Here is a 420745-nt window from a genome sequence, read left to right as displayed (position 1 = left end):
GCAAATCAAAGACATGAAAGAAAGATGTCGGGCAGGGAGAATCATGCTAGATGAAAAGAGGCTTAACTGGAGCTGACAATAATTCACGAATATGGGTTTCTTGAGCTTTGAGAAATACTATGATTATGCAAGATGTTAATATTAGGGGGAATACTTGAAGGGTGTGCAGGAACTCTCTTTCCTACTTTGCAACTTTTCTGTAAATTTAAAATTATTCCAAAATGAAAAGTTGACAGGAGAGGAGGGGAGAGGAAAGGAGAGGAGGTAGAGGGAGATTTCAAATACAAAAACATAATTCAATGTGTGGATACTGATTGATCCTGGTTCAAAGTCCCAGCTGTACAAGACACTTTTGGGAACATTGGGGAAATTAAATTTGGGTTGTATGTTATTGATTTTAAGGAATCATAATTAATCTTGTTAGGTTAAGTTTATATTAAAAATTTCCTTAAGAGATACTTACCAAAGTGTTTGGATAAAATGTCATGCTGTCCTTAATTTAAAATATTTGCACAAAAAAGTTTGTAAAAGATGAAAGGCTGGGTGCAGGGGTTTATGCCTATAGTCTCAGCTACTGGGAAGACCAAGGCAGGAGGATCACTTGAGGCCAGGAGTTCAAGACCAGCCTGGGCAACATAGGGAGCCTCTGTTGCTACAGAAAGTAAACAATAACAAAGTTAGCTGGGTTTAGTGGCACGTGCCTATAGTCCTAGCTACTCGGGAGGCTGAGGCAGGAGGATGGCTTGAGGCCAGGAGTTCAAGCCTACAATGAGCTGTGATTGCGCCACTGCACTCCAACCTGGGCAACAGAGTGAGACCCTGTCTCTTAAAAAAAAAAAAAAAAGAAAGAAAAGTTGAAGCAAATATAACAAAATATTGATGATTGTCGTATCTTAGTGATAGGAATGTGGAGTTTGTTACACTTTCCTCTCTATTTTTTTGTATGACTGAAGGTTTTCATAATAAAAAGCTATATAATTATGTGTCAATTAAAAAACAAAGAGTATTGAATGCCTGTTACTTGCCTTGTGTTTCATAATGTTGTTTCATTATGTCCCCAAACAGCCCTGTAAAAAGGATTCATTACTCACTTTTTAAAGAGGAGGAAAATGAGGCTCAGAGAAGTCTGATGTCTTATCCAAGATCATAAGCCAGCCTGGGCAGAGCTGGGATTTGGCCATGAGAGCCCACTGTGTCCCACGGTGACTTTGTGGGAGGAAAGGACCTGAGTTCTGGGTAATTAAGTTGTTATGGAGACCCCGGGAGCAGGGAGTAAACAGAGGGCCCCTAAGCTTATATCCCAGGGGACCAGGAGATCATCAGGGAAGGCCAAAGGCAGAGTCGACTTGGGAAATCAAGTTAAGGAATTTCACTTTAGACAGTGATAATGGCCAGTGTTTTATACTCTTTTATTTGCCTTGCTTTACTTGAATCTTCATGAATCTACCCTTCTTATAGACAGAATGTGGTCCTTTTTACAGATGGCAGACAGGCTCAGAGAGGTCTTATCCAAGGTCTCACAAATGCCAAGTTGGAGAGCCGGGACTAAGACCCAGCCCCTGGAGATGGTCTTCTCCATCAAACACCCATCTTCACGGTGGGGAAGGAAGCAGGTAGGAAGAAGTCCTGCGCACCATCACCCAACTGTGCTCAACTGTGTTGGATGCCGAGCGACAGCAGAACACACCTTGTTCCTGCCCAGGGTGCTGGGTTGGTTGCAGGTGCTTCCACCAGCCTCACTTGGGGTGCCCATGGGGCCCCTTCAGGCCTCTAGCTGCCTACTGTCTGCCTGCCCACAGCCTCCAGGTCTGAGATTCGCTCAACCCCTTTGCCTTCCGTTTCTGCTTCATATCCCCTGATCAGATGGCTTTCTCGGACCTGTTCATGTAAACTTCAACCCCCTCCCTTCCCATCTTTCCTGCTTTATTTTATTGTCATCTGTCACATTACATGTAATGTATTTCTTTTTCTCGCTCCCTCTCTAGAATATAAGCTTCATGAGGGCAGGGACTTTGTGTTATTTACTCCCATCCCCAGTCAGGGCTCCATAAATATTTACTGAATGAATAAATGTACACATAAATCAATGAATGTAAAAAGAATGAAAGGATAAATTGTTAGGAATTTTTTCTCTACTTTTGAAATATACTGTTGGGAAGTCTTTTAACAGGAAAAAAATATATTTCCCATCAGTATCAAGCAATTAAAGTGCTCTAAGTTTGACGAGGTATTATAGAGCTGGAGAAGACTCAGCCAGCAAGTCTGAGGGCTGGGAAATACCCCCTTATTTTACAGGTGAGAGCAGAGGCCCAGAAGGGTCGGGCTGCAGGTCTCAGGTCTCGCCCTAGGTGGCAGCAGGTGGAGTATAGCCTGGTCATGATTCTGCTCTTTAGGCTTTGGAGAAACTCATTCTTTGTTTAAATCTTGGTGTTTAAGTCTTGGTGTTTCCAAAGTTTAAACCCACAAAAGAAAGCTGCTTGAAGAAGTCCTGGATGTTGTGCTCAGGGAAAACATTAACGACCACCCAGCTTCAGGCCTGCGGTTACCCCTGCCTCTGCTTCCTCCTTCTGGCATGTGGGAGGAACCTGAGAAGTGTCCTCACCTGGCCTGAGTGGGCAGTTTGGCTCTAAAGCCAATTGATTCACCCAGACAAGCTGCAGCCGGCCTCCCTGGAGGGCTGTTCCTCATGGCCCCCCACCTTGTTCTCTACGCAGCGGGGGTGCTCCCTGGCGTGACCCTCTAACTTGGGGTCAGGAAGTGAGGCCGCCTACAGAGGGGTCAGGAGGAGGCTGAGGGGAGCTGCAACAGGAGAGCTGTGCTGATTTCCCTGTGGCATCCCTGGGTCCTGCCCTCCTTCATAACCTCAGGAGATGCCTGTTCAGGCTTTTTCAGATGTTCTATCTCCTGTTTTGTGTAATGTGGAGGAAAAAATCACACTTGTGGACAGCAGGCACTGCACAGGGCTCAGCCCTGCACCAGGAAGGGCTGCAGTTCTTCCCCATCCCTCAAGTGCTTCCCTCAAGGACCTTGTTTCAGAAAGGGGCCCCTTTCCTGGAAGGGAAGGTGGGAGGGAAAGCCTGGCCGAATGAGCTTGTTCAGGAAAAGGCAGACAGGGTTATGGGCAGAAGGAGAGAAGAGGAGAGAGATGGATTGATTGAGAACCTCTTAAGGAAGTGCGGGAACAAGGTCACAATCACTCAGTTTTGTATTTTCAACAGTGCCTAAGACCAGACCTCGAGAAGCAGGGCTAACGAATGAACGAGTTCCCCAACCTTGGGTGAAGTGATCAGAGGAGTAGCAGAACAGAGCAAGGAAGCCAGTGTGACAGAGAAATGCAGGGATCAATGCCACAAAATTAAAGAGAACACGGGGGTCAGCTCATTCCAAATCCCCCACCAGGAAGCCCCTATCAGGAGGGGAGGAGGAGCTCCTAGGAACTGAACTTGGACACAGGCCACTTCAGCTAGAGAACATTTCTGAGGAACACCAGACCTCGTCTCCTTCCGGGAGCGGGATCCAACACCTGGCCAGACATATCGGTGCTGAACAAAAGTGCACTGGGGGCTGATTTTAAATTTCTTCTTTATTAAAAAAAAAAAAAGCGTTTTTCTGGGTTTTTTTAAACTTCTCCAATACATTAAAACTTTTTTTCCCTCCACATAGCACTTCTTTCTTGCCTCCTTCATTTCTGCTCCTGGTGTTGTCTGCCTCCTGCAAGACCCAGATGAAGAAACCTTTTCAATGGTCGAGATCTGAGACTTGGAGCTGGAGGGGCCAAAGGCTTGAAGGAAGGTGGTTACTGGTCAAAAGGAGAAGTTCATTTGCACAAAAATATAAACTGGGGAGGATGAGACCAGCACATACACGTATGGATTGATCTACAATCCATATAAAAAAATAGACCCAAATTGTCATTTTACATTTGCAATATTATACAAAATAATATATATTTTTAAACAACACATACCCACCTACACACACGTGCGCACACACACATACACACAAGGTACTAGTGACCCCTCTGTGCTTCTGCTTGTGGGGACAAGGGTGTCAGTAGGCAAAGATGACGTGGTAAGTGACCTGGTGGCCATTGTCCCAAGCATAGAGCAGGCGGTCCTTGGGGTTGTAGTCTATCTGGGTCGTATAGGAATACTCATTCTCAAACAGCAGCCTGGGGACGATCTGTGTGTTGGTGTGGGTGTCGAAAGCATAGGAGATGTTGGCATTCCGCTGGTTGTAGCTGTCCACGGCGTACAGCACCCCACAGATGACGAAGCAGTTGCCGTAGAAATTCCTCCGGAGCCCCGTGCGCCATGTGGTCTCCTTCTGTGTGCTCAGGTCCGCGGCATTGAGCTTGCTCAGGACAATGACCTCCTGGCTGAAGCCCTCATCGTCCAGGGCCGGGTAGATGAGCCACAGGCCATTCTCGTCCACAGCAAAGTCCACGTCTGAGTGGCCCTGCCATCGCCAGGGGGTGGCCTCCTCATAGGCCACGTCATGCAGCATGGCCCAGGCAGCCACATAGCGCTGCTTCAGGTCATACTTGATGATGTTGCGGGTGAAGGCGCGATTGTAGTAGAAGGCACCATTGTATACCACGTGGCCTGTGCCGATCCAGCTGTACGGGAGCTTGTAGGAATTGCTCCAGCGACCTGCAGGTGGGGAGAAAACAGGAGGCTTCAGAGTGGCATGGCAGAGTGTGGGCAGCCCATGTGGTTAAGTGAGTGATGATCAACGAGGGGTCTGGAAACCCAGGTTTGTGTCTTGGCTCTGCCACTTTCTAGTGTCCTGTAGCACATCACTCAACCTGTCCGCGCCTCAGCGTCCTCATCTGTCATAGGGAAGTGGCAATTCCCATCTGCCTGTTTCAAGGATCCAGGGAGCTAATATACATGAATGTGGTTCATAAATTGTCAAGGGCTATGGGAAAGGGAGGCTGTCTTCTGGACTGGAGGTTTTTCCATGTCCCAGGAGCTCAGGAGGAGGGGCAGAGCTGAGAGGCAGAGAATGTGAGGGAGTGGGGAAAGGGGACCGCACTTCAAGGAAAGGTCCTTTAGCCATCAGAAGAAGGTGTCATCCTTCCTATCCGCCATTACCACCCAAAGAGGCCTGGCTGTGATAAAAACAGAGGACGTGGGGAAGGGAAGGAGCAGCCTGGGTTGGATCTTTATCATGTACCTTGTTTGAAGTTCTCCAGGTTCCGGAACTCTACCAGAGTGTTGCCATAGTAATAGTTGGTTACGTAAATCCGCTCATCCTTGGCCAGGGGGTCCTTCATCCAGGCCCCTTCATTCCGCCCATATGTGTTCTGGGTGGTCGGCCCCGTGATTGTGGAGAGAGTGTCCTTGCACCTTCCTGGTGGAGAAGAGGTGGATGGAGGTTTTGGGCTGATCTAGTGATGCCTCATCCCTTAAACCTTTGCTGTTCCTCTATTTAGAGTCTGGACTCCTCGGCAGGCTTTAACAGCCCTGTATAACCTGACCCCAAACATTTTTCCACACCATCTCCTGCTACTCCCCTGATCCACCCTACATTTGACCCTACACTTGAGCCTCCACCATGCCCATCTTTGGCAACTTTCACACCACTATGCTTTGCTCTTGTTCTGACTTCTCAGTCCTATCCTTCAAAGACCTGAGATCCAGAGTCCTTTTATGATACCATGCTCTCCTCTGGAGAACTATTCTATTCTATTCCATTCAGCTCTCAGGGTACCATGAATGCTACTCTCTTACAGAGCATGTCATCCTGCATCTCCACAATGTTTGTGCTTCTCTCTCCTCCCTCCACGCCTTGGTGTAAGCACCAAGGGATGAGGGAATGTGGCTTTTCCTCATTGCATTCTCAGTGCTCAGAACACGGTGTCTGGCTTGCTGCAGGCACCCAAATGTCTGATCCCCGGGTGAACACACAGCATGAGAAGTGTGGCCAGAGGAGAGGACTCTGCTGGGTGTAACCAGGAACTCGGCTCTGCCAGCTGCTGAGCTGCCCCAGGCTGTGGGACCAGCCCTAACGGAGCAATGGCTATTCATGTCCCTGAGGCCCACCTGCTGTCCTAGAGAGCTGTCCCCAAGCCTATGCCCCTGTCACTACTGGAAGCAGGATACCAGGGCCCTCTGCTGGGTAACTGGGGGGCAAGATACCAAGTTCTTGAATAAGGAGCTGACTCTGGGTATAGAAGCCTCCTTCAGAGATCAAGTCGGCCACGATGGGACAGGAACTCAGCCACATCCTTCTGAGTGGCTCTGGACCCGGTGCCCAGGAGAGGCCCTAAAAAGCCACTGGAACTATACTGGGTTCTAGATGAAGTTGAGAGCCTGCAATGCTTACATGCAGTATTATTATTGAACATAGCCTTGAATGATAGTGAAGTTACACGTGACTACTAACGGCATGTGCTCTTCCTGTCCTCACACTTGTAGATTATGGAGGAGGTGGGAAGAGGGCAGTGGAAGGGGGCAGTGAGAGAGCCACATGAATCCTGCCCTCACAGCTTCCTTACCCCCTGCTGGCAGCTGGGGCCAGCAGAACCCCTGGCCCCACCTGCCATCAAGACTGACGACACTGATGGGTGATGAGGATAATTGGTCCTTGACACTCACCTGGGACAAAAGTAACAAAAGACCCTACAGTTTGGCTTCCAGAGTTCTCTAAATTCTAGGTCACCCTCATTTCCAAACTGTTCCAATCCGTTCCATCTATTCTGCTCCCCCCGAAGTGGTTTGAGGAAGGAGTCTAAGCCCTGCAGCTGACAGGACAGCGGCAAGCAGCTGGGCCCTTGGCCCTGGGTCTGGGGCAGCTGGGGATGGAAGAGGCATGAACACTGTTTTGCAGGCAGGCCCCATAGCTGGGTGCAGTTGGCAGGGTTTAGGCAGCTCAGTGTGGGGTTTATTAGGTCCTGGTCTGACAGAGCGGGGAGAGATTCAGTCTCCATAAGACAAACAAAAGAACCTCCCTGCCAATGCCTCATTCCCCCAGAGCTGAGCTCATCTGTTCAAGACAATAAAACAGAAAACTCTGACTAAGCCCTGGCAGCAGAGATTTGATGGAAAAGCTCTAATTCCCTGGAGCTAAGCAGGGCCCTGGCTGCCAATGAGGACACCACGCTCCTTCTGCACTGAGGTGAGCCCTAGCTCACCATGAGGATTGCCATCACTGGACAATCCTCTTCCCTGGCAAAGCCCAGAAAGGACACCAATTCCCTGTCCAGAGGCATCCCCGGCTCATGCCCTCAAGCCCCACAGATGGCCATGAGGTGAGGTGTTTTCTATCTGGGGATAGCCATGGCCACGCCACCTCTCTGACCAAACACAGAAATTGCAGATGGACTCTTGAAAGCCAGGACTCGTCTGTGCAGCTCCAGCAGCCTTGAAAATCCCTGCAGGGTCCCATCTCACACCAAGGCTCTGCAGTGGCAGGGCCCTAATGCTGGGCTATAGACGTGCCCCAGGCTGGGGCCAGAGGCCTGGCTCTGGTCTTGGCCCAGCCACCAACTCCAAAGTCTGTGTTGTCACTATAATGTCAAAAAGTTTTAATCTCTTCAGAAGTAAAATGATTATAAAGCATGCCCTGCCTCCTTCACCAGAGTGCATGGAGAGTCCCCTCTGAAGATGATGTGGTAGACTGAGTAATGTCCCCTAGAGATATCCAGGTCCAAATCCCTGGAACCTGTGATTGGGACAAAAGGAAACAAAGGGGGCTTTGCAAATGTGATTACATAAAAAAATCCTGAGATGGGGAGACTATACTGGACTATCTGGGTGGTCCTATTGAATAAATACAGTCACAAGCATCCTTATGACACAGAGGCAAAGGGAGATTTGACCACAAGAGAGGAGGAAGCAATGTGATGAAAAAAGCAAAGACTGAAGTGATGTGGCCACAAGCCAAAGAATGCTGGCAGCCACGAGAAGCTGGAAAAGACAAGAAACGGATTCTCCCCTCAAGCCTCTGGAAAGAACCAGCCCTTCTGATACCTTGATTTTAGCCCTGCAAGACTCATTTTGAATTTCTGGCCTCTAGAACTGTTAGAGAGTACATTTCTGTTTTTAGCTACTAAGCTTGTGGCAATTTGGAGGCATAGGAAATGGATACAGATGGAGTCAGCTTCTTGGGTTAGGGCACCCTTATTTCTGCAGGAAGAGGTGAGTCCCCGCTTGCATTTTCATAGTCCTAGTACTAGGACCTCAGGCTGTATTTTCACATGCCCTCAGAGAGAGCAAACACTGCTGCCCTGCGGACGAGCCCAGGCAGGACAAATGCAAATGATTTCAGAGCATTTGAAGACAGGATCAAGGGAAGAACTCAGTAAACCATGAGACCCAGACACATCACTGTGCTCTGAGAATCTGGGGCAGCTCAGATGCTCCCACACTTGGCAGCAAACCATCAGCTTTGGAGACAAGGTACTGCATGTTGACTCCTCTTCAAGGGGGATGACAGAAAGATGGGAGAAAGTTCAAAGGAACTGCAGAGAGGAGAGTGCAGTCTGCATTTCATCTTAGGTTTCCCCAGAGCAGGGCTGCCAAGGATGCTGGTGACGCTGACATTTACTACGCACTTTCTATGTATTCTGTCATTTAACCAACAGTCCTGGGAGACAGCTGGCCCTGTTTCAAAGGTTACCAGGGTCTGAAAAGAAGGGGCCCTTCCCCTCAGCATATAAACCTCCTCGAATCTCAGCATTCTGAAAGAAATAAATCAGCAAGCAAGAGCCTTCCCGGCGCTCCCCAGCTCTCAGCTCTGGTGCTCACTTGGCAAGCTTCCCCAGTAGGGTCCTTGGGCATCTGCTCCCCAACCAACCTCGTCAGCAATGCCTCTCAGTCCCTCAACCCGACTGCTGCCCCTTGGGGTGCTCTCCAGTCCTCTTATTCTAGTCAAACTTCTGTTTTTTGCTTGGAAACTGAGGTAGCCACCCCCGACCCCCGCTGACACCCACCCACCCACCTCAGAAGGCATTTCCTTCTTCCCCCGGCTTCCACCACCACTCTCTCCTGGTCCCGCCCACCTGCCCGTTCTGGCCTTCTCCAGCTCTTTGGCTACTGCTTCCTCTTCTGCCTGCTTTCAAATGCCACCCTCTGGAGTTCCACCTTCAGCCTCCTCTCTCCTCATTCCTCCTGCAGACTCAGCTCCTGCCGACAACTCAGCCCAGGTCCTGATTCTGAGCACCGTGAATCCATCCAACTACCTACAAGGCGCTTTCCTCCTGGATGTCCTCATGGCTCCTCAAACTTAAAGGACTGAAAATGGAAATCATTTGCTTCAGTTCACAGCCTGCTCCTCCTGTATTTACTGTCCCAGAGAAAGCCATGGCACACCATCCACCAACTGAGCCAGAAACCTAGGTCATCCCTGACGTCCCCTTTCCCTTCACCCACATTCCAACTCAGCACTGAGTAACATCTTGACCCTGATCTTCCACCTCTATGGCGTAGTTCAGACCTCACCAACTCTTGCCTGGATCACTGCAATTGCGCCAGTTGGTCTCTCTGGCTCATCTCTGCCCACTTCTAACTTATCCTCCCCAGTATTCCCTGTGCTGCTTTTCCAAGACGCACATCTTCTTAAACCCTTAATGACTCACCATCTCCAACCACCAAGTGCAGCCCAGAGTCCCCATCCTAGCACATCAGCCCTTCCTGCATCACCGTTCTTACTTGTTGTCATCTGCCTTCATTCAGAGGTCTCAAACTCAGATGCCTACAGGGGTCAGGCAGGAGCTGAAATGATGAGTCAGGCTGAGTGTGAGACAAAAGGTGGCAGAGGACACTGTGGTGAACTGGAAGAGCTGACCTGAAGGCATTCAGATTCAAGAACATAAAAACACATCTTAGGATGAATTTGGCCCTCAGGCTGCCAGCTTGAGATCTCTTGCCCACACCTAGCTGCTTGTATTCACCATAGTTGCCAGGGCTATGGTATTCACCATAAACCCAGGGCTGGCTTTTTGGGCATATGATCTGTGCAATCACACAGGACCCTTGCTCAGAAGGGCTGCCCTTCATTTAATGATCTGCTGTCGCCATCTTGAACATCTCAATATTTTCACCCTCGAACTTGTATTTTATGTGAAGTCTAACAATGCAGCCTGTTTGTGAGCAGAGGAGAATGCAAGATATGTGTGGCCACATTCTTTGTCCCCCACTTGCATATAGGGTTTGCTATGCCCAATGAGCACAGAACTGCAGGTAGACCCACTACGTGCCTGAGTTCAGTGAGATTCAAAGTGAGCACAAGGTAGGTGTGTTGCCCCAGAGGCCACATTTTCCATTTGAACCAGATCGTGCTCCGAAAGCAGAAAGAAGGCAGTGGTGTTCTAAGAAACACAAATGGTCAAGGAACCCTATCATATTCTTTCTTGTGTTACCTCCCTGTATTAGACAACAACCTATGTTGAAATTGATACAGAAGAAGAGGGAAGGATAGGGCAACTCATAGTTCCGTTTCTTTTTAGTCCTTCCTCACTCAGTAAGCTGAAGGCAGGGAGTGTTGTTAAAATGTTCATATATCAAGTAAAACAAAAACAGATGAATTAGTTTTGTGCAGTGTTTCCACTATTCTAATAAGACCATACATACATATGTATGTAGGAGCTACAAAATATGAAATGAGTCATTTTGGTGGATTCTGCATAAAAGTTGAAAGATCTTATACTTGCATTTAAAACTAACATTGCACAATATAAAGATGAATAGTATAATTCATGCTAGTAAATTAAAATTTTAATACAGGCATACCTCAAAGATATTGTGGATTTGGTTCCAGACCACTGTAATAAAGCGAATATCACAATAAAGTGAGTTTCACAACGTTTTTGGTTTCCCAGTGAGTATAAAAGTTATGTTTACACTATACTGCAGTCTATTAAAGGTGCAATAGCATTATGTCTAAAAAATGTATATACCTTAATTTAAAAATACTTTATTACTAAAAAATACTAACGATCATCTAAGCCTTCAGTGAGTCATCATCTTTTTGCTGGTGGAGGGTCTTGCCTCGATGTTGATGGCTGCTGACTGATCAGAGAGGATGCTGAAGGCTAAGGGGCTGTGGCAATTTCTTAAAATAAGACAACAATGAAGTTTGCTGCATCAATTGACTCTTCCTTTCATGAAAGATTTCTCTGTAGTGTGTGATGCTGTTTGATAGTATTTTACCCCACAGTAGAACTTCTTTCAAAATTGGAGTCAAGCCTCTCAAACCATGCCACTGCTTTATCAACTAAGTTTATGTAATATTCAAAATCCTTTGTTGCCATTTCAACAGTGATCACACTGTCTTTACCAGGGGTAGGTTCCATATCAAGAAACCACTTTCTTTGTTCATCAATAAGAAACAACTCCTCATCCATTTAAATTTGATCATGGGATTGCAGCAATTCAGTCCCATCTTCAGGTTCCACTTCTAACTGTAGTTCTCTTGATATTTCCACATCTGCAGTGACTTCCTCCACTGAAGACTTGAACCCCTCAAGGTTATCCATGAGAGTTGGAATCAACTTATTCCAAACTCCTGTTAATGTTGATATTTTGACCTCCTCCCATGAATCGTGAATGTTCTTAATGATGAATCCTTTCCAGAAGGTTTTCAATTTACTTTGCCCAGATCCATCAGAGGAATCATTATCTATGGCAGCTATAGCCTTATGAAATGTATTTCTTAAATAACAAGACTTGAAAGTCAAAAAGACTCCTTAATCCATGGGCTTCGGAATGAATGCTGTGTTGGCAGGCATGATAGCATTCATCTCCTTGCACATCTCCATGAGAGCTTTTGGGTGATTAGGTGCATTGTCAAAGAGCAGTCATATTTTTAAAATAATCTCCTGGCCGGGCGCGGTGGCTCACACCTGTAATCCCAGCACTTTGGGAGGCTGAGGCAGGCGGATCACTTGAGGTTAGGAGTTTGAGACCAGCCTGGCCAACATGGTGAAACTCCATCTCTACTAAAAATACAAAAAATTAGCTGGGTGTGGTAGCATGTGCCTATAATCCCAGCTACTTGGGAGGCTGAGGCAGGAGAATCACTTGAACCTGACAGGCAGAGGTTGCGGTGAGCTGAGATCATGCCGCTGCATTCCAGCCTGGGTGACAGAGCAAGATTCTGTCTCAAATAATAATAATAATTTCTTTTTCTGAGCAGTAGGTCTCAACAAAGGGCTTAAATTATTCAGTAAGCCATGCTGTAAAAAGATGTGCTATTATCCAAGCTTTGTTGTTCCATGTATAGAGCACCAGAAGAGTAGATTTAGCATAATTCTTAAGGGCCCTAGGATTTTTAGAATGGTAAATGAGCACTGGCTTTGACTTAAAGTCACCAGCTGCATTAGCCCCTAACAGAAGAGTCACCTTGTCCTTTGAAGCTTTGAAGCCAGGCATTGACCTCTCCTCTTTAATTATGAAGGTCCTAGATGGCACCTTCTTCCAACGGATGGCTGTTTTGCCTACACTGAAAATCTGTTGTTTAGTGTAGCCACCTTCATCAATGATCTTAGCTAGATCTTCTAGATAACTTGCTACAGCTTCTGCATTAGCACTTGCTATTTCACTTGCATTTTTACATTATGGAGACAACTTCTTTCTCTAAATCTCATGAACCAGCCTCTGTTAGCTTCAAACTTTTTTCTGCAGCTTCCTCACCTCTGTCAGCCATCATAGAATTGAAGAGAGTTAGGGCCTTGCTCTGGATTCGGGAATTTCACTTAAGGGAACGTCGTGGTTGGACTGTCTTTTCATCCAGACCACTACAGCTTTCTCCATATCAGCAATAAGGCTGTTTCATTTGCTTATCATACATGTGTTTACTGGAGTAGCACTTTTAATTTCCTTCAAGAACTTTTCCTTTGCATTCACAACTTGGTTAACTGTTTGGCACAAGAGGGCTTTTGGCCTATCTCGGCTTTTGACATGCCATCCTCACTCAGCTCTGACATTTCTAGCTTTTGATTTAAAGTGAGAAGTGTGGGATTCTTCCTCTCACCTAAACACCTAGAGGCCATTGTAGGGTTATTAATTGGCCTAATTTCAATATTGTTGTGTGTCACAGAACAGGGAGGCCCAAGGAGTGGGAGAGCGACCAGGGAATGCCAGTTGGGGGAGCAGCAGAACACACACAGCATTTATGGATTGAGTTCACTGCTTTATATCGGTGTGGTTGGTGATGCCCCAAAACAATGAAAATAGTAATTGTCAAAGATCACTGATCACAGATCATCATAAAAGATACAAAGAAAAAGTTTGAGATATTGCGAGAATTACCAAAATGTGACACAAAGTGAGCACATAGGGTTGGAAAATGGTGCTGGTAGACTGGCTTGACACAGGGTTGCCACAAACCTTCAGTCTGTAAAAAAATGCACTCTCTGTGAAGTACAACAAAGCAAAATGCAATAAGATGGGGGCATGCCTGTATTTCTTTACTTACAATAGCATGGAACAGCAAATAAAAAACACCATAAGGAGAGAGAGACAGAGAGAGAGGCACATACATACCATGAATGGAAGAAGAGGAGCTTTATATTTACTACTTGGCATGGCACTTTTCCCCTGCCTTTTGAGCACGGGCCCCATGTTGTCATTTTGCACTGGGCCCCGGTGCTCTTGTTGGCTCTGGTTCTTCTCACTGCAGTGCTACCTTCCTTCTTTGCCTAGCTAATTTCCCCTGATGCTACAAAACAGCTAGGCCAGCACCTCTTTCTGGAAGAGGGTCCTGGGCTGCTTCAGTCTCCCTCTGTGACCCACTGTGGCCTGTGCCCCCCAGTGCTCACCATCCTGCATTGAAGTCATGTGTCTGTGTTGGTCTCAATACAAGCTGTGCAACTCCAGGGCAGGACCCCTGCCGTATCTATCTTTGCATCCCTGACACCCACGGCACTCACACATCCTGAGTGTGTGATGGTCCACTTAATACTGGACCAAATCCGAATATTGTTTCCATGCTTAGAGCCCTCTCTATCTCTTTTAGCATTGAGTCCCTACTTCTCATTCCCTTCATCATCAGGCCCCAGCTCCCTACCCTGGAATTCCATCACTCTCCCTCACTCGACCCCATCTGTGCTGGCGTACCTGGGCTGCCTTCCATTCCCTGCCCACCCTGGCTCATGCTCTTGGCTCTGCCTGGAGAGTTCTTCTCTGCCCTCTGAGCCTGGTGAGCTGGGGAACACCCTCAGAGAGGAGCCCCATGGCAGAAGTGATACGATGCCCCTGGACAGCGTGCATCTGTTGCCGGCCACACTTCCCATGTGCTCGGCCACTTCAGTCACTGCTGCCTCCCTGCACCTTTGGGAGAGTGACCACTTCTTGTTCACTTTGGATCTTCGCAGCCGAGCACGCTGTAGTGGTGGATGAATTATTCATACTAGATGACTCTTTATCCTCATCAAGAGGCTTAGACTTCAGTCCTTTACCACCTGCAAGGGTATATTTTATCCATTTTATATCCTTATTTCTAGGGCCAGAAGCCCCTGTGTTATATGATGACTGGATTCCCAGTTTTCTGAGGGAGTTGGGTTAGGAGCATCAGCAAAGAGACTGAGACCAGTGGAGCTGGGGCCGGGGGAGCTGCCTGTCTAGTGACTTAGAGTCTGGGCTCTGCAGAGGCTCTGGAAGCTGCCCCAGCCCATATCAGCATCGCCTTCCTTGGGCTGCCCCAGACCAGCCTCCCTGACACGAGACAGGCAGGACTGGCCATCACGCCCCATAGTCAGCACAGCTGGCCAAGCCTCGGGGTGGTTACAGTCATCTGCTTTGTGGGGGAGACATTCTTCATAGTTCATGATATTTTCTAGATTCAAATAGGAGCCAGGCTCTCTCTGGTATTGTTATAAACTGACTGTCCTCTTTGTCTGCTCCTCCCACCCGCCCTCCCCCACTCCAAACAAGCCCCTTCTACAAGATGCATCAGGAATTGTAGTCGCTAAAGTCTGGGAATCTGCAGAGCCTTGGCCATGCGGCAGTTTCATTTCTCTGCAGTAGCCTGAGCCATTCCCAAAGCCAGGGCTGTCCCGAGCAGAAGCGCCTTCTCGGATGGTACCAATCCTACCCAAACCCCAGCTCCAATTACTGACAACATTTCTCCTCTCTCTGTCCTAGAGCTACACTATGGCCAAATGTTTTGTTTGCACAGCCAAAAATGAATTCTAATTTACTTGTTTTTGGATTTTTTTTTTTGAACATTTTATAACTCTCCTGAGGATAATGGTAGACATTTTAGGACATCACAAAATCAGGATTGGAAACCATGGGATAAAATCTTTCTTTTAAAATTAGCCCTGTTTACAACCACATCTTAAATAGCTCAAAAATCAAAATTGCTGGATTCATCAAACAGCAAACAAGCTTTCCCAGGTAGCAAATCAGTGGCCCATGTCTATTTCAGCCAAAAGCTTTTTATTTTACTGATGACTGGGAGATGTCATCACATCACAGTCTTCCTTGGCCAGATACAGGCAAGTCAGGGGTCTGTAGAGAATGTTAGGGTATGAAAATCTCATCCACACCAACAGCAGCGAGAGGGAGGCACTTGGCAGTGATAAACCATTGAAAATAATTCCCAGAAACAAACTTGTCGAAGTTAGACAACGCCTAGACAGCCAAACCTTTCTTCTCTGGGCCACCCCCTCCTCTCACCCCTTGGCATTTGAAGAACACACTACATCTGTGTCCATGTCTATTTCTTCTGCAGTCAACATAAGAGGTGAGAACCCCAGCCCTCTGAAAAATGCCATGGGCTAGTCTTTAAGCAAACCTTACATCGTCAGCATGATGATGCTATTCTAGTTAAACAGAATATTGAACAAGAGAAAATGTCGTTCCTACCACCAGGTAAATGGCTGCTGGGACACATGGCTTCTCTGGCATCAGCATCTTAATCAGGCTACTGGAGGGGGAAAGAGTTATAAGTGTCCCTGAAAACACCAGAAAAGCCTGCTGATGGCAAAATCCTGGGGAGGCAGCTGGGGAGAGGCTGGGCTCTGGGACCCAGGTTGGTAGGTTATGGAGAGAGTGAACAACTCACTCCTGGCTAGGAAGTCACCGACAGAAGAGGCTCCCAGGCTGGCAAACACCATTGCCTGATGGCATGCAAGGTGTGTGGGTCCTACCTGCAGCCTGTCTTCACTGTTTTAGCATTCTGGAAAATTGTGGTAGGGGTGACAGAGGCCAGATTCCTAAATATTTGGAGGGATGTTCCCTCTCACCCAAGGGTGACAGGAAGCTGAAATGGTAGAAGTATGGGGGCCCAGGGAAGTTCACTTCCATGGCAGAGGAAGAGATGGAGTTTTGGGCTCAGGCCCTGTTCTCAAGAGCACAAAGGCCAGGCTGCCCAGAGCTGGTGCACAAGTGGTAGCCTCTGCTCCGACCCCAAGGCAGGCTGCAGAAACACAGCAGAACCCCTGATTCAGAAACTTAAAGATTCTCTCCTGCTCACACCCTCACCTCTAAGGCCCAAGAACTGCCTTCTTGCTTAGCTTCCTCCAGGCCAGGGTTCATGAGATTTTGCCCTGGGGTCCATTTCTATGGGCTATTTCACTGCTCTCATTCTGCCATTATTCTGAAACTTTCACCCAACAAGAATCTTTACTTACAATAGCATGGAACAGCAAATAAAAAACACCACAAGGAGAGAGAGACAGAGAGAGAGGCACATACACACCACGAATGGAAGAAGAGGAGCAGTATCATGACCTGGTAAACTTCCTGCGGAAAACCACAGCATATACTGAGACCCAGAGAAGGCAGAGATTTGGCCAAAGTCACACAGTTATCAATGGCAGAGAGCAGTGTCTGACTCCTGGCAGGTACTCCTTAAACACCCTGTCTCTGGCAGCAGCTGGTACCTTATGCTGAGGAAGGATTGGAAATGAGGCTGCCAAGGGCAAGAAAAATGGGAGAAGGGAAAGATATGTATAAGGCAGGCCAAATCCTCTGTCAAATCAAGTGTATTTTTCAACAAATATTTTGATGAAATTATTACTCAGTAGTGTTATTTTTCAGTCATGATCAGTGGTGATTTAATGAATGTTTGGCTTAGTTCTTTTTGGAAAAGACATTTGTAACTAGCTCCTGTTTTTCCTTTTGTAGTTCCTTTTTTCTCTACTTTCCTATTTCCCTGCTCTGCGTTCTCTTGGGCCATGGAGCTCCCAGGCACAGAATAGGGCTGCACTCTCCATGCTTCTGGAACATACCTTGTTCTTTTAGACCTAACAGTCAGGAGGCTTCCCTTCTCTGCTTAGAAAACTCCTATTCAGGCCCAGCGTGGTGGCTCATGCCTGTAATCCCAACACTTTGGGAGGCCGAGGCGGGCGGATCACGAGGTCAGGAGATTGAGACCATCCTGGCTAACACGGTGAAACCCCATCTCTACTAAAAGTACAAAAAATTAGCTGAGCATGGTGGCGGGCACCTGCAGTCCCAGCTACTTGGGAGGCTGAGGCAGGAGAATGGCGTGAACCCAGGAGGCGGAGCTTGCAGTGAGCCAAGATCGCACCACTGCACTCCAGCCTGGGCGACAGAGCGAGACTCTGTCTCAAAAAAGAAAAAAAAGAAAACTCCTATTCATCGTTCAAATCCCAGCTCAAATGACACCTCCTTAGAAAAGTTTCCTCAGCCTTCCTGGCAGCCAGGCCAAGCTAATATTCCTTCTTTCTTTTCTCTGTTTTTCTATTCCTCTGGTACAGCACTTGTCACATGGTGCCATGATGTTTCTATGCTCTCCATGGGTGGGGCTCATGATTTTGCACCGATGCCCATTGCCCCAGCTATTCCCCTGCTCTCACTCTGCTACGAATCTGAGACTTTCCCCCCAGTAAAAACACTTTGTTCTTTTATGGCTTGGTAAACTTACCACAGAAAAATTCACTTATTCATCACTGGTTACCCCAATAGCCATCACAAAGTCTAGTGTACGGAAAGCCCTCAACAAATATTTATAAAACTAACTCCTGAAGCCAAATCTTGGCTCCATTAATTTATATGTCTATTTTAGGAAAAAGAGTCCCACCTTTGCCACTAGCACATTTTCAATACATAAACCCTAGATGTTAAAACTAATCGTTGGTCAAAGGCTTAACTCCACTTGCCATTCCCATAAAGAACTTTGACCATCTGGTGCCTCCCTCTCCTCTCAACATATTTCCAGGCTCAGCCTTTTACCTGAGCTGATCAGGAGACCAAGTCCAGGTACAATGAACTTACCTATGACATTCCGGATGTCATCTTCTTCTTCGGGGCTCAGCGTGGGGCTGGCAGGGGTTGTTCCCTGCTCAGCAGGAGCATCTTTCCCCAGCGAGTCTGTTCTGACTGTGGTGGGAGGCACTGGGACTATGTGCATAGCTTCCATCAATGCCTCCCTGGGAGACACTGCTGGAGGAGCTGGGGCTGCTGGTTGCTGGGTGGCTGTGTGGGCCACAGTGGTGGCTGGTACCTGAGGAGAAGGCTGCAGGACTGACTCCCTCATGGGATCTGGAGACAACGAGGTTGTTTGGAGTGTTTCTGACAGTGGTCCCACTGAGGCATGGTTGGCGATGCTGGGATCTGAGGTTGAGGGCTGTGGCAGTGCTGAGAACCGGGATGCGGTCCGAGCGTTCAGGTCGGTTGTCACAGCAGTGCTGTGTCCCTGACGGGTGGCTGCGGGCCTCCGGGTGGCACTGGTCATCAGGTCGTTGTGCCTCAGGAGCTGATCTTCAATCAGCAAATCCACTCCACTGTCACCACTGAAAAACTCATCTTCTGTGAAACAAACACAAGGTTCACTGTGGCACAGGAAACAAACAACCTACAGACGACAAGAGCACATGGCAATGGGCAGGTGAATGAGAGGGTGCCTTTCCTTAACACGACGGCCTGAATTAGAGAGGGGGCCTGGCTGGGATTTTGGAAGAAGGTGGACAGGAGCACAGGTGGAAGGACATTGAATTTCCAGGAGGTTTCTCTGAATAGACTGCAGCCATGCTTCCCCCAGGACTCAGGGGTCACTGGCAGGACGCATAGTCATGGGTCCTGAACCCCGATGGCTGGGAGTAAGTGAGTCATCCAATCCATCCATCCAGCACATGTTTATGGAGTACGGATAACAACAGCAAACAAAACAAGGATCCTTGACCTCACAGAGCTTCTATTTAGTGGTGGAGACACTTGATAATAGACAGGATTGTGCAACTGAAGGTGCTATGGGGAACAAAACGTAGGGTAAAGAGGGTCAAACAAGCTAGAAGGGAAGGGAAACTTGCAGAGAAGAATAAAGTGGTGAGTATGAGACTCATTGAGCTGGGGAGATGAGCAGCTGCCTGGAGGAGGTGAAGGAGTCAGTTGAGCAGCCATCAGGCACAAAGATTCCAGGGGTGAATAACCACAGAGAAAAGGCCCTGAGGCAGGACATGTGTGCAGCGGCCCAGAGGCAGCGAGGTGGCCAGCATGACTGAAGCAGAGGCGAGGTCAGAGCGAGGACAGGCGCTGGGCATGCATGACTTAGAGGCTGTGTGTGGAGTTCAGTTTTTATTCTGAATGAAATGGGGGAGGCTGCAGGATTTTGAGCAGAGATGGAACATGGAGAGGCAAACATTTCTTAGAGAGGACACAAAGAGCTCTAACCACAAAAGAAATAATTGGTAAAGTAGACTTCATGTGCTCATCCAAAATACCATTAAGGAACTAAAAATGCATGCCATAGGTAGGGAGAAAATACTTGCAATACATATGATGACAAAGAACTTGTATCCAGAATATGTAAAAAACTCCCACAAATCAACGACACAAAAAAATGACCAAAAAAAACACAGTCACACATGGGCAAAATGATGACGCCAGCTACTGGGTGGAGAATAAACACGGTGGAGGCAAAGGCAGAAGCAAGGAGACAGACAGGAAGCCACTGCATCAGCCCTGATGGGGAAGGACCCGCTCAGACACACTGGGGAGAGGGGAAGAGTGGGGGCCTGCTGGGAGTGCTGGGCAAGGAAAAGAAGGAAGACAAGAGGAGGAGGAGGAGCACAGGAAGAGGAAGAAGCCTAAGGAAACAAGGTAAATGTGATGTGAAAAGGGATTGTCTCTCTTCCATGAAAAATGAAGAAGGACAGAGATCGAAGGGGAGGTGCTGGAGACTCAGACAGGAAGCTCAGGGCCCCCGGAGGGAGGAGCAAGTAGTGGAGAAGCCCACCTTGTGGCTCTAAGCGAGTCAGTCCCCCCAAACCTCAGTTTTCTCATCTGCAAATGGGGAGGACTGGACTGGAGGGCACTGAAGTCCCTTCCAGCCCAGCCACACTCTGCCATATGGTCTTCTGCAAGCCCAGAGAAGTTAAGTGACTTGCCCAAGGCCACTCAGCGAGCTGTGAGGAAATGCAGTGAGAGCTCTGGATAACAAGGCCACAGCAGTAATTGGAATGCAGGAGGGGTGTATGGCTCCCAGGAATCCAGCCCACTATGGTCCAAATGGTGACTTCCTCCCTACCCTGCCTCTGGGGCTTCCCTGTTGACCCCAACTCACGCTGTTCTTCAATGTCATTCTCTTCTTCAGAGACCTTGGCTTTATAGTAGGTGATGCCCCGGATGACAGTGGGCTGGGAGGCCGGCCGGCCTCTCAGGTGGACCTGCCTCTGCAGGGGCCGCTGTGACTTCACCACCTCAGGCGGAGCCAGGGGTCGCGTCTGCAGAAGCTCGATGGAGTTGATCTGCTGGGACACAGTTTCTTCCTGCAGAAACCGCTCTTCATACTGCTCCTCAGAGGGGACACAAGGGAAGGTCAGGTCACTGGTCAGAGAGGCAGTGGGCAGGTCGGGGCAAGGCTGGAGCCAAGGCTGTGCTAATAACAGCAGCACTTCCGAAGAGCCAGGCACTGTTCTAAGTCCTTTATACATTTACATATGTTAACTAATTTAATCTTCTCATCAGTCCTATGAGGGAGGACCTATTTTTATCATGATCATTTACAGTTCAGGAAACTGAGGCACAGAGAGGTTACATACATTTCCCAAGGTCCCACAACAGGTAAGTGGTAAGGCAGATTGAAGCCAGGATGTCTGGTTCCAGAATCAGTGTCGCTATGCTTGACGCATACTGCCCAGAGAATGCAGTCCTCCTCTTGGCTCTGGCCTAGGGATGCTGGGTGACTTAGATCTGGCGTAAGTTGTTTTGGGTGAGATCCATGTGAGGGGAAGGATGCCTGGGCTGGGACATGAAGCCCAAGGACCAGGATGCACACCGCCTCAGGATGAAGCTTGTTAACAGCAATCAAAATGGGCTTCCTAAAACACACGTCACCCCCGGCCCCCAAACCCTTCCCCCTGCATACAGAATAAAGTCCAAAGTAAAACTGATCTTGATCTAGCTCAGCATTCTTCTCTCTTGTTGCGTGCCCTGCACCCCACGCCCTAGGCACTCCAGTCACTGAAACTCTTGGCTCTCCTGAGCCACTGGATCTATGTTCAGCCTGTTTTCTCTGCCTGGAAAGCCATTATACCTCCTTCCCCCATATATCTACTTATTTATCTATTTCTCAAGGCCCAGCTAAAATTTCAGGTCCCCAAGGAAATACTCCTGGACCTTCTAATTCAGAATTAATCAATCTTCCCCAAGGCTCATTTTGTGCTTTATGGCAGAGATTTCTCACTGATTACCCAAATTCCCTGCCTTCTTGTTCCTTACTAATGAAGACCTGGTTTTACAGGAGTGGGCATGGGACTGAATTCTGGCCAGTGGGGTATAGGAAGAAGTTGATGGGATGTGCATTTGGAAAAGTTCTGTATAAGGGGGGCTGATTCAGCTTGGAGGCATCTTTTGCTCTCCTCCTCATTTCTCTGGACTGAAATGTGGACAGAATGGCTGGAGCTGAGCAGCCTTCTTGTGATCATGAGGGGATTTTGAGGATGAAAGTCACTAACGACATCTTGGAGCTAATCATGCCAGCCCTGGACTGCCTGCCTCCAGAGCTTGTTTTACGTGAAAGAACAACAAACATTTCTATTGTTTAAGGCACTGTATTTGGGTCTCTTACCCAAGCTGAACACAAGTCCTAATGAATATAAGTCTGTGTTTCTGCTGTAGCACCTCTCCTAGCCTGCTTTCCACAGGCACTATTTAGGGGTGTTGCTATCTCTGTAGACTATGGGAATCTGAAAGAAGAGAGACCATTTCTTGTTCATCTTTGATTCCCCTGGATGGAGGCTTCCTAATATTTGTCAAATTGAATTTCTGAATCATAACAAATCCCAAGGAATCATCTACATTGGTAACTAACTGGCATTTAATTTTGTCAAAACAAATGATGCTCACATGGCCCAGTGACTGGGCAACTGGATGGCGCTGTGAGAGCGCCCTGTGACAGCTCTGATCATGTAGATGGACCACTCTGTCCTCCACAGAGCTGCTGCCCAAGGAGGAGCCCCTGTGTCCACAGTGTGGCAGGATCTCTGGTCCTGTGTCAGTCTGTTCAGCCAGACTCCCTGTCCAGGATTATAATCAACCACCTTTGAAAGCAAAGGACCTTGGGCATACGACCTGTGAACTGACTGTGCTCAAAGTCAGGGCCACCTGACAGGTGGGTCCAGCTGCTCTGGTGGCTCCATCAGAGAAGTATGGGAGCCTGAGAGGAGCGTGGCCCAGCCCTGCTCTCCCCAGGACTCCAGTGGCTGAATAATGAAGAGGTGGCTTCCTGCAGCCCCCTGAACCATGAGGTCCCTTCTCAACCAGGGGGAGGTGAGTGAGCTCCCTTCTCAACCAGGGGGAGGTGAGTGAGCTCCCTTTAATCTTGTAATTCTAGGCCTTGGTGGAAGCCACTCAGAGAGCAGAGCCCATGTGGAAACAAAACCTGTGTTCCTAGATGCCCAGTGCCCCGAGGCAGGGCAGGGCCTTTAGCCACTCCATGTTGGCTGTAGGAACCTGGCCACCACGGCCAATGTGCTCCTTTCGCACAGGAAGAAGCAAACCAGGCTCTTGCTTTGATCTTTACAATTTGGCCTGGAAAAAGCCCTGAGTCCTCATTACCCCCAAGGACACCCCCAAGCGTGTGCCTGTTTTCTCATGACAAGAGAGTTCTTCTGGATGGCACAACCAATGGGGTTGTGTATCTCTCTCTCCACAGCACACAGTGGTGACCGACTCCTGAAAGGTAGGGGACATCCTTCTGCCAGCCTCCCGTCTGCCCGGGGAAACAGGCTGACATGCTGGGCTGTGCCTGGGGCAGCCCCAACTCCTGCTCCTTGCCCCTCCCTCAATTCCCTGTTCTTGCTGGTGATGTAACCTCCACCTGAGCTGTAGGGAATATCTGGTTTGTGGAGATGATATTTTAATGAACACTTATTATGGCCATGTCCCTTTGTATTATTTTTTAACCCTTACAACAATGGGGAAGGTAGATACCATTATCCACACTTCACAGATGAGGAAACAGAGGCTCAGAGTCGTTCAGCAATTTGGTTGAAAGTCAATCAGTTAAGTGGCTGAGAGGGGCAGTTCTTAAGTCACACAACTCAGATCAGGCCCAGGCTGCCTGTCCTCAGAGCCTGCCTCTTCCTTCCATTAAGCCTCTGCCTGCAGCTGTGACCACAGGACTAACTCGCCTGCCATCCAAAAACTCGCCTGCCTCCCCTAGTCTTCCGGGTCATGGTCTGACTCCCACCCAGCAGACTTGGGAGATCCCTCATTTCCCACTGGGAAGAGCTGCTCGGCAGGCTGTCAGGAGACCCTGGCCACAGCCCGTGACTCAGACGCTGAAGGGCATCTAATTACCGGACCCTGGTCTCCCTCTGCATTGCAAAAGCAGGTTGTCATTTCTTCGCCGCAAACCCCAGGAACTGTCTTAATTCCAGGCTCTCAGGGAAGGGTGGGAACTGCAGTGCTTTCTCCCAGCCAAGGAGATGGAGCAAGACCATGGACAGCCCTTGCCAGAGAACATATAATTTCCTCGGATCCACTGGCGACAGGCTGCACTGGGCGGCAGCGGCCCCCTCCAAGCTTCAATTTCCTTTCTCTGTGAATCCAAGTGTCTGCTGTATGACTTCAGCTCCTGGAGTCGAATGTTCCTACTCCCAGCTTGCTCTCTCCACTCTCACCCTGCTCTCTCTACTCCCAACCCAGCCCCCAGAGCCCCATGCCAACCCCTCAGGCAAGGACCATCTTAGAGAGAAGCCCTCAACAAATTATCACTCACCATTCCAAGAAAGCTCTGATATTATCTACAGGAACCCTGAAAATAAACAACCAAGCCCAGCACCCCTTCCACCCGCTTTTTGGCATGGGGTTCACAAAAGAGAGGGATGGCAAGATCCTGCCTTGGGGCCTCCGGCACCACTTCCCCTTTCTGCCCCACCGCCCTGGTGGGGAAGGATTGTGCTAACTTCAGCAGCGTGATGAATGGGGACTGGAGGAGGGGAAGGGACTTTGCTGAGCAAGGAGAAAAAGGGTTTGGTGTTTTTGATTTGGTTTGCTGTTTGCCCTCAGGAAATCTGAGCTGGGTTCCCGAACATACCACATAATGTGTCATCAAGACAACAGATGAATTCTTAAGCTCACCCGCCTGGGAAACTGGAAGCCAGAGCAGGAAAGGGATGCCTGGCTCCACTGGGCAGCTGAGCCGCTGATGCCAGGTGGGCTGAGATAAGAGACACTGAGCCCAGGTGTAACGAGTGGGAGCCTTCAAGTTCCCTTCCAGCCCAAATGTCTTCTGGCTCCTTGGTTTATGAGCTTAGACCCACTCAGAGATGATCCACCAAGCAGACTAAACACTTGATCAGTAGCCAGCATGTCAGGGACACCCAAAAATGAGAATCAAAATAATTTTTGAAGAAATATGATATTTCCAAAAAAGCACCAAAGTAGTCATCATGGGCAAAGCCAGAAAATTATTGGCCTTTCTTATATCTATTTTATGGTTTGGAATTTTTATTTTGAGTTACATATTGGGGAGGGTGGAGGCACCATATTCTTTTCAGGGCTTGTTGCCTCAAAAGCCCCAATCTGCCTGCAGTCCTGCCTTTGGAACACGTGTGCCCAAGATCCCCAAACCCAGCTGCTGCCTGCCTGGCACCCTTTGATGAACTGCCCTACCCAAGAGTTTCAAGCCCACACACCCAGCCTTCTTGCCTCTCTTATCTCAATTCTTAATGGCCCAGGCAACACAGTCCTGCACAGCAATGCTTCCCAAAAGTTCTTCACGTCACAGCATACAGACAGACCAGCTCAGGGGCTCCAGCTGTCCCAGGCCCTGCTCAACCCACACTCAGAACGACTCCCCGAAGCTGAGGGGATCCCTCAATGGCCCACCTGGAACCCACTCCCCGGGCACCAGTGTGCCACAACTCTGCCATCTACCACCAACCCCTGGTAACCAGTTAAAATAAGCAAAGTCTCTCTTAAATGCTGCCATCCCCTGGCTGCCCAGTGATCCCTTTTATAACACTTGATCCAGACCCATCTTGCTAATAATGTGTCTTGCTAATAGGACTCTTCAAGTCCTGCCACCAAAACTCACCTATTTCCTCTTCCTTTTGGATTATCTCCCAAATTAATGCCTATTTCTTGGACAACAATTCAGTAAATAACCCAATACATTAAATGGTAGCACTTAACCATCAGTACATAAACATAACTTAGTAGTAATTGGAGCCAAAAGAAACAGGCACCAAATGGGGAGGCATTTTTAAGCAAGGAGGTCTTTTGGTATCACTCAAATCACATTAGGCAGCAATCCATTCATGGGTAACTTCGTGCTAGGGACACAACTGGGTAGGAAGAAACAGAGGTTTGAGACCTTCTGCCACCACTTCCCAACTGAGAGAGGGAGACCATGCCCATAGCTGGATCTGTTTCCTTATCTGTAAAATGAGGATATTGATCTCTGTCTGGCCTGCTTTTCTAGAGCTGTGACGACAGCCACATGGTATAGTTATGAAAATATGTAGTAAATTACAAAGTCCGCTATAAATGAGGAGGGAGGGAATATAATTTGTTTCCAAACTGGGGCATTTTTTAGAGTAAAAGAGGGTGATATTAATAACCATGCCAGGGCCAGGTACGGTGGCTCACGCCTGTCATCCCAGTGATTTGGGAGGCGGACGCAGGAGGATTGCTTGTGGCCAGGAGTTCCAGACCAGCCGCATTTACAAAAAATACATAACAAGACCCTGTATTTACAAAAAATAAAAAATAAAAAATTTTTATTACCAGGCACGGTAGCATGTGCCTGTAGTCCTAGCTCATCAGGAGGCTGAGGCAGGAGGATCACTTGAGCCCAGGAATTTGAGGCTGCAGTGAGCTATGATCACAACACTGTACTCCAGCCTTGGTGGCAGAGCTGGAACCTATCCAAAAAAAAAAAAAAAAAATCATGCCAGGACAGCAGGAGTAAACCAGGATGGTCCCAGACAAGCCAGCATGCATATCTTCCCTATTTACAAACACAAGAGATGTTCACAAAGGTGGGATATCAGATCTTGAAAAAAATGGGAGCTGGGACTCAGATTTCAGTCCTGGCTTCAACACTCACTGACCCTCTCTGGGCTTCAGTGTGAAGTAAAATGGAGTCAACTTCTCATCAAATCTACAGAACCTGCAGAACTATTGTATGGATGAAGTGAGCTCATCTCTGTGAAAGGACTGAAGCCTGAAAAGTTCTATGCAGAGGAGAGATGCTGATATCACGCTTCCAGGGCTTGTGATCAGAGGCCCTCGGAGGCTGGGGCTATACCTCTGGGTGGGCGTAGGCTGCTGCCGCGTCCCTCTGCAGGGCTGAGCGGATGTCTGGCATGCTATCTAGGATGTTTTCAGAGCAGTTTTCTTTGCCTCGCTTATTCATCTCAGTTCGAATTTCTTCCATGTCCTCTTTGATTTGTTCGTTTTTCTTGGTGAGGTTTTTAGACACTTCCTGAGAAGGAAAAAAAAAGATGATTCATTAAAGCACCCTGAAGACAAGCAGGAGGCAGCTAGCAGCCATCTTCGCTCAGAGCACACAGACACAACAGACAGGCTGAGAAATCATCCAACAAGTGATTGGGGCTAGAGAGTGTGCCCAGCCCTGGGCTGAGCACCAGTACCAGGTCTCCTGGCAGTATTTCCAGGGCAGCTCAGCGCTGGGATATCCAACTACAGGAAATACTGCCCAAACTACCATAGCTTTTCTATTAATAACATTGCCAAGTCTCTGGGCCACCAGGACACCAGGTTCTTTTTCTGTCCTTTGTATATAGTCCACTCTTATCCAGTGTTGAAGAACATTAAAGAATTCCATTCACTCGCATCCCATACATGTGAACCAGTAGCTCAGTTAATGAAAGAGGGGCTTTCTAAGCAATTTTGGAAGAGGTGGCCAAACAAACAAACAAACAAAACAAACAACAACAACAACAAAAAACTACTCTGCTTTTTTAATGAGCACAAACCATTCCCCGGTATTTTAAAAGCATCATTTACACAGAAAATTGATAGGCTGGCTTCAAATTTTCCTATTTACCCATAAAAATAGTTTCACTAAATGACCCCTCACTTGGCAAATTAGCCATGTTCCAGACCTGGTTCATACCAGAGAGGGTCAAGGCTACATTTCAGTCAACCAACACTGGTGAGTACCTCTTGAGTGTCTAAGTGTAGTGCTACAGAAAGAAAGGCTGTAAGTATCCTTGGGGTTCTGGACCTGGGTGGGGTGGGAGAGATGGCAACTATAACTGGAGACAGAGAAACCATGTCAGGTTCTGTAAATGCCAAATGTGAGGTTTCCTGAGTTCAGAGCAGGAGGAGAGTGGAGGCGTCCCAGGTAGCTTCCTAGAGAAGGTGAACACTGAATGGGATTTAAATCAAGGAAAGTTATCGACAGACTTAGAGGTGCCCCTTTTCCTCTGGTTATTTTTAAAGAGATTTGACTATATTGAAATCCAACTTTGGCCCTCATTCTAAAGTTTCCATGAGCATCTACATTTTCAAATGTGATGTTCTCCTTTGGGCCCTGTTTATGTGGTTGAGGAAGCAATGATGCAAAATAGAGGATGTGTTTGCTTTCCATCTTTCTTTAACAAACAGACACAGGAAGTGTAAAAGCTGGCATTGCCAGGCACAGCTCTGCAGCCTGGTGGGATGCTACTAACATCCTAGAGGGAAGACCCAGTGGCGCAGAGCCAGGGGAGGTGGGCATATCCAGGCAGTGACACCCAGACACCGCGGCTCCAGAGGCTCCTACAGGGGCTGCCCAGAGAAGCCCCATAGGTGCTTGTTAAATGAACCTGGCTCCCGAACCATCAGCCATGCCATTCTTATGGCATTTCATCGCATGCCAGATCCTAAGCACTGGAAGGGCTCACTGTGTTCCACGGCACTTAGGCTAAGCCAGCCTCTCTAAATTGCACAGAATTAACTGTGAGAGCTAAATTCCATGAGAAAGAGATCTTGTTTTAAGAATGCCCAGAATGAGTGATCTTCCCGGGTGCGGAGTCACTCCTAGGTGTTATCTATCAGGAGGTCAAGTGTAATGGGTAAAAGCATGGATTTTGAAGGAAACCGGTTCACCCCTCCATGCTGCTATTGCTAGATCTGAGATCTCAGGCACATTACTGAAACACCTCTGCTTCAAGTTCCCATCTGTAAAATGGGGATAATACTAGCACTTTTCCTATAGGTTGTTAGGAGGATTAAGTGAGTTAATATGTATGGGTGTGCTTGAAACATACTGGACTAAGTGGCTGTTATTTTTCATAGAATGTTACAACTGGAATGGACCCAAGAACTCATGCCTAACCTCTCATTTCACAGAGAGGAAACTGAGGCCCAGAGCAAGAATGTGACTTGCTCAAGGTCACTACAAAAAAGTGGCAGAGCGGAACCAGCACCCGGCCTCCTGGCCCTTGCTTCTTCAGCTTACTTGCTGGATCACTAAGAACACCAAGAGAGGATCCCGGCACACAGACAGCTCTCAGCAGCACCAAGCATGTCAAAAAGCCGGAGAATACTTACAGTTTGGGTTCAGGATACATGACAGGATATGCACAGATGCTGAGAAATACAGAAATGTTGGACTGTCATAAATCCTCACTATTCAAAGTGTGGTGCAGAGTTCAGCAGCATCAGTATCACAAAGGAGCTTGTTAGTAATGCAGATTCCCAGGCCCACTCAAACCTGCCGAATCAGAATCTGTATTTTAACAAGATCCCCAGACACTCTGCATACACATTAAAGTTTGAGAAGCACCACCTTAAGTGGAGAAAGCTTGGGGCACAAGCCCCAAGCTTTTTCTGTCTGCTTGAAAAGCGGACAGAAATGAGTGAGAAGGGCTGTTTTATAGGAGCTCAGTTCTTTCTGGGACTGACGGGAAAAGTTCCTGGCCCCTTAGTGGGATTCAAGCATTTCTGTAATCCATGAGCACCTGCTGAGTGAGACCAACACCTGCGGATACCGCTCCTGTAGCTCTCACAGCCTAAGACAGATCACCAAGCCCAGCAGGTGCAGGGATTCAATGTGTTACCTTTTTATTAAGGCGTTCACGTGCTCAGTGCTGCACTGAGGGTTCAAGCATGAGCAAGGCCACTGCGATCCTGCCCCAGTGAAGGTCACCCTCCATGAGGGGGAAGTAGGCAATAGACAAAGAAATAGACAAGAAAATATCAACTAGTGAAAAGTGCACAAACTCCGCCAGGGTGATGTGACAGATGCAGGCACTGACTCCTCAGTCAGGTCAATAGGCTTCTCTGAGGAGCGCACTGAGGAATATCCACACCTGCAGCCTAGCACTGGCCCTAGGACTCTACTAAAGGTGCTGACATTTCTGGGTGGACTGGCTGGCTGGGCCTAAGTATCCTTATTATTTGACAGAAGAGCTCACTAGATTCCTAAACACTGTGCATCAGTGGGTGTGGCACACTCACTGTGAGGCAAAGGGTGCCCCTCCGCCAGTCTTAGGGTTTCTAGGGCCCTAGGGAGTCCCCCTCCACATTGATTTATAGTCTCCCATCCCCTTTTGGATGTCAATGAGGAGCCATTATTCCGCATTTCCACAGAGGAGGGTTTTAGGCAAGCCTGCCCCTGAGAACCCGGAGGAGCAGTACAATTTATTCCCCTCACGGGAATGGCAAAGCCTGCCAGCCGCCTGAATAAACAAGAGGCTGGCGGTGGCATCACCCCATTGGCCTGCAGGGCTGAGCCAGCTGGTGTCCCCCAGGGCAGCAGCCACAGCTGCCCCTCCTTGGCCACCCCCAGTCAGCCACCTCCAACCTGGGGGTTCTGGCTCTCAAGAGCTCCCCACCTCTCCCTGGGACTCTGTGCTCCTCACACCAAGGGCCTTTGGTGAGGTGATTCTCAGGAGATGCAGGGGATGCCACCTGCACAGGGTACCCTCGATTCTGCCCTGGGAGATAGGTGAACCCCATGACCTCATGCCTCAGGCTCTTCCCCCTGGGACAGCTGCAACCATGACATTTCTGGTGTGTGTAACTTGGCTCGTGGGCAGTGCTGGCAATGTGGCGGAGGAGGTGGGAATCGTGCCTATCTGGCAGAAGCAAGTGTACCCATGGCCCCTGCCAAGGATCCTGGCACACTGAAGAAGAGGGAAGGGAAGAGGGAGAAAGAGCAGATAGATAGAGGGCTCAGACAGAAGGCTGGACACAGCCAACTGTGGCAATGAAAGATTTGGGAACTTTGTCATCATGATTCCTTGGGCCAGGCAGAGCCAAGGAACTCAGAGGTGTTCATAGAACAAGTGCCATGTGTAGGAGAGGTATGCTGTTGGGCACTGGAGGGTGCCTGATGGGAACGGGGGTCCACTGGTGCCACACTGCCAGATGAGAACACGTGTCCACTGCTAACTTCAGCCAGATGCACACACACCAGAGGGAATAGAACGTGCGAACAAGGCAGAGACCCTTGGCAAAGGGGAACCAGATGCAGGCGGAGTTAGGGGTACAGCCATCAGTCAGCCCTAGTCAGTATGGCTGGTGTTTTGACAAGCCATGGAGGGCCAGCACAACAAGATGTGTAGACCGGTGGAATGGGTATGAAGGACACAGACTGTATCCTGACCTTGTCCAGCTCTTAGACATGTGTGCGTGTGCCTGGGTGAGACTGTGTAGTATCTTAAGCCAAAACCTTGGGACCAGGGGAAAGATGACCATGGGGCAGAACTCTAGCAGTTCTCTGTGGTCTCGTTTTTACAAATAGAACCAGGGACAGAGGTGTGGTGGGGGGACGGTGCTGGCTCTGGAGATCGGGTGTAAACCCACACCACAGTCATGGCCTGCTTATATAACCACACAGGGCAAGGGATGAAACCTTTCTAGGCTCCAGGCAGAAAAAGAAGGAATGATGACACCTACCTCACCCAGGCTTGGCACGGAGATGGATAAGGGGCTGCATGTGGTACAGTGCTGGGCACAGAAATCGGGCTTGAGGCATGTGGGTGAAGCTGGAGTGGGAGGGACCCTTGGGGTCTCCATAGCAGACATGCAGGTGGAAAAGGAAAGGGAAGCTAGGGTTTGGTATGGCTGGCGTGAGGAGGAAGGTAAGAACCCAAGGTTGGTGTGCTGTAGAGAGACACACTAGACATCTGTGGGAGTAGATGAAGCCAGACTGCAGGTGAGGCAAACCCTGGCCCCAAGTCACACAGCAGGTGCACACAGCCACATCTAAAGAGGCTGCCTGGGAGGCTGCCTGATAGGTCCTGTGGGCATCAGGACTCCCTGGCAGATAGCTAGATGTGCACAGGGCTAAGATACAGATGGCAAGCCCAAGGGCAGATGGGACATAGTTTCTCATGGGAGTGAACTGAGCAAGTGTGAGGGTAACTGGACCCAAGGTGGGGGGGCTCGTAGTTCCCACCAGCTCACCATGCTCAACCTTTGCACCCTCCAGGAGACAGCTAGGACCAGATGGCCTGGGACAGCAACCCCAGCTGACAGCTGTCTCCTAGCCCCTGGTAAGAGAGCTGGGGAAGAGAACAGCTGGAAACAGCCGGTGCTCCTGATGGCAGGACAGGCGGGCCGTGGCCTAATCCCTCCGACCACAGCTGATGGGAGAGACAGGCAGGCCTGGGTTCAGGGAGCCACCAGCTGCCCCATTGAACATTCATCCAACCAAACAGCTGTGGAGCATCTGTCCCACATCAGGTGCTGGACCAGGGCCTGGGAAACAAAGATGACTTGACCCAGCTTGCCCTTAAGAAGTCCAGGGCCTGGCAGGAAAGTCAAACAAGGAAACAGCAAGAAGTCCCAGGCCTCTGGTGATGAATTTCTATATTAGGGGTAACCTTACCCCTTAAAATAGGGCCACTCGAGCTGTGCACACCTGCACATCCTGGCAGCTCTAAATTGTTCCTAGGCCGACGGAGGGAGGGCTGACACTCGCACTGTAAGTCTCTTTAGCCAAGAAGAAAACTTTATATCCCACAATGGCAAATTAGATTTGAAGTATATACAACCCTGGGAGAGGTAATATATTGGTTTTAACTCATATTAAGATGTAAATTGAATTAAATAGCGTTAGGCTGAAATATATCTTAGAAACATTAACTTCGACCCTCTGCCTTTTCACGTATGAGGACACTGAAGTCAGGCCAGGTAAGCAGTGCCCCTCTCCAAGCCTTCACTTGAGGAAGAAGAGTGAAATGACTTACAGCAAACCCCTCGGAAAGAGCAGATTTGATCAGAAGAGTGAGCCCTGGGGGTGTCTCAACAGGGGTGTAGGGTGGAAGGAAAGGGGGGGCTTGGAAAGAGACACCTCCCCCAACTCACAGCCAAGTCTGCACAGATGAAAATTACATTTTCCTATTAGCTGGTGAAAAGATATATCCCCCAGGGTCAGGAATGCTTCTTTGATCATGCCTTTCAGTCCAGAAACACAAAAGCCACCAAAGCTTTAGGTGTTGGGGAGAAGCCCTCAGCAATGCCTGTGCCAGTACATTCTGGGGAGCGGGCCAGTTCTGGGTCTGGTAAATCCATCATGGACTTAAATCTTCCTTGGAGGCAACATTATCAGGAGAAAAGGCTTCAGCTGGGACACAAGGTTCCCTGGTGCCATCTATGCTCATGGGTGTGGTTTGCAAATTCCAGCAGGTAGATTCGAGAAAAAGGAAAGAGACACACATACCAGAAGGGACAAAACAGAAATCACACTGTGGAAAGCTTGCAGGCATGCATCTATTTTAAGAGCATGGGCTATGCACCCACACATATACAAAGGCACATGTGTACATAAGCATTTCAAGCACTTATAAACACTTACAGGTATCCTGCAGCAAGGTGGGGTGGGACATTTCCTCATAAAATTTGCAAATTTTACAGCAATGACTGAAACCAACTAAAGCCTTGATGCTAGAAGATTATTTTAATGATCTGTCCCTCTGTTTGTCTTTTTCTCCACTTTAGTAAGAAATCTGCCCCTGGAAGCAGTATGTGCTGCTAGGGGTTGAACACCATGCCTCTAGTCCTGCTGCCTTCAGAACCCACTTTTAGGCCTGGGCAGCCTACAAGTCTGTGGGTCTCTGAGTGCACTCGGAGCTCGGATGAAGTCTTTTCTTGAGCTGAGTGAGTGCCACTGCCAGCTGTGTATGCAATGAACAGGGCTTGCCTTTGCCTTTGGAAGTTACAGGTTTTCTTTCTAGACTTTTAACTCCTATCTCTTCAGATACTTATGTTATGTGCCCACCCACCCCTCAACTCCAACATGTACCCACACTTCCTGCATGCCCTTCCCCTTCCCAGCCACTCACAGGGAAGAAAGGTCAGCTGGGGTCTATGCTGGACTGCTGACCACCTTGAGTGTTTCTTATTCCTGGAGCAGTTCTAAAACTGGTTTATGAGGCTTCAGACCTCCCCCAGTGAACTGGAAAGATATTTTTGGAGTTAAGTTTCTAGAACACAGTGAAATGACCCTACTAAGTTATAGCCTCCAAATTGACAAAAACTAGAAAGTCTGACAATACCAAGTGTTGGTGAGGATGTGTGTAGAACTTTTATACCCTGCTGGAGGGAATGTAAACTTATACTACCACTTTGGAAAACAGTTTGGCAATATCTCCTGAAGTTGAAGATAAGCATAACTAATGCTTATCTTCTAGTTCCACTTATCTAATGTACCATAGAGGAATGCAGGCACACATGCACCAGGGTACATGCACAGGGATGTTCATGTACAGGAATGTCCATAGGGCTATTCTGATTTATGCATTCAGAAACTGGAAACAATCCACATATCCATCATCAGGAGAACAGATAAATTGTAGTATATTCATACAATAAATACTACACAGCAATAAAAATGAATGAACCACAAGACACAAAAACAACATAGGTAAATATTAAAAATATAAATTTGAGTGAAAAAAGCCCAACACACACACACACACACACACACACACACACACTTCTGTAGGATTCTATGTATTTAACATTCAAAAAAGGCAAAACTATTACATTTAGGGATGCATCCTTAAATGATGAAACTATAAAGAAAAACAAGGAAGATGATTAACATAAAGGTAAGAATAAAGGTTCCCTGAGGGAAGGGTATGAGTAGGAGAGAGCATATGGGGGCCTTTTGGGGTATTAAAATTGGTCTGTTTCTTGAGCTGGTTGGTGGTTACACAGGCATTTTGTTCATAGTAATTTGTTAAACTATATTCATTGTTTATACACTTTTCTATGCATGTGTCATTTTTCAGTATTTAAAAAAAAAAAGATAACTATTGGGTACTGGACTTAATACCTGGGTGATGAAATACTCTGTTCAGCAAACCCCTGTAACACAAGTTTACCTATGTAACAAACCTTCACATGTACCCTCCAAACCTAAAATAAAAGTAAAAAAAAAAAGGACACAGATGTAAATTGACCCTGATGGAGAGAACTCTACTCTATCCTTGCCAGGTCATAAAAAGGTGAGATAAAAAAAAAAAAAAACAAAAAAAAAAAACAAAAGCTTACCCGAAATCATTCCACTAAGCAGAGCTGCTCCCAGGGCTGATTTTACCAAAAGGTAAACTCAAAATAGTTCAGATTCCATTTCTCTCTCCTTCCTTCCTCTTTCAACTGCAAATGAAGTTTCCATTCCTACCTCCTCCTATATACTCAAGGTGGAACTGTGGCTATATCCCATAAATATGTGCTTGCTTATACTGCCAACCATTGATCTTACTCTGGGCAAAATGCCTCTCCAATCTGACCCCTTTTTTGTCTTGTCTGACCTCCAAAGAGCTCCCGTTGGGATTCAAGAATATTCAAGGACCAGGAGCAGAATTTAACTTCCATTTGTCCTGCAGAACCAAGCTGGAGAGGGAGTGTTTTTTCAATTTACCCAACATTCTGCCTTTTCAATTACTGCAGACTCCAGACAGTCAGCTGGCATGAGCCTTGAGACAAACTCAAGCAAATACAGTGCTCCACTGTTTGGGCACAGGGGCCCAGACCCATCTGAAGACTACTGTCACACTTCAGCACCCTATCACCTTAGGCTGTCTGGTTTGGGGAAACTTCCTTCCTGAACTCAACTTTAATCCTATTTAATGGGTCTAGGGGATAGAGTCACAGTTCTGCCTAGAAATTCCCTTGGAAGAGCTATTGTTTGAAGTTCCTGTTAAGAAAATCTGATGCTTGCAGGACAGATGGCAATGATTTGAAGAAACTTACAGGGTTGATTAGAAAGAGCCCTGGACCAGGAACCAGAAGGCCCTGTACTTCCTGGCACTGTGATCTTGGTCAAGTCATCTAATTTCCTTGGCTCTCACATTACCTAGGAACAAATGGGCTAAATGTATACGGAATGCTTTACAAAACATAATATGCTATAAAAATGTAAGGGATTATTATTAAGGTCCAATCTTTGCTACTAAACATACCACAGTTTTGGCAAGGAGATACTCTCATTGATGTAACTAAAACTGTTTTTTGCAAAAACTAGGTTACTGTGTGACTGTATGGACAATACCACCCTGCTGGGGCACTGGTATTACATCAAATTGACCCATACTCCCTCCTGAGCAGGGAGGGCTCAGCTGCTGGACAAAGCTGTAACAAGACTGTGGTCCTTGGATAAGCCCAGCCCACTGGCCTTCTCAGAGGCTGAGCACCTGACCTTGGCCTCCAGAGCACTGTACTCTCCCCCCAGATCTATCTTTCTCAAGCTGTGTTCTCCAGGAAGAATAGCAACTGTTTGGCTGTCAAGGTCAGGTAAAAGCAGAAGAGGTTGCTGTCGCTCCTTTTCCTATAGAAGAGCAATCCTTTTCTTAAAGGGGCATTGCACATTTGGATGGTTCTGGGGGCCTAGGAAAACAGAGGCACTTCCCAATATTGGACCTTGGTTTAATTCCTTTTGAATGTATCTGAAAGAACCAGAAAGTGGTTTTAACTAGGAGGAAGAGTCCAAAGCCTGCATGAAGTCCATTAGTAGTGGGATGGTGCTGACCATCCACAATGTCATCATTCTGGCTGTTAACAATGAGGAAGGAGAGACTCAAGATGCCCAGGGACCTAGTTCTTTGAAAGCACCCCTTGAAGAGAGTTGCACACAGTGAAGAGGAAGCTGATGCAGTTCTGTGGGCCACTCTGATCTGTCTACAAATCTCAGGATCCAAAACCCTGACCCCTCTCATCAGACCGCATATCTGATGTGATTAAGGACCTACCAACCCTCTCAGAGCCAACAGCCATATTCAGAAAACATCTCACCACAGCATTGGAGGAGCTAAGCCCAAGGGCGGGTAGAAAAGGAACTGGTGTTCACTTTCTGGGAAAATTTTAAGGAGTGGAAGGAGTGTGTTGAAACTAATCCTTAACTTCAATGTTTCATCATCTTTGTGCCAGCTCTCCTGGCAAAGTAATGTAGGAATGTTTGTCCTCAATCTCTCCATGGTCAGAGCCTTGTTTAATTTAACCATTTCAAAGCATTTTCATACTGATTAGCGTACTTTGTATACTCTCAGCAATCATATGGAGTAGGCAGGGTACTATTCTCACTGTCCAGATGGAGAAGGTAGGACATGGCTGCTCGGCAGCACAAACAAAGAGTAAGGAACTCATCCTGTCCTGACTCCGAGCCTGCTGCTCTTTCTGCCACAAACCACTACATCTACTAATCATAGATCGAAGAACCTTAGCTCTTCATGACAGCCCCCCAAAAGTCCACTTTTTCATAAGGAATATTGATACGTTTACAGTCATTGTGTTATTAAATTTGCCACTTACAGTAATGCTGTAAACATTAAAGAAACAGATTTCCACTCAGAGCAGCAGCTCTTTGAGTCACTGTTTCAAGTATCAGTCCAAGAACCAGATGCGAGTCAATGAAACATATCCATAAAGTTCCTTACCAATAAGATTGAATAATGATCGTTAGTTACTTTTTGGGTGACTAAATGATTTCTCATCTATATGTTAAGGCATCACAGCAACAAGCACTGTCAATGTTATTACAGTATCTGTAATAACTCCCAGCTCCCTTCACACACCACTAGATGAAAACCACAGCACCACCTGTACAACTCCCAGAGCCCAGTCAGAATAGTATGGTGTCTTTGTCTATGAAAATTGCATGACTCGTCCATTCATCCTGGGCATGACCAGCCTGAATGCTGAGTGGGGAACATTACTTATTAGTAATCATTTTTATGTCTTCTTCCTCTAAAACGAATTTCAGATGGATTCACACACATAAATACAGGGGTATGCACCAGAACAGTTAGAGAAGTTAGGAACCATATACGAAGGAAGGAGATGACTCCACCTTAAAACTGGAGGTAAGATGCTTATTGTACCTTTATATTTCATTGAGTTCTGAGGTCCCTGGAAGTCAAGGTAAAAATGGAAAGACATTGGTTATATGATTAAGAGGATTTTATAGATGAAAAAAAGAAGGTACAGTACTGGCATTTCTACTTAACTGATTTTCTTTGTCACCAACAATTTGGCATAATTTTGAATGAATCTTTTATGTATATTTTTCCTTTCATAGAATAGGATGGGTTAAGTCTAGTCAGTGCATGTGCTAGCTGAAAATTTACTGTGGGACATTTGATATGCTTTTGGGCTCGATGAAGAAAAAGATATGGAAACCAGAATCCTCCTTACCTCCTCCAGTTTATCCACTCGCCCCACCAGTTTGGTGGTGACTGAATGTAGCTTCAGGAGATCCAGGCCATAGAACGCTCCTTCCAACATGTCTATGATTGTGGAGAGCTATGAAACAAGGCAAGGGGTTAGTCCAGGGCTGGGGCAGACAGACACAGGGCAGAGTTTCCTTTCAGATCTGCATGTTGGGGGCTTGGCAGGAAAGCCACTAGCCAGGAATTGAGAGGTTGCCGTGAGAAACACATTTGTGTAGGCAGGGATGTAGGCAAGCACAATGGTGTATGTGCATTCTGCCTTCTGAAATGTTTGGGTGAGAAAATGGGAGAGTCCTACAAGAACAAGTAAACCTGAGGTCTAGACCTCTTCACAAACTGTTTATACCTCTTTTATGAAATCCGTCAGTTGCATTGACATCTGTCTTTCCTACTAGACTGTGAGCTCCTTGAAAGTAATGTCTCAATAGCAAAGACATGGAATCAGCCTAAATGCACATCAATGACAGGCTGGATAAAGAAAATGCAGTATGTATATACCATGGAATACTATGCAGCCATGAAAAAAATGAGATCATGTCTTTTATGGGAACATGGTTGCAGCTAGAGGCCATTATCCTTAGCAAACTAACACAGGAACAGAAAACCAAATACCACATGTTTTCACTTATAGGTGGGAGATAAATGATGAGAACTCATAGACACAAAGAAAGGAACAACAGATGCTAAGGCCTGCTTGATGGTGGAGGGTAGAAAGAGGGAGAGGAGCAGAAAAAATAACGATTAGGTACTAGGCTTAGTAGCTGGGTGACAAAATAATCTGTACAACAAACTCCCGTCACGTGAGTTTACCTCTATAACAAACCTGCGCATGTACCCCTGAACCTAAAATAAAAGTTAAAAAAAGAAAACAAGCAAGCAGTGTCTATGTATCTTTATCTCTGTTTCCCCAAGATAGCTGGCTCATAACAGGTATTTTTATTCTATAAATACTCAACGAGGTGGCTCTACATGTCAATACCTTGAGGATATGCTTCTGAAACACTCAATTTCATTGTCTGCTAAAGGCTCTGAAAGACATCAACAGGTTCTCCTTAGCACAAAGTGCTAAACTGACCCTGGGCTAAAAGAGGACTCAGCGTCCCATCTTTGAGACTCTTGCTCTATGGCAAGCTGCCACAGTGCACCCAGCCTTCTCAGTTTTTATCAATGCCATCCTGCCTGCCAGTATAGAGGCCCTGGGAGGAAGGTGGCCGAGGCTCTGGGGGCACTGAGGGCATGCAGAGTGCAGGGTAAGAGGGAAGATGATGAGGGCCAGTTCCTGGAAGTTTACTGGGCCACACTTTTGCAATCTACACTCCCCATTTATCTCAGAGCCTAGCTTCTACATGAAGAAGTCCAAGTATGAAATACTCATGTTTAGAAGGTGAGCTCCTTTCTCTCTACCAGCGGAAGAGAGCTGAATCCTGGATAGAAGCCATAAAAAGATAGCTGGCTGTTAGTATGTACTGTGATAATTTCCTGATTTCTAATAGACATTTTGCCTTATGGTGTTCCAGAATTCCCCCAGAGTCCAATCCTACAACTGAGTGAGTGTGGCACTTGGTTCAGAAAGTTGTTTCATGGCAGAGCTGTGGCTCTGGCCGAATCCTGAGATACTCCTGATATTGGTAAACACTACTCTGTTGAAAGAGACACCAATGACTACTAGTCACTGAGTGAGTGCCAGATGCCAGCAGCACTTTACATAGTCATCCATTCATTCATTTACATGGTCATGCCTAGCTGAATGTCTGGTATTGTGCCAAGTACCTCCTAGTTGTTATCTCATTGATTCTCATAACCCCACCAAGTAGACGTTATTATTCCCACATGTTATTCAAGGAGCTGGAAGGCAGACAAGTTAAATAACTTAAGTGGGATCACACTGCTATGATTTGAACCCAAGTCTGTCTGACTCCAAAACCCAGCTCGTTCCACTACCCCATGCTGCAAGGGAAGGGGGGTGTGCAGGATCAGAAGAAGCCCTCAGCCAACCCATGGGGGTGCCTAAGTGGGGCCTGAGCTTCCCTACCCTATGGACCATGATAGGATCACAGTTTGATGATGCAATCTAGAGCAGGCCCCCGGCCTCTCCTTCCCTAGGCCAACCCAGCCCTTCCGCTAAGGGCCAAAGGCTTACTCGCAATTTTCTTTTGCCTCTTTGGGGTGTGTGCTGGGCTGATAGTAAATTGTGGCAGCAATTTTCCTGAAGAACGCTGAGTTCTTTTGGCCAGCTGGGCCTGGCAGCTGCTCCCAGGCCCAGCCTCTCTGGCTCCATAAGGAGGGGTAGGCACACTTTGATTTAAGCATCTCCCTTATACACCAGAGCCGAAAAGGACAAGTTTGCTAGGACATCAACCTTGATCCGCACACAGCATTCTAGGGAACAGGCCTGACCTTCTTCAAAGGGCTTACAATCTTCAACCATGGCCCTGCCAGACTTGTGGATCTCAAAAGTGCCCTCTCATCCAAGGCATTGCCCCATACTAGGTCCTACCTTCAAGTCCTGGCTGTCTGCCTCCCGCAGCTTCTGGAGCCTGAAGTCTCCCTCGCAGGGATTGAGGGCCGATGGGGGTGCGACACAGGCACACTTGCAGGACGAGCCCGAGGTGATGGTTTCCACGGTATAGAAGTCTTCCTTCCTGGAGGCCCCCGCATTGATCCTCTGACAGGCATCCCGGCCCAGGGGTCTCACCACACACTTGCACTGACAGTCCGAGCCCTCAGACATAGCCTTGACCTTGTCATAGTCCCCCAGCAACTAGACACACAGAAAACGGGTTAGGGGCATGCAAACACAGGTGTCAGTCAGCCTCCAGAAGGAAGCTCTCCATTTACTTAGTCAAACGTCCTGCACTAGTCAGAGACCTCAGAAAACTCTGAACCACGGAGCCAATAGGTCACTGAGATGCAGTTTGCTGACTCTGACATTTCCTTGAAGGCATTCAGAGTTCAGCTCTCTTCGTTTGTCTTGGAAAGCTGTGCCTTTCTCATGGGCCTTGGCCTTTCATTATTTAAAGGAAAAAACAGATAAGCCCTGTCATTTGTCCAATAGCCTTTGCCTTCTTTCTGCTACAATCCAGGTTTAGGCTTTCTTTTCTTTCTTTCTTTCTTTTTTTTTTTTTTTTTTTTTGAGACAGAGTCTCACTCTGTTGCCCAGACTGGAGTGCAGTGGCATGATCTCAGCTCACTGCAACCGCCACCTCCCAGGTTCAAGTGATTCTCCTGCCTCAGCCTTCCAAGTAGCTGGGATTACAGGCGCACACTACCATGCCCAGCTAATTTTGTATTTTCAGTTTCGCCATGTTTGCCAGGCTGGTCTTGAACTCCTGACCCTAAGTGATCCACCTGCCCCAGCCTCCCAAAGTGCTGGGATTACAGGCGTGAGACACCATGCCCAGTCAGAATCCAGGTTTAAGTATAAAAAGGAAAAGAAGAAATTGGAGAGATTGAAAAGTTGGTATTCAAGTTTGAAGACTACTGGCATCTCTCATTCATTTATTCAACATTTATGGAGTGCCTACTAAGGACTGTGAGGTGCTGTGAAGGATAAAGAGATAGGCCAGATGGAGAGCCTGCTGTCAAGAAGCCTACAGTGCAGGAGGCATAGAAATAGCAGTCACACAGAGTACAGAGTGATAAGTGCCCCCGAAGAGGCAGAGAGAAAGGGCAGTGGGAGCTAAGAGCAGCTCCAACTGGAAGCCAGGGAAGACTTCTTGGAGGAGTGGCATTTAATCTGGGCCTTGAAGGATGGGTTAGACGTGGAGAAAGGGAATTGAGAGGAAAGAGACAGGTCCAGAAGTCAGTAAGGTTTACTCAGTCTAAGAGTTCATGCTTCTGAACCCAAACCCCAGGCCAAACCCAGGAAAGCAAACTGGCAGCACTTGCTGCTTTTGCAATGCTAAACATTTCCTTCTGGGCACTTGCCCCTGCCAGCCTCCCCAGGCAGGAAAATGTGTGACAGTAGGCTTTCTGGAGCCCCAACTCTGGGCACTTGCTGGGAAAAGGCTCTTCTCTCCCAATCCTCTCCAAAAGGCCCTACATCTCCAAAGCCAGGGCTCCCTTCCTAGGCAGGCAGAAGGGTTCCCTTCATTTGACTAATGATTTCAGCGGGCAAGCATTGAGCTTGTTTGAGTAGAAATGTTCCTTGGGATGCTGTCTGGGGGGAAGAAGACTTGTAATGTTTTCCTTGCAAAGATTAGGTTTCTTCTAATACTAATATTTGCTTTAGGGCTGTTGTCAAACACAGAATGGATCAGTGGAAGAAGGTGGTGTAGTTAAGGGTGACTTAAGCGGCTGTTCTTTACCGGCTGATAGTAAATTGTGGCTGTCTACTCTCTGAAACTCTGCCTGGATTCCTACATAACCCTGCTCTGAGAACCCTGGGTGGATTCCTTCCTTACAGGAGGCTCGGGTTTCAGGAAAGTTTTTGTTGATAGTGTTCCAGAGCCCCAATGTGAGAGATTTTTATGTCTTTTCGATTTAGGGGTCAGTGGGAGGTAATGGGTGGGCAGAGGGCATACATTAGCATCATTATTAAAGGAAGAGTGAGGAGGCTAGTGTTTGATAAATCCCAAAGTGCAGCGAATTATTCTCTCTACTGGAAGGAGACAAGGCCCACTCCTAGGGCTTGGTGGAGGTGAAGGTACAGGCAGCGCTGGAGGATCCTTTCTCAGACATCCCCCATTCTGAAGATTCTGGTGACACCCACCACACGTCATCATGCCGGCTCTGGAAAGCACGAAATAAACACTCCAGAGAGAACTACCCCTTACAGACATGAGATCTGGGCTGAAGACTGTCAGAAGCCCTGGCTCTACCCATGTATCTCTTTTTTTTTTTTTTTTTTTTTTTTTGAGACACAGTCTCACTCTGTCACTCAGGCTGGAGTGCAGTGGTGTGATCTCTGCTTACTGCAACCTCCGCCTCCCGGGTTCAAGCGATTCTCCTGCCTCAGCCTCCTGAGTAGCTGGGACTACAGGTGCCTGCCACCACGCCTGGCTAATTTTTGTATTTTTAGTAGAGATGGGGTTTCATCATATTGGCCAGGCTGGTCTCAAACTCCTGACTTCGTGATCTGCCCGCCTCAGCCTCCCAAAGTGCTGGGATTACAGGCATGGGCCACCGCGCCCGGCCTACCCATGTATTTCTTAAGGTCTTTATCTATAAATGGGTATTAGGGTGTTTTGAAGATTGAGTCAGAAAAAACAAGTTTAAGTATTTGGTAAACAGACACCTTACAAAGCCCATCACTATCATGGGTTACTCGGGCCCCCACTGACAGTCTGCCCTAGCTGCCTGCATCTGCATTCCCACCCTCCCCTCCCAATACACTCTGTCATGTTCTCAATCTCTCTGTTTGAGGGTCACCTCACATTCATCACACATGCTTCTGTTCTGACTTCACCCCATGCTCCCGCCTGGTGTCCCACCCTCTGCCATAAAGTATCTCCTGATGGGATATGCCATCTGCCTCCTGGTCAACATATCCGCCTGTTTTCACATTCCAATTCTGACAAACAGCCACATAGACAAGAGATACTTTTCACAACCCTGAAACCAAAAACAACTTTTTTTCTTTCTTCTCAAGAAGTCGAGCGGCATCTTCCCTTCCTTCACCTCTCCTTTCTCCTGATTTGATGACTTTTAAAGACCCTATGATTTTGAGAGAAGAACCTATATCCTTCCATTAAGAAAATATTCTGATACATGAAAATCAAATGCCCTTTCCATCGGTAATGGAAGGAAAAACAGCTGCCCTCAAACACTTCAGCAAGGACCAGCTTCCGGCTCTCACCACCATCCAGGGCAAGAAGAGCGGTCGTGGCACTCGGCATCCTACCTGAGATAAAACGTTCTCCTGGTTGTCCGCCTCGTTTTGCAGAGTCTCGTCCTCCGTAGGCGCCACTGTCTGCGCATCTGGGGGCTCGCTTGTCCCTGTGGGGGCAATGCTGGACACCCAGGCCGGAATCACAATCAGAGCGAAGTAGAGAACTAGCAGCCGAGGCTTGGCCATGAGGGGCGCGATAAGAGTGTCCTCAGCCCCCTCAGAGAATGGCTGGGGCGGGGGGTCTCGGCAAGGACTTCTGCGAGAGGGTGTCCCAGCTAGAGCGCGAAAGTGGCTGCTCAGAGCACCTTTTAAAGCTGGGTGCGGCTGAGCGGGACGGGAGGGTGCGCCCCAGGGACTCTGGGCATCTCCTTCCCGACGCGAGCAGCCCTCGACTGTGCAAACCCAGTGGAGAGCCGGACGCAGGGAAGAGGGGATGACGGAGAAGGTGGAGGCGGGCACTGGCTAGCTGAGCGCTTCGCCCACAGGAGGGCTCAGGTGGCTGGAAGGCGTTCGGACAGACGCCCGCGGTGCGCGCCGGGACGGGCGGCGGGGAGCCTCGGGGCGCACGGGGACCGGACACGGGGAGGGCAGAGGCGGTGGCGGCGCGGGCGGCGAGAGCTGTTGGGCTAGGGAGCCGCGGAGAGCTCGCGCGGAAGGAGGGCGGAGCCTCTATTGTGCCGGGGCCGCGGAGATGCAGCCAGTGACCGCGCGGAGGAGGAGGACCTGGAAGCGCACGGGGCTCGGGCGGAGGGGCACCCGGCGGACCCCGCCCCCGCTGGGGCTCAGCTGCCGCGCGCTGGCTGGGGATGACGTTGGAAGGGCTTTACTTTCCTTTCATCTGATGGCAAGTGAGTGGAGAGAAGTTACCCCGAGCGGCGTCCCTCAAGTTTGGGGGTTCGGCCATTCTCGCCGAGAAGAGCGACTTTCCATCGCAGGCACCCAGCGCTCGCTCCAAGGCCGAGCCAGTTAGGGATCTGCCGCATCCTCCTTTAGCACACCTGCGGCAGGGGAGAAGGCACGTTTGTTCTCAGGCGTTTCTTTTCCCTGACTTAACTCTGGGCGAGTTCTCGGGCAGCTTTGAACTTAGCGCCGTTGGTAGCTGCTTGCCTGCCACGGCTTTAGAACCTAGTAATACCTCCACCCAGAGGAGAATCATTGAATTCCTTCCTAGAGTGTGTCCTGAGTTGTGTAAACGTTGAAAGTTAGGGGAATGACTGTACATCTCCGACACTCTCCGCGAGTCCCCATGGGGAAAGCTACTGCCTGATAATTTGGGACAAATCTCCGGGTCTCTGTTACCAGATTATCTCTAAGAGGGAGTCCACTTTCAATAGTGTGCAATTATGTTACTATGTCCCTCAATTACTGAGGACAACTTTTTATAAACCTACAGTGAAGATTAGCAATATGTGAATTTAAGGAAGGGCACTGTGCCATCCTGGACAACTGTCACTCGGAATATTGAACAGAGCCAGGCCCCTTCAAAGGATATTACGCACCCTTGGGAAATTCAAGCACCTTGCTTCTTATGCTGAGGAATAAGGGTTGTAATAAACTAAGGAAACTAGCGCATGTAAGTAATAGTTGACATAAGTATAATAATAACCCCTATTAGTATATTTTAATCTTTAAAAAACTCAGCTTATGGACAAAAATTCAATGCTCTGGGTGTCTAGCTTTGTGGGGACATCATGCACACACCCTCCTCTGTGTAAGCTATCAAATCTTTTCTGAAACTATATGGGGGTAAACATTGATAAAATGTAGTGTATTTGATTGTTTGTTTGTCTGAGACAGAGTCTTGCTCTGCCACCCAGGCTGGAGTGCAGTGACGGGATGATCTTGGCTCACTGCAACCTCCGCCTCCTGGGTTCAAGTGATTCTGGTCCCTCGACCTTCAGAGTACCTGGGATTACAGGCGCACGCCACCATGCCTGTTTAATTTTTTGTATTTTCAGTAGAGTTGGAGTTTCGCCATGTTGGCCAGGCTGGTCTCGAACTCCTGGCCTCAAGCCATCCATCCGCCTTGCCCTCCCAAAGCACTGGGATTACAGGGGTGAGCCACTGTGCCCCACCGATAAAGTGTAGTTTTAAAATTCAATTAAGGGGTGGAGTGTGGTGGCTCACCCCTGTAATCTACTGAAAATGCAAAATTAGCCTAGCCTGGTGGCATGCACCTGTAATCCCAGCTACTCTAGAGGCTGAGGCAGAAGAATCGCTTGAACCCTGGAGGCAGAGGTTACAGTGAGCCAAGATCCACCACTGCACTACAGCCTGGGCTACAGAGAAATACTTAGTCTCAAAAAAAAAAAAAAAATCAATTACAGTAAACATTGAATGTTGATTAAGTGCAAGACAACAAGCTAGGTTGCTAGACATTTAATGGGAAGATGAGATAGTCCACATCTTACAAAGTGGGGGTGGGAGTCAGGAGGTAAGCAGAACAAGCACTGAAATTGTGAGGCAGAGTAAGAACATATCTTATGGGGTTTAAATAAGGAATAGGTCACTTCTAGTGGAAAGGTCAGTGTGGATTTCATGAAAGCATGATACTGAAGATGACTGGGATGATGGGAGGTTTCAACAAAACAGTGGATAAGGCAACATGATGGGGGGTGCAGTGGCAGGGGAGAGAAAGAGAGCATTCTGGGCAAAGACATAATCCTGAATGTGCATATTCATATTTCAGACGGCTGCTCACTTCTCAGGGCAGCCTTCCTTGACTCCACCACCAGCGTAATTTCTCTATTAAATGCTCCCATAATACCGTGTACCTCTTTTTCATAGAAGCAGGAGAGATGGATATTTATACTCCTTTGTGGGTTGTTTTGGGGGTGCCTGTCTTCCCCACTAGACTATAAATTCAAGAGGGCAAGGACCTTGTTAGTTTTGCTCACCATTACGTCTTCAGAGTTTAACCAGTGCCTAGAACAAAGTGGACACTAAATAAATATTGGTTGAATGAATGGGAATTACAAATAGTCCAACTGGGTGTAGGCTCAGTTACCTTTATAAATACTATCGCTGTATCCATTAGGGTGCATTTGACTGCAGGTGATACAAAATCTTTCTAGGAATGTCTCAATCAAATACACATTTATTATCCCACTCTAGAAGACAAAGTTGTCTGTTTAAAATTTAATTCAGCAACTCAGTGATGTCAGCGAGGACCCAAGCTCTTTCCATTTTCCACTCCATTATTCTTACAGCATTGGCTTTTTGACCTAGTCATAATTGATTTAAACAAGTCCCAGCTACCCCTTTGCCAGACATTCAATTTCCCAGTCTCCTTTACAGCTAGGGGTAACCACCCAGACAAGATACTTTGCTTCCTGATAAAAGAAACAAATAGGAGAGAGGACCTTTCTGGTGCTACTCTTCCCTCACTTCTTGTCTTTGATTGTGTCTTTGACCACAGTCAAAGTGTTGTAGGACCAACAGGTTCTTATGTCCGCTGTGCAGTAACAGACCAATTACACTATGTCAGCAGGGTTTGCAGCAAAGAAAGAATTTGATGATTGCAGGGCACCAAGTCAGGAGATGGGAGGAGACCCTTGAATCCATCTCTCTGAGGAGCTCTGGGCTGGGGTTTTAATTTAAGGGGATTGTGGAGAGTGAGTGGCTAAAAAATTGAGGTCATTGATTGGTTGGGCCAAGAGGATGGAACAAAGTTCCATCATCAGGATGTGGAAACTGCCTTCTTTGGTGAGTCAGGATCTCATGGGGTCCTTCAAACCAGCTGAGTCAGTAGCTTCATCAGTATGCAGGACCCAAAGGAGTATCTCAAAGGGAAAACATAATGTTTCATAGTGTTTCATAATGTTCAAGTTGTTTTCTATAGAACAGTTAAGGGGCATTATAATCTTTTAACAGGATCTATGCGATTCTGAGGCAATAGGCACAGAGTAACTATGAGGAAACAGGTCAGAGAGCAAGTAGACCTCACGATTACTGCTGAATGTGCTGTGAACTTGGTTTGTTTTCATTTCTTCCCTTCCCTTCTTCCCTGGTTAATTTTATAAAGCTTATAGGGGCTGTTTCAAAAGTGCCAGGAGCTGTGGCAGCCATCACTTATGACCATGAATCCTTTCTCTTATCTAACTAAAATATATTTCCTTTAGAGTCTACTTTTAAAGTCTCCTTTTAATGTTCAGTCCTACAGTCCTACACAGAATATGTCTAAGGACTTTCCCACAGAGAGTTTTTCATTCCTTTCACTTAAAGATAAATAGTTAAGTACTGGCCGGGCATGGTGGCTCACGCCTGCAATCCCAACACTTTGGGAGGCCGAGGCAAGTGGATTACTTGAGGTCAGGAGTTCAAGACCAGCCTGGCCAACATGGCAAAACCCTGTCTCTATTAAAAATACAAAAATTAACTTGGCCTGGTGGCACACACCTGTAATCCCAGTTACTTGGAAAGATAAGGCAGAAGAATCACTTGAACTGGGGAGGCAGAGGTTGCAGTGAGCCGAGATCACATCAGTGCACTCCAGCCTGGGCAACAGAGAAAGACTCTGTCAAAAAAAAAAAAAAAAAAGTTAAGTGCCTTCTAAATATCCTCTTTCTCAACATCACTAGCCCACTTTCTTCATCTTTTATCTCCATTATATTCAACTGTTTCTCAAACCACATGGCCTTCCAAACTCTTCATTATTTTGGTTGTTTTCTCTCTAGAAAGACTCCAGTTTAAGTAGATATTAGAACCTATTGAAACAATTTGTTCTTTTTTTTTCTGGGCGCTATGCTTTTATTAATGCAGCCTAAGATCACCTTAGTTTTGGCAGCCAGATTGCACCAACGACTCACACTGATTTATCTTTTAAGTGTAGTTTTTAAATTTATTTTTGTGTGAATTTTTTGCTGTTTCCGCCATTCTGTGCTTTCCAGCTATGTTCTCTTTTTTTTTTTAAACCCAAGTATAGGTGTTTACATTTTTACTGTAACAGTGTGATGATTTTGGCCCATTTTTTCATCCTGTTGAAATATTGCTGTTTTTGCCTTTGTCCTGGTTTTGCATAATTTCCAAATTCACTAAGCATAGTTTCTGTCTTAATTCAAATGATTAATTTTAAAAAGCCATCTTCCTTCAGATAGGGCCATATTCTAGAGCCCTGTCTCCATATTAATTTTCAAAAGCCATCTTCCTTCAGATAGGGCCATATTCTAGAGCTCTACCTCCATAATAGGAAAAGTCTCTCCTTATTGATGTTAACCGTTTTGGTGTGTGACTGTTCAGGCAGTCATGGGTGTTGGTGCCTAGTCCACATGTCTTCATCATGTCTACAAGCATTTCTTGAGAGACTTTTATCACTGTCTTTCAGAAATCAAGATACATTGTTCATGGCATTGCTTCTACCTGCCTGCCTGGCAACCTGAACTGATGATTCTGCAATGAGCTTGGTTTGGCTTTAGCAAATTGGATTAAGTGGTTTTTACTTTTGTTAAAAAAACAAACAAACAAAAAAACATAGCTGGAAAGCACAGGATAGAGGAAACTGGCATAAAATTCACACAAAAATCCCCGCATCTTTTGCTCAGAGCCTACGAATTCCACATCACTGGATCCTCGCATCATGGTGTAAAATAAGTTTTGCTCTCCCTGGTTAACAGATGAAGTCATTGAAGCACCAACACAGTGATATGTATGATGTCGACTCTGTACTGAGTCCTTCCCATGTGCCAGGCATCATTTGATGGTCAGAAATCCCCTGAGTCAGTATCATTTCCTCTTACAAATGAGGAAACAGGTTTAGAGAGGGACAGACTGTGGAAATGTTCCAAGAACTGGGTCTCAGAAAGCCGTAAGTGTGCCACTTCATCTGTCTTAGACCCTGGACCTCACCAGTTGTGGCTGGCTAGCAGGTTGTTGAATTCTGGGGATCCCTCAGCGACCACAACCACCATCCCTCACGAGCCAGTTTGCATCTGGCAAGAGCATCTGTTTTCCCGTTTACCTAGGAGCCTCCTGACTTTGCTCTGAAATGTCTGTCTGTTGAAAATTAAGGCTTCCTTTGCCAGGTGGGGCCAAGGTGGCTAGAAATGGCCTGCCACCTTTGTGTGTAATTGAGAAAATGCACCTGCCCCACGGCAGCAGAATCAAAGAGCAAGGCAAAGTCCCACGAGCAACATCATTCTGCCATCTCCTTTCCCTGGCTTGCTGCAGAGTGGGAGCTATGCCAGGGAACTGCCATAAAATGCTGGAAAGGAATGATGGAAAGCACAACTGAAAATGAGGTCTTTTTTCCCCTGGTCACCATGCTTTGCTGCTTTCCTGGCTTCTTATTTTGCCTCTGATCTTCTACAGTCTCTCTCTCCTTTAATTCAGTTTAACTCATTTATTGAATATATATATTATGAGCCAGGCACTCTGTGAACTGCTGAATACACAAAGATGAAGATGACAAAACCTTTGCCTTCAGGAGCTCATGTTATAAAGATTATAAATGTTTGATCCTGGGAAAGGGTACAGAAGAGTATGTTTTTCCTCAAGATATTTTAGCAAAGAAAATAAGTTTTTTCTTCTCTGAATTTCCCCAGTTTTAAGAACAATTTGCATTTTCTCATACGCCAACCATGGTAATTTCTTTTTATTAAACTAATTGAAGTGAAATCAACTCAGGTATCGAGTATAATATCTATGTGCCAGGTCCTGACTTAGACACTAAAGAAACGTGAATGAATAAGACATTAATAATAATTAATTCAAGATAATATTTCAAGGATCTCACAGTCTCCTGAGAGAGACACATGAATGGACAAGTACCAGACACTGTGGAGGCCCGCTGATAGGATGGCCAAGGTAATGGCCATCCAATCCAACTGTCTATGGGAGGAGAGTGGTGTCAGGGTGCTCTGGGGGACCTTCCAGGAGGAGCAGGAGTTTGCCAGGTAAAGGACAATGGTGCCTGAGGGACAGAAGTGGGGAAGTGGGGTCAGGGAAAGAAGATGTGGAGGAGGAGAGAGGGGCATTCCAGGCCAAGGGGACCACAAGGACTGGGATTGCAAGATATGAACGTTGTGATGTAGGCAGAGTGTAAAATATAAGACGAAGAGTGAGAGGAAATGAAGTTAGTGAAAGAGTGAGAGGCCCGATTGTGGAGGCCTTTATGTGCCATCCCAGAGAGCTAGGAGTATGTCTCATAGGCACTGAGGGGCCATTGAAGGATTGGGGGCAAGAGAGTGCCATTGTCAGACTTGCAGATAAGACGAATGACTCAGGTGGTGAAGAATGGACAGAAGTGAGAAAGGCAGAGCAACGACTGCAATTCCCTGCCTGCAGACCACTTGGCCTCCTGGAATGGCTCTGCCTGAGCCAGAGTCCTGTGCTGAGTGGGTCATTGCTCTGACTCAAAGGGAAGCTCCCTTGCCCTCTATAGTTGGTGGTGACTGAAGGAGGGATAGGTAGGCAGAGACTCTGCCTTCCCAAGGAATTTTCCAGGGCTGCTACATGGCACAACTCTAGGGGATACCATTCATATCATAGTCCCTGTGAATGGGGCCACTGAGAATCATGCAAGGCATGTCTGGCAACCACTGAACACTGTCCTGGGACAGGTCAGGAACATTGCATATAGCCCATTGCTTTCTACACACCACGATCTCTCTCTCTCTTCTTCTCTCCTGGTTCTAAGAGACCTCCGTGCTCAGGGCAGCTCCTACACATGATGTACTGTCTGTGTGGTGTGCTTTTTCAGGGCACTCACACACCTCCCCTGCATTCTCACAGAAGCCTCATAGCCCTTTAATAGGGCTAATGAGTTCTGCCTTCAGTGATGAATCTCCACGTGCAGATACTCCTGGAAGAGGTGACTCATTGCCTTAAATCTATACCAGAGAGTAAATAACAGGCCCTTTCCTGAGAGCTGGTTTTGCTAGAAAAGTAGCAGTGGAAGACACTGGGAAGTCAAAAGGCCTTGTTTATGGGACAACCCCAGAGAGGCAGAAGTAGAGAAAAGGAAGACCTGGCCCATGCATTACCACCTCTTAGACTTAGAATTGAGGTCTAAGGGCTCATATTTATTCCTGATCAGCAGGGATGAATAGAAGCTGGTTGAGAAAAGGCTGGGAGAGGAGTGTGCCAAGTAGAAGTCTAGAGTCTAGAAAACGGTGATGAGTTACTGGGAAATGCAAGCTCAGGTGGAACACAGGGGTCACAGCAGAGGGAGAGAGGGGAAGCTACGAGCAGTTAGAGTGGAGGGCCAGATCACACGAGGCTTGTGTATGTGCTGTGCAGTTTGGAGTTCAAGCCAAAGGCTATGAGAATTCTGGTAAGCAAGGGAGTGAGCTCTAGTAGGTGGCCCTGGCAGTGGCATAGAGAATGAATGGGAGGGTCAGGCTGAAGTAGGGAGACCTATTTGGAAGCTGTTGTAGAAATCCAGGCACGGATGGGGAGGCTTTGATAAAGGCAGTAGCATGGAGGTGAAGAGAAAGGGGTGGGTATGAGATATACCAAAAAGGTGGAATTAGTAGGACTTGGTGACTTTCTGGTTATGGAGGTGAGAGAGGGGAAGGATGTTAGTTAGGATTCCTGCTTGTAAGTTACAAGCAACTTTATATAGATTAAGGGAAAAAAGGTGTTGGGGGTAAAGGAGACTTTATTATAAGGATGTAGGAGTGTCTCACAAAACCCAAGGGCCCTAATGTCACTGGGGTCATCAGAGGCTCATCTGAACCTAGGACATCTCTGGGCCACACAGTAGACTGAAGGTGCCTGGTCAGAGTTACTTGAATATTGAGTGTGGTTAGTTTTCCTTCTCAGGCCCAATTCCAAATGCCCAGGGAAGGCCTTGTTCTAATATGGGCCAGATGCCCAATCCTGAACTAATCAACTAAGGCGGGGGGCGTGGGGACAGGTCACTTGGTAGAAACAAAGTGGAAAGAGGGGCAGTTTCTAGGGAGGAGCTGCTAGACCAGACAAATCAATGGATGTCCACTCTCTCCTATCCCATTGCTGGCTGGCTCTCTGCCTCCTTCTACTTCTGAAGATGTACTTATTTAGCATAAATTAATCATCTTTACAAAAGAAAAGTATCTCCCCATAAGAGACAACCCAACTTAGTATCTAGGAATGGCAGAAGCAACTCCTCTGTGTGCCTCTCTCTCCAGGTGATATTTTTTTCTCCTCCTGCTTGGCTTGTTCTAATCCAGATGTGATGTCTCACCATCCTACAGCCAACAGACTAAATGGTAAATTTAACCTAGTGTGTATACATGCAGACCTCAGCTTGCTATAGATATTTCACTTGGTAGATTAATCACTGAAAATATTTAGTCAATACACTTGCTCATCCATACATTCATACATTTGAATATGAAATTAAATTACATTCACGCACCCCTCCATTCTATGGGGTACGTGAATGTAACAATTTTAGCCTTGTCAGGCAGCCTAGAGCCATGACAGAGTCTGCGATGTAGGGTTAGACAGACTGGCTGTGGAATTCTGGCTCCACCATAACTACTGTTGACCTCGGGCAAGTCACTTCATCTCTGTGAGCCTCAGTTTCCTAATCCTAAGATGGGGATCATAAAAATATTCACCTCTGCTTACTGGTGCATACTGCTAACCACATGTTCCTTTCTTTATCCCTTTAGAAATGAAACCCCAACCCTCAATTGGAAGGCTGAAAATAACAAAGAATGTAAAGATCACAGAAGGCTTAACAAAGGGTAAATCTTAGATTTAGCATCGAGGGGAAACTTGGATGCTAATATTAAGGTGAAGTCTTACTTGGGAGCAAGAGAGATGATTCTAGTCTCAGCTTTATGGGGGCTTCAAAACCACAGACCCAGGTTCAAATCTCAATGCTGCAACTCATATGGTGGGGAATCTTGGGCAAGTTGTTTTTTTCTAAGCCGTAGTATTCTAACAGTACTAGGTTGTTGTGGAGATAAGAGATGTATGTAAAAATGTCCAACCCATTGCTTGCCCCATTCACAAATACTTGTTGAATGTTGAATGAATTTTAAAATAGTAATCATTTATTAGATAGAGATAATTATAATCATGCCCATTTCAGACTCACCAGGTGAACTGATTAGGACCTCTGTCTGCACCTCAGTTTCCTTATTTGAAAAAGGAAACTTTATAATTTTTGACTCTCTGTTCCTTCCATCTAGTGATTGTGATTTAAGTAGCTGAGGTTCTCCCCACCCCACCCTTTTTGGGGGTTTGCTTTGTTGCAGGGACTGAACTTTAAGCAGAAACTTTCTAAAACTTGGGTGATTCCTGAGGTGTTCTCAGAGATGGGTCTGTGGAGCCAACTGCCAGCCCCTTCCTTGTTTTTGTTGGCAGGGCAGCCAGGCATATCTGGTGGCTGCAGCTGCCCAGGGAGTTGCTGCCTGGAAACCCAGAGAGTGGGGAGGACTTTCTCTGGAGGACAGACAACACCGCCTGACGCAAGGCAGTGAGCAGAGCGAGGCTGGCACAGGCATCCCTGGCCTGATGCTGAGTCCTGAGTAGAGACCCAAGGGACGCCTCACTTTAGACAGGAGGAAACCTGGTTATGTGCTCTGAGAGCCAACGCTGCCATCCAAAGAGACACCTAAAATAGCAGCAACACGATTGAGAGAGGGCGGCACTCTCCCAGAGTTCCAACTCCTGCTGACATTTCTTATTCTCCTTTCTCTAAAAAATTACTTTCTTCCTTTTGAAAACCCAACTCAAGCTGTTCCAGTGAATCTTGGGAGCCCCCCTCATCTCTCATCTTCCTTCAACACTTTGATTTCACCCTCCTTTCCTCTTATTCTCTCTTCCTTACCTCTCTCAAGGAAAAACAATTTAGGGCTCTGTTACATGAAGTGATATATGTGGTTCCTGAAAGAGCACGTGCTATTCAAGCTCTCCATTTATTCACAGGAGCTTTTTGGTGTTTTAGCTCCACTTCTTACTGACCTTGAAATGTATGCCCAGAACCACACGGCTTTTGCATAACTCCAGGGAACCCTACAATGTGATTTGTATCCCTTAGGATTAATGAGGATTTGAACACTGCTATGGTTTGAATGTCAGTCCCCAAAACTTCATGTGGAAAGTTAATCCCTCTGTCCTCATGAATGGATTAATGTAGCTATCACTGGAGTGGGTTCATTATCAAGGGAGTGGCTCTGTTATAAAAGTGAGCTTCCTCTGGCTCTCTTTTCCTGCGCTCTCTCTGTCTCTTGCACTGACTTCCACCTTCTGCTTTTCTACCATGGGATGACCATCACTAGATGTTGGTGCCATGCTCTTGGACTTCCCAACTTCCAGAATAGCAAGCCAAATAAACTCCTTTTCTTTTTAAATTGCCTAGTCTGTTTTATTCTGTCACAGCAACAGAAAATGGACCAACACAAGTACTTTGTATAGCCCTGTACAAGCATGTAATTTCATCCTCATAACCATCCTGCAGTGTAGATGTTTTTACCCTTAGCTCGTAGATAAGGAAATGGAGGCAGACAGCTGGACTAACTTGCTCAAGGACAAGAATGTACAGCTAGTAAGTAGCAAGCTAGCTTTGGTCCCAGGTCTGTGTGATTGCAAGTTCATGCCATCCATCACACCCTATCCTGGAACATTTAGCTTTTTAAAACCTGACTTCAGCCCTTCACCCACATGCCTTATCTCATTATAGAATTCCATGCTTAAGGCTCTCCAACCACTTACATGCAAAGTGGAACGAACAGCTTTAACCAACCAATTACAGATGCAGTCACGGAGTGAGGTGTCCCAGAGCTGCCACACCAGCTCTGTGTACTTGGGAAGTAATTGACCTCTCTAGGAAGTCATGAGCCCCAGTTTTGTCTATTGGCCAAAACAATTGGTTGGACTGAGTGATTTTCAGGGTGGTCCCTTTTAGCCCTAAAATTCTGAATTGTTGGGTAAAGCCAAGCAGCTTGATTTATTGGTCCTTTATAGTGTGTTCTAGAACACAGCTGTCTTAAATGTAGCTATCCACAGAAAATGGCTGTTCTGTATGTTTTCATAAGGCCATCAGTCACTGTAGAAAATGTTGAACATTTGAGGTGTAAGAAGGATAGACATTCTGTGCTTTTCATGCCACATTCCTCAACATCTGTACATCCTGTGTTTGCATTAATTATAACATGGTAATTGCATAGCCATTGTGGGCAGCCTATACCTCAAAGGTGGGTGGGAGAGGAGTGGGGAGCAGGAGGGCTGCCCCAGGGCTTACTGCCAAGAGAATCTGGCTGGTCCGTTCTGAAGTGGTGAATCACTTCCTGTGGAGCACGTGTCCTGGCCCAGGTGGCAGGAGAAACGGTCCTGGTTCCAGACCTGCCCCTGGCTCACTCTGGGATGGGAACAAGCTCAGCAGTGATAGAACATTCACCACAGCTCCACTTCTTGAGTGCTTTCCATGCAATCTCACTAATTCTCCAAGCATTGCTGGGAGACAGGTGCAGTTTCCTCTATGTTAGAGATGAGGAAACAGAAACTCGTAAAGTGTAAGCAGTTAGACAAGGCCACAGAGTCTGGATTGGAACCGAGGGCTTATTTATTCAGAGCCAGTGCTTTTGAACACCAAACTATATTCAGGTTCCCTTAACCTTTCCGTCTGTGAAGTGAGGGACTTGAACCAGTGCTTTCCAGCATATGACATGTATACTTCTGGGGGTACTTGAGACTATTTTAGGTGGTGTCCAGATATTCACTTTTAATTTTAATGACTATGTTTTTCATTTTAAAGGGTGTTAAGAAAAACGTAACTCAAACTCACACATTTAGGATGCATACAAATATAAAAGGGAATTGATTTAGGCTCTATTTAAAGAAAAGTCAGTCCAGATGATAAGGCAAACATGGTGAGGGTGAGGACCTTCACAAATGCCTAAAGTTTGAGGATTACTGAGTCAGATAATATACTCCAGTGTTTTCTGGTTCCAGCAGGACACAGCAGGACCATGGCCTCCCTGAGCCTCCAGCACAGTGTCCTAGCTCTAGGGCATTTGGGATACAAACAGGGAGAGAAACAGTCTTCAGGAGAGTTAATTGGTCAAGGCTCAATTTATCCTCTTTCTAGTATCTCCCCCTTCCTTTTATGTCTCCTAAGCATTCAAGGCTTTGATGTCAACATATTCCTGGAGTGAGTAGTTTGGCATAAATTGCAAAGTGGTTGGATGCAGGTGTATTTAGTTAGGCCAGCACAGTGATCTGTTTTTTTTTAATTTGTGAATTTGAATGTCTTTAGATTGGGCATGCACTCTAGTTTGCACAGACTTCCCCTCTCCTGATAATATTACCTACGGTAACTACCAGAAGGCATATGAGTTTGTGACTCTTGGCTTAAGACCTTATTTCCCCAAGGTCAAAATCCTTAAAGGCCTGAAGAAGTAGTTCTTCAGAGCATTGAGCTCCTAGGGAGCCATCAGCACTGTGGGATTTCTAACACACCTAGAGTCTCTAATGCATGTGGAGTTTCTGTGCCAGCCCTCCAGAAGACAGGAAGTCAGGACAGGAGCCTTGCCAAGAGATTGCCATCTGCACAGCCTTTTAAGATTCTTTGGTAGGCCAGGCGCAGTGGCTCACACCTGTAATCCCAGCACTTTGGGAGGCTGAGGTGGGTGGATCACCTGAGTTCAGGAGTTCGAGACCAGCCTGGCCAACCTGGTGAAACTCTGTCCTTACTAAAAATACAAAAATTAGCTGGACGTGGTGGTGGGCAACTATAATCCCAGCTACTTGGGAGGGTGAGGCAGAAGAATCGCTTGAACCCAGGAGGCGGAGGTTGCAGTGAGCTGAGATCGCGCCACTGCACTCCAGCCTGGGAGACAGCGAGACTGTCAAAAAAAAAAAAAAAAAAAAAAAAAGATTGGTAGCTCAGTGGCTGCTTTGCAATTTTCAGACTGGGAGTATAGTGACACCTGGTGTCTGGTGTCATTCTTCAAACCCAGCAAGTCCCAATCTGAGCTCATCATTTCCTTCCCCAAACTAGCTTCTCCTCCTCCCTCTCACTCCCCTGTTTGAGTGAAGGCAGCCACCAGGCTGGAAACCTCACACTCATCATGATTTCTTCTCTCTCTTTTCCCATACCTCATCCCTCACCAAGGATTCTCAGTTCGATTTGTGTTGATTTTACATATTTCACCACTTTATAGCTCATAAGTTCACCTTTCCCAGTGCAACAATTTTCTAAGCGCTCTTACCTACACATCACTACCAGGTTAATATTCTTAAAGAACAGTTCTGACTGCACCACTTCTTTTCCAGAAGTCAACAGCTCCGCATGGCCTTCTGGATAAAGTCCAACACCTCAGCTTGCCCGTGACTTGGACCTGGGCTACCCACTTTCCACTATCCCTGTGCTCTCCAATCATGCTCCAGGCTTTCTTGAAACTCAGGTTACAGCTTCCCCCTGCATGGACCATTCTTTCAAGAGTTTTGGTTATGAAGAGAAGTGGAGAGAAAAAGCCCAAAAGAGAAGTGGAGAGGAAGAACAAATGGTAGAGGAGATGATCCAGAGAGGGATTTTTATTTCCATAGACAGATGTGATTTGAGCATGATTAGAGGCAGAGATTAAAGGGCCTACTGACGAAAGGTGAAAGATATATACTGGCACCTACTGAACACCTTCTATGGGCCAGAGATGCAACTCTGTTTTACAGGAATAGCTCATTTGATCCTCTCAACAACCTTACAAAGTAGGTGCCATTTTACAGATAGGGAAACCAAGGCCCAGAGAGAAAATTTATTCATGTAATAGCTAGAGAGAAGTAGAACTAAGATGGGAACCCAAGCCATTCCACTTCAAACCTACTCTCTTCACCATTTCATATAAGAAAGAGGGAATGACAAGCAGAGCAAAGTCCCTTACGAGGTGGGAGGAGGAGAAATTCCAAGCATGGGTGGGATGGTCATCCACCCACCTCACACAGGAAGAGGAACACCTCTTCCCTGAGCCGGGGAGAAGTAGGGTGGGATGTGGATGATGCAGTTTGACTCACAGATTGATGAAAGCTGTTGAAAATGTTCTTGCTAACAGTTTTCTGTTGATAATTAGAAAGAAGTGGTGGGGTAGAGCTTGAGGAGAGTGAGGGGGTTCTAAAATAGTTGGTCTGGGGGAATGAAAGAGGAATTGTAAGGACCTGGAGTCGGCATGCCCTGTGCTGAAAGCTTGTTCAGCTGAAGTTACAGACCATAGATTTGTACAGGACTCAGGCACACAGTTGTGTGAGTTCTTGTGTTCCTTCTGCTACTAGTTCTAGGTGTCACTCACACACTGTCTCCTTTGTGAAACCTTCTGTGAGCTCTTAAGCTGGCTGTGGACTTTCCTTTAAGTTCCCACAGCAGCCAGGCGTGGTAGTGCATGCCTGTTGTCCTAGCCACTCAGGAGGCTGAGGCAGGAGGACTGCTTGAGCCCAGGAGTTTGGGTCCAGTCTGAGCAACATAGCAAGACCCCACTTTCTAAAAAAATTAATTTCCACATCATTTTGACCCTTTTGCATGATCCTTGTATTAATATATCTTGTATTATAGTTAGATGTGTATACTTCTGTCTGACTACATTAAAGGCTCGCTGATGGCAAGGATGATGTCGTACTTATTTTCTTTCTTTCTGCTCTAGTATATTATATTGTATTATAGTTGCTCATTAAATGTATAGTCATTTATTGGTTAACTGTTCCCCTCCAGATGGAGCTATTTCTTTTATTTTTCCTCTTTTATTATTTTTTCATCTCTATCTATCTGTGCCCCAGAATCTCTCTTTTTGCTTTTTTAATTTTTATTCCTCACTGAAATTCTCAGGTGACTAATGGTGGCTGTGGGCACTTCCTTGCTGATCTGGGTTCTCTTCAGGCTAATTGTGCAGAACACTTCTAGAATAAATGAAGATCATGTAACAAATAGAGATGGTAGTGCTGTCTGAACAGTCTCTGGAGTATGTCACTGTGCTTCTTACCAACATAGGGATGCCTTGACTAAAGTGGGCCTGAAATGGATGAAAAGAAAAACCCTTAGTTTCTGCAGTCAGAAATGGTATGTGATTTAACAGTGTTACACAGGGACATACACGGGGGCTCCATAGCACCTACATTTCTACCCAGTTCATTTTCTTCTGGATTTTTCTTTCTTTAGATGCTACCCTCAAAGTGCCACAGCATGAACAGAAGACTTGTCTCACAGAAGTCAACAGTCATTGAGGAGATGCATGTAGACATGGAGCAGAACCCCTGTGTGGTGGGCTGCAGACTGCTTCCTCCAACCTCCCTGCCCCATCCCCACACAAAAAGATACCCAAATCCTAATCTCTGGAACCTATAAATGTTTCCTTATTTTGAAAAAGAGTCTTTGCAGATGTGATTAAGGATCTTGAAATGAGGAGCTTATTCTGACTTGTGTAGGTGTACCCTAATTGTCATCACAAATGTCCTTATAGGAGAGAGTTAGAGGGAAGTTTGATACACACAAAAGAGAAAGCAACATGAAGAAGGAGCAGACAGAGGTTTGAAGATGCTGGCCTTGAAAACAGGAGTAATACGTCCCCAAGGCAAGGAACAGATTTTCCCCTAGAGCCTCTAAAAGGACTACAGCCCCGTTAACACCTTGATTTTGGTCCAGTGAAACTGATTTTGCACTTCTGTCCTCCAAGATTGTGAGAGAATAAGTTTCTGACGTTTTAAGCCACTAAATGTGCAGTAATTTGTTATAGCGGCTGCAAGAAATGATATATACCATAATACCACCAGAAAGACAAGCCATTCCCTGATGGTAAGTAACAGACAGGAGGCATTTTGCAGAGTATACTGTAAGAAAGAAAAATCTTATTATCATTTTGGTTGTTAAAGACCTTGACGTTCAAATGATAAAAGTGATTTCAGACAGAGGCTAAAAAATGGTCATGCATAAGGTAAGAAGGTCACTGATGAATAGATGACTCCCTCCCAGCACAGGCTCGTATGGAGCAAGAGCAGCACAGGTCACTTGAAGAGGATTGGCCAAACCTCAATAATGCAAGAAAAGGGAAATCCAGATTGTACCAGAACAGACATAACCTCTTAGGCCTATGCAGTTACAGATTTTTTTCCCACTTACCTCATAAGGGAGAATTTGAAGTTAATGTAAAAGAATCAAATGTTCAGTATTTATTTTATGCTTAACTAGATATAACCAATTGTACTTTAGACTCATTTGTTGATGTGCATTCAGTTACTTTCAATTAGTCCTTATAACATTTTTATAATTTCCTGAGGAGAAAAACTCCTCCAGATAGTGTTATGGGTCATTCTAGATACAATGGGCCCCACCAGAGTGTAGCAATCAAATTTCTGTTGCTCAGAGAGGGTGAGCCAGGTGCACCGTGCTCTTTCAGAATGCTGCGACCACTAGGCTTTTTCCAGGGTGTGTGGGCAATCCATTTACTAGCAGTAGAGGAAGGAGTAGCATGGTAGGTAAAAGAGTAGCAAGCTGATGGTTTATATGAAAACAGAAATAAGGTAAGTTCTTTCTTTGTAAAAGGAAAATATAAAATCAGAAATGGGATATCTTCCTATAAGAAAAGAATCGGCTTTACTTAAATGGAAACTGAGGAGGACTCCCTCTTCTGGCTGCAATGGAGTAACTGCTAACAGACTTCCACCCCACTGTAGACAACCAGAAGACAAGACAAAAGACATGAAACAAGTTTCAGACATTGCACAACAGGCAGCCCAGGACCATGAGCCCTCAGAGAAAGGAAACAAACAAGGTGAGACTTAAGATTAGCACAGTTTTCTGCCTGGAGGAACTTTCTGGAATGTGATGCAGGGAGGGGAAACCCAGGAAGATTGTGGCATCTTCCTAACTGAGTTAAGGAGACAGAGATCAGAGTTCAGGGAGGCCAAGGCAGCTTGAATATTCAAGGTAGGGTATCAGGAAGAAGGGAGTGAGATAGGTTCAGAAATGGGCATATGGTTTTGTCTTGAACCCTGGACTGAACACTAAGCTGTACATATGTAGAATGAAACTCCATGACAGGTGTACAAGTAAAATTATGAGAGAAGGAACAATTACCAGAGAGACCTAACATAAGCGATTAACATGAGCTCACACAGGATGGACAAGATGTTTGATTTCTGACCATTCAGAGTAGAGAGGCCTCTTTCAACAGTCATGCATTCAGTAGAGACCTCAAAATGGTTATGCTTCACGAAGTATTAGGGCTCAGCTAGGCCACAGTAAAGGCAGTGGTGTGTTGGAGTTGGCTTGCACTGGTTTGTGAGAGCCAATTATGTATATCTCTTGTCTCAACTTCAGTGACATACATTGGTAGCTGGAAATCAGCTATTATAGAACATTTACGCCAGGTAAATCAGCATATACTACAATTTACAGTTGTTTCAACCACCCCCACCCCAGAGAGCTGATTGTTGAGCACTTACCAGGTATGATACCACAGGTATTGTAGGAAGATATATAGTCTTGATCCCTGGTCATGGGGATGCAGCACTCCTAAAAATCCTGGCATTTTCAGAATGATAAGGGTGATAGGAGTGTCTTTTGTTCTAACAAGGCAACTCTTGGCAGGCCACTAGATAGCTTCAGGATGGGGGATGGTCACCAGAAAGATAAAGCTTGGAATTTTCCACCCCACCCCTCAACCTGGGGGTTGTGTGTGGCAGTGGAAGGTGGGGGGGATGAGAAACAGGGCTAGAAATATTAAGTCAATCACTAATGGCCAGTGATTCAATTAATCATGCCCTAGTAACAGAATCTCCATAAAAATCCCCAAATGACAAGGTTTGGAGAGCTTCCAGGTTGTTGAACACATCAAGGCACTGGGAGGGAATGGATGCTCTGAGTCCCCCTCCCCTCATACCCTGCCCTATGCATCTCTTCCATAGGCTGTTTCTGAGTTGTATCCTTTATCATAAATCAGTAATAGTAAGCAAAGCACTTTTCCGAGTTCTGTGAGTCATTCTAGAAAATTATCAAACATGAAACGGGGGGGGATTGTGGGAACTTCCAACTTTGCACTCAAATTGGGCAGAGTTCGGGTAACCTGGGGACCCAATAATTGAGAAGCATCTGAAGTAAGGGCAATCTTGTGGACTGAGCCCTTAAACCTATGGAGTCTGATGCTAACTCCAGGTAGTTGGTGTTGGAGTTGAACTGAATCGTAGGACACCTCATTGGTGTCAGAACTGGTTGGTGTCAGGAAGAAAAATCCTCTCAATACCACTTAGTAGAACCTATCCAAGGTCCACCCTAGAAAAGCTTTCAAACAAGTCTCAAAATGATCAAGCTAGTCTGCAAGTAACTTAACTGCCTCTCAAAATAAAATTAAACTTTCTTTAAAGGAAAACATTAAAACACCACCAACAGTGTAATATTCAAAATGTCCAGCATCTAATAAAAAATTACTAAACATACAAAAAAGCAAAAAAAAAAAAAAAAAGTGTGGCTCATCACCAAGAGAAAAATCGCTCAATAGAAAGAAACCAAGATGGACCAACTTGGGCAGCATAGTGAGACACCCATCTCTAAAAAAAAAAAGAAAAAAAATTAACCACGCATATTGGTGAGTGTCTGTAGGTCTAGCTACTCAGGAAGATGAGGCAGGAGGATTGCTAAAGCCCAGGAGTTTGAGGTCATAGTGAGCTATGATTGTGCCATTGTACTCCAGTCCAACCTGGGCAACAGAGGGAGACCCTGTCTCAAAAAAAAGAAAGAAAGAGGCGAAGATGGAATTAGTAGACAATATGTTAAAATAGATATTATAAATATAAATATTATAAGTAAATATTATAAATATTTTCCACAATATAAAATTTCTGCAATATTTCATGGAAAAAATATAAACTGTCCCATACAATAAACAAATAAAGTAAGCCTCAAAAAGATTTAATGGAAAATATGAATATGAGAAGAGAAATGAAAGATAAAAAATTAAATGGAATCTCTAGAGCTGAAAAATACAATGTCTGCAGTAAAAATTTCACTGGATAGACTGAACAGCATATTATTATAGAAGCTATAGAAAAACGGTTAACAAACTGGATAACCTAACAATTGAAATTATTTAAAATGAACAACAGAGAGCAAAATAAATTTTATAAAAAGCAGGCCAGGCGCGGTGGCTCACGCCTGTAATCCCAGCACTTTGGGAAGCTGAGGCAGGCGGATCACCTGAGGTCAGGAGTTTGAGACCAGCCTGACCAACATGGTGAAACCCTGTGTCTACTAAAAATACAAAATTAGCTGGGCATGGTGGCACATGCCTGTAACCCCAGCTACTCAGGAGGCTGAGGCAGGAGAATCGCTTGAAACCGGGAGGCAGAGGTTGCAGTGAGCTGAGATCGCACCATTGCACTCCAGCCTGGGCGACAAGAGCAAAACTCCGTCTCAAAAAAAAAAAAAAAAATGCAAAGAAGAACAACAAACTGCCAGGACAAACTCTGGAACAGTATCAAGGGACCTAACATGTGTAATTGGAGTCATAGGGTGGGAGAAGAAAAATATTTCAAACTATGATGACTAAAAAATTTCAGTTTTGATGAAAACTACAAACCCAATGATCTAAGGAGCAAAATGAACCCTAAGTGACATAAAGACACACTCATACACAACACACAAAAGAACATAATAATTAAGCTACTAAGACCAGTAGTAAAGAGAAAATCTTAAAAGCAACCAGAAAAAAAAAGACACGTTATATACATTGATATAATGATAGGAATTCCCGAACTCATTATCAGAAACAGTGCAAGCCAGGAGACAATGTAATGACCGATTTAAACTGAAAGAACAACAACAAAAAAGAGCCCATCAACCTAGAACATTCTATATCTGGCAAAAAATATTCTTCAGAGATGAAGGCAAAATAAAGACATTTTTAGATAAGCAGAGGTGAGAAAATTTGTCATCAACAGACCCGCATTAAAAATACATGCTAAAGGAAGTTCTTCAGACTGAAGAAAAATAATACCAGATGGAAAGCCAGATAGATAAGGAATTAAAAGATCAAGAAATGGTAAATATGTGGAAATTTATGAGACTTTCCCTCATTTTAAGAACTCTTTAAATGTAATTGCTAAGGCAAAAGCTTAAAAATACAATATATTTTGGGGTTTATAACGTAAGTAGAAATAAAGTACAAGAATAGTGCAAAGGATGGGAGGGGAACATTTTAAGTATACAGTTGTACATTTCTTAAAATATACCTGAAATTTTATAATATTTTGAAAGTAGACTGTGGTGAGTTAAAAATATTGTAAACTCTAAGCAATCCCCTAAAAAATAAGACCAAGAGGTAGCTAATGTATTAGTTTCCTGGAGCTTTCATAACAAACTACCATAAACTGGGCAGCCTGAAACAAGGGAAATTTATTATTTCACTGTTCTAAAACCTAGAAGTCTGAAATCAAGGTGTCGGCAAAACCAAAGTGATTGAAGGCTCTTTCTTGCCTCTCTAGCTGCTGGTAGTTGCCAGCAATCTTTGGCCTTCTTTTGACATTCCTTGGTTTGTAGATGCTTTGCTCCAATTCCTGTCTGCATCACATAGCATTCTTCTGGGTGTCTATGTCTCTGTTTTCTCTTCTTATAAGGACACCAGACATTGGATCAGCGTCCATCTGAATTCAGTATGACTGCATCTTAAACTAATTACTAATGGAGGCTGCAAAGGCTTTATTCCAAATAAGGTTTCATTCTGAGCTTCCAGTGGACATGAATTTTAGGGGACATTATTCAACCCAATATAGCTAACCAACCAAGATGGAGAAAACATGGAATCATAAAAAAAAATCAATAAATGAGTTGATTATTAGAGAGTAGACAACCTCCTCAGGTATGAAAAACAATATAGTTGAATCTCTATCACTTCTAACTTTGCTAACTAGTTAAAATGCCCCGTTGGTGAGTGGAAGACATGATTTGTTTATTTATGCCCATCTAGTATCCATTTCCTTCTTTTTTCTTGCTCACAGTGATCCACCTCTGTCTAAGGGATTCATTGGATGGTAACCCAAAGTCCTGCTCAGAATTAAGTCCCACTTGGCTTAAACTACTCATGTTGGTCCCATTTTCTTGCCAGTCACTTATTTAGAGGTGACCATTTTGGGCCAATTATTGGCCAATGAAATGTGGTGGACATGACTCAGATTTTTCTGGGAAAAGTTTTTCTTGCCTCTAAGGAATGCACATTAGGGGGCCCGGTGTAGTGGCTCACGCCTGTAATCCCAGCACTTTGGGAGGCCAAGATAGGCAGATCACCCGAGGTCGGCAGATGACCCGAGGTCAGGAGTTCGAGACCAGCCTGGCCAACATGGTAAAACCCCATCTCTACCAAAAATACATGCACACAAAAATTACCCGGATGTGGTGGCAGGCACCTGTAATCCCAGATACTCGTGGGGGCTGAGGCAGGAGAATCTGTTGAACCTGAGAGGCAGACGTTGCAGTGAGCTGAGATCAAGCCATTGCACTCCAGCCTGGGCAACAAGAGTGAAACTCCATCTCAAAAAAAAATAATAATAATAATAAAATAAGAAATATGTCTAGGAGAAGCAATCCCTTTCCTATCTCTGAGTATTTTTGTGTTTGAGTGCCATGTTTAGAAATGGAATGGCTGCAGCCATCTTGCTACCAGGAGAACCACAAGGAAGAAGAGTTGGACCTGGTGCATGATACATGGAAATTCCCAACCTCCAAACATCTTATTATAGGGAAAAATACATGCCTTTTTTGTGAAAGCCAAACTGAATGAGGATTATCTGTTATTACTGCTAAAAGTATTCTAACCAATGGAGTAGGTCTACACAAGGCCTGGGTGAATAAGCCCAAATTTTCATTAATCACAACTGTATGAATGGGAGATACTTCCCATTCTAGAACTACACTCATGCATCTTTTGAGGGCCAAGAATGAACCAGAAAACTTCTACCAACATAAAGATGAAGATTGCCTGCCTTTAACAAATGTCTTAAAGATTTCATATCTAGTTATAAGTTGTAATTTTTTGTGTTAATTTTCTTTTTTTAATTTGAGATGGAGTCTTGCTGTGTCACCAGGCTGGAGTGAAGTGGTGCGATCTCAGCTCACTGCAACCTCCGCCTCCCAAGTTCAAGCAATTCTCCTGCCTCAGCCTCCTGAGTAGCTGGGACTACAGGTGCACACCACCACGCCTGGCTAATTTTTGTATTTTTAGTAGAGATGGGGTTTCACCATGTTGGCCAGGATGGTCTCCATCTCTTGACCTCGTGATCCACCTGCCTCAGCCTCCCAATGTACTGGGATTACAGGCGTGAGCCACTGTTCGTGGCCTGTGTTAATTTTCTTTTTCTTGGTCACATATTTAGCCTACAACTTAACTGTATGGTATGGTGACTGTATCAATCGCATATCTTCCTATGTAAATGTCTTACAAAACATCTTATATGTAGGTAATTGTATAAGAGTAAGATGAGGGTAAATCTGACATTATGATAGTACTGATGTCATAATAAGGAAAAAATTTGATATTTAAATCTTCCCATCAGAATTTTTTAATCTTATATTTTCATTTTGAAAATATTCTAAAAGTCAGATGTAAGGTATTCTAGAACATATGGAATACTTCAGTGAGATTTAAAAGTGCTCATTTACATGTGCATTTATGATTATGTTGTCACCCAGTGATCCCTAAGTGACAGTGCTTGATTTTTAATGTATTGGTAATAAAGTTTGATATATCCTAATGTCAAAGCGGCAATTGACCCATGACTGTTATTGTGGTCATGTTAAATTCTTTTAATAGTTTAAGGACAAAACTTTTCTTCTGCAATGATAATTTATGCTGCAACATCATTGAGTCTTCTCTTGGCATAAATGCATTATTCATTTTTTTTAAATAATTGAAACTCCTGAATATAGTGTTGATGCCTTAAGTGCAGATTATTTTGAATTCAGCCGCCTGTGCTATTGGATGCCTTGGGATGATTCAGTTCTGCCCCCATTTTTCTCTGTTTGAACTACTAAGAAGACTCTGTTCCCTGTGACTTCATTGAACTCCACTGGGCTTATATGAAGATGCAAATGCCGACACAAACCTTGAAATATGTGGCAATATTTGATTATATGTTGGTGTTCCAGATGATCCCCAAATATCCTTTTTATTGCTCTTCCTTTTAAAAAATGAAACAGAAGCTCAGAAATGTGAACTAATGTTTCAAGGTGGGCATAACTACTAAACAGCAGAACCATAATTTGAATTTAGGTATTTTGGCTGCAGTTACAGTGCTTTTCCCATGAGTGTTTCCCAAGGTGATATGCATACTACTGGTGATATATCCGATAATCTTAGGTGATAAGTGGGCAAACATTTTTAACAGTTTTCTCGTTAAATGTGTGTTAGAAAATATAATTAATTATACATCAAAACTGCTTTCTCAGGATTTTTGCATAGGACAGGGCTAACATAGACAGTGCCACAAAAATCCATCCTAGGACACATAAAACACAAGGTACACTCAGGCAAGTGTACGGATGTTTTCAAATTCCAGTAACTGAACCTTCCATTATATAAATTATTGATGTTAGAGATGATATACATCAGTTACATGGCTTCTCATATAATGAATGCTTGCATCCTTTTCAGTAAAATATTAATCTTTCTTCCATAAACTCTCAGTTACTTGCAAGACCGGTAAGACTGTTTCTCATATATAATCTATTGCAGCAATAGGAAAAATTCCTCACTGATGTAAATACAGGATGCCTTTCCCACCAGAGAATCATATGAATATTTAACAAATCTGCTAAAATTGTCAATCACATTAAGAGCAGCCCAATACATTTTTGACTTTTTCCCCTCAAGATAGGTGGTGATCACAGATGACATTTGTTTTATAGGTGGGTTTAGTGGCCTTTGTGAAAGTCCTCTCTTATCTATTCAAGTTGCAAGAACTTCATGGCTTCCAGAAGGAACTCATCACTCTGTAAAATTATATGCATGATTAAAATTGACTTTGCAAGCTAGCTTATTCCATAGATATATTTGCTCATCTGAAAAACTTAAGTTTTTCCTTTCAAGGCAAGCTTATGAAAATATATCATGTACAAAACCAAATGCACACAATTCTCACAAAAATGAAATATAGAATACATGCCATGATTGTGTGGTCTTAAGTTTCTTTTTGTTATCTAAATTATCTGGCTCTTTGGATTTCTGAGGTTACCAATAACTTCATTTCCTCCTGTATATTCTGTGTGTATATTTACTTTGTGTCCTGTGACTTGTTATACCCATTTATTAGTTCATTTTTTATAGATTCTTCAGGACTTTCTATGTAGATGATCACATTGTCTGAGGAGTAAGAGTTTTATTTCCTTCTTTCCAATCTTGTCTCATTGCATTGCTAAGACATCCAGCATGGTGTTGCATAGAAGTGAGAGAAGACTTGTTCCCCGTCTTAGAGGGGAATGTATTTAGACTCATCATGAGAATAATATGAGCTGAAGTTTTTCATAGATTTCCTTTTTTATGTCATCTATTTTAATTCTCCCATTAAGCTTAGTGTTTGGGTAGAATTGTCTCCATTTACAGATGAGAATACCGAGGCTCAAAGATGTTATATAAATTGCCTACAATCATACAGCTAGCAAGAGGCAATCAAGCCCCTGATGCCAGTGCTGTTTCAGCTGTATCAGTGATTCCATTTGTCAAGTGTCTGGTGCTTTATTCAATTTAAATCATTCACTTCGGAAACAATTATTGAGCTCATACCATGTGCTATACTTTAAAGGTGCAAAACACTGAACCAAAAGCTATTTATTTGTATTAAAAAGTTTTTAAAACTGAGATGAAACCCACGTAATCTTTTAAGAAAGGTTCGCAAGAGGTTTTTGCATAGATTACTTAGAAAGACAAGAAGAAATCACCTTACTGATGAAAGTAATATATCATCAAGATGACATATCCCATTAAGCATCAAAGGGATGCTGAGTTTTAGTTCTTAAAGCATGAATTTGTGTCTCCAGAGATAATCTGTGACAACTGTGTGTTTGATAGCTCTATTTATCTGTATTGAAGAATACACAAATTCCACTTTAAATACAGCTCGTTCTCATAGAACAGCACCATTGGTTTTTGGTGATTATCATCATCTTCTTTAGCGTTATATCAGAGAATGTCTTTTCTTTCTGATTCTATTGGGAGCTAATTTATTCATATTTTAAGTGTTTTAGATAAGGAGATTTTAATTTTAGGTTTAGTTTCTTTTTATCTTTGTCCATATGTATGTTCTAATTCATTCATTCTAAATTGAGAGATAATTTGCAATGTGAAAATCAGCTCATCTTTCTTTTTCAGGTTATGAATAAATATCCAGAGGGAGATAAAGATTGGAGAAGGGAATCATAGAATGTTAGGACTGAAAGAGACCATGATGGTCACCATATTATTTTACAGCTGAGGAAATTGAGGCCGAGGAAACTTAAACCACATGTCTAATATTATACAGCTGCTGGCCAAGTGGCAAAGCTGAAACTTAAACTCAGTTATTATGTCTCCCAGGCCTGTAGTTTTCTTTCCTTCCTTCCTTCCTTCCTTCCTTCCTTTCTCTCTCTCTTTCTCCATTTCTCTCTCTTCTTTCTTTCTTTCTTTCCTTCCTTCCTTCCTCCTTTCTTTCTTTCTTTCTTTCTTTCTTTCTTTCTTTCTTTCTTTCTTTCTTTCTTTCTTTCTTTCTTTCTCTCTCTCTCTTTCTTTCTTTTCTTTTCTTTTCTTTTCTTTTTATTTTGACAGGGTTTCACTCTGTTGCCCAGGCTGGAGTACATTGGCACGATCACTGCTAACTGCAGCCTCGACCTCCCTGGGCTCAGATGATCCTCCTGCCTCAGCCTCCCAAGTAGCTGAGATTACAGGCACACGCCACCATGCCTGGCTAATTTTAGTATTTTTTGTAGAGATGGGATTTTGCCATGTTACCCAGGCTGGTCTCGAGCTCCTGGGCCCAGTAATCTGCTAGCTTCGACCTCCCAAAGTGCTGAGATTACAAGCATGAGCCACCACATCTGGCCCTGTAGTTTCTATTTCCACAGGCTGACAAACATTAGGTAAGTGGTTGGAATAGTTTACGTTCAGTATCCCTTTCAACTCAGAGTCTTTTGTTATTTTATCCCATTATGGGTACAATTATATTATTTCTACATCAGCTAATGTGTGAAATATTTCATGCCATTCTTCCTAAATAAACATTTCAAATTAAAAATAGCTTTAAAAATCTGCTATAGGTCAGTTTAATTAGAATCAATACGACTTTTGAAGAAAATACTCCTACTTCATATATTTGCTGTAAACAGAACAATTTGGTGTAACTGTTCATGTTTTATAGAATCAGTGGTTGCCCTTCTACCACCTGTTTTTAAAAGGACCCATGATTTTCCTGCCTTGTTGGAGACAGTCACCTGCAGTGAGTCCACACATCTGTGCCTAAACTAACAATGCAACATTTGGCTTTCTCAAGACACAGAATCAGCCTCAAAAATATAAAAAATAGATCACAGCTTTGAAACGTAAAGTGTGTACTGCCAAAAAATGAAATATACATATTCAGTTTTTGAAAGTTCCATGATAAGATGGTATCAAGCAACAAGGCTGTTTTTTCTTTCAGGAAAAATTATTTTTCGGCTGGGTGCAGTAGCTTACACCTGTCATCCTAGCACTTTGGGAGGTTGAGATGGGTGGATTGCCTGAGCTCAGGAGTTTGAGACCAGCCCAAGCAACATGGTGAAACCCCATCTCTATTAAAATACAAAAAATTAGCTGGGCATGGCAGTGTGAGCCTGTAGTCCCAGCTATTCGGGAGGCTGAGGCAGGAGAATTGCTTGAACCGGGGAGGCAGAGGTTGCAGTGAGCTGAAATCATGCCACTGCACTCCAGCCTGGGCGACAGAGTAAGGCTCCATTTCAAAAAAAAAAATATATATATATATAAATAAAATATATATATATATAATATATATATATAAAATATATATATATATTTTTTTCCTGGATGATGATAGAAATTATTTTTATTTCTGTCAAATCCACCAGACTGTAGCCTCTTAGCCCATAGTTGTTTTCAACTATGTCCCCAGCAGCTATTTGAGAATTACCTAGTCATGCTTACTAGAAATTCAGACATCTGGTCCAATCCCAGAGTACTTTTCTAGTTGGGGCCCTGGGAATTAGCATTTCAATACACTCTCCTCCCCATACCCAAGATGATTCTTATTTGCACTAAGTTTGAATCATTGGTTTAGAAGACAAGAAGTATATCCTTTTGTTATTGTTGTTGTTGTTAAGTGTAGCTTTATTTGTAAATGACCCAAACTGGAAACAACCAAAATGTTCTTCAGCAGACGAATGGACAAACTGTGGTACATCCACACCATGGAGTACTATATAGCAATAAAAAGGAACAAACAATTGATACATGCAACAACTTGGATGGATCTCAAAAAAATTATGTTGAGTGAAAAAGGCCAATCTCAAAAGGTCACATACTATATGAGTCCATTTACACAATATTCTTGAAATAAAATTATAGAGATGGAGAACAGATTAGTGGTTGCCACGGGTTAGAGATGGGGGACAGGGTGGGGATGGCTATAAAGGGCAATAACAGAGCCTTATGGTGGTGGAGCAGTTCTGTATCTTGATTATATTCATGATCACATCAATCTACATATGCAATTTTTTTTTTTTTTTGAGACAGAGTCTCGCTCTGTCACCCAGGATGAAGTGCAGTGGTGTGATTTTGGCTCACTCCACTTCCTGGGTTCAAGTGATTCTTGTGCCTCAGCCAGCTAATTTTTGTATTTTTAGTAGAGACAGGGTTTCACCATGTTGGCCAGGCTGGCCTCAAGTGATCCACCTGCTTCAGCTTTCCAAAGTGCTGGGACTATAGGCATGAGCCACCGCCTGGCCTCACATGCAATAAAACTGAACATCACTACACACACACATACATGAGTGCATGTAAAACTGGTGAAATGTGAATGACCTCTGTGGATTGTCCCAGTGTCAATTTCTTAGTTGTGAATTAAGAATTACATCCTTTTTAATCTTAATTCAAACTCCACTAACCATACAGGCTGCTTCATACTGCATTCTCTGATGATGATAATGTAATGTGTACCCAGTCCCTACTCGTAAACCCTTTATAGCTAGAGCTACTCAGCCCCTACTTACAGGCCAGTCCCCCACCTAAGTTTTTGGATTAGTCTTATAGTTGTTCAGAAAGAATTTAGGAGCCACAGGTTAGTGTTCAGGGGTCAGCATCAAGGGTGATGATGCTGTGACATCAATATCTGTTTAGCCCTTCCCTCTTTTTTTCCTCTCCTTAGTAGCTCCAGGGAAGGGAGAGAGTTCACTCCATAGGATCCACCTTTTCTAGGAGGCCCATTTCCCACATTGTTAGTTGGTTCATTGCATAAAGCTTATCTGTAGCCTTCTAACAAACTCTTCCCCCCTTCCCCTCCATCTCTCCCACAGCTCCATACAAGCAGCTGATTGGGCAGGATTTTAGGCTTGGGTAATATTCATATCTGTGTTTTGGCAAAAGAGTGAAGCATTATTCACTTCACTTCAAACAGACTGTTCCATGTCTTCAATCAAGTTTTAGAGCTGTCTCTAAATTTTAATTATATTATTTCCTGTAGCCTAATGGGCACTCAATTTAAAATATATCATTGATAAGTCATCACCTCTATGTGCAAACCCATGCCTCAGACCAGCGAACCCTTTGATGTTTAGGTCTCATATTTTAAAGGAAGAGATGTAGATATCAGTGGCTCCAAACCCATTTCTTTCTGGACCAGTGAAGGCATGCAGAGGAAGTCAGGGCTTCCTTTTTCTCTCAAGCTGATTCCTCAGACCGCTTCTTCCTTTCACATCAAAGGTTTCAGTCAGTCATCCATCTTTCTCAGCTCAGAAATTCTGACACAGGGAGCTTACTTGTATCTGTGACCTGCCATTATACCTTGTTGTGCCTGAAAGTGTGAGAAGGGACAGAATTTTTACTTGAAAGAAGACAGTCTTGTTTCCAAAGAATGACAGAGAGGGGTTCTTTGCCTTTCCCATCAAGTAAGACTTCCTTTCAGTCTGAAGAGAGCCAGTCTTGAAGGGCACTTTGTCGGCAGGCACCCTTGCTCCCACTCATCTGTACTTGTACCCTTGGGTTCTAGCTCCAACTTCATGGTAACCCAGGGGAGCAACTCTATGGAGATCCTGGCAGGGTTACAGAGGATCCTTGGGGGTACAGTTGATCATTCCAGACAAATCTCCCCAGGAACAGGTTGTTTTTCCAGATTTTACAGAATATAGTATTTATAAGACAATCTTCCTTTTGCTTTCTCTGTCTCTCATGGCAGAACTTTTAATGCTTAATTGTTCCAAAGTACTGTTTTGGCATAGCCGACTACACCAAAAATTCTTGTTCCCTTCTGAGATGGAATTACTGCTAGCAAGCAACTTTCCAGCCTGAGAACCCATCTCAGCTTCCGGCACATGTGAGAGGGACCATGCTACTAGTTCTCATCAAGAGATCTTAAGCAGAGGGGATATGTGTCACCTCTGGGCTGAGGTGGTTATGTCCCAGGTACAGGGCCTTTCATCTCTCTCTTTGACTGTCATTTGGCTGAATGCAGAGGATCCAGGAGAGGTGACAAGGAGGGCCTACGGGATGGTGGAGCCACAGGATAGAAGGAGCTGGATGCTGAATTGCCACTTTAGGAGAGAGCTGCCAAGGAGAGTAGCTTGACCGGGAATGTCTGAATCTGTGACCTGCCATTATGCTTTGCTGTGCCTGGAAGTGTGTGAAGAAACAGAATCTTCAAATTTATGTGAGACAATATCAAAGACTTGGAACCAACCCAAATGTCCATCAATGATAGACTGGATAAAGAAAATATGGCACATATACACAATGGAATACTATGCAGCCATAGAAAAGGATGAGTTCATGTCCTTTGCAGGGACACGGATGAAGCTGGAAACCATCATTCTCAGCAAACTAACACAAGAACAGAAAACCAAACACTGCATGTTCTCACTCATAAGTGGGAGCTGAACAATGAGAACACATGGACACAGGGAGGACATCACACACTGGGGCCTGTTGGGGTGTGGGGTGGGGGTGGGGGAGGGATAGCATTAGGGCAAATACCTAATGTAGATGACAGGTTGATGGGTGCAGCAAACCGCCATGGCACATATATACCTATGTAACAAATCTGCACGTTCTGTACATGTACCCCAGAACTTAAAGTATAATTTTAAAATATTTTTAAAAATTCATGTGAGAAGTAAACTTTTATTGTGCTAAGTTACTGAGATTAGGAATTATTTGTGACAGAAGCTGGGGTTAATTACCCTGACTAATACAACCATCTTCCTTAGAGTGAGGATGAGGAAGAAAAAGACAGTAGAGGGTCAGGGAGAGGACGACCCCCATTGGCCACATATATAAGAACAACACATAGAACTATGAACTAGAAACCCAAGTGCCTAGAATCCCATACTTCACAAATGGAATCAGCATCTCTATTTGTCCTGCCTAAAAATACAGTATTTAAATCTAATAGTTATCAAGTTGCATTTTGCTGGCAGTGCAGGAGGCTTAGAGACAAACGAGACAGAGTTGCTTAAGTCTTTTGTGGCAGCACAGTCCCTGCCAAACGGAAACACTGGATAAATATTTGTTGAATTGGATAGTAGGAGTCAGATATAAAACAAAATGTAACACAAGATATGTGTCTACACAGGGCTATGGGAATAGACAATAGAACAACTAATTTTGCTTGCATAAAGTATGTGTGAGTGGTTAGTAAAGGCCCCAGTGTCTAGATGTCTTTTATAGAACAAAGATGCAGACAGCCCTGGATTCCTTACAGCTCTTAGCAATGAAGCTGATGGCTTGGGCCTCACCCCCTGTCACTGCTGCTCTGAGAACTCCCAGGCCTTGCTGACTCCTCCACCCGTGGTCCCCCCCATCTAGATCACCCTTTGTTGGTTCCTTTCCTCCTTCTCGTGCACATTCCTGTAGCACTCTCACACTTCCCTTCCCAGCACCTCTAGGGAGGCCAGGGCTTCAGGACGCCACCAGAGAGATATTCTTGCCCATTTCTTGTTTGACTATGAGTCAGCCCCCACTCACCACCCAGGCCCGTGCATCCTGAACATAGGTTTTTCCAGCCCTTTGATGAGAAGGCAGCGCTGTGGCTCTCCTATGACCAAGAGAGGAAGCCAGCACCTGGTTATCCATGGAGTTACCTTACCTCACCACCTTTCCTTTCTGCTCACACCTTTCAAGTTTAGGTTCTGGAGAGGTTCTCAGGGGAATAGGCACATGGCCTGGGCCTACGGGCTTCTCGGTTCTCACAGGGGTCCAGGCCCTAGTTCTAGTCTATGCTTTCTTTTCTTTTCTTTTTATTTTATTTTTTTGAGATGGAGTCTTGCTCTGTTGCCCAGGCTGGAGTGCAGTGGTGTGATCTTGGCTCACTGCAACCTCCACTCCTGGGTTAAAGCAATTCTCCTGCCTCAGCCTCCTGAGTAGCTGGGATTACAGGCGCACGCCACCTGCCTGGCTAATTTTTGTAATTTTTTTTTAGTAGAGATGAGGGTTTCACTATGTTGGCCAGGCTGGTCTCGAACTCCTGACCTTGTGATCCACCTGCCTCAGCCTTCCAAAGTACCGGGATTACAGGCGTGAGCTATAGCGCCCAGCCTCTAGTCTATGCTTTTGAGGGCATTAGGGGAAGTTTGTGTTTCAAATATATTTTGATATTCTTAAACATGTTTCATGATCTTTAAAATAAAAAGATGAATCCAACGTGTTCTGTAAAATGAGGGTGGAGGTGGATCTGAGGGTTCATTTCTCAGGCTGCATCTAGATCTTTTATGAGGACACCACTACTCAGTTCTGCCTCTTGAGGGCACCAGAGACTGCTTTGCCACCCACAGAACAGCAGGGAACTAGGCAGCCATCAGCTGAGTGACCCATGAACAGGCGATGTTTGGCCAGCCAGGGAGCCCTGCTCGGGGGGCATAGCCTTGCAGAGCTCTGCTAGGTTAGTGGGATGATGACAGGACCCAGAAACCTGAGCTATGGCTTCAGCTCTGCTCTCAGCTAGCTGTGTGTCTTTCAAAAGCCATTTAACTTCTCCGGGCTTCAGCTTCCTCCCATGTATTAAAAGTAATGGCCAAAACCTCAATTACCTTTTCACCAACCCAAAAAAAGGCCAGGGGTAGAAAGAGCTGACCCAAATGGCTTCTTCTATATTTAGGGCTTTGAATTTCTCTAAATCATGGAAAAACTGGAAATGATAGAACGGCATAGATTCTTATTTCCTGGAGCCTTTGAAAGTGTCCCTGTCCTGAGCCCTGACCTCGACATGACCAGAAATTGGTTATGGCAAGATGGCTGGGAGCAGGGGGCAGGTGATGACAAAGAGTAAATGAAGAAAACGAGGCTCAGGAGATAAATCAGAGTGGAAATCTCACAAGCTCTCCCTAATTTAGAATCATAACTGATGCTAGGAAAAGGACCTGAGAAAGATTGCATAACCTTTTTATAACTATCCTCTTCCCTGTCCAAGCTGTGTATGAAATAATAGCTATGAAACACAATACAAGCTAAGGGGGCTTTGGTAGCACTCAATAGCCCTGTTGAGGTGTGGGTGGGTGTCTCAATAGTATTCTGAGTCACAAATGAACTTTCCTTGACATTTCATTTCCATACCTGAATTGTACATGATATTTTGGTTCACACCAACTCACTGGGGTAGGAAGACAAAATGCATGTCTATAGCATTAATCTTGGAAAAATGAATCATTCATTCATTCACGAGTCAACTAACGAAAGAAAGAGCAAGCGCCGAGTGGGAGAGTCTTGGCTGTGAGGGTAGTAAAGGCAATTCTGCTTCAGGCACAACTCTTAGGAGTGGAAGTCTTTGGCCCCTGAGCAGAGAGAACTTGGTTGCAGGTCAGTGGGGTGTAGTTCACTGTCCCAGATGGCACTTGTATGTAGGTTAAATTCTGAATCCAAAGTGTTGCTAAAGGACTGTATAGAGAATATGTGGGGAATGGGAGCAAACGGTGGTCTTATACGTTGTGAATGCCAGAGGATAGATAGAGACAGCATGGGATGTTCTGAATGCTGAAAAAACCACGTTACCATTCTGTTGGGGGTGACATCAAAATTCTGCTCCTTGCCTTGTAGGGATGTCACGTGGGATATGGGTCAGTAAAGCAAGATAGAAGTCTGGGGAGTAATAGTGCTTGGAGAGGCATCAAGGTAGTGGGATCCCTAAAAGGCTTTTTGAGAGGGAGTTGCCATTCCAAATTCAAGAACTTGACACTTTCCCTAGGGAGCCATAAGGAAAGCAAAGTACTCTTTCTTTGGTCTTGCTTTGTAAACACGTCTTCTTTCAGAAAGTCCCTCCTATCAAGGGAGCCACAGGTAGATAGGGGTACAGTGGAGTGGGTTATAAAATTCAAGGATTAAAGAGAAGGAATGAATACACAGAAGGCGTGGGGTGAGCATGGAGGGTGGCTTGCCTTCAGACCTGGCTCCAGTGCTTATACCTATGTGATCTCGGAAAAACCCTATAATCGTCCCCAGCCTCAGTTTCCTCTTCTGCACCATGGGAGCCATACTTGTACCTCTCTCAGAAGGTTCTCATAAGGATTAGGTGAAATATAAACAAATATAAACAAAAGGCTTTTTAAAACTATACGGCATGGACTGAAAATAAACTATTATTATTATGAAAGGCAGAGGTGGTAGGTGCATACCAGAATGCCAGGATTATTACTATTCACACATGGTGGTGTTTTGGGGACCCCTGCAGCCTTGCTAAAACTACTTCTACTGGGTGACTGCAGGTGTTAGCAAATTAAGCTTTTAAAAGGGCTCAAGAGCACCTACGTGTGGGCTGAATCCTTGCATTATGACTTGGCAGCCTGGTAGGGCATGCTGGTCTGTGGAAATCACCTTTTGTAGTAGGCTGGGAGGGGACCTGGGGGTACCCACAAATTGTCTGCTAGTTTTCCACTTTACGCAGGAGACCTACTTCTACCTCGTCATGGTAACCTACAACTTACATGACAGCTAGCCATGGTGACCAGAAACTTTATTGTTTTGTAACCCAGTAGGCCATGAATGCCTCCCTGGTGTGCCAAGAAATTGCATATATCATACTTGTAGAGCCAGGTAATACAGGCATGCATAGGTTTGGACACAGGGCCTAGGAGGAGAAGTCCCAGGCACCAGCCAATGTAATGTATTCCCAAAACACATCTTTGAAAGGCTGGATGGATCTTCTTGTCTCAACGCACCACTAATGCCACAATGGCATGCATCCGATAATAACAGATATCAACTGAGAGCTTACAACATGCCAGAAACTGTGCTGTTTTACATGCATAATCTTATTGTTTTAAAACTTTTTTATTGTAAAATATACATAACAAAATTTATCTTAACCATTTTTAAGTGTACAGTTTAATGGCATTGAGTACATTTGCAACGTTGCATGGCCGTTACCACTATTAATTTCCACAACTTTTTCATCATCCCAAACAGAAACTCTGTACCTATTAAACTATAAATCCCCATTTCCCCTTCCCTCCAGGCCTTGGTGACCACTCTTCTACTTTCTGTCTCCATGAAATTGCCTATACTAAGTACATCATACAAGTAGAATCATACAGTATTTGTCATTTTGTGACTGGCTTATTTTATTTAGCATGTGTAATTCCTAAAGTTTCATCCACATTGTAGTATGTGTCAGAATTTCCTTCTTTGTTAAGGCTGAATAATATTTCATGATATGTAAATACCACATTTTGCTTATCCACTTATCACTGATAAATATTTGAGTTGTTTCCACCTTTTGACTATTGTGAATAATGCTGCTTACAAGTTTTTAAGATGGAAAATTCTAAACATATACAAAAATAGAGCAAAAAATATGATAAAACCTCATGTACAATAATCAACTCATCAACAATAATCAACTGATAGCCAATTTTGCTTCATCTATATCCCCACCTACCTCCCCCCATCCCATATTATTATGAGGTATCTCAAACATCATACAGTAATTGTTTCTAGTTTACAGATGAGGAAGCTAAGGGACAGAGAGGTTTGAATTTGACCAAAATTCAAACTCAGGCAGTGTTGATGACTGGGCTCATAAGTCTTTGTGTGTGTGTGTGTGTGTGCACGTGCATGAGTGTGTGTTCATACGTATACACACATGCATGGGGTCAACTTTGGGCAAAATTGCATATTTGGAAAAGTTTGCCTCTGGTGCCTCTTCCTGCGTCTTTTCCCATACTTGGATGCCACATGGACTTTAAACATATGAGCACAAGTTTGAAGTCTTAGTTCTTAGTTACAAGTAGAGTCAGTAATGCCTGGCCTCCAGAGTGGGTGTGAGGATTAAAGGAGATACGATCAGTAAAAGTGTTGGGCACCTTCAAGCATGTGGCAGATCAGTACACGTGCTTTCCCCTCCCTTCCTTGGGGGGCCAGGCCCACCTTCCCTCCACAAAAGCAGACCTCAAGGAAACATGCACTATCAGAGTGCAACTCTCAGGTGTCAAGGGGTAATCACTGCTGGGGGATTTGTGTTGTGAAATAAAGGATTTTTATCCTGCCAGTGAGTATAGGACAGAAGTGGTGCAATTCCTTCTTGCCAATGAAATCATGTATGTGTGTGTGTGCAAGCATGTGCACGCACAAATGTGTAAAATAGGTTGGTGGACAAGTTCCGACTTCATTCCCTACCCAGACCATTACATTTTCTTTTCTCTGAGGAATTGTGATCCTGAAACAAATAACCACTTTTTCTCTCTTTGTCCTCCATTGGCTAAAATAGGAGGACAAGTCCTTTGTTGGGACCCTCATCATTTTCTGGCCCATGGATACAAAACCACGGGACAGAGGTCTGAGCTCAGACAGGTCTTGGCAAGCCTGGCTCATCTCACTTCTAATCCTCTGTGGCCAGGCCCCTGGAGGTAACTCGGGAAGGACTGCAGAGCTCAGTGGACAACGGAGCAGGACTCATTGGTTGACCACAAAGTCTCAGGTAACCTCAAAATGTATCTGCAGAGGGGACAGGAGGGCCACTGTGGCCTCAGGTATATTGAGTGATGGTCAGCAAGAGTCTGGTTGGCCACTTCCTCTACCTGGAATGGGCTTTTCTGATCTTGCCCATGGAAGTAATAGAATCCTTTAATGCCAAGCTCAAGTACTGTCTCCCCCATGACATTTTCTGTGTCTCCTCCCACTCGCCACCTCCACCCACCCCTGGTTGCCATACAAAGTGATCTCTCCTGTTCTGAACTCCATGGCATCACTTTTGTGCCCTCTGAAGCACTTTTAGTGCTTATTTTTATACCATCTGAATATCAGTCTTAACTCCTTGATAGATCAAAGTGAGTTCCTCCAGAACAAGAACTGTTTCATCTATTTCTTTCCACTGTGAAGAGCCATTCACAGAGCATGCAGTCAGCAACTAATAAATATCTGTTGGCTAAATGATCAGATGTCTCACACAACCATGGCACATAGCAGGCACTCACTAAATGCACATTGAACGAAGTAACGTCCATCTCCAACATAAGAGACAGTTTACCCTGCCATGGATGTTCAGATGGAAACCAGTTTCATATAACCCTTCAGGCAATAAAATATTTCAAAACCTCCATGGAAATAACCATAAAAACTGCCTTGGGTAGCACCTGAGATGGTCTCAAATGGGGTTTCAAGTATTCTAATATCCCAAAGTGTGACATTTTTATTAGTCTGTTTGTTATTGTAACTGGCATTCTGAAGAATTTGAATGTCACAAAGTAGCACATACTTGTTGATTTAAGATAGTCTTGATTAGAATATCCGACCAGAATATCTGCTCATCAGCAGAATAATGGTTGATATTTGTAACAGTGACCCTATAGTTACACAAGAAACCCAAACACCTTATTTAAGGAAGTGTTATAATATCTTTGGAAACTTGCTTTTTAAAAAGCCATTTTAATTTTCTTTCTTTTTTTTTTTTTTTTTGAGATGGACTCTCGCTCTGTCGCCCAGGCTGGAGTGCAGTGGGGCGATCTCGGCTCACTGCAAGCTCTGCCTCTCAGGTTCACGCCATTCTCCTGCCTCAGCCTCCCGAGTAGCTGGGACTACAGGCACCCGCCACCATGCCCGGCTAATTTTTTGTATTTTTAGTAGAGACAGGGTTTCACTGTGTTAGCCAGGATGGTCTCTATCTCCCGACCTCGTGATCCGCCCACCTGGGTCTCCCAAAGTGCTGGGATTACAGGCGTGCGCCACCACGCCCAGCCCTTAATCTTTTTTTTTTAAGACAAGATTTCACTCTGTCGCCCAGGGTAGAATGCAGTAGGCGATCGATCTTGGCTCACTGCAACCACCTCCTGGCCTCAAGCAATCCTCCCACCTCAGCCTCCCAAGTAGCTGGGACTATAGGTGTGTGTCACCACACCTGGCTAATTTTTGAATTTTTTGTAGAGATGGGGTTTCGCCATGTTGCCTAGAACTCCATGTTGGTCTTGAACTCCTGAGCTCAAGTGATCCACCCACCTTGGCCTCCTAAACTGCTGGGATTACAGTCATGAGCCACCTTGCCTGGCCTATTTTAACCATTTTTAAGTTAATAACTCAGTGACATTAAGTGAATTCACCACTATCTCCATAATGTTTATCATCCCAAACAGAAAGTCTATACCCATTAAACAATAACTGTACATTATCCCCTCTTCCTGGCTTCTGATAACCTGTAACCTATTTTCTGTTTCTATGAATTCACTTGTTATAGGTACTCCATATAAGTGAAATCATAATATTCATCTTTTTGTGACTGGCTAATTTAACTTAGCCTAATGTCCTCAAGTTTCTTCCATGTTGTAGTATATGTCAAAATTTCCTTTCTTTTTAAGGCTGAATAATATTCCATTGCACATATACACTACATTTTGTTTAATCCATTCATCCATTGATGAACATTTGAATTGTTTCTTCTTTTGGGAAAATTACTGTGAATAATGCTGCTATGAACATGGGTATACACGTCTGCTCAGAAACGAGCTTTTTATGATAGCCTTCTCATCAGTCAATTTTATATCCATGGTAACTTCCCACTAACCAGAATATCTGACTAACTAGAATACTCCATTTTACCATCAGTCTTGGTAAGAACATTTCCTGGAATATATGGTAGATGTACAATAGACAGTGATGGAGAATTATGCCTCCATCTCACACATGGACACAGGGCCACAGGCAGGCAGATGACTGGACTACAGTAGCCCAGCATATTAGTATGGGCAGTCAGATTTGCACTTAGAGATCCCACCCCACCCCCACTCTGGCTCTGAACCCCATCACTGTTCTAGCTGTTAGACTGGGCTGCTTTTCCAAAAAGGTATGAGCACGGGGAACATTTGTTCTGAATTAAACTTGGCTGCAGTTAAAGTGTTATCATTTATGTGAAGCTCAGATTACAGAGGCTGCCTTCGGCCAGTGAATGGCACAGCACGGCTGCTCAGAGAGGTGGAAAATTCTGAGGCCCCTCCAGCACTGTTTCAAGAAAAACGCTCTGAGTGGTGTGGAAAGGGGCCAGCTGGTGATGTCAAGAGATTTATAAAAGAGATTACAGGACCTTTTAAGGGAGTGAGGCAGTTGTTAATGATGGAAAACTGCTAAAGCTGGATCTGGATGAGACCTGAACACTTAATTTGCTAGTTGTCCTGAAATGCCTGTAATTTTTAGAAAACATATTGTGCCGCTCCCTTTGTGTGGAGTTCAAAAGACAATATTAGAGCATGGTGAGAACCTGTTATGCTAATCAAAGTCTGGGGTAATTGAAATTGAGCTCTCAGAACACATAAAACTCAAAGTGGGAGATCTTGAACCTGGGAGGGAAAATTAAGGTCCAAACACACCTGGTTGCACTGTGCATCTGTACTTTTCTTCTCTCCTCTCCTCACCTCTCCTCTCCTCTTCTTGCTTGCTTTTTAAAAGCACACTAGTGGAGGGTCCAGAGCAAGCTTTATGTTTTTAAGCAACTACAAAACTACCTAAAAGTTTTTCACCACCAAAGAGAGATCTGAAAATAACATTAATTTATATTGCATTTATAAGGTTTTCCGTAGTCTTTTTACAGCCCTCGTGTCATCTTAAGAATGTAGGATTTATAAAGAGGAAGCAAGATCAGTTACAATGACACAGGATAGATTTAGTTGAGCACACAAGCCCCAGCTTTCTAAATATAACAGCTGGGCTTACTCTGTGTTTTAAATAGATAATTAATGTAAATAGTCCCAGATTTAGGAATAGATATAAATTTGGAGAGGTAAAAGTGAGGGCCTTAAAATCAATTTTTAGTAACGGAGCTAAACGAAAGAAAATTCTCCATCAAGATCTCTTTGCCATTATGAAGCACTAAAACCAATGAACAAACAAACAAACAAAAACAAACGAAGGACAATATATAAATAATACTAATATTGTCACTCAATGGGGAATGGAAGCAAGAATTAAAAAGTATCTGGAAGCGAGCAATGTGGAGGTACTTTGGGACCCATGATACTGAGGTATAATTGGTTGCAGCTTTGTCTTCAGCATCCTTCATTTGTGGGTACAGGAGACAGCACGAGGACGATCTGGTCAACTCTCTATATAATCTTATAATATGGAAAAGCCAATCATTCCCTTTAATGCCAGACATTTCTCAGTTGTAGCTTAAATAAAAAAGTATTCATTTTTTGGTGGTAATGGGGAGGTATTCTTTCTCAATTAGCATCCAGGGTCACATCCCAGTTCAAAAATATCCCATGGAGTGCAGTCATCTCAGCCAGCTGTTGAAGGCCTCTCTGGCTGTCTCCTGACTCTGTTCCCAGCCTTATCACTAATGGCTCTCCAATTGGAACTCTCCACCCTGTAAGCTTGTCCCCTGAGGACATTTTGCAGATTAATGTCTCTGTAGACCCTGACACCATGTCTGCCCTCCTCCTATGTTTTTAAAATCAAAATCCTTTCCCTTTTTTTTTTTTTTTTTTTGAGACAGAATCTTGCTCTGTCGCCCAGGCTGGAGTGCAGTGGCGCGATCTCAGCTCACTGCAACCTCCGCCTCCTGGGTTCAAGCAATTCTCCGGCCTCAGCCTCCTGAGTAGCTGGGATTACAGGTGCCCGCCACCACGCCCAGCTATTTTTTTTGTATTTTTAGTAGAGACGGGGTTTCACCATGTTGGTCAGGCTGGTCTCGAACCCCTGACCTTGTGATCCACCCGCCTCGGCCTCCCAAAGTGCTGGGATTATAGGCATCAGCCACCGCGCCCAGCTAATCCTTTCCCTTTTTAAAGCCCAATGCAAGCCTGACCTTCTTCCTTGAGGCCTTTCCTGACCATGCCAGCCCCAGTGATTTTTATCCATCCTTTCCCTTCATGCCACTTAGAGATGGGCGCCTCATTTTTATGTGTAGATCATACATTACCTTCTGCACTTAAAAGTGTCTGTCTCATGAAGGGTGTATACCTCTCTTATGTTCCTCGCTGTGCCTGGGAAACTTTTACAGCAGGAATACCTGTTAAATATGATTTTATTGCCTTTGACCAAAAGGCTTTTTGACCCAGAGCCATCAAATTAATAAGTACTTTTTACTTGAAATAGTAAGTGGCACTAAGAAATCCAGCTATTACCTTTAACTTGAAAAAGAATATTCTGAATTAGAAAAGCAGGAAATGACTATACCATCCAGTAGAGATTATTCAACAAATCTACCTGAGAAGGGGAACTTAAACCGTGCCAAGAACCTAAACTTCTTTCTTCAACTCAAAATTCTTCAGACCTTCCTCGCTTCCTTAGAGCTCCTAATTCCCCACAAGTGCTTCAAGAGAACCTTTAATACTGCTTGTTTCCTGCTGTTCTGCTCCAGGGATGTGTGAGAAAGTGCTATAGGAGGAAGTAGCTCTGGCCACTGCTTCCCACTCACCTTGCTGTCTCTCCTTCTGCATCAGCTAGCTGTTGTGGAAAGCTTGGAACCCAACAGCCATTCCCATTTGGAAGTTGATTTGAAAGAGTACTGAATTTATAAGAACATGATATGCATTCTTTTGTAGAAAGAGAAATTTACCTTTGAAACAGAAATAAATGACTCAATATGGCTTAGTTCTTGATATGGGGGTGGTAGTGGATGCAGTCTGCTTCCATGAAGAGGAAAAATATGTAGACCAGCATCACAATATGCAATATGTTTTTGAATAATCTTTCTGATGGGGCAAACATCCCAAATTATTACTTTGTTGCTCATGCAGTAAAAGATCATGCTAAACCAAACTTGCATTAGAGATCATTGGTGATAGAGGGCGCTATTTTTTCCCAAAGATAAATTACTTAATGTCTATTGCCGCTTTAAAAAAATGGGCTAATGATTTCCAACTCCATATGTCCCAGAGAAACACTGTCAGGTAAAAACGGTAAAACATGAAAAAATAATTTGAAATCATTATGTATTTTTAATGTTTAATATTATTTATACAAAGATTTTGTGAGTTCTATCCATCTGCATATCTGAGCAGTATTGAGCAAGCTGACATACTCTTCATTCTTTGTTGGCTCTACTCATGCAAGGATTCCTACTTATGTTTTATGACCTACATAAATTACTTCCCTCTCTCAGCCTCAGATTCCTCACCTGTTTAATGTGGATAACCTGTCTCATACAGTGAAGCAAGGCAATGCACCTGCCATGCTTAGCATGTTGAAGTCAGTATTTATGATCAAAAGCAAATTAAGGCTGGGTGCAGCGGCTCACGCCTGTAATCCCAGCACTTTGGGAGGCTGAGGTGGGTGGATCGCCTGAGGTCAGGAGTTCAAGACCAGCCTGGCCAACATGGTGAAACCCCGTATCTACTAAAAATACAAAAATTAGCTGGGTGTGGTGGTGGGTGCCTGTAATCCCAGCTACTTGGTAGACTGAGGGAGGAGAATCACTTCAATCCAGGAGGCTGAGGTTGCAGTGAGCCAAGACTGTGCCATTGCACTCCAGCCTGGGCAACAAGAGCGAAGTTGCATCTCAAAAAAAAAAAAAAAAAGCAAATTAATTTTCTCAATTCCAAATACGTGCTAAAAGTAAAGTTTGCTGTCAATTCATTTATAACCCATTACTGTGTGATAAAAAGATTACTGAGTTAGCTCTAGTTCATAGTAATTTAATAGGCAAATTACTTAATCTCTCTGGGCTTCAGATAGTTCTTTGTCTTATTTAAAATGAAGGAGCTGGATTAAATGATCTCTGAAGTAACTTCCAGTTCTAAGATTCCATGATGCAGGATTTTTTTACAATTAATTTTTAAACAAAGTTAACATAAGAAGTATTATATGATTGACAATTTATATTTTAATTAAATATACTTCAGATTAAAATTTTATCAAGCAATGTTTAAAATACAGAATGGTATGGAAACTGATACAAGTACCTGTCATTCACTATAAGAAATAAAACTTGAGGCCAGGCGAGGTGGCTCATGCCTGTAATCCCAGCTCTTTGGGAGGCCGAGGTGGGCGGATCATTTGAGGTCAGGAGTTCAAGACAAGCCTGGCCAACACAGTGAAACCCTATCTCTACTAAAAATACAAAAAAAAAAAAAAAAAGAAAGAAAGAAAAAAAGAAAAAAATTAGCTGGGCATGGTGGTGCATGCCTGTAATCCCAACTACATGGGTGGGGACTGAGGCAGGAGAATTGCTTGAACCAGGGAGACTGAGGTTGCAGTAAGCAGAGATCATCCCACTGCACTCCAGCCTGGCTGACAGAGTGAGACCCCGTCTCAAAAAAAAAAAAAAAAAAAAAAAAAAAAGAAAGAAATAAAACGATTCATTTTTTTTAAATGGGTTTGGAAATGCTGTGGGTGAGATTTAGTTACATTTAAAGGTGTAAAAACATGTTTGAAATCACTGCCTAAAAAAAGGAAACTACTTTGGATGCCCATTGTTTCTGGAAGAAGGGTGTTTTCATGCCTATGTGGCACTGACGTTATATTAGGTGGAGGCCAAAGTAGAGAATGAGACTCTCCTTTTTGGAACACTTCATATAACTGAAATGGAATGAATATTACCTTAGCAATACTATGTGCCTAAATAAAACATGGGTTCTGAATTTGACATGCATCTCATTTGTAATATGAAGCTTTTCTTATCAATCCAGGCATGCCAGAACCACCTCTTGACACAGAATTGACCTGCATTCAAATTCTGGTTCCTTTCCTTTCTACATGTGTGACCTTGGGCAAGTTATTTAAACCCCCCTGTGCCTCAGTTTCTGTGTAAAACAGGGCTAACCTTAGAGTTGTGTGCATATTAAATAACACCTGTAAGACTCTAAGAACAATGCCTGACACATAGTGAAAGGGAATGATCATTATCTATTATTATTCAGTTCCATAAATAACTATTGGCTGTCTACTCTGTAGTAGTCTCTGTACTAGACCCGAAATACCTTTGGGATTTCAGCCTTTTTGTTTGTGTTTTGTCTACAAACAATGTGTTATAGACTTAGATATGAAATTCTGATAAATTCAGCAGTCCAGTTAGACCCAAATTAATCTAGAAAAAAGGCCGTTTGGAGTCACAGGACATTTTAAATTCGGGAGAGAATATGAGATGTAAATGAAGTAGTTACTTAAGGTCTTGCCTTTAAGTTATTGAGTTACTGTGCCAGGTTTTAGAGAGTACATTTATGATGCATATTAAAACCACTTTGACATTCAAAGAGTCAAACATGCCTGATTAGACTTTCATGTCCTGTATTTATAAAAAGGTTAGTGGTGCATTTCTTCAGTGCAAATTATTTTTGGTTCTTACTAATATTTATGAATATAATAAAATCTGTACAGCATAATGTATGTGATTAATTTGTCCATATCATCAGTTTGCTTTTATTTAAGGAGATATCCCAGAAGTTGCTACATCTTGACCAGTAATTTTAGCAGTTAGGGAATAGGCAATACCTAGTTAAGGGCAATTGTACTTTAGCGCTATGGGACAAAATGAGAAATGCAATCACGGCAATAATGTATTCTCTTGTATAAATCTGTCATGGAAATGGTATAAGAAGACATGCCTTTTACAAGCAGTTTCATTGTTACGCTTTATGGTAATTCCAAGCCTGGCCTATACAACAAGCCATCAATAATGTTTGGTCTGCAAGTCGTCTTGGGTAGATATGTACACAGGGCACTAAAAGTAGGTTTAAGGTGATGAATTCAACAGAGAATCTGACCATTTGGTTTAAGGAATCTCAGATTTGACTGGCTTTGGCACTGGCTTGACTGGTTACTTTCCGAGATTTTGGAGTTAGCCATGTATATAACAGCTGTCCTGCAACTCTACCTATGGTGTTTTGACAGATACTGAATACTTGGTCACGAACTCCTCCTATAGCTCCTTTATTTGCATATCTTGCACCGTTAAGAAACTGAACACATAGGACACAACCCTTCCATTACCCGATATCTGCCAATATGGAGATAATTAGGCAACTTTTCTCAAAAACTGTTGATGTAAAGGAGAAAAGTGACTAGGCCCCTTCTTAACAATAGGCAAATTGAGCTCCAGCATTTACTAAGATGGGAACCATAATACGCTGGCTGGAAATAACTCGGAAGCTCATTTTGTCCATACCCAGTTGTAGACAGTCAAGAATATAAAAATGTTCTGGATTCTCTTGTCGTTAGTACTCCTTTCTGCCTTCCCCATTTCTACAAGGCTGATGGCTTTTAAATGTTAAAACCCTCCCTAAAAGCACCCCATAAGCCCTATTACACAAGCCACATACGAACAAAAAGCGCCGAAGATAGTCCTCCATTTGGGCGCAGTCTTGCCTTCTGAGAAAGGGGACTCTGAGAATTAATGAGGGCCCAGATCTGGGATATCTGGGACAAGACTTGGGCCTTCCTGGTAAAACACGAAAACAAAACAATAAACACGGCCCCTCCCCCCTCTCCAAAAACAAAAAAAACTTCAAGGCCATGCCGCCGCGGCCATCAGTAGCTCCGGCTCAGAATCTGACCGTTAAAAAAAGGAAACTAGGCTGAGCTAGGGCACCTCAGATCCCGGCGGTCTGGGGCCGGGGCGAAGTTGCCGGCGTCGCGCGGCCGGGGGCGCGTGCAGGGCCGGGCGCGACGCTCCCGGGGACTTTCACCTGCTCGGCTGGCAGCGCGGGCGGTGCGGGGGCGGACCCGGCGGCGGGCGGGGCCTCTGCGCCTGGCGGGAGGAGCCGGCCTGGGCCCGCCCCGCAGGAGGAGCCGCTCGCTGGCGGCTGATCCAGCGTCTCCGTGACAGGCACCCTGCTCCGCCGCCACCGCCACCGCCACCGCCACCGTCGCCTTTTCTTCTTCGTCCCGGGCCGTGCGTTCCACTGCTCTGGGGCCGGCGCCGCGCCCAGTCCCGCTTCAGGCCGCGAGCCCCACCGCTCCCCTCCCCGAGCAGGGGCGCCGCGCAGCCCGCTCCCGCCGCCACCTCCTCCCCTGCCGCCCTCCTAGCCGGCAGGAATTGCGCGACCACAGCGCCGCTCGCGTCGCCCGCATCAGCGCAGCCCGCTGCCGCTCGGCCCTCGGCACCGCTCCGGGTCCGGCCGCCGCGCGGCCAGGGCGCCCCCTGCCCCGCGCTCCCAGGCCCCGCCACGCGTCGCCGGGCCCAGCTCCAGTCTCCCCTCCCTGGGGTCTCGCCAGCCCCTTCCTGCAGCCGCCGCCTCCGAAGGAGCGGGTCCGCCGCGGGTCACCATGCCCAGCAAAACCAAGTACAACCTTGTGGACGATGGGCACGACCTGCGGATCCCCTTGCACAACGAGGACGCCTTCCAGCACGGCATCTGCTTTGAGGCCAAGGTGAGGGGGCTCCGGGGAGGGTGCTACCTGTGGTGGCAGTGGGGGGTCATGTTTGAGCGGATAGGATGCACAGCCGTCCTGGACCCAGAGCTGGCGGGCTAGGCCGATTTGGGGGCCTTTCTCTTAGGGAGGGTGACTCTCCTTTCTGAGTCTATAATTCCGCGGGCTCCTGCCCAGAACTGCTCAAGAGCAACTGCAAAGTTTGAGCGGTATTGCCTCACCTCCCCCTTCCCACCTGCAGACTCCCCCATCCTTACCCGCCTAGGACTGGATTGAGTTACTTCCCGGATCCCTCCTCCAGAGGAGAAGCCGGCAAGTGAGCTCAGCCTGGGCACCTGGTCCTTTAGAATCGGTTTAAGGAAGCTCTGGTGTTATTTACCTGCTGGGCTCCCAGGGAGAGGTGCTTTCAGGAAGGTCTTTTAAAAGAGGAATGCCTGCTTCCTAATTGAAGAAAAGAATACAGATTTTTTTTTTTTTTTAAAACTCCAGGTAGCCGGGTCTAGGTGTCAGAGTCACTTCCTAAATGCCTAATTTGCCAGACTCCTCTGCATGTGCCAGTCACTGAAGGGAGTGGTAAAAGCTACCCCTTTGCTAGTTTTGTGGCTTAATGTTAAGTTTCAGCATCTAGTAGGGAACTGTTGCTGAAGAATTTAGCAGAGATGACTGGAATTTCAGCGCTGAGGTCGGAGCCCCAGGTCCACCGTTGGGGGAGGGGTGGAGCAGAAGCCTCGGCCCTGGACCATCAGGTATGAGCAAGGCTGATCCCCTGTGATGCACCTCCCTGAGTGAGGAGTTCTGGCCTCTGAAATTGCAGTGGCGGTTCCCACTGCCCATCACCAGGAAAGAGTGCTTTTTCTTTGGATCAGTGTTCTGCTCTTCCTTCAAGCCACTTGACCTCCTCTGTGACGTAGAGACCCAGGGACTTTCGGCACCTACAGTGTGCCTGTCGGTGGAAAAGTATTGTCCCTCTAAGTAGGCTGGGTCTTGCTGGTTTTGAAAACCTTGTACTTTGGATGTGGCGACAGTTTGACTCTTTGTTCTCTTTCTTTCATGATGGTGTACGTGCAGGCTGTTAGCATCTCACGAAAGGATTATTCCATCAGGTGTCTTCTTCCTTCAATTCACACATTTTTCGAGTATCTGACATGTGCCCAGTGTGGTCAGTTTCTTTAGATTTTTTTCTTTCTCATGTATGTGGGGGAGTTGGTGAAGCTCACCTTTTTTTCCCCCTGAATAAGCTTATCCCAGCCATATTTGCTGGAGCTAGGAGAACTGCCCCCCTTAGCCCCCCAAAACATTAAACCCTGCCGTGGAATGCAGAGCTGAATTACTGGGTATGGCTGGGACAGAGTGGGGCTGCAGCCAAGATCTTATCTCAGTTCTCTCATCTCTCAGAATAGATCTGGTCGGTGGGTCTAAGATGGGATGCTTGGGTTAATTTTTGTCCAGGCCTGTTGATTTGGTGAGCGGGGGTTTTTATTTTAAAGTATGAGTTTTCATCAGGGTCATGATTTAATTTTCTTGGACATACATAAACTGGGAAATTGGCTTGTGTCTTGTTTGGTTCAGGCAGTACCCTGTTTTACAAGTAAGAGGGTAAGAAGGGAGATCAGATTTAAAGTGTTTTTAAGGCTAAGCATGGTGGCTATTGCCTGTAATTCCAGCACTTTGGGAGGCCAAAGTGGGAGGATCGCCTGAGCCCATGAGTTAACTGCAGTGAGTTATGATTGCACCACTGTACTCCACCCCGGGTGACAGAGTGAGACCCTGTCTCAGATTAGATAGATAGATAGATAGATAGAGAGTGTTTTAAGCCTTTTTATTTTATCACAGTTCAGTCCTCTGTGTTTGGTCCCTAAAACCTAGTGTGCATAAGAATAATCAGGTGAGGGGGTTAACAAGTTTGAGTCTTGCCACACCCCAATTTTAATTTGATACATCTTGGGGGAGCCCAGGACTATGTACCGTTAATGAGCATTCCAGGTGATTTAAAGCAGGTGATTGTGGCCAGACTTTGAGAAATATTGGGCTTGAGGGTTGCCTCCAACTTGCTGGATCTTACTCTCCCTTTCCCAAATGTACTGTTTCTTTTCTAAGCAAATGTCTGGGGGCTGTGTGATGTAGTTCCTATAGTAACTTCCCTGGATTCACAGGCAGTGGTGGTCAGTGAAAGGAGAGGGAGCCGCGGTTGGTTCAAGCTGTTTTCCCAATGCAAACCTGAGACATAGGGGACCAAGGATCCTTCTTTGAGAGAGGTGAGGCAGAGAAGAAAGGACAAGAGCATACAGTAAGGGGAGTGGTGGAACTTCTTTGGGCAAAGGCTGACTTTGAGGACCAGGTCCTAGCTCCCAGATCTTTGTAATTGATGCTGCACCCTGGCACATTCAAACACCATGTTAGTCAAGACCTGAGCAGAGGTGGAAGCACGAGCTTTTCTGTCCCACATGCACCTGGTAAGAGCCTTCTCTGGCTGTTTTCCACATCCTGCAGAGCAGTGTCTATGCAACTGCACAATCACTGGGATTTCAGGGTTAAATCCACATTGCAGTCTTCCCTTGTTTTGGAAAAATGCAGGCTGGGAAATGCAAATGTATTATTGTTGCCTTGTCAGGTACCCTTGGAAAATGAGTGCAGCTCTTTCTCTCCCAAGGGCTGGCAGTTTTTCAGAATCAACATTGGATTGAGTGTTCCTTTGGACGTATGCCACTCATTTTCAGGGTTCTGCAGAGAATGAAAGGTGTGGGGTTAGGATCGAAGGGCATCTGGGTGGCAGAGGTTCTGTGCACTTAAAAAACCATGCATTTAGTTATCAAGTGCAATCCCAGATTTTTTTCACCTGCAGTACCTCATTTAATTCTCACTACTTCCCTAGGAGATGGGTCTCCTTATGTCTATTTTATAAATGAGGACATAGGCTCAGGGAGGTTGTTGCATGCCTTAATGCTCACAGCTGTGTATGACAAAGCCAAGATTTAAGCCTGGGGCTTTGACTTCAGACTCCCAAATCCAGTGCCTTTTCATTCAATAATTTTTATGGAATATTCACTCTATGTTGGTCACGGGTTTGATTCACAGCTCTCTAGTGGAGTGTTCTCAGGTTGCTGGCCTCTAGAACTCTGGTATAGGAAATTATTCAAACATTTATTTATTTATTTATTTTGAGATGGAGTTTTGTACTTGTTGCCCAGGCTGGAGTGCAATGGCATGATCTCAGCTCACCACAACCTCCAACTCCCAGGTTCAAGTGATTCTCCTGCCTCAGCCTCTCGGGTAGCTGGGATTACAGGCATGCGCCACCATGCCCAGCTAATTTTGTATTTTTAGTAGAGATGGGAGTTTCTCCGTTTTGGTCAGGCTGGCCTCGAACTCCCGACCTCAGGTGATCTGCCCGCCTCAGCCTCCCAAATGTTGGGATTACAGGCGTGAACCACTGCGCCCGGCTCAAACTTTTAATGCTTGGCTGTTTCCAGATTTCCTTTTGGGCTGAGAGCTGCTTACCAGGGAAACCTGCTGTCTGTGTTCAGAGTGGGCACCTGGCTTACTGACTGATGCTGGTGGGTGGGTAAATCTCACATGCCCTGAGAGCCTGTGGCTCCTTAGTACCTGCCTCCTGATCTCCCAGTATGTCTTCCTGGTGGCCAGTGCCATCAACTGACTGTCTCTCCTCTCTTGGTGAGAAAGAGACTTTTAATGCTAATGGTACAAAGGATAATAAGAGTATTAATAATAGTTATATCTGTAGGTGATTTTTGATTTGCATGAGAGTTCTACATACAAAGACTTTTCCTCTTATAGAGACAGGCACATTAGTGTTATCTCGATTTTTCAGACCAAAAAATGGAGATCAGAGAGATTAATTTGTCCAGAGTTGCAAATTGGTGTATCAGTTAATGATATTTATTGAGCACTTACTATGTGCCATGCGTTGTTCTAGCCTCTGCCTCACTTAATCCTCACACTCCAGGGCTTTTGACTCCAGGTCCGTGATTCTTTCACCTCCTCCAAAGCTCACTCAAACCTGAAGTATTAATAGTTGCTCCCTTTGTAGTCCTAACACTCATTGCCTAGATTGTTCCCTTATATCTGCGTGGATGATACAGACAGTCAGAACTGGAAAGCACCATGGCTCATCTAGTACAACCCCCTCACCCCATCATTGTACAGATGAGGAAGTTGAAGTTTGGAGGGGAAGTCATGGACCCAAGGTCACATAGTCAGATAATAACAGAACCAGGATTTATCCCTGGTTCCCTGGCTTCAAACTGGTTTCAGTTATCCATCACTTCCAAACAAACTACCTCAAGACTCGGTAGCTTGAAACAATAACTGTTTAATTTGCTTATGAATCACGGCTCAGAAATTCAGGCAGGGCTTGGCTGGGCTGTTCTTCTGTTGCTTATGGTGTTGACTGGATCACTCACTTTGCTGCATTCATCCATAGCTAGGCTGGAATGTTCAAGAAGGCTTCACTCATATGACTATGCCTTGGTCATCCTTCACATGACTATTCTCTTCACTGGCTGGCTTGGATTTCCTAACAGCATGGTGGCCCTTTTGTTTGGCAGCTGGTTTTCAGCAGGGGGTGTTCCAAGCGGGAAAGCAGAAGCTCTTAAGGTTGGGTCTTTCTGAGTTACATAGGGTCACTTCTGCCACATCCTTTTGGTCAAAACTGGCTATTAGGAAAGAGACATAAGCCCTACTTCTTGATGCGGGAATGTCAAGTTCACATTGCAAGATTGCATGTGGGATGAGAGATATTGCTGAAGCTGTTTACCACACAAAATTCTGTTTTTTCCTCTCTGCATATATCTTCTCTGGTGATATGGAATGTTCTTTGAGGACCTTGCCTCATGCCTCGGTGTATCTTCCCCTCCCAAGCCTCAACATCAGGTACAAACATAGTCACAATGAAAAATTGTCAAGTGGAAGAAATGACCAATTGTGGAAAGTCTGAAAGCAGTAAATATCATTGCTGAGTGATTTTGTGGCTTGGGAGCATTTGGTCAGTTTGAAGCTGAATTCTCTGGCTATATTTCCTTCTTTGCTACCTGGCTTCATTGGTTAATGGTTTCCCTGATGTGGATTTTAGAGATTCCAGTAACCTCAGCAGGATATCTGTGGATGCCTCTTAAACATACTGCCATGAAGGCCTCCAGATGAATGACATTTGGTCACCGGAAATGGGGTATCCCTGACTCATCTGAGCCTGCATGGCATGGTACAGAGCTCTCAGAACGCATTCCACTATACACTGAGTGTTTATGTCCCCTTTCTCCCTTCTCTCCACCCAGACTAAGGGTCCTGTCTTCCAGGGTTCTGGAACAGTAGCAATTCCGATTAAGGGTCTGATGTATTTTCTGATGTCATCATTAAGGAGGAGACATAGTTCACTTTCTTATGCTTTTCCAGATGCTTTTAAAAACACTTATCTTCTGCCCAGACCACTTTTTTTTTGGTGGGGGGCAGTGAGTTCCAAAGATACAGTGCTGCTCTGAAATGACACCTGTTTTATTTGTCCTTACATTGCTCTCAGGTGTCCCAGTATGTTCCTCCACACCTGGTATCTTGGGATTTGATGGACAAGTCTATTTCCACATTAGCCGTACATTTCATGATTTTATGGCTTTCAGTCGTAGCTCCCTTGCCCACAATGTCCCAGTTCTTTTTAGTGGTCAAAATCATGCAGCCACATCTAATGATGACCTTTGCCAGTTATCTATGCTAATCAGACTTGACTCACTGTTTACTATTGCCTACTCATAATGCAGCTACTCCCAAGACTCAAACTTTCAGAATGCTTTCGCTGGTTATAATTACCTGCCTTCCCTTTATACCTTTGTTGCCTTGAGGATGCTTTTAGCTCCCCAGTGACCTTTTTGCTGCCCTTGTCCTGCTGTCTACCCTCCCCAGCAGCCTGGGACCATGCCCATGGCCCTTCCTTCCTGCCTTTTTGCCCTACCCTGCAAACTTGATCTTTGCTACTTTTCTTCTTCCTTTCTGTTTTTGAAAAGACCATATTTTCTTTGGAGAATGTCTATTCTGATCCTTTGCTCATTTAAAAGTTGGATTGGCTTTTTACTATTGAGTTCGCTCCTTTCTAATAGTTTTATTGAGATGTAGTTCACATACCATACAATTCACTAATTTAAAATGTATAATTTAGTGATTTTTAAGATATTACAGATCTGTACTACCAGCACCACAGTCAATTTTAGAACATTTTCATCACGTTAAAAAGAAACACTAGGCTGGGTGCGGTGGCTCACTGCTGTAATCCCAGCACTTTGGGAGGCCGAGGTGGGTGGATCACTTGAGGTCAGGAGTTCAAGACTAGCCTAGCCATCATGGTGAAACCCCATCTCTACTAAAAATACAAAATTAGCTGGGCATGGTGGCACACACCTGTAATCCTTACCCCCTGCATCTGCCCAGCCCTGAACAGCCACTAATCTACTTGCTGTCTCTAGAATTGCCTATTCTGGACATTTCATATTTATGAAATTTTACAATATGTGGTCTTTTGTGTCTGACTTCTTTCCCTTAGTGTCGTGTTTCAGGGTTCATCTATAATTTATCAGTACTTAATTCCTTTATATGGCTGGATAATATATCATTGTATGGATATACCACATTTGGTTTGTTCATTCATCAGCTGAGGCACATTTAGGTTGTTTCCATTTTTGCCTCTTAAAAATAATGCTATAAACATTCATGTACAAGTTTTTGTGTAGGCATGTTTTTATTTATTTTTTAAAATTTATCTTGCGTAAAAGTAAAATGGCTGGGTCCCATGGTAACCATGTGTGACCGTTTGTGGGACTTCCAATGTGGCTGCATCGTTTTACCTTTCCACCAGCAGTGTGTTCATATCTTCACCAATGCTTGTTGTCTGACTTTTTGATTCTAGCCATCCTCCTGGGTGTGAAGTGGTATTTCATCCTAGTTTTGATTTGCATTTCCCTTTTGAACAACATAGAATATCTCCTCATTTCCCTAGCAAGCAGACTCAGAGAAAAAAAAAGACCATCTTTTGATGTGTTTTTTGGCCATTTATATATTTTCTTTGGAGAAATGTCTATTCTGATCCTTTGCCCATTTAAAAGTTGGATTGGCTTTTTTACTATTAAGTTGTAAGAGTTCTTTATATATTCTGGATTCAAATCCCTTATATAGATTTGCAATATTTTTACCCATCCTGTGGTCTTTTCACTTTCTTGGTATTGTCCTTTGAAACACAAAGTTTTAAATTTTAGTGAAGTCCAATTTTTTTCTTTTTCCCTCACTTTGAGATCCATCTGCCTTCCATGTCCTGTTAGTCTGTCCTTGTCCTCTTAATTATGCCCTTCACGCCCCACCCCCACCCTGGCACGGTTACATCTCCTGGGCACCGGCTTACTCCTCCCTGCCTAAGAGTATGCTATGGCCTTCCCTGCATGAAATATCTCTTCTTTCCGCCTCTTTCTTTAATTAACATGTTGTCTTTCTCTTCCTTTCACAGCTAAGCCTTGTGAGAGAGTACTCCACCCTCTGCAGAATCTCAGTCTTCATTCAGTCCCTGGCCGCTTCCTTCCAGCTTCTGTCCTGGCTGCTGTACTGAAATTGCTCTGCTGCCCCCTTCTCTATCCTCATCCTTTTTGACTTTTCTTCCTGAGCCGCCTGTCCTGGTCCTCTGTGGCATGCCTCACTGGGCTCTCTGTGCCTGCTTGCAGTCAGCCAGCCCCTTGCCTCTGCCCATACCGCCTCCTTTTGTGGCTGTGCTACCTCCTCCCTTTGCCCTCTACTGTGAGTGCTCCATTCCCTCTCCTTTGGATTCTGTCTACTGCCACTCTTCTGTTACGCAGGCTGCTGGCTCTCTACTTCAGTCCAGACTCCACATCTTTATTCGCAGCTTCCTGCTGGCCATCTGTACCTGAATGTGTTGCTGTCCCTATCACTCAACAAGCTGGAAATCAAATTTCTCTTCTGACTTCATTGTCTTTTAACGACCCCACCATCCTCTTGGGCACATGGGCCTGACACTTTAAAGTACTCCTTGTATTCTTTGATTTAACAGCCAACTAAAGTTTGCTGTTTACTGGGTACCTATGATGTCCAGGCTCTACTCTCCTGTACCCCACATCAAGTCAGGTGCCAAATCCTCTTGAATGTTTCCAGTGACATCCATCCACGCACCGTGGCTGGTCCATCACCGGTTCAGATGCTCCACCCCCTCCCCTGTTATCAGGGCCATCAATAACCTTCTGAAGGCCTCCAGTGCCCCACTTGTTCTCTGATCCCCCTCATCCCTTAAACTTTTGCCTTATCAATTTTCTTGAAATGGTTATCCTCTCACTCAAAAACATGAAAAGTTTCTGTACCTACTATATTAGAAACAAAATTCTTAGTATGATATTCAAGGCTGTTTTTGAACAATTCCCTTTAATCACCCTGGGCTTCAACCCAACTGTAGTACCTACCATTCCCTTAACCCTCACTGCAGTTTCCCACCCAGTTCACAAGTCACTCCATGAAGTGGATGTTACCAGTCCCACCTGCTTTGTATTAGAGCTGCTTGCCCTGTCCGATTTTCATCCCTACATTGTCATTGTCAGGGTCCATGTCACTCTGTCCCCGTGTCTTCCACAGCCCTGAGTACAGTGCCTTGCACATAGAAAATGTATTTTGAATGAAAGAGATGCTCCCTATAAGATGGCCAGGACCCTCCTGGGTCACCCAATGGTGAGAGGTGCCTTAATTGACTCTACACTCCTCCCCACCATTTCTCTTGCTTTAGTCTAGTAACTTCCAGTTCCCAGTGGCTTGAGGGACCCCCCTGGCATGGCCTCTTTCTGATAACACCAATCTCACACAGTGCTGATTCCTTCCAATGAAAATACCAAGTAAGCATTTTTTTCCTTAATTAAATAAAATTCCATTGATGGATGTCCAATGGAATTAGAATCTGAATATAGAACATATGGCCAATTTCAGGAGTAGGTAATTGTCATTTCTCAATTGTCATTTATGTAAGAAACATTTTCAACTTGTTTTCTCGTTAATGAATTGATGTCTTTTTTTTCCTAATTCATGGTTTATTTTCTTTAATTTGCTACTTTGCAATTTTTATGACATGAATTCGGTTGGTAGCATAGCATGGCATGAATTTAGGAGCCAAACTGTGTTTGAGTTCAAATCCTGGCTCTATCCCTCACTTGCTACATGACTTTGTGTGAGTTATGTAACATCATTCCTTTAGCGTTCTCATTTGTAAAAAGAGGACACAAATATACTTCATAGGGTTAATAGGAGGATTGAATGAGTAGTACCTGTAAATGGCCTAGCACCGTGCATGACACAGAGTTGGCTGCTGTTTTTATTATTGTTATTAAGTCCTACAAGTTGCAATTTAAGTTTCATCTGTACATGGTTTTAATCTATAGAATATTCAGACACTCTGTTCTTTTATAATAAGTCAGAGGCCTAGTCATGTATTATCTTCATTATACATGCCTGCTTAAAAAATCTAGCTGCAGCTACTCTGATTCCTAAAGTTGCAAATCAGACAGCGTGACTACTTTGTGGGCTTAAAATAGCTGTCAGCCTCCTTGGGAAGGAATAAAAAGGGGTTAACTAGGTTCTGGTGCATGCCACCATCACATTTGTTCCAGCCCTTTAATCCTTGTCAGGATTAAAAATCACAGAATCTTAAGTACGGTGTTGTCTGTCTTCATTTGTCTTTCTCTGAATTTCTTGGATAAATATTTCTTTAAGCAGAGGTAATCTAAGCAGAAAGAATCTTCTATCATGGGATTAATTAATACCTTGTGATGCTTACATTTCCCTTTACAATTTTTATATTCAGCATCATGTTTCCTTTTAAGTACTGGAGCAGCTGGCTTTAAAAGTTATTTAAAATGGCACTTCCAGCAAGTTCAGTGCCCAGAGAGTGCTGGAACACTTTAGAATTCCTACTCCGCCACCCCTGTTAGTTTTCTCTAGTGAGGCTTATGTGTCTTACCCCTTTATGGTCCATCTGTGAAAACTGAGGAGAGTGGCTACCCCCATTTATTCTTGAAACGAAGTGCTTTCCAGGGGGAACTTGTTTAATTTAGCAGTGTTGAGTATTGAATAAGACCTGGGAATCCCTACCAAGGGGCCTGCCCTTGGGAGTAAGGGGGTGACCAAGAAGGGAGCACTCACCTAACCCCACAGCACCCTGTAACATTCTGAATTCCCTTGGCATGTGAGTGTGTTGGGGAGAGAGAAAGGAGACAGGGAGGAGAACAGGAGAAGTGCTGTTTGCATGCTTGTAGAATTATCATGCATCCCATGTTCTGTGCTGTTCTTCCCTGCTAGTTCTATGTGTGCATTGCTTGTCTCCTTAATTAGGCTACAAGCACCTCAGAGGTCAAGGGGACTCCCTAACTTACTTGCCTCATGCTAGCCACATCATAGAAATATAACATTATAATTACTGTCATTTAGAAAGTGCTTACTGTGTTCCAGGCACTGTGCCAAGCTCTTTCTATGAAACGATTAATTTAATTCTCCCAACAACCATGCTAGTTAAGGTATTATCATCATTATTTGTATCTTATAGATGGAGAAGCCAAGGCATAGAGAGGCAGAGTAACTTGCTCATGGTCTACATCTAGTAGTGGATAGATCCCAGAGTCAAACACAGGTAGTGTGGCTCAGGGTGTCTCCATTATTAACTCTTGTGCTGTATGTCATTCAAAATACCAAGAGCTAATGTTTTTCAAGTGCTCACTGTGTTCTGTGCATTGTTCTAAGCATTTTACATGTATTAACTAATTTAATCTTTACAGTGGCCCCTATCCCATGAGGATAGGTTTTGTTGTTCCAGTTTTTCAGAGGAGGGTCTTTTAGGTTGGATTGAATAGGCAAATGGTCTGTTAAGGGTGATCTTAGTCCTTTCCATTGTGGCTATGTCTGGGACCCAGGTCTGCTGTTCTGTGCCATTGGGCAACGGGTCACCTGTAAAGACTTTTCTGGACCATGTTGATGTTGTCCAGATAAAGAAATGAGGCATCAGTGAGTAGGTGGAAATGCTGGAGAATGGGAAGGAGAGGAGTTCTGGGAGGCCCTTCCTGGAGGGTGTTATTCTTGGCTGGGCTCTTGCCTGTGCATTTCCTGTCCAGAGTGGCATTTCACTCCTTTCAATGCCCATGCCCTTTTCCTTGCCTTTCCCAGCCTTTTTTTTTTTTTTTCTCCTTTTGAGATGGTATTTTACTCTGTTTCCCAGGCTGGAATACAGTGGCATGATCATGACTCATTGCAGCCTTGACCTCCTGGGGCTCAGGTGATCCTCCCAGCTCAGCCTCTCAAGTAGCTGGGACTACAGGCATGTGCCACCATGCCTGGCTAAGTTTCGTATCTATCTATCTATCTATCTATCTATATATATATATATATTTTTTTTTTTTTTTTTTTTTGTAGAGATGGGTTTTCACCATGTTGCTCAGACTGGTCTGGAACTCCTGGGCTCAAGTGATCTGCCCGCCTCAGCCTCCCAAAGTGCTGGAATTACAGGTGTGAGCCACTGTGCCTGGCCCCACTTCTATTTTTTTCCTTTATTCCATTTTTAAAAAACCTTTTATTTTAAGCTCAGGGGCACATGTGCAGGTTTGTTGCATTGGTAAACTTGCGTCATGGGGGTTTGTTGTACAGATTATTTCATCACTCAGGTATTAAACCTAGGACTCATTAGCTTTTTTTCCTGATCCTCTCCCTCTTCCCAACCTCTACCCTCTGAAAGGCCACAGTGTGTGGTGTTCCCCTCTATGTGTCCATGTGTTCTCATCATTTAGCTCCCACTTATAAGTGAGAACATGCAGTATTTGTTTTTTTTTGTTCCTGCATTAGTTTGCTAAGGATAATGGCTTCCGGCTCCATCTATGTCCCTGCAAAGGACATGATCTCATTCTTTTTTATGGCTGCATGGTATTCCATGATGCATATGTACCACATTTTCTTTAGCTAGTCTGTCTATCATTGATAGACATGTAGGATGGTTCTGTGTCTTTACTGTTGTGAATAATGCTGCAATGAACATACACATGCATGTGTCTTTATAATAGAATGATTTATATTTCTTTAGGTACATACCCAGTAATGGGATTGCTGGGCCAAATGTATTTCTGTCTGTAGATCTTTGAGGAATCGCCACACTGTTTTCCACAATGGCTGAACTAATTTATACTCCCACCAACAGTCTATAAGGGTTCCTTTTTCTTTACAACCTTGGCAATATCTGTTATTTTTTGACTTTTTAGTAATATCCCTTTTGACTGGTGTTAGATAGTATCTCATTGTGGTTTTGATTTGCATTTCTCTAATGATCAGTGATGTTGAGCTTTTTTTGCATATGCTTATTGGCCCACCTCTATTTTTGAGGACAAGTTCTCTCCACTCAGAGGCCCCAGGGTGCCTCTGGTAGAGTACAAAATGCTGAAAAGGTCATTCCCAGAGATGTTGCCTTTTGGATTGGAAATCTCAGTCCACCATGCACAGTGGAAAAGCTCCTTGGTTGTGTCCTTTTTTTCTATCTTGACTATAAACTCTTTGCTTTTTCTTTTGGTTTCTTTGGGTGGGAAGAAGCACTCATGTAGAAACATTTTATTGTTCTGTGGAGAGGAAGATTAATGTCTCCTGTGGGCCAAGTGACAGGTAACATATTATCTTGTGCCCATGCTATTTTCCATAAACACATATAGCCTCCACTGTAACTACATTTTCAAATTGGCTGTTTTTTTTTTTTGGAGACAGGGTCTCACTATATTGCCCAGTCTGGTCTTGATCTCCTGGGCTCAAGCAATCCTCCTGCCCTGGCCTCCCAAAGTGCTAGGATTACACATGTGAGCCACTGTGCCTGGCCTCAAATTGGCTCTTTAACGTGGCTAGATTTCTTAAATTTGGCAGCCCAGGTTAAACAGACTATATTCTGGGCACCTGTATCCAAAATATGATTGAAATTTTACCTTTCCTCAAAGTCACTTAAATGCAGTTTTTTCCTCCTCCAGATCAAGCATTTTGCAGCTTCCACAGATGAAGGAAATCACCTGCAAATTCCTTTGATTAATTACAGCAGGTGTTTTCAGTCTTTGGAGTAATCAGAATCACCTGAAAACTAATAAAAATACAGAGGCACAGGCTTGTTGAAGTAGCATACGGCCTGAGTGTCTTTACCAAGTTTTCCACCATGTGATTCTGATGGACACTTTAGTTTGAGACCCACGGCATTAGAGCACAGTTCTTAAACTCAGCTGCTCATTGGAATCTCTGTGGAGTTATAAAAACAAAATAATAGCTAAGTACTCCTAGTGATTTTGATTCAGTTAGTATGGAGTGCAACCTGGGCATTGTGATTTTTCTATCTTCTGTTTCTTTGCTGAGACTTTTGACTTTTTAATTGGTTTCAAGCATATTCATAATTGCTTGTTGAAGCATTCTTAGGACTGCTTTAAGACCCGTGGGTAATTCTAATATTATCTGTCATCTTGGCGTTGGCTTCTGTTGGTTGTCTTTTCTCATTCATGTTGAGATTTTCTTGGTTCTTGGAGTGATGAATGATTTTTGATTGAAACCTGGACATTTTGGATATTATGTTATGAGCTTTGGATCTTATTTAGATCTCCTGTTCTAGCAGGAGAGCCTCACTACTCTCAGGTGGTGGTAGAAGTCTGGGTTATCCACTAGGCCTCAGCTGATACCACCCTGGTCGGAAAGGGCAGGGGCACCTCATCACTGATTCCGCATGGCCACCACTAATGCTGGCCTTAGTACCACTGGGGTGGTGGCAAAAGTTCAAGGTCTCCACTTGGTCTCCTCTGACACCCCAGCAAGGAGGTGGAGGAGGCCTTGTATTGCCAGGTAAGGTGGATGTTCCAGCTTCCCATTTGGTGTTGCCACTATTGGGAGGGAGGTAAGACTGGAACATCTTATTACAGCCTGATGAGGCAGAAGTCCAGTTTCCCCACTCGGTTGGTGAGATTGGGCCACAGTTTTTTTCTCTTCTCTTTTTCTTTTTTTTTGAGACAGGGTCTCACCCTGTCACCTATGCTGGAGTGCAGTAGCATGATCATGGCTCACTGAAGCCTCAACCTCCCAGGCTCAAGTGATATTCCCACCTCAGCCTCCCTGGTAGCTGAGACTACAGGTGGCGTGGCTAATTTTTTGTATTTTTTGTAGGGTTTTGCCATGTTGCCCAGGCTGGTCTGGAAATCCTGGGCTCAAGTGATCCACCTGCTTCAGACTCCCAAAGTGCTAGATTACAGATGTGAGCCTCTGTACCCAGCCCATAGTGTTTTCTGTGGTATTTTTCTGGAGTGGAGCTGTTGCTGTTGAAAAATTTTTTTTGTCGTACTGTGCTGCCCCTTTCCTGGTCATTTGGTTAGAGAGAACAGGCTTTCTTGGGACCTTTTTTGTTTTGTCTGTGTCTGTTGGTGTTTCCAGGTCTCCAGCTTCTCCAGCAACCAGTCTGGGAGATGTGAGGCAAAAAGAAAATGCAGGGAACTTGCTGCTATGCCATCTCTTCGGTGCTGAGGTCCCTAGCTTGTCTGTCTTCTCTCCATCTGTCAGATTCTTCTCCTGCTTGTTTTATGTATAATGTCTGGAGTTTTTAGTTCTATTTCAGAGGAATAGGGGAAGGTATATCTAGTTCATTTTTGTGGAAGTGGGAATTCTCCATATTGGGAGGCTCCCCAGATAATTCTAATCAAATCAAATCAAGCAGGAAAATTTGAGAATCACAGGGTGAAAACATTAGAGCAGAAAAAGGAAGTTTCAGTGGGAAGACCAAGAAGAACTGGGGTCCTCCCCAAGTGGTGGTCTTTATGAATCACTGTGTACTCCCTCATAAATTCTTATTTCACTAATATCCACTTTCTCCCATGGGTTTGTTGCATTCTCCTTAGATTTCTTTCTTCATATAGCCCTTTCCGAGTCTGACTCCTGTTCCCTGAATTTGCATTCCTAAATGCAGATGTAGAAATGGATCCAGTCTATAGGAAGCATTTATTGTGCATCTACCATATTTGGGACACAGTGCTTGGTGTTGAAGGCCAGAGAAAGATGAGACAAGATGGTGACTTGAAGGATGTCAGCCTCACTGGGAAGATACTGACACATGGAAAGATAGGCACATTATATTATTAGGTATTAATCACATACTATGTGCTGGGCATTCTGCTTGGTGTTTTATAAACTTTCTGATTTAATTCTTCCAACTGTGCTGCCAGATGGGTGCTATTTTTCCTCTTTTATAGTTGCTGCTACTGAGGGTCTGTCAAATCAAGTGACTTGCCCAAGTTCACTTCATACCCAATTCTGGGACAAAAATGAGCTCAAGGCTTTGGTGCTGAAATGAGGTCTTGCTTTTCACATGCAGCCATGTTCCACTGAGCTTTCTGTAGAGCATATTCATGGGTGCTGCTGTGATGGGGCAGAGCTCATCCATTTTCCTGGACCCAGAACAACTGTTGGAGGCAGCTGTTAGTGGACTAGTCTGTGGCTTTGGAAGGGGTATTTCAGGGGATTTAAATGATGATTCTTGAGGTGTTAAAACATCCTTAGCAGCTCTATGGAGAGTGGTGGAGGGAGCAATAATAGGCCTGGAGAGACTGTCTAGGAAGCTCGTCCTGTACTGCAGGCACGAGGTGGTAGTGGTTGGAGCTAGGGATATTAGACAACAACTTCCTTTGTGTTTCCAGGCTTTTGTTAATATTTATCCACTGTATAGCTGTTATTTCTGTCTTCTATACCCTCCCTTGCCCACCCTGAGTAGCTTTGCCTGGCTGGTGAGATCCTTAAAGAAGCACTGTATCTGACTTGCTTTTGAATTTCCAGAGCTTAGCACAGTGCCTGACACCTTATAGGTGTGCCATTGGTCTTGAATGAATGAATCAACGCATGAAGTTGATGACAGTCTGGGTACACTGCTTCGCTCTTCACCACATTTACTGGGGTGCCTTGGCCAGGAGTGGGATCTCCAGCATGGCTCTTACCCACTGTAGTGATTTTGCTTCCCCCGCCCAGCCGAACTGTCATCTGAGTCATGTTGGTTATATTTCACAAAACAATTTTATGTAGAGAATCTGATGTTTAATGACTTTCCCCTCCCAGCCATTCCCTTGACAGGATGGTAAAGAGGTTTATGGTGTGGGTCTCATTTTTCTTTTACTAAAGTTGAACTAGCTTGTGGCCTGAAGCTGGCTTTGTAGTTGTAGGCATAGGATGCATACAACAACTCCACGCTCATCTTGTGAGGGTTAGCTCAGCAAATACTAGTTTCTCACCCTCGTCCAACTGTACCTGTGTGCTTCCTTGTATTGCCACAGCACCATTTGACTTATAGTAGTGTTATTTGTGTACCTAGCATAGGGCCCCAAAAGGTGATTGAACTTTTGTATTTTCTGCAGCACTGACAGAGGGCCTGGTATATAGTAGCCACTTGGTAAAGACACACAGGGGTGGATGAATTCAGCAAGAGTTTGGTGTGTTAGAGTGAGGCTGACATCCCTTGAATGCTATGGATGTCCAGTAGCTCGTGACAGTGATGCCCCTTAGTGAGTCTTTATTTCCTCTTTCCAACGGTAGCTTTAAGTTGTTTTCTGTTGAAAATATATGTGAAGCATACACTTGAGGCTGCTGACTCACCTCTTCTAGGGCAGTCTGAATGCATTGGATGTGCCACGTGGGAGGGAGGCAGCCACCTCCCCATTCTCATTTACACCTTTTTCACTTTACACTAATTTGTCTACTCTTTATTCAGCATGGAAGCTGGGGTCTGAGAGACTGGAATGTGGCCTGGGAGAGTTCAGGACAAGCTGCAATGCCAATCCCATCCTTTGTTGGATCCATGGACTTGAACTAGTCAACTTTCATCTCTTTGTACTTCAGTCCCCCTCATCTGCAAAATAACAGAGCTGATTTAGGACCTAATCTCAGAGGTGATCTCTGAGGTCCCTTCCAACTCCAGCACTCCATGATTCTATATTTGATTCTTCCCATGTATTCTGCAGACCATCCCCCTTTACCCAGTGAAGTCACATCCCAATTACTTAATGCCCATGTACTGGTTGACAGATCAATTAGAGCAAACAGCCAGAACACAGCAAGACTGCACAGCACTCCACATGCTCCTGGGCTGTGTAAAGTGCCCTCTCTCTTTGAGGCATGGGAGGAGGAAACTTGTGATCTCTGTCTTCCCTTAGCTGTTCATCAATATGTTGTTCAAATGTAACTACACATAAGCAGGATTTATCCATTATTTGTCTTATGTTCTCAAATATTTATACCTTTTGCTGCTCTGTGAAAAAAAATCCTTTAAAGTCTAGTCATCAATTTTACCCTATTGCAGCCAAAAGAGAAGTATTTTGAAAAGCATCAGAACTCTGTAGGGTCAAATTCTGCGGAAAGGCAAAGGATAAAAAAAGACTTAGTTATGATCTTGGATTTCTGTAGAAATTCAAGCAGGAAGAGGCCTATATGTGCTTGAGAGCCCCAGGGGTTGTCCCAGAAGCCAGGGTCTTGGGCTTAAAAGCTGGCATTGTTGCTGACTGTTTGAGGGCTAACACTTAACCTTGCTGCCTCAGAAACCTAATTTCATGTAACAGTACTTTGCAACCCTGCTGCACCATAGGATCACCTGAGGAACTTATAAAACATGGATACCCACTGCCCCTAAGGATTCTTATTTCATATGTTCAGGCTGGGCTCCTATCATCACTGTAATTTTAAAAGCTCCCAGGTGATTTTGCCATGTGCAGCCATAAGAACTGCTGATGTGTACACAGAATAAGGACATTTGTGAGCAGAACTGGGTTGTTCAGATTATTGAGCCTGATTTATGAGGCCAGAATTTCTTTTTATGGATTTACAATGAGGAACCTAATTCAAAAGAGTTACTGGATATACTTGGGGATACAAAACCAGCACTTATCTCCCTGCGGGTAGGAGGGTGGTGGTGAGGAGGGGGACAGATCTCCATCAGAAGGGTATTTGGGAATGTTTAATGGCAGCAGGCCAAGAAGGTTTGAGGTGTGCCCTCAAACAGTGGTGATGATTTCCTCTTTGAGGCCAGATTATTCAGTCTGTAGGTCAAAGGCCTCCTCATACTACTAAGCATTTGGCTGGACACTGCTAGCTGTGTGTCCAGACTGTGTGTGTGTGTCCAGGGCTGAGGAGCACCTCCTTCCCCTTCCTGTGGTAACATCTTTATGAATTATGAATTTATGAATACATACAATCTGGAGACTGATACCTTTTTTGGTATCAGGGATTTTCTCTCCCTCTCGCCATTCTCCTTCCCTTCATCTCTCTTCCACTCCTTGTGTATTTTGTGTCTCAGACCTGGAATCAATCATTTCTCCAGGAAGACCTGGTATCTTTTAATGCAAAATTGTATTTCAAGACCATTATCTTCGCACCAGGGATACTAATTTTTATTGAGTTGGCCATTGTCTATAGGTCTTTTTTGGTGAACAGAGCTGGGAAACTACACATAAGGAAAGAGCAAGGATGAATGTGGTAGATGTAAACATACTTGTGTGTTCATACTGATATTTCCAATATCTTAACTACTTCTGTATTTCATCTAATCTTTTGTTCACACTGAGAATTCTGGTTTTCAAATACATAGGGAATAACAGAATCCAATATTCCATAATTACTCACTTGCTTTATCCTACACTGCACAGTTAGGAATCTCAGAATAGTAGTACAAACACCAGCACCAATTATAATTACTGAAAACAGTCTAAAACCTTTTAAAAAATATGTCATCTGTATCCTTCACCGTCTTTTAAAATGGTTATACTGTATTATTGTGATACTCTGAATAATGGTCCCTCAAAAAGTATTCACGTCTTAATCTCTGGAATCTGTGAACGTTACTTTACATGAGAAAGACTTTGTATATGTGATTAAGTTTAGGATCTTGAGATGGTGAGATTATCCTGGATTATCTGGACGGGCTTTAAATATAGTCACAGTTGTCCTTACAAGAGGGAGGGAAGGGGAGATTACACACAGAAGAGGAAAAGACAGTGTAACCACAGAGGCAGATATTGGAGTGATGTGGCCACAGCCAAGGAAGGCTGGCAGCCTCCAGCAGCTAGAAGAGGCAAGGAATAGATTCTCCTCTAGAGCCTCTGGAGGCCATGCAGCCTGCCAACACCTTGATTTAGGCCCAGTGAAACTGACTTCGGACTTCTGTTCACCAGAGTTATGAAAAAATAAATTTCTGTTGTCTTAAGCCTGTAACTTTGTCATAATTTGTTATAGCAGCCCTAGTTAACTAATACAATCATATAGTCATTACACATTGTAATATTTCCTTTTTAACCCTCATTTAGTTTTAGTTCTTTAATAATTACATATTTAATACTTACTACCAAAACTTACGTTCTTGTTTCTAGTCACTTTGATTATCCAAAGTTCTTCTCTAGTATCCTTAGGAAAAGCTTATGGAAACAATATTCCCTGACTTTTTTTTTTTCTGAATGTTGATAACATTTTATCTATGCTCTTTGTATGCAAAAGGTCAAAACTGCTGAATATTAAATCTGTGGTTGACATTTTTTTAAAATCTTAAGTGTTATTCCATCTACTTCTGGCATAAAGCTTGTAAATCTGATCTAATTTTTCTTTTCCTTATAATTTGTATACAGTTAAAATTAGATGCTGCCTAAATTATCTTTGTAAAAAAAAAAAAGTCTGGGAATTTTACTAGAGTATATGTTGATATTATTCTGAGTCAGTATTCTCAGGCAAACAATATGTTCTTTCAATATCAGGTTTCAAATAGTTTTTTTCCAGGAAATTTTTCACAGACTACTGTTTTTAGAATTATATTCCTTGCTTTGGTTTTGTTCTTCCAGAACCACTCTTATCCATATGTTGGTTCTTCTTTGCCTATCTTCGATGTTTGTCACTTTCAAATCCCTTTGATCTCTTTCCTATTATTTCTTTTTAATTAAAAAATTTCCCTAAGTTTCAGGCATTTTTTAGGTTTATTTTTTCTTATATTTCTTCTAGTTTAGTTTTTATTTCTAAAATAGCTTTCTTTTTTTACTTTGCTTTCTCGAGTTTTGTCACTTTATTTCTGAATTTTTCTAATTCTAATTTATGTTGTTCTTTCATGCTTTGCATAATTTAAAGTATTTTTAGCTTATTTAAAAATATGTCTTTTTGGCATCCTTTCACTATCACATATTTCTAAGGATGTTATTTTGTTCCTTATTCTCTCTTTTTTTATAGAAATGTTTATGGATTTGACCTTGTTACTTTTCTGTTGTTAATTTTTGTGTAAACTTAGTTTTCCTGAATTTTAAAAAGGAGGGTTGGTTTGGTAGTATTTCTAACTGCACAGAGCTTGTTTTCATGGAGATTTAAAAAATGTGATAGCTCTGTTTCCATCTCTCTGTTTTACCTGAGCCTGCTCTTTTCTTTGTCTCTGTTGCCTGTCCTGCTTCATTTTGATTCTGTTCCCAGCAGTTTCTCTCAGTGTGGAGTCCTGTCCTGGACAATCAGTTTTGAGAGTTCCTAGTGGCTTGAGTGCTCCAGCCCTTCGAACCTCCTGTGGGTCCCCTGTTGTTCCAGGTTCAGCGGCAGTTCTCCAGTTTACCCTATTGGCTCTTTTGGGTTCAGGTTCATCATATGCCCCATTGCTTCCCTTTGATTGTTCCCACGTAGACATCAATATCATGCTGGCTATTGGTGATTTGTCTCGGATAACTTGTCACCAAATTTTGTTGCGTGTCATCCATGAGTTTTTAAATTTGCTATTTAGTTGCTCTGTTTATTTTTTGTAGAGACTGTGGAAGACTCAATAAATATATTGCCACCATTTTCCCAGAATTGGGATATTGCTTTTAATTTTCACTACAATGTGGCAAGTTGCTGACTGAGATTTTAAGTTATTTTTCCCCCATGGAGCAGCAAAAGATATAAAGATTTGAGAACATAAGATAAGTAATGAATAAATCCTGCTTACATGTAATTACATTTGAGCAACATATTGATGAACAGCTAAGGGAAGACAGAGATCACAAGTTTCCTCCTCCCACTCCTCAAAGTGAGAGGGCACTTTACACAGCCCAGGAGCATGTGGAGTGCTGTGCAGTCTTGCTGTGTTCTGGCTGTTTGCTCTAATTGATCTGTCAACCAGTATGTGGGCATTAAGTAATTGGGATGTGACTTCACTGGGGCAAGGTGGGGTGGTCTGCAGAATATACGGGAAGAATCAAATATAGAATCACGGAGTGCTGGAGTTGGAAGGGACCTCAGAGATCACCTCTGAGATTAGGTCCTAAATCAGCTCTGTTATTTTGCAGATGAGGGAGACTGAAGTACAAAGAGATGAAAGTGACTAGTTCAAGGCTGTAGATCCAACAAAGGATGGGATTGGCATTGCAGCTTGTCCTGAACTCTCCCAGGCCACATTCCAGTCTCTCAGACCCCAGCTTCCCTGTTGAGTAATGAGTAAACAGACTATTGTAAAACGAAGAGGACTTTTGTAGAGTAAATTGAAGGGTATTCATTCATTCTTTTGTTTTAGGAAGTTCAGTGTTTCAGCTAGTGGATTTTCTTAAGATACAGGCATGCAGAATTTGGTGTTTCTATGGAATAATTGAGGGAGAGAACAGAGGAGGATTTCATCAGCACTATCACAGCTCTCCTGTGGCAGAATCAAGAACACAACCAGAAGGCCTGGCTTCGTCAGTCCTGTTGAACTTTTCATGCCACCAAGTGGCAAATCTGGTGATTGTTGACATTTCCAAGAAAAGTGTTTCTCTGAAGGCTCCATGCTATTCACTGAATAAGAGTTTATGACTGACTTAATGAATTGACATTTTATTTATCTCAGTGCATATTCTCTCTCAGTGGTCTTTTTGTTTCTTTGGGCAAGAAGATAGTTATTCAAATTTGCGTACCCTTGCCTGGTATGTGATTTATGCTCAATATATATGCAGCGAATGAATCTGTTTGGAGAAATGGGACTAACACGTGAAAAGATGAACAAACTCACCTACTGTGTGTTGTTGAGTACTAAATTGTATGCCACAGATCCTGAGAAGAAGATGCAGTGTGGGGAGGCTTCCTGATGAAATAGTAAGGAGGATTTACTCCTGCATTCACCAGGCCAAGCCCTTATGCTTCTTTAGTACCATAAATGAGGTGATACCAGAAAAATGGCTCCTTTAAGCGGCAAGTATTTGGCTGCTTCTTTTATTCTCAACTTGTACCTCCTTTACTCCTATCCTCTATTTTCTTTTGCAGTTTATCTAACACTTTAATTACTGTTTTGATCTTCAGATCTTTTGTTTGAGATAGTTTTTATTATTTCCATTTACAGGTAGGGAAGTTAAGTCTTAGCGGCTAAATGTTGTAACATCCCTTAGGTAGTGAAAGGCAGTTCCCAGTAGAACTAGGCCTCTAGAACCCCTGGAATATTGCATGCTGCCTCTCAGTGCTGGTTCTGATAAAAATATCTCCCCTATCTGAGCAGGGGATAAGTAGGAATGTGTTAAAATAAGAAGGTGATTATGAAAGAGAATTTTATTCATTCAATCAGTATTTACTGAGTACTATGGCAAGCCAGGCACTGTGCTAGATGTTAGGGATATAAAATTGAACAAGACAGTGTTGGCTGCAAGGGTCATGTGATGTAGATATGGTGTTGCACAAGCTTGGTATATCCTGTGGACTTTTTAGAATTATTTTGGTAATAGGTGTGAATAGAGTGCTTTTTCATATTCAGGCAGTATTTTTGGTGGTGAGGACATTAGGTAGGTATGTGTTAGATATTTTGTCTCTCTCTCAGGCTACATACAGTTTAGTGGAAGAGATACTATGGCGCTTTTTTTTTTATTTTTATTTTTTGCCGCTATCTCACTTTGTTGCCCAGGCTGGAGTGGTGTGGCGTGATCATGGCTCACTGTAGCTTTGAACTCCTGGGCTCAAGCGATCTTCTTGCCTCAGCCTCCTGAATAGCTGGGACCACAGGCATGCACCACCACCCTGGCTAACTTTTTATTTTTAGTGGAATCGAGGTCTCACTATGTTGCCCAGGCTGGTCTTGAACTCTTGGGTCCAGGTGATCCTCCCACTTTGGCCTCCCAAAGTGATGTGATTACAGGCATGAGCCACTGTGCCTGGCCTGTGGACATTACTGAAAAAAATTAAGCAACACTACAAAGCAGTTAGTCAATGTGAACAGGGCCCACAATACAATTTTCCGTCCTCTAGGACTTATGTTTCTGATGATTTTGACCAAGAAGATGGATTCTAATGTTCCTTCTGGCAGCCTAGTTGTTCTGTGACTTATTAAGACCTCAGTAGGCATAAGTGCTTGTCTGTAACTTTCCTAGCCTTTCTTGAAAGCCAGATTTATCAGTGTGCATATTGTGTGATAGACTCGCATCAATGGCAGATGTGTGGCTGGACTCTAAGCTGATGGGTAGGAGTGAGTTGTTACCCTCTTGGGAGGAGGAGGGGGCTTTTACAAACTCTTGCCTCACTCTGAAAGTGAACTTTGTTGTGTGCTGGAGTGCTCTTCATGGCATCATAAACACAGGTTGGTTCTCTTCCCTATGCTCTTCATTCCATTTACTTTCATCTTCCATCAAGACAGCAGATGGACTGGTAGGGAGAGTGATATTTGCTTGTTTTTCAGACTCTGGTCTGATTGAAATGTTGGTGGTGTGTGCTGAGTCAGACTCAGTAAACTCCTGCTTGATTTATTCTTCCCCTGGAGCCCACAAAACCCGTAAAACAGAATTAGAGAACCAGCCCCTAATCATGCTTGTTAGGGCTAACCATAAACACAGTCATGTTGATGGATGGATGATTTAATAAACATCTGCTGAGTGTCTGAGCTGAGTTCTGCAGGCATGCCCTGGGCCTGTCCTGAACCTGGCTGGGAAGCGGACACTTGGCAGATTCTGGGACATTTTAGGGACACCATCACCTTTCTTTTGACTTTACACTTGTTGAAGCTCTGTCTTGAGTAAGTTTGGTGATTCAGACAAGATCTCTCAGCTAGTTTAGGATTGAGCAGAGAGGATGCAAGTGTTGACTTCTGTCCTGTTAATGGTCCTTCCAAACTATGGTCCAGTTGTTGAAGAGTGGGTGAGGGTGGAAACCAGGTATCGCTGTCCATTCCAGCTCTAATTCCAGCACCAGGCAGCCACATGTCATCTTCTACTCCTTACAGTGCTGCTGGGAACATGTTCCAGTTGCTAGAAAGAGGGATGGGGTGTAGGGGGTGGAGCAGCTGGCTTTAAGTCCACTCACACTCCACTATGGGTTCTGCAGGGATTTTGTGTCATGAATGTGAGTCTGACCTAAATGTCTTTTTTTCATAGCCCCGTGTGGGCAATTGGTAACGATTATAGGAGCTGTGGCATCATATCTTCTACAGATTTCTTAGTGGGGATTGATCAGTGACTTAGAGATGGAGTGCTATGGTCTGAATATTTGTGTCCTCCCCAAATTTTTATGTTGAGGCCCTAATGCCCAGTGTGATGCTATTTGGAGGTGGGGCCTTTGGGAGGCAACTAGGTCATGATAGCATGGTCCTCATGAGTGGGATCAGTGCCCTTATAAGGTGAGACAGAGAGATGATCTCTCTTGCTGCCCTGTGAGGATATAGCAGGAAGGTCTGTCTGCAAACCAGGAAGAAACTAAATCACCTGGCACCTTGATCTTAGACTTCTCAGTCTTCAGAACTGGGAGGAATAAATTTCTATTGTCTAACCCACCAAGTCTATGGTATTATTTTTGTTATAGCAACCCCAACTGACTAAGGCACTGGGTGTGTGTATACTCTATGGCATTAGAATATAAAGTTGGGAGACAAGGAAAGAATGTAGTAATTGATAGAGTTAATTCAGAATGTTAAATTGTCTTTTCTCCTACCTGTGTGTTAAGTTCTGTAGGGACCATTTTAGACTGCCAAAACGCCTGTATGTGGGGTTCCCTCATCCGGTGAGTGGGGTTACTTGTGTCACAGAAGATGGAGTTTGGTATCTGGAGACCTACGTTTTAGTACTAGCCTTGATACCAACTGTCTGTAAGATACTGAGCAAGTCACTTAATCTTTGTCAGCTTCAGTTTTTTAACTGATAGAATGAAGTAAAGCTGTTCTTTGCAGGATTATTGTGGAGATTAAATAACATGAATAAACTGTAAAGCACCCTTCAAAGACTACTTATCATGTGGAATTTACTGGATAGTCTTCAAATCCAATGTAGACAGTTTCTCTGAGCTTGCTTTCGCTCTCCTCCAGTCTCCTGTCTTCTAATTCATCCTGTTTAATCCTTGTTGGTGAGTATAAGTTAGGTTATTTTTATTCTTTTCAATTTTCTACCACTAGCATTTAAGGAGACTTGCAGTAAATGCTTTTCAAATTTCAATGTTCAACAAATATTAATCAAGCATCTCGTAAGTATAGGCTCTGCAGTGAAGATGGGATGGTAAATGGAACATTAATGGTTCTTTCCTCTGCAGTGTCTTCTACAGGAGGGCATCTGCTTCTGTTCAGAGAGCTCCAATGATGGGGAAATCTTCACTTTCCATGTCAGCATATTTATTTAGAGGTAGCTCTAATTGTTAGATGACTTTGCCCTCATATCAAACCAGTGTCTTCCAGTGTAACTTTACCAGTTGAACCACCATCAGGCCTCTTGACATGAATTTGATTTTTAAAACATTACAAAATATTTCAGGCATACAAAAATATATGTAATATAAAGATCATGTAGGTATCCACCACCCAGATTAAAGAAAAAATATGTATAATTGAAGTCCCCTGGATACTCCTCCTTGATTTAATTCTCCTCCTTCTCTTTTTCCCTAGAAACAACCACTATCTTGAATTTATCTTATTTTCCCCATATATTTGTACTTTTAAAAAACATATGCGTATATCCAATAACATTATACAGTGTTGTTTGCCATCTTTTTACATTTTAGTTAATGATATAATATGGTGCTTATTCTAATTTTGCTTTTTTCCTACTTAACAATATGCTTTTGAAGTTTACCCTTATTAGTTCATTCATTTTCACTACTGAGTCTTATTCCATTGTATAGATATACCACAACTTATTTATTCTTCTGTTGATTGCATTTAGGTTGTTTCTAGTTTTCCACAATTGTAGACTGCTACAGCAAACATTCTTGTATAAATCTCCAAGTCTCCTTAGGCACAGTTACTAGTTTGTTAGGTTATGTATCTAATTGTGGAATTGTAGGACCATAAGCTGAGCACATCCTCCACTTTGTTTCTTCCACTTGTAAGATTGCTGGAGGGATATAAATTGATAAAATATACATTCATATTGCTGGGCTCTACACCCCTGGTAACCCTTGGTTTTGTTATCCTTAACAGTTTTTGCCAGTATGCTGGGTATTAAAAAAAAAAGTACATTTCCCTTATTACTAGTGAGTTAAACCATCAGTTTCTCTCACTGGTCATTATGTATTGGTCATTATGTTTTTCCCTCTCATGTGATTGCCTCTTCATATCTCTTGCCCATTTTTAAGCTGAGTTCTTTTGTCTTTTCCTTGTTAACTTATAGGCGTTCTATCTAAATGCTGGTCTCAGTTATGTGTATAACAATTGTCTTTTCCACTGTGTGGCTGCTCTTTTCACAGTCTTTATGGTATCTTCTGATGTATGGAACTTTAAGATTTAAATGTAAAATGTATATCTTTCCTTTTTATTTGTGTTTTCTTCGTCTTTTTCAACATTTTCTGTAATCTGTGATCATAATAGTGTTCTTCTATATCTTCTAAGGTTTTAAAGTTTGCCTTTCACATTTGCATCTGGAATTTATTTTTATGCATGGTTTGAAATAAGATTCTAATTTTGTTTTTTCTCCATGTAGATAACCAGTGGTTCTGAAGCATTTCATTCTGTCTGTTCACCACTTTTACCATGTTATTGCTGTCATGTGTCAAGTGTATATGTGTGGAGGTCTGTTTCAAGGTTTATTCAGTTCTATTGGTCTGTTGATCTCTCCTTCATTTAGAACCTCTATCTTAATTATTATAGCTCTATTTTAGTCTAGCGGTCTAGCGGGATGATTCCTAACCTTATGGTCTTGGCTATTCTTGGGCCTCCCTTTGCTTTCTCATATAAATGTTAGAATCAGTTTAGTAAGTTCTTTAAAATAGGTATATTTATATTTATTAGTTTTTTTTCTTTATTTGTCTTTTTGGGTTGAGATTTTTAATCAGAATTATGTTGAATTTATAGAATAATTTTTGAGATTAATGACATCTTTATGATATTTAGTCTTTTAGTCCATGAATATGGCTTTATCTCTTCATTTATTTAGGTCTTCATTAATGAATTTTAATAAGCTTTTATTTATAATAGTTTCTTCTCTCTTTTGCTTTTTTTTTTGAGACAGGATCTTGCTCTGTCACCCAGGCTGGAGTGCAGTAGCGGGGTCTCAGCTCACTGCAACCTCTGCCCCCTGGGCTCAAGCAGTCTTCCTGCCTCAGCCTTCTGAGTAGCTGGGACCACAGGCATGCACCACCATGCCCGGCTGTTGTTTTGTATCTTTAGTAGAGAGGAGGTCTCATCATGTTGCCCATGCTGGTTTCGAACTCCTGGGCTCAACTGATCTACCAGTCTCAGCCTCCCAAAGTGCTGGGATTACAGGTGTGAGCCACTGCGTCTGGCTGATAGTTTCTTAATTAAATTTGTATATACCTTTTGTTGGATTGATCTGTAGGTGCTTTACAGTTTTGTTTGGTACAATTAACGGTGTTTTTTTTTTTTTCTCCAACTTTTATTTTAAATTCAGGGGTACATTGCCAGATGTCCAGGGTTTGTTACATAGGTAAATGTGTACCATGGTGGTTTGCTGTACAGATCATCCCATCACCTAGGTATTAAGCCTAGCATCCATTAGCTATTCTTCCTCATGCTCTTTCTCCCCCTAACTCCTGATAGACCCCTAGTGTGTGTTTTTCCCCACCTTGTGTCCATGTGTTCTCATCTTTCAGCTCTCACTTATAAGTGAGAATATGTGGTGTTTGGTTTTCTGCTCCTGTGTTAGTTTGCTGAGGATAATGGCTTCAAACTCCATCCATGTCCCTGCAAAGGACATGATCTCATTCCTTTTTATGGCTGCATAGTATCCCGTGGTGTATCTCTACCACATTTTCTTGATCCAGTGTATCACTGATGGGCATTTAGGTTGATTCCATGTCTTTGCTACTGTGAATAGTGCTGCAATGAACATATGTGTGTATATATCCTTATAATAGAATGATTTATATTTCTTTGGGTTTATACCCAGTAATAGGATTGCTGGGTTGAATGGTATTTCTGCCTCTAGGTCTTTGAGGAACTGCCACACTGCCTTCCACAATGGCTGAACTAATTTATACTCTCACTAACAGTGTAAACGCATTCCTTTTTCCCCATAACCTTGCCAGCATCTGTTACTTTTTGACTTTTTTTTTTGAGATGGAGTCTCACTCTGCCAGGCTGCAGTGCAGTGGCACGATCTCGGCTCACTGCAAGCTCCGCCTCCCGGGTTCATGCCATTCTTCTGCCTCAGCCTCCTGAGTAGCTGGGACTACAGGCACCTGTCACTACACCTGGCTAATTTTTTCTTGTATTTTTAGTAGAGACGGGGTTTCACCGTGTTAGCCAGGATGGTCTCAATTTCCTGACCTCGTGATCCGCCCTTGGCCTCCCAAAGTGCTGGGATTATAGGTGTGAGCCACTGTGCCTGGCCTACTTTTTGACTTTTTAATAATGGCCATTCTGACTGGTTTGAGATGGTATCTCATTGTGGTTTTGATTTGCATTTTTCTAATGATCAGTGATGTTGAGCTTTTTTATTTTCATACGATTATTGGCTGCATGTATGTTTTCTTTTTTTTTAATTTTATTATTATTATTATACTTTAAGTTTTAGGGTACATGTGCTCAACGTGCAGGTTTGTTACCTATGTATACATGTGCCATGTTGGTGTGCTGCACCCATTAACTCGTCATTTAGCATTAGGTATATCTCCTAATGCTATCCCTCCCCACTCCCCCCACCCCACAACGGTCCCCGATGTGTGATGTTCCCCTTCCTGTGTCCATGTGTTCTCGTTGTTCGATTCCCACCTATGAGTGAGAACATGCAGTGTTTGGTTTTTTGTCCTTGCGATAGTTTGCTGAGAATGATGGTTTCCAGCTTTATCTATGTCCCTACAAAGGACATGAACTCATCATTTTTTATGGCTGCATAGTATTCCATGGTGTATATGTGCCACATTTTCCTAATCCAGTCTATCATTGTTGGACATTTGGGTTGGTTCCAAGTCTTTGCTATCGTGAATAGTGCCACAATAAGCATACATGTGCATGTGTCTTTATAGCACCATGATTTATAATCCTTTGTGTATATACCCAGTAATGGGATGGCTGGGTCAAACGGTATTTCTAGTTCTAGATCCCTGAGGAATCGCCACACTGACTTCCACAATGGTTGAACTAGTTTACAGTCCCACCAACAGTGTAAAAGTGTTCCTATTTCTCCTCATCCTCTCCAGCACCTGTTGTTTCCTGACTTTTTAATGATCGCCATTCTAACTGGTGTGAGATGGTATCTCATTGTGGTTTTGATTTGCATTTCTCTGATGGCCAGTGATGATGAGCATTTTTTCATGTGTCTTTTGGCTGCATAAATGTCTTCTTTTGAGAAGTGTCTGTTCATATCCTTCACCCACTTTTTGATGGGGTTGTTTGTTTTTTTCTTGTAAATTTGTTTGAGTTCATTGCAGATTCTGGATATTAGCCCTTTGTCAGATGAGTAGGTTGCAAAAATTTTCTCCCATTCTGTAGGCTGCCTGTTCACTCTGATGGTAGTTTCTTTTGCTGTGCAGAAGCTCTTTAGTTTAATTAGATCCCATTTGTCAATTTTGGCTTTTGTTGCCATTGCTTTTGGTGTTTTAGACATGAAGTCCTTGCCCATGCCTATGGCTGCATGTATGTTTTCTTTTGAGAAGTGTATGTTCATGTCCTTTGGTCACTTTTTAATGAGGTCGTTTGTTTTTTTCTTGTAAATTTGTTTAAGTTCCTCATAGACTCTGGATATTAGATCTTTGTCAGATGAATAGATTGCAAAAATTTTCTCCCATTCTCTAGGTTCTCTCTTTACTCTGATGATAGTTTCTTTCACTTTGCAGAAGCTCTTTAGTTTAATTAGATCCCATTTGTCAAATTTTGCTTTTGTTGCAATTGCTTTTGGCCTTTTCATCTTGAAACCTTTGCCTGTGCCTATGTCCTGAATGGTATTGCCTAGATTTTCTTCTAGGGTTTTTGTAGTTTTGGGTTTCAGATTTAAGTCTTTAATCCATCTTCAGTTAATTTTTTTGTATGGTGTAAGGAAGGGGTCCAGTTTCAGTTTTCTACATATGGCTAGCCAGTTCGATCAACCAGCACCGTTTATTAAATAGGGAATCTTTTCCCCATTGTTTGTTTTTGTCAGGTTTGTCGAAGATCAGATGGTTGTAAGTATGTGGTCTTCTTTCTGAGTTCTGTATTCTGTTCCATTGGTCTATATGTCTGTTCTTGTACCAGTACCACGCTGTTTTGATTACTGGAGCCGTGTAGTACAGTTTGAAGTTAGCATGATGCCTCCAGTTTTGTTATTGTTGTTTAGGATTGTCTTGGCTATTTGGGTTCTTTTTTGGTTATATATGAATTTTAAAATAGCTTTTTCTAATTCAGTGAAGAATGTCAATGATTAGTTTAATGGGAATAGCATTGAATCTATAAATTACTTTGGGCAGTATGTACTTTGGGCATTTTTATTATATTGATTCTACCTATCCATGAGGATGGAATGTTTTTCCATTTGTTTGTGTCCTCTCTGATTTCTTTGAGCAGTTGTTTGCGGTTCCCCTTGAAGAGGTCCTTCCCTTCCCTTGTTAGCTATATTCCTAGGTATTTTATTCTTTTTGTAGCAATTGTGAATGGGAGTTCATTCATGATTTGGCTCTCTGCTTGCCTGTTGTTGATGCATAGGAATGCTAGCAATTTTTGCACATGGATTTTGTATCCTGAGACTTTGCTGAAGTTGCTTATCAACTTAAGAAGCTTTTGGGCTGAGATGATGGGGTTTTCTAGATATATGATCATGTCATCTGCAAACAAAGATAATTTGACTTCCTCTCTTCCTATTCGAATACCCTTTATTTCTTTCTCTTGCCTGACTGCCCTGGCCAGAACTTCCAATACTACGTTGAATAGGAGTGGTGATAGAAGAGGGCATTCTTGTCTTGTGCTGGTTTTCAAGGGGGAATGCTTCTAGCTTTTGCCATTCAATATGATATTGGCCGTGGGTTTGTCATGCATGGCTCTTATTATTTTGAGGTATGTTCCAGCTACACCCTGTTTATTGAGAGTTTTTAACATGAAGGTATGTTGAATTTTATCCAAGGTCATTTCTTCTGCATCTATTGAGATAATCATGTAGATTTTATCTTTAGTTCTGGTTATGTGATGAATTACATTTATTGATTTGTGTATGTTGAACCAACCTTGCATCCCAGGGATGAAGCCAGCTTGATCATGGTGGATAAACTTTTTGATGCGCTGCTGGATTTGGTTTGCCAGTATTTTATTTAGGATTTTTCACTGATGTTCATCAAGGATATTGGCCTGAAGTTTTCTTTTTTTGTTGTATCTCTGCCAGGTTTTGGTATCAGGATCACGCTGGCCTCATAGAATGAGTTAGGGAGGAGTCCCTTCTTTTCAGTTGTTTGGAATAGTTTCAGTAGAAATGATACCAGGTCTCTTTGTACCTGTGGTAGAATTCAGGTGTGATTCCATGTGGTCCTGAGCTTTTTTTGGTTGGTAGGCTATTTCTCAATTTCAGAACTCCTTTTTAGTCTATTCAGGGATTCAGTTTCTTCCTGGTTCAGTCTTGGGAGGATATATGTGTCCAGGAATTTATCAATTTCCTCTAGTTTTTCTAGTTTATTTGCATAGAAGTGTTTATAGTATTCTCTGGTGGTGGTTTGTATTTCTGTAGGGTCAGGGGTGATTTTCTCCTTAATATTTCTGATTGTGTTTATTTGATTCTTCTCTCTTTTCTTCTTTATTAGTCTGGCTAGTGGTCTATTTTATGAATTTTTTCAAAAAACCAGCTACTGGATATGTTGATTTGTTTGAAGGTTTTTTTGTGTCTCTGTCTTCTTCGGTTCTGCTCTGACCTTGGTTATCTCTTGTCTTCTGCTAGCTTTTGGGGGTTTGTTTGCTCTTGGTTCTCTAGTTCTTTTAGTAGAGATGTTAGGTTGTTAACTTGAGATCTTTTTAGCTTTTTGATGTGGGCATTCAGTGCTATAAATTTCCCTCTTAACACTGTTTTAGCTGCGTCCCAGAGATTCTGGTACGTTGTCTCTTTGTTCTCATTGGTTTCAAAGAACTTCTTGATTTCTGCCTAATTTCATTATTTATTCAAGAGTCATTCAGGAACAGGCTGTTCAATTTCCATGTAGTTGTGTAATTTTGAGTGAATTTCTTAATCTTGCGTTCTAATTTGATTGCGCTATGGTATGAGAGACTGTTATTATTTCATTTTTTTTTTTGCGTTTGCTGAGGAGTGTTTTACTTCTGATTATGTGATCAAATTTAGAGTAAGTGCTGTGTGGGAATGAGAAGAATGCATATTCTGTTGTTTTTAGGTGCAGAGTTCTGTAGATATCTATCACGTCCACTTGATTCAGAGCTGAGTTCAGGTTCTGAATACCTTTGTTAATTTTCTGTCTCAGTGGTCTGTCTAATATTGACAGTGGGGTATTGAAGTCTCCCACTACTACTCTGTGGGAGTCTAAGTCTCTTTGTAGGTCTCTGAGAACTTGCTTTATGAATCTGGGTGGTCCTGTATTGGGTACATATATATTTAGGATAGTTATCCCTTGTTGAATTGAACCCTTTACCATTATGTAATTCCCTTCTTTGTCTTTTTTGATCTTTGTTGCTTTAAAGTCTGTTTTGTCAGAAACTAGGATTGTGACCCTTATTTTTTTCTGTTTTCCATTTGCTTGGTAAATTTTCCTCCATCCCTTTATTTTGAGGCTGTTTATGTCTTTGCACACAGCATACCAATGGTTGGCTCTTTATGCAGCTTGCCATTCTGTGTCTTTTATTTGGGGCATTTAGCCCATTTACATTTAAGGTTAGTATTGTGATATGTGAATTTGATTCTGTCATCATGACGCTAACTGGTTATTTTGCAGACTTGTTTATATGATTGCTTCATAGTATCACTGGTCTGTGTACTTCAGTGAGTTTTTGTAGTGGCTAGTAATGATTTTTTGTTTCTATTTTTAGTGCTTCCTTCAGAAGCTCTTGCAAGGTAGGTCTGTTGGTGACAAATTCCCTCAGCATTTGCTTATCTGAAAAGGATCTTATTTCTCCTTTGCTTATGAAGCTTAGTTTGGCTGGATATGAAATTCTGGGTTGGAAATTCTTTGCTTTAAGAATGTTGAATATTGGCCCCCAATCTCTTCTGGCTTGTAGGGATTCTGCTGAGAGTTCTGCTGTTAGTCTGATGGGCTTCCCTTTGTAGGTGACCTGGCCTTTCTCTCTGGCTGCCCTTAACATTTTTTCCTTCATTTCAACCTTGGAGGATCTGATTAGTTTGTGTCTTGGGGTTGATCTTCTCATGGAGTGTCTTACTAAGGTTCTCTGCATTTTCTGAATTTGAATGTTGGCATATCTTTCTAGGTTGGGGTAGTTCTCCCGCATGATATCCTGAAGTATGTTTTCCAGCTTGGTTCCTTTTTCCCCATCTCTTTCAGGTACTCTACTCAGTCATAGGTTTGGTGTCTTTACATAATCCTATATTTCTTGGAGGTTTTGTTAATTCCTTTTCATTCTTCTTTTCTCTGCTCTTGTCTGCCTATCTTATTTCAGAAAGGTAGTCTCTGAGATTCTTTCTTTCACTTGGTCTGTTCTGCTACTGATACCTGTCATTGCATTGTGAAGTTCCTGTGTTGTGTTTTTCAGCTCCATCAGATTGGTTGTGTTCCTCTCTAACCTGCCTATTGTGGCTATCAGCTCCTGTATTGTTTTATCATGATTCTTAGCTTCTATGTATTGAATTACAATACGTTCATTTAGCTAGGCCAAGTTTGTTATTACCCACTTTCTGAAGCCTTCTTCTGTCAGCTCAGGCATCTCAGCCTCAGTCCAGTTTTGTGCCTTTGCTGGAGAGGTGTTGTGGTCATGTGAAGGAGAAGGGGCATTCTGGTTTTTGAGTTTCTGTGTTTTTGCGTTGATTGTTTCTCATCTTTATGGGCCTATCTACCTTAGATTTTTGAGGTTGCTGACCTTTGAATAAGGTTTTTGAGGGGTCTTTTTTTGTTGGTGGTGTTGTTTTCTGTTTGTTTTTCTTTTAACAGTCAGGCCACTCTCCTGTAGCACTGCTGCAGTTTGCTGGGGGTCCACTCCAGACCCTAGTTGCCTTGGTTTTTCTGTACCCAGAGGTGTCACCAGTGAAGGCTGTGAAACAGCAAAGATGGCAGGCTGCTCCTTCCTCTGGAAGCTCTGTCCTAGGAGGGCATTGACCTGTTGCTGTTCTGCACACACCCGTAGGAGGTGGCTGGAGACCCCTGTTGGGAGATCTCACCCAATTAGGAGGAATGGGATCAGGGACCTGCCCAAAGAAGCAGTCTGGCTGCCCTTTGGTAGAGCAGGTGTGCTGTATTAGGGGGGTACCATTCCTCGTTCAGATCATTTGTATACTACAAAGCCAGCAGGCTGGAACAGCTGAGTCTACCAAACTGCAGAGATGGTGGCCGCCTCTACCCCTGGGAGCTTTGTAGCAGGGAGAGATCAGAGCTCTCTCTGTAGAACCCTTGCTGGAGTGGCTGAAGCCCCCACAAGGAGGTCTCGCCCAGTGAGGAGGAATGGATCTGGGTCCTGCTTAAAGAAGAAGTCTGGCCATGATCTGGCAAGGCAGCTGTGCTATGGGGGAACCCTCCTTCTCCGGACCGCCTGTATTCTTCAAAGCCACCAGGCTGAAATGACGGAGTCTACCGAACCACAGGGATGGTGGCCGGTCCTCCCCTCTGGGAACACCATCCTGACTCAGGATGACTCCAGCCTGCTGCCACCAGCTAGCTGGAATTCCAAGCCAGTGGGTCTCAACCCATGTGGTGCTGTGGAAGTGGGGCCCAAAGAATGATGCCGCTTGGCCCCCGACTCAGCCCCCTTCCTAGGGACATGCATGGATGGATCTCCCACCTTGCCATGGATCCCGGGGCCAGAGTATGCAAAATTCCTGGATCTCTGTGTGTGGCTGAGCCACTCCCTGAGTGGCTGCTCTGCTGAGATTCCTAACAGCTCTGTGTATTGGACCCAAATCCCTGGTGGTGTGGGCTCATGTGGGGATCTCCTGATAACGTGGGTTGCAAAGATCCATGGGAGAAGCATGGTTTCCCAGGCAGGGCTGCACAATCACCCACTGCTTTCCTTGGCTGGGGGTTGGGGTTCCCTTGGCTCCGTGCAGCTCCTGGATGGGCCAGTGCCCCATCCTGCTTCTCTTTGCTGTCTGTGGGTTGAGCTGTTTGCCTGGTCAGTCCCAATGTGAGAACCCAGATATCTCAGTTGAAGTTGCTGAATTCACTTGCTCCTTTCATTCCTTTCTCTGAGCACCATGAACCGGAGCTCCTTCCAATCGACCCAATGGTGTCTTTTAAAAACTTACATTTTCTTGCTACTGGGGGCTGGTATTCTTTGCTTGTATTTTATGGCTCTTTTCACTACTAGATCACCTTAAATGTTTCTCATCTTCTCTATTCCAGATTCTCTATTCTCCATCTTCTCTATCTCATCTTTCTTAGACTGTTCAACAGTAGACCCTTGACTTACGACCAGAAATGTGAAGAATTATTGCCACAAGTGGCTTATAATACTATGAAAAGATGCTCAACTTGACTTGTAGAGTAATGTAGATTACATCCAGATAGCATTTCTCATGATCAGATTGGCAAAATTCCAAAAGTTTGACCACAACTCTGTTGACAAACTGTAGGGGGAAATAGATACATACATTGTTATTTGCTGGGGGAATGCAAAATAGCATAAAGCTGATCTATTAATATGTGGGGGAATGGGCAATACCCAGTACAATTAAATCTACAGTAAATCTAAAGATTGCTAGATAAAATTCCTAGAATCCTCTAGGAATCTATCCCAAAGATTTACTGGCAAAATATTTTTTATGAAATATGCGTTTTACTATTCATTGGCACACTATTCGTAGTAGCAAAAAGCTGCAATGACTGAAATATTCTTCATTAGAGGACTAGTTGGGTCAGCTGTGATGCTTCCATAGGATGGAAAACTATGAAGCTGAAAAAAGAAATGGGAAATATATCGGTAATAGAGTGATTGTCATGATATATTAAGTGAAAGAACAAGATACCACTTGTCTAAGAAATAAGAGAATATGTATTTTCTTCAATATTTGCTTTCTTTTAAAAGAATAAACCATTAGATAATAATAATAGAAAAAAAGAAGAAGGGTAATGGGATGGAGGGAAAGGAATAAAACCTAATCATTTCTGAATATACTTATACTGAATAAACAATATGAACTCAAAGCATTTTAGTATTTTTTAAAAACATGGTCTAGCTCTGTCCACAGAGAAGGGCCAGAAACTATGGCCGGCCCAGTAACAATGAGCATTCCATGTGCCAGATTGTGATTGCCAAATACCATTTCCTACAAAAAATAACCAGGGCTCTTTGAAACAATGGCTGCTTTCAGATTTGGAGCAGGAGATATACAAGATGTGCCTGGTTCATCCTTTTATACCAGCAAGCAGGGAAACTCTGGAGGACTCCCAGGGTCATGTTGTAGAAGGACTCAGGAACCAACGTGAAGAGGTTCCTACTGGTCAAGTTTGAACATCATTTTGGATAATACAGCACTGGATTGAAACAATCACACAGGTTTAAATACATGAGTTTATAGTGATACTCAAGAAAAAAAAATCAGTCACTTTTGTAGGATGCTAGGAAATTAATGAATTACTTTGAAAACTGGTAAATAAAGGGAAAGAAATAAGCATTTTACAAACTATGCCTTAGGATGACCAAACTGGTAATGAAGGAAAGTTTCTCTTTATAAAAGTAGCTACAGGAGAGATGAAGAGGGAATGATATCACATCATTATTATTTTGTAATCCCTAGTTCATGGATCTAGGCAATGATCAACAATGGCTGCTGACAACATGAAAAAACATTGCCAAAAAGATTGCCTAATCTGAACAAGCCTCTAAATTTAACAAACATTAAAAAAAAGGATTTATACAGGGGGCAGAGGAATGTGTTAAATAAAACTATGGGAGTGCAATCAGCAACATTTAGAAGTAGGAAACTACAGAAAAATAACCTGGAGTTTCAATAGTTGCCAATAGATATGAAAAAAAAGATGGAGGGTAGACTTATAGATTAAACATAGATGTATTAATGTATTAGTCTGTTCTCACACTGCCAATAAAGATATACCGGAGATTGGATAATTTATAAAGGAAAGAGGTTTAATGGATTCACAGTTCCACATGGCTGGCGAGGCTTCAGAATCATGGCGTAAGGCAAAGGAGAAGCAAAGGCACATCTTCTATGGTGGCAGGCAAGAGAGCTTGTGCAGGGGAACTCCCATTTATAAAACCATCAGATCTTGTGAAACTTATTCACTACCATGAGAACAGTATGGAGGAGACCACCCCTATGATTCAATTATCTCCAGCTGGCCCCACCTTGACATATGGGGATTATTACAGTTCAAGGTGAGATTTGGGTGGGAGCACACCCAAACCATATCAATTAACCAGTTGCAGTGTGTGAACCTTATTTGGATCTTAAGGATAACAAAGTGTTTAACAATTTTGAGACAACCAGGGAGAATTTGAGCACTGACTGGCTATCTGATAAAACAAATTGTTAGTTGTTTTCAGGTGAGATAGCATTGTGGCAATTGTATTTAAAGAAAGGTCTTTATCTTTTAAAGGTGCATATTGAATTATTTACTTCTGAAATAAGATGACATTTTATTTGGGATTCGTTTTTAAAATAAAGGGCTGATGAGGAAGCAGGTGGGTATGGATGAAACCAGAGTCGCCCTGTGTTAATGGTGACTGAAACTGAGTAATGCGTTTATTCATTGTACTATTCTTTCTATTTTTGTGTATGTTTAAGCTTTTCAGTGGTAAAACATTAAATGAAAATAGCATTCTTAGCTTAAATAGGGCTCAGAAGAAGGGAATTTCTGAGAAGTTCTATGTAAAATGGGTCTCTATTAAGTTTCATTTTTATAATGTCTTTGTACATCCGAGATAAGTTCCTAGAGGGAAACAGAATGCACACTGGGTATCTGCAACTCTTTCCTGTTTTAGTTCAGCTCACCAAGCCCTTAAATTCCTGATCACAGAGGAAGACAACCCAAGTTTGCATCCCAGGGAGACCATTTGAAAGATGACTTCTAAATCTAGATTATGATTCTCATTTAATCTGGCTCTGACCTCTCCCATCATCCCTTCCAGCCAACTGCAGACTGCAGTGTCTCTGAAGATGGAAAAGGACCTGTTTTCCAATTTCCAAATGCTCAAGCACCCTTTGAAAAGCCATCAACCTAGAGAGGGACTGTGACCTCCCCATGTCACTTGGCAAGTGAGTGAGATAGCTGAGATTCGAACCTGGGTCTCTGAACTTCCACTGTGCTGCATTCTACTGCTTTGCTCTCATTGAATAAGTTAAATTCTACATGCTGATTCCCCTCCCGTGAGGGGTGCCTGTATTCTTTGTTGAGCTCACAGTGTGCTTTTTAGGAAGAGTTTTTGCCCTAAGTTATTTATAGACCACTGTGCCTGTCTGGGCACATGTTCACCAGCCAAATAACTTTTAACATGCCCAAGGAAATGAACACAGGCTCCAGGGTCTGAGGAATATTAAACTGTGGGCAAGGAAAATTTTAATATGGATTATACTAATAAATTTGGTGCTTTAGAATTTCAAACATGATTCAAATACATACATCACGTTATTTGTTCCTCCTTACCTTACCTGCTATTATCAGTGATGGAATGGCTTGTCAAGTCTAAGACCCCAATCAGAATCTTATGACTTCAAAATCCTCTCTCTCTATTTTATCACACTACCTCTTTCTTTTGGCAGAATTTGAAAATAGTAATGTGATGTCTTTAGGTGATGCCAATGACCTATCAGAGTATGGCTTAGGCTGTTGCTGTCATCATCACCAAATGAGTAACAATGATTTCTAGTTCAATTTAGTACTCACTGTGTGACAGGCATGTTTGGAAACTTGAGTTCTGTCTAATATTTAAAAATAATAAAATTTAATTTTCATAAAACCGCTATGATGTACATATTAAAGTTGTATTTGCTGTGTGACATTGGATAAAATTAAATAGTTTCCAAAGTCACAGCACTAATAAATAGTAGAGCCAGGATTTGAATCCAGGACTGTCTGATGCCAGGCCCTGAGCTGTAGCCATTAAGTCACTCACTGATGTCCATTCATTCAATTAGCAGATATTTATTGAGCATTTACTCTATGCCAGGTACTGTCTCAGGCACTGGGGATACAGTTGTGATGAGATGGATATCCTCCCTTGTCCTTATACAACTTACAACTAGTGAGTAAGACAGACAGTAAACAAGATGTTTTTAGGCAGTGATGAGTGGTTTGTAGGAAGTAAAACTGGGCAATGTGACACAGTGTCTGGAGTATAAGACTAGGATGCTGCTTTAGGCCTTTGGGGGCTTGTCTGGGGTCAGATAGGACTAGAGTATTCCAGACAGAAGGAACAAGTAGAAATTAAAGATCCTATAGTTGAAACTGGCTTGGTATGTTTGGAGAACAGAAAGAGAATACAGGAGAGAACATGAAAGCCATTGAAGAGGCAGTGCTCATCCAAAAGCGTGGATAGAGCTCCCCACATTCTCATCCCAGCCCCCTGGTGATGTAGGCATGGTTGGGGCGAGGAGTACTGCCTTTGACCGTGGAGGAGAGCTTGTTGACTTGTGATGGGACTCATTTCTGAGAAACAAGCTCCATCCCAGAGGAATGACATATTTCTTCCAGACCATGGGCTCTGTAGTCTCAAAACAGTAGGACAGGGATAAGTAGTTGAGACCTGGCTTGATGGCATGTGTGAAAATGATTTTGGCGTCCTATATGGCATCAAGTAGAAGCAACATCAACAGTGTGGCCTTATTACCAAAAAAGTTGCTGCAGTCAGAGTCTTTCCTGAAGGATAATGTACAGAGAGGTCAATGCCTACCAAATACAAGGAGAACATTTCTGGCCAAAAATGGAATAGATGTCTTGGAATGCTGATGTAGTCCCTCACAGGCATCGAGAAGCTGCTCTGCCCCTGGTCAGGAATATTGCAGAAATGAGTCAAGCCAGGTTAATGTTGGAAGAAGAGTTGGACTAGCTCATCTCTGTGGGCTTTCCAACCTGCAGTCCTCAGGGCCTCATTGCCAGAGTGGCAGTCCATGGCAGTGGTGGTTGGTAACAATTTATGGGAGATGAAATATTCAAACCCAAATTATGTTCCTAACTGGTTTACTGCTCAGGCCAGTGCTCCTTGGTGCTCTGACTCTTCTCACTGTTCTGCAGCCTGTGGTCACTGAGTTGCTCTGGGATCCCTATTATTTTTATTGGCACCTTATTTAATGCAGCTCTACATTTTCTAGCTAACTGGTACCATCTGTCTGTAATCACACTTCTCAGATCTGCCTCCTTGTCATCAGCCTACCTCCCTCTCTGATGGTTGGGAACTAGTTGTATTCTCCAAAGACTTGCTGTACTTTAACATTTTTACTTGGCATGGCCAACAAAGGTACCATATATTGTCTGTGGAAGCCAACAAAAGAAGGCTTGGAAAAGAAGGCTTGAGTTGTCATCTCACATTAAGAGCATCCTGGCCTCTAGTGGAGGGTATACGAGAGTTGGCTCTAGGTTCTGATTCCTTTGTTACTGGGCTTTGACTGTGTAGCCTTGGCCCCCTCTTCAAACCCCTCTGGATTCCAATTGGTTTATCTCTAAACAAGTTGAAGGGATTAGACCAATGGCTCCCTGGAGGGCCCATCCTGCTGTCAGATCATTCAAAGATGTTCATTGCCAGTTCTTTGCACTGTGAGGAACATATTTGGACTTTTAGACAGGCTCTGACTTCTCAGAGCTTGCAGTCCAAGACATTCTGACATGGATGCACATTTAAAAGACACTTTATAGATAGATTATTGATCAATTTTGCCACTAGTGTGAAGCTGTCACTTCTGAAAAAGGGATATGTTTTTCCTTCTCACTTTTACTGCTTTGGTTAAATCGTTTGCCCTAAGAACTCCCTCAAATATAGATATGCATATGCCATAGACTGAGTATATTAGCATTATAAGCATGTCAATGCCATAATAGCACCTTTTTGCATAAATTTATATTCTTTATAACAACTTTATGGGGTGAATTGCTTTAGTCTGCAATAAAAAGATATGGGAATTCAGAGAGGTGAAATATCCCTCTAAAGCTTCTGTAGCTCCTTCATTATGCCTGACTTCAGTGCCTGTGCTTTGTTTGCAGTTCTGGGCTGCATCTCTGAATAGGTATATTAGGTCAGTGGGCGTATCAGGCAGAGGGTGGTGGGGATAGGGGGTTACTGAGGGAGTTAAGTTGACAGGATCAGAGATGAGGATCCCTGGTTTCTAGAGAGGAGGCTGAGGGGAAGCCTACACCTCTTCTCCTGATAACCCTGGGAGGAGGTGGAGCATGAGTCTGACAGCAAGCAGGTTATGGGGGATGTTGGTTCCCATAGTAAGCACAATCGTTGGAGCATTACTGGAGGCAGTCCAGGCATGACTTGGTTGTTAGGACATCCACACATCAAGCCTGCAGAAGTGTATCTGGCAGCCCAGTGGGGTCCTGGGAGCCCCACAGTGGAATGTGTTGTCGGGCAAAGGCTGCTGATGAGGGCACCACCTCTAATGAGTCCATTCTTGCATTGTTGTAAAGAAACACCCGAGACTGGGTAATTTATAAAGAAAAGAGTTTTAATTGGCTCATGATTCTGCAGGCCGTACAGGAAACATGGCAGCATCAGCTAGCCTTCTGGGGAAGCTTCAGGAAACTTATGATCATGGCAGAAGGCAAAGGGGAAGCCAGCACTTTACATGGCCGGAACAGGAGGAAGTGGTGGGGGTGGGGAGGGGTGCCACACACTTTTAAACAACCACATCTTGTGAAAACTCTGTATCACCAGAACAGCACCAAATGGGGAAATCCGCCCCTATGATCCACTACCTCCTGCCAGGCCCCACCTCCCATACTGGGCATTACAATTTGACATAATATTTGGGAGAGGACACAAATCCAAACCATCTCCTCCTCTCACCTGTCCATCCTTCACCTCTTAGGAAGGAGGGCAGCCACAGTAGAGCACTTGCCTCTAGTTGCTCTTGAGCACCCTTCCTGGGTAAGAGAATTAAAAAAAAAAAAACAACAATTTTATGATTCTAAAGGCAGTGTTATTACAGAAAGTTTGAAAACCCAGAATTTATACAGAAAAACACAATAACAACAATGGGAGAATGTTTCCAGTGGTGGTGTGGTAAATATGGCTTCCTTGCTCATTTGTAGTTTCAGTTTAAGGTGGCACAGTGTTTGGATTATAAACAAACACTTAATTTGAATGGAAAGAACTGTGGTGCCTTTCACTCTAAAACCCCAGTGTAGAAAGAGGCCATATTATTTTCCAGCAGGACAAGATCACCCTGTTTAGCTGGTGTATCAGTCAGGGTTCAACCAAAGATGAATAGGGGGTATATATGAAGAGACTTACTGCAAAGAACTGGCTTATGTCAATGTGGGAGCTGTTAGACAAGTGCAACATCTATAGGGCAAGCTTTCACGCAGAACTCTCAGGCACGAACTAAAGCTGCTGTCCAGAGGCAGAGTTTCTTTTTCAGGGGAACTTCAGCTCTGTCCTTTAGGCCTTTTGACTGATTGAATCAGGCTCACATATATTATCTTGGATGGTTTCCCTAAAAGCCAGCTAATTATGGGCCTTCATCACATCTGCAAAATAACGTTCACAGCAATACCTTGATTAGTGTTTGGATAACTGGGGACTGTAACCTAACCAAGTTGACATATACAAAATCTCATCACATCTGATAATCTGTCCTCTTTGAAAATTAATCTGGGGAATTGGATGCATCATCTACCTTGGTTGCCCAGCCCCTCTTTCAACAACCTTCCTTGCTAGGACATAATAAGGGCTAAAGTCAATCCCAGTGGTCTCATCGGGACCTGCCCACCTGCAGCATCGTGTTCTGTCTAGATTTTGTCATATTCACTTGTAGTTCTGCTTCCTAGGTATGCTTAAGTTATCGTTTGCGTCTATGTGACCTCTCCCCATGACTAAATTGGAAGTTGTTGCAGGGGTGGGATGATATCTCCTGTTGCATTTGTCTGTCCGTTGATGGTCTGAGTGCTGGAAGTGCTCTAAGTGGCTTTTCAGTAAACAGTGACTGATATCTATGAGTTAACTTCAGGTCCCATAATGGCCAAGATTCTTATGTCTCCTTGTTATATCTCCTCATGGAAGAAAGAGCAGTTTGTTTCATTGCATTTGTTTTTGTTCATTCACTTACAGATTGCCAAGTGGGCATTGTTCTAGGTACTGAGCCTATAGCAGTGAACAAGACAGACAGGATCCCTCCTCTTTTGGAGCTTTACAAAACTAGTAATGGTTGTTGGTGATGTGGTAGAGGGAGAGGAAGGAAACTAATAATAAACAAGTATACAAATTAAACAAGCGAATTTCAGATACTGTAAGTGTATAAGGGAAAATAAAACAGTATACCATGACTCTAAATTAGGTGGTCACTTTCTAACTTCACATAATGACTCTCTAGCTATGTGGTAATGGGTAAATTACTTCACCTCTTTGAGCCTCAGGTGCTCTGTTTTTTTGTTTTGTTTTGTTTTGTTTTTTTTAAAAGAAGGTAAGAATCTGTGATGTTTGGGTTCCAGGCCAACTAAACTGGGAGCCATTGTAGGTTTTTGTGAGGGGATTCTTGGAAGAGGAATTGTCTAGAAATGTAATTTGGGATGGTGAGAGCTTTGCCTCTCAAATGTGGCTTGCAGACCAGCAGCAGGTATCATTGCAGAGCTTTTTAGAAATGCAGACTCTCAGGCCCCTTCCCAGACCCACTGAGTCCAATGTGCATTTTGCCAACAGCCCCATGTGATTTTTCAGTATAGTTTGAGAAACACTGGAGTGGGAGGTTGAGGGCAAGTTGGAGTAACTCAGGTGTAAAGCATTGGTTTCATCTTGAAAACTAGAGGTGGGGAGGAGGGAGAGAATGAATTCAAAGGTCAGTTTTATCCTGGGTGGTGAGGTCAGTCTCTGAACAATTGACTTAAAATAAACCAACTTATTACCAAGATTGTCAGTTGATCAGATATTTATGGAAGGTATGCAGTTTTTAAATTCTGAGAATTGTACTGGTCTCTATCTAGGAGATAGAGTCTCTATCTAGGAGATATCTCTATCTCTGGGTCCTGAGTCCTCTCACAATGTCAGATACTCAAATTAGAAGGTTGTTCGGCGATTAGAGGATTCAAAGTAGAGGTTGTTCGGCGATTAAAAGGATATTCAAGCTGGCATTGCTGGGTGTGTCATCCTCCTTTACTTAGGAATATTTCCTTTTGAGATCTAGGTTTAGCCTTTGTGAGGCTGAGCCCCTGGCCTCTGAAGTGTGAGGACAGCTGTGTCACCTTCTCCAGAAGCAGGGTCGTGACTCACTTTTGTATGCAGTCTGTGTCACCATTGTCCTCTGTAATGGACTCCTGAGACTGCTTTGCATCCATCATGTTTCAGGTTGATGCCCTGTGGGAGATTCCTAGCCCTTTCTGTCCAGTGCTTCCAGAACGGGCTGCTCCCCAGTAAATTTGCGTGGACAGCTAATGCCATCCATGGGATGTAGAGTCTTGCATGCTCCATCCCCCAGATGGTGACCCTTTGCTCCCCAGGTTTCTTCTTTTGTCTTTCTTGGGATCCATCATATCCAGGGTATTTATTCCATTCAGTGCTTCCTTTGTGCTTGGCATGGTTCGGGTCCCATATTTACTCCTAATTATGGCTCAGACAGATTTTACAGGAGCTGGTAGTTGAATATGATAGATTCATAGTATGTTACCTTGGAATCAGCCATAGTTAGGGACAACTGTGGATGCAGTGAGGTTTTCTTTCAAAAATATCTTGGTGTTTCAGAGATGACACATAGGGAAAGGACAACTGGGCATGCAGAGGATGGGTACAGTTTCTGAATTCACAAATTGACATTCTGATTTGTTGACTTTGATGCAGATTCAGGATGGGTGGGTGTCTTAGAAGTTACTGTGCACATTATGAAGAGAACTTCACTTGCCTGCCCCCACTCCCAACAGCTGCATCCTTTTAACAAGTACAGTTTCCTTAGAGACGTTTCTCTCCAATATTCTTTGATGTTCCTACATAGATCTGTAGCTTTTTGGGGAGCTGGAGGGTACTCATATATTTCATCTGTTTTGGAACAGGAGACAGCCTTTGTTCCATTGTCCGAATCAAAGTCAAATCCATTTCATTTCTTAAATTTCTTGAGCTCTCATGAAGCTTCTTGCAGATATGTATACCCTAGCACTAGGGAGTAAGAATGGAGTTAAAAGTGCCCCTGTGGATAGCATTAATCAATTTACTAGGACGTAATCTAATAATCAGAAAATGCTGGCTTCAGTTTCCTGGGGACAGGAGCTCATTTTATGCATTTTTTTCTGTTTGCATTGGCTGTCTCTCCAGATATTGCAGGTTTCCATACATTGGTCCTGTCTTCATCAGATTAATGTCAGGTGGTAGCGGCTAGATTCATCTGTGGATTTACTTGCTGCTGCTTAATGGATTGCGGCCTGTGTCTGACACTTTAGTACTGACTGCTTGGTAAGTCTTTTTTTAAACTGGTGAATTCTTGCCAGACAATTTGCCATTAGTGTTTCTTTCTCTGGACAAGGATGCATGAATTCAGGTACCCTAGCTATCATCCTCTTTGTTTAAAAGGAAGGGAGGGAGACATAGGGAAGTCAAGAGACACATTATGAGCCCTGGCAGACATAACTCAGGACTCCCAGGACTTCCTGCTACCCCTCAGCTGGGACTGCTGACCTCACTCCTCCTTGTCTTTCAGACATGCCACTGAGCACATTGGTGAACAAATGTATCATTGTGCTCCCTGAAATAAAAAGGGGGGCTGGTGCTCTGAAAGCACCTTGTCAGGCTGCAGCTAAAGTGCTTTTTGGTTCTCTTTCTGCTAAGATCCCAACTGGCAAGAGTTGGGGCTGTACCGTTCCAGCTCTTTCAGGAAGGCACGGTACAGGAAAAGGTGCCTAGCCCAGGTTGTGTGTGTGTTGTATGCACACATATGTGTTGGGACACATGGGGCTTCCACTGTCCCCTGGGAGCCTAACGATCCTTCATGGCTTCTGGTCATCAGATGATGGACAGGTCCACATATCTGTCTTTTGCTTCCACTTTCTTACCACACATCAGTCAGTGAACATTTATCATATCTTCTAGGCACCAGGCATATCTCATTGTTCTCCTTCACAATGTTGTTATGAGAAGATACAGATAAAAAGATTATGAAATGTTTTATTAATAACAATTGCTTTTTAAAAAATAATTTCAACTTTTTTATAGATTAACAAACACATACAGGTTTGTTCCATGGGTATATTGCATGACATCGAGGCTTGGGGTCCCAATGAATTCCGTCACCCAAACGGTAAACACAGTACCCAACAGATGGTTCTTCAGCCCACGTCTCCCTTCCACCCTCCCGCATCTAGTGGTCCCCAGTGTCTGTTGTTCCCATATGCACGTTCATGTGTATTCAGTGTTTAGCTCCCACTTACAAGTGAGAACATGTAGTATTTGGTTTTTCCATTCTTGCTTTAGTTTGCTTAGGACAATGGCCTCCAGCTCCATCCACGTTGCTGCAAACAACATGATTTCATTCTTTTTTGTGGCTTCATAGTACCACATTTTCTTTTTCCTGTCCACTGGTGATGGGCACCTAAGTTGATTTCATGTGTTTGCTAATGTGAATAGCACTGCAGTGAACATACAGACGGGCATTTGTGTCTTTGTGATAGAATCAAGTGCTTTGTCTTGCTGATATTACAGTCAACTTTTCATTAAAAAACCCCAAACCAAAAACACTCCAGCTGCTGCTTTTCATGTATGAATAATCAGCATTTGTAAATCCTTTATGATAACCATTATGTTTTGAATAGATATATTAGTCAATTGATGTTTCTCAGTTTGCTCCATGTTTACTGAATACCCAGTATACACCCAGGGCTGTGCAAGAGATTGAGGGAGAGGTAGGGGTGTGTCAGACATCTCTTTAGGACTCTGTGAGTTCTTTTCACTTTTGGACTCCATGAAAACCTCATCTCGGATCCTTGGCCTCTCTCCTCAGAAAACTCATCAGCAGGGAGTGGAATTTAGCATATTATTTCCGGGAGCCCATAGACCTATGAGAAAGTTCATGGGGATTTCTAGGTCCCTATGATAAGAGCCACTTGTCTTGATGATAAGGCAAATCATGTGAGAGCTGGATGGTAATTTTGCCATCATCTGCTGCATTTTGGGAGGTAGAGCTACTACTTTTGAGGCCCTCATAGAATGTTTTCCTTTTTAAGAATGATCTAGAAACTGAAATAGTTTCCTGTCATAATAACTGGAAGAGAGGCTGCTTGAGGTCCATGGATGGGAGCTCTTCCAGTAGCCCGTGAGGAAGAGCAGCAAGAGCTCTGGAGAAAGTCTCTCCAGGCATTCTAGAGAGTCTTTACTTTCCTCCAGTTTGGAAATGGGGTCTGGCAGCTCAGTGTCTGACACTGGCAATATGGAACCTGATTAACCTAGAAGGATTTACTACATGGACATACTCTGCAAGCATTAAGCTCGTGTGTCTGCTTTTCCCTAAGAACTGTATATAGTGTCCTTGCTTTTAATTTCTGTTTAGATAAAGCAGAAATCTCTTTTGGGTTTACTCCACATTCTATAAAAGCCAAAAAACAAAACAAAAAAACAACAAATGGTAAAATATAAGCGAAGGACTTGTACTGCTGCTATTCTTTTTTTATTTAAAAATTGCCAACAGAAAGAGGGTTCAGTCAGTTTAAGAGAAGTATTAGGAACCTACTTGCATGGCTCTTTATTCTTCCCTTACTAAAAATTTATGGTAGTCTCCCTAATTCTTTATGCGGCTCTAGCTTTCTCTTGGATCCCAGAGTACTTAACAGCCAGGGCGAGGGAATCTCTCTCTTGTCTTTGTGAGGTATTGAAGGGTAGCAAAAGGTATTCTTTTCAGATGAAGGGATTTACAGAGGCACTTGGAATTGCGTAGAATCGTCCTCTGAAGCCTTGAAGAGTGAAACATATTAGGGATCCTTGGCTTGTTGTAAAGGAAATGGATGGCATGGGGGAGGCAGCAGAGATGGTAACAGTTGGTATATGGCCAAAGTGACAAATACGACCTATCCTGTGAATAATAGGATGTCTTTGGTGCTGCTGGTGGGAGTGTAAATTGGTACAACTTCTTAGGAAAGCAACTTGATTTTATATATATGTATATGCATATGTATATGGTATATACATATGTATATGATATATACACATGTATGTGTATATATATGTACATATCAAAATATACCCTTTAGCTGAATAATTCTTTAACCTAGGAATCTATTCTAAAGAAATAGCCTAAATATTGTAAAATATTTTTTGCATTATATCTTTACATTCATCAATTTTATTTATAATAATGAAAAATGGAAAGACAGCTTAAGTGCTCACAATTGAGGAATTTTTATGTAAGTGGCCAAATGATAAAAATTTATGCAGTTATTAAGCTTGTTTATAAACAGGGAAACAAGGAAAGAATTGGGAACCTGGTGAAGGAAATAAGGAGAGAATTTGTATTAGTCCATTTTCACTCTGCTGATAAAGACATGCCTGAGACTGGGTAATTTATAAAGAAGAAGAGGTTTAATGGACTCACAGTTCCATGTGGCTGGGAAGGCCTCACAATCATGGCAGAAGACGAAAGTCGTGTCTTATGTGGCGACAGGCAAGAGAGAAAATGAGAGCCAAGTGAAAGGGGGGAACCCCTTATGAAAACATCAGATCTCGTGACACCTATTTACTACCATGAGAACAGTATGGGGGAACTGCCCCCACCATGATTCGATTATCTCCCACTGGGTCCCTCTCACAACACTTGGGAATTACAGGAGCTACAATTCAAGATGAGATTTGGGTGGAGACACAGCCAAACGATATCAGAATTCTTTTAGATTTTTTCCGCCATACCTTTTAACATATCTTTCTCCACGTTCTGTTGCCACTCAGATATTTACAAAAGTGTAGATGCCTCTGCTCCCTAAACCCAGTGTTCATCTCTTTTGGATATGGGTTCTGAAAAGACCTCTGGCACTGTAATTTCCTGTTCACCTACATCTCTGATGAGCAGAATTTCTCATGAGGAACTCAGCTGGGTGATCACTGCAAAGTGCGTTCGAGGCCTATAGAGAGATGCCTTTCTGCTAAAGAACCTGGCACACTAGGATTTTTTTTTTTTTTTTCATTTCAAAAACTGCATTTGAGAGGGGTAAACCGATCACTTCAGACTTGGAGAGAATTTTTTTTTTTTTTTTTTTTTTTGAGACAAAGTCTTGCTCTGTTGCCCAGGATCAAGTGTAGTGGCACGATCTTGGTTCAGCCTCCCAAGTAGCTGGGATTACAGGTGCATGCCACCACACTCGGCTAATTTCTATATTTTTAATGGAGACGGGGTTTGGCCAGGCTGGTCTCAAACTCCCGACCTCAAGTGATCCGCCTATCTCTCAAAGTGCTGGGGTTACAGGTGTGAGCCACCGTGCCCAGCCTTGGAGAGAATGTTTAATTCAACCTTCTGATTGTGCAAACCAGGAAACTGAGGCCAAGTGAATGTCTCCAAATGTCACAGCTGGTAGTGACAGATATGGCATCTCCATTTCCAGAGGAAGACGGTGGAGGACACTAGTTTTGCCCTTTACAGCTGTGTGACTTTGGGCATATCATCTCCTGAGAGTCTCAGGAAGTGGTAAACTGAGGAGACTGTGTAAGTGCTTAGCACCATGTCTGCCATATATGAAGTGCTCAGTAAATGTTAACTATTATAAACAATAACAATAAAAATAACAGTGAAAGTTAGTAATCACTACTTTTTATTGTTTTTGACTCCGGCTTCTCTAATTATCTGGATTGTCTCAGGAAGTAGAACCCTCGCCTCTTTGGGGATGTGGGATAATTCTTCAGATCATGTTCCCACACAGAGTATATAAAGCAATAATTGAATGTTTGCGGTTGGGGCACAGTAACCCATTTCTAAATATTGTAGTTAAGGTCTTTTGAAACAAGCATATTACAATGCAGGTGAACCTCTGTTTTGACAACCTAGTATTTAAAAGCTGGAATTTATCAACAGATAAATTAGGATGATTACTGTAATTGCAAATGACCTCTTGTTACAAGACAATTAATTTCAAGGAATATTTAAGTAGAGAAGCTCCCATTGATTATTATAAGATTATTCACTGACACTTTTTCTCTAGATAATAATTAGCAAATGTAAATGATAGCAAGACATGTGATCTATTGTTGAGGGAAACTTGGCTTCTAATGATAAGTGTCCAGAACAGTGCTTTCAGATATCATCAGTGTTAAAAAACCCCAGTGCCAAAAAGTGCAATAAACTCTCTGGTGGGCATGTAACAAAATAAGAATTATTTCAATTTTTATTTCACACAGGATGACTAAATCTGAAATTGAATTATAGGGAAGAGTAGACAACCCTCCAGAAGCCAAGGTCACATTGTGCTACGCATGTAGTAGGTCTTTGGGAGATATATCATAAGAACTTTTTATTATGTAAAAATTAAAAATATATGAAAGTAGAGAGAATGATATAATGAATCCCCATTTTTTTTTTTTTTTGAGACAAAGTCTGGCTCTGTCATCCAGGCTGGAGTGTAGTGGCATGATCTCGGCTCACTGCAACCTCCACCTCCCAGGCTCAAGTGATCCTCCCACCTCAGCCTCCTGATTAGCTGGGACTATACGCGCTTACCACCATGCCTAGCTAATTTTTTTATTTTTTGTAGAGATGGGGTTTCACCATGTTGCCCCAGTTGGTCTTGAACTCAGCTCAAGCGATCTGCCTACCTCAGCCTCCCAAAGTGTTGGGATTACAGGTGTGAGCCATGGCACCCAGCCCCCAATTTTTAATTACAACTAACGTTACAGGATATAAACTTCTTTAATTTTATACTTGTATATTTTTCTTTTTATTCAAAATCTTGGTTCCTAATATTATGTAAATATAATTATTTGTTTTATCAACAGTATATATAGAATAGTTTTAAAAATACCAATATTTCTGCAATAATACTGCAGGTCTCTTTGTGCTTAGAATCTATTCCACGAGTATTTATTGTTAAAAATACTGTGTTCCGAAGATCTTTGAAATATTGACTTTCTCCAGTGCTTATGCCACCAATTTGAGATAATAGTAGATTCATTTGTTTTCAGTTTGTTTCCAAGCTTTACTGATTTTTAAAAATTTTTTACTTTTTGAATATCTAAAACACTTGATTCCAAATTCAAAGCTACTAACATGGTATATTCAGAGATGTCTACTCTCGGCTCACTGCAACTTCTGCTTCCTGGGTTCAAGCAATTCTCCTACCTCAGCTGCCTGAGTAGCTGGGACTAACAGGCATGTGCCACCACGCCTGGCTAATTTTTGTATTTTTAGTAGAGACAGGGTTTCGCCATGTTGGCCAGGCTGGCCTCGAACTTCTGACCTCAAGTGATCCTCCTGCCTTGGCCTCCCAAAGTGCTGGGATTACAGGTGTGGGCCACTGTGCCCCAGAGATACCTACTCTCTACGCTGTGTCCTCTTTCACCCTATATGTAAACAAACTTTAAAATTAGTTTTTGGATAATATTTTCAGTCTTTGTCTTTTGCATATGTAAAAATATATATTTCCTTCTCCTTCCTAAATCTAATAAAAGGGAGCATATTGTACTTACTATTCTGTGTATTTGAAATTTTTAAATTTTTTGTTTTGAAATCGTTTCAAACACAGAGGAAAATTACAAAAATAGGATGAAGGACTCCAATTTACCCTTCACCCTGCTTTCCCCAGTCTCCCTCTCTCATATTCATTGATTGCTTCATCTATCTATATACATACACACATTGCTTTTTTCTTGAACCATTTAAGAGTAAGTTGCAGACAAGATGTTCCTTCTTCTATAAGTCCTTCAGAGTGGATTTCCTAAAAACAAGAATATTTTCTTATATAATCATAGTACAGTTGTCGAATTAAAAAAAAATTGAGGCAATACCATTATCTTCTCTACAGACTTTATTTAAATTTTACCATTAATATTCTATATAACAAAATAATTTTTGTTCTTGTCTAGGATCCAATCCAGGCTAGTGTAATACATCTAGTTGTTATATCTCTTTAGTCTCTTTAATGTGTAGTAGTTTCATTTTTCTTTGTCTTTCATAACCTTATTTTTAAATTTCAGTAGCTTTAGGGGTACAAGTGGTTTCTGGTTACATGGATGCATTGTATAGCGATGAAGTCTGGGATTTCAGTGTACATATCACTCGAGTAGTGTACATCGTACTTACTAGGTAGTTTTTCATCTTTCACCCTGTCTTGCCCTCCGGCCTTCTGACTCTCCAATGTCTGTTAGACCACTCTGAATGCCTTTGCATACCCAGGGCTCAGCTCTGACTTGTAATGAGGACATGTGGTATTTGTTTTTCAATTCCTAAGTTACTTCAGTTAGAATAATGGCCTCCAGCTCCTTCCAGGTTGCTGCAAAAGACATTATTTCATTCATTTTTATGGCTGAGTAGTATTCCCACACACACACACACATACACATACACACCATATTTTCTTTTTCTTTGAGATGGAGTTTCGCTCTTGTAGTCCAGGCTGGAGTGCAGTGGCACGATCTCGGCTCACTGCAACCTCTGCCTCCCAGGTTCAAGCGATTTCCTGCCCCAGCCTCCTGAGTAGCTGGGATTACAGGCGCCCGCCAGCACGCCCAGCTAATTTTTTGTATTTTTAGCAGCAATGGAATTTTGCCATGTTGGGCAGCCTGGTCTTGAACTCCTGACCTCAGGTGATCTGCCCGCCTTGGCCTCCCAAAGTGCTGGGATTACAGGCGTGAGCCACCACGCCCAGCCACACACACCATATTTTCTTTATCTGCTCATCAGTTGATGGGCACTTAGGTTGATTCCTTGTCTTTGCAATTGTGAATTGTGCTGCAGTAAATAGATGTATGCAGGTGTCTTTTTGATGTAGTGACTCATTTTTCTTCTGTAGATACCCGGTAGTGAGATTGCTGGATTGAGTGGTAGATCTACTTTTAGTTCTTTAAGAAATCTCCATACTGTTTTCCATAGAGGTTGTACTAATTTACATTCCCACCAGCAGTGAGTAAGTGTTCCCTTTACACCACATCCATGCCAACATCTATTGTTTTTTGACTCTTTTTTTTTTTTTTTAAGATGGAGTCTCACACTGTCACCCGGGCTGGAGTGCAGTGGCACAAGCTTGGCTCACTGCAACCTCCACCTCCTGGGTTGAAGCAATTCTTTTGCCTCAGCCTCCTGAGTAGCTGGGATTACAGGCACCCACCTCCATGCCCAGCTAATTTTTGTATTTTTAGTAGAGACAGGGTTTCACCATGTGGCCCAAACTTGTCTCAAACTCCTGAGCTCAGGCAATCTGCACACCTTGGCCTCCCAAAGTGCTAGGATTACAGTCATGAGCCACCGCGCCTGGCCTGAATTAATTTTTATATATGGTGAGAGATAGGTATCTAGTTTCATTCTTCTCTGCTTGTGGCTGTCCAGTTTTCTCAGCATCATTTGTTGAATAGGTATCCTTTCCCCAAGGTATGTTTTTGTATGTTTTGTTAAAACTTGGTTAGTTGTAAGTATTTGGCTTTATTTCTGGGTTCTCTATTCTGTTCCATTGATGTGTATATCTGCTTTTACTAGTACCATGCTGTTTTGGTTACTATAGCCTTGTAGTATAATTTGATGTCCAATAATGTGATTCCTCCAGATTTGTTCTTTTTGCTTAGGATTACTTTGGTTATTTCAGCTCTTTTTTGGTTCCATATGAATTTTAGGATTGTTTTTTCTAATTCTGTGAAAAACTATATTGATATTTTGGTAGGAATTACATCAAATCTGTAGATTGTTTTGGGTAGTATGGTCATTTTCATGATATTGATTTTTTCCAATCCATGAGCAGGGAATGTATTGCCATTTGTTTGTGTCATCTATGATTTCTTTCAGCAGCATTTGGTAGTTCTCCTTGTAGACATCTTTCACCTCCTTGGTTAAGTATATTTCTAGATATTTATTTTATTTTATTTTTGCATCTATTGTAAAAGGAATTGAGTTCTTGATTTGATTCTCAGCTTGGCAGTTGTTGGTGTATAGCAGTGCTATTGATTTATGTACATGGATTTTTAACCTGAGACTTTGCCGAATTCATTTATCAGAGCTAGGAGTCTTTTGGAGGAGTCTTGAGGCTTTTCTAGGTATAAGATCATATCATTGGCAAACAATGTAGTTTAACTTCTTCTTTTCCAATTTGGGTGCCCTTTATTTCTTTCTCTTGCCTGATTGCTCTGGCTAGGACTTCAGGCCTCCTTACATTTTGACCAGTTATTTTGTAGAATGCCCATTATTTGGGGTTTGCCTGATATTTTCTCATGATTAGATTCAGGGTTAGCATTTGGGACAGGGAAGCCACAGAAATGATGACATATCCTTCCTAATGCATTGTATCAGGAGCCACAAAATATTGGTTTGTTCCATTTTTGATGATGTTAACCTTCACAGTATGGTTAAGGTATGCTTTTTTTTTTTTTTCTCTCTGTAATTTTTTTTCACTTAACAACACTTAATTTCCACATCCTGGAGATCATCCATGCAAGTATATGGAATGCTTTCTGACTCTGTTTTAAAGCCATATAGTTTATTCTGATGAATGTGGTTTATTCAACTTGTTTTCAATAGATTGATATTTGGACCATTTCCAGCCTTTTGCTTTTACAAATACTGTCACAATATCCATATGTATACACATATATATAACCATGTGGATAAATCATTTAATAATTTTCCAGTTTGTTTTCAGTGTAGATTCCTGGAAGTGGGATTTCTGGGTCAAAGGTAAATGCATATGCAACTTTGCTATGTATTGCCAAACTTCTCTCCATAAAGAATATACCATCTTACATTCCTGTAGCAATGATTGTTTCTCTATACTATGGCCAACAGAATGTATTGTCAAACTTGGATTTTTACTTATCTGATAGGTGAGAAATAGTATCCCTGTAGAGTTTTAATTGTATTTCTTTTGTTATGAGTGAGATTGAGCATCTTTTCATTTAAGGGCCACTGGCATTTGTTTTTCAGTAAATCATTTGCTTATATCTTTTACCATTTTTTTTTTTTTAAAATCAGGGTTTTGGTCTTTTCTCAAAATTTAGGAGCTTGTTGTATATTAGGAATATGAGCCCTTTGTGATATGTTGTAAGCTTTTTTTCTACTTTGTCATTTGTCTTTTGATCTTACTTATGGTATTTCTCTACCCCAACCACATATAATTTTTAGTCTGAAAACTTTTTAAGTTGAAAGTATAGTGCAATGACCTCATATTCTCCATCTGGGTTTACAAAGTTTTAATAAATTTGCCATATTTGTGTTACAGCTCTTTATACACATAAACATTATTTTACTATTCCATCTGAAAATAAATTGTAGGGATTATTGGTACTTCATCACTGAATACTTAAGGTAAACATCCTAAATGTATTAGTTCGTTCTTGCATTGCCATAAAGAAATAACCTGAGACTGGGTACTTTATAAAAAAAAAAAAAAAAGGTTTAATTGGCTTACAGTTCTGCAAACTGTATAGGAAGATTGATGCTGGCATCTTCTCTGCTTCTGGAGAGGCCTCAGGAAACTTACAATTGTGGAAGAAGGCGAAGGGGGAGTAGGCTCTTCACAAGGCTGGATCAGAAGCAATAGAGAGATGAAGGTGCCACACACTTTTAAATGACCAGATCTTATGAGAACTCACTATCGCAAGGACAGTACCAAATGGAATGGTGCAAACCATTCATGAGAAACCCGTTCCCATGATCCAGTCACCTCTCACCAGGCCCCACCTCCAACACTGGGGATTACAATTTGACATGAGATTTTGTGGGGACATAGATCCAAACCATATCACTAAGAATAAGAACAAACCACTGCATATAACTACAAACATTTTTACACCAAAAAAATGATGATTTGCTTATGGTATTTTTTTGTTTTGCTATGCTTTTACATAGTTTACATAGTTTGTATGCTTTTATATAATTACATTTATTAATCTCTTATGTTAATGCTTCTGGATTTTGAAGTATAGCAAGATTTTGGTCAATTGCAGGGTATTAAGGAAATCATCCATGTTTTCTTTTAGTACTTGGATTTTTTTTTTAAATGTAATTCATATCTTTCATTCATTTGATATTTATCCTAATATGCAGCAGAAGGTAAAAAATCTAATTTTATATTTTCTAAATGGCAACCTGGTTGCCCCAACATTGTTTATTAATAAGTTAAATTTTTTTCTCCACTAAATGAAAATACGCGTTTACCATACACTACATTTCTGTATGCACTTGGGTTTTTAAAAGTACTTTCTATTGTGTTGCATTTTCTATTTTTGGGGGTATATTAATTCAGTTGAATTGTTATTTCAATTCACTCAACAATCTCTATTCTCCTATAGTTCAATTCTAATCACAAAGTATTCATTTCTTATACATATATACAAAAATTTATCATGCCAGAATGAAATATTCAATATTATATTAAATATTGATAATTTTCTTCATCATTATTCAACACCCCTTAACAAAAACGCCTCAAAAAAATTTGTATTCTAAACCTAAGTGTATTTGTAATCTTCTTTAATAGAGGATAGATTTTCCTATTTTTTTTATTATCCATTTTCTCTTCTCTTTTTATTCACAAGGTATGTAGTTAAGTGTCTGCTATTTGCAAGGTAATTTGTTAGCCTATGAATTCTACAAACAGGGAAAAAAAATCTGTTTCACATCCCACCCCCTGCTTTCTTTTGTTACTTGAAGAAATCAATTTAAAATGAGGATTTTTCTGGACCACCGGGGATCAGCTGCTGTCCTGTGAGGCCAGCCTGGGACTTCCCTGTTAGCCGTTTAGCTTAGTGGCTGTTGAGTCACTTAAGGGTGGATTCCAATGGAACCATTGATTCTTTTCCCCAGTTTTAGGAGATTCTCATTAGGTCCTGATAACCCCTAGCTTTATTTCACCTTTTACTCTGCAGACAGGGATTTGAAGGAATACATTGTTGTATGCTAAATGCATCAGGTTTTTTTTTTTTTAATGTTCTTGTCATTTCATGCCAAAGTGTTTTGGGTCCCCAGCTAAGCTCTGCCTCCTTGGTACCTGTGTTTTCTGTGTGTTCGTTCCTCTTTAAGACTCACTTAAGCCTTCATCTGACCGTTCTAGCCCTCTGTGATCTGTCTTTCCTCAGGATTCTCTGTCCCCTCAATTGGCCTGAGGTCACACATGCCTTGTGTTATTGTATAACTGGTTTCTTTAGGTGTCCTCCCCATAATTGTATAAGTAGGCTGGTCTCTCTGCCATCCAGCCTCATTTTTTAACCCTGATTGTTGCCCACTAGCCCACAGCATCTACTCCCTATTCTGCTCAGACCAGTCCTGTCCCTGCCCTGCGTCACACAATGTGTTTTCCTACCTCTCACGTTTTCCCTGCCTAAATATCCTTTGCTTCTATAGATCTATTTATCCTAATAGGCTCAGCTCAAATCTGCATCCTCTGAAGCTGTCCCTGATCTCTGTTTCATTAGCAAATCGTACAGTCCCTTTAGAACCCTTAATACATTGACACTGGTCTTCATGAGAATGTGAGCTCCTTGAGTTATTGATTCTGTTTTATTAAACTACTCTATCTCTTGGTAAGCCTGGTGTTGGGTCCACAGCAGATGCTCAACTATGTATTGAAAAAACTGAATCAATCTTCCTAGCCACCAGGGCACTGCTGACCCATCACCAGCCCCTCGAGGACATGCTATCTCCCTCTTTTTGACCTAGGCAGTGTTTGCAGAGCTTATGACACAGCTAAATGCAATATCATGCCTGTATTGTCTGTGATTGATTTATGCATATTAACTTTTCCCATCTAAATTGTAAGTCCCTTGAGGATAGAGGCCTCTAAGTCCCACAGTAATGAATATGCTTAATTAATTACTTGGGTTTAATTTATACTTGTTGGTTGAGTGTCGAGTATAAACCTTTCACTAAGGGAGATGCTGTGCTAGACTTTCTATCTTTCTTAGTACCAAATTTAGTGCTGCAATGTAGAAATAACAACTGCTACCATACATTGAGCTTCTGTTCAATGTATGGCATTACAGACATTGTATATATGTACAGGTGGAGTTACAGCTATTTCTGATAATGGCTATAATAACAATAGCCCTATAAGGAAGATTGCATTTTCTTCATTTTGCAGATGAGAAAACAAAGGCACAGAGAGGGTAAGTAACTAAGCTAAGATCCCTCAGCCTGTAAGTGGCAGAACTAGGATTTGAATTCAGGTCTTTCTGACATTAGAGACCACAATGCTCAATAACAAATATGTGAATTTTTATTTCACCCCAGTGGTCAATTGTGGTGCTTTGCACCTAGTGGATACTTACTGGTTACCCTTCAAGAGCTGTTAAGAGCTTTAGTACTACAGGTGTTGAGCATTCAGCTGCCCTGCTCTGTTTCTCAGGCAGTATCCCTGTGACTATGCTGGCATCTGCTGAAAGCCCTGTTCTTGCCACCTCCCAAGAATAGGAGGAACAGACAAGTACATTAGGCCATCTCTGCTGAGGTTTCCCTCAGAGTAAGACTTATTTAAGGCAGGGAAAAGGCTTTTCTAGAGGCTTCCTTTTTATAGAGAAGAATGAAACCACTGAGAAGTCACCTAGTCTAGCATTTTAAAACTTGACTCTGCAGTCAGCCAGGCAGATGACATGTCAGTTTTATTAGAATAAAAACTGCTTAGTGTGTACCCTAACATTTGGTGGGTGAATGGATTGTTGATCATCAGAATCATCTAAGGAATTTTAAAAAATGATACTAATTCTCAGTCCTTACTCTAGACCTAACAGATTTTTTGGATTGGGATCAAGTAGGTCGGGTAGTCCAGATTTGGCATCTACAAATTTAATTCCCTTCCATCTTTTTATAGATAAAAGAAAATTGAAACTTAGGCAAACAGGTTTAGAAAAAAGACTTAGTTGTGAGTGAAACAGAAATGCTTTCCTATTTTCTTACCATTTTCTGCAACTGGAGGAGTTTCCCCTTCAAACTTGTATGGCAGGGGCCAGTGAATATAGTGAAAAGCATGTCCCTTTAGAACTAATGCATATTTTATATTTGATCGAATGTTTGAACGCTTGCTTGTGTTCTGTGCTAGGTGCTAGGTTTCGAGTTTCAAGGAATCTTTAGTCTTGTGGGCTCTCAGTGCAGTAGGAAGCATATATAATAAGCAAATAACTGTATTAAAATAACTTTGTTAAATAAGCCTCTTTCCATGGGAAATCATGGACTTAACTATTCTTGGCCCACATCCCTCAACAGCTAGTATAATAAAGACCCTAATATCTCTATGCTCCCCTTTCTGCCCTATTGTGGCTTGTCACTTGACACAGAATCAGCTGCATTTTAATAATGCAGCAAGCCACAATAGGGCAGAAAGGGGAGCACAGAGATATTAGGGTCTTTATTATATTAGCTGTTGAGGGATGTGGGCCAGGAATAGTTAAGTCCGTGATTTCCCATGGAAAGAAGCTCTCATTTAGATTGGTAAACAGACTGATCCAAAGTGCAATGTCCTTGCAGGGACATTTCCCTGGGAGGTTGGAAAGTATTCAAAGGTGATTTGATTTAGCTGCTGTCCAAGCTCAGCTGAAACAGCCCGTTTTATGGGCCTCTTGGACCATTCTGTGAGCTCCAGTGTTATAAGGTGGCATTTTTTTTTTTTTTTGGTTGGGGGGATGTGATTAAGATAAAGAGAGGAGGAGAAGGCATCAAGGTAGACAGAAAATGATTTTACATATGGCCTCAGTCAGTATGTCTGGCATTTAATCCCTGTACTGCTGTCAAACTTTGGGCAAGTATCTACAGTTCTTTAATCTTTAGGCCTCTTAACTGTGAAACAGAGGTAGCAACCTTGTTTGCTTATTTAATGGGATTGTCACCAGGATCAAATGAGATGTGTGAAAATACTTTGAAACTGTAAACTGCACAGTGAAGGGTCCTTTAAATGACTATTAAGAAATCTATTTGGTGATAATGGCATGTGTGTGTCCCAGACATGTGATGATCCCTAGGCCTGCCTGGAAGGTGGGCTGAAACATTATGATCATGGTGGAGGATTATGGGAAGTTTCAAAGTACAGTTCCTGGGAGGGTGAAGGACGCCTGACTCTGCCAAATACCAGATGTGCTATACCAAACATAATGCTCCTTCTAACAGAAGGTGATGGCATCCTTGGATTCTTTGGGAAGGTGACACACATTGGAGGAAATGCAACTCAAATATGCCTCCCCAGGCAAGAGAATTCATAGGAAGAAGCTTGCGATGGGAGGATTTACATCTGGAGAGATTAGAGTAGATGGATACAAAGTGATGCTAGTATGTAAAATAATTTTCTACCCACCTCGATAAGATCGTCATAGGAGAAATGACGTTTGTAGAAAGATAAAGTCAAGAAAAAAATACAGAGATTTCTCCGTGACCTTCAGGTCTAGTGAAACACAGGAGAATTGCCTTTGGACAGGATTTTGTGATAAAGTGAGATCACGGGAATCGGATGATTATTATTTAATGATAGCACTTAATAATTGCTCAGCCTAATCTTAGCTCATTAAAGCAATATGGAAAGTAGTAGTAAACTTGGTTTGAAACTGTTATTGGTATAAAATATTTTGATGATGACATAATAGGAATCTATAGCAGAGCTTCCCAACCCACAGGTCTCCATATTGATTCCTCCAGCCCTGCAAATCTATGAGTGACCCCTCCCAGGTTCCACACTCCTTCAGTTTTCCCCAGTTACCAGTGTTCTGGGTGCCATGGATAAAGGTCTGTTTCTGAAACAAGAGCTCTCTTCTTGCTGAGATTCTCCACTTTGCCTGAATGTGCCCCAATTTCCTTGTTTGCTCTGGCTCTTCTGTCAGAGCTATACACTTACTTGTCTTTTCCTTTGTGATCTCTTTTGACTTGGTGCCTAATGGAAACTTCTGTGTCAGTGAGGTCCAGTGTGATAGTAAATGATGGAATACTGCGATATCACGTGTTGGCTGAGATTTCTGGGTCCATTGCTTCATATCCCATCTGAGTTCATTCTGTAGCAGCCATTTACCTAAAATATTTTCCAGGTGTGTGCTTATATTAGTCCACTTAATTTGTCTATATTCTTGGGTTTAATCTTTGAAATTTTGAATTAAACCGTATTAACAAAGACAAGTCATTATTTTATTAGATGCACTGTGTTGGTAATGCTTTCCTAAGTTGCCTCAGAAGATCTTCTAATCTTAACAAATGTTTTGTCATATTTCATCCTTTATCTATCTTATCTATTGATTCTTGCCTAGGACCAATTATCATAGATATCATACCCGTCTTGGTTACCATTGTGACTAAACCCAGATACCATTTATAGTTTTCTCTAAAAGTCTATGAATGAGATCATACTCTCTTGGTGTCTTATTATTCTAAAAGTGTGATATTTTATGTGAACTAGATTTTAGAGCAAGCTTTCCTTTTTATAATCTGGCAGCAGTATAAATTGTTGATGTTTATTCTTCTTCTATCCCTTTTACATGATAGATGAATCTGTTCAATTTTGGCTTTTGAATGACTCATACATGGTTAGCATTCTGCTGTGGCATTGGGTGGTCTTTAGCATTTTATTGGACTATTTTATGAAACATCTCCAAAGAAATATGTTGGAACTGGTATTTATTACCTTAATCTTATTGTCTACCTTGAGAAGTTGCTAACTAAATGTTTTCTCCAGCTTTTCCTTAATTGCAGTCTGGTTAACTCCTCTCAACTGCAGGAAGCCAAGGTATTTATAGATTGTTGTTATTATTTTTTGTGGCCGGTAGAAGTAATCGGCATTCAACGAATGCCAAGAACATGCTTGGCATGAAGTAGTACATAGAATTAGATCCAGTTCCTGCCCCATGAACTTGATGTGAGATAATCTAACTGGGGAGGAGAGAAGGAAGAGAAGACATTTTCAAAAAATTGTATCTCTTCTAAAATTGGTAGAAAATGAATTTCAGTTTAAAAGGAAACCTTAAGAATTCAATTAATAGGATAAAACACAGGTGAAACAGTCAATAAAAGCTAAGACAGTATTTATGCTAAATTCATGAATCTAAGGAGTGAGTTATAGTAAGCCCTGGTATAATGGATGATTTATCTCAAAGCAAGACTGGGCTGGGAGCAGTGGCTCACACCTGCAATCCCAGCACTTTAGGAGGCCGAGGCAGGCAGATCACATGAGGCCAGAAGTTTGAGACCAGCCTGGCCAACATGGCAAACCCCCATCTCTACTAAAAATACAAAAATTCCAGGTTTGGAGGTGCATATGTAATTCCAGCTACTGGGGAGGCTGAGGCATGAAAATTTCTTGAACCACGAGGTGGAGGTTGTACTGAGCTGAGATCACACTACTGCACTCCAGCCTGGAGTGACAGAGGGAGACTTTGTCTAAAAAAAAAAAAGTAAAACTGTAGTGCTGTAAATGGGGGAGGAGAGGAAGGAGGGGAGGGAAAAAGTCAAGATGCAGAGATGCATGCATTCAGTGGAAGGATTAAGGAATCCTGAAAATTACCCTGAATTCATCTCCCTCTCTAACAGCCACATCTGATCAGTTTCCAAGTCCTGTCCCTATCATCTCCCAGATATCCTCTCCTCCTATCCCTGATTCTTTTGCTCTGTTTTATGTCCTTCTTATCTGTCACTGGTCTCTTGTCATGTCCTCTCCAATCTATCATCCATGAAGCAGCCATATAAACCTGATCAAAGTTGGTTGCTCAAAATCCTTAGGTGGCTGCACATGACTTAAGAGTAGCAATGCAAGGCCCTCATGACCTGACCCTGCCTGTGTGTTCAGCCTCATCTCATCTGACAGAGGACTTGTAGCATCTGAACACACCAACAGGCCATGCTGACTCAACTCTCCATTTCTGTGCATGCTGATATTCCTGCCTAGAATGGGCTGCCTTCTCTATTTCTATCCAACCAACTATTTATCCTTCAAGTTCAAAAATTATCTTCTCTGTGAGTACTTCTGACTTGCATCCCAGCAAATTAGATGTTTGCCCTTCTGTGCTTCTGCTGGACTTGGTAGATATAACCTTATTACAGCAGTGACCTTAGCACATTGTCTCTGTTGAATCATATGTCTCTCTTTATGTGTACTGTTAGCGTTTAGAAGATAGATGTCATGTCTTTTGTTTTTTATGTCCTTAGAGGTAATGGTTGCTGGCTGATGGAAGGACTGGCTGGGTCATGTCAGGCTGCAGGCTACTCAAGGACAGTGTGGATACTGAGTATCTGCAAAGGTTTTCGACTTTCATATACTGCAAGGGGGAAAGACGGGCTCTTGGAATTGTGGGAAGATGAATTTATTTCTCATTCTGGAAGGTTTCCAGTACTGGAGGACAGGAACAGTTGGTACAAATGTCCTGGATTTGTGGGTATAATCTTGATGGGGGGACACCTGTTCTGTCTGCAGAACTGGCATTTATTTTGGACCCTGAGAAGCAGAAGCCTTCTGCATCTCCCAAGGGGGCAGCCAGGTCTGTGCAGGGAGGTTGCAGACCCAAGTTTGCGTTGTAATACAATTACTCTCACCATCTGGGGTTCTGCCTTAAAGCATGAGGGTGACTTGAACACTTCTGACCTCTGGAAACTTGGGGACGGTGAATTTCAAGACCAAAAGTGGCAAACAGGCTGACTTACTTTTGGGAACATTAAAGGCCTCCTCCTAAATGAACTTTGTGCATGTAGTGGACCACGTTTCATTTGATTCACCCATGTTACTTAAATTTGTTTAGGAATGGAATATTATAAATTGATTATTTTGTGGTGGGAATTTTAAATATTTAAAAAATTTGTTAAAAATTTATTTTTTATTGACTTTCCTGTGTATGTACAACTGTTGTCTAGTGTTGTAGGGGAATATGATTTAGGTGTATAATACAATTTAGAATCCTGAGATTCTGGGAGTCTAGTGAAAGCTATGTTATAGAAGCAAGTGAAAACATTGAAATAACCCAAGTTAGTACTACAAAAATGGCCTCAACAAATGCTGTACGTCATTCTTCAGAGGAGCAGGGTACTGCTGTGGTGTGGAGTAGTCACGGAGTGCTTCATAGGGAAGAAAATGCAATTTGAGCTGTGTCTTGGAGTGGGGTAGAATTTGAAGAGGTATAATAGAGAAGAAAGGTAGTTCTGGGGCAGGAAAACAGCTACTGAGATGGGGATTATTTATTTATTTATTTATTTTTTTAATGTATGGTGTTATTTGACCAAGTACTTTATGATATAGATCTAGGCTCGTGATCCTCCAACTCCCTTAATCTTATCTAACCTCTTCTAATTCTTTGAATACCTACCATGTATTCAGTATTGGGCTGGATACAAAAGAAATGCAAGACATCATTCTTTTCTTTATGGAGCTTCAGTCTTGTAGATTACCGTATCATATGGAAAAACATAGAACCAGCAGCAGTTTTTGGAAATGAGAATGTAAAATTAGAACTTCAGATTCTGTCATGCTGGTATGATACCCTGGGCTTACTCTCATTCTCTCACTGCTTTCCAGATGTGTCCTTTTTCTTTTCTCACGTGCTGCAGAGGTGGGTAAATGGGTACTCTCTACCTTTCACGACAGGAAATTCAATGTCAGGTGATTTGCCAAAGTTTAGAGACAAGTTGGTGGAAGAACCACAGTGAGATGTTTGTGTTTTTGTGTGTTTGTTTAAAAATTGCTTCTCAGCTGGCTGTAGCATGAAGGGAGTTGCCTTGGAGCATACAGAAGTACCTCCTAGCTTTTCTGGGATGAATACTGCCCTTCCAAACATGCTCTGGTATTTTAGAAAGAGGTGTAATACATCAGGTCAACCAGAGTGCAGGTCAGAGTGCAGCAGCTCTGAGTCTGTTGCTGAGGAATTAGTGACTCATATGAAAAGCACCTCGGACTTGCTCATGAAGATTCTGAGATCCTCGTCAACTTGGTACTTGATCTCTGATTTTCTGTTCTACCCTCAGTCCTCTTGGGCCTTGATTTTAGTGGAGGTAGGGGCTGAGAGTTGGAGTTGATTTTCCTTTGCTTCTTTGACTTTGTCTTTGATGGACACCCCTGTCACAGATTAGGAGACAAAGCACGATTTGCATTTGCACTCAGCCTCCTGCAAAAATGCCGCTTCTCAACATTTTCTTTCCATCTATCTCTTCTTTGTCAATTTCAGCCTCTCAGCCACATTGATAAGCACATTCAAATTCTGGGCCATTCCTGCCGCCCTGCGAGCCGTTTGTCTGTCCCTCTGCACTTCTGCAGCACTATTGATTTGCCATTTGCTTGCACTTTAACTGGATCTGGGTTGGCGTGTGCCTCTGGAAGGTTTTCCATCTATTGATCAGAGTTAATGGTACCCATCACCATGGTTTCTAGGATTGCTGTCTGGGATCAGCACAGTGTTGTTGCTAACCATTTTTTTGCCATGAAGCTGAGGCAGTCCAGGGACTCTGAGGCACTTAGAAGTAAACCTCAGAGCTCTGTTTTTCTTTTCAAAAATCTGTATGTGAGGATCTTTTTCTGCCCTTTCTCTGCTTGATTTCAAAATCCATCTTCTCCTTGTTCAGTTGCCTGCCCCTCATTCTGCTGTCTGACGAATGAAAAAACTCATGCCTTCTCTCCTCTGTGGTTGCTCAGGGCCTCCCTTGAGCCTTCAGTTATGCACATGTGTACACACACACACACGTAATTGGGTCTTGCTGTGTTGCTGTATACCTAGACGGGCATTTCTCTTGTGGCTGCTCATATTGCTATCCTTCTTACATAGCCACTTAGGAATCCACAGACAGAACAACCTCCTTAACGGAAAGCAAGCAAGCGGTGATTGGCTTGGAGTGTGTACGTAAGCATATACGGGTCTGTGAGAGAATACTAGATGGGTAAGGGGGGGTGCTGGTGTGGTCAGTGAAGCCACTCTCAGTACCTCACATTAAATGTTAAATGTAACCCCAGGAAACAGGATACATTGACACCTCCTTTTTTTAAAAATGCATAATCTATTGATTTGATAAATAACTCTAGTTGGTGTAGCAGATATGCACAGTGTATTAGTAGCCAATTGCCTCAAAACCTAACAGCTTAAAGCAATCATAATCATTTAGTCTCTCGTAGTTTCTGTGAGTCAGGTTTTCAGAAAAAAGCATAGCCCGGTGGTTCTTGCTCAAGATCTCTTAGGAGATTGCAGTTAGTCTAAGTTTCTGTTGTGCAGTGGGGTGGTGGTGATGGTGGGATACGTGGTTTCCCTTTGGCTTGGTTTTGTAAATGTGGGCAGAGTGGCCCAAGAGGATAAGACTTTGTGGAGATGGGTGGGAGGGGTTTGCAGTTTTTAGAATTTGTGTAAAAATACATACATTGAAATTAATATGAGGTTATTAATAATTGTTGTGTTATACCCTTGCATAGCATTTAATTTTATTCATTTGGTTCCCCAGATCCATCCTGGATAGATAGTGGAGGGAGAAACTGGTGAGGCCAAGTGCCGGTTTTTGAAGAACATCTCTGTGACCCTGGCAAGCTGGAGCCAGAGGCCTGGGCTCCTGTCTGCCTGGGGGCCATCCAGAAGGGCTGAGCTTGCTTTTTCAGCACCCGTTTCTTCCTTACTTTTCCATGACTTCACTTAGGAGCCAAGGCATTGAGAAAGCCCTTCTCTAAGAGAGGTCATGTGCTTAGCTGTCAAGGCTACAGGCAGCACCTGTGGCACCCCTGGTGTGCCAGGGGTGTTTTACTGTCTTGCTAGTGAAACCATTCTCGAGGAAGGGGAAGGGACACTGCACTGCACCTAGGGCAGTTAGCCAGAGTGGGGTTCACACAGGGCCAGGGATTCCTGGGATGTGGGACTTTTACTGCTAAAACCAGGGCAGTGCCAGGCAAACCGGGGTGGTTGGCCAACCTAACTATACTTTCAGATGCTTCCTGGTTGACCTCCACCTCTACCGCCCTTGCCCTTGCTTCTTACACCTGAGTAACAAACCTCATAATAGGTAAGCATCTGGCAGAAGGCTTCCTTGTGGATGAGGGCTCTGGCTTGGGGCGTGTTGTATTTCCCTCTGCCCTAGTGGCTACCTCTTAGCCCATCCTGGGTTTTGACCTCATTCCCTCCTTAGTTGTTATTTTCTTGGGATATCCCAGAACTCCAGGGATGAGGTGGTTGAAGACCACAAGGCTCTAACCACCAAGACACTGTGTTTCTGTTTGGTGCTGAAGGATTGCAGTGGTCTCTGGGCTGGAAGCCATTGTGGCCCTGTGGCTTGCTTCCTGTTTGTTTTTGTGGGTGGGAGCTCTACCCTGCTGTCCATTCCAGATACAAGCCTAGACACTATCTATCAGGGGCTTACAGATAGCCTGTGAATGGGAAAGGACTGATGACAAGATGTCCACAGATCTCAGTGCTGGAGGAACAGTGGATGCTTTCTCAGAGGCTCACTTCCAGGATTTTGCTTTGTTGAATGGGATATATGGAGGGAGTGTTGAAAAGGCTTTGTTACGAGAGGAGGAGAAAGGGAGATGAGGCCACTGATGCAGTGGAATAACTCTGTGTAGGAAGAAGAGGGATTTCTATCAGGGATGTTTGTTTAGCTCTGTGGTATGTAATTTGAATCTTTCACCACAAAACAATCTTTATTAAAATATTGGTTTCTCCTTAAAAATAGCTTTTGTCAGACAAATCTGAACCCTTGCTGTGGTTCATTGGCATCTCTCAGAATGGGAGGCAAGCCATGTGATTTCAGGTTCAGTTTATCAGCCAGAGTTGCCGTCTTGCTTTTTTTTTTTGTTTGTTTTGAGACAGTCTTACTTTGTCGCCCAGGCTGGAGGGCAGTGTGTGATCTCGGCTCACTGCAACCTCTGCTTCCCTAATTCAAGTGATTCTCATGCCTCAGCCTCCTGAATAGCTGAGATTACAGGTGTGCACCACCACACGCAGCTAATTTTTTGTATTTTCAGTAGAGATAAGGTTTTGCCATCTTGGCCAGGCTGGTCTTGAACCCCTAGCCTCAAGTGATCGACCTGCCTCAGCCTCCCATAGTGCTGGGTTTACAGGTGTGAGCCACTGCGCCTGGCCTGCAGTCTTAATTTTGTTTTCTAAAGCATTTCTCTGTGTCCCAGAGAAGACCTTTGCCTGCAGGCCCTCTGTTCTCATCCACGGCTACTTCCTTTTTTCTTCCCTGGTTCCTTTTGTATTCATTCAAGATCCTCCAGACAATCATGTATTTGCTAGGACAGAGTGTGGTCAATCTCTATATATATTATTAGAATCAAGGGCACACGTGCAGGTCTGTTACGTGGGTATACCCAATGTTTAGCTCCCATTTATAAGTGAGAACCTACAATAGTTGGTTTTCTGCTCCTGTGTTAATTCCCTTAGGAAAATGGCCTCCACCTGCATTCACGTTGCTTCAAAGGACATGATTTCTTTCTTTTTTTTGGCTGTGTAGCATTCTGTGGTGCATATGTAGCACATTTTCTTTATCCAATTCACTGTCGATGGACACCTGGATTGATTCCATGCCTTTGCTATTGTGAATAATGCTGCAATGAACATATGAGTGCATATATCTTTTTTGGTAGAATGATTTATTTTCCTTTGGGTATATAACCAGTAATGGGATTGCTGGGTCAAATGGTAGTTCAGCTCTTAGTTCTTTGAGAAATCTCCAGACTTTTCCACCATAGCTGGCCTAATTTATATTCCCACCAACAGTATAGAAGCACGCCCTTTTCTCCACAGCCTGGCCAACATCTGTAATTTTTTGACTTTTTAACAAAAGCCATTCTGATTGGTGTGAGATGGTATCTCACTGTGGTTTCGATTCGCATTTCTCTAGTGATGATGAGCATTTTTTTTATATTTGTTGGTCTTGTGTATGCCTTCTTTTGAGAAGTATCTAATTCATGTTCTTGCCTACTTTTTATTGGATTTGATTTTTTGCTTATTGATTTAAGTTATTAAGCCTTTGTCGGATGCATAGTTTGCAAATATTTACTACCATTCTGTAGGTTGTTTGTTTACAATCTCTTTTATTCTTGCCTCCTTATCTTTGGCAAATAGAAAGTGTTCTGTAATTTTTAAAAAAGGAATGGAGCTTCAATGTGAAATACTAGGTGCTTTCCTTACATGGTCTCATTTAATCACACTGGTAATCTTGCAAAGTTTCACTTCATAAATGATGAAGCTGAGGTGCTGGGAGGTTGACCAGATGGCTCAAATTCATAGAGCAGCTAGAAAGTGGTGGAGCTGGAATTGGAACCAATGAAGCTTTTCATGTGATTCTAATATATATTTTTATTTTTAGAGCATTGGCTTTGAAGCCAGGATACCTGGGTCATAGTCTCTCTCACTTTGATTCTGTAACTTAGTGACCTTGAGCAAGACTCCTGATCATTGAACATTAGTCAGTCCTGCCTTGTTGGAGTAAAACAAGATGTGGGGCCGAAAGACCTCGGAGCTACTTTCTAGTGCTGATGTCTCTCTTCCCTCTTTGTTTCTGGGAAAATCTGTCCTCACCATCCATGTGTGCCCCTCACCTCTGTGTCCTTTCACTGGTCGCCCTTGTGTACTCTTTTCTCTTTGACTTCTTTGATTATTTTGTGGTTTTTCTTGCTCTCTTTCTTTCCACCTTTTGGTTAGAGGAACTAATGCCGGGACTTAATTTGTCAGACTTTCTACTTCCTTTAGCTTACTTGGATTACCTTATCTGAAAAATCATTGCAAAAATAGTTGCTGTTTTGTGATGCTGCTGCTGATGTTAATGAGAATGATTAATTCCTCTGCTATGAGGACTGTTGGGTGGATCACCATAGCAAGTTGGGTAATATGGAGTCTTTATAGTGCAGGAGGTGTGGGACTGCCTGAAGGCAGGTAAAGAACTAGATAACATCTTAAAATTTCTTGCTTAAAAACAGGAAAAGCTATCATTTGTCCATTCATTTGTTTGGTGGGCCAAGCTTTGTACTAGACGCTCAGAATACAGTAGTGACAACAACAGTTATACCTTGGAGCTACCAATGCAGTCTAGTTTGGAGAGACACAGTTAATCTAAGAAACAGATATTAACTCACAACTCTGATAAGTGGAACCAGGTATAACAGGGAGAACTAACTTAGATGTAGAGCTGAAAGAAGATCTAAATGCCAATCACTTCATATGTATTATTTTATTTAATCTTTACAGTGGCTCTGTAAGGAAGATGGATAGAGTGACAAGAGTAGACATCCTTATCTCATTCCTGATCTTAAAGGAAAAACATTCAATCTTTCACCATGAAATAGGATGTGGGTTTTTGTAGAAGTCCTTTATTAGTTTGAGGAAGTTCCTTTCTATCCATAATTTGGTGTGTGTGTGTTTCTGTGGGTGTGTGTGTTTAAATCATGAAAGGGTATGAAAGGGTATTGGATTTTGTCAAACGTGGGGTTTTTTTTTTGTCTATTAGAGATGAACATATGGTCATATGTTGAACTAACCTTTTATTCTTGGGGTACATTCTATTTGATCATTGTGTATGATCCTTTTTGTATGTTGCCAAATTTGTCTTGCTAGTACTTCCTTGAGGATTTGAGGACAGGCATTGTTAAAGGCGAAAGCATGTGTAGCATATTGTCATCTTTCTGCTCACAGTGTAGGAAGTTTTAGAAAAATCCTAAAAATCAGCTTCAAGGACTCAAAAGGTGTAGTATTAATAGTAGTCTGGAGCCATTCCTTGCAGGATCATTGCTGACTTGTAACTTACAAGCTAAATGATGTATGTAAAGGTTATTCTGGCTTATAGAGACTCGATTGTTAGGACAGCGTGGAATATATTTTAGAGAGATTTCTAATCAAGAGAGTTTAAAATATAGAAAACTTTATATATAAGTGGGGAACATGCCAGTTATCTGGAAATTTTACTCATTTGTGGGATTTCATTCAGCAGTGAGGCTGACAAATGATTAATGACTGCACTGCAGACCCCACATTCCCAACTCCAGGAAGGCTTTTCCTGGTCTCAACTTGCTTAGTCAGGAGGCAAATGTGACAGGGTGTTTACCTCAAACTGAGCCCAACCCGTGAGGTTCTGTGAGCAGTGTCATAGTTAGCCATTCCCTGATGAGGGGTGGCAGGTGGGGGTGTTTGCCAGTTGTCTGTGTGGTCTGGTCACTGGTAACACTCTGCTTGTGCCATTCACCACTTCCGTCTTCACTCCTCTTTGATTCTGTTGAGACTAATTTCCTGATTCTGCCCTTCCATTTACTCTGGCATTTTAGATCACCTCACTCTGTGTACAGTTGTTAGTCTCTGAGAATTCAAGGAGGCTATTATGGTAAAGCTACAAATTCTGTACCTTCAGGATCTCCTTGGCTCACAAAGCAAGAACATGATAATACAAAGAATATTATCTCTTTATGATTTTATAATATTTTCTAAACTATAAAACTTTAATCTGCATTATCTAATTTTGATTTGCAGTGGTGCAATCATGGCCCACTGTAGCCTTGACCTCCTGGGCTCAAGTGATCCTCCCACCATGGCCTCCTGAGTAGCTGGTACTACAAGCGTGTACCACCATGCCTGGCTAAATTTTTTCATTTTTATTTTTTATAGAGATAGGATCTTCCTATGTTGCCTAGGCTGGTCTCGCACTCTTGGGCTCAAGTGATCCCTCCACCTCAGCCTCTCAAAGTGCTGGGATTTCAGGAGTGAGCCATCACGTCTGGCCCATCTAATTTTGATTCTTATGACAACCCTGACATGTAGGTAGTGTAGATACTAGGTACATTTCATGAATGAAACAGAGGCTTGGTGAGTTTAAGTACTTAGAATTTAGGAGGTATAGGATGTTGGTGCTGCACAAAGCTGAGTGCTTTCATTCTTCATGTGAAGAATAAGGGATCTCTCTCTATTGTCATCTTACAGCCTTCTCATTTCTTCAGTTTACTGTTCTCCAGTAGTTGGATGACCATTTCCCTCCTTCGGTGTCATGGCACCATTTTTATTTATGTACCTTTAATTCCATTCCCAAAGTCATTCAGATGAACCAAATAGGGATCCCGGTCCATTCCCTGCAAGTCTTGGTGCCCCACCATTTTTCACTGATGTGTTTTTGACCTTCTGACCATTTGGATCTGCATACACAGGCATCTTCATCTAGCTCAAGTTGAGTTTAATGTAGTGAACCAGCCCTTGCTGGGGCATTGGCTTGTGTTCATCCTGATTACTTATTTCCTACTGAAGTATTAGCATGGTGGTACAGGGTAGGGAGTCCTACACTGGTTCTGATTCTGCCACTCACAAGCTACATTTTCATTCTTTCTCTGAGCCTTGATTTTCCCTTCTATAAAATGAAGGGTTAGATCAAATCACATTTGAGGTCACTTAAACTCTGTCATTGGATCTGACTTCCTTATTGGTTTTCTGGTGTTCTTTGTTCACCTATCCATTTCTGGTTTACCTGATACAGGTGATGATTTTAATGATCATACAGCCTTTGTTAGTGTATCCCTTTGCCTCACACCATGCGTTGGACTTTCTTTCTTTTCTTTTCTTTTCCCTAGGAGAAAATAACCTGCTGGCCAAGTCAGCATCCCAGGTAGGCATGGCAGAAAGTGCTGCCGGCCCAGGGTGCAGCCCGGCCTCTGTCTCACACCTGCCTCTGTGACACGAGCCAGAGATTTTAATCACCAAGCTGAGGCTTTTGTTCAGGAGCTAATAGTTGAAAGGCCAGAACAGTTTCTCTGTCTTCCTGCTTTTTTTCTCTCCTCTTTGCTGTACCCCTCAGATCCTCATAATAGAAATAATCAGGCCAACCCATCTAAGCTTTTGCTAATGGAGACTAAAAGAACTGAAAGACACAGCCTCCCCGTGGGCACGCTGGTTGGATCGTTCCGTCTTACCCTCTGTCCCTTTTAGAGAATTGCATGGCATTAGCATAAAGACAAGTCATCGCAATTATTTTGCACCCAGCCCCTCAATGTTGAGGAGCAGGAAGGATTCTGCTGTGATCTCCGGCACATTCATCGGCCCCTGCTGAGCTACTGATCAATAGTGACACAGTTGCATCAGATGGCCTTCAAATAGTACTTCCTTTTTCAGATGGGCTGGGAGAGAGAGGAAGAAATATAAGTGCCTCATTCCTCTTAGACTACAAATAAATGAAGACGTGGTGTGCAGCTGCATTTCAAGCATTTTGGAAGCTTTTCTGGTGTATGTGAGGGGTGGGTGGGGGGGTTGGCACTGAGGCTTCTGTCTTGATTGCAGTTGAGAACAAGGATGCTGCTAAATGTCCACATGGGCGCTTTGAGTCCCTATCCCCACGTCCCTTACACCCTAGCACCTGGAGAGCCCCGAGCAAGCCTCACAAGTGAGGAGTGGGATACCCTGACGCAACTTTTCTCTTTTTCCTCCCCTCCCCCAGAGTATTTAGTAGGAGGTCACTGGCTGAGTGTGTGCCCCGGAATCTGGGGCCGCTCCTGCTGCTGCAGTTAATGCTGCTTTGTTCCACGCTAAATGAGGCGAGAACTTTCACCCTGGTCACATTCATAATCCTGCTCAGCAGGACGCTCAGCTGTGCACAAGAGCAGTTTCTGCAGGCAGGGAAGGGCTTTCCCTTTGGACAGTCCTTTGGAAAGCTCCTTTGGTTCTCTGTTTCTGGAATCTATCAGTACAGAGGATAGGTTCAGGGACTAACTCAGATGGGCAATCTCAGCTGGGGGTTTCTAGGCACGACCAGGGTATCAGATTTCTTTATGCTTGTGTGTGTTTTGGAGAGAGGACACAGTATGACCAGGAGACCAGCGGGATATGAGGAGGTAGACAGGGAGACCAGACTGCATTTGGGACCCCCAAGGGAGAGAGTTGGGAAGAATGCGGGGGTCCTAGACTAGAAGCTAGGAGCTTGAGGGAGACCGAGCCCCTTCTCTGCTATCTGCTAACTGCTTTGGGCCTCAATGTCCTCTGTAAAAGAAGGGAGTTACCTCTGAAACTCACATGTTGTATCCTGTGTGCTGAGGCTGTAGAACTGAGAAGCTTCAGAGAGGAGATGAGAGCTGGGAGTGCAGCAGAGGCAGGGACCTTTATGTTATGCCTCTTTCTGGGGGCCCTGTCCTTTCCTGTGGCCTTGCCTGCGCTAGCTAGTCAGTGAGGCTTTAACAGACCCATAGCAGAAGATTCTGCTAGCCTCTTCTGAAGCATGTTTTGTTTTCTTATTCTTAATGATAGTTAACTTGGCTGGTCATAAATCCTAAATCGGCAGTTAAAATCTCCACTTGATTTTCTTGTTTTTCCAACTGTCCCCTTCTGCTGGCTTCCTTGGAGTTTCCTGAGCACATGCACAGTTGGGGTCCTGAAGACCTGGCTGGGGTTTACACATGATTTTGGAGGCTTCCCCTCTGTGACTTCCTCCTGCCTGCCCTCTCTTTTAAGCTCCTCCGGCTGTCCCAGTCTCTGGTATCCAACTCCCCAGGGTGTCAGAGTGAGCTTTTCTGCCTGAGCTCCAGCCAGCCTGCGCTGTGCCTGTGGGGTTGTGCTGCCAGATGAGATGCCCCACACCCAAGCCTCACCAAGAGCAGTTCCCTTCTTTCAAAGCTTGACTTCCCGTAATCTCTGCCTGTTTTTGGTCTCTTTCCAGGGCTTTCAAAGTTACTATTATTATCTTAAACAATAGACTTTATTTTTTAGAGAAGTTTTAGGTTAAGAGAAAAATTGAGAGGCAAGGCCAGAGTTCTCATATATTCCCTTCCTTCCCAATTTCCTTATTATTAACATCTTACATTAGTGTAGTACATTAGTTACAATTGATAAACCAATATTGATACATTATTATGAACCAACATTCACAGTTGATATTGTGGTTCACTTTTTGTGTCCTGCATTCTATGCAGAGCTATTTTTTCTATCTTGTTCAGAGTTCTTATTTGTTACTTGTGGGAGGCTTAGTCTGATACTAGCTACTCCAACTTTATCAGAAGCAGAATAGTCTGATGCATTTATTTTTGATTGATAAATACAAGGCCGGGCGTGGTGGCTCACGCCTGTAATCCTAGCACTTTGGGAGGCCGAGGCAGGCGGATCACGAGGTCAGGAGATCGAGACCATCCTGGCTAACAAGGTGAAACCCCGTCTCTACAAAAAATACAAAAAATTAGCCAGGTGGGGTGGTGGGCGCCTGTAGTCCCAGCTACTTGGGAGGCTGAGGCAGGAGAATGGAGTGAACCCAGGAGGCAGAGGTTGCAGTGAGCTGAGATCATGCCACTGCACTCCAGCCTGGGTGACAGAGCGAGACTCCGCTTCAAAAAAAAAAAAAAAAAAAAAGATAAATACATTTTTCCCTTGTCTCTGGAAGCACCTGACATAAACATTGTGAATAAAAGGAGTTTCCAGAAGAAGGTGATGGTGATGGCAGAAAGTCTAACAAGTCTATGGATGGCGATTACATTGGTGAATGTTTCAAGCTTTCTGTCTTGCTGCTTTTCACATTATGATTCATGTACCAGGGGCCACAACAGTAGAGTTGATTGGTGTCTTCAGAAGTTAATCTCCAGAAAATAGGGTGGAAGCCAGAAAGTGAAAGCACTTTATGAAATATTAACTTACTACTGAGGCTGAGGTTGTCCAGAAATTTATAAAAAAATTTGAAGTCTTTCAGTTAACTTTATTTGCAGTTAGCTCCTGCTTATCTGGAAGATGAAGCCACAGATAGAACAGATACAGATAATCCCGTATCTTGATTACCTATACAGTTTGCATCTTCTGTATAGTTTTTTTCTTTCTAGATGTTAATGAAAAAGAAGCAGGCCCTGATATTTTTAAACTTCTTTACCTTATTTCCCCTTAAGCTCAGTGGTCAATGTTCTGAATAGAGGCCCTGTCTGATGTCTCGCAGCAGGGATTCCTGGAAGGGGGGACTCAGGAATGCTACAGAAGTCTTACAGAAGGCCAGGTGATTAAAAATCCACCAGCAGGAAGGTTTAACATACCACCCCTCTCGGTAAACCAGGAATTGCATATGCTACTGTAAGAGCATCTGGCTTGGGTCCAATTGAAGTACCTGGATAAAGGTCAAGTAAGTTTTACTGTGGGACTATGCAGGGTGTAATGGAGGGCTGGAAGGAGCAGGCTGATGCCTCAGATGCCGGAACACCAGGCAGAATCCAGGACTCAGGATGCTCCTCAGAGGGGAGATTCTCCCATGGGCACTTGGGGTGAATCTGTGTTCATTTTTGGAGGATTCCACTCAGTCAAATGTATTTTGAGCATCTCCTGTGTACCTGGACCTGTGGGAGGCACGGTCAGCTGGTGATGACTAAAGCATGTTTTAGCTGTGTGTTCTAGACAGGAGAATTGCATGGAGGTATGGGAGTCCTCTCTAAGGGTATCTCACCTACTCTGGGGGTCAACAAAGGGGAGGTAGAGATTAAGCAGAAATCTACAGGATCACGAATGTTGGGAGATTAGGGGATGAGTGGGTAGAAGAGTGTTCTGTGCACAGGGCGGAGCATGTGTAGATGCCCTTGAATGTGAGAAGATATGGTGTGATTGAGGAACTTCTGAATAATTGGCAAGGCCACTGGTGTGAGATGAAGCTGGACCATGTGGCTATGTAGGCCATGCTGAGGATTTTGATTGCTGTCTTTGAGCAAATGGAACAAGTGTGGGAGGTTCTTGAAGAAGGGAATAAGATGACCCAATTTGCTTTGTAAAGAGATCACTCTGACAGCCTCACGGAGAATGGTTTGGAGAGGGCCATGTGGAGAAACCAGTAAGGAGGCCATTGTATAGACAAAGTGAGAGAGGAAGATTTTCTGGGATCAGGTAATGGCAGTGTAGACAGAGAGGTAGAGGGGAGAGAATTGGGAGGTCCTGGTCACTGATTAGCATGTTCAGGGATGACTCTCAAGTTTCATGCGTGAAAAACTGGTGGATTTCCTAGGGGCTGCTAATCAGGATGAGGAAGGCTAGAGGAGGAACATGACATGAGAGAAGGAGGGGAAAAAAGTATGAGTTTCCATTTTGAAATATATTCCTCCAATTCCCAGGTGTCAGGCCAACCTAGCTCCATTGCCCCAGGAACGTGTGGGAGCCTGCATCCTGCAGGAGAGGCAGATAAAAGGAGTGCTGTTTCAGAGTGATCACCTGCCACCAGTGTATCAGTCTTTGACTGAAGGCAGGGAATTGGTTTTGCCTGACCCCTATAGGAATTGACAGAGCCCGGATCTCTGAAGGTTGTTGGCTCCTAGGCCTGAACTTCATCTATCTGCTGAGCTAACCTTCCAGTCAAGAGTGGGAGGGTGCTGCCTGAGTTCAGTTTACTGCAGAATTGCTTGAAGTTGAGCAGTTAGAAGGGCCACCTTCCAGAAAGTGCGTCTGGTCTAGATGGTGTCTTACACTTTGCTCAAGATGAAGACTCAGGGACAGACAGAAGTTACTTGTGGAGGTGGTAATGATTAGTTATCAAGGTACTCTTCGTTGTGGTGTCATATGTGTAAAGAAAGTATTCACATACCACACCCTCTGGTTTTGCCCTGTGCAGTAGACTTTCTGACCCTTTGCTTCCCTGGCATTTTAGTTCTGCTCTTGATTCATGTTATTACAGTGGATGTTTAGCTTTTGTCTAGGAGATGCAGACCTGAATCCTGCTTTGTATATTGTTTTAATCTCTCTGGATGACCCTAAGGTGTGGCTATAGCGAAAACAGGTTATTTATTCCAGACACATTCTCAGAAAGGCAGATTAGTGATTCTTTTTTGTAATTTATTTTATTTTTAAAAATTTGTTTTCAGTTTTTGTGGGTACATAATAGGTGTATAGGTTTATGGGGGCACATGAGATATTTTGATACAGGCATGCAATGCATAATAATCACATCAGGGTAAATGGGGTATCCATCACCTTAAGCATATATCCTTTCTTTGTGTTACAAATAATCCAATTACACTCTTTCAGTTATTTTTAAATGTACAATAAGTTATTGTTGACTATAGTCATCCTATTGTGGTATCAAATACTAGATCTTTCTCATTTTACCTAATTATATTTTTGTACTCATTAACCGTCCTTCCTTCCCCCCGCAGCTACCCTTCCTACCTACTGGTAACCATCGTTCTACTCTCTATTTCCATGAGCTGAATTGTTTTAACTTTTAGCTCCCACAAATAAGTGAGAACATGTGAAGTTTGTCTTTCTGTGCCTGGCTTATTTCACTAACCTCCATTTTTATCTGTGTTATTGCAAATGACAGGATCTCATTCTTTTTCATGGCTGAATAGTATTCCATTGTACTGCATTTTCTATATCCATTTGTCTGTTGAGGGACACTTAGGCTGCTTCTAAATCCTGGCTATTGTGAATAGTGCTGCAGTAATCTGGGAGTGCAGATATCTCACCAATATACTGATTTCCTTTCTTTTGGGTATCCTAGCAGTGGGATTGTTGGATCATGCTGTAGTTCTAGTTTTAGTTTTTTGAGGAACCTCCAAACTGTTCTCCATAGTGGTTGTACTAATTTACATTCCCATTGATAGTATACGAGGGTTCTTTTTTCTCCACATCCTTGCCAGCATTTATTATTGCCTGTCTTTTGGATAAAAGTCATTTTAACTGGGGTGAAAGATATCTCATTGTAGTTTTGATTTGCATTTCTCTGATAATGATGTTGAGCACCTTTTTATGTACCTGTTTCCCATTTGTGTGTTTTCTTTTGAGAAATGTCTAGTCAGATCTTTCACCCATATTTAAATCAGATTATTAGATTTTTTTCCTACAGAGTTGTTTGGGCTTCTTATATATTCTGGTTACTAATCCCTTGTCAGATAGGAAGTTTGCAAATTTTTTCTCCCATCCTGTGGATTGTCTCTTCACTTTGTTGATTGTTTCCTTTGCTGTGCAGAAACTTTTTCAACTTGATGTGATCCCATTTGTCTATTTTTGCTTTGGTTGCCTGTGCTCATGGGGTATTACTCAAGAAATCTTTGCCCAGTCCAATGTCCTGGAGAGTTTCCCCAATGTTTTCTTTTAACAGTTTCATAGTGTGAGGTCTTAGTTTTAAGTCTTTAGTTCATTTTTATTTGATTTTTGTATATGGTGAGAGATAGGAGTCCAGTTTTATTCTTCTACATATGGATATCCAGTTTTCCCAGCACCATTTATTGAAGAGACTATTCTTTCCCCAATGTATGTTCTTGGCATCTTTGTTAAAAATTAGTTCACAGTAGGTGTATGGATTTGTTTCTGGGTTCCCCATTCTGTTCCGTTGGTCTATGTGTCTGTTTTTATGCTAGTACCATGCTGTTTTGGTTACATGTTCTGTAGCATGTACATGTACATGTTCTGTAGCATGTACATGGTTACATGTTTTGTTCTGTAGCATAATTTGAAGTCAGGTAATGTGATTCCTTCAGCTGTGTTCTTTTTGCTCAGGATAACTTTAGCTATTCTGGGTCTTTTATGGCTCCGTATACATTTTAGGATTTTTTTTCTATTTTTGTGGAGGATGTCATTGGTATTTTGATAGGGATTGTATTGAATCTGTAAATTGCTTTGGGTAGTATAGACATTTTAACAATAGTGATTCTTCTAATCCATGAACATGGGTTATCTTTCCATTATTTTGTGTCCTCTTCAATTTCTTTCATTAACGTTTTATAGTTTTTATTGTAGAGATCTTTCACTTCTTTGGTTAAGCTAATTTCTGGGTATTTAGATTAGTGATTTTCTTTGCATGAATGAGAAGGAAGGAAGGAAGAAGAGCAAGTGAGTGTGTGGTGTGAGTGTGATGTGTTAGTAGGGGTGTGGGGTGAGGCAAGTGTGTGGCATGTGAGGTGTGCATGTACATGTGCACCATGACTGTGTGTGAAGGTGTGTGGTGCATGTATGCACACATACCAGCTGGGGTAGTGGCTGATGTAGTGAAGGAGGTACTTGTGGGGTGAAGATAGTAGATGTCTTAATGTGAGCCCCTTGTTAGGAAGCCTTGTCCAAAACTTGAAGCTGCCTCTTCTCTCCACCTGTCCTCCCTGTGTCCCATGTTTCCTTTGGCTTTCTCAGTCCAGCAGTGCCTCTTCCAGAAGAGGTAGAAATGGGCCAGGGTCACGGTAGCAGGATAGGGATGGGTTCCATCTGGGTATTTGTGTTCAGGCCCAATGGTGGGTCTCACTGGGCAGCAGCCCCTTTCCTGGTCTGCTGGGATCCAGTGGGAGGACCATACAGTCCCCCATGCTCCCTGTTATGGGTGACCTTGCTCGGTCCTGTGGCCCCGGCTCTCATGTGATGGCTGAGGGAACACGAGCCCCTCAAGGCCTGTGTGTTCCTGACTGCACGGTGTTCAGGGCAGGAGCCATCAGCTGTGCAGTGTCAAGGAGAGGGGGCGTGGAAACTGCCCCCAGCTGGCCTGTGAAGTTGGGCAATCACAAATCTGGGCCTCACGTCATCCCTAGCTCTGGGTCACTGTCTTGTTGACAGACTGCACTGCCTCAGCAGAGCTCAGAAGGAAAAATGTAACCACAGTTAAATCTGGCCACACTATTAGATCTAAGTGGTTTTGTTTATCTCAGTGAGTTGTGAGGTTCTTCAATAGCTGTGTTGCTCCCCATGGGCCGTGGTGGGGCTGTCCTCTTGGAGCCAAACTGCAATGTGCTCACTGCTTGCCAGTTGTGTTCTTCAGTGTATTAGCACAAACTGTTGATCAATACTAGGGGAAATCCCTTTGTGGTGTTTAGTTTTTGAAACCGTCCTCACTGGGATCAGGCCTCAGCTCCAAATTTCGGGAAAAACTTGCTTTTCCCGTAACTACAGGACATCCCTTTCCCGCACAGATGTCACAGTCTTATCTTCACTCTTAATGGAATCTTTGCTTGGGTAGACTTTTAAGTTATTCTGGGCTCTTAATTTCTAGTATATCCCTTGGGCTGTTTTATCTAATTTATGTATAATAAGGAAAGGCAAGTCCCAGTGAGTCAGTGTATAATGGGATGATGTATATGAAGGAACTCATGTCATAGATGCTTAATCAATGAATCAATGTTGGGTTGTCCTATTTTCTTGTTTCATTCTTATAAGGAATGATATCTAGAGATTATGCCTTTTTAATTTTTACTTTTTGAAACAGAGCCTCAGTCCGTCACCTGGGCTAGAGTGCCATGACACAATCTCAGCTCAGTGCAACCTCCGCCTCCTGGGTTCAAGCAATTCTCGTGCCTCACCCTCCCGAGTAGCTGGAATTGCAGGCATGTGGCACCACACCCAGCTAATTTTTGTATTTTTAATAGAGATGAGGTTTCATCATGTTGGCCAGGCTGGTCTCGAACTCCTGACCTCAAGTGGTCTCCTTGCCTCAGCCTCCCAAAGAACCAGAATTACAGGCATGAGCCACAGTGCCTAGCCAAGATTATACTTTTGATCCAGCAATCTTACTTCTAGGAATCCAGCAATCTTACTTCTAGAGCTACTTGGATGGGCTCAAACTTGGCTAGATGAAAAGTATAATTTGTAGTAGTGTCATAGCATGTCCATCAGTAGGGGAGCCATTATATGTAATGTAATAGTCCTGTATTCATTGGCATAGAGAGATGCCCTAGTTGTATTTAAAATCAAAAAACCAAGTTGCAGAACAATGTGAGTAATATGAACCTTTACATAAAACAAATTCCCTCCTGTCTGTGAATATATACTCATCAGTACACAAAGAGAGATGTACATCAGCTGTTACATTGGGGACTTTTATTCTTTTGTGCTGCATATTTCTGCATTATTTGAATAGCTTACAGTAAGAAAGTACTCATATTAAGCATTCATCTTCAAAAAATTTTAAATAAATTAGTTCATTTCTTTCCTCAAATCGGGAACTTAATCAAATGTGTCAGGTATCTAAAACATCTAGGGCTAAATCAGTGAAGTTCCATTAGTTAAAAAAGGTATATATTCTTTTTTTTTTTTGAGAACACTAATATTTGCCAATCACTTTTGTGTAGGACATTTTATTCTGTTTGATCTTTACTGAGAGCCAATTTTACAGTTGAGGAAATTGAGACAAAAGAAGTGAATTGCCTTGCCGTAAAGTAGTGGTGGAAGAGTCTTCACACCTAAGGCTTTCTGGCTTGAAAGGCTGCTTGGTTAGATACAGTGCTCTACTGGATCTCTGGTTAAGAGCAAGATGAAAAAAGGAAGCAGTAATTTCTGGTTAACTTGCTTTTTATAAAGTTAGAAACAGACTCAAAACGAAACACCCTTGTGGCTCTTAATTTCTTCATCTGTAAAATGGGCAGATGAGCTGGTCCTTTACCCTTTGGAACTTTCTGGGATTAGGGACACTTGCTACCCCTCCTCTCAATGAGTGTTTGCTTCTCCCCCACAGTACGTAGGAAGCCTGGACGTGCCAAGGCCCAACAGCAGGGTGGAGATCGTGGCTGCCATGCGCCGGATACGGGTGAGTGGCCAGAGGCGGGCTGTGTGGAGTGGGGAGTCAAGTGCCTTAGCTGCTGGCCTTCTAGGTAGGGCTGGAGGGGCCAAAATGGATGGCTACACCCCTTGCAAACCCAAACTCCTCCTCTCTGTACCCTCTAGGAAGCTGTTCTGAATTGAACGTTTGATCTTGATGAAAGGCCAATGTTAAAATGGATGTGATGGCTGGAGTGGTACCATCTTCCCTCTCTTGTGAACTGTTTAGCTCCTCAAACTGAGATACAAGTTACCTTGATGATGTGTGGTGACTGGCCAGGGACTGATGTCTCTTTTTTATTCAAAGATTTTAGGGAAAAGGTTTAGTAATGATCTGGCAATTGACTCAAAAGAGATGGGGTTTCACCGTGTTGCCCAGGCTGGTCTTGAACTGCTGAACTCAGGCAATCCACCCACCTCGGCCTCCCAAAGTGTTAGGATTACAGGCATGAGCCTGTATAATGTTTATAATGGAAGCTTTTATTAGAAATGGTGGCTCTTGAATAGAATGGGAGTGGAATAAGTACTCTAAATAGGAAAAATAACATTAGCAAAGATATAGTATGATGAACTGTTGCCTGGATAAGGGAGGACAAAGAAATTGGCTTGATTAGGGCATTCGAGGGTGGGTAAGCGATGTCTTATATGGGGAGGGTGGAGCTAGTTAACAAAATGGTTTGAACTTCAGTCTGAAGGAGTTTGGGATTGAGTCCATACACAGTGTGAAGCCTTTATACATTATATATATATATATAGAGAGAGAGAGAGAGAGAGAGAGAGAGAGAGAGAGAGGTATAGAATATAAGATTTACTTGGATTTTTAAGAGTAAATGTGAGATTTTAACAAAATTTTATTGGTTGGATGCTTTAGGCTCCGGGAGTGTAAATGCGTTTTCTTCTGCCATTTTGTCTACTTTCGGAAAGTTCAGTATGCATTCTCATTGGTATACATGGTTCAGTCTGTGAACTTGTTGCTTTCTGACTCTGTGGTACGTGGAGCTGAGACTGAACAAGGATCAAATTCTCTTCTGATACCTGTGAAGGAATTTGTCCATGTGCTCTGCACTGGAACAGAATAAATTACCTTGTGCATTTCAAAGGTAGGTTTGGGATTGGTGAAATGGATTTTAAGTGTTTTTTTTAAAGAGATAATTGGCATTAGAGATGGCATGATTGGTCATCCTTGGATGCAGCCTGATTTATTCTTTAGAATAATTGTTCTGTAGAATAATCTACTCACCTAAATGGAAAAACATGTAGGTGATGCTGTAGCTTCATTTTGCTTTGTTAATTTTACTTTCAGCCAATCCTTCCTCTGGTCAACAGAAACTTCAGTTCAATGACAGCAACATTGGGAAGAAAATTTACATGCTTGGGGCTGTTTCTCTGAGCAGTTCATCAGCCTAATAAAATCTTTTCATTGCCTTGATCTTCCCAGTATTTCAGCATTTTTTTATTGTTAAATTAAATTTATTGAGACTGCTATTAAATACAATAGTACTATTTTTCATGGACATGGTAAGAAGTAGCTTCAAAGCACTTTCACTTGAGTTGTTTCATTCAACATTCACAGCAGGCTGTGAAGTGGGGAACCAGTTACCCTCATTTTCTAGATTAAACTGAGGCTCAGAGGGGTAGGGTGAGGAGTCTCGCAGGTCTAGGAAGGGGCAGGCATGTGGCCTGAATGCATTTCTTCACTCAGTCTCATGAGAACATGCAACTTTCGAGTGTTTCCAGGCCTCTTCTTTTCCTTCACCTTCTAGCTCAGATAGAAAGCACAGAGGCCTCGGCTGGGGAACATCTGGAGGTGTTACAGTTAGGATGGGCTGCTGCTTTCACCACAGTTGTGGTTGCTGCTGTGATAAGACAGACTGGACCTGCAGCTGGCCTGTCCTTGGGGTTTCAACCAAAAAAAGTCCCTTTTTAATTCACTTTTGACGAAGAGACAGGGAATATGTTGTCAGTAATATCACTATCGTTGTGAAAGTGGTATCTCTGTTAATAGTAGCTATTATTAGGAATAGCTACTTATGTGCCAGGTGCTTTGTTAGGCTTTTTAATATTGAAATAATATTTTATTATTTTATTTACTATTTACAACTACTCTAGATGAGGATATTATTATTACATTTTATAGATGAGGAAATAGAACCTTGGGCAGATTAAATAATTCTAGGTCAAGTTGCTGTTAGTAGGAAGAGTTGGGATTCATATTCAGGACTGTGCTAGCCCATTTGTAATCCTGCTGAAGGCTCTTTGTGACCCTAATATGAGTCATTACCCCAGCTGAGGAACCAAAGAACTGGGACATGGAACCTCCCCAGTAAGAGAGCCAGTGGCAGAGATACAACTTCATGGAACAAACAGAGGTACAGGAAAACATCACCCGGAAGCAAGGGAAGGCCAAGGCATGGGATGGGGCTGGCTGGTTGTGGGATCCGGAGGCATCTACGGTTGGAATGTGACTCCAGTCTCCTTTTCCCTCATCATCTGCCAGACGTTATGGCCCATGTGCCTCTTCCTGTGGCTCCCTTCCTATGTGCTGCTTCCAGTGCTTAATGAGCAGCTCATTAAATTAGAGGGAGCAATTAATTGGCCAGAAAGCTGTTTGGTCTGGCTGTCCAGTCTCTTGTTTAGACTGGCCACCATTAATAGCAAGTGCTGTGGTATGTGTTTTACCCTAAAACCCTCAATTCACTGCTAGGTCCAGGCTGCTATTTTCTTTTCTTCTTTCCCTTTTAAAAGCTGTGTTGGCTGTAATTACAGCTGTCAAGAACTAGGGCATGGGATTTCTGTGTAAAGGACTATTCTTGACTTTGTCCTTTTATGTAGAATGGTGCCAGGCTAACATTGGGCAGGCTTTTGGTTGCTGGGTGTTCTGATGGGTTCAGAAGACACAGGCCTTACAGCTTGGCTGGAGCAGTGGGTAGACCTTGGAAAACAGCAGTTATGATAAGGATCACAGGGCCTTGTGTGTGTGAGATGTCAACCTCCCTGATCCTGTCTAGAGCACTAAAGGGACAGTTGATGGGCAGTGAAGATCACCTGTTTGCCAGAGAGAGAAGCATTCAGAGTGAAGGGATCTGTGTGACGTGCCCCATTCATTCTTTGAGCTAGGGCTCTAGCTAGTGTGTGCACTCCTATTCCTTACCCCAGAGAGGACTCTGAGCTAAATATCTGGACTTTGTTTTTCACTGGTGCTTTCTTCTTCCCTCTCTCTATTTCTCATTTGGTCTCTCACCCTCTTGATGTTCTTTCTGAATTTATGTTATCTGTCTTGAGCATATTTTGCTTTTTTTCCTTTTTAATGTGCTTTCAGTGTTTTTTATGGTGGTAAATGTGTAACATTAAATTTAACTATTTTTAAGTGTGAAGTTCAGCAGTGTTAAGTATATTCACACTGTTGTGTCACAGATCTCTAGAACTTTTTCATCTTGCAAAATGGACACTCTATACCCATTAAACACAATTCCCCCTCCCCCTCTTGCCAGCCCTTGGGAACTACCTTTCTACTCTCCGTTTCTGTGATTTTGTCTACTTCATATGAATGAAATCATATAGTATTTGTCCTTTTTTGACTGGCTTATTTTGCTTAGCATAATGTCATCAAGGTTCATCCGTGTTGTAGTATGTGACAGGATTTCCTTCCTTTTAAGGCTGCATAATATTCCATAGTGTGTATATACCACATTAAAACAATCCATTCATTTAACTATGAACATTTTGGTTGCTTCTACCTCTTGGCTGTTGTGAATAGTGCTGCAATGAACATAGGTATGTAAATATCTTTTTGAGATCTTGCTTAGAAATTTTTGGGATATATACCCAGAAATGTGATCGCTGGGTATGGTAGTCCCGTTTTTAATTTTTTTGAAGAGCCTCCATACTGTTTTCCATAATGACTATCATTTTGCATTACCATCACATCTTCCTTGTTTATTGTTTACCAGAGAGTAGAAGCTAAGTGTTAGAACCAAGACCAAACTGCAGGCCTCTGATTCCAGATCTGGTACTTGCCCCTGCTCTGTACCAACTCCTTGGTATTAGGTTTTTCCATATATTACTCTCTGATCTCTACAATGACCCAGACAAGAAGGAAGCTTAAGGGACACTCCCCAGAACTACAGGACAGTTGTCCTCCTCGCTCTTTGTTTACCAAGGATCCAAAGGTCTGAGAAGTTGCCAGCTGGAAAAAGAAGGGGAAAGTGAGAGAAGAGGGAATATGGCTCCTTTTTAAATTCAAACAGATTTTTGTTTTCTTTTAGCTGTGTGGCTTAGAACAATTCACAAAGTTCAGGGAAGTTCTGCCTGAGCTGGGGATTGGTCTGACACTGGTGCTGCTTGCTTGGAGGTTGCTGGTTGAAGGTGCAGGGTGGCTGATAACGCTGAAACCAGGTTACTGGCATTGCACTGTCAGTCCAACTGTGTGAATAGGTGAATCCAGCAGCCAGATGTTGGGTATGATTTGCATTAGTAAATATGAACACCAATCTGTCATTTAACTTTTTAGCTTTCCTGGGAAGGCAGCACTGTGTAGTGAAAAGAGCTCTCAATGAGGAATAATGAGAGCCGGACTTGAGTCTTCTCCTTGACTTAATATATAACCTTGGCGAGGCATGTAACTGCTGTTAATCTCAGTTTCCTCATTTATAAAAGGCAGAGCATGACATTTCTTGTTCTGTCTCTCTAGTGCTATTGTTGAATCTGGGATGAAGCATGGAAAAATGTTTTATAAACCATAAAGTGCTATTTATATTCATTGGTATCATTTTTATACCTTCCTTTGGGTTTCAAAGCATTTCATAAATGCAGATAAATACCCTGAGAGATATTGAGCTGCCTCATCTAGCCCCTTTTAATAGCTAGAGCCTTTTTTTCAGGTTTCAGTGCAAACATCCCTTCCTTGGGGAGACCTTTCCTACCTAGGTCATCTTGTCCTCTCATGTTCTGTGGCACCACACCCCTTTTTTTTGTAGCACTGAGAGCAACTGTATTCTCAACGTTTGGCATGGTGCCCTTCTGTGCTCAGTAAACATTTGCTGAGTGACTGAGAAAATTAATCTTACTTAATAACCACCTGAGCATAAACCCATGAAATCTGGAGAGGCTCCACCAAGGCGGTTCTGGGGGAGGAAGACAGCTGCACTGAAGTCAGACTTGACGGGTTCTATAGCTTTGTCAAGGATGCTGGTATGGAGAGAGCTGGGCTGCAGTGCCCACCTCCAGCATGTCACTGGGTGGCTCCTGACCCCTTCACCTTTGGAACCCACTGTTGCTGTGGGAACTGGGGGCTTTCAGTGCTGTCCTTGTGGCTGGAGACTCGATTTCTTGCTCTTAAACCAGGGGATAGATCCCTGCAGTCGAAATGTGGTGCAGCCTCTGGAGGCCAATACAGACCAAACCTGGGAGGGATGTGCGCTGTAGCCAGATGACACTCAGGGGTATCTGGTCTCCTGTGGTGGCTTCTCTGGCTGTAGGTTGGGCAAAAACTTGGCCCCACTGCAAATGGTCTTCCAAATGGTCCAGTGTAGAGTCAGAGTTTCCTATTTAACGGTGACTTGGTTTCTCAAGTGTGGCACTCTGGAGTGGTGTTGGTCTTGGCCTTGAACAGAATGCACCGGTGACCAGAAAATGGCCAAGCCCTCCTCTCCCTGTAGCCCTCTTCCAGAATTGCCAACTCTTCCAGAAATTCTCTCAAGAAAAACAAAAACAAAAACAGAAAAATATAAAATGGCCTTGGATGCTCTCTTGGGAGAACATAACTGAAATGCTCTTAGGAGAACATCCAGGGACTGGTGGACGGGCGGCTTTATGGAGGCAGCAACTGGAGTTGTGAGTGCCGCCTGTCAGCACTTGTGTTTCCTTACCCACCAGCAGTACGCTTTGGCACGTGGTCTCATGCATTCAGCCCTGAAATCCATATTTTACCTCCTCTGGGAGGCTTTGTCCAGGAGTCACTTTATCCCTTTTTATAATTTTCTCCCTAAGTGGCCCCCCTCAGCACCATTTACTCCTTTGTTATTGTTCTCCTTTTCATCCTGAGTTCAGAGTTGGCAAGCCTACCTCAGAACAGCTGAAGTTGTAACACAAACCACTCTTTCACTGTGTTAGTATGGCTCTATTAATTTCCTATGCTGCTGTAACAAATTATTTAATACTACAAACTTAGTGGCTTAACACAAACTTATAGTTCTGGAGGTCAGAGTCCAAAATGGGGCTAAAATCAAGGAGTTGGCAGGGCTGCGTTCCTTCTGGAGGTTCTAGAGGAGAATCTGTTGCTTGGCTTTTCCAGCTTCCAGAGGCTCCCTGGATTCCTTGACTCATGGCCCCTTTCCATCCTTAGTGCTGGCAATTGTGTCCCTGAATTATGGCCCCTGCTTTCTGTCTTCACATCTCTTTCTCTGACTCTGACTCTCCTGCACCTCCATCGCCTTTGGTTATAAGGTCCCTCGTTATTAGATTGGTCCCTCCTCATTCTTCCTTCCCCAGTAATCCAGGATAATCTCCCCTTCTCAAGGTCCTTAATTTGGTCACACCTGCAAAGTGCCCTTTGTCATGTAAGGTAACACATTCATAGGTTTTGGGGATTAGGTCATGGACCTCTTTGGGGGGCTTTGAGTCTGTCTACCATAATGGGATTAGAGTGTTAGGCTCATAGCAGGGATTGGAGAGATTCCACCCCCTACTGAGGTACTCCAGTATTGGGATCAAGAACAACTAAATTCAAATCCTGTTTCTTCTGTTTACTAGCTAAATGACTGACCACATTTCTTAATCTATCAGTTGTTCTTTAATCATCAGGAAAATTGGGATAATGTCCTCTTGGCACATGTATTTTACAGTTATACATGAATGCATGCAGAATACTGAGTGAAGTGCCTAGCATGTGGATTATGAACCATAAATAATAGTTCTTTGCCTCCTTTCTTTTTTTTTTTTTTTCCTGAGACGGGCTCTTGCTCTGTCACCCATGTTGGAGTGTGGTGGCATGATCATGGATCAGTCCAGCCTCAACCTCCCAGGCTCAGGTGGCCCTCCTAGTAGCTGGGACTACAGGCATGTGCCACCACACCTGCCTAATTTTTTAAATTATTTGTAGAGATGGGGTCTCCCTATGTTGCCCAGGCTGGTTATTCCTTTCTAATTACTATGCATTGGAGCAGGGCATTGGGGTCAGAAAACCGTACATGTTGGCTGCCAAGCACGCATAAGCACCTGCTAAATGTTAGCTATTATTAAATACATGAATTCAATTGCCTCTAGGGCAATTATTATGTTTAACCAGTCAGTACATCAGTGTTTCTCAGAATGGATTCTGTGGCTCTCTTGGAATTTAGGAATGTATGTTCAAGTGTCTGAGAGTTCTCCATAAGAATTTTAAGACTTTGTTTTTCATTTGATCCTAATGACAACAAGATAAAATAAGCCTGTTCTGGACTGTTGGAAGGGCCATTGTCTGCCCGAGCACTGTCATTTGAGTTTATCATTCACAGCTGTGTTTGTCTGCTTGTTTCTACGTGTGTTGCTATCAAATAGTTCTTCTGTAAGGGTTATGCCCTGAAGAAAAAGAACAGAAAGTTTTATATATAATGAATTCTAGTAAGGTGAAGGACATGACTGCACTTTGCACAGTTATGAGTTATGAATCAAGATTTTTGAGGTAGTTGAAATAGAGAGATGGAAGTAGCAGAAAAATGGAGTTAGTGCATGGTGCACGGTACTGAAGGCAGGGCTGATATGTAGCCATAGTTCCTGAGGCAGCCTCTGGAGTTGCTGATGGCTAGTGTTTGTCCTAATAACTCTCAATGTCTTTTCTGATTTGTTGGGACTGTACCATCCTGGCTGTCAAATTTCTGAGTATCACCCTGGGTATTCCTCTGCCAAACCCAAGAGAACTTGGGGCAGGTAGTCACTGTATATTCCTATTGTGAGCAGTGATTTCATTTCAGTTACAAGGACAAAGTATTCTCTTACTTTAACATTCTTAATTTGTTTTGGTTACATAATTTGTGTTTAATTTATAAATTTGTGTAAACCCTGTAAGTGATTTATATCTAGTTTTATGCTTTACATATTTAAATGATGTAACAAACATCATTTGCAATGCTTCTTTGGGTAACAGCTTTTTGAGGTATAATTCGCATACCATATAACTCACCCATTTAAATATACAATTCAGTGAGTTTTAGTATATTCCTAATGTTGTATAACCATCAATTTTCAAACAATCAATTTTCAAACATTTTTGGGGTGTGAACCCCAAAAAGAAACTCTATACCTCTAATCCATCATCCCTGATTCCCCAACACCCCTAGCCCCAACACCCCTAGCCCCAGACAACTACTAATCTACATTCTGTCTCTATGGATTTGCCTGTTTTGGACATTTTAAATGGCATCATACAATATGTGGCCTTTGGTATTTGGCTTCTTTCATTTAGCATAATGTTTTCAAGGTTCATCCATATTGGGGCATGTATCAGTACTTCATTTCTTTTTATTACTGAGTAACATTCCATAGCATGGCTATACCACTATTATTTATTCATTTAAACACTGGGTGTTTGCCAATTTTTTTTTTCTTTAAAAGGGGCCCAGACTTTATTAAATTTTAGAAAACACTTGATAGGGATTGAGCAGCGTGTGATGGAATGGTTAGAACTGTCTTCTTCTCAGTCAGAGGAAACAAATCAATGCTTTCTTAGGGGGCAAGGTATTCTCATCAATATAAAGAGCAGTGCCCAGACAGCAGGACCTAATTTTTTCCCTCACTCATTTGAAAAAATAAATTGACTTCCCTTTTTCAGCCAATACTTTTTGAGGCTCTGGGGATACAGCAGTCTACAAAACAAAGTCCCTATCTGCATGGAGTTTATAGGGGTGGGTGCTCTTTTGCACAGACTGTTGCGGAAGGCTTCTGGGTTCTGATGACACTTGAGTCTCCAGAGATGTGAATGGAAAGAGGGAGTGAGCCATGTGGGTATCTGGAGGAAATGTTCCAGACAGAGGTCAGCAAGTGCCCCAGGTCACCATTCCTGGGGGCAGGAATGGGCTTTGCAGTTTCAAGAAATAGCAGGAAGGCTAGTGTGAATGGAGACTTGGGAGCTTGAGGGAGTGGTAGATTATTTCTAGGATTTTATTCCCAGGACTCACACCTCAGGAGAATCTGGTTTGCTAAGTGCCTACTGAATACATAATGGAAAATACATTTATCTTTTCCTGAATCTGCACCAGACTGAAAAGTCACTCAGTAGAAGGAGTTTGGTTCTGCTCTGGAGGTGAAGTGATTTGGAAATGATTTTTAAACTGGGGCAGAACTGCTGAATGCATTATCTGTCAGCAGAGAAGAGTTAGTAAGAGCCAGGAGTTGTCAAAGCGAAACACATGCTATCTTTCAAATAAGGTGCCTTGCTTTATTACAGTCATTTATGCTCAAGAGCAAGAAATGATGTTATTGAGTTTCCACGGGAGGATTTGATATTGCCCAGCTCAGTCCACAGTTTCTTGCACTGACACACCTCACGTTTGGGAGTCCTCGGAAGCCAACAGTGTTTATCCATTGTAATAGGATGATATGCAGAAAGTCAGTTCCTTGCTACTACACTAATCACGCTTTAGGGACCCTTTGGTTCATGTTCTTGGTGTTGGCAACAGGTTGCATTGAGCATCTACTCTTTGTTTTGATGACTTCTATGGCACACATATGTATATGCACACACACAACATAATTATCATTTTAATCACTTGTAAGTGTATACAACTCAGTGGCATTAAATACATTCACAATACTTTGTATCCATCACCACTATGTATACCCCAATGTTTTTCATCCTTCCTAAGATGAACTCTGTACCCATTAAACAATAGCTCTGTTTTCCCCTAGCCCTTGGTAACCCCTGTTCCATCTTCCATCTCTATGAATTTGCCTAGCCTAGAAATCTCATATAAGTGAAATCTCATATATTTGTCCTTGTGTGTCTGGCTTATTTCACTAAGCATAATATTTCTAAGGTATGTCCATGCTGTGGCATGTATCAAAAGTTTATTCCTTTTTATGGCTGAATAGTATTCCCTTCTGTGACCTTTTGGTACTCAGCACATGACACAGGGTCTGGTGTGTGGCAAGTTTCCTCTTGGAGCCAAAAGCAGCATATTATAGGACAAGGACGGAAAGCCATGGCAGCACACACTGACGATCAGATCTGCTGGGAGGGCAAACCTCTTTGATTCCTGCTGAAAGGCCCTGATTTCTCACTTATGAAGCACTTTCTAGTTGTTTAAGTGAATTTTCATATCCACTGTCACCTAATGTTAGTCTTCAATAATCCCATAAAAAGCAGGCGTTATCCTTATTTTACAGGTAAGGGTCACATAAAGAAAATGACTCCCTTGCCTGGTGTGGTGGCTCACACCTGTAATCCCAGCACTTTGGAGGCCGAGGCGAACAGATCACCTGAGGTTGGGAGTTCAAGACCAGCCTGACCAACATGGAGAAACCCTGTCTCTACTAAAAATACAAAATTAGCTGGGCATGGTGCCGCATGCCTGTAATCCCAGCTACTCAAGAGGCTGAGGCAGGAGAATTGCTTGAACCCAGGAGGCAGGGGTTGCAGTGAGCCAAGATTGCACGATTGCACTCCAGCCTGGGTAACAAGAGCGAAACTCTGTCTAAAAAAAAAAAGACTTCCTCAAACTAATTACATTGTTGTTCTTATCAGCATTAACCAGAATTGAGTACAGACTGCACTATGTGCTGTTACTGTGTCGGGCTCCATGCAAAGCACTTAACAAGATTTGTTACTTGATCCTTATAACAACTCTGTGTGGTGTAGGTGTAATAATCATCCCATTGTCCAGACGAGGAAACTGAGGTACCAAGAGGTTAAATAACTTGCCATAGCTCGCAGAGGTGGTAAGTGGGGAATCTAGGATTCACTTCTAAGCTTGAACATGGTATGGTTGTGGTATGGAACCAAGGCAGGACTCCAGTCTGCTTACGTCTGGCTCAGAGATCCTACAAGAACATGCCGACTGTCCCTGTTTAACCAAATGTCAATCCAGGCAGCATTGTCTGTGTCCCTGATTGTGCCTTTCTCTAGTCTGGGAACACTGCCAGGCAGTGTATGTCACTAGATGTAAATAAGGCCATTATTTGATTTTATGAAACTCTTTTTGGAGGTTGAGACTTGTATATTCTGTGTGACACTCCCATTTGGATATCCCAAAGGCACCTTAAATTCAAAATGTCAAAAAACTGAGGTTATCATCTCTGCAGTCTCTCCTCTTTGCCCTGAAAAAGAACATGCACTTGTTTTTCGTATTTCCTTATCTCTTGGAAAGACATCTTGACCACTCAAGAATGTAAGCTGGAAACCTCAGGGTCACCTTTCTTCTCTGTCACTACCTCTGGCTTAGGTCACCCTTACAGATGTGCCTCTTAAATATTTCTCAATCGTGTCTCTCCCTATTCCTTCCTACCAGTGCAGCCCCAGACTGTTGTGTTTCATAGACAGCTGCAGTGCCCTCCAGACTGCCACCATGCCTTTGGCTGTGCCCTCCCACCATCCTCCACACTGCTGCCTGGCTCGTCTGTGTAAGGATGATTCTGTAGGCATTGTCCTGCTTAAAACCGTGTGGTGATTCCAGGCTGGAGTCTGAACTCAGAGCAAGGCACATGGCATTCTGCCTGGCACCTGAGGCCACAGAAGCATATTATAGGTCCACTGTGCCTTGTGCCCTGAGTATGTCCTGTTGAGGCCACTTCTATTCCTGCTCTTCCTTCTACCTGGGAAGCACTCCCTTCCCATTGCGGCTGAAGCCTGTCTCTTCAAACCTCAGCCCAAATTCTGCTTATCTTCCAGAGCCTATTTGAGCTTTCATCCCTTCTAGAAGCTTTCCCTGATGTCTGCAGAGTAGTTTTCTCTTCTTTTGTGTTACCATTATACTCTAGAGAGACCTTTGTTTCTGCATTCATCACAGTGTATTTGTCTTTTTGAGGGCAGGGACTCTGACACTCATCTTGACAGCAAAGGGGTGAATTACTCAACTGTCAATTCTTTTGTAAAATGGACAATGTCAACCCTGTTAGAAGTAAATGCAATAATGGATGTCAGGTCCTTAGCACTGTGCCTGGCCCATAGTATATACCCAGTGGACACCTGTACCTCCTCTCTACATCCTTGTTGCATGGTGGCTGGGCCCAGAAGGCAGTGAGAATTGGCACCTCAAGCCCTTTTGGTCAGGATCCTTTGCTGGGTGGAAGCTCCTCGCCTAGTAGTGCAGGTGCCCTTTGGCTGTATCTGGTGAATCCATCAGGTCCAGGTTGAAAACTACTGAGCAGAGCCCTGCTGCCTCTGGGTATTCTGTTCAGCACCCAGCCCTTTTGCATTTAATGAATGTAAAAAATAATGGGGCACCTGCTGTTCCTTACTCTCTCCTCCTGCTGCACTAAGTCTCTGCCTCCCTGTAGAGGCATTTAACCGCACGAAGGTTTATGGTGGAAATGACAAATCGCTTCTTCACAACGAACTCACCCTGCTTTCTAACCAGTTGGAATCACCCTTGTTCATGTGATATTAGCAATTTACCTGTCTCTTTAACCACTAACCATCCTGAGAGGATTTGGCATTCTTTGCAGCTATTAATCCTCTCATCACCTGAGGGCTTATTAAATAGGTGGAGTGTACATCTAGCCTTTCTCCTACAGTAAACAGTCATTCGTGATCTTTTCCTTTTTACTCAGCCTCTCTCCTCAGCTGCCTGAGCCCAGGATAAGGCAGGGTCCTCCCCTCTAGAGGCCACAATGGGGAGAGCTGGGCTCTGGACTGGGGAGTCCCCGGTTTGACTCCTCGCTTGGTCAGGACTTCCTCAACATAATCGCCTGGCCCTGGCGCCAGGGTGGTTGTGGGGCTGTGGGAGGTGCCTTTGCAGCCCATTTCCCTGTGGAGGTCAGTTGCCCCTTTCCTTTCCTTTCATCAGGCTCAGGCCCTCCTTGGGGCAGCCCTGCTATCTGAGGGGGTCTCTCCTGAGCCGCTGAGACATAGTCCTCATTCATATTGGATGTTGTTGACAATCATCCCATCCTCTGCTGCTTCATTTTGTGACTTGTGGACCCAAGTGGGTCTTTGTTTATCCTGATCCAGGAGAGCTGGGAAGGGAGACAGTTTGAATTGCTCTGGGCGTATGTTACTTGTTAATATTTTAAAATTTGACTTGTTGCAGTTTTTCAGAGGTATGACTCTAAAAGCCATTTCGTGGAAAAAAACAGCAAGGAACTGGTTTTATTTCTTTTAGGTGACACTAATAACCAAACATGAGACACATCAGAATTTAAGTGGCTAGTCAAAAAAAAAAAAAAAAAAAAAACCAGTGAAAATAGCAAGTCTACATTGATGTTAGTTGTTATATAACAGGCGCTGTTCTAAGCATTTTGCCTGTAGCAACTCACTGAATCCTCATAATTACTTTATGAAGAGGAGATTCAGTAACCTGGCCACATAGGCAATGAATGGCCAGAATTCGGGCTCTAAAACTGGGTCTCCTGACCACGACGCTCCCTCTCTAGGGCTGACGGAGATCATCACTAAATCACCTCCTTTGGGATTCTCTGCTCGTTGGACATGGAGTGTTACCTGCAGAGTACTGCTGTGACCTCTCCTTTAGGCCTCTCTGTGCAGAGACTGCAGTAGTCTGTGTTAGGGCTGTCCTGTTGAAGCTGGTCCACACTTTTCTGGACTTCTGGTTGAGCCAGTCTGCTCAGATACGAACTTCCAAATGAACCTGTTTCTCTTTGGTCCTCAACCAGGCTTTGTGACATCAGCTGCTACAGCTGTGGAAACAGTTGATAAACAGGGTCAGGCTGCTCAGAGGGAGAATGTGGCAGTAGGGTCCCTGGCAAAGGTTGCCTGCTCACTTGGAAGGGCAAAGGCCTAGAAATCCATGTGCAATTGATGCACAAGCTGTGATTGTGCTGAGGCTTGTGGGCAGGGGGGTGTGTTTCTTTTTCCTTCTCCCCTTTTTGTCCTCTCTTTCCCTTGCTCTCTTTCTTTCTTCCTCCTTCCCTTCCTCTTTCCTTCTCTCCCTTTCTTTCTCCTTTGAAAAACTAAGATGAGGTCCTGGTAAAGATAGTACATAGAAGAGAGGCTTCAAGCCTCAAAAAGTTATTTCGATAATATAGTAAGTCACTGCTCCTTATTGAATAAGAGGCCTAAGGGGCTGAGGTGGTGAGGGATTGAAGTGAAGTCTGGCTTAGTTCAGGCCTGAATACCCAAACCAGGCCAGCTTTGGGTTGGGTTGGCTCTGCCTGGCATGAGGAGCACATCCAAGGATTCTGTCTCCCTCAGGGATCCATGCTGGGAAATCTTCTAAGCATTGGACTTTGAGGTTAAAATAAAAAGTCTTACTCCCTTGGTGGGGATTTCTGAAAGATTGATGGGATTGTAACTGCCTAACAGTTCCACTTCCAGATGAGCGCCCTCCGTGCATGGGCTTTGCAGCAGCTCTCTGCCCTTCCTTGCCAAATGACCCTATTTGATCTGGAGCCCTGGCTTGACTTTTCTCTTCAGCACCTGCTGTTTTCTGACCAATCCCACACCTTCCCCTGGTTTTGTCTTTTACAGAAATCCTTTCTTCCAACTTGATTAGATTTCTTTGTTGGCTTGCACATCTGGTCTTCATTTAGTAGGGATGACACTTAATTTAAGTAAGAGTTTGGCTGCCTTTAAATTTAACAACTGCACCCTGCTGGGGGGCTGATGAGGAGTCAGTAGCTGAATTGTTTGTTGAAAGAGATCATATTGATTTATGATTTTCACTTAAGAAATGCATTCCCACACACCCCTGCATTTAATTGCTTAGCTGGGCACTCAGACAGCTGCTTTAAGAATCCAGTACCCTTGTCTCTGGAGAGGCGTTTCTCCTCAGTGTGCATGCAGTACTGCTGTATGCATGTGGCATGTGTCCATCTGTCCTCACAGAGGAGACTGTGCATTGGTAGAGCTGGAGGGCTCCTCTTGTCCACCCAGCATGCCACTTTGAACCAGCTCCTAAAGCATGAGGTCCATCATGTCTCTATTCAAAAACTTTCAGTGGCTCCTCATTGCCTGTGAATGAAATATGGAATCTCAGCGGGCGGTCAGGGGCCTCCCAGTCTGGCTTCACTGTGCCTGTCCAACTCATTTCCTAAGATTGCCATGCAGAAACCCAGTTCTCTGGCCACACTGAATTTCTTACAATCTTCCCATTCACTTGGCCATTCTGCCTTTATGTTTTTCACTTTCTCTGGAATTTCCTCCCTCCCTTTCCTGCCTGTATGGTCTCTGTTCTTCAAAGCCCATTTCAAATGAAAACTTTTGCTACGAAATCTTTCCTGATTCCTCTCACCTATAGTGCACCCCTTTGAACTCAGACACCCTCTCTGTATTTCTCTTCAGGTATTTTAGCTCACTTTATGTTATAATTGTTTTTATGATTGTTGTTTATTCTTATTCGACAGAGTCACTACCTGATAGCAGTGACCCTGTGTTGGTCACATTTGTCCCCCAAAGGATACAGCTCAGTGCCTGGGGTAGTAATAATTGATATTCTTGAGTGCTCACTACCTGGCAGTTCTATTCTAAGCACTATACATGTATTCATCTTGGTTGATCCTCACAAAAGCCCTTGGAGGGAGGTACTGTTATTAGCCCCATTTTACAGATAAGGTAACTGAGATCCAGGCTGAGTAACTTGCCTAAGGCTACCCAGGTAGCAAGCAGCAGAGCTGGGGGTCCACCTGGGCCTTCTGGCTTCTGAATCCAGGCTCTCAACTAGTAAGCCACATGGCTTCTTTCATTAGATACTTGCTCAATACATGTCTATCAAGAAAAGTTGTATTGAAGTCAAGAGATATAGGGGAGCAGGAATAGGTTAGTTTAAAAACAAGGAGAGGGAAGAAGAGAAGGAAATTAGAATGGGCCAATAGGAAAAGAAAAGAAAGGAGAAGTGCTAAGAAACCAAGGAACAGGCCAGGCGCGGTGGCTCACGCCTGTAATCCCAGCACTTTGGAAGGCTGAGGCATGTAAATCACTTGAGGTCAGAAGTTCGAGACAGCCTGACCAACATGGAGAAACCCTGTCTCGACTAAAAATACAAAAACTAAAAATACAAAAATTAGCTGGATATGGTGGTGCACACCTGTAGTCCCATACTCAAGAGGCTGAGGCAGGAGAATCGCTTGAACCAGGGAGGCGGAGGTTGCAGTGAGCCGAGATTGTGCCATTGCACTCTAACCTGGGCAACAAAGAGTGAAACTCCGTCTCAAAAAAAAAAAAAGAAAAGAAACCAAGGAACAGAAGAGACAAGCAGCTAAACGGGTGGAGCTCATCCTGCAGGGAGGCTTGGGGTTCGTGCTTTTGGATTTGGGGTGGGGTCCAGGGCCTCTGGGATGCCAACATGCTGGGGAAGACACAGGGGCTATTGGTCACTGTACCTGGATCCTAGCACACTCAGCATTGTTGCTGCAAATACTCCAAGTGTGACTCAAGGCTTTTACCCAAAGGGATGGAGCGGGAGGGTGCAAAGATCAAGATCCTCATGCTCCTTTTCTGGGAAGGAAGCAGAGGCATGGAAAGGTTGTGGCTTGCTCTGGATCCCACAGGGCAGCAGTTCTGGCTAGAATTCAGGTCCTTTGTTCTTTCTGCTTTATTTTTCTGCTTTATAAGGAATGGCACATGACTTTCTCTCCACTTGCTGTTATTGGAAAGGGTCATGTAACCCGGGTGTCGTGGGGCTGCTCATCATGGTCTTGTATTCTGCCTGCATCTCCTAGATCGTATGTCTCCCTGCCTCAACTGCTTCCACTTTGGTCCAGTTCTCAGCCATCTCTTCCTGCCTCAGTGGCTGGCTTCGTCCTGTGCTTTGCTTCTGTACTGGTCTTCACTCCTGCTAAAGTTGCGTTGTCTAATCTTTGTCTCAGCCATCCCCACCCCTGAACTTGGAGCCTTTGGGAACTAAGGATCCTGTAAGTGAGCTCTTAGGCCCTCACCCTTTATTAAGGTCTTTCATCAGGCTCTCCAGCCTCTCTTTCTGAACTCATCTCCTCTCACCTAACTCCCCAATTTGGGCCTCCACTCTTCTCTGGAGAGTTCTTTTCATCTAGTGGCATCTCTTCTCTCTTGTCATGCTTCTCCTCGTGGCCATAGGACAACCAGCTGTGCCAGCCTTTCCCCTTTCATGGAATCTCCCTGTGCAATAAAGGAAAGCTGAGGACATTCTCTCATACCACCCTTTTTAGGCCATATATTTCCTCCTTAAGCCAACCTAACCCGTTAAATGGAAAGATGTCATTCCCAAGACAGCTACTTAGCAGCCCCAAGGTGGGGGCTTCAGCCAGTGAGATGCTTGATGGTGTTAGATAGGAAGATGCTGAGTTGCTCAGTGGGAGAAACTTCCCCAGGCCTTACTCAGCCTACCCACTATCTTTTACTCATCACCAGCAAGACCTCTCTGTAAAGCAAACCAGAAGTCCAAGTTCAGATGAACCCATGACGGGTTGTGGGGAGAGGGACAAGAGGAGACCCAAGCACCCACCAGTAAATGGCAATTAAAGAGGAAACTTGTTGAGCCTATACTGGAGAAGAGCACATCTTAAATTTTCACATTTTGTGGGTGGTAGGGTAGCTGTAGCAGTAGAAACATACATTATGAGCATCTTGGCTTTGTCTGAATTTTGAGAAATGGCAGTCACAGAGACTCTTCTATATGCATATCATCCCCGGACACAAGAGAAAGGCTATCCCGGTCTGGAGTGGGGGATGTGGGCCTGTGAGTGGGTGTGCCTCAAGTCCACATGATGGCTTTGCTATTGAAACCCTCTAGATGGCCATGACTCTGTGTTGCCAAGTTACTTAACATTGCAAACTAGTGGCCTACAGGAATAATCTTGATGAGGCGGGTGGTTTAAGTGGAATGTCAATAGTTGGTCATTGCAGATTATTGTCATATATCACTATTTTCTGTGACCCAGCCAACTCTTTGGTATATGTATGTGCTTTCCCTTCTGTCAGGTGAGGAAAGGTTTTTTTTTGTTGTTGTTTTGTTTTCATCTCAAGGTTTTGCATAGATTAACCAATGGATGGTCATGAATAATTTAAATATGAATCATCTAAATAACTATGCTGATGTTGAGACTGAGCCTTGAGATTCTGCTATTCTGTTATTCAGGCAGCAAACTTCTCTGCCTGCTAGTTGAGTGTTATTCTTAACCAAATACAAGTCCACCGTTGCTCAATAGGAGTTTTTTTTTTTTTTTTGTGATAGGGTCTCAGTCTGTCACCCAGGCTGGAGTGTAGTGGCGCAATCTTGGCTCATTGCAACCTCTGCTTCCCAGGCTCAAGTGATCCTCCCACTGGAGCCCCCTGAGTAGCTAGGACCACAGGTGGGTGCTACCATGCCCAGCTAATTTTTCGTATAGGTTGATGCAAAAGTTATTGCATTTTTGCCTTTGAAAGTAATGGCAAAAAGCGCAATTACTTTTGCACCCGTCTAATATTTTTGACAGGGTTTCACCAGGTTGCCCAGGCTGGTCCTGAGCTCAGGTGATCTGCCTGCCTCAGCCTCCCAAAGTGCTGGAAATATAGGTATGAGCCACCACACCTGTCCCCTACCCCCCTCCATTTATTAAATAGGATTCCCTATTTAATAAATGGTGCTGGGAAAACTGGCTAGCCATATGTAGAAAGCTGAAACTGGATCCCTTCCTTACACCTTATACAAAAATTAATTCAAGATGGATTAAAGACTTACATGTTAGACCTAAAACCATAAAAACCCTAGAAGAAAACCTAGGCAATACCATTCAGGACATAGGCATGGGCAAGGACTTCATGTCTAAAACACCAAAAGCAATGGCAACAAAAGCCAAAATTGACAAATGGGATCTAATTAAACTAAAGAGCTTCTGCACAGCAAAAGAAACTACCGTCAGAGCGAAGAGGCAACCTACAGAATGGGAGAAAATTTTTGCAACCTACTCATCTGACAAAGGGCTAATATCCAGAATCTACAATGAACTCAAACAAATTTACAAGAAAAAAAACAACCCCATCAATAGTGGGCGAAGGATATGAGCAGACACTTCTCAAAAGAAGACATTTATGCAGCCAAAAGACACATGAAAAAATGCTCATCATCACTGGCCATCAGAGAAATGCAAATCAAAACCACAATGAGATACCATCTCACACCAGTTAGAATGGCAATCATTAAAAAGTCAGGAAACAACAGGTGCTGGAGAGGATGTGGAGAAATAGGAACACTTTGACACTGTTGGTGGGACTGTAAACTAGTTCAACCATTGTGGAAGTCAGTGTGGCGATTCCTTAGGGATCTAGAACTAGAAATACCATTTGACTCAGCCATCCCATTACTGGGTATATACCCAAAGGATTATAAATCATGCTGCTATAAAGACACATGCACACATATGTTTATTGTGGCACTATTCACGATAGCAAAGACTTGGAACCAACCCAAATGTCCAACAATGATAGACTGGATTAAGAAAATGTGGCACATATACACCATGGAATACTATGCAGCCATAAAAAATGATGAGTTCATGTCCTTTGTAGGGACATGGATAAAGCTGGAAACCATCATTCTCAGCAAACTATCGCAAGGACAAAAAACCAAACACCGCATGTTCTCACTCATAGGTGGGAATTGAACAATGAGAACACATGGACACAGGATGGGGAACATCACACATCGGGGACTGTTGTGGGGTAGGGGGAGGGGGAAGGGATAGCATTAGGAGATATACCTAATGCTAAATGACGAGTTAATGGGTGCAGCACACCAACATGGCACATGTATACATATGTAACAAACCTGCACGTTGTGCACATGTACCCTAAAACTTAAAGTATAATAATAATAAAATAAAAAATAAAAAAACTTTCTATTATAAAACAGTTTTAGGTTTACAGAATTATTGCAAAGATAGTACAGAGAGTTCTTGCATACCCAACACCCAACTTCCCCTATTATCAGCATTTTATGTTAGTATGGTACAGTTGTTAGAATTAATGAACTGATATTGATATATTCTTACTAACTAAAATCCATACTTGTTCATATTTCCTTAGTTTTCCCTTAGTGTTCATTTTCTGTTCCAGGACCTTGTCTGGGACCACATTTAGTTCTTATCCTCCTTAGGCTCCTCCGGGCTGTGATTGTTTTTCAGATTTTTGGTGATCTTGACAATTTTGGTGATCTTGACAATTTTGAGGATTACTGGTCAGGCCTATTTTGTAGAATCTCCTTTAACTAGAATTTGATGTTTTCCTTATGGTTAGTATGTTTTTGGGAGGAAGACAGAGAGGTAAGATGGCATTCTCATCATATAATGTGAAGGGTACATACTATCATTATGACTTATCACTGTTGATGTTAACCTTGATCACCTGGCTTGAGATAGTATTTGTAAAGTTACTGTTTTTCTTTCCATGCAGTACTTTTTGGAAAAAAAAAAAAAAGTCCTTATGCATGGTCTGCACTTACAGAGTGGAAAGTTTTGCTCTACCTCCTTAAAGGCAGTTAAAACAGTTAAAACAGTTATGTCAAGTATTTGGAATTCTTTTGCATAGATTTGTCTGTCTTCTCCCATTTATTGCTTTATTCAATCATTTATTTATTTTTATCAGTAAAGAATCATGGATATTTGTATTATACCTTGTATGATAAGTACTTCTTTATTTCATTGCTCAAATTGTTTTAATGTGGCTGCTAAAAACTCTTTGATTTGGCTCTTGTATCCCCTTGCCCCATCATTGTTTGTTGTTTTGAGCACGTTTTAACTTTCTGGCACTACACGGTACTCCAGGCTCATCTGGTGTATTTCCTGAATCCAGCATTTCTGCAAGGAGCCCTGACTCCTTTTGTTGAAAGCATGGCGTTAGATAGCAGGATGGGAGGTGTGGGGGTGGGGGCGGTCGGTTAGTTGCTGCTGGAATGTGTTTGCATCTAGGCCCTCTCAGCTGATAGAGCAATGAAATATGTGTGTATGCTACCTCTTTAATATACAAATACCTATGAGTATTTCTATATGTAGCCATCTATATTAAGCCAAACGTGAGTTTGTAGTGATGTCTCCAATTCTGATCCATATTACATAAATCATTCTAGCTTCCTCCCTTTGCTTATCTGTAATATCCCCCCAAGCAGTTAGAAACCTAGCTACCACCACCCATTTGCTTAATTGTTCACTTCCAGTGTACGCATACAGTAGTATCAGAATCGTTAACCCATACCCCCATTGGAAACAATTTTTCAGCTATAGTACAGTGCTTATGTACAGTTCTTTTTGCCATTGGTTTGTACAGACTCCACTGATTTCTAAGGTAACTTCTGTTAGCACCTTACTGTCTCACTTCCTTCAGTGAGGTTATTTCATACATTTGTAATACATTTAAATTTTTGGGGGTTACATTTTACATTCCATCCTGGGATCGTTGGCCTTCCACTCAATGATTTTTTTAAAAAATTTGCATGCATTTAGGTTTACTCTTGTGCTATAAAGTTCTGTGGGTTTTTGACAAATGCTTAATGTCCTATACTTACATTACAGTATCATACAGAATAATCTTACTGCCCCAAATAGTCCACTGTGCTTCATCTATTTAATTCCCAAACCCTATCCCCAAACCCCTGGCAACCACTGGTCTATTTACTATCCCTATAATTTTTGCTTTTTCTAGAATGCCATGTAATTAGAATCGTAGAAAATGTAGCCTTTTCAGACTGGTTTCTTTCACTTAGCAATATGTACTTAAGATTCATTCATATCTTTTTGTGGCATAATAGCTCTTTTTTTTTTTTTTTTTTTTTTTTTTTGAGATGGAGTGTCACTCTGTTGCCAGGCTGGAGTGCAGTGGCGTGATCTCGGCTCACTGCAACCTCTGCCTCCTGGGTTCAAGCAATTCTCCTGCCTCAGCCTCCCAAGTAGCTGGGACTACAGGCATGTGCTACCATGCCCAGCTACTTTTTGTATTTTTTGTAGAGACTGGGTTTCACCACATTGGCCAGGATGGTCTTGATCTCTTTACCTGGTGATCCATCCGCCTTGGCCTGGGATTACAGGTGTGATCCACTGCGCCCAGCCAATAGCTCATTTTTTATTGCTGAACAGTATTCCATAATATGGATGTACCACAGTTTTTTCACTTACCTATTCAAGGACATCTTATTTCTAGATTTTGATGATTACAAATAAAGCTGCTATAGTGATTCATATGCAGGCTTTTATGTGCACATAAGCTTTCAAATTAATTGGATAAATGCCTAGGAGAATCTGCCTCATTTGAGTATCTGCCTTTCAGCATCTACCTCCTCAATTCTACCTGGACAATGTCAGCACACTCTAAAAATTGGTAGTTCTGCTGCTGAGCTGCCCATATACTGGCCTGTTTTCTTCTCTGCCTGTAAGTGGTAAGCATTGACCACCCTTCTTGCTGAGAACTTTAAAAATTTTAATCCAGGAGGTGATATGGGGGAGGAGGGTGGATTATGTGATTTGGAATAGCCCTGGAGTCAGGGCTTAGCTGAGCCCCAAGGATTACGCCATTGTGTTAATTAGGAACTTAACCCTGATTCCTGAAAGCAGTTTTCACGTGACTTTGGTGTGGCAGTAAAGGCCAGTAAACCAGAGTTTGTTACAGAGAGTGATTCGTCCTGTGTGACTCAGGAGAGAGGCCGGCCCACACATGGGCCTTTCAGATCTTTGGGGTGAGTTGTGGTGGTGTCTGTTTTGCCAGGTAGGTCAGCTGCAGAGTCTGATATTTCAGCCACTGGCATGAAGGGAACCAGCCATGGGTCTGGGGTCAGTGTAGCTCAGTCTCCTTGTTTTCCCACACTTCAGTTTGCGGGGCAGCTCTCTGACCTGTAGTTATATACTGAGTTTGCCTACTCTTTTTTATTTACTTATTTATTTTGAAGCTTATATTAATTTATTTAAAAGTATTTTTAACTAAATGATGTGATTTTTCTATTTTTTAAAAAAGTAGTAAACATTATTTTTCGAGTAGTTTTGGCAAAATTGAATGGAAAGTTTGGGGATCCCATATATTCTTGCCCCTGCACATGCACAATGTCCCCCACTTTAAACATTCCACACTAGAATGGCACATTGGTTACAACTGATGAACCTACATTGACACATCATTATCACTCAGAGTCCACAGTTGACATGAGGGTTCATTCTTCGTGTTGTACATTCTGTGGGTTTGAACGAATGTTTAATGACATGTATCTACCATTATAGTTTCATACAGAATAGTTTCACTGCCATAAAAATCCTCTGTCCCCTGCTTATTCATGCCTTCCTCCTCCCAACTCTAGCAGACACTGATCTTTTTACTGTCTATAATTTTGCCTTTTCCAGAATGTCATATAGTTGGAGTCATGCAGTAGGTATGATTGGCTTTTTAGATTGGCTTCTTTCACTTAGTAGTATGTATTTAAGATTCCTCTAGGTCTTATTACGGCTTGATAGTTCATTTTTTTTAGTGCTGATTAATGTGCCATTGTCTGGATACACCACAGTTGATTTATTCATTCACCTACTGAAGGACATTTTGGCTGCTTCCAAGGTTTGGAATTATGAATAAAGCTGCCAAGAACATCTGTGAGCAGGTTTTTGTGTGGACATAAGTTTTCATTCCATTTGAATAAAGGTGAAAGAGTGTGACTGCTGAATGATGTGCTTGCTAAGAGTATGATTAGTTTTGTATTATCTTATTTAAAAATATGTTTACTGAGTATCTGCCATACACCAAACATGGTGCTAGTTGCTAATATATTATTTAATAATCCTTTTAGCAACACTATGAAGTAGGGCCTTCCATTTTGTAGGTGAGGAGACTCAGGCACAGGAGGGCTAGGTAGCTAGTAAGTGACAGCTGGCACTTACACTCATCCCTCCTGATGCCAGAGCTTTTCCCACTGCGTCATGCCATCTCTGGAGACCAGCATATAACAGAAGATGGCATCCACCCAGCTGGAAAGGGCTCGTCCAGAAGCACCTCGTTCAGCTCACCAGGGTTGCCCATCAGTTTATGAACAGTGGAAGGAAAAGGCTTCTTTCTCTGTGTGAAAGTTGTAGCCTTGCCTAGGTGCTCTTATACTTCCTGGATGCTCAGCCTATGCTGGCCTATTTAGATTTAAACTGTTTTCATTCTGAGCATTGTCAAACATACACCAAAGTAAAGAGACTAGTTTAGTCCGTCTTATACCTATCACTCAAGTCCTGGAATTACCAGGATTTTATCATTCTTGCTTTATTTGTTTGTGGGGTATTTTGGTGGGGCCGGGGAGGGGGGCGGTGTTGGTGGTTATGTATACTGTTTCTTTTTTGGCTGAAAAATTTTGATAACAGTTTTGTCATTAGCTCATCTCCTGGACCTGTGTGGCATCTCTCCTTTCTTTGCATGAATTTCCTACCATTGTGTATCTCGTAGTTACTGGGTATTTATTTTATGTAACAAATGTTTATATGGTCTTAATCATATGTTACACCCTTTTTTAGTTCCTTAACAAATATTAGCTTGTTTACACCTCATAAAAATCTTACGAAATAGATATGAAAACGATTCTTCTTTTAGAGGTGGTAAAACCAAGGCACAGAGAAGTTGAGTAACCTGCCCTGAGTTACACAGCTAGGAAGCGGACTAGCTGGCTTTCAAATGCAGGCTGTGGGGTTTTATAATCTGTGTTCTTATTTGTCATGCTGTGCTAGATATACAACAATTCTACAGCCATTGCCAGTCTGTCCTCTGGTACTGAGAGGAAGGAAAAAGCTAGTTCTTGCCTGCAGATGCATCCAGTCTGTTGGGAAGACGGACCTGGAAACCAGCATTTGGGGTAAATGCTGCAGCGATTATGCAAAAAAAATTCAGTGAGAATGTAAAGAAAGATTATGTGAAGCTTCTTGAGAAAGTCCAAGCAGGCTTCACAGAGGCTGTGATCCTTGAACTCAGATCCAGAAGGGTGGATGAGTGGGGAGGGAAATCCTGGACCTAGAGGTGAGAGAGCACAGGGAGGGCTGAGGAGAGATGGACTTGGCAGTGGATTTCTCAGGCAATAAGATCATGAAGGCGCTGACTTGCCTGCTAAAAAGCTTTGACCTCATCCTGCTGGTAGTAGTGACCTGTTGGTAGATTTTTAGCAGAGAATAAATATGGTGAGGTTTGCAGATTACTAAGCTCTCTCTAGAGGTGATGCAGAGGATAGATTGGGAGGAGAAAAGGGTGGACACCGTTTATTAGTGCTGGCTGCTAGCAAGAATGTAGGTGCCCAAACTAGAGCCATGACAGTGGGAATGGAGAGCCTGGATCTGAGAGGTGAGGACCAGCATTATACAGGTGTTCATTATCTGGATTTCTGAATGGTATGTTACCTAGGAAAGCAACAGTGATCATAACATCCAAATATTCACTGATGAACCCGTCACTTGCAGAAACAATCCCAGTGGCAAATGCACCCGGTGACTTCCAATGTGCCAGCCCCTTGTGTAGCCTCCTGCGTGATGTGTTATTTTATTTTATTTTATTTTATTTATTTATTTTTTGAGACAGAGTGTTGCTCTGTCTCCCAGGCTGGAGTGCAGTGGCGCTATCTCCGCTCACTGCAAGCTCCGCCTCCCGGGTTCACGCCATTCTTCTGCCTCAGGCTTCCGAGTAGCTGGGACCACAGGCGCCCGCTACCACGGCCGGTTAATTTTTTGTATTTTTAGTAGAGGCGGGCTTTCACCGTGTTAGCCAGGATGGTCTCGATCTCCTGACCTCGTGATCCGCCCGCCTCAGCCTCCCAAAGTGCTGGGATTATAGGCATGAGCCACCGCGCCCGGCCAATGTGTTACATTATTTAACACTCCATTTTAGCAGCCTGGAGCGGGACCTTCTGCATGTGAGAGGCATATGTGGAAAGGGACTACAGGGGCCTCTTGGAGTGGAGCATGGCCCTCAGCTGACAGCCAGCAAGAAAATGGAGCCTCAGTCCTGTAGCTGCCGGGAACTCAGTTCTGCCAACGACGACGTGAGCTTGGGAGACGACCCATGAGCTTCAGAAAGGAACACAGCCTGGTTGATACCATGATTGCAGCTTTGCAAGACTCTGAGCAGAGGACCCATGTAAGCTGTGTTCAGACTCCTGACCCAGGGAAACTGGGAGATACTAAATGTGTGTTGCTTTAAGCCTTGAAGTTTGTGGCCATTATTATGCAGCAAGTAGAAAACTAAAACAGTCCCTGTTCAGTCATCCTCCCCTTAACAGCAACATCTATTCTTGGCTATCCTCAAGGTCTATCAGCCAGCATTCTGCTTTCAGATCTGGCAGTACAGTGCAATTTCCATGCAAATGTATTTCAAAGTGAAATTGCAAATCTTGCAAAAGATGTAGGATTATAGGTAGTCAATAAAAGGATTGCTGGAGAACTGCTCAAACAACTTAACAGACAAAAGAGGACTGGGCAGGGTTAGACCCACTCATAATTGGCGAGAAAAACAATCAGTATGCTGACAAGAAACTGACTTCAAAGGAGAAGGATTTGAATATCTTTGAATATTAAGACACACCTTTGAGAAAATGAAAGCTCTTAAATAATTTCTGCAAAAATTATCCTCTGTATAGTAATGTCATGAAAGTCAGAGATGTAGTAAAGGATGTCAAGTTATTATGTAGTGATGTTGGAAAAAAATTGCAACAATAAATCAGTAACTCAGTCTAGCCTAAGAATTAATGCAGAATTCAATATGATCTAAATATTTCACATTTTAAATAAGGTTTTACATTTTAGATAAACTTATTTGCATAATTTTTATTTCATTTTGAAAGATTAATTCCATCAGCTCTTATTTTTTCCCTATTGTAAAGTTCTGGTTCTTATTTTTAAGGACTTTTCTAGTACCAGCTGCCCCCTGGTTAACAGTTATCAAGGGCCTTTTGAACTAGGGGGTGATGTTGACATGAACTGCTCACTGGAGTGGATGCTTCCTGATGGCCAGGAATCAGGGGATGGATTTGGGCACTTCCTTTGTAGGATGGAGCCCAAAATGCCTAATTTATTTCATTCATGGCTTCACAAGCCATCAGTATCTCAGACGCTCAAAGATTTTTGTTCAGTACTCTCCTTGTATCAGACAGGAAACATGGTAGACCACTTAGTATGGTCTGAGTTGATTTCAAGTGTATGCAACATCTTTTCTGGGGATGACCTAAGAAGGCCAGCTTTATGAAGGACTCTGGAGAATTCCTGGATAGAGTTGAAAAAAGTCCCACTTTACATTTGCGTTGGGCTTGTATTTTTCACAATGCTTCCATTTACATTGTTATTTTAATCCTCACAGCTGTACAGTGAGATGGTCAGAGAGCCATCTGCCTTCTTCATGTACTAGAGGAGGAAGCCAGGGTCTGGAGAGATTTGAACACAAAGTCACATGGCTTTTTACTCAGAGGCCCAGAAAGAGGTAGATTATTACAATAATTGTTACGACAGTCATTTACAGTGTCTGCTTCCTGACAGTCACTGTGCAGGGTATTTTCATACATAATGTCATTTAACCTTATAATTGGTCACAATACTGTCAAGTTGGTACAGGCATACCTTGGAGATACTGCAGGTTCGGTTCCAGGCCACTGCAATAAAACGAGTATCTCAATAAAGTGAGTCACACAAATATTTTGGTTCCAAGTGCATATAAAAACAAGGTACATTTGATGTTGATGGCTACTGACTGACCAGGGTGCTGGATGCTGAAGGTAGAGGTGGCTGTGTCAATTTCTTAAAATAAAGCAACAGTGAAATTTGCTGCAAGTAAAAGTGTCTTACTTTTACCAAATATTTCTCTGTAGCGTGTGATACTGTTTGATAGCATTACAGTAGAACTTCTTTCAAAATTAGGGTCAGTCCTCTCAAACTCTGCTGCACTGCTTTATCAACTAAGTTTATCTAAATCTTTGTTGCCATTTCAACAGTGTTCATAGTGTGTCTACAGGGAGTATATTCCATCTCAAGAAACCAATTTATTTGCTCATCCCTAAGAAGCAACTCCTCATTCATTAAAATTTTATTATGAAATTGTAGCCATTCAGTCACATCTTCGGGCTCCACTTCTCATTGTAGTTCTCTTGCTATTTCTATTACATGTGCAGTTTCTTCCTCCACTGGAGTCTGAACCCCTCAAAGTCATCCAGGAGAACTGGAATTCACTTCTTACAAGCTCCTGTTGATGTTGAAGTTTTGACCTCCTTCCATGAATCATGAATGTTCTAATGGCACCCAGAATGATTAATCTTTTCCAGAAGGTTTTCAATTTGCTTTGTCTGGGTCCTTCAGAGGAGTCACTGTCTATGGCAGCTGTAGCCTTACACAGTATATTTCTTAAATAATAAGACTTGAAAGTTAAAATGACTGCTGATCCATGGGCAGCAGAATGGATGGTGTGTTAACAGGCATGAAAACAACATTCATCTCCTTGAACATCTCCATCAGAGATCTTGGGTAACCAGGTGCATTGTTAATGACAGTAATATTTTGAAAGAAATGTATTTCTGAGCAGTAGATTTCAACAGGGGGCTTAAAATATTCAGTAAACCATGCTGTAAAGAGATGGGCTGTCATGCCGTCTTTGTTGTTCCATTTATAGAGAACATGCAGACTTGATTTACCATAATTCTTAAGGGCCACAGGACTTTCAAAATAGTAAATGAGCACTGGCTTTAACTTAAAGTCACCAGCTGTATCACTAGCTGTCCTTTGAAACTTTGAAACCAGTTATTGATTTCTCTTCTCTAGCTATGAAAGTCCTAGATGGCCTCTTCTTCCAATAGATGGCTCTTCCATTCACATTGAAAATCTGTTGTTTAGTGTAGCCACCTTCATCAATGATCTTAACTAGATCTCCTAGATAACTTGCTGCAGCTTCTGAATCAGCACTTGCTACTTCACCTTCCATTTTTATGTTACAGAGACAGCTTCTTTCCTTTAACCTCATGAACCAACCTCTGCTAACTTTGAACTTTTCTTCTGCAGCTTCGTTCCCTCTCTCAGCCTTTATAGAATTGAAGAGTTAGAGCCTTGCTCTGGATTAGGCTTTGGCTTAGGAGAATGTTGTGGCTGGTTTGATTTTTCTATCTAGACTGTCCAAACTTTTTCCTTATCAGCCATAAGGCTGCTTTGCTTTCTTATTATTCATGTGTTCACTGGAGTAGCACTTTTAATTTCCTTCAAGAACTTTTTCTTTGCATTCACATCTTGGCTAACTGTTTGGCACAAGAGGCCTAGCTTTCGGCCTGTCTCAGCTTTGGACATTCCTTCCTTACCCAGCTTAATCATTTCTAGCTTTTGATTTAAAGTGGGAGAGGTATGACTCTCCCTTTCGCTTGACCACTTTACTGATGGGCCATTGTAGGGTTATTAATTGGCCTAATTTCAATATTATTGTGTCTCAGGGAATACAGAGGCCTGAGGAGAGGGAGAGAGACAGAGGAATGGCTGGTTGGTGGAGCAGTCAGAACACATACACATTTATGGATTAAGTTTGCTGTCTTATATGGGCACAGTTTGAGGTACCCTCCAAAAATTATGGTAGTAACAATAACGATCACTACTCACAAATTATCATAACAGAGATTATTATTAAAAAGTATGAAATATTGTGTGAATTAACAAAATGTGACAGATATGAGGTGAGCACGTGCTGTTAGAAGAACGGCACTAATAGACATGCTTGACACAGGGTTGCCACAGACCTTTAATTTGTAAAACAAACAAACAAAAACCCAATATCTGTAAAGCACAACAAAGTGAAATGCACTAAAACAACGTGTGCCTGGCCTGTATTTTTACATTGTTACTGCTGAGAAAACTGTGACTTGGATGGATTATTGCACCTGGTATGTGGAAGAGCCTGACTCCAGCACTTTACTCTTTCCATCACATCATGGGACGTTCTAACATCCTTTCTCCTCCACCAATACCGTGTCCCACACAATGGGAAAGGTCTCCATAGGATGCCTGTAGAGAACCTGGCAGCCCTGTTTTCCGGTAGTTCCCCTGAGACTGACTGAAGTGAGAAAGTTAGATTAAATCCAAGCTGTAGTCCTCTTTATTGTGTTGCAGTGAGAACCGTGATTTCAGCTGTTGAATAATCAATATAGTCTCTTTATTATTTTCTATTGCTGCTGTAACAAATTACCACAAACTTAGTGGCTTAAACAACACATTTATCTTACAGTTGTGTACATCAGAAGTTCACTATGGGTCTCACTGGGCTAAAAAATCAAGATGCTGGCACAGCTGTTTCTTTTTGGAGCTCCAAGAGGATAATCCTTTTCCTTGCCTTTTCTAGCTTAAAGAGGCTGCTGGTATTCCCCAGCTCGTGGCCCCATCCTGTATCTTCAAAGCCAGCATTATTGCATCTCTCTGACCATTCTTCCATAGATATATCTCTTCTACCTTCCTCTTCCACTTTTGAGGACTCTTGTGATTACATTATACCAGTGGCTAATCCAGGATAATCTCTCCATCTGCAGGGCCTTAATTTAATCACACCTGCCAAGTACCTTTTGCCATGTAAAGTAACATGTTCACTGTTCTGGGGATTAGTATGTGGACATCTTTGGGGAGGCTGCAGCTTGTAATACTGACTGTCTGTATTTGGTGACATTAGTTGTCAGCTCATGTTTCATTCTGTGGTAACATAATTCTGCCCTACTTCCTAGAATCAGTGGCCATACAGATTATGTTTGCCTTTTGGTCAATAATCTGATGCCTTGAAGAACTCTAGTCTTGATGGGGGTTATCTGAACAGGCAATTATGCAAAGGGCTGGAATGTGAGGAGACTGCTGAGTCAGCAGCTGTGTCCTCAAAGCTGGGCTCTCCTATTAACTTGCCATGTGCATTGGGACAGATTGCATAGGCTTCTACCTCTGATTTTTCGTAGGAATGAGCATTCTCACTTACTGTCTAGGGTTGCTGTACTCACTTATAGGATAGTAATGCAGTTTCTAAAGTTGCATTTTTACATATGTGCTTACAATATTAAAGCCAAATATAATAATGAGGAATGTTATTATTATATTTGGAATGAGGATTTGTGGTGGAGGAAAAACAAAACCTTACGCATGCAAATTCCAGAAAGAAAGGATGTGTGCACTCTCCTTCCTCTGGAATCATATTTTAATTCTGAATCCTTGTCAGATAAGGAGTTACTGAGGTTCTGAGATTATTCTCAAACTTTAGGAGCAGGTCCTAGAAGGGGCTAAGCCTGATGATAAGATGCTGCCTGGAGGTTAGAAAAGCAAAGTCTTCCTTCTGCTCCTCCTTTCATAGTTGCTTTGTTTAATTTTTTGTTTACTTATATATTTTTTGTAAATGTTAAAATAACACTTGTAATTATGGCATCAAGATGGGGTATTCCTGTTGTGATGGGTCTATATTCAGCACCATTTATTTAAGACCTTAAGAAACACTCAGTGAAGCAACGTTCTGGTTGGCACCATGTTATAATGCATGTCACTGGCAGAAATCCTAATGTCATTGCATTTGGTTCTGGAATGTTGTGATCATCCCAACCCTGTGAGATGTTTCCACAGTGCATTTAATTATTATTAAACAGTAATTTCTGTTTTTTTTAATGTAAAGCCTGACTCATATATATTGTATAAAGTGTTTTGAAGAGATGAAGAAAAAAACAAAAAACAAAAAACAACAAAAAAAACCCAGCTCTCTCCCACTGGCCAGAAATAGCCACTATTAAGTATTTTGGTACACATCTTCTTCGGGTGGACTGAGTGTGTCTCCCCCAAATTCATACGTTGAAACTCCAACCCCCAATGGGATGATATCAAGAGGTGGTAATTAGACTTGGATTAGGTCATGAGGGTGGGGTCCCCATGATGGGATTAGTGTCCTTAGAAGAAGTGAAAGAGAGTTAAGTTCACTCTCTTGGCTGTGTGAGGACACAGTGAGAAGACTGCCATTTGCAAACCAAGAAGCAGGCCCTCACCAGACACTGGATCTGTTTGTTGACACCTTGATTTTGGATATTCCAGCCTCCAGAACTTGAGAAGTAAATGTTTGTTGTTTAAGCCATTAGTTTATGACACTTTTGTTATAGCAACCTGAGCAGACTGACACTGTTTCAGATTTTCAGATTGTAATTGTTGCAAAAATGGAGTGCTTTTAACAAAAATGAAATCTTATGCATAAAGGTTTTTTTGTTGTTGGTTTTGTTGTTGTTGTTTATTTGTTTGCTTTTTTGAGACAGGGTCTCACTTTGTCACCCAGGCTGGAGTGGAGTGACCTGATCTCAGCTCACTACAGACTTGATCTCCTGGGCTCAAGTGATCCTCCCGCCTCAGCCCCCCAAGTAGCTGGGACTATAGGCCACACCAGCACACCTGGCTAATTTTTTGTATTTTTTGTAAAGATGGGGTTTCGTCATGTTGCCCAGGCTGGTCTTGAACGCCTGAGCTCAAGTGATCCACTCGCCTAGGCCTCCCAAAGTGCTAGGATTACAGGCGTGAGCCACCACATTCAGCCACCATGCATAAAGTTTTGTGATCTTCCTTATTCACTTAATAGTTTATATGGTTACTTCACATCTTTAAATAATCCTTTACAACATTGTTTTTAATGGCTGAGTATAGTTACATTCTATTAATGCATATATTTATTTAACCAGATCCCATTTTTTGACATTTAGCTTGTTTCTAGTTTCTCACAGCTGTCAACATCTTTGTAATTACATCACAAAATCATTCAGAATTATTCCTTAAGAATAAATTTCTAAATAGAATTTTGCATCCAAGGGTATGGAGAATTCTAATGCTTTTGATACTTATATTGTCAAATTGACTCTTCCTGCCCTCCCGTATTATACCCTCTGAGTATGAGAATGTGTTGGGCTTTCTACCACCCTCTCCAATGTGTAGAGGTGTTATAGACCTGTGAAAACGGCTGAGTAGAGGATGTTGGAGACAGTTCATGGAAATATAGGTCAGTGACAATGAGGGGCTCAGGCAAATTCTTGAGCTGGATTAGAAGCAGAGTGGCCTTGCGACTGTAACCTTGTTCAGAGCCACGAACATTTGCCTGCTGTCCTGACTGAAAATTTCCTGTCTGTAGTGCCATGTGATGTGCTGGGCAGATGCCAGGCTGTTTCCTGCTTGATGCAGCTACATTCATGAGACCGTGTAGAAATCAGAAATAAGAGAGCATTTTGAGGAGTTCTGAGGGCCAAGTAAAATGTGGTGGTATAACATATTCTTGTCATTATCCCTGGCTTGCCATCTTACTGTGAAGAAGCCCCTTCCTAGCAAGGAAAACTAGCAGCAGCCCAAAGCCAAAACCAGTTTAATTACCCATTGACTGTTTTCCCATCTGCCTAGTAGAGAAAGTGGCTGGACTCTTGAAAACTGGGACCAATTCTCATGTTTAAGACTTCAACAAAAACAGCCTCTGGTCAAATGGCACGCTGGAGTTTTTAGATGAAAGATGCTATTTTGTATAAGCAAATGGTGCCCTTTGCAATCATTTTGTAAATTATCTGTGGCCTGCTGGAAAGCTACTCGGTATTCTGTTCCACACACTTCTGCTTAATGAGATAATTCTTCTCTATATTTCTGTTGCTGGAATTGGGCTCACACAGTGTCTCTTTATAGGCCATTTCCATAATGCTTGATTAATGCTCTGTTGTTAATATCTTATAAGACCTGGATCACTCGCTTTATTGAAATGGGATTTTTTAGAGTGTAGGGGCAGCACTCTTGTTTGTGGGCTCTGATATATGCCACAAGCCTACAACTCAACTCTGGCAAATGTTGAAAGTGCCTAAATTTTTTCAACATCAGCACAAGAGGGCAATCTGGCTGGCTTCTGTCAAATCTTTGGGAAAAGTGACAGAGGTGGTTTGAATGTGGGCTGCATGTGTAGTGGTCTTATGTGCCTTCTTTGAAGTGCAGTGAGTTTTGTTGAATGATAACAGTGTAATAAATGTCTCTATTTTTATTTTCAAATGTTGAACAGTTGGTTAAGATTATTTTAGGCCGAGCGCAGTGGCTCACACCTGTAATCCCAGCACTTTCAGAGGCCGAGGCGGGCGGATCACGAGATCAGGAGTTCGAGACCAGCCTGGCCAACCTGGAGAAACTCCATCTCTAAAAATACAAAAATTAGCTGGGCACAGTGGTGTGTGCCTGTAGTCCCAGCTACGCAGGAGGCTGAGGCAGGAGAATCACTTGAACCTAAGAAGCAGAGGTTGCAGTGAGCCGAGATCGCACCACTGCACTCTAGCCTGGGCGACAGAGTGAGAGTTCATCTTGGGGGAAAAAAAAAAAACAAGTTTATTTTAGTGTTTTTCGTGTATATAAAGTTTGAATTTGCATTATAGTATATGTGTTATGATAGTTGTATCATGTCATTTTACCTTACAATAGGAGGTCTAAGAACAGTTTTTTATATGTTGAACATTTCAGCTCTTAATAACTACCCAGAAATTGTCACTTGAAAATGCCATTATAAAAAACCAAAATGTGTTCCTGTCTAGGCAGACTTCATCTATTTGAAACATGGAAAAAGTTTAAGGTACTCATTTAGTTCTGCTAATTATTTATTGTAGAAAAACCTGATATTTTTTGTTAGTAGTCTGTTAATTCTTACCTTAAGCAAACTAGTTTCCATAATTTGGATGGAAAAGAAAACACCTTTGCATACAGAATCAGATTTCTCCTACTGAAAGAATTGGACTATGCTTGGTGTTTCAACAGATATTCATTTAATAGACAAATATTTGAGTATCAGTATCTGATAGAATGTTCTAGGCACTGGGAAACAGGTAAATAAGATAGGCGAGATCTCTCTTCTCATGGAACTTATGTTCAAATGGGAAAGGCTGGTTATAATACAAAGACACAGTAGACAGGGTAACATCAGAGAGTGTCAGTTCTGTGAAGAAAATAAAGAGAAAATAAAGAGAAAATTATTTTTATCTAAATAAAGAGGGTAATGTGACGGAGAGTGATTCTGGGGAAGGCCAGGTGGGGCTACTTTGAAAATGTCTGGGAAGGCCTCTCTGAGGAGGGGTAATTTGAGTTAAAACCTGAATATTGCCAGTGAGCCAGGCTTGCCAGGATCTGTTCATGGTGAGGGATCAGCAGGTACAAGACTGGGAGGCAGCAGTGAGCTGGGACCCTCCCAGCAACAGAGGGATGGTTTGTGCTGAGTGAAGTGAGTGAGAGCACCCTCCAGTGAAGATGAAGAGGAGCCAGTCCCAGATCATGGAGACCTTCTAGGGATGGCTAGTGAGTTTCTCACCCTTTTGTAATCCAGGCCTGTGAATTGATGCCAAGTGAGATTTTGTGGAGCTTAACTTTTTGTAGTGGATATTACAAAAATAATGTAATTTTAACAGTCTCTGTCTTACCCTCCCTGCCCCTCTCTGGCCATGTTCACATAGAACGTGTTTCATCTCTGCTCCCCATCATAGCCCTTCAGATACTTGGCTCCGCCATCTCTCTAGGCTAAACATCTCTAGTTTTATCAGCTGTCCTTCCCTGCTTGAATGGGCTCTTGAACTTCAAGGTTTCTTTCTTCTCTGAACACATTTTTTTAAACAATCTGATTTTATTTATTTTTAATTGACAAACAATAATTGTGCATACTCATGGAGTATATAATGATATCTTAATACATAGAATATATAATGATCAGATCAGGATAATTAGCATATTCATAATCTCAAACATTTATCATTTCCTTGTGTTGGGAACATTCAGTATCTTCCTTCTAGCTGTTTGAAACTTGATATATTATTGTTAACTATAGTTATCCAGCAGTGGTGGAGAAGTCTGGGACTTAGTCCTCCTATCTAGCGTGATTTTGTATCCTTTGCCAAATCTCTCCCTATTACCCTCTTCCCCCTACCCTTCCCAGCCTCTAGGACCTGCTGTTCTGCTTTTTACTTTTATGAGATCAACTTTTTTAGCTTCCGTATGTGAGTGAGAACAGGCAGTGTTTACCTTTCTGTCCCTTAATGTCTGAGAACCTCAGGAATTGGTCCCATTCTGATGGTCTGAGGAGAGCAGTGGAAGAGAGATGAGATGCTAGGATAACCATCATCAGGGTTTTTGAGGGCTGTGTCTTTTTCCAGAAGCAATGGCTCCCTATCATGTTACTTTTCTAGAGTCCTGAATGGGCAGGGGCCCTGTGTGGGAGACTCTGTAAGCAGAATCTGACAGAGTTGTTCCCTGGTCCACCGCAGTCTAACACCCCATGGCTAGACTTGCCCGTCCATATCAGCTTTATGTAAAGCAGCTCTTCTGTTGGCCTCACTTTGATTTTTCTTAGCGTGCCCCATACCACGGACACTATCCACACATGAACATCAGATTGGAAAATATCCCTGAGTTCCCTAAGAGACAGGCACTACTCTGAGGATCTTCCTGCCCTGGCCCCACTTGCTTCTTTCCTGGGGTAGGGTTTCTTCCTAGCTTGCTTCTGACTGTTCTTTCCTGGGGGGGATCTTCCCGCTTCGAAGTGTTTTCTGTGTAGTGTACCATAGTGCAGGGGTTTGTGAGGGCAGCTGCACAGCTTGTTTCTTTGTTTCCTCTCCACAACCCATAGATCTGAGATTATCAGGTTTTGCCCATGTGGAGGTACAATGGGAAGATCCTGTGTTCCCCCAGGACTCTTTAGCATGTCTTTTTTGATTTACTGAATTACTTGAGGGATCTGTGTTTGGGCTGGCAGAAGAAGATAAGGGATTCCAGAAATTCTTGCCGCTTTCTCCTAGATAGCTGGCTACATTCTCTTCCTCTTCCTCTTCCTCCCCCATTGAAAAGGCCTGGGGGTAAGAGAGAGTCCAACTCAGATTGATCCTGTAATTGACCTCTTTGTGTTTGTCACTCATTCTTCATCTTTCTAATGAAGAAAGTTGGCCCATTAATTTTAATTATGGTAATAATGTCATTGAAATCACACCATTCATTTAGCCTAGGTATTACCCTACTCATGTAGAATTAGATAGTAAATGCCAAAGTGGTGGTGTAGATCCTGGCCTGTGGTTGGTGCTGAGCTAGGGGGTTCTATTTTGCTGCTACTCAGGTAGGGAGTGGTTGTCCCCTGGAAGTTAAGGGAATTGTCTGGGGTTTTTAATGACAGTGTTTTTGGGCTCCCACCTCTGTGTCCTGGATTATTTGAATAGTCCAGACCAGTGATTCTGAAAATGTGATCCCCAGACCAGTAGTGTCAGGCTCACCTGGGAACTTGTTAGAAATGTGGAGTTTCAGGCCCCACCCAACACCTGTGGAATATGAAACTCTGGGGGTGGGGCCCAGCAATCTGTGTTTGACAAGCCCTCCAGGTGATTCTGATGTGTGCTTAAGCTTGACAACTGCTGGTATGAGCCATCAACCTGACTGCCGTTTTCCAGGGTTTTTTCAAGAAGTGTGTTAGACTCTAGTGTGAAAGTTGCTACTCTGCAGATTGTCCTGTTGAACTGGGAAAGGGCTCATGAAAGTTCAAAAGGGATGATGTGTGGGTTTTTGTGTTGGTGTGTAGCTGGTGGGGAGGAAGGCACTCTGAGTGTAGCATAAGGCCTGGTGCAGCAGGCCTGGTCATTGGGGACAGTAGGTTAAGAACAAGGGATACAAGTGGCACTTGTGTTAGAGGAACCAGAGGAAGAAAGAAGCTTGAAGACTGGCTTTACCACCACAGAAAGGCTGTCCCTGCCATGTGGTTTTGGGCAAGGCCACTTTTCCCTGGCCTGTACCTCAGTGGGCACTGCCTCTTTGCTTAGATGTCTCAGCTTTTCTGTGCTTCCACTGGCCAATCCCTTTGCTGATTTAAATATATGTAAATATAGATTTTTAAAATAATTTAATCTACTTGTAGTCAGGTTTACCAGCCTGGGCACCTTTCTGTTTTCCTCAGGTAATTTTGCACCTTTCTGTGTGGATCTGATACATGTTTTATTTTTCAGTTTAATGCTCAGGTCACCTGAGCTTTTGCAGAGCAGAGCATATCCTCCCTTCCTTTACAGAGACTATGGGGGAGACTTAGCCGGAGATCTATTCTAGTCTCCTGATTTCAGCCAGACCCTCTATCTAACATGCCACTTTGACCCCTGGTAAAAGTCAAGAGTGTGCCCATGTGCCAGGAACTGACAGCCTCTGCAGAAAAATTCCTGTGATGAGAGAACTCACTGTGAGCTTTTGCGAACACTCAGGATGTTGTAGGATAGTTACAATAGTTACAGATTTTTCTTAACTGTACTGAAAAGATGACTCTCAGGCTGCAAGAAACACTGAAATGCCTTAAGGAGTGATGCTGTGAAGTGGCTGGAAAGGAGCTAAAGCTGGAAGCCTGGGTTGTTTGATAATAATAGGAGCTCTAGATCCCAGAAGTGACAGGTTGTCTCTTCTGAATTATCTTAAGGCAGATTTCAGGGCTCTTCCAGGCTGAAGTGGAGGTAAGCTGAGGTGAAGGAAGATAAGATTCTGGGGCATTTTGTCCTGGAGCATGTCCCAGTCCCCGGGCATAAAGGGATAGACCCAGGGAACTCACAGCTGTTGGGTATGCAGGCTGTTGAAAAGGCTCTAAGAGATAAAGTGGGAATGGCCTGAGAGTTAGAAAGGGAGCTAGACAAGCAATCAGGTCTGAGTGGAGTAAGGAGAGGGTGTTTAAGAATTTGTGCTGATGGATTATTTTTGCTTCCTTTTCGCCTTGACCATTTACTAAATGTTTGTCTATCTTGCCGAATAGCAGCCAAGAGACTCTAACTTCTCTTGGTTTCCATCTGTATTTAGTTGGATTGTCTGTTCCCTTCTCTTCTGACAATTCCCTAAAGAATCTCTCCTGATTTTAGAGGGGGCCAGGGAAAAGGTGCCCTTTTCAGAAATCAAGCTAGATCTTTCCCATTTCTTCCTGGCCCTTTTTCTAAAGCCTGAGATCACCATTTTCTCACCCCTTCCTCTCAGTATTAGGTTCTGCTGCTCTCTTTTCCATCTCTAGATGGATGTTTCTTTACTTTTCTTTCTTTCTTTTTAATTAAGTGGTTACCTTTCCGTCTGAGCTATTGGCAGGGATTTGCCAGGAGATCCAAGGCAGAGCTGCCAGCTTACTGGAGTGTGACAGCTGCTGAGGCCTCCCGTCTCACAGGCTCTGCAGAGATCCAGGGCTGTCACTTCAACAAGTGTCAGATATACACACTCTGCTTGCAGAGCTCCCCATGCATAGCCTTAAATAAATATCCCAGATATATCTGCCCTGTTTCCCATCTCAGACTCCTCTTTTCATCTCCATCTGGTTTTCAAACATGATTTCCCAACTTCCCAATTACCATCTCACAAGACCCCTCTATGTCCCCTCTCTTCTATTCATCTCTCTGATAAGGAACCAAAACAACCATTACTACTTTAATAGGGCAGAGAGTCTATTCCCTTGGCTGAGGAGAGTTTGCAAGACTGCTCTGCCCAGTCTTGTTTGCAGAGAGCCTGGTTGGTCCATCTCTGTAGGTTGTGAGTTTGCGCTGGTTTGGGAGGCCCTCTCTCTGGCTGAGGAAAGTCCTCCCCATATTTAAGTACCCTTCAGTGCCGGCTGTGCCCTTTTTTGTGTTGAGATGTTTTCTCAAAGGGCACTGTGGTTTCTACTTTCCTGCTGGAAGTTCCATGTCTGTGGAAAAGTTTCCTATAACCTTTCAAGGTTTGTACTCTGTTCCAGAGGGGCTCTTGGATATGAAAATGGTCTTTTTTTTTCTTAAATGATCTCACAGACGATCAAAAGGAGCACATAAAAGCTGTCCTGGGGATTTGGCAAGGTTGCCCGTGTTCTCTTTACCTTTGGTCTGGTATTTAGGCCTGAGACAGTGTCTTGCCAACAGCCCTTGCTTTTCTCGGGGGTTGGGGCTGAGAGACACAGAAGGGGAAGCAAGAGGGGCGTATTAATTCCTCTAGGAAGTAGAACTTCATTTTTATTCTAGGAGAGCCATTTGAAATTGGGTTGGTACATTCAGTCCTGAAAAAGTGACCTTGCAGGAGCTAGAATTTTATATCCAGCATTATTTTGGAGGACCTGGCCAGCAGTATTTCCCTTGGGTGTATTGCATTAACCCTATCCAGTCACTCCTATGAGGTTTGTCTGGACTAGGATTGCTTGTGCCTCGTAGTAGAGGAAAAGCCAGAGATGATGTTCTCTGGACTCACGGAAGCCGCTTAGCAGTTGTGTGATTTTTGTAAAATCTGCTTTCTCTCTGGTGAAATGGGATAGGGGTAGTATAGAGGGTCTCTGAGGACTCAGTGACACAATGTATAAAGTACTTAGTATAGTATCTAGCACATAGTAGATACTCAATAAATGGAAGCTGTCATCATGAATAATCACATTGATAATTATTAATATTAATACCAAATTACTATTTCTCAGCATTGAAGTTGGTACCCCATATTTACTGTCCCATAAGTACCTTGCTCTTACTCATTGCATTTATCACTCTGTCCTTTAATCACCATTGTACTTGCTTTCTCTCTACGAGGCCATACTCCTAGACCCTTGAAAACACTAGTAATGTCAGGTTTACCATTGCATCCCAGCATCTCCAGCACCTGGCATGGTACCTGGCACATATGACAGGCTCAGTATTTATGCATTAAATAAATACGTGATCAAAATTCTCTAGCTGACTTTTTATTTTTTAAATTTGTTCCTCTTCTGCAATGCTCATCCTCTACTTCATGCAAGCTGGGTACCCCTTTGAACACTCTTTCTGCTTCCCCAGTTACCATTACTATTGCCATGTCCTTTCCTTCATTCATGCCTGTCCTCTTGTCTTGAAATGCCTTTCGTCTTTTCTGTTACCATTTGACATCCTTTTTTTTCACTTCTTGTGTTCTTTCTCTTCTATGACGCATACCCTAACCACTCCAGCCCATATTAATCTTGTTCATGAAATCTTGTTTCATGTATAGCCCATAAGTCCTTGTTGTTCTTGGATTGAGTTTTATATTTCCAACCAGATTGTCAGCTTCTGGAGAGAAGTCATAATATCGTTGATTGTCCCTACCCATTATAGGTCATGGTCTGGGGCCAGGTACATAATTGGCTCTAAATAAAAAGTAAGCCACTGTCAAAATGATTAAATAAATTAGACTGTTGGACCAAAGGGGTAAAGGAGATGAAAAGGTTTTCGCTGATAGGACACAGTCTTTAGAGTTGGTTGTGTGAATGTGGGGGTTAAAGAACAGTTATCAGTGCCTCAGTGCTTTGTTAAGATTTGGGTTTTCTGTATCTATACACTCTCTTACCAGTTCTTGGTCTTGCCTTTCCCCCAGTCATGTTTGGAGGAAAATGTGGTAAAATGGAAATCTGTCAACTGCTTCTGGGTCAGAAGGCAACATACTTGATGATGATAAAGGAATTGGGAATGCCTAATGGTGACATTGGGGCTCACCATTTAGTGGGTTTTATTTACCAATGCTGTCTTCATGTCTTTGCTAGTTTGGTTGATACCACGCTCTTTCTGTATTAAGCTGTAATCTATTGATTGATACGTTTAACACTTTTGAGGCCAGATGTACAGCAGAGAACTCCGTATGTTGCGGGGATTTCAGAAGATGTGGTGTGCAGCACATAGTAGATGCTTTGTTAATATTGGGAAGGATGCACACAAATATAAAACATGCCCTTTGGGAATGTGCAGTCTGCTCCAGGCTGCAGTGAAGTAGCAGGGTGAGGCTGGAATGAGTAGGGGCCAAAGGGCACCAGTTCTCAAGGGGCAGTCGTTGGGAAGCAGAAACAGGGAAGAGATGCTAGATGAGCTTCCCATTGCCACATGGACTGTGGAAGGCAGACTATAATAGAAATCAAAGTGCTTTGAAAAAATGCAGTGCAGTATTCTATTATCATAAATATTTAAATGATCATAAATTTTACAGATTGACATAGGGGTTGCTTGGGGGGAACAGACTGCCTGGCACTTGGCAGATGGTCAGTAAAACATTTATTGCGTGAGTGAATCTAGAGTAGAGTAGGGCTGGAGGCCCTGCTATGGTATTTGTCCCTCTTTTCTCTTTTTCATGCCCATTCCTTCTGCTGGTTCAGGCAGCAGCATTTCATTTTCCAGCTGTAACTAAATGAGAAATTATGAGGAGTGGTTAGAATAGAGTTTGTCAGTGGCTCTCCTTTTCTTCTCCCATTGCATTGTGAGGATGAGCCAGTAAGGCTCTGCATGGATATTTTCTGGCAAGGGCATCAAACACGTTTCTGAGGGCAGAGTCCATGTTGCTGAGTAATAATTAACTGCTAATGGCATTGTCTTGGGTGTTGCATAGTAAATAATCAAGAAATAGTCTCTTTTCAATGAGAGTTTGAAGGCCAATGCAAAGACCACACACAGACAAGCCTGAAAGGTGCTGTTTTGACTAACCTTAATGGGAAACAAAGGGAAAATCTGGCTTGTTTTGTGTTGCCGTGCTTAATTGCATGATGGTGTCTTTTTCTCTTGAGTTTCCTCATGCCCTGTGGAGGGCACATGCATGATAGTGCTCTGCTGAGCCAGGATTATAGAACAGAGGTTCTTGGCAGCCGGGATGTACTGGCTGCTATGTTGTCTAGCGTGCTGGATCTTACTGGGAGCTTTCAGATCGGAGTCTCTGTGAAATGGAACAAGTGAACTGAGCCTAGTCTGTTCCTAAAAATAAGTCTCTAAGAAGCAAGTGAAGTGCTTTTCAGTGGGAAGCCTGTGGAGAAAGAGCCTGGAACACAGTCTGGAAGTAAGGCAATTCAGGGTTCCTTTACCCAACCCTTTTCAGGCTCAGGAGAGAGGAAGTGACTTGTCTCGGGTCACTTAGGGGCTAGGCCTCGCACCTGATCTGTTGTAATTCTCTGCCTGGGCTCTTTTCCACCGCCAGGGGCCAACTGTCCAGAATGTCATTTTCCTGAGTGAGGAAGCAGAGATGCCTGGCTCTCGGGTGTGCGGCAGGGCTACAGGACTGAGAGTGTCCAACTCTCTTGGCCCTGCCACACTGTCCTCAGGTTAACTGGTGTTCCCCGCTGGCCTGCTGTTCAGGGCTCTGTGGGAGAGAGCTTTGCAGCACATGCAAAGGAGGTATGAGGAGGGCAGATGGCTCCACCAGCCTCGCCCAGAGTGTGTCTTCACCCTGCCTGCCATGGGGCGAGTCATGGAGGCGTCATGGGCCCGGCCTGGCTGTAGGAGGGCCCTGGTGCTGCCTCCTCAGGGTTTGACCTGGAAGGCATTCTAGGAGCATGATGAGGGAGAGATGGGCACAGGGTGTAGGAGAGAGTGGGCTGGTGTGATGCTCGTTTAGGGGCTGGGAGGGAGCTAGGGGAGCCAGGGAGAGAATGACATTTTAATTACACAGTGAGTTGTCAGGACTATAATCTTCCCTGATGGCTCTTCTTATTTTCCAGTCATCAGAGGCATCTGCATACGAATCCGAGGTGCTGAGGCTTAAACTTTCTGATCGTCGTGATGGTGATGCTGATGTCAGTCTGACTTTTTGTGATCTTGTCCTGGGTGAAGAGGGCAGGATCCACTGGTTGTAGTATCTGAAATGCCCTGCAGTGGCAAGATTCAATCCCTCGTGAATCCCATTCTGACATTTCCAGGGCTGGATTTAAGAAACTTGAGGCAAAAGTCAAGCCCTAAAGACATCTGAAAACGATGCGGGGTCCTGAATTATTGTTGCCTGACTCTGAGAGGATGGGCCTCAGGAGGACCTGGAATACCTGGACTACTTCTCCTAGGCTTTGGAAATGGGTACATCTGCATGGTATTTGTTAGTGTCAAAATGCAGCAAATCTCTAAATGATTGTTCCTCTGACTCAAATTTAATCCACTGATTCTTTCATTATCTCGTGGATTCATTAGCCTGGTATTTGTGGAGAGCCTTCCTTGTGTCATGCTCTTTGCTGGCACTGGGAATCAAATGGCAGACCAGGCGTACTCAGTGCCTGCCTCCAGAGATTAGGAGTGAGGCTGGAGGACACTGTGCACCAGCACCACTATTCATATATGGTTTCTGAGGCCAGAGAGAAGACATATTTCACCCAAGGACTTGGGGCTTGGGGCCAGCTAGCTAGGTGGAAAGCAGCCGGAGGGTAGGATCAGGTTTTACCCCTCCGCATAATGCCCTGCAAAGAATAACCACTCAGCTAATATGGGCTGATTGATTAAATATGGCAAAGGGACACCTTACACCCTCTCCCAGTTATCCTGCTTCATTGTTAGGGGATAGGCATGGGGGTTAAGCCTTGCAGTCCTCCTGTTTCTCACCACAAATGTAACTTGCACTGACCATCAAACCTCCTTGAGTCAGCTTTAAGAGTTTCCTTCTAGAATCATGTGGGACTTGAGGCAAGAGGAGACTGGGTGGAGGTTTTTACTCTTTAGTGGAATCTCGCATAAATGTTCCTTAAAGAGTGGGCAAAAGAGGACAGCACCATTTATGGAATATCTGCTCTGCTGCCGCGTGACGGTTACGTCCTCACTGTTGTTTTATTTATTCCTTTAAACCCATGTAAGGCTCCATAGATGATGTGAGGATAAATAGCAGGAAACTGACATAGCTGGCTGAAGCCCATGTCCCTGTCCTCTCCACTATGTTTCTAAAACTTTCTGAGGGATGTAGACGTATGTGTTATCATGGGCTTTTAGTGGTTTCTGTGGTTTGCACAAGAAAAGTCTAGAGCCTGGACCCCCTGAAAATTTCCCTGATAATTCTGGACAACAGAGCATGGATTGCGTGTGTGTGTGTGTGTGTGTGTGTGTGTGTGTGTGTGTGTGTGTGTGTAAATTCTTGCAAATCTTCCTGCCCTGACAATGAGGGCTGATAAACCACCACCCTTAACAGCCAGTCCCCAGGTAATCCTGTTCTGGGATACAATTTAGTGAATTTGTTTTAACATTTAGTACTTTGTGGCTAAAACACATAATTCTGGGTTTGAGTACCACGCAGTGGACTGGCTTAATTGTTTCATTTGCCGACTTAAAATTAGAAACTGGGAATTCCATATGGAAATGAAAATTAAGCAGGATGCAAATTAGTGCTTTGGTCCTAGAGTCTAGAGGACAGCTGATGCACCTTTGCTTTGTAGGAGGAGGCAGTGGGTAATGGTAGAAGCCATGTGCCTGGAGATGGAAGCTGTTTGGCACTGGTGGCGTCTTACCACGTGAGATCTTAGGAAACCCATTTCACTTCCTTGGCTTTGGTTCTTCCATTTGTGCATTGGTAGAAAAAAAATTACTGGTTGTTGGCCATCCCTTTCCTGGGATTGCTTTATCTAGAAGGTGTGGTGTTTCTGGGGAAAGGAACTACTACTGGTCATCTGAAAGGGTACAAGCCTGGGTGAGAGCACATACGTGTGCACAGGTATTCGCACATGGATATTTGGTGGTTTTCACTCCTGTGGTCTTTCTATGATTCATCCCATCAGTCCCAGAACTTGGCTTTTGAAACCTTTCCCTGACCTGGAAGATGACGTAGAAGTAATCTTAAAGCATCTCTCTTCACTTCCCAAAAGTACATTTTCTGAGACATGGAGAAGTGCTGTTTGTGACTCCTTGGGCTGCAGGCTACCAGCCTTCCTGGGTCCATGAAAATAGTTTGAACAAAAATCTGGCCCAAGTGCCTGTATATTTTGTGAGACCCTGGGGCCTGGCATTAGGGAGCGGAGAGGATTATCTCCAGAGAGCGTTGAAACTCAGGACTTCTGTTGCAGTCTCCCTGGCATCCTTCTCTGAGGGTTTGGAAAGGGCTGGACTAGGTTCAGAGTGATATCATCCCTGAGGAATTCTTTGGAGAATATGGGAGGATGACTTTTGGAGAATCGAAAGTTCTCCAAAGAGAGGGGAAAAGATATGTTGCTGTGGTGAATTTCATCTTTATCTTGGGAACGTGTTTCTGTTCATTCTTATCTCAAGTTGGAGGAAACAGGAACTGAGGCTGCATTAACAGAGATGAGGTATCTAGAACAAGGAGGTGCTACTCCTTGGACACAAGTTATTAGACCACACCTGGAACACTGTGATGAATTTAGAGCAGCACATTTTTTAAAACTTTTATTCTAAGTTGAGTCCATGTGCAGGTTTGTTACATAGGTAAACATATGTCATAGGGGTTTGTTGTACAGAGTATTTCATCACCGACATATTAAGCCTAGTACCCATTAGTTATTTTTCCTGATTCTCTTCCTCCTCCCACTCTCTGGCCTCTGATAAACCCCAGTTTGTGTTGTTCCTTTCAATGCATCCATGTGTTCTCGTCATTTAGCTCTCACTTATAAGTGAGAACATGTGATATTTGGTTTTCTGTTCCTGCGTTTGTTTGCTAAGGATAATGGTCTCCAGCTCCATCCATGTTCCTGCAAAGGACATGATTTCATTCTTTTTTCTGGCTGCATAGTGTTCCATGGTGTATATGTGCCACAGTTTCTTTATCCTGTAGTCTATCATATCCTTTAGTCTAGACTAATGATATCCTTTAGTCTATCACTGGTGGGCATTTAGGTTGATTCCGTGTCTTTGCTATTATGAATAGTGCTGTGATAAATAGATGCATGCATGTATCTTTATGATAGAACAATTTATATTTTTTTGAGTATATATCCACTAATGGGATTGCTGGGTTGAATGGTATTTCTGTCTTTAGGTCTTTGGGGGATCGCCACACTGTCTTCCATAATAGTTGAACTAATTTACAGTCCCATCAACAGTGTATACTGTTCCTTTTTCTCTGCAACCTTGCCAGCATCTGTTATTTTTTGACTTTTTAGTAATAGCCATTCTGACTGGTGTTAGATGGTATCTCATTGTGGTTTTGATTTGCATTTCTCTAATCAGTGATATTGAGCTTTTCTTTTTTCATATGCTTGTCCTGCATGTATGTCTTCTTTTGAAAAGTGTCTGTTCATGTCCTTTGCCCACTTTTTAATTGGGTTGTTTGTTTTGTCTCTTGTACATTTGTTTAAGTTCGTTATAGATGCTGGATATTAGATCTGTGTCAGAAGCAGTTTGCAAAAATTTCCTCTCATTCTATAGGTTGTTTGTTTACTTTGTTGATAGTTTCCTTTAGAACAGCACATCTTAAAAGGGATAACACATTGCAGTGTGTTCAGAGGAGAGTTGGAAAGCCTACCCTATTCTATGGGGGTGGTGGGGAAACGGATTTTAATCTGGAGAGGGCAAAACTCAGGTTTTGACAGGGTTTTAAATATCTGAAAGGTTGTCCTGGGGATCTGTATGTGGTCCCAGAAAACCTAACATTGGGAGTCAGAACTCTAGGTGGAAGCTTTAAGGAGAGAGATTATGTTTTATATGAAGAAGAAGAATGAATTTCACTTTGGAGGGGGTAGCTTTACTGAGTTTTTTTCCTTGACCCTGAAAGCGATATATTCTTATTGTAGAACATTTGAAGAATAGAGAAGAATTTTTTAAAAAAATCAGTGGAACACCTGTAATATCCCTTTTCAGAAGCAGCCACTGCTAGCATTTGGCACATTATATTTTAGTATTTTTGAGTATTTTATTTTATTTTTTTACAAAGTTGAAATCATGGTACATAAACAATTTTGAATCTTACATTTTATGTAAGATAAAAGGCGAAACATTTAACCTTACATTGAATAATTTGTAGTAAACGTACATTTTAATGGTTTCATAATATTCTATGCTAAAGATATAGTGTGATTTTGTCTAATCATTTCCTCTAATGTGGGCCATTAAGTTTATGTCGTAGTTTGTGCTTTTATGGTAAATATTATGAATAAATTTGTGTGTGTGTTTCAGATTATTTCCTTGGGTTAGGTTCCTAGAAATGAATTTGTCAGGTTAAAGTATATGAACAATTTAAACTGTTGATATATATATAGTTTTACAGAAATGTTATACCTGTTTGCATTTTGTATCAACTAAGATGCTTTTGCTTCAAATGATGAGGAAACTTAACTTCAACTGGCTTGGATGAAAAGGAACTATATTGGCTTAGATATCTAGAAAAAAATATATGGCTGGAGCTTAGCTTCAGGTGTGCTTGGATACAGGGACTCAACTGATGCCCGTAGGTCTGTTTCCTTTCTCCCCATCAGTAAGAGTGTTGGCTACTAACAGCCACTGTTTTTGGCAGCCTTTTTTGGTGATTGTGTGTGTCGGGGAGAGGGGTGTGCTGTATTTGTGCCTTGAGTTAGGGTAGTGTCTCCATGACTGGAACAGACAGCCTGAATCATCTAGAGAGGCTATCAGAGGAACCTGCTCATTTCTTTGGTCTCATTAGATCTGGTTTTGCTGACATAAAAAAGACTGTTTTTTCCCTATGAAATATCTTATTAGATGAAGGAGGTAGATTATAAATAAAGCTTTAAGAGGTTGTTCATTGATCCAACTCTCCATTGCTATGCTTGTCCATCTGTCTGTTCATTCCTCCATTCAGGTAATGTAGTGCAGTGAGCCTTGGATAGGAGTTAAAGGATGTGATGTGGATTCTCATCCAGATTCCACTACTGGTCTGTGCCCTAATTGCATTGGCCAAAGCATAGCTGGGATTAGGAAGCAGGGAACAGCTTTTCCCCTGGCCCACATCTCCAAAGTATCTACTTTTTAGCAATTTTCAAAAGGCGAGATGTCAACATTATGATGAAAAGTCATTAGAAGAAGGAGTGTGGGAATCACCCAGGAAAGATAATCAAAGGGTGTAGTACCTTTAAAAAAAATTGATTTGCAGACTCCATCCCAAGATTACCCACCATGACTTTAGAACCTGACTTTGCCTCTGCTTTCTGAGTATTTCCCTATTACTTAAAGGGGCTAATCCCAGTTCTGCCACTCTTAGGGAATCACAAGAAATGATAATGCATGTGATGTAGATGATGTTTTAAATGTTGGGCACCTAGGGCATAAAAACAAGCTCCACCTTGCTTCTGAAAGGGGTTATCACATCCCATCCAACAGGGCCCCAGAGGATTTGGTCTTTTTCCTCTTTGGTCAAGAAGGTCAGAAGGAAGTTTGATAGGATATTAAAGAATCACCAAGGGTCAGCCCATAAAGATCTGAAGTTCAAGAAATGCATGCCATAAATACAGATTTTTCTTAGTACCCATTGCCACCACAGGCCCCCTTCAGCCTGGGCTTAGATTTAGCAGGCTCACCTTGCTGTCCTCACACCCATCCTCCGCAGTATGTCCAGAGTGTTCTTTCAAAAAATTCAAGTCTTGTCAGTGCCCGTTTGTGCTGCTTCAACCCTGCAATAGTTCATCTGTGCTCTGGGGACAGTACAAACTCCTTCACATAGCCCAAAAGGGCACAAGCGAATGACCTGGCCTGGTTGACTTCACTTTATGTTTCCCCTTCTTTCTCTGCTGCCCTACATTACAGCTGGACTTCTTTCAGCAACACCATGCTCTCACTTGCCTTTGGGCCTTCTTCTTTCTCCACGATGCTCTCCCATCCCAAAGCTTTAGGTCATCTCACAGGTTTCCGCTTACATGTCACTTCTTCCTATTTTTGTCAGTCTTTTGGTTGGGGGACCAAATAGATAGTCACTGATGGTGGAGTGAATTAAAATGGCTCACATTTTTGTTGCCTCTGTGTGGGCAGGTGATGACTGGGGATTGAGCCTCACCTTGCTGCCTAAGTGCAGCGAATGGCCAGCTGGTGTCAGAGTGGTGTGGTCACTCTGAACACAGTTCACAGTTAGAGCTGGGAAGAGGGTGTTCTGTGTCCTCTTGTTCCTTTGGCATCATCCCATGTATGTCTGCCTTGGATATTTCCTATGTTAGTGCCTCTTGTCCTATAGTGTGGAGTCCTAGCTTTTGATCAGTGCAGCTGCTGCCAGCTGTTTGCCTAGTTTTCAAAATGGAACAGAACAGAGAAATGTGTATGTCAAGCTTAGACATTCTGAATTCCTAGAAATCATTATGAATCTGAATCACTGGGTTGGTGTTGCTGCAATTATCTGAAGACTGTACGTGCACATGTGTGGCTGTGGGTGCTTGTGTGGGATGTGAATGGATGGTGATTTGTTTATAGGGGTAGGACTAGGGGACTTTGAGAGGAAGCTACTAAAATGTATCCTAGATTTTTGCTGAATTGGATAAGAAGATATCCAGGTTCTCTGCACACCAGTTATTCATGAGGCTGAGCAACACAAGCCATCTGAACTGTTTTGTAATACTTCATTTAGCACAAAGATATTGCCAGAAATCACACTGCTAATCAGTTAGTCCTGGAGAGAAAGCAAAACTCATGCCTAGCTTCTTGATAAATGAGTATGTGAAAAGAAGCCCTGTGAACCCCAGATGGGAAGTTGGTTCCTGGTATTCATACATTTATTGAGCAAACATTTACTGATTACTGTGTGTCATGCATGTGTGAGCCTGAATACATATCACTCCTTTCTTCTCTCAGGTTCAGGATCAGTTTAAGCTTTACTTTAAAAGTGTTTAAGAAGAAATCTTGCATTTGTTTTAGATGGTCTGGATGTTTAACTAATGGGGAGTGGAGCTCCCCTGTGCCTCTTGATTGCAAGACAAAGCATGAAAAATGAGCTCAGCTCTCTTTCTCCAGTTGCTATGCCACTTTTTTTCCTTGGTAGAGGGTGACTATTAAGTGAATGGGGATCAAAGAAAGCACAACTTAAGATGCTTCTTGAAAATGGGATTCAAAGTTAAAGACTTTTCCTTACTTCTTTCTAAATACCACTCTAATATTCTCCTGTTCATGCTTTTCCATCTTTCATCCAGAATAATGTAATGGTTTTTCCGGGGAGTATTCCGGTGTCATCACTATTGGATCTTTTTACTAAGGAAGTCTTTGGAGGTACATCAAAAGGGTGATTCTCAGTTTGGGAATTGTAGCTGTCTTGCTCTAGATCAGGCCTGTTATAATTCCCAGCTTGGTGTGTGAGCCATCCAGCAAAATTCTGAACCCTGTAGACCTTGTTCCATGAGTAGGATGGGGCTCTTGGGGTTTTTAGTGGCTCTTCGATAGCCTAAACATTTGCTGTCTGGCCTTATACAGAAAAAGTTTGCCAGCCTCTGAAGTTGGCTGAGCCTTGTTATACTGCTACTCTTTGATGGTGTAAGGAGTCACAGAGGTCTATGTCTGTTTGACCACCTCTCAGCAAAGCAGTCATTTATACTGTTCAAATGAAGATCATTTTGTGAGGGACCTGGGCATCATCTTTTCACATTTGGAAAGGCAAAACAGCAGCATAAAGCCTTTTAGAGAATGATATCCAGTAACTGGAAAACTCAAAAGAACAGGGAAAAGAGAACAATGTGTGTGGAGCAGGGAGTAATGTTCAGCAAGTGGCTGGAATAGCATAAAGGGATTTTTACTCCAGGGAGCTCTGGAAAGGAAAATGGACTGGGGCATTTCAAATCTATTTCTCTCTTAAAAAAAAAAAAGTAGCAAAGTTTTCTATTCTCTTGTTTCTGAGTTTGTAGATTTGACTCTATGGGTTAGCTGGATCTGTGAGAGGATGGGAAGACCCCATAATCTAGTTCAGGAGTTGGCAAGCTACGTCTGCAAGTCAAATCTGTATCTTCCCTTCCTGTGTTTATAAATAAAGTTTTATTTGACACACAGCCACAACCATTTGTCTCTGGCTGCCTTGGCAGAGTTGAGTAGCTGTGATAGAGACAGTCTGTCCTGAAAAGCCTAAATATTTGCTATCCGGCCTTGTGCTGAAATAGTTTGTCAACCTCTGAAGTTAGGTAAGCCTTGTTATCATAAGATAAGGGGCTTGTGAGTTTTTGTATCACAGGAATTTTTTTGTTAATGTACAAGTAGGCATTCTTGATGATCATTTGCAAGTTAAGTAGGAAAGGAGAGTGAAAATCACCTATTGCAAAGGGGCCATGCAGTGTGGCTGGCACATGATACTGTTACCAGACAAGCCAGAAGATCTTGTAGTGTGACCATGGGCAATTCATTTTACCTCATTGAGCCTCGATCTCTTTGAGTGTAAAATGGAGATAAGGCAACTTGTTTCTCAAAACGTGGTTGCTTGGATCCAATGAAATAAAGCCACGAGGGCATCCTATAAATGGTAAGAGGGCTGTATAAATAGAAAGAATTAACCAGCACCCATTTGTGCTGTTGCAGCTGCTGCAGATACGTGCCTTGTAAAATTACCCTATTATTTAGAGACCGAGAAATATTTGGATGGTGGTAATGCGCTGCTCTGAGAAAAGCAGTCGCCAGTGGGATTTTTATCACATAATTAGAGGGTTTGTTAAATGTGCTAGTGAAAAGAAGCTGTTTGCTGCTGCCTTGTTTTAACGTGGACTAGGGATCCTGAGCCTTCTCTCTGAGGAGGTTCTATACCAGCATCCTTGCTCCAGTCTCTTTTGTGGTGCTGGCTTCTGGCCAGCAGAAATTCTGGGAAGTTCTAGACATAGTGCCAGAGCCACAGTGGCATTAGAAACCCTTGTAAAATCACCGTCTACCCACGCAACACCTCCGCTTTAGACAGCTAGGTGCTGGTAGCCACTGCGTGTGTAAGAGCCCTGAGGGGTGGGGCAAGCTGGAACCCAGGGAACAGCAGGCGTCAAAGAGCCCAGGTTAATGTGGGAACAGCAGAGCTGTTCAAGCTGGTTCTTTGCTGACTTATTGGTTTATTTATTCATTCAGCCAGTCAGTTTCCTCATTTTAGAAGTGGTAATACCAGGTACTTTACAGGGTTGTGGTCAAGGATTGAATGAAATAATGCAAGTAAAGCTGTTAAGCAAACGATCTGGCAGGGAGCAAATACTCATTAAATAGCAGTTCCTGGTTGGTGTAGTGTATTCTTGGTTATCATATAGCTTTGGGATTTTGAATTGGTAAATATTCATGATATGTGAAAAATCATGATACATACTGTACGATCACAGTCCCATAAAATTGGATGTTGTGCCTATACACACACAGGATCTAGAAGAACATGTCAAACTATAAACTGCTTGTGATTGTGAATAACTGTGTTCTTTGCTTCTTGTGTTTCTCAGTTTCCTATAATGCACATATTAACTTTTTTAAAAATAAAGTTTATTTTAAAAGCCTGAAAAAAAATAAATAGTAATTCCTGATTTAATTTTATTGTCTTTTTCTAATTATTTCATATTCATGAAGTGCATACCCTGCGCTAGGCACTGGGGAATATCTGTAGGTAGGAGATGAAGGTATGTAGACTGTGGTCAGGCTTGGCTTCTGCCAGCTGGCTGTGATGTGGGAGGACCAGCAGTAAGCGTGCTTCATGGGTTTCTCATGGTGAGTCTGGGGATGCTACTGGAGCCCCTCAGCTCAGCCCTTTCACCTGGCAGGGGCCTCTCCGCCTGCCTATTCCAATCTTACCTGCCCTCCAAGACCAAGCTCAGGACCCATCTGTTTTCTGATTAATGCTGGCCTACAGTTGCCTCACTTTTCTCAGAATCTTGAAGCACTTACACACCCAATTTAACCCTGGATCACATCCCACCTTGTCTTTTTATAATTGTTTCATGTAGCCTTGAGAGAAGAGACATGTCTTATTAATCTTTAATTCTTAAGTGCCTACAAAGTTCCTGACACATACATATCCTCAATAAATATTGAATTGGATGAATTCTAATTCATTTTAGCTGCCATGTATCTGCTACTGGATCTACTAGTGGATCACCTACTTTAGGGTTTCTTAACTTTATTACCGCCACCATTTCGGGCCAGATAATTGTTTGTTGTAAGGGGCTGTCCTGTGTACTGTGGGATGTTTAGCAGTGTCCCTGGCCTCTATCCATTATATGGATATATGAAATGCCAGTTGTGACATTCAGAAATGACCCCAGACATTGCCAAATGTTCCCTGAAAGGCAAGATCATCCCAGGTTGAGAACCATTGATTAATTGTGTTTTAGACACTGCCTGTACCCTGCCTTCTGAGTTAGGCTATAAATACTTTAGGGGAAATTTTGTTTTCTCCACAATGCCTTTATACCGACCATAAAGTAGATGTCTAATAAATGTTTACTCCATCTGCTCAGCTCATTTTCCTGGTTGCACCACCTTCATGTGAGGCTGGGGAGAACAGAAAATTTGAGACCATATTCATCATCTTCTATTAGCTCGTATTAAATAAATGCTTAGAATTTTCTAGTTTTCATTTTGCTTTCCTTGCTGACTCACAGGCCTGCAGTCCCTTACTTTCAGAATGCCAACACTGCAGGGGAATGAGCAAATTCTGCATCCCTTTTTCAGATTACTCTCAAACAATTGATTAATAGAATAAGCTTATGGGTAAGATTTTTCCTCTTCTGGAATCCCATTTATGGCCTTTAAACCCCATGGGGCCTCTGTATTTGCAATTTTTGCACAAGATGTTTCCCAATTTGCTGAGGAATGACTTCCAGAAATATTTCTGGTGCCCCTTCAGGGATGGGCACCAGTTTAGGGCCCGAGTGTCTCAGGGACTGTCTCACCTGTAAGGTTGTACCAGGCAACCAAAAGCCAAACGTCCAAGCCTTTAAGTTGGAAATAGTCTGGACTGAAGTGTGTGTGTAAATGCATGTAGGTAGTAGAGCGATAGGATAGCACAATTCTGCATGGGGAAAATTAGGAGAAGTGGTATTTTAGGAGAACCCAGTACAAAGCTCTGGATGTGAGGAGAGCTCAAATATAACCTTGGGTGTTCTGCTAAGTGTCTGTGAGGACTTGAACAAGTCAGTTTCCTCTCTTTGTGCCTGGGTTTCATCTGTGAAGGAAGAATAATAAATGGTTTTTATGATACCTTCTACCACTGAACATTCTGTGACTTGAAAACATTATTCTAAAGAATACTTTTTAAATACTCATGGAAGAGAAATTGATTAGAGAGTTGGGCCAGAGCCCTCCCAACACTTTGGGAAGATCCCTCTCTTGCTAACCATCTTCAAGTTTTGGAAAGACTCTCGTGAAGCTGAGAGCTGGAGGCGGGGGGCAAGGGCAGGGGGACTCTTCTGTACTCAAAGCAGAACCAGGCAATTGAAAAGTGGATTCTGGCTCAATATAACAAGAATTTTCTAGTCATTAGTGTTGTTGGAAGATGAAGAAAGCTTAGGAGGGAAGGAATTCTTCATCACTGGGGCCATTTTAGCCAAGGCTGATGCAGAGTGGGCAGAGATTGAGATATCAGACGAGTGACCAGACTAGATGGCTCTAAGTTCTTTCCAACCTGGGAGTTTTAAAAATGTATATATTTTTGTTAATTTTTCCTTATTATTTTGATCCTTGTGAAAGGAGAAGGAAGAGAGATGGGCATACTGCTGTCTGAAAGACTGATTATATGGAGGGATGGGTGGTAAGGCTCTGAGGGGGAGAAAGTATCACTTTAGCTACATTTCTTCAGCAACAATTTTGCAGTGTGGAGCAGGCTGAGGTGCAAGGGCTTAGAGACGCATTGAGTGGGTTCCTTGGATCTCCTTGCTTGACCTTCAAGAGCACAGTGACTGCCCCCATGCCCAGCCCACAGCTCTGCCTGCCTCTCTCACTGTGGGCCGCCCTGACTCACTCAACAGCAAGCAAAAGCCACACTGTTTTCCCTGCCACCTTCTGTCTATCTCCCCATGGCTCTGAATCAGCTGTCATGGGAGTTGGCTGTGTCTGAGAACCAGAATTAATCCACTTTCTCTGGAAATTATTTCTCTCAGGCCCATGACTGTCATATCACCGAGCTCTCTGAGGCCAGCATCTTTCTGTGAAGTCCTTGCTTTCCATGACAGCATTTTATAGGCTCCATGTGGAGTTGCTGTTCCACTCTGTAATTGACTGGGCATATTGGTGCCACTTGTAATTACCTCCAGATACTCGCCTGCTTCAAGGCCATGGTGGTGACTCCTCCTCCTGGGTTGCCTTCATCACCAGGCTTCCTTGCCTGTGGAATGGGAGGTCAGTTTGCTCTGGTTGGCAGGGCATGAGTGACATGTTCAAATAGCTCCATGGCACTGGCCTTCCTCTATCCACAGACTGCCTTTATTTCTTCATCTCTGCTATTGCACACAACCAGTATGGCCCAGCGACTGAACTGGCTGTCACTGTCAGGCCCCTGACTCACAGAGTCCGCAGCTGCTGTGATGCTGGAGGGGCTGCACTGCTGCCCACAAGCCTGGGGGCTCTGGAGTCCTACCATGTGAAGAAAGTTGGTCTCTTGCTACTCTGGTCTCACCCCACTTCCCACCATTGTGTTCTTGCTGTTTCCACCCAGGCAGATCTTCACATGGAGACAATGAATCTGAGACAGGCTCATCTTGGGAATGAGGGTGAATGGTATTTGAGACTGGAGAGAGCCAGCAGGCTGCTTGGGTCTCTTATTGTCTTAGCTCAGCTGCCATAACAAAATATCACAGGCTAGGTGGCTTGAACAAGAGAAATTTATTTTTCACAGTTCTGGAGGCTGGAAAGTCCAAGACCAAGGTGCCAGCAGGGCCAGTGTCTGGTGAGGGCTGTCTCTTTGGGTTGCAGATGCTTCTTGCTATGTCCTCACATAGCCATTCCTTAGTGCATGCATGAGAAGGACATCTCTCTCTCCCTCCCCTCCTCTTATTGGAAGGATGCCAATCCTATGGGATTAGGACTCTACCTTTGTAACCTCTTTTAACTTTAATTACCTCCTAAAAGCCCCTTCTCCAAATGCAGTCGTATTGGGGGTTAGGGCTTCAATGTAGAATGTTGGTGGGGGGAGGGACAATACAATCTATAGCACGTATTTATGGATGTTTCTTTTTTCAACTTCAGAAGCAATAACTCGCCTTCTAGGGCATTAAAAACCCAGTGAGGCAGTGGGTTGTTTGGCTACCTTCCTGTCAGAACTCTTTCTTTCCTTGTTTCCCTGTGTTTTTTTCTTGACTGTTTGAGACCCTGGGGGAGCCACTTTCCTTCCTCTCTCTGTAGTCTGACTGTTTACACTTTGCTGACCATGTCCTGGTTAAGAAAACTGACAAGGGTCCAGGGTCTCTAGGTGTCCTGCCATCGGAGGGACTGGCTGAATTAGTAGCACCTGGCCCTGAATCATCCTTGGGAGTGTTGTATATTTAAGTTCAGTACTTGTAGCTTCCCCCTACAAAAGAAGATCATTTTAAAGAAAACAGAACCAAGACCCCAAAAGTTCAGATTGTTGGTATGAAGTCGTAGACTACTTAGTGACAGAATCAGGAGTGTAAACCTAGCTCATAATCTCTAGTCGATGCTATAGCTGGGGAAGGACCAGGCAGATTGGAGGAGGAGATGCCTTGCCTGTGTTGCTGAGTTTTCCTCCCTCAGGTTGCCCTCTTGGAGGCTCCTCTTGTTTTTATACTTGACAGGACAGGGACAGGGAAAAGGTGAGACAGCTCATCGTGTGGCCCCCTCTGCAAGGCTGGGAAGGTGTTGTTTGACATATAGAGAACCAGGGGCTGCATGATCAGTGGTCTGAGCAGTGGTCTGGTCTTCTGTAGTCCCACCTCTTCTACTTAATGACCAGTTAACTCTTAATTCAGGTGACAGTAAACATTTAGCACCTGTGCTAGGTGCTGGGCTATAGTGGTGAGCAAAATGGGCTGGTCCTGCCCTCATGAAACACAGTCTAGGTTTTATGCACCAAACTATTTACTCTCCCTGTCACAAATCCACATTGACACTCAAGGATGGGGAACCTCTAAGTGACTGGGGTTTGGGATGGGAAATATGTAAACTCTGCCCCCCGCCACCCCGCTGCCCACCCCAGTCTGGTAATAGGTGTGTATGTTGGTGGTGGTAGTGGAAGATTGGTAAGGGATATGGGATAAGAACAGGGGTAATTGTAAAAGCTTGGGGATTTTAGTGAAGCCACACACTTTCCTGCCCCATGATCAGTCTAGGGGGTCTAGCTGTGGATGCAGGCCTAGAAAGTATCAGTGGGTGGGTGGAGGATAGCCATGAGATGGCTGTGGAGAGTGTCCTACCTCTCCTTCTTCCTGCTGGGATGTAGCTTCTGCCCTCGACACACCCTGGAACTTTGGCTGCTGCCATGTAGCTTCTGAACTCTCTGTGGAGTGAGTGCCCCGGCACACGGCGGACCATGTCAACAAGTTCAGCTGTATGAGCCTAGAGACTGTTCCTCGAAAGCCTGTCACACAGCTGCCTTGAGCCCAAGTGACAAGCTGTGGATCTTGCCCAGGGTAACCATTTCTGACTCTCCTGAATAATATGGGGTGGATCTGGGGCATTGTGTCTAGGAAAAGCAGGTGGAGGGTGTCTCTAGGGGATCAGGTCAGGGCTGGCTGCCCACCTCCCCACCCTCAAGGAATCTAGATACAGTTAGGGAGTCCCAGGTAACCTGAACACCCTGGTACATTTCCTTAGGAAGGAAATGAACGTATGAGCATGACCCCTTTTGCTTTATTCCAATACATATTTAAATACCCTGGCAACTCTCATCCACAACATTAGCTGTGATAACCAACTGCATTTCCTGTCTGAGACCCTTTCCTTCTCCAGGAATTAGCCTTTGTCTTGCCCCTTTAATCCAGTGGTGGTTATATGGGGAGCTGCCTGGTCAGGAATTTTTGCACTGAGGGAGGAGACCCTCCCACTGATCCTGTGCAGGCATTTTTGCTGACAGATTGTTATGGCTGGAGTTGCCAAATACAAGAAGCAGAGACCTTTCACCTTCACCTGAGCTGTGTGCTTTAGAGAAAGAAGGATGTGCCCACATCCTATTTTCTGTCCTCACTGTTGAATTCCGTTGACATTCAGTTGCCCAATCTGCAGTCATATCCAACTAATTGGATTGTTTTTAAGTTCTCCTCTGGATGAATTATGAGCTTTCTTGACTTTGGTCAGGCTGCCTGGAGTCATTCCCAGCCCGCGCAGGTGCTGTGCCAACTTCCCTGGCACGTACCTGTGCCTGCGGATTTTACTATTTGACCCCTAGCTCTCCCTTGGAAATACCAAGCCTGGAACTCTGGAGAAGGCGCCGCCGCTCGTGTAGTTCTGAAAGGCTCTCTTTGTCCTGAGGAATGCCTGTTGCAATGAAGCTTGGTAAATAGCCAGCCCATTTCTCCTATAAATTAAAATGAAGGAACCTCATCTACTAGAAGTAACTTTACTTGTCTCGTCTCATCTTCTTTATTCAAGCCTATTTAATGAATATTTATTTAAGACCTAAAATCCAGCACTGTTCCAGGCACTATAATGGGGGACATAGAAGTAGAAGTTTGTGGTCCCTGCCTTCAAGGGCTTAAGGCTTCTTAGTGGGGACAGGCCATGTGCACATGAAACTATCAAAGAATATATAAAATGGAATTCAATTAAATGCCAAGTGGAGGAGTTTTCTTCTTTGGTGTGCCTGTGGGACCAGAGTTCCTTTTCCTATGTCTTTCAGAGATACCCATTTATTTCAGCCCTTTTAATGTTTGTTCCTTTGTTAATCTGTTTGCTTGTTCGTTTGTTCATTCATTCATTCATTCACTCATTCAATAAAAGCCAATATATTGTTTACTCTTTGCCCAGCACTGTGCTGCGTGCCCGTCTCCAGACAAAGAGGTGATATCAGCATGGCCCTCAGCAGGCTCACAGTCTGGTTGGAGGGAGAAGGAAAGGGGGAAGTGAGTATGCACAGTGGTGAAGGCTGTACACCCAGGAGAAATAGAGTGCCATGGGGACTGGAGGGAAGAGCTGCTTAGCTTCTGGGTTTTGATTTTCCCTTCATAATTTTTTTTTCTGTTCAAAAATAATTCTCAGTGTTTTTCTTACCTTTCCATCATTCAAATGGCTGATTAACCCTCCTTTACTGTCAAGCTGCATATCTTTTTAATTTTGTGAAGTAGCCTTTTCTTCATTAGATACTGTGTATTCATTTGTCTTTTATCTTATATTGTATATTTGTTATTGTTTATTGTGTTCTTGGAACACTTCACAGAACTACTATTTGGCCTAATTTTTGGTCTGGAAATAGCTACTATTTTCTTCCATGAAGAGTGGCTGACAGCATATGGGAGTTCTGTCTGTACACTAACATTTGTTTGTTAGTCATTTTTCTCTCTTTTTTGCCTCTAATAGTTGCTCAGAGTTACTAATTTACCATTGTTATTAATGAATTCTTAAACATTTTTTGCAAATGTCACCTTTCTCCCCGCCAGGCTACATCAGTGAGTGGAGCACCAAAAACAGAACACCTTCAATAACAGAAAACAATATTCCTCTGGCTCCACCCCAACCCACCATGATAGGGCTTTTATGCTGCATTCTCCTTGAAGCTTCTCCAAGACTTCTTGAGCATGCCTGGGAGGGATCTCACGGGTCCTCAAGGCTACAGTGCTCTCAGGACCATGAGATGCCTAGGATTCCCTGTCTCCTGTGTGTGGTGATGCCTGCCCTGAGCACCCCTAGCCTTGGGGCCCGTAAGTCCCAGGAAGTGCCTTGCCAAGGCCCCGGGGCCGAGTCTTTCTGAGGCTTGCCAGGGCTGAGCCACAGCACTTGACTGCAGTCATGCCACTCCCTGCTTTCAGAAACTGGTTTGCTAGGTGGGCCACACTGGCGATGCACTGGACCTTGCAGGTGGCAGCACTGTGTTGTATCCCCTACTGAAGTGGTGAATCCTTAACTTGCAGTGCGGGGCTAGGCTCATGAGCTCTGGGTCATTGCTTTCTGCTGCTCTCTGTCTTGCTATTGGCCTGTTCCTAAGATGCAAACAAGAGTACATGGATGCTGGGCCAGGAGACAGTCTGAGTGGCAGGCACTGTATTATGCTTAGAACTGACCTGCTCCCTGGCCTGAGCCCTGTCACTGGCTCAAGCTTGAGGACCCAGCTCTGTCCTCAAAACAGACGCTCTCCCAGCAGGCCCTTTAGTGTGTCATCCAGATGGTCTCCAGCAGAATGGCCCCTTGGGTCCTCCACTCATGCCCAGGCAGGCCTGACACCTTGGGCAGATGCACCTTAGGCTCAAGCCAGCACTGTTGTGGTGATTGTCAAATTCTATCATCTTTCAGATTTAAAGATTATAAATCTTTCAGAACATTTAGAAAACAGAGGAAAGGAACAATGATAACCCATGATCTTACCATGCTTCTTTTGTTAGCATTTTGGAGAATTTCCATCAGACCTTTCTCATGCACATATCCTTCATATGATTATAACTCACTGTTCTCTGGCCATGCCTTGGTCTGTCTGTCCAGCTTCCGTGTGTGTTCACCCGTTTGTGGGATGGCGAGTGGAGACCATGCAGAGCCTCTCATGTGTACTTTTATTTCCTGCTCCAACTGCAAGCTGCTTGCTTGCCCTCCTCCCCCATCTCCTCCCTGTCATCAGTCTTCTGAGTCCATTGACGTTGATTTGCATTCCTTTGCCTTCTCAGGTTGCTTTCTCATTGGTTGCTCTACTCTGAGCCACCTGTGTCCCATTCCTACTCTTACCTCTGCCGGGGACCTCCTCTTGCTGGTGTGTGCTAGGCCCACTAGCCATAAGAAAAACCCTCTTTCACACAGATGCCACGAAGGGAAGGAATCTAGGCTGGGACTAGAGGTTGTATTAAGATCCATGCCCATGTAACTCTGCCCTGGCTAAAGCAGTGCTACTGTTGTGGGGACATTAATGACACCTTTGAAAGTGGTTTTATCAGTGCCTAGACAATCATTGGACCATTTCCTTCTAGAGCGGGCTTTACATCTTATAGTTGGACTCTTGGTGACTTGCATTTTAGTCTCAGCTTTGCCTCTGAGTCCTGCTATGTACTTTAGGCAAGTCACTGAACCTCTATGCTTTGGTTTATTCATCTGCCAAATGGGAATATTACATTTTGTCCTGTCAACATCACACGTGTATTTGCAGATAGCATGACAAACCTGCTGTAATCCTGGTAGTACCATAAAATGTAAAAGAAAATAATAATATTTGAAAAGAGAAGTATAAACATTGTGATAAGAATGTTATAAGAACACTGACTGTGGAACCAGGCAGCCTGGGTTCAAATCTTGGCATGACTATTACTGGCTGTGTGACCATGGTTAACTTTCTTAACTTCTCTGTGCTTTGGTTTCTTCTATCCAATGAGTAAGACAGCATAGCCGTACTTATAAGTTTGTGGTTTTGGTAGGATTAGATGAGTTAACACATATAGTAAATTTAAAGGTGGGCTCAGCACATTTGCAAGTATTGTTATTGTGGGTGCTGTTATCGTTTATAGAGGATCCATCATCAAATCTTTTCCTGCTGTGAAGGGAAGGAGCTTTATGTGACTGACTTGGAGAGGAGCAAGGGCGTTCATGTATATTTGGTGCCAGTTGTGTGATGCATACAGCTAGCTACTTCTATGTTTCCACTCTTTCACATGGGGAAGCTTAGGCTCAGGGAAACAAGCCTATAAGACTCAAACTCTTTTATCTGGGTCCAAATTGGTACTCTTTTCACTACACCATACCACTTTCCATTTGGGTGCTGAAACAGCTGTTGTTAGCTTTTTTTTTTTTTTTTTTTTTTTGAGATGAAGTCTCACTCTGTCGCCCAGGCTGGAGTGCAATGGCACGATCTCGGCTCACTGCCACCTCCGCCTCCTGGGTTCAAGCAATTCTCCTGTTTCAGCCTCCTGAGTAGCTGGGATTACAGGCATGAGCCACCATGCCCAGCTAATTTTTTTAATGCTTTTGTAGAGATGGGGTTTCACCATGTTGGCCAGGCTGGTCTCGAACTCCTGGCCTCAAGTGATCCACCTGCCTCAGCCTCCCAAAGTGCTGGGATTACAGGCGTGAGCTACTGTGCCCGGCCTTGTTGTTGGCTTTTTGTTCAAGCACTGGTGTGCTTTAATGAGTATAGTTGTCCCAATTATCATGGGTGCCAGCGAGGCAAAGTGAGAGTGTGGCTGACCCCCTGATGCCAGAGCAAAGGACACAATCTCCACTTTAACCGTGTGACTGTAATTAAACCCACATGTACACCTTTCTCTTTATCCTATCCTCTTTTCTGTGCATTTTTCAGCAACTTGGTCAGCCTGCCAGTTCCTGAAATTAACCTGCTGCCTGGTTTATGACCGAGACTGGAGATGGCCTCATGCTAATTGCTGGATGGTTTCAGCTTCCTTCCCACTCACAGATACAGTGGTAGGAATAATAATTATGTCTGCCATGTACTGAGCATATGGGAACTTTACATCATCTTGTTTCCATCTCATAAATAATCAAGAGAGGCAATGCTGTTCTTCTTGCTACAGATGAAGAAACTGAATCTTGGAGAGGTTGACTAACTTCCTTTAAGTATCACTAGTAAGTGACTGAGTTAGGACTCAAACCTGGGGCCTTTCTCTTCCTGGAGGCCCCACCTCTGAGTCCGTCAGATAAGTTCTATTTTGGCTGATTTACAATGTAAGCTTCCAGAGAAGATTCTATTTGAAGCGGTTCCAGGACTTAAAAAATTTGAAAAACACTGCTCTAGGAGAAAGAATCCTTGGCTGGGAGCCTGATGACTTGCAGTCTTGCTCTGGGTTTATGCAAAGTTGCTTGTCCTTACTGAGCCTCAGTCTCTCCATATGTGAAAGTGGACCTGTACTATCAGCTTCAAAAATGTCAGGCTAATAAATCACTATCATAATGGCAGTGCTTTGAGCTCTCTTACCTATTTGAAACCAAGCCCCTTCGGTTATGCCTTGAGCAATCACAGTAAGGGTTTTATAATAATGATAATAGGCATGACTGCGATTCTACTGTTTCTCCCACTCCTGCCATCACCCTGCATAGGTCCTGCAGTTGTCATTTGTCCGTGGATGTTGTGAGAATGTCTTCAGGGCTTATTAGAGGCCTCATGGTCTCCAAGAGAGATGATCACACATGTCGTTTGCTGGTCAGCCGTGGAACTATCCAAGACCAATTTCCCTTGCTAAGTGGCCCCCAGAGTCCAGGCTTCTGCTATTGCTGGAATCCAGCCTATTAGAGTGGAGGAGGGTTTCAGGAGTGTCCCGGGCACCCTGTCCCTTCCAGCCCCACTCACTGCTTGCCTGGAGTTGCTTTCAGGCACTCCTTTGCCAGAGGGCAGATGCAACTCTGGGTACTACGGCTTCCACCCTGCTTTTGAAAGTCACTTTCAAATTTCTCTTATCTGTGCCACCAGGTTTGATATCACCAGAACATTTGTTGATAGCTTGGCCTAAAACAGTTTTTCACATGCAGTTTTTGAACCATCTTAGGACATTCACCACTGAGCCCAGGTGAAGGCCTCAGGTGTAGCAGCAGCAGCAGCAGAATGTGCAAGTGAGGTATTATCTCCTAGTGGTTAATAGCTTCGACATGACATTCCATCTGGGTTAGAATCTTCACTCCTTTATTTACCAGCTCTCTCTCGCTGAGTAAGCTCTTAACCTTTCCAGCCCTACCTCTTTGCTTATAAAATGGGAATAAGTACACCCACTTCATTGGGTCGTTGTGATCGATGACATAAAATATGTCAAGAGCTTTGAACAGTGCCTGGCTCATGGCAAGTGCTTAGCAATAGTAGCTATTAGTAGCAGTCGTCTCTAAGGACAGGGAAAGCTAGACTTAAGCCCCAGAATATGTTTTTAGGTCTCAGATAGGCTCCTGTTTCCATCTACCTTTCATCTCCAGGCCCCAAGAATCTGGTCCTTCTGCCTCTTTCTTTTTTAAACAGCTATCATGTATTACCTGTTCCTCTACTGAGGTGGGGCCCTGGCTTTTTGTTTATCCTTTCATCTCTGTCTCCCCTTGCCTTCTGTGACCCCCTGCCCCACAAAAAGTCTTTTTTCTTTTTAAAGGGTTATTGTTGCTGGCATCATCAGGGAGACAGATGGGGCACGATAATTATTCTTTCACAATAACTGCTGGAGACAATGTTAATCTTCGAAGTGGCTGTTGCCCCTGGTGGGATGGACTGAGTTCTAGGGAGAACAGCCCTGAAAACCTTCATCCTTCTAGGAAATGTCCTCTTTTAGGAGTAATTATGCTTTAGATTTTAGACTTTATTCTGCAATTCTCTTGACTTAGTCTGACAGCACTGCTGCTTTGAGAGATTGATGGCTTGGAAAAATGTTGCCCGTGAGTTTACCTTTCAGGAAGCAGCTTTTATCTGCTTGTATCCCCTGGGAAAGAGTAAACTTTGACACATTAAATGCAATAAACTTCTTTTTTCTGTTGTGTGTGTGGTTTTTATTTTTGAGACAGGGTCTCACTCTGTCACTCAGGCTGGAGTGCAGTGGCACAATCATAGCTCACTGCAACCTCAAACTCCTGGGTTCAAGGGATCCCCCTGACCTCAGCCTCCTGAGTAGCTAGTACTATAGATGAACACCATCATACCCAGCTAATTTTAAAAGTTTTTGTAGAGATAGAGTCCCATTATGTTACCCAGGCTGGCCTCGAGCTCCTGGCCTCAAGCAATCCTCTCCAGTAGTTGGGCTTATAGGTGTGAGCCCCCATGCTCAGCCTAACTTCTTTACATGTGAATGGGAATGAGAAATGCTGTAGGAACTGGGAAGCTTCTTCCTTCTGTGTAACTACCTCCCTCATTTTGATTCAGCTAGAATCTGGGTGTCTGCTGTGTGCTATGCATGGGTCTCGGTTTCTGCTAGAGAGAGCAAACATTTTAGTGGGAGAGGGAGGTAGATGAACAGTGTCTGGGGAACACAGGTGTCCAGAGTGCGTGTTGGACCCATGCCTCCACATGGCCCAGCCAGACTCATGGAAGTGCTGTTGCTAAAAATGAATTTTCTCATTTATAAATTTTCTCTTTTATAAAATACCCAAATTGCAATCTGGACTTGGAGTCTCCCGTGTAGGATCTGCAGCATTCCTAGGGCTGCTGTTTGTTTGATCCCTGGGTTTTGTCAGATGGATGCTTTATCAGGTCTTCCTATGTTGCCTTGGCTGTTGCTTTCCTTTCTGGCTTTAAATTCTCATACTTTGCTCCCCTCGTCAAGCAAACCTTTACTTTCTCCATGGCCTCATCCCAAGGGCTCCCTGACATTTCACACACGAGCTTTTGTTTTTGTTTTTGCATATGCTCTTGGAATCTTTGGGCCAAATGGGAAAAATAAGTTGATATGATCTACCATATAAATATGTTCATTAGATGATGAGTCTTACTATCTGGAATTTGTTGACTAATGATTGGAGCTGTATTCTGAAAAAAAAAAAAATCCTTTACACATTATTTTTATTATTTTTTTGAGACAGAGTCTCACTCTGTCGCCAGGCTGGAGTGCAGTGGTGTGATCTTGGCTCACTGCAACCTCTGCCTCTCGGGTTCAAGTGATTCTCCTGCCTCAGCCTCCTGAGTAGCTGGGACTACGGGCATGGACCACCACGCCCACTAATTTTTGTATTTTTAGTAGAGACAGGGTTTCACCATGTTGGCCAGGATGGCCTTGATCTCTTGGCCTCCTGATCCACCCACCTCGGTCTCCCAAAGTGCTGGGATTAAAGGCATGAGCCACCGCGCCCAGCCCACACACTATTTTTAAACGCATTTTTGAAGTGGTGGTTAAGCTGACTGCATGGTGCTAACCTACTCAGGAATTCGCATTGAAGGCTTGCTGATTTTCTTTCTATCTTTCTTTCTGCCTGTCTTACTGTGTTTCTCCTTTTTAAATTACAACTAGAATCTTTTGCTAGAAGAAACAAATTCAAATTGTTTAGAAGTTACAGTCATTCTACCTTTCTACAGAGTTTTTTTACCATTAGCACTTTGGGTAATCTCTCATTTCTTTTTTTAATGCATCACATACACACATGGGTTCTCTCAATTTCTTTTTTTAATGCAACACACACACACGCACACACACACGGGTTAAGACCATGGTGCCTGGATTCAAAGCCTGTCTCTATAACTCACTAGCTTTTTTACTTAGGACAAATTACTAAACTTCTCTAAGCTTCACTTTCCCTAATTTTCAAATGGAGGATATTAAATAACTTATAGGACTGTTAGTAAATATTAAATTTAAAAACCTTTGTCAGCATTTAACATAGTATTTGGAATGTAAACATTCAGTAAATGTCAACTACCTTTTAAGACAAAAATGGGATCATACTATATACATATCTATAGCTTGCTTTCTTTTTACTCAATGATAAATCAAAGATGTCCTTTCAGGTCAATATATGCAGACACCTGTACTCCATTTCTTTTGAATGGCCTCATAATGTTCTGTTATATAGATTAAATTATAATTTATTTAATCATTCTCCCATTGAATATTTGTGTCTTAAAAATTATTTGCCATTATAAAAAATGTTGAATAAAAAATATTGCAATATTGCAATGAATTTTGCTTCTATTTCTCTCCTTGCTCTCTCTGGATTTTTACAGTTCTTATTCCTAGCTGTGGAATAGTGGAATTGGAGGTTGTGCCAGTTTCGTTAGGTGATATCAAATTACTCTTCAAAAAGTTGCACCAAGCCTTACTTCCTGCAGCAATACGTGACAGCTTGAATGCACATGGTTAATGTTCAACTTCAGCCACGTTACTGAGCATGGCAGTATACAAGGAGCACAGCAGTGTTGTATACGATGCGGTATATAATGTCTAATCACGGCTAGTATCATAAATTACTTCCTTGAGCACAGGCCGATGTTTCAGAGACCTTTTACTTGACTGATGTTAATTAAAGAGCTCATTATGGACTTGGGTGCCCCTGCATTGTCCTTTGCAGTGTGAGGACTGTTAAGTGGTATTGACACCTCTGAGGTTATCTTCATTTGTGTACAGAAGATGCATATTGGTGCATCTTTCATCAAGCAGAGTTTTTTTTGTTTTGCTTTTTTACTTTGATAATATTTAATGTAAATTATTTGATGCTAACTCTGCCTCAACTGTGATTACTACTCAACTTAGTTCATAACCCATACAGGCACATGCCCACACACAGGTGGCCTGTTACATTTCCTTTTGCTGGTTGGTTATGAAGTTGTAATATATTTTACCTTTTTGGGGACTTATGTTTTATGTTGGCCATGATGAGAGCATTTTTTGCATAATTCTGAAAAGGCATGAAACTGCTGAAATAAAAATGAAAAGAGAAACAGTACATCCACTTTTAAGCATGGATATTTGCATTCCTTGTGGGGTGAGGTTAAGATCACGTGTGCTGATTAGGTCAAGAGAATGGAATAAAATGGGTGTGATAGTTATGAGTGTTTACATACAGATCACACTATTCTTTTACCATTTTGTCATTGGAGAGCCATGAATAAACCCACCTGTTGTCACTTCAGCTCATTTATTGGTAATAATGCAGTCTTAGCTTTTTGTTCAAAGACTTTGTAACATTTTATTCAGGATGTTGAGTGTAAAGTATATGTAATCTTTAAGAAAATCGTTCTGAAATTATATCTAAGACAGTTGAGATTATTCCTATTACATGTAAGAGTTAAGTGAAAAAATACCTTCTTTAGAATGGAGAGAATCTAGTTACAGAATTTTCTCCTCTTAACTTAGAGGTGCAGTTTATAGACCTCCCTCCCTCCCCAAACTTTTGTGGGTTTGTTTTATTTGTTTGTTTGTTTTTTGGTCTTGTATTGAAAAAGCAGAGAAACTCAGTTGAGGACAAGAAAACAACTAAGAAAATTCCTGAGATTATTTGAAAGCAGCTATAGAATAGATTCTATATTGCCAAAAAGTGTGTAGGGGTGGGGTGGGAGAGCTCTGTGATAATTAAGGACAGGCCGGCAGAAAGGCTTCTGGGGTCAAGCTGAGCATAATGTTTGGAGGAATGTCTGAAAGAGGTTGGGGCTCCAAGGTCAAGACGTAGAAAAGGCTTTAAGAAATCTGAGGTTAAGATCAGGGGTTAATTAAACTGATTAAGACATTTGTGAGAAAAAAAATTTAATTGTGCTTATCATTGTTTACATAAAATATTTTTTCTCTGAATCATCTGCTCTTCACCTGTTTTAATAGCTGTGGTTTTGTAGGTAGAGATTATAGGAAATTATTAAAATTTCAAAGCATGTGCCTTGCAGTTCAGAATACCTGCTACCCATAATGGCAGTTTAGTCTATTTGAAAGAAAAAGCCAAAAGGAAGCCTAAGATGACAAAGTCAAGGTAAGTATTTCAGTACTATACGTGATAATATATATATGCGTATGTATGTATATATAATTTATTTTTGAATCAAAATGGCACCTTTCACTCGTGCCTGGATACCGTGCGTAGATCATGGATGATACATTTTCTGCCAGAGTCACTCTGCTAAGGGCACTCTCCAGTTCACTTTGGGAAGTTTATGTAAATACTGATTTTAATTTGTACTGGGTGACACTTTGCATTCACAGGTTTAAAGGCTGTAGAGTCATTAACTTGTAATTAACAAATTTTGCAGTCCTAACACTTTTCATTCCAGATCTCAGAGTGTTTTGGGGACAGAAAAAAAAAAAAAAAAAGCACAGAACTTTTGTGCAGGTCAGGGATCCACTCAGGAAACAAGGAGAGAAATGAGTTTTTGAGACCGTTCATTCATTCAACACATATTTATTGCCTGCTTTTTTATTCAAGGCACTTATTTTTTCCAGGATTGAAATATATTCTGGCAGTTTCTCCCTGCTTCTGACATTCATAATTCTCCATTTGGTAATGAACTTCCATTGCTTCATTACCTTGGTTAGAACAATAAACTTTTTTGACAGAGGAGATCAAAAGTTGGCAATGGAAACTGAGGACATTATTTGATGTTCAAGGTGGTTGAGCTTTATAGGTGCAGAGGCTTAGAATTGGAACGCTGGGGGTCAGGAGAAAGGTCACTTAGAAAGACAAGTGCCAGGTTGTATGCAGGTGGCTGTGGCACTAAGAGCGATATCTCTTCTGATGGAAAGCTTTACTTTAACAAATTTAACATGAAATAAAAGTGAAAAATTGTACTGAACAAGAAGACAGAGGAAATGCTACAGACTCATCCCCTGAGCCTGATTTTATCCAGAGTAACTTAGGGCAGGAGAGGAGAGAAGTTAGAGGACAAGTATTGCCTGTCTTTGTTCCCAGGAGAATTGACCAGAATCTTCCCCGTTGATTTTGGCTAAGACTGATGTTGTTTCCAGGATGAGACCCCATGTCCTGAGGGTCGCTGCCTTATCAGAGATGGGCTGGGGGCTCGTGCGTCAGTGAGCAACTCAGCCAGTAAAAGCAGGGCCTCCGGGAAGTCTTAAACAAGGAAAGAAGTGAGCATTCAAAAAGAACCATCTCAGTAAAAATAAGGTTCTAATGAGCTTTCTTCTTGGCAACCATTCTCTTCCCAGTGACATGTCTGAGTCTCAGAAGTCCTAAAGGTGATATTTGCCGCTTTTCACCACCCCACATACTTCTCCTTGAAGTCAAACCATTTAATTTGGGGCCTGCTGTGTGTCAGCACAAACTTTAGCCATCTCTGAGCAGAGTCCTCCTAGGGTAGGGTTATGAGGTCGCTCTCCTTATTACTTAGTCACGAGTTTTGGGTAGCTCTCATCTTTCCTGAAGGCCTGGACCATTGTCATGGCACAAACCATGGCTAGTTGTGGGGCAGTGTGCCTTCTGTCTGCACTGCCTCTTCCCTCACTCCCTTCAATGCTCCCACTCCCTAGACCAGGACACCCTCCACCACAGACGATGCCCCAGCCCCACTGTGTCTCTAAGAGCATCGCTCACCTTCCTGAGCCTCAGTTTCCTGCCTGTAAGATGGGTACAATAGTATCCACAGTGCACAGTGCCTCATTCTTCAGGTGGGTTGTGTAAAGGATGATAAAGTGAGTGTTTGTGGGAGTGTTTTTTGAATATTATGAATTAAGTTATGCTTTCCCTCTTCCAAAGAGGATAAAAGTGCCTGCAGGTGCCTCATAAACAATCAGTGTTGTCCCACGATCCATTTCCTTAAAGTTTTTCTCTGTCACAGATGCAACTAATCCAGGTAAGGCTGTCAGTTTGCTAACCTCTGCTGTTTTGTTCACTTAAATGGGTGGGAAGTTTTGGGATCAAGTCTGAGAGAGGCTTGTGAAGTCCTCCCATGTTCTCTGCCTTCACCACTGGCGCAATCCGTAGATTACTGATGGTGTCATTAGGATAGAATAGGCCCTATAGTCACCTCTACTTTAGCTGCAGAATAGTAATTGCTCAAATTATTTATTTTTCATACAATGAAATTATTTTAACAAATTAATTTTATGTTTAGAAACAAGGAATGTTATAGAGAAACGAAAGTAAGATAAAAATATTTTGCTTGTATTCAACATTCAAGGAATGTTTATTGGCTGGGCGCGGTGGCTCATGCCTGTAATCCCAGCACTTTGGGGGGCCGAGGTGGACGAATCACCTGAGGTTGGGAGTTCAAGACCAGCCTGACCAACATGGAGAAACCCTGTCTCTCCTAAAAATACAAAATTAGCTGGGCGTGGTGGTGCATGCCTGTAATCCCAGCTACTTGGGAGGCTGAGGCAGGAGAATCACTTGAACCGCGGAGGCAGAGGTTGCGGTGAGCTGAGATCCCGCCATTACACTCCAGCCTCCATCTCAAAAAAAGAAAAGAAAAGAAATGTTTATTGATTACCTGCTATGGTGCTAGGCCCTGGGGATTTAGCCTTGAACAAAATGACACATTCCTTGGGCTGGTATTGTGGGGTAGCTCTAAATACTAAACGTAACATCTAAATACTTAATATTTACTTACTTAGTATTTACTTAGTAATTCTTAGTATTAACATCTAAATACTTAGTATTTACCATCTAAATACCAAACCTAACATTACAACAATAATTGTGAACTTGCAAATTGTGATAAGTGCAATGAAGGGTTAGTAAGGATGTAAGGGGACCCTAACAGAGTAACCTGATTTAATTTGGGGGCATCAGGAAGGCTTTTCTGTGGATGTTCTATTGAAGCCTTTACTATCTTTTAATCCTTAGTTTTTCTGAATATTTACTTTCACCTGTATGTAGGCCAATTCAGCTCACTTTCCCTCCTTAGGCTGTATTTCTTCCTGAGCTCTGCTGCTAGATAGAGAACAAGTGGTAAATATCCCCATTAGCACTTTGTGTCTTTGTAAGCTAGCTTTGCCTTCAGGGAGCTCTGAAATTCTTCCCTCTTTAATAGCTCTTTGATGACAGGCCTTGGACTCTGTTCTTAACTCTTCTTTCTTCAGTATACTAGTGACTTTTTTTTTTTTTTTTTTAAATCCCCAGAGGGCCAGTTTGTCTAAGGAGGACAGGGAAGAATATACAGGCCATCATACTACCTGAAATGAAATTGCACCATTCATTCTCCTTTGAGTTGTGAGTTTTAAGAAAGAAAAGTATCTTGGATAATGATTAATACATGGTTATAGAAAATGTGTTTAAAATATTTAGGCTAAAAAAATTATCACCCTTAATTCCAACATTAGAGTTATCTCTATTAACATTCATAGAGTAGATTCTTCCAGTCTTTCCCCCGCTGTGCATTGATATTGTTTAATCTATTTCTATATATAAAAACATAAATTTTTCACATATATGAGCATTTTTAGTATTTAAGAAGGCCATATTAACATTTCCTGGTGGACTTGTTGTGAATAAAGTACAGTAAGCACATTCAGAATTATTTCCTCTGTTCCAAACACATAGGAACAATTTTAAAAATATAAGTGAATTAAAAAACAAGAGGGAAATCTTAGAAACCAAGAATGGGGATTGTTGGCCCAGACTTTAAGATCTCCCTTCAGTGCACTTAGCACATGACAGGAGATCAGAACTATCCTCCTGTGTGGACTGGGGTTGGGACCACACTCCTTGCAAGTTGACTGGAGCCTAATCACTCATGGTTGTACTTTGTGGCGGGTAGCTCTCCCATGGCCCAGGAAGGAAACAGAGATAGATGTGAGAATAGGACCCACAACTGTACAGCACACACATATCTTAGGTTTTGTTGTCCGTTCTAGAGAAAATCCTAAAAGCTTACTTTGGAACCTCGTTCAGAGTTGTATATCCTATTGGTCAAGGCTCAATCATTATTTCAGCTGCTAGTGAGGGGCAAATAAGGAGAAAAAAGCCCTCCTATGCAAGATGAGTTTGCAAACAAATTTCTGCACTCATGGAAAACCACCACTATGAGAGACAGGTGGAAGACCTGTGAAACGAGATAATCTAAACCCTAAAAAAGAGAAACCAGGGAGCAGTCTGAAAAGTTTGAAAAGTGTATATATTTAGAGTATCGGAGAAAGACAGGAGCATTTCTCAAATGAAAATAGAAGGTTGTTAAATAATAGGCCAATATGAAAAAGATCCAATTGGAAATCTCTGAAATGAAAAATATAGGACTGAGGCAGGGAGCAAGTAATGAAGTCAACAGTAGAAGAGATCAACATAGCTGAAGAGATCATGAATTGAAGAGCAGAAGTGAGGAAGCACGGAGAGATAAAGGGCTGGAAAGTTTGAAGGAGAAAAGGCATAGAGGTTAGATTGAGAAGCTGTGATATACCATCATAATTTTTTTCTTGAGTTTCTTCTGATTTTGTCAGACTAGTTTGTATTATACTAATCCTTCCACTGTGAATACCAGAAAAGCATATATATGTTTACTGTGAGTGTAAATAGAAATAATATATCTCTGCTTGGAGAATACCGTGGCATTGATGCCTGGAAAGGCCAGAATGGTGGAGATGAAGGAAATGAAGAGAAGTGTGCCATCAGATGCCACTTTTCTCTCCAGGTATTTGCCAGTTTGTAAGTGGCAGCAAAGAAGCTAAATTAGGTGCCAGAGCTTTCAACAGTCTCTCAGAACTGAGGAGACAGAATAGGAGTTCAAGACTCGCCAAGGAGGAGGGGCCTGGTGAACCCTCCAGGCTTTCAGTTTGGACCCCTAGAAGGTTTCTCTCGGGAGTAAGGGCAAGCTGGCAATAGACCAGCACCCAGCAAGGCTGACACTTACCATCTAACTTGCTCAAATGGATCAAGGTTCCTTTTCTCTACCTCAGCTGCCTGCCAAAAGCAAACAAATACTCTCTGGAGGAAGATAACATCGTTCAGACCCTCAAATTAATGCTATCATTTTTCAAATACAATGTCTGGCAGTCAATAAAACATTACCAAATGCTTAAGATGGTAAAACCAAATGATGGTAAAACAAGAGAAAAAAATTCACAGGAGAATTAGAATTGCACAGGACCTTCTTAACTTGCAGTCATACTAGACATAGACTTTTAAATAACTGTGATTAATACATTGAAAGAAATAGATAATGAGATGGAGAAATTTGCCAGAGAACTAGAGTCTCTTAAAATAAACTAAATGGAAATTCTGGAACTAAAATTTTCCTGGGAGCAGGTAATATCTTAATCCTGTGTTCAATGTGGAAGTTGGGATGAAGTTGGAGTCTGGGGCCATGATCCTAACAGGTGAAATAGAGCTGACTGGCTCTTTAGGACTGTCCTAGTAATGTGCTGCTTGGCTGTGGCTCGGGAAGGAGGCAGAGGCAAGCATGAGAATAGGAACCAGGCTTGTGCAGCATGCAGATACAACATCTAGGATTGCTCCTGAGAACACAACTCTTGGTTAGTAAGATACTGGTTAGATGTCTGCAGGGGTGAGAGGAAACCCTGGAGTAAGGAAAAGCCCTGAGGAGAACAGAATGTTGCAAAAACTTCTTTTTGTTTTCTTTACATGTTTTCCTATGGCCAATTAGGGTACTCAGAATGGTATATCTGCCTCTTTTATTTTTAATTAACTATTTGCTTATTTTATATTTTTAAATATTATATTATAGTGAATTGTATCATACTTTGTTTTTATTTGCTGGGTTGTTAGGTGCTTGAAGCCTGAGTTTCTGTTTCACCTGTTCCTGTTTCTTTTCTCTGTGTGACTTTTCCTTTTCAAATTCTCAACCACCCTCTGTCCCACACCCAGCATATTGCCCTCACGTGATAGGAGCCAAGTACATAAATGTTTGTTGAATGAATGGTAGAAGACATAGCCCTTGATTGACTTAGGAGTTTCAGTTCTTAATGTGCTCCCTGAATGATAATCCCGGGGTGGTAGCAATACAATGAAAAACATACATTTCTGTTTTTAGGGAATTGAAAATAGAGGAGGAGGGGAGATAGAACCTGAGAAGAACAGTTGGAAATGCAAGACGTGTCTCAACTGCTCAAAGCCTTGTGACACTTCTTCAGCAACTTTTTTCATTACTAATGGTATCCAATAGGATCCAGTCAGGAGACAGAAATCATACCTGTAATTTGAATGGAAAATTTAGTATGAAGAATTATTAACTAGTAAATGAAAATCAACTGCTAAGATGGGTAAAAAGAACTTTAAAGAATACAAGAGAAGCAGCCTGTGTCCCTAGGGCTGAGTGAGAGTGTCCAAGGAAGAATAAACTAGGAAGGGATCCCCCAAAGCTGAGACTCAGATCTCCTTGCAGAGTTAGTGGCTGGGGCCCACTGGATGGTAGAGAAGTCACTGGAGCACCACAGGACAGGGCTGGTAAGCAGGAAGCTGTCCACTGGGGCGCCAGCAAAACCGGACGGAGGGGTGTATGCCGCTGGGTCTCCCATGTCCCATTGGCCAGGAAGTTGCCTGCTGTGCCATAGAATAAGAACAAAAGCACTAGAACCAGGAAGAGAAGCTTTTCCTTTCAGCACCCTCTACTGACAGGACCCAATGTTGTGCCAGCTGGCAATGGGGAAATGTTCAGAGCAGCTCCGAATAGAAATATAATGCAAGCCACATATGTAATTTCAGAATTTCTGCTAGTCACATTAAAAAGCTAAAAAGAACCTGGTGATACTAATTTTTAAATTTGGGTAAGATATAACATAAAATTTACCATCTTCACCATTTTTCAAGGTACAGTTCAGTAGTTGTGTAAACCAAACTTCGGAACTTTTTCATCTTGCAGATCTGAAACTCTACACCCATTAAACAACAACCTCCCTTTCTTCTTTCCCTGCAACACCAGTTAACCACCATTCTCATTATTTCAATGAATTTTATTACTCTGGGTATCTCATATAAGTGGAATTACACAGTATTTGTTTTTTTGTAATGGGCTTATTTCACTTAACATAATGTCCTCAAGGTTCATCTTTGTTGTAGCAGGTGTCAGAATTTCCTCCTTTTAAAGGCTAATATTTCATTGTATGTAGGTAGCATATTTTGTGTATACATTTATATGTCAATGGATTGGCTGGGTTGCTTTTACCTTTTGGCTATTGTGAATAATGCTGCTGTGAACATAGGTGTACAAGTATCTCTTTAAGACCCTGCTTTCAGTTATTCTGGATATATACCCAGAAGTAGAATTGCTGGATCATATAGTAATTCTATTTTCAATTTTTTGAGAAACCACTATTTTCCATAGCAAATGCATCATTTTACATTTCCACCAACAGTGCACATGGGTTCCAGTTTCCCCACATCCTTGCCAACACTTGGTCTTTTCTGATTTTTAATAGTGAGCATCCTAATGGATGTAAAGTGGCATCTCATTATAGTTTTGATTTGTATTTCCTTAATGATTAGTGATGTTGAGCATCTTTTCATATGCCTCCTGGCCATTTGGGTGTCTTCTTTGGAGAAATGTCTACTCAAGTCTTCTGCCCATTTTAAAACTGGTTTATTTGGCTTTTGTGTTGTTGAGCTGTACTTCTTATATAGTCTGGACATTAACCCTTTATCAGATATGTGATATGGAAACATTTTCTTCTGTTCCATGTGATGTCTTTTTACTCTGTTGTGTCTTTTGCACAGACGTTTTACATTTTAATGCAGTCCAATTTATTTATGTTTTTGTTGCCTTAATTTTAATATTTTATTTAACCCAATATATTTAAAATATTCAATATATAATCAACATACAATTATTGATATTTTATGTTTTTGCACTAATGTACAGTTAGTACAAACTGTACTATCTGTCATACTGGCCACATTTCAAATGCTCAATAGCTATATATGACCAGTGACTACAGGGTTCCTCTCCAGTATCAGAAAGCAGGGTAAAGCAGGAGAGACTTGGAGTTGAGAGATGATAAATTGATAACTGGCATAGGATTATGGTAATTATGTGGCCACATATGGAGCATTACATATAATTAAAAGCAATGTTCTAAAAAGTTACGAAAATTTTAGGAAAAGGCTTATGTGAAATTCAAACAGAAAATTGAAAAAGAAAGGAAATACACCAAAATGTTAACAATGGTTATCTTTGGGAATTAGTATTGGGCTGTTTTGGTTTCTTCTTCCTACATTTATGTGTTTTCAAAGTTGGTTTAATGAGCATACACAGTTAATCCACATAAAGTTTATGCTCTTGTAGCACAGAGATGTCCTTTGTAACTCCAAGCAGTGGAGCTTATTAGAAGTCTAGGCCCCTAAGCTTCAATTTGGTCACAATTTGAGAGGGAAATAGGTACCTTGGAAAATGGGATTGACTCCAGTTAATTGTGCAAACCTGGGTTTGTAAAGTGCAAAGATCTTGCCATTCTAAGTTTGAAAGGTCATGACTGGGAGTCCTCAAGGTGGCAGAAAACCTAATCCCTCTGAATTTATGGGACAAGAGAAGGTGGTTTATTCAGTTTCTGTTAAAAGCTGCTTGTTAATGGCTGTGATTGGAATACTTGACATTGTTCACTTCCTTTTTTCCTCTCGGGGATCAGAGAATTAAAAGGCTGTTATTGGAATTGATTTATTTTGCCACTTTTATGTAGAACATTTTATCTTCCCTGCTCTGTCATACAAAGTAGAAGTTCTTTCTTTTCCTCAGGGAAGCTGAAGAGTGTTGTGATCTTCTTTTGTGCTTAGAATGTGTGTGTGTCTGAGTGTGTGTGTGTGTGTGTGTGTGTGTTGCAGAGGCGGTCTGCTGACACAGCTACAAGACAGCTTGCCCATTCTGTGGGATTCTCTCTTGTGCTTTGATTCTGCTAACCTGCCTCAATTTTATGCTGGTTTGGCCTACCAAGGGTGAAAGTACATGAGACCAACCCCAAATCTGAATATTAAAAAAATTTTAAAGCAAATAGTTATTGACTTTATTATGTACCTATTATGTACCTTTATTATGTACTCTATTATGTAATAGACACTGATTTAAGTCCTTGTCATAAATTAACTCATCTAATCCTCATAATAACCCTATGATACATAGGTATGTTTGTTTCTCCCATTTCATATACAGGAAACTAACACACAGAGGTTTGGTAACTTGCTGAAGGACACATAGCCAGAAAGAGGACGAGGCAGAATTCAAATTTACAGTCTGGCTCCGTAGTCTGTGCCCTTAAGAATTAAACTGTGTGGTGGTTCTCAAACTTCAGTGTGTTTTAGAATCTACTGGAGGGCTTATTAAAACACATGTTGCTGGGCCCCACCTCCAGAGTTTCTGCTTCAGTAGGTCTGAGGTAGGGCCAAGCACTGGCATTTCTAAGTTCCCAGTTATACTGATACTGCTGGTCCAGGGATTACACTTTGAGAAGCATTGAGCTATATATGGAACCCCTGGTGGTGCTCATCCTCATGGCCAAAGCAGACAGAGCTTGCTAAGTAGCTCCTCCCCACCCCAATGCCTGTGGCTCTTACATGGTGGTGGCTGGCGGGGTAGTTGTACTCTGTGGCTCTGACTCTCCCAGGAGGGTCAGACTACCCTAGACTCTAACCTGATTGTTTTCCAAGTGTCCTCCTTTACTTGAGGTATGTCTTTAAAAAATAACGTCTTTATTGAGACAAAATCAATACTGTACAGTTTACCCATTTAAAGTATAATATTCAGTGATTTTTTTTTGGTAGATCCAGTTGTGTTACCATCACCACAATTTAAGAATGTTTTCATTATCCCAAGAAGAAACCCTATACCCAATAGCAGTCACTCCACTTTCCCCCAATAACCATCAGCCTTAGAAACACTTGATGAACTTTTATCATTTATTGTAAGTACTTTATCTTCCAATCTCAAAGATTGATATGACTTCTGGGACTTGATTTGCAAGGCAGGGTTTTGAACACAAGCCTCTAAAAGCTTTGCTTTGTGGCCAGGACTTGTGAGGATTTGCTTGGCCTACTAAGTGGTTCCTCTTCTGCCGAGAAACTCATATGAGATGTTTAACCACTTCTCCATGCTCCTGAATACTTTGGGATTTGAGATCTGACTCTGGAACCTTATAATGGTTTGTGATTTTCTTTTTTCCTTTAAAATTCAACAGTTAGGGAAGCATTACACATGTGGTAGTAACCTACTTTGAGAAAGGCATCTTGTCTGCTATTGGAAATACATGAAGATGAATAAGACATGGTTTTAACACCCAAGGAATTTAAAATCTAGTGGGAAAGACCAACATTCATAGAGAGGACTGCAAACACAGGCAGAATGCGATTGGGCCCAGGAGATGGGCAGAGTGCTGAGGAAGCACACTTTGCTCATGGACAAGGGGGCATGTGATCTGGACCTTGAGAAATGGGTATCATTCCAGTACATGAAGATGAGGAAAAGCTATAGGCAGTGAAAACAGTATCCAAGTCAGGAGAGGCAGTGCTAGTATCCCAACAATGAGTTGGGAACAAGAGGGCTTTAAAGGAGCGAGGGTAGGAAGTCACATTGGGCTTATATCACAGAGTGCATTGAGGACCACCAATGCTAAGGAGTGTTCCTATTCCATAGATGGTGGGAAAATGAGGAGTTTTAGATCAGGGAATGGCAGAGCTGTGCTCTTGGATGTCTCTTTTTATAGAAATTTTTCTCTTGGATGTCTCTTTTATAGAAATTTTTCTCTTGGATGTCTCTTTTATAGAAATTTTTGTCTTGTGAAGTTGGCAAGATCATTGTGGCAGCTCTTCTTCCCAAGTTGCCCAGGGTCTCTAACTTCTGAATTCCTCCCACGTGGAGCCTACGTGTCTCTTCCTCTCTATGTGTCCTGTGCCACTTTTTGTCCCCATCCTTCCCAACTCACTCCCTCCTTAAAATTCTTGCTGTCCTGTTCTCCATGATGTTTCTAATCTAAGGTTTCTATCACAGGAGGAATGGGTGCTGCCATAACTCCTGAGTCCATTCCAGAAACCACAGATGGGTTTTCACAGTGCTCTGTTGCAGGACCACAGCTCCACACCAGCCCTCACTCCCACTCCCACTCCCATGTGCAGTGCCCTTTGTGTTTAATCAAATGGAATGGGGAATTGTAGCCACATAGAAGAGGCTGTTGCTTCTGGAGTTCTGCAAACTATACCCTGCAATCGGCTGTTGAGGCAGAACCCTACTCTGATTCCAACCCCTCGCTGGTTGTTTTATGCCCTGTTCTGACAGTTCCCTGGGCTGAGTTTTTGCTCATCGCATTCTCAACCTGTTCTTTTAGATTTGGGCTACCTCCTTTTATTGTTTTAAACCTGAGCGTTCCTTCAGTAAGTACTGAATATGTGAAGAAGAAATGTAGTACAGAGAGAGAGAAATTTTTCCTATTAAACATTTTAAAACTTTTTTGTTTTTTTAACTTGCCAACTGTTATGAGGTTTAGATCCTGGGGACCCGATTCTGAAAGCTTTTCCCCCGTAGAAGGGTTCACTCAGCTAACTTGAATTTGAACAATCTTACTCATCTCCCCACAACAAATCATTGTTCTCTCTGTCATGATTTCGTTGCACTCTGTGGCAACTGGCATGACCCTTACTGGGAAGCTCTTACGTAAGAGCTTGCCTAAGTGAAGAAGCCTTCCCTGGCACTGGTATTGGCTCTTGGTAGCATGAGCCTTTGTTGCCTTTTTCCATTGCCCTCTCCCTGATCTCTGCACCTTGCAGGTCCTCACTGTTGCGCATACCTGGAAAGGGGCCACAGGGAGCCTCGTCAAGGCTGACTTGTCAAAGGCTCTTGCTGGTTTGTGTTTCAGGCTCTTGGATCGTGGTCAACAGTGCAGAAACATGCTGCATGGGGAGATCAAAGCTTCAGTGGCCAGAATGATGCAGTCACTACTCTGCTTAATTAAAACCAGGCCTGTGTGCGTGGTTTTAATTAAGCAGAGTAGTGACTGCATCACTAGAGGCAAAGGGGCAGTTACAAGAAAGGTGATGGTGGTTAATTCCTGGCATTCCGTCTCTTGGTCCACATGGGGCCAGTGTTCAAGGAGCACTTGCCTGACTCACTGATGACATGAGCATGTTTCCATGCTCACATACATGCATCCATGTGTTCAGATCATTTGCTGATACTTGTCACATCAGTTGGATGAATCAAAGAAATATAGAATCTGAGATCTAGAAGGCACATAGACATCATCTGGTTTCATTCATTGGAGATGAGAAACTGAGGCCAGGGGGATCCTCCAAGAGTTTGTTAGGAGCACAGTCTACATATTAAGTGATATTTCATGTCACTTCCCCAGTCCCAGTTTAGAGTTGTATTGTAAATGACAAATATAGGTTAGTTAAATTCTCATTCATTTGTTCCACAGATGTTAACTGATCACCAGATTCTGTGTGTCAGGGTCTTTGATTTCATTACTGATTTCTCATTCCTCTGGCTTCTTTCCACCGCAACTCCATAGTACAGTTTAGCTTCTCATTCCTATGCTAGTAGCTTTCCAACTTTCTAATACCAACCAGCAATTTTGAATATGTACAACTGTGCTAACATTTTCCTTGGTCACTAATAACAAAAACTACCATTATATTGAGCCCTTATGAATGCCTGAATCTGTTAGATGCTTTACAGATACGATCTCACTTAATCCCCAGGAAAATATTTTTAGCTGACTTATCCTTCACAACATACCATTCATATTTTCACAGCTGAAGGGCTGCAAGCTTGAGCAGTGTGTCCGGGGATACCCAGGGAGTAACTAGTGAACATGTCTTTCTACTCCTGTCCATGAGTCTGCCATTAAAGCACACTCTTTGCCCATATGTTACCTCTGTTAAGCCATGAGGAAGCAGGGCAAGTCATCCCTCTAGTCCCCTCTCTCCTCTTTCCATTTTTTGCTTTCTTGAAAAGAACACTCCAGCCCCCTTTTCCCTCTTTTTCTTTGGTGGGGGGTGGGGGGGCAGGAGTATTCCTCAATTTGCCTTCCTTTCTGTTTCCCTTGGTAAGAAATGTTGTCTCTATAAATCGAAACCCATAGTTCACAGGCCAGTCCATGTATTGCAGAAGAGTCTGGCCGGTTTCAGGCTTCCTGGTCTGCATGCACCTGTACTTCCTCACTGACCTGTCTTCACCCTCCTTCTTAGGCATCAGAGGAGCCTCTCCTAGCTAAATTGCTAGTTACTTGAGAAGGAAAATGTTTCATCTTGATGGTAGCATATTATTCAGAGCCCTGGATAACCCCCAGCTCTCCTGGAAACACAATACGTGTATGTTTGATGGAATTTATCTTGATGATTGGTGAGAGGGTGGTGATTTAAACCAGCTCGTTTCCCGTTTACCACTGAGGCCAGCTCACCTTTGCTGGAGAGGGCTCTTGACTCTTTCTTTGTAGCAGGAACTCCTAAGTTAATCAAGTCTTTTCAAGAGCTTCAGTCTGAAAGTCAAGATCCCTCAGGTTAGACCCAATATTGAAATTTTAACTGGGCAAATTCTCATTAGAGACAAAGGGCCAAAGACTGTGCTGGTGGAATCTAATGTCTTTAATGTTGACTTCAATCCAGTAAAGCCCTTGTTAAGCCATTTAACTGTAAAATTGGGCCTTGGGAAGGCAGGACACCCTCTGAAATTAGAGGTCAGGAGATTTGGATTTGATTTCCAGCCCTCTGCCAGTCAGTCAGCCACTCACTCTCAAGCCTTAGGCTAGTCGCTTTCTGTCTGTTTCTCAATTTTGCACAGGGATTTTTGTGGGCATTAAGGCCCACTGGGAAATGATCCCCTTTTCAGCTCAGTGCCTGGTTTGTTGAGGATACTGGTCAATCTGGACTTTAACACACCTATGATTTTGGATTAACTCTATTACCTCTGCCAGAAATTAACACAGAAAATTGACAGTTGATTGACAAGAAGGAGAATCAGTTCTAAAGAATTAAAATATAACTGAGTCCTTTATTACTAAAAGAATGTTCAACTCAAGTGGACACAGATCACCCATTTTAACTTCATCAGCTATAGCACTTAAAGGAGGGAGGCTTTGCGGGGACAGTGTTAGCTATGTACTTTGAAAAAGTTGTGTGCTCTACAAATAAAGAGCTACTTTTGTTGTTACTTTTGGTCCCCAGTAGAAATGGGAGTCCTTTTCAGAGAGCATGGGAGACACGAGTCCTTTGCTGTCCTCTTGTCTGCCTCTGAGGGTGAAATGAGAGGAGTGTGAAGCACTTTGGGGTGTGGCCAGGCACACAGCTAGGCTCGATGCAGAGCTGCTGTCCTGGTGGTGTGGCCCCAGTCATCATGAGCCACATCTGACAGGATTAATCACATTTCATATGCAAGCATGCTCTCTGCTTGACCGTGCTGTTGTTTTTAATGAGAGCATCATTTACAGCATGGTGCAGTGCTTTAACCTGATAGCCCTGCCTAATTTTGTTCTATGTAACAATGTGTGGACTTGAATAGGAGGCACGGTTGGGGGAGAAGGAGGGAGAATGGACGTGTGAATTAGGGAAAGGTGTCTCTTCCTTTGGAGCATGGATGGGTTCCAGTCCCCACTCACCCCCTCAGCTGGGTATCTTTGTGCAGGTCACAGCCTGTGCTACATTAAGCATCAGCCCTGATTGGGGATTGAGTCTACAGGGGAAGGGTTAGGGCTTCATCAAAGAAGCTGCTCTCTTAAGTGACCTCTGCTTAAGTTACCTGCTAGTCTCCATTCCTTCTGCAAAACATACTACTGGCAACTACTGCTACATGTTTTTGTTATTGTTGTCTTATGTGCCACCATAATTTTTTTCCCTCCATTAGGGCTGAATGCATACCAAGAGCCAATTGTGTGAATTCCTAAACTTGTCTGCACCAGTTAAATTTGTTATTGTAATTGAATAATTTAATTATTACATAAATGAAGTATGAGTGAGAAAATATAGATGGCTAACATTCACTAAGTACTTACTGTGTGTTAGGTACTCTTCTAAGTATCTGACATCTCATCTCTTATAATTGCTGTGTATATAAAAGTAGAATGTTTTGAAAAAAAATGATAACAGTGAATTATTACAGAAGTCACCAATGGATTAGTTATGAAGAAGATAGCATAAAAATGTTGGAGGGAAAGTAAAAATCTTAGAAGGATCCTGCACCCATGTTACTCAGCAAATGTCTCTAAGTTCTTAATCCACTTGGAAGAAAGTGAAATTAGAAATCAGAGTCAATATATTGTGTTATTTATGTAAGGAAGAGTTTGGTAAGTTAATCTGTAGACCGATTCCTAGAGGAAAGACCTCCAATCTACATTACAATATTAGTGAATAAACATACATTTATATGTCTTATATTAAAATAAAATGTTTAAGGTATGCACTTACTGTTTTCTATGGTTCTTTGCCTTAACATCTGTTTTGAGTAATAGACCAACTTTTACTGGTTATGATTGTGTTTATAAGAAGTCTTTTACTGTAAGAAGATTAGTGAAGACAAATCAGATATGGGCCCCACATGGCCCCAGCTGATGTGGGCAGGTGCCTCTAGGAGAGCCGAGGAAACTCGTCTAAGGAACGTGTCTATGAAGTAGCCATTGTGATCTACAGATCATATTCTCTTATTGCAAGTTCCTATTTTACCAGTTACTGGGTGAATTCCTAAAATTCAGTGGACTGCATCAACCAAGGTTTTGGAGCCCTATTTTGAGTATAATGCAATTTGACATATTATAATGACACTGCCCTTTGGTGCCTATCACCAAAAGGATTCCTTTGTTGTTCCAATGGCCAGATCCTGTGAAGACTGAGAGTGAATATGTATTTGCACACGTACTCACACAGATCAACACACGTGCTTATATTCAATTAAGCAAATATTCAGCAAGCCTGCTGTATGCCAAGTGCTGTGCTGTGAGTCATAAGGCCCCAAGAAATTGCCTGATATGATCATTGCCCCTGAGTAACCTGGGGATGTACCTGGAGGAGTCACATATCACCAGCTAAGACAGATGGGCTAACAGAGGCCACTGTGAAGGACAAGAGGAGCGGGAGAGAACCCCAGTAGGAAAAGCAGCATAAACAAGTAGGGTGATGTTGCAAAGGGATTGTACAACTCAATGAGTATAATGACTTCGAGAATAATTTACTTTTAGATTACTTTTACTTAGGTTTGTCTGATTTTATGCTCAAAATAATTCCAGGAAGTAAAAAGGCCTGTATATTGCCAACTAATACTTGGGGACACAGATGTAGAGGGAAGGTGACTTGCTTCAGTAATGTGGCATCAGAGCTCCCTCCAGGCTTCCCAGTGCCTGGATTGGTGCTCCTGCCACCAGATGGCAGCTTCCTGGCACATTCACCCACCTGCTACGCTAGAGACACTCATTGAAACCCATTCCTTAACTGCTCAGATGAGACTACCTTATTGCCTTATGGTCTGTCCTTCTCAATAAGCCACAACAACTGCCAGCTGACTGAACAGAGGGACCTCACTGACTTCCATGATTGGCTCAAGTCCCATTCCTGCTGCACTGTGTGGCCAGTGTGTGTGTGTGTGTGTGTGTTGAGGCATGCCTGCTCACCTGGCACGTGGTTTGGGATTCCTGCCTTCTGGCCCTATGGGCAGTACCTCGGAACAGCCTCTTCATTCAGTGCCTTCTGAACGGTTCTGGGAAATATTTTTGGCTTATACATTCTGCCCAAGCCCGGGCAAACTCAGCAGGGCCCCAGAATAGCACTTTGCCTTTTACTAGAGAAGGTTGCATTTGCAGAGGTACCATTAACCACCTGGATAAGGGCTCTTACAGCAGAGCATGCTTTCCAGCAGGAGCCTGAATCACACTGTCTATATGAATTGAAGTCTCACTCACTGTTCTCCCAACTCAAAACGAAAACTACAAACGTGGAGTAAAGATAAAACATCAGCGTGTTATTTGGCGGCTTTTTGTTTGCCCAGGTACACTGTGGAATGTATAAACAACCCCAAGGGAAAGATACAAGGCACATGGTCATTTCTTCATGGTCCATTCATATATTCAACAAATATTTACTGAGCACCTATTAGGCGCTGGGTGATGTACTAAGTATTGGGGATTTCACTTGGAGCAATTATGGCCCTGCCCTTGCAGAGTTCACAGTCTGATGGCGGGATACAGACATGTGTCAAGGGATGGTCACAGTGGAGTAGGATAAATGCCATGAGTGCACACTGGAAGCAGGGCAGTGTGCAGTTATGTGGGGTGTGGCTGTTTAAGGGCTCTTGGCTGAAAGGATGAGTAGAGGCTGAAATCCAGCCTATCCTCTACTTCTCAAGATATGTGCTGCCTAGAGGCAGGGGAGCCTTTTTGTAACTCACAGAAAGGCTCACAGGGACCAGCAGTGACCCTGATTGGAAAGGCACCTACTCTGGATTTAGCATGGAAGGGAAAGCTTCTTGGAAGGAAACATTTCAATTGAGACTTGAAAGATGACCAAGAATTAGCCAGACAAGGGAAGCAGAGGAGAGGTCGGAAAGAGCATTCTAGGCAGAACCATAATCACCAAAACTGAAGATAATGCTTAGCGTGTGCCAGACGCAGAGCTGAGTGCTTTAAAAGATTAATACTTTTAAGAGGAAGTTGCATATGGAACAGCATGGAAGGGCAAGAAAACCTGGCACTTTTGGGAAACTGAAGTGAGTTCATTTTGGGAAGAGCATGGAGTTCAGAGGAGAGAGAGATCGTGAAGACTGGAGTGATGATAATAGCTAGTTAAAATTACTTACACCTGCTCTGTGCTGGGCAACCTTCTGAGTGCTCAGTACATATTGACCCATTTAATCCCCATGACTGTATGAAGTAGATACTATTATTATCCTCATTTTACAGATGAAAATGAGGCTGGGAAGGATTAAGTAACTTGACCCGGGCTACACTGCACAATGTGGGAGAGAGAATCTGCACTCCCCCTGACTGCAGAGTCCAGGCTCTTAATCCCCACACTGCCTCTCTCGGAAGAACTCAAGATGAAAATAGGTCTCCAAGGATTGACTCAGCAGAGGAGAAAAGGGAAGGCATTCCAGATGAGGTAACAGATGTCAACATCAACAAAGCAGATTCACACTGAAACTCTGTGAACAAGGAGAGGCTGGCTGCATGGTGCCATCCCTAGTCTTACTTTTTCAGTAACCCTGGGAAAATGAAAATCCTTCCTCCTAAATCATCTCATTCATCTCTAACCACAATCCCATGAAAGTTGAATGTCATATCTCCACTGTAACAATGAAAGAAAACAAAGCTCGGGGACAGTAAATGACTTCTCTCAAAAAATAGATCTAGAAGTTTCCTTACTCAAGAAGTTCATTTGTTCTTTTTTACCTTCCTTCCTTCATTCATCGTCTATTTATTGAGCATCTACAATGTGTCAGACACTCAACTAGGCTTGAGAGAGTAGGGAACAGAGTATATTCCCTGACCTCAAGTGAATAGCGGTTTTAAGTGATGACAGGTCAGTGTGGGTTTTTAAAACATGTCTGCAAATTCTTCGAGACTCATCTTATTGAAAGATGGAGTTTGTGACTACTCTTGAATCTTGGTTTACCTTCATGATTTGCGTGTAGCCAACAGAATGCAGTGGAAGTATGCAGCTTCTGAGGCTAGGTCCAAAAAATGGCCAGTCAACTATTCCTCACTATGAGGAACACTAGCTGCCAAGAAAGAAGTCCAACTATCCTGACATAGCCATGCTGGAGAGGCCATGTGTAGGCACTCTGGTGACAGCTCCAGCTGAGCTCCCAGTTGATGGCCAGCATCATCTGTCAGCTGTGGATTGAGCCGTCTTGGACGTCCAGACCCATCAAAACTTCAGATGCAGCCCTAGCCAACATCTTACTGTAACTGCACGCAAACCCCTAAGCAAGAACTGCCCAGCCAAGTCTCTCCCACATTCCTGACTCACAAGAGTGTGAGTAAAATACAATGGTGGTTGTATTACAGATATAATTTGTTATATAGAAATGATAGCTCTAATCATCAGCCTCCAAGAATTGAAGAAAGCAGCAACTCAGGGGATCCACTAGAGATAGGGCTCAAATCACTAGAGAAGAAATTGCTAGTCTTCAGCAGTGAGCATAAAACCTTCAGCTATCTCCTAGATTTTATTGCTAATTGGTCTTCAGGAAGGAGGGGTGTGGGCAAAAGTAGAGGAGACAAAGTAAAATGAGCATTCTTTAATAGAGGAGTTTAAATGGCAAGTTAATGGGTGCAGTGCATCAGCATGGCACATGTATACATATGTAACTAACCTGCACATTGTGCACATGTACCCTAAAACTTAAAGTATAATAATAAAAAATAAAAAAATAAAAAATAAATAAATAAAATAGAGGAGTTTATTTTGCATGTTGCTTTGGGTTTGAGCTCCTCCCCTATATATGCATACCCACATATACATACACCCACAGACAGCAGGCAGTGCAGGAGCCTGATTAAACAAGAAGTTGTGATTGTCCCTAAGGGAGCCTGCTGTTCTCAGTCTTCAAGCTGGTAATGAGTAGTGCTATCTGCTTCTGCTTTAGGAGTGATATCCTGATTGAAGTCTGCAGTGACTTTAATTCAGGTGTGTCTGTTGAAAGGTTATTGTAGCCGAGAGGGGACAAGGGTGTTAGATGTGTAATGGCGGCAGCTGGAAGAGGAAAGCATGCTTCTCAAGGTCCCATCAAGCACTGGCTAGATGAGAGAGAAGCAGGTGAGGAAGGTAATGATGAGGGGCAACGGGCATGGGCTCCTGCATAAAGAGCAGTACCTCTCAGAAACCAGGATATTCACTTCCTACATTCTGTGTCCTCGCTTTCCCTCTTTCCTGTGAATATGCATGCAAGAAAAAAAACAAGGAAGAGAGATGATGGTGATTAGTAATGTGTTTCAACTATGGCCCTGACCTCATTGGAAAAGAGACAGAGAAGAGTGTAGTCTCCTTTCAAATCGGTCTCTTTGAAGAGCAAATCGCTTCCCCATCTCCAAGGGCTGGCCTTGCTCTTTTCTTAACCCATCAACTATGGTGGAAGTCGTATGATTTCACCAGAAATATCTACAGGCAGCTCTTGGGGTTAATTCTGAGAGGTTCCAGGTAAATATTCTTCCTTAATTAATGTTTCTAATTTTTAGTCAGTTTGAAATTAAAGAACTTTACCCATGGGCCATCTGAGATGTTGGCTGTCTGTTCATTCTTGCAGGGACCCACAGGACCATTTTTCAACCTCATTTAACCCGCAAAACAGCTGTTGTAAGAATTGTTGGAGGACCTTCTTCCCCTCAAAGGGGGTGTGAGTGGCAGGAACTTGATTAGGATTCAGTGTTGGTATTGCCTGTGGCCTGTCATTTGAGGGAGTGAGTCCCAGGTTCCCACTACAAGGTGACTTAACTCCTATCAGAGCTCCGTCTGGATTTTCAAAGACACCATATCACTGGCACAGACTCACTTATAAGTTGGAGACTGGCTCAACGAGGCGTATCGGGCCTTGAAGTATTTTCACCTGCTCTGCTGTGAAACTCAAATTTTATATGTTTATATCCCTGAAGTTGAGTGAGTAAGCATGGGATGGAGGAGAGAAGGATCCAGACTGGTGGGGCAGGGTCTATTTAGGGAATAACTAGATCCCAAGATTCTGCTTGACAGGTGCTGGGAACCTGTCTCCCCTCTCAGTTGAGGCAAGATTCCTGCTGGGGTCAGCAGTTGATTTTCATCCTCTTTGAGACACATTCTCAAGGACCGTTCTCTTAAACCAACCTTTGTTACCATCTTGTTGAATTTAGGTATGGAACCTAAGGACATTTTCAGGACTGCTCCAAGTTCTATGTGGTTTTGAATAAATAGCTATATTTATTTGCTACTAGAGGAGAACTTAGAGATAACTTAGGTTAGCTTCTGCATTTTACAGATGAAGAATTTAGTGCTTTGAGAGATTAAGTGTTTTTCTGAGGTTATACAACTAGTTAGTGACCGAGCTAGGAATAGAACCCAGGTCTCCTGGCTCTCAAATCTGTATTATTTCTATTATACTATATTGCTTTATCCAAAGGAGTACCTGTAAATTGATTTAAAGCAGTTTCCAGATAATTCTTCGTTGTGTGGGACATTGTATGACGTTTAGCAGTATCTCTGGCCTCTACCCATTGGTTGCCAGTAGCAACCATTTCTGCTGTCCAGTTGTGACAAACAAAAATTTTTCTGGATATGGCCAAGTATTGCTTGCATGGGGATAAAATTGCTCCTAGTTGAGAGCTAATGATTCAAAGTTAGTGCATCTTTAGAGAAGAAATGGGCTTATGTTAACTCCTCCTGAGCATGCGTGAGTATACATGCATTTGAGTAACAAGGATATGAGAAGATCTACTTCCTAACTATGGCTATATAGGGTAATGAGAGCTTGAGGGAAGACCCTAGCTGCCTCCTCTTTTATTTAAATGCTGAGATTGTGTGCTACCATGTAGAGGAGGAGGGGACAAGGATAGGGCGAGGAAAGAGAGGAAACTAGTAGGATATTTTGTTTTTAATTTGGGGGAGGCAACTGCTATGAACATTCCTGCCTAAGGACTCGTATTCAGTAGATAAAGAACTTAAAAAAATTAATAAGAAAACAACGCAATTTTAAAAACTGGGCAAAAGCTTTGAACAGATACTTCACCAAAGAAGATATAAAGATGGCAGATATGCACATGAACAGATGCTGAGCATCATTAGTCTTAAGGAAAATGCAAATTAAAACCATAAGGAGGAACCTCTGCATAACTAAGAGTGATGAAAAATTTAAAAGACTGACCATGTCAAATGTTGATGAGGATGTCAGGGAACTGGAACTCTCACATAATGCTGGTGGGAATGCAAAATGGTACAGCCAGTTGGAAGACAGTTTGGTAATGTCTTAAAATGTTAAACATACACCTACCATATGATCCAACCATTCTACTTCTAGGTATTTACCCAAGAGAAATGAAAGCATATGTCTGTGAAAGCAAATGCAAGTACTTGTACATGAACCTTCATAGCAGCTTTAGCTGTAGTAGGCAAAACTGGAAACAACCCAGATGTCCATCAGCAATTGCTTTTTAGACATTATTTTGTGAATGAGACATTTTACAATCCTGTCAGCTAATCAAGTTTGGTAGAGAAAAGGATCAGACCGAGAACATCTGTTTATGCCAGAATACTGGCTTGATTTCTGGGTGTGTCAGAATGTCTTTAAGTATTCTCTTTTGGCATCTAGATTTGGCAATGGAGTTGGTAATCTTCTGTAAGTCCCAGGTGGGCTATTTTAATGATGATTGCTTATGATGGATTAATGTTTATGTTTTTCCTTAAAAGAACACACCTGGCTCCAACTGCTAGCTCCTTTAAAGCATTTTATTAATACCAACATTAACACATTTGAGGAGTCAAGGTGTCATTGGTTACTATTGACCTCTCTCCTAAAGATGGCAGGCCAGGTGCCCTTAGGGCTACAATTCTATCCAAAGAGTAAAAAATGGGAACCAAGAAAAGAAAATGTTTCAAGGGAGGGTAGAGTGATCAACTCCTGCCCCAGAGGTAACTTAGACCTTCTGTGATGTATGTGGGTTAGTTGAGACTTGTTGTAGAATCCATTTTTTATTTAATCTTTTTTTTTAATCTCCTAGTATGTGTTGAATATTGAGATACACACAGGAAATAAGATATGGCCCAGTCCTGTCTTTAAACATCTTATAGTCCAGTGAAGAGAAAGACAATGTGCAGGGACAGTACAGAGTGATGAACAACATGGCGGATGTGGCCATTGGGTGCTGCCAGCAGAGCATGCAGGCTAGATCCTTAATGAAGAGTGAGGTAGAAGTTGGTCAGGAATCCCTTGAGTGTTCATCCTAAATGTCTTAGCTTGGTGCTGGCTGTTATGGTGTGAGTGCTTAAAATTACTAGGAAAACATATAATTCTTGCTCTCCAGGAGATTTTAATCTAGTTAAGGAGATTAGATTAATACACATAGGATTAAGATAACCATGAGTTGATAGTGGTATAATACAGTAGAAATAATACTGTCCAGAAATAATAATTCTGGCCTGGGATCTGCTCCTACTTGACTCTGTAACCCTGGGAAAGTCATTTACTGGGTCTCTTGACCTCAGTTTTTTAAACTCTAAAATGAGAAGCCTAGATAACAGTATATGATATGTGGGGTCCCTTCTAGCTCCCCCATCTGTGCTGTGGGGGTGTTGATGGGAGACCTGGACAGGAATGGGCATGGCCAGTTTGTCCCCGCTAGAGAGATTTGCCTCAAGGAAGCAGAGAAGTTGTTGTTGAGAAGAAATAAAATCCATTATAAGGTTGGGTAAAACTGTAGGAATCAGGGATTTTTAAACTTTGGAAGTCATTTTGTGGGAATCATATTTAAAGCTGAAACTGAGTATAAATCTCACCTTCCTGGGAGCAAGGACTTTAGTTCACTGGCTGCTTTTCTTCAGTAATCCCTTTTGATTGTCTGGCTTTGAATTGGTCCTGGGTTTCTGATGGTTATTAATAGAAACCTATATATATAGAGTGAGAACTCTTCGCATGTTTTTTGTTGTCTTGGTTCCTTCCCTCTTGGCATGCAGAATTAACCAGTGTCACCAATCCCATGATTGGAAAGGCATTTTCTCCCCTTGCCTCTTTCTCTCGTAATTCCTTCTATCTGATCCCTCAGGAAAGATGCTCTGATCTAAGAGTATCCCAACAATGCACAGCAGTGTTATTTGAAAGAAAAACATAAATAAGGAACTTTTGCAGAACCAGACGGAAGGAACTGCATTCTCTTTTCTCTGCCATATCTGGTAGCACCTGAATGCCTCCTTTGTCTGATTCCCAGAGTGCCCAGGGTTGAGTAACCTTTCCTGGAGCACTGTAGGCCCCACCTGGCAACTTTGTGAGTGCTTATTTTGCAAGATAGAGTTCAAAGTTTATGTTGTCTTTATAAAGGGTCTGAAAGATATGGAAGAGACTTTTTGGACTGGGGTAATAGCAATATAATTTCTACACTTGTTTCTGTTTCCAGACTCCAGAGCTTTCAGAACTCCCATTTCTACATGTATCAGGCTTGAAAACTTACCTATGAAAATAATTTTTGTCCCGTCCCCCCCACATTGTCCTCCTTCTATACCTACTGTGCCAGAGAGCCTTTCCTACAGCTTCAGCATCTTATTCCCTATTGAAATGTAACTTGCCAACATTATTTTGGGAAGACAGGTCTAATTGTCAGACTTGATTCCTGCACATGATCTGACGGCCTCCATAAGGAAGAAGGCTGTGAGGACACATATTCCATGTTATCCACAATTTCAAGGTCACAGTAACTGGTTGGATGCCAGCTTTTCAAACAGAGCTGGATGACACAAAAGGATTTACTATGGTTCTGCCTGGAATAATTAAAATCAAAAGCTGGTTGTGTGTGGTGGCTCACACCTGTAATCCCAGCACCTTGGGAGGCTGAGTTGGGAGGATTGTTTGAGGCCGGATGTTCAAAACCAGCCTGGACAACACAATGAGATCCCACCTCTAATATATATATATATATATACATATATATATACATATATATGTGTGTGTGTATATATATATATATATGTATATATAAATCAAAAGACCTTTGTTGATATGGGTATGGCATTTTAGGTAACTAACAAACACCATGGTGTTTGACAAGTGATAACATAATTTCTTGATAAGGCTTTCTCCCATATTAAGTACACTGGCAGTTACAATCCCCATGAAGTAGAAGAGATAATTGAGACTCAGGCGTGTGAAGTGCCCAAGGTCTTACAAATAATAATTGATGATAGTGATGTTCAAATTCTGATCTTCTGACTTGATGCCAAGTCTAGTATGTCTTCCATTACCCATATGTTTTTCTATGTGTTATTTATGGAACTTTTTAAATTTACCATAATCTCCTCTCATTAGATTAAAAAAAAAATCAACTGTTTAATGGCAGTGGCTATTATGAAGTAGTAGGAAAAATCAGAAGGACTTCTAATATGCTCCTCTTTTACCTGAAAAAAGTTTTCAGCAGAGGAGAGGGGGCAGACAGCTTACATCAATTTCCTTATGACCCTTTAGCCTCAGGTGTTATGGCCTGGACCATGCTGATGAGCCTCGCAACTGAATGTTTCTCTAGAGATCCTAATTGACAGGGCCCTCCAACAGATGAGTGTCGATCGTTCTGTATACCACTTTATTCACCCCAACTCCACCAACACAAATAACAACAAACCATAAACATTCATGTCCCTAATTCATTTCCTTTGGAGATTAGAGGTTTTGTTATATACACCATTAAAGTCTTCGGGGACCCATCTCAATATGTTTTTTTCATCTTGACTTAAATCCAACTCTTCTTGTTTCCTTCTTCATCAAACCACAGCACCACCCCTCCTTCCTTTTGTCAAGGAGTGATGGACAATAGATGATAGCAACAGTTTCTATGGTAACAGCATCTGAGTCATCTCCTTGGAAACCTGCATAAAGGCCTTCCATCTCCAGACCAGCTCAGTGCAACTTTGAAGGCCTTTGTTCCCTTGAATGGATCAGCATGGGAGAGCAAGCTCTCCTGGGGTTTGGCCACTGCAGTTTCCTTTGGTTCCTGATGCCCATGGCACTTTGGATATAGAGTTGGAGTCAACCAAAGGTGGGGGATGGTGGGACCTGGAGTGCTTTTCTCAGCCTAGCCCTTGGCCAGAATGCATTGTCCCTAGTCCAGCACCAGATACCCTGCAGATTTAGCCAATAGATGTCTCACTTTTTAAAATGTCCATATGACTCAGCCAGGCTCCCACAGTGACCATCTATGGATCAAAATAAAGCAGTGTCTCATGTGAACACAGATGAGCTGGGTATTTTAGTATGGTCACGAAGAGAATCCTGAAAGAGGGCACCATGGGGCAACTTGTAAGAGTCCCTTTCCTTATGGTGTCTTTCAAATGCAGCAGTTTTGTTACTTCAATGAAAGCAGAATGGTTTCCAGCAGCTAAGAGGATTAATTCTCTTGTCATCATCCACACCAAATAAGAATCACAAACATGTCCATTGTGCTGCATATTTTGGAGGTCATTTTCATATACATGAGCTCAATTAATCATCTATTCAATGGTTGAATATGTGTTAATTTGAAACCTACTATGTGCTGCATAGGGTATTGAAATTTGGGATACAATCATGAGAAAAACAGACATGGTTCCTGCTCTAATGAAGTTTACTTACAGATAAGAAAAACAAATGCTAATCAGATCATTATGCATGAGTGTAAACATTCAACCACGATCTACTCTGAAGGAGAGAGTCCACTGCATCAGTGGGCACAAGAGGGGGATTTGACCACTGGGGACAACTTCCCTGAAGAAGTGATGGATGAGTAGCAGTGAATGGGCCTTTTGCAGATGAGGAAGTAAAGACTTTGTAGGTTGAAGAGACATCCCTATGGTCACACAAACTGCTAAATGACCAGTCCAGCCCTGGAATGTGAACCCAGGAATGGAGCAGTCAAATCCCATGCCCTGTCTGTTCCCTTGTTCTGACTCTTAGAGCACCGCCTAGAGTCAGTCCTAGACCACGTAGCCAAGGAGTGCTCTCCCATTTCCCCTTTCAGGGCTTATGCTGTCTTCAGAAAGGTTCTTCCCAGCTTCTAGGACCAAACTAAATGCCCATTTTCCCAAGGAGACAGTTCTAGGAATTTTCTGTTTATACAGACATCCTCCTCCAAGGTGTTATCTGATCATTGAAGTTAGCCTTCCTAGGGATGTTGACCTTTAAATATAGCACTCTAGGAGGCTAAAAGTTTTGAAGTACCTCTTCCCTCTAAAAAAGGATGGAGACACGTTAAAAAAGAATATCCACTGATAGAGTATAGGCTCTAGGAGAGAGATTGTTTTAGCCAATATTTGGAAGCAAAACAGCAGCAGAAGCAGGCGAATCCATTTCATTCATACTCTGGGCCCATCTAGTTCCCTGTGGTTACATCTCCATTTAAGGAGCAAAGAAAGCTGTATTGTCTCCTCCTCAGAGGAGTGGGAGAGCCCTCCCTCCATAGTCATTGGGAATAAGTGAGTCAGGCAGGGGAAAGTGGGGTGGGGTAAAATGGGACCACCCCCGTGCAGCAGTTGAGGGAGCTGCTGTGTGCACAGCCCTATGGTGATGCAGTGGATGTCCATATTTAGGCATTTGTCTACTTGTTACATTTTTTTAAACAAGAACTTAAAGGTGGCAGATTCCCCCTGGCATGCGAAGACTGTGTGAGACTACCTTTCCACCTATAGCTTGAGTTCTTCCTCCCTCTTATCCCTTTGTGGATACCATTATCAGCCAGACACCTTTTTCTTGAGCTTTTGTAACCCAAAAGCTAACCCTTCTGCCTCCTGCCTTGACTTCCCAAGCATACTGGAACTTTGACTCTTCCCTTCCTCTCTGGATCACTTGCTGTAAAGGCACACCCTATCATAGCCCCACTGGGACTGCCTTGCCTGTCATACTTCCAGGGGAGGAGACTTTAGGTATTACCTGCTGTGCCCTCTGTCCTGAGCTTTTTTGTTTGTTTGTTTGATAGTGTCATGAGACCACTACCACAAAAATAACCTGTTTATCTATAAATTCCTTAGTATGAACTCAGCTAATGCCTGTGGCCTATGAGCTGTGTGAATAGAGGTAGTCTGAGTACAGCAATATGGTGTCATGCCATCTTTGGCCTAAACAATCCTGCTCTCCCACTAGGCCCTCTCAGCTCATGTCCTGCTGTCTCTGTCACATCTTCCCTGAGTTCTTTAAATTCCCACAGCCCCTGATCCCCATGCCACTCACTTGCCACCATTTTCTACTACCTTGTCATTATGAGTCAACGTTTTATGTGTCCTTGTCCTGTTTCTTCAGAGAGAACGTGAAGATCATCTATTACTGAGCAAAAGGGGCTCATTTCCCAATGTACTAGTAGCTAACACTGTGACACTGGGTTTTTAAAAAAATAAAAGCTTTATATTGAAAGTTGACTCCCAAGGAGACAGGAGTCAAGCTCCAATCTGTCTCTTCAGGCTGGGTTTATTTAAAAAAAAAAAAAAAATAAATAAATATATATATATGTGTGTGTGTGTGTGTGTGTATAAATATATATATACATGTGTGTATGTATACGTATATATGTGTATGTATGTGTGTGTGTGTGTGTGTGTGTGTGTATATATATATATATGTATGTATTTGAGACAGGGTCTCACTCACTCTGTCACCCAGGCTGGAGTGCAGTGGTATGATCATGGCTCACTGTAGCCTTGAACTCCTGGGCTCAAGTGATCTTCCCAATTCAACCTCCCAAGTAGCTGGGACTACAGGCATGCACCACAACACCTATCTAGTTGTTTTTTGTTGTTTTTTGTTGTTTTTTTTTTTTAGAGACAAGGTCCCACTATATTGCCCAGGCTGAACTCTTGACCTCAAGTGTTCCTCTCTCCTTGGTCTCCCAAAATGTTGAGATTATAGGTGTGAGCTACCACAACTGGCCCAAGGCAGTATATTTATTAGAAAAGATTCAAGGGGTAAATTCTTTTTTCTTTTTTTTTTCTTTTTTTTTTTTTTGAGACAGGGACTCATTCTGTTGCCCAAGCTGGAATGCAGTGGTGCAATCTTGGCTCACCACAGCCTCAGCCCTCAACCTCCCAGGTCCAAATGATCTTCCCACATGAGCCTCCTGAGTAGCCAGGACTATAGGTGTGTGCCACCATGTCCGGCTAATTTTTGTATTTTTTATAGAGAGGAGGTTTCACCATATTTCCCAGGCTAGTCCCAAACTCCTGAGCTCAAGCAATCTGGCCACTTCCTCCTCCCAACATGCTGGCTGGGATTATAGGCATGAACCACTGCATCCAGCCCAGGGGGTGGATTCTGAGATTAATGGATGATTGGCGGAAGGAAAGGGGAGGTCTGGAAATTCCTTGGGCATGCACAGTTATCTCTGCATGTTGCCTCATGGATCGCATGTGCAAATTCAAGGGGAGGTAGTATGAAGCATGCAGTAGAAATTCAGGCTGTGAGGTCAGCAAGCCCATTCTGTGCACTCTAATTGGCCGTCTTGGTTCCAATAGATTTCAGTAGTTATTTTATCTCGTAAGTGGAGGGAGCTTCAGCAAGTTGTTTCTTTAATTACCTGCCATCTTGTGAACTCAAGAATTTCTATTAATCCCTGGTTTCTTTAACTCTTTGGGGCACAGTTTCACATATGTGCATGGACCATGCTTTCTCTTATATTGGTGTCCCTCACAGCTGTGTATTCAATATAATAGCCACTAGCTAAGTGTGGCAATTTAAGTTTCAATTCATTAAAATAAAATTAAATTAAAAGTAAAATTCAGTTTTTTGGTTGCACTTGCCACGTTTCAAGTGCCCAGAAACTGTATGTTCAGCAGCTATTGTATTGGATAGCACAGGTATAGAATATTTCCATTATCACAGAAAGTTCTGTTGAGCAGTGCTCTTCTATAGCACTTGGTATATGCTGGTACATGCCTGGTGCCTAATTGGTCTCTGCTATGGTTTGAATGCTTGTCCCTAACAAAACTCATGTTTAAATTTAATTGTCACTGTAACAATATTAAGAGATGAGACCTTTAAGAGGTGATTAGGCCAAAAGGGCTTTGCCCTCTTCAATGGATTAATGTCATTATGGAGGGAGTGGGTTTGTTGTAAAAGGGCAAGTTTGGCCTCCTCTTGTTCTCTTTCTCTCTTGTCCTCTCCACACTTCTTCCTTCCACCATGGGATGATGCAGCAAGAAGGTCCTTGTCAGATGCCAGCACCTTAATATTGGACTCCCAGCCACTAGAACTGTGAGAAATTTCTGTTCATTATAAATTATCAGTCTCTGATATCCTGTTATAGGTGCAAAATGAACTAATTCCTCAACAAATATTTACTGCTTGAGCCTTCAAATTAAGTCTGTTTCTCATGGGTGAAGCCAAGGGTGGTTACAGATATAGAAGAAAACTTATACTTTGCCCAATTCAGTTATGAATTGTCAGAGAGAAAACATTAGAAAAATGAGGAAAAAAACTCTCACTTTTCATCCTTAGAAGATCAGAATAAGCGAGATTAACCCTGTCTAGTTCTGGCCAACCACATAAGTGAATGTTTAAGCATTCCCTATAATCCTAGATTTTCTAGGTATAACAGTTTTATCCTTGACTTCTGTGATGCTGAGATCTAAGGAAATGTCACTGCCTTTGTGAATATAATGATCTTTTGAGAAAAATGCAGTTTTTTCAACATAAGCAGACTTATCTTCTGGGTTTTTTTTCTTTTAAACATCTCTTGATTTTTATATTTCAAGCCACTTTTTTTCTTTTGTAAATGTTTTTGCTGACACAGATGAGCAGTTTAGCGGAAGATTTATCTTTTTTTAATGCATGAATCCAGAAAATAAGAAGCAGGCATATCCTATGACAAGGAAATGATGATTACTATCTTGGGGAGATAATGTCACCTCCTACAGAGGCTACTTAGTGGTTGAAGAGGGAAAGGGAAGATAGGATTCCTGCATTCTGGAGTGGTATGGTTTTTGATGACTTGGCTTTTCCACCTGTAAAATATGCTTTAAGAATCATTTTCCTATTTTTTGAGTACTTGTTTTTGATGAAGGATGATGAAACATTTGTATCATTGTCTCTAAATGCTCTTTAAAGTCAGTGCCTCGTTTCAGCATCTCACCCTGGATCTTGACTATAGTAGGTTCTTGGTCAATGCCTATAGATTGTTTAAGTCCTCATTAAATGTGCATCATGTAACTGCAAGGCTTTCTTCTTGTATCAGGGGCTATAGTTTATAGAACACAGGCAAAGGGCTGGGATTTCTGGTGACCAGGAGCCGTTTAGGAGGATGCTGTTGGATGGGATTGACATGAACCATTGTGGGTGAATGTGCAAACATGAATGTTACCAGTGTCCCATGTGACTAACCCTCCACAGCAGGGGCCAGTGGTTTTAAAGGGCAAAGCCGTGGGCCTGCTAGATGATGATGGAGCACAAGAGACATGGAATTCAGAGCTAAAGCTGGCAAGCTGGCTCCTCCACCACTTTGCTGGCAAACATGTTGGCCATTTTAGGGTAAGGAGTGGGAGGCCTTGAGAATCTCATGGATGTGTTTTCTACAGTAGCTAGCATGTCACAAGAGGATGGGACTGGTGAATGTGTACAAAGGAGAAGGGACATGAGGAAAGTGTGCTCTAAATTAACTATTACAATACTTTATAGTATGCCATAGTTTATAGCATATTACAAATTATACTCTAACTGTAGACCACTATAAGCTGGAAACAGGGCAATGCATTTTACCAGTACAATCTGTGGTGAGGGTGGTGTTATCCTCATATTGCAGATAAGAAAGATTGAGGCTTAGATGTTTAAGTGACTTCTTGGCACTCACACAGCTGGTAGATTCCTTATCTGGGATTTAGATTTAGATCTTTCTCCAAGTCCATATTCTTTCCATTATTCCTTCTTCCTCTCTAAAGAGGCTCTTTGTGGTCCATTTCAGTTTGGACATTCTATGATGTTACCAAATGTTTTCTTCAAAAGGTCTTTCAAGAAGCGGTTAGAGCTCCAGGAATAGTACAGCTTGAATGTGCTCATCAGTTAAACACATTCATATCTCCCTTGGGGCTGAGGAGTCAGGAGGGTTAATTAGCATCTGTCAGGCAGTTCTAAAGTACTTACAAGGGCTCACAGATGACCTTGAGGAACATTTTATTTTGAGGTGGCTCCTAGAGTTTGTTTTATAGATTGGTCACTTTCCACCCCCCTCACCCCAAACTGGGAGCTTTTAATTACAACAGATCTTTCTCCAGAAGCTGCATCTTTGCTGCAATTTCCTGTTCCAGCTGGCCCTGGCCAAACTGAATTCAGTGTCCTAGACTCTTCCCCTAACAGTGTTCTCCTCTCTTGTGGCTCTTTTTACTGTTTCAGGTCAGGAGACCCAGATAGTTGGCCCAAGGTAGTGATTTCAGATGCGTAGGTTATTTGCTGCTGCTGATTTTTTTTTTTTTTTTTTTTTGGTAAGATAGGTAATGCATTGCTCTGAGCTATCCACATTCTCTGATTTCCTCTCTCTGGACTTTCCACTGCTATGTGTAAGATGCTGATCAGGGCAGGCATCTCAGCCAAAATGAGAGCTGTAATCAATGGCCATGGAACCAGCAAGGTCAAATGGATCCTTTAAAGAAAGACCCCTGTAGCATTGTGAACTCACTGGCAAAATCTAGTCTCACAAACAAGAGAAACGTTGGTGAGGTCAGGGGTGGAAAGAAAACTATGCCAGTGATTATTTTCTGCTTAAGCACTAACCCAGTCTTTATGGGTAGGAATAAGGGAAATAAAAATTGGGTAAATTGATGCTAGGTGCGGTGGCTTATGCCTGTAATCCCAGCACTTTGGGAGGCTGAGGCAGCAGATCACCTGGGGTCAGGAGTTTGAGACCAGCCTGGCTAACATGGTGAAACTCCATCTCTACTAAAAATACAAAAATTAGCCAGGCGTGGTGGCAGGTGCCTGTAATCCCAGCTACTGGGGAGACTGAGGCAGGAGAATTGCTTGAATCCACAAGACAGAGGTTGCATTGAGCCAAGATCGCGCCACTGCATTCCAGCCTGGGCAACAGAGTGAGACTTCGTCTCAAGAAGGGGGAAAAAAAAAAAGAATTGGCTAAATTGGAATAGAGGTAAGCAGACAGGGGACAGATAGCATCCTCAGCTCTCCCCGTAGTCCAGCCTATGAGAATACATCTGGCATTATTACAGAGTGTCTGAATGATTATTTTGCTCTTCTGTCATCTGATGTGTTGAAAAACACTCCTGCAGTTGTTTTCCTTACATTGGCTTCTGGGCTGAACTTAATCTTCTAATGGATTTTACTCCCTTTCCAAAAGGTCTTTGTAACATTCTAACTCCTTGTGAGTCCTTGGGATTTTCCCTTGTTGGGCAAACCCCACACCGATTGTGGACACTGTTTAATTTACTCTCTCCTTTAAGACTGCCTGTGAAGATTAACTGTCCTTGAACAACAGTGTCACTCATTGTACTTGGCCGCATTTTCTTCACCTTTCTCAACTGCACTGTTTTCCTTCCTTGTCTCTCAGGCACACACACATACACAAATCCATGTAATGTGTTAATTCCTCCTCTCATAGATACACACACACAAATGTGCGTATGTACATTAACACTCAAATGTGTAGCATATATGAAGTAATGGGGTCTCCTATCTCTTAAGAGCAGAGTAGTTGATGTTGCAAATGTCATTTCTCATGAAGTCTTAGGATCTGAGTTTTGAAATGCCAGGGACACCTTTTTTTTGTTTGTTTCTGGTCATCTTGAACCAGATCCCAGAGTTGCTTGTGAATGTGTCCCTCATTAAGAAATCACTTCTTTGAGATGATCTCTTAGTGATTCCAGACCCTTTAATCATTTAACAGTTCAAAGTGCCAGCCACTTACAGAGCATTCTCTTCTCCAAGTTATTCCTAAGTGAAACTGATTTTTGTTCAGGCCTTTCCCTAGAATTGGTCAGAGGGCGAGGGTATTAGGGGTGAGAGGGCTACACTGGAGGGGAGATAAAAGAATAGAAAGGGCATATGGGTGTCCAAGATAATAAAAAATTAGCTCATTACATAGCCAGCCACATTCATACTTACATCATGCCAAGTGCAGCAGAACTTTCTGGTTGGAGGAATATTTAGAAAGGGAGCATTGCCCAGAGCTTGCCAAATGCTGGGGAGTTGGTACATTGGGAGGGCAGTGGAAGCCAGTGGGCTTCTCTGTTCACATCTGTATGTGATTTTTCTAGGAAGTGCTGCTGGAGGTAGCTAATGAAGAGAAAGAAAGCCAGGCCCAGACCAGGCACGGTGGCTCATGCCTGTAATCCCAGCACTTTGGGAGACCGAGGTGGGTGGATCATCTGAGGTTGGGAGCTTGAGACTAGTCTGGGCAACATGATGAAACCCTGTCGCTACTAAAAGTACAAAAATTAGCTGGGTGTGGTGGCGGGCACCTGTAATCCCAGCTACTTGGGAGGCTGAGGCAGGAGAATCGCTTGAATCCAGGAGGCAGAGGTTGCAGTGAGCTGAGATCATGCCACTGCACTCCAGCCTGGGTGACAGAGTGAGACTCCATCTAAAAAAAAAAAGAAAGAAAGAAAGCCAGGCCCAAATCTGGTACACATGTAAACACTGTCAAAGGCACTGTCATCTGTAGTGGTAGTCGAGGGAAGAGGAGAGGTGGCCATTGGCTGCATGTGTAGTATCTTGAGGCCTCTGTGGCAATCTGAGCACTATGGGCCACAGTGAGTGTAACCCAAAGTTCCTGGACCTGGCTTAGCCTTCATCTCTTCAGATTTTCTGTACTGGCTCTAGACGCTTCTCTTTTCTATCCATATTTCAGAGAGGACATTTCCTGCTTTGAGCAACTCCATTAATCAAGTGGACAGATTTATTGCTTTGCTTTTTTTTTATTTTACATGCCATAAATTGTCTCTTGGCTAAATTTTGAGCCTTATTTCTGATCATTCTCCAGTGCTCATTTCCTCCAAATGCACAGGCCTGTTTGCTTTTCCCTGACACTGCAGGTATCTAGAGCTTTCTGCACAAGTGCTCGCTGCAAAGTCTCCCTCAGCCGTCACATTCCCCTCCTGCCTAGTCTGCCTGGCAAACCCTAGTCACCCTTTCATTTTATCACATAGTATTTATAACATGGAATCATAATTATTGGACATCCATCTTTTCTCACTTGTCTCTGAGCACCATGAGAGCAGGAAGCATGTCTTAATTATTTGGGTGCCCTGCTTGTAAACAGTGACGCCTTACCCCTGTATCTCACACCAGGAATATGAATGGGATGTGGGGAGGTGATGGTTGGGGGAAGAATTATTGTAAGAACATTCCAAATGGGTGGGAGACATAGGTTCATCTTATCTGGAATCTTTTCCTCCCACGGAATCCACCACTACTTCTCCCAGCTCTCCTCTCCTCGCTTGGTTTCTCATATTGACACGTAATGGTCCTCTGTGGTTCTATGTGTTTTATCTTCCCTGGCTTAACTCCCAGCTCCAGATATCTCTCTCCCCATGGGCTGAACCCTTAACATATACAGTGGAAATTGCCCGATAGTAATGCCTGTCTGAGCTGTTGCAGGCTTGGGTGACGTTCTGACAGCCATTGGCATTCATTCGGTGTCATCTTTATTTCTTTACACTGCTTCCTATATGTGAGCTCTGAAGGAGGGTGAGAGTGCCCACAAACCAGTCTAACACTGGGATAAGTACATGGGTCTTTCTAAGATTTATCGTCATTAAATATTGAGATTTAAGTGGACTTGATACAGAGTCCATAACAAACAAATAATCTTGAGGTTGGCAGGGTGTGTTATGGGGTTCACATTGTAGGTGGGATGACGTCTGGTTGGTTCCATTAGGACCTCTGATGGCTAATTTTATGTGTAAACTTGAGAGCCCTTTCCTCATCTTGTAAACCTCATCATACAATTCAGTATCACCAGCCTCACCATTGCTGAGGGAGACTAGAAAAGACAACCTGCGGCCTCCAGTAAGGTTGTTGGGTTATGATTCTCATCATCTGGGACAGAGAGCTCCCTGTTCATACGCAGTTAGCTTCTCTGCCACCACCCCCCTGTTGTACTCTCATCTTTTGTGAGTTAGATTGCTTTGGTTGACTGATTCGAACAACGTTTTCAATCTTTTGAAAGACTATCCCACATCCAGAAAGGCATTCCTAAGATGTTCCTGGAGTTGTAAATCAGACTATTCATTGCAAACCCTTGAGAGAATGTGCTGGTTTCTCTCTGTAAGCACGGCAGCCTTAACAATACAAATATAGTTTCATATTTGTATAAACAATATTAGGATGCTTGCTAGTGTCTGATTTTCATGAGTCTTTCATTTTTTGTGATTACTTTTGAAAATGTTTTGTTCAAATTTCATACAATAGTTTGACTTTGCCATTCTATAATATGTGTGGAATTTCATAAATATAGTTCCATCATTTAGTATTTATATGATTGTGATTTGGTTTTTATATTTTGTTATGGAATTTAACTGCATATGAGATTATTTTTCTTAAACTGCTAAAAAAACTATTAAAATGTACTTTCAGTTATGTTCATAGTGTGTAAATCCACACAGTTACAAAGCCACAAAGCAGTAAAAGAGTTTTAAATGTTTTTAAAAGCATTAAAACATTAACGTGTGCATTGTAGAGTTGCAGATCTTATTTTTAAGAAAAGTTAAATTTCTTAATTTTAATCTGGCTTACATAAGATAGAGTGGATTGCATTATAGAAAGAAATTTGGCAGTTATGTTTCCTAGTTGCATTTATTCCCCATGTATTTGTAGTTGTAAAAATCTGTACTCTGTTGTTTTCTCCTAAGAAACTAAGATACTCTCAAAAAGCATATTATCTAACGGCTTACTTATTCCAATCAATTGTTTGGGTTTTGTCTTCTTTTAGAATCCCTTCTAGTTTCTCCCCCTTTGAAAATATAGTGATGTTGTTTCTATGGAAACAATGATGTCATGGGTATGAATGGGGCTTTAGTGACCACCAAGAGTGCCATATATCAAGGCAGTGATAGAGCCCAGCTTTACCTATGAAGTTGCTGATGAGGGTCTGTTGTCAGAAACTTGAAATATATACGACCGAGAGGGAAGTAGATTTATGTAGCAATTCTGGACGGCCCATATGGAGTGAGTGTGTGTTTGTGAAGCCATGTGTATGTGATTGTGAAATATATCCCTCCTTCACAGTTTGACTTTAAATCATCTGGATTCCCAGATCTGTAGGGTGGGAACTTGAAACCTATGAAACCCAAGTCCTCAGTATCTATGGAAGGAGTGAGGGAGAAATATTTGTCCCTAGGCCTTGGTATTCAGAACCATCAAGCTTGTAACATCAGCATTAATACAAATAGGAGCTTTGTAAAGCATATAATATACAGACATTACTATAGAGTAGATATATCTAGTTTAACTTGCCTGTATTTAAATGTTCTCTAAATATAGATAACATTTGATGACTAACACATACAAGTTGTGACTAACTGATCAGAACCAGAGACATATTTAGCAGTGTACCTTAACTTATATGTCCAAAGAATGTGGTCCTGCCCAAAGAGGAAAGAGGTTGTCTGGAAAGGCTAAACTCTTAGTGATCACACCCACCTTTTTTGCTGCTCCTTTTTCAGAACTGCATCTAGATCTTGCAGCTCACTCTTTTGACTATTGTCAAGGTAGATGATTTTTTTAATAGCTGAAAGTAATTTGGAACTGAGTATGATGATTGACTATCTTGATAAGTTCATCCCAATTTTTTTGTTATTCCAGTTAAAACACGAGGTGTGGTTACAAGGTAATGAAGCTGATAATTATGTAGTTTATATATTAGTTTTAAATATCTTCTGAAGAGATGATTTCCTCAAAGTTTCAAGCAATAATTATTTCATTAGACTTTGTTATATTCCCAAGGTGACTAATACAACAAATTAGAATTTGTTATATTCCCAAGATGACTAATATAACAAATTAGAATTTGTTATATTCCCAAAGTGCCTTGAAAGTTAATGTTTATTTGGAGGTATATATGTTCAGGTATTCTTGGCAGAAACAACCAGTAAATCTCATTGGTCTGGCATCAGAGAATGAGGTTCTCCATATAAGTAAAATTTCCAGGGAACTCAAGCTTTCCCCTCTAAGCATGAGTCCTATCTTTCAAAATCAATAACATTTAATTACAATATTTTATAACCTTTCATGTCCCCTTTTTTCTTAAACAATATCCTGATGTTACCTTCTATGGCAGCAGGGAGTTTGCAGATTCTTAATGTGCAAACTTTTAAGAATCTTGAGATGGGAGAGTACCCTGCATTATCCAGGTGGGCTCAATCTAATCACAAGAGTCCTTTTAGAAGAGAGGCAGTAGGGAGTCAGAGAGAGAGAGAGAGAGAGAGAGAGAAGGCCATGAAATGACTGGAACAGAGGAAAAGGTGTTAAGATGCTATGCTGCTGGCTTTAGATGATAAGGAAGGGGCCAGAAGCCAAGGAATGCAGGCAGCCTCCAGAAGCTGGAAAAGTCAAGGAAATGGATTCCCCCCTATAGCCTCCAGAAGGAACGCATCCCTGCAGAATCATTTTAGACTTCGGACCTCCAGAACTTTCAGAGCATAAGTTTGTGTTATTTTTAAGCCACTAATTTTGTGTCCCCAGATCTCAGCTTTGCGATGGACATAGTTCATTTGGGAGATTGAGCTAGGAAAAGATCGGTAAACAGATGATTGTAATCCAATGTATTAGGTACTGAAATTGAATTATGAACAAAAGAGTGGTAGGAATTCAGAGGAAAGACAACTCTTATTTTGGGGGATCCAGAATGGGATTCATATTGATATAGGACTTACAGAATGAATGCATGTCGGTGTTTTGGGGTGGTGGTAGGGCATTGAGGGAGGCTTGCCTATAGAGAAAGTAGTAGATGAGCAAAGAGCATTCCAGGTAAAGCAAAAAGTGTAAATTTCTCTGGGTTGATTTTTGTTTGAGGAAAGTAGATGAAGGCCCATGATGGGAATCTGACACCCGTTTTGGTTTCCTGCAGCCTTTGCTTTCTGTATTTCATGTTGGCTTGGTGTTTTGTCCTTTAAACTAAAATTTCACCTGTGGATAAGAGAAGCATCACTTACTATAAATATAAGCTAGAGAGATACCAAATTAGTGGCCAATGTATTTTTGGTGTGATTCGAGAAGCCCTCATTCTTTCATTGACTATAGCAAAGAGGAGAGCTTGATCCTAAGATCAGCTTTGTTCACAGATGCTGGAGGTTCTCACAGATTATCTCATTAAATCTCCCAGCAATGAATTGTGTCACAAAATATAACTAGCTTCACTTTCAGTCCAGATTTTTTTAACAAGGTTAACTTCATCATAGTAGTAATCTAATGACATTCTAATGGGAAGGTTTTGTTATAGCATGAAGAAATGAAAAACACAGGATTATATTTAGATTAACTTTTATTTTTATGAAGGGAAAATAGGGCATCTGGTTTGCCAAGAATTTACCGCCACTTTTAATAGCAAATTATGTAGAATGACTTAGCACCCCTTTGTTTCTCCTTAATGGTTAATCATCACATCTAAAATATTTAGTGAGTGCCAACTAAGTGCAAAGCATTGCTAAAAGAGCTATGGGAGATTTGAAGCTACTAGTAATCTTAATGTGAAAAACAACATTTAACCAGACTCATTTATTGAGCCCTTGAAGTCAGGCACTATTCTAATCTCTTTAAGTATATTCTCTTTATGATTTTCAAAAGAATTGCTTAGTTGCTGCCTGTATTCCATTCTCTAAACTTTCTCATCTTAAACTGACTTCTAACCCCACCTTTCAGCCAGAATAATTCTTCTTAAAGTAACTAGTGACCACTCTTTCCAAACCCATTTGATGTTTCATCCTCTGTGAGTACTCAAGAACATTTGTCACACTGGTTATCATCTCCTAATTTTTTTATTTTCACTATATATCACACTCTTCTGACTTTACTCTTTCCTTGGTAGGAAAAAAATCCCTTCTATTGGATTGAGCCATACAGAAATTTCAGTTTGTGTTAGTTTATTTTGTGCTGCTATGACAGAATACTATAGACTGGACAATTTATAAAGATGAGAAATCTATTTTCTCACAGTTCTGGAAGCTGGAAAGTTCAAGATCAAGGTACTGGCATCTGGCAAAGCCCTTTATGCGTGTCCATACATGGAGGAAGATGGAAGGGCAAGAGAGAGGGGGAAAAAGGTGAACTCACTCCTGTGAGCCCTTTTTGTAACAGCATCATTCCATTAATTAATGAGACTTAAACACCTCCCATTAGGCCCCACCTCCTAACACTGTTGCATTGGGGATTAAGTTTCTAACACACAAATTTCTGAGAGACACATTGCAATCATAGCACAAGTAGCTATTTTGGTCTGTATAATGGCATTTTCCTATGGTTTCACAGAGAGGTGGATTCTCTTACGTCTATAAATATTGGCATTCTCTCTTTTTTTACTCTCACTCTAGGCAATCTCATGCACATTCACAACTATACACAGACCATCCAGAACTTCTGTTTCTGGCTTAGACTTCTTCTAACCAAATTCTAATTATATGCCCGCTGCCTACTTGACATCTCTTTTTGGATTTCTCAAAGACACCTCAGAATCACTATGTCCCAAATCAAACTCTTTACCTTACTCCATAAATCTGATTCTGTTCTAGTTCTGATCCGGTGACTGGGACCACCTTGTATTCAATTTCACAAACCTCAGAAACCTCCCCATTGACTTTTCATTCTTCCTCCTGTCCCACATCCAATCCAACACCAGGTCCTGTTGCTTTTAATTCTAAACTAGGTCTTGAATCCAACTGCTGCTCTCTCCGTCTCCAGCCAACTGGACTATTACAGTAGCCTCCGAATGGTTTCCCTACATCTACATCAGACTTGCCTCCACCCTGAACCTGTTTTTCATACTGTGACCAAGATGAGCTTTTGGAATCAGAATCTCCAGCCATGTTGCACTTCATCCTTCCAACCTAAACGTGTCCATTGGTTTCTTTCTCTCTTAGGGTAAAGGCCAGACTTCTTCACATAGACTAAGGCCTGCAAGGTGCCGCTGTTTTCTTCTTCAGCCTCTTCTCCCTTTACTAATGTCCTCATTGTCTTTCCTGGGGTCATGCTGTTTTCTCAGTTCCTTTGTAGCCTCTGTAATCCCTCCAGCCCAAGGCCTTTGGTTATGCAGTGACCTTTGCTTAGAATGTTTCTCATCCCTCTTTGCCCTCTCTTCCCTTCTCTTCTCTTCTCTTCTCTTCTCCTCTCTTCTCCTCCCCTCTCCTCCCCTCCCCTCCCCTCCCCTCCCCTCCCCTCCCCTCCCCTCTTCTCTCTTCTTTTCTTTTTTTGAGACTGAGTCTCACTGGTCACCCAGGCTGGAGTGCAGTGGTGTGATCTTGGCTCACTGCAACCTCCACCTCCTATGTTCAAGTGATTCTCGTGCCTCAGCCTCCCAAGTAGCTGGGATTACAGGCATGTGCCACCACACCTGGCTAATTTTTGAATTTTCAGTAGAGACAGGGTTTTGCCATGTTGACCAGGTTGGTCTCAAACTCCTGACCTCAGATGATCCACCTGCCTCAGCCACCCAAAGTGCTGGGATTACTCCCAAAGTGCACGTGAGCCACCGCGCCTGACCTCTTTTTTTTTTTTTTTTTCAAGACAGGGTCGCATTCTGTCACCCAGACTGGAGTACAGGGGCACAATCTTGGCTTACTGCAACCTCCGCCTCCCACACTCAAGCGATTCTCTTGCCTCAGCCTCCCGAGTAGCTGGGATTACAGGCATGCACCACTACCGCCTGGCTACTTTTTGTATTTTTAGTAGAGACGGAGTTTCACCATATTGACCAGGCTGGCCTTGAACTCCTGACCTCAAATGATCCAACCACCTTCGCTTCCCAAAGTGCTGGGATTACAGGCGTGAGCCACCGCACCCGGCCCTCTTTGCCTACTTTCTATCTATATTTTAAATTCTATGTGTCACTTCCTCAGGGAAGCCTTCCCTCTCTTTCCTGACTAGGTTACTTCTCCCTATTAAAGGGTCATTTTCTTTATGAGAATACGCAGTTTCAATTTTATGTGGAGTTGTAGGGTTCTTTGCCTTGTATATCTCATAAATCTGAGTTAAGTAACATTGATCCCATATTACAGATGAGAAAACTGGGGCAGTTGATTTGCTTGAGATCATTCAGCCAGAAAGTGACTAAGCTATGAGTTGAACCTAAATCTGTGTGACTATATTACTGTTAGGCTCAGCTGTGAGGAACAATAAAACCTTAAAATAACATAAGCTTACACAAGATAGAAGTTTCTCTTTCTCACATAAATCCTGTCCCAGAGTGGTGTAGTAGCCCATGGTATCGGAGGTCTTGACTCCTTATGTAGTGCTGCTCTGCCTAGTGTGACCCTGACCTCGTAGTCCAACATGGCTTTATCTGAGGCCAGACAGTAGGATGGACGAGGGGACTAAGGAGAGATGACAAAGGACAAAGACGCATGCGGTAGTCTCTTCAGGTGTTTGGAAGCTGCCACAGGTCATTTCTGTTTGTGTCCCATTGGCTAGAATTCAGTCTCATGGCTGCGTAAGTTGCGAGAGAGGCTATGAAATGAAGTTATTCTGGGTGGTTATGTGCTAGCTAAAAATGTGGGTTTCTATGACCGCAGAAGAAGCAGCAGTGTGTATTGGGAGATTACAAGCAGTCTACGTAGATTCTGAAACCCATGTTCTCAGGGCTGTAAGTCCCTGGCCTCAAGGATCTCCATCTCATTGAGTAAACAAGTGAAAAGTTAATGGTAAAAGAGAAATAGCAAAATGCAGAATAGAATGTTACCAAGCATGTGGGAAGGATACAGGAATGTGAGATGAATTTTGATGGTATTCAGGAAAGGTTAGGTGTTAGATGGATGTGGTAGTCCATAACCATGAATCACCTGGTAAGAAAATTCTTCCCTTCTTAAATACCTTTCAATCTTTTGGATTATATCAACACATGATATTAGCTGGTCTCTACCACCAATCTAATACTGGTTGTAAGAAGATTACTTTTTAATTTTGCATTCTGGTTCATGGTCTTTTCCTCGCCACTGAGTCTTAAACCTGGTTCCTTTTGGTGTTATTGTTGAAAGCTTTGCCCAAAGAGCTTATCTGTCTTCATATGCTAGAATAGTTCTGAATTGCCTTCTGCTGAATGCTGGCTTTCTGTTATAATTAATCCTTAGAGAAGAACCTATCAAGTATTTAAAATATTATACTAGGATGCTTATAATTCTGATCTTTTGTGCTTTTCTCCCAAGGGGATAACTTTTTCTAGTCCATAGAAATGACTTCCCATCTGTGGTTGTTAGGTTGAGTGTAAAGTGGCTTCTTAGGAAGGCATATGGAAGATTTAAACCTTTTGTACAGTTTCTGAAGATAGTATCATCATTATGTTATGGTCCCAGATCCTCTCTTTCTTCTATAACATTAATATAATGGAGGTGGTCCATTTGGATCTTGTCTGACCCTATTTGCCTGTGGTAATGATCAAACAAATATAAACAGATCGCAATGACATAGAGTGAGTAATTGTTTTGATTTTTGACACTGCCAAAGAAAGAGAACCATGTATGGTAGGCCTGGTGTAAGTGGAAAACTAGCAGATAGATCAAAGAGCTGTATCTGCCCCATTAAGGTAATAATCTATCTCCAAACTAATGTTTGGAGTGAAAAAAATCTGCTTCTGTCAGAGTTTTGGCATCACTAAAATTGGTGTGGAGAATTATACTAGAGTTTTCCAAAAGGGCCCCACCAATGTTAGGGAATGGTTGTTAAACCTGGTGGATCCATGATGTGCGTTTATCTCCTTTTCTTTCTTGAAGCCCCACTGGAATAACCACTATGACAAAGAGAACAGGAGAAGAAACAGTCAATAAAGAGATTTCATAATAACTTTTTACAAGACAGAAGGGCTGGGCATGGTGGCTCACAACTGTAATCCCAACATTTGGAAAGCCAAGGTGAGAGGATCACTTGAGGCCAGGAGTTCAAGACCAGGCTGGGCAAAATAGACCCTGTCTCTACCAAAAAAAAAAAAAAATTATTTTAAATTAGCCAGGCACCTAAGTCCCAGCTACTCAGGAGGCTGAGGCAGGAGGATCACTTGAGCCCAGGAATTTGAGGCTGCAGTGAGCTATGAGTGCTCTACTGCACTCTGGCCTGGGCAAGAGAGCAAGACGTTGCCTCTAGAAAATAAATAATAAATAAAATAATAAAAGAATACAAAGGTATGTTGATAGCCTTAATGGAGCAGAGGTAGCTTTAGTCCCAGGTCTGCAGAAGGGGCTATTGATGGCAAGTAAGTTGATTGATGCCAGATAACTCTTGAAAGTCTTAAGATGTTGGAAGTACCAGTTGTTGTAGAAGGTGGGAGTGAGGTGCCATGATTAAAAAGGTCTTAAGGCCAGATTCGGTGGCTCATGCCTGTAATCCTAGCAGTTTGGGAGACCAAGTGGGTGGGTTACTTGAGGTCAGGAGTTTGAGACCAGCCTGGCCAATACATTAAAACCCCTTCTCTACTAAAAATACAAAAATTAGCCAGGCATGGTGGCATGTGCCTGAAATCCCAGCTATTCGGGAGAGTGAGGTGTGAGAATTGCTTGAACCCAGGAGGCAAAGTTTGCAGTAAGCCTAGATCGTGTCATTCTAGCCTGGGTGACACAGCGAGATTCTATCTATAGGGAAAAAAAAAAAGATCTTAAGTCTTTATACCGAACTAGTGTGGCCCTGTAGCTCCCTCCCCTATTTCTAGAATATTTATTGTAAGACTTTTCTCTGGATAAACTGAATGGTCCCAGAGAAAAGATCTCCAGGCCTTGACATGTGAAGGTTTCTGCAACTAGAAGGCCAATTTGCCTCCTGATCACTTTATAACAAAGCTCACTCATCAATGAAGACTTGTGGGCAACAAGCCCTAGTCACTCACATAGCATTTCTAGTCAGCTTTGACTTCCTCTTTCTTAAATATGGATGGGCAGCTCAAAATCCCAGGATGTTTGAGGAAACTCTCCAACATAGAAAAAGAGAGAGACCAAAATAAATAGAGGGAGGAAGCTGAAGAAAACAGAGATAGCAGGGGATTAGAAAGAAACCTGAAAACAGAAAATAAAATTAGAATTAAGACACTACATTCTAAAACAAGACTCTATGAAAAAGAAATAGAGAACTGAGAAATTAAAAATATATTCAAACTAAAAAAGAAGTCAGTATAAGGGTTGAAAGGTTTAAAAAAGAAGAAAACAAAAAATTAGAAATACAAGTTAGAAGAGGAAAGACTAGCAAATTAGAGAATCAATCTAGGAAGTCCAACATCTGATAAATATGAGTTCCAAAACAGAACAGAAGAAAAGGTGGAAACTGGCTTAAGAACCAATACAAGAAAAACTTCCAAATTCATAGATTTAAGTTTGCAGAGTGAAAAGACCCACTGAATAATCAGCACAATGAAAATGAAAGGAGCCACTAGTACCCCAGGCAGATCCAGGCAAGCCAAAGCACACCAAAGATCAATTTCTTTGCCAAACATAGCTGTGCTATTGTGATTCTTATTAGCTGGCCCTTTCCATCTCAGAGGGGGCCACAAAACCAGAGCAAGAGTCATCTCTGTCACTTAAGCTCATTGAGTTTGAGAGCCATCAGTCACCTTGCAGCCAATTTCTCAAGATAAAATATCCCTTACAGTTCCTTGGTTATCTTAATTATTCATTATCAAATATAATATCCTCATCTTAAAATTGAATTTCCTTTTATTCTTTGTAGTGACTGGAGGGGGAGTTGAGATATAAAGAGGTGAAATTACTCTTTCTCTACTTTTTTGAAAAGTAACTTTAAACAATTTAAGAAACAGATAATGGCTGATATCTTGGAAATGGATAAAACACATTCAGATTTTAAAAACCAGTACTCATTTTTGAAAATTAATCTAAATGTAATTGGTTGCAACTGAATATCTTCCTGATCAGGAAAGGGTTGGGGAAAATTAAAAGGAACTCAGTTCATTTTTGCCTGGAGAAAAATAGTTTTCTTTTTGGCACAATTATTCCAAGCTAATAAATTGTTAAAATGACATATTGTTATAGAACTCAGTCATAGAAGATCCTTTGATTTGGGCTCAGAATGTGATGATTGCTACAAAACAAGGTGGCCATTAGAGATTTTCCAAAGGGCTATACTATAGATACCATTTTTTTTTTCAATTTCCTTTTGAAAAATCTGGAAAGAGAGTAATTTACGTGTAGTTCACTCAGTAGCCTGATTTCCTAAAAGCTGTTAAGTTCTTAGGAAAAGAGAAATAGGTCAAACGGGGTAGGTCTATGGTCTCCCAACTAAAGTAACTTGTCACAGTGTTGAGCTGGTAGTCTAAGGGTGTTAATCTGCAAATGATAAAATTACACGGGCCCGTCAGTTCTGAGGTTTCATGAGACTATGACTATTCTTTATAATAGCCATTATAATAAACAAATATATTAAAAATAAATTGAAGGGGAACATTAAATGGCAACTAGTCAGGGATCTGCCCACTGGAAGTGTGTTTCTTGCCTGGGATTATTCTGCCTCTAGGTATGGGGTAGTGTTTATAAGCCTGATATCATAGTTACTTGTATACTTTTCTCACCCCACGGGAGACAAGTGGCCTCCTTAATGATTTCCTTGCTTCCTCCCTGAGTTACATTCTCAACTCGGCAGGCGGAGCTATCTTTTAGTATTGTCAGATCAAGTCCTTAAAATTGGTTGAAAACCCTGTAATAGATGCTAAAGAGGATAAAGAGCTGAACCTATATAGCGCTTGCCTGCAAAGAACTTACAATGTGGTTGAGAAGATGAGAAAGAACCATGTTCCAAGTTAAGAGTGTTGTGTAATATTAGGAAATGTATTTTATATATAACATTATTATAAAATCAATCCCTTGAGTGCTAATTGCCATAGCAGTATAGAAACTCCTTCAGGCTGTGGCAGTCAGAGGAGGTTTTTATAAAGTGATATTTGAAGTAAAACTTATGGGGATGTTTTGGATAGATTAAGGGACTGAGCGAGGGATTTGAAACTAGTGATTACATAAGTGCAGACATGAGAAAATCCAGTTTCTCTTCAGGATAGACAGTGAATAAGCCACCGTGCAATTGAAATATTGTAGCATAGTATTTTATATAGGTCAGTGATTTTTGAATTCTTCTTTTTAAAGCTATGAACCTTTTGTCAAAATATCACATGGAACTCCAACTTATTAAACCTGAGGACTGTAGCTTCTGTGGGTGAAGCAGGATGGGCAGAGGTTGGTTGGCATATCTGCCTGCATGACCTCTCAGCCCTAGAGTGGCCTTTGAGGCTCCTCCACTGAACCCAGGGCTCTGAAGAATACAGCTTAGAAACTGTATGTATGTAACTGTATGTACGTTTCAAGAGCAGCTTGGTGGGAGAAGGGAAGCTGGCTGCTTTGTGTCAGTTGGTAGAACGTGTTGAATATGTTTTGATCTTCTGGTTTAGGCAATGGGGTGTTATAGAAAGTTTGTGATCAGTACCTGTTATATAATGTTTCAGGAAGTCTTAAATGGTTGTGGGGGGTGTGCGTTCAGTTTTTGTTCTTCTTCCCTCCCCCATCCCCCCAGTATGATCCTTAGAATTCTACCCAGGAGTCCAGCGATGGCACCCCCCACTCGCCAGCATGATCCTTAGAATACTACCCAGGAGTCCAGCGACGGTACCTCCCACCCCCCAGCATGATCCTTAGAATACTACCCAGGAGTCCAGCGACGGTACCTCCCACCCCCCAGCATGATCCTTAGAATACTACCCAGGAGTCCAGCGACGGTACCTCCCACCCCCCAGCATGATCCTTGGGATACTACCCAGGAGTCCAGTGATGTAGAGAGTGTTTACTTTTTTCATATTGAAGAGCAAGGCAGAAGTGGTGGAAATAACTTATCGAAAAAAAGTATGAGGGCCACGTGGTGAGCACCAGCCGAGGCTAAATAGGATAATAGATATGAAAGTGCTCTGATATTTATAAAAGGCCACTGTGTAAAATGCTCAATACATGAGTTAGAATTAATATCCCAGCATTAATATTATGGAAGAGTAGGCAGCCTTTGAATGGAAGAAATCAGTTCAGCCTTTCATGTGTGCCGGTTCTCAGAGCATGAGCTTAGCTCTCAGATGTCATCATGTTCAGCCAGCTCACTGTTTTCCTCTCAGAGCAATGACTTCCTTGATTTCCTATAACAACTCTATCTTAGTCAGCTTGGGCTTCTATAAAAGAATACCATAGACTGGGTGGATTAAACAACAGACATTTGTTTCTCCCAGTTCTGGAGGCTGAAAGTCTGAGATCAAGGTGCCAGCACGGCTGGGTTGGTTAAGACCATCTTCCTAGCTTGTGGATGGCCGCCTTCTTGCTGTGTGCTTCCCTTAGTCCTGTTTTTGTTTGTTTGTTTGTTTTTTGGTCTCACTCTGTCACCCAGGCTGGAGTGCAGTGGCAGGATCATGGCTCTATCTAGCCTTGAACTCCTGGGCTCGAGCAATTTTCCCACCTCAGCCTCCTGAGTAGGGACTGCCAGCTAATTTTTTTTTTGTAGAGACAGGGTCTCACTATATTGCCCTGTCTGGTCTGTAACTCCTGGCCTCAGGAAATCCTCCACCTCAACCTCCTAAAGTGTGGGGATTACAGGCATGAGCCACCACTCCTGGCAAGTACTGTTTTTATAAGACACTAATCCCATCATGGGGGGCCCACCCTCTTGACGTCATCTAAACCCAGTTTCCTCCTGAAGTTCCCACCTCCTTGAAGCTGGGACATCAATATGAATTCTAGAGGGACACAAACATTTATCCCACAACAACCTCCTTTATCACTTCCCACTGTTCTCGTGTGTGGAGAACAGGATGGGAATCCTGCTGCATGTATTCCGGAAGAATGGCTGGCTGAAGCTGGGGATGCTGCCAAACACATAGATTTCCTGTGTCCATGGAGGTGCTGGGCTGAAGCACAGACATCTGAGGCTCCGAGGAGGAGAAACTCACCCAGAGAGGCAGCAACATGAAAAGATGGATTGATAGAGATGACGCGAGGAAGAACTGAATACACTAGATGTTTCCCCTTCTTGAACTGGTGATCGCCTGATGATTTCATCAGCTGCCACCCTGCAGGCCTTTTCTCTACTGGCTGCTCAGGCATGTGCTCGTTATTTATCTTGTCCTTTTGTCTGAGTCCCATATATGTGAGCCTGTGTGGATTCAGTGAGAAGGCAGAGGTGTTCAGAAACCAACAAAGTAGTTGGTTCAGTGTTGCTATGGGCAGAAGAGCTGAGACTGGGGTGAGACTTTTGTTCTGAGAAACTAGGCTGAAAAATTATTTCTGCCCGTTGGAATGTTAGAGTTCTATATGTTGAGCCCCAGAGCCTACAGAGACATGTCTGGGCCTCACTGCAGCTCCCATTATTCCATTATTCCTCCAATAATGGAATAATAACCTCCCATAGGGATTGAGTTACCAGACTGAGTTGACCGTGGCTTGGTACCATAGCAGTTGGATGACCTTCATGGGTGTCCATTGCCCTAGCTTAGTGACCCTACCAGTGCCTGAACTGGCTGTGTATAGGCTGGAGGGGACCCTGTGTCTGGGAAGACTTCCCTTATCTTCTTAAGCCAGTATGAGATTCTCCTGGCCTGCTCTGCAGGACAACTCTAGAAGCCCCTGTTCTTTTTTTTTTTTTTTTTTTTTTGAGACGGAGTCTGGTTCTGTAGCCCAGACTGGAGTACAGTGGCGCGATCTCGGCTCAGTGCAAGCTCCGCCTCCCGGGTTCATGCCATTCTCCTGCCTCAGCCTCCTGAGTAGCTGGGACTACAGGCGCCCGCCACCACGCCCGGCTACTATTTTTTGGATTTTTAGTAGAGACGGGGTTTCACTGTGTTAGCCAGGATGGTCTCGATCTCCTGACCTCGTGATCCACCCACCTCGGCCTCCCGAAGTGCTGGGATTACAGGTGTGAACCACCGCACCTGGCCGAAGCCTCTGTTCTTGACCAGGGAACAGTTAGTTCAGAATTGTCTCTGTGCTTTGCACTGCAGTGAAGAGGGTACCCCTCACATTCAGTCTGTGCTAACCTTGGAGGCCTGGGGGCAAGGTTTTCATTCACTCCACCTGAGGAGGAGGAGTTTGGGAAGCATCTCCTATCCTGACACTTCATCCAGCCCAAAGGACTTTAATTTTCATTTTATTTTTAAAATTAACAGTAAAATTGATTTTGGGGGTATAGTTTTATGAATTTATGTGTCTGTATAGATTCATGTAACCTTCACCCCAATCAAGGTAGAGATACATTTAAGTTTTGTGTGTATCAGTAGTTCATTCCTTTTTATTTGTTAAAAATTTGTTTTGCATTTCAACCAATTCCCCTCTTTCTGTAACAATACTGTATCACACATGAACTGCGTATTTTCCTTTTTATTTTTAAGTAGTATTCTATTATATGGATATACCACAATTTGCTTATCCATTCACCCTGTGGAAGGATATTTGAGTCGTTTCTAATTTTGGTAATTATAATAGAGCTGTTAAACATTCATGCACAGGTCTTTGTGGGAACATAACTTTCCCTTTCTCTAGGGTAAACACCTAGCTGAGGTAATGCTGGGTCATATGGTAAGTGTATGTTTAACGTTCTAAGAGACCGCCAAATTAGTTTTGGCTGTGCTATTTTCCATTCCTTCAGCAATGTGTGAGAAGTCCAGTGGCTCTGCATCCTCCCGGGTGTTTGGCATCTGTTGTGCTGGACCCTGTTGACTTCAGTAGGGATGGCAGCAGGTTCAAGAGGCCGGAGGAGAGACCCAGAACCGGTGAACAAAACATGAGGTTTATTTGGGGGAACTTATATACAGAGACGGTCCAGTGGCTGCAGGCTGGAGAGGAGAATGATAACCGCCTGTAAAAAGCATGCAGTTTATATAGCACCCTCACTCGGCACACTTCCCTCAGCAACCTGCATGTGGCAACCCTAATTTCTTGTTATTTTTGTCAGGTGCATCTACCATACAGTGTTTCGTTGTTGTTTTAATTTTATCTATTCTAATATGTATAGAGTGGGATCTTACTGTGGTTTTAATTTGCATTTCCCTAACAGCTAATGATATTGAACATCTTTTCATGGGAGGCCATTATTCCAGACTTGGGAGAATACCCTATTGTCTTAGGGAGCTGTAATCAGGTCTGAGTGTGTTTCAATAGGCCCTGGAGCTCAAGATTCAGACTTTAAAAATCCCAGTGGGCAGATATAATTTTTTAGCCTTGTTTCCTAGGCATGAGCCTCACCTGTCCCAGTTCCTCCTGTTAGACAAAAACAACCAACTACCAAAACTTGTTGGTTTCTTTACATGTGTTTATTTGCTTTCAATATATCCCCTTTAATCAAGTGTCCATTTGAGTCGTTTGCCCATTTTTTGCTTTGGGTGTTGTCTACAGCTTTTGAGATTTGAGAGTTCTTTATATGAATGTATTCTGGATACAAATCTTTTGTCAGGTGCCCTATTTGCAAGCATTTTTTCCCAGTCTGTTACTTGTCTTTTCATTCACTTAAAACTGGCTTCCACGGAGCAAGTTTAATTTTATGAAGTTTAATTAATCAGTTTTTTATTTTTTATGGATCATGCTTTCGGTATCATATGTAGAAATTCTATATAAACCCAAGTCACAAAGTTTTTTTTTGTTGTTGTTGTTTTTGTTTTTTGTTTTTTGTTTTTTGTTTTTTTTTTTTGATATGGAGTCTCACTCTGTCACCCAGGCTGGAGTGCAGTAGTACGATCTTGGCTCTGCAACCTCTGCCTCCTGGGTTCCAGCGATTCTCTTGCCTCAGCCTCCTGAGTAGTTGGGACTATAGGCATGCTCCATCACACCTGGCTAATTTTTGTATTTTTAGTAGAGATGGGGTTTCACCATGTTGGCCAGGCTGGTCTTGAACTCCTGACCTCAGGTGATCTGCCTACCATTTTCTTCTAAACGTTTTATATTTTTACACTTAAGCCTGTGATGCACTTTGAATTATTTTTGGCATAAGGTATGAGGTTTATTTTCATGTTCATTTTGGCTTTTTGCCTGATCTGGTCACATCTCACTCTCAGTAGTTCATTCTCTTTCCCTGTCAAGTTTGACTTTAGATTTCCATCATAGTTGGAGGGGGAAACCTGCCTTACATTACAGATTGTTTTTTCTATGGGAAAATAATCCCAGGATTAGGATTTTGCAGTTTGTAGTGGGGGCTTCTTCCCCATTTTCATCCTCGTTTCTGAATAGTCACCTTGCTCTGCTTTGGATCCATGTTCAAATCTCATCTGTCTTCGGGGGCCCTCCCACGCATTTCAGTCTCTATCCAGTAGACTCCTTCCTGCACTCTGGATGTCACAGTGGTTGTGCTTGGTAATGCCACATGCTTTAAGAGAGCGGAGACAGAAAATTCAGAGGGAACTCAAATGAGGTAAGGTAGGAGTTGGCAAACCATGGCTCATGGATCAACTCTGGCCCACTGAGTGCCTTTATAAATAAAGCTTTATTGGAACATAGCTGCACTCATTTATCTCTGTATTGTCTATGGCTGTTTTTGTGCTGGAACAAGAGAGTTGCGTAGTTGCAACAGAGATCACATAGCTCTCAGAACATAAAATATTTACCATTTTGTCTTTTACAGAAAAAAATTTACTGACCCTTGGAGTCAAGGCTGGTACTGGGGATGAGTTGGGTTATGGCCCTTTGCTGTGGTGAAAACAGTCCTGCAGAAAACAGTGCTCTTCCTACATAAACCATCCTGGCATCTCTTCACCCAAGTTCATTTGTTGTCATAGAAATTTGGATGACGTAATGTCTGGTGCGGCCTTGGAGTTACCTATGGTGATGGGCTGGAAGGGAAGATGAAATGGAATAGAGGTCATGTGGTGCATCAGTCAGTCCCAGTGAAGAACGGGGAGACGCAGGGAATCAGGAGTGATGTGATGAACAGCACTGACTTCTTAGTTTCTATGGTCTGTTAAACCTCACTCTACTTTAGTGGATCTCAGTCTTAGCTGTTCATGAGAATCACCTGGGTAGCTTAAAAAAAAAAAAAAAAAAAAAAAAAGCCCAACATCCAGGCTGCACTCTAGACCAATTACATCAAAACTTCTGGGGGTGGGATCCAGACACCAGTATTTTTTGTTTCCCAGTTGGCTCTAGTTTACAGCCCAGGCTGAGAACCATGGTTCCACTTTACAATCCCATAACCCCAAGGAAATATTGCCACCTACTGACAGTAGATAATTATTATGCTTTGAAAGAAGTCAATAACTTCAGATTCCCCTCCATTCTGGGAACTTGTGTATTGGTTACTGTATTTATATCATTCATGTATGAGAGTTGTATATTAGAGTTTGATTTGGGGCCATCTTAAGGTGGTTGTTCCTGAGAAACACCTCGTGTCTCAATTTTTATGTAACTCAGAATATTGACATATATAATTTGTAGGAATCATTGAATGTTAGCACTGAAAGAAACCTTAGAGATCATTAGTTCACAAAGCTGACATATCCAAATACCTTCTGGACTTACATACTGTAGTTCTGGCTCCTTGCTTCTCAAAGTGTGGTCTGTGTACCAGTAGTGTCAGCATCATCTGAGACTATGCTAGAAATAAAGAACCCTTGGCTCTCCCCAGACCTGCAGAATGGCCTGTAATTTAACAAGGTCCCTGAGTGATTTATGTGGACCTTCAAGTTTGAGAAGCACCAGTTTAGAGAATCATATAAGTGGAACCTTCTGGGTGTAGCTTCCAGTTTTATTGTAAGAAACTGCTTTTCAAAGAGAGCTGCCAGTATTCTGTTAGAGGCTGAATGATTGCTTGACAGAGACAACACTGTGACTTCGAGAGCCCTCCAAATTCTGATTTTATTATTTTCCTCCTCCTCCTCAAATAGTTTCTTCAGTACCTCTCAAGAATTACCTTCTCCATCATACCTTTCATTATACCACGAATATTCACTGGGGCCATCAGTTCTGCCTACTGTAGTTTCTCTCCTCCCAGACACCTTACATCTGGAACTTGTATGATCCTAATGGATGAATGCAAGCACAGGTTTTCCAAATTTACCCTTATCTCTTGCTCATCATGTTAGAAAGTCTAAGCTCACCCTAAGCTTAGTATGGGGAGATTCAACGGGTAGAAGACTTGGGAGAGCATAGGAAAAGCAGTCCCACATGAATGGCTGTGTGACCCCCACATCCTGTCTAACTCCTATTACCTGATTCTCCAGTGCAAGATAGACTTTTTCAATGTATAACACATTCTTTTGTTCACGTACGCTGGCATTGGTGAAAACATTGCTACCTTTTCCAGGCAAGGGATTTAGGGACCACTTCCTTATTCTGCTTCTCAGTCTATATAGTGATTTCATCCAGATATTTTCTTTATTCTTACTATGCAGTGCTTGATATATGTCTCTAGTCTTTCCTAGATTTCTCATTTACAGTGTCTCTTCTTCCTGAATCCTCAGTGCTGTTGCCAAGATTATGTTCAGGATTTGCACCTCTATTTTTCACTCTTTTTAAAACCCTTAAGCACCCTCCTACTTTCTATGCAAAACTATAGTAACTTCTTTTCCATTTTAGAACTTTCCCCATCTGTCTGCATCCTTTCTCCCTTCCATCCCCTTCCCTTGCTTCTGGGATTGACCTGGCCTCACCAAATGCCTTCAATTCCATGTTGCTATACATTTGCCCCACCTTCCTCAAGTGTGCCTGCCCATCTAACTCTTCCTACAAGAGCTATGAAGGTTCGTATCACATTGAGTTATGTTTAGAGCTGGGAAGGTGTAATCTAACCCAATACCCTGGCTTCACAGAAGGGAAGAATTATACCCTTCTGTAGGGTAGGTGGCTTGCTCAAGGTCACGTAGCTAAGAATGTGAATACTTGGTGTGAAATAGCATTACTATTCAGCGTAGCTTCTTTGATTTCATAATACTTCATGCAAATTGTTTCACCTAACTTCACAAGGTAAGTGTGGGATGTGTGTGGCAGATAGTGAGAGGTGCTGGGAGGTTTATTAAACATGATTGATTACCTTCTTTTCAAGAGAGGTAAATTGAACCCTAGAAAGACAAAAGGATTCATCATTTGTCTCATACCCACTTTTGGTCTGAGGCAGAAAACCGTAAATCCTTGATTCATGACTCTTCTAAATACTGGGAAACGTTTACTCCTTCTACATGTGTGTGTGCGTGTGTGTGTGTGTGTGTGTGTAGATATGAATCATACTGTGGTAACAGTGTTATCTCTGCCCCACTCCTCTGCAAGACTATTTATTGCTGCATAATGGATGTGTATATTTTGGGGTACATGTGATAATTTGATACATTCATATAGATTGTAAAGATCAAATCAGGGTGACTGGGACATTCATCACCTTAAATAAGTACCTTTTCTTGCTGCCAGGAATGTTGTTAATGTCTCTAGTCTTCCTACTTACATCATATATTAACCATTTAGAGGAGTTTAGAGGAGAGTCTAGGCTAGATATTAGTGGGGAATGATAGAATTGACCGGAGTAGGGTTTATACTGTTGTATTTTTATCTTGCCATCCACCTCTGTCTCTTTTTTTACTTAAAGAAGAGAATATTCTAATACTTGTTTTTAACATGCTGTGAGAGATATAGAGGAGAAAGCAGCTGAAAGCAGCAGATGATTGTTAGTACTGGTATTCCTCTTGCTTCATAAATCACCCCTTCAGGCCCCTTAATCATTTAGGTTGTTGTTCAGCTCCCCGTGACCTGTCAGCATGCTCCTGGTCAGAGAAAAGTGATGGCTGTATTCCCGGGGCTATCTCGTCTCCTCTCTACAGGGAGCAACCACCACTTGGAGCTCCCCTGAGTACACAGCCTGAGATTGCTTGCACTTGAGGCTGCCGCTGCCTTCCATGCAAGGGCCTGTTTAACTTGCCCTATGCCATCATGCTGGTTTCCTGACACTGTGGAAATGCAGCCTCCTCACAGAACATCTGTGTGTGCACGAACCTCTCTTCCACCTTCTCAATGTTCCAAACAGAAACGAGCTTGAATATTTCCTGCCCCAAAGCCCTCCTTAAGTTCAGAAGGTCTCTTTACCATGTTTTTCTGTCCTCACTGGTAATTTCATACCCTTCCCAGGTTATTGACATGTGTCCCTGGGTGTGGAATGTTCCTGGTCCTGTGAAGTTAATTTCCAATATGTTCTTATTCCTCTTCTTGCTTTCTGTTATAAAATGGGGTTTGTGTGCTCATGAGAGAGCTCATTAACCATGTATTGAATGAATGGAGGAATGAATGAATAATTTTATTTCCTGGAGCCATGATTCTGAGCTACTAAAAAAGACACAAGTGTTGGGGAACATAACAAGCACAGAGCCAAGAGTCAGGAGATGTAGGTTCCAGATATGGGTTTTCTGCTAATGAACCTGGGAAGTCTCTTATCATCCCTGGGCACTGGTTTCTCATCTATAAGATGAAAAGCTTGGTCAACCCTGGTGGCCTCAAACATTTCAAACACAAAGTTTCCTCTATAAATTTTTTAATGAACTATTTCAGGCTGGGTGCCATGGCTAATGTCTGTAATCCTAACACTTTGGGAGGCCAAGGTGGGAGGATTGCTTGAGTCCAGGAGTTTGAGATCAGCCTGGGCAGCATAGCAAAACTCTGTTTCTATTTAAATAAATAATAAAGAAATAATTCAGATGTAAAAAATGTGTGAAAGGTAAAGTATGAATACCTAATGCTTAGCACTCTGTGTGGAATTTCCTCCCAAAGTAATACTTTTTATTTTAGTAGCTTTTGGTTTAGAAAGTGGATGACAACAACTAGCAATAGCACTTTCATAAGAATCTATCTTGTTACAAGAATAGCTATACTTAAAAAATAGTACATATATGATTAAGACACATTGATTAGTTTATGGCAATTCTTAATGCAAATAAAAATGTATAATAATCCTTGCTTTTGTGGCCCAAAGTAGTGTTTCTGAATAGCATGATCTACATTACCATGTGCATTTTAAAAAATGCCAACTTTTGGCCGTACTTCTGATCTGCTGAATAAACATTTCTAAAGCCTGGGCCTGTGATTCTGCCTTTTTATCAAGTATTCCAAATGGGATTTAGAACTTGAGTTTTAGATTTCCTTGGTCTACAAAGTAGGATGATACTTCATTTCTATATAATGATAATGAGTATTTCTTTAAAAAGTAGCTTCTGTGTTTCCTTTTGAGTATTTTGGAGATTGTAGAGATTTTATTTATACCCAATTTTCAATAATATAACTATTGCAAAAATAAGTTATGCTGGGATTGAGGTAGGTAGATGGGAAATAAATGTCTCTACCCAGTGTTTCCAAGACTCCTCGTAGATATTCTGGAATTTAGATTCATTTCAAACTTTGGTGTTGGTCATGCTGGCATTTCTGAGATTTTATGTAAATCAACAATACAAGTCACATCAGTATCAGAGACTGCCATGGTTCTCAGGAACCCTGCCCCCAAGATTCTGGTTCCATAGGCATAAGAGCCAGAAGTTAAGGAAGCTGGGTAGCCCACAGAACAGAAGTTCATCTCACGACCATCCCCCCAGTCATTACTCCTAACTGTACAGTCAAATGATTATGAGCGGCTTTGGCCAATAATGACAGCTCTACAGGATTTCATTTTTAAAAGCCTGTATCAAGCATAGATAAAGTGCTCAGTACTGTGCTGTGGACCATGGACCATGTAAGGGAGATTAGTTCTTCTTAAAGTCCTTGCACTTTGGAATGGAATCCAGATTTTAATAATTTGGTAATTAACTTCTGGAAGGCTTACTTTATATACAGTGCCTTTTCTTGGGCTCTGTGAATAACCACTGTCAACTATATTCATTACTTTGACATTCATTTATCACCCTCCTATGTCCTGGTCTCTTTTCTTGGGTAGAAATGTGTGTCAGTCATATTTCTTGCTCTCATGAAGGGCATGGCCTGTGGGATAAATAAATAATCAACCAATCAACAGTGAGTGATAATAGAGGCTTGCATATTGCTGTAGTAACCAACTCTGTGGGAGGATATGGGAAGCGGGAGTTGGCTTCACTGTGTAGAAGTGTGAGCAGATATTTCAAGAATAAACAAGAGTTCACCAGGCAGATGGTGTGGGGAGGGCATTTTAGGCATAGGGAATAGCAAATGCAATTACATGGAAGTGTGGAAAACTATGGCATGTTTAACTTGCATGTGGGGGAGTTCCAGAAATATCCTTTTGTGAGCAGAATTTAAGTGGACTTGCCGTGAGAACAAATGTGTTTGTTACATGGTGTTTTAGATTTTGCATTTTTGTATTGTGGTAAAATATACATGACAAAATTTACCATTTTAGGCTGGGCGCGGTGGCTCACGCCTGTAATACAAGCACTTTGGGAAGCTGGGGCGGGCAGATCACCAGTCTGGCCAAAATGGTGAAACCCCGTTTCTATTTAAAATACAAAAATTAGCCAGGCATGGTGGCAGGTGCCTGTAATCTCAGCTACTCGGGAGGCTGAGGCAGGAGAATTGCTTGAACCTGGGAGGCAGAGATTGCAGTGAGCTGAGATTGCGCCATTGCACTCCAGCCTGGAGGACAAGAGTGAGACTTCATCTGAAAAAAAAAAAAAAAAAAAAATCCATTTTAACCCTTTTTAAGTGTACGGTTCTGTGGCATTAAATACATTTACATTGCTGTACAACAATCACCACCATCCATCTCCAGAACTTTTTCATCTTGCAAAGATGAAACTCTGTACCTGTTAAACAACTTCCATTTCCCCTTCTGCTCAGCCCCTATTATTTGTCTCTATAGGTTTGATAACCCTAGGGACTTCATATAAGTGGAATCATAGAGTATCTTCCATTTGTCATCAAGATTCATCCATGTTGTAGCATATGTCAGAATGTCCTAACTTTTTAAGGCTGAATAATATTCCATTGTATGTATACACCACGTTTTGTGAATCCATTCATCCATTGATAGACATTTGGGTTGCTTTTACCTTTTGGTTGTTGTGAATAATACTGCTGTGAACATGGGTATACTCAGATTTTGTATCTTACTGTCTAAATTTTTAGACTCTCACATAATACATGCAAAAGGACTTTCTGAAAACCCTTTATGAGACAGTACCTTTGGTAGAGGTGCTTATGGTTTTGTTGTGGAGATCTGCTCACACTCCTGAAACCAAGACAGTAGACAGAATATGACTGGAATGCCCAGCAGCACTATCAGAGTCCACTTTTAAATTTCCTGTGATCATTTGCAAGAAGCGAAGCTCCAAAGCTCCTTCTAGAGAGGTAGTGAACACAGTCAAGGACTTACAGAGCCTGGCATACTGTTTGCCTTTGCAAACTGAATCCTCTCCCCTTGGTGAAGTTGCCTCTGAGCACCTTGACTCATAAGCAGGTCTTGGCTGACATCTCTAAGCATTGCAGAGACAGTGAGAAGGACTTGGCAAAATGAATTTTATGGTTAAGAATGAGGGAGACATGCTTCCTATGAAGCAGGTGAGAGAGTGTATCACCAGCCAAATTATTTCTGGCCAAGGTGACTGAAGAACCAAGGATCCTGTTTTTTCTCTCTCTCTCTCTTTATTGCTTGCTTGCTCTCCCTCTCTCTCTCTATGTGTGTGTGTGTGAGAAATCCATGGATATGTTAATATACATATATTTTTTTAACATATATATATTATATATGTTAAAAATCAGGTATTTTCAAACATCCAGGGATTCCTTAGGGAGCTACACATTTTTGTGACAACAGACTGTTAAATGTGTGAGGAGCATCTGATGGCCCCAGCCCTTCCCCTGGACTCTGAGGAAGTAATTCTATTCCTTCTGTTTCTGAAGTACAGCCTCAGGTTCAGGGCTGGCTGGTCCCTTCATGAGATGCCCACTCTGCTGTTGCAGACTTCTGGCTTCCCCTTCTTGGATACTCAGTGACCAGGATGGAGATATACAGTGTTAGGAGGCAGTTTCGGAAGTTGGGAAAAAGGAGGCACTGGAATGTCAGGAGATGATTAGAAATGAGGCTGCTTATCTGTCAGCAGCTTTCCAACTTCTCATCGATGTTCTTACTGATGTCTTACATTGAGTGTTCACTCCTAGCTCCTGTTGGATGCTCTTCCCAGCTTCCCCTTCCTGGACCTCACTGACTGGCACAGCACATTAAGTTCCAAGGCCACTATTCCAAAACAAGGTCCCAAGGCTCTGTTTGTGAAACCCCAAACACTTTGCCCTGGCCTTTCCAGTCTGCAGATGGTGTTCCAGGACTTGCATTATTTTGTTCCCTGAAAGGTCAATTCCTGCAGGGCTTCATCTGTCCAGGCTGGTGGGGCTCTAGCTGGCAAAGCAAATGCATCAGATCAGCCTGGCCATATTCAGGGAGGGCCAGGCCCGTTGGCACACACTGCAGGGCTGGCATGGGCTTTGTGGGAGGCTGGTCTGAGCCACAGACGGTGGCACCAGCAGTCTTGTTTGTTCTTCAGCCCCTGGCAAAGCCTGAGCAAATTGGATTGCTGTCCTGTGGAACACAGGTGCTTCCTCCAGAGCCCACCTGCCCAGGCAGTGCTCCACCTTGGAGCAGCACAGTCAGTTTGGGAAAAAGGAGGACTTGTCCCTGAGAGCCCCTTGTCTTCTCCATTCTTATGGTTACTCCATTATCTCCCCTCTGTCCAAATTCATTTTTTCACCCCTCAGTGAACACAATAACATGTTGTCCAAGTGAAGCATAATTGCCATATAAACAAATGGCTTAATGATAATATTCAAGCATTTTCAGATACTTGATTTCCTCTTATTTTCCTAGTTTCCAACATAATTGCAAGTTAATTTTAATTTTTCTATTGGAAAAGGTATGGGACATCTGACCAGCAGGCAGGTGGGGAAGATGCAGAGTGTGTCCAACCTAAGAGTCCTTATAAATAGCGCTCAGGCAGTTCTGGCAGCCGTGATGGGACCTGGAGGCCTATTTCCTGCCTCTCTTGTCCATCTTCATTTTGAAGGACTCCAGAGCATTCCACCAGCTGTTGTAAGGAGCACCTGTGTTGTCACCATCATTGAGGTTTTGGGAGAAATCATTTGGTCTTGCTTTTCCATGCAGTGACTGTGCCCACAGACCCTATAAGAGCCATTGGGAACTATGTGCATGGTGATTGAATTAGAGGCCTGTTTCCAGTTCTAAAGAGAAAGTTCAGTTGCACTTTTGAGTTATTAAGACGAAGGTATTAAAAGGCATGGCCAAACCTGCCAAAATACTAACTGTAGAAATAGATAAGGTTTCAGATACACAAGCAAGGAGCTGGCTGGGTGCCTCTTGCTATGCTTGGGTGAGAAATGATTAATAAAGGCCACAGAGAGAGTGAAACCAACAGGGAGGTGGACCAAGCAAGAAAGAGAGATATGGTCAACTACAACATTCTTCCAGAAATATAAGACATTTAAGGTTATGGCATAGCAGGCAGTATGTTCTCTAAAACCAGGACTGGGGAGAATGATGTAGTGTTTTGCAGAGGTAAGTACTTGATATTTCTGCTTTGATTTTGTTGTTAGAAAAGAGAAGTATATGGGGCATATGAAAGTGATATACTGTAAGAGACCAAAGACAATAAAACAGTTGAGATCCAACCTGTCTAGGGTAGGTTTTGTCCTCTTCTGGGTGTTTCTGGGACTCTTCAGCCTTTAACTTCCACCTGAGTGCATCAGACACACTCTTCTGTATTCCTTTGGCCAGCAGGAGCAGCCTGATTTTAGTGACTCACTCAGAAGGGAGGTGCAGCTGGAAGGTTGTGTTTATTAAAGCCCAAGTGACTGGAGGTAAACGCAGGTGTGGTCAGGAAATGTAGCTGGTTCACCTCTCAGTAGGCACAAGGCCAAAGTCAGCCGACTTGCAGATTGTAATTGCCGGTTCTCCCACCCAGAGGTTATTTAAGTTCATCCAGCACTGCAGCTGAGCAGAATGCTGCAGTCAGGGTGACACACTGCAAACTGGAGCCATGTCCTCAAGTGCATGCCAATCAAACCAACTTTAACCTTCGCTGGTTTGTGGCTGCTGACCTAGAGAGGAATTTGTTATATGGCTGAGATCCTGTCTTACCTAAGCCAGACTCCAGTGCAAAAAAAAAAAAAAAATCCTGTCAGATGCACCTCTTCTTCTCTGTCTCCATCTCCCTCTCTGCCTCCCGTTTCCCCTTTACTCTTTACTGTTAGTTGGCCTGGGGTTCCTGGGCTGAAGCAGAGTTTCCTTCTGTCTCCGTGTGTTTGCTGCTCTGGTTTGCTCTTCTTCCAGGGCCCCTTGGTAAAAGAAGAGCTGCTGACAGGGTAGAGTGGAGGTGGGGAAGTGACTACCAGACTGGGAGTGATGTAGGTTGTGGTCATCAGTGATGTAGGTTGCTGTCACCAGGACACTCAAATCAGCTGTGACCAGAGCCTGCAATGACAAAGTGAAGAAGGATCTCTTACCTCAGTTAGTGAGGTCCTATTCTTGTAGAGACAAGAATGTTTCTTGTAGAAAAAGATAGGCCAAGAAGTATCAACAATAACTCTGTACAGTGGAATAGAAGATCTGAGATTTTAGTGAAAAGGATAGACTCAGGACAGTAGGAAGCTCTGAGTTGAGTTTATAACATCAGAATATTAAAAGGCACAGTGAAGAGAAGGTTCTGGATTTCTAATGAGATTTCCAAAGTAGGCTATGTTTTTATCTCATTAGGATGGATTAAGTTCATGCCTATCAACACTAACTGTAGAAATAATTAGGTTTCAGATGCACTGTCAAGGTGTTAGGTGCCTTTTTCCAGGCTTGAGTGGCAACATGGTAGGAGAAGGTCTTGAGTATAAAAGGTCCTGGAGAAGGGATGTGGGTGGGCTTTGTGTCTTGTGTTTCTTAATTTTTAATCTGTAGCCCAGATGTTTGATTAGAGAGCTTGCAAGTGAAGTTTGCTAGGTGGTGATAGTAAGATGGGAATCAGATGAAAATGGTTTTAATAAACTGGAGAAGTGCTCGAAATGAAGTTCACTGAGGAGAATGTAGAATTATACCACCAGTTATGAATAGCTACACAAGTGTAAGAGATGGCTATGAATGAACAAATATACCAGAAAGACCTGAGATTGAGGGTGACGCCAACATCCATCAGCAGTATGGGTCTGTGGTTGGAGCATCCCTGTCTAGGACTACAAATAAGAGTTCAAAACACAGGGGTTGTCACTATATACCCCATGAATATGTACAATTATTTGTCAATTAAAAATATAACTAAATAAAACTTAACAAATACATGATTTGTGAGGCCATATCTTTTCTAGATGTGCCAAAATCTTCAGGCTAACAGGGCTGTGGGTAGACTTGTAGACTGACTCACAGATAAAGGATATTTGAAATTGAACTTGTAGAGAGTAATTTAGAATTCATAATTATCTTTCAGTGTGTAAAAAACCCTGATGTGAAGATTGGTACCAGCTGTTAGTCTTTGCTGAGGATGGAATGTAGTTTCTGCAGCCTTTGATGAGACACTAGGAATACTTGCCTGACCGTGGAAGTCATTAAATGATAGAATGAGTTATTGAGGGAAAGTTCTGATTTTTTATGGGATATTCCAAGTAGGCTATGTTTTTATCTCATGAGAGTAGATGGGCCTCATCTACCCTAGCTGATGGCTGAGAAGTGGTATAGACTATTCAGAGTCCCGTTTCTAACCCAGAGATTGCCTGAGACATCCACCTGCTTTTACATCCCCCGAGGTGCTCCCTGCCCCCAGGAGCTGTTCCCCACACCTGTCTGGGGACCTTTTTTCCAGGCATGGGCTAGCTGGGTCTGTATAGATGCACTGATCTCATCAGATTGCACTTTCTTTTTGTTTTCTTCTTTCTTGCAGTATGAGTTTAAAGCCAAGAACATCAAGAAGAAGAAAGTGAGCATTATGGTTTCAGTGGATGGAGTGAAAGTGATTCTGAAGAAGAAGAAAAAGGTAAGTAGCTCTGAACCAGAATCTGAGGTGAAGAGGAAAGCAGGGGAGGTAGGCATGGGGTAACTTTTTCTTCTGGGCCCGCCTCCAGAAAGAATCCCTCCCTTATCTGGCAAGCTCTTCTGCTTTGAGCAGCAATGGTGCTGACAGGCTGCAGCAGAGTGTAGGGAGAGGCGAGGCCAAAGGCCTAGTCACCAGTTGGCTCAGTCAGTCCTGGTACCCCAGGTGATGGGAGTCACCTCCTGTCATCCATGCCTTCAACCCCCCCTTCCCCATTTTCATACCTTTATCTTAGAGTTTTGAATTCTGATGGCAGGAAATATTTTCAATTTTAGTGAGAATAGCACGGTTCAGTGGGATTGGGCAGCGAGAGGAGGCTTCCTCAGCAGCTGTCCCCTTCAATTGCAAGAGCATCCTTCAGTCCCACCCCAGGTGCCATGCAGCCCCCTCCCTTGTGTGTCCTTGCATCCTCCTGTTGCAGCCCATATTTACATCGTCCCTCAAGACCCAGCCACTACTGCTGCTCCGTGTGCGGGGATGGTGGGGTGTGGCCAGGTCGGGAGGACGGGCAGGGGGATTGATCCATTCAGTGTGAGTTGGGGAGAGACAAGCAAGTGAGCATATGTTGTTTAAACACTTGTCTGTTTTGTGCCAGTTGTATGTGGTTGTGGCAGGTAACATTAACCCCTTGGAAAGGCTAGATTCATATGGTGGAAGGATGTGTGTTTTCAAAAAGAAACAGAAAAGAGCTTGGCTGATTGAGGATATATGAGGAGCCCTTTTTGTCTCTGCTTCTCAATTCTGCTGATATTTTAATTTTTTATTTATGATGCCTTTGTTTTACATTTATTGATGGTAGCACCATATCATAGTCCTCCATAGACCTACTGAGCTTCTTTTGGTTCCAAATCTCAGTTGCTCTTAATTCAAATGGGACTTAAAGCAGACCTTGAATGTCGGGGCTAGAGGGAGAGAGTGTGGAGGTTATGGAAGCAAAGACAAATGAATCATAGTAGGCAACATAAATTTGAAGAACCATATAGCTGAGAGGGATCTTAAAGGGCACTTGTCATATCAATCCATGGGCTTAAATCTTGTTTATAATGTCCGTACAAGGGGCATTGTCCAGTGTATGATTGGACACCTGTAGCAATGGGAAATTTACTACTTCCTGAGGCAGCCGCTTTCCTCTCTGGATGGTTACAAAGGTCTCATATATTTATCCAAAACTTATTCTTTCATGCTCCCTCAATACTTTCATTGGTGGTTTTAGAAAGTGTTTTATGGCTATGATGCTGCAAGTATGTAGAAAAAAGATACACTGTTTATAAAGAACCACCTTCTTCAAAATTCACAAGTATAGGGAATTAAATGTCTTTGCCTTTGTAAACCTTTACTGTGTGCATGGGCCCCATCTTGTTCTTCCTCTGGGGACATCTGTTTTGCTTCTTCTCCTCTCACATGTATGTACAGAGTAGACAGTCACGGGACGGTCTTTAGAGTATTGTCTTCTAGGGGTTCCTGAGCAGGACATCAAGCTGAGGCCTGTCAAGCCCTGGGCCTGTTAAAGAAATCATGGATGACAACAATATGAATTTGAGCAAAAGATATCCTCAGAGGAAAAAAATGGGCTAATTTTGTCATGTGTGTAAGATTGCTTTCCTCAGCAATCCGCGGCTGACACTCCCAGAATCTTCCCACCACCCCACTACACATCCACTTCTGACTATCTTTGTTTGCCTTTCTTTCCTTCCTTCCTTCCTTCCTTCCTTCTTTCTTTCTTCTTGCTGGAGTTTCGTTCTTTTGCCCAGGCTGGAGTGAAGTGGTGCAATCTTGGCTCACTGCAACCTCCACCCCCTGGGTTCAACTGATTCTCCTGCCTCAGCCTCCCGAGTAGCTGTGATTACTGGCGCCTGCCACCACGCCCAGCTACTTTTTATATTTTTAGTAGAGACAGGGTTTCGCCATGGTGGCCAGGTGGTCTCGAACTCCTGACCTCAGCTGATCCACCCACCTCAGCCTCCCAAAGTGCTAGGATTACAGGCATGAGCCACTGAGCCCAGCCTGTTGACTTTCGATTAGGTTAAATGTAAACACCTGCTGTCCTAGCGGCTGCTCTTTTCCTTTCAGGTATCTTCATAAACCTCTGTTGTTGTCCATCATGGGGCCACTTCATAGTTTTGCCCTTAGGGCACAGTCTTGTTTCTCACCTCACTGTCTCTCCCATGTACCTTTACCACATATGGTGGCTTCCCCACTGTGCATGTGAGAAAACTGAGGTTGGATCACATGACACAGTGTGTGCTGAGGTATCACCTCGAGAGAAGCCTCTCTGCCTCCACTAAGCACATGAAAGCCAGGCTGGAGTAGCATCTCCCTGAGGGAGTGCATGAGACCTCGTGACTCACTTTGAAACTACGTCCTGGGTAATCTCCAGTGTGGCTTCATCGTCCTGCTGGCCCAGAAAAAAAGATGGTCTAGCAGGTCTTTCCTAGATCTAACTCTTCTGATGCCAGGCTTGGGAAAAGGGAGCCGCCCATCTTGTTTCCTGCACCCACACTTAGTGTCCGTTCCAGGGCCGTGGCTGTGATTTGAATAATGCCTTTAACCACGGGGTTCATTTTACATCATCTCTGACAGATGAATGCACATTAACAGCAATCAGCCTTTTTGTCATCTTGTTCTCATATGACAGTTCTCTGGTATCTTAATGCTACCACCACACTCAGACACATGCACAATTTCTCTCTCTGCTTATAGAATTGAGAGAGGTGAGAGTAGACCTGCTATTGTGTAAATGCACAATTTTCTCCAAGGAAATGGAATACTTGGCAAATGTCACTGATCACCATCATGACTGGGTTAAGAACTAGAGCTCTTTGCCAAGTAGCTGTAGGTGTAGAGACAGCCGTAGCCTGTATTCAGCTGTGAGGCAATGGTTCCATGTACAGCCTGACATTGCCCACTGATTCGTTGGTGCTTGTGCCAGGCTAGTGGGTAAAAACGTTGAATAGTCCTCTCCTCCCACAGTTAGCTTGTTGATTTTCACTAGGTCAGTGTGACAAGCTGGGAGGAACCCTCAGCCCAGATGAGAAGACCTGGGTTTCAGTCCTGGCTCTACCCTTCCTGGCCTGTGGTTCTAAGCATGTTATTTTGCTTCTCTCAGCTTCAACTGTGAAGAGTTCAATTAGGTGATCAATTTAACTTTTCTAGCTCAGATACTCTGTGCCAGCTCTGTAACCATGCTTTTTGGTGTTTGTGTGTATATATAGGTCACCTGTATGTATTTAGGTCTTTGAGAATCTACTGAACTACCAAAAAAAAAAAAAAAAAAAAAAACCCACAAAAAACAGCCCCTGGAGTCTGAGTGGGTCACTATGTTGTTTCCCAATCTTCTAGAGCAGGAGGGGACCCTCTGAGGTCCAACATCTCTGAGGCAGCCATCTCAGCCTCCTCTCTCTCCCAGCCTGTCTGTAATTGGTGAATGGTGATGTGTTTCCTGGCTGAGAACTGTGTTTACAGTGAGTCCCTGCCCTCCAGTGAACTTTTTAAGGGCAAGGGCAGGAGCCATCTTTGTAAGCCCAGCACTTGCCTGGGCACCAGACACATGTAGTATGTTTTCAGTAATCATGGCTGTTCACTAGCTGCTTGATTGAACATTATTTGTGTGTAATAATATCATTAAATTATGAGAAAATAAATACTTAGCAATTGGATCAAATGAAGTCTAGTTTGTTACCTTTATCATATTGTCCTCCCTCTTTTTCTTCCTGTCAATCTGCCAGTTTAAAAGGAAAAAAAAAAAAAAAAAAGGATGAGATCCTTTCTCAAATATAGGAAGGCTTCCATAAAAATTGCTAATTCCATAGTATTAATTGTAGGATTTGTTCAGGTGACTGTAATCTTCAGGTGCGTTATACTAGTGTAGGCAGTGGCCAAATATAATCAACTCTCATTGAGATGTAAAAAACATCTTTTTGGTTATAATAACAAATACCTAAAAATGCTGTCATCTTGAACTGACGCCAACAGATAATGAATCTCAAATTCTTTATGAATCTTAGGTTGAATTTGTGATGTAAACCCAGTTACTAAGATAATTAGCTGTACTTTGATGTCTCTCAACCAGTACATTTTGTTCAACTCGCATCTAGGCTCAAGTAATTATCTTTTCCATGTATATATAATGATTAGTTATTATAATACTGGAATCATGCTATAGCACCATTTGCTAGGGAGTGGAATCCTGAATAAGAAAGACTAGCCTTGAACTTCATCCAAGGGATTTTTCTAGTAAAGGACCCAAAGGGCTTCAGTTTTATATGGTTTCTCTTATGAACCAATAACTTTGTTGGGATCCCCTAAGGCAACATTCTAAAAAGGCTCCATCATTTTCATTAACAAATATTCATTGTGTGCCTACCATGTTCAAGGATCTGCGTAGGTTACATAAGGATATTAGATATGAACCCTTCCCTGCAAAATTATTCTTTGTCACTGTATGCACACATAGGTCTATTACAGGTTTTATAAGATTGCATTGTAGTTATTTATCTCTTTCCCCCATAGGTTGTTAGCTTTAGGGGGCAGGGACCATGTCTTCCCTCAAATCTTATTTCATCTGTTTGGAAAAGTAGAAGACCAGAGGGAGCAAACTGATGTAAGTAATTACACACTAAGGTGATAATGAGAACAGCTAATAGTAATAGCTAACACTGATGTGGAGTACGTGCTATTGCCCAGGCCTTGTTTGATGCATGTTTACACTTAACAAATCCTCACAACTGTCCTATTAGGTAGATACCATTCTTATAATTGTTCAAAAGCAGTTTGAGCAACTTGCCTGAATCTCAGATCCTATCAGTGGTGAAGTCGAGGTTCGAACTTTGTCTTACTTAAATCCCAAGCAGGTTCTTTCCACTGCTCTGTTGCTGTGTGTGTGACTGATCTTTTTGGACCCCTTTGGATAATAATCACTCCATAGGAAATGCCTAATTAATTAAGCCAGAGTCTTTAACTCCTAACCTGTACTCTGTCATGGGTGTATTACATCACAGGGAAACTATGTTCCTGCGCAAACAGTAGTGCTGGTTACTATGGAAACACAGAAGTCAGATCGAATTAAGAAAAGGAGGCACTCAGAATTATAGAACCAGAATTTAGGAGACTTAAAAAATGATTTGGCCTGATCCTCTAATTGAATAGATGTAGCAACAGGATAAGAGAAGTCCAGTGACTGTCCCTAGGACCCCCAGGTAGTTACTGACAGCCAGGGTGTGAATCTAGGCCCTAAACTTCATCCAGTCTTCTTTCCACCATGCTGTGTTTCTTGGCCTTCTTTATTTTCTGCTACTTTAAAAACAGGCCTATTAGGAATTGTGCACATCGTGGGAGGATTTATTACTGCTTCAATTTTGAAATGCACATTCCTGTATCCATAGGTTATACCTGAAGGAGAGAGATAGCTTTATTTTCAGTGTAATCCCATTCTATCTAGAAGCATGGAGAACTTGTCAAACTGAGTTTATATGGCCTTTGCAAGTTTTTTTTTTAAGTCACCACTGCTATTAGGTGCTTGAATAATGCTGCATGAATAATGGTGAAGCTTGTAGGCTTTGTGATATGCCTACTGATAATTTCTAGTAGGGATAGGAAATGAATGTCAGTACAAATTTCTCCTCTACTTTAGCATTCCTGAGGAAGGGCTTCAAAGATGCCATATCCATTTCCACATGTCGAAAGGAGAAAGGACCACTGTGATAATTATTCCTGACTCTGTTTTCTCTTCTTGGCACGGTTCCAGGAAGACTTACCTCTAAACCAGTTCCCATATAACATTCCTTGCCAGGAGCTTTTAGAATGATAAAGTGGCTGTGAATTTCCATGGAGGACTTGACATTTGCACTCAACCGATTAAGGAAAGAGAAGGTCCTATATCAAAGACGCGCTTACCCCATTCAGTGGTCTTACAAAAGCATACAGAGCAAGCCCTTTATCCCCTTCCTCTGTGGAAAGCAAAGAACTTCCTGGCAGTGGACAGTGAAAGACTGATTTCATCATTTGGAGTTGCAGACCATGGGACTGCAGGTAGAAGAGTTGGATTTTATTTATCACTGGACTAGGTGGCCTTGGAGGGAAATAAGTCAACTTCTCTGAGCCTCAGTGTTCATCTTTAAGGTGGAGACCAATTTTAGTAATCTAAAAGCGTTATGTAGTTCTTTCCCTAAATGGAGGAAAGGACTTTTTTCCCCCATATCAACTATGAAAATGAAAAATGAAGCAGATACAGATGACTTTCCTATATCTTTGCTTTCTCACCTTCTCACTTTCTGTGTTAGTCTAGGTCCTCTGAGAAGCAGATACCAAGACAGTGTTAAACGCCTGTGGGAGAAAAGGGGGAAGCATCTGAGAAAGGCTGGGAGGGCTGTCAGGCTGCAGAGAAGCCTGCCCCTGAGTGCAAGAGAGAGGGGAAGAAGGAAGGAAGGTTAGCAAAAGGTTCTTAGACTGCAATGCAGTCTGAGGAAGGCTTGGCAAGGTTTCAGGGTGTCCAGAAGCCAAAGTTGTCTGTCAGGATCCCCAAATCTCCCAGGGATGGGCCTGCCTTAGTATCCCTCTATTCTCAGTCACTGGCTGGAACAGTCCGTGGAAAGCACAGCTCCTGAACCAACACGATGATGAATTTCAGAGTGCAGCAGCTGGGGCCCTTGGGTGCACCTCCCTGTGACTGGAGGTCTGTGGTGCACTGTACACTCTATGATCACACCTTCCTTTCTCACTCCAGAAAATGTTTACTAACCGAGATATGAAGTTGAGCCTTCCTTCAAGTTAAGCTACTCCCACTATCTCACTGACTTTTAAAAATACCCTGGAGTAAGGAATTTATAAACAAAGAGAAGAGGGGAAGGGAGGAGATGGCATAGAGAGAGAGACAGGTTAATAAACTCTAGTTTAGAGACCTCTTAAAAGGCTCAGCAATGCCATGGGTGTCCTTGGAGGGCACAGGAGTAAGAGAAGGGAGTTACACATATCCACATACAGAGTTGGGGCATGGCAGAATGCCAGGCAGTTGCCCCTAGGACTAATTAATCTGCTCTGCCAGGCATTCCCTCCCCACTCACAATTTTTTCTCCATTTGCTTTATTTCTGGAGTGAGTGAAGAGGCAGATCTTTGTCTCCCTGAGCACTTAGTGTATTGGGCTCGCCACTGCTGCTGCTGCTGCTAGTGCTCCTGCTCCAGCGGGAGCCCTGCCTGAGCCTGGACTTGTGGTGGAAGGAGGTTGAAGACCAGCCCTGCTGGTGCCCAGTCCTGCAGGTCCCCTGGGCTGTTTGCAGTAAATAAGCCTGTGAAGGGTCCCCTTACCCCAGAAGGCACTCAGAGAGGTGCTGACAGCTTTAGAGGTGCGTGTCCCCTCCTTTCCTCCTCTCTTTCTCCTATTCTTTCCTTCCACTCACATCTGAACTGAAAATGTCCTCATTTCCTGGCATGTCATGGAGACCACAGCTGATCCTGGACAGTGAGTAGCAAAACTGAAATTTCCCTCACACAGCTACCAAGACTCCAAGTCTTTATTTTCAAGGATTTTTTTGTTAAAAGAAAAAAAAAAAAGACTTCAAAGACAGTTAAACTGAGTTTGGCTGCAGTTATTGTTCAGTAATACATCTCTGTCCTATCTATTTTTGAAGCCAACTTTGATTTATAATCCCATAGGTCTGGGAAATTAGTTTTTCTTCCTATTTTTCTTCTCATTTCAAATTTTTTTTTTTCTAATTGTTTTTCCTTAGGAGAGTATTTCCATATAGAAAAGTGAGGGGGAGCTGGTTTGTTTGTGTTGTTTTGTTTTTTTTCTTTGAAATACTTGCAAAACAGAAGCAATAAGAGACACAATTTCAGACAGGAGACAGGAAGAATCAAATTGTTCTTGAATTAAGACATTGGTGACAATCATAAAGTCATGTGAGATACGTGAAGCAGGGCCTCCCTCTAAGTTAAGCCATTCATTATATTGCATTGCCTATGAATTGTGTCAGAGTAGTGGAATCAGCACTAGTCCAAACATCAGGAGAATTTGTTTTTACTCTTGGCTGGGCTGCTAACAAGGAGTGACACCTTGCTTGAGTGACTACACTCCTCAGGGTATTATTTGAAAGAGGTGCAGGGTGGGAGGGTTGGAGACCCTTTAGTTCTAAAGTTCTTGGACTATCATTCAGGCCTTGAGGAGATTGGGTTAAAAAGTTCCAACAGTGGCCGGGTGCGGTGGCTCACACCTGTAATCCCAGCACTTTGGGAGGCCGAGGCGGGCGGATCACCTGAGGTTAGGAATTCAAGACCAACCTGGCGAACATGGTGAAACCCCATCTCTACTAAAAATACAAAAATTAGCAGGGCATGGGGGTGCGTGCCTGTAGTTCCAGCTACTCAGGAGACTGAGGCAGGAGAATCGCTTGAACCCGGGAGGCGGAACTTGCAGTGAGCCAAGATCGCGTCACTGCACTCCAGCCTGGCGACAGAGCGAGACTCCGTCTCAAAAACAAAAAAAGCTCCAACAGTATTTGCATTAGCTTCTTGAATAACCAAAACATTGGTGAGTCCCTGTTACTCCCCAGACCCATTGAGTTATCTTGATGATTTCCTGATCTCTTCATAGATTTAATATTTTTCATCCAAGGATGAAGGTCTGTAAAGTGACAGGACTAGATTTTAATGAGATCTTCAGAAAAGGAAAATTAGTAAGTTGATGAAAAGATCTTTGTGGTTTTCTCCCTTTTCAGGACATTCTATATGGGTGCTGGGACCTCTTTTAAAAGTAAAGTATGTTTTGGCTTCTGTAGACCCTGCCAATGCTCATTCTTATTAAATTAACCCAAGGGGCCCTGGGAGCCTGGTTTCTCTGTCCTCCTATTCACATCTGCCAGAGAAAGAAAATAGTTGTTCTGTATTATTTTGCCTCATTATTCTTTCCTTTTAATGAATGTCTTAGTTACATTCTATAGAATTGCTGGGAAGAGTCTTGCCCAGGTTAGCTTTGATAATGGAGGCGCATTGCAAGGCTTGGAGGAAACATGAACTGGCGCCCGACGCATCCTCTCCCTCAGTGTTGCCGCTAGTATGAGTGGAAATAGAGTCACAGGTCACAAAAACTGTCCACCGTTACTGGGGCTCAGCCTAGACTCCACTTAGGATTTGATATTCCCCAAAGAGAGGAATCGATTGGGTAGAGTTGGGTCTTTTTACCGTAGAGCTCAATGATTGGGTGATTTAATGCCAGCCCCTTGCTGGCTCCCCATGGTCAGTCAGGTGGGGATCCCAACCCCAGACAGTCATGGCCAGATTAGCACAGTTGGCTTCCTCAGATGCATGCAGCATAAACCAAATCACCCTCGTTCAGACCCTCTTTGGGGCTGCTTTCCTCAGAAGGGGACAGGACATGTGGCTGGTTGGGGTTTCACAGCCTCTTTGGTGTATTGGGTCATTGGCTCCTCTCAGTCACTTTGAAAATCACACCAGAGCTGCAAGGACTGTTGGGGGCAGAGTATCCTGATGGTCCATGAGAGAAGTGAGGATGCATTTTCTCAGGAGGAAAGCACATCTGCTGATGCCCCACCAAGTGTTTAAGCCACTGTAGCCACTTCCTGAGTACGCTGAGGTGGGCCCTGGCCTGAGACAGTGGTTAACGGGACCATGATCAGTTGGCTGTCTTTGAAATGTCAAGAGACCTCCCTGTGCCAGGCCTGAGACTCCAGAGGAGTATGTGGTGTGTGAAAGAGACCCTCTGGTTGAGGATTTCAGTCCAGTCTTTCTTTGGTGTATAGCAGTGGCTCTCAACCCTAGGGTCACATCAGAACCAGTTGAAATGTTTGTTAAAGCTACAGATTATGGGGCCTCACCTCTGACCCACTGCATTCATGTCTCTCAAGAAGTGGAGTCGAGGCAACTGTAGTTTAAAAAAAAAAACAAAAAACTGATAGATATAGGAACCAGACTTTTGCTTCTGGAAAGACCAAGCAGATGCACTTTACCCTATTCTTCCTGCTAAGAAGTACAGCTGAGAACCCTAGACATTATATATAAAATCAACATCAGAAGATTTTGAGAGGTGGAGAGAGGGCAGCCTGGCTAGGAACCTAGGGACCCACAAATTACATAGTTGTGAATTCCCTGGGTTTCTTTTCACCTTATATATCCCAGATGCACAGCTGAAGAAGCTGGCAACTCACACATGCCAGTGGGAGCAGGCATGAAAGCCCCAACAAAAGCCTCCTCTCTCCAGCCAAAGAGGAGAAAAGGGGCAGCATAACAAGGCGGAAAACTGTCCACAATAACCACTCTCTTCCAGCCAAACAGTCCACGAAGATCGGCCTCACCGCCACCCAGGCCCCCGTGGCTGAGCCAGAGCCCGAGCCCAGGCTTCCACCCTTGCTGGGCTGTAATGAGGTGCCCCAACACCCCCTCCAGGTGGTGCCACAGAAGGCTGAGAAGAGTGCCAGGCTCTTCTTCCCTGCCAGCTGGTAATGAGTGTCCCACACCACCCTTCTCGCTGCCGTTTCCCATGTGGTGTCTGTGGAGAAGCTACACTTCCACCACTGACCTGCAGTCATGAAGCCACTGACTGTGCATGTTGTCAGTGGATGCCATGTGGGAACTCCAAGGCACTCCTACCCCTACAAACTAGGGTGGTGTAATTGGAAGCCCAGTGGGGACCTAGAACTCCCACCCACACCCAGCAGTAATGAGGATCAGCAGAGGCCGAGTGGGAACCCAGCCTTAACTCCCTTCTGGGGGTGATAAGGTAGCATCCTACTCCTTCCCCTATTTAGTGTCACAGTAAGACAGTGAATGCAGAAAGTTTAAATAACAACCAAAGTCTTACAATACTCAGAATGTCTAGGCTTCAGTTGAAAATCACTCACTGTATCAGGAATGAGGAAAATCTCAACTTCTGTGAAAAAAAGACAATCAATTGGTGCTAACACCAAGATAACAGAGATATTAGAATTATCTGACAAAGATTTTGAGAGAGCCATCACAAAAATGCTTCCACGAGCAGCTACAAAATCTTTTAAAACAAATGAAAAAGTAGAGTCTCAGCAAAGAAAAAGAAATAACCAAATAGAGATATTAGAACTGAAAAATATAATAGCTAAAATAAACTCAGCAGATGGACTCCACAGCTTCATAAACATTGCTAACTGCATTAAATTAAAAGTGCAGGTAGAATATGTGGTCATGGCTATAGATGTGACTTAATTTAATATTTATGTCATAAAGATTTTGCCCGGAGATCAAACCATCTTTTAAGCATATTATTATATTTTGCTGTTTGAAGGACTACTATGGAGAACAATGATATTGGATGTTTACAATATGCATGCAGATATTTGGACTTTAACTCTGAAGAATTTCAGTGCATCAGTTGGAAACCAGCCTAATGTGCGCTCATTATGAGGTCATTAAAAAAAGTGCTGTAAACCAGTCTGCTGGGTTAGGAGGAGTGTCGTGGCTGGAACATTAAAAGGCTGTGTCTCTATGTGGCTGGAACATTAAAAGGCTGTGTCTTTATACCATGCTGATCAGGGATCCAGTTCATTTTACCAGGTTTTGGGGGGATCACTGGTAAGTAGAATACATACAAAGAAAATTCACTATGGTAGCAGGTAGTCTGGAAAACTTGTCTAGTGAGGGATGTTTACAAAACCTGAGATTATTTAGTATAAAGATGTTCTGGACTTGCTCTGTTTATGTATTTGAAGGGGTTCTTGCTTAGAAAAGAGATTAGTCTCCTTCTGTATTGTTCCAAATAGGTAATTTGTATATTAAAATTTTATAGGGTAGTCAGTAGCAATTATAGGAAGGTATGTTTTTAAAAAAAATTTAGTTTTTGGCTGTAACTGAAGTTTCGTTGTCTATAAAACAGTGTTTGATATTGGATGTTTTTAAACCAGTCTAAAATCCACCTCTATGGATTGTATTGGTGTTTAATCAAAATTCAGGGATTAAATGTGGTGTGTGTGTGTGTGTGTATCTGTGTGTTCACGCGCACATATGTAATATGGTGTTTGGGTAAAGCTGCTGACAGTGCTTCTTCCTAATGTCACTGTAAGAGCCTGGACATGATCTCCCCTAATCCCTGGTGGGGGCCTAACAACCTCCAAAGCCCAGTATGTTTAGAGAGTGGCCACCCTGTGCATTATCTCTGAGAAATCCATATAGCTAAAAGCATTCAGTTAATCTACTGTATACCCCTTGCCCTTTCCCCGCTCTTGAGTCCTTCTTTCATAGACGAATGTGTTCTTCCCTAATTTCCCTGGACAGCAAAGTCTCTCTGACAAAGGCCGATGAAGGTAGAGCAGGATTTTCTGTCCCTGCACCTGGAGGTTGGACCTGAGGGGGTGTAGTTGGCCGCTGACCCTAATGTCCCCCCACACTGGGGTGCTTCTCACCTCAGCAAGCACTGCGATTGAATCCACTCTCCTCCAACTCCTCATCCCTAGCTTAGAGGGTCTCTTTTGTGTTCACCGTAAGTTAGGTTTACAGCCAGAATGAATAGCTTCTTAGGGGTCACTCTGCAAACGTACCAATTAACCTACCTGGCTTGTCTGGAGCTCCACACTACGTCCCCACTTCACCTCCTGAGTTCCCTAAGGACTTCTTGGCTTCTGCCTACCCACTGAGCCCTGGAGAGGCACTCTCCTAAAGTGCTTGGAGGAAACTGATCAGACTAGACACTTGACATTTTCCACTCGTTGTTTTGGAGCAATCAACTCCAGGCCTCTTAGAGGGAAAAAGTCAGGTCAGGAGCAAAATGCATGTGTTTGCATAAGTATGCATAGCTCAGTGTGTGCCCTGGTCCTGTAACTGAGGACAAGCCTAACTTATTCATTTACAGCTTCTTTTATTGCAGAAAAAGGAATGGACGTGGGATGAGAGCAAGATGCTGGTGATGCAGGACCCCATCTACAGGTAAGAGCCCAGTCCAGCACCCAAGATGTCACTGAGCCCCAGAGTCCCCCTGCCCTCTCCTACAGCCACCTGTCAGGCTGGTGGATCCAGACAAATTTAAATAAACTTCTATGCTTTTCCCTTCTGAGATCTGTTGCTTCCATTAGATGTGAGTTCAAGAAGTAAATCTGCCTTATCATTCTGGTCATGCTTGATTGCATTAAGGAAGCTATGAAGTATTTCTGCCTGATGTTTAAACCTCTCAGTTGTAATTGGAGACCTTTTAAATTTGTGCTAGTGTTGTCCTAACTGAAATTCTAAAATTGCATGTATATTGATCAAAATAAGAAAACTGGATTATTCCATCACCCTATGCTAACAATTTTCCACAGTTATCTCTTCCACCTCTCTACCCCTTCAGAAACTGAGCACAGTAATAAGAGCTTTGTTATCATGCAGGAATCAAAAGTCACAAATGTGTCTCCAGGTCTGAATGCTTTTGTCTCCCCAAAATTTGTATGTTGAAATCCTAACCCCCAAGATGATGGAATTAGGAGTTGAGACGTTTGGGGGTGATTAAGTCATGAGGGTGGGGCCCTCATGTTTGGGATTAGTGACCTTATTTTATAAAAACAGGCCCCAGAAAACTAGCTAGCCCCATGGTGACGTCCTTCCCCTATGGGAAGACACAGCTAGAAGGCGGGCCCTCACTAGATGCCGAATCTGCCAGCACCTTAATCTTAAACTTCCCAGACTCTAGGACTGTGAAAAATAAACTATTATTTATAAGCCAGCCAGTTTCTGGTATTTTATTATAGCAGACCAAACCGACACACACCCAGAAATTGCTTTTACGAAGAGACTGGTATGATTCCTCTAGAGATCAGATGGCTGCCAGCCATGTGTATTGTCCTGGGCAGAAGAATATATCAGACAGCAAGAACATATAGAAAGCCAGGCTCTCCCAGGAACCATGGCAGGAGCTCGAGTCATGGGTGTCATTCTTGTGTCCTGGATCTCGGCAGACTAAGCCCCACCTCCTTCCTGTTTTCCTCACTGGGAGAGTGGCCATTCCTTTAGGAATTTGGGGACGTAGATTTAGGTTTTGATTTTGTCCACTCTCAAATTATTGCCATGCTTTTGTTGACAAAGTGGATAAGGGTTGGAACTCAACGTGTGAAGTTGGCAGCACGGTGGCCCTGCCTTTTAAAGAGCAGATGCTTGTGAAATGGAATGTCCATTCATCCAAACAATGTGCAGGTGTGAAATACTCATGCCAGGTACTGTGCTAGGTAATTTCATAGATTACTAAACTAAATGAGTCACAGTCCCACTAAACTAAATGAGTCACAGTCCCTTGTTCTCAGGGAGTTTTAGACTAGTGGGAAATGGACAAGTTACTGAGGTATAGGATAGTATGTCCGACAAAATGAATTTCTGCCTCTGTGTTCCTGTAGTACTGTTTAATGTTTTTTGAAATAGTTGTTATAGTGTTTCTGTTACTTTTTTTAAAAACAAATGTCAATTTTTTGCCACTAGCCTGTTAGGCTCTTGAGGGAAAAATCTGTGCCCTTCTAATCACTTTTGTATATCTAGCGCCAAACCTGTGTCTGGCCCAAATGAAGCACTTAATAAATGTGCAATGGGTGGATGGATAAATGCATTGAATTAATATCTGAAAATTAACATAAGTGTTATGGTGATTCACCTCAGGGAACAATTACCTTCTACTTGAGTGATGAGAAAAGGCTTTAAGAAACAGATTGCATCAGAAGCTGGCTTGAAGAATGTGAATGGGCAGGCTGCTATGATATGCATTTTGTAAAAGGAAGAGTTTCTTGGCTTTATTTTCTTAATGCTGACACCATATATGGAAAAAAGTGACCTTCTTACGGATGCTGATCATGAGTGAGTTCTGCCTTTTGCTGGTTGAAAGAAAGGACTTTCCCCGAAGTTTTCACATGTCCCAAGTAAGCTGCTGACTTTGCTTATTTTTAACAGCTTCATTGAGGTATAATTGGCATGCAAAAATCAAACATATTTAAAGTTGAATAACTTGGTGAATAAATCTCAGTCAAGATGGTGAACATATCTATCACCCCAAAAGTTTCCTTGTGCTTTTTGTAACCCTTCCCTCCTCATTTCTCTCCCACTTCATCCCCAATCTCAATCCCCACATCCCCAAGTGACCACGATCTCCTTTCTGTTATTGATGAGTTTGCATTCTCTAGAATTTTGTGTAAATAGAATCAACAGTATATCCTCTTTTTTGGGAGGAGCTGGCTTCTTTCACTCAGCATAATTTATTTTGAGATTGATTCCTTGTCATTGCATGTATCAGCAGTTCATCCCTTTTTATTACAGATCAATGATCTGTTTTATAGGTATATCACAGCTTGCCTAACCATTCATGTGTTCATGGACATTTTAGTGGTTTCCGGTTTTGGGCTATTACTATTAAAGGATCTATGAATGTTCGTGTAATGAACATTCATATGTTCATTATGTTCAAGTCTTTGTGTGGACATATGCTTTTATTTTTCTTGGGTAAATACCCAGGAACAGAATGGCTGACTCATATGATAGGTATACATTTAACTTTTAAAGAAATTGCCAGATTGCTTTCTAAAGGGATACCACCAGTGGTGTACAAGAGTCCCAATTCCTCCATATCTGCCAACATCCAGTATTGTCAGTCCTTTTAATTTTAGCTCTTCAAATATGTGTGTATTAATATCTCATTGTGATTTTAATTTGCATTTTTGTAGTGACTAATACTAAATATCATCTTTTTGTTTGTTTTGAGACAGGGTCTTACTCTGTCACCCAGGCTGGAGTACCAGTGGTGTAATCACAGCTCACTGCAGCCTCAACCTTCTGGGCTCAAGCAATTCCCTCACCTCAGCCTTCTGGGTAGCTGGGACTACAGATGTGCACCATCACACCCAGCTAATTTTTAAATTTTTTGTAGAGACATGGCCTCACTATGTTGCCCAGGCTGGTCTTGAACTGCTGAGCTCAAGCGAACCTTCCATCTCAGCCTCCCATAGTGCTGGGATTATAGACGTGAGCCACTGCACTCAGCCTTCTCTTGATCTTACATGCCATTTGTATATATATTTTTAAGCATCTGTTCAAATCTTTAGCCTATTTGGTTTTCATAATCTTGAGAGTTCTTTATAAATTATGGATGTAAGACTTTTTATCAAATACATGGTTTACAAACATTGTCTCCAAGTCTGGCTTGTCTTTTTTTTTTTTTTTTTATAGTGTCTTTTAAAGAGCAAAAGTTTTAAATTCTGATGGAGTCCAATTTGTCAATTTTTAAAATTTTATTGATTGTGCTTTTGGTGTCATAGCTAAGAAATCTGTACCTAACTCAAGGTCACAAAGATTTTTCTGTTTTCTTCTAAAGCATGAAGTTTAAATTTAGGTTTTATGTTTATGTGTATGATCCAAGTTGATTCAATTTTTTATGTGGTATGAGGAATGGATTACAGTTCTCCTCCTCCCTCCTCTTCCTTCTCTTCTTCCTTCTCTCTGTTCCTCTCTCCCTCCCTCTCTGCAAATGGATGTCCAGTTGTTCTAGCCCTGTTTGTTGAAAAGACTGTTCTTTCTCCACTATAGTGCCTCTGCTAAACATCAGTTATCCATATCTGTGGGGTTTATTTCTGGACTCTTTATTCTGTTCTATTTGTCTAATTGTCTGTCTTGACACTAGTACCACACTGTCTTGATTACCATAGTTTAATAATTCTTGAAATCAGGTAGTAATAGTCTTCTTTCTTTTTTAAAATGTTTTTTTATTCAATTAGTATTAGTATAGTATGTATTTTTCCATCCATTCACTTTTAGGAAGAAATATTAGGGGGAATGGGGAATGCCAAATACATTTTAAATGTTAAACGAATTTTTCTTTGGCCTCAAAACTCACACAGTAGGCTCTCTGATTGTTGATAGTCTTGTGGATGTCTTTCTAGTCTATCAAAATTTAGCAACTTGTGTTTAAAAACAAAGAAATAAACTTTAGTCCCTGTGTTTTCAGTGTCCTGGGTACTTTTTTTTTCATGTATTAAATTGTGATGTTTTGGTCTGTGTACATGTGAATTTTTATATCTGTGTGTGTGTGTGTGTGTGTGTATGAGGACTTTTTTCTAAAATATACATGGTCCATTTTATCATGAACAAGGATATTTATTATGATAATATGGTAACATTTACAAATGAGCTTTTCATGGGTACAGTTATTTTTCTGCCCTGAAGGGACCACTCTGGTTTAATTCACTAGCTCTGCTGAAGGATACATATAATTGTTTGTGGCTTTATAAAACACTGGCTTACTGAAGTGTTCACTTTAGACGAATGACTTTTTTATTTTTTATTAAGTCAAATCTTTTAAATCTTTTGCATTATTCACATAGAATAACAGAATCATATATTTTTTAATTGTGGTGAAATAAATATATATAACATAAATTTTGCCATTTTAACCATTTTTTAAGCATACAAATCAGTGGCATTAATTACGTTGATAGTCCTGTGCACCCATCACCACTATCTGTTTCCAAAACTTTTTTATCACTCCAAACAGAAACTCTGTGCCCATTAAGCAGTAACTTGCCATCATCCCCTTTTCTTAGCCCCGGTCACCTCTAACATCATGGAATCTTAAGATGTTAACAACACTATGGTGGACATGTAAACCAATTTCTCCTTTTTTTTTTTTTCAGTTTATCCTTTATTACAGTATACCTCTTTATCACAGGAAGTGATTCGCTATTACAGCGTTCTTCATTAAGTGAAAGTAAATTTTTTTTATATATAATTGTTTTCCATTTATCCTAGCTGTTGTCTCTGGAGCCACAAATATATAGATCTTGTTTCTCTTTTAAGTTAACCCAAGTTCCTGAAGCCATTCTTATTGTATTTTTCTAGACTTCTTAATTTCAGAAAACAGTATTTCCTCTTTAAAATATTAGCGTTTAATGGAATATCCCAGATATTCTGTCTTATCAGTGTAAAATGTGGAAGACATATTTTTACCCCAACAATATGAAGTTATACATTCATTTTGTATGAATTAGATCCAGTGTAATTTATTTGCTTAGCAAACTGTGTTTGGTCCTAGGTCATAGTGGAGTTGGAGTTCAGACTCCTCGGGATAATAACAGTAATTGCTTTTAATTCAGGTTTTACTCATTCTTTATTTCTATAGGTTCCTTTGTTTTTTAGCCTAAATATAAAACTTTACATATATTAATGTTAAATTAAATGTAATTGATTTGAGGCTATTCTTCAGTTTTTGAATCCTTGTGAATCAGGATTTCAATCAGGGAAGCAGGATGACTGTGAGTGTCCTGTAATAAGGAATTTGCTATAGGATTTGAACCTGTACAATTTCAGTAGGAGCTGGGAAGTAAAAAGTCTAGAAAGGCTCAGAGAACAATTATTAACCAACTCTGGTGTGGGTTATGAGTCAGAATGTGCAGGAAGCCAGCCACATCCATGTGCTAGATTAGAACTGCAAAGGGGACAGGTGCAGAAGTCTCTGGAAGGCTGTTGGCTCTTCATGGCAACCACCTTTGAGTTTGCAGTGAAGTTTCTGATGCTGGGCCTGAGCTGACTGTTGTTCAGCAGGGCTAATAGTCATGAAGGAGAGCTTGATGCCAAGCTAGGTACAGAGAAAAGTGAGGACAAACTAAACAAAACAACTCCCTGGCACCTTGACATCCATTCTTTCCCACCTCTAGCCAATTGTGACCTCCAGCACATAATAGCTGCTGCTTCACTTCCACTTCCCAAATCTCCCACAAATTATTCTTGTGGGCAACCGTAAAATAGGAGAGGGAATGCTCAGACACATAGTTCTAGCCTAGGTGAGTTGACCCAGTATAAAACCACCACATCAGGTTCTAGTAATAGGCTAACTCTCCCTCCGAGTTTTTTGCTAAGTGCAGCTTTAATAAGAATAGTTTCATCAGTCGGCGTGGTGGCTCACACGTATAATCTCAGCAGTTTGGGCAGCTAAGTCGGGCGAATCACTTGAGGTCAGGAGTTCAAGACCATCCTGGTCAAAGTGGTGAAACCCCATCTCTACTAATTATACAAAAATTAGCTGAGCTTGGTGGTGGGTGCCTGTAATTCCTGCTACTCAGGAGGCTGAGGCAGGAGAATTGCTTGAACCTGGGAGGCAGAGGCTGCAGTGAGCCGAGCCTGGGCAGCAGAGTGAGAACCTGAGAGGCAAAGGCTGCACTCCAGCCTGGGCAACAGAGTGAGACTTTGTCTCAAAAAAAAAAAAAAAAAAAAAATAGTTTCATCCAAGTCACTGATAAGGCTGTTGAATAGAACAGTGGTAGGCCTGGAAAATAGAGATTTTTTTTCTCTTTTATTCATTTTGGATTTCCTTTTCTTTCTTAATCTGCTTATTCTACTCTTTCTGGCTTCAAGGGCATGCTTCCTAGAAAAAAATAAACTAAATAGTATTGGAGTAGTTGTTCTGTTATGGAAGTCGCTGTGCTTTCGAGTTTCAGTTTTCCTGCCTTAGCATCCCCTGTCCTAGTCTTATTGGTGGACACTGATGGAATTAACATGTTTGACTAAATTAGTCCCTAGGCTGTTTATGTTCCTTGAAATGAGTGAATAGACTAACAAACAAAACTCCTTTTTAAAACTAGAGGGAGTAAATTAATCTGACCTGAAGTCTTCAGGAGCCAGAATGGAAGTAATTCTCCAGTTATGAGTTTAAATGATCAAATTAGGTAGAGTCTCCATTAGGAGTTCCAGCCAGTCTCCAGAAATGGCATCAGTTAACATCCAAATAGTGACATGATTAAGAATTAGAAGTCTAGGCCAGACGCAGTGGTTCACGCCTGTAATCCCAGCACTTTGGGAGGCTGAGGCAGGCAGATCACGAGGTCAGGAGATCGAGACCCTCCTGGCTAACAGGGTGAAACCCCACCTCTACTAAAAATACAGAAATACACTGTAATAGCCGGACATAGTGGTGGGCGCCTGTAGTCCCAGCTACTCGGGAGGCTGAGGCAGGAGAGTGGCATGAACCTGGGAGGTGGAGCTTGCAGTGAGCCAAGATTGCACCACTGCACTCCAGCCTGGGTGACAGAGCAAGACTCTGCCTCAAAAAAGAAAAGAAAAAATAAAAAGAATTAGAAGTCTATTCCAACTTTGGCTTTCTACATTGATCTGTTTTGATTTTGAGCAAGTCAAAGATAAATTATTCAGGGCTAACTAGAGAAGGGAAGAAGGGTTGCATGGAGAGGTAATGTGTTTTGTTGTTCATTGTGCTAGGCACTAGGGGAAACACTGGTATTTCAGCCTGGGTCCAATCAGGAGACAGAAACCGTGCAGTGATTTAAACAGAAGAAATTTATTATAAAGAACTATTAAACTATAATAAAAGAGTACCTACAAAGTGTAAAGAGGAGAGTACTCAAGGCAGCACAAACTTGGAAGGTAGACCCGTCCCAAGATGCCCTTTAGACATTAATATAGAAGATATGATTACAGCTACTGGTGACAGAGAAATTCACCAGATTGCCTATGTCAGAGCTGGCCCCAGTTGCAGGGAAAACAGAAAGCAATCCTCCAGGGCTTGGATGCAGGTGATCTGCGGCTGGTGAGTGGGCACACAGGTGGAGTTGGGGTATGGCTGTGGGTAAGAGACATAGAGTATGTGATGTCTACATCAGGAGAGCTGTGAAAAACAAACCTGGGGGGCAGGGGGAAGGCTAGCAGAGAGAGTTAGAGCATCACTGTGGATGGGAGGCCCAGAACACCTAGTGTCTGCTTTAGGAGGGCTGTAGGGAGGTGATCACCAGGTGGGGCTGGTGCTGAGGTCACTGAGGGATGTGTGTTCTGGGTACGCATACCACTGGACATCCTTATATCCACACCACTGACAGGCTGTGTAGCAGTCGGACCAAGAGAAGCCCTTTCATTCTGCAGTGTTGCCCCTCCATTCTGCAGAAGAATCTTACCATCGTGCTGCTGTACAGGAGATGTGCTTAAAGGAATTCCATCCATTACCACAGAGCTTGTATTGAAAGGTAAATTTGGAGCTGAGTAGCAATAAATTGGTACAGGTGGTTACTAGAACACAGTCCTACTACCCTCAAGGAATATGGTCAGATAGAACTTGACATGCGTCACTTCACTTAATCCCAGCAACCCTGAGTGGTAGAATGGTAGAATCTATCATTCTCATTCTTAAGACAGAAATTAAGCTTCAGTGATATTGGGCAACCTCCCCATGGTCACAGCTGCTGCATGGTTAGAGAGCTGTCTGGCACTCACACTTTTGCCCATTTTGTTTTACCTCTGTGCTCAGTGCTATCCCACCTTTAAAGGTGCCTCATTCATAAGCTTGCACACTCTGTTTTTGTTATAAAAATTATATATAAAAATACAGGACAAACTACATTTTAAGGTAAATGGGGATTTTACAGAGCTATTCTGTGATATTTGGGATTTCTTGGGAAATCAGGATACCCATGTAGTATGTTTCACTTAGTTAACAATCAAGAGTTCAAATGATCAAGATGAACAAGATTCAGGAAAGATGAGTATGCTGAGATTCAGGAACCACATCAAACTACAATCAAGGTAAACAAGAAATCAGTTCTTAAACTCTAGACTCAGTAATGAAATGACAGAATGTTAAAGACAAAGATTTTAAAACCAGCTGAAGGGGAAAAATATATTGCCTACAAAGAAATAATTTTTTGATGGCAAAAAATGTAAGACAGAAGACAGTGAATTATCTTTAAGAATATGCTAAGTTAAGTGCTTATCTAAGTTAAGTGCTGAAGCTTAGAAAGTACTCCTTGAATACCTTTTTATTATGGAAGTAAGGTAGAAGAAATCCTGGGCAGCTTTTGTAAAGACTTGGAAATAAACAAAAAGGGCATCCATCCTTACAGGAGAATGAGTAGTTCAGAGTACAGACAGAAGAAAGACTTGCATTTATCAGATGGAAGAGGTGGTGACTTCTGCAGAACAGTTTCAGTAGGTAGTTGGGGACAGCCGTTTAGTTACTTGGTAGTGAAAGAAAGGAGAGCCATGTTATGATGAATTACAACTTAATAGTGAGATCAAATAAATACATATTTAAAAAGAGGAGCTAGTAATGCCCTTATAAAGGGAAGATGAAAAGGTCCTATGGGGATAAAGATGGAAGGTTTTTAAAGTATGTGTAATTTTAAGCATTATTATTTTTTCAAAATGTGTTTATATACAATCCTGACCTGGGATATGTAAGTGGAATCATAATTATGAGATAAGGGAAATGCTATAATATTTAGTCACTGTATTGTTTTTGGAGCCAAAAAGCACCCTCAGGATTTAAGGATATCTTTAAGATACCTCTCCAAAGTCCATGCTATCCCTCCAAAATCAGAGACCTCCCAGACAGAGATGACTCTATATCTTCCCTTCTTCTACATCTTCACATACCCCACTTTCCAACTCAAATCCTGGAATGCATTCCCTTTTCTCCATTCCCGTTAGACTCTGGAAAGGGTCCAAGGCACAAAGGGTCATAAAAAAAATCAGGGAAGGAGGTATACCTCGTTCTTTTCTTATGATATATACATGTCTCTTTTGCTCTCCGTGTAGTTTATAAGTGATGGGGTGACATCTGCACCTTCTGTACTGTTTCTGTAAGGTTGAGTGTTTTCTCTTCCTTCAGCCTCCCATTGCCTAAGGTTTTTGAGCAGCCTTTGCTAAATTGAGAAAACTGATCATCAGAGATGTGGAGGCAGCGCAGCCTATAGATCTCTTTCTAACTTCCCATATCATTTCTGGGCCAGCCCATCTGGCGGATATGAGTGTCCATCACTCTAGTCATGAGTCATGTTTCATGTAGAGTTGATGTTTTTATTTCCTCTAGCTTCAAAACCTTTCATTGATAGTGCCTTTTCATACATATGCATGAGTAGGAATTACCCAATTTTACGCATGGAGAATCTTATGAACTAAGAAGGGGAAGGAAATACCATTCATGCTGCCTAGCTTCTGTTAGTTCCCAGGGCTACTTAGCAATCCCTTATTCATCCTGGTAGATGATAATACCCATCATAATGCCCTTCTTACCTTCTACCTGTCAACCCTGTATACCCTCACTTTCCATAGGTGACCCCCACACCTCTCTGAGATTCCTCAGCTGTCCTCTCCTCCCTTAGAATATCTTAGTGTCACTGCCACCTGTCTCTTGTTCGCTGACTCTCTCTCTCTTCTGGACCCATCTTCGCTTGTTTCTTCAGCACCTTGAGCTGTGAACTATGCTCTGTCTCTCTGTCTTCCTGGACACCCTCTTTCTCCCTACAAATATGTTCAGCTCTCTCCTATCCTTTTTTTAACCCTGCTAACCCCACCCAAGAGCCCGTCTTCTGTTAACCCTCCCTTTCTTCCAAAGCCCTGGGTATGTCTTTGTCAGGGCCAGCATCCTGCAGGTCCTCATGGCCTGGCCTTGCTTTCCACCACTTACTTCACAAAAATGACTCCCTCCACATTTACACATGCATTCCCCACACCTCCAAACACACCAGCACATTCCTCTGTTCTTCTGCGTTGCCCTGTAGTATCATCTACCACTTCTCATTTCTCCTATTTCTGTTTTTTGCCTCCTTCTCTTTTGTTTGCTTTCAACCCTATGTAGTTATATGTATTCTTTATCTTTCCTGAAGGGAAAGTTGTGGGTTGTAGCGTTTATCCCTCCTTATAGGGTGCAAAAAGTCCCTTGTGCTTAGTGAGTCTCAGTAAATACCTACAATGGATGATGAGTCTCCAGCAAGGGATTAATGACTTATAAATCACTGGAGGTATGGTGGCTCCAAGTTATATGTACATATTAGCACATGTGTCCAAGACCTTTCTTTTTCTCTCTCCTTCTTTCTTTCACCCTTTCTTTTCAAAAGTCATTTCATGCCTCTATGTAGAAAGTGCTTGGAATGCAAAGACAAACAAGAGTGTCTCCTGCGTCCTCAAGGATCTCACTGTGACTTCTATTAAACTTTCTGTGATAGTTTTTAGATAAATGTTCAGGGGAAGGTGAGGCATAAGTTTTAAAATGACCAAATAATACATAACTATTACTAAAAATAAAGTAGTGAAGAGTTTTATAAAGGAAAGTGTCCGTTTTCTTTCTTCAACACCTATTTCTCCTAGTACTGCTCCATATGCAAATATATTGACACTCGGATATTCTTTCAAACTCTAATATTCTACAGTTAGTTCTAAATTATCCTGTTTTTCTCTGAGTAATATATCAAGAGCTTCCTCCCACATCTGTACTTGCAGTCTTCCCATGATGGCTTTGGCTCTGAGAGTTCCAAAGTGAAAGTGATATTTTAGGAAAACCAGTCTGGCTTGGAATGCAACTCATCCCAAATGGAAAGAAACTCCTGTCAGTGAGATGGACTGAAGAGAGATTGCTTGGGGATCTGAGTGTAGTAGGAAGACTATCTGGGTCTGGCCAAACTGGGTGACGGCAGTAGAAATGCATAGAAAGCAGTCAACCTGTGGGCTGTTTTAAGCATGGACCATTCAGACTAGTGGTGTCTGAATATAGATAGAGTAAATGAGGGAGGGAGAGGAGGCCCGAGTGATCTCAGGTTGAAGCTTCAGTGCTTTTACCTTTGTTCTTTCGGAGGGCTTTCTGCCTCTGCTGGCCTCCCACTTGATTTTAAATTCAGTCATCCCGAAAAATGGAAATTTGTGTCGTGGTAACTCTTAGCATGAACTCCATGAGGGTGGCGACCATGCATGTTTTACTGTTGCATCCCAAGTGCCTAGAAGGATTCTTAGTGTATAGTAGGTGCTCAATAAATACATACTACATGACAAAGCTGGGGCAGCCTTGATTTGCTTGTTTGCTGCACTAAAATGTTCATCTCAAAAAGGCTACTAAGCTGATTTATCCTCTTGGTGACCTTGTCTTCTACCCTTGCATAATGCTTTTGTATCTAAAACTGGGAAGTGTTATCACAGCCCCCAGGGCAGGGAGCTCATGAGAGAGCCCATAGACCTGCACAGCAGGAAACTGAAAATAGCTACCAAAGCAATCAAAATTAAACTTCTGGATCCGCCTCTCTGGGCCTGGTCCTAGAGGGCATCTTTTACACTGATGATGGGAAATTAAATTAGGCCACCTTTAGAAAACTTCACAAAATTAAATACTGTTTACCAGGGAGGGAATTACCCTATGGAGAAAGTAACAGGGGAGCAGGGAAACAGGCTGGTCACAGTTCTACTACAAAATGATTGGCTGGTGTCAAATTTCCTTACCCTGTGCTTCATTTTATTCTTCTTAAATATGTAAAGGAAATCAATTTAGAATTTGTGCAAAGCATTGAAGAATCTCAGAAGGGAAAGTGTGTGCAAAATAAACACTTCTCTCCTTGACTTCTCTCCTTGTTACCAAATTGGCACTGGCCTGGGAGTCCATCAGATGGTCTTGACCTTTTCTGGGATACAAATACCTTTGAGAATCTGCTGAAAACTGTATTTTCTCCATAGAAAAAAAATCATTCTTGCAAAGTTTTGAATTTTAGGAGAATTCATATACCCCAGAGTCCTGCATGTTTATGAATTCCAAGGTAAGACTCCTATTTTGCCAAAAAGTATTGAACATCATCTTTGAATATTTGCATCTAAAGCTGGGAAGGTTTATCATTGGCTCTTCTACTGCTCAAGTAAGAGTAGGAGGAGAAAAAAACAAACCAATCTAACTTTATTAATGATTTAATGTTTGAATGCTTAATAAATTTTATTTACCAGCCCAAGAGATATTTGCATTTTGTTAGAGGAGTCTTATTCAAAACAAACCAATCTCATGTTGGTGAGTTTCAGATTATTAAAGGGAAGAGGATTCACATAGGAGGGATCTTTATGTTACCTTCAGTGTCCTTGGAATCGCATGGATGATGGGAATGTTGGCCTAGGGCCTGGGTTTTACACTGACATGTAAGGACCATGTGAAGGCCCAGAGTAAAGGGCCAGAGTAAAGGGCCAACCCTAACCCCAAAGGTAAATAAAGATTGGTCTTGATTTGGAGCTCTAGCCCCTGCCTGACAAACCTTTAATATTAATAGATAACCTCTGGGGTTGTAGTAGGACAGTGTTGTAACTTACTCTGCAGCATGAGCATTTTGCACTAAACACCTGTGTAGATACTGCCACAGTGCCCTGTCCTCTGGCCTGGCTGGGTAAGCTTTCTGTGGCTTCCATCTTGTGTCCTGGCACAATTGGGAGGAAGGATGTTGGCATCACAACTCTGGGAGCACAATCAGACTGTGAGCCTTGTCTTCCTCTCTGGTGGCAGACCTCAAACTGGAGAGGTGAGGATGACTGCGAGGTTCAGAGGGTTAAGCACAGAATTTGGGAAAGATGGAGTGGAAAAAGCTGGGTTGTCTGCAAGTCTCCACATCCTTTATCAGGAGACCCTGAGACCTGGCTTTTGAGGAGTTACAGCCTTTCGCAGTTGCTGACAGTCACCATGATCAAACCATGATTAACTGAGGAGTCCTCTGTATTTGGCTTAACATTTCTGCCTGTCACATTCTTATTAATCTTTCAACGTTTATTTTAAATAACATATCCACCAGGAATACTTTCCTGATTTCATCCCTACCCCCACAGTGTGGATCTAATTAAGGTTTGTCCTTTGGACCCTAAGGTGCTATACAGCCCTTAAGTTTATCCTTTTATTGTAGTTTATCTGTCATAATTTTTAGTAGGAACTATATCTTATCTATCTTTGGGGCTCCTTAACCACTTGTCTCACACACAATAGGGCTCAATACGTATTTATTCAATGTAATTGACTTCTTAAACTTTTGCACAATTCCCAGAAATTAATTACACTCATTCTGTAGACTTTTATTTAGGACTGAGTGGATGAATGAATGAATGAACGAATGAATGAACCAACCCACCTATAACAAAAAAAAGTGTGTTGAGCACTGAACACAGCCCATATGTGAAGGTATTTGGAAACAGTGGCAAAAAATGTTAACATTAGAACATCAGAACATATATTCTAATAGAAGATAACAAGCAGCACACAAATAATACTAAAAAGACAGCATCGCAGTTGAGAACACTGAGAAACAAGAAGTCAAATGACCTTGTTCAGCTTTGCTCAGGAAGAGAGCCCAGCACCTCTTGATGTTGTGGGTTTAACCACTAAGCAAGGCTGCCTTTGAAAATGCACACCCTCCTTCCTCCGGTTGGCCGAGGATGCCAGTCCTGTCCAGCTTCTGCTGTGCAGTTAGCTCTTTGCTTTAGGGCCTGATTATCTTTTTTCATGGATTATCTTGGCCTTTGACTGTCTCACATGTCCGTGTGAAGAGACCCCCAAACAGGCTTTGTGTGAGCAACATGGCTGTTTATTTCACCTGGGTGCAGGCGGACTGAGTCCCAAAAGAGAGTCAGCAAAGGGTGGTGGGATTATCATTAGTTCTGAGAGGTTTTGGGATAGGCAGTGGAGTTAAGAGCAATGTTTTAGGGGCAGGGGGTGGATCTCACAAAGTACATTCTCAAGGGTGGGGAGAATTACAAAGAACCTTCTTAAGGGTGGGGGAGATTACAAAGTACATTGATCAGTTAGGGTGAGCAGAAACAAATCACAATGGTGGAATGTCATCAGTTAAGGTTATTTTCACTTCTTTTGTGGATCTTCAGTTGCTTCAGGCCATCTGGGTGTACACGTGCAGGTCACTGGGGATATGATGGCTTAGCTTGGGCTCAGAGGCCTGACATTGACCTCATCTCTTGTCTCATTTGTTGCAGTTTTTACTGATAATTCATAATGATAAGGGGGTGGGTGGGAGAAATGAAGCCATCATAAAGGGTAAATGTGTTCATCTTGTTTGTATTAATTTCTCCAATAAAAGGTTTTTTGGAGGGGGTGAGCAAGAAGAACCTCAGAATGGCAGCCCCTGACAGATGAGATCTACACACGAGCTCATCGTTGCTCAGTGTCTCCCATCAGCACATAATTAATGGTTGGAGATGGTTCTGATTGCTGGGGGAGGTGAGGTACTGCAGGTGCATTTCCTTCCAGAGTTGGAGCAGCCGTCCAGGGTCTGGGCCAGTGGTGTGTCCTCAGACTCAAACACTGTGAAAAATATAGAGAGAGATATATGTATATACAATGTGTACACACACGTGCACATACACACACCAAAGTTTTTTGTATGTGTGTATGTATGTAAGAAGAATTTTCTTAGTGAAAGAGTTAAACCTAAATTTCTCCTGATTACCTTTGTTCACTCATGAGAAGGACAAAACCCTAAGGAAACAATTTAGCCTGTCAAACGCCTCAGCTGATGAAGGGGAATTTGACAAGCTAAATGTAAAAGAGAGACTGCAAGACTGATAAACAGATCCCAAGAGAGCATGTAGTATTGGCCAGGCCTCCCCACCCTTCCAGCCCTCGTATATCTACATGAGCCCCATCCCTCAGGTCCTGAGAGCCAGGAGGAATTCATATGAATCTCCTCTCTAAGAAAATAACAGTAAAATGATTTTGATTTCACCTACTGTCCTTTTGATCCATGTCACGTTTCTGGTTCCTTCCTATGAGAAAGGGAAGTCAGTAGCAGATGGGTGAAATGCAGGTCTGGGGCAGTTACAATAGCCCTTGCTTTTTATCAGGACACTTTACTAAAAATTAAACTGACCTCTTGCCTTAACCAACCCCACTCCTACTTCCACATCAAAACGGCGTTAGCTGTCTCGCAGGGAAAGGCTTAGCTACTTCAGAAGGGCCACCAAAATACTGCCTAAGAAAGGGAGAGGGATACAAGCCAGGGGTAGGACTGGCCCCCACCTTAGTGGCAGGTTCATAGTTGGTGCCGTCTTGGACCCCAGGCGAGCTCCTCTTCTTGCACTCTGTCTTCTGCTGTCTCTGTCTTGAGCTGTCATTTTCCCTACATTTCCCCTAGATCTTGAGGCTATTTCTGTTTTGTCCCTTATTTTCTAGCCTATAAATAGGCTTGGGTTTTGCCATCCTAAAAAGAAAAGATGCCCCTCAAACCCACCATCCTGTCTTGCCCTTTCACTGCCAGACTCTTTGGAGAAACTGCATTTGCTATCTGTATTTCCAAAACTCCCATTCACTTTTCAGCTCATTTTAATTGGGCTTCCTGAGCTACTCTACTGAGACTGCTCTTGCTAAGGCCACCGGGGATGTCTTAGTTGCAGAATCCCTGGCTCGCTTTCTGTCTGCATCTTATTCAGTCTCTGTGAAGCATTTAATGCTGTGGGTCTTTCCATCCTTCTGGAGACTCTCTCCTCCCTCAGCTTCCACGATGGTTTTCTCTTGTTCCTCTTCAGATCTCTTGGTCTTTTTCTGCTCAGTATTTTTTTTCTGACTCCTCCTATTATGCCCTCCATTTAAATGGGTACTGTTAGTGGGATTCTCTCAATGAGCCCCCTTTCTTCTTCTTGCTCCTCAGGGGAATGTCGTATTTCCCATAGCTTCAATCACGCTCTAAATCCCAGTGACTCCCAAGTCTATGCTCCTCTGCCCCTACACTCCATCCCCTCCATCCCTTATTTCCAATTGCCTCTTAGACTATTCCATCTGCTTTTGCCTTCTCAAATCTGACCTGTCCAGAGCCACACCACTCCTCCTCCTTCTGTGTTCCTTAGTTCTTTTTTCCTTCTGTGGCCCTGTTAATGTTTAGTCCATCCACCAAGTTACACAGCTCAGAATCGTCTCCTTCCCTCTCATTATCACACCCAGAGAAACGACTCTTGTGTCCACCTGCTCTCCCCATGGTGGCTGCCCCTGCCTTTGTTAGGCCTCCAGCGTTTCTTGCCTGGACTCAGGATTGGTTTGTCTGGCTGCACAGACTGTGCTGTGCATCGCTCCAGGTGTGTCATTCAGGGCCCTGAGCCCAGGTGCCCTGCACTTATTTCCCAAACTGTAATTCTCACAACAGCTCCCCTGTTTGTAGATGAGAAAACTAAAACTTGAGCATTGAAAGATTCACCCATTAGCTCACAAATGTAAGCAGCAGAATGGGGATTTGAGTCCGGTTCTTCTGACAGCAAGCCCCAGGTCCAGATTCTGTTGATTCCCCTAAGCACCCTGTATTGCAGTAGGCTCTTGGTGGCCTTCCTTCTGCTCCTGCCCTCCTCCAATCCATCCTCCACACCACCATGACTACCAGCCATGTGATCCCCCTGCTTAGACTCCTATCCTTGCCCTGAACCCACAAGGTGAAGTCTGAGCTCTGTAGCTGGGCTCTCCACAGTTGGCCCTGACCTCCCTCTGTCCCCATCTCCCACCAGTCCTTCTGTATGCCCTGCAATCCCTGTGCCCAGGCAAACTGTGCCGCCTCATGACCTCATGCCTTTCCACATGCAGTTTCCATTGCAAGGGCTCTCCCTGCTCTTCTGTCTCTGTGATGGGTAGATTTCCATTGTCCCAGATCTGCTCAGCAGCCCTCCCCACTGTCCTCAGTGCCCAGGGAGGCTGGCCTGTGTAGACCTGTCCCGAGAGCTCCTGCCAGATGGCACACAGCTCTTCCTCTCTTGGCTCTGGAAACTGCTCCCTGCCCTGCCTCTCTGGACTTGGGGTGCTGAGGGCTCCCAGGGACACTGCACTGCCCTCACCTTTGTGAACAGTCCTGTATTAAACCCTCTTCAGCCTACTCACATTATCTGTTTCCTGCCAGGACCCTGACTGACACATTCCCCACCCCACAATCATGCCACCTCCCACGTTGTCTTCAAGACGCAGCTCAGGCAGCAGCTCCCTGTGTGCCTTCCCAGTTCCCACAGGCAGCTGGCTGCATCCTCCTCCGCGTTTCACTGGCTCCATTCCTCTGTCCGCACTTGCCACACCCTATCAGTACCCCCGAGCTCCTCAGGGCAGGCTCTGAAGCAGACTCAGCCCTGTATCTTGGAGAAGCCAATATGGGGCCAAGGGAGGGGGTACAGAGTAAGATGTGCGTGTCTTAGAACAGAGGTGATGCTGGACCACCCCGACACCTGCTTTTGGGTGGTGGGGAGGCAATGAGAAAAGAGCTTCTGGCATACAGCAGATGAAAATAACAGGAATTCTCAAGCAAGGACTTGCCTCCTTCACAGCCTTCTGCTCACATTTCTCCACCTTTTGTGGACAAGGAGTGGACAAGCAAGTGTACGAACCTTTGTTGATGATTATTTTGCACTGGGAAGATTTTGCCTAATGCCTCTCTGCATATAACACTTGAAGGAAAGTATTCACTTGCTTGAAAGCAAAAGGATAAGCTTGAGAAAAGAGAAGAGGAAGGGTCCTTACATGCTGCCTTCCAACTGCCCCCTCCCCACATTTCCAAAAGAAAGATACAAGACTTTAAAAAAGTAATTGGAGCCGGGCGCGGTGGCTCATGCGTGTAATCCCAGCACTTTGGGAGGCCGAGGCGGGCAGATCACGAGGTCAAGAGATCAAGACCATCCTGGCCAACATGGTGAAACCCCATCTCTACTAGAAATACAAAAATTAGCTGAGCGTGGTGGCACGCGCCTGTAGTCCCAGCTACTCGGGAGGCTGAGGTAGGAGAATTGCTTGAACCGGGGAGGTGGAGGTTGCAGTGAGCCAAGATTGTGCCACTGCACTCCAGCCTGGCAACAGAGTGAGACACCATCTCAAAAAATAAATAAATAAAAATAAAAAATAAAAAAGTAATTGGAAATCAAAATGAGGTCAAATAGGAATGGGTTCATTTTTTTTCCCCCACTTTGTTTTAAGGTTTGCTAGTGGCCTGGAAGTAAAGGTACACAGTCCTTTAAAAAGCAGCAACATGGCTTTGTCCTGAATGGTATTGTCTAGGTTTTCTTCTAGGGTTTTTATGGTTTTAGGTCTAACATTTAAGTCTTTAATCCATCTTGAATTAATTTTTGTATAAGGTGTAAGGAAGGGATCCAGTTTCAGCTTTCTACATATGGCTAGCCAGTTTTCCCAGCACCATTTGTTGAATAGAGAATCCTTTCCCCATTTCTTGTTTTTGTCACGTTTGTCAAAGATCAGATAGTTGTAGATGTGTGGTATTATTTCTGAGGGCTCTGTTCTGTTCCATTGGCTCTATTCACAATAGCAAAGACTTGGAACCAACCCAAATGTCCAATAATGATAGACTGGATTAAGAAAATGTGGCACATATACACCATAGAATACTATGCAGCCATAAAAAATGATGAGTTCATGTCCTTTGTAAGGACATGCATGAAGCTGGAAACCATCATTCTGAGCAAACTATCGCAAGGACAAAAAACCAAACACCACATGTTCTCACTCATAGGTGGGAAGTGAACAATGAGAACACTTGGACACAGGGTGGGGGACATCACACACCAGGGCCTGTTGTGGGGTAGGGGGAGGGGAGAGGGATAACATTAGGAGATATACCTAATGTAAATGACAAGTTAATGGGTGCAGCACACCAACATGGCACATGTATACATATGTAACAAACCTGCACGTTGTGCACATGTACCCTAGAACTTAAAGTATAATAATAATTTTTAAAAATATAGATAGATAGATAGATAGATAGATATATGCAGCAACATGGATGCAGCTGCAGGCCATTATCCTGAGTGAATTAAAACAGAAAACCAAAGACTGCATGTTCCTACTTACAAATGGGAGATAAACAATGGATACACATGGCCATAAAGATGGAAACAACAGACACTGGGGACTCCAAAAGGGAAGAGGGAGAAAGGGGGACAAGGACTGAAAAAGTACCCATTGGTACTGTGTGCACTGTTTGGGTGATGGGTTCAATAGAAGCCCAAACTGCAGCCTTGCACAATATATCCGTGTAACAAAACTACAAATGTAACCCCCTGAATCTAAAATAATAAAATAATTTTTAAAAAACACACAGAAAAGAAAAAGACACTAGATTGTGATTGAGAGTGAGTTGTCCCAGGCCAAATCAGAATGGCCTGGATATTGCCGTGAGGGTGGGGGCAGGTGAGCATTAGAAATGTTGACTCCTGGAGTACACACAAGCCCCCAGCAGTGGCTTGTTGTCTTATCTTCAAGTCCTGGGAGGAAGTGCCTTCAGGTGAGTTCTGATTCAGACTTCCTCTTCCTCAGATACAGCATGAGGTAGGCAGGTCAGAGCAACTGGAAAAATAAAAATATTAGAAAAGAAAAGTATCTAGACCTGCCAGCCAGGCATGTTCCCACCCTTGGGAAGCTTGGGGAAGGAGGTGGATGCTCTTTCTTCATTTCCCGTCATGGCACATGGGACTCCTCACATGCTGAGCAGGTGGCATGAGGGGTATGGAGTTAGAGTCAGGTACAGAGGGAGTTATGGTGGGAATCCTCAGAAGCTCAAGTGAGAACTCAACTGCCTTGGTAAAACAAGATGTGCTTATGATATGTATCATATCCCTGGATTGGTTTATTTGAAGAAACATGGATGGAAGGTGGACAGTCAGGGATGATAAAGAAATCCAGCACCTCTTACCCATGTGTCCCCTGAAAATCTTACCAACATGAGAGTGAATTTGTTGGTGACCATGGAGACATCTATGAAGACATCAAGGACTTGGAAAAATAAGAGGAATAAAAAAATCCAGAGTTTCCAGGTGGCATAAATGTAACATGGGACTAATTTCTAGCCTAGGTATAGAGAAAACAATAGTAATACAGGTAATGAATGACATTCAATATTCAAATGATATTTGATGATTAATCAGGCAGATGGTGCAGAAGTTTTCAGAACTTGGTGAAGATTGCTAGGGTTCCAATTCTAACTCAGATACTATAGTGAGTTGAAATATGTCCCTTAGAAAGGTATGTTAGGATATGTTCCTCACCGCTGGTGCCTGTGGATGTGGATGTTATTTGAATATAGGGACTTTGCAGATGTAATTAAGGTGAACTCAGATTAGATTAGGGTGGACCCTAAATCCAATGACCAGGGTCCTTACAAGAAGAGGGAAATTTGGACACAGAGACACAGAAGAGACGCAGGGAAGAATGCCGTGGGAAGGCAGAGGGATCAGACTAGAGTGACGCTGCTGCAAACCCAAGAATGCCAAGGATTGTTGGCAGCAGCCGGAAGCTAGGAGAGATGTGGAACAGATTCTCCCCGAAAGCCTCTAGAAGGAATCAGCCTTGATTTTTGACTTCTGGCCTCCTGAACTGTGAGAGATGAAATTTCTGTTGCTTTAAGCTATCCAATTTGTAATAATTTGTTACAGCAGCCCTAAGAAATTAATACAGATACTACTGGCTGTGTGACCTTAAGAAAATGCACAGGGGTTACCTCTCTGTTTCTTCATCTGTAAAATGGAGATAGTAACTGTATCCACTTTATACAGTTGTTGTGAGGATTAGATGAGTTTTTACATGTAAAGTGCTTAAGCAGTGCCTGACAGATGATAAACACACAATAGATTAGCAAATATTCTTTGATCACTTCAATTTAGTAAAGATTTTTTTTGAGCAACTACTATGCGGCAGACCCTATATGTAAGTTATTTCATTTGATTCTTGTAACAGCCCTGTGAACCTCTTCTTATCCCATTTTGCAGTTAAGAAAACTAAGGCTCAGAGTATTAACTTGTTTTGAGAAAGCAGATGAGCTGCAACCTCGACTGAGCCTTTGGCTCTGTTCTGTCAGGTCTTCTATTCCACAAAATCACAGGCATCTCAATGTATACTGGGGAGTGGACAAGGAAGGGTACGAACCTTTGTTGATGATCATTTTGCACTGGGAAGACTTTTGCCTAATGCCTTTCTGCATATAACGCTTGAAGGAAAGTATTTGCTGGCTTGAAAGCAAGAGGATAAACTTGAGAAAAGAGAAGAGGAAGAGGTAATTTTCTAGACAACGCTCCTCCAGCATACACCAGTCAAACTAGTGCCCCTAGTATTTGTGGTGTGTTCATTTTCCCTTTTTTCTGGCTCTAGGAGGGAAGTTGTGTCTCTGACCAAGAATCTTCAGGAAGTCTGAGGGTCCTGAAAAGTGTGGGATGGATGGTTTAAACCCCCCAAATGTGAACAAGCTACATGTATGAACTCAGATAACATAGACACGCAGAAGAAATAATTGGCAGCCTGTGTAAATAGATTTGGTTTTTGACAGCCAACAGCAGGTGACAGTTATTTTGGAGAAACTGTGAGTGTTGGAGAGAAATTAAAGCCTTGAAATATATGAAAGGATTTTTGTGTAGTGGTTTTGTGAGGGACACTAGTCTTTTTTTTTTTTTTTTTTTTTTTGCCTTCCTGTCAAGTATTGAACAAGAAAAAATTAATTTATCCCAGTACTTGGCATTTAGAAAGTGCTGTGTGATGGTTTGTGGTTGATTCAAGTAAAGCAGGGGAGGTTTTAGTGGAACATAAGAAAAACTTTAACAGCTGTGAAATTAAAACATAAATTAACTGCTGAGATAGGCCATGAGGGTGCCTTAGCTAGACTTTCAGAAGATAAATATGCATTTGTCTGGCTCTCGCTATGTCTTAAAACTCAATTGGTTGCTTATTCGTTACTCTAGGTACACAGTAGATCTTTGTAACAATAAGTTAGACATTTGTATAATTTTATTCCTTGAAGAAACCTTAGAAATCAGCTCTTATATTTGCATTTCTCTGCCTGCAGTTGAAGAGATGAGCTTGACTGTCTCTCGAGGTCTCTCCCAGCCCTGGAATCCCAGGCTTCCTTCCAGACTATGCTGTGATGAGACAGATCTGTGAGATACATCCCAGTGATGGTGACAAGGGGCAACTTGACAGTGTGGCCCCACACTTCAGGTGTCTGTGGAAGTCAGGCTGTGAAGTAAGGAGACCAGTTCCATGAGGGATTTGGGGCACCATTTCATGAGTTTATTACCCTTCTTTTTTGCCAAATAGCCCTGAGGAAGGTAGTCATCAAATCGAGAATGGCTAAAATGAGGAATGAAAAAGATGGAAATTATAATAACTTCAAATAAAAGCAGGCCAGCTGATGTGATTAAAAAGCCCTGTATATACAGTGGGGGGAAAATGATAATCAGACCAAAGCAGTCATAAGAGAGAACAGTGATCAAGATGGGAGACAATGTTATCTAAAGATTAAATTAAAAATAAATAAGATAGATGAGGAAAAGAATGAGTAACAGCTGTGACAGGAGTGTGAAACTGTGTTCATGCTGCAGGGCTGGTTGAGAAGAGAAAAAGAAAGACACACCAGTATTCTGGCAGCATGCTGGGGATAGGAGTAAGGGGTGCATTCCTTCCTGTAGTGTCTGGTGGTGGTGTATCAGCAAAGCATTTGGAGACTCTCATCAACTCACCACCCCTTCTGATATTTTCCCCAGTCCCTCTAAGGATAACACATTGGGCCTCCCCAGAATCACACGGGCTGGGATGCTTAGGGAACCCTTCTTCCCAAGAGCAGGAGTCATGCTGGATTTCCCAGGACCATGCCTTCACAGTTGGGCCTCACTTATCTGGTCTTGAGCAGCAGATTGATTCTGTTTTCCGACTTCTGCATGTGTCACATTGTGCTTCTTACATTCCCAGAGGTTTTCCTTAAGAATACCACTTGGTTTTTTCTCCACCATCTTCAGGTGACTTGGTACCTTATCAGCTGGCATTTCGCTCTGTCCTGCAGCATGTCTTTTGGGGTTAAGAATGCCCATGCCTTCCAGGACCTCAAGAGAAAAATCTCTATACCACACACTGGAGACTCCCCTAGCCCCACCGAGAGATACTGATGTTGGGAGAACAAGAAATATTTCTCTATGTTTTTCACTTGACATTTCTAAGTTTGTTTCCAGAGTTTTTAAGTATTTGTACAACATTTCATGGGTTAGAGAATATTTGTGCATCTGTTGTCACATCTGAACCTTATAATCACCCTGAAAGATGTTTTTATTATTCTCACTTCAACGATTAAAAAAGAAGAAGGTTGAGAGAAGGAAGATAATTTGCTCAAGTCCCCTTGGTAGTCTACATCCTCTACCCTAAAGTTCTGTTGTGGGCTATGGCAGGAGAGAATTGCGTGGCAGGTCCTGGGCTTGCTGGGAGAGACCCAGTGGGTCTTGAGCAGGAGGCGAGGCACATGGATGTAGACTCGGGAAACCTTGCAGGTGACTGGAGACGTTTCACAGCCTCTGCAGTCCTAAAGTCAGCAGGCAGTTCCCATGGAGATGAGGGGCATTAGAGGTAGAATGCTAATACCTGGGGGAATATGGCTGTTTTAGTCAGGATCCTCCAGTGAAACAGAACCAATAGGATATATGTGTGTGTGTGCATGCTTGCACATATTACATGTGTTTATGTATAGGTACACATACTTAATATATACATACACATATAAGAAATAGTTAAGGAATTGGCTCACATGATTATGGAGGCTGAGAAGTTCCAAGATCTGCAATTGGGAAGGTGGAGACCCAGGAATGCTAATATATGGTTCCAGTCTGAGTCTGAAGACCTGAGAACCAGGAGAGCTGATGGTGTGAGTTTCAGTCTGCACGTTGGCAGGCTTGAGACCCAAGAAGAGCCTGACCTGGCTGGAAAAGACCAATGTCCCAGCTCAAAGCAATCAGGCAGGAGGCATTCCCTCTTACTCAACCTGTTTGTTCTATTCAGGTCTTCAGCTGGATTATTGGATGAGGCCAGGGATGATGGCAGAGTAAGATGAAGCCAGAGACTGAAAGAGGGAATAAAGGATGAGAACTTGAAGACAACATAATTGATTCTAGTCAGGCCCCAAAAATGTGCGATCATGAAGAAAAATCATGTGACTGCCCAGATTTCCATAAAATGCTTCTTGAAAAGTACACAGTATGGAAAGCAGAGCTTAAAAACAAGTATGAGTGCAAAGGAACAACCATTACTGAGAGAACTGAAGCCCTGAATGCATTAGGCTTATGGAGAAGGCTGAAGATGAGAGAAAAAGGGGTGTGAAGGAAGAGAGAGTTGGCACATGGCAAGGGGAAAATCTCAATCCCATTTTTCTAACTGTCTTGGTTTTTTTCTTCTCAAGTAGAGAACTGATCTTCAAATTAGAAACACTAGAACATATGTGATTTTAAAAAACCAAAGTTCAAAACCAAGAGGAAAAAGGAAGGTATTCCTCACTACCGTGTGTCCAGGCCTGAATCACTGGCTTCTGGGTTCCCGAAAAATATGATTGCAAAATAGTGATTGGTCATCTTTTGCAAAATAATGAGGGATGGAGAAGAAACAAAAAGATTACAAAAATAAAATATTGCACTTTTTAGAAAGGGGGCAAACCTGGATCAGGAATTACCAACTAGTGAATTTGTCATCGCTCCTGGGCAGAATTCTAGAAGAGATCATTAAGCAGATGGTCTGTGAGAACTTGGAAAAGGAAATCATGATCACTGAGAGCCAGTCCTAAAAAACCAGTTACCCAAGTATGTTCAGGAAATCTGCCTTACAGCAGTTGCGCAAATTAGCTTTGGGCATTTGAGTAGACTACAGTGTGAACCAGCAATGAGATGTTATAACAGAAGAAAAAAAACATGATCAGAGATGCTTTGCTAAAAATTCAGTTCTAGGGCATAGAAAATATTTATCCAAATATACTCTGTGCTGTTCAGATCCCTCACAAATGAGTTCAGTTCTGTGAGCTGCATTTTAAGATAGTCACTGGCAAGTTGGAATATGTACGGAAAAAGTTAAGAGAAGATGGAACTCATATTTATTGAGCAAGCAACTTAACGTGTTGGACATTGTGTAAAATGTGGTATGTGTGTTTTAATGCTTAAAACAATACCATGAAGAAGTCATTAATATGCCTATTTTAGATGAGGAAATGAAGGATTATGTAACTGAGTTTTTTGCCTCAGGCCAACAGCTAGAAGATGGCAAAGCTAAGACTTGAACCTGGATCTTTCTCATCCCCAAACCCATGCTCTTTCCACAGTGCAAACCTGCCAGAGAAATAAGGGACTTGGAAAATGAGCCAGTTGAGAAACTATTGAAGGAAGAAGTAATTCACTTTAAAAATGAAAGGAGTGCAGAGGAGTCGGGGAGTGGGGAGGGCATCAGGAAGAGTAGCTAATGCATGCCGGGCTTAATACCTAGGTGATGGGTTGATAGGTGCAGCAAATCACCATGGCACACATTTACCTATGTAACAAACCTGTCCATCCTGCACATGTACCCCAGAACTTAAAATAAACTTAAAAAAGAAAGGAGTAAACATAAACATGATGTTGTTTCCATATATTAAAATGTTGGCCATTTGGAAGAGGGCTAGCCTTGTTCTCTGAGATCCCTAAGGATGGAACTAGAGCAGTAGTGTGGCAGTAATTAGAGCAGTTCACATTTATTAACCATTTGCTATAAGCTGACCCCTCTGCACATACTCATTCTTTAAACCTTACTAGCATGAGTGAGGTACAGCACAATGATCATGCCTGTTTCACAGGTGAAGAACAAGAAGGGGGTTGAGATAATAACCAGGGTGTCCCAGCTAGTAAGTGGCAAAGCTTGGGCTGAAATCCAGGTCTGTACCCCTCAGGGCCAGTGTTCTCAGCCATTTTCCTCCACTGCATTCCTGTTGGCAGAATTCCAGTCAACATGAGGGAAAATTTCCAGGTAACTAGAACCTCTTAAAAAGGGATCAGATACTTTGTTAGAGAGTGAATTGCCTATCAGTGATGAATCCTGACAGACAGAGATGCTGGCTTGTATCCAGGCCTTATGACCCTACAGGTTTCTTTCTACTCTAAATTGTTGTTTTTCTACGATCTTAAGAGAAGCGAGTTTACCTATAGATGAATACTTTGAGAAGGGGGGTATTGGTGGTGAGTCTAGTTGTTTTTAAAATCACGTTGTCAACCTAAATTCCAGCATGATGATAAACCCAAAATCCAGTTTCTTCCAGATAATGTTTTTCTTTCAGTCATTTATGGTAAGTCTGTGGACATATGATGAATCTGCAGAAAGGTTTATTACTGTGTAAAAGCATAACAGTTCTGTTAGTAAGTAAAAATTATAATGCTATACATATTTTGAAATAAAAGTAAGAAATTTAGGGCCAGCTGTGGTGGCTCACACCTATAATCCCAGCTACTCAGGAGGCTGAAGCACAAGAATCACTTGAACCTGGGAGGCAGAGGTTGCCGTGAGCCAAGATTTCACCAAGAAAAAAAAGAGAGAGAGAGAGAGAAAAGAAATTTAAAGGAGAAATTTTAGGAAAGTTGAAGGGGGAATAAAATCTTATAAAACCTTATTAACATTATATGAACTACTTTGGTATCCTACTCTTTGTAATTATAGTGAAAGTTGGGAAAATTGACTAAGGTACTTTTTGGAAGCAGGATTATCAGAACTAGGCTAGACTGACTTAAGGGTAAAGATGAAGAAGGAAAGAAAAAGGGAAATCTTTCCTATTCTCTTGAGCACTCACCTTCCTCTACTCTCCCCCAATTTCTACCACCCCCACAATCACAGTGCTTAAGAAAACCAAGTAATGGAGAAATAAGGGTTCTTGGAATGTGTTTCTTGATCTGGAAATTTGGACCCAAGAGACCTTAATTTGTTGATTTATTAGTTGTTGATGAATGAGGTCGCATGGAAAAACTTTCTGCCTCTTGGTTATGTTGGTGGAAACTTTTCTAAGCTTTAACTAGCTGACTTTTTGGTTAGCTAGAGATTATTTACTTTTAATAACAACACGCTAAGTTTCTGAAATCAGATATAGCACAGCAGTCTCCAGAGAGCTGTGGTCCAAAGGCAGTGGCTGCATCCATGTACAGTTCTCATCAGATTTTCTGAAAAGATGCTTTATCTGTTAAGGTTAAGTTAACCTTGGCTTACTGCCATTCCTCTGTTCCTTCCACATCTCTGTGTCTTGTGGGCATGCCAGTTTGCATTCAAATCTGCTGTATCAGTTTTAAATCCAGTTCTCAGTCCTTAGGGTATTACATAAGAATAAGTTAACTAAAGAATCCAAGAATTTTTACGTATGATGCTGAACTAACTGGATTTGACTTCCTTGGGGAAAATGAATAGCCAGGCAGATCACATTACAGATGAGCATTAATGACAACTGGAACACCTCCCTCCCTTCTAAGCAGGCAAGGAACCTCCCACGTGCCAATCACTGTGCTGGCACTGGGGATACCAAGATGTGTTCCTTGTTCCTTCAAGGAGCACCTGTAAAAACATCATAATGTAAGATATGTGCTGTGGCAACGTTGAGCCCCAGGGTATTCAGCAACTCAGACTGCTGAAGAAAAGGGAGGGGAAAGCTGCTCTGAACCAAGTCTTGGCAGCTGCCGAAGGTGTTCACAGCAGTTGCAGAATTGGGAAGATGCACACACCTAGTTCTGCAGGCCTGTGTAGGTCAGGACTCTGGAGAGAGATGACCGCGGAAAGGTAGGTACACCATGCTAAGGAGTTTGGACTTTATCCTAAAAGCAGTAGGAAGCCTTTGGATGGCTTTAAGAGGAAAATTATGGGATGTAATTTGTCTTTTTTAAAAATAACACTTTGCTAGCAATGTAGCGAATGGGTTGACAATAGGTGAGTTAGGAAGCAGAGCAACACACTGTTTAGAGGATGTTGTAAAAATCCAGGTGAAAAATGAGAACTCTAGATGATCAATACCTTGGAGTTGAAGAGAAAAACATAAATCAGACATATTAGGGAGCGAGTCTGCAAGGAACTTGCTCATGAGTGATGGATATTGGGGAACAATGGAGGAAGCTGTTGAGAATGACACCTGGGTTTCTGGCTTGAGTAGGTATGGTGTCCTCTTATCAAGATGGGACTTGGAGAATTATGGGGAATATGATGAATTCACTTGGGGGTATGAGGAATTTGAGAAGCTTGAGAACCATTCAGGAGGAGATGTCCAGGAAGGTTGGGTGACTGGGCCTGGAACTCAGGCAGGAGATGCTGAGATGCAATTGTTGATTTGTCCCTTTGATGTTAGGAAGACAGTTTGACATCATTAGAAGGATAGGGGACTGGAAACCACACTAAACAGCCTCTATTTCAGAACCATTTAGAGATGATAGACATGTGAGATGTACTGAAATGCCTGCTAGCTGAGTTTAACAGAGAAACTGCAGTCCCCAAGGTGAACTTGGGTTTTTTCACAGTATTGTTTTCCTCTCTGTGCCCACCTTTCTTTTGAACTTTCCTCCCAGGCTTCTTGGGGTCCTGTGGCAAGAATCTCAGTTACTAGGCTGTTTAGAGGCTATATCAGTAAGGGGATGTAAGATGGCATTTTACTAACTATTCTACCTCCTCAATAACTCTTGGAAGGTTACTATTAGTAGTCCCATTGTACCGATAACAAAACTGAGCCTCTGAGGGGTGACATAGCTTATTTTTTAGTAAGTGGCAAAGTTGTAGATGAAGTTGCAGACTCTAAATCCCATTCTCTTTCTTTTGCACAGCACAGACCTACGCTAAAACAAATCAGGCCTGTTAAATCCTTGAACGAAAGCCATCAGTGTTGTTAGTGGTGAAAAATGTTTTGTGGAAATGATGTGGCCTCTTAGGTGCTACCAAGAGCAATACTCTCCTTGGACTGCCCAAAACTAATTCCATTCATGCACCCACTCCAACTCACTGCACCGACCCCACAGCACTCAGACCTGGAGGCTCTGGGGGGGCCCTGTCCTAAGCCATCTTAAGATGCAGCCTCCAGGGCCTTGCTTATAATTTTTCCCCTTTCTCCAGCCTCCCCTTGTCCCTACCTCTGCCCACCCCAAGCAGCCAGAATGATCCTTTAGTTTAAAGCATAAGCAAGTCAGTCCTCTGCTCAAAAGCTGATGACTTCTCATCTCACGTAGAATATAAGCCATGACCTTCAAAGCCTTCTACATTTTGGCCTCTGGCTGCATCTATGACCTTGTTGCTGACCATACTCACTCCACTTGAACCACACTCCGTTGAGCCTCCCTGGGTGTTCCTTGAATGCTTTTAACACCTTCTGAACACTGCAGGGCTTGTAAACTTGCTTTTCCCACTTCCTGCCATGGTTTGGCCCAGGTATCTCAGTGACTGGCTCCTTTACCCCATTCAGATCTCAGCCTCTCAGTGAGACCTCCCTGGCTACCCTGTCTAACATAGCCCCCATCATGCTCCATCCCTTAGTCTGCCTTATTTTTCTTCATAGCACTTATTTTATATTTGCTTATTGGCATTGTCTACGTGTAAGCTCCATGAGTTCAGGGGCTCTTTCTGTCCTGTTCCTGTTGTGTCCCTGGCTGCTGGGATAGTGCCTGGCCCACAGTGTGTACTCAGTGGCATTGGTTGAATCATGGAATAAACACATGGATGCTGTGGTCCAGGCAGAGAGAGGACAGAGAGTGGGATCACTATCACCAAAGGAACTAAGAGTATCTTAGTCCCTCCCAATGTGGTAAACATTGGTGGTTCCTAAGTCTCTGCATTTGAGGATAATTGTAAACAGGCATCAGAAAACGTGTATGCATCTTTCTGGGTAAGAAGCAGCTTTGTTGCTCTGATAAGGATGGGAATGATTTTTCCTTCTAACACACAAGTTACAGGGACAGATTTGCCACCTCAGGAGATGGTTAACAATAGTGTCGTTAACTATTGTTAATGACCCCTGCCCACTCTACCAAATCTGAAAGTCACAGTGTTAGTGTTTGTGGAATCTGTTGAAAGTGCCTCCTGCATTGTGACTTTTTGATCCCGAAGGAAGAAGACTTTCTGTAATAACTTGGCTCTCATGAGCTGTGCTTCAGAGTGTCCTTAAACAGAACTTTCCTGGTTGGAGATTTGAACCTAAGGCCATTTTCAGTGCATTTTTCTGTTGTTCTTCCTTTAGGATCTTCTATGTCTCTCATGATTCCCAAGACTTGAAGATCTTCAGCTATATCGCTCGAGATGGTGCCAGCAATATCTTCAGGTGTAACGTCTTTAAATCCAAGAAGAAGGTAAAGAGGCGGTTGCTGTCCATCTGCTATTTTCCCCTAATGAATCCAGAGCACCCCCAACATTGGCCCGTCTCCCTGTTGAAGACAGCTATTGTAATGCCGACATGGGGCAACTATCTCAGTAGTCTGTCATTGCTGCTATATAATGGAATTCTCTTTTAGCATCATCTGAACTTTGTACTTAGTTACATACAGATAATTGGAAAGGGATTGACCATTGACTACATGCTCTGGGATGAGAGCAGTTAAACAGCACCAGGAGTGATTCTAACCTTAGCCTTGGGGTAGGAAAAAAGTGTTGTCATTTACTAAGGAGACCCTTCCTCATAATTCTGTATATTGATTAGTGGGCTACAAAATATGAATACACATGGAGCCCGATTTAGACTCAGTGTGTGATATTGATTATCCTGGGTGATTATTTGTTATGGCAACCTTGATACTCAAGTAAATGCAACTTTGAGGATTCTGAAGAGGCATTCTTTATATTAATGTCATTCCTCCAGAAGTCTAACACACACAACTAGGGTTTTAGAAGCCTAGAATCTAGCCTCCCCTCTCACTGGAACCATGAGTGACATTATGTAGGTCTCAGCGTTCTCATCTATAAAATGAAAAGAATCGTCAAAATCAGCATTTCCTAAATGTGTTCTGTAAAACATTTATCAGCCAAAATGTTTCATGTTAAAACTACCTGATTTAAGTTGCTGAGAAGGTCTGATGTTAAAGAACATGTTGTTTAACCCAGAATTTCCCAAACTAATTTCACAATGGAACCATATTTTTTCCATGTAATATGTGTTAATATCCTGGGAACTGTTTTTCTGCAGAAGAGATTTTGGAAAACACTGTATTTATGCCCCTAAGGACCCTAGTAAGTCCACCATTCTAGAAACAAACTACTAAGCCTGGCTTTCTACGAGAACTTCATATTATGCATCTTTTGTCTTCAGGCCTCTTTAGTAGATGTTTAGGTACCTTGTCAAGTACCTTGTCAATAACACATGCCAGGGTCCAGATTTACTGATAGGTGTCCTATTCCCTACCCTAGCTCCACAAAGAGAATTATGCTTTGTTAACTTAGCCTCTTCCTCTATGGAGATTTGTGCCCTTACCCACCCTGTTCCAGGCTTTTAAAATGCAAATCATGGAGTTGGATGTAAAGTGTGCTACAACTGGAAAGATGGCAGGAATAAAAGAGTAACTTGCCAGACTTCACATCTAGATAATAGTGTAGCTGAGCGGGAAAAAACATAAATGAGGCTAAGTCAAGCTGCATTAAAGAACTGATAGAAAGGGGAGTAGGAAGAGGGAGAGAAAGAAAAGCCATAGGCACTGGAGATGAGAAAGTTTAGGGTTTGGGAGAGTGAAAGGCTTATATGTGGCCTTGTGCAGGGAACCTGGGGAGGAGAGAAAAGGAAATACAAAGTGTCCTGATGGTCATGAATTGGATCGTCTGTAATGTTCTGACAGATGCAACAAAAGACTGGAATTCCCTTTTAATTCATTTTGAGTATTTGACTGTGCTTCTGACTTTAGTTTCTTACAAAGACTGGACTGTGGGGACCTTGGAATTTATTAGAGTTACAAATAACACATTATCATTTGCCAGGTTCTTTAATAGTTAATCTTATTTTATCCTTATAACACATCTGTAAAGAAGGTAAGACATGTAATTTTCACTTCCCAGTTTTACAGATGAATAAACTGAGGCTCAGATTAAATGACTTGCCTGAGTTCTCATGAATAGGCACTGGCTAGAATAGAACCAGGGAGACATGCAGCACAAAAGAATTTTGAGCAGGAAACCTAGGTAAGAGGACCATTATATTATATTTGCCTTGCTGTCAGATGTAACGTAGCAATACGGACGCAGTGGGGGCATCCACTTCTGACAAAACCTGAGTTTAAGAGCATTGCTCACTTGGAACTTTGATCTTGAAGTGCGGCACAGAATGGAGTTCCCATTATCCTTGAAAAGGAGTAGTCATCTGGTTCCCTATCATGTCAATTTTTTTCCATGTCTCACAGCTCTTACAGGGAATTCTGATCTCTAGCTCTTCTGTTTCCTATACCCCTTTCATCCTCACCTACTGAGACCCTAGCTCTTCATAGAGTTAGTTCTCAGGCCCTTTCCTGGCCTGGAGCCATGCAGCTGAGGGGATTGTTTCCAGTCAGCCTGGGCTTTGAGCCCTGTTGCTGCTGAGCTGTAGGTGGGAGGGCTGGTTTCCAAGCTAAGAAAGGGAAGTGAATTGTTCAGCAAAGGATGCAGAACTGGGGAGGGCTGGGGAACACATAAGCAAGGTTTTGCTTGCCCTTCTGCTTAGCCTCCAAACATGGTGATTTACCTTTTTTATAAAGCACTTCTAATGTCAAGAGATAATAGTTAACTTGGGAAGGAATTTTAACTGGCAAATCATAGGAATGCTTCAGAAGTGGCGGGTGGGGGGAAAGGACTATAGAGGACATGTGTGTTGCAGAGATGTTGCTGGGTCGTTGAAAGTCAATAGGGAGGCTTCTTGATAGGGAGGCTTCTTGACTAGAAGCCCGCAGATGTGGGTGTTCTCCAGAGCCCTCGTGTTGGTCATAGTGTAGAAAAACCTTGTCTGAGATCCTTGTTCTGTCGGGACTTTGGTTATTGCTGTTTCATATCACATCATGTCCCCTGCGTATATGCCCATGGCACGTTTCTCATGGCCTCTAATGGGGTGTCATCATCACCCTACAGTTCACATGGGGAAAGGGTTACCTCCTCTGTTGGTTGAGAATATGGGTCGGGTGTCTCAGCTTTCCTGGTTGAGGGCCTCCCTCGACCTTGCTCCCTGCACAGCTATTACTCTGTACCTATAGATCTTCCTTGGGCCACTCACACAGATAGCCAATGTGGCTCCCACCTTGGGAATTGTATCCTTGAGCTAAGTTTTTTTCAAGTGGGCTTTCACCAGAAGCTAGATAGCAAAATATTGCAGGAATATAACATGGTACCTGCTATTCTTCTATACTCTAGATTATCTAAGTTCCAGCCTCATATTACATCAGATAATAATATCTAACCTGTTTTGATTAGTTGCTATATGCCTGAGACTGTTCAAAGCTCTCTATATGAATGATCTAATTTTATTCCCACAGCAGCCCTGTGAGGTAGGTGCTGTTATGCTCTTCGTTTTATAGGTGGGAAAATGGGGCCTTAAGGTACATAATGTGTGTAAAGACTCAATAAGTAATGGAGTCAGAACTGAACCCAGAGGGTCTGACTGTGGAGCTCACACTCTTACCCACTCCATTATACTATTGTTGTTGGCTCATGAGGAAGTTATATAACTCAGAAGTTTCTTTGTTTTCGAAGACCCATTTGTAACTGGGTTCTGCTGTAATTATTACATGGGTATGAAGAGCTCCTTAACTTTGAATGGCCCAAATCACTTTAACATAGATTTTCCTTTTTTCCTCATAATATCCTTGTATGGTTAATATTGACTCAGTTTTGTACTTGAAGAAAGAAAAGGCCCAGGGAAGTAAATCACCCTTGGTCACACAGTGAATCAATGATGCCACTGAGATTAGAAACAGGCTTCCTCCTTCCCAGGCCAGGACTTTGAGTGCTAAACCCTATTACACAAAACCCATATGAAAGATACGTGAGCCTTTCTGGACTTGAGTTTTCTCTAGCCATCAAATAAGATGAAAGGCATCTCAGGAGTGCTGATTGTTGTGTGTGAAGTGACGTGATCTTTAAGGAACAAATTCTCTATGACTGGGAAGGATTGTCAGGATTGTGGTGGAGGGACCCTAGCACTCTTCAGACCCATGCTAGAAAGGAGGGATGGGAGTGGGTCTTTTCCTCACTGTGAGCATCCAGTGGAGACGCTTGCTAATAACACGGGCATTCCTCGTTTCCCCTCCTTGGGGGATATAATGATAGTATTCATTTGCAGGGCCTTTTGCCTCTCGAGAAGACTCTTGCATGGTCTCTTGACCTCTCCCGTGGAGTGGATGTCATCCTCCTGTCATTTTCTCCTAGCCCTAGGAGTATATGGCTGTCTGCCCTGATTACCAGTGACTGCACTTATTAATGCATCAGTGCGTGAAGTGCTGGTGATTAACAGGAGCTTCAGGCATCTCCCCATTATCTTCACGGGCAGCTTCTTGAAATAATTTTGCCTGCAATCACAGCTCAATTGGTTTGGGTTAGGAGAAATAATTTCCTCCTATAATGCTGTCACTATCAAATTGGGGGCCACAGCTGTGAGGTTGAACTGTCCTTTAGAGGTTGCAATGGATTTTGAATGGTGATGACAGCCATGTGCTAAAGAATAAGTCACTTGCCTGGTCAAACTTACGAGACGAAAGATAGGAAAGTTCTAAAGTTAGAGAAAGAGTCTGTTTTTTATACTTTAGGTTGAGTTGGGAAGTCAAAATGCAGGAAGCATGGGTCTCAGAACTCATCTAGTCTGAATCACTCTCTTTCTGGATGAGAAAATCAATACTGAGAAAGGTGAATTAACTGTCCAGTCACCCAGTTGGTTCTGACAGCACTGGGATTATAACTCAGACTTCTCTTCTCTAGGGTACTATGTTTCATGGACTAGCAGAATAGAAGGAAAACACAGCTATCTGTTGGAAACTTTAAGATGCAGTATGTCCTGTCAATGTAGAAAATCACACCTGCTTTGAAACTAAACTTTCCTTATACTGAGCAATATTCTGATGTCCAAGGCATCACCTCAACCAAATTATATAATCAAAGCCACTAAATAATGTGTTGAACAAAAACCATTTCAGAGCCTTAGTACTGTAGATCCTACTCTATGTAGAAGTCCAAATATAAATGTATTTTCATGCTTTGGCATTGTAAATTCCATAGATTAAGATCATTTGATAGACATAAGCTGAATCTTTTACTAAGATTCCCCCCCACCCAAAAAAATACATTAAAGAAACATGACATTCAGTTCTATTTTTGTTGAGATTCTGTGGCAGTTAAGGTCAAGATAAGGACATTATCTTGTATTGCTGTGATAGATGAGAATTATAAATCTGTGAGCTGTCCCACAGCTGACCTCATGGACTTCAGTTCTCTAAAATTCAGAACCACTTGTCAGTCAAATTTGAGTGCCCAAAAGAGATGGGGAGAGGGGGAGTGGAGGAGGGGACAGGGGAATAGTAAACTAGAGAGCTGGTAGACCATTAAAGAACCTTACCTGCAAGATGTGTGCCCCCATTCTTCTCTTTTCTCCTCTTATTATTGTCATTGTCATCATCATCTTCATCTGGTATTTTGTACTTATACTCTCTACTTGCTTGTCTGATGACTCTTAATCCTCTTTGTAAGTTGTAAAGTAAAGAGAGAGCTTCTTTCAGGACAGTGAAATTCGGAACAGTGCCCAAGATTATTTATCAAATCAGCTACAGAATATGACTAATAAGAACCATTCTTTACATGCATATGGCACTTAAAGATTCCCAAATTTCATAGGACCAACCAACTACAAAGTCGTTAAGAAAGAGAATGGAAAATAAAATCATGGTCTATGGCCATACCGCCTTGAGTGTGTCTGATCTCATTAGCTAAGCAGGGTCGGGTCTGGTGTGTACTTTGATGGGAGAAAATAAAATCATGATTGACTATAATTTTTCTATGGGCCAGTGAGGTACATACAGGAATCAACCTTTTGATTTATGTCTTCCTAAAGCTACCACTGTCGGCTTTTGTTTGCTTTTGGGTGTACAACCCACAGTGATTGTGATTATAGTGTTATTTTCATTACCCTTGCCGCAGTTCATCAAATGTTGACTCCTGCTAGGTATGAAGTTGATACCACATTAGGTGTGCTGAGGAGAACAGCTGTTCATTGCATTTGGACTTAACTTTGGTTCTGGCTTGAGGGATGTCCTAGGGTTGTGGGAGAAGGAGCTGTGTCAGCGTGAAAAGATGGGTGGTTTGAAGAAACACTGCTGTGTGTATAAGGTAAGTGTATACAGTTTTAAGCTTCCTTTCCAGCTGTATTTTCACAAAATTGCCTGTAATTGACACTCCCATGAGCAGGCTCTCCATCTGGAGCTAAGAGCCACTCTGAGGTTAGACATCCCTTTCCAGCTTTGAAAACATCAAAGCAACCATATCCAGCCTAATCTTGACAATGAAGAGCCCACAGATACTTTCGGGCTGCTGATAGAAAATGGCTTTTGGACGAGAAGATTTGATCCGTGTGGCAAAGCACTTTTAGGGGCTTATGTAAAACTAAACTGGATTTGTACAGAAATAATGCAGTATAATGATGCTTTTTTAAAAAATCTAGTAAATTCCAGAGAATGGCCAGATTTTGGAACTCAAAAAGGCTGCCTTGTCAATGTTCCACTTGTTTACTCTTTATACCTCGCTGCCTTCAATCTTTAAACCTCCGCTTTAGTCTCCAAAGGCCTGTATGTCGTCATGAGGTGGGAGCAACTGCTTCACTGTGATCTAGAAGACCCACAAACAAGCGTTCATAAAAACTTCTGGAAGGGACTCTTTTTAAGGCTGCTATTTACCAGAGTTCTCCCTCTTGGATGCAGACATGGCTAATTAATGATAAAATCCCAGCGTGTGTGATTTTTGCATTTCGGAGTTGAAGGCAGAACCAGTTTTCTTGCCCGGCAGGCCAGAAGGTGGGGTAGCTAAGTGGGGTATGCCTAGCAGGCAGGAGCCAGCATGGCTGTGCAGAGAGCAGATGGTGAAGACACAGCCCCTCCCAGGCACAGGCTGCCTCTACTGACCACCTTCAAGTAATCACCTCGCTAACGAGGTCCCCATATAGAATCCTCTAAAAGTAGACTTTTTAATGGTGAAGCAAGGAGAGCCTAAAAGGTCAAGGGACATCAGAACTCACATAGCCATTTATGAGTACAGTGAGGAGCTGTTTAGCCCCTTCTGACTCCCCGAGTGGTAGATAGGAAGGGCAGTTCTTTTATGTGTATGTATGTAGTCACTCTGTAAAACAGTTAGAGTAGCTTGATTATGTGTTCCAGTGCAGAGGGCTCTTTATAAAACATGCTACAGTGTCCTTTTACTGTGAATAGAAATATAACCTTCACATTAAAGGAGTAAAATAAAGGATAAATTAAACCATTTAATTTATTAATTTAATTATTAAACCATTTACCACTCAGTATGCAGATCTAGAACTCTTAATGCAACAATTTCCTCACATATAGAAACTATCATACTAGCTCAGACCAAAGATCCATTTGGCTCAGGAATTTTCCTCTGCTGTTATGGTGGAGGCTGTGCTATCTGATGCACAGCCTTTTGGATGTTAGCATACATACATAAGAGATGATTCCCTTAGTCACTTTATGTTTCTACTATGATAAAAATAGTTCCACCTTTCCTGCACTGCTTTTTCTTTTCTGTCTTAATTGCCTCTTGGTACAGTGAATTCCATAGTCAGGATAAAACATTTCTTGAGCATTTACTGTATGCCAGGCACTTTGGTAGGTGCTATCATATATTCAGTTTTTCAGTGCAGTTACAGAAATACTGTAGAGAACAACTGATGGAGGGAGGATAGGAAGGAAATGGGAGGCTGAAGGATGGGAAGCCCTTTCCAGCATGGGGAAGGCAGGACCAGTAAACCTAAAGTCTGCATTTTCTACTTTTTCAGGGGAATCAGGTAGAGGTTAGGGTCACCTGCTGATCCTAGTAAAAAATACTAGTAAAATGTAAAAATGAAGTGTTATCAATATTAACCATTAAAACCAGCCCACTTCCTTACAGCCACTGGGCTTATAGATGGTTGAACATGTGAGTATGTTCCACAAGTTTGTCCTTGATAAAGGTGGCAGAATAGAGATTTGAGCTGGAGTCTACATTCTTAAGATGCTCCGTTCTGAGCATAGCCCATCATCCATTGTCATCTTGTGATGCCTGAGAAATACAGGTCCTCTGTGAAGTCATTCTCCCACCACCTTTATCCTCTTATTTAAATCTGAGGGATTCCTTCCAAAGATAAATTTAGAAATTTGATTCCTACCCTTGTCTAATCCCATAGATCAGGGACATTTGTCTGAGGATCTTTAAATTTTTAATATCATCTTAAAAGCTGGTTAAAGGAAGTATCTGTGATTTACAGAGATGATGGAATTTGTAACACAGCCTCCTTAGGAAAACCTGAGATGTTATAGGAACAAACTCAGTAGTGAATTTAGAATTTTCTATATAACTGTATTTTAAAGGGGGAAGCTGGGTCTGTACCCTGGGAATGATACCAATGGGAAAAGACTAACTCAATCTTTGCAGATATTTATTCAGTATGAGATATCTGGGTTAATTCATGTAAGAGAAGAAAGTAATGGAATTAAACACTTAATCTCTACATATCATTTGGACTTACCATATTTTATTGTTACAACCTAAAACATTTACTTTTTTACCTTTTGTAAAGATACCTGGGGGAGCAAAATTCCCAAGAGTCAGAGAAGAAAGTAGAGGAAGGTTTCTGTATAGTGGACACTGGGTATACATGATAGGCAGAATAAAGTCATACCTAAGGTTTAGTAAACTAGTAATGAGCTTTGCCGTAGACGATTAACCATAGGCAGTCTGCTCTTACTCTCATAAAAGGAATAGGAACCAAAAAAATCTCAAGGCCCAGGGGAATAACACTTTTGGATGTAGGAGCCTTTACTTCTCCCTTTTCACCTGAGAGTTAAGCTTCCTGGCACAGCCTCCTAAGCACAGCACAGCTTGATGGCTAAAGGAAATGTAGAAAGCTGGAGTATTCCTGGCCCACATTTGTTAGGGACTGTGTCTTCTAAATCGCACCTTTTTGTGTGTTTTGGGAGTGGGAAGTGTAGGGGCTTTTTGCTTAGGACTGATGTCTACTGCTTCTCAACTTTCTGTGCAGATAGAACAGTCATGTCTTACACACTGCAAGCCTATGGTATGAGAAGGGGCCTAAGCCTGCCCTGTGGACACAGGAGGAAATTAAGGGTAGACATAGAAAACAGAGGTTCTGAGTCGCCACTGGGTGATGGTGGACCCCACAGAAGTTACCCATCTCCTCCTGCTTCGCTTAAGGTTCTTATCTCCCAGAAGTGTCAGGATATTTCAGGTGAGAGACCAATGGAGAATATCCCTGGAGTTAGTCTAATGGCTAAGAAAGGTTAGAGCTATAAAACAATTACTTCTAGGAGTAGATTTGAACTGAAGAATATAAGGAGCAGTAGAGTTGACTGAGATCTCAAATTGACATGTAGATGATAATTAGTCAAGATGCCTTTTCACATTAATATGGATGCTCTGGCCTGAAATAAGCAGAAGGAACATAGAAATGACTCCAGGCTTGAGGAAAAGCAGTTTTAGAAGTTATACCCAGCAGAGAATGGACTACAGCAGTTGTTCTGTACACAAGGTTCCAAGGTCCCTAGGAGTTCATGAAGATAGTGATAAGAAAGATGAGCTCATTGTAATATGAGCTTCATTTATGCATTTCATATTACAATTAGCTCATCTTTTTTATGACTACCTTCAACAAGGCCTTCTAGACTTCTCAAAACACTGGGTATCAGTTAGGTGATGTAATACCAGCTACCTCATGCTGATGAAAAGCCCTACTTGATTGCTCCCATTACCTGGGGGCGGGGGAGTTCGATGTGATTGATGGACTATATGGTGTCAACAGGTGGCCATGGCTGACCCGAAGTCAGATCATCCAAAACACGATGAATGTTAGACTTGAGTATAAGGTGACAATCACAATTAGATTAAATTGTAGCCCATGGTGGTGGGATGCTTGAGGCCCACTGAAGTAAGAGAAGCAGTGTGCTGAGCCCTTCCCAGCCTGAGCTCTGAAACTCTAAATAAACCACATCACTCATTTCTGTCCTTGAAAGAAAACAAAAGCTGACATCATCAAACCATAATCAGTTATCCACCTTTGAGGCCATGCCCTGGAACCCTGCATGTGTCTCTTCCTCACAGCCTGCATGGGTGGCCTGAGACTCTACATAGGAGCAGGCTTCTTTGTCCTCTCTCTCCTCTCCTAGTTAAACGGTGGAATACTGGGAACTAGGGTCAAGTTCCCTTCTTGGGCTCTTAAAGCAAGAGATTAAATACCAAAACAAGAAAAAGGAAGGAGCCACAGAACAGACCCAAGCACGTGAGGTCTTTGGAGTAAGTCTGGGAAAGTCTCACCTTAGATTTAGTTGGCTGCCAACTAGTAGTGTTCCAGAGGAGCTGGGTGCTGAGCTTCCATTGGTTTCTGCTGTTTAGGCCGTGGCTTCCAAGCCTCATGTTACCACTGCCCTTGGTCTGCAGGAGCTCCAGGGAAACTCAACATTTGCAGCAGCATTCAAAAAAGAAAAAAATGATAGCCGAGTTCCTCTTAGTTTGATGGACCCATTGAACATTTGATCATGGCTGGCAAAAGATTCTGAAGCATATTGACTACTTGTGTTTCACATGGGAGGGAAGAATTGGGGCTAAGTCCATAACTGGCATATTTGCTATCTGTCCTTTCAGTTGACTGATTGTTTCAGAACTGTGGTGACAGTTTCTGTTTTCTGGAGTATTTCAGAAAGGGGAAATGTCTTTGCACTCATTTGTATGTGCATATCTGAACAACTTTAGATTTTTCTGTCTCTTTCTTTGGCTGCTTCGTGAGTTTCTGTCCACACGCCCCTTGTGCATCCTCACCCACCATGTTCTTCTCCTTTCTCCTTCCCAGAGCCAAGCTATGAGAATCGTTCGGACGGTGGGGCAGGCCTTTGAGGTCTGCCACAAGCTGAGCCTGCAGCACACGCAGCAGAATGCAGATGGCCAGGAAGATGGAGAGAGTGAGAGGAACAGCAACAGCTCAGGGGACCCAGGTAGGCACTGCGGCTTCTGCGGATGTGGGTGGGGAGGCGGTGCACACAGTAGGCTCCGGTGGATCACTGCCCTGACCCCCAGGCTGTGAACTCATTTTAAGAAACATTTAATTTTTTCCGTTTCTCTCTAAATTCTAGATTCTCTTTAAGGAACACGTATTACTTTTATAACAGAAATTAAAGATGTTTAAATTATTAAATGAAGAAGTATTTAAACTGGATATCAGGGAGAGGTGGAGCTGCTATACTACCAAATCTGACTTCAAAGAAATTTTCAGTAAAAAAGCACCCCCATAAAACAAATTAGAAAGAACATAAATTTATAATTACCTAGTTTGTTTTATTAAATTTCTAACTTCTGTAGTTCTATAAGCCCCCAATATGGATAGTGTTTTAATATCCCTCATTAAAAGTCAGGAAGGAGGCCGGGCGCAGTGGCTCAAGTCTGTTAATTCTAGCACTTTGGGAGGCTGAGATGAGCAGATCACTTGAGCCCAGGAGTTCAAGACTAGCCTGGCCAACATGGCGGATCCCTGCCATGTTGCCTGTATTTTCTACTAAAAATACAAAAATTAGCCAGGTGTGGTGGTACACGCCTATAGTCCCAGCTACTTGGAAGACTGAGGCAGGAGAATTGCTTGAACCCAGGAGGCGGAAGTTGCAGTGAGCCAAGATTGTGCCACCACACTCCAGCCTGGGCTACAGAGCTAGGCTGCCTCAAAAAAACAAGTCAGGAAGGAGACAATAAATGTGAAAAAATGAAGTATGGGCAAGAAAAAGAGCAGGTAAAAAAAAAATAGTTTATGTTAATTTTTAACAGGGGAAACCCAAGAAAATAAACTGAGAACTATTAGAAATAATAAGAGAATTCAGCTAGAAAGTCAAAGTTCAATAACACATACAGATATATCTGTGATTTTCATATATTCCAAGAACAGCTGGTTAGAAGTCATAGTGGAGGAAAAAAATCCATTAAAATAACAATTTAAAAAATAAGATACTTATGAATAATCACAATAAAAATGTGTTTGTTTCCTGTGAAAAAATCTTAAATGGAAAGACATGCCATATTCTTGGATGGGAAAGTTCAACATCATAAAAATGTTAATTCTCTCTTTGTTTATCTATAAATTTAACATGACAATACAGATTTCTAACAGCAAAAGAGGCACTACAGTAAGCTACAGTATTCAAAACTCATGGGATATAGCTAAAGCAGCGCTCAGAGGAAAATTCAAAGGTTCAGTTATTTATGTTAACAGATGACAAATCATGAAAGTCACATGAATTAAGCATCCCACTCAAAAAGTTAAAAAACAACAAAAGAAACCCTAGTCTGCAAATGGCAGCATTGCAAAGTGGCTCAGAGAGAAGACCCTTGCTTTGCATTGTAGCTGCACCAGTCACTGCCTGTGTGATCTTGGGCAAGTTCCATAACCTCTCTGTGCTTTAGTTTACTCTTCTGAAAAATAGAAATAGTAGTACTGTGTACTTCAGAATTATTGTCATAATTAGATAAACTGATACTTTTAAAATGCTGAGCCTGGTGCTTGGCAGATAAACTGATACTTTTAAAATGCTGAGCCTGGTGCTTGGCACAGAGTATGCACCACATACATGTATGCTATTATTATTTTTAAGTAAATATGTGAAAATTTAAAAAAACAAGAATAGAAAAAATTCTGGAAAAGATGAATGATAGCAGAGGAGGAGTGGCTTTCCGGTAAAACTGTACTTATAATAGGTGAAACTCATGTTCAAATAAGTGCCTGAATGGATCAGAATAGAAACTCATATACAGACCCAGATGTGTTTGCAAATTTAGCATATGATAGAGGGGGAATCCCTATGGAGAAAAATGTGGAAATCCTTATTAAATTTGAAAATTCATATGCCTTTTGACTCCCAAATTTCTTTCAAATTCCCTTCTAAGAATTAATCCTAAAGGTAGACCCATACAGGTGTGAAATGATTTCTATATAAGGTTACATAGCAAAGAATTTGTTACAGAACCAAAGGATCAGAAACAGCAAGAGGGAACTTTTAAATAAATTACAATACAAGGTGGTACAAATAATGGAATACTGCACAACTATTAAGAAGAATGAGTTAGTTCTCTATGAACTGATTTAAAGCCATCTTCAAGATATTTTGCTTACTTAAAAACGTCAAAGTTTAGAATTGTGAATAAAGGAAAAAAATAGAATTGTGGGTATGACGTGCTACCAATTGTATTAAAAATGCATAGATTTAAATGTGTGTGTATATGTAGGTATATATGTATACACATGCATGCACACACACATTTCTTATGCATGGAATATCTCCAGAATAGTACACAAGAAACTGGTAATTGTGGTTCATCCTGGGAAAAGGAACTGGGTGGCTGAGGTGGCAGGAAGATTGACTTTTCACTGTACTTTTATAGCCTTTATACTTTGGATATGTATTAGTTATAAATCTTGAAAACCTGACATTATTTTCATCTTAGTGCTCAGTTTCTATGTGACTAGAGGGAATTACTTTACTTCTCTTTTGGCTTACTCATTTCTATTAAGTAGTGACATTCTATTACTAATGACAGCATCTCAGTGATCTTGACTCATAAAATATTATCACACAGATGGAGCCTTGCATTTTGTCATGTACCCCTGGCCAGTCTCAGTTTTAGCAGGCCATAGTACTAATGTGATGTAAACCTCAAAATTTTTCCATCTCTGTGATCTAGGGCTTAGAGATAAAACAGAGAGATAGAGGTAGACTTTGGTGAATATTTTATGTATCTCTGCTGGTCAATTTTTAGAGCATAATGGTGATGGTTTCCTATAAACCTAATATGGAGGACACATCAGACCTCTAGCTGGTTGCTTGGCTCAAAGAACAGAAACCAATCTGCTCACTTCTGAATTGGAGGATTTGCCATAAGAACTGCCAGCTGGAGAAGATTGAAGTCTTACATTGTTAACTCTTCTTTGGTCATGCCCATGCCCTGTTGGTGGCCTGACTGGCAGAGAGCCACATCCTAACTCTCAAAAGCTTTTAAACCCACAGTCACATTGGCAGCCAGTATACACATGTACAAAGAAAGTTTAACCAAAAAGTAAAGGATATTTTCTCCGGTGAAGACACCTGTTCCTGGAGTGAAAGAGGTTGGATGCAGAGAGGATGCCCAGAGGTTGAATGTTTGAACAGTTATTATCACAGAACAACCATCAGAGGAATTTAATCTAATCTCCAAGTAGTTAATCAGAACCTGTCACTCATCTGCTGGCCACAGAGGTCAGGGTTATATGGTCTGGCCAGGTGGAGAGAACCACCTGGATAGCATTTTATGTAAACAACACCAAGGGCTAGATCTTACTTCCCTTTTGCAGTGGGAGCTGCTCTCTCCTTGCACTTCTGCCCCTCCAGTGGTCTGCTGGGTGGAGCGGGTTTGATGTGATTCACGATTCCCTGGGGACTCAGTGGGGATTCCATAAGGATCACTTCCTATACTTTTCTTTCAGACCTACTTCCTTCACTCCTCCCTTGTTCCCTGAGCTCCTTCCTGCCCTGAACATATAGTAAGTATCGTGGACCTTTCAGCCACAGTCAACGCTGTTCCCTCTGCCATGGGTCCCTGCCTTCACCTCCATGCAGACATCTTACTCATCCTTCAAGCCCAGCACTGTCTTCTGGGAAGCCTGACTTTCACCTCCCACTCTCGTTCAGAAAATTTAAACCCTTTTTTTCTGGGTTCCTGTGTTTTCTTCACTCCTGGCTGATGCCGTTAACATTAACATTTAGTCTACTGTGTACCAGACGTATAGCATAGCATCCTCTGTCTTTAGTGGAGTGTGAGCTCTGGGAGAGTAGGGACTTCCCAGCACAGTGAAGACTTGTTGATTAAACTGACAGAGTCAGTGAGTGTGGCAAGGAGTACATACGTTTTAGTCATTGTCAACAAGTGTTTGTTAAATGCTTACTGTGTGCCAAAATGAACAGAGATTAAGGAGAGATTTCAACTTTTAAGCAGACCCTTTTGATGAGGAATGATGACACTTGGTGTCAGGGATGCTGGTAGAATTGAGGTGAGACTGGGAGGCTGAGCAGAGTATTGATGAGAAGGTGGTGACAGTGACCATGGCTACAAATAGAGGCCAGTGTGGTCACACTCCTTGATTGTAACAGATGGTCAGCTTGGAAATAACAGGCATACCAGCTATGTTTCTCTCTCTTTTATATTACCTTTTTGGAGATAGTTTTCCCAAACCACATTACTATACGTGAGACCTCAGCTGCTTGGCTTCCGTATACTACTCTTCCTAAGAAAAATGGAATTGATATTCTACATGAGGAAACGTCTGGGTCCATTCTAGAAAAGCCCATCAGGCCCCGTATAGTTTCTTCAAGGTTTAAGATGTCCAACAGAGCGCTGAGTCTCTGCAAGGAGATCAAGCATGGGCTGGATGTGTTAAATAATATAAAGGGAGGCAGCAAGGGCTCTCCCCTGCTCTTGTAGGTGAGGAGAGGGCCTGTGGGGTGATGAAAATTGTGTTAGGGACATAGAAAGAAAGAGAAAGACAGAGATGGCTCATGGGCCCATATGGCAGAATTCCCTCTTCCTCCAGGTAGGTCGGCCTTTGCTCTGTTAAGACCTTCAACTTTGCCGGGCGTGGTGGCTGGTGCCTGTAATCCCAGCACTTTGGGAGGCCGAGGCGGGCAGATCACCTGAGCTTGGGAGTTTAAGACCAGCCTGACCAACATGAAGAAACCCTGTCTCTACTAAAAATACAAAAAATTAGCTGGGCATGGTGGTGCATGCTTGTAATCCCAGCTACTGGGGAGGCTGAGGCAGGAGAATTGCTTGAACCCAGGAGGTGGAAGTTGTGGTAAGCCGAGATCGCACCATTACACTCCAGCCTGGGCAACAAGAGCGAAACTCCGTCTCCAAAAGAGTGGGGAAAAAAAAAAAGACCTTCAACTGATGGGATGAGGTCTTCCCACCTTATGGGGGAGTAATTGGCTTGGCTCAGAGTCTACTGATTTAAATGTTAATCTCACTTAAAAAAATACCTTCACAGCAACATCTAGAATAATGTTTGACCAAATACCTTGGTACGGTAGTGGCCTAGCCCAGTTGACACATAAAATCAACAACCACAGAAATGAAGAGACAGAATGGAGAGAGAGTTGGAGCCGTGGGCTAGAGGAGCCACTGAGGGCTTGGGTTCCAGCACTGGAACCGCTGGGACTTGAATCCTGACTCTACCACCTTTCAGCTGGCGAATCCTCAGCAAATTTCATGCTCTCTCTGGAGCTTCGTTTTCTCATCTGTCTGGTATTGTGAGAGAATATGTAAAGCAGCATGGTGCCTAGCATGTAATATGCTCTCCGTAAGTACCCACTGTTTATCGAGTTTTCTAATGTTACAAGTACCCACTGTTTATTAAGTTTTCCAATGCAGACTCCAGAATACATGATCTCATCTGTACAGTGAGGGAACTAGACAAGGCCTCTCCAGTACTGATTTTATGACGGGTCCAAGTGAAATGATTAACTGGACGCCCTCTGGTTAATTGTGTAGTGCCGAGGCCATGAGGCTAAACCATACTTTGAATCTGAGCATTTGGAATTTGCATTTGGTTCTGGGATTGGAAATGTTTTCTTATCAAAGAAGGCTGTTTACTGCCTAACCCATTAGTCACTTCCTTTTTACAGCCCCACACATGTTTTCACTGTCTATAAACTGCTAGGAATATGTTTCTTCTCACTGTAAATGCTTCTCCCAGAGCATTTTTGACTCTACTAAGATTGTTGTCTGATGGCGCACCTTGAGCTCCCAGAGTTGAACTGTTGGCTATTGTTTTTTTTACAAGAATCTCACTTTCATGTTTGGGAGCTTTTCATTTAGTGCAATGTTTATCTTTCCAGTGGAGCTGCCCCACCTGACATGTCAGCAGGCCCTCCATTGTGCAGAAAAAAACATGTTTACTCTGAGGAGCTGGAAAGTGCTGTCTTGTCATGTCTTTTCATAATTTTCAGCGGTGCTTTCAATGATGTTGCTCACTTTCATTGTGTGCCTCTTCCCTCTCTCCCTCTTTGTGCCTGTCTTTCTTTCCTCCCTGTTCTTACTACTGTTCCCTCCCTGGGGGAGTTTTATCTTTTGTATCATTTGGCAGCAGCTGCCCTTGGCCATACCTGGGACTCCGAGCCAGGTGGGGCCACTGTCCCTGTGGCACTTGCCCTGTTGTGCCCTATACTGCTTCTCTGACTCCTTCTGGAGAGGGTTTCCTGGGTGAGACCCTGTTCCCCTGGAGGTGACCCTCCTCCCCCAGCTGCAGACAGTCCAACATGGGAAAGGGCTTGGAGCCTTTTGGTAAAATATACCTTTTTTGAAAATAAAACTTTTTAAATTTAATGTGAGAAAAGCACCTAACATCTACTCTCTTAGCAAAGATTGTGAATATGATATTATTAACTAGAATCCTCGTGTCGTACGTTAGAGTTCTGGCCTTATTCATCCTACGTACCTGCAACTTTGTATCCTTTGACCTACATCTCTCCCTTCCCCCCAATTCCTGGTAACTACCTCTTAGTTATGATGATAAATCAGTTAATACAGGTTAAGCATCCTTAATCTGAAAATCCAAAATCTGAAATGCTCCAAGATCAGTAACTTTTTGAGCACCAACATGACACCACAAGTGGAAAATTCCACACTTGATACCTTTGCTTTCTGATGGTTTCATGTACACAAATGTTGTTTCATGCACAAAATTGTATAAAATTATCTTTGGCTATATAAGGTGCATATGAAACATAAATGGATTTCATGTTTAGACATGGGTCCCATCTCTAAGATATCTCATAAATATGCAAATAGGCAACTCTAACATCTGAAACACCTGTAGTCCTAAGCATTTCAGATAGGGATACTCAGCCCATACACATAAAACTAGTGCAGTGCCTGAAGCATAGTAAGTGCTGTTTAAGTTTAAGCTGTTATTGTTGCGGTTTCAAGGCAAAAAGTGGCCATTTCAAGCACTTTGGGACTGAGCTTGTAACTCCTTTCTCATTTGACTGTACCAATCTGGCTAAACCGCAGTTCTACATTAACTCAGGAGTATTTTTTCATTTTTGCCCTGTGACACTGAACAGCACTGGAGAAAACTGCCACCCACAGACTGATTACACATTTGTGATCCCCAAACTCAGCCAGGGCTACTTCACCATTCAGCAGCCCTGCTTGTCCCCAGTTTCTGTCTCAGTGGACAGTGACCTTCTCCTGTCACCTGCCTCTGCATTCCACCTCCATCTCACCTCCTCTGGAACTTCAAGCAACTGGTTATCTCATGCTCCTGAATCTTCACCCAGATTATCTGCTATTGCTGACTTTCCCTTCCTCGCCCAACTGCAGATAGATAAGGTCGGGTCTTTCTTATCTTAAAAGCAGAACAAAATTAAGCCTTCCTTGTCCCTGTATCTCCCTCTGACCTACGACCTTATCTCTCTCCTTTCCTTGGTAGCCAGGCTTCTTGCACAGCTTGTCTATACTTACTGTCTATTTTCTTATTTTCTCCCAGTCTTTCTGTCCACTCTTGATATCTTTTCAACCTCCAGTAATCTGGTGTGTGCTGCCCTGCCAGCCCTTCCTGAAGTTACCAGGCAGAGGTTCCTAAGGGCCACCTTTCTCTGTAGTACTCAGCCCCGGGAATGAAGTGCACCCTTGCAGCTTCTGGGGTACCCCCACCCCACACTCCTTCCCTCTTGACTCTGCTAGCTGCTTTTCAGCATGCTTTGTAGGCTCTACTTCTTCTTCCTCTTTTTTTTTTTTTTTTCTCGAGACAGAATCTCACTCTATTTCCCAGGCTGGAGTGCAGTGGCATGATCTCAGCTGACTGCAACCTCTGCCTCCTGGGTTCAAGCAATTCTCCTGTTTCAGCCTCCCAAGCAGCTGGGATTACAGGCATGCACCACCATGCCCAGCTAATTTTTGTATTTTAGTAGAGATGGGGTTTCACCATGTTGGCCAGGCTTGTCCCAAACTCCTGAGCTCAGGTGACCCACCCACCTCCGCCTCCCAAATTGCTGGAATTATAGGTGTGAGCCACCGCGCCCGGCCTACAGGCTCCTCTTCTACCTACCCCTTATGTGTTGGAATTTCTCCTGGACTTGCCTCTGGTATTTTTTTTTTTTTCCTGACATTCCATGATTTCAACTAAAGTTTATCTTTAGGCCAGGCCTTTTTCCTGAACTTTCCATTCATGCACTATAGTAATCTACAGAGCCTGCCATAATAAAATGCAGTAGATTGGATGGCTTAAACAACATTTATTTCTGACAGTTTTAGAGGCTGAGAAGTCCAAGATTAAGGTGCCAGCCAATTTGGTTCCTGGTGAGGACTCTCTTCTGGCTTACAAACAGCTGCCTTTTTGCTATGTCCTCGCAGGGTGGAAAGAGAGGGATCTCCTACATCCCTTCCTATAAGGGCATGAATCCCATCATGAGGACTGCATTCTCATATCTAATTACCTCCCAAAAGCTTATCTCCAAATGCTATTACACTGGGGGCTAAGACTTCCACATATGAACACCAACATTCAGTCCATAACATACCCAACAGTCTAATAGGTATCCCTACTTGACTGTTACACAGACTCTTACAATGTCAACAGGTTTAAAACTGAACTCATCTTCTTACCTGCAATCCTGCTTCTCCTGGATTTTTCCTATAGGATGCCATTCTCCACTCAGTCATCTGAATCAGATATTTTAAAACTCATCCTGCACATATCCCCACCGCCGCCCCCACCACAGACAAGCAAGCCCTGTGATTTCTGCCCCCTGACAATCCTTCACATCTATCTCTTCTCCATGTTATTGCCATTGTTTTCACTCAAGCCCTCATATTTTCCACCTAGAGTATCGCTTTCTGTCATTGCTTCTGAATCTATCCTCCATACTATATCTAGAGTGAAATTTTGAAGGATGAAAATGTTTTGGTATTACCTGCTTTCAGTCCCTCAAGATAAGATGCTGACTCTTCCTGGTCAGGTCCCTCTCTATGGGACCACTTGCATTGCCTGACACGCCGTGGACTTCCTGCCTCTGTGCCTCTCTGCCCCTGCACCCACGCCCGTCCAAACCTGAGAGATTTTCTGATTCCACCTGGGCTTCTGGCGAGGCCCTGTCCAAACCCTCTGTGTCTGGGGCTTCTTAGTTCTTGTTATTAGGATCTCCAGGGATGGGAAGTAGATAAGCAGCTTCTCCTGCAGCCTGTTCTCCTGTTTAGCTACCCTGTCACTACATTACTTACTTTGTCAGTATTTATGGAACACTTTCTCTGTGCCAGAGAAACATTTTTAGGAAACATGAATGAGACACAGCCTGGCCTGAAGTCTGTAAGGGAAGATTGATGGCCAGGCACATCCAATATCATGTGCTAAGTGCACAGAACACTGCAGGAGCCCAGCTTCTCCTGATCACTGACAGAAATTTCACCCTGCTTTTTCCTGTACAGGCATGGAGAACCAAACGCTTAGTTCCCAGCACCACCCACCTACCGACCCTCTATCTCTCAGGCTAAGCCCCCAACCATCAAGATGGTCACTTCCGGGTGCAGGATGTGGTAGAAAGCAGGCTGCTCCCTGTGCTCCCCGCCTACTGGCTGACCAAGGGGCAGAAGAGCTTCCCCTTCCCTGCCCCCACTAGCCGCAGTCAGAACCATCTTTTCTGTTAAACACCTTTGCAGCCCTCCACAGGACTGTCTCCTCAGCTCCTGGAGTAGCCAGGAAGAAAACCAAGCCCACTGTTTACTTTCTAAATGCCAGGCTTGTTTCCCTTGATGACTTGTGTAGGTTTGCATAGGAAAACTTCTTAGAACAATTTGTTCTGCAAGGCAAGCACTCAAATGGCCAAGGCCTGGTTGCCTGGGCTAGCTTCAGCACTGGGGCATCAGCTCTGTGTCTCCTGCTTTACATCCACCTGTTCCATTTTATAATTGGTGTGTGGTCTCTGAAAACTCATGAGAAATCTTATTTAAAGACGGCAGTAATTAACCTAATTGCAAATATAGAAAATGAAAATATTTCCTATGAAATGCCCAGGAGTTGTCAGATGTTTTTACAGAATCCCAGAAATAGGATCAAGGAAGGAAGATAAGTAAGAAATAGCAGGGCTTTCATACACTGGTATTAAGCAGTATGCTGTGCCTGTGGTTAAATATTAAATAAAGACATGGCCATTGTCTTCAGTGGAAAGGAAGAAATGTGGGAAGTAGAAAAATTAGATAAGGAAGCATGGAAAAGCAGCCACCCCATCTCTCTCCTTCTCCCCGTGCCACTTCCTACAGGCCTCTTCCTGGCTTCTGCTGTTGGTGAGAGGATCAGGCTCTGAGAGCTGGGAGATTGATACTGTGTTAAAATGCGGCCTCACATCTCCCTGCCTTATTCCTCAGTCATGGAACCCTACCTGTCCATCTAACTGAGCCTCTAATTCTGTAGTTAAAGAAACAGGGCCCAGAGAGTGAGGTGATTTGCTTCTTGTCCAGCAGTTCATTGGAGGCCCAACCTCCTCATTTCTGGACCCCCGGACCAGGGCTCTTTCCCTTGGCTGCTTCCGTTCCTGACCTGCGATGACATGGGGATGACCAGCATCCCCTTCTTCCAGTGTACCTTGTCAATATATGCCTGTGAACCTGGCAAAACTTTTACATCCAGGCTTGAGGAAGTATTGCTTTTGTTTCTGGACTTTGAAAAGATACTAAGATGAGAACATCTTACTGGGCTGGAAATGCACTTTAATGTACTTGAGTGAAAAGATGTGTGAAAATGTTACAAAGCCAGTGGCATCCCTAGGCTCAACATGCCTGAAAGCTAAAGTATTAGGAAAGGAGGACTTTGTTCTCGGTGTTTTCATTCTCTTCCCTCCCTCCCATGTTGTTGCTGCAGGCCGCCAGCTCACTGGAGCTGAGAGGGCCTCCACGGCCACTGCAGAGGAGACTGACATCGACGCGGTGGAGGTCCCACTTCCAGGGAATGATGTCCTGGAATTCAGCCGAGGTGTGACTGATCTAGATGCTGTAGAGAAGGAAGGAGGCTCTCACACAGGCTCCAAGGTAGGCAAGAGATGGCCCATCTGTGTGATCTGCACACGTGTGCCCTCAGGTCATCAGTCACTTCCTAGCCCCTGCCAGCTCAGCTTCTGAGTGAGGCACTCCATGGCACAGTGGCGGTGCCAGAGCACGCTTTACTGCCTTTCAGAGAGTCTGACTTCCAGAGGGTCTGAACACTAGATGCTGCCACAGGCCAGGATGCTGTGGAGCTGATTCCTGACACACATCGCCCTCCTCAAATCCCACCAATATTTGGTCTCCTACTCCCTGGCACCCTCTTCCCTTAACAGCATCTCATCTTTGCACAGTATTTTGCAAGGCTCACTCTGGCACACACACACACACACACACACACACACACACAGACTCCCCTGTGACTTAGCTAATAGAGCAAAGTCAGTTTGGGCCTGCTCTGCCTGCAGTAGTGGTGGTATACCTTTGGTAATTCCTATGGATAGCACTATGGAGTCTGGAAATTGGCCCACTGGATGTTAGAAATTGAGAGACCACCTTAGTCATCATCAGCTCCAACCTAACATCATATACGTGAGATGACTGCGTCATCTGGGGGTTCCTAATGTGATCCAATTCAGAAACTAAGAACTTGAGACCAAATTCCAACCTGAAGCCAAACCTAATTAAAAATGTTTTAAACCCAGAAGCAAAATTACTGACCAATAGCTCTACCCTTAGATTCCCAGGCGGCTTATATCATGGCACCTCTCTTTCTTTAACATTCATATCTTATCTCACACGGAGGTTTGGAGGGCAGTTGGTTTCTAAACTAGCTGCCTGACGTTTCCTTTGGAACCAGTTTGTCCTCTACAAGTGGAAATAGCCCTGTGTCACTGGGGGCCTTCCTTGTGTATGTCTGAAGAAGTCCCCACAGCAGAACTGCCAGAAACAAAATATCTTTCTCTGCCATGGAATTCTATGAATCATAGAAGCCATCTTGGTAAAACTGTCCACAGGAGAGGGAGACAGAAGGAAAGGAGGGAAGGACACAGGAACTTCTTTCATCTAACAGGATCTCTCCAGATCATTATATAGTTTAGGATCCAAACTTCTTTGCCAATGGTTCTCACCAGAGGCAGTGGAGGGCAGGAGGTAGCCCCCTCACATGGCCCCTTCCACCAGGACCCAACTCCATGCTTCTCCCAACAAGGGAGAAGGGACATCTCAGATCCTGGAGGAGGGAGCCCTAAGGACACAGCGGAGTAGAGGATTGAAGCTGTCTCCTTCCCGTTATCATGGTAGGGTGGACGGAAGCTACGTTTTCCTAAAATAGATTCTTCTAAGTCTAGAACCTCAAGGAACTCGGTGACAGGGTATCATTGGAAGTGGTGGGCAAGAGATGGAGCAGTATCAGCCATCAGTCTCCCATCATGCGGGGTCAGTTACCGAGGTGTCCCCCTGCGATTTTCTGACTGTGTGGTATCAGCTCAGGCACCATTTCCTGTCTGGGCCTCTACTCCCATTTCCATTGAAGATATAGTGCTGTCAGCTTATGGGTTGTAAGTGCGCCAATTTGCTCCTCCTGAGTGCGTGCCAAAGAGAGCGAGGCCCCTCAAGATGGCTCCTGCCGAGTGTCATGTCCTGTCTGCTCCTTCTCCTCCAGGTTTCGCACCCCCAGGAGCCCATGCTGACAGCCTCACCCAGGATGCTGCTCCCTTCTTCTTCCTCGAAGCCTCCAGGCCTGGGCACAGAGACACCGCTGTCCACTCACCACCAGATGCAGCTCCTCCAGCAGCTCCTCCAGCAGCAGCAGCAGCAGACGCAAGTGGCTGTGGCCCAGGTTCTCCTCAGCCTCCTCCCTACTTCGCAGGCTCCACTCTCATGGGCTTGATGCACCTTCCCTAGCGAGGGGCTCAGGGCAGGTTTAAAATCTAGGGAGTCATAAGGAATCGCTCATGCTATTGGATCATTGCTTGTTGGGGAGTGGGGGCAGCGGGAGGGGGATAGATGGGGGATGCAGTTGAAATGGAGAGGCACATTTTGGTTTTCCATGTATTCCCTGCTCTGAGCTGGGCTTGGCTGGCTTGGCTGAATGTTGTTAATGACTTGAACTGACCAAGGGAAAAGATGCACACAATTCCACCCTTCCTTTCCTGCCTTATTTTCCTGATGTTTGGGGTGGAAAGTGATGTCTTTGGAGTCAGAACAGTTGTGGCTTTATGATACCACTCTTAAAACAGCTTAAAGTATGAATTTGTGCCAAACACCGTTGTAAAAAGACTACTGCCCTAGCATCCCAGTCTCCATGTCTATAACAAGTTTCCCAGCCTTCATTATGATCTACTTATCCCAGGCAGTATTTGATTGGAATTCATTATTGTAGGATTTAACTTACAGGAATTTAGATGTATTATTTGAGCCATAATTAAAAGAATTGGCTTAGATCTCAGAATCAAGGTGGTGTTTGTGCCCCAAAAAACTTGTTGGGGGGCTGCTGCATTGTAGGGGAGGGTGAGCTGATTTCCCTTGCTGCTTTCAGCAGGGATTCCTCCTGTTTGCTTTCTATAGAGGGCGCTGTAGTCCACATCTTTCTTGGGAAGTCTGAGCTTCCTCTACCACGGGCACTCAGGGAATGGTGAAGACATTCGTTCATACCCAAGGCTGAATCCTGAGGCGAGAGGCAGGATCAGGGCCTGATAAGTGCATGAAGATCTTAGGAGAGGGGGCAGTTGGGGCTTGGGAGAATTGGTAAAGGATCTGGAAAGGCAGCCTGCATCAACATTCTAAATTTGCTTGACCAGACTGTTGACCACTTAGGTTTTCTGCATGCTAGAATGGCGGGGAACAGACTTCTCCAGGGAGCACTTATTGCTCTCTGTTATGTCTTCTCCTTACTCTTGTCCTGGCTCTTGAGTGGACTGAATCATCCAGCCAAAGATATCCTTTCCACCTTTCCACCTTGAGGAGGCATCCGGCGGCCTGGCCATAGCAGGATCTGCTATGACTCAGGGTTTGAAGAAGACCTTCTTGTAACATGGTCTCTCCTGACCTGGGCCTGAGATGCAAGGCTCATGGATGACTTTTGCAGCCAGGTTTCAGGAGAGTAGAGTCAATGGGACACAGCTCTCAAGTTATTGTAGTCTTTTTAAAAAGTCTTACCATGAAACAAAAGGATATCTCGTGATGGTAGGAGGATTTGCAGGTGTTCCCAAAACAGCAACAGAGAGGGGTAATGTCATTAATGGCTTCTTATATTTGGAGAAAAAAAATCATTTCTCTTTGTCAAATAAAAGAATCCATCTCCTATAGTTAATGATGGCATAGCAGTCTGAGAATCCCCTCCCTAGCGTGACGGTTGACAGGAGCACAAAAACTAAGCACTGCAGCACGGGTGCATTCTCAGACTCATTTCATTTCCACAAGTTTCCCATTGAATACAGAACATAATACTTTTATTTTGCAGCGTATCAATTGCCAAGTAATTATTATTTATCTAGGAGTAGGCTTGATGCATATTCATGATATGATTTTATCAGGGAGGCATTTGAATTCGAAGTCACTGCTAAGTACTAGAGAGAAACTATTTGCAAATGTGTAATCCACACAAGAGTGTTGTGGTGGTGGAAGGAAGCATTCAATCTCCAAAGCAACAAGACATATAACTTATCACAGGTCTGCCGCAGTCAGGATGAACCACTTAAGAGTGGTTTTCTGGTATAGAATCAATTGTCAGTCTCCATGGGAAATCCTACCCTGGCCCTGTTTTAATTGCATCTCTCCTAGAAGACAATGAATCTAGGGGAAGGAAAGGGTGTGATATTAGAGATTTGCTTCATGAGCCTCTCTCGGTTCTAGACATGTCCACAGGCTGAGCACCCTTAGCCTCTCACTCACTTGGAATCTGTTGAATATAGTTGCCCTGCTTGACTCTCAATACAAGCAGTGTGGTGACCAAAAGGCCACCATAGTGCATCTGGGTCCCACATTGGTGAGATGACTTTAGGGAGAGTCTTAGGTTTCCAAAATCGTCAGATAGGACAGGACTTTGGGGTCATCTGATAGGTTCTTGAACATACTCCTGTATCTCTGTCTGCCATGCCCATCTGTCTCTGACTACCTTCTTTCTGTTCACATCTTGCTTTTGCTGTCCAGTACCACAGCAGGGATATTGTACATTTCAGCTGGCTTTCAGCTCTCCTGTCCTGCAGACGGATTCGGTCCTAAACTGACCTTCAGTTAGAGGTTTCTCTGCACACTGTTCATTCTTTCACTTTCTTTGTAGTGTTTAATTCAAGGGCTTTTTATTAGTGTCTATATCCTTGGGTAAAAACAATTACGTAAGATGTAGCTGGATTAATAGGTGGGTCTTCTTGGCGTCTTTCACACATTTGAAATAGACCAAGTATAGCAAGCTTGGTTTCTCTACACAGGTGCGGCTGATTTCAGTTTCCAGCACGAGGTCAGCTCTTACTTGTTCTGTCAGACTCTATTGCCACCAAACTGCAAGGCTTCTGTCTGTCTTTATTAAACTACCAGCAGTCCCCAGAATTCCAATGAGTAAAACTGTGACCTCAGCCTTTCAGGTGGGAATAGTTTCCTTCTCTCGGAGAGCATCCAAATCCTCCTATGTTGTTCCTGGATAAAAATCTAAGGATAAAGACAGTTTCTTGCAGACAAGTGTACCCTTGATGTCACTTGTTGCACTATTTATGTCCCCCCTCCTCCGCCACCCCCATTTCTTCCCACAGACCAGTCTAGTTCTGCTGTTGCCATGGGGACCAGGCTTAGGTTTCCTTCACAGTGTCCTGATTTGGTCTAAGACCGCAAGACCTCTCCCAGCCTCACCCTAAATTGGTTATGAGCTGGTCTCAAAGGGGCCTGCCCTGACCTTAAAGGTATATGGGCAAAGGTGGTATTCAACCAACTCTTAAGTATTTCCAGGTTAGACCTCAGTGTGTAAATAGTGAATACCCAAGTCCCTCTGACCACTCTTCCGACCCAGCATGAGGCTTGCCTGGCTGCACTAGCTTCCTGCTTTTAGGTGGACCAGAAGTTCAAGGGTGTGAATGAGAGTATAGCTAAGCCTCGAATCGAAGCTGGGATGTAGCTGGCACCTGCATGGCCGTGGGCTGGGCCGACATAGTCTCAGGGCTGATCTGGGCACTGTGGCTGATTGGCAAGTGTTAAGTAGGCCAGGTCTATTCACAGTTTGCCAATTCCCAGCCTTGTTCATGAGGAAAGTGTTAGTACAGTTCAGTATTGCTATTTAAAGATTTCTCCTCTACCTGCTGCCACTTCTGCTCGTTCAGGAACAAGGAATTGGTTATTTATGCTTCGCAATCATGTATGCTGTAGTTAGAGGAACAGTGCTAACAAAACTCCGCATCCCCACCCCAGACCCTCTATTTAGCATCTGTCCCTGTGGCTTCTCCCAGTCCCCAGCACCCTGGCGTGCACTGCCCAAGTCCCTGCCATGTGCATGCTGAGACAGTGGCGCCTGCCTCTGCTTCTGTGTCCAGTGTGTGGTGGGGCAAATTGCTCTGTGGTTCTCTCCACTGCCATTTCCATGTGCCTGCTACTCCCTAACTTCAGCCTGGCCCTGCCCTCACTTCTGATGGAGGAGCTGGAGTCCAGGCAAGTAAGCTGGAGAGTGAGGGGGCCAATGGTCTGGTGTGGCTGGGTGGGTTGAGGGTGGGTTTCAGAGTTTGGGAAAGCAGTGTAGAGCTGGAGGGTGCAGGGCTGAACTTTTTTGTGTCATGATGAGGCCAGAGTGCAGAGCTAGACATCTGAGCCCTGGCACTCCGGGCATGGCCTTAGTGTCACATCACTCTGTGCCACATCACTGACTTAGTATGTAAGTACAATATTCATTGCCAAAGACAACACAGTTCTGCAAAGGAGACACTAATTTGTACCTTTCCAGAAAGAAATATGGTCTACTTTTACAAAAGGGGCTTAATTCTTTGAAAGAAAACTGTGCTAAATACAAAAAAAAATCCCATCTGGTGGGGAGGAGGTGGTGCTCTCTGCCCGTGTTGTATGAATGAGGAAACAAAGCACAGAGGGCTGTAGCAGACTGCCCAAACCAAGGCTTCACATAATGCTGCCTCGTTTCAGTGCTTCAAGTTCGAGCCTACATAGTTATAAAACGTTGCGCCTCAAAGTTAAAAGAAGTCCAGGCTATTTTGTCTCAGTGTGGCCTGGTTTGGGCTCTCCTGCAGCACAGCCTGCCACAGCGTGAGGTTTGAGCCTTATGCCCAGTACCACTTTTGACAGCTGCAGAAGCAGAGGGCTCATTAGTGCTGGCTCAGGCAGTGGCAGCAGTGAGTGCTCACATATTCACAGGACTTGAAAATACCTGAAATAGTGTAACTGGGTTTACAGAGGTAAAACTATTATTTAATCTGGTACAAGGAGCATTTTCTCATGGCACTTAGTGCCAATGGATCTGCGATGGGAAGCATTTGAGTCAAGGGTCTTCTTTTAGGTATTGCTGGTACTCCACCATTGGAACTTGGGTACCTGCAAAAAAAGCTTTCAACTTTTTTCCTGGCTTCTGTAAGAGGGGACTTTTCCTTCACCCTCAATTCTAATTCTCTGACTTCACAATGGGGAACTGAGAGTTTTCTTCAATGAGCCATTAACAAATTGCCCCTAGTACTGACCACAATGTCAACCTGGATGTGGAATTATCAACTGTCTCAGCCTCAAGCCAGTCCTCTCGGTTGACAGATGGAGAAACTGAGGTCCAGAGAGAAGTGAGTTGTCTACAACTGCCTAGGGAGTACCCAAGAGACAAGCACTCCAGCTCCTGGTCTGGTGCATTCAAATGGCCTGTCCTGTTGGGACGTTCAGACTGGGAAGCAGGAAACTGACGCTGGGCTGGGCACGGTGGCTCACACCTGTAATCCCAGCACTTTGGGAGGCCGAGGCAGGTGGATTACTTGAGGTCAGGAGTTTGAGACCAGCCCAGCCAACATGGGGAAACCCCGTCTCTACTAATAATACAAAAATTAGCTAGGCATGGTGGCGGGTGCCAGTAATTACAGCTGTTTGGGAGGATGAGGCAGGAGAATCGCTTGAACCCAGGAGGCAGAGGTTGCAATGAGCTGAGATCATGCCACTGCACTCCAGCCTGGGTGACAGAGTGAGTCTCAAAAAAAAAAAGAAAGAAAAGAAAAGAAACGAAACTGACTCTGCAGTATATGTGCAGAGAGTCCTCAATAAGTGCCAGTTAGAGGTATGCAGGATTCTCTACTTTCTTTGTTTATATCCGCTGAAAGACTTTGTTCCACATTTCTCTCTGGTTGGTTTGGTTCCAAAGAAAATGGAAGATGAATAATTTAGTAATTTTATTTGCTCAGTAGGTTCCTTTCGAAGACACTCTTTGTTGGGATAAGTAACGGTACTCATAAGTGCAAGATTAAGCTTACCCTTCTCTGAGGCTTATCTGTGGGCTTCCCACAGCAGTTGTCCTGTTCCTTAGAACCAAATAGATTTGGGGGACCCCCAGCTGAAATTTCTCCATGCCTCCCTTTCCAAAGAGGAGAAAACCTTAATAGCCACCCACCATCTGATATCCAGATTAAAATATTATTGAAATTTCTTTCCCTGTTGAGTGGATATAGGAAGAAACAAACTCAGTTTTTTCCTGCTATACTGTCACAACATACTTCTATGACCAAATGTATGGGGCTTTTTCCCACACACCAAGCAAGCAAGCAGTTCCGCAGAGGACACACAGTGTCCTCTAACTCAGTTTGATTCTGATACTATCTACCTGGAAACAGCATCAGATCCCACAGTTTGAGGGCTCAATCCCACAAGACTCCCCCATTGCAGACACGAGTCACAAGTAATAGTTTGTCACCTACACCTCTGACCAAGTGGCTCTAAATTGGTGTTTCCACTACCCTCTCCTTGGACTCAACTGATTTGCTAGAGCAACTCACAGAACTCAGGGAAACGCCTACATTTACCGGTTTATTTTAAAGGATATTATAAGGGATACCAATGAACACCAGATGGAAGAGATGCATAGGACAGGGTCTGTGGGAAGGGCGGCAGAGCTCCCATGCCCTCCCCATGTGCACTACCCTCCAGGATCCTCCAAATGTTCAGCTGCCTGGCAGCTCCCCAAACCCAGTCCTTTTGAGTTTTTAATGGAGGCTTTATTTTGTAGGCATGATTGATTACATCATTGGCCACTGGTGATTAGTTTAACTTTTAGCCCCTCACCTCCTGAAGGTTGGGACATGGGACTGAAAAGTCCCACCCTCTAATCATACCTTGGTCTGTCCTGTGAGCAGCCCCCATCCTGAAGCTTCCAGGGGTTCCCCAACCACTAATCATCTAATAAGCATACAAAAAACACTCTTACCACTCTGGAGATCTCAAGGGTTTGGGGAGCTATATGTCAGGAAACAGGGATGAAGACCAAACATGTATTTCACTGCATCACACCTGTTCTCACCCCTCCCCAGATCTTCTCTCAATTAATATGAGACAAAAAAATGAGTCTGACTTCTTGACCGAAATATCAGTTCTGTCCTTAGCAGCTTTATGGAGGACAGATTTAGTTTAAATTCCTTAGGCATTATGCCCCTGTGGCTCCACTCAATCAGAAATAGGGTCAACGGCAAGGTCAGGGCCTCCAGTCTGGGCAAGAGGGAGGCAGCCACGGTATCCACAAGTATAATTCTCTGAGTGCTGGTTGCTGGGAGGGGCACACCCTGGGCCAGCAAGTCACTTGGCCAAGGGTGGCCGACTGTGAGGTAGCACTGCCCTTTACTCCCTAAAAAGATGTGAATCTCTTTGGAGCAAACTCCTCTTCAGAAATTTGAGCACTTGTTTTCTGAGCAAGGGAATCAGCTAATGCTTTTGACTCCCCATCCATCTTCCTGCATCCTCGTCCCACCTCTCCTGCCCCCATCACCTGGCTCTGTCTTTACCCACACCATGGTTTTGGTACAAGAACACCCTTTTCCCCATAAGCTACATTGGTCCAGGCCATAAAAATTCATTAGTTCCCTTTCTTCAGGGGCCTTCTGAAACCCTCCCTGGAGAACCCTTTATTCACTTCTTTGCACAAGAATCACGTATGTGTGAACACTGGTATTGGCCTTCTAATTCAGTTTCTTCAAACCAGGGTCCGGTCTGGTTGCCCCTGTCTCCTCCCACTGAGTTTTATCTCCACGTAAGTATTGCTCACCAAGAACAGAGCTGTTGACACCACTGGGCCTCAAGCATGCTGAATGCATCGCTGCCAGCTGCTCTGCCTTAAGAAGGTTGGAAATTGATGAGGGTGCCACAAACTGTTCACCTGAACCCTTCTGGGCTGGTTGGAGGAGGCCCTCTCATGAGTCAGTCAGCAAATGTTTAACCCCCGCCAGGTGGTCCTGGTAATATGTGATATGAATCATGGTCCTAGATGTCTGCCACAGCAAATAAAAAGGGAAGACAGGGAAAGAAGCTGCCGCCTACAGAGTGGCTTGATGACAGCTGCCTCACTAATTTAAAAAGCCATGTGTGGTGCTTCCTATTTCTCACTATGTTTGGGTGAGTCAGGGAGGGAGAAAGATTATATGGGCTTCGTTGTGACACTGTTCTTAGCCAGTGGGTCAATAGATGAGTTTTGGTTTTGTTTTTTAGAAGACGGGATGACAAAAGAGTGCCCCCTTCCACCTCCAACATGGCATGCCATACTAGGTGCTGAAGGAGTTCTCTAAGCAGTGATGGAGCACCATGCGTGTGTGTGTGTATATGTGCACTTGTGTGTGTGTGTGCACGTGTGTGTGTGTGGCAGGGCTAGGGGGTTGATGGCTGTTTGCTGCCTCTTGCCCTTGGTATGGGGCCCAGAGTGGTACCTTAGTGATGCATCATGGCCCTCCCTTAGGACACACAGCTTCACAGTGCCAGTGAACCCACTCCTTTCGGCTCCTCCTCTGGAATGATAAGCCCAAATGCCCATTCTGCCCGTTAAGGGCTTCTTCTTGAACTGAATGTGGAGGGCATCTCTGGTCCTGGCCATCTGCCAGCGACTCTCATGTGCATTCATGTCCCTCTCTTCTCTCTGTCCTGTCTTCTCTGCCGCTGCCTCTTCTCTGCAGGTACACTTGCTGAAGGACCAGTTGGCTGCTGAGGCTGCGGCGCGGCTGGAGGCCCAGGCTCGCGTGCATCAGCTTTTGCTGCAGAACAAGGACATGCTCCAGCACATCTCCCTGCTGGTCAAGCAGGTGCAAGAGCTGGAACTGAAGCTGTCGGGACAGAACGCCAGTAAGCCAGTGCCCTGTCCAGCCCCGCTTCCTCTGTGAAGGCTCTGGAAAGAGTGTCACTTTCCTCAAGTTTTTAGTGGTGCTTTCTCGGACCCCTGACCTGCCCCTATATTCCAGCAGAAAACATAGGCAGCTTTGTTTCCCCATTAGTATACTTAATGAATTATAGAATCACATGCCCCAAGGAGATCTCGGGTGCCTTCTAATCCAGGCCCAGGGCTGGACTTTGAATGTCCCCAGAGTCACTGCTATGTGCTCATCCAGTCTCTATTTGATAGGGGCTCAGGTACTCTATGTTCTAGGGCAGCCCATTTCTTTCTCAGAGAGCTTTTGCAATCAACATACAGTATACTCGGCGCCTATTGGGTGTCATGGTCTCTGTGAGCTCTGTGGGAGACAGCAAATTGTTTCTTAGTTTACTACTCTGCGCTATGTATTTCAAGACTCTGTCACATAGAAAAAGCTGGGAGCAGTATATCTGTTCAGTGGATAAGGCAGTGGAATCTGGCTGCACTGCTCTGCTGGGCAATAGCAGAGGTTGCCTGGCCCCTGCTTGAGAGGCTGTCTCTACACTCAGCACCCCCAGGCTAGACAGGGCAGCTGTAGATCGCAACACATTTTCACACCTTCCTCTTGAGCCTTTCCGTGGGTTGTATGCATGCTCAGAGTGTGTGTGGGCTGTGGACCAGCAAATACCCATTGATCACATATTGTGCCAGAAACTGTGATAGAATTTTTTGCCTGTGAGCTCATTTAATCCCTGTAGTTCTGCTGCAGAAAAATGAGATGCCATTTTACAGATGAGGTAACAGACTCAGGGAGGTTAAGTAACCAGCTCAAGGTTATAGGCCTAGCAAGGAGCAGAGCCAAGATTCAAACCTAGATCTGATTGCAAAATTTTGTTCCAACTATACCAGTGGTTCCCCCAAACCATCCCATGAGCTCTTTTAAAAATGCATCTTACCTACTGAGATCCTACATCGTTCCGTCTAGGGCTGGTCTGGGAGCCTGTATTTTTAAAGTAGCCCAGAGGTGTGGATTGGAAACCAGTACCCTTCACCACTCTGGAAGCCTCTCTGGATTTTCCAGATTGTTTATTGAAACTCTGCTCTATCCTAATTAATGCTTATTTACATGATTGTACTAAAGGTTACCACAGGCTTCTAACATGGTTCTCTCAATTGGTACCTTTTTCCTACCACTAACCCTATTCAGAGCCTTCAGTGGCTCCCAGAACCATCATGTGGTTCTTATGACCCCTCCTTTACCACGTCCCAAAGCTCCTCCCCTCCAGCGAGGTGTGTCTGGAGCTATGTGGGGGCGGGAGGAAGGGTGAAGTGTTAAGAGATCCAAAGCCCGGAGAGGTGCTGCTAAGCTGGTCTGGGAAGGGCTTTTGCAGGGCACGGGCGAGCAGAAGGCGGGCATCCCAAATCAACAACCTTGCCTAACACTGCCCCTCTGCTACCTCTTGTCTTCCCTGCAGTGGGCTCCCAGGACAGCTTGCTGGAGATCACCTTCCGCTCCGGAGCCCTGCCCGTGCTCTGTGACCCCACGACCCCTAAGCCAGAGGACCTGCATTCGCCGCCGCTGGGCGCAGGCTTGGCTGACTTTGCCCACCCTGCGGGCAGCCCCTTAGGTAGGCGCGACTGCTTGGTGAAGCTGGAGTGCTTTCGCTTTCTTCCGCCCGAGGACACCCCGCCCCCAGCACAGGGTGAGGCGCTCCTGGGCGGTCTGGAGCTCATCAAGTTCCGAGAGTCAGGCATCGCCTCGGAGTACGAGTCCAACACGGACGAGAGCGAGGAGCGCGACTCGTGGTCCCAGGAGGAGCTGCCGCGCCTGCTGAATGTCCTGCAGAGGCAGGAGCTGGGCGACGGCCTGGATGATGAGATCGCCGTGTAGGTGTCGAGGGCGAGGAGATGGAGGCGGCGGCGTGGCTGGAGGGGCCATGTCCGGCTGCTGCCCGGGTAGGGGATGCCCAGTGAATGCGCGCTGCCGAGGAGAATGCCAGCCAGGGCCCGGGAGAGTGTGAGGTTTCAGGAAAGGATTGAGATTCTGCTTTGGAGCGTAAAGTGGGGAAGAAATCGGATTCCCAGAGGTGAATCAGCTCCTCTCCTACTTGTGACTAGAGGGTGGTGGAGGTAGGGCCTTCCAGAGCCCATGGCTTCAGGAGAGGGTCTCTCTCCAGGACTGCCAGGCTGCTGGAGGACCTGCCCCTACCTGCTGCATCGTCAGGCTCCCACGCTTTGTCCGTGATGCCCCCCTACCCCCTCACTCTCCCCGTCTCCATGGTCCCGACCAGGAAGGGAAGCCATCCGTACCTTCTCAGGTACTTTGTTTCTGGATATCACGATGCTGCGAGTTGCCTAACCCTCCCCCTACCTTTATGAGAGGAAGTCCTTCTCCAGGCCCTTGCTGAGATTGTGGAGATTGAGTGCTCTGGACTGCAAAAGCCAGGCTAGTCCTTGTAGTGTGAGCATGGAATTGGAATGTGTCACAGTGGATAAGCTTTTAGAGGAACTGAATCCAAACATTTTCTCCAGCCGGACATTGAATGTTGCTACAAAGGGAGCTCGGTGTGAGAGCCCAGGGGCAGGACAGCTTGTCTGCTGCTGCAAGTCACTTAGAACTGATTCCTGTTTTGAAAGTCCTGCCCTGCCCACCTCCTGCCTGTAGCCCAGCCCATCTAAATGGAAGCTGGGAAGTACCCCTCACCTCCCCTGTGTCCTGTCCAGCTGAAGCTTTTACAGCACTTTACCTCTCTGAAAGCCCCAGAGGACCAGAGCCCCCAGCCTTACCTCTCAACCTGTCCCCTCCACTGGACAGTGGTCGTCAGTTTTTACTGCAAAAAAAATAAAAAAGAGAAAGAAAAAAAAGAGCGAATGCAAGCTGATAGCTGAGACTGTGAGACTGTTTTTGTCCACTCTTCTGAATCACTGCCACTTGGGTCAGGGCCCACAGCCATTGCCACCCTTGGCCCATCTCTCTGGGTGCGTGCCTTGAGCACACCTATAAAAAGTGCCATGTGCAATTGTCTTATCTTTTATGATCTAGGCTTTGCCTAGGGATCACCACTCCTTAACGGGCTGGCTGGGGCAATGAGGAAAAGCTCCTTTGCTCCTGTAAGGCCATAAGTGGCTGTTAACAGATTTTCAAATGCCTGAAGAGATCGCTGAGACCTGCTAGAGTCATATGTTCAGGGAATTAAGTCTTTATCCTAGACAACAAGGTACAGATGCAAACTGCAGTATTATTGGAGGGTCAATCGGCAATGATATGATTGTCCCAAAATGGAGTTCATCGACCCTAGCTTTGCTTTAGAATGTATATAAATAACAGTGCAGTCCTCTTCTAATGGCCACAGTTGGTTTTCTTGTAGCCCAGAAAGTCCAAATTAAAGGAAATAAATTCAGTTTTGTATCAGCCTTCCTTGGTGCATCAGGGTGTCAGTGGAAATAGGATCGGGTGGTGTGTGTGTGTGTGTATGTGTTTTTTGTGTGTGTACACATGTGTTTATATATACGTGTGTGAGGGAAGGTGTGTACATATATGTAGGATTGTGACCGACAGAAAAGAGTGGGGATCTCCAAGGTGTTTGAATCAGCAACAGATTTGTGTTTTCTAACATGCATTTAGTTGGAGAGGCATGGTTCTGTTTGTTTTGTTTTGATCTAATTTGCCATTGGAAATAGGTACAGTTACACAGAGAAGGAAGAACCAGGAAAGTGAGATCCACGAAACTAAATGAGCAGCTGTCAGAATCCAGGGTGGCTGAGCCTACCTAGCTTATGAAATCTAACCCAGGGTTCCCTGAGTCCAAGACCGCTTAGATTATTAAGATTTTGAACATCCAGAGGAGTGAAAAGTCTGTTTTCTGGACGTAAGCAGGAGCTGAGGATAAAGCCAGAGGCCAGTGGATTAGGTGTATGGAATGTGGATGGAAAGGGCTTGTGTGGGATGTGGCCAGGGAGTGGGTGAGGAAGGCCGTTTCTAAATGGCCTGTAAAAACTTGAGATTGGATAGACAAAAGGAAATGGAGAAATTAAAGAATTGGAGAAACTAGTTATCTGTGTTGCTGACTTTGGGACCCATCCAAGACTCTTGCCCTTGGGGTGTTCCATGGTGGTTTCTTCCTGCCTGGGCCCCACCCTTTCCCCAATTCAGGCCCTCCCTGGAGGACTAGTTTGTGTATTGGCATCCTCCCTAGTGGACCCAAACCAGTGCATACTTGGTGTGTGGAGATGGGAGACAAAGGACAGATCTAGGAGCCTTGAAGGATCACCAGCCACCGACCCTCCATCAGGGCCAACTGGGCAGGAAAGGGAACATTGCAGACCTGATTTCCCAACGATGTCACCCTGTCCTCCCTCCTTGCTTCTTGCTCTGCTAACTCAACTCTGCCTTCCTCTTTTTCATTCTTCTACTCTGCCCTATATGGAGGACAAATGGACACCAGGGGTGCTAACCTTATTGGTGCCTGCCCCAGCCTGACCCAGGTGCCAGCAGACTCTCGTGTACAGGAGGCTCCCACAGTTATGGAGCCAGGAAAGAATTTCTCCGCACTGGATGGACTGTATATTGGGATTAAAAATTATATTCCTTATATTCCTGCTTATATCAATGCTCTCTCTGTAAAACCTCTTCCTAGCCTCATTTCTCTCAACTGATCTTGTTTAAGAGTTGTATTCCTTTTATTTACTCTTTGCTTGACTGCTTCCTCCTAATCCTCTACCCACTAACACTCTACTTCCTAAAGCTGTTGTGTCATTAACTCTGTTGGATCAACTCTCTGGGAAAAGATTCTGTTAATGTAAGTGCACTTACTCCCTGGATGTTGTCACTAGTCTAGTGGCTTTTGCTAAATAAACCTTTCTTATTTCTAAAAGCTTTTCCATTGTCTTTTCTTGCTGCTTCTATTCCACCTGCTCCTTCTCTCCCCCTCACTTCCACCCCAATTCCCAAGCCAAGTGGCATCAGCTCTGTGACATGGTTCCCAAGGGTATGGGATTGAGGAAAGATTCACAAGTTCCCTGTAGGAGGAGAGGAAGATGGTGGCTTCATTTGCACTTTATATAGATCAGCCCTGCAGGATCAGAGGTATCAGTGGTTCTTAACTAGGCATGATTTTGCCTCACCAGGGGACATCTGACAATGTCTAGATATGTTTTTGGTTGTCACAAAGCTACTGGCATGTAGTGAGTGAAGCCAGGGATACTGATCAATATCCTACAATGCACAGGACAGCGTCCCACAACAAAGAATCATCCGGCCCCAAATATCAGTAGTCCTGAGATTGGGAAACTCGTCTACACCCATTTTTGCCGACTCTGCCAATCCCAGGTTTTTTCAAACTCCAGATATCATTAGAATATGCGGGTAGTAGCAGCCAGTTTGTTTTTTTGGTTTTGGGTTTCAGGGCTTTTTGTTTTTCAGGTTTTTTTAAGGCAGAGTTTCACTCTGTCGCCCAGGCTGGAGTACATGATCATGGCTCACTGCAGCCCTGACCTCCCTGGGCTCCATGATCCTCCCACTTCAGCCTCCCGAGTAGCTGGGACTACAGGTGTGTGCGGCCACACCCAGCTAATTTTTGTATTTTTTGTAGAGACGGGTTTCGCCATGTTGTCCAGGCTGGTTTCAAACTCTTGAGCTCAAGCAATTCTCCGACCTTGGCCCCACAAAGTGCTGGAGTTGCAGGCGTGAGCCACCACACCTGGCCAGCATCCAGTTCCGAGTGCTTGAAAAATTACATCATAGATATTTGCCAATATAACTGTATAATTGTATAATCAAGATTATTCAGCTCATGCCTGTAATCCCAGCACTTTGGGAGGCCAAGGCAGGTGGGTCGCTTGTGCTCAGGAGTTTGAACCAACCTGGGCGACATGGGGAAAGACCGTTACTACAAAAAAAAAAAAAAGAAAAGAAAAGGAAAAAAAAAACATAAAAATTAGCCAGGCATGGTGGTGAGTGGCTGTGGTCCAAGCTACTTGGGAGGCTGAGGTGGGAAGATGGCTTCAGCCTGGGAGGTGGAGGTTGCAGTGAGCCGAGATCGTGCCACTGACCACTCCAGCCTGAATGATAGAGTGAGACCCTGTCTCAAGGAAAAAAAAAAAAAAAAAAAAGATTATACTATTTCACTGACTTCATGACTAAATGCCTGAAATATGTAGTTGGTAGAAGTCTGAATAGGCCCATTCCAGAAATGTTCATATTGAGGACAAAACAGGCTCCTTCTCATACCTACCTCGGGGGGTATCAGGGTATCACTGTGACACAGCTCAGCACAGAAGTCCTGACTCACGGGAATGTAGGCTTCCCTGCAAGGTGTACAAATGAAAGGGCAGAGGAGGCTGGTAAAGGAGGGAGTGTTTGAGGAATGAGGAGCTGTGGGATCGCACAGAACAGACTTTAGAGAAGCCAGGTCACTTTGGCTGGAACTTTTAGCCATTTTGCAGGCAGAGGATGTGTTAGGCCTGATGCTTCGTCAGGCCTAGGCTAGAGAGAAAGTTCAAAAGGTTAGATCAACTGGGTTCACATGCCCTCTGTTCTTTTCTGGCTAAGTGAACTGGAGTTTTGTATTCTCATCTCGAAAATGGGGATAGTATAAACCATACAAAGCTACTATGGAAAGTAAATGAGACTGCATTTTAAAAGCACCTGGTAGAGAGTGCCTGGCAGTGACCCAGGATACAGCACAATTTCCCTTTTAGGGAGCTTCCTTCTACCTGCACCTGTACTGCTCAGTACAGTGCTGGGTGCTTTTTGCTGCTCTGCTAAAACTTAGCTCTGTACTGAGAAAATTCCTGGGGTTACATTGATACAACATTAAATGTGGAATGTGGAAAACGCCTTGTCTTTAGGGAGAAGACATTAACCACGAGCACCTGGCAGGCGGGATGGGCATGTGCCATGGCACCTGGGCTCAGTCCCTGGCCTGCTTGTTTTCCTTCTCGTGATGTGTTCTATGCCTGTTGTACAGATGCCATAGAGAAGGGAGCATGGGGTTGGCAAAGGACAGGAGACAACAGTAGCTCAGAGTGAAGATTAAAAAGATTGCCCAGAGCCACTCATCTGCCCTTTCAGGGCACAGGGTCCTGGGAATGATGTCAGGGCTGCCTGGAGACCCCCACACACTGGACTGGACAGGTTGTGACCTTGTCCTGGCTCCCAGCCCAGCTGGAGCCTGGCAGTCAAGCGGACACTGGGATGCAGGCTGGGTGGGGTTGGGGACAGAATGGGGTGAGAAGCATGGCTCGAGGGCACAGGGCCACAGTGGTCTCATAGCATATGATGCTATGGGGATGGAGTCCAGCCTCCCTCCCACTCTGTGGGGAATGAGAGAACCACAAATGAGATTTTAGCAGCACACTGATAAGCAGAGCAGCTCTGCTAAGCCACAGATAAGACTCTGGAGGAAAAGCCTTTAGGAGGTGAGGAAGGACCCTCCACGCCACCTGCTGGCCAAGCCCTGAGGGAGGCAAAGACCAGGGGAGGATTTGTGCCAGGGTCCCTGCAAGGCAGTGCCCACTGCAGTGGAGGGGCCACTGAGTCATCAGGGAGGTGAAGCAAGAGGTAAATGAGGCCTGAAAGGATGACCAGCAAGCATTTGGTGCTTTTTAAAAACCACGTTACAGTCAAGATAGATGTCCCTGCTGCATCCCTGATGCTTATCCATCTTTCTGGGTCAGATGGACCAGAGGTTCACTCAGAAATGGAGGCAGAGTCAGGGCTGCCCACTGGGCACATTGCTTGGTAACAGGAAGCAATAGGTTCCCATGTTTATCTGCCTATTTTCACCTGTCTCAAAGCAGCCATGAAAAGACGTCTCCTGGGTCAAAACTCATTCTATTTTGCTCCAGCCCTAGATGGCTGTTCTAGGTGAATGATGGTAGCACCTGTGAGCTCAGCCCCGGGTGAGCTCAGCCCCATCTGCCTCTTACCTGCCTTATACTCAGAGGCATATTGTCCTCCACATTCCCCCCTCAGAAGATCTACCATCAAAGAAGCCTTTAAAACTGCAGAGATTCTTCCCCATGTAAATAGGAAAGGGCATCCAGCCCCTTCTTCTCAAGGTAGGGCAAGGACTGACCACATAGGGACCAAGCAGAGGCCAGAATCCTAGAGCAGTGCTTCTCACAGCTGAGCTGCATCAGAATCACCTGGAGGGCTGGTTAGAACATAGACCGCCAGCCCCAGCCCCATAGTTTCTGATTCAGTAGGTCTGAGGAGGGCCTGAGAGTTCCCAGGGGGTGCTGGTACTGCCAGCTGGGCACCTTACTTTGAGAACCTCTGCCTTAGATGATTTTCCCAAACTTCAGGTATTGTCTTTATTTTTAAAAGAGAGAAAGGAGAAGGTGTGTGCCTGGTGTTGCTAGGCAACCATTAGCCAAAGGGGATGGGAGCTGGGTTCTGGGAAGGACAGCAGGCTGTGCAAGGTGACCTCAGACTGGACAGCAGGCTGTGCGGGGTGACCTCAGACTGGACAGAAGGCTGTGACTAACTTTATTGGCATCTCTCTAGAGACATAAGTAGGCTTCACCGCCAATTTACCTAAGGTGTTCAGCAGGACTATTGAAAGCCTGGCAGCTGCCCGAGGAGAGCCTGTCTCCCAGCCGGGCCTTCTGCTCCTTGTCCCAGAGGGCTTTGAGCTTGCGGTAGTACACCTTGCAGCTGAAGCCCTCCCTGAAGCCCCTCTTGATGTGGCTCTTGAGGAAGTCCAGGGTGGGGTACATGCGGCAGCAGGCCACGCACTTGTAGCCATTCTGCTGTGCTGGGTGCCACCTGGAAGCCATTAGGATGTCCTGGGATGTGATGGAGTCCAGGCCATGCCTGGATTTCTTGGTGGCTTCTCGAGGGCAAGTGTTCTCTGGGGAGGAAGAGGACGAACAGATGCTCTCAGCCATGTCCTCGGAAAGGCAGTTGTCCCACTTGCCCTCATCCTGCTGCACCTCTGGGAAGTCGTAGGCCTCCAGCTGGCTCTCTTTGTCTGCACACACGAAGTAGCTGTAGGGGGAGAACCAGGGCCGGTAGATAGTGCAGTTCCGCCTCAGCTTCTCTCCATGGTGGGTGTCCCCCAAGCTGCAGTCTGCAAAGGAAAGGACCAGGTCTGAGTCTCTGGCAGGGAGCAGTGGAGCCAAGGATGCTGGAGCAGAAAGGTAAGAAGGCAGACATCAGGCATGACCCTGGTTACCCACACCCCACCACAATTACAGTTCTGAGAGCAGACGCAAGACGGTGGGAAGAGCAGCCGAGGGCATTCCTTCTCCCTGCATTCTTTTTCTAGGGGTACAAAAGGCTGTTGGATCTTGGGGCAGGAGAGGCTGCTTTTAGTTGGTAAGCCTTGGTATTTGTCAAGGCCTTCCCTTCCTGGAGACACCATGTCCACTGACTCCTCTAAGGATAGACACAGACAGGTGACCCAGTGGATAGCCAGACCGGTGGCCTCCCACAGTCCCTCTTTTCGCCACCCATGGTTGTGACCCTTTTTTCAGCCTCACTGCTCATCTTGATCCCTACACAGCCCACTCAGCCAGAAGCTGCTCTTGCACACCAGTTTCAGAGACAGGAGAGGGGAGGCAAGGCGAGAGCCCCAGGCCTGTGGGTGTCTACCAAAGGAAGAAGGGCCAGATAGGAGGCTGCAGGTGACAAGGCCACGCATGGGGGTTCAGCTTCCAGGCACCTCTGCTTCCTTAGGGAAGCAGCCCCTTTTCATCCTTAGCCTCTCACACATTCCCGCCCAGAGTCAGTGAAGGCCTCACCTGGTGAGAGCACTGAGTTCTGTATCTCTTGCTGGACAGTGATGCTTTGGTACTGGGGTGGCAGGGCCTGAGCTGGGCTGGATGCCTCAGTGGGTACTGCTGTCTTTGCGATGTCTGGGTTACAGAAGAAACACTGATGAGCTGAGCAAGGTTGGGATTCCACTTCCTGGGACTCCCCCAGGCATACCTAGAGGCTCAACCTCTGTACTTCAAGGCATCTCAAAGCTGAAACAGATCAGTGACCTCTCAAACTCAGCCAGGCAGAGCTATTCTGGATGACATCCTGGGGAATTCTGAATGGGTCCGTTTCATTCAGGCCTCAGAAAGATCCTCTGGAAAGTGGGATTTAAGATGTGGCCCAGATGACACCTCTCTGCCTGACCTGCCCCTCACCTAACCCTCCTGAATCTCATCACACGGATGACTTCACTCCACATGGCCGGTCTCCTGGGCATCCTGGGACCCAGAGTCACAGGCTGCAGAGCAGTGTTCCATGCCCGCTTTTAGGATTGTCCAGTTGAAACATCTCATACCCACAGTCAGGGTTCCCGTGGGCCATCACTGCACGGCACACCGTGGAGTGCTAACACTTGGACAAAAAGCTGACCTGCCTCGAATCCCAGAATAGCAGCTGTGTTCAGTTTGGCGGACAAATTTATAAATGTCATATATATAGACAAATGGATGCTTAGGAGGCCTACTCCACTGAGCAGTACTTCTCCATTTTACTGTGCATAGGGATCCCCTGGGGATCTTGTTAATAACGCAGATGCTGATTCAGTGGGTCTGGGGTGGGAACCTGAGATTCTGCATTTCTAACAAGCTCCCAGATGATGCAGATGTTGCAAGTCTAAGGACTGTATTTTGAACAGGGAGTCCTCAGGGTGTCCAACTTTATTCCATGATGTGCTCATCAGTTTACCCTGCTGCTTAGGCTTCTCTGATTTGGCTAACTCCAAATCCTCTCCAAGTTTGTCAAAACAGAGCTAAAACTAGTTTCTACTCTATGTAGACATACTGCCATCTTGAGATTTCATGCACACTCTAGGGGGAAAACCTTGATGATAAATGGAGGCTGAGGCAGGAGAATCACTTGAACCCAGGAGGCGGAGGTTGCAGTGAGCCGAGATCACATCATTGCACTCCAGCCTGGGTGACAGGAGTGAAACTCTGTCTCAAAAAAAAAAAAAAAAAAAGTTTTCCCCTTTCTTCCCTTACCAAAAATCAATACACAGCAGTAACTACTTACCACAAATGCAGCATTTTGAAAAATTATTTTCTCCCCATACGTAATTTGACTTTCTCACTAAATCGTGGTCCTGTAACATGATCTGGTAGGGTACTCAATTAAAAGCTTCAAAAAAACCACATCTTTGTGGCCCTAGTGGCACCAGAGTTTACCTGGCAGGCTGGTGGCATGAGAGAACATGATGTCGGGAAAAGCACTCAGGGTGGAGGAAGAGATTGGAGGTCCAGAGATGCTCAGGAGTGAGAAGTTCTCCATATTCTGACCACTGCAGGGTACAGAGATCACACGGCTGCTCTGGAGAGGCTGGCTGGCTTGTCCAGAGGGTAAACATTCTGAGCACAGTTGATGTCACAAGCCACATGATTCCACTACCAACTAGGGTACCCTTTGGAAGATGAATGGAGTCTACTGCAAGCAAGATTAAAATGTGTAAAGATTGTATTTGACTTGCCATTGCCCAGTGGCAGGCCCTGATTGAGAATAACCAGAGAGAAGAATGTAGTAGAGATACTATAGTGATGCTGTCTGTTTGTCTCCTTTTATCTTTGTTATCATCAGTTTTCTGTGTTGACACTGTGTACCTCCAGCCCTCCAGCCCTGGAAACCTCTGTCCTGTCTGAATAATCTCCTTCCTTTTCTTCTCCTTTATCAGCCTAATCTCTGTCAGCAAATATTTTTATTGTTTTGTGTTAGTTTGTTTTTTGAGGTTTATATATTTTTCACATTTTCTTTGGAAATTCAAATTTGTAAAAGTTGCAGAAATAGGCTGGGTGCAGTGGCTCAGGCCTATAATCCCAGCACTTTGGGAGGCCAAGGCAGGTGGATCATTTGAGGTCAGGAGTTCAAGACCAGCCAGACAAACATGGTGAAACCCCATCTCTACCCAAAACATAAAATTTACCCATGCGTGGTGGTGGGCGCCTGTAATCCCAGCTACTTGGGAAGCTGAGGCAGGAGAATCGCTTGAACCTGGGAGACAGAGGCTGCAGTGAGCTGAGATAGCGCCACTGCACTGCAGCCTGGGTGACAGAGCGAGACTCCATCTCAAAAGTTGCAAAAAATAAAATCAATACAAAGAACACCCTTATGCCCTGTATCCAGATTTTCCTATTAACACTTTACCCCATTTGCTGTATCCGTCCCCTCCCTCCTGCCCCCTACCCCATGTGTATGTGTATATACTTAATTTTTTCTCTGAACTATTTGAAGGTAAGTTATAAACACTATGTCGTTTTATACCTAAGTACTTCAATGTGTATTTCCTAAGAATAGGGACCAAATATTGTTTTCGGTGGTTGGTGCTCTTTTTAGCAAGTGACTAAAACGCAAATGGGTGGCTTACTCAATACTATTTTGCTCATTGCTGAAGTCAGTTTGATGGGGAGACTCTGGGACTCCAGAGAGGCAAGGTTGCCTCTTTGTTTCGCTTGTCCTATAACAACTTTGTGCACTAACGAGGTGTGGAATAAGGTGAAAGATGATTGTGACACTTGGGAGATAAGCTGACGGCAGCCCTTTCAAGATTATCACAACATGTCAACTAGATACAGAACAGGGCTGCAGATCTAAATGGCAGGTATGTTTATGCTGTATGGGGAGCTATGGCCGCTCTGGAAATGGTGATGGGCTTGTTTTGCAGTGCTGTCGAGCATGTGTGAGTGAAGTGTGAGTTAGCTTCTGCACGTGAGAGCTCAGAGTTGTCTTCCTGTGTGTATTTATTCATAGTACTGAAACCTTCGAAGGACAATGGGAGAACATGATTCCCCTTGTGTTCCTCCCAGATAGCCTGGTTTGGAACATTAGCATGTATTGGAAAGTAAGTTGAAGCCACATACTTTGGCAGTTTGGGGGGTATCAGCAATTTCATTTGGTCCATTAAGGTGTAGAGAAAGCTCGTGAGTCTGGGCATCAGCTTATGTGACTTCTAACCCCACTCCACCATGAGCTACCTGTGTGATATTGGGCAAACCTCTCTGCTACTTGGTTTTCCCATGTTATTAGTTTAGACTCTAAACTGGAGTGGATGAACATCTTCCTGGCTAAAACGCAGATTGACATGTGGACAGTAGCATACTTGTGAGTGATGCACACAGGACCCCGAGGACTTGGAATTGCATTGTGTCTTGACCCATCACATTTCTCCGACTGCCAACTTCAGACTCTCCCACTGGAACCTCAGACTTAATGTAAAGGGGGCTTAAAATACTGGGGGGAAATATGGGAGGCAGAATCTCTCAGTGCCTGTGTAGAGTTTTTAAAATGTGACCCAGTTTTGGTTTAGTCACTGAAAAGTTTGTGGGAGCCTGGTGGTTCCAGGGTGCACACCACTCCTTGTAGCAGGTCCCCTGTCTTGTGTGCTGTGTCTTCCCGAGGTATGCTGGTACTGGTGGCCCAGGCAGGAGGTGACACTCTCAAAGTGACTGGTCACTACGTAAAATGTGTCTTTCTCTTGTTTGTTTCCCACCTGCTTTCCGAGCCCCTTTCTCGGACAGGTAAGATATCCTGTTTTTTTGTGGATGACTTACATCCCCAGATGCCCTCCTCTGCTTGGGTGTGTGCATGTTGGGGGGTACTGTCGGGAGGGCCACCTGGCTGGGGTCCAGTCATCTCTCTGTCCTCCATTGCCATTATTTTCTGAACCATCAAGCCTCTAGTCCTGAAGCAAGAGAGACAATGTGTGGGGGTCATTAACATCATCATCAAGAAAGGGACCCATTGGTCGTCCTCAGACATAGGGATAAAGGGACCCCCAGCCAGATCCCCACTTTCACTTTGAATAGAAGGGCAGTTCTCCGGGTCTGACCTCAAGAGCCCCTGAAGACCACTCCCATAGAGGGGGTTTTGAGTGGTTTTTATCAATGGAAAAAGACTTTTGAGCAGTTTCCCTACAACGTCAGTCCATCATGCAATTTTTAAGAATTCATATAAAAGTCAAATTCAATTAAACAAACTTATTAAATGCCTACTATCGTGCAAGACCCTACGCTGGGCATTGTAGGAGATAAAGAAACACTTCGGACGCTATGGCCCTCAAGGAGCTTACCATTTTAAGACACGGTGTATTTACTGGAAAGACTTAGACAAGGGTAAAGGGAGTGCATGGTAGGCTCTCTTTACATTACTTGAGAATACAGTGCATTATAGACTATGTTATGAATGGTAGGGAGCAAAAAATACAGGAGATCCAAAATGGTACATAATCCAGAGTTCTGTTTATTACAAAGAGTGTTTTAAAAATAATAATCGCTTATAATTTACTAATCACCTTGACAGGTGTTTTTGGTGCTTGCCTTTTTAAAAACGAGTATGTCTGCTCTGAAAAGTCACTTTAAACCAATAAGGAGACCACCAGGGAAATGTCTGATTTGGGAAGTGGTGGCAATTTGCCTTCCCCGGGCATTTCGTACAGTTTCATTGTTGTCTATGTACTTTCTGGTTTGGGGGAATATAGTTAAATGGTTTGGTTTCCAAATCTTCTTTGCTAGTTTGTGGATGACATGATTAAAGAAAATAAGAAGGATGTGGGACCTGACAGGCAAATTGTGCCAAAGTGGATGATGTGGCAAGATACACACTTAGGAGAATCATCAGGAGTTGACCCTGCTTGCTGTGGAGCGGGCTGGAAGCTTCTGCTGGTGTGGTGGGTCTATCTGGAGCCCAGCCAGCTCAGGCCCTGTGTCCCAGGGATGCTGTCATGCTGTTCCCTGGCAGGTCCTCACTCTGCAGTGGTGAAGGCCACAGGGCTTATCCGCACAGAGTAGTCTCCACTTCACTTCCCACAGGTTTTCCTCCCTGCCACCCAAAGGCCCTTAGAATATGGCATACCTAGGTAGTTGGCCTAGAAAGGATAGCACCACTGAAACCACAAGAAAGGTTTTCACTGGCCCAGGATGCAGCAGTGCAGGGCAGAAAGAACTGCTTTACACAAAAATTCAGCAGAAGAAAAAGTACACCCTAACCCCAGTTACTCTTAGAAGAGGCTCAGTGAAAATAGACACTTAGCAGAGGTGTTGACAAGGAAAGGAGCCTAGTCATCAAATGATTGAGCGATCTCCTTTCCTCAGACTGACAACATATCTGGGGTAGGTAGTTGGTGTAGACAGAAAGCTTGACCCAGATTCCAAGGCCTCAGAGTGGGTCTGGCTGCCTGATGACTGAGCTGGATTTCCAGATAAGGAGAGGATGGCCAAGTGTGAGTGTGTGGACAGCATGGCTTAGAGCCTGGAGCTCCAGTCATTTCAATAACAAACTTTTAAGCTATCACCTTGGCCACCACAATTTTCTATCTACAAAATGGGTTTTGGCGATTCAAGATCTGTATTGAGCACAGCTGTGTACCAAACCCAGGCTAGGTGTTGAAGATACAAAGATGAATGAGGCATGGCCTCTGCCTTGCAAATCTTTACAACCTAATGGGTTTATACCCAGCTCTTTGAGTTAATTTTTCAAGCCAAAGAGGATCCCTACAAGAAGGACCATGTACCAGGCATATATAGGCAGCTGTTCCATGATCTATAGCAGGGCAAAGTTGTGGACAGAGCCCTGAGCCGTGGGTTAGAAGGCCAGAGTTCTAGCTCCAGCCCTGCTGTTTTTTAGCTGTGTGACCTCAGGCGTGGCACTGTATTAGCGGAGTCCTGCAGGCTTCATCTGTAGGTAGATATCCTTCCATGCACCACCTCCCTAGGTGGTTGTAAGGATCAAGTAAGCTGATGTTCATTGGGATCCTCATGCTTCACTGGCATCGAGTACCTATCCATTTGTTATGAACTGATTCTGAATCACCACTTAGCATCTCTGCAAGAGCTGGCCCACTCGCTCAAGTCCCACCTCTGTAGACCTGAGGAGCTGCTGCCCCATTTTTCGTGGAGAATATGTGCTATACTCATGGCCTTCAGTGGGGGAGCTTCTAACACCAAACCTCATCCGTGCCGTCCCTCCACCAGATGCCAACCCACTGAGAGCTCAGCACGTGCTTACAGCGATGTAAAAATGTCATGTTTCATTGCTTCATCCTCATTTTTTCTTTACTTCAAAGGGTGTGGTGACTCCAAGGTAAAGGCGCCAAGCCCATGAGTCAAGGAGGCGGGTTTACAGGAACAACTTTATTTTTTTATGGCTAGCATTAGTCACTGATTAACCTGGGTGGGGCAGAGCTAGAATTTCTAGTTCCTCTCCCATCAAGAAAACTGCACTGGTAAGTTCAAGAGTGTCTTTGCTGGCTCTTTCTTGAATATTTCCAAAGCCTTGGAAGTTACAAGTTTTGGGTATGGGATAAAGAAAGCTGAATGATAGAGCACAGGTACTGCTCCCTTTTCCTCATCATGTCTCTCTGTCACCTCTTTGTTCATAGTTGACCACGGCATGTTTGAGAATTTGAACACAGCCCTCACTCCAAAGCTCCAGGCCAGCCGCTCCTTCCCCCACTTGTCCAAGCCCATGGCCCCCGGCTCTGCCCCTCTGGGCTCTGCTGAGCCTGGGGGGCCAGGACTCTGGGTGGGCAGCAGCCAGCACCTCAAGAACCTGGGCAAAGCCATGGGGGCCAAAGTGAATGACTTCCTGCGGAGAAAGGAGCCCTCCAGCCTGGGCAGTGTGGGTATGACAGAGATCAACAAGACTGCAGGAGCACAACTGGCCGGTGGGGCTGACGCGGCTCCAGGGGCTTGGCTAGAGGATGAAAGGTGAGCCCCTCACCCGCCCAACATCCTTGCTTCTCTGTGGACCCACTTGAAAAGGTACAGGGACAAACCTCAGTGTCTCCACAGAAGAACAGCCCCGAGGGAGGGGTGTGAGATTGTCCTGTACTGAAAAGCTGCAGGATCAGGCCACGTTCTCGGGAGCTGGCTTCACCTTCCGCAGCCACAGGTGAAGGTTGCTGAGTGCCCACCATGTCCTCAGCTCTGTGCTGCAGGCTTTGGTTGCATCATTTTGTCTAACCCTCCCAGCAGCCCTGGGAGGTAGATGATATTTCCATCCTGCAGATAACTCACGTTCAGACAGGCAAAGTAAATAGCTTGAGGTCACAAAGTTAGTACTTGGCAGAGCTGGATTTGAACCCAACTATTGCCCAGAAGTTCCCCAGGTAGATTCCGATGCCCGGCCATAGCTGAGAACCGCTGCCCTAGACCGTTGCTTGTGGAGAAGCCTGTACCTGTCAGAGCCCACTAGGGCAGAGTGGGAGAAGCCCCCTGTAGCAGCCCTCCTGTTCTTCCCCCTTCTACCAACAGGCTCTTTCCAGGCCTTGTTTTAAACGCCTGTGCATCTGAGGTGGGAATGCCCTCTGCAAGACTTACTGCATGGGTTCTGATTTGACGAGGTTCGCTAGCAGTCTCTATCCTGTCTTCTAGAGGCCAGCACTTTGTGCTGCTCTGAACACTGAGTGAGCATGGACCAGGCCAAAAGCTACTGTTATGCTGAAGTTGCTAAGGCCTACATGCCAAACCAAGAACTAGAGCCCAAGGAGTAGAGCAGTTATTGGGTGGGGTGGGTTGAAAGTGCAGTTGGAGTTGGAGAAGCAAGATGGCAGGTGGATTGGTATCTTGCTGTCCTTAAGGCATGTGTGTTTATTGTCATTAAACTTACAGGTCAGTCCTGCAAGAAGCATTTCCTCGGCTGGATCCTCCACCTCCCATAACCAGAAAGCGAACCCCTCGGGCCCTGAAGACCACCCAGGACATGCTGATTTCATCACAGCCTGTCCTGAGCAGTCTGGAGTATGGGACAGAGCCATCACCTGGGCAGGCCCAGGACTCTGCTCCCACTGCCCAGCCTGACGTCCCAGGAGACACTTCGCAGCCGGAGGCCACCACGGAAAGAGAAGAGAGAGGCGAAGTTCTGCCCAATGGAGAGGTTTCCCTGTCAGTACCTGACCTAATCCACAAGGATAGCCAGGATGAATCCAAGCGAAAGATGACTGAGTGCAGAAGGGCCTCCTCCCCCAGCCTCATCGAGAGGAATGGCCTCAAACTCAGCTTGAGCCCCATCAGCCTGGCTGAGTCCTGGGGTGATGGCAGCCCCCCTCCTCAGGCACGGACCTCCAGCCTGGACAATGAGGGCCCTCACCCAGACCTGCTGTCCTTTGAATAGAGCCTCTGCTCTTTCCTGCTGAGCTCTGCCCTTGTCTTCCTGCTGCTTTCTCCTCCACTGCACACACTGGCCCTGGCCCCAATTCCGCCATGCCCTTTGTCTTCCTTGTATGAGGCACCAGCAGAGAGCCAGTCGTCCATCATGGGATTTTGCAGGTCTGGAAGTCCTGGAGTAGTTCTAGTTAAAGAGTCTATCTGCAGAATGGCTAAAGGACTCGATGCCGTCTTGAGCCTAATTTTCTGTAACCTCCTCTGAGTGGGCTGCAGCCCTTGGACATTAGAGCTCTTCCACTCTTGAGCTTGTCCTGTCTTCTCAGTGAATTGCAGGGCCACCAGCCCAGGACGATGGATCTTGCAGGAATTCTCTTTGCCTGTCCCCTACGTGCGCCTCCTCCCCTGCTGTTCTCCCTCCCACACCCCGGTCCCTTCTCTCTCCTCCTTGATGGGTCCGAGGCCCCTGGCCTCAGCGGGAGCAAGGCTGGATGAGGAATGATGGGTTTGGCTTGATGACAGGCCGTGGCCTAGAAAGCCACACACCCTGACCACAGCCCAGCCATGGCTCCTCTTGGTCCCAGGACAGCGCAGGCCCCTGGTTGCCATGTTTGCTCTGCCCCAGGGGTGGAGGCCAGAGGAGATGCTTACCAGGCCTGAGACCTTGAGAGTTCACCCAGGGTTTGAACCCTGCCACCCAGGGTTCCCAAGGTTTCCCCCTATCTGGTCAGATGTCGAATACAAAATGTGGGCATTCTGCACAGAAGGAAAGATCAGGCTTCCTTTGCTGAGTGTGTGAAGACAGGGAGAGCCAGGCCCCAGCAGATGCAGCCGAGCACACTCTGATTTTGTTTTGTGAGGAGGGCCCAGGAACTTGGGGGTGGTCTTGGCATTCATGGCTGGCGCTGAAAACCCAGAGCAGAAGCAGGGAGAAGGGAGTGAGGATGGGACAGAGAAGAGCGATCACTGGGGATCAGAACAGCTTTTCAGGGGCCACCTTGCAGCCTAAAATGATGCCGTTTCAGGGCCTGGGCCTGCTGTGAGAGCCAGAGTGAAGTGTGTGCAAGATTGGAATGTGAGAAGAACTGTGGGGGAAAACCAGTTTTAATTAAGTGGAAGTGCTTTGTGCTTGTGCTGAAGTTGCCTGGGCCTCCTGCAGCTCTGGACCTCACTGGAGCGGCCCCGCCCTGCCCTTCCCTGCCTTTCTTTTATGCTGATGCTGGTGGGCTTTTTCCTGCTTCAGGATCCATGTAAGGAACTGACCAGGTTCATCCAACCTTAACTGGTTCCTGCTCTCCTGGATTAACCCACTTTTATGTTCCTGTCTTCCACCAGGGGTCCTACTGTGCTGTCTTCCTGTGGCCAGCAGAGCCTGTAAGGGGGTGATCCTAATCCTGGGGCTCTTTGCAGCAAGAGGAGAATGTTCCTTTTCTTGAACAAGGTGGCCGGTTCCCTGGGAGAAGGCTGGGAATGGCACGTCCGGCCAGGGCAGGCGGTGCGGCATCCTCCTCCTGGGATTCCTGTGGGCTCCCCTGTTCTGTTCATTGTTTGGCTTCCCACCCATAAGCTCTGGGATACCCAGGGCTTGCTTCCCAGCTCTTCTCATCTCCAAGCCTCTGCTCCCCTTCCCACCACTGCTGCCATATAAAATGGCCATGCTAACTCCTACAGAACTAGGAGCCTCAGCAGGATTGCTAGGATGTGGGTGCCTTCCTGCATTCTTGCTTCTGCAGCTGTGTGGCCTTGCCACGGCCCCCCCACCACTTTCCCTTCTACCTTGCCTTCCATTGTCGTCCTTCTCCCAGAAAGCCAGGTTTCACCACCTGCTCACCACAAGCTGTCTCCCCTCCCTTGTAGGAGTCACTGCAGCGGGGCACCTGCAGGCCCTGGTAGAGTGAGCAGGGCTTACATGTACATTCTTTCTCACTCCAAGGATGTGATATCTGACCCTGATGTCAGAGGAGGTCTCAGGACTAGCATTCGGGGTCCTTTGAGTTTTCCCAGAATGGTTTGGGGTATCACACAAAACACCAGAGCTGAGGATAGGGATAGAGCCCCCAAACACACATCCCAGGAGCAAGCCACTTCATCTGAGCTTCCCATACCAGGAGCATGGTTTGTGCTTTGATGGGAAACCTAGCAAGTCCCTGCACTCTGGGGCTTCTCCTCTTCTGGAGCCCAGGGCGGCTATGGCCCGATGATATGGCAGCCATAGGTACAGGTATTGCAGGTGCAGCCTTTCTTAAGTACCCTGCCTCCACTCTATAGCCCAGCTGCTGCTGGAGTCCAGGACCTTAGACCCAGGATGAGCAAAAGGATCCCACCAGGTTGTCCAGGACCATTGCCAGGGTGACCCCAGAGTTCTTCAGACTTGTGTCTGATACTGAATACAGTGCCATGGGACCCTGCTCCAATCTAACTGCCTATAACCCACCTGTCCCCCTGCTGCAGGGGTGATGCTGCTACCTCGGGAGGCTCTCTGAGACTGGTGTCTGATCTTAGATGCTGCAGATAGTACCCGGTGCTAGGGTCTAGGTGCTGCCCAAAGCCCAGCAGGAACAGCTACTACTCATCCTGCAGAGGCCTTGGCCCAGACCAGCTTTCCATCCAAAGCCTCACCTGGTTTCCATGTCCATCTCAACAGTCTGGCCTTCTTGTGACTGCAGCCTGGCAGCCACACCCCCAGTAATCCCGCACAGTGAGTCCAGCTTCTCTGGGAGCTTGGCCTTCAGTTAGCCCAGTCCATGAGAGGGCAGGGTAATGAGGAGGAGTAAAGGACGTATCTTCTCTGTCCACATAAGGAAGCTGGGACCACAAGGTCTTTTATCTCCTTGTTACTCCCAACCCCATCATAACCTCCTACTCAGCACACAGCTTTATCCTGATAGATTATAAGGTGAGCTTCCAGAACCTGGCAGGAGGCTGGTGTATCCCCCTGCACAGAGGGAAGTGTATCTGAATGTTGTGTATGTGGCTGATATGGAAGACATACATGTATGCAATCCATCAGCCTTTAAAGAAGAAGATTGGCTCCAGTTTGGAGAAGGAGGAAGAAGATTACAGATCTATTCTGAGTATTTTTAGAGAGGTAATATTTATATTTTTAGTAATTTTCTGGTAGAAGGAAATTGCACAATAAAATGATTTAGTTTGGTTTGCTGGCTTTGTCTGTTTTTCCTCCTGACTGATGGGGAGCAGTTGGTTTCCTCAAGGCTGACTTGTTGGCTGGAGGGTGTTGGCATTTTCCTTTGTAAGCCTAGAAAAGTGAGAAATGAGGGAGGTAGAATGTGAGGAAGATGGGCACTACCGACACCTCCAGCCTGAACCCTTGGTGGGGAAATGACTTCTGAGGATGTGCCATCATTGGCTCTCCTGGCTGGCCACTGTGAGGGGGTACCTCTGCCAACCCAACCTATCACTGTTTCAGGGGCGCCATCATGATGTGCACAGGCAGGACCCTCCTTGGGAGGAAGTGGGGGTAAGTGGACATGGCCGTCGGATCATCCTCTAGGACACTCATTCTTTACCTGGGTCCAAAGCCCTCTTCCACCAAGAAAGGGATGAAGCTTCACATTCATGTGTGCACGTTCTTCCATAGAGGAACCAGAGCTTCTATCAGCCTCTCAAAGAGAGTCATCAATATATGTCAGTGATTTGGACTTAGGTACTTCCTGGGAAATTGCCCCCAAGGGCCCCCCCTGGACAGGGACATTCTTGTTGCTCACCCGCGGAGAGAAGGTGGCTCAGAGAAGAGCTGGCCTGGAGTCCCTTTGCCCCATTGCTGCCCCTAGGCCAGTGTCAGATCCAAGGATCCAGAGGACCCACACAGCTGAGAATTGGCCAGGCCTTTATCCTCCTTAAAAGGAAGGAAATGGGGAAGAAACAGGAAGGGAAAGGGGTGTTCAGTCTGTTCACAAAAGCCACGCACATTTCCAAAGGGAAACATGGGGCCTTTCTGCGCAGCCCTCTCATGTGCAGATGTGACTATGCCTGGGGTTGGATTCCACAGTTCCGCGTGCAGGGGCTCCCTGGCTCCATGTCAGAGGTGTCTCAGGCATGAGGCTAAGTCTCTAACGTTTTCTGCATTTTGTTCCACTCCCACACTTTGTTTCTCAGCAGAGGGGCAAGAAGAGAACAGCTGTGATCTCAAAGGTTGCTCGCTGTCTCTGCAGTGGGCTGTGGCATTATCGTCCAGGGAAAGCAGGAAAAACATAAAAACCAATCCTCCATGTTTTGGGAAAAGGCATTGAAAATACTGGAATACTATGCAGCCATAAAAAATGATGAGTTAATGTCCTTTGTAGGGACATGGATGAAATTGGAAATCATCATTCTCAGTAAACTATCGCAAGGACAAAAAACCAAACACCGCATGTTCTCACTCATAGATGGGAATTGAATAATGAGAACAGATGGACACAGGAAGGGGAACATCACACTCTGGGGACTGTTGTGGGGTTGGGGGAGGGGGGAGGGATAGCATTAGGAGATATACCTAATGCTAAATGGCGAGTTAATGGGTGCAGCACACCAGCATGGCACATGTATACATATGTAACCTGCACATTGTGCACATGTACCCTAAAACTTAAAGTATAATAATAATAAAAAAAAAGAAAAGAAAATACGAGAGCAACTTTTTTCTTTATGAGTATGCTGCGATGACTTCAGATGACCTATCCCATTGAATGGCTTCAGTATCTTGCTGCAGTCATTCAGGTGTGAAACGTGCTTTTAACATGCCTTTCCCACTATTATGCGAAGTCGTTATTTTTGTCTAAGATCAAGTATAAACAGTTCTAGTGTAAAAAAATTTTTAAGGGAATTTTAAGTGTAAAAATGGAAGTGCATATGTCATGTTTTTTAATGCTGTGCTCTACGCTGAGCCACTGTTCTAGAATCTGGGGGACAAAGATGCATTTATTCAGACAGTATATTCAAGCTCCTTCCTGCCATGCACTAAGTGCTATCTAGGGGACTGTGGTGACGTTGGTGGAAAAGTGACACGCGGTCCTCTTTCTCCATTCTGAATGGATGGGAGTGCCATCATACCTGCCCTCCCAGGCACTATGCTAACAGGGTATGTGATCAGGATGTGAAATCCAATGGAAGCACCAAAGCGGGGCTCAGAGTGAGGCAATGAATTTCAGCCGAGAGAGTGCTCGTTTCCTCCGGACTAAATCTGCCGGTAGTAGTTGCTGAAGGAAACACACTCAGAGGCCATCAGGAGACCCACCTCATTCCTTAGGTCTGTGACTATGCTGGCAGGGACCCCAGTTGGTATTCAGAATTTTTATGAAATTAGCTGACCTGGAAATGTACTCAGATGCTACCCTAATCTCAGAAAATTCCTGCTGGGTCGGTTTAATCTGCTCTCAGATTTCACAATGCCTTTGAGGTCAGTGAATCCTGGGAGTGTTCTAGAACTCTCTGTGCTTGGACTCCCTGTCCTCTCTCTGCTGCCCTCCCCACACTGCGGAGTTTCCCAGGCCAGCCTAGCTGTGGTGGCAAACTCAGTGATGGTTTGTCTGAGACTTTGGCCCTCAGACTGCCCCGGGCTTCAGTCACTCAGTTCGCCGCCCTGGTTTGGGACATTCAGCCTGGAGCCTCCCACTGTGGCCTCTCTGTGAGTGGGAACGAGTAATTAAGTCCATATAGCCCTTGTAGACAGACTACTACCTCCCCCTTGGAAAGCTTCATCAGTGCAGATGGCATTTAATACCTTCATCTCTCCCAAGGAAATCTACTCTGGAAGCTTTAAGTTGTCCAGTGAAAGCATCTTCAAGTACATCTCCCCTCCAGGACGCCCCCTCCCTGCTACTGTTTGCACTGGGTGCACAGGATGAAAGCCCAGAGTCGCCACCACTGATTTCCTCCTAATGAGAAAATTCCTCCACTTTCTGTATCTAGGGACCAGCTCTCCTGAGACACAAATCCTCTTTGTGTCCAGCTTATCTCCAGCTGCTGCCATGATAAATAGTCCAGCCCAAGGGAGCCTGGGGAAGCTACCCCACAAAACGAATCACTTGGCTATTAACAACACAGACGAGGAAGCAAGCTTGAGGAAATATTTAAGGACCACCTCAGACTCCAGACTGTATTCTCCTTTGTGCAAGCTGCCTGAGGAATCTGTTGGTTATACAGAGCAGGGAACATTGCCAGTGTGTTCTTTGGAATTGACCAAAACAAAACAAAAAACCCCAAACAAAAAGCAACCTCCCGACAAACCACAACTTTTTTTTTTTACTGTTTAACCAGCCAGCTGTTTCCAGTGTCATCTGCTTAGCTACCTATTTCCTGAATCATCCCTCCATGTCTGCTGCCACCTGCTTTCTAGGCTTGCGTTTATTGGGGAATTCTTGTTGGCTTGGTCTGATGTTCAAGCACATCCCAGTGTTAGCCCACTTCAGGGGCTAACTCACAGCAACTTAGAACAATTCCCTGTGGTTGTCACAGGAGCCCTTTGGGTTGGTCCAGGCCTTCATGGGGCAAGCCAAAGGGGCAGGAGAAAAGTGAACTGTCAGCCCTGGGAACGGTTTGCAGCTTCAGCAAGTTGCATGCCCCCCCTTTATCCTGAGCCTGCAATGGCTGGATCCCCCTTGCTGGATAGGAAAGCTCAAGACAAGTGGGGACTGCCCCTGTTGTTTTGCCTTCCCACGGTCTCCTGGTACTTGGTAAATTCTATTGCAGCCAGCCTCCCTTGTTCAGCTTAAATCCTGGGTCCTATGTGTCAAGAAGTCTTTGCAGCTGACCTGGCAAGCAGTCTTTAGACCCAGCCAACATGTGACATTTCTAGGAACTGGGCCTCCCGGAGAGGCTGTGTAGGCCATCTAGGAAGTGATTTCACGTGTAAGAAAGCTGGAGGGGGAAGTGGGGGTGGCAGTCTTGTCCATGCCTCTCCCTACCCCACCCCCACCCCCTTAATCATCAGTCAGTGACTATGTAGGTGGCACATGCTGTGACCAGGCCACGAGGCTTGTTGAGACGCATGTGGGGGAGGTGTCAGGTGGGTTCTCTGCACTCTAGATTATCTGTGGCCGGCCCGCCTGCCTCGCTGGCAGCATCTGCCACTGCTGCCTCTGTGCTGTACTTCCCTCAGAGCCCCAGCCTGCTCCGAATTGCTTCCATGCCTGTGTTTAAGATGAGCCATCTGCCCAGGCCACCATTCTACCTTCCTGTCCCTTTCCTCTGATTTCACTAGGCTATGTTAATTCATCCTTCACATTTCCACTCAGGCATCCCTTCCTCCAGGTGGCTTCCCGGACACCACCCCACCCCTTCTCTGCGTTCCCGTAGCATCCTATGTGTTCCTCCATCAAGGCACTTGCCACGTATCATAGAAAGTCTCTTCGTCCTCGTGCCTCTCTCCCACAGGTCTCTGAGCTCAGGGGCAGGGACCATGCCATCTTCATCCCTGACTCCTCGGTTCCCAGCACAGTGTCTGGCATATTGCAGGAGCTCGATAAAGATGCACTTTGAATGGAACTAAACTCAGGAAACTTGCAGTTGAATTTGTGTGGAACAGACTAGACGGGCTCTGGGGTAGACCAGCAGGACTCTTTCAGCCCCTCTTCCTCAGGATCTCTATCCACAGGCAGCCTCTGTACATGAACATCAACTCCACAGAGAAGGATTGAAGGTGGCCATTTTCAAAGTGGAGAGTGATTAATGGGCAAATGTGAAGCTCATTTATCTGCAGCCGGAGCCTTCATTAACTCTGTTCCTCGGACAGGTGCCACCTTGCCATGGAGCTGGTAGAAGCAAGCACTTATATCCAGCATAATGCAAGAAGGTCTGTGCTTCAGTGCCAGGCACCTGCCTACCTCTGGAAGCTGCCTATAGGGCTCTTGAGTTCCAATTCTTAACATTCTACTTCACTGTGTTAGGCCTGACTGTTAATTGGTGCTTTATCATTCTCTGAAGCTTCTATATACTCCAGGAATTGTGTTAATCAATTTATACACATGGTCTCATTTGTTTTTCTCATAGCCCTCCAAGGGAGGTCTTACTAAGCCCATTTTCCAGATACAGATGTTATTCTATTGTGCTTAAAGAGATTCACACACACGATCTCATGAATCCTATCTTGTGAGGGAGGTATTTCAGCCCCATGTTAGAAAGAAGTAAACTGAGACTGAGATGATGACTAAGCCAGTTCCCTGTGTCTTATAACTGAGAGGCAGAACCCTCTGGGAAGACCTAAGTCTTCTGGCCTGAGGAACAGCCACCCTCCCCTACTTCTCTATCTCCATCGCGCCAGTCTGATAAATAATTCCAGGAAATGTTCATGGCTCAGAAACATCTTTTTGAGTTAGATCTTCTCCAAGGAGTAATACAATTTCATTAAACACTGCATATTCACATGGGATGGGAATTTAAAGACCCATTCCACAGTCCCCTCATTTTACAAAAGAGGAAACAACAAAGACTGCATTGTTAACATGTTAACCTGGGCTGGCGTCATCTCAGTGAAGCTCCACAGTAACTTTACGTGGTAAGTCATTATCCTCATTTTCTAGATGAAGCTGACCAGAGGCTTAGGGAGTCTTAGCAATTTGCCCATAGTTACTCTACCAGTAGTAAGTGACAGAGCTAACAATAGTACCTCCTGAAAACATTCGTTCTTAAGGGTGTCGGTAAGAGCCCACTCTGAATTGCAAGAATTTCGCCCTGTAGTAGGAGTGGCAAGAGCACTTCTATTACATCTCACATTGCAAACTCAGGGAAGCCTGGCTTAGAAACTAATCCTATTATCGACACTGGAGATTAAGCATTCAGTGGGGAAGTGAGTACTGTTTGGAGAATACTTGCTAAAGAAATATTTCAGGTCTAATAGCTACCATGGTACTCAGCAGTGCTTTACAAAAAAAGAGAGAGAGAAAGAAAAAGAAAGAGGAAGGAAGGAAGGAAGGAAGGAAGGAAGGAAAACCCTCAAGCAGTACTGGTTTTCTTGATTGCTGTGTGACCTCTTGTGGCTAGCATCAGGTATTGCAGTTTCTGGTAACTGAAAGGAAGACTTCCATGACAAAACTAATAGTAATTTATGAGATAAATATTATCTCCATTTTAGAGAGGCTTGTATCTTTCCTAACACCACTTAACAATATCATTTCAAGGGAAAAATAAAAAAGAGGACAGTTCTTAATGAGAAATTCCAGTAGGAGGGAAAAAATAGAAGAAATCTTTGAAAAATGAATGAGAATTCACATTCATTCATTCATTCATTCTATTCATTTAAATAGTAATAAAAGTAAAGAAAGATTAAAATCCCAAGAACAAAATGGCATATAAGGTTTCATATTTGATAGAGAAGAAAAAAACTCACTATTAGACACATTACAGTGAAATTTAAGATCATGAAGACAGGCCATTTTTCAACTTTCCACGAAAAAGTTCAGCTGTGAAGGAGGATCAGATTGACATTAGACATCTCAGTAAGAAATCTACACATAAAGTGCTAGCAACTTAATATGTTTTATATCACTGAAGGAAAATAACTTTAAACCTACAATTCTATATTTAGCTCAACTATCATTTAAATTAATCTAAAATTAAAAAGACTGCAAAAGGTTTACCACTCAAAGACCATCTTTGATGAGAACACTTAAAATCTGCTCTCATAGCAATTTTCAAATATGCAAAATACTTTTGCAGAAAATATTCTGGCAAGACGAGAAACTCGGGAGAGTGCTATGTGTTTTTAAATTTACAAGAAGGATGACTAATTGACTCAGTAAAGTATACTGTTATTTAAATGATAAAGGACCCAAAAGAGTAAATAACAATTAAAATTTTAGATAATTTCAGAAAATCTGATGGGATTAGTGATGGTGACAGAAGAGAAGTGAGAGCATGTTAAATTATAACAATTGATATATTTACAATGTTATAGAGAAAAATAAAAATACAGGGTCTAGTAAGTTATGGGTAAACACTAAATTTTTTTAACAGAGCTTTCAAATTAACAGAGATAAATTTGATCTATTCAATGGAAAGCAGAAAAGGAGAAAAAAAAGGAAAAAATGTATAGTAAATGGAAAGAATGGTATAAGATGGCAGTGATAAATTCCAATAGAACAAATTATAATAAATGTGTATTGAACTCACCAAACAAAAGGAGAGAATCTTAAATTGGAAAAAAAAAAAAGATCCAGCAATATCGTGTCCACAGAAGACAGAGATAAAAGGTGTGAAAACTTGAAAATGAAAGGACAGAAAATTATATACTAGGAAAGTATGAATAAAAGTTGAGATAGCAATTTTAATATGATGTAAAATATAAATAAAGGCAAAACTAATGAGAGACAAGGAGGAATACGTTATAAAATAAAGGAAACGAAGATGATAAAATAGTCATAAAAATATATACACATAAAAATATAAACTCAAAACAGTTAAAATAAGAATGGTAAAGTAAAAACAAGTTAATAGACTATTATAATCAGAAAGTTAAATACTATTATATATAGAATTAAAATGAAAGATTTATCTTTCTTTCTCTGTTGCTGATAGGTCAAATAGATAATATATGCAAATCTATAAAAATGCTTGTTTTATATAATCTACAATCTTGAATACATCTGGGGAAGAGATAAAGAGAACGAGCTTTAAAATGAATAGAAAGAGTAATTCAAACAAATGAAATATTCACAGAATGTTCACATATACCAGGTCAGCAAGGAAGCCTCAGAAATTGAAGTTAAGCTGTTAGCCAATCTTAACGTGATATAGTTTGAAATCTATACTAAAATAACTAAAAATGTATGTTTGAAAACAATTACAAACTACTAAATAGTTTTTGGATTAAAGAAGATACTTTTACAAGAATTAAAAATACTTTGATCTGAACAGCAATAAACACTATTTGTGTTAAAATTTATGGGATACAGCTAAAATAGTACTTTGAGCTAAATTCATAACTTTAAATATATTTATTAGAAAATAATAAGTATTGAAAACAAGTCAGATAAGCCCCCCTAAAATGAGGCTGGAAATCAAATAAATAGGGAATAACAATTTAAAAACAGTAACAAAAAAGATGAACAAAACCAAAAGCTGGCTTTGAAAAGACTAATAAGATAGATAAAATCAATAAATATAAAAGAGTAAGATCCAAATAGACACAGAGTGAGAAAAGAGATGTGGCTACAGTCACAAGAAAGCATTAAAATAATACAAGAATATTATGAACTATCTGCCAATAATTGTGAAAACAGACAAAATTGATACATTTCTGGAAAAACAAAACAATGTCAAAATTGGCAAAATATTTTAACAAATCAAAAAGTATTAATATTTAAATAGTAATTGAAGATGCCACCCCACTCCATCCCACCCCGCCCCACCAGAGTCTCAAACTCAGTTTTATAAGAAAGCACTGTACTAAAAAAGTCAAGGAACAGATAAGTTTATTTTTATTTATTTATTTACTACATATATATTTTTTGAGATAGGGTCTCACTCTGTCACCCAGGCTGGAGGGCCCTGACACGATCTTGGCTCACTGCAACCTCCACCTCCCGGGCTCAAGCAGTTCTCCCACCTCACCTCCTGAGTAGCTGGGAAAACAGGCATGTGCCACCACACCTGGCTACATTTTTGTATTTTTGTAGAGATGGGGTTTCACCATGTTGGCCAGGTTGATCTTGAGCTCCTGACCTCAAGTGATCCCCCAACCTCGGCCTCCCAAAGTGCTTGGATTACAGGTGTGAGCCAACACACCCAGCCCAGAACAAATAATCTTTACCTTAAGAAGTTGTTGCAGAAAATGGTAAAAGGAAAAAGACTTTGCTTTGCTTTATATGAACAGTATAACCATGATTCAGTAAATTATAGTCCTATTTGGTTTATGAGTTTTAATGCAAAAATCTTAAATGAAATATTAACTTACCAAATTCCACAGTTTATGAAAAATAATAAAATATGATCAAGTGAAGCAATGCAAGGATGAAATGATATCAACAATTTTATTAAGGTAAGTTACCTTTGTAATGGAGTGAAGACAAAAGGAATGTGACTATCTCAATAGATCAGAGATAGAAAAAAATCACAATAAATGTCAAAATATTTCAAGTAAAAATTATAAAACAGCCTTTAACAAGGCTACAACAAACATAATGTTTAAATAGAGAAAATTTCTAAGCATTCCCTGTAATACTGGGAACAGTATAAGAATACTCACTATCATGACTATGAACTGTTTAATGTATACAGGAGGCCCTAACCAATGGGTAAACATAAAAAATAAATGAGCATAGGTATAGGTATTGCAACGAAAGAGAATAAAATGTTATTATTTATAGCTGACAAAATCATTTACATAGAAAACACAATAGAATCAACAGGTAAACTAGTAGATCTAATGAGAGGGTTAACATTTCACCAACACCATAGCCTATTAGAAATGTAATAAAACATAAGATATCATTTACAGCAACTAGAAATAGGAATTAATCTAACAGAATATACAAGACTTCGGTTGTGAAAATTTATGACTCCATGAAAGGGCAAAAAAGATGACCTGAGAACATGGATGTGGCATGTTTACGCATGGGAAAACATCATAAGAAGGTTAGTTATCTCCTATTTACAAATTTGTTGCAAGTTCATTAAAAATTCCCAAAAGAGGTTTTAAGCACTTTCACATATTTATTATAAAATGTATATGGAAGAATCAAGGTCCATGAATACCTAAGTCAGTTTTGAAAAGTAAAAGAGGACATTTGTCCTACCTACCAGACACAGGGAGTAGTAGCCATAAGTTGCTGTGACCCCAAATCTCACAAAGGTCCACACTTTGGGGCTCCAGCCACAGTGTCTGTTCATCTGTTCATATTACCTCTAAGTCGAGAGCTCCTCTCTGTTAAAACTCTGAAGATAAGTCCAGTGGGGTGAAATAAATTACCACAATTTGATGATAGGTAAGAAAAAGGGCATAGAATTTGGTATATTTCAAACTAACCAGGTCCTAATTCACATTTTGAACTAGCAGAAAAATTCAGCAAATCAATTTCAATAAACCTTAAAAACCAATTCAACAAACCTCCCTCAGCAATGTGCTCCCAGTCAATTTCTATGAACTAGGCACAGCTCTGGGCAGCACAAATTTCTACACACTGTGGAAGATACAAGGGAGACCCAACCATGCTTTGATGGCACTTGGAACCTAGTTGGGAACAGAAATCACACATAGAATATTTTAGAAATCTCCTCATACATCACTGTACAGAACCACATTCATGCTGTTGAAATGGCTGATGCATAAGTGGAATTAAGCAAAACCAGGGAGAAAGTGTGGCTGGGGCAATGCTCCCCAGGAAGTTTAAGATTAGAAAGAACCAGGAGGAGAGTAGCCCAGGCTGGAGGGAGAAGGGTACACATGGGGGTCCAGCAGGTACAGAGAAGGTATTGATCTGTATGCATCTCCATCACTCCCGATCCCTCACCTTCACCTGACACAAGCAGGCTCAACAGAGAGACTGGGGCAATGTCTATCATCCCACCCAACCACATAGACAAGGAAACTAAGACCTGGAGATGGGAAGAAATGTGTTCAAAGTCACACAGCCACAAGACTGGAACTCAGGGCTTCAAACTCACAGACAAGTGTGCCCCTCGTCTGTATGAAGCTGCCCTTCTGACTGCATGGTCCAAAGGAGGGTGTCAACCATGATGTAGGGCGGTACCTTTAATAAGTCAAGGGGAAAAGGTTCAGGCTGTCCCATTCCAAGAAAGAAGAGTGAAACTGGAGAGGGCTTTGAAATTGCTCCTGGTATATGTCTGGGAGGTGGGGATGTGGAGAGTGACCTCTGGTGCTGGTGGGCAGAACATCTTCAGTTACACAACCAGGAGAGTCTGAATTGTCCGCTAGAGTTTGGTGCTCTGGACCTATGCCTGCAGAAGTGGGTCATCAATGAGAACTGTTACTCATCTCTTCAACTTGCTTTGTCCGGCAGCCTTATCTTCAAGGCAAGACATCCACATAATCGCTGTTACTGTTCTTTGGAGGCAAAAAAAAAGCAGAAGACCAGCCATGAGACTACACCCAGAAGTCATATCAAACAACCCCACTCAAAGGAAAGAAGATCCCTCCCCAGGCACAGAGCCAACTTGATGCCACCTGAAAGTTATATCTTTAAAGGCTGGGGTACTACAGGGAGCCCTCCTAACAAAATATGGGATCTCTTTATAAGCTAAGCCTCTGAGCTTCCAGCACAAGTGTCTCTATTCACCAGCAAGAAACCTGCACCTCCCTTGGAGTAAGAACATCTGAAGCTTCTTCTAAGGAAGCAATGGGAATGGGAGGAAGAGGTTGATGGGGAAGATTTCCTCTTCAGTAGCTGAGAATTTTGGAGCCTGCTGTGTCAGCAGTGACCTGGCATGGAAAATTGATGGAGTGAGGTTCATGCCCAGGTCTTGGGGAAGATTTCTGAGGGTTCTCCTCCTGGGATTTATGATTCTTTTCTCATTGTTGAGACAAATGCTACCACCACTCCAACCAGTCCCAGCAACTCATCTGGGTTTGCCTAAGGGCTGCAGCACAGGTACATTCCTGGGTTTCTAGATCTGCCACACTGTCTACTTTTTATTCTATAAATTTGGGGGGAAAAGTAGCTGTGGGACTACATCTGCAGCTGGACCTATAGAAAGTGATTTTTTTTGTGTCCATGAGTACACACTGCCCTTCATGGGGATGGGGGGACAGGGACACAATGGTAGGGAAGGGAGTTGTATTTTATGCTTAGCCTTGCTGGGGAGATGAGAAGCCGGCTATGGCAGCCTAAAGGGTGACTTTGCTGCAGACAGAGTAGAATGGGATGGAGTGGTCGCAGGCTCCCAGAGAACTCTCTGTCTTCTGTCCCTCTCCCTAGGGAGGACATCTGATCTCATCCCATCACCTGCCACTGATAACTGCCGTCCCTTTCACTGAGAATATAACCACACATTCCAACATGGGAAAACAGGATTAAGACCTAAGTGTTTCTGGAAGTCTGAGTTAAATTCAAACAACATTGCAACTGATAGTAAATTCTTTCCTGAGAGCAGATTTCAAGAGTGTGGGTAAGGAAGAGTAGCTCCTCGTGATATAATTTGAGAGGTTTCTGCAGGGATTCTCTGCACTCAGATTTACTGACCATCTCTCATTTTCCACCATGGTTTAATGCCTTTAAAAATGTATTTGACATAATTTGACACCCAGCATTTTATAAATGAATGCTTAGCAAATATTGAGCAAAGTGTAACAGTATACGCTTTGGGGAGGGCTTGAAGGGCTAAAGTGATTTTCTCATTTGAAAACCTGCCCATTTGCCCATTTATTCTCAAACTTGAATCGTCTGCACAAGGTCACAGAATGAATTTGAAGTCAGCTGTCTGCCCAGAACCACTCTTGCTATCCTGGCTACAAACGCAGCAAGCTCTCTGTCTTGGCCCTCAGGGACTAAAAGACACCACTTCTCAACAAAATGGAAATTGCTCTTAGTAGGATGAAGCTTTTTAGAGATAATGTCACAGAAAAGAGCATTTGTCTGTATTGAGTTTACAAAGTAAGGCATTGGTGGAAATAGGATTAGGATTCCTTTCTGACCCCCGCGTGAGAGATTTTACCATAAATGTTTCCAACTCTAATTTCGATCCTCTCCATCTCAAGCTGGGGCTGGTTCTCTTTATTGGCTTTAAAAGGTGAACCACCATCCCCTGATTTGGTTTTTCAAATTTGGAGATCAGTTCCTTTAGGCTTGAAAAGACCTGTTTTGGAGAACCTTCTGCAGTCTGCAAAAATACAAGAAAGGAAATCACTCATTGTCATGCAATTGCGTGTGAAATGTGACACTTGTCAAAGCAGTGATTTTTCAGGGCTGCCCTTCTATGAGCTGAAAAACGGAAAACGAGTGGCTGGAGCTCACACCACTTCCAGTTCACAGAAACTCTCATTTTTAAGACCAACCTCTGACTTGAGCCACTCTGAGTAAAGAAGATTTGCAGTCAAGGGATCCCAGCGCAGTCCATAGTATCGAGTGAACCCCATCCTTGGCAAGTTTACCTGGGGCAGTTCTCACAGATACACTGTGAAGGGTACCCCTCTAAGGGCTTATGTCTGTACCTACAGGCAGGCTTTGCTATCTTAGGGGACTATCGGAAGTGGACTTCTGATGGGAATGCAAAAATGCAATTTTAAAAAAAATTCCAACTGTTATTTTAAGTTCAGGGGTACATGTGCAGGATGTGCACGTTTGTTACATAGGTAAACGTGTGCCATAGTGGTTTGCTGCACAGATCATCCCATCACCCAGGTATTAAGCCCAGCATTCACTAGCTATTCTTCCTGATCCTCTCCCTCCTCCCACCCTGAGCCCTCCAACAGGCCCCTGTGTGTGTTGTTCTCCTCTGTGTGTCCATGTGTTCTTATCATTCAGCTCCCACTTACAAGTGAGAGCGTGCGGTATTTGGTTTTCTGTTCCTGCATTAGTTTGCTAAAGATAACGGCCTCCAGCTCCATCCATGTCCCTGCAAAGAACATGATTTCATTCTTTTTTGACCTAAGCTCCTTTCTGATCCCCATGTGAGAGATTTTACCATAAATGTTTCCAACTCTAATTTCGATCCTCTCCATCTCAAGCTGGGGCTGGTTCTCTTTATTGGCTTTAAAAGGTGAACCACCAGCCTCTGATTTGGTTTTTCAAATTTGGAGAACAGTTAGGCTGCTTAGTATTCCATGGTGTATATGTACCACATATTATTTATCCATCTATCACTGATGGGCATTTAGGTTGATTCCATGTCTTTAAAATATGCAATTTGTATACTTTATGAATTTAAAATACGCAATTTGTATACTTGATGAATTCACAATCTCCAGGTGAGCAAAACAAAACCAAAAAAGTCCCAATGTAAATAGAAAGTGGGAATGGCAACACAACTCAGTTAAGTTGTAAATAGCTGTTTTCTGTTTACCAGCTATACACCACGTACTTTTTTTTTTTTTTTTTTGAGACAGAGTCTCACTCTGTCGCCCAGGCTGGAGTGCAGTGGTGCAATCTCGGCTCACTGCAGGTTCCGCCTCCCGGGTTCACGCCATTCTCCTGCCTCAGCCTCCCTAGTAGCTGGGATTACAAGCACCCATCACCACACCTAGCTCATTTTTTTTGTGTGTGTATTTTTAGTAGAGACGGGGTTTCACTGTGTTAGCCAGGATGGTCTCGATCTCCTGACCTCATGATCTGCCTGCCTCAGCCTCCCAAAGTACTGGGATTACAGGCGGGAGCCACCACGCCCAGCCCACCAAGTACTATTTTTTAATATAACCTTTTAGAAATAATTTTAAAATGAAAAGAATTTTCTGGCTAGGCACAGTGGCTCATGCCTGTAATCCCAGCCCTTTGGGAGGCCGAGGTGGGTGGATCACTTGAGGTCAGGAGTTCGAGACCAGCCGGGTCAACATGGCAAAACCCTGTCTGTACTAAAAATACAAAAAATTAGCTGGGCATGGTGGCAGACGCCTGTAATCCCAGCTACTTAGGAGGCTGAGCCAGGAGAATCGCTTGAACCAGGACGCGGAAGTTGCAGTGAGCCGAGATCACACCACTGCACTCCAGTCTGGGTGACAGCAAGACTCTGTCTTACACACCCACACACACACGAATTTTCTTCCTCTACTCTTGTGTATTTGGTTTTCTTGATCATCACTGTGGTTTTCATATGGACACCATGTCAGACTAGAGAAAGGGGTGGCGATCAGAAGGTTTTCTGATATGCGCCTGATTAACCTCTGTATTAGAGGTACACGCTGACATCAAAGTCATCTGCAAGGAGGTTCCTTTAATGCAGTCACTTCAACAAAAGGCATCATCACTGCAGGCTTCTAAGCTCAGAGCTGCTCCCCAGTGAAACGCCTCTTTGTGTCTGAGTTACAAATGATTTAGATGTCTCTCTCTATTTTGTCCACACAAGAGACAAAACAGGGTACTGAGGAATTATCCAGAATTTCCCAAAGAATAAACAGAAAAAAATATTTTAAAGTAAGTTGCTTTTTATAAGATATTTTATCCTGAAATTATTTCAGACATAGCAAAGTTGCAAAAATAGTTTTTAAAAATTAACATATATTTCACCCACACTCCAATGTTAACATTTTATTATACTTGCTTTTTATTCTCTTTCCAAACATATACACATATATTGTGCATGTATATATGCACATATATATAAGCTATTTTCAAAGTTAATTTGCAGACATAATATCCCTTTAAATACTTCAATATTTCTTCAAAAGTAAGGATGTTACATAACCATACTACAATGATTAAAATCAGGAAATTAACCTTGATACAGTACTATTTGTTAATCTTATTCAAAATTTGAATTTATTCAAATTTTGCCAACTGCCTCAATAATGTCCTCTATAGCAAAAGAAAAATAATATAAGTGAGGTGTTTGGGGATCATTTTATATTCTAGTCTCTTTCAGATATTCAGAGTAAACATTAATATACTGAAGATTCTTAGAAATCTGTAGTCTCCTTAACCTTATATGTAAGTGTTTGAGAAAGATTATTTTAGGATTCTCTGTTAGCAATTACAATTATATTTATTATACTCTACTTCTTAAGCCAGAGAACTAAATTTAAAAGAAGCAAAATGTTTTTTGCTTAGCTCTCAGTAAACCAGAAAAATTAAACAAACCCTAAGACTTTCAGCTATCTGATGCTTCCCACTATGTTTTCGTACAACTATTGGGCACACTTGACTTCCTAAACACTCTGACCTCTTTCCACCGTCCCTTTCTAGTTCCATCCTGCATCATTGTTCAGTCTTCTAATTCAACGGAGGTTTTGCTTGGAGTCCAGGCTGGTGTATTTGACCAGTGGAGGAGCCACAGTGGAATAACAGTGAGGGTTATTCAAAAGTAGAACCCGGCTGGGTGCAGTGGCTCACGCCTGTAATCCCAGCACTTTGGGAGGCCGAGGCCGGCGGATCACAAGGTCAGGAGATCGAGACCATCCTGTCTAACACGGTGAAACCCCGTCTCTACTGAAAATACAAAAATTAGCCGGGGGTGGTGGCGCGCACCTGTAGTCCCAGCTACTTGGGGGGGCAGGGGCTGAGGCAGGAGAATCCCTTGAACCCGGGAGGCGGAGGTTGCAGTGAGCCGAGATCGCGCCACTGCACTCCAGCCTGGACGACAGAGCGAGACTCCGTCTAAAAAAAACAAAACAACAACAACAAAAAGTAGAACCCAAGCCTAGAACCTTCCTATTTCTCTTCAGGGAAAAACCAGGTTAACTCGAGCTGACTCTCATCTCTGCATTGCGCTTTCCTTTTTAGAATGCTTTCGCACAGTCATGGCTCAGGTAAAAGACATGTTCCCAGGTTCTTCTCCCCCAACTTTTGTGTCGTTGTTGTTGTCGTCCTTTTTGTTCTTACCTGTATCCTGTAATACCCACGTTTCTCTCTGAAGATTCGGTATGTGTAGACAGTATTTTTAAACCTGTGGAAAAAATGACTGTGTGAATCATAATGCTCTGTGCAAATCCAGGTAACATTTATTGTTATGTTTCATATGCAATACCTTTGTTAATCTTCAATCCTAAAAAAACTCTTTTTTGTTTTTTTTTGAGACGGAGTATCACTCTGTCGCCCAGGCTGGAGTGCAGTGGTGCGATCTCAGCTCACTGCAACCTCCGCCTCCCGGGTTCAAGCGATTTTCCTGCCTCAGCCTCCTGCGTAGCTGGGATTACAGGCACCCACCGTCATGCCCGTTAGAATGGCTGTTATCAAAAAAGACAAAGGATATAGAGAAAGGGAAACCCTTGTACAATGCTGATGGGAATGTAAACTAGTATAGCCATATGGAAAACAGTACGGAGGTTCCTCAAAAAATTGAAAATAGAATTACTGGCCGGGTTCCGTGGCTCACGCCTGTAATCCCAACACTTTGGGAGGCTGAGGCGGGCAGATCACGAGGTCAGGAGTTTCAGACCAGCCTGGCCAACATAGTGAAACCACGTCTCTACTAAAAATACAAAAATTAGCTGGGTGTGGTGGCATGTACCTGTAATCCCAGCTACTCGAGAGGCTGAGGCACGAGAATCGCTTGAACCCAGGAGGCGGAGGTTGCAGTGAGCCAAGATCATGCCACTGCACTCCAGCCTGGGCGACAGAGTGAGATTCTGTCTGAAAAAAAAAAAAAAAAATATATATATATA

The 420745-nt window shown here is 43.2% G+C and overlaps 4 protein-coding genes across 14 annotated transcripts in view; 1 reads left to right on the top strand and 3 right to left on the bottom strand.

Annotated features, from left to right (window-relative positions):
• Window positions 1-3565: 3565 nt before the first annotated feature.
• OLFML2B (olfactomedin like 2B) lies at window positions 3566-44705 on the bottom strand. Of its 3 annotated transcripts, none has more exons than XM_054450576.2 (8): window positions 43896-44705; window positions 40551-40814; window positions 38019-38126; window positions 26674-26850; window positions 20479-20710; window positions 18192-18725; window positions 5179-5355; window positions 3566-4652 (listed from the first exon to the last, which is right to left on the bottom strand). In XM_054450576.2, exons 1-8 carry the CDS (start codon window positions 44067-44069, stop codon window positions 4051-4053), a joined length of 2268 nt encoding a protein of 755 aa, XP_054306551.1. In that variant the 5' UTR covers window positions 44070-44705; the 3' UTR covers window positions 3566-4050. The 3 variants fall into 3 exon arrangements, with proteins under 3 accessions (XP_054306551.1, XP_054306556.1, XP_054306558.1); XM_054450581.2 differs by having other exon boundaries at window positions 20479-20707; XM_054450583.2 differs by having other exon boundaries at window positions 20479-20704.
• Window positions 44706-90158: 45453 nt separating this feature from the next.
• LOC129044906 (uncharacterized protein C1orf226) lies at window positions 90159-403699 on the top strand. Of its 7 annotated transcripts, XM_063649453.1 has the most exons (13): window positions 90612-90730; window positions 136635-136772; window positions 173734-173805; window positions 306355-306447; window positions 319329-319402; window positions 350185-350293; window positions 361000-361141; window positions 372073-372239; window positions 373855-374031; window positions 382301-382466; window positions 383949-384101; window positions 398820-399147; window positions 400051-403699. In XM_063649453.1, exons 3-13 carry the CDS (start codon window positions 173791-173793, stop codon window positions 400550-400552), a joined length of 1926 nt encoding a protein of 641 aa, XP_063505523.1. In that variant the 5' UTR covers window positions 90612-90730; window positions 136635-136772; window positions 173734-173790; the 3' UTR covers window positions 400553-403699. The 7 variants fall into 7 exon arrangements, with proteins under 7 accessions (XP_054359116.1, XP_054359106.1, XP_063505523.1 ...); XM_054503141.2 differs by lacking the exon at window positions 136635-136772 and having other exon boundaries at window positions 90159-90730; window positions 319344-319402; XM_054503131.2 differs by lacking the exon at window positions 136635-136772 and having other exon boundaries at window positions 90159-90730.
• SPATA46 (spermatogenesis associated 46) lies at window positions 390760-393801 on the bottom strand. Of its 3 annotated transcripts, none has more exons than XM_054503199.2 (3): window positions 393622-393801; window positions 392221-392334; window positions 390760-391547 (listed from the first exon to the last, which is right to left on the bottom strand). In XM_054503199.2, the coding sequence occupies exons 1-3, from the start codon at window positions 393722-393724 to the stop codon at window positions 391009-391011; spliced, it is 756 nt and encodes a 251-aa protein (XP_054359174.1). In that variant the 5' UTR covers window positions 393725-393801; the 3' UTR covers window positions 390760-391008. The 3 variants fall into 3 exon arrangements, with proteins under 3 accessions (XP_054359174.1, XP_054359167.1, XP_054359179.1); XM_054503192.2 differs by having other exon boundaries at window positions 390933-391604; window positions 393622-393781; XM_054503204.2 differs by lacking the exon at window positions 392221-392334 and having other exon boundaries at window positions 390933-391547; window positions 393622-393759.
• An 8262-nt stretch (window positions 403700-411961) lies between the features above and the next one.
• The window catches only part of SH2D1B (SH2 domain containing 1B), a 17908-nt gene continuing 9124 nt past the window's right edge, over window positions 411962-420745 (bottom strand). The window contains exons 2-4 of the mRNA XM_054461392.1: window positions 419964-420027; window positions 416149-416313; window positions 411962-414541 (exon numbers count right to left, since the gene is read on the bottom strand). Of these exons, the coding sequence (XP_054317367.1) occupies window positions 414506-414541; window positions 416149-416313; window positions 419964-420027 (265 nt within the window). The 3' untranslated portion in view covers window positions 411962-414505. The remainder of the gene's footprint in view (window positions 414542-416148; window positions 416314-419963; window positions 420028-420745) is intronic.

This window comes from Pongo pygmaeus, chromosome 1, assembly GCF_028885625.2.
Source record: "Pongo pygmaeus isolate AG05252 chromosome 1, NHGRI_mPonPyg2-v2.0_pri, whole genome shotgun sequence".
NCBI lineage: Eukaryota > Metazoa > Chordata > Mammalia > Primates > Hominidae > Pongo > Pongo pygmaeus.
The sequence above is the reverse complement of the archived record's forward strand: the minus strand, read 5'-3'. Positions and strand labels throughout refer to the sequence as shown.

Bases quoted from the DNA above. Each gene is read 5' to 3' on its own strand.
- OLFML2B (XM_054450576.2), bottom strand. From the start codon at position 44,069: ATGGCCAAGCCTCGGCTGCTAGTTCTCTACTTCGCTCTGATTGTGATT. The intron at 38,127-40,550 runs GTAGGACCTAGT...CTTGTTTCATAG, and splicing joins CAGACAGCCAGGACTTGAAG to CTCTCCACAATCATAGACAT. The intron at 4,653-5,178 runs GTACATGATAAA...CCCCACCTGCAG, and splicing joins CCTGGAGAACTTCAAACAAG to GTCGCTGGAGCAATTCCTAC.
- LOC129044906 (XM_054503131.2), top strand. From the start codon at position 90,626: ATGCCCAGCAAAACCAAGTACAACCTTGTGGACGATGGGCACGACCTG. The intron at 361,142-372,072 runs GTAGGCACTGCG...TTGTTGCTGCAG, and splicing joins CAACAGCTCAGGGGACCCAG to GCCGCCAGCTCACTGGAGCT. The intron at 382,467-383,948 runs GTAAGCCAGTGC...TCTTCCCTGCAG, and splicing joins GCTGTCGGGACAGAACGCCA to TGGGCTCCCAGGACAGCTTG.
- SPATA46 (XM_054503192.2), bottom strand. From the start codon at position 393,724: ATGGAGAACTTCTCACTCCTGAGCATCTCTGGACCTCCAATCTCTTCC. The intron at 392,335-393,621 runs GTAAACTCTGGT...TCTGTAACCCAG, and splicing joins TCATGCCACCAGCCTGCCAG to ACATCGCAAAGACAGCAGTA. The intron at 391,605-392,220 runs GTGAGGCCTTCA...TTTCTGCTCCAG, and splicing joins GAACTCAGTGCTCTCACCAG to CATCCTTGGCTCCACTGCTC.